General features: G+C 35.9%; 2 protein-coding genes, 1 long non-coding RNA gene and 1 pseudogene across 4 annotated transcripts; all 4 read right to left on the bottom strand.

Annotated features, from left to right (window-relative positions):
- Nucleotides 1–35,015: 35,015 nt before the first annotated feature.
- On the bottom strand, nt 35,016–56,549 carry LOC100926900 (annotated as a pseudogene).
- A 23,292-nt stretch (nt 56,550–79,841) lies between these two features.
- On the bottom strand, nt 79,842–86,309 carry LOC116422476. Its single transcript, XR_004233148.1, has 3 exons — nt 86,180–86,309; nt 81,260–81,455; nt 79,842–80,005 (listed from the first exon to the last, which is right to left on the bottom strand). It is a non-coding gene; the product is annotated as an uncharacterized LOC116422476 (long non-coding RNA).
- A 9,020-nt stretch (nt 86,310–95,329) lies between these two features.
- SNTN (sentan, cilia apical structure protein) lies at nt 95,330–112,633 on the bottom strand. The gene is made up of 4 exons (XM_003762346.2): nt 112,300–112,633; nt 111,604–111,638; nt 102,013–102,152; nt 95,330–95,770 (listed from the first exon to the last, which is right to left on the bottom strand). The coding sequence occupies exons 1-4, from the start codon at nt 112,407–112,409 to the stop codon at nt 95,612–95,614; spliced, it is 444 nt and encodes a 147-aa protein (XP_003762394.1). The 5' UTR covers nt 112,410–112,633; the 3' UTR covers nt 95,330–95,611.
- Nucleotides 112,634–128,230: 15,597 nt separating this feature from the next.
- Nucleotides 128,231–494,143, bottom strand: SYNPR (synaptoporin). Of its 2 annotated transcripts, XM_031953517.1 has the most exons (6): nt 493,639–494,143; nt 493,374–493,439; nt 254,522–254,646; nt 189,723–189,921; nt 139,643–139,834; nt 128,231–129,895 (listed from the first exon to the last, which is right to left on the bottom strand). In XM_031953517.1, exons 1-6 carry the CDS (start codon nt 493,654–493,656, stop codon nt 129,638–129,640), a joined length of 858 nt encoding a protein of 285 aa, XP_031809377.1. In that variant the 5' UTR covers nt 493,657–494,143; the 3' UTR covers nt 128,231–129,637. The 2 variants fall into 2 exon arrangements, with proteins under 2 accessions (XP_031809377.1, XP_023353856.1); XM_023498088.2 differs by lacking the exons at nt 493,374–493,439; nt 493,639–494,143 and adding an exon at nt 313,677–313,952.
- Between the last annotated feature and the right edge of the window lie 2,258 nt (nt 494,144–496,401).

The raw sequence follows: 496,401 nt of genomic DNA, 5'->3' as shown, positions 1-496,401 counted from the left end.
AACACTCTAAGAAGGCGATGCCTTCTGATAACTCCTTATAACAGTACTATGTGGTAATTCATTCAAGCATTCTTCTCCCTATTTGAGGTGAGGAAAGTGAGGATCAGTGACTTTCTTCTTCAAGATCACAAGTAGTAAGTGTTAGAGCCAGAGTTCTAACCCATATCTCACAAGGTCAATAATCTTTTAATAGAAACTACAAATCTAGACTGACCTGGTAAGTCAGATAATGCTATTCCTTTCATCCTCTTGGGCTTAGAGAGCAGGGTGCCCATCACGACCAATTTCCAAGTCTGAATCTCCATGCACAAAATAATATCTAGTATTGAGCTGGTAATCTAATAATAACTGGCATTTACATAGGTTTGCAAAGCATGTTACATTCATAATTTAATTTAATTCTCATAACTACTTTAGGAAATAAATTTTGTGGTGTAATTGATTTCTAGCTATGTTTGACTCTTTGTGACCCCTCGGAGTTTTCTTGGCAAAATTACTGGAGTGATTTCTTTTTCCAGCTTATTTTATGATGAGGAAACTGAGACAGATAGAATTAAGTGACTTGCCTAGGGTCACAGAGTTGGAGTTTGAAGCTGGATTTGAACTCAGGTCTTCTTGACTACATACCTAACACTACATCATCTGGAGAGAAATACTACAAGTATTATTAGCTTCATTTTTCAGACCATGAAACTCAGATTCAAATGACTAGGCAAAGCTTGCTTAACTAATGCATGTAAGAGGTGAGATCAGAACCCAGTTCTCCCTAACTCCCAGCTTCATAGTCTTTCTATTGTGCAACATAACCCTGCCTCTTGATAAATCAGATCCCCAAAAGAACATTTTACACAACCAAATAACTGAGGAAAAAGTTGCTTTTATGGAGAAGAGATGAGAAGGCAAAGATGAATTATCAGGGTAATTGCCTCAGTGCTCCATCCCTCTCTCTGTTTTTTTTCATAAACATAGCCTTAAGGCCTCTTTATAACCCAGTGACATATACCAAAATTGATGGATGCATACTGGGTATTGACCCACTCTCTATTTCCAGCTTTGAAGAGGTCAAATTGTTTATAGTACTGAAGAAGACTTTTAAGATGAAATTGGCCCATGAGGTAGAAGGTAACTTAGAGATAACTCTACTGGAATATGGAAAAGGATGATTACAATTCACCATTGTAAAAGATCAACTTGGGAATGACCAATGCCTCCATCCCGATGGGCCTGAAAATCCAGGGATCTTGGGTAGCTGGTTTATCTTTCTAATGTTAGGCATATACTGGAACAATCTGATGACCTTCATTAGTTTAAACTTAATTTCCATAGATTCATTCTTCAAATTATTTTATTCAAATATTTTTATGTATCAAATATATTTTATTATACTGAAACTAAAATAATCTTGACAGGCTATAACATACAATGAAATTTAATGAGGATAAATATAAAGTTTTACACTTGGGTTTAAAAAATCAACCTCAGCTACATGAGGGTGAAAATGTGCTAAGCATTTTTTTGAAAAAAAGAACTGGGGGTTTTGACAAAACTCAGATTTATTATGAGTTAACAAGGTGATATGTGGTCAAAAATCTTAGACTATGTAAGAGAATTATAACGTCTCTGGTTAAGAAGTCTTGGTGTATTCCATCCTAGGTAGAGCATTGGTAGAATATTTAGGAGAGGTGTCATTTAATTTGGATAATGAAAAATTGGTAAGTAGTCAGAGATTGTCCATGATGGTGAAAGATTTCAAAATCATGCCAGATAGTGAAGACTTGGAAGGGGGGGAGACTGGTTGGACTTTATAGCTGTCTTTGAACAGGTGACATATTTCTTTGGAAGAAAGATCAGTCTCATTTTGCTCAGCTCTGGACAAAAGAAGGAGTAATAGCTGGGTATCATATAAAGGAAGATATAGACTCCATGTAAGAACAAATTTCCTAACAATTGTGACTATTCAAAAATAGAATGAGCTACTTTGTTTGGGAAGGATAAAAACAAACATTAATTAGACACGGTACCAGATACTGCACTAATTGTTTTATAAATATCATCTCATTTGATTTGTTAAGTATGTGGTAGAAAACATGTTAAAAGGTCTCTGACTAGACTTTTCCAGTTTTATGATCTGCTTTTTTGAAAACAAAGAAATTAGTATGGTTTTTGCCTCCTTCTTGCTCAAATACAACTCTCTATCTAGAATGGAGAATGAAATTTCAGGGAAATAAACATTCTCTTGTCTTTCAGTTAAACTCTTCCCTGACCAACAGGTGCATTTGGATTTTTCTGGCAAAGAATCTAGTTATTTGCCTATCATCTGCAAATTCACTTCCATTTGGTAACCATGTTTAGTTTTGCTTTCAACTCAAAGTTCATGGCCCTTTGCCTATAATAAAAGATTTGTTTACAGGAAGTAAAAAAAAAGTACCAGCCTTTTGCAATTAAATGTATAATTATTCCCATAACACATAAGTTCTCTCTTGTCCAAGTCTCTTGGACAAGCTTTAAATAGAAAAAATGGCATTTTTATTATGTCTTTGATATATTGTAAACATTATTATTAATCAGCATGGCTGCTGAGACACTGCCAAAGTCTATTCAGGCTAAAACAAATTCCATTTGTGTTTATTTTATGAAGAGAGGAGCCTAGGTGGCAAGTTTAAAAGGCTCCTGTGGAATCTTTGAGAATCAATATAAACAGACACCACTGCATTGTTTGACAATTCTTATCAGACTAATGGTTATGGACTATTTCCTAATCCATGGCTATCTGACTGAATCCATAGGAAGTCAGGAAGACCTGAAGACTTACTGAAATACTTGTCTCTGTGTCTCTAGTGAATCATGGAAGCTCTTTTCTCACTTTTCCCATTTGTAAAGTAAGGAAAAATTAATTAACATATATAAAGCACTTTGTAAACCTTAAAGTTCTTTGTAAATACTAGATGTAATAAATTTTAATAATTCAGAAAGGAAATCTCTTGACTCTTTCACAAATGAAGCAATAGGAGAAGCAATATCTCCTTTCATTGCAGGGTAGGAAGTCTACAGATGTGGCATATTGTATAGACTGTGTCAAACTGTTTTTTTTTTTTTTCAATTTCTTTTTAAATCTTTATTACAAGAGAGGATTTACTGTGTAGAGGGAGGAGGGATGTGTTTGGAAATGAATGTGCTATAAAAACAAATGACACCAGTAAAAAGAATAAAAACAAATAAGAGAAGAAGGCCCCTAGCATGATGGGCAGATCTTTTATACTAGACTTATGAAAAGCTGTGGACACTTGTATTTAATAATAAAGTTGTATATAATGGTTGTTGATCTTTGTTCTCAATGAGGACCAAAATGACATCATTACATTAGAGTTGAGTTATAGTGTGTCCAACTGGTTGGACCAGACCATTATGAGCTCATAATACACTGCCATAGGTTGGACACAAATAGTCCCTATGAACATTTGGGGTGGCTTCTCTCATTTTATGTATCTTGCATTTCTTCTGAGCTAATTTAATTCTGCTTTGCTCCCAGAGCACGGCACTTTCTCCAATAAGGGCACGTCATGCTGGGCTATCCTATGTCAGTGTCTCCCGTGTCATACAATCAATTCTAAAGTTCTTAAGAGATCCCTTGAGAGTGTCCTTGTATTGCTTTTCCTGACCACCTTGTGAGCATTTGCCATGTATGAGTATAAAATGGATGTGAGTGAATAGGTTGAGATTTGCATTATGATGGGAATACCCAGTGTCCAGGACACAACATATCAGTCATTTAGTCAACAGGCAATTAACATTTCTTAAGTGTTTTCTGTGTAATAGGCATGATGCTAAAGACTCCAGATACAAAAGAAAACAGAGGCAAGAACAGTAATTTTTCAAATATTTCACATTCTACTGAGGGAGAAACACAAAAATAACTAGTTATATATAAGATTTATGGAAATATTAGAACTGATCCATGCTTCCTTTTTTTTGGAAATGACAATAGTAGTATTTATATCTTAAAGATTATATAAATTAGATGGATAATAACTATAATGATAATTTAGTGAAACTATGATTAACATACTTGTTCCAGAGTTATCCTCAATAAATATGTGGATTGATTTAAAAAAGTCAACAACATATCAACCTAATGAGCTGAATTAAGCAAGCTGTTGATGTTGCTAAGTGACTGGGAGGAATCAACTTAAGGTTTCTAAAATACTTCCATATATTTCCACATTTTCTATAGCCATTAAGGTTTGTAGAGAATTTTATGGATTTCATCTAATTTGTCATGCACATTAATCCTCACAACCCTTTGAGGAGAGTAGTAGTAATATTATCGTTCCCATTTTACAGATGAGGGAAGTATTATCTTCATTTTCCTGAGGCTGAGCGAATAAGTGATTTGCTCAAGGCCATATAGATAGCAAATAGGGATTCAAATCCAGGTTCTTATAACCCCTAATCATTTAAAACTTCTTTTAAGTCTGCCATGATGACTTTTATTTTTTATTTTTATTTTCTTTTGCTGAGGCATTTGGGGTTAAATGACTTGCCCAGGGTCACACAGCTAGAAAGTGTTAAGTGTCTGAGACCAGATTTGAACTCAGGTCCTCCTGACTTCAGGGCTGGTGCTCTATCTGCTGCACTACCTAGCTGCCCTCATGATGACTTTTAAATGAAGTGAGGAATCTGTCTTGACCCTGAAATAAATGCTATAGGAGTTTGAGTGGTGAGATGGTAAAGGAGGTCTATCACTGGTATCAATAAAGGTTTTCATGGTCCTCTAAATCAAGGTTCCACGTTTGGCATTTATGGTTATTTTGCCATACCCAGACCCATGTGACTAAACTCATTCAAGATCAAACAAGAAATGCACATATTGAATTCATCCCAATACTTAGTATGTTCTAGGTAATACTGAAAGCTGATTTAGTTAAAGCTTTTGTTGTCATCAGATATTTCTGTCATCAGACATATCTGTAGAGATAGCATAGTGGAATGGGTAATCAAGAAGATCCACCTTCCAATTCTGACTCTTAGCCATGTGATCCTGGGTAAGTCACTTAATCACTTAGATCAATTCTGTAGAGTTGATCTACTAAGTCATAGGGGATGGCTATTTGTCTTGGAAAAGGGAGTACACACACTAGGAATTCTTTGTAGTCACAGATCCCTCCTGAAGTCTGATGTTTCCAACATCACATAAATATCATATGGAAGAAAAGCTTGCTTGAGTCCATAAACTAAAAATAAATAAAATTACAAAACCCCACAAGTTTAACAAAATGGGTAAATAATCATGAAGATAGCTATCAGTAATAACAGACAGAAAACCAAAAAGAAAAAAAAAAGAAAAACAACCAAAAAACCCCAAACTACTTGCTTTTGTTTTGGGTGACTAGGGCTTTACCCCATTATGGAAGATTTAAAATTCTGTTATTTCAGAAATCCCAGTCCCTGGTTTAGCTCCTTTTCCATTAGAAGTCAAATATTCCAGTATCATAGTGCTCATTTCCTCCCCTTGGTGGTCATATTCCAGGTAAGCCTTCCACTATTTGCCCCAAACACAACAATGACTAGTCTTGACCGTTTAGATCCAATAAACAAACACAACAGTATGGAACTGGAGGGGTCAGTACTACTTTAGAGATATGTCCAAGACAGAGTAAAGCTGCTTGCCATTTTGTTTTTTTAAGTGATCCAAGGTGATTCTAGTTTTCATAAGAGTCAGACACATATTGACTTCATTCTCAGAATGAATTTCCTTTTGTCTACAACAGTGTCATTGGGACTGAAAGCTCTCTCCCAGGGTTCTTTTCTCTAAGGTGTGATATTAGAGAGGATGTTCAACAGCTTAGAACATTCAAAAAGTTACTAAAGAGCTCTTAAGTTTCAAATATCTTACTGTGCAGGTATCTCTTGAGAATGAAGAGGGGAAGTGGTTATCTAATTCCAACAAAACAAGCCGGTATTTATTCCAAATATAACTTCTGAATAATTACCTTGATTTTCCCCCGATGATGAGTCCTGGCCAAATAGGAAGCTGATGGGACAAGACATAATGAACAAAGAAAGCTAAAATCAATCGCAGCCAAGTTTTCAAGCTCTTTTCTTGGTATTGTATCAGTAACCCTTTTCTACCTCACTCTGATTCAGGCATCTAGACTGATATATCTACCAGGAAGGAACATTTGGGCCAGAGCAAATGAAACAATGATATTCCTTTTGCTTTCAATTAAACAGAAAGTGTGCCATTGTAATGAGGATTTCCCCTGGTTCCAGTTGACTATATGGAAGCTTTAGGGCTCTGGGGTTCTATTGATTCAGACTTGAAGGATTTTACTTGGAAAAGACAAAGATCTCTATAGTTTAGTGAGCAGTAAAAGTTGATGTTAAAAGTTAAGGAATCCCAAAGAGATCATAAAAGAGGGAAAAGGATCCACAGTGCAAAAATGTAGCAGCTCTTTTTGCAGTGATAAGTAGTTGGAAATTGAGTGGATGCTCATGGGTAATGGTTGAATAACTTATGGTATAATGTTATTGTTCTCTAAGAAATGATGGCAGACTGATGTCAGAAAAACCTGGAAAAACTTACATGAACTGTTGCTAAGTGAAGTGAGCAGAACCATAAGAACATTGTACATAGTAACAACAAGATTAGGTGATAATCAACTGAGATTGACTTGCCTCTTTTCAACATTGAGATGATTGGATTCAAGGCAATTCCAATAGATTTGTGATAAAAAGAGTCATTCAAATCCAGAGAGAGAACTATGGAGAATCAAAGTGGATTACATCATTGTATTTTTACCTTTTTTTTTTTTTGGTCAGGTCAACCAGGAATGATCACTCTGAGACGTTCCTTTAGGGATGGTCCTTCTCATACTTGTTTTATTACCTAAGGATTTAAGCTCCTCAGGAAAAATAACCTTACTAGCTTTGACTTCACCTATGGGAATACAGAGACTCATTATTTTTTTTTTTTTTTTTTTTTTTTTTTTTTTTATTTAATAGCCTTTAATTTACAGGATATATATACATGGGTAACTTTACAGCATTAACAATTGCCAAACCTCTTGTTCCAATTTTTCACCTCTTACCCCCCACCCCCTCCCCTAAATGGCAGGATGACCAGTAGATGTTAAATATATTAAAATATAACTTAGATACACAATAAGTATACATGACCACAACATTATTTTGCTGTACAAAAAGAATCAGACTCTGAATTATTGTACAATTAGCTTGTGAAGGAAATCAAAGATGCAGGTGTGCATAAATATAGGGACTGGGAATTCAATGTAGTGGTTTTTAGTCATCTCCCAGAGTTCTTTTTCTGGGTATAGCTAGTTCAGTTCATTACTGCTCCATTAGAAATGATTTGGTTGATCTCGTTGCTGAGGATGGCCTGATCCATCAGGACTGGTCATCATCTAGTATTGTTGTTGAAGTATATAATGATCTCCTGGTCCTGCTCATTTCACTTAGCATCAGTTCGTGTAAGTCAGAGACTCATTATTTTTCATAAGCATTTTATTTCAAAGAATTCATGGGGAGAAGGGAAGACTAACCAATTATAGAAAGATTTATGAAAGTACAACATCTTGCAGACGGGGCATAGCAGGATCCACCAGATAGTAACAGCAGCCAGACTTGCTACCAGACAATCGAACAAATGTTAAACGAGTACAGAGGAGGTTGAGGTAATTAGAAGGAAGATGGAACCACTGTTGTGTGACTGCTACCAGAATGACATTTGAGCCCTGCCCCCACTGGTGTATGGATCAGGAATGTGTACAGATTATGCCAGTGGGTTCCAGTGATCTAGAGTGATCTAGGATGAATGTTTGAGCTAAATTTTCAGAGGTGAGAGGGAGGAGTGGTTCTTTTAAACATCATGGGGATGGGAAGGAGAAGACGGATGTATATGACTGAAAATATAGTCCTGAATTTCTAAGGAAAGTTGGAATCAGGCTATATTTGTGTAGCAAACTTATTTTACATAGCTGCTAGCCTGAGCTATATATAAACTCAATAAAGTTCTTAGATTAATCCAGGTTTGAAATCCCTTGCTGCTGAGCCTAGAAAGTCAAGATGGAGGGAGAATTAGGGAACAACAATGCTGTTTTTTTTTCTGAATAACTACTTATTTAGAAATCATAGTCACTCTAATCTCGAAGGGGAAGAATTTCTCATTTATAAGACTTCTGTTAACTATGGTTGATAGAATTAACTCCCCAGTCTCTATGACCACTAACACTTGCCCCTTTATTTGCCAGACAGAGTTCATATTTTGTGAAAACAATGGTGGAATCCTTCTTTTTTCACAGAGAAGAATTTCTTTTTAATACCAGATATATGTTAGCCATAATAATGTTGACAAAATTTTCACTGATTTAATTCTTACATGATGAAATTAACTTGTGGTGATCACAAATAGCTCTTATTAAAGTCATGTCTTGGGAGTGGGGGACCCCATTATTAAAGTTCCCTATAGCATGACAATGTCATAAAGAACCAAGGAGCAGATGGTTAGGATTGATCTGGGGAAGATGTAGCAGGGAACATTGTTGAATGCATTTTTTTCAAAATAAAAATGGAGGAATCATGAGTGTGGCGGAAGAGTCATAATATCAAAGATCTAAAGTGTCTGATGGAGCTCCTAGTTCAAACCTCTTAAGTTATAGGTGAGGAAACTTAGGTTCAAGAGGCAATTGCATTGTCCAAAATTACACAAGTAGTGTCAAAAGTAGGATTTGAAGCTATGTCCTCTCCCTTCAGCATCACTACCTTTTCCATTGTACTATGCTACCTCCTTTATCACCTGCTCTTGAGCCCACATCTGTTACTCCATTAATGATAAGCAAGCAGCAAAAAGTAACTGGGTGGGGGGAATCTCAAACTGCCCGACTAATGAATGGACAGGTCTGGGAATCAGTCATATAACTGAGGAGTATGAGTTCTAATAGTTGAAAAGAGACTCAACTGTGTTTTTCAATTATGAAAGAACTCAACTCTTGAATGGGAATAACTACTTGTCTCTTGCAGAAGCCAAGAGAATTTCTCTCTTCTCCCCACTCCCATCTTACAACAGAGATGTTCACCCCATAGGAACTACTGCTCTTATCAAGGAACAGGTCTTGTTCTAGTAGTATTTTTTTTGCTATGGTTATGAGTAAAGAATCATATATGATTATATAATGTTTGTGTAGTGGGCTTCTTCTAGGCTACTTCCCCAACTTGTACCTTTAAAATTGGTACCTCAGGGGGCTAACTACCTTCAAACTCGAGGTACTCTGTGGCTGTGGGCCTGTATTCATAAAATAATAGTGCACAGATCCTTATTGGTGCTTAGCTGCTAGGAAGAATAAGCAAACACAAAAGCATCCCAGAAACATTTTCCCTATTAACCCAAGATATTCCACTCCCACAATTGCACTGGACATATGTGAGCCAGATCATTTAAATTTCCAGCACTGCAGGGCTTTTTACATGGTATCCTTATGCTGCTCTTCCTGGGCTCATTGTTCTTTGCTAAGTGAGTTGCTCAGCTGGGTGCCCTGGTTCTGTTCCTCTCCAGAAATGGCCAGGGTAACTCACAAAACAACTCAGATCTTATGCCTTGACTGACTAGACCTGTTCCTTGATAAAAGCAGTAGTTCCTATGGGGTGAACATCTCTGTTGTAAGATGGGAGTGGGGAGAAGAGAGAAATTCTCTTGGCTTCTGCAAGAGACAAGTAGTTATTCCCATTCAAGAGTTGAGTTCTTTCATAATTGAAAAACACAGTTGAGTCTCTTTTCAACTATTAGAACTCATACTCCTCAGACAGATTCCCCCTTCTACTAAATGGTTTGAAATTAGTCTTGTTTTTTGAAGAGCCAATGGCTATTTGGCCCTTCAAACCATAATGAAAAACTTTCCTACTTTTTTATAGAAGGGTAAAAGAAATAAGGGCTAACATGTCACATTATAATCAATTTGCAATTTCATTCATTCTTTAATCAAAAAATATTTATCAAATATCAACTGTGTACTAGAGAATAGGTGACACAAAGACTTATAAGACAAAGTCTCTGCTCCCATGGATTTACCAGGGGAAGTAGAACATGAGTTTATGATTAATGCCATAATAGAGTCAAAGGAAAGTGCTCAGGGAATATAAAGGAGGGAATCAGCAAGTTTTCATGGAAGGCATGGCATTTGAAAATTGCATCCTAAAAGATGAGTAGGTGTTTGATAAGTAGAGATGGAAAAGACTGCTCAAGGAAAAAAAAGAGAAGGATTTTCTGAAAATGAGAAGAGTCATAAAGATCTGAGCTCAAATCAAATATTGAGCAAATATTAATCTATAGACCTCAGTTTTCTCTTCTCTAAAATGTTATTTTTTTGGTACTTTAAGGTCTTAACACCTCATGGCCTATTACTTGTCTATTCCCTTTTTTACCTTGTTTTGGGGAAAATCAATTGATTACTGGTGGCTTGATCAATTCCTCTCACTAAACTTGGTAATGGACTCCATTATATCACATATGTGTTTTGATTCCATGATTCTACTGAGAAAAGGAAGCAAAGGCAACAATTTCCCCAGTGCTTCCCCGGAAGCCATAAGAATCTAGATAAAGCAGAGAAAGGATTCTGGGAAGATGACAGATTAGGTCAGTAAATTTCAAATTTTCCAGACAAATTTGTATCTGAGGGTTAACGTAGACTGGGGAAAAATCAAAAGGACTTGGGACAGAACAGGGGTCCTCTTGGTACAACTTAAGAAGATCCAGACTGGAAATTTATTGTTATATATTTTGAATCCTGTTTGATGTTCTGCTGGGTATATGACAATGCTCTATTCTCTTCTGTCTTGTTTTATTTTCTTTTTTCTGTTTTTCTTTTTTCTATTCTTTCTATTCTGTTCTATTTAAATAAACAGATTTTTAAAAAAGAATCTAGTTAAATCTATATGCACCCCAGACTTAGAATAATAAAATAAATGAAATAAGTTCTGCCATTCACACACACACACACAAAAAGGCTAAGGGGCAGTTACTTTCTGAGTCATAGAGAGCTAGCTGTTACCTTAGAGCACCCTCTAGTGCTGGGTGGAATGCATAAAACATGTGCCTAATGGTGTTTGGTCCTTATCATAGAATAGGATCAGGCAAGTGGTCTCAAATGCCCTCTTGGGAGTTACACTTCATAATTGGAATAATTTCAAAATATTATATAATTAGATAGGAATTTCAAAAAATGCATAATTATTTTTGAATTGTCAGCATATTTTTGAATGATAAAAACTGCATATCAATTTTCTCTTTCATTAATAATTATCACTTACATGAAGGCAGAATGCCATAATAGACAGAGAGCCAGCTTTAGAGTGAGGAGCACTCAGAGTTCAAGCCCTACTTCTGACGCTTACTGACCATCTCATCATGTAGAAGTCACTTAATTTTCAGTATACCACACAATTCTCTGGGATCACAAATACCAGTTGAGCTGATTTGTTTGAGTGAAGGGAATTAATATACTGGGACTTCCCATTATTGATAAAATTATAGGGTGAGACCAATCTCCCCACTCCTCATCTGAATTTTCTTAGGCTCATAGCTTTAGAGCTGGAAGGTGCTTGAGAGTTCACCTTATCCAAAATCTAACTTCACAGAAGAAAAAAATAGAGCCCAGAGAAGATAAAAAATATGATTAAGATCACTCAGTAACAACAATAGAATTAGGATTTAAATCCCAGAACTTGTCCTAATGTACCATCCTGTCTCTAGTATGGAGATGCCAGCATCCCATCTCTGAGTTTCATATATGAGAAGCAGGTATTCTATCTAACATTTAAATAATCAACAAGCATTATTAAGTACCTACCATGGGCTAGCTACTGAGCTGTTAGTGTTTATTATGAAAGATACATTTTTGTTATTGATATTTTCAAGGAGAATGGAGAAGTGTTTTTCCTCTAACTAGCCTTATTCATACCTTCTCAAACAGTAAATTAGATATTCTAATTTAGGGTTAAGAAGCAATATGGCAAAATAAATGAATATCTAACTTTGGAGCCAGGAAGACCTAGATTCTAGAACTACCTATGGCATGTACTGATTGTGTCTCCCTGAGTAAGTCAATGTTCCTGCCTGAAAGGCTATATAGTATAAAGCAATGGTGGATAGACCAACATTTGACCATGGTCAAACTGACCATTCCAATATCGGCTTCTTCCTTGGGCTTCTGGTTGTCTAGAAGTCCCCATCTGGGAGAATTGATCAGCCCCACAAGGTGGGGGGATGTAGACATTTAATTTCATGAGCATAGGGATTTCATAGCATATAAGATTTCATAGCATAGCTGGATAGTTCTCTAGCAACCAATGGTTGGTCAGTTTGACTCAATATTTCTCTCTGAAAAAAAAGGGAAGTGAGATCTTCTCAAATCCTAATGCCATAGCTATAAAGAGGGATTAACCATAATACTTAGGTCTGTCAGTGAACAATGTAGGAATGGTGGCTCCTCTATATCTATCAATCCCCAGAATCAAAGGTCAAGCTAAAATTAGCTTTCCTCATAAAGCCCAAGCTTTAGTTTCTCCAAAGCAAACCACCTACAAAAGACTCTTTTGAGATACAATTTTAGATCCAGGTCTGCATCTAGTGGTGAGAAAATCACTACCTGAGGTATTTGAAAAGGATTTTTAAAATCTAAATTATTGTGTGTGCTTTTATTTTAGTTGCTTTAAAAAATCCTCCTAGCAGCTTGATTCTTAGGTCATAGAATCTCAAAGTTGGAAAGGCCATCCAGTCCAACTCATGTCTGAATTAGAACTTTCTGGACAACCCACCTGAAAAAAAAGCTGTCAAGATTCTTCTCATAGACCTCCAGGGATTGGGGTACAGTATCTTGGGAATCAATCTATTTTACATTTCAGAAAATTATAATGTTGGGAAGTTTTCCTGTAGCCCAAACTTTCTGCTTTATAATTTAAGATCCCAGATCTAAAGAGTTATCTGCAATTCCATCTCATTCAAACCCCCCATTTTACAAGTGAGGAAGCCACATTTTAGAAAAATTAAATGATGTGCCCAAAGTTGAACACATAGTAAGCAGAGAGAGATAGGATCTGCATTAAGATCCCCTATCTCTAATATAGCCCCTCTCCTGCTTTACTACACTGCTTTCCATTGCTCCATACTCTTTCTTTTGGGGCCAAACAGATCAGTTCTAATTTTCCTCTTCCCCACAGCTCTACAAATACTTGAAGAAGACAAACCAAGCTTCCATTAAACCTCCTTTTCTCTGGAGTAAACATCACCATTTCCTTCAATGAACTCTCCCATGGGATGATTTCAAAATTCTACATTATAGATGTAGATAGTTCTCCCTGGATAGTTCTTTAGTTTATCCTTCCTAAAACATGGTACCCAGAATTGACAAAGTTTTGTCCAACCCTAGGGCAGAGTTCGGCAAAACCAAGGATATGCTGGAACAATCAGCAAATGCTACAAATCAAGACTTGATTTTTTTGTTTTTGTTTTTGTTTTAGCGATAATATTGATTTAAGAAAGTGATGGACAAAATGTTAATGGTTCAGATTAAATTTAAAAGTCTTTTCCCCCTAGAGAGCCAATGAAACTTTTATCAGAACACCCCAAATAGACTTGTTTTGGAAGCTTGCCTCTCTTAGGGAAGTCTGCAGTCACATTTACTTTCTGGGCTGCTGTATCACACTATTTGGCAGGTGGATAACATATGCTAATGCAAAAAATTATAGGGTCACTACTTTGGCTTGTTGTTTATACCAGTCATCCTTAGCAGGGCTAAGAAGAATAATTTAAGCTCTCTCAGTTTTTTTTTTTTTTTTTTTTTAAGACCACTGGAATCTATGGAGCAGCAAGTGAAAGGGTTACATTTTTGTAGGATACAAGGAAGTTGAGATCATCATCATCATCATCATAACTGATACTCATAAAGACTTTAAAAGCATTCAGTGAACATAATCTAATTTGACTCTCACAACATGCTTTTGAGGTAGATACAGGAAGCATTATGATTCCCATTTTACATAATATCACAGAGCTATTAAATAGTAGAACTAGATCTCAGTCCCATGTCATCTGACCCCAGATCAGAGCTCTTTCTGCCATATAGCAGCCTTCAGTAGTAGCCACTGCTACCTTTCTCTGGGTCCCACTGACCCTTTCTCTTACTTAGCTGTGTCATTTAAGGCAAAGAAGATGAAGTCAGTTTTTATTTGCTTCAGAACCACAGTGGAATGAGAATATTAATATGCTTTCCAGAGGGTTGGGTAGTTTTCTGGTCTAAGGCTAATAGGGCTAAAAGAGTTTAACATTCCCAGGGGAACAAGTTCAGAATCATCCCGATGTGTAGCTAGTACTGGCTCCACCACACTTTGTCCTAAACTTGGTTTACCATTTGATTCACTTAGACACCAAGGGATTTTTCAATGACCATATTCACTGTTTCACAAGGGAGAAAGAAGGAGAATATAAAAGAAAGAGGATAGAAATAAACAAATACTTTATTTTTCAATAAAGTGCATTGTGTTACTTATGCTTCATTTGGTTGTGTAAATTCCAGATTTAATTGCTCCACTGAGTCAGAGGCTTTTGTTTGTTCCAAGTACAACCTTCTCCCCCTTGTCCTTCTTTTTCAGTATTCTGTTGAATTCATTTTTATTTTCATTATTCTTGGTTGTGTAATTGCTGATTTAATAATTAAACTTCAAAGTCAATCTGACCTGGAAGTCTTTTGGGCTAGGGCAGTTTAATAAGAGTAGATTCCAGAGCTCTAGAAAACCTCCCAGCCTTTTTACTTATGTACTTAATTGGTTTTAAATCTGGCAGGGAGATCAGAATGAAACAGGATTCAATTCAATTCAATTTAACTCAGCACTTTTTAAAAACACCTACTAAGTGTAAAGCATCTGATTAGTTGGAGATGAAAAGATAAAAATGAAAAAAAAATCCTTGCCTTCAATGAGGTTACCTTCTTTTCAATTTTTTCCCTGTAAAATCACAGAAATATATTTTCAGACTATTAAAATCTGTTTTCTATGGAAACCTTTTCTAATCCTAAAGTTTAGCTGACTAATTTCCCTTATCCACTTTAAGTAATTAACCTAACAAAATGCTATTTCCCTATCCACTTTAAGTAATTAACCTAACAAAATGCTATCTCCTTCCCTCCTCCCACACAGCCAGGAAGTGTTAAGTGTCTGAGATCAGATTTGAACTCTGGTCCTCCCGACTTCAGGGCTTGTGCTCTATCCCCGGCGCCACCTAGCTGCCCCAAGATGCTACAACCAGCAAGTTAGTTTGAAATAAGACATCCAAGTGGCTGGCAGCAGAGGGAAGAGAACCATTCCAACAAAATCCCTGAGAAAAATTGCTTTGAATGGGCTGGTTTGGAAAACACAATGTATTATTTTCAAAGCTACCCCACTTTTCTGTGCTTCTTTCTGTTTTCTTTTGTTCTCTATTATGCACTTTTTCATATTTCCTCTCTCCTTATCCCAGCCTAAAGAAAGCTACTGTTACACACACACACACACACACACACACAATGTAAAGTCATCTCACTTATTTTCAGTCTCTCCTTATTTCTTGGCTGTTTTTTTTTTTTTTTTTTTTTTTAACTGCCTACAAACATTTTAGTATTTCCCTCTTCCTCAAAAATATCCCCACTTGACCTATCCATCTGGGCTAGCTATCATCTCCTGACTTGAGAAGGTCATCTATGATTGAGCTCTCCATTTTCTTTCCTTTTACTCTCTCCTTAACTTTCCCAAATCTGACTTTTGACCTCATTATTCATCTGAAACTACTCTTTCCAAATTTACCAATGATAGCTTAATTGCCAAATCCAAGAGCCTTTTCTCAATCCTGATACTTACTGACCTCTCTGTGGCCTTTGATGCATTTAGTCATCCTCTTCTCCTTGACATCCTCATCCTTTTCCTTTTTTGTGATTCTATTCTATCCTAGATTTCCTCTTGCTGAATCTTGTACATTATACCTACTAACAGCAAAAATTCCCTAGAGCTTTATCCTGAATTTTCTCCCCTTCCACCTCTATATTTTCCTATTTGGTATCACCTTCCTGAGTTCAATTATCTTCTTTATAAGATGATTCTCGGATCTATTTATCTAGCTTAAACCTTTCTCCAGACTTCTAGTCTCCCTTCTCCAACTACTTACTGGCCATGTTGAACTGAACATCTTGTAGATATAGATATATCTATCTGTATCTATCTATCTATCTGCTGGGGCAATTAGGGTTAAGTGACTTGCCCAGGGTCATTCAGCTAGGAAGTATTAAGTGTCTGAGGTCAGATTTGAACTCAGGTCTTCCTGACTTCAGGCTGGTGTGCCTTATGGATATCTTAAGCTCAAATGCCTTAAATAAAGCTCATTTTCCCCTTCAAACTCCCTTTTCTTTCTATTTTCCCTGTTGTCACTGAAGTCACTGTGACCCTGCCAGTCACTCAGGCTTGCTTCACCTTCAACTTCTCCCTTTTTCTCACTACCCAATGTGTTATAATATCTTTCATACAAAGATAGCCTTCTATCCTCTGCAACATTTCATCACCTCACACTTGGACTGTTGAAATAGTTTGCTAGTTGGTCTTGCTGCCACAAGTCTCTCCCCACTCCAGGCTGTCCTACCCTCAGCTCTCAAACTGATCTTTCCCAAATACGGGTCTGATCCTATCATTTTTCTTATCTCCTCCCCTACTCCAGTAGTCTCCTGTTGCTTCCAGCCTCAAACGCAGCATTCTCAGTCTGACATTGAAAGCCCTCCATGACCTACCTCCTTCTGACACTGTATTCTTGCCACATTTGCTTCAGTTCAATAACACTGCTCTCTTTGCCCTTCCTCCAACCAGATACTCTGTCTCTTGACCCCAGGCATTCTGGACACTCGTCTTTCCCCAAGGCTGGAATGCTTTTCATCCTTATCTCTATATTTGGGATTCCCTGGATTCCTTGAAATCCTAAGCTAAAACCCTACTTTCTGCAAGAAGTCTTTCCCAATCGCTCTTAATTCTAGTGCCTTCCTTCTGCTGATTATCTCCCATGAATCCTGCCTGTAGCTTGTTGGTACAGATTGTTTGCATGCCGTCTCCTCATTAAATTGGGAAATTTTCATGTCAGGGACTGTCTTTTGCCTTTCCTTTTGTCCCATTATTTGACATAGTGCCCGGCATATAGGAGGTACTTAATAAATGTTTATTGACTGACTACGTGCCCTCCTTATCTGTTTCCATGCTGTATCTCCCAGTATCATGGAAGCCTGTTGAAGAGAGAGAATCTTCTTTTTTTCTTGTCTTTGTCACCCCAGTATCCAGCATAGTCCTGGATCCATAGCGGCCACTTACTAAAGGCTTGTTGAATGCACAGACACGTTTGTAGTGTCTTAAAAACTAAAGACTAAAAAAAAGTTACTGAAATGTCTTTCTATGAATGGCTCTGTTTAAAAGTCACTGGAAAGTTCACTTTAATTCTCCATTCGTCCTTTTCAGGACCCCATGGGCTCCTTCTGTTCTTAACACCATCAGTCACAGTCACCAGGACAATTTATGGCTCTGCCAATCTCAAATGATGCCCTTGAACCAATGGAAGGAGATTTTAAAAAGTATTTTGGTGGTGGTGATGGGGGGTCATTTTCTATTTCTGGTTCTATAAGCTGCCCATCCACCCCAAAGACATCCTGCAGAGAGTATAGATGGTCATTTCAATGTAACAAACAAGGTTGCAGGATAATGGAGGAGATATGATATGTCACTAAGAATATTGAGCATTCTCCTCGGGTCTTAGTTCCCTACTGAGAGGCAGCATGGAAAAAAAAATCCATGTATTTGGAATCAGAGAGCTTCAGTATAAATTTCAATGCTGCTACTTATTTTCTTATTTTTAAATCAAGGTACTTCACCTATCTAAGTCTAGTTTCCTTATCTGTAAAAGGAGGGGGTTGGACTATTGGTCTCAGAGGTCTATTCCCATTCTGAATCTCTGTTCTCTTTGGTCATCTCTTCTGTTATAGCCCAAAGAAGGATTCATGGCATTTTCTTGTTGTTGTTGGCCCAGTTTTCCAGGCCTTAGGGATGAGGGGGAAAGCTACCTGCCGGGAGTGGAATCCAGTTTTATGAGTTTTTCTATTGTTTTCAGGCTTTGCCTAACAAGGCCCGTGGTAATGTTTTTAATAGAACTGACTGGTCAAAAATTGATCCAGATTTTTTCTTTCTCACTGACTTAACCAACACAGACTCTCAGACAGATGAGAGTCTGACAGGTGATAGACAGCTGTCTCTTTCCATCCCTTTCTCCTTTCAAGGGCAGAGACAACACTGGGCACTTCTGCCCATCCTGTTCCTTGGGACCTCATTCCATCTGTGTCGGTATCTTATTATCAAGTCCTTATTATATTTCATTGAATATGGACTTCTCACACCTCTGACTTCATTAAAGTGAATTAATATTTTTGTAGATTCACTAAAAAGGAAGAGATCCTAATAGTTTATCTCATCTAACACCACCTTTCCTTCCCCCTTTTTGGACTGGCTCTTTGTTTTCACTGTTGTAGAGAGCTCTCCAATGAAAAAACTTCTTCCACCAAGGCTAATAACCAACTTACAGTTAACTGAAATTTATAGTCTTAGAAAGCTGCTTGGGACACTCAGAAATTCAATGACTTAGGGCCACACAGCCAAGAAGAATCAGGGGCCTAAGTCTTCCTGACACAGAAGCCAGCTTTCTAACATCTACACTATTCTGCCTCTTTCTAGCCTTTTACCTCACTTAAGATAGGAAATTTTATTTGTGGTGAACTGATGCTAAGTGAAGTGAGTAGAACCAAGAGAACATTGTACATAGCAACAACAAAATTATGGGATGATCAAGTGGGCTGGATCTGGCTCTTTTCAATAATGAGATAATTCAGACCAATTCCAATAGACTTGTGAGGAAAAGAGCCATCTGCAACCAGAGAGAGGACCAGGGAGACTGAATGTGGATCACAACATACTGTTTTCACCTTTGTTATTGTTATTTGTTTGCTTTTTGTTTTCTTTCTCATTTCTTTTTCCTTTTTGATCTGATTTTTCTTGTTCAGCATGATTACATTAGAACTATATATATATATATATATAGAAGAATTGCACATGTTTAGCATATGTTGGATTATCTGCTGTATAGGGGAGGGAGTGGGGGGGGGAAGGAAAGGAGAAAAGTTTGGAACACAAGGTTTTGCAAGGGTGAATGTTGAAAACTTTCTGCATATCTTTTGAAAATAAAATTATTTAATTAAAAAAAGAAATTATGTATGTGGATTCCATTTTGGAATCTTATTTTCCAGGAAAGGATATTCCACAGTCTTCCTGAACAGTTGAAGTATGTTGTTCACAAGTTCTTTTGTCTCATTAGGATGCCCTTCTGGAAAGATGGAAGAGATTCTTTAGTTTTGAAGTCTGAACTTCTCTCCTCTTGCCCTGAACCTGATTTGAGTCAAATCAGAGTAATCACAGAATTCAGCCCACTGGCCCAATTCCCACATAACAATTAGTCAATGAGCAATGCCTTCCACATGCCACTGTATGAAGAAAGCCCTGATGATCCACAGAAAAGCAAAAACAGCTCTTGCCTTCAAGGAGCTTACATTGGATCAGGAGAAAATAAGTCATATACACAGTATGATGAGATGACTAGAGGGCAGGATTTAGAGGGAGAAAGAGCTTGGGTTCAAATCCTTCTAGTACTCACTAGCTAATGTGAACTAAGTCAACAAGCAATTATTAAGCACCCATTATGTATGGGCACTGAAGTAAGAATCTGGAACTGAGAATTAAAAAAAAAAGTTCCTGCCCTAAGGGAGCTTTATACCACGGGGCCAAAAAGTTGTATACCCACACACATACACAGCATTTTACATTAGAAGGTGACTGGAGTCCCTGACAATGTAAGGAAGAATTTGGCTTAAATTGTATTCTAATGCTTATGAGCTATTGTTCATCAAGCCAATTTAGAAACATTTATTAGGCACCTACTATGTGTGAGGCTGGGTGTTAAGTGCTGAGGGTACAAAGAAAGAAAACCCCCCCAAAAATAATAATCCATGCCCATGAGGAGGTTCCATCCAGGCCACTCAATCTTTCTAAGCTTCAGCCTCTTTCTTCTTCAAAATGGAGATAGTAATGGCTTTGTACACCCCAGGGCTGCTGCAAGGATCAAATGGGATAATGTTGGAGGGAGCACTTTGCAAATCTGAAAGTGTCATATGAATGGCAGTTAATGGTTTTTATTACTATAGTGAATGGCTAATAGATGTTTATTGAATAAATGAACACGGACCACAAATTATTTCACTGTCGATTTGTCCTGTGTCCCCCTGCTTTGCCTCTTTTATCTAGCATCATCCATCATCATCCCTGGAATAATGCACAGCTTTTATGACATTTCCAAGCCATGATAAGTTTCTCTCCAAATAAAGAAATCCAGACTCACACAGAAATTCTAAATCTATGTTCTCGGCCTAGTAAGTCCATGTCAAAAGCTTCATGTGTTTCTATAGAAGAGAGGCAACTTGGAACTGGGGAAGAGGTAAGGAAGAGGGGGATTTTAACCCCAGACTAGTAGAGATCTGGAACCATCAGTCATGCTTCTTCATACCCTTGGATACTATTAGTCTTTTAACTACCAGATTTCTCTTCTCTAAGTTGAAAAAAGCCTTGTATTGTTCATGACCAGTCTGCTAAATTCTCATTTTATAACCCTTTAATTAACTTGGGATTTTTCTCCAAATCCAGGGCAAAGCTCTGCATCTCTCTTAAGTTAGACAACTTGGCCCCCATGACCCTAACAAAGACCTACACGATTTGTCTTCTCTTCTTTAAGAAACATTACTTCCTCTGACTTCAATAAAGCTTATTTTTTTTTTTATTGGAATTGTATCAAGAAATGGCTACACCAAATAATTGCTAAGAAATTTTTTCCTCTTTCAATTCAATCCCACACATTCTGTAATCTCCATTATGAGTTTTTTCCCCTTTACTGCATTAAATTTGGATTCTCTCCGAGCGCCTCCAAATCATAAATCATTTTAAAAGGTGAATTTAATTCTTTGAGGATCTCTATCTTGAGTCATCCCCAAACTTCTGAGTATTTGGTGCTGGGCTTCTGATCCTATATACTCCATAGCTTAATAACTGATACTTAGTTCCACACCCAGGAATATCCAGAATTCTTGCAATGACTCACTATCTCCATGCCCATGAACTCATGTCATCTTTTTAATCTTAAAAATCTCCTTTTATTCTTCCATATGATAATAATAATAATAGTTAACATTTATGAAGTACTTATATTGTGCAAAAGTAACTCATTTGATCTCCACAACAACCCTTGGGTGTAGGTACTCTTATCACTCTCATTTTACAGATGAGAGCAGGCAGTCAGTGGTCATCACTTTCTCCAGAGCTGGAATCACTTAGCAGGAAGCACTGTGGTCCAGGGCACACTCAGTCTTATAAGCCCCTTTAACCTTACGTTTCCCCTAAGCTCCTATAAGTCAAGGCTCACCGTAGGGATGAATGCAACCCTTCATGGATCTGGTTTTGGATTTCCCTGAAAACTGTAAGGGATCTGTGCTCAATACCTTAATCAGGACTGCTGGGGAATTATAACTGGACACCACAATGACTTACACACTCTCAGATTTCATGTACTCATGTCACTTTCTATTCATTCTCTCTCTTCTCCTTTTCTCCTCTCCCTCTCCTCTTCTTTTCTCCCCTCTCTTCCTCTTTTCTCTCCTTTCTTTCTCTCCACTCCCTTCCTCTCTTCTCCTCTCCTCTTCTTATCATCTTTTCTCCTCTCAAGCCTTCCCCAACAAACAAATTAAGAGTTTCTTGAGATTGTCTGTTCCACTGATAACCACCATCAAAAAAATAACATGTATTTTATAATCTGTTATAATCTATAATCCAAATTAAACATTCCCGGGCAAAGCAGAGATAAAGTAAGTCACCTCTTCTGTACCTCCATTTTTTGTTTGTTTAGATAATTAGGATTAAGTGACAGTCATACAGCTAAGTGTTAAGTGTCTGAGGTTGGATTTGAACTCACATACTCCAGAGTCTAGGGTCAGTGTTCTATCCATTAAGTCATCTCACTGGCTCTCTATCCCCATTTTTTTTTTTTTTTTGAAGAACTCAGTAATTATGGGTATAGAAAACTACACAGATAATCATTCCTTTTCTTTTCCTTTCCCCCCCAATATGTCTGGTTTTGCTGAACTGTTCCCCTTTTGGTATTCTTCATTATAAGGAATTCCCCTTCTCCCCAGTCTCAAATGGGGAAGGGAAAGAGCTGCATATGTGCAGATGCTGTAAAAACAAAAGATTATCAATAAAAGCTATTTTACGTAATAAAATAAATGTCAACTTTTTCTCAGCTAGCTCTTCAGAATCCATCCATATTAAGTTTTACAAAATCTAGGACTGTGTCTTAACTTAGCTTTGGACCTACTTTGGTATGATCACTCTAGTGTAGACACAAAGATTACTTAATAATCGCAGGTAGCATTAAATTGAAGAGAGTGGAAAATATCATTTCTGTTGACATACTTTGAGACTCAAACCTACCAATGTCTGATTTATGGATGATGTTTCTCTGAATACCCGTAGATGTCTCAAGTTTGGGGCAGAGCACATTAGAGGCAGAGGGTTGGTTTAATTGGCATCTCGGTGTCAATCACTATAAGACATTAGAAGAGTTTGAGTTGTTTTCTGACAAACCGTGGCATTTCTAAGGCCACAGAGGAGCCTGCCCTGGGTTTTGTGAATCTGGATTGTGTCGCTAGCTGTATGACCTTGGGCAAATTATTTAACCTGCCTCAACCTCTCAGTGTCTTCAAATGTAAAATAAATGAGCTGATGGATTTTAAGTGAATTTAAGTGGATTTAAGATGGATTCTAACTATTAAAAAAATAAAATTGAAGAATTGAAGACAAGTGTTTACAAATAGTGACAGGGAGAAACTTGTTGAAAGGAGCAGAATCAGGAATTCACAAAGAAAATCCTTAAAAAATAGAGCCCCAAATCTGACAGCTTCAGCAGAGAGCAAGGTTAGCTGGGGAATGATGAAACATTCAGCACCTGGCAATAAAAAGGGAAGAGAACAGACCCCTGCACAAACTAGAGTTAGGAGAGTTGTTCTATTTTAATGGGACCAGCACAACAAATGAGAAGGAGGAGAATTGGGGAGAGGTAGAAAGGACAAAATGGAATGAAGGAAGGTTGGGGGAGAAGGATTTTGTTCCAGATTTTGGTCAACCTCTCACATAATGGTCCCACATATCTGATAGTGCTGATTAGAGCTAAAGTATCAGTGTTGACAAGAACTTTATCATGTGCCCCCTGGAATAGACAGTGGCAAAATATAGTAAAAATAAGAAAAAAATAATAATTACGATGATAAGCACTTTAAGATTTATAAAGCAATTTAGAAGTATGTTATCTCATGTGATCCTCACGTAACCTTGTGAGGTTGTTGTTATTATGATCCAAATTTTTCAGATGAGTAAACTGAGACATAATAGGGCTAAGTGACTTGGCTAGAACCATAACAGCTAGTAAGTTTCTGAGGTGGGATTTGAATTCAGGTTTTTCCACCTCTAGATCCTGCTTTCTATCCACTGTGCCAAGTAACTGCTGAGGGAGGCAGAATGCAGATTGCAAAGGTCACACTCACAAATTATTCTTAGGAAGGGAATGTTGTTGAAACTTGGGTAAATCACTGAAGAGAGTTTTCATGGAGGATGGAAAAGTCCAAGGATAGAGGACCCATGAGTGAAGTGATTGAGAAGGGGCTTCCTGGTAGTGAAAGGACACTGGATAGGGAATGGGGAAAGTCACAATCTCATAGTGAATAGAAGGCAGCAAAAGTATGAAGTGATCAAGTGTTTCTGAGAGCTGTGTAACATAGTACTTAGAGAGCTGCAGCCAGTCAGGAAGACCAAGCAAAGTTAAACTCACAAATCCAACCTCAGCCATTTTTTAGCTTTATGCCTCCAGGTAAATCAGTTAATGTCTTTCAGCTTCAGTTTCTTCATCTGGAATATGGGGCTAATAATTGTATTATCTTATAGGGTAATTGTGAATATCAAATCAAATGAGACAATATTTTTATAAATCCCATTTTTAAACCCAAACTTGATTTCAGCAGTATGAGAAACTCATTTGTTAAAAAATATAACAGTTTTCTTTTAGTCCTTTCTAGCTCTCAATTCATTTTCTTATGTGTTGAACCCCAAACTTTCTGACTCTGATGTCAATTTTGTATCTAATTAATCATCATTCAAAACATTTTTTAATCTCCTCTCCATTAGCCCATTCTGTCTTTCAAGACTTAAAGCTCTATATGGTGTGGGGTTGGGGCCAGTTCTGGAAGACAAGAAGAGAACACCAACCAAGGAATCAAGTATTTTGGCTTTTGATTCTGTTTCATAAACTATGTAATCCTGGATAATCCTGAACAATTCAAACAACTTTCTAGGCTTTAGCCTTGTTCTTTATTCCGCTCCCAACTCTGCTTCTGATTCCCTGGACTTTACCACCTGGTACAGATGCCTTTTTTGCTACAGATGCTCAGAGGCATCCCTCTGCCCCTTAAGCCTCCTTTTTCTACTGGTAAGTTTCTCCTGGAGCCTCCATTTTGGGGGAGGGACCCAAGCCAGATATTCTTTATCCCTCTTCCAGTCTTGTTATTCATTCTCTCGACTCTACCACCATGTTGCCACGTGCTATCAACTGGACTAGAATTAGCTTCTAACCTGTTGGTGGCCCAGAGCTGCACAAAACAGAGATAGGAGAGTCAGGACACAAACAGAAGTTTAATTACTTTCAGAGTAAGGAAAATAACATTTGCAAGTGGAAGCCCTGCTCCTAAGAAAACGGGCTTAACATGCTACCAAAGGCAGGGTCCTATATACCACAAATGGGCTGGATTATGACATAATCATTTTTTATTTCTTGAGATACTTTCCCCATGGACCTTGTGGGAAATGGTATGCCCATCCTGTGGGACCCAGAGCCAGAATTCTATGACAATACCTGTGGGTGACAATCGTGAGTATGTGATGGACATCCCTGGGAAATAGGGGGAGCTAAATCTCTTAATGAACATCTGGTGCTAGTCCAAGCAATGCAGTTTTCCAGTGGAAGACATCCTTCCAGGATTACTATTATGCCATGCTCAGGACACCCTGCTCGCTGGTCCTTAGCTCTGAGAAATAAAGAATATTCAAAATATTTTGACAGTGGGTACCTTTATCCCACCACTCCAATTTTTCAGCTACCTTTTGTGTGTTGTTTTCCTCCATTTAAATGTAAACATTTGGAAAGAGGGACTATTTTTGCTAGTATTTCCATCATCAGCGGTTAGCACAGTGGATTGTACTTTATAGGTGCTTGATAAATTCTAGTTGCCTGCCTTTCTCTGCAAAATGAGAGGATTTGACTAGCCCATTGGGAAGCTTCTTCCTCTTCTAATATTCTATGAGTTGATGAGGCTTACCATCTTTTGCTCCCTAGGTAGATACTCTAAAAGTGATTTTCTTCCTTTCTGATAGTCATGTCATTAGCTCTAAACTCCAGACCTCTGCTTGACAGCATCCCCTAAAAACCTTGATCTTCCAGTGTCCTTCCCAGATCATAGTCTCTGTCTACGGTGAAAGGAGGTCTGTAGGGAGAATGTTGGGTCATGGGTCTCATAAGAACACAGATGGAGAAAATAGAAAATTTTTTGAACTCTTCAAGTCTGTGTCAGCCTTTCCTTGAGTTAGCTATCACTTTCCACTTATGAAAAATTCATGCTATTTCTTTATTGAATGCTACTTGTAATTGCCTGGATCTCTTCCTGCATCCTTCTTGGAGATATCAATCTTATACAATTACAAAGATCAATATCTCTGAAAGCTTGGGGACTTAAAATAAAATGTCAGTCTATAGCTCACAATTAAACATACACCCACACAAACAGAACACCACCATCAAATAAGATAGATTAAATTTTCTCTTTGGGGTATATTGGAAATGTTTCAGAGATGAGTTATTGTTGATGTCCTCAGAAAGGAACATATATTCTCACAGGTAAAGTCTCCATCAGGAGGGGATGTTCTCTGTAATAAAGACAAACAATACAAGTCTCTCTGAAGTAGTCACAAACAATCATTGGGCACAGATCTTTCCATTAGCTTTCTCATACGCTTGGTTGAATGGAGGCAGGATTTGTTGTTAGCCAGTTCCCAGATTACTGCTGGGCTGACTTGCCACAGAACTAGGAGGGAAGTGGCTGGAATTAAAGAGGGGAAGAGGACGTGAAAAGGCAGACTGGAGAAACTTGGAATGGCAATTGACAACTGTGTACCTTGAACTCTGGATAAATTAAGTGCCTTAGGATTCACCAAACTTTTGTTAAGTATCTATTACGTACAAGTCATAGTGTTAGTTGCTGGAGTTGCACAGGACAAAAAGAAATCATTCTTAACTTCATAGAGTTTTTGTTCTACTGGGGGAGATATGACACATACACAATACATCTACACAAGACAGGTGGAGGAAAGACAGAACCTTGACAACTGGGTGGATCAAGGAAGGCTTTATAAAGTACTCCTCTGATCCAAAGGAAGATGAGGATCCTAAGAAATGGACATTTTAGGTAGGGATTGAAATTTGTGCAAAAAGAAGAAATAGTAGTGTAACACTAGTCACGTGGTTAGTTGTCAGGCTATGCTCACTACATAAAGTAGGTATGAGAGTCTGGGACATCCCTTTATGTGGATTCTACAATGTCACTCCTCAAACATAGTAGGTGGATAATTACCCTATGCACTAGATTGCTCACTCCAAACTGCTTTCATAGACTGGAACTGGGAGAGATGAGGCAAGTCTAGGATATAGATTTCAAATAGCTGCATTCATAGAAAAAAGCAGGGAAGGCAAGTCTAAACAACATCTTAAGTTAAAAAGATCTGGGAATTTTAGTAATCACTAAATATTGATCATCAATATTGGTCATCATATGAGTTATCATTTCAATAAGAATAATCAATTATTACAATATGGTAACAAAAAGCAATCTAATATAACCTATGATATATTAGTAGAAGTATAGTATACATTAGAAATAATCCTAGTAGCTAACATATTGACTTAGAAAATTATAAATTAACATTATTTGCCTTGTATTTTATTTTAATTTATTTTGTTAATTATATATATATATATATATATATATATATATATATATATATATATATATACTTTAATCTGATTTGGGCCACATTGTAAAATTATGTAGGTCACTGGCCAAAAGTTTTTTTATAACGATGACATACAGGAGTGGAAAGGTTATGACTTTACTATACTCTGACTGGGACAGACCAGGCTAATGGTACTGTATTCAGGTATAGCTGAGTAATACATCTAATCCCAGATATAGTCCCAGATCCCAAATTTGCTTCCACCAACAGTTACAATATGCCTCACTATACAGATGTCTGACTTTTATATCAAAAAATATCAAGGTTACAACAGGGTTTTTTCCCCATAGACTTAAGTCAGTTATAATTAACATAACCCCTTCAGGTGGGAACAGATAATTGGATGGATGAATGACGGGAGAGAAGGAGGAGTAGCAGTTTCTTTTATTAAATCACAGCAAGAATCAATGTGAACCTTAATTTAGCAATGCTTTAAAACTTCCATGAAAGCCCTTCTCCTATGCCTCATTGTAACACAGAGATGATGGAATTATCTTCTTTTTTTATCATCATCTACAAGTTCTTAATAATCTAGATAATGATAATTTTAGGCCAAGTTTTTGACAATTACTCATTTACTGCTTTACATTTCTCATTTACTGCCTTTTTTTTTTTTTTTTTACTGTTTTATAACATGATTGTAATTATAATTTTTCTATTTTCTTTTGTAAGGTTTTATGGATAAATTTATTCTCTAGGCTAATGTTGTCCTTGGTGGTTATGTTTTCTACTTGGAAAAAGTTAAGTATTTACTGAGATTTATTTTTGATTTCCTCATTGTGGACTTATTTATCCAGGTTAAATTTCTATAAGAAATAGTAATAAATAGACAATGTCTTTACCTTTATCCATTTCCATTTTTCATCAATAGCGTGTTTTAAAAGGTAAGATTGGAACTTTCACAATTGCACATTGTTTTTTCTTTTTATATAGTTCCAATTTGACTCTAATCTTTGATATATCTAGTTGATGTTCTTATTATACAGATAACTGAATCAGAAATGATTCACATATCAATAACCAATCATTTTTTGTTTAAGGCAGAGTAAATTTCATTTACATGATGTTTGAGGCTACCATATACACTCTCCTCTTGCTCTCTTCTTGAAGAAAGCCTATATAGTAGGTAGCTGTGAATCTTCTCAGTATCAACATATTCTAATGTTTTCTGCGATAATTTTATTTTTGTATTTGTATTGGTTGCCAAGTATCAATATATATATGTTGCATTTTTTCCTCTCACCTTTCCAAAACACAGAATTTTAGTTATAGAAATGGAAGGAATTTCAGAAAGTCCCATGTTTCAGTTTTCTTATTTGACACACAGTCAAACTGAATCTCAGGGAAGCTAAGTGATTTTCCCAATGGAGCCCAGTTAGCAAACATTAGAATTTGAACCCAGTCATTCTTTCAATGGTACCATGTTGACTCCAAAGATTTAAGATGTATGCATTGGGTACTACTCCTAGTGACCATTTTGTGTAGCTCATCCAATACATGCCTCCATTCCAGGTGCATTCTGTAGAGTCTTAGGAGGACTTATAACCTATCAAAAGCCATTTACAAAAATTTAAAAGCACTGCATTTCATCCTTTCCTCTGCCCATGAGTTACCTTCCTTCAAGCAGGAAAAACTTCTTTCCTTTGTACCTGTCATTACTCATTAACATGCTTTTAAGTGTGGAAAACCTCCATAACTCATTTTCCCTTTTATTTTTACTTCTCTTGTGCAGTCACACCCTTACCTCATCTGTCCTTTTGCCTTGTTCTCTCTGACCCAAGTGTAGAAGTCTAACATTAACTTCTCCTTGTATATACCTGATTTCAAGTTCCTTATGAGCATACAGTTTTTGGCTAATTGATGTATGTGATTGATTCATTCTGCTTCTTTTTGTTTCCCTTGATGAGATAATCAGGGTTAAGTGACTTGTCCAGACTCACACAGCTAGGAAGTGTTAAGTGTCTGAGGATGAATTTTAACTCAGATCCTCCTGACCCCTGTACCGATATTCAATCCATTGTACCATCAAGCTGCCCCTGATACATATATTTTGAACCTTCCCTCCATCATAGTTATAATCTTGTCCCAACATACCCCAAAGTTATTTCATTGGAAGGCTGGCAGAAATTCAGTGATTTTGAAGAAGAAACACAGAGACTAGATGGCAACAGGCCAGGCATTTTATATGCTAGCTTCCAGGGATTATTTAATAAACAGGTTTTATAGAAGACTTTGCTGATCACTATTTCCTTTTCCTTTGTTTTTTCAAAACTGACTTTTCTCTGGAAATTGGAAGTCTTATTTTATAGATTCTTACAGTTAGAAGGGACCATTGTTCAGCTAAATTTAAATCTTACCCAAATCATGAATCATGTTCAAAATCTGTGATATATGCTTATATATGGAAGATCTTCCATGATAGGAAATGCATTATCTCATAAGACAGTCTGATTTAGTTCCAGACAATTTCAAAAGAAAATATTTTTTTTTGACTTGAGCTCAAATCTGCCTCTATCTGAAGCAATCCTAATTTCATTGTCCTCATTTCCTAATTTCTTTAATCCTAATTTTGTCTTTTAGGCCAAGAAGAACAAATCTAAATGCTCATGACCCCTTAGTCAACCTTAGCTCTTCATTCTCCATTACTCTTGAAATAAAAATCAAAATGATAATAATTAGCATTTATGTAATTCTTTGGGTTTTCAAAATGTCTCTATGTTAGCTCATTTGACAGAATAACCTTGTGAAGTACATGCTGTTATTAGTCCCCATTTTATAGATGAAAAAACAGGGCCTGAGAGAGTTAAAAGGAATCACACAAGTGTCTTGGGAAGAATTTGAACTCATCTTCTTGACTTCAGGTCAAACAATCTACATCCAGAGATACTTAGTTTAATTATTTGCCACTTTTTATTGGTTTTCCTCTCCTTTATGATGTCTTTGGGTTTCAGGCCCAATAGAAACACTGCTGGATCAAAGAATATGCACATTTTGACAGCCCTTTGGGCATAATTCCAAATTGCTCTCCAGAATGATTGATTGGTTCATAATTCCACCAACAATGTATCAGTGTCCTATCAGATTCTCCCATCGCTTCCAACACTTGTCTTCTTAGTCAATCTGAGAGATATGTAGTGGTGTCTCAGCGTTTTCTTAATTTGAATTACTCTGAACAATAGTGATTTAGAGCACCTTTTCATATGACTAGAAATAGTTTCAATTTCTTCATCTGAAAAGCATCTGGCTCATATCCTTTGGTCATTTATTATTTGGAGAATGGCTTGAATTCATGTAAATTTGAGTCAATTCTCTATATATTTTAGAAATGAGGCCTTTACCAGAACCCTTGAGTGTGATTTTCCCCCCTAATTTATTGCTTCCCTTCTAATCTTGTCTGCATTGGTTTTGTTTGTACAAAAACTTTTTAACCTAATATAATCAAAATTATCCATTTTGCATTCAACAATGTACTTTAGTACTTTGGCCATAAATTCCTTCCTTTTCCACAGATCTGAGAGATAAACTATTCAAAGTGGTATTTCTTAAAGTAAATATTGAATTATGTACTTCCCCTATTCAAGAAACTCTAAAGGCCTCCTATTCCTTCTATAATCAAATAGATTCCTTCGTTTGACTTTTAAAATTATTTACCACTTCCCTCCATTCTTTATTTTTAAGCTTATTAGCCAATCAGTTGTCACCAAACATTTATTAAATGTTTACTACATGTTAGACACTGTACTAAGTGCTAGGATATAAAGAAATGCAAAGACACAATCCCTGCCCAAAATAAACAGCTATATCTATTATTATTATACATCACTCCCCTCCACATACTCTACATTTCAGTCAGACTGACCTGCTTGATGTTCTCATGTTCATTGCTCAGCTTCTGTCTCTGGGTCTTCACATGGGTTGTCTCCATTGCATGAGATGGACCTCTACTTCTTAGAATCTCTAGGTTCCTTTAAAGCTCAACTCAAGGACCATCAGCTTCAAGAGAACTCTTCTGGTTTTCCTCTTCCATCTTTTGATATTGTTGCTCCTCTACCTCTTAATGCTTTTCCTTCCCTCAAATTCCTTTTATTTTGCATCTTATTTTGTTTTTTTCAAAGTCTCTGGGCAGGTCATGGAGAAGTTGGCAGGCATGATTAATATTGAACACTCCACAAACAATTGCCTTTAAGACTTTGTAAAATCACTTCCATTCTTTCTCATCCTTCTACCTGCAATTGTCTTCCTAATAGGATGTAAGCTTCTTGGAGACAGGGACTATTTAACTTTTTTCTTTCTATCCCCAAATCCCAGAATAGGGCATATGAACCATTACAAGCATTTAATACATACTTGTTGATTTGTAGATTTTGGCATATTTCAGAACAAAGAGAATTTCTGATCAGTCTAAGAAAAAAACCTATATAAATGGTTTTAAGTAGTCAATAGTGCATCTGAGTAAATTTCAGCAAATATGATGTCTTAATATACTTCTTGGAGGCAGAACTTGCTTTACTTTTGTTATTGTATCATGAATAACTAACAATACCTAATATGTAGTAGTACTTGATGAAAACTTGGTAAGATACTTTTAAGTATTTGAAGAGAGTAATCTGGTTTTCTCTAAGGGTTCTTTTCTTAAGGCTAAGTAACCCAGTCCATTTGATTGATCCTAATCTAGACTTACTTTGATTCCCTTCATCATTTTGATCATCTGGACATTCTCTAGCTTGTGAATTTTCCTTCTAAAATATGGCAATCAATCAGATTTTATTTCATTTTTTAAAGTTTAATTTAATTCATTTATTTTTGTTATATTTTTACTTCTGAATTGTCTTCTATCCATCCCTCCCCTCTTCATCCCACAGAAGAGAAGGCCACAATTTGATCACAAATTTATAATATATATAATAATATAATATAATATATTATATAATATAATTATATTATTTATATCATTATATCACATATTATTTATATCATTATATCATTATATTATATATTATATCATTATATAATATAATATATATAATAATATAATATAAGAGCATACTATATGTACTTCTATTTATCAGTTCTTTCTCTGGATGTGCATAGTATTTTCCTTCATAGGTCCTATATGGTTGATTTGGGTATTTATTATATTCAAAATAAATGATTATTAGAATGATATTTCTGTTACTGTATACAATATTCCCTGGGTTCTGCCCATTTTCCTTTCATTATTTCATGGAGTTTTTTCTATGTTTTTAAAATCAACCAGCTCATTATTTCTTGTAGCAAAGTAGAATTTCATCACAATCATATACCACAACTTATTCAGCCAATCCTCAATTAATGGCCATCCCCTCAATTTCCAGTTCTTTGTCACCACAGAGAGAACTGCTACAAGTATTTTGGAACACATAGATTCCTTTCCTTTTTCAGAACAAGACACAATATACCAGATTTTACCTGGCTATGGCAGAGGATAATCATCTCCTTTCCTCTCGACACTATGCTACTCTCAGTGAACTCTAAGGTATTATTAACTTTGTTGACTGCCAGAGCACTAAATTATAAGGAGCTCAAGACTCATAAAAACTCTAGAGTCTTATTTCTATAAATTTCTTTTTTAGTTAGTTCTCTTGGTGCGTATGCATTTGCTTTACTCAACTCCTATGTGGCATTCTCATTTGAATGCCAGCTTATATTCATCCATTGGCTTGAGAGTCAATATGGTATAGCGGATAGAGAACCAACTTGGGAGTGGGGAATACTTGGAATCACTTCTTGTCTCTTGTTCAGTAATTTCAGTTGTGCCCAACTCTTTAGGCCTTAATCTGAGGTTTTTTGGGCAAGAATACTGGAGTAGTTTTCCACTCCCTTCTCCAGCTCATTTTATAGTTGAGAAAATTGAGGCAAATAGGGTTAAGTGACTTGCATATGTCACATAGCTAGTAAATGTCTGGATCTAGAAATCGATAAAATAATAACTCAAGACCTACTTCATAGTTTGCTGATTTTCCTGAAATAAATGTCCACATTGAAAATTTCACAATTAACTCTCTCAGTGGTTCAGCTGATTTCTGAATGCTCCTGGACCTTGTATCTACTTTGTATATATAAGTAGATATAATCTTTCTGATTAGAAAATAAGTTTCTTAAGGGTGGGGACATTTCTTTAAAAAAATTCTCCTTATGTTTTATTATACATTTCGCAATAAACCAGATTGTTTAAAAAACAATAAATCAAAGCAGACAAAAAGAGAAAGAAAAAAGAAAGATACACACAAATCCTCTGTTAAATGGATTTTTATGTTCCTCCATACCACAAAGTAGAAGCAGTTAAAAAAAATCAATACCGCCAATTATACTATACTAGGCCACTGTCCTGTTTCTATACCCTTTAAGTTTTTTTTCCTCTACTCTCTGAAATTGGTGACACTCTAAACCAGAGAAAATTTCTCTTCCCCAAGTGCCTTTATATTTCAACCATGAAACCTGTACTGTACAAGATTATGTAATATTCTCTCTAAAATGTAATGTTCTTTCTTGAGGTTTTCTTGGGGTCTCTGGAGGCAGCCTTTGTTTCAGTTCAGTAATCACCATACAAGTAGCCAAAGGTTAAAGTCCAAATCCTTTATTGTCTCCTTCAAAGTCCTGTCTCCTTTTCTTGGGGCTCAGTTAGTTTTTCTGGAGGCCTTATGGATCTTGGTTTCATTGGAGAAGTGAAGGAGAGCCTGCCACCAATTCTCTGTCTTCCTTAATTCTGATTCTGGATTAGTTTGTTTGAGCTTATATGCTCTCTCATCAAAGATGTGAATCTTGTAGAACTATAGTAAGTACTAAGTACATGTACTGAACTAGAAAACTGCTAAGCACCCTGCTAAATTAGATAACCATTGTCTCTATCAATTCCACTGACTTAGTACCTTGTAAGAATCCTTTGTTTTCAAGTTCAGCGTTCTGGCCCATAACAAGATTACCTACAAAAAATAAATCTAATGAAATGTCCTTCATCTCCCAATATAATATAAGTAATTGAGGTGGTTAAAAAAATTACAGGAATAATAGGAGGGGAAAAAATCTGCTTAAAAATGGAGTGTTTTGAACTTGCCATCCAATTCTTGAGCTGAAGAATGTTTTGTTGTACATGATTGGACAACACTTCTATTTCTTTGTTTTTATGTGGATGGAAGCACAAAAAATAACAGGACACTCTTGTACCAAACTCTCCTTCTAATGCTTTGCTCCAACAGGCACATTTTGGGGGGCACCTTTCCTTACCATTTAAAAGAATTATTTAGAATCTTGAACTTGAACTCTGTCTACTTTGAGTTATTAAATTTACTTGACATAAAGGTTAGCTCTTGCTAAATAACATGCATGCAATTTAACTCAAAGAAAAATTCTAAAAAAAAATTAAACATGATTATGTATTAATCATTTCTCAGAAAGTTATCTATATATAGTTGTATATAATTTTATACCTAAAGTTTTAGTCAAAAATAAAAATAAATCTTCCATGGTTAATGAAATTGAGTGCAGTCGATTCTGATTTTCATATTCATCTTCAGTTCATTCAGAGTAAAGGAAATGAGTTGTTCTTGAAAAGGCATTGCAGCTTTGCAAGAGAGAGAGAGAGACACTGTTTCTTTGCATGCCTGCTTTCCAAGTTCAAACATTTCAGCTAGGTTTTTTCCTAAAGGCTGCCACTTTTACATTTTAAAACTGATCAGTTCTTTTGAAAATTCAGAAAATTTCAAAATTTGGACAGCATTCTTGCAGGTGTGCCTCAGTCAGCTTGACATTTTTTTTTTAAACAAGGTTTGTCCAGAGCTTTGTTTGAGTTTTCATAGTCAATGAGGGATTTTGTATGTCGGTAGAAGAGATTCTTAGTAGAGTCTATGTTGAGTTTATAATATCTGAGGAGCTCTGTGAATTTTAAATCTTTATCTGATGATACTTGACCCTCCACTTTTCTTAGCTTTTCAAATAGATCAGCAATTTTCAGCAAATATTTTTTGATGACAGTTGGCTGTTCTAAAACTAGGCTACCCAAGCAGGCTGAAGTATGGATATAGCTATCTGCAACATTTTTATGACATTTGGTCATTGCCAGTTTTTGCATGTGAATTCATAATCCAATTATAATAGTTGATGAAGAAATTATTCTCTTGGTCAAAAAATCATCTACCTCCTTAATTTCGCAAAGGACTCAATCAGCATTTTCGCCACACTTCTCTTTAAAAAAACCCAAAAACTATTTGTTTAAAATTGAAACACAAAATAGAAAAAGAGACAATATTGCTATGTACACAGCAGAACATGAGAGGATTAAAAATATAAAGCAATAGACTTATTTCAAGAAAGTCTACAAAAATATTTCACATTGTGTTCAGAGCTGTTCATCTTTGCTTCTTTGTATGTTTTCTTTTGTTCTCTGCTGAGCACTTTTTACTTTATTCTTTTTCTTCCTCTTCCTTTCCTCCCCATCCCCTAAGAAAGATACAATTAAGCATGGATACACATACGAATATACACACATATAAATGCACATATAATAGATATTTATATTTATATTATAAATATCTATCTATATCATATATATCTATATTACATATACACATATACATCTAAATAAATCCATATGTACATATACATGCATATGTGTACACATACACATTCATATGCATTTATGTAAGACTTTATTATGCTTTTGTTCTTTGTTTCACTAAAGGGCAATAACATCTACCTTCATAAATCTAAGTCTTTACATAGTTTTTCTAAGTCCATCAACTCTTCAATTCCTACCCTGCAGTTAGATTCCAACCTTATACTATTTAGTAATTTAAATAGTCTAATACAATATTGATTAATGTGACTGATAATATGACTGATATATAATGTAGTTTCCCTATTTTTCTTAATGGTTAAATATATTTCAATTTTGACTTTGTCTGAGATAATAATTACTACCTTACTTTTTTCCTAACCTAATAACTTCTACTCCACATCTTTATTATTATATTTATGTGTATCTCATTTCTTATCCCTCTTGACTCCTCTGCTTTACTTCCACCGATTCTTTGTCCTTCTATTATTTAACCTATTCCTCCACCCCCAGGATTTCTCCCTTATCTTCTCCCCTTTCTTTTCTCTTGCCCTCTTGTTTCTAGTTGAATTTAGAAGATTTTTATAGTCTTCCAGGTCTTTATGTTATTCCCTCTTTATCCAATTCCCGTTAATCTATACACCTTTCTATATACCCCCTTCTATTCCCTTACCCTCTTCTTTTTAATAAATGTATTCTCTTCTAAATGTATATTTTAATAATATACTAAAAGTATATGTTGTTCTCGCTTGAACCCAGATCTGATGTGAGTAGGGTTCCTCTAAAAATGTTTCCTTTATCTTCTCCTGTCTCCCTACCTTCTTTCTTTCTGAGTTTAGAAGACGTTTCTCTCTCTCTCTCTCTCTCTCAATATATATATATATATATATATATATATATATATATATATATAAATACATGTGTGTTTATGTTTATATTTCCCTCTTTAGCCCATTCATTATGAGAGAAATGATCCAGAACTCCCAGCCCTCCTTCCCTAATTCCTTTGTGTCAGTTCTTCCTCTTATACTTCATTTCAATAAGATAATAACTCATTTTACCTTTTCTTATAGCTTTGCTTTTTAGAATCACATCATACATAGCTCTATCCTAATCTTTCTTTTGAACTACTCAGATACTAATGACACTTTAATGACATGTGGTTTACATTTCCACATATAAAAAGTAAGTGGTTTTTCCTTATTGAATCTCTTGTAGTTAGTCTTTGGTGTTCACTATGTATTTCTCTTGAATCTTATGTGTAAAATATTCTATTAAGTTCAAGTATTTTTATAACAAACTCTAGAAAGTCTGGAAATTCATTGATTATTCATTTTTTTGTTGTTCAGGATCAACTTTACTGGTATGATATTTTTGGTCACAACTTCAGTTCTTTTGTTCTTGGATATATAATATCTCAAAACTTGTGATCTTTTAGTATAGCCACTGTGAGATCTTGAGTGATTCTAATTGTGGCTCTGCTGTTTTAGGATTGTTTTTTTTTCCTTGCTCATATTTTCTCCTTGAGCTGGGGGTTTCAGAATTTGGCTATAATATTTCTGTAGGTTTCCTTTACAGTATTTCAGGTTGCGATGGGTGGATTTTTTCTATTTCTATTTCTTTCCTGTTTTGTTCTAATACTTAGGACAACTTTCTCTAATTATTTCTTGTATCATTTTATCAAGATTCTTTTGTGGGTTTTTTTGATCATAGTTTTCAGGTAGCCCAATTATTCTAATGTTTTCTCTTAATCTATTCTCTAGATCAGTTGTTATTCTTATGAGATATTTAATATTTCTTCTATTTTTTCATTCTTTTTGTTTGTTTTATTATTTCTTGGTCTCATAACTTTGCTGGCCTTTCCTACTCCAATTCTAATTTTCAAGGAGTTGTTTTTTTCCTAAAATTTTGGATCTTTTTTTAAAATTGATCAATCTTCTTTTCATAATCTTCTTGTTTTTCTTGAATTGTTTCTGCTTTTTTATTTTTTAGAATTTTTTTCCATTTGGTTTTTAAAGTCTTTTAAAAGTTCTTTGAATTCTTTTTGGACAGGTGGTCATTTGACTTTACTCTTTGGAGAAGGACAGACTTTTTTTTCCCCTTTTGCTTCAATATCCTTTTCTGAAGATGGACCCAGGTCTTCTTTATTCTCACAGAAACTTTCTATGCTTGGGTTCTTTTTCCTTTGTCCATTTTTTAAAAATTATGGCAACTTATTCATTTAATCACCTCTACAAATGGTGCTTTTGAGTCTCAGGTCCTTTTTCAATTCTCCCTTCTGTCCTGGAACTGAAAAAAAGAACTCCACACTCCTTTAAGTGCCCAGTCAGCAGAGTCCTTTCCCCACTGCTTTTATACTTATGGGGTAGGTGCTGGGTTCCCTCTTGCCCAGGGCCACATCACATCCACACAGCTTGGCATCCTTTATCAGCAGAGGTTTTCTCAATCTTCTCTGGCTCAGATACAAGATTTCTCACAGTACGGAAGTTAAAAAATATCCCATGGCTGGAGCTAGATCTATCTCCCAACCTAGCTAGCCCCAGAGTCCACAGCTTGTTGTTTCAGTGATACTAGGCTAGAAATGTTTACATTTCATTTGAGCAAAACTTCCATTCTAGGATCTTTCTTTGGATCTCCTCTGGTTGTCCCAGGAGGCCTACTGTTCTACCCTAAATTTTATTTATTTTTACTTCTTTACATTTTAGTGCAGAGATGCTATTTTGTCTTGTTTGTGAGTGAAATCTAAAGAGCCTGAATTTTCTTTTCTTTTTATGATTAAAGCTGTTTATTTTCAAAACATAAAAGCATATGCCTAGATACTTTTGAACATTCACCTTTGCAAAACCTTGTGTTTCAAAATTTTTTCCTTCCCTTCCTCCCACTCCCTTCCCTAGATGGCAAGTAATCAAATATATTAAACATGTGCAGCTCTTCTATACATATTTCCACAATTATCATAGAGCACAAGAAAAATCAGACCAAAAAGGAAAAAAAAATGAGAAAGAAAACAAAATGCAAGCAAATCTATAAAAAAGACAAAAACACTATGTTGTGATACACACTCAGTCCCCACAGTTCTCTCTCTGGGTGTAGCTGGCCCTCTTCAGCACAAGACCATTGGAAATGGCCTGACTCATCTCGTTGCTGAGAAGTATCATGTCCATCAGAATTGATCATTGTATAGTCTTGTTCCTGTGTATAATGATCTCCTGGTTCTGCTCATTTCACTCAGCATCACTTCATGTAAGTCTCTCCAAGCCTCTCTGTATTCATCCTGCTGGTCATTTCTTACAGAGCAATAATATTCCACAACATTTATATAACATAATTTATTCAGTCATTCTTCAGCTAATGGGCAGCTGCTCAATTTCCTGTTTCTTGCCACTATGAAAAGGGCTGCCACAAACATTTTTGCATCATGTGGTGTCCCTTTCCCTTTTTTGTGATCTCTTTGGGATACAGGCCCAATAGAGACATTTCTGGATATGCACAGTTTCAAATTGCTCTCAGAATGATTGGATCAGTTCACAACTCCACCAACAATGTATCAGTGTCCCAGTTTTCCCATATTCCTTCCAACATTCATCACTATCTTTTCCTGTCCTCTTAGCTAATCTGAGAAGTGTGTAGTGGTACTTCAGAGTTATTTTAATTTACATTTCTCTGATTAATAATGATTTAAAGCATTTTTTAAAGATGACAAGTGGTTTTAATGTCTTCATCTGAAAATTGCCTATTCATGTCCTTTGACCATTTATCAATTAAAGAATGGATTGGATTATTATAAATTTGAGTCAATTCTCTAAAATATATAGAGATTTTTATGAGAACCCTTGAATGTAAAAATCCCCCCTCCCCCAGTTTATTGCTTCCCTTCTAATCTTGTCTATATTGGTTTTATTTGTATAAAAACTTTTTAACATACTATAATCAAAATTATCCATTTTGCATTCAATAATGTACTCCAGTTCTTTGCCCATAGATTCCTTTCTTCTCCACAGATCTGAGGGGTAGATTATAGATTCACTTATAATACCACTCCTTATTTCTAAATCATGAACCCATTTTGACCTTACCTTGGTATAGGATATTATGTGTGGGTCAATGACTTTTTGTTCTTCCAGATGAACTTTGGTTATTATTTTTTCTAGCTTTGTAAAATAATTTCTTGGGAGTCTGATTGGCATAGCACTGGACAAGTAGATTAATTTAGGTAGTATTGTCATTTTTATTATATTAGCTCATCCTGCCTTAACACTTGATATTTTTGCAATTGATTAGATCTGATTTTATCTGAGTGGAAAATGTTTTGCAATCATATAATTCTTGACTGCCTTGGCAGGTAGACTCCCAAGTATTTTATATTATCTAGAATTTTTAAATGGAATTTCTCTTTGTATCACTTGCTGCTGGACTTCATTGGTAACATACAAAAATGCTGATGATTTATGTGGATTTATTTTGTATCCTTAAACTCTGCCATAGTTATGAATTGTTTTTTAGTTATTCTCTAGGATACTCTTAAGTATACCCTCGTATCTGCAAAGAGTGATAATTTGTTACCTCTTTACCTGCTCTAATTCCTTTAATTTCTTTTTCTTCTCTTAGCTAAAGCTAACATTTCTAATACAATATTGACTAGTAATGGTGATAGTGGGCAACCTTGTTTCACCCCTGATGTTATTCGGAATGGTTCTATTTTATCCCCATTAGATCTGATGCTTGCTGATGGTTTTAAATAGATGCTACTGATCATTTTAAGGAAAACTCCACTTATTTCTCTACTCTAATGTTTTTGATAGGAATGGGTGTTAGATTTTGTTAAATGCTTTTTCTGTATCTATTGAGATAATTATGTGATTTTTGTTAGTTTGGTTATTGATATGGTCAATTATGTTAATAGTTTTCCTAATATTGCATTAGCCCTGCATTCCTGGTATAAATCCTACTAGGTCATGGTGTATTTTCCTGGGAATAACTTGCTGTAATCTGTTTTATTTAAGATTTTGGCATCAATATTCATTAGGGAAATTTATCTATAATTTTCTTTCTCTGTTTTGACCTTATCTGGTTTAGATATCAGCACCATATCTGAGTCATAAAAGGAATTTGATAGAATTACCCCTTCCAAATAGTTTATATATTAATAGAATTACTTGGTCTTTAAATATTTGGAAGAATTCACATGTAAATCCATTTGGCCCTGGGGATTTTTTCTTAGGGAGTTGATTAATAACTTGTTCAATTTCTTCTTCTAAAATGGGACTATTTAGGTAATTTATTTCCTCATCTGTTAATCTGGGCAATCTATATTTTTGTAACTATTCATCTATTTCATTTAGTTTATCAGATTACTTGAACCTGGAATTTTCTAACCTACTCCCTCATCCCAGAATCCTTAATACTTTTAAAGAAGCCAGCAAATATCATCTTGGTGTTTCCTCCTAATGTTTAGACCTGCCCATATTCCAGGAAAACATGGAAGTTATGATCTTTGCAGAAGACAAGATTAGAAGAAGGTTGCTGAAGAAAAACTTCAGGGATTATAGTCTTCCAAGAGAGCTAAATATTTCACATCTTGTTCTTGCTTCATTTTTGCAAATTCTCCTTTTGTCATAGTCTTCATCTTCCTCTAGTTTCTACATCCTCTCTTTGGGGCTATCAAAGTCTGGCTTTGAAAAACTTTGGTGGTATGGTGACTCCTGTATATCCTTGATTCAGTTATATCATGTAACCACACAAAATCTTCATATGGTCTTGTAATAGAAAATGCTGGACTCTGAAAAATAGTTGTCTATTGTCTTTGTATGTATGCATTGTGAACTTGACCTTATCTTTTTCACTAAAGGCATCAGAGATGTCAATCTGGATTGAAGAATCAACATTCAGGTCCACAGACAAAGATCTCATCTTGTTGGTTGAGGTAATTTTCGTGCTTCAACAGGTTGGGAATGGAGACAATAGTGAAAAAGATTGTGGAGAGGAAAAACTGTGACTTTCCTGGGAACTGTTTCCAACTTATTTTAGGGCCTTGGCAAGTATTTTATAGCTGCTTATTATTTTTGTTGCCCAAATGGAACAATGTCCCCAAATGCCCAGAGTGGTTATAACCTTGGAAGAGTTAATTTTTTTTTTGGCTTGTTTTCATTTCAGGATCAGCTAAAATACTTCTCTCAATTCATAATCTATATCATAGTGTTAAGTTTTGCTGAAAATCAATTAAATAACCAAGAAAGCTGACTCTTCTTTCTGTTTGCTTTGAACCTGCTTGAATCTCACTGATATGATCCCAGAGGCTCCTTAAAGGGACACCAATTTCCCTTTGAAGAACGTAGTAAAAGAAATTCTAATGTTTATTGCCTTAATTGGATGCAAATAGACTTAATGGAATTTTTATACCAATCATTTTGTATTTGGCTCTCCAAACTTCTCCATGGGACAAAGGCCTGTAGTTGATGTTGTGTGTGTGTGTGTGTGTGTGTGTGTTTGTGTGTAGGAAAGGGAATCCAGATTAAATGAATTGCCAGGGATTGTTAAATAATTGTTAAAAGAATTGCCAAAATAGTGTTAAATGTCTGAGACTGGCTTTGAACTTAGGTCCTCCTGACTTCAGTCCTGATTCTCTATGGATAAACATTCTTCTCTTTTATTCTGTATCTCAAAATCTCTTCAAATCTCATTCATCCTATCTTTCTTTGCTTTAGTCTCTGAGGATTATTGATGGATCTTCTTGCAAAGGCTAAGCCTTCTGTTTGTGTCTCATTATATTCTTCTTCCTTTCTTTCCTGCCTTCTCTCCCTCCATCCCTACCACACTCCCACTCTTTTCATACCTACTGGCTTTTTCCCAGTGTACAAAAAGGCTCAGGTCTAGTATTTTAAATATTAGTATATTTAATATTAACATATAAAATACAATCCTTTAAAATAATAAAAAATGTATTAAAATCCTTAAAAAATAATAAAGCAGGGTCAAATCAATGTTGATGGGGTTGTGGGGAAATAGGTACTAAAATATTGTTGGGGGGAATGCAAACATTTTGGAGAAAGTATAGAATGAATTACAGAAGGGATCATGTTTTTTGAACCAATAGTTTTGTTGTCAGAATCACACCCCAAAACATGACAAAAAGGACCTTTTTCTCCAAGAATATTCATAGTCTCCTTATCTGCAATAGCAAAAAAACAATGGACTATGTGTTCTATAAATATAGAATGGCTTAATAAATTATGGTATATTACTATATTGGAATACTATGATGTTTTAAATATATATCTATTTATATGTAATTTATTTATAATATAAATATGGAGAAAGATCAAGAATGAAATGTGAGATGATTTAGTATAAATTAGTAGAACTGGAACCTTATACATATTGATTACGACTATACAAATAGAGGCAGCATAATGGCACTGCTCTAAATTTTTGGACTTTGCCACTTCCATTTTATGGATGGGCCCAAGCCAGCAATGCTTCATTTTCTTAGCTGTCCAAATTTAACCACTATGCCCAATTAAGGGTATCTCTTTTCTCTTCCTTTGCTCTATGTATTTATTTGACTGTTATTGCTTATGATACAAAAATTAACTTACCCCAATATTGTGACTCTTCCACACTCTCAAACTCCTATCTATTGTCTTTTCTGTAACTCAGTGCCAACTTCTTAGAAAGTATTGTCTACACTGGCTGCCTTCACTTTCTTACCACCCTAGCATCACCTCCTTGATATAATGGTCCTCTTCAAGAATGATGGAAAATAACAGTTACATCTCAACCCCTTTCCATTGGGCTTCTGATCTCATCTCTTTTGTGAAATGGGTTTCTCTAAGGTTATGGATGACCTCAAATGTCATTTATAAAGACTTTATTTTTTGGTTTGTCTTCTTCGTCTCTCTGTATTTTTTGATTGTGTACATCACCACCTCTTTTTTGATTCTTTCTCCTTATTTGGTTTTTGCATTTCTGATCTTTCCTGACTCTCTTGATTACATTAATCGTTGAATTTTAAAGATTTCTTTGGTAGACCTTTATCAAATTTTCACCCTCTCAGTGTAATTGTCTTTCAAGATCATTAGTTCTTCTTGTTGTTCTTTTTAATAATCTCTTTCTGGGAGATTTCATCTGTTTTGATGATGTTTTTGGGTATTTATTTGACTGTTATTGCTTATAATCCAAAAACTATGTTTCGCATAATATTGCTTTGCAAATGACTCCCAAATCTATATATTGGGTCTTAATATCTATCCTGAGTTTTAGTCCCACATAGCCTATTACTTGCTAAAAATCTCCTAAATCACCATATTTGCTTGTTCAAATCAACAGTTGCTGATTTGCATTAAACATAAACATATTGAACAGCATGCTTTATGACAGATAAAATCAATAGAGAGTCAATATGTAATTAAAATTGTAATCTGAAATAATGTTATAAACCAATGGTTAAATAATTAATCTCACAAAACCACAGAGAGGCAATGTGATACAATGGATAGAAAACTGACCTTATAGCTCTCCCACCAGTAGCTCTGCTTGAATTGACTGCATTGAACATCATGGCTCTCTCTTGATAAGATAATTACCTGAAATCCATTCTCCATGCAGATTGACTTTTATATTCAATACCTTCTTAACTTCCTCAGTTGTCTCTTTTGTGACTGGAGAATTAGAGGATAGAACAATAAATTATTTTCAAAGCTTTCCTTTATAGAAGACTCAGAACCTTCCAGATAACCCCATTTTCCATCAATGTATCTCCATCATTTCTACTCCACTGAATGTCACACCCCTATGAAAAGTACCTCTTAGTGCCCTGCCCCCCAATCTTTAAGTTTGCTTTTGTGAATAGTCCTCTCCTGTTAGATTATAAGCTCCTTGAGGGCAGTGATTATCTTTCTATTTTTTAAAAATTGTATTCCAGGGCTTAAAGGAATAGTGTCTGGCACATAGTAGATGCTTAAGGAAAAATGAGGAGGGAATAAGTATTTACATAGTGCCTCATGTGTACTAGATCCTATGCCTTTATAAATGTTATATCATTTCATCCTCCCAACAATCCTGAAAGATAGGTGTTTTAATTATCTCCACTTTTCAGTCGAAGAAACTGACACAAACAGGATTAAATGACTTGCTCAGGGCAAGCATCTGAAGCCAAACTTGAACTCAGATCTTCCTAACTTTGTAAGTACTCTATCCACATCACTACCATTGAATTGAATTGAATTGAACCGAGAACCAGAAAAGTCTAGATTCATGTCTTGCTTCTGATATACTGATATAAGTCAGTACTCTGTACCCCTGGGAAATTCATATAACCTCTCAGTGCTGCAAACCACTCTCTTAAAACATTTCAGAGAAGGTGAAGACTTGAGTTATTAGACAAATTTCCTAATCCAAAGTACTCTTGCAGTAATTAAAAATTTACCAGAGCCTTTTCAGTGTTGAAATCACAGGTCTATTAATAACAATAATAACAATAAAGACTTTAATAATGTCCTTTATTATTATGATGAACTTTAATAATGGGAGGAAGTTACAGAGAGATAGATTGGGACTTCATATAAGGGAAAAATATTCTAACAATTGGAGCTGTCCAAAAGTGGAGTAAGCTGTGTTAGGAAGAAGTTCCTCCCCATCTTTGAGAAAAGAAAAAAAAAATTAGCAAGTACTAGGCAATATGGAACTAAACCTTAGGATAAATATTAAGATCCAAATATATGTTATGACTACTCCACTACTCCCTCTACATCCTGGTCCCAACCTATCTTTCCAGTCTCAATTACTTCCTTATTTTCTTTCCTTACCCCTTCTTTACTTTGTTATCCAGACAAACTTGACTTCTTTATATTCATCTCACATAATACTCCATCTCCAATATCTATTCCTTTCTACTGACCACTTCTAAAACTTGGAGTGAATTCCCTCTTTATATTTGCCTTACAGAACCCTTACTTTTCTTCAAGATTGATTTCACATGGAACAACTAGGTGGTATAGCAGTTAAAACACTGGTCTGAGATTCAGGAGGACCTGAATTCAAATGTGATTTCAGACACTTACTAGCTGTGTCACTCTGGGCAAGTCATTTAACTCCTATTACCTAAACCCCCCCCCAAAATCTCAGGCATTTCATTTTATTTGAAATATTTTCTGAGCTCCCATGTTCTAGTATCTCCTTACCCCTAATTTACTCTGTATTTAACTACTTTATATTAAATTTCTTGATATTTGTACTATATTTATTTTTATACATCTTTATCTTTCCCATCATAAAGTGAGTTCCTTGTGAGCAAAGATTGTTTCATTCTTTGGACTTATATCTCTAGCAACATGGACAGTGCCTGATATAGGTAAGTCCTTACTAAATAATTGTTGACTGACTATCTGATATTGTAGAGGGCTTCTTATTTATCTATGCAGTACCCTTGATGGTATCTGGGATTTCTTCAGACATCTATATTCTGTAATTCTATGATTCTTGCTTTGAAATTGTTTTCAGAATCAGTTTTCAAGCCACAGAAGCAAATCAGTCCCATTGCTTCATCGGCAGATCTCATTCCTGATCCCAAAGGGTGTGACAGAGCTTTGATTCCCTGCAGCATCTGCTAGCTTTGAGTGAGGAAGGTTGGTGGATTTCCCCATAAATCAAAGTACTTGCAAGTTTCAGAAATTGTCTCTCCTATCCTAATTTTGGAATTATTTGGCTCTCAATAAGAAACAAAAGGGAACACCTCAGTGGTTGGTGGTGGTGGTGATGATGATGATTATGTAGAAGAAATAAAGTAAGGGGAGGCTGAACATGTTTCAGGGGAACCCACCTGGAAATAATGTTTTGATTTATCAATACAGAGCCTGCTGGGGCATCATATTTCTAGCTACAGAGGAATGACTTGTAGAAAAGCTTTTTTGAGGAAAGCTGGCACTGAATCTATGGCTCTATGTTCCTCAGAGGCCAAGAAACTTTAGAATCATAATTACAGCATTAGTATGAAAATGCTAATACTGCCTTATTTTTATTCTTCATCTTATAGAGCATTTTTGTTCCCTTGGAAATAGTCTTGGTACTTGAAGCAGTAAAGTAGCCCATAAGAGAGGAAGAAATGAAGCAAAGCCTCTTATCTGACCACAGCCAATCTGGCAGCAGCTAAAGTATGGATGGAAGGTAAAATTACTGCTTGACCACTTGAAATAATCCCTAACATTTTTAATACCATTTTATCATTTTCAAAGTGCTTTTGCTTACACATGGCAGGGACTCCAAATCCTCTTTCTTTGGTTGTGTTCTGTCCTGTCCGCCACTTATCTTTTTGGAGATCTTTTATAGAACACTGAGGTTGTTATTTTTTTTATTAATAACATTTATTTATTTTATTTTTGACAACAATAGCTTTATATGTCAGAATATGTGCAAAGATAGTTTTCAGCATTCACTTTTGAGAAACCTTGTGTTCCACATTTTTCTCTCTTCCTTCCCTTCACCCCACCCCCAGACAGAAAACAATCCACTATATGTTAAACATGTGCAATTCTTCTATATATATTTTCACATTTATCATGTTATATGAGAAAAAACAGATTAAAAAGCAAAAAAAAAAAATGAGAAAGAAAAAATCAGGCAAAGAGCAACAAAAAAGGTGAAAATACTATTTTATGATCCACATTCAGTCCCCACAGTCCTTTTTCTGCATGCAGAGGGCTCTCTTCATCACAAGTTTATTGTAATTGGCCTGAATCCCCTTGTTGAAAAGGGCCAAGTCCATAAGAGCTGATCATTACATAATTTTGTTGTTGTTGGGTACGATATTCTCTAGATTATACTCAATTCACTTAGTATCAATTCATGTAAGTCTTTCCAAGCCTTTCTGAAATCACCCTGCTGATCATTTCTTATAGAACAATAATACTACATAACATTCAAATATTATGACTTATTCAGCCTTTCTCCAACTAATGGACATCCACTCAATTTCTAGTTCCTTGTCAATACAAAAAGAGCTGCTACAAACATTTTTATACATGTGGGTACTTTCTCCTTTTTTATGATCTTTTATGATCTCCTTTTTATGATCCAGTAGAGATACTGCTGGATCAAAGGATATTCACAATTTGATAGCCCTTTGGGGATAGTTCAAATTGCTCTCCAGAATGGTTGGATCAGTTCACAACTCCATCAACAATGTATTCGTATCAAAGTTTTCCCACATCCCCTTCAACTTTTATTATTATCTTTTGCTATAGAGGTGTGTAGTGATACCTCAAAGTTGTCTTAATTTGGATTTCTCTAATCAATAATGATTTAGAGCATTTTTTCATTTGACTAGAAATGGCTTTAATTTCTTCATCTGAAAAGTGTTCATATCCTTTGACCATTTATCAATATAATGGCTTGTATTCTTAAAATTTGAGCCAATTATCTCTATATATTTTAGAAATGAAGCCTTTATCAGAATCCTTGGATATAAAAATTTCCCCCCTTTTCTGCTTACCTTCTAATCTTGGATGCATTGGTTTTCTTTGTACAAAACCTTTTTAGCTTAATATAATTAAAATTATCCATTTTGCATTTCATAATATTCTGTATTCCTTCTTTGGCCATAAATTTCTTCCTTCTCCACAGATCTGAGAGGTAGATTATCTCTTGTTCTCCTAATTTGCTTACAGTATCATCCTTTATGTCTAACTCAAACCCATTTTAAATTTATCTTGGTATAGAGTATTAGGTACTGGTCAATGTTTATTTTCAAATTTTCCCAGTAATTTTTTGTCAAATAGTGAGTTCTTATACCAGAATCTGGAGTCTTTGGGTTTATCAAACACTAGATTACTATAGTCATTGATTATTGTGTTTTGTGAAGCCAACCTATTCCACTGATCAACTATTCTATTTCTGATCCAGTAACAAATGTTTTTGATGACCAGTGCTTCATAACATAGTTTTAAGTCTGGTACACCTTCATTTGCATTTTTTCATTAATTCCCTTGACATTCTTGACCTTTTGTTCTTCCAGATGAATTTTGTTATTATTTTTTTGAGCTCTGTAAAGTAACTTCTTGACAGTTTGATTGGTATGGCATTGAATAAGTAGACTAGTTTAGGTAGAATTGTCATTATTATTATATTAATTTGGCCTATTCATGATTACATGATATTCTTCCAATTGTTAGAGCTAATTTTATTTACATGGAAAGTGTTTTATAATTAGATTCATATAGTTCCTGACATTCTCTTGACAGGTAGACTCCCAAATATTTTATATTATCTATATTTTTTTTAAAATGGAATTTCTCTTTGTATCTCTTGTTGCTGGACTTTGTTGGTAAAACATAGAAATGCCATTATTTATGTGGATTTCTCTTGTATCCTGTAGCTTTGCTAAAGTTGTTACTCTTTTCTAGTACTTTTTCAGTTGATTCTCTAGTATTCTTGAAGTATACCATTATATCATCTGCAAAGAGTGATAGTTTTGTTTCCTCATTACCAATTCTAATTCTTTTAAATTCTTTTTTCTTCTCTTATTGCTAAAATTGAAATTTCTAATACAATATCGAATAGTAATGATGATAGTGGTGCCCCTGATTTTTTTTGATAATGCTTCTAGTTTATCCCTATTACATATTATCTCCATTACATATGAAGCTTTATGGTTTTACATAAATGCTATTCATCATTTTAAGAAAAACTCAGTCTATATCTATGTCCTCTAGTGTCTTTAGTAGGAATGGGTGTTGGATTTTGTCAAATGCTTTTTCTGTGTCTTTTGATATAATCATAGTTTAGTTATTGATATAGTCAATTATGCCAATTGTTTTCATAATATTGAATACTCAGACATTTATAAAATAAATACATAACATAATGTTTTCTTAGAATTTTAACTACTAATAACTACTAAGAAACATGCAGTTGTTAGTGGTCAATGTCCTTGGTCACTTCCTTCAAATGTTATTGAAAGTCCAGACCTCCTGTTTCTCAGGAGGAGTAATCTTTCTTAATTTTTCTTAAGTTTTTAATGAGTTATCTTTTATTTTTATCCTTATCTTGAGAATCAGCCTTGCTTTAATTCTAGCAGGGTTGGTTGTCGGTGGACCTGGTTTATTCCCATCCCTGACTCTTGCCATCTGTGTGACCCCTGGATAAGCTTCCTAACATTTTTGTTCCAGTTTCCTCATCTGTGAAATGGGAAGGAAGTGGTCTAGATGATCAGATTTTCATCTATGATAAACATATGATGATTAGGTAAAGCTTCATGGGAGAGATAACTTTGGAGCTGAGCCTAGAAGGAAGAGAAATAATCATGAAAACAAAAGATGAACAAGGCATGCAATCTAGAAATGGGGCTAGCTTGTCAGAATGTCTAGTGCAGGGAATAATTACTAGCCGAGTTTGACTGGAATAGAGTGAGAAGTCATCATATAAAATAAATGTGAAATAACAGGTATCTTGTGATTTCAAACTCAAAACATCCAAAACAGAACTCCTTAATTTTCTCCCCAGGACATTCCCTCTTCTCAGTTTCCTAATGTCTGCTCAAGGCATCCCCCTTCTCACAATCACCTTGGTCTGTAACTTCAGCATTTCCCATGTTTCTTCACTTGTGTCAACCACCTCATGGCCAACTCGTTGCCAAACCTTGCCATTTCTTCTATAACATCTCGTGTAGCTGGCATTTTTCTTTACTCAGATATCTAAGATCTCAGTTTAGACACTTATCACTCCTTGCCTAGATGATTACATCAGCCTCCCAATTTGTCCTCCCTGTCTCAAGTCTCTCAGCAGTATGCACAGCTGCCAAAGAGACTTTCTCAGATCACAATCTGACTCAATCAAATCCAGCAGCTTCCGTTTGCCCCCAAATCAAGTGTAGACCATTCTCTTTGGTTTTAAACCTCCATACAATCTGGCTACACCTGATCTAAGCTTCACTGGACATTACACTATCCCTAATGTGTGCCAGTTACTATGCTAGGTCGTGGGCATCTTCCACTTAGACAAAATGGGCTTCTCTTTATTTCTCATACACAACATCCATCTCTCATCTCCAGGTCTTTGTATTGCTTAATCACCATGCATATAATAAATTCCCTCCCTACTTCTGCCCCAAAGAACCTTTCTTTTCTTTAAAAAAAAATCAATTAAAGCAGTAGCTTCTACAAGAAGTCTTGCTCGATGTGTTCAACTGTTCACTACTGTCCTCCTTCTCAAACTACCTTGCATTTAACTATTTCCCACTTATTTGTTTTTATTCTTTTTATATTCAGTCTGCATATACCCATCCATGCCTTTGTTGTTTCCTTCATTAGAATACACCTTAGAGTATGTAATTGTTTCATTGATTTATAGCTTTATAACCTAGCACTGTGCTAGGTAAATTGGCACTTAAATTCTTGTTGATTGGTTAGGGAGAGCTCTAAATAGTAGGCTGGTGTATTTTCTTATTGAGGAAGCAGGAAATTATTGATTATTCTTGAGGAACACAGTAATGTGTGTATCTTGGAAGCTTGTACTAACAGCTGCTTGAATTTTAAAGAGGGAATGATTAATATTGATTGTTAAAAAAAATTCTATTTTTTGCAAAAAAAAAAAAAAAAAGGTGGTGGTGGAATTTATACTACCCTAAATAAAGTCTATGAATTAATTAAAGATTTTGTTTTCAATGCTGTGGGTCTTTATAATTGGAGGACCCTCAAACCTGTCTATCCTGAGAATGTGAAGACATTCCCTCTCTATTAGTCATCTCCCCCACGTCCCCACCCAGTCATGGAATGGATGGATAAGAACAGTTTGGTCCGAAGGCTTTGAGACATCTGAAGCAGACTCTGTGGAGTGCTTAGAGTTTGGTCAGCCATCAAAGGTATCAAGTTCACCCAATGTGTTCTGGGCCATCATCAGTCCTCTTGACTCTTGTCTTGCCATTGCATTTCAAGGATTCTGGAAGAGTGAGGTTGACAACTTTGTGTAACTTTGCTTCACTAAAATCCAACGGACTACTCCCTAGTCAAGACATCAGTCCATGATGTCATTAATCTTCTTTGAAAAAAAAAAGACAATAACATTGCATCACATATTTTAGGAGCTGGAAGGGATCTTTCTCCCTTACCAAGCTTCCTTTTTCTAACATCCCTAATGAGTAACTGACTCTCCAGTCACTGACGGAAGATAACAAAGGTGCATCCTTTTGTCCCAAACAAGACATTGGATTTTTTTTCTGGATAGTACTAATTATCAGGGAACTTTTCTTCTTGCCCCAAAGCCTAAATTTGCCTCTTAGCCATTATCCCCAATTCTGCCTAGGTCTACTTCCTTTCCCCCCGTGACAACTCTTCCATACTTGAAAACTGTGAGCTTATTCTTCCTCAGTCTTTTCTTCTCTAGGCTGAGCATCCTTAGTTCCTTCAATAGATCCTTGTATGAGACAAACCAGAGTCCCTTTATCTTACTGGCTGCTCTTCTCTGGACATTCTCCAGAATACTAATGTTCTTTTTAAACGTGTGATTCCAGATTGAGCGGCATCTCAGGACACACCCAAAAAAGCAACCCAAAACTATGTGACACTGAGAACTGAATGTGGTGTAATGAGGCCATAGTACAGGAGGATTATCACTTCCCCAGTCATAGATCAGAGCCGGCAGGGATGTTAAAGATTGTTTAGTCCATTTTACAGATGAAAAAACTGAGGTTCAAATAGCAAAGAAGCTAAATGACTTGTCTAAGATCACCCAGCTAAAAATTCCAAGTCACATCAAGAAGTTTTTATTCATTGTTCACTATGTGCCAAGTTCTGTGTTAAGAAAGACCACAACACTTACTTTTAAGGAGTTCACAATCATTGTGCAAATGGCTATGTCCAACCTAGATAGATACAAGATAACTTGGAGAACTCTAGTCTTAAAATCCCCAGACTTGAGAATTAGCACTCTTTTCATTGAGTTATAATCTCTTAATAAACCTAAGATTGCAATCACTTTTGACTGCTATAATAAACTGGTGGCTCATATTGATCTGGCAGGCCACTATGGCTCCCAACCCCCAGCTCTTTATCAAAGTAACTACCAGCTAACCATTTTGCCCCATTTTGTACCTTGAAGCTGATAACTAAAAGTGCCTCACAAATAGGCTTCTAAAATGTTTATTGAATTGAAGAGTAGGCAATATATTTAACCCCTCAAACAAGAACAAATAAACTTGTTTTCCTTATATATGAGAACAATAGGCTTTGGGAGATTGATGTCGGGTAACTATTGTTCAAAGTCTCTTTGCAGCCCAGCTACTGCAATGATATCATTACGGTTTCATAAACACAGAAATCTCTCATCCTTAATAGGATACATTCACTTAAGAAATCACTTCTTTTTTATTATTTTTAAAGCTTTTTATTTTCAAAACATATTCATGGATACTTTTCCACATTCATCCTTGCATATAACTTTGTGTTCCAATTTTTTCCCTCCTCCCATTCCCTACTCCAAATGGCAAGTAATCTAATATATGTTAAACATGTGCAATTCTTCTATACATATTCCCACAATTATTGTGGTGCACAGGAAAAATCAGATCAAAAAGGAAAAAAAAATGAGAAAGAAAAATGCAAGCAAACAATAACAAAAAAATGAAAATGGTATGTGTGGTCCGCATTCATTTCCCATAATCTTCTCTCTGGGTACAAATACTTCTCTTCATCATAAGATCATTGGAACTGGTCTGAATCATCTCATTGTTGAGAAGAGCCACGTCCATTAGAATCAATCATCATATAATCTTGTTGCCGTGTACCGTGTACAATGATCTCCTGGTTCTGCTCACTTCACTTAGCTCTTGCTTTTAACTATTTCCCATTTATTTGTTTTATAAGTTTATATGTCTCTCCAGGCCTCTCTGAAATCATCCTGCTGATCTTATATATATTTAAGAATATATTGTTCTTCTAGAATAATAATATTCCATAACATTCATATATCATAACTTATTCAGCCATTCTCCAACTGGATGCGCATCCACTCGGTTTCCAGCTTCTTACCACTACAAAAAGAGCTGCCACAAACATTTTTGCACATGTGGGTCCCTTTTCCTCTTCTAAGATCTCTTTGGGATACAGACCCAGTAGAAACACTGCTGGATCAAAGGTTATGCACAGTTTGATAGCTCTTTGGGCATTGTTAGGAGATCACTTCGAAGTGATAATTCCTTAAAATATTTTTAATTAAGTAAAGGAGAAATAAATAGTCTGGAGAAAATAATCCTGGGTTCTTAGACTGACCTGAGAAGTCAGAGGAAGAAATGACTGCATCGAGTATCTTGGTCACAAATATAGGGATATGGAACACCGGAGGAAAGGAAAGGAAGAAGAAAGGGAAAAAAAATGAAGGATAAAAACAGTGCTATATGCTAGGTGCTATGCTAAATGGGAGCTACAAATACAAACAGAAATACTGTTCCTGCTCTCAAGGAGTTTACATTTTAATGGTTGGGAGTGGGTGAAGACAATATATAAAAGCATGTGGAAAAGGTGCAAACAAGAAATCAAGGTACCTGTCTCAGGGGCATTAGACCAGAAATCAGGAACAAGACTGGGGAGGAAGAAGGCAGGGAGTACCAAACATTCTGCCTGCTGCATGGGTTTATTTAGAATGCCTTGATGATAAAAACAGATTGAGCATGATTGGCTCAGCAGTTACACTTTCACTACCTGAAATAGAACATGAAGATCCTGAAGGGGTTAAATCCTCATTTCATGAGAAGAAAACAATTCTGAGCATAATCCAGCCAGGTTTTGATTTTGTTCTTGCCCTGCCTGTCTCCCTTCTTTATATGACTTGCTCATCTTCTCCTCCCCTTAATCAGGACTGGTCCTGGCTGAAACGACCATTTCCATCATGATAAATATAGCTCTTCTATTATAACCTCATTACATCCTCATAATAACTCCAAGATGTTGGTTTTTTAGAAATGAGGTAATCAAGGCTGTAGAGTTATGACTTGTTCATGGTTATAGTGAAGAAAATATTCGAGATAAAATTTCAGTCTGGCTCTCACCTGATTCCAGATCCATAGATGCTACTTCTCAATGATCATAATTTACAAAGTGGACCCTTGATCTTTCGCCCATTCCCTGGTCACCAGTAACCAGGAGTAAAGGTGAACAAGGTCAAAGACTAAGGGATCTCAGATCCAGAACAGGAAGAGATGGTAGCATCTTGGACTTGGAGTCAGAAAGAATAGAATTCAAATTGTAGCTTGGTCACTTACTAACCGTGTGACACAACCCTTCTGTGCCTCAGTTTCCTCATCAATAAAAATAAAGAGGTTGGATGACTTCTATTCTGTATTCTAGCTCTAAAATCATGATCCATCTAGTCCAACTCCCTCATTTTACAGACCAGAAACTGACACCCAGATAGGACAAAGAATTTATACCAGGTCACACAGTAATATTTGAAATCAATTCTGATGACTCCAAAGTTACTGGGGAGCTGAAGTCCAGAAAGTGGAGGCAGGAGGAGGTTTAGGGTACATAATGAGCTTAGATTCAGAAGATTTTCCCTACCCCCACTTTTTGCCTATATTTGTTTATTCCCCATTTCTCCAAGTGCTTTCCCCTTTGAAAATCTGGAGCAAGGCATTTCTAAAACACCAGCAAAAATGATCAAAAGACAACAGGTCGATTTGTCTTCTCTTCCAAAGAGTCTCTGGCTATTTTCCTGCCTTCCCCTTCCCTGTTCCCCAGAAACAGGCAAAATTACACCAGAAGTTCCCCTTTGGCTGCTGCTCTTTAGGTCAATGTCCCGGTCTTCCTATGGTCCCCCAGCCCAGCCCAGCTACAAGCACTCTGACAATGAACTTGGTGATGGGCAAACAAAGCCACACTAGGGCCTCTTCCTGTTGACATGGCAACATAACCACCAGCTGGCTCCCACTTGTCAAGGCTCAGCATTTTCAGCGACTCGAAGACTGCCAGTGGCACCTGATTACCAGTAGAGGCCTTTCTCAGCCACTTCTGGGATTTAAAAAGCACTTCCTCTGCTGCTTGTTAAAAGATAGTATAAGTCACCTCCCTCCTCCTCATCCCCTCCACACCCAAACAAGTGTTCCATTGAAGTCTGGTTAGAGTGCACCCCTGTTCATTTCCCAGGGCCTCCCTCCAGACAACTGCTTAACCCAAGGCTGCAAATAATCCCTGTTCAAAGTCTTTACTGTCTTGAAGTTTCTGCCTGGCTGGCTTTCAAAAGCCTTTTCCCCACCCCTCTGCTCCAGTCCCATCAGCTGAGACACACTCAGAAAGGACTGGCAGGGAGAAACAATAGTGGGCGCAGGGCATTAGGCAGCCACTTCAGACTGTCAGGAAGCCAATTTTGTTGAGGGACAGAAATAGCAGCTTTGAAGTTTCCATCCCTGACTTGGCTGGGGGCAGCCCTCTGGCTCCTGTTAGGTCCCATCGGTTTTGAGGATGCCATTTTGGGCACTGCCCCTGACCAGGGAAGAAGCCAAGAGTCTCCTGTGTTAGCAGCTCTAGCGTGCCCCAGCTGGCATCTTTTCAGGAAGGGCCTGCCTTAGTTCTGGCCAACCTGGCTTCTTGGGTTTCTCCTTAGCATGGGCCCTATTTAGGCACCTGTTCTGCTGACAGCCCAGAGCTGACAGTGACATTTAGCGCCCAGTCATGTTCCACTCCTGGCCAAGGGGCTGTTTTTAAAGTTTACTTTTATTTATTTTGTTGCTGACTTAACAAATATCAAATATAATGATCATCATATGATGGATATTTGCACATGTGAAATAAGGGATCTCTATGGTGACTTTTATCTACACTTTTTGTGTAGATAAACAACAGGAGGAAGCTCAACATCAATGTGAAGCAATGTTGCCAAAAAACAACAAACAAACAAAAAGAAATGTGATGGGGAAAAGACTCATCAATGGCAGGGTTGGAGAGTGTGGTGGTAGTTTTGTCTTTTTTTTAAATGATGGGTTTTGAAGAGAGGTAGGTGGTGCAGTGGCTAGAGCTTACAAGTCACTGGAGTCTTGAAAATCTGAGTTCAAATCTTTAATCAAACTCTTGTGACTCTGGGCAAATCACTTTAACCACCTTGTGCCTCAGTTTCCTAATTTGTAAAGATTAGGATAACAATGGCACCTACTTCATAGAGATGTAAGGATCCAATGAGAACATATATAAAGTGTGAACATTAAAGCAGCATACAAATGTTAGTTATTACAATAATTATTATTAGTATGGTAAGTTAAAGCTAATAAAGTTATTCTTAATATATATATTATATATATATATACATACATACATGTATGAGAGAGAGAGAAAGAGAGAGAGAGAGAGAGAGAGAGAAAGAAAGAAAGAAAGAAAGAAAGAGAGAGAGAGAGTGTTTGTTAATATCTCCCTCTTGGGATTATCTAAATTATCTTGCATGTATCTTGTTTATACTTATTTGTTTGCTCCCCTTTTATACTGTGACCTTGAGAGCAAGATCTGTTTTTGCCTTTCTTTGTATTCTCAGGGTTTAATACAGTGCTTGGCACAAAGTAGCTGTTTAATAAATGTTTGTTGACTTTTGGCTTAAATATAGATAATAAATTCATTCTGTAGCTTTCAGAGATATGGTATTTGTTTGTTTACATTACTTTCTAGTCTTCCTTTTATTTAATTCTCTGCCTTTAAGACAAAAGGATGCCTTAATGATATTCTTATTTATTTTCTTTTTCTACTATCTTATAATAAGTATCTGTTTCACTGTCCTTAGATTTCTTAATTGGAAAGAAAAAAAGAAAAGAAAAACTTGTAACAAATATGCAGAGTGAAGGAAAACAGATTCTTTGATGGATTGTCTGGAAATATGTGTTATTTTGCATCCCGAGCCAATCAGTTCTCTGGAAGGAGGTGAGTAGAATGCTTGAGAATCAGTCCCCTGTAATTGATTGTTACATAGATCAGAGGTATGGAATTATCATAGAAATTATTCTCCTTATTCTGTTTATTTTATTCTACATTATGTCATATGGTCATGACAGATTTCTTTTGTTATTTCTTAAGATACAATAGTTTCTCTCAGGAAAAATTAAAAAATTTAACAAAAAAAAAAACTCATCTCAAAGAAATATAGAATGGTTTGCAAAAAGAACATTTTCCACTACTTTGTTGAATGAATAAAGCATTTATTAAGTGATTATTATTTATAAGGCACTGTGCTAACCACTATAGAATAGAAAAGACAGTCCCTGTTCTCTAGGAGCTCACATTCTAAGTCTACCACAATCTCCATTCACACTTAGGAATACTGCAACATCTGCTGCTGGCAGCTAGATTGAGTAATGGTTAGAACACTGGACTTGGAATCAGTGAGATCTGAAATTGAACCTTGCTTCAGAGACTTACTAGCAATGTGACCTTGCCCAAGTCACTTACGGTCTCAGCCCCAATTTTTTTAATTAAAGCTTTTTATTTTCAAAATATATACATGGATAATTTTCAACATTTACCCTTACAAAATCTTGTGTTATAAATTTGTTCCCTCCCTTCCCCCCCACTCCCTCTCCCAGATGGCAAGTAATCCAATATGTTAAACATGTGCAATTCTTCTATACATATTTCCACAAGTATCATTCAGCCCCAATTTTTTCATTTCTAAAATAGTGGTGAGAGCAATAGCTTCTTTACAGGTTTCTTGTGAGGATCAAATGAAATATTATATAATACATATAAAATAATATATAAAATCATAAACTTTAAAACTCTCTTTATATTGTACTATAATTAATGATAAGGATAATTATTTATTTTTTTAAAAAAAGAAATAAAAAAAGAATTCCTACAGTTTTCAACAGTAGGACTAGCTCTGGTTTCAATCCTGAAGTAGCCTGGATTTGCCTTCCCCTTCTCTTCCCTAAGACCTTCTTTGGTACTCTTCCTTCTGCCTCAACAGGGCTTCTCTCAGAATTAGTTTTTCTTCTCTTTCTCCCTTACACTTACTTCAGAGAAGCTGATATTATTCCTTCCTACACATTATGAATTCTAGGTATTATTTGCTTAGCCAGAATTAAAATCTGCTCTTTATTTGTAAAGGATTTCCCCTTAAGTTAAAGAGCAATTTAGAATGTAGAAAGTTCTCCCTCCTTGTGTTCTTCAGTTAGAAAATTTGGAGATATAATAGGTAGAATTGCTAGACTTTCAGTCTAAAAGATCTGACTTTAAATCCAGAGTTGTGCCTGCCTCAGTTTGTCCACTATAAAATACTGATAGCATCTATTTCCAGGTTTGTTGTGAGGATCAAATGAGAAAGTATAAATAAAATGATTTGTACAGTACTTGGCCCATAATAGGCACTGTAGAAATGCTAGCTATTATTATTAGTAGTAATTACCCTGGGACCAGCAAATAGGTAGGAGAGATATTTTAGACATAAGAGATCCTTTCCAGTATCCTTGAATTTTTTTCCAGAAGGTCAAATCTTTTCAATAGAAAAGCTTCCAGTTCCCTCCTGGAGGACTGAATTGGGTTGATTGGGCATATGTTTAGATTTGTCCTGAGACAGTACAAGATACTAAAATGAGTTCTCTTTGTTTTTTGTTCCTCCCACAGTATTTCTCAACATGTGCAATTACAGGAGCATGGCAAACTTTTAGCTTTGGGAAAAGCTTTGTTGTTCTCTATTATCTTAGTTATTTAAAACAGATTTTCTATCAATCATCTCAGAAGAAACTCACAATAACTTCTGCCTCATTAGCTATATTCAAAGTTGGGGACTTGCTTATGATTGAAAAAAAATATCTATTTTCATTCCCGAATGGAGACTTAGGTATTCCAGTATTTCTCCATAAACTAAGAAATACCTGGATGGTATTTGAATAGGGTGAAGAGGAGACAAGGTTTTGTGTGTGTGTGTGTGTGTGTGTGTGTGTATTAGGAAGTCATCTCATTTACTCCATTTTCAACACTATAACAATGAGAGTACTGGGGCTTGATTTATGTTTATGGTAATTTCCTCACTATCCCAACAGGCATCAAAATCTAATTATAAATTATCATGCAATATAAACATATTCCCAGTTCTCAGGACACCGCAGGGACCTAAATAGATATTTTACCCAGGAGATATTTATATTCATCTCACAACATACCAAATCCTTACAATTTATTATTTAAGAATTCTCTTCCTCAGTGAATAGTTGTTTAATATTTTCTGACTCTGACAACTTGTGCAGTATTATCAACCTGTGCTAATGAGTTCTTTTCTTGAAAAAGAAGACCTAGATGTTCACTCCCTAGTCCTGTTCTTTTTTCTTTTTGTTTAATTTTTCAATTAACAAATATCTGTTTCTTCTTCCTATGTCTACTTCCAATTTAAAAGAAAAAAAATGCCTTGGTAATATATAAGTATAGTCTAGCAAAACAGAGGTTTGCATTGGCTGTATCTGAAAATGTATGTTTCTTTCTACACCTGACATATATCATTTCTTTGGTGGAAGATGGGTAGCCTGCTTCATAAACAATTCATTGGAGTCTTGGCTGATCATTGTTGATCTTAGACCCTAACCCTTTCAAATCTGTTAGTCCTTGCAGTGTTGTTGTCATATAATTTGTTCTCCTGCTTCTGCTCACACCATTCTGCATCACTTGAAACAAGTCTTCCCAGATTCTCCTGACATCACTTCTTCTGCCATTTCTTGAAGCACAATAGTATTCTATTACTTTCATATACATTAATTTACCATAACTTGTTACTTATTTGTAGGTACAAGTTGGAATATTATCGTGCTATAAGAAATGAAAAATTTGATAATCTTGGAAAAACATAGACTTTCATGAAATAATGGAGAATGAAATGTGGAGAACAAAGAGAATGTTGAGTAAGCAATATTATTTTTTGAACTTTTTATACAACCAAAACCAAAAGAAAGCAAAAACTGGGAAGAAATTTTACATTCAAGGGTTCTGATAAAGGCCTCATTTCTAAAACATATAGAGAACTCACTCAAAAGTATAAGAATACAAGCCATTCTCTAATTGATAAATGGTCAAAGGATATGAAGAGATAATTTTCAAAGAAATTAAAGCTATTGCTAGTCATACATAAAAATGCTCTAAATCACTATTGATTAGAGAAATTAAAATTAAGAAAACTCTGAGGTACTATTACACAACTTTCAGATTGGCTAAGATGATAGGAAAAGATAATGATAAATGTTGGAGGGGACATAGAAAAACTGGGACATTAATACATTATTGGTGGAGTTGTGAACTGATCCAACCATTCTGGAGAGCAAGTTGGAACTATTTATTTCCTTTCATGGAAAATAAATACCCAAAGCATCAAACTACATACCCTTTGATCCAGCAGTGTCTCTACAGGTCATAAAGGAGAGGAAGGGACCCATACGTGCAAAAATGTTTGTGGTAGCCCTTTTTGTAGTGGCAAGAAACTGGAAACTGTGTGGATGCCCATCATTTGGAGAATGGCTGAATAACTTATAGTATATGAATGTTATGGAGCATTATTGTTCTATAAAAAATGATCAGCAGGATGATTTCAGAAAGACTTGGAGAGACCTAACATCAAGTGATGATGAGTAAAGTGAGTAGAACCAAGAGATCATTGTACACAGCAACAAGAAGATTATATGATGATCAGTTCTGATGGATGTGGCTCTTTTCAACAATGAGGTGATTCAGGCCAATTCCAGTGGACTTGTGATGAAGCGAGCCATCTGCATCTGGAGAGAGGATTGTGGGGACTGAATGTGAATTAAAGCATAGTATTTTCACCTTTTTTGTTGCTGCTTGCTTGCTTTTTTCCCCTTTCTTTCTCATTTTTCCCATTTCTGATCTGATTTTTCTAGTGCAGTATGATGGATGTGGTTTGTTTAGAAGAAAAAAAATTATTTTTTGAACAACTTTTAGTGACTAAGTCATTTTGATTATTATCTATACCCAGATGAACTGCAAAGGGCCTATGAAAGAATATGTGATCTGTATCTAGAGAAAGAACTGATAAAGAGAAGTATGTATAGAATGAAATTGCATATACATAAATATTTGTGTCTAATGGTAGCCAACTGAGGGAAGGGAGGGAAGAAAAAGAAAAAAAAAAGAAAAGTTAACATGACTATTATATATTTAAAAGGAATAACAAACTGTATATAATAGATTTCTAGTGTCATGTGCAATCATTCCCCCATATAGAAATGCTTGTTTTATTTCTTAAGTTCAGAATAAAATAAATTAAATGAAAAGAAATGCCTCAGCTCCCCCAACTTCTAAACACCTCTAACCTAATTAAAAAAAATTAAAAAGAAAAGTTTGTGAGAGTTAGCAGCATTTGTAGATAGAGTATTACCCTTGAAACCAAGAACACCTGCATTCAAGTCTTGCTTCTCACCTATGCTGCCTGAGTGACCTTAGGAAGTCATCTGCTCTTTTATGCCTCCCTCGGACTCTAACAGTTTAATTTGCAGAGAAGGTATGGCTTAATTACAGAAATTTTCAATTACCCATCATTTATTCCTATATTCTTAATACATATGTAAAGAACCATGATCTGAAGTGAGACAAAATTTCCTACTTAGGGCTCCTGGGATTAAGTAGACCAAGTTTAATCTGAAAGTCAGTAAGAACCTCAAAAGTGAGGGCATCAGACTTTTCCCATACACTCTGATTCATTAGACCCCATACCACAGAATCTTGGGGAAGTATTATTTTAAAGCCCAGGTTAACAGAAAGGTATTCGGTACATAAAGAGGATCAGGTATGGGGCAGCTATTTATTTTCTTTTGTGGAAAATAAATGTCCAAAGCATCAAAAGTTCATAAATATACACTAACAAACACATCATTATACAGTAACCCTGCATATTAATATATATTTTACTCCACTGAGAGAATGACTTAAATCACTTAATCATGACATACTTCATGGTATTTCACTTTCACTTTGCACCTGTAGTATTTAAGCCATTCATTTTAGCTCCACACCTTCTGGCTAACAATATGTGCACAACTATGCATATCCTGGCTGTGATAGCATTCTCCTTCCTGCAGAAAGCATTTCCTGTGGCCAAGTACCTGGGAACTTCTTTCTTTCTTTTTTTTTTTTTTTTTTTTTTTATTAAATAACTTTTTATTGACAGAACCTATGCCAGGGTAATTTTTTACAACATTATCCCTTGCACTCACTTCTGTTCCGATTTTTCCCCTCCCTCCCTCTGCCCTCTCCCCAAAGATGGCAAGCAGTCCTATACATGTTAAATAGATTACAGTAGATCTTGGATACAATATATGTGTGCAGAACCCAACAGTTCTCTTGTTGCTCAGGGAGAATTGGATTTAGAAGGTATAAATAACCTAGGAAGAAGAACAAAAATGCAAGCAGTTTACATTCATTTCCTAGTGTTCTTTCTTTGGGTGTAGCTGCTTCTGTCCATCCTTGATTAATTGAAACTAAGTTAGATCTTGTCTTTGTCGAAGAAATCCACTTCCATCAGAATCCATCCTCATACAGTATCGCTGTTGAGGTATATAATGATTTCCTGGTTCTGCTCATTTCGCTCAGCATCAGTTCATGTAAGTCTTGCCAATCCTCTCTGTATTCGTCCTGCTGGTCATTTCTTTTTCTTTTTTTTTTTTCCTTATATGAGTTTTCTTTTTTTTTCTTTTTTTTATTTAATAGCCTTTTATTTACAGGTTATATGCATGGGCAACTTTACAGCATTAACAATTGCCAAACCTCTTGTTCCAATTTTTCACCTCTTACCCCACCACCCCCCCTCCCCTAGATGGCAGGATGACCAGTAGATGTTAAATACATTAAAATATAAATTAGATACACAATAAGTATACCTGACCAAAACGTTATTTTGCTGTACAAAAAGAATCAGACTTTGAAATATTGTACAATTAGCTTGTGAAGGAAATAAAAAATGTAGGTGGGCATAAATATAGGGATTGGAATTCAATGTAATGGTTTTTAGTCATCTCCCAGAGTTCTTTCTCTGGGCGTAGCTGGTTCAGTTCATTACTGCTCCATTGGAAATGATTTGTTTGATCTCGTTGCTGAGGATGGCCTGGTCCATCAGAACTGGTCATCATATAGTATTGTTGTTGAAGTATATAATGATCTCCTGGTCCTGCTCATTTCACTCAGCATCAGTTTGTGTAAGTCTCTCCAGGCCTTTCTGAAATCATCCTGTTGGTCATTTCTTACAGAACAGTAATATTCCATAATATTCATATACCACAATTTATTCAGCCATTCTCCAACTGATGGACATCCATTCAGTTTCCCTGCTGGTCATTTCTTACAGAACAGTAATATTCCATAACATTCATATACCACAATTTACTCAACCATTCTCCAATTGATGGGCATCCATTCATTTTCCAGCTTCTGGCCACTACAAACAGGGCTGCCACAACCTGGGAACTTCTTAATTCTTAAGCTGACAAGGCGGCCATAGAGAAAAGAAACTTGCACCTCAGTGTTGCTCTTTGGTCACCTGGAGTGGATAAAATAAATTGGAAGAGATAGTTAAGAACTTTAGTTAATGAACTCATGTTTTTTCTTGTAGAGGGACAGAACTTTGGAGAAGTATCCTTGAAATAAGGTATTAACTCAGTGGAATTGATGAGATGATGGTTCTCTGGTTCACATAAATATTTAGTACTTAGTATGGTGATGTAATGGTTCTACAATTGGCACATGCTCAGTGTGCTGTAATGATGTAATTGTACTAAGGTATATAAGGGCTGAAAAGGACTGGAAATGAGACATTCCATCTTTGACCATCTTCCTGGTGGCTCTCCTGCCTCCTGCACTAAGATCAAAGCTGGTCCTGAGATCCTCCAGAGAGCTAGTCCGGACATTACATATTCCAAATAATGTATGTTCTCACTGTCATTGGCAAGTGAATACTGTAGCTGTTGGAGCAAGAGGGAGGGGACAGTAATTCTCTGGTAGTCTGAAGGAGATTTTGAAATATCCCAATAAAAAAAGAGGCAGAAACTCCATTTCCTCTTAAGCCTATTGAATGGATGGCTTTTTCTGGCTCACTGACTAATACTCTGTCTCTCTTTTTTTTGCAAGACTTGGGGATGAGTGACTTACCCAGGATCACACAGTAAGTATTTGAGTCTGGATTTGAACTCCAGCCCTGGTACTCTGTGCACTATGATGCCTCCCAGCTTCCCTTTCTCATTTGTAAAGTAAGGCTAATGTGTAGCTCTGGGTCTTTTCTTTCTTGTATATGCATCATGGTGTGTAGGATCGAAAGGCACTCAGTCAGTCAAAAAGCATTTATTAAATACCTACTATATGCCAGACTCTGGGCTAAGCTTTGGGTATATAAAGAAAAGCAAAAGATAGTCAAAAACCAGTCACTACTTTTAAGGAGCTCACTTTTCAATGTGTCGGGCTGGCCTCAGCCCCACAGCTCACAATGAATCTGCAATAATAGTTTTAAAAATTACATTACAGTATTTAATTATTTTAAAGTTGATGAATTTTTTTTGATCATCATCATGAAAAATGAGAGCAGTGTTAATCCTGAAAATGAACCACGGTGAAGGAAATTTCAGATCCTTTCAGGTTTATCCTTGTCAATAGCTCATAGAGCATCTTTTCAAAGTCATTTGGAGGAGAAGCAGCTGGAGAGTGGTTAGTAGAATAATGCACCTGGAGTCAGGAAAAATGTGTCTTCACATCTCTCCTCAGATGTCCACTGTTTGTGTGACCCTGGGCAAGTCAATTAACATCTCAGTGCCTCAAGCCATTCTTTAAGAATATAAATTTAGAAGCAGGTAGCAATCTGCATTGTAGAAGGAGCTTCTTATTCCACTGAAATTACAGGTTCAGAAAGAAAGAAAAGAAGAGAAAATATCTATCTCACAGTGTTGTTGTGAGGCTTAAGTGAGATAATAAATGTAAAGGATTTTGTGAACTCTAAAGTCACGGATTAATATCAGTTGCTATTTTTAAAAAGCTGTTTTAGAATGTGAGTCTAACCTCAGTTTAGGATTATCTCTTGTTCTTTCCTTTTCAATGCTTCTAAATATGAATACACCCAAATATACTTTTCTATGCAAAACTACTTAATAGAATGATGTATCACAAATGGCACTTTGCACATTTTCAGTTTGAGCCTGAAGGATGGAAGTAAGGATGTGTGTTTTTAACTCAAATCTTTTGGTCCAAGCAGCATTTGCCATATTTAATCTGACTTTGTGGCAGTTTCATGTGGCCTGTTTTGACATTGTTAGGGTCCACGCTCCTTTGGCCCTGCTTCTTTATTTGTCAGTGCTTAACAGAAGTCAGTCTATGTTTCTCTGAATTCTTTGTATGGGTCACTTTTTATGTTGCCTACATGTTGTGCCATATTCACAAAATTGGTCAGCCATTCTGTAAGGCTGGGTCACGTGGTCTTTCCCATCTTTTTTGCTATCAGAAATCATTCTGCTGTGAAATCTTTTTTTGTCCTTTATTGTGGTCAGAATTTCAGAGCTAGAAGTGACCTTGTAGCCAACCCAGAACAGAGAAGGGATCTTTACTATATGGTTCCTGACTACGGGTTTTTTTTTTTTTTAAAGACTTCCAATGAAATAACATTTGTAAATCTCTTAGCATGATAACTGGTGCATAATAAGTGTTTATATAAAAATCTTGCTCTATTCCCCCTTATTTCCCACTGAGGAGAGACTCCACCTTAATTTTTATTGTTTGAGTGTTCTAAAATTGTTACACTAACAAAATATGTGCATAGGATCCAACTCAGACTCAGAAAGAGCTGGGTTTAAAAAAATTCTGTCTTTCATGGTTCTTTTCAACAGCGAGGTGATTCAGGTCTGTTTCAATGGTTTTCTGATGGAGAAAGCTATATGCACACAGAGAGAGGATTATGGGGACTGAGTGTGGATCACAACATAGTATTTTCACTCCTTTTTGTCATTGTTTGCTTGCATTTTGTTTTCTTCATTCTTTTCTGATTTTTCTTGTGCACTATAATAATTATGGAAATATGCATTGAAGCATTGCACATGTTTACTTGCCATCTACGGGAGGGGGTGAGGGGAAGGGAGGAAGAAAAAATTTGGAACACAAAGTTTTGCAAGAGTGAATGTTGAAAATTATTCATGCATATGTTTTGAAAATAAAAAAGCTTTTCAAAAGTTCCATCTTTGACATATTTTGGCAAGTCACTCTGTCCCTTAGTGGTTTAGCCAACTCTTCAGTCAATCAACAAGCATTCATTAAAATCTCACTATGTACAAGGTTCTATGCTGTGTTCTGGGGATAAATATATTAAGTACAAAGAAAGATTATCCCTGCTCTCAAAGAGCCACATTCTGGTTGGGAAAAATCACACTTAAAAGGATCTGAAGACTGGGGAAGAGGAGATGGGATACTTACCTTGAATCAAACTTTGGAGGCTCAGAATCAGGGTCAGGAGAGGGATGAAGGAGAGCTGGTCTGGCCCCTTTCTCAAAATGGAAGCTCCAGGAGAAACTAACCAAGGGGAGAAGAAAGCCAACAGGAGAAAAGGATGCTCCAGGGCAAGAAAGCTATAAGGGATGAGAGAACTTCTAGTGAGAGAAGGTCACAAGCACTTTAGGATCTTCAAGGCAATAAACTGCAGAGCAGTATCAGATGGATTTGAATTTCTTCAATGCTTTTTCCACCAATAAAATCACAGTTCCAGCTCCCTCTCCCAATGGGACTCTAAATGTATCTCTTTGCTACTTTTGCACATTGCTCCTGGTTTTGCCCTTTAAGCAGAAAAAGTCTCATTCCCCTTTTGCATGATGGACCTTCAAATATTTGAATGGAGCTCATATGTTGCCTTTGAAACTTCTCTTACCCAGGTATGATTTCTCTAGCTGTTTCACCCCACCCTTATATAGCATGAATTTGGCTATTCTGATCACTATCCTTTGGATGTTTTTCATCATCATCCTTTTGAAGTTCTGGTTCCCAGAACTCATCATTATTATCTTTGTGGGGTAATTTCAGAATGGGATTGTAATGGCTGGGCTAGTCTCTGGAGGGTCTCAGGATGGGCTTTGGTCTTTACATGGAGAAGTGATGAAGGCAGAAGAGCTACCATGAGGCTGGTCAAAGGTGGAGTCCCTAATCTTCTCTGTGTCTGTGGCTGAGAGGGTCCTTCCCAATCCTCCCAGCCCTTAAATACTTCAGTATGATTATATCACTACAGCAACTGAGCATGTGCAATTATTACATCACCATATCCCATTAAGTATTTGTTTAGAGAATCATTATCTCACATTTAGTAGGTGCTCAACTATAAGCATCCTGCTGTCAGTATCTTAAGTATACCTTTTCAGAGTTCCAGCCCTCTACATGAGATCTTTAGATTAGAATGATTTTCTGAGTTTTCTCAACACAGAACAGAACTGATTGAGTAGGCATTGAAGAAAGCTATAGTCAGATGCAGTGTAGAGTTGATTACCTAATTTAAATCATTTGTATTCATTGCCAGTTTCTAGAGAAAGGTGTCTCAAACAACAGATTTATAATAGCATATAACAGTAGGCACTTAATAACTGTCTTTAAAAATTGTATTTAATTGAAATTACAAGGGAAAGATAATTGATATCCACAGAAATGATCTAAAGGAACTTCTAAATTCATCAAAAAGACCAAGCAACCACAGATTTTAAAGGGATTTTAGGGATTCAAACTTTTCTTTTTAGGGAAGAAAAAGTTGACAGAGATTGAAGTCATTTGCCCTGTGCTATTTACATAGCAAATAAATTGCAGCATTGTGGTGTTATGGCTCATGTGGAGGACTTGGGTTTAGGAAGCCCAGATTTGGAATCTTGTTTCTTCGGGTATTCACCAACCATGTGACCCTAAGTGAGTCATTTAACTTCAGGCAGCCTCAGTATTTTCAACTGCAAAATAGGTGTGATAATACCCATAATACAACTTATAGAATGAAGTGACAGGATGTCTATAAAACACTTTGCAAACTCTCAAGCCCTATTTAAATACCTGCTGTTATTATTATCATCTAAGACCTCAACCTTGATCTACTGATGCCCAGGTCTCTTTCCATTGCACCAAATTACTTTGGTGGAGTTTTATTTTAAGCATATTATTTTTTCATGTAATCAATAAATCAATAAAAACTCAAATGAGACTGACAAAGAGTTAGTAGGATATAGGGGAAACAACATATCCTCTAGGTTCAGAAGACTGTGTTCAAATCATACTTCTGTTGCTTACTATGTAACCTTAGGCAAGACATTTAAATGTGCCTCAATTGCATCATTTGATAAAGGAGGGAATTGGAACAGATGATCTCTGAGGTCTCTCCAAGTTCTAGATCCATGACCTTACATATGTGTCACAGTACTTTTCCTGCTGGTGCTAGAGTCTGTTTGGGAAGGTAATAATAGTGACAGTAACAGTAATGTGCCTTATAGTTTACAAAGTATTATACATAAAATATGTAATATACATATATATGCTACAATGTTGTGCATGTAATAATATAGTATAGATAATATGTATGTGTAACATATATATAACTATCTCTCTCTATATGTCTATACTCATATGGTGATAATAGTAGTGCCCGCTTCTTAGGACTATGAAGAAAGGCTAATGACATAATATATATAAAGCATTTTGCAATTCTTAAAGTGTTATGTGATTTCTAGTTATGATTATGGCTAATAATCTGACAATCTGAACCTTAGGAAAAATTGTTTGTATTCTAAGCAAATGATTTTGAGGCGAATTAGTTAAGGAGTGAAAAAGGTATCTCTTTTCCCTTCTGGCTATTTTTCTCTTGATTGCAGAATTACAAATGCATGAATTATAGCATGTGCTTGCATATTGAGAGGAATAGAAAGCTAATTTTCATATCTAGCATCCAATCTTTCAGGATCTGCTCTCTTGTTTGCCTCTGAAACTTAGGGAGAAAATTCTCTTCCAAGGCTCAGACTGTTCCATGAAAGATGCCCACTGTCCAGGGAGAACAGAATGGGCAGCCATTCGGTGTTTGGCTTTGGACACCCATTTAAAATTTTTTAATTTGTTGAATTCTCAGATTTTAATGCTTTGCAGTTACCCAACCAAGAACTGTGCTATGGGCTTATCTCACTGGGGCTTGCATTATGAAACCAGATAGCAAAATTTAATCATGAAAAATCCCCCACAGTATAATATTTATATAATTGTTGGAGCAGTGTGCACCTCCGAGGAATTCAATTCTTTGAAAACAATGTATTATTTATTTCCTGGCAATATAGTTGCTAAAAGTGGATATATTTGTAGAATTTCACCATTTGAGAGGCAGATCAAATGTTATTTCACTTTAAGAGATGAGCTGATATAATAGATGCAGCGTTCAGAGCACAGGAACACCAGCAAAATCTGACATTTCTTGAATATTAATGACAAGGTCATATTAATGAGAAAAATCTACTGTATCATTCAGCTGCCTCTATGGGTAGAAAAAGGATCTTATTGCCACCATCTTTACCTTAGTTGCTAGTGCATTAAAGAAGTATAACTAAATTAGTTTTCCCCCTTAATCCCTCTTGATTCTATGGTAAGTTAGATAAGTTAGATATTTGGTGAATAGTATTGGAGAAAAAGAATAAAAATACTGATGACTTGGATGAAGGTATACCTAGCACAATCATCAAACTTAAAGATAACACAAAACTTAAGAGGAAAATTGAAAGAAACAACTTCCAAAATGAGCCTGATGGCAAAGGCATCTTTATCAGTGGATAGAGCTCTGGGCTTGGAGCCAGTAAGACCTGAGGTCAAACGTAGCCTCAGAAATTTATTGGCCAGATCACTTAATCTCTGACTCTAGTTTCCCCATCTGTAAAATGGGGATAATAGCCTGTATTTCACAGGGTTGTTAGGAAGAACAAATGAGATAATATTTGTAAAGAGATTAGTATAGTATTTGGCACACAGTTGGTACTTAAAAATACTTGCTTCCTTTCTTAGAATAGCAGGTCAAATTAAATAAGATAAGATTCAATAGTGATAAATGTGAGAATCTACATTTGGGTATGGAAAAATGAATTTTCCAACTAAGATATCTGAGAGTATTAATAGACTACAAGCTCAACATGAAATAATCATGTAATATATGTCAGGCAGAAAAGGTAATACCAGCTTAGGTTGCAGTGAGAAAGATATTATGTCTGAAATGAGGAGGTAATTATTCTACTATATTTTTCTTTGTTTAGATCTGGAATATTGTGGTTAATTCTGGAAGGCCACATTTATAGAGCATAGAGCATCTTAAGAAAGGCAATCAAGATGTCAAAACACCTTGAGACAATGCCATATGATATGAGGACTTGGAGGAGTTTACTCTGGAGAAGAAAAGGCTCAGGGAGTGAAAGCTCTTTTCATATTTTTTTAAGGCTGTCATGTAGGAGAAAAATTAGTTTTGTTTTTTCTTATACTAAAGAGCAGAACCAGAAGAAGAGAATGGGAATGGAGAAGAAGTAAATTTTGGTTTTGACTAAAGAAAGTTTCCTCACAATAATAGCTATATTAAAAGGGGAATGTGCTGCCTCAGGAGGCAAGCATGGTGTTCTTTGAAGCCTTAAAGGTACAAGACTGCATGAAAAGTGATCACGGACAGTCCTTGGAACATGGACAAACCTACTGGCATCCATGCCTAATAAAGGAGTGATTAGTGAACATTAATTAGTAAAGATGGAGGCGGTATTTGCTTTTTTCTCTCTATTCAGTTGCAGCATAAATTGTAGTATATCCTAATCCTACCCATATGATTAGCTTGCCTCTCCAGAGGACTGTTGGCTACTTCTTCCCGAAGTATTTTAGGTACAACCCAAAAAGGTTAGGAATGATTTCTTTAGTATTATCACTCAAGATCCTTTGGTGATGTATTTCTTCCAGTCATCTTTGGTTGATATCAATTGGACTTCAATAATTTTTAACCATAAATACTGACTATATAACAACTGCTGGAGAAAAAATAAAATAACAAATGAAAACATATTCTATTTTGTAAATAATATCTATAATCCATGATAACTTTAATTACATATACCTATAAATATTTTATACATGAAACTTGAATGTTCCGTATATATATATCCTAGAATTGTTAAAGCAAGTGATTTATGTTTGTGCTCTCCAGCTGTCCAGAACAAAGAAGAGGAGATGATTGTTCCCATCTCCTCAATGATCTACAATTTGTTGCATAGTTACATACAGTTTTTTAATTCATTAATTTACTCATATATTTATTTACATATCATCTATTTATTTATTTGCTTGATTGCTTTTTTATTTTCTGTTTAATATTCTCTCCCTTACCCTGGTGGACTTCCTTACACTTTGGGAAGACAAGTAATATGACATTCATTATATATGTGAAGTCATGTAAAATATAGTTCCATATTATATGTGTTGCAAAAAAACAAGAAAAATAAAGTGAAATTGACTGCTTCAATCTGCAGTCAGAATTCATTAGTTCTCTCTCTGGAGATGGATAGTATTTTTCATCTTAAGCGATTTGGAATTGTCTTAGATCACTGTATCGATCAGAATAGATAAGTCTTCCATAATTGATTATTGTTACAATATTGCTATTATTCATTTCTCTTGGTTTTGTTCACTTCACTTTGCATCAATTCATATGAGCCTTCTCAATTTTTTTCTTAAATCATACCCTTCATCATTTCTTACAGCATAATAACATTTCATCATAATCATATAACATAATTTGTTCAGCCATTACTTAATTGATGAATATCCTCTTAATTTGTAGCTCTTTGCTACCTCTAAAAGATGCTATAAATATTTTTGAACTTGTAGTCCCCCTTTTCTTTCTTTGTGATTGTCTTGTTGGGTCAAAAGTTATATAATCTTATAGTTCTTTACCCATAGTTTCAAATTGTTCTCCACAATGGTTGAATCAGTTCACAACTTTACCAACAGTGTATTAGTGTACCTATTTTCCCACATCCCCTACAGCATTTATCATTTTCATTTTCTGTCATGTTAGCCTATTTATTAGGTTTGAGGTGGTGCTTCGGAGTTGTTTTAATTTGCATTTCTCTAATTATTAGTGGTTTAGAAAATTTTTTTCATATAATTATTGATAGCTTTTATTTCTTTTTCTGAAAATTGCCTCTTTATATCTTCTGATGATCTATCAATTGGGGAATGGCTATCATATTTGAGAAATGAGACCTTTATCAGAGAAACTTTTTGTAAATCCTTCTCCCCCAAGTTTCTTGATTTTCTTCTAATTTTGGTTTTGTTTGTACACAAACTTTAATTTCATGTAATCAAAATTATCCCTTATCTTTCCTATGGTTCTTTTTATCTCTTGTTTGATCAGAAATTCTTCCCTCATCTATAAGTTTGACTGATAATTTTTCCATGCTCCTCTAATTTGTTTGTATCACCCTTTATTTTAAATCACGTACCCATTTTGAGCTTATCTTGGTATAGCATATGAGATGTTGGTCTGTACTTAGTTTTTGCCAGAATGTTTTCCAATTTTCTTGATGATTTTTGTCAAATAATGGGTTTTTGTCCTTAAAGTTTGGATCTTTGGGTATGTCAAACATTAGATTACTATGGTCATTTGCTAGTATGTATTGTGTTCCTAATCTATTTCTTAGCTTGCACCATATTATTTTGATGATTATATAATAATTCGAGATCTGATACTGTTAGGCTACCTTCTTTCACATTTCCCCCCATCAATTCACTTAATATTTTTGACTTTTTGTTCTTCCAAATGAATTTTTAAAATTATTTTTTTAGATCTATAAAATAATTTTTTGATAGTTTGAAACAGCACTGAATGAAAAATTAATTTTTTATTATCATTTTTTATTACATTGGCTCAGCCCACCCATTAATAATTAACATTTCTCCAATTATTCGGACCTAAATTTATTTGTGTGAATACTGTTTTATAATTGTGTCCTCATAACCCCTGGGTTTATCTTCTTAGGTAGATGCCCAAGTAGTTTGTATTGTTTGCAGTTGTTGCAAATGGAGTTTCTCTCATTCTTTTTACTGGATTTTATGAGTAATTTATAAAAATAATGATGATTTATGTGAGTTTATTTTGTATCCTGCAATTTTGTTAAAGTTGTTAATTTTTTCAGCTAACTTTTTAAGTTAATCCTTTCAGCTTCTTTAAGTATGCCATCATATTATCTTCAAATAATAATGGTTTTGTTTTCTTATTACCCATTTTTATTGTTATAGTTAGCATTTCTAGCTCAATATTGAATAACAATGGTGAAATGTATACACCTGCTTCATTGCTAATCTTATTGGAAAGGCTTCTAATTTATCCTCATTACAGTTAATGCTTTCTCTTAATTTTGTTAGATATTGCTTATCATTTTAAGAAATTTTCCTATTCTTTCTAGTGTTTTTAATAGGAATTTGTGTTTTATATTATTAAAAGTCTTTTCTTTATCTATTGAAATAATCATTATTTTTATTGTGTTTTTTTTGATATGATTAATTAGGCCTGCAGTTTTCCTAATATTAACCCAGTCATATATTTCTCATATAAATCTTCCTGTTCATAGTGAATAGTCTTTTTGATATATTACTGTAGTTTCCTTGCTTGTATTTTATTTAAATGTTTTGCATAAATATTCATTGGACACAGTCTTAATATAAAGTTAGCATGTGAACATACTCCTGATTGAAGGTCCCTTGGAAATGGACCAAATGTTAGGTGGTGCTATTCTTATGGACACTTTCCCTCAATGAGAATATAGGACAGAGAGGCCACAAAAGAAAGTGGCTTGTCTTGGGAAAGTGGGCAGTGTTCTGAATGTCGTTATGTTTACTTGGTAGCAATGAAACCTACAGATCTAAGTATAAGAAACTAAGGCCTCAAGTTGGCCTGTTTCTTTGGAATTAATAGGGCTGAACTTTGGGATGATTGTGTCAAACCTGCATTATACTTCAATGTCTCTAGCTTTGCAGCTGTAAGTATCTATCAAACTATCCCTAACTTCACCAGGATTTTGGGACAAACTAACTCCTCAACCTTGCCCTTCTTTACATTTCAGTTGCTCAATCTGAAGCAAGGCTACGGCCAAAATAGAAGGCTTGCCCTAAATCACAGCTACATAGAAGTTTAAGCCCTTGAAGACTTCACTGTGCATCGATTAGTTGATTTTGCTTCTTCTAAACACCTGTTTTCAACAGATGACCATTATTCTGTCTGGAGTTACTCCCCATTTGATAGCATATATTACAACATCATGTTCTTTGATCCCTATGTTATTTAACCTCTGCTGCCAAGGAAAAACTACCTCTTCCCTACCTTAATTGTCTGTTTTCCCATCTTTATATTCCCAATGCATCATGTCTCATTCCATATTTGCTTACACTTTCTGTTTTACTCCCTGAAATAGCAACTCCCTAATTTATTTTGCTTCTTTTTAAAATTTCTCCCTTTCCTTCCATCTCTTGACACTCATTGAGACATGACTCTCCTTTGTCACCATTTCTAGTAACTGGCTTTATTTTTCCTCCTGATTCACTTGTCAATGGAAGAGACAATGTTCCTTGCTCCCAAATACCACTTCCAGACTCTTTCTTCAATCCAAATTCTTCACCCAATCTAGATTCTGGTGGCCATCATCTGTTATTATTTCCCTCCCAAATATTCTCCTTCTTTTCCCAATGGGACCAGTACCTGGCTCATAATCTTTCTATGATGAATCTTTTGCTCTTTTAAAGAGACTGTAACATATATGATTATGATCCCTCAAATACCCAATCTTCCCATTTTTTCAACTCTCATGATCACTTCTTCAAAGTACCTCAGCTATACAAAGAAATTATCAAACTCAGTCTTGGCAAGCTCTATCTCAAGTGTTCAAGAACTCTGAATTCTTATATCTGGTAACAATCTTTTTTTCTTTCTTTCTCTCTCTATATGTTTTCCATCTCCCCATACTCTCTGCTGAAGACCTGATATCATGTATCATTGGAAAAAGTGAGGCTGTTCATTTAGAGTTTCCTTTCTCCTGATCTCAAATCCTTCTGATGCTATTCCTCACTATCTTCTTCACTCCATCTTCATGAGATGGCCCTTCTGCTTGTTGAAGGCAATCCCCTTACAATATCCTGATCTTAATCCTTCCTATTTTAATCCTTCCTATTTTTTGGTAGCAGATGATCCTCTCCGCCATCCCCACTCTTTCTAATCACCAGTGTCAATTTACTAGCTCCTTCCATGTTGCCTACAAACATACAAAACAAAACAAAATCCTCGGTGGATCCTTCCACACTTATCAGAGATCCTGTCAGTCTATATTTCTTCTTCCCTACTCAGCTAAACTTGAAAAAGCTTATAGTTTGTACCTTTATTTACTCCTCTGACACTGTCTTCTAAACCCTCTGCAATATGGCTTCTGATTTCATCATTCAACTGAAACTGCTCTCAAGGAAGTTATCAATTTTCTCTTACTTGTCAAATAGAATGATCCTTTCTTGATCTCATTCTTTTTTAGCTTTCTGCAGCATTTGTCATTATTGATCACATTGTCATCTGGGACTCCTCTCTGGGTTTTTGTGATTCACCTAGCTGGAGTTCTTTCTACTTGTTTCACTGTTCTTTCTTAGTATCTTTAATTCAGTCTTCATCTATGTCATGTCCATTAAGATTGGATGTTCCTTAAGCTTCTGTTCTAAGTCTTCTTTTCTCTGTATTCTCTCATTTTTCAATCTCATTAACTTTTATGAATTCATTTAGCATATCTATACAAATGATTCTTGGGTTTATGTATTTGGTCCTAGTCTCTCTCCTAAACTCCAGTCCTAAATCAGCAATTTTTTTGGGGGGACATCTCAAATTGAAATGTCCCATGGGTATCGGAATTCATCATGTCCAAGAAATAATTCAATATTTTCTTCCAAATTCTCCCTTCTCCCAAATTTCTCTCCTAGGCACTCAAATTTGCAACTGTGATATAATCCTTAACTCTTTACTCTCATTATTCCTATATGAAATCAGTTGCCAAATTTTGGAATTCTCCCTCTTCCCAACATGGTATTTCTCATTTCCATTTGTTTCTTTCTCTATCCTCTCACATCCACCACCCCCTCCCTAGAATTGTTTATAGGCCTTCATCATTTCTATCTTTCACCACTGCAATATCCTACATATTTAGGATATTTCTTTAAGTCTCCCTGCTTTAAGTCTTTCTCTACTCTGATCCATCTTTCCTCAACTTCCAGATTTTATCATGGACATTGTTACTTAGTCTGCTCCTCATGTTGGCCTGCTACTGTACCTCAAACTTTTTCTCTTTCTTTCTTTCTTTTTCTTTCTTTCTCTCTCTCTTTCTTTCTTTCTTTCTTTCTTTCTTTCTTTCTTTCTTTCTTTCTTTCTTTCTTTCTTTCTTTCTTTCTTTCTTTCTTTCTGTCTTTCCTATATTGATGGAGTTAGTAAATTAAGATAAATATAGAGATGAATCAGATTACTTTAAAAAATTGTCCAATGGCCAAGTCAAAGAAATGGTTGAGATAATAGGTTTTTAGAGCTGGGAGGGACTTGTAAATGATTGAATAAAATAAATTAAAATAAGTATTGAATATTCAAATGCATGCAAACAAGACTTTTTTGTTCAGTCTTTTTTTTTTTTTTGTGACTGTCAGATTTAGCAAAGATATTGGAGTGCTTTACTATTTCCTTCTTCAATTCATTTTACAGATGGGGAAACTGCAGGGTAAGTGAGTTGACTAAGGTCACACATCTAGTCCGTGTCGAGGCTTTATTTTAACTTAAGAAGATGAATCTTCCTGATTCTAAGCCTGGATTTGTATTCACTGTACCACCTGGCTTATATTCTAATATAATAAATCTAAGTGTCTCATAGCTAATATCCACATTTAGATAGAAGGTGAGTGTAGAAGAGTGTAGTAGATAGAATGATTTAAAATTAACCTTTGAGGTCACCTAACGTTCCTTAGATTTTAAGCATTACAAAATAACAACTTTCATTTATCTGGTGCCCATTTATCAAGGTAAACGATTTTGTGACATATATATTAAAAATAAGATGTGAGAGGAGATACTCCAATGATACCTCCAGCAAAGGTCTAAGGAAGGACCTGCAGACCTATTTTGTAAGACAGAGACAATGACATATAAAGGAGGAAAATCTTCAGATGTAACATAGACATTACTCATTCTAGATAGAGTGAGAGGCCTGAATATCTTAATATCACAAGGAGTCAAATAAGACAATGAACTTATCTTCAGGGAATAGAGTATATTATACTTTTCTCCTTAATATCCCAATGGAGTGTGGGAGGTAAAAATGACTGAATTGAAATTAATCGCCCACTGGCAACGTGGAAAATAGCTTACTGAGAGAGGATGCTTTAAAGAAAGAAGTATTTGTCAAAGAGGTAAATTTTTTCTCCTCTGCTTCCTGAAGGCGACAAACCACCTCAGGAGAGAGTCAAAGGGAGGTACCTCCAGTGTATCCTTAGCTAAGTGTTGTTTTTCTTGCTAAAAACTCTACAGCTTTCCAGCTGAAAGGAGTCTTGTACTATCCAGTCAAACTGGTGGTTGAAAGTGAAAATAATAAAAGCAACAACTACAACAACAAAAAACTATAGTTGCACATCTATAGGAGAGATTAAGCCCAGTGGATAAAGAAATTGAGTCATCCAGAAGAGGTGCTATACCCTAAAAAGTGCGCAGTGGTTGAGCTCTCTATCCAGTTCCCCTTGGCAGGTGACCTGCCTGGCCCTTTCTGGCAGTAACTGTCCAGTGGAAATGTGGCTCAATCCAGCAGCGGCAAATCCTGTAAAGGAGCCAGTCAAGTTATCTACCCATCCTAGGGCAGGTGCAGAATGCCCCATTCAGCCAAGATAGTGTATATTGGGAGGAGCAAGGCTAAAGTTGTAAAGATCTTCTAGAAAAAGAAAGAACAAGAAAGCCCTACAATTGTGTAGTTGTGAATTTCCTTTGCTTTGCACGTTCCCTCCACATATACTTCACTCTTATTGTACTTAAAGTTCATGTCCACTCTTCCCTATTATTTCCCAATATTCTGGACATATTTGTGGGAGTTGATGTTAAGGGAAATATATATATATATATATATATATATCTCTTTTTATATATATATATATATATATATATATATATATATATATATATATTTGCTATGGCAATTGAATAAATAGCTGCTATAGAACTGAGTCTATTGGCTGATTATTAAGGAGAAGTACCTGGTTTAAAGCCCTCACGATTTAGTATTTAGGAGGATAGTCACTCACAGGATTGAAGTCTTGAATTTGTAGCAGGCACAACTTTTTGGAACAAATCTGCTTAGTGGAGGTATGAATTAGGCACATGAGCCCCGAGAGAGAATTACAATGATTATCCCCATGTTATAAGCAAGGATGAACAAGAAACTAACACATTGGGACTCCAATTGACTAATTGAGAATCTGAAGGCTTGTATAAATAGATAAGGATCAGTACAAGTTCATTGATTTTGGGACTCAGTGGATCTATCTCCCACCGTGGGCTTGAATATTATATAACAATAGCAGAGACAAGAGTAGCAGGAGACTAACTCTGCTTTTTTCTGTCTGGATTTCTTAAGTCAATCCTCTGACCTACTTTCTGAGCAGCAATCATGAGAAAAAAATCAGTTAATAAGATATTTCTTGCCAGCCTTTCCAGTTCTCTCTAGAGAAGGGTGCATCTTTACAACAGCCTTGTGAGGTGGTTACTAAAGATATAGTTGGTCTTCGTTAGCAAAACAGAAAATGCTTTCTAATGCATTATGGATGGTTGCCAACTAGAAACCAATCAATGAATAAATAAAAAAAATAAGCACTGGTCAAACCCTAAGGATACAAAAAATCAAAACCAAATCCTTTTCTTCCAAGAGTTTATATTTTATATGATGAGACAACATACACAAAATAGATATATTGCTGCTGTTGTTTGTCCTTTGTTCTCAAAAAGGACCAGGTATATAAAAGATACGTTCAGAGTAGATGGAAGATATCAGCAGGTAGGATATAGGATAAGGGAAATCCAGGAAAGGCCTCCAAGATTTGGCTAGGGAAGGAAAATGAGCGGTATTGTGTTAACCCAAAACAGTGTTCTAGACATGTTTATTGCAGATTCATAAAAACTTAAGACAAATCTGTATTAATAATAATTAATATTTTTAAGTGGGGAAATGCTATAAATGGGGAAGATAAATTTCATTTAAGATAGATGACTATATTACTAGTTTTTCTTTATTGTTTTTCTTTGTTCAAAGAGACCTCTCATGGAATAGAGATAATCTGTAAATGTTTGTACAGTGATGTAAAAACAAAATATCATTAAAACTTAAAAAAGCCCTACTTTCACATACAGCTGTTTTATTGATCTTAACAAAAACTTTATGAAATGTGTCAGGTATTCTTGCCCCCACTGGACAGAGAGGGAGCCAAGTGGCACAAGTCAGGTGACTTGCTGGGTTACAAGTCCCACTGGGCCTTCTTTAGAACTCAAACTTCTCATTCCTAGTTCATTGTTCTGTTCCACCCATGTCAACTAAAAGATGTCTTATCCTTGAATCAGTAGAGCAGGGGAATTGTGCTTCTCAGTTGGAATTAGATTTGAAAAACTTTCTCTTTGACCTTTATGGGTTTGCATATTGAACTTGATTCGTGAAAGAGTCAATAAGAGAAAGAGAATATGGTCTTTTTCTGGAGATGTGTGTTTTTTGTTCACATGCATGAGTTTTACATATATATATATATATATATATATAAATATGTGTGTGTATGCATGCATATATGTACAATGAATCCCCAAGTCGATATGTATATGCCCACCATATGTTGGAGAGCATACATGTATTTTCAAGTATATACACATGTACATATGCATATATGGTTCCATTACACACAAACACCAGTGCATTTAAATATGCACTGTGTACACACATACATATATACGTGTGTGTATATATATATATATATATATATATGTAGCTTGGACATGACACACAATATTCATATAATATATATATATATATATATATACACACACACGTATATATGTAGCTTGGACATGACACACAATATTCATATAGTATATTCATATTCATATAGTATATATGTATATATATATAGTATATATGTATATATGTGTGTATTTGTGTGGGTATATCTATATTAATATATGTGTATATTGTATATATCTCTTAGACATACATGTATATGGATGTACGTATACATATATATCCCATATATATAGTATTTAAAAAAAGTACAGTTATAAACTTTAAGCTAACAGCTGAATATCACCCTTTTGTACCTGGATTTTTATCTTTTGGGGGAACACAATGTGGAGACTTCCCTAATGCATTATGGCTTGTCCTGTGCAGCTCAGAGCCTCAGGGAGGGATCTGGATAATCGTGTGTTTAATGACTTGTCCATGGTTAGTTAATACAATCAGTACGTGTCAGAGACAGCAGTTGAACTCAGCCCTCATGCTGGCCTTCTTCCATTCCTGCAGGAGAAATCGAAACAACAGGTTCCCAGGTTTCACCCTGCTCCTGCATCCCAGATAACTGCTTTGTGACTAGGGAAAACATTTAGCAAAAGTCAGCAGGTGAAGGAAACACAATAACTTGGCCTGATACTCAACAGGCAATGTAATGGAGTCTCAACCTGGCTTGTACCATAAGGGGCGTTCAACAAGAAAAAGCTGTTTTAGACTCGTAATTTCTTCCTTTTAATGATGTTTACATTCCTAAAGTCTTATTCTAATTTCCTCTTTTAGGTCAGCAAGAGCAGCTCAGGGTTCCCGACCTTCTCAGAATGGATTGGCTCTAGGAATCACCCACGGAGTAGGTATTTCCATATTTTGCCTTAGGACTTAAAAAAAAAACAAAAAACAAAAAAAACTTAGATATGTCACAGTGGGCTAAGACAGTGGCCCAGTATTTTGCCTAGTAAGTGGTAAGTGAGAGCTGGGATGCTCAATCTGACATCATTGTCAAAAAGTTAATAGTCTGAATATTCTTAACTTCCCTGTTATGTATCTATGGTTCATAAATTGGTCTAAACACTTTAGAAATAGTACAGCCAGACTATGCTGTGCTAGTTCTTTTGTTTCAATTTTACTTGCTACATTTTTTTTTTTTTTTGTCATTGATACTTTTTGGTTTTTAGGCTATATTTATTTCATCCATCTTTTCCCCTTCTCAGTAAAGTCTCCCTTATGAAAAGATTCAACAAGAGAAAAAAAAGGCTCAGTAAAACCAATCAACACATAAACAATATCTAATGGTATAAATGATGTTCCCAGAAGCATTCTGGGTAAATATTTCTCTCTCTCTCTCTCTTTCTTCTTCTTCTTCTTCTTCTTCTTCTTCTTCTTCCTTCTCCTCTTCTTCTTCCTCTTGTTCTTCTTCTTCTTTTTTCATGCCTCCTCCTCCCTCTCTTTCTCGCTCTCTTGCTTTCTCCCAAATATGTGCACAACCCCCCCCCTTTTTTTTTTTTTTGCTAAGGCAATTGGGGTTAAGTGACTTGTCCAGAGTCATACAGTTAGGAAGTATTAAGTGTCTGAGGTCAGATTTGAATTCAGGTTCTCCTGACTTGAGGGCCAGTGTTCTATCCACTGTGCCATCTAGCTGCCTCTGCATAGTACATATTAAAGTTTAATCTGCCTTATTAGTATTTTTCCATAACTTTCTGAAATTTACACAGTGAACAAAACAATAAATCAAGCCATTATATATGTCATTTGCTGATTCCTAAAGTGCAAATGCTTCTACTGAAAATTTAACAATCAGCTCGTGAGAACCTGTAGAAAGGAATTCTAGCATACCTCCTGAGTGTTTTCTTCTCAGCTTTCCTCCTCATTAGGGAATTTCCTATAATTCTCTGGGGCAAAGCTTGGTTATTATAAAAGCACAGTTAGCTTAGTTTTTTTTTTTTTCTGTTTACATTTGTCAAATATATATTGTTTCCTGCTTCTGCTTACTCTACTCTGCATCACTTCGCATAAATCTCATGTCTTTCCAAATTCATCCAACAAATATCCTTTTACATTCAAGTACCACTATTTAATCATCTTCCAGCAGATGGGAATCTACCATCTTTGGGACTTTCAGTAAAATGTTTATTCTTTCAGGGTTCTTCAGTCACTCTAAACTAAGTTACGGAGAAGGTCCTAACCTGTGCTGGTAGATGGGATTTTTCTCCTCTTGGAGTTTCCTATAGTGAAGAAATCACTAGCTCAGTTTTAGTCCTTATCCATACATGTACAACGATCTATTAATTCACAACCCCCCCCTAATTCATGAGCACCCATTTTGTTTCCAGTTCTTTGCTACAACCCAAAAAAATGGAATTAATATTTGAGTATATATGGAACTTCCTTTTCTTTCTTTTGTCTTCTCTATGTATGTGTAAAAGTAGAAGGAAAGGCTTTGGTCACTTGAGTCAATTTTTTTTGAACCATAAAAAATTTATATTCCACAATAGATGGACTATATCAACTTGCAGTTTCACTAAGAGCATATTAGTGCTTCTATCTTTCCACAGACCCTCCAACATTGACCCTTTTAGTTTTTTGCTATTTTGCTAATTTGTTGTCTATCAGGTCAACCCAAGTTTTGATGTGCATTTCTGTAATTATTAGTGATTTGAAGCAGTAGTTATCGGGTTGTTAATAGTTTGCAGTTCTTACTTTCAGAACTGTGTGTACCATGGCCCTCTGGATATCAGGACCTTACCAGAGATATCTGATACAAAGAGTTTCTCAGTTCTGCAGTTTCCCTTCTTATCTTAGTTGTATTGATTTTGTTCGAGTCAAGTCAGAAAAATAGAAAAGCATTTATTAATGGCCTATCCTGTGCCAGATGCTGGGCTAAGCACTGGATATACAACAACAAAAAAGGTAAAGACAGTTCCTATCTACAAGGAGTTCTTGAATAATGAGGGAAATGACATATGAACAACTATTTGCTAACAAAATAAATGGAGGATAAATTGGAGCTAATTTCAGTGGAAAAGCTCAGGCATGTGAGAAATACTGAAAATTGGGTTTCCATAGAGTGTTGCAAGCTTTCGTAAAGTAGGAGAGTGACCAAGAGGTTTTCAGAATGTGAGAAGGTTAAGATTCTACAGAAAAATTAAGTGATCAATAGAAGCCTGGAATAAATAAGGAATGGGGAACTATGAAGGCACAAGAGGATTTATCAAATCAGAAAGATTCTTATAGTTTTGAAGAAAAATACAAATTTAAGCTCATAATAGATCCAGCTCCAACTAGTTGGGGTCAATGACCTAATTTGACCAAATTACTATTGTGCTTGCTTAATGGGCTAATTCAATATTAAACAACACACCCTGTAGGAGTTTTCTGCCATTTTGGAACATGGGATGTATGAGGAAGGAGGAGGGACATGCTTATATATATTTAGGGGGAAACATATAGTGGGTATATCAGAAAGATTGTAACCTGGAAGAGAACAGACCAATCCAATCTCTGAGGGGAGGGATTGCATAAAACTAACAAGTATAAAGCTTCTCCCCCACTTCTGATCCTCTTGAAGAGGAGAAGACCCCATTTCTGGCCAGAAATTTAAGATCATTCCTTAAGATTTTTCTTTAATAAATTTTCCTTACTATCTGGTTTTGAGTGTCAAGAGTATGTTTCTAACAAGCATGACCAAGGTGGGATTTTAGTGGAGATTTGAAGCAAATCAAAAAGTGGAGACATGGAGAAAGAAGATTCCAGGTATGGAAGATAGCCAATGAAAGAGTAGAGAGGTGAAAGATTGAATGCAGGCCATCAAGGAAGACTATCACTGGATCACAGAATATGTTGAATGTAGTAAGTTGTAAGAAGGCTGGAAAAATAAGAGGAAGTAAACAAGCATTTATTAATTGTCTACTATATGACAGGCACTATCCTTAGTGCTTTATAAATAGCAACTCATTTATGAAGGATTTTAAAAGCTAAATATATAATTTTATATTTGACCGTGGAGGTAAAAGGAAGCCATTGGTGGTTTTGAATGGAAGAAAGCCACCTGGTTAGACCTTCATTTTAGGAAGATCAAATTGGTAGCTGAATGGAAGATGGACTGGAGTGAGAAGAAACTTGAGGTAGGTATAGCCCCCATTCACTAGGTGATTCATTATTGGTGACAGTGTCACTGCACAATATTTTAAATTTCATGTAATCAAAATTAAAAAGAAAAATATATTTCCTGCCCTCAAGGAGCTTACATTCTGAATGGGAAGACAATGAGAACACAAATAGGTAAATGAAAGCAATGGTAGAAGTTAATTGTGAAGGACAAGACATTAGCAGCTGGCAATGAAAAGGGCTTAGAGATTTTACAAGTCAATGGTAATAGATGACTTTATGTTAACCTAACAACAACAAGCTTGAGATATTTTATTCCAGATTAATACAATTTTAGGGTAAGTCAGAAAAATTAGGGCTATACTATCTACTGGAGAGTCCAATACTTCCAGTCAGGTATATCTACAAAAGCCAGAATCAAACTCTGAAAAAAAAAAACTCAAATTCTACTTGAGAATTGGTTTTGCTGATTAATTTTGTTATCAGTAAATCAGAAAATTTTTTTCTGTTGAATGTGAAGGCCAATTGGTGGGGTCGAAAAAGCAGTGAAGTAGGGGGTTAGCAGTTTCTGATCTTTTGTGATTTCTTCTGTCCCTAATTTGAGTCTTGCCTCTCATCCTGCTGATCCTGAACTTGTATTGGTTTTCTGGGTGAAATCATTGGTTCTGTTAGCTTTGGGCTTCTTGCTGACTTTTTGTGCAGTTTTGGGGTCACATTAATTTGTCCTTAGATTTTTTTTGATCATTTTGGGGGGTCTGATGTATTATGTGGATGGATGACCAAGAAGGTACTAATCTATGCTAGTGAAGTGAGCTGTGTGCTGATGTTATCACTGTCTTTTCTCAGTCAGTATTATCTGAACTCATCAGTTTTCCTCAGTTCCCCTCATCAAGCCCGCTTTTCCCTTTCTGCTTCTGTAAATGCTTCATACCCTCCCTGTCACTTAGGTTCAGTGCCTGGGCCATTTCCCATTTCTTTCTCTGCACTCCCCAGTCTTCTCCATCCCCTTCCTTTGCCCTTTCCCCATCCAATCAGTTACCAGGTCCTTATTCTCTCCTTCTACAATGTTTTTCAAATTTGTTCCTAGTTTCCTCTCTAACTACCACCCTGTAGATCTGGCCCCTTTGTACCTTTTGTCTAATTGGAGTTATTTTTCTGCCTGAAGTTTTTTCCACCTCCCATTCATCTTGCCTGAAGACATCTTATATGCTACTGAACATTCACAGTGACAGAATCATTATCTCAATGCACTGTCCCAAACATGCTACTTTGCTGTTCAGAACTCTTCAATGGGTCCCTAGTGACCACGGAATGGAATTCAAACTACTTAGCATGTCATTTGAGGCCCTCAACAATCTGTCCCCAAACCAGGCTTTCAGGAAAATATCCCTACTTTTCACAAATCACCTTCATTAATTCTTCACTTCAGTCAAACTGCAACTTTCTCCCTTCCCTGAACATATCCTTTGCTTTAAAAACAAAACAAAATGGGGCAGCTAGGTGGTTCAATGGATAGAGCATCAGCCCTGAAGTCAGGAGGTCCTGAGTTCAAATATGACCTCAGACACTTAACACTGGGCAAGTCATTTAACCCCAATTGCCTCAGCAAAACGAATAAATAAATAAATAACAAAACCAAAAGAAAATAACAAAAACCAAAAATCCCAACTCAAACCTCTAAAACAATAACTATGCTGACTAATAGCTCAAATGTTTGCCAAATGTTCTGCCTACATCTTCCCATATAAGCCTTGTGAGCTAAGTATTATAAGTACTCTTGTCTCACAGGTGAGGAAATTGAGGCTGAGAAACACAAGCATTTGTTCAAAGTCACATGATTAGTATCAGATACCATCTCTTAGCCTAAGTTCACCCCCGTTTAGCCCTCTACCAACTCACTAGGTCATTCCTCGAGTTAGTATTTCCTTTGCTTTTGGGTGAGGAGACTGGAAGCTCCAATCTTCTTTCCTGTAGGAACCTCTAGATTTCTTGCATGGCCTTGGGTGGGTGTGTCATTTTATTTTTGCAGAACTCATTTTTTTTTTTTTTTTGTTATAAGGAGTTAGATTAGACAACCTCATCTTTCAACCCTATCCATTAAAGCTCAAATGCCACCTCTTCCATGAAGCCTTCCTTGAGGGTCACCTCCCCACTCCCCTTCCAAATAGAATTGAGTTCTCCTTATTTTGAACTTCATTGTTGTTTCTACAAACTTAATTACATTGTGCTTTGTATAGTAATTTTATGTACTTTCTATCTCCTTGGTCTCCATGATAGAGAAGGGGAGAGGTAAATGACTGTGGATTCACTGTGAGCCAATCTGGAATAGAAAGAACTCCTTTAAAGCACTGCCAGTAAAAACCATATCCTTTGTGTGAAGGATGGGGCTATGGGCTTTGGGTGCAAACCAATAGGATTAAATAGGCCAGAGGTGCTCAGTGCCTAAAAGAGAGGCAAGAACAATGAATATAGGTTGCTGGTCTCTGACCTTGCCAAGACCTCTTCCAAAGTCTGGGAACTGTATATGTATATAAGGAGTCAAAAGAAGATAGTCCCCCACAAAGGAGAGTGAGCTTTTTAACTTGGTTTAGTAGATTAGTATTTCCAGGATTTTTGTTGTAGTTATTCAATTATTTTTCAATTGTGTTTGATTTTTTGTGATAATTTGAGGTTTTCCTTCCAAAGATACTGGAGCAGGTTGAAATTTTCTCCTCCATCTCATTTTTAAGGTGAGGAAACTGAGGCAAACAGAATTAAGTGATTTGTTCAGGGTCACACAGCTGCCAGACACAGTGTCTGAAGCCAGATTTGAACTCAGGAAGATGAGGCTTCCTGGTTCCAGGGCCCTGAGCTCCGTGCATTATGACACCCCTTTGGCTACCCCACTTAGAATCTTTTCTTATCTAGTAAAACTGTTCTAAGTTCTGAAGCCTTATTAGGCTATGTGCTTGTGAGGGAAGCTGATGACATCCTTCATAGAAATGCCAGTCACTGAAGTTCCCATCTTCCACTTGGGAAAGGGCAATGAGTCAATTAAATCACCAGAGTAAAAAGAGTCCTGACAACTCAGTAGAAGGCTTCCACCATCAGGATATCGTTTGTACGACCCCCAGTGCGACATCCAGAGCAGCACGCATACATTACATGTGACAGGTGCTCACTAACTGATGACTGACTGGCTGAGTCCCAAAGGACCATGGTTGTGTCGACCAGCTTGCTGGTCCACCTATCTTGCTCAATTCTTCACTTCTCCCTTTAGCTGCACTTTTTACTGGTGAGTCATAAACACAATAGATTTATTCAGCTCCCAAAGTTTATTTTTTTCTTCCACTGACATCACAGTATTCTTACCAGCAACAGCCAGCCTTGGGTCAATTCTATTTCTATTCTCTCAGAGGAATAATTAAATTTAGGCTCCTCTGCTATTCCCTAGAGGAGTAGCTATGGACACAGTGAGAAGGACACTGGGTAAGTGGATGCTAAGGGAAACCTCTGGCAGAACAGAGCTAAGTCACAGTCCAGATGTTCAAGATAGGAGCACAACATTTAAAGAAACTTGGCCCTAAAGGATAGGGATCATCTAGTTAAATAAACTCTTTCATTTTCCAGGTGGGGAAATTGAGGCTCAGAGAGATTATTTGCATTTCCGTAGGTTACACCAAGCAGAGCCGGGAATTGAATTTATGGTTCCTCATCTGAGCACAATCCTAGCACCTTTTCCTTAGAAGCACATAACTTGCAGACCTTGGATTTCAAAGTATCAAAGAATGTTAGAATGAAAAGAAAGTAACCTTGGAAGTTATCCAAACTAAGATTTGCATTTTACAGATGAAGAAACAGGTCTAAAGGTGGACAAGATCTTAGAAGCACATAATGATAAAGTTAGAACTATAATTCATAGATCCATCCATAGAACTGGAAAGATTTTAGAGTCCGTTGAGTTTAATCTAATTTTAGAGAGCAGGTGAATGTAATTTAGGGGCATTAAGTAACTTGTACACACTCAGTGTCAGAGGAGAGATTTTAATCTAGTCCTTCTTGACTTCAAGTCCAATACTCTACCTGTTTCTTAAAAGCTACCTTAATCCCATCCTGTTTTATTCCATGCCATTCCATTCCATTTTACAAGCTAGTAGTAAGCCCACCATATATGCAAAGCATTTCTGGGTAATAAAAAAGCAGATGAAAAGGTACCCAGATCCTTCCTTCAAGAGATCTTACCCAGGTCTTTCTGACAATGGAAAGAACAATGGTTCTGGATTCATCAAATATGGGTTCAAATCATGCTTCTGCTACTTGTTGGCTTTGTGAATCATGAGTAAATCACTTAGACTCTTTATATCTCAGTTTCCTCAAGTGTAAATGAGGGAATTAAATTGGACAGTTTCTAAAGGTCTTTCCATTTCATGGTCCCATAACTCCTAGGGCCATGCTTTAGTTATTCTATCTGTATTAGAATCCTGGTGTCCAGGAATCACAAGACAAGTAAATTTAGGAAATATGTTGGAAAATCCTACTTACATTTCGCTCCACTCCCTGCCCTGCTCATAAAATAGGTGCATCAAAAGTAGAATAAGTGAAAACATTTCTTGGTCAAAATTTTTTTTTAAAGCTGCCTGGGTTTTCTGCTCTAGTAGAGTGTAACTCCTGCTATTTTGTCTGGTCAATAACTACGTATAACTCGATCACCATCCTTCTCCAGCCTCCTTCACCCCCAAACTCAAGGATAAATGGAAACAGAAAATTCAGGGGGCAGTTGGACCAGACAATCCCCGCTCCCCAAAGAGCACCGGCTCCAGGGGTTCCCAGTGGTTTCCTCTGGATTCTCTGCTCCAACAACTAGCATCCTTATTTTTAAAAAGCAGTGTGCAGTGGGGAAAAGCAAATATATGGAGGCAAATTAGGCATGAATGCTTGATGAAAGTCTAACCCCATTACCATACTTCTAAGTGTCAGTTCTCTTTCACAGAGGATATTTTTAAGATTCAAAATATTCTCCTTGGAGACATGCGGGCTCTGAAAAGTGTCAGAGAAATCCAGTCTCCTCTAGATCAAGTGTACCTCGTTTGCCTGCCTTGCCCTGCTTCTCCCCCCTTTAATTTCTCTGTTGATTTTAATTAATTTCTCCATAGGTTTCCAGAAGCCTTTTCTTCAAAGAGAGAACTTTTGGGCAAGGCAGTCCTTTCAGCATTTCTAATCTCTGTCCTCGGCAGTGGCTTTGAAATGATCAAATCACTCCCTGATATCGACCCAGAGCCGATAGAAAAGCTAATAAAACTGCTTCTGACATTAATATTAGTAACAACCTTTAATAAACGACAGTAATAAAGTACTTTTAAGTTTGTTAAGCATTTTAGATATGAACTCACTTGATCCTCAAAAAAATTCTGTGTGATGTTTTATCCCATTTCCTGGATGAGAGAACTGGGGCTCTCAGATGGATTATATCAAACAGCAAGTTAAGGATTTTTACTAGATCTTAAGCCTTTGTATTCCTGATTCCAATGAAGCTCTACATTCATCATTAGACCTTGTTAATTCTCATTTAACTCTATTTTGTAAAGATATTTAAGTGACATTACTAAAGTAATATGGCATAGCACATAAACAGTTAATTTTGGTGCTAGAAAGATGGATTCAAGTCTCCTCCATAAAATGTGGTGGCAAATTATATTTTAATCTTGTACTTGAGCATAATCAGATTAAAATGTGATTGGGAAGTAGTTAACAAAATGCATAAAATACAATAAAACATTGATACTGTTGATATATGGTTTTATACGTCCATATATAGCTTGTAGGGATTTTTGGTATGGTTTACATAGCACCCATTTCTATCAGAGTTGGATACCACTGTTGTAGGCAGCTGTCTAAAGACTGTCGAGCAGCATAAATGGAGGATTTCTTCAATGGGGATTCCCTATCCAGATGAAATCATAGACATTTCCCATTTCAGTAACATTTACACATTGAAAAGAGGTGCTATTCCAGTTTTGTATATGGATAGGAGCAGTGTAGCATAGAAAATAATAGAGGCTCTGGAGTCAGAGGGCTTGGGTTCAAATGGTGACAGTCTTCAAAGATGATGGCTTGTGAAGGTTTCATCTTTGAGCATTGAGGAAAACATCCAGGGTCCTTGGAATTAGCGAATTTCAAAATCTGAAGGGATTTTTGTTCCTGCTAGTTCCAGGATCACAGAACCAAAAAGCATAAAATTAAAAATAGAATAAATAAAAATTAGAAAAAAGAAAAGAACAAGAATGTCCTTCAAGACCATTCAATCCATCTGCCTCATCTCACGGTGGAGAAAATAGATAAATGATTTCCCTAGGACTCCCCAGGTAGGAAGTAGTTGAACCGGGACGGCCTCCCGGTGTAGTGTTGCCTGAGGTCTCAATGCCCAGGTCCACCTAGCACAGCTGGATGATCCCTATGGGCAGCACTAGTCTGGCCCTGAGATCCCAGCCTTCTCTTTGATCATTCTTCATTCTAATCCATGTTGTGTCTCTGGGTTTGGTACATTGCAGGGCAGGACTTAGACTGGGTAAACTTTTTTACTTCCTTACACTATATTTTATCTATAAAGTGAGGGAGCGGGATTGGTTTCCAAGAGCTTGCACAACAATTTGCATCTGTTCCTGTCAAACTCTTTAAGACTCAGTTTCTTTGTCTGTAAATTGAGAGAATGAGACTATATGAAAATTCTTCTCAATTTAGAATCCTAAGAAATAGAAATTAAGTTCCTTGAAAACAAAGACTATCTTTCATATTTGTATCTTTAGGATTTGGCTAAGTAATGTGCAGTAAATAAATGCTTTCTGGTTGATTGATATATTAAAATCTGAAGGAGTGACCAAGGTCTGAGTGATTAATCAGTAAATATTTATTAAGCACCTCTTGTGGACCGGGCACTGTGCTAAGTACTGGGGATACAAGATAGACAAAAGTCGTTCCTGGCTTCGAGGAACTTCCAGTCTAATGGTGGAAACAACATGGGAAGATATGTAAAAAGCAAACTGCATACAGGATGAATAGGAAATAATTAAAATTGATATTAAGAGGCATTAGGAAGGATTTCCCATAGAAGCTGGGATTTTAGTTGGGGCCAGAAAATCTGTTTTTAAACTGGACTGAGAATCCAAAATGCTGAACTCTGGGACTCTGCTCAGGGCCTGTGCTAGACTCCAGTGGCACTGAAGGGTACTTAATCAACAGGCTGTCTGTCTATTTCTCTGTCTCTGCCCTCCTTCCCCTCCCTTTCCCATCACTTCTTTAAAAAAAACCTATTTAAAGCCTGGATCATGATCTCATACTTAGATCCATCTTGAGACCAGAAAAGAAAGAAAATTAGGGGGTTGTAAAATCAGTCCCGGTTCTGTCAAACTCACACAATTACAAGGATGCTCCAGGACCATCTGCAGGAAAGCTGGGCTGTGCACAGTTACAAGAGAGCTTTCTTGGTAAAATTGACATCTGGTCTTTGGCTGAGGGTGTGCCTCGTTTTACATGGGAAAGATGTGGAAGGGTCATTGTGATAAACAAGGAAGCTTCCCTGTGGTCTGGTGGAAAATACTGAGGAGTCATTAGGTTTGCTTTAGGTCTTGGTTTGACTTAGCTGTGTGTGACCTTGGGAAAATGCATTTTAATCAGTTACCTCATTTGTACAACAAGAGGGGCAGCCTGAATGAGCTGTAAGGTCTTTCTAAGCCTGAACTATTAAAGTTATAGAGGATAGATTAATATCAAGGTTTTGATGCTGACTTGTCATTTGTCAAATACTATTTCTGGTGGCAGAGCTGGGTTTGCTTTGAATCAACTATGCTGTTTTATTTTTGGGGGGAGGGGGTTAAAAATCTGAATTTAGACACTAGATAATGGACATTTCCATATATATATGTGTGTGTGTGTGTGTGTGTGTGTGTGTATGTACACACACATATATTGTTTTATATATATATATTATATATATATACACATACAAACATACATATATCTATATCTATCTAAATGAAACTATTGCAAAAACCTCCTAATTGAGTTTTTTACTTACTGTCTTTTGCTTCCCCAATTTTCTTCTATATCACTTGGATCAATTCAAATAGAAATTGGGGCCAGTAATCTATAATAAGAATCCCCGTGGGCAGCATATTCAGTTAGTTTTGAAGTATACGGTTCTCTATTTTTATTGTATTTTATTTATATTGTTAAATATTCCCCAATTACATTTAAATTTGGATCCGGTGGCACTCCAAAGTGTTGGGGGTGTTTGGCAGCTCAGTTCTACATACCTGCCAGATTATTCTTCCTATCCATTTGGCCATGGTGCTCCCCTGCTCAAGATTCCCCAGTAGCTCCTATTCTCCTAGTACCTCTGGGGATAATGTGTAAACTGGGAAGTTAGGCCATTTAAAGCTTTTCATAATCTGGCTTCAGCCTGTCTTTTCACCCAGTATCTTGTTGCTCCCCATCATGCATTCATGAATCAGCCAAACTAGTTGTCTTGGCTTTTTCTTGAGCACTGTAGCCTATCTCTGTGCCTCTGCAAAGTCCCTCTGCAAGTATTCTATCTTCACCTTTTCCACTTAGAATCCCTAAATTTCTCCAATCCTCAGCTCTGGCTGCACATCCTAGGGGAAATTCTTTCTTACTCTCATTCTCTCGTCAGTTTATCTTGTGCTCACCTTTCTGTTTTTGTGTTGTATTTAATCCTCCCCCCCAAGTGCTGGAATGCTCATTTCTTGAAGCTTCTAGTTATTTTTCATTTTATCTCTGCACCCTTTATCTTCACCCTTTTAATACCTAATAATATTTTACAAACAGTAGGCACTTAATCAATGGTTACTTATTGAATGAAATATTTTATAGATCTTTGTATACTTATGGTGTCTATCTCTCCCTTCCCCAGTAGCGTATAAGCTCTTGTCAGTCAAGAATTATTTCATTTTCCATTTCTCCCACTTTATATCCCTACTGTTCAGCACAGTATGAAGAGCATGACAAATGTTTAATAAATGTTTATTGTGGTTATATTTCATTTTTTTGGAAGTACTGCCTTCATCAGACAACAAAAACAAGCAAAAAAGCCAGGTTAATAACTAAATACTCAATTTCACAAGAGTTTTTACACTTAAAGTATCTCCTGGATTGCATAAGTTCTTTCCTCTCTTGGGAGGAGGAGGAATATTGTAAGTATTTGGTTGACTAGATTTGGTCAGGATCATTCACATTCAAAGAACCCCTTTCTCCATCACTAAAAATGTTTTAGGTCTGAATTATTCTGATTAGCTAATGACAAGGGTCCAATAAATTAGATCACCATAGCTCTGCTCATCCCTTCTCATTTGTGCTATACAGACATGATCTCTGGCTCCAAGCTGGAAACTGTAGCACCTCCTGGTGCCATTTAATAAGATATTAATTCAGAAAGAGCTTAATGTACCTTTTAGTTATAATGTGATTTATATTTCCTGAAAATGCTAGGTAGCCTGGGAGCAGCCATCTAGTCTCATCTATTTTCTGGAGTTCATCTCATAAAGTTCTGCATCAGAACTCAAAGTGATGAGGATACTTGTGTCTAGAGCTTTCACTAGCATATGGTGAGAGGGTCAATCTCCTCTATGCTACCAATAGCCAGAACTTTGGTGAAGTCGAAGGGAAAATAGTTTTAGATATGCCTCTGTTGTTTGTCCTGTGATTTAGAAGAGGACCATGATCTCAGAAAGTTGGTGCCATGACTTCCAAGTGAATTGAATTGAAGTGAAAGAAGGCTGGGCAAGGTCACCGGCCTCACTTATTCCTCTGAAGCCATCTTTGGTTCAGTAGTAAGGTATAGATTGGGAGCCTTGGAGAAAGTACCTCTAATCAGGCTAGCAAAGGAAGCTCCTGGATTTAGAACTGAAAGAGACATTGGACATTATATAATCTAGCTTTCTGATTTTACAGATGAGTAGGAGAGGGAGAGGGAGGGGGAGAGAGACACACACACACACAGAGAGACAGAGACAGAGAGACAGAGAGAGACAGATACAGACACAGAGACAGAGAGAGACAGAGACAGAGATACAGAGAGTCAGAGAGAGGGATAGGGACAGAGAGAAACAAAGAGAGACAGAGATATAGACACAGAAAAAGACAGACAGATAGAGTCAGAGAGACAGAGACAAAGACAGAAAAATAGATATAGACACAGAGACACAGAGAACAGAGAGGAACAAAGACAAAGAGACAGAGACAGAGAGACAAAGACAGAGGGACAGAGACAAAGAAAGAGTGACAGAGAGAGACAAAGAGAGACAGAGAGACAGAGGAAGAGAATTTAGAGTTAGAGGTGCTAGAAGTTACCTTCAGACTTCCTTGAAAAGAGAAAGAAGTAACACTGTGGATATGAGAGGGATCTGACATGTAACAGCATCAGCTCCATAACAAAGTTTACTTTTGTTTTTGTTTTTGACAACAGACCTGACAGTTTTGTCAAATTTGCAATTGATCAAAAACAAGATGGTAGCACCTAGAATCACCACTTCTACTGCCTGGGTGTCTTCTAGTCATTCTGTCATGCCATTTCACTTGGTGATTTTTGACATCCAGATTTCTTGGAGCAGATCTGACATCAGAGTAACACTTAAGAGTAAGATCATGAAATCTTCAAAACCCAGTTTATTCTCTGTTTGCTCCTCAAGCTCAGAAAGGATCTCTTTGTACTTGGGTTTGTTTTCTTGTCCCTGTGAAAACAGTAAGTTAAAAAAGAAGTCCTTAGAGCACTATTGACATCCCATATTTGTAGGTGTTCATAGATTTTTCATTTTTAAAAATTCAATCTGCTTGATTATGGGATCAGCACCTAGAAAACACTCATAAAGGTCTGTATTTCTGGGTTCAAGAATAGTTTTTTTCCCTACCCCTACTCCCAACCCAACCAAATAAGATTGCCAAGAACTCTGAAATGTAATTGCCGAGAGAAAATATATGTGCTTTAGAAGACCTTCCGCATTCAATTTGTGCATAAATCAAATTGAAATACACAGTTCACATAAACAGAAAGATTGACGGTACAAATATGAATCACATTATTAATGGAGGGTTTCTTTGGATTAGACTACATTTCATATATAATCTTTTCTGCTACCACTGCAAACATTAAGGTCATTCCACTCAGTGCCCTAGCTATTTGTGGTCCCATTTGTCATCATTGTCTTAATCACCAAATGCTCACCCACATGCTAATTATCAAAAATAATCATGATAATAACTAAAAAATATCTCTTGAAAGCCCCCAGAGGGAATATAGCTTCTGCACATAGGGTAGAATCATGTTTCTTGATTCCAATCAGGGATCAGGTCATTGCCATTCTACTTTTTCCCTTTCTTTGAGTCCGTCTAAATTCTACTCAAGCCGCTCTACTGGCTTATCCTTGTATAATTTCCCATCTTACTGCCTTTGCCCAGACTTTTCAGCATGTCTGATATGTCTCTTGAGAGAAATGATTATTAATAACCAATGATTTATGGAGATTGAGATTCTCCTCTTTTTCTTTTATTGTCATTTCAAGACCTCAGTCTCTGAGGATTTAGTAACCTTCTTCTCTACCTAGACCCCATCCAGGTGGGGCAGCCTTTGTGTTCTATGCAGCTGTGGGTGGGGATAGATTCTTTGTGTAACTTGCCCAAGGCTGGAATAATTTCAGATGTAAATGACATAATCAAAGTTCAGGTTCATTGTAATATTCATTCTTTAATTAATTGCTAACCAATCAGAATTAATTAGCTCTCTTTGGACTACCCAAGGCTATTTGGGAACCCCAATGGGTATATAAGCCATGAACCACCACTGTGGTTATATTTGATCTAAGAGAGAGCTAACCAAATGACCATTCTTTTGTTTAAAGACTGGCATTATTAATAAAATGATTAAATTACCCAGAAATTATATCTCTTTAATCTTTTTAAACACTACACCCTCTTCAGCACCATTACCTCTTGGATTCCCTAGTGCCTTTCAAGACTCAGTTCAGGTGATATATTCTGCTCAAAGGACATATTTCCAAACCTGTCAGTTGTCTATAATTTCTTCTTGCAATTATAGTCTTATTTTGTATATGCTTCCATTTTTATTGATTTAGATTCAATAGACTGTAAGATCCTGGGGGCCTAGGTTCTTCTTTCTTCCTTTCTTTCTTTCTTCCTTCCTTCCTTCCTTCCTTCCTTCCTTCCTTTCTTTCTTTCTTTCTTTCTTTCTTTCTTTCTTTCTTTCTTTCTTTCTTTCTGGTCTAGTGACAAGCACAGTTCCTGTGTACTTAGTTAATGGTTAATAAAGGCTTACTGAATGGATGGACAAAATTGACACTATTCCTTTCTCTTCTAAGATCATGGTTTTCCCCAACAATATAGCCCTCTAAGTATGATATGGTTGCTTTTATATTTTGTTAACGTGACTATGGACTTGATTTAAAAAGTACAGGAAACTTGGACAAAAAAAAGTACAAAACATTACAGAAAAAAATCCAGTCAGTTTCATCAAAAGCCCAAGTCACATTGGCTGCTTGACATGACATTTGGTTGAGTTTTTGATTGAATTGACAGTTGGTTGGGCATTGTTTGGAAATGTTAGGTTTCTCAAGCAATGAGCTGGTGGGGTGCCCTACTCACCTGTCTGTTCAGAGAAGCATATTTTTTACACTTCCCTTGGGACCTGTTTTGTGAAGTCTTATGGAGAATGGGGGAGGGAAAGCATATGGTGTGATGATAATTCCTGCTCTTTATAATTCTTGTGGTTTATATTGGAATGTGAAGAGGATGATAGAATAGATGGCAGGAGAGGATGATTTACCAACTCCAGTCCAATCTCACTTTTACGTGAAGATGAGTTGAATTGTATTCTTAAGGCTATTTATTTACTTCTGGGACTTAGTCTATAGATGATTCCTGTTAATTTAGATTTCCTTCTTCCTTCCTTCTTGCTTGTAGGGGTCACTTATTTTCAATCAAATAGGACATAACAAGATACCTTAGACATTTTCACCAATACAATCAAAGACATCCAGGAAAAGAGGGATCCCATAGTGAAACTTTTTTTCAAAGTCTCCTCATGTGGAAGGCAAGATTGACATAACAGGTGCCACCATTTAATTGGGGACTGTATATATTTGTGTATATGAAATATAAGTAGTTATATGCTTTTTTCTCTTTATCCCACACCAAAGGCTTACTTACAAATCCAAAGAATATTGGGATTGGAAGGGATCTCAGAAGAAATTGATTTTAATATATATATCTAGCTGAACAAGAAAAATTGGATCAAGAGAATGAAAAAAAACTGGGAAAGAAAACAAAATGCAAGCAAACAACAACAGAAAGAGTGAGAATGCTATGTTGTGGTCCACACTCAGTTCCTACGGTCCTCTCTCTGAGTGTAGATGGCTCTTTTCATCACTGAACAATTGGAATTGTTTTTAATCATTTCATTGTTGAAGAGAACCTCGTCCATTAGAATTAATCATCATATAGTCTTGTTGTTACCGTGTATAATGATCTCCTGGTTCTGCTCATTTCACTTAGCATCAGGTCATATAAGTCTCTCCAGGCCTTTCTGAAATCATCCTGTTGGCTGTTTTTTTATAGAACAATAATATTCTATAACATTCTTATACCATAATTTATTCAGCCATTTTCCCTATGGGCATCTACTCAATTTCCAGTTTCTTGCCACTACAGAAAGGGCTGTTATAAACATTTTTGCACACGTGGGTCCCTTTCCCTCCTTTGAGATCTCTTTGAGATATAAGCCTAGGAGAAACACTGCTGGATCAAAGGGGTCAGTTTGATAACTTTTTGAGCATAGCTCCAAATTGCTCTCTAGAATGGCTGGATCAGTTGACAGTTTCATCAACAATGTATCAGTGTCCCAGTTTTCTCACATTCCTTCTAATATTCATCATTACCTTTTCCTGTCATTTTAGCCAATCTGAGAGGTATGTAGTGGTATCTTAGAGTTGTCTTAATTTGCATTTCTCTGATCAACACTGATTTGGAGCAACTTTTCATATGACTACAAGTAGTTTCAATTTCTTCATCTGAAAATTGTCTGTTCTTATCCTTTGACCATTTATCAATTGAGGAATGGCTTGAATTCTTATAAATTTGAGTCAATTCTCTCTATATTTTAGAAAAGAGGCCTTTATCAGGGCCTTTGCATGTAAAAATGTTTTCCCAGTTTATTGCTTCCCTTCTAATCTTGTCTGCATTAGTTTTGTTTGTATAAAACTTTTTAACTTAATATCAATTCTGTGATCAGTAATGATCTCTAGTTCTTCTTTGATCACAAATTCCTTCCTCCTCCACAGATCTAAGAGGTAAATTATCCTATGTTCCTCTAATTTATTTATAATCTTGTTCTTTATGCCTAAATCACGAACCCATTTCAACCTTATCTTGGTATGCGGTGTTAGGTGTGGGTCAATGCCTAGTTTCTGTCATGCTAGTTCCCAATTTTCCCAGCAGTTTTTGTCAAATAGTGAATTTTTATCCCAAAAGCTGGGGCCTTTGGGTTTGTCAAATACTAGATCACTATAGTCATTGATTATTTTGTTCTGTGCACCTGACCTATTTCACTGATCAACTTCTCTATTTCTTAGCCAATACCAAATGGTTGTGGTGACTGCTGCTTTATAATATAGTTTTAGATCTGGTACAGCTAGGCCACCTTCATTTGCTTTTTTCCCATTAATTCTCTTGAAATTCTGGAACTTTTGTTCTTCTAGATGAATTTTGCTGTTATTTTTTCTAGGTCACTAAAGAGTTTTTGGGGAGTCTGATTGATATAGCACTAAATAAATAGATTAGTTTAGGTAGTATTGTCATCTTTATTACATTCGCTTAACCTATCTAAAAGCACTTGATATTTTTCCAATTGTTTAGCTCTGACTTTATTTGTGTGGAAAGTGTTTTGCAGTTTTGCTCACGTAGTTCCTGACTTTCCCTTAGTAATTTATATCTAAATAAGAATCCCCTTTGCATCAAAGTGGCCATCCATGAACGACTGTAATACTAAACTGGTTTGTCTCTCTGCAACTTACCCACATTATTCATAGAATCATAGGTTTCAAGATGGACCTCATAGACTATTTAGTTCAACCCCTTCATTTTCTAGTTGAGGAAAAAATAAATCTAAGAACTATGAAATGACTTGGCCAAGGTAATACAGATAACATCAGAGGCTGTCTTTGAACCCACATCCTGCAGAGCCAGTGTTCCCTGAATCTACTCCTTTTTCTGTTTTCTAGAGCCAAGCAAAATAAATCCATGATCCACATGACAATCTGACAAGTGGGTTAGGATAACAATCATGTCTCTCTTGTTTTTGCTTCTCCAGAATAAACAATCCAAATTCCTTCCAGTGATTTTCACTCACCATCCTGATTGCTTTCCTAATTTAGCGGTTTTTAGTTTCTTGTGTTTTGTAGCTCTTTGGCAAGGCTTCCTTCTCAGAACAATATTTTTTTAAATATTTGAAAGAAATATTAAATTTCAGTGAAAATGAAGATATAGATATTTATACATACTAAATATATATAATATACATAACGTATATATATATATATTTTTTTTCCTCATCTAATTTCATGGATCCTCAGTTTAAGAACTCTTCATATATGTCATTATCCTTTCTAAACTGTGATATTTCAGAACTGAAACAAAACTGCATATGGGGTTTGTCCAAGTTGGACTATCTCTTTCTTTATTCAAACACCATCATCTACATGAAGCCTTTCTTAATTCTACCAACTGTTTCTAGTCGCATCATACTAATCTTGGATTGCATATGTGTTTGTGTGTGTACGCATACATGCAGTCACATGTCTTGATAGAATGTAAATTCTCTGAGAGCAGGGGCTACTTTTTTTGTACCTACTGACTAATTGGTATGCATTTTGTATGTATTTAATTATTAGAATGTGAGCTTCATTATTAGAATGTGAGCTCCTTCATGGCCAGTATAGAATTTTGTTCTGCTTGACTATGCATATTTGTTACAAGGCCTTTCTTTTGAGAGGAGTTGAGAGGGAAAAATATGTTTATTCATTGAAATACTAATAAGATATAATGAAATATGTGAGCTTCAGGAAAGGGTAATGTTTTTTTTTTTTTTTTTTTTTTTTTTTTTGGTACCTACTAATATAGTTGCTTGTTATATGGAAACAACTTTATAAATGCTTATTGACTGATTAATTGGCAAGGAGCTTAATAAATGATCAATTAATTATAGTGAATTATATTTGTTACTTAATATATCCTGAGGTCCCTAAAAGTTCTTTGGCTATCATGTCATATAACTGATGTATTTAGAGGTTGTACTCCTACTGCTCAACCCTTACTCATCATGACTTGCTCTCTATTCATCCTTTTTTTTATCCTGAACTTGGACAGTTGGTTTTTTTTTTTTTTTTAATTCAAGGGTAGGACTTTTAAATTATTCTAATTCAATCTTTTTGTCCATGCTAATAATGTTCATCTTGATTCTCAATAGTTCCTGTTTAAATTTCTTGACCATCTCAATCTGTAATCTTGGATCTTTAAAGATGGTGATTGATACTCATAAGACAACTCATCTATCTACCTTCTATTATATTCTCTTGTTTTTAATAATTTACTGAGGATTTGACAGAATATCACATAAGTGGCTTGCTGTGACTCACTGGAAACAGACACCCACCAGCCCCAGAATTAAGTAAAAAATTTTAAAGGGCAAATATTAAAGGACACATCCTCTAAGGAAAACCACCCAAAGATAGCATTTTCTGTCTACTGGTGGAAAGTTTTCCCGAAAGTAGTTATTCTTTTTACCATCTTATTATACACAGGATTTTTGTGAGGCAAAAAAGCAAATCTTGATTTAAGATAGGGAATGTCCCTCTTGAAAAATGATATTTTTAGCTTGGACACTGCCTGTATTCTTTAATTTCCTTACCTGGATGAAATTCATAAACTGGGTCTTCAGTAAGTTTTTGGCAACAGATTTACTGAGTTTACCATCTGGGTCAGAAGAGTTATTATAAATCAGAGCTGCAGTAGCAAAGGCTTTCTCCAGGTCTGAGGCTTTCACCAGAGCTATAAAAAAGATTATATACAAAGCTGTGTTACATGATGGAAAATGAGATCTAGAAACACAAGAACTATCCTTTCTTTTAGTTTAGTTTTTTTTTTTTGAGCTTGCTTCTTTTATTTTTTCCAAATTACATGTACATTTTAAAAATAATCCTCTAAAAAATTGAGTTTGAAATTCTCTCCATACCTTCTCCCTTTCTTGAGAAGGCAAGAAATTTAAATTAGATTATACATCTATAGTCATGTAAAACATATTTCCATATTAGCCATCTTACAAAAGAAAATACAGATGAAAAAAGTATGCTTTGATCCTCATTCAGGATCCACATCAGTTCTTTCTCTGGAGGTGGATAGCATTTTTCATCATAAGTGAATTCAGAATTGTCTTGGATCATTGTAATGCTGAAAAAAAGCTAAGTGATTCATAGTAGATTAACTAATCATCATACAATATTGTTACTGTGTACAGTGTTCTCCTGGTTCTACTCACTTAATTTGGCATCACTTTATTTAAGTCTTCACAGGTTTTTCTGAAACCATCCTGCTTGTTATTTCTTGTAGAACAACAGCATTTCATCACAATCATGTGCCACAACTTGTTCAATCATTTCTCAATTGATTAGCATCTTCAATTTCTATTTTTTTGCCCCCCAAAAGAACTATTATAAGTAGCCCTTTTTCATTTCCTTAGATCTCTTTGGGATGGAGATCTAGTAGCAATATTTCTTGGTTAAAGGCTACAGTTTTATAGCCTTTGGGCATGATTCCAAATTGTAATCCAGAATGATTGGATCTGTCCACATTCACCAAAAATGCATTAGTATTCCAATTTTTGCACATCTCTTTCAGCATTTATCATTTCTTTTTTGCTGTGTTAGCCAATCTAATAGGGCTAAGGTGGTATTTCAGCAGTTTTACTATACTTTTCTTTAAGCAATAGCAATTTTTTTAAAAAATGATTTTATATAGTGCTTATTTTTTCTGAAAATTGTCTGTTCATATCTTTTGACCATTTCTCTATCTATTTGGGAAATGATTACTTTGTAAAAGATATGTAGTAATTATCTCCCCCCAGTTCCCCTGCTTTTTTCTTTCTTCTAATTTTGGCTCCACTGGTTTTGTTTGTGCAAAAACTTTTAAAATAATATAATCAAAATTATCCATCTTATATGTCATAATATTATCTATTTCTTATTTGTAATAAGTTCCTCCCTTATCCACAGATATGAAAAGTAAATTTTTTCTATGCCCTCTAAGTTTGCTTATGATATCACCTTTGATGTCTAAATTATGTACCCATTTTGAGTATATCTCAATACACATTGTGAGATGTTGGTATATAATGATTTCTGCTGAACTGTTTTTCCAGTTTTCTAAACAATTTTTGTCAAATGCGTTTTTGTCCCCAAAGCTTGGATCTTTGGATTTATCAAATTCTAGATTGGGTATTATGTACTTAATCTATTCCACTGATCCACCAATCAGTACCACTTACAACTTGAGGTTTGGTATGGCTAAACCACCTTCCTTTACATTTCCCCCTACTGATTTCCTTTATATTCTTGACCTTTTGTTCTTCCAGATGGATTTTTTAAATTAATTTTTCTAGCTCAATAAAATAGTTGGTAGTTTGATTGGTATGGCACTGAATAAGTAAATTAATTTAGATAGTATTATAAGTTTTATTAAATTGGCTCTGCCTATCCATGAGCCATTAATATTTCCCCAATTGTTTAGATATGACTTTATTTATATGAAAAGTATTTTGCAATTGTATTTATATAATTCCAGGGATTTGTCATATTATGTATTTCCCAAGTATTTTATATTATCTGTGATTATTAAGAAATGGATTTTCTCTGTCTATCTTTTACTTCTGTTCTTTGTTTGTAATATTTAGAAATGTTGATGATTTACATGGATTTATTTTATATTCTTCACCTTTGCTGAAGCTGTTATTTCAACCATTTAAAATTCTCTAAATATACTATCATGTCATCTGCAAAGAGTGTTACCTTTTGTTTCCTCATAGTCTATTCTAATTCCTTCCATTTCTTTTTCTTCTCTTATTGCTAAAGTTAGGATTTGCAGTACAATATTGAACAATAGTGGTGATAATGGGCATTGATACTTCATAAATCCTCTTACAGGAAGGTATTTAGCTTATCTGTGTTAGAGATGATGCTTGCTGATGGTTTAATGTAGACACTATTTATCATTTTAAAGAAAGCTCTTGTTAATTCTTCTATTCTCCAATTTTAAATTTTTTAAAAATAGGAATCAGTGCTATATTTTGTCAACAGCTTTTGTCTACATCTATCGAGATTATCATATTATTTTTTGTTTTTGATATTGTTTTGTTTTGTTTTGTTATTGATATGGTCAATTATGCTGATAGTTTTTACTTGAACCAGTCTTGCATTCCTTGTATAAACCCCATTTCATTATAAGAAATGAGCTCTTGACATTTTGCTGTAATCCCCTTGCTAATATTTTATCTCCAATTTTTGCATTAATATTCATTAGGGAAATTGATCTGTAGCTTTCCCCCTTTGTTTTTGCTCTTTCTGGTTTAGGTGTTAGGACAATATTTGTGTCAAAAAATAGAATTTGCTGTTTTCCTAAATAGTTTATATAGCATTGAAATTGATCGTTCTTAAATATTTGGTATAATTCACTTGTGAATCCCTATGGTTCTAGTGAGTCTTTCTTAGGGAAATCAGTGATGGCTTGTTCAATTTCTTTTTCTAAAATAGGATTATTTGAGTATTCTACTTCATTTTCTGTTATTCTGGACAATGTGTGTTGTTGCAACTATTCATTGATTTGGTTTAAGTTATTTGAGTTATCAACTTGTAATTGGTCAAAATAGCTCCTAATAATTTCTCTAATTTTCTTCTTTATGGTAGAAAATTAATTTTTTTAAAAAATTAAGAATTTTCATCTTTGAGTTTTGTATTTTGGTTTTTCTCCTTCCTTTTAAAATCAAATTAATCAAGGAATTATTTTTTATTGTTTATTCTTTTATAAAACCAGCTCCTACTTTTATTTATTTAATGATTTTCTTATTTTGCCATCATGGACAACTCATGGTTATCTGTGCTAGCTCAGGGTCATCTTAGGTTGAACTGAAATCAGGTTATGAAAAACAGATACACACTAGAGTTAGAGTCAATCTTATAGTATCAATTTCTAGTCCAAAATCTATGATCCTCTATGTGACCTCATACAAGTCATCTCTCTAAGCCTTTTTCCTCATTCATAAATAAAAGGTTGGACTTGGTGGTCTCTAATGTCCCTTCAACTCTAACTTTCTGATCCTGCTTGTGAACTAGTACAAGCCCCATCATCTTATCTGTTAAGATGGCCTCCATGCTCCTGTCTTGATCTAAATCTTTGATCCTAATTTCCCATTCCTTTAGCAGAGAGCCCAGTGTTAAGTATACTTGGTACTGCTATCTCACCTTGACCTTCAGTGGATGGACATGAGTTTTGAAACCATTGACTAATTACTCCCACAGATGCTGTCTCATCAGCTGGTCTAGACTACTCACCTTTAACCCTATTCTCGGTCTTTTTATTCTCTTTCTGTGCTCTGCCACAAAATTCCTATGACCCTATTGGTAATGTATCATCTGCTTTCCCTTGATTGTTCCCAATACACTTATTTTGGGTATAATGCTCATGTTATAATAAATGATCTTTCTTTTTTTTTCAGATAAAATGCATTGGGCTTGACAGGTATATTTCTGAAAGTATTATACACTGCATTTCTGAATGTATTAATTAAGAAATATACCTGTCAATGCCTTACAAAGAGAACGAATTTGTCTTTTCATGTGTTAAAATTTTAAATTTTAGTATGTATAGAATGTCTGCAGTCCTGAGTCTGCCTGGTTGAGACATGAACCATGCTTTATAAATAGATCAGCCTTTAAGAAGCAGACTGTTTCAGGAAAAAAAAAAATCACTTCTTTGAGGTAAACATGCTCTCTCTAATTGGCCTAGCAAGCCGCTTGTTTTGACCTGTTTTTAGTACTGAGAAGCTTGGTTGCTTTCATACCACTTGCAATGAATAATTAGGCAATGATCTAAGACCGCAGCATGTTAGAACCTGAAAAAGACATTAATGATCATAGAGTTGGTACCCTTCATTTACAAATAAGGAAGATGAGAATTGAAGAGACTCATGAACTTCTAGTTAGAAGGAGCCTTAAAGATTATCTTGCCCAGTCCTCTCCTTTTGCAGAAGCCCTCCAAAGATTAAGTAATTTGTTGGAAGTCATCAGATTGTGGATTTAGAGCTAGAAGGAGCCTAGAGACCTAGTTCCAACCCTGAGTTCTATAAATGAAAAATTTGAGCTGTGAGAAAACTGAGGGACTTGCCCAAGATTATTCCAATTTTCCAATAGATCTGTGATCTCATCAGCTAGGGTTCTTTCTCAGATGGTATAGAATATAACTCACTCATGCCTGACTGTCATAGGTTAATCAGTCAGTCAACAAGTACTTATTAAACACCTATTGTGCTAGATAACAAAAACAAAGAAAGGCAAAAGATAGTTCCTGTCTTTGAGGAGTTTCTAGTTTTTTTTTTTAATGGGGGAGACAACATGCAAACAGTTTCACAGAAACAAGATAAAGTGGAGATATCTACCAGAGGGAAGGCACTGGCATTAAAAAGCATGAGGACACATTTCTCATAGAAGGCAGGTGGCTGCTGTCTGTGTGTTCCCTTAAATTCCACATAGTAGGGCTAATCATCCCATTCAGGAAGTTCTTTCATTTCTTTGGACACTTCAAGGACATCAGTGGAGCACACAGCTGTTCACTGATTGGATAACTTTTAGTCAAGAAATCAATAAGCATCTATTAAGCACCTACTATATGGCAGGGACATTGCTAAGGACTGAGGGTGCAAGATTAAGGAACAAAACAATTACCATTCCCAAGAAACTTGTATTCAATTGGGGAAGACAACATGTACATGTCTAAGCATGTATAAAATTTAGACACAAGAAATATGAGATAATTTGGGGAGGAAGAGCAATAGGAGATGGGAGGGGAATCAACTTGAGTTTGAGTTCATTTTGGAGACAGTAAGAAATAAAGAAATACTGAGAAGAGGGGAAGGTAAAGGAGATAAAGATTTCCATAGCATACTATGTATCAGGCAGGGAGCTAAGTGCTTTACAAATATTATCTCATTTGCTTCCCATGTGAGGTAGATGCTGTTGTTATCTTTATTTTATAGCTGAGTAAACTGAGGCAAACAGAGACTAAGTGACTTAGTATTTTCCTTACTTTACAGCTGAGTAAACTGAGGCAGAGACTAAGTGATTTACTTAGGGTCACACAGCTGATAAATGATGCTCTATATACTCAGGTTTTCCTGATTCCAGGACCAGTGCTCTATCCTCAACACCACTTACTTGCCTTCAAAGGTCAGGAAAGAGTGTATTTTGGGAACGAGACAATTCAGGAGCATGACGATGAGAGATAGAGTATCATATGTGATGATCAGCAAGGTCAGTTCGTTTGAATTAGAGAGATTTGTTTGAGGTTCCAGAGCTAGTAAATAGAAATATAAAAAGTCAAACCCAGAGATTTTGATTCATGATCTGGTGTTTTCTCAATACACCAACTATTCAATCATGTATGGACTTTTTGACTTCTTTATATGAGGGAGAAATAATAACTAGCAAGTTGGAAAGTGTGCTTGGATTCTATCCTTGGGATTGTCAATTGTTTTGAAGGAGCTACTTCTAGAGAGTCTCTAAATAATAACTGAACAAGCTTTGCTGTTGTTCAGTTGTGTTTGATTCTTCATGAATCCATAAGGGATTTTCTTGGCAAAGATGCTGGAGTTGTTTGCTATTTCCTTCTCCAGGGAATTAAGATAGACAGAGATTAAGTGACTTGCCCAGAGTCTGAGGCAGGAGTAGAACTCGTCTTTCTGATTCCAGCCACTGAGTCATCTAGCTGCTTCAACTGAAAAAGCTAGTGGTATATATATATATACACCACTAGCTTTTTCAGTTTCAGTTCTCTCTCTCTATATATATATACACACACACACATGAAAATGTGATTTGTCTAATGCTTTAAAAGTATTTGAGTATTGTTGTATGCTAAGGGTTGGGAGTTTCTGATCTGATTGGCCCTGCTTTCCGAGGTCCTGAAGCAGCACTTCCTGAATTGTTGTTTGCTTTCTGAATTTGAATTATGACTTCAGTAAACTTAACAGATTTCCTTTTAGTTCACGACTCTTGTTGCAAACAGAATTAACAAATATACTGTGAAATAAGTCAAAGAAAAAATTGTATCATTGTTGTTCGAGAGGCTCCTGACATTTTGGAAATGGTTGTTTCTAGAGGGGTTCTCAAAAGAGGCTGCCATTTCTCAAATATACCACTGGACTTGAGAGTCAGCAGTGGTTAGAATGTTGAACTTTGGGTCAAGAAAATCTGCATTCTTTGATAACCTGACACTATCTATGGGATATTGTGTAAATCACAGCCTCTTTGGGACCCATCTGTGAAATAGAAATATAGGAATAATGAGATTTAGAGGACTACTGAGAGGTTCAGATGAAAATTTTTTGAAAACTTTCTGGTTCCATGTACTCATCAACTATGAATATGGAGAGGTTGGACAAGGGGACCCTTTTTTTTCAGCAGCTTGAGGTCAAAGGCTGTTTTTGCCTCTTTTTGTATTCCTAGCACATAGCACAGCATCTGCCACATAGTCAACAGTTAGTGAACCCTTATTGATGATTGATTTTATGATTCTGACATAGGTTATATGTGCCTAAGTAGGCAATGAAACTATTCTCAAGTGATTTCTTTGGATTTATTTTGGTCTTCTATGAGCTTGTCAATTTTAAAATTCTTCTCTGCCCACCACATCCCCTCAACAGATCCTGGTCTTCCACTCTTAAAATGAATAAGAGAAAGGAGAAAAATCCACAGAAGGATGAGGGAAACAGTGAAGACAACAGAACTTTGAGTCAGTCATAAACTCTCAACCAATTCCATGAAATGATATTTGAAAAAATCACTTAACACAATGCCTGCCACATTGTAAGTTCTATCTAACTGCTTATTTCTTTCCCCATTCATTCTATTCCATTCCAGTCTCTAAATACTGGGTTCTGTGTTGGGTGTATGGGATCTATGAAGACAAAAATGAAACTCTCTTCAGGGAGTTCACATTCTCCTGGGGCCGGGGAAGAGGATGGTCATAAAACCTATCCATAGAAATTCCTTTGTTCTAAATTTTCTGATGATTCAAAGATTCTGTTTTTTTCCTAGCCCCTTGGCATTAGGTGCTGAATTCCCAATGTCATATATGGAAGTAAAAGGACCTGTGAAGGACACAGGAAATTGGAAACAGAACAGCAATTGCAAAATGCTGAGATGCTTTTCCCTTCTTAGTTTGCTGGAAATTTGGGCTTAGAGAGATCAGCTTGAAAAGAACTTCCTTTGACTCCAAATTTCCTGCCCCCTTATTACTCAGCTCCTCATGGGCTAAGAGCCTGTGCTTGGTGAGGAGAATTCTGGCATAAATCTCATGTAATAGACTAGCTACTGATTCATGTATTAAAATATCCATTAAGTGTCAGAGGTAGCATGGCATAGTAGGCTGGAATTGGAATAAAGGAAGATCCAGGTCCAATACCTAGCAAGTCACTTGATCCCTCAGTGCCCTGGGAAGCTCTTAAAATCTATAAATTTAAATTTATAAAAAGGAGTTTCCATATTGAAAGTTTCCTTTAATTAATGAAATTATAGACATGAGCCAAAAAAGGTACAATGCTTGGCATACAGTAGGCATCTAATAAATACTTGTTGATTTTCTAATTTATTGCTACCTGTGATGGGTACAAAAATGGGAAAAAATAGTATCCCCAGCTTATATGATGAGATAGTTGCACCTGTAATCATTTTAGGACTGAGAATTAGACCTGTGATTTCACTGATCCAGGGAACTCCTGCATGAGGAGATTCCTTTTACAAATGAAGACTGACACCTCCTTTGCCCTTCTAGTCTTGGAGGGTAACTGAGAGCATGAGAAAATTAGTTACTTGCCCAGAATCATACAACCAATATGTGTCAGGAATGGGATTTGAACCCCAAATCAGAAAGGAAGGAAACAAGCATTAGTTAAGGACCTACTGTGTGCCGGGCATTGTGCTAAGTACTTTATAAATATGATTCCATTTGATTGTTGGGAAGTAGGTTTTCTTATCATCCCAGCTGAGAAAACTAAGGCACACAGAGGTGTCATAAAATGAATAAATATCTGAGGCAGCACTTGAATTTGGGTTTTCTGACTCCAGCTCCTGAGTGTTATTCATTATATCTCCTAATTGCCTCAGATTATAAAGCGTACAAATCTTGACAAGCTATTCAAAGAGAGCCAGAAGTCATTTTTACTCAGGAATTGAGGAAGATTTCAGGGAAGTGTCTTGGATGAAGGGAAGAACTATAACAGACCAAGATAGGACAATGTGAGTGCTGTTCCCAATAAAAGAGGCAGCAGACCCAGAGGTCTGGCAGTGTACCTGCTCATCCTTAAAAATAAATCCCACAACTCAAGCAACATGTAGGACTTTATTATGGATTCTAATCTGAAGATGAGAGTTGGATTTTGGTAAGGGGTAAGTTTGAGGCAAGTAGTAAGGTACAGCATAAAGGACATTAGCTTGAGTGTCATGAGACCTGAGTTCAAATATTACTTTTGGGAAAGTCACCCAATCCCCACCCCCCACCCAGGGTCTCTCATTTTTTTTTTTTTTTTTGCAATAGAAGGAGGTTGGACGACATGCCCACAAACATCCCTTCCAATTATGTTCAAGAGTTTAAAAGAAAATCTTGAATTTAATTAATTAATCTGATCTGATGGAATGTGAAGAAAACACTCAGTAAATTCTTGATCACCCCCAGTGACCCATTAGAAGAAATTATGTAACCATTCCTTGAATAGACATGTTGGGGGCCACAATATCACCTTACAGAAATTTTACCTGTAAAACTGGATTCCAACCAGTTCTTGGGGTTTGACTTGAGGTTTTCCTGATCCATGTGGTAGAGATATTTGAATTGATTGTAAGGAGTCATGAAATTATAGACAATGTTCGAACTGAAAGGGACCTTAAAGGTCTTTGAATTCAACCTGAGGAAACTGAGACCCAGTGACTTGCTGAGACTGCACAGCTAATTACTGGAAGAATTAGGACTAGGTCCCAGGGTTCTGGCCTTCAGTTCCAGGCTGGTCTCTGGATTTGCTCAGGATCTCACATGTAGCATATTTGACAAGATTGGTCCCAGTTACTGGGGGCCCCACAGGGGCCCCCACGTGCAGTACTCTTAAAATTTCTGGCAGCAATCGCTTTTAAGCCAGAGAGGATGTTTTATTAATCACACCTGCTTTTCTCTCTCTGCATCTTACCTTTCAAAGAAGACAGTTGTTTGGATATAGGAATGCTGTCAATGAAAATGAAAGCAACATTAGGATTCAAGGAGGTTTAACTGGAGGATTGCCATGAAAAACAAACAAACAAACAAAAAAAACTGTCAATAAGTTTCTACTTTCTTTCTATAACATGACCATGGACAAATTAATTAAAAAATATATTTTGCAAAAACCATAAAGCAAATCACAAACAGCTCCCATCCTTGAAGTCTCTATTAAAGATAGATCCCCAAAGGATATAAAAGCAAAATTATTCCTTTCTCTCTCACTGTGAAATCAATGGGCATTTTTATATATTTGAATATTCTGAAATAATTTCCCTTTGTCATGGGTCAACTGAGATGGCTTGTTTATCTCACAGTAGATTTTTTTCTGGAAAATCATTCTCAAAATGCTTCAGCCTCCAATATTTCCCAAGAGGTGAGTTACATTAACTTGGGTTAATCAACTCATTCTCAGTTAATGGAGAGAGAAGATTTTTTTAAAAATTCTTTTTGAGGTCAAAGTTGCAAGATGGTCCTTGCGCTCTTTCAGTTCAATTTAAAAGTGGATTACTCTGGTTAAAAGGATCCAAGCTTGCACTTTGCAAGCTTTGAGGCCTTTGACATTATTAACTCTTGGTTTTGGAGCAGCAGGCCAGAATGAAAATGGAAGTCAAGTGGGACCACTGACCTTTTCAGCATTGTTGGAGGCAGGGAGGCTGCTGTAGGGGATGCCGAAGGATGGGCTTCCCCTCCGGAGCGGGACTTTTGATCCTTGGTGCTTATAGTACAGCCACACATTCTCCAATGTCTTGTTGTTCCTGATCATCCCTAGGCAACAGCAACCAAGGGAAGCTGACACGGGTGTGTGTGCTATGGATACCTTGGAAGAATAGAGGACTGGGTAATGAGCAGACGGCTCCTGAGAATGCAACATTCAAGCAATCTAAGTAAACTCACAACCCACCAAACGGTGCAATAGAATGAGGGCAGTGTTGGAGAGACGAGTCTGACAACATAATTGCAGATTATAAATGCATAATCAGAGAGGAAGCATGGGGTAACAAATGGAGAGTTGGCCTTGGGGTTAGGAAGAACTGGGTTGGAGTTCTCTGACAGTATCCAGAAATGTCCTGGAGCTGATCAACCAATGGGATAAAGCCAATTAATTGTCAAATTTTCAGTGTGAACATATTTCAGAAATTGGCAAACTTTACAAATCAAGGCTTGGTTCAATGTTTTGTTGGTTGTCTAAGTTAAGAAAGTGATGGAAAAATGCTAATGATGATTAAATTTAAAAGTGTGTAGGGCATAGATCCTTTCCCCCTTGCCAGTATACCCCTGTATTATGACCTCACTATATTAGATAACCTCTCATTCCCCAAATAATTCATTATGTCCCCAAATTTCAGAGATATTGCTGCCATACATTGGGAAAGAAAGTTTTCTCATATTAATGAAATCAGAGCTCTGGGCTGATCCCACTTGAACACCATGATGTTGTCAGGTAATGAGAGCTTGGGGTTCATGAAAGCTCTACAGTTGCCCAAATGTGATCCATTCCCAATTCTCCTTATTTCATTCTGAGTACAGCTAGTTGTGCAACTGCAATTTATGTTCAAGATATGTTATTGTTCATAAAATATTAAAGGAACTCCTTTTGGCTCTTCCCAGGATGCTCTATCTCCCATCCCTGTGCTTTTGCCCAAGCTATCCTTCATGCCTAGAACACTCTTTCTCCTGGTCTTTCAGGGTCAGGGCAGCAATGTTTATGTTGTGTTTACTGTATGTCAGGAACTGGGCCAGGGGCTATTGGCAATAGTATATCATTTGATCCTCAAAACAATCCTGAGAGCTATTATCATTCCCATTTTACAGTTGAGGAAACTATAGCAGTTTGAGATGAGATAATTTGCTCAGTGTCCCAGACCTAGTTAAGTCTCTGAGGCTAGAATTGAATTTTGGTATTCCTGATGCTAGCCCCAGCGTTTCTTCCCTAGATGTATCTCTGGCTGCCTCCGATGGCAGGAAAAAGTTCAGACAAATAGAGCAATGCCCAAATGATCTGGGCTTGGTGCAGGGATGGTGGGTTGCACTCCTTGAAGATCCTCAAGTAGAGACTGAATGATCACTTGTTAAATTTATTTTATGCAAAGGACTTTTTAAACTTTCCCCACTCATGTCCCCTTTTGTCCAAGAACTTTTATATCACCTAGGTATATAGGTATGTGAAAATAGACATACAAATCAAACATTTACTGATAAGAAAATTCAGTTATGAGATCCTGTATGTGGTTGCAAACCAGAGTTTAAGAAACTGCGACTTTAGGATGGGGATTGGAAAAGACAGCCTCAGAGATCTCTTTCAATTCTGAAATTCTCTCATACTGTGAATTGGATAGAATTGGATTGAAATCTCATCTCTGAAATTTATTAGTTAATGTGAAGACTGGCAAAATTATCTAATCTCTTTGAGCTTCAGTTTCCCCAGCTGTAAAATCAGTATCGTAGTAGTATCCTCTTTGCAGGGTTGCTCTACAGATTAATTAAGACTGAATATGTACATTGTCTCTGGCATTAGAGATTCAAATCTGGTCCATGGCACTTACTACCTGTATGACCTTGACCCAGGTTCCTCAACTATAAAATGAGGCAGTTGGACTAAATAGTCTCTAAGGTTTCTTGTGGCTCTAGAGCTATGATTCCTTCAACCCTATATCAAGGACTTTGCAAACCTTTAAATGTTATATAAATGTGAGTCGATAAACTTCTGGTTGGCAGAATTCATTCCAGGTACAATGTGGGTGTTTTTACCCTGAATGAGTCCCCTATTTTCCGGCCCTTGGAGTGAGAATAGGTGGGCACGTGCTAATAATAGCTCCCATTTCCATAGCAGTGTACATGACAACATGCTTTACATACATTATCACACGCTCTGGGTGGGAGGTGAGGAGGCTCTGTACGGATGCCCAGGATGTCCTCCCGCTCCATTCCAGTGGCCAGTTCCTCCTACACATGGGCAGGGAAAGAGATTCAGTTTGCCTTTTGGGAAGTAGATTTGCAATATTGCATTTGCATATTTTATGCAAGAGTTCTATATCATTTTTTAATGAGCCAGCTGTTTTGAATTTGTTGTCCTGAAGCCATTGGGTATCATGACCAGTGGGAGAGGTTTGAGTGACTAGAATCCAAATCCCAAGGCCAATTTTTGGTTAAAGGTCATGGATCCCCAACCTAACCAAACTGGGACTCTATGGCTCAGGACATACAAAAAGATCATCAACAGATGGATTGGGGAACTGACCTGCCTTCCTGATCTTGGGATAGCTCAGTTCCTCAAAGCTGAGGAATAAGCACATTTCCCTATTTTTATTCACCTTGCATTTTAATTATATCAAAGAACAGGTCAGGAAGGAGCTCTTAATTTTCCATTTGAGAATTATTCAGACGTTTCTGAACTTTTTTTTTTTTTTAGGAGTTTTAGTAATTTTAGACAATCAAAAGTACCCTTTTGGGTCATGGGAAGGACTCATTTTTGAATAAAGTATGGAGTATAATTGCAATGATACAGAACAGTACATATATGTAATTAATGTTCATTATCCTATCATTGAACAATGCGAAATAAGAATCATTGTAATTTTTAATAATCGGAGAGCTGTTAATTAGAGAGCACACTAGAAATAGAGAGAACTGGGTTCAAATCTTACCTCTAACACTTTATAGCTTGATGACCCTATAAAAGTCACATCTTCTCTGAACCTTAATTTCCTTATTTGTAAAATATAGATAATAAGGGTGCCCTCTTACTTCACACATATCTCATAAGGTTATCATGAGAATCAAATAGAGGATGAATCCTTCACAATCATCTTTAATGACAGTTGTTCATCCTTTGTCTTCTCCTTTCACTATGAAGTGATGTTTTGACTTGTGTGTGAATTGGATTTAAGTAAGGCAGAATTACACTAAGTTGTCATTCTCTCTTCTAGGGTCATCAAAGAGCAGGGGCAAGACAAAATTCGAAAGAATAGTGATGGCCCAGAATGTAGCAGATAGCCTTGCTTTCTTTAGTGCCTGAGCAAACTCTAAAGTATTGATTAATACATATTTGCATTTTTATTGATTGATTGGTTAGTGCAAATAATGAAGCTTTTAGTGTATAGGTATGCTTTCAGATTCATACTATTTGAAATTATAAATTGGCAGATTAATTACAACCTAATGGAAAAGGACAGTAGGAATGCAAATAATCCCACCATTTTAGTAGACTCATTGTTCCCACTAATCTGAGCCCTAGATCATCTTAGGAAAAGGACTTATTTAAATATTTAATAAAGGATCCATCAATTCCAGAGAAGTCTTCCTCTCCTTTTAATGCTATAGTGTAAACACCATTATAATTGATCATGCATCTGTTATTCTTCAGTCTTGCAATATATCTGACCCTCATTTCTTTCTTGTCTTATAGGTTAAGTAGGATGATGGGCTGAGAGTCAGAAAGGCATGGATTCAAATTCTGACTCTGATAGTTACTAGTTATATGACTCTGGGCAAGGCACTTACCCTTTCTCCGCCCTTCTCAACCCGCCCTACAGAATTGTGAGGATTAAATGAGAGATATTTGTAAAACACTTTTAGAGTCTTGAAGTACTATAAAAATTTAACTGTGATGATGATGATGATGATTATAGTGGTGGTAGAGGAGGAGGTGATAGTGAGTACCATGGAGGAGGAGGAGGAGAAGGAGGAGAAAGATGAAGAGGAGGAGAAAGAGAAGGAGGCTATGTGGTGATGGTGGTGGTGATATAAGTGGTGGTGGAGGTGATGGTTGTGATGGTCATGGTGATAGAGGAGGAGGAGGAAGAAGAAAAGGAGATTAGCCCCAAATTAGTCTAATTAGACTCACATAGATACTTATAATAAAATCATAATTTCACAACCCTAATATTCAGTTACAAGAGCCTATATGTATTCATGACCTACATGTTAAGAAGCTGGCCTTTCATAGTTAATCAAGGGAAGCCTAGTTAGTCGACAGTAAATGTTTGGTTTATATACCTATTTTATATAGTAAGACCTGGGGTCATGTAAAACTTTCTTGGGTGAAAAGGAGGTGAGTGTAAAAAGTTTAAGAAGCCCTTGCCTAAGAGGTACATAACACACACACACACACACACACACACACACACATACACACACACACACAGAATTAAGAAACATTTATATTTTCTTCCTTTCCCTGCTACACAAAATTTAAATCAATTGAATTTAAGAAACACTTATTGAAGTTCTCCTATGCTTTTCATGCTCAGTTAGGTACCATTATTTTTTTCCTTAAGAAAAGAATAGGAAAGGAAAATGCAAAAAAAAATATCCAAATTCTTCCATTAGAAGTGTGGTCAGAAAGTCAAAAGAATTTATTTAGGATTGTGTCCTACTACTACCATAATTATCACCACCACCACCATTATCACTGTCACTGTTACGCTACTACTACTACTATTATTATCACTGTATTACTGAGTTAATGTTTTGCTGTTTGGTCATGTCCAACACTTCATGGCAAACTCAGTGCTCTACCTACCTTACTATCTAGTCATCCTTATCTTATCACTGTTTTATATTTATATAACTCTAAAGTTATAGTTTGTGAAGTACTTTGTGTATATTATCTCATTTGAGCTTTAAAACCTTGTGAAGCAGGATGTGTTCATTCCCATTTTAACTGAGGAAGCTGAGGCTTGGAGAGGTTAAGTTTTTTTGTCCATAGTCTCCCAGCTAAGTGAGTTTCAGATATAAGATTTAAATCTAGATCTCCTGATCCTAAATTCAATATGCCATTCACACCCTCACATTGCCTCTGCTATAGAGCACACGAGTTTCCCAATATAATCCCTTTAGTGCCGGCTTTATGGATTTATTTTCTAAATGACCTGTTCAATACTTCTAGGGAACACAGTGGTAGTCACCTCTAGGGGCTAATATTTTCTCTGATTAGCTTTGAATTCCAGGAGAGAGTTCCACACCATTACTCTTAGATGTGCTTGGCCTGTGGAGAGAAAGAGATGAGAAGAGGAGTTTACACAGATAACATTAATGCTTACCTGAAGAAATGTTGAAAATGAAAGCCCGCAGTTGATATTAAGGCTTGGAGCTCAATGCTGAATGGCCAGCCTGGCAATCATCCACCAAACCCAGCTCTCAGTTTGAGTTTCTTGAGATGAGATTGTCAGTGAAAGGGCCCGTTGAGGTGGAATATGAGTAAAGGGGATGATTTATCACACTACTGTCTGAGGACTGGAAAGCAGACCGCAGGATCTCTGAGCTCTCAGCTACTGTCACTTGGCAGGGCACATGATCTCAGAAGCCTTATATAAATGTGGTGGTGCCGGTGGACATGATGCTGACATCTTATGTCTTTTTTCCCCACACTTTTGCACAAACTGTGTACCATAGCTAGAATGCACTCCTTTCTCACCTCCAAATCTTACAAGTCCCAGCTTCCTTCAAAATCAGTTCAAGCAACCTAATCTGACTTCCCTAATCTCCTCCTGTCTGCACTGACCCTCTTCCCTGCATTTCCCAGTGTCTTTCCCATTTCCTATTGACATTATCTTGGTATTTTCTATTTATATTAAATATATTCTTTTATCCATGTATACATGTACATTATGGGCAGATGACATTGATGACTGAGGGTCTAGAGGGCATAATGGGCCTCATGGTCATTAGTCAATTGATCAGTTAACAGATGTTTATCAACTTCCCCCATATAGACCAAACACTTTGATATGTGATGAGGATACCACCATTTTACTAGAGAGGTCACAATTTGTCCTTCCCTGCTCTTGCAGTGTGAGTGGCCGTATCCTCTCTGTAAGGGGAATGATCTGTCAATACTACCTAAGAACTCTGATTTTTCATCTTTGCAACAGAACCCTTGGAACTGTCTTCCTTAGTTAGAATGTGAACTATATGAAAGCAAGGTCTGTCTGTTTTTGCTTTTTATCTGCTGTGCTTAGCACAGTAACTGGTAGATAGGAAGCACTTAATATATGCCTTCCTTCCTTCCTTCCTTCCTTCTTTCCTTCTTTCCTTCCTTCCTTCCTTCCTTCCTTCCTTCCCTTCCTTCCTTCCTTCCTTCCTTCCTTCCTTCCTTCCTTCCTTCCTTCCTTCCTTCCTTCCTTCCTTCCTTCCTTTTTTCCTTCCGTGTATTTTCTTTCCTTCCGTCCTTCCATGTTTTTTGCTTCAATGAATGAAGGATCCTAAGAGCAGGCACCTGTTTCAGTTAAAAGAGCACCAGGCCTGGAGCCAGGAAGACCTGAGTTCCACTCCAACATCAGATACTTACTAGCTGTGCAATCCTATGCAAGTCACTTAATTACTATTGGTCTTTATCCACTAGAGAAGAAAATGGCAATGCATACTGTCATCTTTGCCAGAAAATCCCTTGAATAGCGTTATCTATAGAGGGAAAAGAGTCCGAAATAAATAAATATCTACATGAAAAGTGCTTAATAAACATCTCTGATTTGAATCTTCTTTCATATATAATGTGATTTGAAAAGTAAGATCATATTCAGAGGGAAATAAAATGCTTTTAGGCAAAATCAACTACATGAATTACTTGTATTTGTATTCTCAGTGCCTAACATAGTACCTGATACATAATAAATGAATCAATGTTTGCTATATTTTCTCTCTTTCTCTGTCTCTGTCTGTCTCTCCCATTCTCACGTCTCATCTTTCTAGCTTATCCATTATTTATTTATCTATTTATCTATCTACTTATCTTCTCTGTATCCATCACTCGTCTTTCTACTTACCCATTCTCTGTCTCTGTCTTTATCTCTCTCTGTCTCTCCCTTTCTCTCTGTCTCTCTTTGCCTGTCTCTGTCTCTGTTCTCTTTGTCTGTCTGTCTCTGTCTCTCTCTCTGTCTCTGTCTGTCTGTTTCTCCTCTGTCTAGAATGACAATATCTACTTCCTCCTAGAAGGTCTTCTTTACACATTTACCCCCTCAAGTTCATTTTATGAAAATGCAAGAGGCTGCTAGACTTTTTTGTACATCTGAGGTGAAGCCTCTGTGTTGTAGATATAAATAAAAATCTCACGAGGTGCAGAAGGACATGCTTGGTGAGCTCAACTGAATTATCTCTTGCTGGACACCATCCTGAGGGCCATATTATGGATCTGGACCCTCTAACAAGGCTCCTTAGTCCCACACAAGGCACTCAATTAGGAGTTTTCATTGATTTTTTCTAATAGATTTTCAGTTACATTTTCTTTTTAGTAACTTGGACACAACTTCTGAAAATGTTGAAGATATATTCCATTTTTCAAATTAGCAGCTTCCCTGGGTATTCTGTTCTCTTCTAATAACTCTGAATGAGAACAGAAGGAATTGCTCTTAGAGAGTATTTGATCTTTCACCACATGTCAGAATGTGCCTAACCCTCATATTATCATCTATATCTCAGAACTCCCCAGGGTCTCTTTTAGGGAAATTCTTCATGCAGTCAATGATTGCTTCCCCTCAAATTTATTTCATTTTGTTTCAATTAACAAGCATTAAATTTATCTCCTCCCCAACTCCCATATAAAAAGAAAAAAAATCTTTGTAACAAATATGTATAGTCACATAAAACAAATCCCCATATTTTAAAAATAAATTTCCAGAAATTGAGCTACATGGTCATTACTTCAAAACAAAGCTTTAACTAGCCAGGGGAGACAAAGGGATATATCCCAGGACACAAATTTTTGGTGGGGGGATCCTTCCTCCTCTCTGCAACCTTTATTCCTTTGCCTTGACTCATGGTCCTTTGTTGACTTGTACAGCCATGTGATACAAATGTCTGCCAGGGCCATTTCTTCTAATTTCTTGAACCCTTCCTGTTACCTGTGTTTCTTATCACCCCCATAAGGCCAATGGCATGATACCGAGTAGAGAGCAGAAACACAATAACCAGCAAAATACACAGTGGTGACATCACCAAAGGATCTTGACAGTGCTTTAGCTTTGAAAGCAGGAGGTTTTGTACCATGCCATGTGCTCTGTAATCTAAATGTGTGTCCTTCTACACAAAAGCCCTGATACATGATCCCTATACATGTCTGCTCTCACCATTTATGGTGTTTGTATTTCAGGGAGAATGTGACCCAAGTTTATAAGAGGAGAATATTATTTTGGTCCTTTTTTAACCATGATTTTTCATTAAAACTTTCAACTTAGAACTAATCCTGTCTTTTGACTAACTAGGAAAAATGGATACATTGATGGAGATTCATAAACTATGGTCTGAAGGATCTGTGAAATCATAAAGTACCTTAAATATTCTGGAGAATCATATGTGAGGGTATGTGTGTCCCGGTTGCTACAAACTGGAATAATAGGCCTATGATCAGGGACAGAGTGTTTCTGAAAAGGGCTAATATCTAATTTCACCTAGAATTCTATCAATATAGTCAAAAGACCTTTTGACTAGGAAGGTTAAGGAAGCGAGGAAATAGTCTATGTTGGGTTTATACATAATAAGAAGAAATTAACAAGAGGAAATTTTCTTCTGGGTTTCATTGTCATTAACAAGGAGGTACTAGTCTCATGGATGGAAATGGCAGAAACCTTCAGGGAAAGCCATTTAGAATTTATTAGAGACAAGGAAAAGAAAAGTAGACACGGTGTTTGTGGTGTGCCATGAACTCTAGATTTGAGATATTAGATTTTAAAGTTCAGGGTTAGACAAGGTAAAATTTTACAAGACAAAACTAAGATGCTTCCTCTGGCAAGTATGAGCATTGTAACTGACTCTGGCTTCTGATTCATTTGTCAAGCTGTTGTTCTGATGGTTGATGGCCAAGGAGGTGCATTTTGTGGAAATTCTCATCATTGGATTTATGGAGTAGTCATCATTCTGGGTTGCATAGGACTGAGAAGTTATCAGATCTTAATTCTAGTCCTTGGCATGCTATGGACTTGCTGTGTGATCTTTGACATATCTCTGTGACTGTTTCCTGAGCTGTGAGAAAGGAAGGAGTATTTGGGCTCGGTAACTTATGGGATACCTTTGGCCCTAACATTCTATGATTCTAATTGATTTTCAGAAAAAGTATGGATCATTTTGGTCAGGGCAAAAACAAACCTGGGCTTTCATAATAATAATAGCTAGCATTTGTAGAATACTGTAATTTGCTTTACATATATTATCTCACTTGAACCTCTAAAAAGAGCCTCAAAAACAACCCTGTGAAGTAGGTGTTATTATTATCCCTATTTAATAGATGTAGAAACTGAGGCTGAGAGAGGAAAAAATGACTTGCTCAAGGTAATATAGCCAGAATTGCTTGGAGAATGGGAACTTAGGTTATTCTGATTTCAAGTACCATGCTATAATCTGCAATTATTATTATTATATTTAATTATATATAATTATATAATATATTATATATATTATTATTATATAATATATTATATAATTATATATAATTATTATAATTATTATTATCAGCAATAGGCTGAAAATCTCCACCAAATTCCCCTCAAATGCTAAATCATGGTGTAGAGATGATCTGCAGTTTTCAAAGGAAATTCCAGGAAGGCAGAGGCCCTATATATATCTGGGAAGAGTTGGGGGTAGACTCCAGATAGTGCTATATATCTGTTGCCTAAAGACCAGTCTAGTCAAGTTCAAGAAAGGTCATCACTAGATTGACTACAAGGACATGACACTGGTCACTGAAACTCTTAAAAACTTTCCATTAAATTAGAGAGGAGTTACTATCTGTGCTAGTAGATAGCACAGGTTCCCCAAGGATATCACAGATCCTTAAAGTGTTGAAGTAAACCTTTGAAATTTATGTAGCAAAACCCAAAACCTACTTGAAACTCTTCCTAGAATCATGTCCATGCATCAGAGCATAAGAATTATCATTTAGGGAAATATGAGTGGAAAGTTCTTAGGAGAAATATGTAATTATGGAACTCCTTACAATAGCTGCAAAAAGTGATACTGACTCATTTCATTTGTTGAAATTTGCTAGCTAAGGAATATATAAAATCTTGGAATAATATGACATTTTGATCCATCAGTATAAAGTTTACTAACTACAATATTAGAGGATAAGATATGCAAGAAAATTGCAAAAAGAACTGGAAGGAAATATTTAAAATAAAAGAAATAGTTGAATTATATAACAGGAACTTTGTGGTATTATTTTTCAGAAGTATCATGGGAGTAACAGGTAGAAACAGGTTGATTGGGATGAATTTTTTCATCGTATAGATGAAACTTTTGAGGAATAAATATTTTTAAGTTCCAGTGGCCCAAGGATTCCAATTCACAGCATGTATAAGTTAGAGGTAATGAAACCACAGGAGGTCAAGTGATAAAAATATGAATAAAATAATAGGAGCCAAATGTCTTATTCTAACTCAGCCAGTAAGCCTTTTAGATTCATTAGAAGCCACCTCCAGGGTAAATGTGTATCACTAGCTCTGGTATCAAGAATGGAAAATGGTCCAAATAAAGAAAAGGTGCAAACCTAATTTATAGTATTGGTCATAGAAACATAAGACTTTGGGGGAAGAGCCAAAGGTTACGCTGCTTCTGTGTCTTTATCTTTTTATAATTGGTGCATATTATTCACATGGGTGAAAGGGTTTTGTGAATCAGGATACTGATTCAGTTTGAAATGTCAAAAGCACCATGTCCCCATTGACTCTAGATCAGAAGTTTTTAACATGTATGTGTGCATGTATGTGTGAGACTCCTTTAGCAATCAGGTGAAGTCTATAGATTCTTTATGTGAATAATACATAAAACAAAATCTATAGGATTACAAAGGAAAACAATTATATTTAAATACCCACATGTGTGTATTTGTCTATATGTATATACATATCTATATGTGGGCACATAAAATTCATGGATCTCAGGTTAAGAACTCTAGCTCTAAAGAGGGTTCCTTCACCCCAAAATGAATATAAATTAAAAGTCCGTAAAATCTATTAGGATGGGATTATATGATATAGGAAATACATTGTTAGTTGAGATGGAACCTTTGCTTGGATTATCCAAAATCCAAGTGGAAATTAATGATTCACTAACTTTGGTTACATTTTCATATATTAAGAAAAATCTAGCATTTAGGACTGGCAAGGCGATTGACCTGAATTCTGTTCTGATTAGACCATACTTAAGAGTATTGAGGGTTGTTCTGTGCATCTTTATAAATGGAAAGGGGGGAAATACGGCCATCAGAATGATCAAGAGCCTCAAATTCATGTCATATGAAGAGTGGTTGAAAGACCTTGATCAGTTTAAACCCCAGAGACAGCAGTAATGGTAGAAATGAACGGGGCATTTTAACTGTTTGCTTGTATTTGAAGGGCTGGTATGTGGAAGTGGGACAAGAATTGTCCAATTTGACTTTTGAGGAGAGAAATGAAAGAAAGTTACAAGGAAGGAAATTTTGGATTGATAGAAAGACACACTTTCTAATGGTCAAGAGTACCATGAAGCAGAAGGGGCTATTGTAACAGGAGGTAGATATTCCCTAATGAAAAGTTTTCACGAGGGGGAGCCAACATGGCAGAGTAAAGGCCAGGACTCACCTGAGCTCTTCCCTAAACCTATCCAAATAATTTTAAATAATGACTCTAAGCAAATTGTAGAATGTCAGATCCTGCAAAAACAAAACAAAACAAAACAAAACAAAAAAAAACTGCTGATCAGAAGGGGATTACGGGGATCTCTTTGACCCTTGAGTCACTGAGGCAGGACTCTATTACTTTGCCCATACTCAGATCTAGGTTATAGCGATGGCTTACAGTCCCAGTGTGAGGCAGAGCACTAGCACATTGGAACTTATACCCAAAGTGGGTTGATGCACTTCCTCATAATTTCATGGAAGACTAGAGTGCTAGTGATCACTCATAGACCAGAGCACAGGCCAGGAAATAAGTAAACACAATTTTCCTTGAATCATTCAATCCTGGAAGAACTGAAAACTCACAGAACCCTAGAAGGATTTCTGAAAACAGCTGCACAAAACCCTTGAAGCTTAGGACATTGCACCCTCCATCTTGGAATAGAGTTTTTTATTTATTTATTTATTTATTTTTTTGGCAGAGGCAATTGGGGTTAAGTAACTTGTCCAGGGTCACATAGCTAGTATTAAGGATCTTTAGGCCAGATTTGAACTCATGTTGACTCCTCCTCATGAAGTGTATAACAAAATCAAAGCTCCTACGTCCAAAGACTACATTGCTCTCAGGCTATGGAATAGCTCAAAAAGGAGTTTGACAGTCAAATAAGAGAAATAGAGAGAAAATTGGGAAGAGAAGTGAGAAGGATGTAACAGGAAATACAAAAAACTAATAATAAGAAGAATGCCTTAAAAAGCAAAATTGACCAAATGAGAAAGAAGGTACTAACTGAAAAAAATAATTCCTTAAAAATTAGAATTGAGCAAATGGATGCTAATGAATATATGAGAAATCAAGAAACAATAAAACAAAACCAAAGAATGAAAAAATAAAAAACTGTAATATCTCATTGGATAAAGAACTGACCTGGAAACTAGATCCAGGAAAGATAATTTAAAAAATTATTAGCTTCCTGAAAGCTGAGCTCAAAAAAAGATTCTAGACATCATCTTTCAAGAAATTATCAAGGAAAACTATCCTGATATTCTAATACCAGAGGGTTAAATTGAAATTGAAAGAATCTATCAATCATGTCCTGAAAAAGATCTCAAGACAAAAACTCCCAGGAATATTATAGCCAAATTCTAGAACTCCCAGGTAAAAGGGAAAATTTTGCAAGTAACCAGAAACAATTGAATTATAGTGGAACCAAAGTCCAGGATAACACAAGATATAGCAGTTTCTACATTAAAGGATCAGCTTGGAATATGATATACCAGAAAGCATAGAAACTAGTTTTACAACCAAGAATCACCTGTCCAGCAAAACTGAATAAAATCTTTCAGGGATAAAGGTGGACACTCAGTAAAATAGAGAACTTTCAAACATTTGTGATGAAAAGATCAGAGATAAGTTCCCTGATGGTACTTAGAGGTTGAAAAACTCCATAGACAAAGACACAGGGAGAGAAAGGACAAGGGAGGGGGAGGAAGACAGAGGCAGAGAGAGACAAAGAAAGGGGGGAGGAAGGAAGAGAGGGAAGGAAGGAGAGAGAGAGATTGAAAGAGAGAGACAGAGACAGAAAGACACAAAGGCAGAGGGAGACAGAGACAGAGAAACAAAGACAGAGAAAGACTGATACAGAGAAACAGAGACAGAGGCAGATCAATACAGAGACAGATACAGAGAAAGACAGAGACACATATGCATACAGAGAAATACATAGGCATAGGGGGCAAGCTGTGACTTCACAGCTTGCCCTCCCTCCTCGCTCTGTGTATTTAAAATCTTGAAGAGTTGCTCTGGGCCCTGAGACTAGGCATTCTTCATGGAATGACTGAAGCAATGGGCTAAGGATGCCTGTTTCTACTTTGGCTTCTATCATTAACCAGTAGGAGGGATTCTGGCCAAATTGTTTAATTTCTTGAAGCCTACTTTCCTTCATCTATACAGATGTGTATAATCATCAGATTGAATGTAAACACCAATCACTTTTGCTTTGGCTAGGTACCCCGAGGAGCTTTCCATCCCAGATTCATTGATTCATCTATTTATTTAGATTTTTTTTTGACAAGGTGAAAGAGGAGATTCTTTGTCTCAATTGCTATCTAGCTTTAATAACTGAATGGGTCCAGCCTTAGTCAAACTAAGACCTGTTGAAGAACTTAACTTAAAGAAGTCAAGATCTCCCATCTCACCCAGGGCCATTCCCAATCATCCTGATCTACAACTTGTCACTAGGTCCAGATGACTCTGGAGGGGAAAGTGAGGCAGTGACTTTGGATAGCCCTCCTTCACTTCAATCCAATTCACTTACATGTCATGGTATCACCTCCCTGATATCCTGGAACTTTCCAAGAAGGAAGGATAAGCAAGAACTACCAAAGAAGCTTTGCCTTGTCTGCCTCACAGCTTTGCTACCCAGATCAAGTGAGACAGTGTTGGTGGGTAGCCCTGAGATGTATAAGGTGCCATGCGATGTGAATGACTGCTGACGCCAGTGACTGAGCCCCTTCTCCTTCAGTTCCTTGTCATGCTGCTCTCTGAGGTTAATCAAGCTTTGGTGATTTCAGTGTATTAGTGTATTAGAGTAAAGTGCTGGTCTGGAGGGAACAGCTGCTGAGAACACTGAGGATCAAGGGGTTCTCCAAAGATCCTCCACTGATGGACATGCAAACCATTTGTAACTTCAGTCATCTTACTTATATACTATATACTATAGTCTGTCTGTCTGTCTGTCTCTTGTCTGTGTGTCTCTCTATCTCTGTCTCTGTCTTTCTCTGTTTCTCTCTGTTTCTTCTCTTTCTTTTCTCTCTTTCTCTCTATTTGTCTGTCTCTGTTCCTCCTTCTTCTTCTTCCCTTTCCCCCACTTTGTCTCTCTGTCTCTGTGCATCTCTCTGTTTCTTTCTCTCTTTCTTCCCCTTACCTTCCCTCTTTCCCTTTCTTCTTCCCTCTCTCTCTTTCTCTCTCTTTGTCTCTCTTTCCCCTTCTCTTTTCTTCTTTCCTCTGATTTTCCCTCTTTCTCTCTCCCCCCAAATATATTGTAACTTTTATAGGTCTTACAGAGGTGCCCGAGGCTCTGAGAAGTTAATTTACTGATTCAGTTTCATAGTAATATAGTGGAAGTACTTCCTGATTGGGAGGCAGAGAGTCTCAACTTGAGTTCCAATGTTGGGTGACTCTTTTAACCTCTCTGGGACTCAGTTTCCCCTTCAATGAGAAGCTGGGGAATGGATACTCTCTAAATTCCATTTTAGCTTTAAACTTGGGATCTCTGGTAGTAGAGTCAGGATCTTAATCCATGATTTCTTTGAACCCCAGTTCAGGCCATTAGTCTTTATACACTATGTCTACTGAATTAAGTGATGTCAAATGGAATTTTGATAAAGAAAATTTAAGCTGAATTGACACATTTAGAGAGAGATTGGATTTCTTTAGACAGAATTTGCTTTTTACTTTTGAAATTAAAAGCATGACTCCAAATAAGAAAAAAATTTTTTAGCTGCATTATAATTCTTTGTAACAAGCATCCCATAAAATACAAAATTGTCATTTTCCTTTGACATAATCAGTTTTTTTTTTGGCTTTTCATTGGTCAAACTCCAATTTGAGTTTTTTAAAAATAAGTCTAATTTTAACAAAAGCTACTGGTTACTGAATGTGGTACACTTGAAGAAGTGTAAAACAGCAGATCACTCTCATTTGAACCTTGCAAGTGGAAAGAAATTAAAGTTAGTCACTCGGTGGGAGCAAGGCACTGGAGGGAGGGTAGGGAAGCATCCCACTGCCAATGCTTTTAGACCAGAGGCTAATCAAAATGTGTTAGAAGCATTTCTTTGAAACCCCACCATGTAGCACAGTGACTAGCACAAAGTAAATGTTTAATAGATGATTATTCTGAGAATCTGAGAACAGTATATATTTTTACCAGAACATTGTTGTCGTAGATCGGTGGAATCATTTAACTTCACCACATTTGTATGCAATAACTTTATTGGAGTCAAATAGATATTACAATATAGAATCACCCACCAAGTAGCCAGAAACTGGTTACAATTATCATATAAGATGCAACATAGTTAAAATGCTTCCAACATTACAGACCATACAGTGATAGTATATCCTGGTAACACTCTATCTAGCAATGTAGGTACTTGCTTTTGCCAATATTATAAATGTAGGTATTTGCTTTTGTTAATATTGTTTTGTTTTGGGTTTCCAAATGATTTAGAACTCAGAGGTAAGATTGCCATATTCTTCATCATGAAAGGAGACTTTCTTTTTGCACTGGAGAAGAGCTTACTAAAGAAAAGTTGTTTCCAGTATCTCTAATCTATTGCAAACATTGTTTATTGGAAAATCGTAGTGGAATATGGGAATTTTTGACAGCTATCTGGGTTGAACCATTATTCTACCTCATGAGCACTTTCCAACATCACTCAGTCTAGGGAGACCTATTGTTAACCAGGATTACCAACAAACTTCACTTCTACCAACCTACAGACAGAAATATCGCCTAAGAATCAGAGGCTACTTGGTCTTTATGATCCATGACTCACATGATAGAAATTCACAGAAAAAGTCAGTGCACATTACAATGGGCAAAACTATTGAGTTTACAGAGAGGGTATACACACTGGTCAGTTACAGTACATACTCTCAAATGCCACTTGGTTAGGAACATATCCTTATTACAGTGTTTTAAGATTAGATTAGAACCAGAAAGCCAAATTCACAAAAAAGACACAACAGGAAGTCCATTGCCTTAAATACACAATTAGTAGAGCAACTGGAAAGTTTCCATAAATACAGTTCCAACATTCAGTTGGGGAGAAAATGCCAATTCATGCACTAAATTTTATCATCAAAGGGAAAAAAAGATACAGTTATCTAAAATAAATACTTACAAAGATTCACAAACCAGCAGTGTTGTCAAATTAGTAGTAATATAGCATGCATTTTGTGGACCACACCAAGTCATTGCTTAGAAACATATTAAAATTTTGTTTCCCTTTGAAATGGATAAGAAAATGCAATACTATTTTATTTATGTTCCAAATACGACAGACTCAAGACTTTTGGCTACAAAATACTTCTACTACCCTGGTACACATACAAAACTACTGTAAAATTATCTGTACATATAAGAAGACACTGTCCAATTAGCCACCTATGCTAAATAATAGATCATCTCAACTAGTCTCAAAGTACCATTTATCGCAATCTAGGGCATTCCTTGTTTAATGAGAGCTACCGAGCTCTGATTTACATTAAACACTTTCTATATTAATATTTGATTCCAGCTCTTAATAAAAAGAAAATTCTTGTGCCATTGAATTATATCATGATAACGGTCTCCATAAGAAATCAAACTCCACCACATTAAATTTGATTGGCAAAGGAAGTGGGACCACTAGGCTGCTGGCCAAATTCTTCAGCAGGTTGGCCCAGATTTGCCGCCTGGTTATACCCGCCACTTGGCCCGTAGCTGTCTCGGTTGTATCCTCCATGCCCGTAGGTGCTGGACTGCTTCTCCATTGGGTCTGAGAGATGCCTCTGCCCTGAAGAATGCCATCCAGTCTCCTTGAAAACAAACCAAATGTTTCCTGCCCAGAGAACAAAATTCAAGAAGCCAAAGACCTGAGGGAGAAGGAGAATATCAGATTACTGGGATGCCTATTTGAAAGTCCAGTTTCCACTTGGAGAGAGAATATAGTGCAATAGTGTATCCCCTGGATCTGAAGTCAGACAACCCGCATTCAAATCCTGGCTCTCCCGTTTCCTTCCTGTGGAACCTGAAGCAATCTGCTTTTGCACCTCAGGGTCTCACTTTCCTTTTCTGTTAAGATGAGGTGGTTGCACAAGTAAAGTCAGATCTAAGCAACTGGAAAAATATCAAGTGGTCTCGGATAGGCCAAGCGAATATAATAAAGATGACAATATTACCTGAACTAATCTATTTATTTAATGTGATACCAATCAAACTCCCAAGAAACTATTTTAATGACCTAGAACAAATAACAACAAAATTCATCTGGAAGAACAAAAGGTCAAGAATTTCAAGGGAATTAATGAAAAGAAAAGCAAATAAAGGTGGCCTGGCTGTAACCAGATCTAAAACTATATTATAAAGCAGTGGTCATCAAAACCATTTGGTACTGGCTAAGAAATAGACTAGTTGATCAATGGAATAGGTTAAGTTCACAGGACAAAATAATCAATGATTATAGCAATCTTATATTTGACAAATCCAAAGATCTCAGCTTTTGGGATAAGAATTCACTATTTTACAAAAACTGCTGGGAAAATTGGAAACTAGTATGCCAGAAACTAGGCACTGACTCACACCTAACACTGTATACCAAGATAAGGTCGAAATGAGTTCATGATCTAGACATAAAGAATATTATAAACAAATTAGGAGAACATAGGATAGTTTACCTCTCAGATCTGTGGAGGAGGAAGGAATTTGTGACCAAAGAAGAACTAGAGGTCATTATTGATCACAAAATAGATAATTTTGATAATATTAAGTTAAAAAGTTTTTGTCCAAACAAAACTAATGCAGAAAAAATTAGAAGGGAAGCAATAGACTGGGAAAACATTTTTATATTCAAAGGTTCTGATCAGGTCCTCATTTCTAATATATTGAATTGACTCAAATTTATAATAGTTCAAACCATTCTCCAATTGGTAAATGGTCAAAGGATATAAACAGACAATTTTCAGATGAAGAAATTGAAACTATTTGTAATCACATGAAAAGGTGCTCCAAATTGCCATTGATCAGAGAAATGCAAATTAAGACAACTCTGAGATACCACTATACTCCTGTCAGATTGGCTAAGATGACAGAAAATGATTATAACCAATGTTGGAGGGAATGTGGGAAAACTGGGACACTGATATATTGTTGGTGGAACTGTGAACGCGATCCAACCATTCTGGAGAGTAATTTGTATCTATGCTCAAAAAGTTATCAAACTGCATATCCTTTGATCCAGCAGTGTTACTATGGGAATTATATTCCAAAGAGATCTTAAAGGAGGGAAAGGGACCCACATGTGCAAAAATGTTTGTGGCAATCCTCTTTATAGTGGCAAGAAACTGGAAATTGAATGGATGACCATCAATTGGAGAATGGCTGAATAAATTATGGTATATGAATTCTATGGAATACTATTGTTCAGTAAGAAATGACCAGCAGGATGATTTCACAGAGGCCTGGAAAGACCTACATGAACTGATACTAAATGAAATGAGCAGAACCAGGAGATCATTATACACGGCAACAAGAAGATTATATGATGATCAATTTTGATGGATGTGGCTCTCTTCAATGATGAGATGATTCAAACCAGTTCCACTTGCTCAGTGATGAAGAGAGCCAACTACATCTAGAGAGAACCATGGGAACAGAGTATGGAACACAACATAGTATTCTCATTCTCTCTGTTGTTATTTGCTTGCATTTTGTTTTCTTTCTCAGGTTTTCTTTTTCTTTCTTCCTGATCTGATTTTTCTTGTGCAGCAAGGTAACTACATAAATATGTATATACATATTGGATTTAACATGTATTTTAACATATTTAACATGTATTGGACTACCTGCCATCAAGGAGAGAGGTTGGGGGGAGGAGGGAAAAATTTGGAACAGAAGGTTTTGCAAAGGTCAATGCTGAAAAAATTACCCATGCATCTGTTTTGTAAATAAAAAGCTTTAATAAAAAAAATAAAAAGAAAAAAAAGAAAAAAAGATGAGGTGTTTGGATTAGGTTATTTTTTAATGTCCATTTCCAATGGTAAATATAAAAAATGTCCCTTTCCAATGATAAAATTTGCCATATACTCAAAAAATCCAAGAGAAAATTAAGGGAGGAGAAACTATATAAAAATCAGTCTTTGGAAAATATCCCTTTAACACAAAAGGACCTAGCCAAAGAGTAATGTATGCTTTCTCTTCTCAGTCGGCAAATATCACCAAATCTACCTTAAAAAGCACTTTGGCTTATAACAGTATAGTGCTAGAAAGGACCCCAGTTACCATTTGGGATGAGGAATCAGTTGGCTCCCTAAAGTCACTCAGCTTGCTAGAGACAGAGCAGGGATGAGAACCTGGAACTCCTATCCTTAGCTACATGGCCTTTTCACGCTGTCTTTTATCACTGAAATGTAATTTTGACATCATTATTTTAATTTTGCTATCTGCTCATTATCCTCAATATTCTCTCATTGAAATTTATTTTCTTCTTGCTTCATGTTCCCTGAATATGGCTATGCAACCTCCCAGCTCTCTGTCTTTGCATAAGCAGATGACTCTTATGAATAGAATGCGGTTGTCCTTCAAGACCGAGTTTAATGCCTTTAGAAGCCTTTTCTAATTCAGTCATTTAAAAAAAATAATATTTTATTTTTCTAAATACACGTGCAATTCTTCTAAATATATTTCTTTGCCGCACAGAAAAAAAAGCATATCAAAAGGGAAAAAACACAAGAAAAGAAACAAAAAACAAGCAAACAAATAACAACAGCAAAAAGGTGAAAATCCTATGCTTTGATCCACCTTTGGTCTCTATGTATGGTTCTTTCTCTTTCCATCACATGTCTATCCCAATTAAGATATTAATCTTGCACCTCTCAACTGGTTACTCTGGAGATAGTTTGTATATATGTTAACTTCTCTGAGAACATTTTCTAATCTTCCCAGTAGAAAGGCAGCTCCTTGAGATCAGGAATTGCTTCTCTGCTTTCATTATATCTTCAGGGTCTAGTTCTGTGCCTGACACACAATAAGTGCTTGATAATTGCTTGTTGATTAAGTATTTGATATTTTCCATTCATTCTCTGCCAGGGATATTATTATCATTATTACTTTGGACTGGGCCAGTGATTTCACTGGTAAGGAATTTCTGATGAGGAAAGTCCCTCTACCAAGTAGGTAGATTTCTCTTCTCTATAAAATGTTAGAAAGTTGCCTTCAGGCATTGAGGGATGAGAGGTTGAACCCAGGTCTTTGTGATTATGAAACCTGGCTCTATCTTCATTATGTCAGACTGTCTGTTATCCTTATGCCATGAAAAACATCCCCTCCCTCAATAATAGAAATTATCTAATCTTTATCTCGCTTAAAACCAAAGAATTATTAGGCAGTAAACAGGATCCCTCTCTTGATGAGTAAGATTCAGGTCTTCCTAAAGTTCACAAAGAAACTATCATGGATGTATGAGATCTAGATGGAAGCTCCTACTTTTCCCATGCTGATTTAGAAAGCATGTGTTACTTTTCCACTTCAGTCCTAATCATGTGCTCAAAATTCTGCTAGGAGCTAACAAACTGTTTCCAAAGTTGGGCTGAAAACAAACAACTCATTAACTATCTTTTTTTTTCAAGATGTGAAGTTACTTCAAGAGTAAAGCAGAGGGAAATAAGAGCATGTTTCATATAAAAGTCTCCTTCTGAGGCTTAATGGATCCATCTATCATTTCTCTTTCCCAAACAGATCTCTAGGGGGGATGTATAAATAGAACAGAAAGTGATAGAGAGGGACATTTGGCCACTAGGAAAAACTCATGTGGCCACTACCCTTGCCCAAGACCTAACAACCTCTTCTCTAACCCATTGAAATAACCTGCTAATTGGCTGCTTTATCCCCATATTCTCCCTTTTCCAATATATCCATCACTCAGCTACCAAACTGATAGTCTTAAAACTCAGAAGTAAGCTTGTTGTTCTTCCCGTTCAATAGTCTTAGTGAGAACTTATTGTCCCTAGCATAAAATATTAGCTTTTCTGTTTGGCATTTAAAGCTATTCACAAGTTTCACTGAAAGCTATTATATTTTTTGACTCATTTTACTTGAGTCCTCATGTACTCTACCTTCCAGCCAAACTTAGCCTATTTGTTGTACTTGTTAATGCTATCTCCCACCCACAATTCTCTGCAAAGATTTAGTTAATCCTGTCTATTCCTGAAATGCTCTCCTTCTTCACCACCCCCTTCAGGGTTCAGGTCCAATGCCTAGAGGAAGCCTTTCTTGACCAGTTCCTGCACAGTTTTCAGTGTCCTAAGTCCTGAAATAACTACTTTCCATTAGCTTTGTATTTACTTATTAATTTCCCTCCTAAACTCTTTGAGAACAAAGTTTCTGTTTCTTTTTCTTTTCTTTTTTTGTCTCACTCTCAGTGCCCCTGGAATCTAGCACTGTGCTTTATACAACACTTGATAAAATGGTTATTGAATTAAATTGGTCTATTCAATATGACCTATCAAATGAAAAAATACAGCACAGTGATTTATCTTCTGGATGTTGGAAGGCTCATCCATATCATTTGTTTGCCTTCAACCAACCAATAAAAATTTATTATGGATAAATTTTGGGTAAGTTGCTGTTCTAGGTGCTGAGGATGACTCAATAGTATGTTGACATTCAAAAAATTCTGAATATGACGTCAAGGGACCTGAGTTTGAATTCTGGTTCTGATACTTCCATCAGATACATCAAGATCACTCTGAGCCTCAACTTCTTTTGGCTTTTACACTCCCTTTCTCCAGATTTTTCTAGAGGATAGAATACCCTTAAATATCAGTTGTTGTTGTTGTTATTCTTATTATTATAGTCTCTTTGCCCTTCAGAGGACAATCTAGTATGCCTTAAACAATAAATTAAGCAATAAGCAATTTTAAACACTGGCAACATGTCCAGCACTGTGCTAGGTATGGAAATACTAATACAAAAAAAGAACAATTTCTACTACAAAGGATTTTACATCCTGATGAGGAAGAAAACAAATATAAGTAATTAATGAAATTAACTGGCAACAGCTACATTTTTCTATCAATAAAATGGATATTATCTTAGGAAGAATGGGAAAAATGATTCAAGGATACCCATTTGAGTATATTGAGGTTATTGGGCTAAAAGATGCTTGGTTGTTTTTTTTTTTTTTTCCCCACAAAGGGATCTCTAGTTCTCTGGTTCCAATTCATTTACCTCTCTCTCTCTCTCTCTCTCATATATATATATATATATATATATATATATATATATACAGACTCACAAGGATTATTATTGTATGTTATTCTTGATTTTATGAATTGCCCATAAGAGAGTTTTGGCATCTAGGTAGTATAATGAGTAGAATGCTGGGTCTCATCTTCCTGAGTTCAAATCTGGCCCCAGACCCTAGCTATATGATCTTGGACAATGCACTTAACCCAATTTGCCTCAGTTTCCTCATCTGTAAAATGAGCTGAAGAAGAAAATGCTCAACCACTCTAGTACCTTTGCCAAGAAAACTTCAAATGAGGTCAGATCATGATGAATTAAATGCAATTGAAATGACTGAATAACAAGAAAAACAACAATTACATACATTTCCTAAACTCTAAGCTTTTCCCTTTTCTCTCCATAGTGTGTGTGTGTGTGTGTGTGTGTGTGTGTGTGTGTGTGTGTAAACTCAAACTTTACCCAAAATCTGGCCATTTAAGCAAAATTTTCTGATGATGGTACCTTACTTTACTTTACTAATAGTAAAATAGAAGTTCTTTGAGCCTGGGGATTATTTCTTTCTTTCACCCCAGTGGCTAGCACATTGCCTAGCCTTAGTAGGGACTTAATAAATGCTTATTTATTGACATGACTTAAAAGTTTACAAAGGACTTTACATACATTATTTCATTTGATATAACATCTATTTTTATCTCCAGTTTGTAGAGAAGGAAATTGAGGCATAGAGATTAGTTCCCTTGAACAGTTAATAAATGCCTACAGGAGGACATAAAACCTTCCAGATTTTAGTCTATCTCTGGATTCATGGTACTATGCACACTGATACTTTATATATACCAACTAATAAGCTTTTGAAAAAGTTAAGTCAAAAATCTGAGGCATTTGATCTAGAAACTGTGTATTGGATTCTGAGGTTGGGTAGGAAAAGCACTAGACAAGAAATTCTAAGATTTGCTTCTAGTTCAGGTTTTATTGGTGAGTTATATGATAAATTAGTCAATTATTTCCCATTCTCTTGTCTATAACACCCTACCTACTTAACTTACAGCCTGTTTGTAAAGTTATTGATATGAAAACATCTTCTAAAACCAGAAAATTATTAGTCAGTCAACTAATAAAGATTTATTAAGAACTTACTGAAGATATATAGCTTCTAGAGGAGAGAATAGTAGGGAGATCCCCCTGACCTTGGGTGCTTCTGTTCTAACAATGTATCAGTGATTCTAAAGTCTTCTGACTTTGGAATCTGTGATCCTGAGGTCTCCCCTACCCCAAACTTAGGGTGCTATCATTCTGTCAATCTGTCTGTCAATGATTGTAAAACTCCTCTGGCGTAGAAATATAATAATATTTCTTCCCTTAGATTTTAGGGAAGATATATTAGTGATCTGAGGCCCTCTGACCTTAGAATGCTATTGTTCTAACAATCTGTACAATGATTTAAAAGTTTTCTGGCCTTAGAATAGTCGTACAAAATATTACTGACTGTCAGATACTGAACCACAGTTCAGTGGTTACCAAGTTCCTGAGACAATAGTGAATAGACCATCCCTCAAACCTACTTGTAAGCCATAAAATTAGCAAATAAGTAACATAAAACTCTGAGCAACTTTATCCTATAAATCTATCTCTTTTCTCTTGGCTCCTTTGCTAAATTCTTTTGGAACTTAGCCCACTTCAACTGGCGTTACAGTTCCAGAAAACTAAGTTGGATATGGGTTCAAGCCTGCAAATTCTTTTGAGACACTTCATGATGCTGGGCTGTGACTCCCAACCTTTTGGGTTCCCTTCCCAACTTCAGCATTACTATGTGCTGGGCACTGAGCTGTATGATGAAGATACAAAGAAAAGAAAAACACAGTTCCTATTCTCAAGGAACTCACAATCTAATGTAGGAACTCCTTGTCTAATTATTAAATGACTGGATAAACCAGCTCCTTAAGCAACCTTCCCTATAGATCTCATGATTAGTCTACTTAGTCTTCTTGACTCTACAGTATTGAAGGTAGGAATGTTTTATATTTTTCTACCCCCTAAATTTTTATGCCCTATTAAGCTTCATTTGCCTCTCCGTGGTTATGGGTCTCTTCCAATTTCCATGATATCTGTTATGGACTGATTAGAGATTTTAGAAGTATATTTTATAAGGACTCTGTTGAAGACCATTGCTTTTCTTGTTTACTGAAAGGTTTCTATGTGTATATGTGTTTTTAAATTGCCAAATAAATCTTCAAATTCTCTGTGATGACTTCTAAGAGAAAAACATCCAACACTTTATTTTACCTTTCACAGATTTCAAGGCCTAGGCTTGGATGCCACAGGCATCTTTACACACTGTGCATTTGAAAAATCTGTTAAGCAAGGGAATAGCTTTTTAATAGCTTCCTTGAAGTTGTTGTCCACAGGTGTGGTCAGGGATAAATGAAAATGATTGTCAACCCTAATACATAATTTATCTCCATAGCTACAATTTCCCAGAGACAGCATTTGCAGTTAAATCACCCAAAACTGTTTTGGAACTTTATTTTCCTTCTTCAATGAATCCCCAGGTTGAATTCCAGAAGGCGGGAGGAATATAACCTTGAAGCAATGGTAATTATTTTTAGGGGCTGTTCAAGAAGGTTATTCCTTCCATGAACCTTGCGGAACTTTTATTGCTTTGCTATGCTGCTGGCTGTATTTTGGATTCTATAATTAGGAGGGATCTAAGGATAGGTCTCTCCTCTTCCAGCTTCTGGTCCCTCCTGGTCCTGATCTTTGCGGCAAAACTATCTGGTCTCCAATTCTGGAGAGGTTTAGAGCCTACGTACAGGTCTCCTATCTTTCTTTCTTTGCCATCCCTGCCGTTGTAGTCATTAGTTTCCAATGAGGGTTAGAACACATCCCTCTCCCATTCCCTGCCAGGATTGCCCCCCCCCCCCCACAAATGATTAAACAACTCTATTATCTTTGCCAAGGGAAAATGGAGGCCACAGAATTAGACATTACTGAAACAACTGAACAATAATCTAATTCTAGTGCCTTCCTTCTGTTAATTATTTCCAATTTATTCCATCTATAGCTTGTCTGTAGTTTTTTGCATGCTGGCTCCTCCATTAGTGTGTGAACTCCTTGAGAACAGGGTCTGTCTTTGACTCTTCTTTGATTCTTCAAGCTAAATAGTGCTTGTCAAATAGTAGGTACTTAATATATGTTTATTGACTGACTGACTTAAGTACCACCTCTGAAAATAAGCTCTTTCCTCCCCTTTGCCTTTTAATGTTTCACTCTGTCAAATCACTTTGCATTTATCTGTTTTATAGATTACATAGTACATGTTGATTCCTCCCAAATAGACTGTAAGCTCTGTGAGGGAAGGAATGGCAAATCCTTCATGAATTGGATCAGATTGCTGTCATAGGTTATGTCTTCCATGGGTGACTTATTCTTAAAACTAACACAAAATTAATTAAAAAATATAACTTGAAAATTAAAATGCTGACTTTGTGTTCCTGACAAATTCATGATGCTTTCAGTCTGAGAGTCATGGATTGATGATTCTATTTGACAACAGTATCTTAACTGGTCTCCTAGCTTCACTCTCTGGTCTCCCTGGATTGCATGGGATCTAGTATAGTAGGAAGGATGAGAACTGGACTTGTAGTTGATGGCCTTGAATTTTTAAGTACCAGTTTTCAAAGTTGTGCAATTCTGAGCAAGACATTTCTTCTTTCACTACTTCAATTTCCTTATCTGTAAAAGAAATGGATTTTGTTATCTGACCTTTCATTCCCTTCTAGCTCTATGGTCTGATAATTTTATTCAAGGACTACATTTCCAAAAAAATTCTGCAATTATCATAAGCAGAAAAAGGTAAAAAAAAGATTATAAATCTATTTAGATTTATATATGTGTGTGTGTTTTTTTTAAGAAAACATATTCCGTGTATTCTTTTCAGTATCCCAGCAGGTCTGAGAACTTTTCTCTAGGCAATCAATTAGGTAGGTTCTAAATAAATATGGTTTGAGCACTGTTTTGTTCACAGTCAGTTTCTCTGCTTTCAAATATTTCTTTCAAGTCCTGCCAGTCCTGGACTTCAGAATTCACATTTTATATCTGGTTCTAGGTGTGCATTTAGACTTGATTCTCATCCAAGCAGTTGCTAATACCTGCTGGTTCTTATTAAGGACTCCATAATTGAATATATTAAAATCTCCAGATTCTGACAATATGAAACTGGAAAGTCCACAGATTAATCTTCTTCATGGGATGAAATGTCAACTTTCTGACTGACCTAGTTTTAGAAACAGATTTTCTGTAAGATTTTGGAGATGATGGGAGTTCTTGATTGGATCTCAAACAAAGAGCTCAGGGTCATGAATACAATGAATTGTACTTACCACAGAAGTATTTAAACTCGACATAACCGGACTGTGGACAGCCATGCACTTGTTGGACTGTTGTTTACAAGCTGACAGGAGTAACAAAACTTCCTTTGGATCTGTTGCCACTTTGACGTCAGACAGTCCTTTTGCCCAAGCTGATGAACCAACCAGCCATAGAAAGGAGAAGACTACCGTGACAATGAAATCCTAGAAAATCAAAGGAGGAGAAAAATGATGTAATGGGAAAAGGAAATTTATTTCAACAGACATGTTTTAGCACAGTGACTGACCAAACAGTAAACACTTAATACATGTTTGTTAATTAACTGCTGTAAGTTTTGCTGTTATATACTAGGAGCACTAAATGCTTTCTTCATGGAGAAGGTAAATATATCAAGTTCATATTTTCCACACATGGATGTGAGTGCTGAATGGAATGACAAAGCATGATGATTGGGTGGGAGCTTTAATTTTGGTAACTCCTGTCAATTTTCTTGTGTTAGCTCTAATATTGTCACAAATAATTTGGTAGTTGTATTCAGCTGTGTCCAAATTTTGGTGTTCTTTCAAATTTCTGAAAGAAATATTCAAAAGAGCTAAGTACGGTACTTGGTGATAAAGGGAAATCAAACTACATAGGATGATGGGGATTTTTTTCCCATTTTGCTGAACCAGGTGGATCTTTGCTGCAACTAGCCTTGACAAAAGAGTTTCCATTTGTTCTAGGAGAGCCAGAGAAAATGCAGACTTCTTTTTGATACTTTTAGCAAAAAGAGAGCTATGAAAACTATCAGGGGAATGGCTAAGGTTTGAGTTTTGTTTTCAGTGCTGAACTATGCTTATTTAATGATGCCCTATGTTCTTCCAAATTTCTAGATCCATTTCAGATCGACTGCTCCTTCATTTGGTATTACTAAGTCTGGTCAAATCAACAAGTATTTATTAAATGCTTACAAAATGCCAAGTACCGTGCCAATTGCTAGGAAAAAAATTCAAGGAGAAAGAAAAGAAAACAAAATGTCTGTCCAATTTGACACATTTCTTCATTCTCAACCAAAGTCAGATTTTTGAAGGTTTTAATATCTTGAAAAAAATCTTCTGTGTCTGTGACAGGATGATTTTAAGGTGAACAAATACACATTCCCTGATCATAAAATATGATAGAATATTGAGAGGAAACAATATTTCTAAGAGTCATTAACATGAATCAAATATACAGAGATGAAAATCTTGTTCAGGAGGTTCCTTGATCTCATCCCTAGAATAGTTCTAGTATGCTGTTCTCCCTACTATTATTTATATGTGTTGAAATTTGTATTTTCTTGATTTCAAACCTTAACTCAGGTGCCACTTCCTCCAGAATCTCCCCTGGCCTTCCTATTCTGGCTTGGAGAAGAGCAATAAAATCAATACTACAGCTTCTGGACAGGATTTACCAATCAATTACCCAGTGCTTTCATTCAATATCCCTGTGACTTCCTTGTTCAAACACTCCTCCCTATCCATCATTCCCACAGAGGTTGTCTTTCCTTGTTAAAATTAAGCTCCCTGAGGACAAAGATATTCTTATTACTTCAATGTACTTGAGACATTTCTTCCTCCCTCCTTCCTTCCTTCCTTCCTTCCTTCCTTCCTTCCCTTCTTTCTGATTTCAAGGACAGTCTTCCATCTGCTATACTCACTCTCATCTCCTATAATAGAGGAAAGATTAAGCTCTGAATGATTTATCAATTGAAGCTAACTCACAACTACTTTACAGCTTTGGATTTGGATACTTTCATCATAGTTTAGAAAAAAAAAATACTGTTTCTTTTTTGGAGCGGTGATGGTGGTGTAGATTATATATTGACTAATAAGCCTAGGGACTGTTAGTACCAGCTGCTTTCATTTACATATTGCTTGTTTGGAAAATCCCATCATGAAACTGTCCATACTTCTGTAGTCATCTCAACTCTTGAAATTCATTTATCCAACCAAAACATTGGGGACTTCCTACTTATCCTCTTGTGTAAATCAGCACATCTCCTTTGGAAGCCAAGTTCTCTTTGAAGTCGGCTGGAGATCTGAGTAGGGAAAAGCCACATGGTGGTGGGAAGGGATATGGAAATCAGGCTGAGTGTTTTTTTCCCAATACCATCTGTAGCTGGGTTCAAATTTCCAAATACATTAATCATTTTCCTTTTGGAGGTGAGCAGGATTCTAGCAGCCAGTTTTCTGACCCCATCCAGATGCTAAAGATTACATGTTTCTCAATGTTATTAATTTGGGAGATAGTTCACAGAATCTTAAATTTGTTTTATTTTTCCACTGTTCAGAAATATTACTGCTCGCATTGTCAATTAATCTGGCTTTTGTGGAGGGGGGGGGCGGGGAGCAGTGGAAAGAGGAAGATGATACCAAGATTCCTTTATGTATAAAGAACCTGGGTAATGATCCATCTTCTCTTTTCATGCTTGAGTTGATCTGTTGATGCTTTGAGAACAGCTATAGGACTTCATTTCTTTTCTCCTCCAGTTAAATTTGATTCTGATTGAAACACTGCACTTTTCATTTGCTGCTATCTTTCCTGAACACTTTATCCATTGATTTGTAGTTGTGCAACTGCATTACTGAGGACTCATGAATTTTCCTTTATCTTTCTTGCAAATAGCAAAGTATGCTAGATCCCCTTATGTACTTTCTGTATGGCACAATTATTGGTAATGCAGATGATCTTATGATTGTTGTACAAAATGGACACCTTGGTGGCCATTTGATAATTTCATGATGGATGGAATAAGTTTCCAGTAGGATAGTTAACCATGTATCCATGGATCCCTACTCATGCTATTTTGAGGGAATTGAGAGGACAGGGAGTCTTACAGTTCAGTGGCATCAGAATCCCAGTAAGGATCTTCCTCTATTTTTTTTTATTATAGCTTTTTATTGACAAAGCATATGCATGGGTAATTTTCCAACACTGACCCTTGCAAAAATTTCTGTTCCAACTTTTCCCCTCCTTCCCTCCATCCTCTCCTCTAGATGGCAGGTAGTCCCATATGTGTTAAACATGTTAAAGTATATGTTAAATACAATATATGTATAAATATTTATATAGTTATCTTGCTGAACAAGAAAAATCGGATTTAGAAATAAGATAAAAATAACCTGGGAAGAAAAATGAAAATGCAAGCAAACAATAATAGAAAGAGTGTAAATGCTATGTTGTGGTCCATACTAATTTCCCAGTGTTCTTTCACTGGGTGTAGCTGGTCTCTTTGTTACTGAACAATTGGAATTGATTTGGATCCTCTCATTGTTGAAGAGAGCCACTTCCAGCAGAATTGAGGATCTTTCTCTATTTAACAGCCTATAAGCTCTCTAACTTATAGCCTGGTAACAAAGATCCATTCTTTTAGTATGGGTCATAGGCAGGATTTGAGCCCAGGTTTTCCTAACTCCAAAGCCAATGCTCTCCATTACATGTTCCCTCTTGCTAGGAGTTCTATAACTGGAATAATAGCTAGTATTTATGTAGCACCATAAAGTCTGAAGTGCTTGATATGTTTTATCTCATTTGATACTCACAAGAACTCTGTGAAATAGATCCTATTTTTATCTACATTTTGTAAATGAGAAAACTGAAATTAAACAACTTGCCAGGGTCACACAGGATCTGAATCCAATATGGCACCATTGACTGAAGATCACAATATCTGGTTTCTAGTTCTGTTTTTCCCATTTATTTGTGATCTTTTGCAAGACATTTATATTTTTAGAATTCTAATATAAGCCAATAAACATTGCTTAAGCCCTATGACATAAAAACATTGTGCCAGGCACTGGGAAAAGCAAGCCAGAAGTGACAAGGACCCCTTCCTAAGAAGCTTACATAGAATAGAAGTGAGGAAAGGGAAGGGTGCAATACAGCATTTAGAGAAGGAGAGAGGACTTGGTTATTGATTTGGAGTACTTGGACCTGAGTTCAAATGCAAGTTTGCTACTTTTGAACCAAAGTTATTTGGGACAGATTTCTTCTCTGAGTTTCAGTTCCTTCGCATGTAAAATGAAGGGAGTTGAACCACATGATTATTAAAATTCCTTTTAGCTAAATCCATGATTGATGACATAATCACTAAGAACTTGGAAGCATTAAAATGATAAAGAACTCCATGGGGCCCTGGAAAGGTAAATAATGGATGTAAACAGGCTGAATGAAAAACGATGATGTGGATATGGGAAATAATATGGAAGACATCATTAAATACTAATATGTCTGGAATATAAAAAGGTAGTCTGGTAATAGAAAATCAAATATAGTTGATACATTTCTGGAATGACACACCACACATACACATCCTTCCAAGATATTAAAAGAGCCCCAGGTAGGGCACTGGGTCATTCTGCTGTGGAGGACTTCTAAGAGAATAGGGAGAAAAATAGCATAGGATGAAGTCAAAGGACTACTGTTTGCAACTTGCATTCTCAGAGGAAGAATCTACACTAATAAAGTCACTATTTCACCAGTGCACCAAACTTAAAATCGACATTAAATGATTCAAGCTCCTTGTTTGCCTCCACTATCTTTTCCAATATAATCACCATTAGCATTCCAACCTGAAATGATCACTCATAGTCTAGGTGACATGCAGAAAAATCCCACTGGGTTTTGGGATCATCAAGATGGACACACAGAAAAATGAATCAGTGCAATGAAATGGGCTGTCTTTTTTGGAAGAACACTAGTTGGGAGTTGGGATGTGTAGCAATATACATCCAAAACTTTAGCTGCATTTTGGATGAATCTTCAAGCCTGTTACAACATAGTGTTTAGCCCTAATTCACAACTTCTTATAAAATTATTGAATAGGAGATTCTAGGAATTCCATATATTGGCAATGAAGCTTCAGATCCATTCAATCGAGAATTCTTTCTTGTTCACAATGGTTATGGAAAGTTGTGTCTGTGCTTCACATCTTAGAGGAGATAAGAATAATTGGAAGACAATTTAGATGAGATTATCCAGAATCAAAAGGGGCTCAAGTTCATGCCATGGAAGAATGAATTGAAAGAACTGGGAATATTTGGCTTGGGTAAAAGGAGACATGGGAAGGATATAATAGCCATGTTCAAGTATTTGAAATGCGGTCCTATGCAGGAAGAATGGGATTTGTACTTTGTGCCATAAAGGAAAACTAGGAAAGATGGAAAGAGGCAAATTTAGGATCAACAAAATAAAAGGCAAAACTGCTAGGAATAAGAACTGTCTAAAAGTGAAATGGAAGATAGTTGTTTCCTCAATATTAGGAACTTGCAAACAAAAGTTTAGATTGCTATGGATATAATAGACAAGATGAATTTTCAAGTATGAATTGAATTAGATGACTACTTAGTACTTTCCAACTCTGAAACTATGATTTCCCCCCTTACAATGCCAATGATTAATGTCAGGCTAAAAATAAACCTAGTTCCCCTTAATAATCCATTATGAATTCATTCTCAATTGAATTTATCAAAATCCTTGGAGAAAATATTCCCATTTGCATCCTACACTTTAGAATCTTAGAATAACATAGCTGAGAATGACCTTTGAGATCATTTAATCTACTCTTCTAATTTTATAGAGAGGAAACTGAACCCAGAGCTGTTCAGTAATGTATCTGAGGATGACTGTCCAAGTGGGAGAGCTGGGATTAGAGCCAGGCCTTCTGATGACTGTTCATAGTCATAATTCAATTCAATTTATTTTTATTCAATTCATTTAAATCCAATACATTTTATTAAAGACCAACTATGGGCAAAGCACTGTGTTAAGAACACAACTGCCCCCCTCTCTGTTCCCAAATCAAAATTAGAAATTTTATGATTTTATTGGAATTTGTTTAAAAGGGAACTCAGTTTTGCAGATAATTACTTTTCACATAGCAATTTCAGGCTTAATTTCTTTCAAAGTTAATTGAATTTAAGAGATGAAGAAAGTAGATATAATTTTGGAGCTCACTGGCAAATCTGTAAACCACTTGCCCCTTAACATTTATCTAAAACCTTCTGTTTAGAGGAAGATAGTCTTTTGAAAAAATTTCCCCCGCAAGTGAGCAAACTGCATTAACATCAAGAAGGTCAAGAAAAGAGCTGTTATTTTTCAAGCTTTTTTTTTTATGTCTTATGAGAACTGAAGACTCATTACACTGCCATATATCAACCCATCTGTCAGTCCCTGGCAGATGGGTAAAGGGTAGCGCTTCTGACCTGCTAGAGATTAAATTCTTCTGTGCTGTGGTCGCCCCAGCTCCAGCTGAGTTTGCCTTCACTGTAATCCCACTGTCACCTTCCAACCCATAGGAAGAAACAGAAAGGCTAAAAATACTACATATGACTTTCAAACCAAAAGTTGGGCTTTAGGAGAGGGATGACTAGAAGCTGGATGCTGATGATGTATTTATTCATCTGTCTCCACTGCTTCCTGTTTACCTGATTGTAGGCTAGAGCAGGTGAGCTCATTCTGGAACCATGGGATGTACATGCTAATTCTGACTAGGGTTCTAGAGAGAGGAAAGCATCTTTTTAGCAAAGGTTGTCTCTTGTATTTCCCTTTGCTGAAGTGTTGTTGTATAGTAGGAGATGATGATTTCCACTGTGAGTAGAAGGTATGATGTGTGTGTGTGTGTGTGTGTGTGTGTGTGCAGCATCTCTGAAAAGGCATATCAGTTATGGGTGTATGTGTGTGTATGTATGTGAGTATGTAGATATGTGTTTGTGTACATATGTGCTTATTGCTTTGGAAAGGAAGAATCTCACTTCCTAAAGTCCAGAAACATTAGGAGAGAAAACCCTTCCCTGTAATACAGAGATAGAAAGATCTGACTTGGATTTCAGCCTCTTGGACCATCAATTGCCTTAACATCACATACTTAGTGTTGAATTATCTTATATCTTATACCATTTCATTCCTGTATGGGTTAAGTTTCCTATGGGGTCATGACAGAGATCATCAAGAGGGATGTCGTATGTCTGGCAGATAAAACTAGTCTGTCTTCTCAATGAAATGTGCTCAAGGATTTGGGTAAAGAATGTTTTCTTGAATGAACCCATGATTTCATTGACATACAGTAAGCACCTACTGTATTAAGTGTTGGAGAGACAAAGAAAATTGATGTCATCATTATGGGAACTCTCAAGGGGGAACTGTTTTATTCTTTTATTCCTTTATTTATTTATTTATTCATTCATTTATCTATCTATTTATTTATTCATCCATTCATTCACTCATTTATCTATTTATTTATCAATCCATTCATTCATTTGTTTGTTTGCTTGCATGCTTATTTGTTTGTTTGTTTGTTTATTTTTGCTGAGGCAATTGGAGTTAAGTGATTTGCCAGGGTCACACAGCTAGGAAGGGTTAAGTGTCTGACAACAGATTTGAACTCAGGTTGTCCTGATTTCAGGACTGGTGCTCTATCCACTGTGCAATCTACTTCCCTGAGTATTTTATCCCCAAGATCTAATGTAGTGTTTAATGAAGCAGACACTTAATGTACATGTTGGTTAATAGTTGACGACCAATACTGGTTGTAATCGTAAGAGTTGAATGGAATGCTGGGACCTATAGAGTGTCACAAAGCCTGTTTGTGTTTGAGTGGACCGGGTTTTCCTGTTTTTAAGGATAGCTCTCTCGATACTATATCATATATAAGTCATCTCACAGTCCTTCTAGCATAACTACCTGCCACTGATATAATTTCAGCTTGCCTATAATACATAGGATAATTCCTAATACATGGCTTTAGTTCTGGAGATTTGAACATAAAAAGCCTTATTTGGTAAGCACCAAAATAATGGTATTAAATGCATAAAATAAAGCGGAGAATTATAAAGGAAACTAATCTTAATGAAATAGTAAACTCATCTCAACTGAAATTCTCCATGGATAGATAGTGTAGGGGCATCCACAGCTGATCCACAGCTTTTTGGCTTAAGACTCAGTCATTCCAATGCCAGCTTTAGGGAGCCTGAAGCAGAGTACCCTGGCTGGCATTCACTTCTTCCCCTTTCTTCACATTTCAGAGTTCATATTTTTTATTCCAGACATAAAAAGAATTTGTTGATGCCAATTTTTTTTGGAAGCTATGTTCTAAGCACAGAGAGATTTCTACTAAATCTATTACTTTTTTGTGGGGGGGGGGAGTTAAAAAGATTGTCAGCATTTGGTCAGAATGTGAAACATGAAATTGTCTTTGTTAATCTTTCTTTTCTTTTCTTTCTTCTTATTTCCTCTAGGTATCAGAAGCAGGAAGATCTGTGTTCAAATGCTCCCTCAGACATTTACTAACTGTGTGAGTTACACAATTTCCTTGAATCTCAGTACCTATAGAGTTGGATTTTCCAGATATAGATACTGAAATTCAAGGAAATTGACATTAACAAATTAGAACTTTTCCAGAAATTTTCCAAGTCAAGAGGCTATTTGGGTAAATTTACATATCCTAAACCCTTACACTAATTATATGAAGTAGGAGCACAGGAAGAAAGGTATCCAGCTTTCTGAGAGTCATGGAGAACCTCGTATCACCCCAGTGCGTCTTTGAATATTTATTAAATAGAGTACACGACTGGTCAGATGAACAAGTGAATGATCACATTTGGCTCTCATCATCAAATCAGGCCAAACATTGAATAAGCAATGCCTTGAAGTGTTTAAATATTGATTTGGGTAAATAGTGTCCAGTTGCATCAGCTGCATAGATGATAAATTCCTTGAATACAGAGATTGATTTTTTTTTGGTAGCTAAGTTCCTTACCTAGTACCTTGAATATAAATATTTTAAAATGTTTCTTGACTTGAATTGAATACAGACAACAAGAGGGAACCAATACTAGGAAAACTCACTTACCCAGAATATATTCTTATACCCCTGCTCCTTGAGGCCTTTGTGTTTCATTAATAGGTATAGGTTCAGAACCAGTATAAATTTCCACTATTATGCTGGGAAGATGCCTATTGTACTTGACTCCAAGATGGAGAATAAACTTTGAAGGATAAGAATCACTTAGGCCAGATTGAACCTGAATTTAATTCTCTTCACACAAGATCATTAGGGTCTGGAGACCCTAATTAAGCCACAATTTCCAGATTCTCTTTTACCTCAATACCCACCAAAGCCCTTGTGCATTTAACCATTAAATTATTAAATTGCAGGTGCTAGGACTAATGAGACCAAGGAATCATAGGATTATGGGTTTAGAGCTGTAAAGGTCAAAAGTTTAACACCATATCCCTTAATCCTTATGAGGACATGGAAGCACAGGGAAGTTAAATGGTTTTCCCAAAGACACACAGCTAGTATCTAAGGCTGCTTGGGACTGCCTGAATCCAAGTCCTGGGTGCCTTATCCAGTACATGACCTTTCATAGGAATTATTAGAGAGCAACTAGGACTCCTTAGGGACATTTTGAGACTTCTAATGTCTCTATCTCTCTGTTGATCTCAAACTTCATGTGACCTTCAATAAAATCTATGCAAAAAAAAAAAATAATGATGAACATCCTTCTCTGTGTCAAGCCACGGGAGAAGACTTTGAACACAGTCCTAAAACACAATGAAAAAAAATCACAGGAAGCACACATGTTTGGCTGAAAAGTGAAAGAACTGGTCTCTCAATCTGCTTATTTATTTGTATTAAACAAAATAGTTGATTAAGAGATATTTTCAGTAAACTCTTTGATGACTGATTCATTAAATCAATTTTGGCACAGTGTAGATAAGTTGAGATTTATATTGAAGAAATTATTTGATATATAAACAAATCATATATATGTGTAATATATATAATCAGTTAGTTTAAGATTAGTCGAAGAAATCAATCTCTTTTCAATAGATATTGTTGACAGTAGGTATATGGCTTTTTATCAAGCATTCCCTTCACCTCCTATTTGTTTTGTTTCGTATTGCCTTTTATTGATCTCCCACAGAACATGACTGAGTCAGAATTTGTATTGGTACGAATCATGATATTATTATGAATTATTGTAAAGGGCTGAAACTCTGAGTTGATGCATTGAGGTAGGACAACTGAGTACTTAAGGCTTATTACCAATTGGACAAATACTCTATTAGCATATGCTTGGAAAATGGCCCTTCTCACTATTCTGTGCTGATTCAATCTTTGGTGTATACAGAGAGTTGTGGGAAGGATTAGGGAGTGGAGTAAGACAAGCAAGAGTAACTTTGGCGGTAGAGGTGGAAAAGGAAGGTTGCAGAGATCCTGTGTCCATTCCCTTCACTTCTGCCTCTAAAGACCAAGGACTTTTGCTTATCCTGACTCTGGCTGATTCTAAGGTATCCAGGGGGCTAACTCAGTCATCACAATTTATGATATTAAAGTGTCTTTCTGGTCATATTCTTATTTGCTAGGGAATCCGATTTTTTGTTTTGGTGAACAAAAAACATGTTTCTATTGGTCAAATAATCTGGTCACTTTGGCTGAGTCTCCTCTACTTTGCAATGGAAGATACATTTCCAGTGGCAAAGCTTTCTCAAAAAACAAAACAAAACAAACAAACAAACAACAAAAAACAGGCAACCCCTGCTCTGAAGTATCTACTTTGGATGAACTTTGTTCATGAAAGAATGATAAACACAAAACTCTTAAATTTGCTAAGAGCTTTGTTTCCCCATACTAAATAACTCTGATATTCTGTTATACCCATTAGAAGATTCTAAGTTCAACTGGGTCAGGGAGTAGCTATTCAGAAGTGTAATAAAGAAACTTCTTGAATAAGAATTTATAATTCACTTTAATGTCTTCAAAAGGTAACAGTCGCCTTGCCCACCATGACTTTGAGTTCAAAATAACAGCGACTCAACATTTTCCTTTACTTGAAATAAGTAATACCTTTGAAATCAACTGGTAAAATATAAGCTGAATAAAAAAGACTGAATTTATTTGTGCATTGTCTCTGTACTTCAAGTGAAGTAGAAAATTGAGATAGTGATTCTAGAAAGCTACTCCTCTCTCCCACTCCTCGACTCTTTGGCTTACTTCCAGGCTTAGACTGGATAGCATCTTTAATGATAGCCCAGCTACCTCCTTCTTGAATTGCCTTGGATTTATTAATCTGTGTATGAGGCATTTCTTGCAGATAAAGGTCAGTCTGAGCCCTTTCTTATCTCTTCATTCTTTTTAAATGTTACTCTCCCTCCTTGCAGTCTATAGATCAGCCATATTGGCTTATTTGTTTTCCATACAACATGGATGAATCTCTGCTCACCTTCTAACTGTTCCTTCTGAGACCTGAAATGTTCTCTTTCCTCACTTCTGCCTCTCCAAGTCACTTGGTCTTAAAGAATCAACTCTAATTATACTTTCAGTAGGAAGACACTTCCTGGTCTCTTCCCTCCCCACTTCCCCACCTTTTCCACCTCTCTGCCTTGGCACGGTAGAGAACCAGATCTAGAATCAGGAAGACTTGAATTCAAATCTAGCTCCAGACTCTTATTAGTTGTGGGACCCTGGACAAGTCATTTAATCCCTGTTTATCTCAGTTTCCTCATCTGTAAAATGAGGAGAATAACATTACCTATCTCACAGCATTATTGTGAAGATAAAATGAGATAATTATTGTAACGTACTTAGCACAGTGTCTAGAAAGTAGAAAATGCTACATAACTGCTAGTTATTATTATTATTATTACAATTATTCCTTCCAATTCCTCATTGTCTTCATCTCTAAGATTACCTTTAATATACATTTATAGCCAGGTCTTAATTATTTGAAATTATTACTGTATATAAAATATAACATTGGTTCCAGCCCCATGGAAACTTAGAGAGCAAATCTGAATAATGTGGTCATTTTCATAGGATTCATTATTTGGCATTTAGTTGTATTCTTTTAAATTTTATATACGCATTTATAATCTGAACTTCCCTCTTGTACCCCATCCCAATTGAACAAACAAATTAATTAATACCTCATCATAAATAAAGTTTTGCAAAACAAATTTCTACATGGGCCATGCTTGAAAAAATCTCTTTCTGTGTCTCTCTGTGTGTTTCTCTGTCTCTGTCTCTTGTCTTCATCTATATCTATATCTTCATATTTCAAGGCCATCAGATCTCTGGCCTTCTCTTTATGTACTTTGTATCCACCTATTTACAAACATGTTGTCTTTTCCATTAGAATGCAAGATTCTTAGGGCTTGGGCAAATTTATTTTTTTGTATTAGGGAAAGCTAGTGGTGGAGTGGTTATGTACTGGGCCTGGATTCAAGAAGAACTGAGTTCAAATACAGCCTCACAATCTATTCATTGTATGACCATAGGCAAATCATTTACCCTTTCTTGAGCTCAGTTTTCTCACTTGTACGATGGGGATAATAATAGCTGCTGTCTCACAAGATTTTTGTGACTCTCAAATAAAGTAACAGTTATAAAAGCATTTAGCACAATGCCTTGCTCATAGCAGGTACTGTATAAATTACTTCCTTTCCTTCCTTTTTTATATCTCTAACAGTGCCTGGAGCATAGTAGACATTCAATAAATGCTTGCAGATTGATTAATTGATCATTTTTCTCTAGTAGAATGAATGTCCCTTAAAAGCAGGGAGTGTCTGCCTTTTGTGTTTGAGGGGAAATGGTCGAACTAGTTTCATTTTATTAATATGAATGGAAAAGGATGGAGTTAATGAGTTTGGTTAATGCAGAAATCACTTGATAGGTATTTCAGCAATCATTTCATGGCTGCCATACATTGTTTTCACTTCCAAAATGTTTTAAGATTAATGCATGGATATAAACTCTGTATATAACTAAAAGGAGTATTAAATCACAATGCTGAATTTACAATTCACTTGTATTCCTTGTACAACATAAAAGTGGGAATGCTTTGCACCTTGTCAGCAAGAATAATTTAAACAAACAGTGATTTCAGGGGAGGGGAGCGGAGCTCCTCAACCTCTATCTTACACTACTAGTCTAGGTCTTTATGTCACCTCAGTGGGAAAATGCTCCTTTCATACAACACTCCTTGCTCCTTCTCACTTGAATTAACCAGGGGTAGTGGGTCAGTGGTTAGAAATTCTAAGTTAGGTTCTGTGTAGATATGGCTATAATGCCTTATTTAAATATGGTCCTTATAGATAGATAGCCTTGCTCTTCATTTCTATGATTATAGAAAGAGCAGTTATCATTGTCATCTTGACTTTACAGTTGAGAAATCTGAAATTCAGAGAATTTCCCAATTCTGAATTGCCTAGGGTTACACATAAAGTAAGTGATATCTAAGGTGATATACCAATTTAATCACATCTTACTGAACAGAAGTCTTCAATTCAATTTAATCTAATTGAATTCAGCAAACATAATACATTTAGCCCATGTATCTCTTTGGAATATGGTATAGTAGAAAAAGAGCTGATGGTGAGCCCAGGAAGATCTGTCCCTGATACGTATTGGCAGTGTGACAACAGGTAAGTTACTGACTGTGATGATAATTTGAGGGTGACGAGGTTCAGTTAAGGTAATTTTAAGAATGAGGGATACCTGGGAATGTTTTAAGGCATTGGTAAAGGTCACGATATTAGGGGAAGTTTGAAAGTGATAGAGACAGATCTTTACCAAAGTGAATCCTCTCAATTCCCTAAGAAATAGACACAAATTGACCTGTCTGATGAATTTTATCTGAGAGAATTCAACAAGTCTAGTAAATATTTATTAGGCACCTTTTGTATGCATGATATTTCTTTAGGTGTGGCAGTTATCTGAAAATAGATGAAAATAAAACTGTCTCTGTTCTTTAAGGAGCTTATATTCCATTGGTGAAAACAACAGAGACATATATAAATACATACACAGTCCCACAAAAGGCCCTTATCATAGAAAGGAGGAGGAGGAGGGAAAGAAAAAAGGAGGGGGGAGAATGGTAATGAAAAGCAGTAGAGAGAAACAAACAGAGACAGAGACAGAGAGATAGAAAGACAAAGAGACTTAAAGAGACAGGGAAACAAAGAGAGCAAGAGAGAAAGAGACAGAGACAGACAGAAACAGAGACAGAGACACACATATAGAGACAGACACAGAGACAGAGACAAAGAGAGATAGAGATACAGAGCCTTAAGTTTTCTTTTTTTTAATTCTGATTAAACATTATTAGTGTCCTATGGTGGTTGTTTGCATTTCTATTAGTGCTATGACCACTAAGTTGGTAGCTTAACTATAAGAAATAGTCTAGATTAGTTCTAGAATTCTCCAGTTTCATACTGGTATAAGACCTTAAGTTGCACGAAAATGCCGAGTTCTTCATCTACTAATGCAGATATTGAGCCAAAGTCTCTGAAGGGCTGGTCCTTCCCAGTGGTATTAGAGAGAAATAGTTTGAGAATTAGGAGAGATGTGAGTTCAAATTGCACTGGGAAACTAGTTGTAAGACTCCTGGCAATTTATTTGATCTCTCCAACCTTTAGTTTAATCACCTGTCAAATGGGGATAGTAACATATCTAGGACAAACCAAAGCAAGATCTTGAGTGTATTTATGGATCAGATCAGTATCAACTTATGGTACAGACTTACACTTTAGTGTCAATTATTATTATTGGTCAGGAAAAGACTAAGATTTTCTATGAGCTTTGATTCTGTGATAATGGATCTTACAACTTATTTTCACATCATTAACTTTCCCACATACAATGGGCCTGACTAAATCAACCTGCCAACAACTGGTAAATATGCCGTTTTCTGCCTCTCTTATTAACCCAAATAGTTGATGATTTGACCATCTCTCTCTCCTTTTCCCTCCCTCTCTTCCTCCCTCTCCTCCCTCTCCTTCCTCTCCTTCCTCTCTTTTTCTCTCTGTCTCTCTTTCTCGCTAAATCTGACCTTTTCTCTCTCTTTCTCTCTGTCTCTCTCTCTCTGTCTGTCTCTCTCTGTCTGTCTCTCACTGTCTCTCTTTTTTTCTCTCTCTCCACAAACTCCTCTGAATCTGTAATCATAATACACATTCCTTCATCCTTAAAACAAAGATGCACAATTGAATTGACCTGAAGAATTCTGGGTAAGAAAAACCAGTATTGGGTGATTTTAAATTCTGACCTCCAGTAAGCTTTCAAGAGTGTTGTACTTTGACTTATTGCCCATAGAAACAATTTCTCCCTGAACTAAGGGGGAGGGTCTCTTCTCTTTCCAGGAGCCCCCAAACACTGCTGGGAGGCCATTAAGTTTATGCCAGTAAACAAGGACTTTCAAGTACTTGGACAAATATCAGGTGCTATGTAAATGATAAATAGTCATTATAAAACCCCATGAATATTTTAGAGCTCATCATCCATGGAACAGAAAGAAATGAGCCCAGATGGTGAGGAAAAATTGCTCAAAAACAAAGCAAGGCTTCCAGTGGATATCTCTACCCTTTTGAGAGTTGGGACCATAATACATTATGAGAAATAATGATAATAGCTTCTTTCTACTTCATAATTTATCAATTGCTTTATTCTCAACAGTCCAATGTGGGTATTATTATTATACCCATTTTACAGAAGAGAAAACCAGGGATTTGAGAATGACTTGTTAAATAATTATGCAGCTAGTAAATGGCTAGATAGGGTTGAACTTAGGTCTTATCAATGCTCTGTCTACCATACTATATTTTCAACAGGCCATCTAAGTATATATCTGTTAAGAGCACATAGATCAATAACTGATTGGAGTATCTTTCACCACATTTTGTTTATATATTTGGCCCCATTATGAAAATGCATCTGTCATGTGCCCCAAAAGGCCATTAATTCAATGCAAGAGAAGCAAGAATAGGGATACTGTAAAAAGATCTGTGGTTCTGAAGTTGGAAGAATTGGGTTCAAGAAATCAAAATCAAATGAAGGCAAAAAATGATGCAATGGATAGAATTATAGGTCTGACGTCAAGAAGTCTTGAGTTCAGATCCATTCTCAGACATTTACTAGCTGTGTGACCTTATTCAAGTCATTTAATCTCCCAGTTTCCTGAATTGTAAAATGTTAATGCAGACTTGCCAGGGATGTTATGAGGATCAAATAAGACATTGGTCTATCGCAGCATAGGGCTTGACACATAGTAGGCACAACAGAAATTCTGTCTATTATTATTATTATTGTTATTGTTTTTGTTGTTATTTCTAAATCCCATCTATGACACATTCCTTATGGATCTTTGGAAAATATTTTACTTCCCTGTGCCTCAGTTGCTTTGTTTGCAAAATGAAGGTTCGACTAGAAGAAGAAATTCCTTCCAATTTTAGATCTAATCTCCTACAAAAACACACAAACAAAACCAAAAAATCAACAAACTCCATCCAAATTCTCTTATGTCAGCCTGAGGTCTCTGTCCAGCACAGAAAATGAGAAATGATGGGGGCAAAATCCTTGGATAATGTGAGGGTCGTTCTGGGCTGTGTGGAACCTGTTTCCTTTCACATCTGCTTTCCTATCTCTGTGTTTTACTCATAGATTTCCCTCTGCTGCAATGCATTCTCCCCATTTATCATCATTTGTATTTTTCTGATTTCTACTCATCTTTCAAGATTCAATTCAAGTGACAGCTCTTCCATATAACACCCCCAATTCCTTCTCCCAGAAATGATCTCTCTGTTCTCTTACCCTTCATAGTATTTACCTTGTATTTTTCTTAGTGTGCTTTTTCCATTTTTCAATATAATATAGTCACAAAGACCTTTGGCTACTTTGGGTCGGGGGTTAGGTATTTTATTTCTGTGCTGCCAGCACACTTAATAAGTATACATTGAATTGAACGACTTAAAGATAGGAAACATAGCTAAGTTTGGAATATAAAGATGAAAAACAAAATAATACCTGACCTTAATGATCTTCGATTTGACAAGTGGTGGTACAACAGGCATGCAAATAAGGTGACTAAAGTAGAGAGACTTAAAATGGTTATAAATTGGAAATAATTGGGGAGACTAAATGAAGGAACCTGAATGGAATTTAGAAATATTGAAATGATGGACTCATGGGCAGGGATAGTGTGAGCCTAATAAGGAATAGTAAGAATATATGCACTTGTAATCAAGCAAAGTTAATGCAAAGGACTTTATGTTGCAAAGGATAGAAGTGGTCTTTAAGTAAGGATTGTGACTTGTTAGATATGTTATAGAAGGAAGACTTATTTATATATGTACTGAATTCTATTTATCAATGCCTCTTCTAAACGATGGAAGTAGGAAGGAATATAGGACTCTCAATGCAGTGTGGGTAGGGTAGAGTTCAGCAATATGTATATATATCTGTATATATGTATACACACATGTATACTATAATAACTAACATATGTGTATGTGCATATAAATATACATTATATCTATATCTATATCTATGGATCTATCTACCTATGTCTGACTTACTATCTCCCAAGCATTGCTCTAAGAACTTTAGAGATATGATCTCATTTGATACTTAGAACAACCTTGGGAGATATTATGATTATCAGTTTACAAATTAAGAAACTGAGGTGGAATTTAAGTAACTTGTTCAAGATCACACTAGTAAGTGTCTGAGGCTGGATTTGAATTCAAGTCTTCCTGCCTCTGGGCCCAGTGCTCTCTCCATTGAGTCACTCAGCTTATCTTCTTATTTCTGGAAGCTGTATCTCTTAATATTGCCCAAGATGATATTATCTTTTTGGATTGCATTAAGCTTACCATCCACTAAAATCCAAGACTTCCAGAAATTCTCTAACTATATCTACCTTCTAACCATACCTGTCTTCTAAATATAAAACAGATTCTTTCAACCTGCAAGACTTTATATTTATCCCTGTAAAATGTTATCTTTATTCATTTCAATGGTGACCCAAAACCCAAATCATAGTCTAGTTGGATTTTATTTGTTATATGTGTACAGAAGTCAGTCAATAAGCATTAACTGATGCCCACTATGTGCCAGACACTGTGCTAAGTTCTAGGGATCCAAAAAGAAGTGAGAAGCTTATGGTTGAATGCAGGAGACAACATGCAGAGAACCCTAGAAATGCCCATATTTCTATGTAGATAGGAAAAAGCTGGGGAGAATCTCAGGGCCATTCTCTAAAGAAAATTTATATCCCAATGGGGGATGCAGCTTTTTAAAAAATGGCTCCAGAAAGGTCTGTGCTATTTGTAACAATTTTAAGGCAAATGAAAATAAAAGAGGTGGTGGTTTTTTTTTTTCCTTTCTAAGATTAAAAAAAACAAAACAACTAATTTTTTTTCTCTTTAGGAAGAGCCCTACATTCATTACTTATTAAACACTGGGAAACTGTCTTGGGAGACATCTAGAGGTCTGAGTTCACGAAGCAAGAATACACAAAGACAGAATAATATCAAATTTCATAATTATACCTTTTCATTCCTTCAGCACCTGGAGTGGCGTAGGCATTGATTTGTACTGAGTTTAGAGCCATTCAAATTCAAATCTATTTCTTTAATTCTACTTAGTTAAATTTCAGATGAAAAAGGTTACTGTTTCTCCAAATTTCAGAAGCCCGGGAGAAACCGGTGAGAATTTTGTCTGTCTGAACAGCTAGATGGGGGACATTTCCTTCCTGACCTTTCACCCCCAAGGGACTCAGGAAGGAAAAGAAAATGTCTTGAGGCTGAGAAGTATAGCAAAGCCCTAGAGCTAAAGAAAAATGAAAGGGAATTGAGTCTAAGAAATAAGAGATGAATTTTTAAAATGACATTAGGGCATTCGACTGGCAGCTAATCAGGTAAGAGGCAAGAAGAAGCCAGTGAACCATCAGCAGTGGAATTTTTGTGGAAATGCACGCTGGATGTATTTGAAATGGAGAAATCCAGTCTAGAAAATACAAAGCCCAACTGCACAGATTTTGAAGCTAACTGGAAGAGAAAGTTCAATTTGGTCCCATCAACCCTCTGCTAGGTTCTCATAGGTGTTTCAGCTACATTCATAACTTGCAATAGTTTGGTTTAGGCTGAAAATCTCTAGAGGTTTTGGGCCTGGACCCTAGTGAAAGTTCCATGTGGAAGAGCCAAGATCTGAAACTGACCTGGGATCTAATTCCTTACTTTACTCCCATCCAGATGATCTCAAAGTTCTCCCCAATGTACCATGGCCCCTATTCTATTTAATGTCTAGATGCCCTGAGTTGCTAATGTTTTTCTCTTTCCTTTCTTCTCCCTTTTCCTTCTCTCTCTTCTCCTCTACTCCCCTTTCCTCCCTTTTTCTTCCCTCTCCTCTTCTTCCCTCTCTTCCCTTCCCTTTCCCTCTCCTCTCTTTCCCTTCCCTCTCGCCTCGCCTCTCCTCTCCTCTTTTCTCCTTTCCTCCTTTCCCCCTTTCCTTTCCCTCTCCTCTTCTCTCCTCTCTTCTCCCTTTCTCTCTCATCTCTCCTCTCCTTTCTTCTCCTCTTTTCTCTTCTCCTTTCTTCTACTCTCCTCTCCTTTCTTCAACTCTCCCCTCTTTCCCTTTCTCCTCTCCTCTCCTCTCCTCTCCTCTCCTCGTCTCTCCTCTCTTCTCTTCTTCCATTCCTATCCCTCTGAATGTCACATTCTGTTTCTTTGTCTCTGTCTCTCTTTCCCTCTCTCCATCTCTCTCTTTCTCTTTCTTTGTCTCTGTTTGTCTCTTCCCTCAAAAGTAATGTATATACTAAAATTTTACACAGGGCTATAGATTTACATCTGGAGGGGAACTTAGTGATCATCTAGACTCATCCATCCATTGTACAGATTAGAAAACTGAATATCAGGGAAGTTAAGTAATTTGTCCACCTTCAGTTTATGTTCCTGATTGTCTGTATCCAGTTAAACCTGAGCTCCTTGAGGGCAGAGCCTATTTGCTATTGTCTTTGTATATAGACCAACCTCCATGGTTCATGCTGATTGGGATGGCTGTCTGTATCTTGGTTTTCATCAATGTTCAGAACTCAGGGCATACTGTGTTCCAAATACATGGGTAGGGGCAGAAGAAGAAGCTAAACAGGGGCATTGGATGACTAGTCCTTGCATTTCTACCCCTGCTCTTAATAATTTTCAGTGTGGCATTGGAAGCCATCCCATGTTTACCTCTTTGGACCGCAAAAGTTTGATGTGACTCTGGGCTCATGATTGCTGCACAGGTACTAAGTGCTAGTCTAGATAACACTGCTTGTAGTGGAGATCCAAATGGAATCTCACCATGAAACTCAACCAGTCAGTCAACAAACATTAGCCAACTTTTATTGGGTACATCTCTCTGCTAGGCACTAGGGACAAAAAGACAAAAGCAAAGAATTCCTGACTTCAAGGAGTTTATGTTCAATCAAAAAGCATTTCTTCAAGACTCGTCATGTGCCAAGCACTGTGGATACAAACAACAGCTGCTGAAGTCTCACCACAAATTCCCAGGAAAACTCAAAACCTCCCAACACAAGAACCCCCTTGATTTTCCTTCATTTTTATGTTTTTTTTAAATGTCTGAGTCAGTATGTCCGTTAGTCTTCCTATATGGGAAAGGGGAAGGAAGTACTGAGAATCACTGTTTAAAATAGTTAATAAATTTGAATTTTACAAAGTACTCAGAATGTTAGATTCTTGTTAATAATGCTGGAGGAGCTAAATTATATTAACTTTCTCTTAATTGTCCCAAATCAAAGATTTTTAATCTTGGATCTATATATAGATTTTCACATATCCATGAGCTTGTATTGGAAAAAAATACACCTGTATTTTTCACTGACCTCTAATTGAAATTTTAGTATTTTCTTTAATTATAAATGTCTAAAACACACATTATTCAGAGTAGAGGTTCATAGGTTTCACCAGACTTTCAAAGGGATCTATAACCTCAAGAACCCGAATGCTAAATGAAAGCAAAAGAAAGCAAAGTTCTGGCTACATGGAAGGATGGATTACAGGTTCTCCTTGAATAAAAAAAAAGGAAAGGGCAGAATCATTCTTATAAACCCAGAGATAGCAAGAAGGATTATTTGGGATTATATATGCCTATTGTATATGTACATGTACATAATGCATTCACACACACACACAAACATGTGCATGTGTCTAGACATACATATATATACACAGATGCACGCACACATATACACATGTGGATGTATATGTGTGTAAGTATATGCATATGTGTATAGATACATATATGCATATGCACATACATATATACTTTCATTTTTCAGTCATCTGATCCTTTGTGACCACATCTAGGATATTTCCTTGGTAAGGATCCTGGACTGATTTATCATTTCCTTCTCCAGCTCATTTCACAGAGGAGGAAACTCAGACAAATAGGGTTAAATGACTTGTCCAGCTAGTAAGTGTCTAAAGCCAGACTTGAATTTGGGGAGATTAGACTTCCTTCTTCCATGGCCTGCACTCTATCCATTGTGCCAGGTCTCTCTCTCTTCCTCTTTTTCTCCCTCTCCCTTTCTCTCCCTGTCCCTCTCCCTTGTTCCCTTCCTCCCTCTCTTTCTCTTTGTTTCTATCTCTGTCTGTCAGCCTGTCTCTGTTTCTGTTCCTCTCTTCTATCTATATCCCATATTTATTTCATGATATTTGGTAATCATGTATAGATGGTTATGCTAATTTGCAGAAAGACCATTGTAAAAATAATTGTAGCTTCTGCAGCAACATCAACTGTGGAGAATGAAATGGTAGAGATTTGGTAAGGACTTGAAGGATCTGATAAGACTCTTAAAAGTACAATTAACATTCATCCTGGTATTAAGTATAAAGACAGAAAAGGTTGAGTGGGGGGAAATAATGGGAAAACATGGTTCAGGAAGAAGGAATGAAGCAGGTCTAAAGACGGCATTTTTACAGAGGTTTTTTTGACTCCTTTTCAAAAGAAAAGAAATGGTTTCTGGCATTTATGGCAAATATCATAAATACCATAAAAATACTAAAATAGAGTATATTTTAATGGACAGAGACTGATGTATAATTGATGTAGGAGTTATCCTTGAGTCATCTGTCTGTATATAGTTAGATCATTGACTTATTAGAGCTAAGATCAGAATGACTATTTTTTTAAAAGAAGAAAGGATAATGAGAAAAAGATACAACATACAATAGAAATAATTTAAACTCAACCTATTTACATAAGCAATTAAAATTCAAAAAATAGAAAAGCAAAATGGAAATTACATTGCCACTAGCTATAAAAAAGTTTTTATCTTGAAGTTCCATCACTGTAGATTTAATTACCATAGGAAGGACACCAAAAGAATCCAGAAACTGTCTTTTTCAGCAAAATTCTGCCTTTGCCAAATGTCAAAAGCAACACTAGATTAGACTATAAACTTGCTTATAGACCCATAAAACACAGAGAAGCATTGGAAAGTAAAACTATTTTATGGAAAAGTGGGCAAGCTATCCCACTAAACAAAATCATTTCAAGAGCATGGAAAAAAAGAAAATGAAAGAATGACTATAAATAAGAGAGAAATGGAAGAAATTTTTGAGTCTCATCATATTGAATTATTTGCTCAATCAAGGATAATGAAACTGTCAGTAATAGACTCTAACATGATCATTTCAGATGTGTTTATAGAGGAGACAGAAAGTTCACTAGAGAACAATTTTTTAAGCAGCTACATTTGGATGTAGTATTTCTAAAAGAGATCTAATTGTCAAGTGCTGTTGCTCTGACATAATGAAGTATGTGAAGAGGAGAAAGTGCCAAAGGCATGGAAAAATGTTGGATATTATTAATACTAAAAACCAAGTTGAATGAAAGACCATGAAAAAGAGGTAACCAATATGCTTGCTGTCATATGCATAACACATATATGCACATATACACACATGTGTGTTTAGATATACACACATATCATTTTAATATTTATGACAGTCATGAATGCATAAATCAAGATTAATATTGATAATGGTAGTAGTTGGGAATATATAGGGTTTCACAAGGGAGAGTCAACAATTGGTCACATCTTTACTATTTCACAATTAACTAAAAGATATGGATAATATGAGATATTATTGTATTTACTAGCTTTCTGAGTATAAAAAAAGTATTTGATTCAGTGGAATAAAACAACATCTTGAAGATTTTTTTTTTCAAAACAATGGTTCCCATCTAAATATCAGAACTCAAGACTCCAAGGAAGATAGAATAACAGAAATAACTTCTTCAATGATTCACTTCCAATAAACAGCATGTGACTCATTAAATAGGGAAAAGGGTGCTTGCCAAAGTATTTGCCACTGTGAAGAAGGATTAGACCCTTCAGTGTAGGGTCTAGTTTGAAGGATTTCCTGTGGATAGTAATGAATTCCAAATACTTCTATTTGAAGGATGGTAGAGTAATAGGAAGGAATACAGTATAGCTCCTTCATATCTTGTCCACAGAGATCTTGAATACCATACCAACCCCTGATAAGGAAATCTAAGGAAAAAAATACAATGAGGTATTTATCCAACCATGAGAAATACACAGAAATACAGAGAGAGCAGCAAAAACTGGAGATGGGATATGGCCAGGAGGGTCCCTACTTAGAGCACTCTAACACTAAGGGATAGGAAAAGAGCATTAATTATGCACCAGGGCAGGAAGCACTGAAATAAAAAAAGTTCTTAGAGGTTTTGAACTAAACTATGGTATGGGTACAGGTATTATCTGATTGTTCTGGTTTGTACCCAGTTCTGGTTTATATATCCACAGTAGGTTAAGGAGGAAACCTATCTTTATGGGTGGTATATAAGAGTGATCATGACATAGAAACTTGCAGTAGAATAATCAGGGTAATAATTCCAAGATAAAGGAGAGCTAGCAGTTTGGTCATTCTGGATTTTCAGAGCTAACCAGTGGACTAATAGTGGTTGAATCTAAAAGTAGTCCACTGGACCTTCCCACTATGGACAAACTGACTGGCATCTTGCTCAGATCTGAATCTGAGTCAGCAACTAGCAGAACTTAGAACATGAGAGCAGTGAGCAGACTTTGCCTTCAATCGTATCACAATGTGAGCACTGAAAAGTCATGGTTCCCCAGCCCGAGTTGTGAAAACAGCAGAAAGATACTAGAGAACAGAGGCTCAGCTCACTTCTCTGTCAGAAGTTTGTAGAGTCCAGCCCTAAAGTCAAATCCAAAGTCAAGAAATAGGCCGAAAGACTTAGAAAACAAAAAAAGAATTCTATCATAAACAGTTATTGTGACAGGAAAGTTCAAGACCCATACCTATAAGAAAGAAATGACTCCCAAACCATCTACAAACAGAACCTCAATAAAAATATAGCTTGGCTACAAATCCAAACAGATCTCTTGGGAGAGATGAAGCAAGAGTTACAAAAGAACTAAAAATATTTTAAAACTCAAATGAGAATGGTAGGGATACAAATGGAAAACAAAATGATTTATAGAATAAACAGTAGGAAAGAGAATTGACACCTTGGATGAAGAAGTATGAAATTTTAGTTAGGAAAATAATTCTGTGAATATTGGTGTTGACCACATAGAAGATAATGACTGCATGAGGTATTTAGAAAAAAACTAATGCAAAATAAAAAGACTGGAAATTGAAGAAAATGTCAATTATCTTACAACAAAAACAGCTAATCTGGAAAACATTAAAGAGAGAGAATTTGAGAATCCTTGGATAATGTGAAAATCACCACCAAAAATAATTTAAACATGATATTTCTAGAAATTTTGAAAGAAAACTGTCCAGATTTTCTAGACACAAAAATAAACAAACAAAAAAAGCAAAATAAATAAAAATTAAAAGAATAAAGAATAGAACCACCAGGTAGATTATAGCCAAAATGACAAAATTCTAGGTCAAAGAAAAATTGCTAAAAGTAGCCATAAAGAAAGAATTGAAATGATCCACCTGTGGAAAATGTTTTTAGCAGTTCCTTTTGTAGTGGCAAAGAACTGGAAATTAAGTGCATGCCCATCAGTTGGGGAATGGCTGAATAAGTTATGGTATATGAATGTAATGAAATATTCTTCCATAAGAAATGATGAGCAGGTTGATTTCAGAAAAGTCTGCAAAGACTTACATGAACTGATGAGTGAAATGAGCAGAATGAGGAGAACATTGTACACAGTAACAGCAAAATTATGTGATGATCAAATGTGATGGACTTGGCTCTTTTCAACAGTGTGATAATTCAAGACAATTCCAATATATTTGGGATGGAAAATTCCCAGTCACATCCAGAGAGAGAACTATGGAGACAAATGTGGATTGAATCATATTTTCTTTTTCTTTTATTATTATTATTATTATAGCTTTTTATTTACAAAACATATGCATGGGTAATTTTTCAGCATTGACCCTTCTAAAACCTTCTGTTCCAAATTTCCCTCTCCTTCCCCCAATCCTCTCTCCTTGATGGCAGGTAGTCCAATACATGTTAAATATGTTAAAATATATGTTAAATCCAATATGCATATATATATTTATACAGTTATCTTGCTGCACAAGAAAAATCAGATCTAGGAAGAAAAAAAAACCTGAGAAGGAAACAAAAATGCAAGCAAACAATAACAGAAAGAATGAAAATGCTATGTAGTGGTCTACACTCATTTCCATAGTGCTCTCTCTGGGGGTAGATGACTCTTTTCATTACTGAACAATTGGAACTGGTCTGAATCATCTCATTGTTGAAGAGAGCCACATGCATCAGAATTGATCATCATAGAGTCTTGTAGTTGCTCTGTATAATGATCTGGTTCTGCTCATTTCACTTCATGTAAGTCTCTCCAGGCCTCTCTGAAATCATCCTGTTGGTCATTTCTTACAGAACAATAATATTCCATAACTTGAATTATATTTTCACATCTTTTTTTTGTTTCCCATGGTTTTTTCCCCTTTTGGTCTGATTTTTCTTGCACAACATGACAACTATGGAAATATATTTAAAAGAATTGCACATATTTAACCTGTATCAAATTGCTTGCTGTGTTAGGGAAGAGAAAAGTAAGAGAGAGGGGAAAATTTGGAATACAAAGTCTTACAAACATGAATTTTTAAAACTTTACATATATTTGGAAAAATCAAACACTATAAATTTTTTTTTCCAAAAGAAAGAATTCAAGAATTGAGGAGCCACAGTTAGGATCACATAAGATTTAACAACCAATAATAAAAAAGCAACAGAGATCTTAGATATTCCAGAAGGCAAAAGATCTAGGCTTCCAGGCAAGAATAATTTGTTTAGTTCAGTATACTCCTACAGGGGAAAATGGATCTATAATGAAATAGAGAAGTAGGTGACATTTGAAACTCACTTTCATCTGAACTGATAAAAGGAGGAAATATATATATATATATACACATATATACACACACAAGCAAAATTAAGTACAGAAATATATTTCCTCCAGCAATGAAATATGAAAGAAAGGTGTTAAGAGAAGGGAGGATGAGGACCAACAGGAGGGTAGATTAAGGAAGGTAGATAGTCAGAAGCAAAAGAAACTCTTAAATAGGGGGTGGGAAGGAGAAGAAAATTATATGAAAATGAGATGAAAAGGAATCCACAATTAACCATCATATCTAAGAATGTAAATGGAATGAATTCATCTTGATTAGAAACCATAAGTCCACAAACCCTATGTTGTCTACAAGAAAGAGATTGGAAAAAGAAAAATATATTTAGCATCAGAATAAGGGGTTGGAGGAGAATCTATTATGTATCAGCTGAAGTTAAAAAGTCAAAGATAACAATCATGATCTCAGACAGAGCCATAACATAAATATATCCAATAAAAAGGTTAAATATGGAAAATGCATTTTGCTGAAAAATGCCATAAAGAACAAACAAATTAGTAGCAATACTAGATGTATATACACCAAATGAAAAATTAAGTGAATAATGGGGAGCAATATAAAGTAAAACTGTAACAATAAAGGACTCCAATCGACTCCTCTCAGATCATGATAATTCTGAAAAAAATAAAAATAAATGCTATGAAGAAAGTGTTAAAAAATTATGATAGGCATATGGTGAATATTGAATGGGAAAAGAAAGGAGTATTTCTCAGCTGTAAATGGTACCTCACAAAAACTAGACGTATATGAAAGCCTGAAAAGCTCCCAAATGGAATTAAGTATAAATATAGTATACTATAACTACAATAAAATAAATATAAATATTGAATGTATCTTTTCTCAATCATAATGCAATAAGAATTATAACCAATAAAGTTAATTTAAAGCAAAGTTTAAAAGTTAGAGATTACATAACAGTCCATAACATTGGATGAGTCAAAGAACAAATCACAAAAATAATAAAAACTTTCATTATAGATAATGACAACAATAAGATGACATATTTAAATGCTCTACTTAATTGAAAATTAATGCCCAAACATTCTCATCAGTAAAAGAGAGAAAGAACAAAAAAATGAATTGGGTATGTAGCTTTAAAAACTCTAGAAAAATAACAAATCAAAACCTCCAGTAAACATCAAAATCAAAAATTTAAAAAACAAAGAGATTAAAAAATTGAAAACAAAACCACACTGAATTAATAAAACTAAGAGTTAAAAATAACCAATAAAATAAGTAAGCTATGGCTAAATTGGTTAAAAAAGAAAGAAGAAAATAAACTATTTTGCTCATTTACCTACCAATGAAGCTAATAATCCAAATGAAATAGATGAATATTTATAAAATGATTATAAATTACCCAGATTAACAGAATAGGTAATAGAAGATTTAAATAACAGTGTCTTAGAAATAGTTTTAAGCAAGTCATATATAGACTTCCATATACATTTGTTCAAATATGACATTTTATTAAACTCCCAAACATTACAAAACCTTTGAAAGATATCTGTAAGCACTCAAAAATTTTGGTCTATCCATCCATATAGAAAAGACAATTTAGGATGAAAAAATTCTAGATTTCAGCACTCATTTTGATGGACATCTTGTAGATTTCTTCCCTTAGCAATATATCAAGGACAGACAGTATACAGATAGACAAAAGGAATGGATCAGAATTGAACCAGAGAGCAGGCTAGATTGTTCTTAGAAAATTAAAAGTCTTCCCTAATGACCTCAAACTTCTCATGAAAGCAAAGGCTAATAGTTTCTAACATCAGCATTGTACCAGAACTGTTGCATGACAGTAAACCACAGAATACAGTAGCCTCCAAAAAAATTTAAAAATAGTCACAGAGGCAATGGAGAGTGCATGATGGGTGAGTGTAGGCTCAGACAACACTTTCTTTGGATTCTGTGAGATAAGCTTCTGTGAACTTTCTTTTTTTTTTTTTTTAATAAAGCTTTTTATTTTAAAAACTTATACATAAATAATTTTCAACACTCACCCTTGTCACATGAACTTTCTATGGCTTGAATTTCAAGTTTTTGAAATCTTATTATCTATAATTGAAATTACCTTCAGGAAAATTCCAGGACTGTGTGGGAGATGGTGAATCTAGGACTAAAAGGAATCTCCAAATTCTGAAACTCTGCAGAGGCATATTTCTGAGGGCCCACAACAGCTGGGGCTGGGGTAAAGATACCAACTGCTCACTCCTCTCTCAGACCATCTGCTTGACACTTTGAGGGCTCAATTCTACCAGTAGTTTAGACACCCTGGGATGCATTCCATTATTTTGTTTTTTAAAAACATCTGATAAATAACTTATCACTTGGAAGTTCTTTTTTGCTAAAAAGACTGTTAACGGTCTTGAATCTCACTTATCAAGCTTGAGGTAGAATATAGCAAAAATACATGACATACAGAAGACAAAGTGAAATTTCCAGCTAAGCTGTCCTGTGGATTAATGTCTATCTGGGGGATTTTTTTCTTGGTAATTAAAGTCAGAGCTTTTGAATACTTAAACATATTACATTGAATTTTTGATATCCCCTTGGTATCCCAAGTTTCAAAGGAAATAATTTGATACAACTTTCCTCAAAGGAAGGTTTCTTCTCTGCAGCCAAAATTCCCTTCTCCAGTCTTTTCTGGAGACCTCTGATCATGCAGATGCCCAAGTGTAATGGAGTAGATAAACATTTGGTTTGAATTATTTGGTAAAGATATTGGAGCACTTTACTTGGGAGATATTTCATATCCATTTCTCCCTGAAACACTGCTTAAGAACCATGACCTCAAACTGCAAAAAGTCAATGCAATTCTAGGGTCACCTTGCTTCACTTTGGTAAATGTGAGCCATTGTATGGCTATATCATTTTTTCCCAAAATGCAGGGAAATTTGAGATAGGGAAAAAGGAAGATGGGAGACGAGATATGAGTGGTTATTCTGAGGACCCTCAGAGTCATAGGCATTAGCATTAGAAACCAGTCTCACTCTATGATCAGCAATAAGAACTATAGATATCAGCTTCTCCATTTGTAGCAAAGAAAAACCCCTTCCCCTTCCCCTCTAGGAGACCGACAACTTCATTTCAGCCCCTGAAGATAGTAACACTGCAGAAATTTGAATTTGCTGCTATGTGGATTGTGCCTTCTGTGCCTAAATTCCAAAGGCATGGACAATGGACTTCAGTCTTCAGAGGTCAGCATGAACTAAATTTGGAACCCAGGCCTGAACCTTCTTAGACTTGGTAAGAGTGCCCATTATTTGGAGCAGGTCAAAAGATATATTTCGAGCATTTCCTTTGATAGAAGAAGGGCCATACTTTTTTCGCCTAATAGATTTTTCTCAGTAGTTTTTTATTTATCTACCCATCCATCCATTCATTTTTATTTATCTATCCATCCATCAATTCAGTTATTATAAATTGGTTTTAAAATATGCTTTCTAAGCAATCCACAAAATACATGTATGTTCCTCTCAATATATTTTTTTTCTTTCAATACATGCTGTAGCCTGTCAGATGATTGATCATTATTGTTAAGAAGACTGGGTGAGTGTCAAAATTCCTTCTCATCCTGTGTCTGCTTGCTTCTTGTTTCAAATAATGAGAATCCATTTAGAATTTTATGTGAAATTCAGTGCAGCTTGGGGAGGGTTCAAGGAGTTTCAAGCATGACGTTTCAATGATTGTCCTGTTGGAATAGCAGCCAGTGGGGTTGCCCTGAGATGGGTTCTAAAGAAGTCCCTCTGTTCTTGCTAATTATCATCCTCACTCTCATTTCCAGGCCTCTTTCAATTGTCTATGGGGATGGATTCCTGAGTGCTCATAGGTTATTTTTTATAAGGAGTTGCCTTGTGTATATTCCCTTTAATATGATGCTGGGCCAAATAGCACAGAAATGGAGACACCATACTGGGATGTGGGGCTAAAGGGCAGCACTCCACAGTGAAAGAGATGGCCTGACCCACTTTTGTGCTGGTGTTTGGAAATCTAATGAGCTGTGTGTGTATCAGAGCAAGACCGATCCATGAGTCAAGCCCCAGGGTGATGATATCTTTGGCATGTGTGTGTGTGTGTGTGTGTGTGTGTGTGTGTCTACAATTAGAGGTAGGGCATATACAACTGCAGACTGTGGATATATTGTATGTATTGGTGTGACTATAGTGAGATACATATAAAGGATGTATCTTTCTATTCTTTTAGTATCTGCTGGTATTATGTGCCCTAGTGATGTATAAGTGTATATGTTATTCACCTTTAGAATGTGTGTGTATACTGTGTATTGGTATGAGAATAACTCTCCCCATGATATATGTACCTACCTGCTCTTTTAGTGTGGGCTGATGTATCCTGGTAATTTGTGCTTAAGTGTGTGTGTATATGTGTGAATATTTGTGTTTGTTTATGGGATGAACAGAGTATTGTTATGATTTAGGGCATTCTCATTATACAAGGAAGTAGTGAGACAAGAGATGAAGGGTTAATTATGGGTCAGATACTAATCCGCCTTGGATGGAACACACATCTCATGAAGTGGAGCTATATGAAACATTTGCAAAAGTAGGTGGAAAGAAGCTTGTGGAAAGTTTTAAATGCCAGACTGAAGATGAAGAATTTTCTTCTAGAGATTAATAGAGAACCACTGGAGACTTCTGTGCAATAGGAAAATAACACATACTGTTCTTTGGGAAGATAATTTTGGAAGCTTAGAAGATAGGGTTTGGAGAGGGGGGATTTTAGATACAGGAAGGTCAATGAGAAGTATTGCAAGTATGGACAGGAAAGATCCTAATAAGAGGGTGTCCATGAAAGTGGATGTGAGAGATGCCATAAAATAGAACCCATGGAATTTGACAGCTGATTATCTGTGAGGAGTAAGAATTGATTATGAAGGAAAAAGTGAGGAAACTCAAAGGTAATGGAGGGCAGCTGTGCCTTTACAAAAATAGGGGAGTTAGGAGGAGAGATGAAAAGGGAGGAAAGGATCAAGAGAGAAAGGAAGGAGAAGAAAGAAGATCAACCTTTCTTTTTTAGACAGATGCCTATGGTATGTTTCTGGGTACAGATTACCCAAAGGGTGGAAAGTGGCTCTCAAGAGCATTGGGAAGAGGCATTGGGAAAATTCCAGCTTCCAAAGGTTAATGTTAATGTTCCCAATGCTACCTTTCTTCTTGGATTCCTCAACTCTTAATTGAGTCTAGGGTGAATGAGGTATGTGGTTGTTGGTAGACTTTCTACTATTTTCCTGGGTCATTTCAGGCTTTGTCAGAATTTATGTTCCTACTCCCTAAAGAATGCTTGTTCTTGAGGTCTTGTCGCAGTTTGAAGCTCAAAGGTAGAGCTCATTGGGATCAGTGTAACTAAGTTTGGAAGGTCAGAGAGTTAAATATAAAATAAAGCCTAGATTATACATTTTGAATAATAGTTGACAGTGGGCAGTCTTATGGTGAGGAAAGTATGTTATAGTTGGGAAAAAGAGTCAGGAGATCAAGCAAGTCATTTTATTTCTCTGAGCCTCAGTTTCCTCATCTGTGAAATGACAAGGTTGGAAGAGATGGCATTTAGGGTTTTATTGAAGTAATTTTTATTCTAGTCTAATAGCACTCTAAGTTACTACTGTAATTGACACTTTAAATTCCCCATTAGTTATATGACTGTGGGCAACTCATCAAGTACATAGTTACCAGATTGTTATTCCTAAAGCACAGGTCTGACATTATCATGTCACTGCTCTAGAAAATTCACTGGATCTCAATTTGGTTTAGGATAAAAACATAACTTCCTTAGTTTGACACTTGAAGCCCTTGCAATATTTTTTTTTCCAAATTATTTTTCCAAATTAATTTGGAAATCCCTCTCCCAACTCTAATGCATCCTATATTTTGGCCAAACTGTTCCCTATATTTATAGCTATATCTAAATATATATATCATCTATCTATTATATATTATGTCATATTATATATGATACATTGTTAGATACTGTTATATATTACACATGTTATATATATATATATATATATATATATATATATATATATATATCCTATCATATCCCATCTCCTCCCTTCCTCCCTCCTTTGTATGGACTGTTCCCCTTGTTTGAATAGTCTTCTTCATCTCTGCCTCTTAGAACCCCTTGGTCCAGTCAAAGTTCAACTCAAATGTCTCCTCCTTGAAGAGGTTTTCCCTCATTGCCCTTGCTGCTAGACAGCTTCCCAACTCTCTCCTCTCCCAATCATTCTGTAGTAACTTTACCAAATCATTGTGAAGAGGGGACCCCGAAACTCTAAAAATCCTTAAAGGAGAAAATCTCCTTCAATTGTATTTACAGAGTATTTGTGTGACTCAAGGAATAGAGAGATTTGAAACCTGGCTCTGAGATAGAATCTGACACATTTTGGTTCTGAAATTAGGGGCAATCTACACCAATTCTCAAAGATCTCAACTCTCTTAACATTAGAATTTGCAGAGAAGGTGGTGACTTAAATTGGCAGAAGAGGTTTCCTCACCTGGAAATTTCTTATAACAATGAGACTACAGATTCAGTCCCTATCCTTGCAATTTCTATTTCCCTATCTGTAAATTTATATTACGTTTCACCCCAGGACAGTATAAGCAACATGAGATAAGGAACAATTTCTTTTATATTTTTATATCCCACCTAACATATAATACATGCATAAAATTAAATGGGATTGAATAGAATGAGAGAGACTAAGATCCCTTACTTGACTACTTGGAATTTAAAAGGCATTTTTAAATGTCAATTTTTATGCCGTCTCCTAGTAATCCTCCTTGATTTAAAAAAAAAAAAATAGGGAAGAGAGAGAACATGAAGCCCTTTACTTTGTTCTCTGAATTTGGAGATTCCATTATCTGTTGACTGCAACAGATAATCCCTATCACATCCTCAGACAAGTGAGTTTGAATTTTATCAGAAAAAGTGTTTTTGTCATGAGAAAGGGATGCTTTTATTTGGAAAGCAGATCTTTCAACAAGGGCAACTATAAATCTGTCATTAAAATGGGCTGGAGCTGGATAATTAGCCACATAGGTTTAACTTCTAGGTAGTCAGGGATGGGGATTCCTTCTCCTCCGTTCAATTTAATGCAATAATTCACCAAACATTTATTAAGTGCCTACTGTGTCCTATGCCCTAAGCTAGACCCTACAATGACAAAATGTATTATTTCTTCCCTGTAAGCAGTTTATATTTTCCTGGAGTATAAGATAAAATAATTATACTATGAGGAAAATGGAGGGCAGGAAGGGAACTCCCAATGGTGGTATCATTGGATCTTATTTTTAGAGCTGGAAGTTGTCAGTCTCCAAAATCCATTTCAATTGCAAATATATGAACCCACAACCAGGACCAACCTCCTTATTTCACAGATGAAGCCCAGAGGACCCAACTAACTTTTGTTTGAAGATTTCTAATGAGAAAGATTCTAGGTATCTCCCAGATTTGCCTCTTTGCAATTTCATCCATTGTTCCTGATTCTGTTTCTGAAGCCAAGCAGAGCAAGTCTCATCCTTCTTCCATGTGACAGTCTATTAAGTACTTGAAGACAACTAGCACATTGATCCTGATTCTCCCACTGTTCAGGTTTAAAAAGTTCCTTCCACTTTTTTTTCATATGGCATGTACTCAAGACTTATTTAGCCTTTTCTTTTCCAGGGTAAACACCATTAAACTGATTTATTTATTTCATTTACTGCTAAAAATCAGTCCTGAGGAGTTACAGCACAAAGCATACTTGTTTTGATAGTGGGAAGAATGGAGAGATACTGCGTGAGACATTATCAAGAAATTCAGGCTTAGTCGGGCCACTTCTAACCACAATAGGGAGCCCAGATATAAAGGGAACCAGATGAAGGCACTGGGCATTTGGGTGTGGAAAAGCCATAAGACAAGCATTTGCTGAAATGGATATTAGGGAAGGTGTCAAAAATGGTCTTTGTATTCCCAATGTTTACCACATTGCCTGGATAGAGAGTAGGTACTCAATGAATACTTATTGACTGATTGATTGGTAAACTCCATCTGTTTCCCAACATTGTCAAAGGCTGGTCCCTTCTTCGATTTAAAGGAAGTAGAGAGGAGGCTTTGTTTGTCTCTGGCCAATGAGTTGCCCCGCCATTGCAGGTCAAAAGGTTGTCAATTGACTCAAGTCTCTGGTCTCAGAGGATAAATACATTCTGCTCCTTCAAACAATGAACATGCATTTGTTTTCTACATAGTGATAATAGTGCCAGAAGAGGAGTCCTTATTCTGCATTGACAGAGCTCTTTTCCTGCCATTGTTAGGAAATGGTCCTCATACAAACCACAATCAAAAGATCCCACTGATTACAGGGTTGACAGAGGTGTTTGGCTATTGAGACTTTAAGTATATATCTTCTTCACTTGGCAGTACACTGATGCAGTCTAGTTAAGTATAGAGGGCTTATTAGTGAGTTATTAACCCCATTTCCCAAACCGAAAATAATGAAAATCTCATTTTGTGGATAATTACCAAACAAAATACTTTTCTTTTCCCTTCAGACTAAATGACTTTTTCAAGGGTAGGTACAAAAATGAGTCACCTCGAATTGTTTTTATTTCTCAGGCTAAGCTCAAGAAATTGGCTCCTAACTAAAAACTGGACCCCCAATTTGGGAGACAGACCTATTTTACAAGTTTTAAGGAAAGAAGAATAAAAGAAGGAGAAAGATGACATGCTGCCATCGATGATTGCTCCTCTATTTTCTCTAGAAGAGCACATAACTCAGCTACATCCTGACTGAGAGACCTGATGACTTCTGATCACTCTTCCTCATAAGATATGTCATTAAATATGTCCACACTGGCTCAGATATTGTTAGGGTTAAAAGGGACTGGTAAGATCCTCTAAGACCATGAGAATGTAAGCATATACATTTTGAATCGAAAAGGATCCTAGAAGTTATTTAGTCTAGCTTCTCATTTCATAGATAAGAAAAGCGAGTCTCAAAGAGATAAGGTGACTTGCATCAAAAATACCAAGTAACAATGAAACTTGTCATGCCATAGGAACTTGGGCATCTGCCATTAGTCATGCTGGGTTCTCAGGGGAGCTCTTGGGGCTAATGGGGCAGGAGAAAAGTTTAGCCCATGTATTAGACACACCAAATCCAGAGAGCACATTTTCGGCAAAAATGGTAATAATAATCATGGTAATAGCTAACATTTATGAAGTGTTATAAGATATATACATAGTAATGTATGTTATCTCCCTTTATCTTTTAGTATCATAATATTAACAGGTAGAATGTAGTGCTTACAATGTGCCAGGTGCTTTAGAAGTATTATCTTATTAGATCCTCACAATGACCTTAGAAGTTGAGCTCCATTATTATCCCCATTTTACAGATGAGGAAACTGAGGCAAATATGGGTGAAATGATTTGCCAGGAGTCACACATCTGGTAAGTGTCTGAGACTGGATTTGAACTCAGATCTTTCTGACTTAAGTTCAGTGCTCTATTTACTGGAATCTAAAGATCTCACACTTGGAAGGGAATCTTAAAGATCCCTGAATAGGACCCTGAGGTCCCTTAATAGGAATTCCCCCTATCACTATCCCCAAGGAATGGATGTTTAGCCTTTCCTAAAGACCAGAAGGTATGGGAACTCATTACCCGGTGAAATACTATATTTAACTTTGGGAAATGTCTAATGAAGGTCATTTTTCCTTCCATCACACTGTAATCTTTGCATTGCAAGTTTTGCTCATTGAAATTAGTTGCAAAGAACACCCAATGTTCCAACTGATCAATAAACTTTTATTCCTAAGGGAAAGGAAGGGAACAAGTACTTTTTAAATTTCTATTACATTTCAGACATCGTATTAAACATTTTACAAATTTTGTCTCAGTTGAGCCTTCCAACAACCCGGTGAAGGATGTGCTGTTATTATTTCCATTTTACAACTGAGGAACCTGAGAGAGAGGTTAGGTGATGTTCCCAGGGTCATTCAGATAGTAAGTGTCTGAAGCTGGATTTGAAGTCAGATCTTCCTGACCTCAGGACGTGTTTACCATGTAGCCTGGCATAATGTCAGGGGCAAAGGACACATAAAATTAAGAAAGTATAAAAGCTCTTCCATGTGAATTCTACTATTAGAAACTAACATCCCTGAACTTTTTTGGTGTAATAAAACAGAGTATCTGGCATAGTATCACAAGGGCAGCTAGGTGGAGAGAGCATCAATTTTGGAGTCCAAATCTGGCTTCAGATACTTACCAGCTGTGTGATCCTAGGCAAGTCATTCCCTCTGCCTCAGTTTTCCCACATGTAAAATGAACTGGAGAAGGAAGTGGAAAACCATACCATCTTTGCTAAGGAAACCTCAAATGAGGCCACAGAAAGTCATACATGATTGAAATGACTGCAAAAACACATGGTATAAATATAGGGTATATTTATGGTATACCCTATTATTAATTGCATAAATTATTAAGTGCATAAATTATATATCATTGGAGGATAGAGAAACCAGATTAATCTGAAGTGCTTTCCAACAATAACACCATCTCTATGGTTTGTGTCCCTAACTGGGATTTGTTTGTGAACATTTGTTTTCACCTTGTTTGTAGCTTCCCTCAAGGTATTTTCGGTTCCCTTGGCAGCACCAATTAACAAATATGGGTCATAGAGCAAGTTTGTTGCATGTAGCACAGAATGAAAAAAAGAACTCCCTGAGACCAAATACAACCAAGAAAACTTTCTTTTAATTAAGTTTCACTTTTCCCTGGCATCCTATGTCATTATAATGTACTTGGAGTATCACCCTGGGATAGCAAAATGAGAAAAAGATTTCTAAATAATCTACCAACCCTTGCTTCTGGCAAGGACAAAGTTCCTTTAGGGGTTAGATAGTCCACATCACTTACAGTACCATGGAAGGACAAAATCTAAGTTTGCATCCCCATATCATCTGTCTGAGAATTGAAGCTCTTTGGCCCATGACCATCCTGTTGCTTTACTTTCCATCCCCTTCTTTCAAGGTTGAAAAGCTCCAAAGCTGGCACCATCCCCTGAACTCTAACTTCATAATTTTTTTTTTGATGTTGTACACTAGAAAAAATACCGGATTTGAAATCAGAGAAACTTGGTTAAAATCCCAGCTCTTTCACTTGCGACTTATGTCACCAAGGGCAAGTCACTCTGGGATCCAATTTCTCAACTAATAAAATGAAGTTGAATTAACATTCCTTCCAACTCAAAATCTATGATTCACCGACTGGCTTTCCATGCTTCAACTATTACTTCCATGGCTCCCATGGGGGGATTTCCCAATTTTTTAAAAATAGGTTGTCGACTGGACTAATATGTGTGGAAGGTTGTGAACATCTTTCTACCTCTATTATTAGTCAGGTCTATAGCCCATTTTCTGGGATCTAGAGGAGGTTTTCTGGGATCTAGAGGAGGTGATCAGGCAACTACAAGACCTCTTATCTTTCTTCTCACTTAAATATTCTCATTCCCAGCTGAGTTAATTCCATGCAACTAAATTCCATTCACCTCAACCTTATCTCAGGGTTTGACACAAAATACCTCTTATTGAGCATCTCTGAGCAAGGATGCTGGGACCCATGTCCATTCACCTTTCTGATTCCCATGATGTTCTAGTCCTAGATCCCTCCAACCTCAAAAGTTGAGAGGCAGAAAAAACATTAAAGGCTCTTTATTTTTGTAACCCCTTCATTTTTAGATGAGAAGTTAAAGCTTGGAGAAATTAAGTAACATACTAAAGGACACACAATCATTGTGACAGGGGCAAAATTTGAATCCAGATCCTGTAATACATTTTGAGTTCTTTCTCCATTGTACTATGTAAGGGGAGGGGCTAAGATGAAAATGAGCACTATTATTTTTACGTGATGGGGAATAGCCATTTCCTTTATAAAAACACAATTTGAGATATTGTGAGTATTACCAAAATATGGGAAAGATTTTCTGTCTGTCCTCATACAACTTATTCTTTTGTTGCCTTACATCCATACTAAATACTTCTATTTGTAAAATTTAATCTAGAATCATAAGCATACGTTTTTTGACTTGGAAGTAGAATGGGAAGGAAGTATCCTATGAAATTGGATTTTTGGTCAAGACCTTTTTGTGACTCAGACACCTGAAGAAGAATAAAGCATATAATACAACTTATAAATGATCTTCGTTGGGCCTTTCCATTTGGGCTTCACCATAGACATTACTGGATTGAAAAAGGAGTAGCTTCCTCCTCCCTCTCCAGCTTAGTTCAAGAATTCATTACACTGTATCAGACACATTTCACATTTAATTTCCTTTTAAATTAAAAAAATACCCAGGAATGGCATCTTTGGGGTTTTGCCAATTTCTCTCTAGGAATGGGGTTTTCTAACTGAATTATGATTCTCCTGAAATTGGACCAAGTCTGACAAGATGGCTGATGTGCTGACAAAGGCTTTCTTTTCTCCCCTCTGCAGACACTGGCTCCAGCTGCCTTGTCAGATATTTGCATATATACCTGAATCTCTCCCATGAGCAATTCATTGATTTTTTTAAAGGCAACAAACCCCCCAGTTCAATATTTTCATTTCACTTATCAACTAGGGAGAGTAATACTGGATACAGAGGAAGTTACCATTTATTTAAATTATAATTAAAAACTTGTTAGTAGGAAAAAAAATCTCTGAAAAATACCATGAAAATTTGCAGATTAATCAAAACTGTAGGTGAAAAAGATGATCTTAAATGAATTCCTTTAATTACTTCTAACACAGATGTTTATTATGAACTGCACTTGATTGTACAATATTTATAGGGATTAATCAGTCAATCAACACATATTTATTAAGGGCTTACTATGTGTTGGGGAAATCATTGAAATTTGACAGATTAGGAAAGGCTTCCTATAAGATGTGGGATTTTAGTTGGGACTTTAAAGGAAGTAGGGAAGTCAGTAATTGAAGCAGAGTAGTGAGAGTGTTCCAGATGTGGGGGACAGCCAGAGAGAATGCCTGGAGCTGAGAGATAACATGTCTTGTTTTTGGGACAGGCAGGAGGCCATTGTCACTGGATTAAAGAGTATGTGCTGGAGAGTAAGGTGTAAGAGTAAAGTAGGAGGGGGTTCGAGAAATGTCAAACAATGCATTTAGTATTGATTCCTAGAAGTAATAGGGAATAGAAGTAATCGGACATTATTGAATAGGGGTGGGTGTGACATGATTAGGCCTATGTTTTAGGAAAATAATTTTACTTGCTGAATGGAGGACAATTTGGAGTGAGGAGCGAACTAAGGCAGGTAGACCGGCCAGCAGCTATTGAAATAATCCAGGTGTGAGACAGTAGGGGTCTGCACCAGAGTAGTGACAATGTGAGAGGAGTAAAAGTGGTATGTTTGAGAGATGCGGCAAAGATGAAATTGGCAGGCCTTGACAATGGCTTGGATATGGGTGGGGATGGTGGTGAGAGATCTTGAGGAATCTAGGATGACTTCTCGGTTAAGAGTCTGAGGGACTGGAAAGATGGTTTTACCCTCTACAGGAATAGAAAAAGAAAAGCGTTTAAGGAGAAAAATAATGAGTTCTCTTTTGGACATACTGAGTTTAAGATGGGTCACTAGGGCTAGGGTTGAGAAATGAGTGTCAGCAAGACCTTCTCCCTTGACTTCTTTAATGACTCGAGTTGAAAAGTCTTCAGCAGCCAACTAATTCCATTTGACATAAAAGGAATCACTACTACAATCACCAGAGAAATGGAAATTCAGCCAAGGAATCACCATTACAAGAGAAATGGCCATTCAACCCTTAGTTAAAGAACTTTAATAGGAGAAACTCACACTTCCTGATGTGACTTTTTGCATTTTGGGACAGGTTTAATTGTTAGGAAGTTGACAGGCAAATGCTCATAGAATGAGGATCAGATCCTGATGGCCAAGCTTTGTGATTATTAAGATATGGTATAATCGGGATCAATTCTTGAAATAGATATAGGTTGAACTAAATAGTTTCTCTGGTCATTCCCTTCTTAGGAAATCTGATTCTGAATTCTGTAGAGGTGACAAATGATCACATAATTCCTATCTTAGTCCTAAAGACATTTTTCTTTCCTTGCCTTCACCTTTACCTTACTTATTTTTCACCTGATCATTTTCTTAACACTCTAGCCAAATTGGACCATTTGCTTTTTCATATACATTAAAAAACAAACAAAAAATTTAGTGCCTTTGCTTGCAACATTCCCTCTTCCTGGAATGTTCTCTCCCTATGTTTGCCTTTTGAAATCCTACCTCGAGGTAGGATTTCAAATGCTGCATCTTCTAAGAAGGCTTCTCTGATATCAATCACTACTTATCCGGAGTCTGCCAAACACAAGGCATTTTGCTAAGCAATGAGGTTACAAATGTTAAAGTTAGACAGTTCTCTCTTAAATGAACTTAAATTCATATATGTAAGTCAGAAATGATCTTTTCTTTCTCAGGTTTCATTTCTTTCATATGTAATTATCTTGCCATATTTTATATAATTATGTAACATTCAATATTGAGCAAAGCTGGGATTTGAACCCAGGTGGCCTGACTTCAAACCCAGTACTTTGGATCATTTTGACCCCAAATGGAATTTCATCAAACCTCAGAAATAAATAGCATATGTCAACAAGGATCCTCAGTTCCTCTGCAAGTACTCGAGGTAAAAATGGAGACCAAATACAGTGCAGTCTTTATTTAACCTTCTAGAAAATCCAGAAAACATAAAGGCCTCCAAGTAGACCACAGAATATCATTCTAGTTTAATCCTTTCCCTGGTAAGTCTCACTTTCACTTGAGACACATATAGACTCTTCTAAACTCATAGACTCATGAATTCTCCTTGGAAGGGAAATGAAATTATAACTTCTATAGAGGAAATTCTTTACGTTGTGATGAATTTATTCTTCACCCCCATGATCTCCCCTTAAAAACTGAGGCTTCCCTCACAATAAAAATATAGTTGGAATTGCACTAAAGATAACTCTCTCAGATTCTATTGAGTCCCATCTTCATCTCAAGTCTTCATGCAGCTTTCTTGCCTCATCAAATGATACTTATACTCTTCCAGAACAAAACAAATGAAGTCATTAGGAAAACACCTTCCTGTTGCACCTGTACCATCCAAACAGCTCACAGAAGTAGTGGAGCGCAACATTCAAGTTTTTGTTGCTCCATATCATGGCTCAGTCTTTGACTGATTCTACTTCATTGGCCCCTTGTTTGTAGAGCAATCCTTTTCTAAAATGATGCTGATCAAAAATTCTTCCTTGCGTATCTAGAATGCTAGATCCCTGAGCTGTCCAGATATTTCAGATTGTTTAGGAAATCCTCTCTCTGGAAGCTGATCCTGGCACTTTTCATGGACTCAACATAAACAAAAGACTGTACCCTCATCTTTGCAGAAAGTTAAATATGAGACTTCAATCTCTCTGTCAGAGACATAGTTGAAGGCTTTGTCATTGCTTATTGATGACATTAATGGGTTTTTTAGAGGGTGAGGGATGCAATATAATGTACAACTTCCTCTTCCCCTTGTCTTCTCAACTCCAAAGGTTCATTTTCATGTCTTTAATTTTCTAATTTATGTCCAGTCCTTTCAGAATTTCTTCACTAAAGTTCCCTGCCTTGCAATGAAAGCTCCCTTTTATGGGTCCTTATTAGCACTGACCCATGACCACCTGAGCCAATCAAATCATCAGTCATTCTCAATGTGGTATTAATGCATGGGTTTGTACTAGGAAATATCCCCCGATTCTTCAGTGTGAATGAGGATGTCCATATCCTTTGTAGGGAGATGCAACCATGTTCTGAAAGAAAGCTCATCTTCCTGTTACCTTATCAAGACAATGGCTTCGCCTTTAACTCCTTATGACATATTTATTGTATGTGTGTTAGGTATTCCCCCAAATAGTAAGTGACATGAAGACAAGGAGCATGATTATTTTACTTTTACATTTTTCCAGAATCTCACACCATGCTTTTATTTAGTGAGAATTAAATCATTACTGTTGAATTGGATGGCATTGCCAATTTGACTCTTTATCAAGCACCTACTGCATGCAAGGAAGTGGAAATACAAAACAAATGGAAAAATAATTCCAGCCCTCAAGGAGCTTATTAATAGGGGTGGAGGGGAATATAATATGTAAACAGATGCAGATAACTTCATAAAGTGAGAACATAAACTATATAAAGAAAAATATAGAATGCTATGAGATCAAGATATAATCCAGGGATAAGAGAAAGAATTTTTTTTTCATTCAGGTTCCAATTTGCCTATTTCTAATCATACCAAATCAAAGATATAACCAATTATTAGGAAGCATTTATAGACCAATTAAAAATGCAATTCTAGCATTTATACTCCTCCTTTCCTTACACAGTGATGGCCATTTCTGCTTCCATATTAGTGGAAGCAATGTGCTTTTTTTTCTGTTTGCTTTTGTTCTTTGTCCTCAGTCTTTCATTGGATAGATATCCAATAGTCCCATTGACCAAATGTCTCAGTATCCTATGGTTTAGAGCCTATGGGTCTGGTGACAACTTCATCAAAGGCAATTATGACTTCTCTTTGGTCCCCTCATACATAATGCAGCAATTTGACACCAGTTGGGAAAACCACTCAAAGTTTGTGGCTGTGGGAGAGATTAGCTTTATAATCCTCCAACAGGGTTCATGATCAAGTGATATAACCAGACATGACATTCCAATTACACAACCATGGACCACACTGTTAGTCATTTCTGTGTTTTGGGTTTTGTTACTTATGCATCTGATAAAAGATGTCTCTAAATGTATTTGTACATAGTGGTTGCCTGAGTCTTCTCTCCCTATTTCTTTCTAAAATGTGACTCAGAAAGGCAGCAAAGATCTCATCAACAGTCCTAAAACAGACCTGTAGGATCTTTGTCATTTTATGGAAATTTCTGCAAGTGCATTTGTTAGTAAAAGGAAAAGAAAATAATTTTTAAAAAATGACTACAACCAACTTGGGGTCTCCTTTTTTAAAACATCAGGGAATTTCTGAGGATTATCTATGTGTTCACTTCAGTTCAATTTAATTCACTTGCAATGATCTCTCAATTTCCAAATCCAATGACCCTTTCTCAGTCCTTAGCCTTCTTTACCTCTGCTACTTTTGACATTATTGATCACTCCCTCTTCCTGTATACTCACTCTTCTCTGTGTTTTTTCCTCAACCTGCTATTTCCCAGTTCTTTTCCGATCTGTCTCATTTTCCTTAGTTTCCTTTATTAGTTGTATGGAATGGTTGTTTGTATTATATGGAATAATCACTAACCATGGAGGTTTCCTATAATTCTTCTTTTCTTATTATCTTTATCATCTCACTTGGCAATCTCATTAGACTCATGAGTTCAAATATCATCTCTGTGTAGATTATCCCCACATTTTTATATCCAGCCCTAGTCTAACTTCTGAATCATATTTCTGTATCATCAACTGTTTCTTGATATTTCAAACTGTATCTCCCACATATATCAAACTCACTATTTCAAAACCAGAATTCATTATATTTTGCCTTAAACCTTTGCCTCTTCCTAACTTCCATACTATTATCTAGGAACCACCATTCTTCCATTTGGCTCTGTACTCTCACTCATCCCACATATCCAATCCATTGCCAAATCTTGTCACTTTCAAATTTCTTATATGTTTATGCTTTTCTCCACTCATATAGAGTCACCTAGAATTTATGCCCTCTTTACCTTTCACATAATTTCTTGTAATAGACTTCAGCTAATCTCCCTGACACAAATCTTTCCCATCTCCAATCCATTCTCTGCCATCTGTCAAAGTATACATCAGAATCATTCCTCAATGAGTTCCATAGTTCCTTATTGTACTCAGGATCATATTTAAATCTTTGGTTTGGCATTTAAGGCTTTTCATAATTTAGCCTTTTCTTACCTTTCCCAAACTTAGTTACACTTCATACACATTCTGTGATTCAGTTTGTCTGGCTTATTTGTAAGTCCTAGGATGAAACAGGTAGGGCAGCAAAGTGGTATCATGAATAGAACTCTAGGCTTGGAATCAGAAAACCTGAGTTCAAATTTGACCTCAGACCTTGGTCAAGTCACTTAACCCCATTTGCCTCAGTTTCCTTGATCTGTAATAAGATAGTTTCCTTATCTGTAAAAAGAACTGGAGAAGGAAATGCCAAATCCTTCTAGTATCTTTGCCAAGAAAACCTCAAATGGGGTCAGACAAGAATGAAAGGACTAAATAATAACAACAACCAAAACAATAACATACCATCTCCAATTATCTACCTTTGCATAGTCTAACTCCCATGACTAGAATACTCTGGCTCCTCATCTCTACCCTTTGGTTTTTCTTCAAGCTCAGCTCAAGACCTATTCCTTAAGGATATTTTTATCTGTTTCCCTCCTTTTTCCTGCCTCACTCAGTGCTTTTCCTTGGACACTAACCTTCCACCACTGTCTCTTTATCTTGCATTTACTTATTTATAAATTTTCTTTGTCTTATGAATATATATTTTTTGATCTTAGATATTATCTTTGTCTTTTCTTGTATCTCCAATTCTTAGCATAGTGCTTGGCATATAATAGGTGATTAATAAATGCTTGTTGACTTAATTATACGAACATTAAATTCTTATTATACACACTAAAGACATCTTGATTTTTTAATCCAAATGTTCCAGTTGCTGTTTGATTCCATTTTCTTCCTTGAATGCCTCAACGAACCAAAGATGAATTTAAAATTTAGACCAAGCAGATCATCACCTCTGAAGGCAATAGAGACTTGTAAGTCAGGTTTTCTTCCTTCCTTCCTTCCTTCCTTCCTTCCTTCCTTCCTTCCTTCCTTCCTTCCTTCCTTCCTTCCTTCCTTCCTTCCTTCCTTCTTTTCTCTCTCTCACTCCTACTTTCTCCCTTCTCTCCTTTTATTTATTTTGTTTTTATATCAGATATTTCTGGAAATTCTTTCTCTCCCTCTCCCTCTAAAAATTAAACTGTTCCTTATAACCAAGAAAACAAGTTAAGGGAATAAATATACAATGTCCAAATGTGTGAAACATTTTACTCTATTAGTCTTCTCTCTATTAAGAGGAGAGAAGCTTGTTTTATTATTAGTTCTCTGGATCCATTATTAGTTTTGTTTGTTTTTAACTGCTCAGGGTATGACTTATTTTTAGTGGTATATTCACTTTGTTTTATTCAGTTTCCTTCTGTATAATGCTGTATCTACTGTCTTCTTTTGATAAGTTGTTCATATTATTTTTAAATTTTATAGTGTTCTTCTAACCCCTTTACATATTTTCATTTTGCAGTGCTGTTTATTTTTCTTGAGCTTGGAAGGGGAAGAAGCTTACTGTTAATAGCTAGGAGGTGAATTAATATAAAAGGGAATTTGTTTTCTTACTTTTGGCAAACATGATAACTATGGCACTAGGGTGCCATAAATAAATAGAATAAAACCTCATTACCTAAGAATCACTAAAAGATAGAAGTTTGAATAATAGCTTGAATAGTTTGAAGACTAACATTAAAAATACATGCCTTTAATGGATCTATGATCTCACTAATATGCTACCTATATACTAGCCATCATATTTATCTCTCCTGAACGTAATAATTTGATAGATGGGATTTCATTTTATCTTTCGTATAACTTGGCCTCCATGTCACTTATTGGTCATTTCCATATCATGTTGTAGTTTCTGGCTACCCTTTATGTGCTTTCTTCCTCCATTAGAATTTAAGTACCTTGTGTGAACAGACCATCTTGCTTATATTTTTATTATAACATATAGTAAGTGCTTAATAAACATTCTCTCTCTCTCTCTCTCTCTCTCTCTCTCTCTCTCTCTCTCTCTCTCTGTCTTTCTCTCTTTCTCATCTCTTTTTTATGGATCTTCCCATTCATCCATTTATCTATCCATCTATCCGTCCATCCATTTATCCATCCTAATCCACTGATGCCCATTCCTCTAATGTATTTCTTCTAAGTCTGCTTTAGTGGCCTTTCTTGTATTCTCTTGACATTATAAAAATAAGAGTGGGATATATGAGCTAGCAAAAGAAAAAATAAACAAAATGTTGGTTTTTTTGGTTACATGACTTAATGAACATATAGGAATGGTTGAAAATTAGCACAAATAATTCTTTGTAAGTGAATGAGTCTTGCAAAATATCTAAAGATAATTCTCTTTCAGTCTCCAAAAAACTAAAGTTTAGGGTTACCAGAAGGGCAGTAGAAGAGGCATGATAAGCATATGTATAACACATTACAACGTAATTACTCAAGAGAGATGAGGGAAAGCATTATTGTCAAATTCAAATAGAAAGGAGATCACTAACCAATATATAAGAATACCATGGACCAACTAACCTAGAAAATGAGATATTACTATTATCTATGCTTTATCATATTTTTATTTTATTAAATATTTCCCAGTTACATTTTGATCTGATTTGGATTGTCAGATGTTGTCAGTGTTTTTAGCCTGCCTGTGGGCTATGTGTTTGGCACCTGTGAGATAAAGAACCTTCTTTGAGACACATATGATAAGAAAGAAAGTTGGCAGACAAAGAATAAGCAATGGTTATGGATCATAAAGTGGATTGAGATTGGGCCTGCCATTTCACTGGTATAGGGAATTCTTCAGCAAGCAAACTCCCATCAATGTAGTTTGGTACATTTTGGCAACCAATCCCCTTAGATCATTACTCAGAACACTGTGGGGAAGAAAGCATAAGTGATTTGCCTAGGGTCACCTAATATGTATCAGAGGGAGGACTTGAACCCTGATCAAGACCAGATCACTACCCAGTATGCTACATGACTTCAACTAATGAATTGTCCTTGCAATCCATTAGTAGCTATATACAATGAGAATTAAAAGATATGTAAGAAGGTACCTTTATGGAGTACTTATTGGAAGATAAGATGATATGAGAAAGCATAGATGAATTGTGAGACAGAACTTTGTAGAGAGTACCCACAACAATTCTAGCAAGAGTCAACTGAGGAATCTAAGGAAGCACTGATATATACTGCTTTAAGGTCTTATACCTTTTACTATACCAGTGATAAACTGTATATAGCCCAATCTCAGCATCAATCATAATGCCTTCTTATTTGGGAGAGGGTGAAATAAGGAGGCTTTCCTGTAAATTTTAAGTATATCACCTGGTTTTCTACCTAACTGATCCACCACCTCTTCAATTTCCCTTACTTGGAAGACTCTAAGTGAACATAAAATTTATTTCCAGGTTTTAAGTAATCATGATGCAGTATTTCATAGGGTAAATGTTTCATTAAGGTGTTTTCCTTTCTGCTTTTATTGTTAGAATTTTGATGCTGGTTTTCAGGCCTCCTCTATGTAATGAAATCAGATCTACCTGGTGCATTACATGACTCAGGGTTTCATTATCTTCATCTCAATATGAGAGAATATTTACACTAAGATGAAATGACTTGAAGAAAACTTTTATCTATATGGAAGAGGGCTTCATTCCATAAAAATATCATTTGCTTGGTTGGATAATTGCTATCAGACTAATCATATCCAATTCTGTTCTTACCTTTGTTGTTCACTAGTTTTAATTATGTTTGATTCTTCATCACTCCAAAGGGGTTTTCTTGACAAACATAATGGAGTGGTTTGCCATTTCCTTCTCTAGCTCATCTTACAGGTGAGGGAACTGAGATGAACAGGATTAAGTGACTTGATCAAGGTCACCTATGTAGTGAGTATCTGAGGTCAGACTTGAACTCAGAAAGATGAGTCTTTCTCAGTTCAGGCCCAACATTCTATTCACTGTGTCACTTAGCTGCCATTTTGATCTCACCTAGATGCGAATAAATTTCATTTACCTGATAGAAACATAAGAGGGTTTGTATGTATCTATATATGACAGCTTATATTTGAACATCTGCCAACTAATGTACTTATCAACAAATTTTGGGGTTGACCTGGTTTGGGAGAATCATTGAAGCATTAGAATTATTATTTGTGATTTAAGATCAACCAAACAAAATAAAGTTTCCATCCTTAGACAATCACATTTTGCTGTCTTATTCTGTTTTTCAATATATAATAAGACCAATAATAAAACCAACCATAGTTAGCATTTATATAGCATTTTAAGGTTTCCCAGACTTTTACAAATATCATCTGATTTGATTGTCATAACCACCCTGGGATGCAGGTGCTATTATTATCTTCCCTTACAGATGAGGAAAATTAGGCAGTAAGATGCTAAGTGTTTGCCCATTGTCACACTGCTGGTCATTGTCTGAGGCCATATTTGAATTCAATTCATTTTCCCCTCCTAATTCTACTCCTTGGAGCTTTTATATAACTTTGGACTACTATTTTATTGCTACCATATTTTTAATTGACACTATTTCATGAAATCAAATCAATAAGCATTTGCTATCTATGATGTGTTAGGTTCTGTGAAATCCTAAGAATACAAAGAAACCAGAGAGTCTCTGTCCTCAAAGAGCATCCAGTCTAATGGGGGTGAGATGACATATAAATGACTATGTGCAAATAAGATACAAACATGATAAACTGGAGATAATCTTGTAGGGAAGGCATTGAGGGAGATTGGGAAAGACTTCTTGCATAAGATGGGATTTTAATTGGAACTTGAAGGAAGTCTAGGGAGCCAGGAGATGGAGATAAGGAGAAAGAACAATTCAGGCACAGGTGACAACCAGTAAAAATATATGGAGTCAAAAGTATGTTGTATCATATAAGGACTATAGATAGTATATTGGACAGAATGCCAGGATTGGAGTTAGGAAGACTTGGGTTTAATCTGGCCTCAGAAATTTACTAGCTTTATGACCTTGATCAAATAACTTAATCCTGTTTGCCTCAATTTCCTCATCTGTAAAATGAGTTAGAAAAGAAATGGCAAACCACCACAGTATCTCTGTCAAGAACACCTCCTCAAAGGGGTCATGAAGAGTTGAATACAACTGAAAAGTGACTAACCAACAAGAACAATAATACTATGGGAAATAAGTATTCTTCATTCATTTTGTTTTTCTGGTATACATAATTGGATCGACTCTTATAAGAGTTTATGGGTCTCATTTTAGAGGGTCTGCAATGTCATCTGAAGATAAGAACATTTGGAAGATCTTTCAGTTCATAGAAACTTTTTCTTTCATCCAAACTCTGTTCTGGATAAACATCCTCCAGTGACAATTCCAAAATTGTTATTAAAGTTAATCAGAGAGATATTTAAATCAGGCAGGAAGTAGAAATGGTTGTGTGAAGAGAATTATGGTTAATTCATAGCAACCGATGGGCTTTACTGTTAGCTACATAATATCAAAAGAACTAGGAGAAAGCTTGTAGTACATTGTATGGCCTCTTTGTGGAGGATTTTATTTGTGATTAGGTAAAGAGCAACATAAGATGAAAGGATAGCAAGATGTTTGATAGCAAGATGCACTGTGGAAGATAATATTCAACCAGATGGTATCAGAGATCCATTGAAGTAATGAAGTAGTCATTTTTCTTTTCATGTCAGAATGTTTATGCTATTCTTCTTTCTTCCCTTCCCCATTCTAGTAGCAGAACTTCCAACACTACTTGCCCTCAAATAAGATCATATAATTTTCTACAAATCATCTTCAATCTATATAGTTCTGTGATGAGCCTGTTCTACACTAAAGAACTTATACATTTCCAATATAACAAGTTACTCTCCAGTTAAACTGTTTGTCAAAAATGTTAAATAATCTCAAAATATTATGCTTAAGGAAAGGAAAGAATTGATTTAAAAGTACTTACAATGAGTGGGCCTCTGTTATTTTCACGATACTTGTTCTGGAAGAAAATGTAAACGACGGTGGCGGCCAGTGAATAGAGGAAGGCAAACACTGCAATGGTGACAAAGAATTCTGCTGATGATGAGAAGTCGCCCACCAAGGCGAGCTTCTCACGCCGTTTTCCTTCACAGGTAGGCACCTCAAAAGTCACCTGATGCAATCTACAAGAAGATATTTAAAAAGGAAAAGTCAATAGCACTGTCAGTATAGAAATAAATGACGTCCACCAATTCTAACTTCAAAACAAGATGGAACCCATGCAGTCTTGGATCCCAGGTATGACTGGCCTGTTCCTTTATGAAATAATATATCGAAAAGGGATAACTGTCCATTGTTGTAAGCATTTCTTCAACAAACTTTATAGTCAGTCACAGTTCAGAGTGCCATACACCAGAAATTCCTGAAGATGATCGACTTGAATTCTTTTTTAGTTGTTCATTACTAAAGGGAAACCTCAGGACTTAACAAGTTTGGAATATACGGCACTTTATAAATGCTTTTTTCTATCACTGAATTATCTTTCCTGCTTATTTAATATTTCATATTAATGTATACATTTAATTTAAGCACTGTGATCATTGACTTTAATTCAATAAATATTTAAAAGATGCTTACTATGTTCCAAGCATTGTGTTAGGTACTAAGGATGCAAAAATAAAATTAGTCTGTGCACTCAAAGAGTCATATTCTATTGGGGAATATCCTATGTACACCTATATGTAAAAAATAAAACATATAAAACGATTGCAAGCAGTGGTAGGAGGTAGGTGGAAATTACTAATCACCAGGCCTTGGGCTGTTTCATGATTTGTTTTTGTCTGCCCAGTACTTAGCACACAGTATGCACTTATATAATAGTCAAATTGAATTGAATCTGAGTGGGACTCCTGTAGGAGGTAACATGTGAACTGGGTCTTGAAGTAAGCAAGGAATTCCAAAAGGGAGAGGTAAGGAAGAAGTTTGTTCCAGCAATGGACAAAAAGGAAAGGCAGACTCCACACAGGAGGATGGAATGTTGTGCATAAGCAAGCTGCCTTTTGTCCAAAAGGGAGATGGGTGAGGGAGATGTCCCCATGATGAAGTATAATTTAACACATCACTTAGTTTCTCCCTGTGGAGAAATGAAGTTAGTTCCTGAGAGGAAGACACTTGAAACTGGGCATCTATGAGACTTGTACCAGTCAACAGAGCTCAATTTGGTAAGCTGTTATGAGGTACTCATGGTACACAAAGGATTTGGGCATCTTCTACTTCCCAGCTTTCTCCACCCCCACCCCTCCAGAGCTTATGTGCCAGTCAGCTTTGGATTCATTTGAAAAGACACATTGTCCATGGTTCCAGCTCCCCAATTAGGCAAGTCCCTAGTGTGCTAGCATCCTGACAGCTGTGCCTGTCCAAATTCAAATAAAATTCAATGTGTAGGCTCAGGCAATCATTTTAATATTTGGCAATGTATACATAGTTATCTAGGATAGATCAGAACCCTGATCCACTTCGATTTCCAAAGTGATTTTGTTTTTGCCATGACTTATGCAGATAATCGTCTCAATTGTCTATTTGACTTAGCCTGTGGGACCATAGCCTTAGTCATAGGTAGAGAAGTGCCTTTCTTTTGACACATTGAGTGGGGGGCAATTTCAAGCCCATTCATGAAAATCAGAAGAGAGTCACAATTTTATCCCCGTGGCCCTCAATGGACATAATTTAGAAACCAGATTAACATATTTCTCAATAGTACAGCTGGTTTGCAGGAACTGTTAAAACAGAAATAGATTTCCCATAGTAGGCCATGCCAATTGCCTTGACACAGATGGCTTCCATATCCTTCCCGGCCCACTAGTTTCAATGCAGTTGCCTTTGTTTATTTATGATGTGTACCATCCCACCTGTCATCAATAGGGTAGCAAAATTCCCATAGGCAGCCATGTAGAGGTTCTAAGCTGGAAGGGTGAGATTCTAGGTAAAGAAGCTGAGGCTCCAAGCAATGAAGTGACTTCTTCATGTCCTCAAGTTAGTGACAGATGTAGAAGTAAGTCTACCTGACCATTTAACTTCCAGTTTGATGGCACACACACACACACACACACACACACACACACACACACTCACAATGTCTATGCTAAAACCATAGAACTGAGGGTAAGGTTGAGGAATCAGAGGATTAGGGATGGAGGGGTTTTTGGAGATCACTAGGTTGAAAATCCGCATTTTACAGATGAGAAAATTGAGACTCACCCAAAAATGGAAGTTCCTTGTTTAAAAGTTATACAGATAAATAATTGTAGGGCATTTGATTTGAACCAAAGGCTGTTGACTCCACATCTAATATTCTTTCCATTGTCCCTCCTGAAAAAACATTTCATAGTTGGCAGACTAATTTATAATGTGCTATGATACATCGCAGCATGAAAAGTGCTGCCCAAATGTCAGATATTCCTATCATACAACAAGCCAAAATTGTTTTTGAAATATTTGTATATTGTTGAGAGAGAAAAAATACTCTAATTATTTTTTTTGTGCAATCAGTATAGATTCAAGCTTTCCTTCTAGGGTGTTAAGTGCTGGGGTTGATTTGCAAGAAATATGATTGCACTAATCAGTATGAGACCCCCAGATTAGCTGTTGTGTTCATTAATATTAAGTTAAGGAGCACAACATTTAGCCTAAGTCACACCCAGGCAGGATGTGCTGTTTGAAGAAGAGCAGGAGATGAGATCTCAAAAAATAAATGCAATTTCAGCTAGTCCCAACTTCCCAGGATAAAGAAGCATGAGATACTAGCTGAGACTGGGCTTGAGAAAACTTTGGCTGAATGGCTATGTGTGAGTAGCACACTTCTCAAAAGATAATTCTATGACTACAAGAGGTGGTAACTTATCTTACTTAAATTCTATGGAGGCTGGTAGAAAGGTGGGACCCATAGTAGCCATGATATAGGACATTTAGATAATGGCTGCAGGCAATTAGTTTCATTCTGAGTCTCTGAAAGATCATCAGACAAGCTTCATTGTGGGTACTTACCATAGGGAGGAAGCATCTTCCCTTCTTCTCCCTCTCTTTTTACACACACACACACACACACACACACACACACACTCACACATATACACATATACACACACATTGAATATTGACGTTCTGGAGTAAAGATCCATTGACTCTAATCTAATAAATGGTTTGGTTAATTTATTTTTAAAGGAAAAGATGGATTCCAAACAGACACTAGTAACTGATATTGTGGAGGTTGAAATCCCAAAACTGATATTTATCAAAAGCATAGAACAGAATCATTGTATTTTATCCAAACAAGGACCTCAGAGGCTGTCTACTCTAAACTCTCTCTTTATGTAATTGAGAAAACTGAAGTGCAGAGAGGGGAAACTCAATTCAATTCAACAACTTAAAATACTTATCAAGTACTCCCATAAACTCTAGGATACTAAAAAAAAACTGAGGTTGTTTACCCTTGAGAAGAGAAGACTTTTTTGCGTGTCATGGATATCATTAACAATCTTCTGAAATCTATGGACTCCTCAGCATCATTTTCTTAAATGCACAAAATAAAATATATGGGATTGCAAAGGAAAGCAATAATAGTGAAATACAATTAGCAAAATGAAAACAAACAAATAAAAACAAATTCAAAGACTGCTAGGATAAGAACTTCCAGTTTAGAGAGGGATATAAGTATTCTCGTTACATATATGAAAGAATGGATTACAAAAGAGAGATTGGACTTAATTCTATGCCCTCAGAGGGTAGAAGCAAGGGCGGTGTGTGAAAGATACAAAGAAGTAAATTAGGTTTCAGGTAAGAGAAAAAAACTAGAGCTATTTCCAAGAGAAATGGTCTACCTCCAGAAGGAATGGTTTTCCCTTTCCTTGAGGTTTTCAAGCAATGATGGGATGCCCATTTTTCAGACACAACCTAGAAGGGATTCTTGCTCAAGTGTGGGATGGACCAGTTATGCTATGAGATCCCTTCCTGCTCTGACATTATGAAAAAAGTTAAAAGAGGCCCTGTCTTCTGGGAGCTTACATTCTGTTGATGCTTCTGATTCCAATTCTAACCCTAATTTCATGCTGAATTATGGCAGAATCAAGACCAGAATCAAAACTTCTTGACCCGCCATACATTAATCTCACTACTATTCAATCTACCTTTCTCTCTGTCTGTCTTTTCAAACAAATGAAACCCCTCTCCTTTTAAGCAACAAGTGATCGATTTGGAGCCAATTTTGTAGTCAGCTAGTACTTGGCAGTTTTAGACTTTGGAAGCAAAGATTGCTCATTTAAAACAAACAAGGAAAGAAAACACAGTCTTTAGAGAGATCCTGCCAGCCAGCATGCAAATGGAAACTTGGAAATAAATTAGACAAGTTTCTAATAATCCTCATCTGAAAGAAAGGTGAGAAACAGCTGCTAAGGCTGCAAAAGTGAGTCCATCTGATATGCTGATTTGAAATGGCCGGTTGGGAGCTTAATTAGATTGAAACAAGTGGAGTGGAATGGAATCTTGCTGATTTTCCATCAGTTAGTAAGCAGAAAGCAGTTAGCAATGAGCTCAAAAAGCAAAGCAAATGTTAACTAGTTGAATGATTTTGGAGAAATCATTGAACCTCTCTGAGCCTCAGGTCTCCTCTATAAAAGGAGAGGGTTGACTTTGATGTTGTCCAAAGTCCAGCTCTAAGCCTATAATTAAATGTTCACTTAAGATATGATCAAGTAACCCAGCATCATTTTAAAATGCTACTTATTTGTAGTACAATATGAGCTTCTTACAGATGGAGTAGATCTTCTTTATTATCTTTATATCCCTAGCAGTCTAGCATCATGTTCTGTTCATAGTAGGTATCTAATAAATGCTTATTGAATTGATTTTATTGGATATCCCTGGTTTTTCAATTTAGTAGTCTTCCAAATCTTTCTATTGTTTTGCTCTTATTTATTTATTTTTTTTTTTGCCAAATGAATACTTGTTGACTGATTGCTATTGTGAATAACCTAAGGGGATCATGACATTTTGAAATGAACTTAGATTTTGTGAGTTTAATCCTTACAAAAGTACTTGGAAATTCATAAACAGATGCTAAGGTTGTTGCGTTTTTTATTCATATTTGCCCTCAATTCAATTCAAGTGCAACCAGGTATTGTGAAAGGATCATTATCATTGTCTCTTCCTAAGATCACCCTAAGATGGGGTGCTCACACATTTCATTTACAGTTGTGCATTAAACACCAAATGTTGCTAAGATGAGAAACAAAAGAATCATTTTGGGGAGTCTGGAAGACCTGATTTCCAAATCTTGTCTTAGAAACTTAATGGCTGTGTTATCCTGGGCAAATTCTTTAATTTTTCAGTGTCTCAGGCAACTTGTAAAAATGTAAATTGCACACAAGATACTACTCTTTGCTGCTAGAAGGAACTTCCTCATTGGGTGTTCCCTACACCAATGAAGATCTAAGTCAGGTCTAAAACAAAGTTTTAAAAAATTGGCAAAGCACTGGAGATACAAAGAAAAACTGTCCTCAAGGTACTTTGGATGTGTTCCAAAGTGGAGGGAAAAATAAATCTGAAGAGATCATTTGCAAAAAGTTCGATCAAGAAATGGATATAAAACTAGCCACCACAAAAGTGAAAATAGAGCTAGATTTCTATGGCCTAGCATAATGTATACTATTTGAAAGGTTTGTAATGAAGATTAGTTAATTAATTTATTCAAATAGACTTACAGTATTCCTCCAGAGAAAGAAGAATTCCCCCAATAGATGCAATAAAGACAAGAAGAAGGCCATAACACAATCATGGAGAAATTGAAAAAGAAATCTGGGTTGGGTCATAGGATTCTTATGGTTTAGTTTGGGGAGTTTATTAAAAAGGTGATACTGGCATGTTGCAAAGGGCAGCCCCACATGCCAAGGCACACATAGAAGCAATTATCAGAATATTGGAAGCAGGGTTTTCATTGACTCCTGGATAGGAAGTTACTGATGTGTTAAGATAGACGAGGAGAGAACCATTGGCTTTAAATTGTGTTAAGAGTGTTCACCCTTTACTGGCTTTCTAATTTTAGAGTCTTTCTTTATCAACATTGGAATTATTCATCTTCTTATTTCCCTCCCTGCTTTCTTATTAGACTATAAAGTTAAATCAATGCATTTTATTATTTTATTTCAAGCTTTCTGATTATTTCTTGAGTTCAAGTCTATAATATTCATTCCCCTCACCTGGACAAAAACAGTCTTCTCCTCCCACTGCCTCCCCCTATTCCCCGATCCTGTTCTTCATCAAAAGTGATATTCATTCATGAGGTACTGGGGGAATGGAGCAGAACCAAGAGAGGGAATCAGAACCATGGAGGGCATGAAACTGAATCAGATTGGGCTGACAGTGAGGGAGATGCTGTGTCAATAGGAACAATCAAAGCAGATTGTCAGTCTAGACTGGGTCAAAGATGCATGAGTAAATAGTAAACAGGACCACATGCTGGCATAGGAAGCCAAGCTTCTATCATTAAAAAATATTTTGCAAACTTTTCTTGATCCTTAATTCCTTTAAATCAATCAACCAGTGTTTTTGAAGTGGCTACTATGTGACAGGAACTGGCCTAGGTGCTAGGGTTTCAAATACAAAAAAATGTAACAGTCTCTCAAGGAGTTTACTTTTTATTTGAAGAGACAAGTACAGAGCACGTGCAAAATCAGTTATTTGCTTGGAAGGACACTAGCAGTTGGAAGATCCAGAAAGATTTCATAGAGAAGATAACTGCACATATTTGAGCTGAGTCTTGAAGGCAAGGAGGAACTCTGTGGGAAGAAAGTAAGGAAGAAAACCTTTCAAATTTGGGGGAGAAGCACAGCAAAGTCAGCAAGATGGGAGTGTCCTGAGTGAGGAATTATAATGTTAAAAAGAAAATAAATGTAGGACAAGAATATCACAGAAAGCCAAAAGATTTTACTTGTTTACACAAGGGTATATAGAGTCAGATCACTTTGAACACTGCTCTAGTTCTATATGGCCTTGTTTTATATTTTTATAAATTTAAAATAAGGAGGACCGTTGGCTTACTTACAAGCCAGCTTGTTTCTTGTTTTGTTTTGTTTTCTATAGGAAATATATAGAGGAATTGGAAGTCTGGGGAGAAGAGGAATTGTAAATAAGATAATGATGGGATATGCCTAGGTATGTAAGTGAAAAAGGATAACTCTTCTGTGCTCAGGAAAAATAGCAGAAATGAAATCATGTAAAAGGGACATTGTGACACCCCTTTTATGAACAAGAGAAACTCATGGACATGGGACCTACCCCGTGACTATAACTCATATTCTGACTTACTCAGATCTCTGAGACCTTAGAGGCCATCTATTTCAATCTCATTTTATAGATGGGGAAACCGAGGCCCAAGAAGAAGCCCCAAGTCACATTGGTAGTAAATAACAGGGCCAGAATGTGAAATCACAATCCCTGATAATAAGCTCAGTTCTCTTTACATAGGATTTGAGGCTTTTAGAAGTTATAAAATATTAGACAAGTGTCATAAAATAGATGTGAACACAATCCTTGTCTTCTTGGTTTTAAAAATCAATATTCTGCCACTTTAGTATATTGCTTTAGTCTAGTAAATTTCTCTTCTTCTTCCCTCCCTTCCTCCCTTTCTTCCTTCCCTCTTTTATTTCTTCCTTCCCTCACCATTCCCTTCCTATCTCCCTTTCTTCCCCTCCCTTCCTTTCTCCCTCCTTCCATCCCTTCCTTCCTCTCCTTCTCTCCCTTCCTTTCTCCCTTCCTCCCTCTCTTCCTTTTTCCTTCCCCTCCCTCTCACTCCCTTCCCTCTCTTCCTTCCTCCCTCTTTAACTTCCTTCCTTCTTTTCTTCTTCCTTCCTTCCTTCCTTCCTTCCTTCCTTCCTTCCTTTCTTACTTCCTTCCTTCCTTCCTTCCTTCCTTCTTTCCTTCCTTTCTTTCTTCCCCCTTTTCTTTTTTCTTTCCTTTTTCCTTTTCTTTTTTTCTTTCCTTTCTTCAGCTTTTCTCTGGTTTTAGGTCAGTTCTCTATTTACTATGCTTCCAGGTCACAAGCATTTATTAAGTTCATACTAAATGCCAGACAAATATAAAGCCATGCATTCCCTAAAATAATATTTTAATTTCATTTTTCTGTCCAAAATGATTTGGTGTCCACCTTATCTGAAACAAAGGGAAAGTTTTTGGATATTTTAGGGAAAATTTCCTTTGCACTTTGTAGCCCTTCTTCACTCCAAGCCAACAATTGAGAAAAAAAATGATTTTTTTTTTACCTTCCCAGGATCTAGGTTGGTTTACTGCTTGTAGTAAATGAAGTTGGTAATTGCTCAATTGTCCAATTCTTTTTGCTGAGGTAGAATAAACCATTAGAGCTCCCCACCTGTCCAATTTTTCTAAACTGATCAATCTGTTTATTCAAGAAAAAGACTATTCAATTCAAGGAGAGAAAATTAAATGTGAATCAACCAACAGAACTGAACTAATTAGTTATTGTGGAAAGCATTCATTCTTATTTCTTATACTCCCCCTCTTTTCCTCCTCTGAAGCACTCTCCTTTCCCCTTTCACTTCTCATTTTATCTGTTGAAATTCTAGCCATCCTCCAAGGCCATTTCCTCCAGGAAGAAATCCTCCTTGCTACTCCATCAGATGAAAGGGATTTCTCTCATAATGCTCCTTATTCCAGCTTCTCTTCAATACTTATATTTTATTATAGTTATTTGAAGGGTTCCAATAACTATAGGAAGAGTTAAATAGCATAATGGACAGAGTATTGGGCCCAGAGTCAGCAAGACTGTATTCAAATCTGGCATTAGACATTTACTAGCTGAGTGAATGCCTCATTTTTCTTATGTTTAAAATAAGGCTCCTATCTCTTAGGGTTGTTGCAAATATCAAATGAGATACTAAAGAACTTAGCTAGTTGTTACCACTACTACTACTACTACTACTACTACCACCACCACTACTACTACCACCACCACCATCACCACCATCACCACCACAATGACCATCACCACAACTACCACCACCACCACCACTACTACTACTATACTACTACTACTATTACTACTACTACTACAACTACATTGTGTTCTTGATGTCTTTCTTATTAGACTTAAATAAGCTTCATGTGATCAGGCAGTAGTCTCTAGTTCCTCTAATGGCTAACATTCTGATAATCTAAGGGATCTCTGATCTCATTGACATTGATACTTCTTGCAATAATGCAGATCACTCATCTACTATTTAGCCTGCTTAATTCTTTGCCACGATGGTGGTGGCAGTGGTGATTTTGTCCAATATGCTGGAGCCTTCCTTGTCTACCTGGTACTTTATCTGCAACTTACAATTTCAGAGAAAACCCTAGAACACTGAGATGTTAAATGACTTGCCCATTTTGTGTCCTAAATGGGATTTGAATTTACATCTTCCTGGTTCCATTACTGATTTTTCCCCATGATGTCACAGTGCCTCCATGGTCTACTGACTCATTAAAAAAGTAAAAATTCATCACAAAACTCAATCCAATCTCATTTTTAAACAACCCACACAAGAGATGTGAGACCAGTTATGAGTGTATTGTAATAGTTTCTGGGAGGGAGTGATGAGACTCTGACAAGGATAATGGGTATATAAGTGGGAAGAAGGGAATGGATGGAAGAGGTGAGGAAGATAGAATGTATATGACTTGCCAACTGATTGCATGTGGGGAATGCTTACAAGTCTTTCCCTAAGTTTAAGGAGGTGGTGGAATGTTTAAACTTATCAACAAGATTACAAAACCTTGAATACTGAGAGAGGGTTTTTTGATTCCATTAGCCAGAGTGGGACGTTTCACTCATATTCTGTCAAAAGCCAAAGTGTTAAATTATGATTTGGCTTTTTCTGCCATGACTTCTTGCCCATCTATTCATCACACAATAATCAGTCTTGTATGCAGACTACAGGCAACATAAGCATTGGACAGCACTCTTGTCCAGTAGGAAATTCAATACATCCACCACATTTGGCTGAAACAAACTAAAATCACTTGCATGTATGGAATAAATTGCAGTCTTCTTGAACTTTCCAAGAAGCTTATTTGCCTGTCAAAAACTCATGGAATTATATACCCCAAATCCTTCTTGAGTTAGTCATATCACTATAAACACAGAATTCTTTTTTTTAAAGTGACTGAAACATAGAAAACATGATTCATTTGAATTAAATAGGAGCAGCTTGCTCAACAGATTTATGCTCTGGGAATAGACAAAAATGTGCCCTTTGTTACCCATAAATAGAATGCCACCTTTGTTTTCAGTGGTTTCCCAACATTCATGGGATTCATTAAATTATTTCTATGTCATGCTCACATAATGGCATTCAAGGATCACCTTGAAGAATATGACTTACTGGCAGCTGCCAGCATTTTAATCGGATTCAATTCAATTCAAACCAACCCAAGAAGTCTTTAGTAAGCATCTACTATGTGCCTGGCCTGGTGCTAGGACTGATGGTTCAAAGACCAACCAAAAATATACATCTTGCCATATTTTGTGTATTGGGCCCCTCTGGAAGTGTGATGAAGCATATAGATGATTTTTCAGAATCATGTTTTTAAAGTCATGAAATAAAGCATAAAGGATTACAAAGGAAATTGAGTTAGGGAAAATCATAATATACTGAACTCAACTCAAATTTATGGATTCCTTGATGGAATTCATGTGCTCCAGGTTAAGGAGCCCTGTTCTACATACATTATTGGTGGTACAGTGAATCGAGTACTGGACCTAGAGTCAGGAAGTTATGAATCCAAATATGATCTCACATATTTACTAAGTATATGACCCGTAGGAAGTCATTTTAGTCTATTTATCTCAGTTTTCTTAATGTTGAAATAGGGCCTCCTCCCCATGTTTATTGTAAGAATCAAATGAGATTATATTGGTAAATGGCCTAACATGGTGCTAGACATACAGGAGGTATTATATAATTGCTAGTTATTACATTTACTACTATCATATGAATGTTAGCTATTGTTCAACTTTTCTTTTTCTTTTCTTTTTTTGGAGCTGAAAGAGATTCAGAGATCTCATCCTTTGTTTCCAAGAAGACCAATTATATCACGAGGTGATGTCTTGACTTAAATGTGAATTGGATTTTTGTAAGACAGAGTTGTACAAAGTCGATCAGTCTCAGTCTCTCTTCCAGAGTCACCAAAATCCAGTGACCAAACAAAAGTCAAGATGACTGGCAATGACTCATGAGGCAGTGGATGACGCTGGCATTTTCAGTATCTGATCAAACTCTAAGAACACCACAACACCTGCTCCATCTGCCAATTTTGTTGTTGAAAGTTGTCACTTGCTGGGGATAGACAATCCCTCAACTCACCAGTGGATTTGAAGCCTGTTGGTTAGTAATCCTTAACCTAGAGACTGTTTACTGAAGGGTGGCCACTGCACATGATGCAGGTTCTTGATGCCATAGGTGAGAGTTGGCTGAGTGAAAATAGTTCTAGGAGCTTTGCAAAACTTAGTTACAGAAATTAAGTTTCTTAAAAATTTCAACATAGATTAAGAAAGGCCTGATGGGGATTGGGAGACCTGGAGCAGTGCTTTTTATAGCAGCCCTAAGAGGGAGTGGTGAGGAGGAAGAACATTTTAGGAATGGGTGGTGAGGAAAGGTACCAATGCAAAGCTGGCATTTGTGGGAGATAATTGGCATGTCGATAGGATGGTAATGGGAAATATTTGCAGGGGATCTAGGACCATAAAGGTGGGAGGAGTAGATTGTGGAGATGTTTAAATGGTGAGCTAGCTGAGGACTTTAGGTCATGTTCATGTCCCTGCTCTGCTACTCACCTAATGTGACCTCAAGCAAAACACTCACTTTCCTTATATAAAAAATGAAAATTGTTAGACTAGAGGATCTCTAAGGTTTTTTCCAGCTTTAAATCTAATCATCTTCTGACCTAGACTCATGGTCCAATTATTTGATACCTAACTCTAGGCAAATTATATGTAATCCTAGAAGCAATGATGAGCCAGTGAAGATGTTGAAGTGAGAGAATGACATCCTTAGATCTTTAGTTAGTATCAGTTTGACAGCTATGGAAAGTCATTGCAAAGGGAAGAAATTTGGAAGCAGAGAGATCATGTAGGAAGTCAGATGCAATAGGACAAGTTAAGGGGTACTTTAATTCAGGCCCCCATCATTTAAGATCATCTTTCTGTTTCTGTGCACTGGGGTTCACAATTCTGCACAGGTTGGAAAACTGATATTTTAGCCAGACTAGTCTGAGTTTAACTAGAAGAAATCTTGACTCTTAAGGAAACTAGAAATAGTTTTTCTTAATAAAGAAAAAAATGTAATCACCAAAAATGTATCAAACAATTATTTTCATGTAAGACTTAAGGCATCGTTCTAATGATTGGATAACAGTACAATGCACAGTACATGAATCTTGTAGATTGTATATTTTTAATATGGAATCCCTAGACTTGGATGATAAACTTGGATGAGGAAAAATCATCTTAAAAAAACCCTCTAGCTGAAAATTAGTATTTCTTTATATTATAAATGTAGGCAATAAAACATGATTGTGAAAAGGGATCATAGGCTGACCCAGAATGCCAAAAAGGTCCCTGACATAAAAAAGACTAAGTGGGGTCTTATAGGGCCATATTGCAAGTAAGTTTCAAAGGATGAATTTGAAGTTAATTCATCTTGACTCCAAGCCTTAAGCTCTATGTCACTCTGCTGTTGTCATTATATACATATACATTTGTGTATAAATATCCACATTGGTGTGATAAACTATGTGTGCATGTTGTCATATACACTCTGGAGTCATATTCAAGGACCAAAGAGAACTGAAGTCTGTTTCTCTATTTAGTTAATAAGAAGTACGGGTTCAACTGTATAAACTATAAAGATAACTTAGAAATTAAAAGACATTGACAGTTTTATTTTTAAACTGAATAGAATTAATATATTTGAAAATCATAGCTTTTTTGATCTCTGCTAAACTATGCTTCATTGGACACACAATCATCCTTGAGTTTTAAGTTGTATTCATATCCCTGTTTTGCTACTCGCTTATGAGACTTCAAGCAAAACATGCATTTTCCTCACATGTAAAATGAAATTGTTGAACTAGATGATCTCTATGGTTTTTTCCAGCTGGTACCTGATACCTTACTCTAGGAAACTTGTAATTATACATTTGGGGATGGAAGGGACTTTACAGATAATCTCATTCAGCCAACTCATTATAGAGACTAAAATGGAGAAACTCAAAGGGAATGGGGATATATCTAAACTGGATTTCCTAAAAAAAATCAATCAAACTCATATCATGTTCTTTTTATAGAAAGCCCTGGATGAAATATTCTTGGAATGCAGTAGTATAAACCAGTGGTGTCAAACTCTAAAAGAATATGGGCTACCAAACCATAAAAAATGATCCTTGCAAGCTATACATTAACTTAGAAAGCCACAAACATCATCTATGTTTTGTAGTATTTTTATTTATTTTATTCAATATTTCATAATTACATTTTAATCTTGTTTATGTTGTACTCAGGAGTGTTGTGGGCCACAGGCTGCCTGTGGGCCTGGTGTCTGACACCTTTGGTAAAATTCATCACTGAGTCATTTTTCCATTTAGCTGATACCCTTTCTAGAGAGAGTAACATTTGACCTCAATATTCTTTAGTATCTCTACCATTTATCTTATTAAGAGACACTGACACTAGAAGAACAAAAAATAGAGGAAAGTGTTAGAAGCCCAATAAAAAAAAAGGTTATTCAAACTTCCCTTGAGGAGTAGATTGTGATGAAAGGACAAATACCACAAGAATGATAGCGGGTCTGAGAAAGATCTTTGAGGATCTTTGAGATTTAAATAACTAAGTAACAGAAAAATCGAACAACCTATAAATGAAATGACAAGACAAGAATACCATAAAGCCAGTAAAGGAAACAGTGGAAACTTGATGTGAGACTTAAAGCATGTCCTGTTTAATCATATCCAATTCTTCATGACTCCATTTGGAGTTTTCTTAGCAGAGACACTAAAGTAATTTGCCATTTTCTTCTCCAGCTCATTTCTACTGATGAGGAACTAAGGGTTAACTTTGCCTGGGGTCATACAACTAGTAAATGTCTGAGACCAGATTTGCACCCATGAAGATGAGTGTTCCTGAATTGAGGCCTCTATCCACTGGGCTACCTTGCTGCTGAAAGCATGTCCTAGTTAAGTTAAGAACAAACAAACAGCAACTCAGTATGATTTTGCCACAGTAAGACTTATTTCACCAGCTATGGATCCCAGAAACTACTCATTTCTTTCTGATCCATTCCCTGGGTTGAAAAATATATAGCAACCTTAAAATTTGTAGCTATTCCTAAAGCTTGGCAGTAGAAAACCACACATACTCACATGTATGTATACAGAGTCACTAACAAGTATATATACTGAAAGTGGAGTAAAAACTGTGACTAGGAAAAGAAAACTTCATCTCACACAGCTAAAAATTTTAAAAAGATATTTTTTTCTTCTTCTGGTTCAAACCTCTGATTTTGTCAGTTTGGAAAATTCCCAGTGTGGAAATTCCATCTTTTAATACATATTGTCACTTGATCTATCATATAGTCTTAGAGAGTTTCCTGTAGTAAAGAAGGGCTAAGCTATTTGCCTATTATAATTTCCCTCATATCAGGTCTTCCAGATTTCATAATCAGCTCTCTACTATACTCTGCTGCTTCATGCATATAATACACACACACACACACATATACACACATACATACATATGTATATATGAACACAAAAATATACAACATACACACATAGTTTATCACACCAATGTGGATATTTATACACAAATGTATATGTATATAATGAGAACAGCAGAGTGACATAGAGCTTAAGGCTTGGAGTCAAGATGAATTAACTTCAAATTCATCCTTTGAAACTTACTTGCAATATGGCCCTAGTTAAGGCATTTAATCTCCATGTGCCTTGGGGTTTTTCTAGAATTAATTTACTAAGTCACAAATGGGTTTCATTCCATGATGGTGGAAAGCATTTCCATACCAGGAGTTCCCTATGGTGATGAAGATATAGTTGCACAATAACAACGATAACTGGCATTTATAGAATTCTTGTCCTCCTCTATGTCAAGTTGATTCTCAAAACAAAACAAAACAAAAATCTTGACATTCACGTAACACTTTAAAGTATGTAGAGTGCTTTATCTAAGTACACTGTCTCAAATGAACCTCACAACAACTTCATAAGGTAGATGCTACTGGTGTTATTATTCCCATTTTGTCCATGAAAAGGCTGAAGCTCAGAGAGATAGCAGCTCGTCTAGGATCAGATACCTTGCGAATGTTGGAAGTGAGATGCAACACATGGTCCAGATTCCAAGGCCAGTAGGCCCTCTCTTATGTCAGACTGTCTCTCCAACTTATTTTGAATTGGCATCAGCTGCGGAAATATTTGAACCTTTAAAGCTTAACAGATCAATTTTATCTTCTATTTTCTATTTGCCCTCCTTCTGAGTGGCTCTCAAGATTTTTATTTAGTTACAAGTGCCCTTTTGGCAGGGCAGCTGTATTTTTAACAGGACACTAGACCTGGTTTATCATTTAAATACATTCTTTCTTGAATGTATTTTTATATTTTTTTCTATGTTTATCTTCTTCACTACTTAAGAAAATTTGCAAGAGTAGTTTTCCACATGGCCAAATACTGCAAGCCAGCTGTTCTTTCCCTCAATCTAGTCTATGGTCCATGAAATTGAGCCAAAGTAGACCTTGAGATTGATGCTAGGGAGTATGTATGGAGAAGAAGAGTTTCAAAATTCAGAAAAGCTTTGATGAGGAAAGAATATAATTATTGCTCTCAACAAAGTGGAGGCTTTCCAAGCACAACAGGGAAGCGGCATTTCAAAGATAAAAGAATGTTGACTCCTACAATTTATAGTTCTATTTACCTGATTATAACAGAATTTGTCTTAGTAACACGTAGCATTTTTACAATGCTTTAGTGTTTCAGGGACATCTGGGTGGCCCAAGAGGTAGAATGCCAAGGCTGGATTCAGAAGACTCATCTTTTTGAGCTCAAATCTCAGACACTTGTGAGCTATGGGACCCTGAATAAGTCACTTAACCCTGTTTGGCTTTATTTCTTATTTGTAAAATGGTCTGGAGAAGGAAATGGCAAACCACTCCAGTATCTTTGCTAAGAAAATCCCCAAAAGAGTCACAGTCATCCATGAATGACAAACACAGCAAGTCTATGAAAGAAGCTTTATTACCATTACCCCTATTTGACAGATGAGGAAATTAAGAATGAGAAGTTAAAGAGTTTTGCTTCAGGACCATCCAGCTAGTTAGGTGTCTGAATTAGGATTTGAACTCAGATTTTCCTTGCTGTCAAGTCTTGTATTCTATCCACTGTGCCACCTGCCCTGGGTAGGGAGAAGAGGGGACTTAATGTTTGTGATTCTATAAAGTTTGGGGTAGACAATAGGAACCGATTCTAAATCCATTGGTCAGTACAATTTTGTGTTAATGTGTATAGAAACAACCTGGAAAAAGATTAGCTGAACCCTTGTGACTAATTGCTTCTACTTAAGTTTTCCCTAGTGAAATGTTCAGACAGGATGCCAAGTCACTATCTCAATTTATTTTTCGCAGAATTATAAAGTCAAAGAAATTAAAAAAAACTATAAGAATCCACATTAGTCATCTAGTCCAATCCTTATCTGAACAAGAATATCATCTAACAGGGGTCCTCAAACTACAGCCCGCGGGCCAGATGCGGCAGCTGAGGACGATTATCCCCCTCACCCAGGGCTATGAAGTTTCTTTATTTAAAGGCCCACAAAACAAAGTTTTTGTTTTTACTATAGTCCGGCCCTCCAACAGTCTGAGGGACAGTGAACTGGCCCCCTATTTAAAAAGTTTGAGGACCCCTGATCTAAAATATTCCTAGTAAGTGATCATTTAGTATTGACTAGAAGATCCTTAATCAGTTGAAACTTACTCATTTCCATAGCACCTCAATCCCTGTAGCTTGAGCTAGCTCTAATTGTGGGGAGCATTTTTCTCAATATTGAGTTGAAATGTTCATTTCTCCAACTTCTATCTATAGGAGATATCCTCCTAGTTCTGTCTTCTAGGGTCAAGAAGAAGTCTAATCCTGTTCCCATATGACAACTAATTGAAAAGACATCATCTCCTGCCATGCCGTAGCCCAATGAATCCTCTTCCTCTTCCCTAGGCTGTTTCCTGTTTTTAAACTAATTGTATGAAAGGCCATTGAAACAACTCAATCTTCTCTTCAGTCTCTAAAAGTTCTTGAATAAGATGGGCACATGGGAGAGGGCCAACACCCGAATCTTCCTGATTTTTCTGAGATAACTAATAAAGATTTGGCAATCATACCTGTCAATTCTTTTATTACCCTAAAATGTGTTCCAATATGATGACTTGAACTCACCAAGAACAGACACTCTCTCATGATATTTTCTTTGACTCTAGGACATATCAATATTCCTTTCTTCTTTGGAATTTATTAGCCTTTTTATCTGCTAGTCTGCTGACTTTATCATTTTTCACAATTTGGGCACCATCTAGTAGAACAACTAACAAACAAGCAAACTGAGTGTTTGTCACTATACAGAAAGTCTTAATGATTCACATTGAGAATATTTGCTGCCAGGTGGAGAAATCCAATAGATTTCATTAGGACTCTAGCATTCTTATGTAAAAGTAAGGAGGATCAACACTGCCAAAAGTAGCTGTTGTTAAAAAAAATAATAATTTTCCATCAAAGGTCACTGACTTTTTATCAAGAGAGAAAAGAAATTATATGTAACTGGGGAAAATAAAATGTTAAATAAACATGAAATCAATGACAAAGAAAAGAGAACAGAAAAGAAATATTTTACTAAAACACCAATGATTTAGATGTTCCCTTTACTCAAACAGGGAGGGGTAAAGAATAATTTTGATTCAACATAAAGAAAAACTATTTGGAGCAAGACATATATTCTCAACTATATGGAAATAAAACATTTCCATACAACAAAACAGTATAAAATTAAAAAAAATTAAAATAAAAAGTAAAATAGATTGGGAAAATATGTATGGCATATACGGTATAGATACTGACATTTACATGATATCATCATAGTTCCTAGTCTGTAATGGTTAAGTGATTAAAGGATGTGAACCACTTCCAAAGAGGAAACAGGAATTAATCAGACTACGCCTAAACGATAATGAAAAGATGAAAATTAGAACAACTTTAGGTACCACCTTGGACTTCTAAAGTATCTGAAAAATTAAAAACTACTAATTTCAATTCTAGTGAGGATGTAGAAGAATAATTATGTTCATCCATTGCTAGTGGAACTTCAATCTTGGAGAATCTTTTTGAAAGTATTCTGGCAGTATCCAGTAAAAATTATTATCATCTCATCATCATAATTATAATAATAACATTCTTTAGTCTGGTATTTCCATTGTTAGTAATATATCTGAAAGTACTACTTTTCAAAGTAGATGTCTACACAAAACTTTCAGAGCAATGATGTATATAATTTAAAAAAATAAAAGCACTGGGAACACCTTAGATATTAAACAACAGAGGAATATTTCAATTAATTAACATTAAAATAATGCCTACTTTTGTTGGGCTTTGTGCTAAATGCTTTACAATACCTCATTAGAGTCTCACAACAACCTTGGGAGGTAGATGCTATTAGGGTACCCCACTTTACAGGTCAAGAAACTGAGGCAAACAGATGTCAAGTGACTTTCACAAGGTCACACAAGATAGCAAGTGTTTGAGGCTGGCACTTTAATGTTAAGAAAGTAGAGAGGATTAGTAGACCATGAAGTACAAAAAAAGTTTATTATTATAATTGTTATATTTTGAATTTCAACAATAAAAAGGGAAACTTTTTTCCCTTAAAAAAAGTAGAGGCAGCATGGAATAATGGATAGAAAATTGGGAACAGAGTCAATATGTCCTCAGTTCATTTTCTGTCTTTAACATATATTCACTGTGTAATCTTAATCTCTTAATGTCCTAGGAAGCTCTTTTGAAGGATGTGAAGTCCCTTTCTAATCTAGATTTACAACATCTGAACTACAGAATGAGTGCTGATTGGCACGGGTGAAGGCATTTCTTCAGCAGGAAAAGGAAAAACCAGTCCCCATCCTCCGTCTTCAGTAATAATGCAAACATTCATTCAGTCTGCAAGCAAACTTCTGAGCTGGACATTTAAGACTCTTCATGGTCTGATTCCAGCTAAGACAATGTTTACACACTGTACAATGCAATAAATAGCAAAAGAAACAAACAAACTTGGGCTGATCTTGGCATCCAAGGGCCTGACTTCAAACCTGGCTAAGACAATTAGCCTGGACAACTTTGGCTCACCATCCCTTTTTGGACTTCAACATCCTCATCTATGGAAGGAGGGAGCTGGACTAGACAACTACTAATGTTACTTCTACCTTAAAATCAATGATCCTGTGATTATTGATCCTGTGTGATCCTGTGATCAATGATACTCTTCTTCACTGAACATCAGATGGAACTTTATGGAACCTGGGCTGGGTTTAAATTCTGTTTTTGATGTTGACTAGTTGTGTAAACATAGGCACATCACTTCATTGTGGATCAATTTCTTCATCTGTAAAGTGGGGGACAATAAAACCTACTGGATGTGTGATTTCATCAAAGTAGGGAGCTCTTTGTGAAACCCCCCACTAACAAGGAAGAACTTCCAGTCTTAGAGAGCCATCTGGGGGCATTGAGTCAATAGATGACTTACCTAGGGTCACACTTTTGGTATCTGTCAGAAGTTAGGGTTTGAATTCAGATCTTTCTTACTCTGCATTCAGGTCTCCACCCTCTATACTATGCTGCTATGCTCCACCACTATGTTCAAATGCTATAACTCTGCACGTCTCCAAAAGTTTGGCTATTATAGGAAATTGGTGAATGGCTGCGGCCCACTTGGGGAACTTGAACTTGTGAAAGCGACAGACAAGTTTAATTTATTTACAAAAATACCCTCACACATTCTGCTGTGCATTCATTACATATTAGCAAGAAATCAATGCCTGATGAATGAGAAGGCCAATACATGATTCCAAAATATGCGTCCACAAGCTACAGAATTCTAATTTTTTGAGTGATGCGAAAAGAGCAAGCAATGAAGCCAAAACAACAGATGTCCTAGTGTTTAAGGTGGTAACATGTTTAGGGAAAGATCCTTTCACACAAATGGCTTAAACAATCCCCCTGGTTAGTATCCCCCCCAAAAAAATTGGATAGATGAAATTTATATTTTATTCACATTTCTTCCCTGACTCTCCAAGGCTTCCATGGATTCTCTATATAGATGTTAAATTGATATTCATAAAGCACCATCACCACCATGCTCAAAGATTTTCAGTGACTTCTCATTACCCCTGAATTTAATATAAAACTCTGACTTTGATGTTTAATTCTCAATAAAATGGCTTTTATTAACCTTTTCTTTTTTCAAGCTACTCTCCTCCATGCATTCTATGCTTTAGTCGAACCAGTCTGTTAGTTATCTCCATACAGACCATTCTGCTTCTTGCCTCACTGCCTTTTTATAGCCCATCATCTGTGTCCTGAATGCTCTCTTTCCTTACCTCAGGCTCTTAGCATTTCACTTTCCTTTAAGGCACATCTTCATTGTCAACTTTTCCTGATTCTCTGAGTTGTTAGTTTTCACTCATACCAAAATGACTTGTGGATATAAATAATTATATGCACAGGGAGAGAGAGAGACACCCACACCCACACACAGATAAAGACATAGACATAGACACAGACACATTTGGGGAGTGAGGAGAAGAAAAATGGTGGGAGAGAGAGAAAGAGAGAGGGAAAAGGGAGGGAGTGAGAGACAGAGAGAGAGAGAGAGAGAGAGAGAGAGAGAGAGAAGAATATTTATGCACTGTGTATGTATGTGCACATATATATGTACATGTAGGTCCGGACAAAAATATATAGGATCATAGATTTAAGGCTAAAAGATACTTGATTCTTAACCTTCTCATTTTATAGGTGAGGAAATTGAAGCCTAGAGATGTCTATAATTATATATCTAGTGTCTAAATTCAATTCAAATCAGGTTTTTTTTAATATGGATAGCTCTATCTATATCTATCAATATATGTGTGTATATATACATATGTATGTATTTTGGATCAGACTTGTGATTTCGCCAATGTTGGGAGCCCCCAGGAAGAAGCTTCCTCTACTAAAGGTTGGTATATGCTCTGCAAGTTAAAATCTTGGAGAGTTGCTTGAGGCACTGGAAGGTTAAAAGTGACTTGGCTAGGGTTACACAACTAATATGTGTCAGAGACAGGACTTGAACCAGGTCTTCCTGATTCTTAGGCAGCTCTATGTCCACTAAGCCATGCTCTGTATTTACCTCCCTCCTCTATCTCTAAATTTCTCAATTTGTCTGTGATTTATGTATGTATATTCATGCAATATATTTCTTTATCTTAATGTATTTCATCAGCATATACATAAGCTTTCTATTTAAATTTGTTCATATTTTATATTTATTTATTTATACATTTTGTCTCCTCCCTCTGCTGAATGGAACTGAACTGAAATGTAGATTCAATGTAATCTAAAGCTGGGCATGGTCTGACTTACCAACTGGTAGTCTCTTTTATCAATACAATCAATAACAATACAATAAAAATATCAATACCTTCCTAAATAAGTTATATTTATGTCTCAAGTAAAACACAACAATTTGATACAAGTCCATTTCAATAAGCCTTAACTGGTTAAAAATTTGCCATCAGACTATGCTACAGCTAGTTTTTTCCTTTGCTTTTTACATTTATATTTTATTTATATGTATTTATTTTATCTTGGATAGATACCAAACCATTTTACTTTTGGTATTTGTAAAGAAAGATACCCTGAATGTTCTTTAAACCATTTCTGACTACTTTTACTATTTGAAGCTTTAAGGTTGAATCTCAGGCTCAATGTAACTGTAGCTCAAGTCCCTCCACTTTTACTTTGTTTTTAGCAGAGAAAGAACACCACTGGTTATTAGTCTGTGTGACTCTCATTCACATAGGGATGGACCTCACCTTAGGTCAAAGCTTTGTTCTCTTCAAGTTGTTCAGTTTTTTCAGTTGTGTCCAACTCTTAATGACTCCATTTGGGATTTTCTTGGCATAGATACTGGAGAGGCTTGCCATATCCTTTTCCAGCTAATTTTACAGGTGAGGAAATTGAGGTAAAGAAACTTAAGTAACTTTCTTAGGGTTACACAGTTAGTAAATGTCTGAAGCCAGATTTGAACCCATGAAGATGAGTTTTCCTGACTTCATGACTGGCATTCTGCATACAGTACCATATAACTGCCTATATTTTTGAAAAGTTGCATGTAAATTATGTTCTTATGAGTGAAACCATTTAAAGGGATGCTAAGCAGTTCTTTTTTTTTTAATAAAATGAATAATGATTTTGTTGCATGAGTCTAGATCTTTAATGTTCTATCAGCATAGTAGGTGCTTAATAAATATTTATTTAATTTGATTTTTTTTGGGTGTCATAGGCTCAGAGATTTAGAACCAGAATTGACTTTAGAATTAGTTGAATTCTTTCATTTTACTGAAGGGAGAACTGGGGGATGGAAAATAACTTAGCAAATATTTGTTAAATATCTCTTCTATGAAAGCCTTGGATTTTGAACTGCGAAGAAGAGAAGAAGGAAAAAGGGGCAACTACATTGCACAATGGACAGTATACCAGCTTTGAAGTCAGAAGAATCTGAAGTTGATTTAACATTTGCTAGCTGTTTGATCCTGAGCAAGTCATTTAACCCAATTGCCTCAGAGAAAAAACAAAAAAAGGAAAGGGAAAAGGAAAAGAAGAAGAATACATGGACCCTGCCCTCAGAGAGCTTAAAGTCTAGAAGAAAAGATAAGACATGTACAACTACTGTGTATACCCTTGGTGCTGGGGATATAAGACAAAAATGGAATACTTCCTGCCCTCAAATTTACATTTAGGTCATAGAATGAGAAAAGTGCAAATTGCTAAGGGAATCTAGAAGAGGAGAAATACCTAGGCAGTGAAGTGATACAATGCATAGAATGTTGTTCCTGGAGTCAGAAGGAGTTGAATTCAAATTTATCAAACATCAATTTGAACAGTTATATGAAGTTTCACTAGCTGGTAAAGCCAATTAACCTCTGTCTGGCTCAGTTTCCTCCACCATAAAATATAGCTAATAATATCTACCTCCAAGTTTATTGTAAGGATAAAATGAAGTTTATAAAATGCTTTACAAATATTAAAGTTTAGGTAAATACTGGTCATTCTTATTTACTTTGTTGAGGGACCTACAATAGATTTCATGGATAAGGTAGCATTTGATCAGAGCCTTAAAAATGAGGTATTAATTGAATCCTAACACTAAAGTTAACATTCTACTGTACTGCCCTGATGTCAGACTGATTATTCACTAACCTCCACCATACAACAGGATTAACTAGGGTTAGGGAAGATTAACTATCGATCTCTATTTGTGGTCTCCAGGCAAAACCATAACAGGACATTGAGGCATTTTAGGTAATGTCTAAAAATTGTGCCACCTCTGAGTTACTGGCCTTCTTGAGCCTTCATCATAATACCTATGAGTAATTATATCATAAAATAAGCATGTGTCCTGGAAATTGGCATTTTTCTATTGTATCAAATTTTAAAAACATCCTTGCTTCTTTTCTTTCTTTCTTCTTCATCGCATATAATTTTTTATATCATTATTCCAGCTAGGTTCTATCTTTTTAATCCTTTCATAATAAACCAGCACTTATATAGGGGATTAAGAGTTATCAAGTACTTTATATATGTTATTTGATTTTAAGCACAGAGCAATTCTATGAAATACGTTCAAAAGGTATCTTTATCAGTATTTTACAGGTAAGGAAAGTAAGGTTGAAAGTACTTAAAGGATATATCTATGATCCCCACATGGTAAAGTACAAGCACTTATTCACTATATCTGTCAAGTTCATCTTTAATTTCTATATTTGGAGTTTAGTTCCAGGACTTAAAGACTAGTTTTACAACTTGCTACCATTTTCAGGCAAATTATCTCACCTTCATTAGCCTTGGCATCTTTATCTGTAGAATGAAAATGATTAGTCAAGATCATTATCATGATTAAAGATCAAACTCAGGTATTTGGCTCTGTGGATAAAGCACTAACTTTGGAATTAGGGAGATCTGACTTCAAATTCAGCTTTAGATATATTAACTGTGTGACACTGGGGAACTCATTTACCTTCTGTTTGCCTTAATACTCTAGAGAAGGAAATGGCAACCTGTCCAGTATCTTTGCCAAGAAAATCCTATGGATACTATGGTTCATGTTCTCATGAAGAGTTGAACATGACTGGATGACTAAAAAACAAGTGGAAAGAATCCTGAACTTTGCATTAGAAAAGTTGCTCTTCCACTTCCTATCTGTGTGACCTTATTGAAAGTCATTGTGTCTTATTTATTATACTTAAAAGAAGTTGGATTAAAGAACATATAATGTCAGCTCCAGTCCCATATCTGTGATCTTATGTTTATATGACTTTTATAGCTCCTTTACATTTATGAGCCTCTTAGCTCCCCTGTCTCCTCTCTATATCTCTAGAAAATGGTAACAATATTTTTAATGTCAATGTAACGTAGGGACATAAACAAAGGGCTAAATAGGGAACCAATGTATTTGCTAGCAATCTTTAGTCTGGTATTTAAAAAAAAGAAAAGGAAAAGAAAACTTGCCTTCTTTTATAACTACATGAAAGTCAGTCTCCTGAACAGTTAAACAAGTCCAGCACCATGGACAGCAATGATCTGACCTCATCCTTAACTTTTGTTAAAATGGATCTTCATTCTGATTCCTTTCATCTCTGCTTAATCCTTTCTCCCCCCTCATCTCTCCCGATCCATTATTTTTTTCCACAGAGTGTGGCCAACTTTCTCTATCATTTTAGACCTAGAAAGAGTTTGCAGTAATAAGCTGAGAAGTACAATCAAACCAGCAGTGTGAGCTGGAAAAACTTATTGCCTGTGGCAATCCTTGTCAGAAATTAGAAGGAAATGTTCTTTTCATGTTGGCAGCCTTTCAGATGCAAGAAGAGCAGTGTTATTTGAGACACAAAAAGTTGTGAGTAGAAGTAACAATGCATTAATTTATCTTGGCAGTGAACACCTAATAGAAAAAAGGGGAAAGACTTAAAAATGCTCCCATTTTTCAACAGGAAGATGATTCATCTCTAAGAAATAGTCAAATTCTCATCTCTTTGAGGCCATAAGTTTCATATTTTTGTCCATTTTGACTATCCTGTGACTTTACAAGGAATGTGAATACAGGATATATGTACCCCTTATAGCGATTAGATACAAAATTTTTCTGTAACTTTTTTGTTCCTTGATCAACACAGTGACCCATAGTAACCATCGATAATTTCAAAAGATGGATAATAAAGCATCTCTCCTACTTGGGGAAAGATGAATAAGAGATATAAACTGAGATATAAATGCATACATTGATAATGTGATGATTTGTTTTACTTGACTGTTTTTATTTATTATAAGAGAAGGAATCTGGAGTCTGGGTAATGTATAATAACAGAAATGCAAAAAAGAGAAAAATGGCATGAATAAATCATTTAAATGCACAAAGTTCAGAAAGGGAAATAAGCAGCAATTTTACTGCTATCAAGTTAAATTTAACGTATACATAAGACAATATTTTTAGATAAAGTTGTTTCATTTACAAGCCTCTATTGTATTCTATTTTGTGTGTTTAAGTGTTCATGTTTGTTAACGATGATTGTTGAATTTCCAATAAAAAAAACCCTCAACCTTTATGATGGCCATGATGAAAATATTGAAAAAATGACTACAAATGGTGACTTTTTCTACAGTACATTGACCTTCATGTAATACATTTCTGAAAATAAAAAAAGACAAGGAATGAAAATAAAAAGGACAAGGAAATCTTATTCTTATTGCCTTGTACCTCAATGATTTCTTTAAGCATACGGAGTAGGAGAGATCTTAGGCTCTTGTCAAAATGGTAGCAACCCTTGATGGCAAACTACCCTCTTCTGCCTCCCAACTCCTGACTCCTGACTCTAACGCTAACCCTATCTCATTTAGACTTGGAGGAATTCTGAGGATTGAGGAGAAAGGAAAAACAGATTTTTCTTTTTTAATCCAAACTGTGGACTTAAAATATATCCTAAAAATCTTAGTCTTCAGCATTGGAAAAGAACTTGTAGATCACTTAGTCTACTTAATCCACTTAGATCACTTACTTTTATTTTGGCAGCCTAGGCCCTTTGGACCATCTGGTGAAGCCTTTGAACTTCTCAGAATAATATTTTTTAAATATTAAAAAATATTTTGGAACACAAAGAAAAACAATTATGTAGAAATACAGTGACAAAAATATTTTTAAAAGTTTGTAAGCTCCAATAAATACCTGATTCAGTCCAATGCTATCATTTTATAATGAATAAAACTAAAGACCCATGGGAATGAAATAAATTGCCAAAATTACATAACTAGCCAGTGGTAATGTTGGAACTGAGATGTTTCAGCCTTTGTTTTATGGTCGGGATCTTGAAATTTCTGATATTAATGTTTCCCTTACAAAAATGACAACAATTAGATTGGACATTTATTTGTGGAGGATTTTACCTGTTTGCTGGGCATTTTCTTACATTAGCTGCATAATGACTCTGCAAGGTATCTCCTATGCCAACTATTATCCTTCTTTTGTAAGTAAGGACATTTGATCTGATAAAAGTCAAATTTCTTGCTCTCAGACATCTAGGAAGCTTAATGTGAATTGAATAACCCAGTTCTTAATTCCAAGTACAGTGTCATATCCACTAGCCTACGACTCTAAAGTAGAGGAGCTGACAGGATGCTGCTTTGGCTCCAAGTGATTGAAAGGCTGCTGCTGAAGTCAGAAGATCAGAGTTCAACTGGGTCATGTTAAGCAAGTCAATTAACCTCAGCCTCTGTATCTTCAGCTATAAAATGAAGGAGTTGACAAAGTCCCTTCCAGTTTCAAGTCTGTGATCTTTCCTTGTTTGTGCCTTATCATCAATGCTCATCCTCTCTAGGTACAGATTTATTGATTCTCAAATAGCACAACCACAAACACAAAGAATGCTTCGGGGAGACAATCTCCACATCTCTACTGTTATTCTTTAAAAAGGGCCTCTGGGAGAGCATATTAAAAATCACATATTGGACATATCCAAGACTCCAACTTTTGGGTCCAAGTTACCCGGTAATAGCTACAATTTTACCAGGCTCTTGCCTCAATTCATTCTATAGTAGTGATAAAATAAAATGGAAATGGTCTACATACCTAATAAATGGATAATGTCTTAATAAATCATTGTATATTAATGAAGTATTCAAGAGGTATCATAAGTCTAGATCTTCCTGTTCTCAAGTCCATGTCTCTTTCTAATATGTCATGTCAGTATAGACCAAAAACTTCCTATATGAATGGAATCACAGAATGGCTTCTAGTTTCATATCAATGTAACAATATTATCATACTAGAGCAGCTAGATGGTGCAGTGCATAGAACATTGGACCTGGAGTCAGGAAGATCTAAAACCCATCTGTGTGACCTTGGGTAAGTCAACTAATTCTGTTTACCTCAGTTTCCTCATCTGCAAAATGAGTTGGAGAAGGAAATGGCAAATCAGTATCTTGTAACAAGAAACCCCAAAATGGGAACATAAAGAGTTGGACACAATTGAAATAAATGAGCAAACATTATCATGCCAATAAAAGCTAATAAATATGAAACACACAAAGTGCTATTTAGGCAAACCAATAGAAGGTGATATGACACAAAATCAGTAGGGAATCAGATGATATAGTAGATAGAGTATCAGAAAGATCTGCGTTCAAATTCAGCCTCAGATATTTACTAGCTCTGGACAAGTCACAATCCTGTTTGCCTCAATTTTCTCATCTGTAAAATGAGTAGGAGAAGGAAAATGACAAACCACTTCAGTAATCTTCACCAGTAAAATCCCAAATAGGATCATGAAAAGTCAGACATAATTGAAAATCAACAACAACACAGTGGAACTCACAATGAATTCTCATGGGCTATAATGATTTTTTTTAAGAAGAAAAGAAAACAGGATCAACAGCAAAGCTTCCTACAGATCTAGTAGATGATAGGAAATAAGAATCTTTGTTTGTTTGCTATTCATTGACCTGTTTGATTCTGTCTTGGGAAAGAATATATTTTTGGCTAAGATTTTATCCTTTGTTTTGCACATTCTTTTGAATATTTTTGTTGATTGTTAAGTTTATAATCATTTTAAAAGAAATGCAATTAGTGGCTACTATGTGGGAACCATCATGATAGACTCAAAGAAGTTGTGAATTTCAAATGAAATGTTGTTCCTTTTTTGTATCTTAGGGTCTAATAGTATTTATGTACATGACAAACAAATTCCAAAAATAGCCCACAATTATATCATGCTCAAACCAGTTTTCTCCTAAAAATCCTTTGAGGTAGAAAGTGACAATATTATTATTCCTATTTTACATACAAGAAAATTGAAACTCAAAGAAGCTTAAGTGATTTGCCCAGGTTCATACAGCTAGTGAATATGAGAGTAGATCTTGAATGCAAGTCTTTTAGCTCCAATACTAATGCTGCTTTATATGATGAGATATAGAAAACAAATTTTATATAGAGATTTTCTGGGGTGTGTGTGTGTGTGTGTGTGTGTGTGTGTAGAGAGAGAGAAGGAATGGGAAAGATTGATAACAATTAGAAATATTAGAAAAGGTTTAACAGAGGGGGTAGCTGGAATTTAAAATGTGTAAAATCTCAAGGCATGAAGGAGGTAAAGGAAGCCATTCTGGGCACGGTCTAATCAAAGGCATAGAGGCAGGAAGGTATAGGATGCATGTAGGAAATAGGAAGAGTAATCCAATTTACCTACAGTTTAATGTCATGGAAATTGGAAGAAGACACGTGAATTTGGGGTGGGGTTGAATACTCAGTAAAAGCATATTAATTTTGTTAAGAAGCCATAACAAGAATTTTGACAGATGAATGACATGGGCAGTTATGTATTCAGAAAATTGTTTTGCCAGCCTTTTAAAGGATGGATTGAGAAGAAGAGAGAGTGGAAAGAGGAAGATCTTTTAGAAGACTATGAGAATATTCTAGAGATGTGCTATGGAGGTCTTATTATAGGTGGGTGTATCAGAAACCAAGAAGAAGAGTTGTGTATGAGTCATAATCATGGAGAGAATTACTAGGACTTGGTAATGGATTGGAATTAAGGGATACAGAAGGAAAAAATTGAACAAGAATATAACTATTTCAAACATGGGTGCCAGGGTGAATCAGAAAGACTATGAAGTACAGGAAGAAAGTTTAAATAAACATATTTTTGACATGCTGTGTTTAGAGTGCTGGTAGAGCTTACAAGTGGAGATGTCCTGGAGGCCACTGGAGATGTGGATTTTCTTCCTCACCCACATTCTGCAATCTGCCAAATAACGTGGCTGATCTCCACACATTGCACACCAACAGCTTTCCTTCTGTCTACTTTCCTTAAATATTATAACTGTATCTTATATGGAGTCCTGATGCAAACTGCCTGCTGTGTCTCACCTGTGACTGGTCCCTGCAACGCAGCATGGCGGCAGCATCTCTGGGCAGTCTGGCTTGTCTCCTTACACTTCCACCTGTGCATTATTGCTTCAGCCTCCTCATTCTGCTGTGTTTCCTTCTCCCACCACTTTGTGCCCAGGGAGTCACATGAAGCAAGCTTCTCAGAAAAGAAATGTGGCTCATTGTATGTGGTATTTTCATTATATCAATTTTTTTTAAAAAATGAAGTAATCACAAAATCCATGATAATGTTTTAGAGGTATATTTAAAACTACTCAAAAAGTTTTTAAGGATTGATTTAATTGGTCAAAAATCTTTTATTTCATGGAATGATTTTGTTGTTATTCAGTCATTTCAACTCTTTGTGACCACATTTGGTATTATCTTGGTGATTTGCCATTATCTTCTACAGATCCTTTTGCAGATAAGGAAATTGAGGCAAACAGGGTTAAGTGACTTGCCAAGGACCACACAGCTAGTACATGTTTATGCTGATTTGAACTCAGAAAGATGAATCTTCCTGATTCCATATGCTTCATCTACTGGAACACTTAACTGCCCTGTCAAGATAGATTTAGAATTCCTGAGTTCATCTTCCTCCTCTGATGCTTATTTAGCAACATGACCATGAGCAAGATACTTAAACTTTCTAGCTTTAGGTTTCTCAACTAGAGGACTGGGAAAATAATAACCATGGAACCTTCTTTTCAGATTTGTTGAGACACTCAAGCAAGATAAGTACTTGTCAAACTTTAAAGCCCTACACAGATGCCAGTTATTATTATTCCATGGAATGTTTTTGCTATTTCCCTTGTTAAAAATGTATAAAAGAGAGATAATTAATTTAATCCTATTAAAGACCACTTGTGGGAAAAGTGCAACATGTACTCAATTGACTACACTGATTCCTTCAGTAGATTCCTGAATGGTATTATCATGTCCAAGGCTTAAGTTAACTGCTCATGGCTATTAATTATTTTCTTCTGTGGTGAATATAAAATGCAGCTCAGACTTTCTGACTCTAAATTCAAAAATCTTTGTTCTATCTTGATCATGGGGGGCTGCCATGGTAGGGATAAGAGCAACAAAGTGATTGAAAAAAGACATGAAGTAAGAGAATGTCATCCAGGGAAGAACCTGGAGCAAGACGGCCAACACGGAGGGGCTTCTTTATACTTACCTGTTACCAATCATATAAACTAACCCTGTTTTTTTTTTCATCCTAGATTTGAGCACGCCTACTAGTTTAGAAACTCCTTGAGGGTAAGAATCACATCTTATTAATCTCTGTCTTTCTCTAGCATTGTGTACAAGGCCTTGATTGTGGAAGATGCTTTGCTAAATTAAATTGAGCTCACTGACTTCAGATCACTAGAGAAGTAGGCAGATAAACTTGGAAAAGGATGAATAGAATGAGAAAGGTCCAGCTGCTTATTCCACAGTTTCTCTTCCATGTCCTATCTTCCTGGTCTAAATTTGTTACTGAAGAACAGAGGGAAGATTTACTCTGTAGATTTAATTCCATAGACTATGAACTAGTTGGAGGCAAGGACTATTTCCTTTTTGTCTCTGTGCTAGAACCTAACATAATGCCTGACATTTAGTATATGACATTTAGTTGGGAAGTAAAGCAGGAACAGTGCATAGTGGGAAAAGTAGAACTTCATTGTTTAATTCATCATTCCTTAATCCATTCCTTTTCACCTTAGCCAGAATCTTCAGGCCTGAACTATCCCTCTAGACAGAAACCTTGGATAAATTAAATAGAACTTTAACTCTAGGGTGCTTTGGGAAGATTGAGTGTTATATTTAAAAAGTCTTTTTCAAAAGTAAGCAACATATCAATACAAGAAATAAGTGGAAGTCTTAAGACATGGGTGTTACACAGGAGTACTGCACAGAGTATCAATTTCACAACAGGGAGCTGCCTGGGGAAAGAGCACAGTGCTAATGGGAGGAAGGAGGCATTGTGTTCCTAGCAAAATGGGAAGGAACCTTAAAGCATTCATCATCCCCCTGTAACTTAAGTATGGTGCCACAGTTATTTAAAACCTGACTAGAATGTATATTAACTTGACATTTTTGGTGGAGTCATGCTCTGGAGAATGACAAAGGCAGGATGATTGGGATTTCTAGAGCTCCGAGAGTCATTAGAAAGAATAGATTCAATGGGTCAAAAATCAGTAAAAATACTTAGGGATCTGGAGAGAAATTCTATTATCTTCCTGTCTTTTTCTGTCCAGAATTGGCAAACAATAAGGGTCAATTATGTAAGGCAGAGTCTGATTGCCATCTGGGTTAAGTGCTGGCAATGAAATACTTTGGTTCCAGATACTTTATGGAAAATTTTTTTTGAGGTTGATTGCTTTCAGAGACCCTTCTGAAGTTTCTGCTCAGGGTGAGAAAAGCAAAATCAATCAACAGTGATACTTAGCAGCATTAGGAGATGATACATATTGAATTTGATTTTCAAGGGAAAGTTTAAGATTAAGAAATGTGAGGACTCATAGAAGTTTTCAGCTAAAATCTGGGAAAAATGTTCTATCATATATGCCCCTAGGTATGAGCAAAATGCCTCCTTTCATTGATTTCTTCAATGAGGGTAATCTATATATTTACTGAGATTTCAACAGCCATGACTTCTCACTCTGCGGGGTTTTGATACATATTTTCCCATAACTCCTTGTTAGTGGATACAGCCAAAATATTAGAAACCTTGCCCTTTTTATTAGCTCAGAAGTACTAATGTACCACTCATTACCATGAGGTTGAAATCTGTTACTTAGTCAAATGTTGTATATCCATTCTCCCTCTCCTTTGCTACTCAATGATTTTGACTTGAAACATTTGAGAAAGTTATGAGGATATGGTTTCATGAAAAATCACAGGCTTCAAGTACCTAAAAGTCATTTTATCATTGAGGGAAGTGGGTCAGAGTAGGAAAAAAAAAGTTAATAAAGAATGATGGGGACTGAAGAATCAGCCATATCAATTAGCAGTTGGCAGAACTGTGCTCTGAGACAATAGGAGAAACAGACAGAGTGAGTCTAATGTTAGGCTCTCAGCTTGCTGCCAATGTTTTAAAATGTAGGAGGATAGTCCTTTTTCCCACTGAAATGAGTTCTCCAATAGAGATTTTTTGTTCAATTTATGGCTAATAGATGAGAGCATAATGGAGGCACTGTAGGAGTTCCATGACATCTCACTAACTTCTTTTTAATTATTTTTTATCGGACCACAGGGCTAGAGCTGAAAGGTGAACTTTAATAATAATAGAATTCAAGGTCTGAGTTTCAAGGGTTGTTAAGGGCCATCTAGTGCAATCCCCTCATTCTACAGATGAGAAAACTGAACCTTGGGAATGGTTCTGGAACTCAAGTCTTTGGACTTCAAACAATGAGATTATTTAGTAGTATATTTATAGCCAATAGTCCCTAAAGTATAGGAAAGGATATTATTAGAGAATAGCAGACTGGATGGAGATTTTTTTTTAATTTTAAAGATCTTCAAATCACTTTATATGCATTTATTTGATCCTCTCAACAGCCCCATGAGGTTAGCAATAATGGGGTTTATCATCCCACTTTTAAAAATTATACATGTGAAGTCATGCAAACCACATATTCATAGTGGCTATGTTGCAAAAAAAAAATCCAACAATAAAAAGTAAGAAACAAAGAAAGTGAAAAAAGTCTCTTTGAGTCTGCACTCAGAGTTCATTACTTCTCTTTGGAGTTGGACAGCATTTTTCATCATGAGACTTCTGGAATTGTTTCGGTCAGTGTAGCTAAGTCTAACAATTGATCATTCTTACATTATTGCTATTATTATGGATAGTGATCTTCTGGCTCTTCTCACTGTGCTGTGTGTGACTTCACATGTCTTTCCAAGTTTTTCAGAAACCTTCCTGCTCATTATTTCTTATTGCATAATAGTATTCCATCAAAAAAAATCTATCTAACAGGGACTTGATACCTAAGATAAATAAGAAGATACCAAGGGAGCCCCTTGACAAATTTAAATCACCTGTTCCAGATGAACTATAACCTTAGATCCTAAAGGAACCAATAGGTGTAATGTTTGATCAAGGAAACAGGAAAGATTACATATGATTCCAAGAGAGTAAAATTTGCCTCTATTGTCAAAAGAGGGAAGAGAATGGAGACCACAAACTATGGCCAATGAATTTGGTTTCGATTTCTGAAGAAATCCTAGAACACAGAATTAATGAGATGATCAGCAATCATAAGGAAAGAAAGACAGGGAAGAGTCAAATCTTGGGGGTCACATGGCTTCATGAAATCTAGATATATCCTAACAGACAAAGCTTGCATTTCCTTAAAAAATCAGCCATTGAGGACAGTTATATGAGTATAGTTTATCTAGATGTCAACAAAACTAATTCTAAATTTTGATTCATAATTTCATGACTTGTGGATGGAGAAGAATTGGATTCAGAAGTGGTTGGATAGTCAGATTCCAGATGTAGTTGTTACAGATTTAACGAGAGGAAACCACCAGTGTAATACGTCAGTGATCTGTGTCTGGAATTGGACTATCTCACATTTTTATCAATGACATGTAGAAAGATACAGGGGACAATGAAATTTCGAGAAGAGTCTTCTTGTATCATTAAAGGGAAACTATCTTAGCTATACAATATAGCTGTTGTTCCTGCAACAATGCTTATTGGTATGTTTACCCTTAAAATTCATCTGTAGAGCCAAGGAGTTTCTAATTCAAAATATGAATCAGTATGTTTTCCTGTATAAAGATAAAAGAGTAGAACAGACAAGGGAACCTTATCCAGTGATTTCATTGACCAGATGGTAACTCACCAAGCTTGTGCTCAATCCTTGGTACAAGTGGCTAATTTTAGATGTATTTAAGCTTCTTTTGGCACCCTGAGCTAATTTCATAGTCTGATATTTAAAAAAATAACAATAGCTTATGGATTTCTCATTTGAGAATTGAATTTAAACCCAGAGAGAGTTCTTCAGGATAAATCTTTGCCTGAGAGATCTAATTTATTGGTATGTTATAGAGGAGATTCTCATTCCTAAGCTCATAGATCTAAGGGATTTCCAAAGACATTTTGTCCAATTTCCCATTGGAATAACTGAGGAAAGAATCTCAGAGGGCATATAATCCAATTCCATTATTTTATAATGGAAGCAATTCAGGTCCAAAGAAAGTAACTGATTTGTCCAACGTTACACAATTTGGTATCAGAAGTGGGGTTTAAGTCCAAATCTGCTGACTCTAGAATGATTTCTTCTTTCTCTCTTCCCAGTGCCTCGTCATTGTGCCACACTATCTCCGCATACAAGTCGGACTAAATGGCCACTGACATTCTTTCCAATTTTGAACTTTTATGATTCTATTAATTCATCCATTGCTCAGGTTGTTCCCTCCAGGTTCATTTGTCTTGTTTTATCCCTTTCCACATCTCGATCTTCTTTGAAAGGCCAATGGAGAAAAACTGGGTATGAAAGTCTTAGCTCAAATCACTCCAAAGTTTTCATTGGAACCAGGTGGTCTAGAGAATCTCAAAAGCAACTTTTTGCTTTATGTCTATATAAAAGTGATCTTCAAATGTTTTTTGTTCATGAAATTCAAACTTATTGCTGCTAGGTAATATGATGAATAGAGCACTCAATCTGCAGTCAAGAAAACCTGAATTAAAATTCTGCCTCAAACACTCCTTAACTTTGTGACCATGGGAAACTTTATTTCAATTTCCTCATCTTTAAAATGGGGACAGTATCTAAGGTTTCTGTGAGAGCAAAATGAGACACTATTTGAAAGTATTTTGTAAACCTCAAAGCACTATATAAATGCTAATCACTATTATTATCATAATTATTATTTGCTGTGTTATTTATTATAAGGAATTGCAGTACATTTGAGTGCTTTTGTTGGCAATATTATTGGAGAGGAGACTTCCACATGCAAGTAAAAGTTCCATATTAAAGAGTGAGAGACTTGACCACATACAAAATACATTGCAAATGTCAATTTCATATGATTCAAGGACCATTAGCTAAGAAAACAATGGTTTACAACTACTATTATACTTGGAATGAGCTGAGGATTCAGAAATCTCCATTGCTAGGAGAAATAATAGGTCTTATAAGCCAATCTTTTACTATTTAAAAGCTTTCTAGATATCAAGTGCCTGTAGAGAAGCAGAACAGATGCCACAAAGAATGGAATGAGCAATCATACTTATGGTGTTTAAGTATGAATATGAAGCCAGGAGGAATTTTCTCCTGAATATTATTTATTTCCAATCAAACTCAGGGAAGCTGATAATTTCCCCAAGTGTACTCCCCAAGATAATTTCCCCCACTCATATATGACTGCTATACAAACATTTGGCTTTGTACAAAAATAAAGACATACATAAATAAGAAGAATTGACATGGCAAGACATGTTGATAACATAACTTGGGCTGGTTCAATCTTCCTTAGGCAGTCTGGTAGCCCCTAGAGTGTGGGAGCTCACCATATTGACTCAGGACTTTGTTCAGACACCCCTCTTTGCATCTTAGAATTTCTGAACTCAAGAAATCCATCAGCCTTACCCTGTTGAGGGTATTATTATAGCTATATGCATCATGCCTGACAGAAATTTCTATTTAGCTGTCAAATGATCTTTGTGGTCTCTTGCATTTCTAAGGTACTGTGACTCTGTAATTAGGAGACCCATCTTCAGCTTTTTACCTCCACTAAAATTTCTGTGCTTTGAAATCTTTTTTATTTTAATCCACTACTACATTTATTAAGTATTAATTAAATATCACCCATGCTCAAGGCATCAGGTAAGAAGAGGATCATTCAAAGTCAAAAATGAACACACTGTAGTAGATTGCATTCATGTGTGTGTGTGTGTGTAGGGTGATATAGTATTACACAGATAGGTGTAGATGAACAAGATAGAGATAATAATTTTTCCCCAGTGATAAGGAGAGAACTGACACCTTAAGTATTAGGAAATGCTTTGCATAGAATGAAGCTCCTGAGCAGCTCCTTGAAAGATGATAGGGATTCCAAGAGACAGATGGGACGGTGAACATTCAAGTATAGGGAAAAGCTTGCACAAAGATATAAAGACTTGAGATGGGCTGTTGCAGAAGAGGAGGAGAATGTAGACCAGTTTGATTGGAAGATGGGATACCTAAGAGGGTCATGTGAAAAAAATGTGAAAAGTGGGCTGGAGCCAAATTACAGCTGCACAGAGATTTAGCCTACAGCTAGGCAACAAGCATTTATTAAGATTTTCGTGGGGGGGGGGGAGAAAAGGCATTGTATTCAGCAGTTAAGACATAATCAGTAAATTAGGAAAAATGTTTCCACAGAACGTTGGAGCCAGAAATTTGATCATAAGTATTTTGGGGTATGTGCTAGAAAGAAAAGGTAATAAGTAGAGATTCTTTCTTGGAACTGAGGAGTGAAAAGGAGATATAGAGAGCAGCTTAAGGAGATGGCCAGGGCAAGCAAAAGTTTCTAAGGATAAGGGAGAGCTGAGTATGTTTCTAAGCACCAGAAAAAGCACCAGTAAATATCAAGAGTGAAAATAAGAGAGAAAAAAAAATTGAGAGGGCAAGATCCAAGAAAAAAAGTGGAAGATGGGATTAAGGGTATACGCAGACAATGTGCCTTTTACACAGAAAAGTGTTATTTTTTCTCAGAGAGGGGTTGAAAATGAAAGAGTTTTGAGGTATGGTAGAGGGAAGATGAGGGAACTTGATAGATTATCTTAATTTTTTTTAGTAAAATAGGAGGTAAAGCCATCATATATAGTGGAATGAGGGGGTCATAGAGAACTTAAGAGACAATCTGGGAAAAGTTCCTATGGGGAACTTTTCATGTAGAAGAGGATAGATGTGAGTAATGCTGCAGAGGCAGCATTCACATGACTTGACAACTGAGTCAAAATGTGGAACAACAGTAAGACAGGAATTCTTGACTAATCCAGAAATATGAAGGTGGATAACTGGTCTGTAAGGTAAGGAGAAGAGGAGACTGTCCAGGAAGATAGTTGGTGAGTTTAGTTTGAGTTATGTTATATTTGAGATGCCACTGAGAATCTGGTTTTAGACATAGATTGGGTACTTGGAGAGGTAAGACTGGAATTGAAGAGAAGGCTTGGGGTTAGATTTGGGAGCCATTTACTTCCTGTAATGTACATGCCAATGAATGGGCACATAGAAACACAAATACATAAAATACATTCTTAAGTAAAAGTCAGATTTCAGGAAGCCCTCATGCTTCATATAACCACTGAATTTTACGTCCCCATGAATTGTTATCCTTTTCCCAGGAGCTTTCTCTTGCTCAGTGACCCAAATGGGTGATCATTCTTTTCTTCAAGAATCAGAGAGCAACTACTTATTTTCCAAGAGGAAGATTTTCATTAAATCCTTGACGTAATAAAAATTTCCTCTTTCTTGTCTACTTAAAAATTTAATATATATTCATGAAGTTTCTTCATGACATTATATCTCGGCTATTCTTTAATGTGCTTCTCAGAGTGTCTGTTTACTGAAAAGGCAGATGTTCCTTTCACCATCAACATTTTGCTTCCACCATCAGGATACTTTTACCATGTGAAAACTAATCTGTTGTCCTTGAAGTGACTGACATAGGGAGAAGTCAGTGAGTTTGAGACTAGAGTTTGTTCCCAATCCATTGAAAGTTAATTTTCTGTCCATAAAATAGAGGGAAATAAACTGGATGTCATTCTCTTCCTGACCCTGGATCACATATATAAAGGCATAGGAAGCTTCTGTAAGAGGGCATGCAGCCTTAATCTTGAAGCTAGGAGACCTAAGTTGGACCTCAGCTCTATTTCTTCCTAACTGAGTTATATTCATCAGAGTGGGACAATTAAACAATGGTGAATCTAGAGCACATTTCTGCAACCAGCCAAGTTAGAACCACAGAATCAGGCTTACTACTAATGTATATTTCCATTCTGCCATTTTGTCTTACTCTGCTCACCCTCAGGTGTGACTCTTGGGATGAATTGAGACAGTTGGTTTTAATATCCTTGTGGCCTTCCATCTCTGACAATAATGATCACTGGTTCCCTTAATTAGTGAATTTCTATCTTTAGTAAAAATTGTCTCTATTGATATCTGAAAACAAAAAGGATTGTTTCAAGGGGGTGACCAAAATCTCAGTTAATGATAACAATACCAAGGTGTTCAACATGATCAACAGACATGTTAGCAGAAATTAAAGGGCAAAAGTGAATCATATTATGGTCCAGTCATTAGTGGACAGAGTAATTATCTGTATACAGTTGATTCCTTGATTCCTACAACCATTTCCAGACTCTTCCTCAACACCACCACTCTGTAACCTTTCTTCCTCAAAGTTCATTCATTTATTTCCATCCATCTACACTATCCTGTACATAGCCATGTTATAAAATTCTATTTTCACTTTCCTTCCTTTTTCTAGAGTCCAATAATTAACTAGCTCATAGTTTTTTTTTTCTTCTACTGCTATCTCTGAACCCATACTCAGAGGTTTGAGAGGTATCTGTGGGTATCATCTTCCAGTTCATCAACGTTACTTATTCCAAACTATAATCAGGCCCTCATAAAATCTTGCATGGTCTATAATAATGGGACCATAATTGGTCTCTCTTTTCCTATTCTCTTAATTCTTTAATACATTTCATACACACATGCTAAGATTATCTTTCTAAATCCAAGATATAATCAGGCCTCTCTTTTGCTCAAATATCTTCAATGGTTTTCTATTATATTTAGGAAAAATATACTCCTTAGCCTGGAATTTGAGTCTCTCTATTAGTATCATCGTTATCATTGATATATAGTGTTTTAATGTTTACAAAATGCTTTACCTACAATATCTCATTGCTTATCTTTCTAATTATTTCACATTACTCCCCTTTACATCCTGGAAGTGCAAGCTACATGAACTTTCTAGTTGTTTCCTTAATTTGATAGTCTTCTGCCTCTGTGACTTTATACAAATTGTCCCCTCTGCTTAGATTGTACTTACTAATCTCTGTTTTTTAGAGTCCTTACATTCCTTTAAAATTCAGTTTGACATAGAACCCCCTCCATGACATCTTCTCTGATGTCTCATCATTCTTATTATGTCTTCTCTCCTTCATAAAATTCTTGAGAACATATTTTCCCTGATTCTTCATTTGCTTTCTTCACTTCCCACTTTTTTGTATATGAACCGAGTCTTGAAGAACATAAGGATTCTGAAGGACAGAAAAGAGTCAGACTACTTTGTGCTATATACATTTGGTTTCATGTGGCTTCTTTCCAGCAGAATGAAAACTATTTCCTTTCTCCTTCCTTCTCTCCTTTCCTCCCTCCCTTCCTTTCTCTCAGTGCTCTAGACATATAAGTTATTGAACAAGAGCAATCTTCTTTAATAAAGAAAAAGTCCCTGTAGTAATCAGAATTCTAGGGGGAAATTATTTCTAATTGACTATAATTTCTGGAACCCCCATTGAGTCCTATGACAATATCACTTTGCAGTACACAAGTGACCCCATGTTATTGAAAGGTATGCCAGTCATCAGTCATCTCCTTTTTTTGAAGAATTACTATGAGCCAGCTAAATGCTGGAGACATATAGTAAGGCAAAAAGACCAAAAAAACCAATATTTCCCCTCAAGAAGTTGATAGTTTATGGAGAAAGAAAACAGGCAAATAACTATGTGCGAACTAGATACACACGGTAAATTAAATATAAACATCAGAGGAAAAAGGATTAGCATTATTGAGTACAGAAAAGGCTTCTTGTAGAAAAGATTTTTATCTGGGATTTGAAGCTAGGAAGATAGGGTATGGAGAGGAAGAAGAGTAATTCAGAAATGAGGCACAGTAATGAAAATACCCGAGATTAGGAGATAGATTGCCACATTTGAGGAAATGCAAGAAAGCCAGTGTCACTACCTCAAAGATCATGTGGTGGAGGAAGAAGATTGGGAAGGTAGACTGTGAGATGCAGTTAGTTGGTTAGTCAATCACCCCAGTCCTTTGGTACATATATTGCAGATAGTCATTGCAGTTGGACAATGAACCAGAATCAAAATTGAATGGGAACTAGAAGTAAGCACCCTTTGTGAAAGTGTTTTTTCTTTCAAAACCCAAAGCTTCTCAACGAAACAATGGCCCGTTTTCTATCATCAATATTTTCTTGCTGATGCTATCTTGTCTGAGTTATAGAATCCCAAATCCCAAATTTGGAGTCATCCAAAAGGCTCCTAGTAGTAAGTATCAACAAGCTGTAATATGCAGAAGAAGTGGGTTAAGCATATAATCAGAGATATCAGTAAAAGGGGATGGACTGTTCTAGCAGCAACCTTAGTAATTTCATTGTCTCTGTTCACAATATATCACTCAGGTGTCTTACTGTCTCTCCTATATCCCAACCTTGGGATGAGATCCAATGTCTTCTCATCTTCTCAAAAGATTTTGTTTTAAAATTTTGATTTGAGAGTCTTTTTTGTGTTTGACTCAGGGATCAAGTCTCTGTATACATAATGGGACTAGGATACTTTTCTGTGAGGTTCCATGGATTACCTTTCCAGACTAGACCCAGGTCAGATACTAAAGAATGAGTCAGTGCTTTTATAACCCAAGCCATCATCCATGATGCTCTTCCTCCAATTTTCAATGATGCTTTTTATGTCGAAGTTTTGTTACTTGTGGCTAAATTTGCCTAACTGTACCTTGTTTTTCTAACTAGAGCAAAAACTGAAAATGAAAGCTCTTGGAAGCAAATGTAAGGTTGCACCCCACTGCGTGTGGTTCAGCAGGAGAATCCTTTAGGGCACTTAATTGTGACATTTTAACAACACAATTCTCTCTTCATTTCAAATGTACCCAGACTTAAAGCTTTTGTGTACTGTCATTTTTTTTTTGGGGGGGGATACACAAACATTAGTTCATACTTCATTTTTTTTTCAAATTGAGCTATACTTTCTGCAATACATGGAGATTTTATAGTTATAGAAAGAAAGAACTTAGACAAGAAGAGAGGTGACATGCAGACTTAGATGCCATGATATCAACCTTACAAAGGGGAGTGAATGAACTCTTTGTCTGGTCTTGAGGATGGGCTTTTTCTCATCAGCAGCCACATCTAAATAGCTTTTAGAAAGGAAAATGATGTTATCTCGGGCCTGGGTAACTATGTCACAAACCGGGGCCAGCAGAAAATAGACGAGTGCACCCAGGAAAAAATTAGATGAAAGGAAACCTGTCTTGCTCTTGCATTTGAATCCTTGGAGTGAGTTCATTTGATTTTCTTGCTAAGTATTCCTGTTGCTGGAGAATAGGCCTGTGAAGGATTTTGAAAGCCAGGAGCCTGCCCACATTCTTTCATCTGCCTTAGACTCCCAGTCATCTAAGCTAATGGGGGCATGGGTCAGATCATCTAAGACAGTGAGAGTACTTTAAATCAGTTATATTTACTCTCAAGATGGAAAGACTTCCAATGTAGCAGTGTCGGCCTGGTCATAAACTGTCTGTCTCTTGTCTGAGACTGTATATAGCTATCTGAAGACTGATCAACAGTTAGATTGCTAGGTGATATCTTCATATCCTCCTCCTCTATATACATATCTACTTAGATGTGTGTGTGTGTGTGTGTGTGTGTGTGTACATATATACACACTTATACAAGTATATATGCACATTTTGTCATTGTATTAGCTATATACAACTCTTTGTGACCCCGTTTTTGGTTTTCCTCTTAAAAGTGGAGTGGTTTCCCATTTCCTTCTCCAGCTCATTTTGTATATGTGGAAACTGAGGCAAATGGAGCTAAGTGATTTGCCCAGGGTCACACAGTTAGTAAGTATCTGAGGTGGGATTTGAACTCAGGTTTTTCTGACTCCAGGAAAACTATCCACTGTACCCTTGTTGCTCCATACACATACACACATACTTATTTATATTTCTATATGTATAAAATCATAACAATGTCAAAGAGTATCCACTAAGTCATAGATGAGTGTTTTATGTATTAGTGAAAGCAGCGCCCACATGAATGAAATTATGGTTTCTTTGAAAAAGGACAGAGCCCCAGAATCCCAGAATAAGAAAGCACTCCAGAGAAAATCTAGTAACCAACTTGTACCTAAACAAGAGTCCCTCCTGTAATATATTTGTTGTAGAGTTATATAGCCTCGAGATGAAGGTATATGATCAGTGAGAACTCATCATCTTCCATGGAAGTCAGTTTCACTTTTGGATAACTCTCATTGTTAGGAGGTTTTTTTTTTCCTTCTCTTTTTTTCTAGTCTCACACCTAAATTGTCCTTGCTGTAACTTTTGATCATTACTCCCAGTTCTTTCCTCAGGGGCCCACCACAAGTCTAAGCCAATGCCCAAAAGATGGCTCTTAAAATATTTGAAGATAATGATTGCAGCCTTTAATGTTAACATCCTTTGTCCCTTCAATTGATCTTACAAGGCCTAGACACAAGATTTTTCACTATCTTGCTGGACTTTCTTTGGTTTTATTTAGTTTGAAAGGAACATATTTAGCTTAATAATTCATTGTATGATTTGTTTTGTACCCAAATTGCTGCAAGAATATTGGGGTGGGGCAGGGGGTTCAGACTTCTGATTTTCTTCTATGGGCAGCTGATAGCAGTCAGTAGAGTGCTGGGCTTAGAGTCAGGAACACAAATTCAAATCCAGCTTCAGACACTTACTAATGTGACCCTGAGTAAGTCACTTCATCTGTTTGGCTCAGTTTCCTCAATTCTCAAATAGGAATAATGATAGGACCTACTTTACAGGTTTGTTGTGAGAAATAAGATAGTATTAGCAGAAATGCTTAGTAGAATGTGTGGCATTTAGTAGGTACCTAATAAATACCTATTTCCTTCCCATTTCTTTTTCCTTAAAACTCTTTCCACTGAATTTCCACTGATGTATAATTTATTATCTCATATAATTGCAGGTAAGTACCTTGCCCCAAATCACCAGCTAGCACATTTAGGGGGCAGTCCAATTTTCTGATTTCAAAGCACAGCCAACACTTTCTATCCACAACACTCAATTACTATTTTGCTTGAGTTGTTATTAAAATTCAGTTGCATTTCGCAGGGATACCATAGCCTGCAGTGGGATGAATAGCCGGGAGAATTCTGAGTGGTCAAAAGCAAAGGCAGGGCAGGATTTACTTCAGAAAAGTCACGACACTGCTTATCTATCAGAGTCAATAATACATTTTTAAAAGTCCTCAATCAAATGTCATGGTTTTCCTCTCATCCTTTGTGTCTTCTCAGTACAAAGAAAAATCTTCTCCAAACATAATCCAGAACATCACATCCCCTTCCGCCTCATCTATACAATCTAAATGATATAGAGATGCAATAAATTAAATCAACATCTTTCAAAGTTGACCATTCAAGGGCTAGCCATCACTTTCATCTGGAATTAGAATCTGGCTTTCTGGTGCCGACGATTACTGAATGTATTTGCTGTAGCAGATGTTTAGAGGCATCTGCAGTGAAAGATAGAAAGCCAGCCTTAGGATCAGGAAGACTCATCTCTATCACAAATTAACTCTGTAACCCTGAGCAAGTCAGCTAATGTTATCATGCCTCAAGAAACTTCTCAGATTTTTCAGTTGCAAAGTACAAGCAGGTATACATTAATAATGGGAGTATTCTTCTTGGTAGTTTCTATATCAATGAACTCACAGATACAGTTGGGGGGAAAATAGCACAAATTCATTAGAATCCTTTTTATCTCTAGAGCATGAAAAAGAGGGGACTGACCCCAAAACACAGAGAATTTTCCTTCATATAAGGAGGGACTTAGAGAAATGTTGAATGCTTTGAAATGGAACTAGGATTTGAAAAAAGAGCTAGAGAATATTATTAACTTAATGCTTACTGATTCATTATATTCATGGATAGTTTGGAAAGAATAAAAAAATACAGATGTTTAGTGGTAATAGATTTGGAATTGGAAGACGTGAGTTCAAATGATCTCAAACCACTTAGTGAATTCTGCCTCCATTTCCCAATCTGTAAAATGTGAGAGATAATAATAATCTTTATTATCTTAAAGATCCTTTCCTGCTCTAAATTTATTTGATACCTCCTTTAGGTGATTAGGTGATTTAGGAATAATACTGCTAATCCATATCTTCTGCAATAAGTCAGAACTCATTTTATAGAATGGACTGTCTAAGATAGCTCCACATAATACATTGTATAACACTGGTCCCTGGTATTTTCCTATACATCAAGTAAACTGATCCAACTAACAGCATATCAATCTCTAACAAATAGTATTTTTTTTAACTTTTCTAGATGGAGGAAGTTTACTCTTTGTACCCAGGGAAGTCCTTTAAGGGAATTCACCATGGATTCTATTAAGTTGACCAAAAAAATATTCTTTCTTTGGGGTGGAAGCCAGCTGGGCCCTCTCTGGAAAAGTATTATCAGAGATTCAATGCAGGGAATACTTATAAATGAGCATTTAAAAAATCTGACCATTAACATTAGGATTCAGGTGAATGACTCCCCATTGCCAGGTACCTGGGGAGAGTGAAGCCTTGCTCTTTGCAGAACCTCTGATATGTATATTTTCTCAGTGCATTTGAGTGGGATCATGGGTCATGCTCCAAGAAGCTCTCTAAGGAATCATCACTTTGTAACTCTGTGATTTATTTTTTAATGTTTCTACTCTGTCAAAGAGAGATTTCTGTTGTAATTCTGAGTGGCAGATACCATTTTGAAAGCTTTAGGAATTATATAAATCCTTGTGTTCTGGATCTTTTCCTCCACTGTAATATCCAGTGTCTTATTTATGGAGATTACTAATAATATAGATAAGTTCTGGATGCCATAGGTTGTATTTTCTCTTCTTCCTTATTATTCTCATCCTTTTCAGTCATCCCCCCTCTCCCTTACCATTTCCCTCTTGTTTTTGTAAGTTTGTCTTTAGCCCCCAAGCCTCGGCAAGATTATCTGTTACCTCATCTTCCTTTTCATTTATTACTTGTCTTCATCTTTTTTCTTTCTCTCAGATCTTTCATCTTCCTCCCTGGATGCTGAGAGCCCCCTCATGGCTTCTAGATTAAATCTCCCACTCTTGTCATTGTTCTCATCACTTTTCTTAATTAGATAATATCTGGGATGTGCTTTGAAGATGTAAAAGACTATGCAAGTGCTGAATATAGTTATTATCATCTGAAATTTTTATGTAATTTGGATTCCTTTTGCCTTTCTTGACTTTTCGAGAACCTATGGCAGGATACAAAAAGAGAGGGGGAAGAGATTTAATATCCCTCTCTATGGGAATATATAAATATAGTTGCCCCTTTGCACATAATGCAGTTCCTGGCACATCGTAAACTTTTAATAAATGCTTGTTTCTTTCCCTTTGGCCCTGGCCTGTCTATCAGTGGAAATGAATGCATATTCATGTGCAGCTCCTTTGAGGAGCAGGAGTGGGAAATTTTTGAGAAATCGGGACAAAGGGCAGCAAGACTTGTGAGACAGCTTAGTTAGTAAAGGATTCATATCAAATTATCAGGAAGCCTCTTTTTCCATCTTTGATTTTCTTTGGCAAATGAGATAGAATCTGTGTCTGTTAATATCTGGTAAGCATGTAGCTATATGGGAAAACTCCAGTTGGAATGTAGGGATTTTGCCTAAGAACTCCATCCTTTTCTCCAGGTTTTCTATGACTAGGCACAAAAATTCTGTACCATATGGATGAGAGACCGAGCTGCACTGTTAGTTTATAGGATTAGTTTTTAGAACAGGCAAGGAAGTTCATAATTTCCCCCTTTACTTTTAAACATACTGAAACTCAAGTTTTCAACATTCTTGAATTTGTATCATTTTCTGCTTTAGAACTCCTCAGTAATCACTTGATTTGATTCAAATGTTCTCATACTTTGCTTGTTGTTGTTCGGTTGTGTTCAGCTCGCAATGACCCCATGTGGGGTTTTCTCATAAAAATATTGGAGTGGTTTGCCATTTCCTTTTGCAGCTCATTTTATAGATGAGAAAACCGTGGCAAGAAAAGTTAAGTAACTTGCCCAGAGTCAGACACTTAGTAAGTATCTCACGCTGAATCTGAACTCAAGAAGGTGAGTCTTCCTGCCTCCACTGAATCACTTACTTCACTGCCCCATATCTTCCTTAGTATCATTTTTATAACCTTATTGAGTGATTGCAAACACGGCAATTTTACTTTTTTGATGAAGACTACTTTCTGATATTTATTTTTATAGATCTTTTCTATTTCTATCATCATCCTTTACATTTTATCTTTGAATGTCCTCAAAATGACATAATTTACTTGAGTTTTTCCCAAGTCTAGTTTTGATCACAAGATCCAGAGCATCACATCCAGTTTCTATTCACTGAGCTCTATGACTACCTAACATAACATCGTTGGGGACCATGAACTAAGAAAGATTTTGTTCATTCATTTAAAATTCAACAAATTGGTATTAAAAGCTCACTATGAGCTGAACACTCTAATTAGTCCTGTGGAAAATATAAAAATATATTTATATTATGTGTATATATTTATGTTACATATATATAAAGATAAACAAGTTCTTTCTCTCATGTTGCTTATAGTCTTATTTTGTAACACTATTACAAAGATTGCCTCCCAGTGCTTAATAGATGTTTGTTGATTGACTGACTGGTTTTATTCATGTAGAATTTGAACCACAGACAGGTTGAAATGACTTGTTTGGGGTTACACAAGTGGTAGAAACCTCCAATTCATCTTTGGGCTTGAGTTTTCTCATGTGTGAAATGAGGGTAATTAGATCAGATGAATGGACAGTTCCCATTCATCCCTAAATTATGACCCTATTATTATTTGTGGTGGTCTGGGTGGGGGGTGATTATACTTGTTCTTTGTACATTACATTAGCGACATTGTGGGCAATTGGCCACTGCCTAAGCTGGAACAAATGCAGGAGCTGCTTGAGAGATGAAGATTTCTGTGGAACATTTGAGAAGGAAATGAAAGTACAGTTTGCAGCAATGCGCCTGATGAAAATTAATGCTTTCTGTTTGTACTGTCTAGGCATGGGGAAATGCCAATAGGAAAATAAGCAGTTATCTTTCATCAGCTGCCTCAGGCCTTTCCCATTACCCATTGAAGCTTCAGCAATTCTGTTGCCCAAATTTATGCAGCTCCCCTGAATCAGGAAGAAGCTGAGGTGGACTATCCGGTTCCAGTGTATGCTGGGGGAAAAAAACTAAGGGGATTTCTTAATAAGCAGAAGTAATGACCTGGAAGCTCCAAGTAGTTGTACCTCCATGGAGAAAGACAGAAAAAAGTAAAAGCAACCTAGGGGAATGCAAACAAAACAACCTGGGAGAAAAACAAATGTCATTAAATGGGCTCAACTAAGTGTTCAGATGGTGATCACTTCCCACTGATGACAATAAGGGCTAACATTCATTACCATAGCTAGACATTGAGGATACAGAAATGAATCAGTCAACACTGATGACAATAAGAGTTAACATTCATTGCCATAGCTAGATATTGAGGATACAGAAATGAAATAGTCACTGAGCCCAAAGAACTTATATTCTAATGAGTGGGATAGGAAGGAATGTTTTTCAGTTATTTTTCAGTTATATCTAATTTGTGACACCATTTGGGTTTTTCTTGGCAAAGATATTTGAGTGGCTTGCCATTTCCTTCTTCAGCTCATTTTGCAGGTGAGGAAACTGAGGTAACCAAAGCTAAGTGACTTACCCAGGGTCACACAGCTGGTAAGTGTCTGAGGCCAGATTTGAACTTAGGAAAATGAAGTTTTTTGATTCCACTCAATCGAAGTCAATCAAGATTATTGGGGGGAGATTGTTAACAGCTAGTAAAAGAAGGAAAGACCCCCTGTAAAAGGTGAGATTGGGGTCTTCAAAGGCAGAGGTGATGAGAAAGAACATTCAAGAATGGGGGATGACCTATGGAGGGGCAAGGAAGCAGGAGAGAGTAAAATATTGGAGAGCAGCAAGTTTGCTATTTTGACCCCTACACAGATGCCAAAATGATTTTCTGTAAATGCATATTTGACCATGTCATTCCCTTTCCTCCTCGGTCAACTTTGGTAGCTCCCCCCCCTTTTCCTACAGAATAAAATATAAACAAGTTTGTTTAGCAAGTACAACTATTTTGTATTTAACTTTTAACATTTTTTCTGAATGTAATAATAATAGTAAGAGCATTTAGGTTTAGAATATGCTTTATAAATATTTCATTTGAGTCTCACAAGTCTGTAAAGTGGATACTACTATTACTTATATTTTATGGATGAGCAAACTGAGGCAGAGATGTAGTGATTTTTCCAGGGGCACACATCTTGGAAGTGTCTGAGGCAAGATTTCAGCTCAAATCTTTCTGATTCCATGGCCAGCACTAAGAATATGTGGCCTCTTCCATAAGTATATATAAACTTCTTGAATGGAAGGATTGTTTCATTTTTTTATCCTTATATATTCAGTTCCTGGCATAGTTCCTGACACTTAATAAGTATTTAATAAATCTTTGTTAACTGATTGATTGAAAATTACAAGTAACCAGACTGAAATAATTGATTGGAGACAAGTGCCAAATGGAGAAGTTTGTATTTTTTTTCTAGGGAGATGCTGAGGATTTTAGAGCTCAAGAGCAAGATGATCTGATCTGTAATTTAGGAATATTCCATTGTCAGCCTAATGAAGGATGACTTGGAAGAGGAGAGTCTAGATGTAGGGCTACCAGTCAGGAAGTTATTGCAACGGTTCAAGGAAGAACTAAAAAAGAACTGATTTAGGGTATGGCCTGTGTGGGACAAGAGGAGAAGATGCATACTGGGAATGTTCTGGAGATAGACCCTAACTATGTTACCAACCAGCAGGACTGTCTATGTAAGAATAAAGTTCGAATTACTGTCCTTTTCCTATTCCTTTCTATAAGGAAACAAGAATGGATTTCAGGGTCTGAAGTCCTAGATCTGAGGCCCAGATCTGCTACCTGAGAAAGTAATGTGTATGGTAAGAATGCTTTGCATGATGTTAGGAAGCCTGGATACTGTCACTTACTGTGACTGTGAATGAACTTCCTAACCTCTTTGAGTCTCAATTTCCTTATCTGTAAAATGGAGATAATAATAACCAAAAATCATAAGATTAAAAGGAATTAAAATAGAAGTAAAGTGCTTTATAAACCTTAATATATGCAGTATTATCAATCCAGAGATAGCTTGGTTTATGGATGAATAGGCTAACCTTTTATCTGAGAAGTCTTGGGTACAAATCCTATCTCTGACAAATTTTCCTCTGTAATGAACTTTACTCAAGGTCTCAGTTCCCCAGATAGCTTTCTAGAAGATAAATGACCAGTAGGTTTCCCAGCTGCATTGGCGCAGGAAATTTCCTTATTGAGAATTCTTTATACTGATAAAATCACAAGTTCATATGCAATTATTATTGTTGTTGAGAAGCTCATTGAGCTTTTTATCTTTTCACCAAAACCAGTTGAAATCCTCTCAAGAGTCACGATTTCTTTCTTTTTTTTTTTTCCCAGAACTACAGTCTCAGAATTGGGAAGGCTCTCAGAGAAAACCTAAACAATCTGCAGCTGACCAAAATTGTCTTCTGAGAGCAGCCCTTGTCCTCAAAGAACTTAACAAAGTCAGATGTATTTCGGTAAATAAATACAAGCTATACATACACACACACACACACACACACATATATAATGTACATATGCATGTATTAAATAATTCAATGTAATTTCAAGATGTTCAGATAACATATAGTGAGAAACACCTGGACAAGAGGTGGATCACAGAACAGACGGAAGTAGATTGTCCCTTGAAAGGAACCCATCTTTCTAATATGTAAAGATGAGGAGCAAGCACATTGCAGACATGGGGGGAGTCTCTGTAAAGGCACAGGGTTTAGAAATTGAATGGTTTGTACAGGAAATAGCAGTAGGCTTGTCTGACTGGAATGGAGGGGTTATACGGCATAGTGATATGGAAAGGAAGGGAGAACCAGACTTTAGATTGTTGTTTAATTTTTTATATTAATATTAGAGTAAGGACTTACCACCTTAATTTGTCAAAAGTTGAAAGTCATTCAAGTTTTCTGAAGAGGTTTAAAAAAAAACAGGCAGTGTTATTTGTGTTTTAGGACAACTGATTTGTGTTCTAAATTTCCATCAGATAAGAGTGAGTTAGAAATAGGGAACTGTTCCCTCTCTCTCCCCCTCTTCTTCCTTCCTCCCTACCTTCCCTCTTTCTTCCTTCTCTTCCTCCCTTTTTTGCTCCCTCCCTACCTCCTTTTTTCCTTATTCCTTCCCTTTCTCCTTTCTCCTTTCTCCCTCCTTCTCTCCCTTCTTCCTTCCCTTCTTCACTTTTTCCTCCCCTCTCTCCTTCTCTCCTCCTATTTATCTTTCTTCTTCCTTCTCTCCTTTCTCTCCCTAACTCTTCCTCCCCCCCTGCATCTCTTTCCTCTCTCTTCCCCCTTCCTCCCTTACTTGTCCCACTCTCTCTACATGTCTTTACATACAGTCTAGTTGTTGATTTATGTGTCTATTCATATGTATAGAATTTATTTCAGTTTTAGGATGAACTTATATTCCTCTCAAACTTATATGTGAAATGTATATTTGTACACATATCTTTTTTTCTCCTAAGGCAATTGGGGTTAAGTGACTTGCCCAGAGTCACACAGCTAGGAAGTGGTAAGTCTCTGAAGCTAGATTTGAACTCAGATCCTTCTGACTTCAGGGCTTGTGCTTTATCCACTGTTCCACCTAGCTTCCCCATACACATACCTTGATGTTAGATAATCAGAATTCCTTTTGTGCATCATGGTAAGTGGAGTCAGGACATCTTGATTTCAGATCCTGCCTCAGAGACTTACTACCTAAGTGACTCCAGTCAAATCATTGAATCCCTCTGTGCCTAATCGGTAAAATGAGGGGGTTAAATTTGCAGGCATGCATATACAATGAACTTTATTCTGGATATATATATAGCAGTAATAATGGCTAACATTCATATGCCATTAAAATCTGCATAATGGTTTATATACATTATCTAATTTGAATTCCACTGCAGTCTTGTGAGGGAAGTATTGCTATTATTCCTGTTTTATAGATGGGGAAACAGGTAAAGATTGGTTCAGTGATTTGTCAGGGTCACAAAACAAGTCATCACATATGGAAGGATTTAAACTCAGGTCTTCCTTATTCTAAGTCTAATAATCTATTCACAATGCCACTTAGCTGATTCATGTTAGGTTTGAGGCACCCTGGGACATTCAAGTGGAGCTGTCCAAGCAGATCACTTAGCTAAGAAAATTTTCAAGCATGAGTTGCTAACCCCAATGCTCATTGATTGCTGAGGGATGCCCATCTAGATAGGAAATCAAAAGTCCTCATGTCAGTAAAGACTTCTGCCCATGGATATAATACTCTTAGAGAAAGGCTGAATGGACTTTTTTATTTTTGCTTGTTTATTTACTTGATTCTGCCTTCTATTTCCCTTCCAGAAAGCATTATGGAAAGTGCGTGAGAACCCACCGATGATTTGGCTACAGGCACTGTGTTGAAAATTGAAGTGATTTTTAAAATTATAGAACACAGTCATCTGGGCACTAGTGATGAACTAGAGCTAGAAAGCAATTCACATCCCATTTTCATTTAGTCTTGCCCAACATAAGGTCCTTACATTTATTTCCTCCGCAGCACGCTTTGTTCCAAACAGAATATTTATGCACTGGGGCCTTGTTGTGGTTGTTTTTTAATCTATCTGCAGAAGGGGGCTATAACCCTCCATCATTCCTCAGAGCACATGCTTCGTGCTGAGGAGCTCCTCGATTTCCTGGCTGAAGACTTTATTAAGGAGAGAGCTAACGCTAAATGTAAAAATAAAATATTTTTATGCTGATGTAAGCTTTTGTTTTCATTGCCTGGTGGGAAGAAGGGGTGTGGAAAACTCACAAAGATTGCTTCTTAAATAGCATATTGAATCTTTGCAGTGAATTGAAACATGGCTATAGGAACCAGCTACTTCCCAATTTTTGTAAGCAATTTATTGATGTCAGAGGTCATTGAGAATGCATTTCTGGTTATTAGCTTATGGCAACTACCAGAGACAAAATTAACAATTCTAGAATATTACAAAATGCCCAGGGAGGGATTCAAAGTCTCATAACCGGGACACAAAGAGACATGGCACACTGGCTTTTGCAGGAGTAGACCTTAGCCTCTATGGGTGTATTCCTTGTGAAATCAGGATACCACTGCTGGGTAAGCCAACAAGATATCAGGCTAGGGAGGAGCAGGTCTGGAATGGGGAGCCATGGAGGGTGGTGTGTAGGAAGGAAACAGCTTTCGGTAACTTCATATTTTACAAATTAGTCATATTTACAAGGGACTGAGCTCAGTTGTTTTGAGGTAGAAGTTGCTTAATTTTGCTCCAATGGATGAAGGAAACTCAAGTCATTTTTTTTACTCTAATTCTAGTTTTTCTTTGAGGGAGAACTGGGACTGACCAATGAGTCCATTTTTTTTTTTTGGCTATGTATTTCCCTTGATCACCCAGTTTAGTTTCTTTTAAATAGAAAGCATTTAATAACTACTGATTAAATGAATAAAAAAAGCAAATGCTTTGAATCATCTCTTCTTTACCAAGAACCCCGGAGTGATAGTCTTTACTTTCAAAAGGCTTAGATGCAAATGGAGGGGATAGCACATATAAAAGAGTGTTGGATAGAAAAGCATGTCCTGGCTTGGGAATCACTGGATGGGTTGATGGGGCAATAGATTTTCTAGACATTTCACATCAGTGGCAGTACTGAGTGGATTACTATTCCTAGTACAAGAAAAAGAAAGCAGGGGATGATACCCATGTGGCTACTGAGCAGATGGCAAGACGTCTCCAGGGGCCTGACATGGATGGATATGAAATATGATCTGGTGGAAGTTGTGCCCTTTAAAAGACTTTATTTTTACTCACTCACTAATTAAGCTCAGCCTGAGGGGAAAGTTGCAAAACTGAGTAGGCTACCACACAGGGGGAGAGAGAATGCTTTCTGATCCAAGTGAGAGTGCTATTGCGGGTAAAGAATGGGAGACACACCAGCAACTCAGTAGATGATTCAATTCAACTAACTCAGATTGAAAAAAAAAAAGAAATATTCAGAAAATGGAAGTGGGTGGGCAATGGAAGTTCAACATAGATAGGCAATCTTCTAAAATAATGCTAGAAGTTCTAAGTCTCAGAAGGATGACTCCAGCAATGCAAACTGAGAGCAACAACATCAACAGAATTTTGACAGTTACTTGGGAGGAAAGGAGGCTAAGAGAGAGGAAATGACCCCTGATTGGGGCAGAGGAAATGGTAATAACTAACTAAAGAGTTCCCTTCTGTTTCTTTGCTAAGGAGAATAACCTTTGCACTGGAAATGACAGAACAAAAATGGTTTACAGGAAATTGTTTTACCTGAGATAATTAAAAAGCTAGGAAGGGAGCACCTCATTACCTTAGACCAATTCTAGTGGCTGAGATTCACATCTCTAATATGAAAGAAAAAATAACTGGGAGATGTCATTGTGAAACCATTGTCAGAGATAATTGAAAGACTGGGAAAATGGAATAAGTACCAGCATATTGGAGAGAGCAGTTTTTTTTTTTAAAAAAAAATGATAAAAGGTAAACTCCAGTGAGCATAAGTTTGATTCTTGGGGAAATTTTGGAATTGGTCATTAAACAGATTGAATATCTGGAAAGGAAATTCTTCATTATAGAGAGACAGTATGACTTAACCATGAGCCAGCTGTGCTACACTCACCTTATGTTCTTTTTTGACAGGAAGGCTAAATTGGTAAATGAGGAAAATGTTTACCTATTGTTTGTCTAGAGTTTAACAAAGCATTGGATAACATCTGTCATCTTGTGGATAAGACAGAAAGGTGCAAAATAGATTATAAACTAGATGGAATCCAAACTGGTCCAATGGTTAAACTCAAAGATGAGTTTTTATTAACTTAAAAGTCAGCATGATGAGAAATTTCCAACAGAATTCTCCAGGAATCTGCTTTTGACTGTGCTATTTAACAATTTTACTAGGTATAAAAAGGGGAGACAGAGTTAAACAGTAATCTGTCTAAAATAGACCTAGGACTTTAGTAGATCTCAAACTCATTATGAAACATCAGGGTTATAAGATAGTTACAAAAAGCTAATATGATTTTGGGCTGCCTTAAGTTAAGCATATCTTCTTGTTAGAATCCTTACAAGCTTTTAGCTCATCAGAGTTGATAGAAGCAATAATTATATAATTTAGCATGGTTCAGTATGATTAATCTGATCTTACAAGGAGATGTTATGGGCCAGAACTTGAAACAAGGTACTAAGTGGAACTGATAGAAACAATACTTATGTTTACACCTTTAGAGAGCTCCTATAAGCAAGAAGCTCTCAGGGCCAAAGGGCACTCTGGGACAGACACAGAGCACTCTGGGAGGAAGCCCACAAGCCCTCTCTCGGAGGCAAGGCAGATTCATTCCAACTTTTGCCTTGGTGCTGGCTGGAGGCTGAAGAAAGCAGAGGCAGAAGCAAAGGAAAAAGCTGCAAGAGCTCTTAGAACCAAGGAGAGAGAGAGGCCTCTAAGAAAGCTAACTGGGCTTGGAAAGAGATAAGAAATAAATGTTTGGATTTTATCAGCTGGCTGTATTTGAAGTGATTATTACTCTGAACCAAAACTAAGGTTGCCTCCAGAAAACCTCCCCAAGAAACCTGCTCCCAGAGAGAACCATTATAATTTAAAGAAGAGAACACCACATCTTCTAGGGAAAAGGATTTGATAGTTCCTCTAGAAATATGAAAGCTCTAATTAGGGCACCTCTGGAGTGTTATGGTTACTTTTGAATAACATAACTTAAGAAGTTCATTGATAAGACAGAAACCATTCAGAGGGGAATCACGTGAAGATGGAAAGTCTGTATCACATGAGCATTACTTTGGGGAAATAGGGATTTTTTTTTTTTTTATCCTGGAAAAGATATACTGGAGACCTAATAGCTGTTTTCAAATATTTAAAGGGATACCATATGAAAGAGGGATTAGACTTGTTTGACAATAGATAGAAGAATAATGAGTAATGGGTTGGAATTACAAAGAGGAAAATTTAGACTCAGTTAGGAAATGCTTTCTAATAATTAGAGTAACTCCAAAATGAAATGAGCAGCTACCTAGAGAGATGGTGAGCTCCTCTTCCTTAGAGAAAGTAGGCTTCCACTCTTTTTCTAGCTAAAATCTGGATAATCACTTGTCTGGTACATTTTAATAGAGATTATTTTGGGGTTATGAATTGGGCTAAATGGCCTCTAAGGCCCTCAAATTCTGTGATTCCCAAAACTGAACATTTATTACCACATGCAAGCACTATTTATTTTTGACATTTGTGAAGATTTCTAAGATATCAGTGCTGTGAAGTTAATTTGGTGCCATATTCCTGATATTACTATCACATTGTTTTGTTATTCACTAATCCACTAATTTCAATCATTTATAATGGGTCTCCTAGTCATTAGTGGAAATTATCTCAATTCTACTCTAATTAGACACCATGTGGCTCAGTGGGATAAGCAAAGGTTCAGGATTCCAAAGCCTTTGCTTCAAGTCCCAATCTGACTGGGAGTTTGTTGCATGGCCTAGCATGAGTTATTTGGCTTCGTTGTGTTTTTATTTTCCTTCATTCACTGTGTGTGTGTGTGTGTGAATGTGTGTGTGTATGCATATGTGTATAAAGAGACAGAAAGAGATTGTAATCACTCTGTAAGCTTTGTCATAAGGAATACTCATAAGCATTTTATGAATTTACATTTAAGAAATAGATTGAGCTAACTTGTAGACGAAAAGATTGCACACACATAATATCATTACAAATTATTGGGGTGAAGTGGGGAAGAGATTCATGGAAAAGTTCGCCCTACTAAAATATTCACTGACTCTAAGTCATTCATATATGTAAAAATGGAAGGAACTTCAAATTTTCTCTATCTAAACCCCTTCCTTTTACAAATAAGGAAACAGGCATAGGTACATTGAGTAATTTGCTTGAAATGAGTGTAAAAGGTAGAATTTGAATGAAGTTCTTTTGATTTTAGTCAGAGCTTTTTTCTCCATATCATTTTTCCTGAGTCATTGCTATCAGAGAGAAACAGAGACAGAGACAAATAGAGAGAGAGAGAGAGAGAGAGAGAGAGAGAGAGAGAGAGAGAGAGAGAGATGCATATTTTTTTCCTTAACATCTTCACAAAGGATCTCTAGCCCAGACTCTTTTTTGATTTAAGGTTAGGGATTTCCCTTTCTTGGATATTAGACTTAGAAGCAAAAGAGAACTTAGATATCTTAGCCCTGCTACCTCATTTTTATGGATGAAGACTTGGAGTCCCAGAGTCATCAAGTGATTTGTTGAAAGTCACACAGGTAGTCCACCTCACTGCTCATGTCTGAACATCTTAGGGATCATCATAGTTTTCCTGTGTTCTCCAAGTCTCGTGCATCCCCTCAGAATTTCAAATTCAATGATGACCTTATTATATAAATATTTTTTCTAAATATTGGAGGAGGGAAAGCCATCTATTGGACTTCCTATCATCACAGCAAAGTTCTCACTTTCACAAATATGCCCATTTTTACATAATGAATAAAAGAATAAAGCATCAAGTTCAAGTCCTACTTCTGACAAATGGAAGATGAAGGACAGGTCACCTAACCCTTCAGAATCCCAGGTAACTAAAACTCTACAAGTTTGCAACATGACACGAAGTGTCTCACTTATAGCAGACAGTATCAATAGATCTGGTAAGAAAAAAATACTATTTGTTGTGATAAATTGAATAAAATCATTCAGGAACATTACACAATTCATAAATTTTTGTCATCACAAATTTTCACAATCAATAGATACCCTTAGTATAATGAATCACTAGATGGCATAGGGAATACAGGGCTGGAGCTAGAGTCAAGAAAACCTGGATTTGAATACTACTATAGAGACTTCCTAGCTGAGTAAGTGAAATAACTCCTCTCAAACTCATTTTCCTCATTAAATCAGAGAATATTTGTAAAAAATTCTTAGCACAGTATCTGGCACATAGTTTGTGTTATATAAATGATTACTCCTTTCTCTTTCCCTCTCCCTCATCTCTAAAATAGGAATGACGATAGAAGCTAGCTAACAAAATTGGCAATTCAGTGGGGATTTATATATCCATATCTATATCTATCTACATAATATGCTTGTAAATATTAAAATGGTGTAAAAATGTTAGCTATTATTCTATGTACTATCATGTAAGGATATCCATGAAACATTTCTAAATATTAAATAGGAATCTTTATATTTTAAAAGATGGAATCACTGATCTATATCATTTGGCACTGTAAAGATCTATCAATCTTTTCACCTTCTAAATTATTCTAATTTTCACAGTTTAGGCCACTTGATTATCACTTGTTCTATTAAAGATTCACTTTGATTTTGCCCTCGCTCCCCAGGGAAAGTACAAATATCTGTGATACCACCTATGGTACTTGAACCTCAAATCAGCCAGAAAGATCTGACTTGATGCTCGCGATTGCTTTATGATATTAAACCCTCATTTCAGGATCTGGGTTTTTTACTTTGTCACTATTATCTGAAGCCTTGTCTTGGTCTCTTTACCATTATCTTGGTTTCTCCAGAACTGAGGTACTATTATCCATTCCTCTCTGCAGTCTAGCTCTGTTTTCTTCAATCTAAATCTCTGTTATGGGTACTTCTATTTCTTTCAGAATACTCAATGTCACTTTCTTGCCAGTATGAACAGATTCATGTCTATTGCCCATTGCCAGACTCTCCTAGAATTCTCTGCTTGCCTATGGATCTCCTGTTTCCAGCTGTGGATTATTTCAGTCTTGTCAGTTTATCTTATTTCTGAGTTTCACTATTGTTTCCTACAATCCTCCTTTTGTCATCATGAATTTTCACAATCAATCCGTAGTAAGGGTATAATGAGTCAGTTAGATGACATAGGAAATAGAGGGCTGGAATGAAAGTCAAGAAACCTGGATTTGAATACGACTTCAGAGACTTCCTAGCTGGGCAAGTGAAATAACTCCTGTCAAACTCCTTTTTTTCATCAAATAAGAAAATATTTGTAAAAAATATTTTGCACAGTGCCTGGCACATAGTAGGTATCATATAAATGATTAAGATCTCTTCTATGTCAGCATCCCTGAATTCTCTTATCTTGATACTGACTAAGCTTCAGTTCTCATATTCATGGGATTTAGAACTGGAAAGACCCTTAGAGATAAATTAATCCAAGCTTCTCATTCTGACAGAATAAAATTCAAAACAAAACAAAAACCAAAATTCCTAAGGCTCAGAGAAAACAACTTATTTAAGGTAATATTGTTCTAAATTCAGAGTGAAGATTTGAACCCAGGCTCTCTCTTTTCCAAGAGCAAGTTCTGTTTTGACTGCATTATGCTGAATGTTTAATGGGAATTTATCAGAAACAAGAGCTTTGTTTTGTTATTATGCAGTATATGATTATTTTTCATTAGTACAAAACCTAGTTAGAGGAAAAATTTATATGAATGAAGCAATCAAGCTGGCATAGCAGAATTAGGAGCAATGATTATGTCAAGGAAGCATTTGTTGCTAGGGGGTGCCGCTGTGGAAGGTAGTGTTGACCGGGCTGTTCTTATTCACTCTTGCTTTCTCCTCTTGTAGAGACTTATCAGTCACCTCTTTTTATAAAAATTAGTTTTCCTTCAGTTTAGGGGTTATGTAATGTCCCTCACATCCTCTCAGTTCATTTCTTGGCTTTTTCATGGCACCTACAGCAAATAAAAAGTTATTAACACATTCACAATTATCTCAGCCCCAAGTTAGGAAAATGTCTAAAATTCATAAAGAGGTTTTGCTTTGCAGTCTAATTAAGGATTCAGGGAAAAAAACTTGGATTGTTAGCTATTTCTAAAACTAGAATGGATTACTCCAAGAGTTCGCACTTCACTCAAGGAATTTTAATAGATATTAGATGATTATTTGTTGAAGAAGCTATTAAAGGGATTCCAATTTAGGTGTAGGATATAATTGATAATCACTGGGATAACTTCTAACTCTGATACACTATAACTCATCACAAAATTTTAGTGAGGAACAGGCACTTTGAAAACATGGACTACACCATCCTCAAAACAATGATGGCATTATCTCTACCATCATGAGCTGTGGTGGTCATCCGTGATTATAGACCCTCTCAAGTGCAAAATTTCTGAAGATGTGATAATAGGGATCATAGATTTGATACTCAAAACTATTACAGGAATAATGTTATCAAATACTTTTCTTTTACAGAGAAAGAAGCAAGAAACAAACAGGAAATTATTTGCTCTATATCTTGAAAATCAGTTCTTAAGGGATTTTAAAAGTAACAGTAACATTTATATTGGGTCTTATGCTTACAGAAACTTTTAATACATATCTTACTTGATTCATAAAGAAAGCTACTGGAAGATCATCTGCAAGGCACTCCTCAAACCTATATTTTATGACATTTTGAGTGATCACATAAGCTAGAGATCTTAGAAATGAAATACTATTTCTGATAGTCTTGGCAGCCATGAAGAGCAGAAAATATTGTACCTTTCTTATTTTTTATTCACTTATGCCCATTCTGAAAGTCAGAAAATCATAAACCAAGTTCATGAAATTGGCAATGATCACAGGGGCTGTCTATTGAGCCAGGGCTAAATAAAGCCACTTTCAGTGCTCATATCTCTTCATCAATTCTCCCAAAACACACTAAAAGGAGTAATTGGGAAAGAAATGTTGACAGTGACATGTGCTGTTGTTCTCTTCAAACTCTTTGTGGTGAAACAATCTCTGAGGTCCTTCCTGAGGGCCCTAGGAGGAATTTATTTTCTCTCCCTCTTTATTCTTTCCTTTCCAGAAGATCTCATTGTTTTACTTAAAAAATCAGATTATATAGGTTGGAAAATAATAATTTCTCCGCAAAGGAAAAAAAAGTGAGTTTCAAAGCACACTAATGAATATGGGACAATTAAACATAGGCTTGCCACAGTTGAGGGTATTACATGGTGGGTGGTGGTCAGAGAGAAATAACATTATTGGTAAAACCTATTATAATATCCAAAGGTATCTTTCTCTTCCCTGTGAGTCACAAACCTTATTATTATTGACTTAGAGCAGTAATTACTAATTTAATTTTGGAAGAAATTGAAGATTGCAAACATCCTCCAGTTGGCAACGAATAATGTAAGTTATTGTCCTGCAGTAAACTCAGACTTGGTGAGATTTGTGGGAGACCAGTGGGACTCTAAACTTCTTCATTCTTATACCAACTATTTATTCCCAACTTGTGATAGAGCATTCTAAGTTTATATTGGTCCGAACAGTCACATTTTATGTTGACCCCAACATTATTGCGTCATTTTGGTCTACTTTGAGCACAAAGGACAAACAACAGCAAAGATCAGTGATTTTCAAATATTCAGAAGTGGTTTGTGACATCATCTCCTCTGCCCTCCCACCTGCAAGGCTGAATCAACATGATTATTAGTTAGGATTCTCTGAGTGGGGTTGATTCAATGCAGTGAATGAGTCTTGGTCTCAGTGGGAGAGTGATTAAAATACCCCTGGAGATGATACAAATTGATCTAAAAGAGATAGGATAAACCCTGACAACCAAATGGAGAACTTAGAGAGATCTTGATACCCTTGAAATTCTTAGCCATCTAGAAAAAATTATATAAACAGCATCTATCATGATGTCAGTCTTTAATATTTTGTTAGTCTTTCTGACTCCTTGCTCTCTATTGACTACATCATGTATAGATTTTATTTCAGATTTAGAAAAACATATCCCCCAAATTTACGATTTGTGGATTATGTATCTATACACACAAATTTTCACTTGATGCTAGCTATTGATCAGTATTCTCTTTGTACCTCATGGCAGGTGGAAATGATATTTCACTGGACCTAGAGTCAGGACAAGTTGGTTTCAGATCCTGCCTTAGACCCTTAGTTATTTGCGTGATACTGGACAAGTCACTGAACATTTCTGTGCCTGTGTTTCTTAACCTGTAAAATGGGAATTCAATGGTCTCTAGGCTTTTTTTTAGCTTTAAATATCTGATCCTATTGGCTGACATACTCTCTTTTGGATAATTTTAAGCTAATAAAATTCACAGCTTTCTGTGAAGAAATTCCAGACTCAATTGTGTATGTGTATACACACACATACACATACACAGTTTGTAATGTATATGTTTATATATATCTATACACACATAATGTATATAATATATAATATAATGCATATATATACAATGATATATATATGTATATATAATATTCATTAAGGGCTTATTATGGCCCAAGAAGTAGGGATATAAATACCACTTCTTGAGCCATAATAAGCCCTTAATGAATGCTTCCTGTTAATTTATTAATTCATTTAAACTCCTCTGTGCCTGCCTTTGGAGATGTGATCTGTTTTGGATCGGTGAGAATTCCACCCCAGGCATCATTCAGGCCAATGAATCCTGATTGAATAATTCCAATGGGCTACTATGAAGCAGAGTTCTTACAATTCTTCTACTGGCTGTGAATATCCACGGGGTACTTTCAAACATGGCTTTGCTAACACAGTTCACCCAATCTTTTTATATTATGCTTATTAATGCTACACTAGTCAGTTGATGAGTAAACTTCTGGTAGTAACATGGAATTGGATTTTTCTAATGCTTGAATGGAATACTTGAGAATTGTAATAATCATAACAATTAGATAAGCACTGAAAATATTGAAAACTTTTAATTTTATCTTCCAAACAAAGTTACAGATTGAAAAGCTAGCAATTTTATAGTTCAAAATTTATCAATTATAGTTGATAAAAATGAAATATTATAGAATCAAAATTCCTTTTATTACAAGAATAGCTTTCCTTCACAACTTTACTCTTAGTATTTTAGCCATAGAAGTCAAGTTACTTACTATACATCAGTGATGCCCAACTCAAATAAAACTAGATTGCCATAAATAGCATAATGACTTAGAAAGGCACAAATTGATATCTATATTATACTGTATTTTTATTTATTTTGGTAAACTTTTCCCAATTATATCTTAATCTTGTTCAATGATACTCGCCAGTTTGGGGGCTGTGACTTGATACCTTTGGTGTACACTATTGGTATTGCTGATAAAAGAATGAAAATGCATCTTTTTACTCCCTTGAGGCTGCTTAAAATGACATCATTCTATATTCTGACATACTTGTCTGATAACGTATTACATAGCTTCCTTGCATATGTCATTTAAAGACTAATTGTTTTTGTTCAGATGACTTGACAGTGGATTTTATTGTCTTCTTTGGTACACAATAAACTAGGTTGTCAGAAGCTGATGAATAAACATTCTTATTTTTTTTTTTTAAGATCAAAACCAATGTCAGTGGTATTAACTTTTAATGTCTTAGGAGAAAATAACTTTTAAATGATTTAAATTACCAGCATTTCACTGTCCAAATTCATCTGTAATGAACATTTTTGAAATGACTGTTTTGAATTGGATGACATAACCAGTGGTAACTCAGCTTTGAGACTCATGCCAAGAATAAAATCACAAGACTTTGAAAAGTTAAAAAAAAAAGCACATTCAGCTATAATTATAATAAAAGGAATGGGAACAGTTTAGAGTAACTTAGATGTTTTTCAGAATGATACTCATGGAACAAATTCATCAGCATTTTAAAATCTTGGGAATTTGATGTTCCAAATTGTTCCAAAATGGACAAGCGAGTACTTAGCTATGTCTAAAAAATGGTCAGTACTTGAGACACCAATTATTATGGCCAGGAAATGAAGTAGCAAAAATTTCTGCTGGGAAGATATAAATTTCTAAAAGGATAAATAACAGTTTCTAACAGGATTACTATCAAGGTTATAGATTGTGATTAATGCTTTATTTATGTTTTCTAATAAGAATAAGAAGTGTTAGAGCAATGGTAAAGAGCACAGACTGATTTAAAATCTTTCCTTTCACTTGATTATTTGTGTGTACTGGATAGCAAAATGTAAACTATTGGGGTTTCACTTTTTTTGTCTTAAAATGAGGAGATTGGGCTAGAAGGCTTCTGAGTCTCTTTCAACTCTATATTTGTGATTCTATGATGACTTGTTTTTTGAGGAGAAAATTAGGAAAATCAAAATCAGGAAGAATCTTTTGAAAAGAGTCTTTTGGTCATCTGAAGAGTCTTTTGAAAAGAACTAAAATTGAGAATTACATGTGCCTTGGTACTGAAAGCACCAACTAAATAGTTCTAGTACATCTGTGAAGTATTGTGACTTCCCATGCCTTTCTTTGCTTTCCAATCCTGTGGGTACCAGAGTAATAGCAATATTCTTCATTATATATACTCATCAACAGACTGTTGATCTTAAATTAGCAATTTCTTATATGGCTGCTTCTGATATGATCTCTGATGGGCCCTAAATATTGCCTCTTTATGGTATAATAGAAAAAAAAAACCAGAAGATTGGGACTCAGAGAACCTGAATTTGAATTCTGGATCTGCAATTATATATCTTTATGACACTAGCTAATTCTTATCTGCAAAATAATGGAGGGCAGACTATATGACTTTAGAGGCTACTTCTAACTTCATATCTAGATCTTAGGAAAAGTAGAGTCCCTCAAACATGAGGGGTGGGGGTTGAGATGAAGCACTAAATTCACTCTTTGTGCTTTGATATTCCCTAGGTTTAGATTATTATGCAAAGAAATCCCCAGGCATTCATTGAACTTCTAAATTTATCTGCATTTAACATAAGGAAAGAGGAGAGCAAACTTTTAAAAGAATAAGAGCTGGAATTACCTGAAAGGATAGGCAAAGTCTATATCGATGCTGAGGTCACTCTCGGTTTTGTTGGCACAATCCACGCTCAGCCTCAATGCGCCAGAATAACCACCACATGTTGCAAATGCAAAGATTGCAAAAAGCTGAGAGAGAGAAAAGAAGAGAGAGATTTAAATGAACATTAAAAATGAGTGGAAATTATTTCAGTTTACTCAAAAATATTAGACCAACTAATAATTAGATAAACATAATAGTGCTTTTTCACTCAAATGACCTAAAGATCCACATTGTGACATATACTAATGGAGGAGAATATTTTTGGTATTCAAAAATTGACCTTGTATTAGGCAATAAAAATCTCACAATCAAATGTAGAAAGTCAAAAATATTAAATGCATCCTTTTCAGATCATGATGAGATTAAAAATTACATATAATGAAGGGTCATGAAAAGATTGACTAAAAACTAGTTGGAATCTAAGAAATCTAATCTGAAAAAAAAATGAGTGAGTCAAACAACAAATCATAGAAACAAAAATTTCATCAAAAAGTTAAAAAATAATGTCATCATACCAAAACTTGTGGGATGCAGTCAAAGAATTTCTTAGGGGATATTTTAAATCTCTAAATGTTTACATGGACAAAATAGAGAAAGAGAAGATCAATGAATTGGGTGTATAATTTAAAAGCTAGAAAATGAACAAATTAAAAATCCTCAATGAAATATCAAATTAAAAATTCTGGAAATCAAAGAAGAAATTAATAAATTTGAAACTAAGAAAATTATTGTACTAATAGGTAAAATTGAAATCTAGCTTTATAGGAAAAACACAATAAAACAGATAATCCTTTGGTTATTTTAATTAAAAAAAAAAGAAAAATAAATTGCCAGTATTAAAAATCAAAAGACCACCCAAAGGGCAATTAATGCAATATTTAGGAGCTAATTTGCCCAACTGTATGCCAATAAATTTGACCATCTAAGTACAATGGGATGAATATTTATAAAAATATGATTTTCTCAGATTAAAAGAAAAGGAAATAAAATATTTAAATGACTCCTTTTTATAAAAAGAAATTGAGTAAGCCATCAATGAATTTCATAAAAAAAAAATTCAGGCCTAAATGAATTTACAAATGAATTTTACCAAACCTTTAAGGAAAAAATAATTCCAATTCTATATGATATATTTGGGAAAATTTGTGAAGAAGGATCCCTACTCCTTTTTATGACACAGATATAATACTGATATCTAAGTCAGCAAGAACAGCATCAGGGAAAGAAAATTATAAGTCAATTTTCTTAATGAACATTGATCCAAAATTTTTAATAAAATATTGACAGGAATTATAGCAATTTATCAAAAGTACAATACACTATGACCAGGTAGAATTTGTACCAGGAATACAGGGTCAGCTTAACATTAGGAAAGTTATCAGCATAAATGACCATATCAATAACAAAACTAACAGAAATCATATAATTATTTTATTAGATGTAGAAATTTTTTTTTTTTAAGAAAAACAGTACCTATTCCCATTAAAAAGGCTAGAGAGCATAGGAATAAGTGGAGTTTTCCTTAAAATGATAAGCAGGATCTATCTAAAACCATCAGCAAGCATTACACATAATGGGGATAAGATAGAAACTTTCTCAGTAAGATCAGGGTGAAACAATTATTCCTGTTATCACCATTATTATTCAACATTGTAATAAAAATATTAGCATTAGCTGTAAAAGAAGAAAAAGAAATTGAAGAAATTAGAATAGGGAATCAGAAAAGAAAACTATCATGCTCTGCACATATGATGATATACTTAGAGAATCCTAGAGAATCGATTTAAAAACTACTTGATACAATGAACAAATTTGGCAAAGTTGTAGGACATAAAATAAATCCACGTAAATAATTATCAGCCTTTCTATATATTACCATCAGAGCCCAACAGCAAGAGATAGAAAGAGAAATTCTATTTATGAAATACTTGGGAGTCCGCTTGCCAAGACAAACTAAGGCATTATATGAACACAATTATGAAACACTTCTCACACAAATAAAATCAGATCTAAACAATTAGAAAAATATTAATTGCTCCTATCAGGGATAATATAATAAAATGACAATTCTACCTAAATTAATCTACTTATTTGGAGTCATGTTAATTAAACTATCCCAAATTATCTTATAAAACCAGAAAAAAATAAACAAAAAATCATCTGAAATAACAAAAGGTCAAGAATATCAAGAGAATTAATGAAAAAAAAAAGAGCAAAGGAAGGTTGTTTAACTGTATCAGATCCAAAAATATAACATAAACCAGCAATCATCAAAACTATTTCATACAAAGAAATGGAATGCTAGGGCAATGGAATGGGTTAGGTACATAAGACACAGTAATAAAAGAACATTGTAATCTACTTTTAATAAACCAAATTCCAGTTTCTGGGATTAGAACTCAATATTTGACAAAAAAGCTGGGAAAACTAGGAAATAGTATGGAAGAAACTAGCCATACACCAATGTCTTGTATCCTTTACCAAGATAAAGTTGAAATGGATACATGATTACATGATTTAGACAGAAATATATCACAAAGAAATCAGGAGAGTAAAGAATAGCTTAATTATAAGATCTATGAAAAAGTTAAGAGTTTATGATTATATAAGAGATAGAATAATTGTGAAATGCAAAATAGATAATTTTGATTGCTTTAAATTAAAAAGGTTTTGCACAGACAAAATCGATGTATCCAAGATTAGAAGGAAAACTGGGAAACAAGTTTTACAGCCGGTGTTTCTGGGAACAACTTCATTTCTCAAATATATGGAGAATTGAGTCAAATTTATAAGAATACAAGTCATTCCTCAATTGTTCAGTGGTCAAAGGATATGATCAAGATGTTTTTGGATGAAGCAATTAAAGCCATCTATAGTCATATGAAAAATGCTCTAAATCACTATTAACTAGATAAATGCACATTAAAATAACTTTGAAGTTCCACCTTACACTATCAGATTGGCTAAGATTACAGAAAAGAAAAATGATAAATGTTGGAGAAGATGTGAGAAAATTAGAATGCTAATACATTGTTGGTGGAGCTGTAAACTGATCCAACCATTCCTGGAGCAATTTGGAACCAGGCTCTAAGGGCTATAAAACCATACATATCTTTTGATCTGGCAATACACTAAAGAGGTCATAAAAGAGGAGGGAAAGACCCACATGTACAAAAATATTTATAGCTGTTCCTTTTGTCGTGGCAACAAATTGGAAATTGAGGAGATCTCCATCAACTGGGAAATGGCTAACCAAGTTGTGGTATATGAATACAATGGAATACTTTTGTGCTATAAGAAAAGTGCAGGGATATTTCAAAAAAAAATGTGGAAAGACTTACATGAACTGATTCTGAGTGAAGTGAGCAGAACCAGAATATTGTACACAGTAATGGTAACAATGTGCAAAGATCAATTATGATAGACTTATCTCTTCTCAGTAATGTAATTATCCAGTTTAATTCCAAGGGGTTCATGATGGAAAATGCTGATCACATCCAGGGATTTAGATGAAGTCTGAATACAAATTAAAGCATATTACTTTCATTTTTTAATTTTTTGTTTGTTTGTTTTCTTTCTCATAATTTTCCCCTTTTGTTCTGGGTCTTCTTTTACAAGATGACTAATGTGGAAATATGTTTTGGGGGCAGCTAGATGACACAGCAGATAGAGTACCAGTCTTGGAGTCAGGAGAATTTGAATTCAAATCTGATCTTAGACAATTAACTATCTATGTGGTCCTGAGCAAGTCACTTAACCTTAATTGCCTTGCAAAAAGAAAGAAAGAAATATGTTTTATTCGATTGCTATCTTGGGGAGGGGCCAGGAGAGGGAGAAAAATTTGGAGCTCAAAATTTTAAAGAAATAAATGTCAAAAACTATCTTTACATGTAGTTGAAAAAATGCTATTAAGTAAAGAAAGAAAAAAAAAAAGACTGAACATTTGAGGTTTTGTTTTCAAACACATTCTTTACCTGCTAATCACAGACCCGAGAGGTCTGTGGAAAGATATCAAAAGATTTATGAACTCAAAGAGGCCAAAAAAAAAAATACATCTTTATTTTCACTAACTTCTATGCAAGACACAATATTTCTTCCAATTATGAATTTGAAAAAAAAATACACCAAGAAAGGGTCTATTAGCTTCACTTCGCTGCCAATAGAATTCATGATGCAACAAATGAATCCCTGTATTAAAGAGCTCACAGGTTCATAGATCCAGAAGGGGATTCAAAGGTAATCTAGTTCAATGTCCTCATTTTCCAGATGAGAAAATTGAGACCACAAGTCTTTCTGTATGTATCAAGTATCAAATGTCAAAGGCAGGAACTGAACCCAGATTCTTTGACTCCACAACTAGTATTTATTCATTGTGCCACACTGCCCTAAAGGGATTCTTGTTTGCATACAGGTTGGACAAGATGGTCTCTGAGGTCTCTTCCTATTTAATTTTCTGTGATTCTGTGAAAATTCCAATGTATCATAAGGTGCTGAAATTGAAGTGCCTTTTAAACCATTAAATAAATAAGAAATTTGGTTTAGCATATCTTTCATATCAAGTCTTGTGTCTCATTCATTAAGACATTGCCCATTTAGGTTTGGCATAATTGGGTAGCTAGATGGCACAGTGGATAGAGTGCTGGGCTTTGAATCAGGAAAACTTGATTTCAAATCTTGTCTCACATATTTATGAGTTATGGGAAGTCATATCTCCCTTGAGATTAGTTTTTCTCACCTATAAATGGGGTAATAATGGCATGTATATAAAAGCATTGTTAAGATTAATGGATAAAACAGAAAATATTTTTGCAAACATTATAAAATAGAGATATATGCAATAATGCTTAATAATTATTATTTTGATATCATTGCCCTTAGTCAGTTTTGCTCAAAGTGGAAGAGACACAACCAACATAATGGTGATCCAGGCAGAGCAAGGTTTAGTGTCAGTGCATCTGAGTTCTGGCCACTCTCTGGGTGATCTTGAGCCAATTAACCTTTATATGGTTTCAATTTCCTTATCTGAAAGAAGAGGAATAAGGATGTTTCCAGCACTAAATCTTTGATCCTAAAAAGAATCTAATAAAAAGAAAAGGCATGGAAGGTTAATATGTCAAAGCTGAAAGGGGAAGTGAGATAATCTCATCATTCAGTAAATCCTTCATTCAATGGTGAGGAAATTGACCAAAAGAGTCATGTCAGACAACTCCCATAGCTACTTAATAGTGGAATCAGGATTAGACCTCAGATCCCTTCCTAACTCTGCCAAAAATTATTTCTCCTATAGTAAACTTTTGTTCAAGAAAATAATAAAAAAATATATTTTTAGGGAAAGGAAACAGGTCTTTTTTAATTCACAGCTTCAAATTAGTCATGGTTAGTGACCCAGCAGTTCCTGACAGGAACTCAGTCTCCATCCTAGAGTTTCAGTAATCCTTTAATTCGGGATAGTAGTATTTTAAGAGGAGGGGGAGATGTGCTAAAGCAGCTGCCGATGTTTATGGAGTTGGCTTATTATGAATAGGGTATGACTACTATAAAATAGCATGGATCTGTCTAAGACTTTCACACTGGAATTATAGGTTGAGGCCTTGTTTTTTTGTATGATTTGCTGAACCATTGATATGTTATGAAATGTGATAGAGCAGTCAGGAGGCCTGGTAGAGAGATTAGAAGAACAGCCTTGGATTCAATGTGACCTGGGTTCAGGTGATTGCTCTGATACATACAAGCTATGTGATCCTGGGCTAAGCACTCAGGCAAATCTCGAAAACAGTAAAATATGGATCTCTTAATGATCTACCTCAATAGAAATTTCCATATCTGGTGTTCCCTAGACTGATGAAATAATAGAAATGGATGTCCAAAAAAATGGAAAGAAAGGGAAATTATATCATTGTAATCCATCAATATGTGATCTGTTCAATTATCCTCTAAATACCATGTGCAAAATAAAGCAGTCCTTCATCTGAATAGTTATAATACTTTGTTTTAATGTTTAGAAAGTCCCTTACAGTTACAAGACATTTTGCATATATCAAGAATCATGTGACTTTGATAGTATAAGTAATTTTATAGAAATGCTTTGATGATAATGCTTTGATGATGATGCTTTTGATAAGCTAAGAGATTGCTTTTGGTTTCTATGGAGAATACCACAGTAGTCATGGGATTTGAAACTAGATCACAAAGTAAAGTGAGCCCTGGACTTGGCATCAGTTCTGCCATTTGCCAGACACATGATCCAGGGCAAATTAGATTCTCTGTGTTTCAGTGTTTTCATCTATAAAACAGTGGTAATGTTACTCATCTTTATCTTCTACTGTTATTCATTAATGTGGCAAGTCAACAAGCTTTTATCAAACACTATGTGCCAGGCACGGTGCTCACTCCTTAAGGAAACAAAGAAAAGCAAAAATAATTTTGTCTTCAAGGAGTTCATAATTTAATGGGGGGTACATGTGAATCATTATGTTGAGGTCCTTTGCAAACAATCTATAGCCAATTCAATTCATTGAGCAATTACTCATTGCCTTCAATGTATAAACTACTGGGCAGGTTGGTGCCCCAACAGGAACTTCTATTTCCTGAGGGAGAAGAACTTGTACACAGATAAGTACAATGAAAAGAAAGTCAACAGAATTTAGAGGGGGACGTTAGAGAGCTAAAAACTAGGGAGGTTTAGAAAATCTATGACATAAAAAGAATCTTTAACATATTTAACATGTATGGGACTACTTGCCATCTAGGGGAGGGGGTGGAGGGAAGGAGGAAAAAAGTTGGAACAGAAGTTTTTGCAAGGGTCAATGTTGAAAAATTACCCAAACATATGTTTTGTCAATAAAAAGCTATGATAAAAAAGAAATAAAAAGTACCAAAAGACAGTGATTGGGATAATCAATTGAGATGGACTTGGTTCTTTTCAGCTAGGAGATGATTCAAGGCAATTCTATTAGACTTGTACTGGAAAGTGTCATCCACATCTGGAGAGAAAACTATAGAGACTGAATGGGGGACGGGGGAGAAAAAGAGAGACAGACAGACACAGGCAAAGAGACAGAGACACAGTGAGAGATAGACAGAAAGACAGGCACAAAAGCAGACAGACAGACACACATACAAAAACACACACAGAGGGAGAAAAAGGGAGAGAGGAAAAAGAGGAAAAAGAAGAGAGAAGTTGAAAAAAGACACAGAGCAAAGGTTGCAATTGTGGAATATAGAAGACTAATTTTTAGCATGATAAAATGAGGAAAGTTCACTGGGCTGGGGAAGAAACCTGAATTTTAGTACTGACTCTAAGCATCCATTTTTCCATCTATAAAATTAGAGGCCCTACAGGGAGTCAAATGATATCTAAATCCTCTTCCTACTCTACTATTAACCCTTGCACCCTGCGAGCCTTTAAGCCCACTCACATTAATTTTCCACTCTCTTAATTTATAGTCATCAAGCCTGGGTTCATTTTTATGCTGTAGGGACACTCATCAATGCTGAAGACAAATTTGGACTTGCTTTTTCCAACAACACTGTGACGTTCTTATAATTAAAAGCAATCTTGACTTGGCTCTGAGTTAGTCATTATAAAATGCTTTGAAGAGAAAGGGGCTTCTAGGAGTCAGGCAAAGAAACACTTCTTTCAATTCTGTGCACTTCAATTTAATTCACAGAATCACAGAGACTTCAGTGGTTTTTTAGTTCAATCCACCCATGAAAGGGATATCCACGATAGTATAAATGACAAGTAGACATACAGCTTCTCTTCTGAATTAAATTCAGTTCAACTTAACAAACATTCTTTTGCATATATTACTTGGCATGTAGTGAGCATTTAATCATACTAATATTGCTTATCTTAATACTTGATATCATTTCTATATTTAAAAGATTTTCACTTAAAATTGTGCAGTGCTCTTTGCATATGCTATCTCATTTGATCCTTATAACAACCTAATAAGGTAAGTAGGTGGTATTGTTGTACTCATTTTACATATGGGAAAACAAAAGCTTATAAAAGCCAAGAAACTTTCCCAGTGTCACACATCTAGTGTGAGACAGGATTTAAATGAAAGTCTTCTTGATACCTTTTATCCATTGGACTGCTTAGTTGACTTAATATATGTTTCATCCAAAATGCTCGGTTCCTTAGAGAAATGCAGATTAAGAAAACACTAATGTATCATTTCATACCTCTCAGATTGAGTAAGATAACTGGAAAAGATAATGATGAATTTTGCAAAGGATATGGGAAAATTTGAACACTAATGCATTGTTGGTGGAGTTGTGAAATGTTCCAATCATTCTGGAAAGCCACTTGGAATTATACCCAAAGGTCCATAAAACTGCACACTTTTTGATCTAGCAGTGTCTCCATTAGTTTATATACCAAAGAGATCATAAAAGAGAGAAAAGGACCCACATGTGCAAAAAAAATTTTTTTGCAATATGTTTTGTAGTATCAACAAATTGAAAATTGAATGGAGGTCCGTAAGTTGGAGAATAGCTGAATAAGTTATGATACATGAATATAATGGAATATTATTGTTCTATAAGAAATGATGAGCAGAAAAGCCTGGAAAGACTGACATGAACTGATGCTGAGTGCAGTGAATAGAACCAAGAGAATATTGTACACAATAACAACAAGATTATGTGATGATCTATTGAGATGGACTTGGCTCTTTTCACCTAGGAGGGGATTCAAGGCAATTCTAATGGACTTGTAATACAAAGTGTCATCCACATCTGGGAAGAGAACTATAGAGATTGAATGAGAATCAAAGGATAGTATTTTCATTTGTTGTTTGTTTGCTTATGTTTTTTTCTTTCTCATGTTTTTTTTTTCTCTTTTGATCTGATTTTTCTTGTGTGACTTGAAAAATGTAGAAATTATATTTATATTTGGGGGATTATATTTATATTTAGGGGAATTGCAATGTATAACCTATATCAGATTGCTTGCTGTCTTGGAGAAGGGTAAGGGAGGGAGAGAGGAAGAAAAATTTGGAACACAAATATTGCAAAAGTGGATGCTGAAAACTATATTTTTATATATTTGAAAAAATAAAATACTATTAAAAATAAATATTTCATTCACTCATCTCTCCATTCATACATTCATTCACCCATCCATCCAACAGAATTTGTTTAACTGTTCTAATAAAACATAGGGTTTCCTTTTTCCTAAGGTCTTTCTCCTCTGCTGTTTTACTCTTTTTTCACCGGGGGTGCCCTTTGGTCCAATTGGGAAGCAGGCAAAATTTAACATCCTCTTATCTCCCATTTCAGGAAATCTCCCCCTTTCTTGCGTTTCCAGTTTCCCCATTCATTCTAGGAGTCAATCTAAGTTTTCCTGAGAATCTTGACCATTTGTCAAGTAGTAGTCATTTATTTACTGATTTGTATTGAACTCAGTTTAAAGTATTTCTCTTCCTAGAAATAATTTCATCTTAATGGGGGGTTTTAAAGACTGAAAAGCTTTAAAAGTCCAAAGAGATGCATTTTTAGTTGTGGAATTTTAGATACACTGGCTAGAAGGAAGATCAAATAGGGGTCAGGGACTTTCCTGGTGTTTTGGGGCCTTTTTTATATCCCCAGGCTTGCCTGACACATAGTAAATATGATGGAAAACCTGTTTTTCTTTGAATGATGCTACATGTACAATTATTCTACATACTTTTAGAGCCAGAATAAATCTTGGCTAGCTAGTTCTACTCATTTATTTTTACAGGTGAAGGAAATTGAATTGACAAAAGCTGCAGATTTAATTGGTTCACTTTAGTTTTAAACAACTAAAACCCCACCACTTACTATTCGAGCCAAGGTCATTCAGCATGATATAGTAGACAAAATTTTTGATTTAGATTTAGGATAGATCTGAGTTCATATCTTCGCTCACACTTATTAGCTGTGTGATCCTGGACAAGTTATTCAATATAACTAAGTCTGCGTTTCCTAAACTGTCAAGTAGAGATTTGACCTATTTAGTGAGAAAGTTTTTCCAAGAGGGAATAATTTTATTTTGGGGGAGAATATAAAACCTGTTAGGATGTATCATTCAGAAAATCAGTTATCCTCATCTCAAAATTCAGACTCATAGATTTACTTCTGGTACAAACCTTAGAGGCAGAGAATCATGAACCATAGATACAAACCTGGAAGAAATCCCAGAGGTTGTTAAGTTCAACTCATTTATTTTATAAATGAGGAAATTAAAGTCTAGGAAATTTAAGTGATTTGCCCTTGGTTGCAAAGATAGCGACAGTTCTGGGGTTATACTGAACTGTTCCATATCTACTTTATATGAGTTTGGGGACTTTTAAACAATTTCCATATTAGACAAATATGAGTAAAATCAGATGCTTCTGAATTTATTTCAGAGTGAATCACTGATTATTTTTGGATGCATTAAAAGCCTAGGCTCTAGTACTCTGGTTCCAGATGTGGCTGTTGATTAACAGCACACAACGGCTGTCTGAGCACTGGAATTGGATCCTGCTTTTGACAAGCTAACAGTACTCATCCATTCTTTGCAGTGGTATCTCTAGCACCTAGCACAATGCCTAACATATTTTTTTTTTATTAAAGCTTTTTAGTTACAAACATATGTATGGGCATTTTTTTTTTAACATTGACCCTTGCAAAGCCTTCTGCTTCAAATTATCCTCTTCTTCACCTCCGCCCCCTCCCCTAGATGGCAAGTAGTCCAATACATGTTAAATATGTTAAAAATATATGTTAAATCCAATATATGTATACAGATATTTATACAGTCATATTGCTGCACAAGAAAAATCTGATCAAGAAGGAAAAAAAAACCTGGGAAAGAAAACAAAATGCAAGCAAACAACAACAGAAAGAGTAAGAATGCTATGTTGTGGTCCAGATTCAATTCCCATGGTCCTCTCTCTGGGTATGGATGGTTCTCTTCATCACTGAATAATTAGAGTTGGTTTGAATCATTTCATTGTTGAGGAGAGCCACGTCCATCAGAAGTGATCATTGTATAGTCTTATTGTTGCCATGTATAATGATCTCCTGGTTCTGCTCATTTCACTCAGCATAAGTTCATATAAGTATCTCCAGGCCTCTCTGAAATCATCCTGCTGGTTGTTTCTTACAGAACAATAATATTCCATAACATTCATATGCCATAATTTATTCAGCCATTCGTCAATTGATGGGCATCCATTTAGTTTTGTTTCTTGCCACCACAAAAAGGGCTGCCACAAACACTTTTGCACATGTGAGTCCCTTTCCCTCCTTTAAGATCTCTTTGGGGTACAAGCTTAGTAGAAATACTGCTGGGTCAAAGGGTATGCATAATTTGATAACTTTTTGAGCATAGTTTCAAATTGCTCTCCAAAATGGTTGCATCTATTCACAGTTCCACCAACAATGTATCAGTGTCCCAGTTTTCCCATATCCCCTTTAACATTCGTCATAGCTTTTCCTGTCATCTTAGCCAATGTGAGAGGTCACCTAACACAATTTTTTTAGCTGTTCAATATTTTTTTATTTTTTTATATGCAAAACAAATTACTTCCTTCCCCCATTCCTTTGCCAAAAAAAAAAAAAGAGAGAGAGAAAGTTTCTTAAACTGCATTTCAGTATTATAAGGTCTTCATGAAAAAAATACCTTAGTTTAAAACTGAAAGGAGCAACCCACAGCTTTGTCTCATTTGAGGATTAGTTATTAGTTAAACATTTGTTGGTCAAATGACTAAACCAGTCTTACTGGGTCATAGGGAGAAAGCATTCTGTAAACTTTAAAACACTCTACAAAAGTGAAGAGTTATTGTTAGAAGATTATTCTTGGCTAAGGTAGAAGTTATTTTGCCCTTCTGCAGGAGCAAGCCGGCACCAGGGGTGCCACTTCCATGGGTGTGGCAAGAAAAGCTTAGTCTATACATGCCCATGGAGTAACATAACCCTGCTGATTTGGAAATCGGGGGTGGCTAAGTGTATCCTGCAGCACAATGACAATTCTAATTTGCTATAAAGTATATCAGGGTACTCAGTTGAAGAGAATAGAACTAAATCAATGACTTGTAATGACTTGGCTTCTAGGAGGCTACTTGTCTTTTCTTCTCCATATTAAATTAAGGATGCAGAAAAATGGAGATCTGTCAGCCATACATACCCATAGGCTATGTAATTACCAACATTTGTGCCCTCATTGAATGTGATCATCCTGAGAGGGTCAGAGATGGTGCAATGGTAAGCAAATTGAAAGAGGAATAAGACTGGAGATCAAATCCTAGTTTTGCTCTTAATTTGTCTTGCAATCACATATAAATTATTTCCTTCCTCTGGGTCTCAGTTTCCTTGACTATGAGAGGATTGGACTAGAACAATATTTTACAAAGTTCTTTCCAGCCTCAGAGTATATAATTCTATTTAAATAATTACGTGGTGGTTTTTACTTTTTTCTGGCCTCAAGAATTAATTCATAGATTTAGAAACAGAAAGGACGTCTGAAACCACAGCTATATAGTCTAATGCTCTTGTTTTACAGAGAAGGAAAACAAGTCATATGGGGAAAGCCCGAGGATCATATGTGTAAATTAGTAAGGTCTCTCAAGAACAATAGCTTTTTGTTTTTTCCAAATATTTACATAAAGATTGTGTTTCAAATTTTTTTTTCCCTCACTCCTTTACCAACCCCCTTCCCTATACTGCAAGTAATCCAATATAGGTTAAATATGTGCAGTTCTTCTAAACATATTTCCATATTTGTTATGCTGTACAAGAAAAATCAGATCAAAGGGGGAAAAACACAAGAAAGAAAAAAGAACAAGCAAATAAACAGCAGCAACAACAAAAAAGGTGAAAATACTATGCTTTGATCCACATTCAGGGTCCATTGTTCTCTCTCTGGATATGGATGGCTCTTTCAATCACAAGTCTATTGGAATTGCCTTGAATGACCTCATTGTTGAAAAGAGCCAAGTTCATAATAGTTATCGATCATCATATAATCTTGTTACTGATGTGTACAATGGGTACAATGTTATCTTGGTTCTTCTCACTTCATTCAGCATCAGTGAAACTTTTCAGTATTTTTTGAGATCAGCTTGCTCATCATTTCTTAGAGAACAATAATATTCCATTACATTCATATACCTTAATTTATTTATCCATTTCCCGACTGATGGGCATCCACTCAGTTTCCAATTCTTGGCCACCACAAAAAGTGCTTGCATGAATTATTCTAGAGTGAATAATTGTATATTTGAAGAGCGTATAAATTGTGCTAAGCAAGGGCATCAAAACAGGGCTGGTGATAGACCAAATAAACTCATTGCTTGAAGAGACCTTCATGCTCATTTAATCTAATCCCCTTATTTTACAAATGAGAAACCAAAATATAAAGGATGACATCTTTAGTCATATCAGCTCCCTTTATGTTCCAGCATTAGGGTTGGAAGAGACTTCAGGGCCAATTTAGTCTAAGTGCCTCATTTTCACAAATGGAAATGAAGTCCTGGAAAGATTAGGTGATTTGATGAAGATCACATAGATAGGAAGGAAGTAAAACAGATTTAAATCCAGGTCCTCTGACCAAATGTCTTTGAGCCTCCCACCATATGAATTTGAATCCTGTCTCTGACACCATCTTATTGAGTATGGTCAAGTCACCTAACCTTTCTGAGCCTTGGTTTCTCATCTGGAAAGTGAGGGTAGTCATATGTATACTATTGATCTCAGAAGGTTTTTGCAAGGAAAGGGCTTTGTATACCCCAAACTCTTATAAGAAGTTGGTTTCTTTTTCTCATTAATAAACATCTCAAAGATCAAAGTTTTAAAGAATGAATACACATACTCATCTCATGGTAAGAAAGGAGAAGGGAGTATCATTAATTTATCAAATGAATTGAATAAGTGTCTTCACTTCAGATTTCCAATCAATCAATTAATTAATCAACATTTACTAAGTTCTTACAATGTGCTAGGCACTAGGCTACAAATTAGAGATAAAGAGAGAAAAAGAAAACATATCCTGCTCTCAAAGAGTTGACATTCCATTGAGGATCAAAACATACACTTCTAAGTGTGTGCATAATAATATAAAAGAAACACAAAGTAGTTTGGGGATAGAGAATGTTAACATTTAGAGAAATCAGAGAAAGCTTCATGTAAAAGCTGACACCTGAGGCGGGTCTTAAAAAAGTAAGAAATTTCAATAGGAGGGGTTACTGAAGAAGAAATAGATTCCAGGCATGAAAGCAAGCTTTGGTAAAACCAGAGAGAGGGAAATGTGATATCTAATGTCATGAACAATAAAACCAATTTGGCTCATTTCTAGAGTAAAGGAAGAACCTAAGTGATATAGTGAATAGGGTTCCAGGTCTGGAGTTAGGACTTATCTTTCTAAGTTCAAATATGGCCTTAGACACTAGCTGTGTGACTCTGGACAAAACACTTCTCCCTGTTTGACTCAGTTTCTTCATCTGTCAGATGAACTGCAGAAGGAAATAGGAAGCCACTTTGCCAAGAAAATCCAAATGGGAGCACGAAGAGTTGGCAATAAATGACTGAAAAATACTCAACAACAAAGTGTGTGGGAATGTAGGAGTAATGCATAATGAGACTGAAAGATTGGTCATGGCCTCATCGGGGAGAGGTTGCTTTCCTTCACCTAGACTTTGGAGATAATAATTAGTATTGAGGCTAATTAATACAGTTCTTCATTTTTTCATCAAAGGAAATAATTTCTCTAAATCACAGATGACACTCCATGATTTTGACCCTTATGCAATATTCAGTTGCTCTCAGCTCTAGAATAAAATGCAAGCCTTTCAGTCTGGCATTTAAAGCCCTCAACAAGTCAGATTCCACGTACTTATCAGACTGATTCCATATTAATCCCCTTCGTGATCTCCATTTTGCACCCAAATTAGTCTCAAAGCTATTCCCTGAACTAGACATCTCCATTCTTGCCCAAAGGAAAGGGCCCTGTTGTCCTCTCTCCTCACCTGTGGCTCTTAGAATCCTGAACTTTCTTCAGTGCTCTGTTAGCACCTTCTTCTCCTTTTCCCTCCCTAGTCCTTTTTTTTTTTTTTTTTTTTTTTTTTTTTTTTTACTTTCTCTCCCCTTTTCCTGCTTATTACTCTTTTATCATTTTTCATGGCATTTTGTTTTTACCTAAATAAATGTTGAATTCCATGGTAAACCATGGTAAGCTCCCCCAGAGCAGGCCTTCTTCCTCTTTTGTTTCTGCCTCTGTATTCCAACTACTTGATGTAGTGCCTTGCTTTTAAAACTTTTTATCAAATTGAATTCAAAATATATATTTTTCCACAGTGAGAGGTTATGGATTTAGAGTAAGAGGAGCTGTGAATCCCAGTTCTGCAGCTTATCACCTGGGTGACTTTGAGGAAACCACTTAACATTTCAAGGTCCTCAATTTCCTTATTGATAAAATAAAGGGGTTGATCTGAATCACCTCTAGGTCATTTGTGAAGCTGTGATGCTGTAACTGCTAATGCATGGAGATGAATCCTGTTCCTAATGTTCTTAATGATAAAAACAAGCTACTATATAATTCTCTAACTGTTACAAAGACACAATGAGCCATCTGACATTTTGTATATACAGCTTGATTGAAAACATTGTTAGGCAAAGGGGAAACAAGCTCTCCATCAATTCTATCATTTGGCCTTCTCCAAATTGGAGCCCCCTGTAGGGGAAAGAACTCTTTGGAATTCATTAATAATACCCAAAGATCTCTCCTGAGAATATATCACTTGTGGGTCTACATTTGGAGAATAAAGGGAGAAAGATAAAAGGTGGAATGTATCTCCTGGATTCATTTGCAAGACAAAATTGGAAATCTTTGTGTTGGAGAGAGGTTGGGAATCAAAAGATACAAATTTCCATTGGCTCAGAGCTCCACCTATCTAGAGTAGAATGAAGGTGAAGAAGTCACCCTAAAGTTCTAGTATAGGAGAACTGAAATAAATTGTATTGGACGTCTTTGAAGGGGCAAAGGGAATAAAAGTTGGAACCTCAGGATAAAGGCAAATATCATTTCTTACAGTCACCATGAGATGGAAGGAGGGAAAATTAGCAAAGGCCAATCTACCTTCACTATTCTCCCTTTACAGTCCCAGAATATGAGGATTCGAAAGGGGCTAAGAGATAATGGATCTCCTTGGCCTCCCTTAATAGAGGAATAAGCTGCAAGTTTTTGTTGGAGACAGAACCAGAACTGGTTTGCCTGATGTTCACATCAAAGCCTTCTCTTCTGAATCAGAGTAATTATTTGGTTCTGGTTAGGGTGGAGGAACTTGTCAGGAAGAGGTGTTAACTATAATCTTGTCAAATCTTTTTATATTTTGGCATTTTATAGCTTTTACTAGTATCTGACTTTGGGGCCCCATTTTCTTGCCAAAGATACTGGAATGATTTGGGATTTGCTTTGTTTATGATTTATTATTAGTAATTGTTTGATTTGTATTACCTATTTTATATACCCATGTATCCGAGCTTGTGTAAATATTTCTTGGGTGAAAAGGGGTTATGCATATAAAAAAGTTAAGAAATCCTGCTATAGGGGACAGCCAGAGTTATCTGAGTGAGGATTTGGGCAGTATGACCCTGGGAACTCAGTGCTCACAGCAGCTCTCTAAAACCTTTAGCTGGTGAGAAGGAACATATATAGAGTGGTATTTATTTGTCATATGGGTTCCTCAATAGAGACTTCATACATCATTTAACTCAGAGCTACACTATGGGCATTCAAATCAACCAACACTTATAAAGCATCACAGATAAAGAGACAAAAAATAAAAATATCACCTGACCTCAAAGAACTTGCATCTATTTGGGGAAAAAAAGGGGAGAATGAATAAAGAATTTATAAATGAAGATTCCCTTTTTATAAGTGTTTCTTAAAACAGCCTCTTCCCTACCCATATCAGCTATACTACTTTGAGTCTGTGAAGCAACATGAGTACCAGGGGAAGAAAGCTAAATTCAGGCTTAATTTTATTTTTTTTTTTGAAAATCCTGATGCAGTGAGGTTATGCCAATTAAAGTTGATGAGTCCCTCCACATAAGAGTTATCCACCCACAGTCAGGTAGGTTGGATTATTGCATTTGGCAGGCACAGTCATTAGATCTGTTAAATATCCATGAGTGTAATAACCTCTTCCTTCCCAATGAATCTCTAAATCTCTCTCTCTCTCTCTCTCTCTCTCTCTCTCTCTCTCTCTCTGTTTCTCTCTCTCTCTGTTTCTCTCTCTCTCTCTCTCCTCTTAGCCCTCCTTTTCTTGTGCTTTGTCTCTGGATTATGAGCCATCTGTCCTCTTGCCCCCAGATGGCATTTCTGGAAACACAGCTGCTTACAGAAGACAATTGGCCCATCAGCAGCCCCGGTATGGAGTGAGTCACGTTGTCAGTACATTTCACTAGGCAGAGAGCAAAAACCCAACCTGGGCTCAGCGGTGGGGTGATGAGCATCCTTTATGTTTAGCCCTCCCTGATATCGTATATCCAGAATCTACACTATCTCTTGTCTTTGTTTTTCTGCTCTACTGATACTTGAATTCTTCTCTGAAATTGTTCAAAGACCTTGGGGACTGTAAAAGACATTTCCTCAATGGATCCAGGGAGGCTTAGAGAAAACTTCCTCTCTAAAGCCTGCAAGAAAAATTGCCTAAGATAAAGCTTTACAGTGCACCTGGAAGGCATTTTAATTGTTCCAATTTGAGCAAGTTGGACACTTTTGTCCAAAGCCCTGTATGTGAAACTACATTTCTATTCCAATAGCATCTATATTGATGTCACAACCCATTCATTCTAGAACTCACTCTACCTGTCACAATCGGGAACTGCACTGTTCTAGCTATTGCTTCTCTGTGGGAAGGCTACAGAGACAAAATCATGGTTTTCATCAGTTTGGACTCTGTATCAACACCTGAAGATTTATTATTGTCCCACCACTGCTCTATTAAAAATCTAAAAAGGCAATCAAAATTATTTGGTTGATATCTATTGCATGAATGAGTGTACATGGTGAATAACAAAGCAGAGATTGAAGTCACAATGGCTGTCAAATGCTTAACTTCAAAATCCTTCCCCTAAATTGTTTAGATGGGTAACTTCAAGATGAAATGTAAGTACATTTTCCTCTGACAAGGTAATGGAAGTGGAGTTATTGACACTTTTACATCTCTGCTAATAATATGTAACAAAGCCGATCACATTGAAGTCTGCTTGCAGAACTATTCAAAAAACAGAATCACATTGTTTCTCTTGACTGCACATTTGTTATGAAGATTTTGATTATTTTTAATGAGTGAGGTGGTAGCAGCAGAAGGCTACTGATAGTGTTGCCAAAAAAAGAAAGAAAAGAAAGGAGAGAGAGCCACTGATGCATTTTTAAACATTCACAGCAAAGAATAGGACGGCTTTAAAAGTTACATAGTGAATCTGTTATACATTTTAAATGAAAAAATGAGCTAGACATAATAGAGATTTCAAATATGTATGATCCTCTTTTATTGTTCTACTTAGTATATGAAACACCCATTTTACTAGATGTTTGTTAAGTTCAGAATAAAAAAAAAAAAGAAAAGAAAGCAGAATCATAGAATGGAGTCAGAAAAGATCCTAGCAATCACCTAATCCTACCCATACAAAGAAAGAAAGTCTATCAGTGGTCTTTTAGGCTCTACTTGAAGACCTCCAAAAGGATGCTAGAGATGGAATCCATCACCTTTCAGGGCAAGCCATTTTCCTTTTGGATAGCTCTGATTTTTCAGAAATCTTTTTTTTTTTAAATCACGCTTAGATTTGTCCCAGTGACTTCTACCACACTCAGATCTCAGTTCTGTCTTCTAGGTTCAAATGGAACAATCCCTCTTTGACATGAAAACTCTTTAAAAGTATGATATAGTCCTTCAAGAAGAATGGCTAAATCTTGATTTTGCACATTGACACAAAGAAACTAAAATCGGTGCAAGGATCATTCAACCAGAGACTTCTAACCAAATTGGAGCCATCAGGGCTTTGTCTCAGGATGCCAGAATTTAGAAATCAGAGATAATAATAATAAATTTTCATAGAAACAACTCAACTTAGCATCTAGTTGACAAGAATAATTAGTTAAAATAAAAAGCTTTCTAAGAGTCATTGCCTCCCCAATAGCCCAGGTTGGCTCCTTTGTCCAGTACTGCTCTCCTCCTTCCCCCATTGTGAACCTCTCCAGTAGAAGCCTATCATCTTTTTTCCAGAGAAGGAAGTCTTGAGCTGGATGTCTCTGTCCCCAGTGGAATTTTTCTTAAAGGGATTTGAGATCTTTTCTTAATGTTTCTTTTGAATAGCAGGCTTTTCCATTATGATTGTGCATTTATCTATCCATTTGCACTCATTTCAACAGTACTGATGCTTCATGGTATTTTTGTCTCTTAGCCATACTGATACAAAGGATCTGCCCCAGGTCCTTAAGCCAGCATTAACACAAAAGAACTTTTCATAAATTCTTCTCAGCAGATAACTCAAAAGTCAGGATCCTACTTCCTAGGTGCACACATTATAAATTGGGCAGTAGCAAAAAGTACTGAGATGTGCCCCAGCAAAAGCCAATGCCGAGATGATAAATAATCCTATATGCAATTAGGAATACAGCAGAGGTTGAAAAAATATCCAGGTGGTTTTGGTGTGGCAGAAAGTATACAGTCAGGCTATAAGTAGTGATAAAAGACCAAATGAGAGGATATTTCTAAAGTGTTTAGCACAGTAGGTGCTTAATAAATGTTTTCTTCCTTCACCCTCCCTTCCCTGTCCCCCAAAATAAGAAGAAAGAAAAAAGGGGACATTAGTAAAATGTTTAAAAATTCATAGATGAAAACAAAAAAATTCAAAAGATATGTCACTACACATCATTACACACTTTAAAAGCTATATAAGTCAGAAAGTAATGGTTTCATAAGCAATCCTTTTTAAAATCTTGAGCTATTCCATCTCCTTTCTATCAGGCTTGCCCATTCCCCTGGGAGCTGCTCTTATGGTTGTTGAGTGCTTGATCAGGGCCTAGAATTTTTTGAAGAGTTTTAACTGCTTGCTTCACTTCCACCTCAATTCATTCTCTGTGAAATGCACTACCATCTCACAAGCAATCTGGCTCTAATTTACAACTCTCTCTTCTCTTCCTTTTTTCCTTCCCTTCTTCCCTTTTCCCTTTTTGTTTTAACTTCCCTTTTAAGATTGTAAGTGTGATAATAGGACAGTCTTTTTGTTTCTTTGTTTTTGCATTTGCATTTCCAATATTTAGCAAAATGTCTCTAAGGCTAGACACTATTGACATTCTCTCTCTCTCTCTCTCTCTCTCTCTCTCTCTCTCTCTCTCTCTCTTTCTTTCTCCTTTCTCTCTCTCTCTCTTCTCTCTCTCTCTCTCTTTCTCTCTCCTCTCTCTCTCTTTCTCTCTTCTCTCTCTCTTTCTCTCTTTTCTCTTTCTCTCTTTTTCTCTCTCAAAAATTTAAAAATATAAGTACTTATATATGCACATACTCATGAAAATATATTTATTTCATTTTTTCATCTGTTAAAAAATTGTCCAATGAGACACAGTATAGTTAAATAGACAACATGGGACCTTCATGGTTCTAACCCTTAGCTAATGGTACAATGCTAGGGACAGGAGATAGACCTGTTGAAGTGGGTTGAAAAAGAAATGTTTATATTTGTATTCTAAAATATCAGCTTTAAAAATGAATTTGATGAATTAAATAAAAATAAATAAAATATGCTGAATGTTGAAATTTTGAGAATTGGTGCAAAGAATTAATGAACTTACTTCAAGGAAGTCATTTCCAACCCTTCACTTTTTAAATAGGGAAACAGATCCATCTAGAGAGGTAAAGTGAGCATGGGGCTGTAAAAAAGGACTCTAGAATCTAAATTCAAAAGCTTATCCAGTTAGATCTAATATCCACTGTTCATGGGTAGGCCGAGTGAATATGATGAAAATGACATTATTACCAAAATTAATCTATGTATTCAGTGTCATTTCAAATTCCCAAGAAAGTATTTTACAGATCTAGAAAAAAATAATAACAAAGTTCATTTCAAAGAATAAATGGTCAAGAATTTCAAGGAAATTAATGGAAAAAAATACAAATGAAGATGGTCTAGCTGTGCCTGACCTAAAACTATACTATAAAGAAATAGTCAGAAAAACCATTTGGTATTGGCTAAGAAACAGAGTAAGTGATCAGTGGAATAAGTTAGATTCACAGGACAAAATAGTCAATAATAGACGATGACTATAGTAATCTAGTGCTTGACAAACCCAAAGACCCCAGCTTTTGGGATTAAAAACGCATTATTTGACAAAAACTGCTGGGAAAACTGGAAACTAGCATGGCAAAAATGAAACATTTACCCACATTTAACACCACATACCAACATAAGGCAGAAGGGAGTTCATGATTTAGACATAAAGTGTGATATTATAAGCAAATTTGAAGAACATAGGACAGTTTGCCTCTGAGATATGTGGAGAAAAAAGAAATTTGTCACAAAAGAAGGAGTGGAGTATATTATTGATCAAAAAGAGATAATTTTGATCATATTAAGCAGAAAAGTTTTTGTTAGAATAAAAACTAATGCAGACAAGATTAGAAGGGAAGCAATAAACTGGAAAACATTTTTACATTCAAGGGCCCTGATAAAGGCCTCATTTTTAAAATATTTAGAGAATTGACTCAAATGTATAAGCATTCAAGTCATTCTCCAATTGATGAATGGTCAAAGGATACGAACAGACGATTTTCAGATGAAGAAATTGAAACTATTTTTAGTCTTATGAAAAGTCCTCTAAATCACTATTGATCAGAGAAATGCAAATTAAGACAACTCTGAGATACTACTATACCCCTCTCAGATTGGTTAAGATGACAGGAAAAGATAATGATGAATGTTGGAGGGAAAGTGGGAAAACTGGGACACTAAAAACATCATTGGTGGAATTGTAAATGGATCCAGCCTTTTTGGAGAACAATGCCCAAAGGGTTATTAAACTGTGCATACCCTTTGATCCAGCAATGTTTTCACTGGGTTTATATCAACAAAAGATCTTAAAATGGGGAAAGGGACCCACATGTGCAAAAATGTTTGTGGCAGCCCTTTTGGTAGTGGCAAGAAACTGGAACCTGTGTGAATGCCTATCAGTTGGAAAATGACTGAATTAATTATGGTACATGAATGTTATAATATTATTGTTCTATAAGAAACAATCAGCAGGATGATTTCAAGAGGCCTGGAGAGACTTACGTGAAGTGATGCTAAGTGAAATGAGCAGAACCAAAAGATCATTATACACAGCAACAACAAGATTATACGATGATCAATTCTGATGGACATGGCTTTTTTTAACAAGGAGATGATACTGGCCAGTTTCAACAATCTTGTGATGATGAAAACCATCTACACCCAGGGAGAGGACTGTGGGAATTGAGTGTAGATCACAGCATAGCATTTTCACTCTTTTTGTTATGGTTTGCTTGAATTTTATTTTCTTTATCATTTTTTTCTTTTTGATCTGATTTTTCTTGTGCAGCAGGATAATTGTGTAAATATAAATGCCTATATTGGATTTAACATATTTTTACCATGTTTAACATATATTGGATTACTTGCCTTCTAGGGGGGAAGAGGAGGAAAACTGGAAAACAAGATTTTGCAAGGGATAATGTTGAAAAATTATCCATGCACATGTTTTGAAAATTTTTAAATTCAATTAAAAAAAGCTTGTTAACTGGCCCTCACTTCATGGATGTGCTGTATGTTTTAAAGTGTGTAAAAAGTGAACCAATGACTAATCCATGGGAAATATTATAATAAGGAGCAAGAGAAGAAAAATGGGTCAGCAAAGGAAGTAGAAGGGATGTGTCCATACAAAGCCCATTGCAGTATAAAAGGTGGTATATTTCAACCCACCTCAATCAGTCTCCTGGCCTTAGCCTTGTACCATTAGATGAATTAGAATTATAAAAGTCTCATGGTTTTATTTAACTATATTACTCCTTATTGGGACAAAATTTTCAAATAAAAAAAACAAAGAATCTATTTGCAAATCGTTTACTTTTCTCCAACTTCAGTAGTATTAATTCAAGTTTGACTGTTTAGCATTCTTTTAAGCTTTTTTTTAGATATTTAATTCCACAAAGTTGAATAAGCTTTGATATAGGGGAACTATTATTGTGGGGAATTCTTTCCACCAGCAGAGACCACAGCTTTTAGAAGTTAATACCTTTCTCTCAAGATCACCCATCCAGTAAGGGATTTAAACACAGATTTTCTGAATGCCAATTCCAGTCCAGTCTCTATTATTATTTTTATTATATTAGTATTATAATATAGTGCCCTATTCATTTTGTATAGGAAAACTAAAATAAATATAATTTCGTCAGAGCAATTGTAGGTTTTTTATTTATAAAAATGTATTTTAAAGCCAGAGGGAACATGCTCAACCTTTGAACTATTTCAATGCAATTAATATTTTATCAAGAATATTCTTAGACCTACTTTCCCCTACTGATTCTATAAAATATTCTTCCAAAGTTCCTTTATGACCAAGGGGAAAATATTTCAAAATGTGCAGTGTAAAGGAAAGGCTGACTTTAGAATTGATTGTCCTTCTTTTCATTCATATTTACATCTTCAGCACTTAGTTCAGTGCCTGGCACATGCAGGTGCTTAGGAAATGCTTATTAACTGAATGCCAGTTTACCAAATAGGATAAGTTCATATTCTATTTCTTTAGAAATTAGGATAATTTTTAAAAAGGAGGATGTGTCTTGGTAGAACAAAGAGAATTGTCAGTCAATCAATAAGTATTAGTTAAGTACTGAAATGCCAAAGAAGAACGAAAGCAAAATATTTTCTCAAGAAATGGGGAAATGATACAGGCTAGCCAAGTGGCAAGGGTTAGGGGATAGAGATAGACAGGATTCTTCATCATCCCCATCAGAGTATTTAGAAAAAAACCGAGAAATCCTCTTTCACATTGAACATCTTAAATGAACAAGAATCCTAGAGAATGAACAGTCATGGCTAGGTTACCACTTGCATCATTGAAGAGAACATCAGAATTGATGAGATTATAGATCCATTCAATTAGTTGTGTATGACCCAACCACTGTCCCAGGTACTAGAGATGTGATAAAAGAATTAACCAACACTCACTCTCAACGTACTAACATTCCATTAGGGGATATAATAAGTATATACAGTATCTATCTATCTATCTATATCTATCTATCTATCTATCTATCTATCTATCTATCTAGAATAAACATAAAAGCAACACAAGGTACTTAATATACAGTAGCTAAGGAGGCAAAGGCACCAGCACTTGTAGCAGGAGGATTAGGAAAGGCTTTAGATAGAAGATAGCATTTGAGCTGCATCTTGAAGAAAGTAAGGGATTCTTTGGGGAAAGAGTAAGGAGGGAACGCATTGGGAATGGTCAGCATAAGTAAGTGAAAGGAAGTGTAAGCAAGGAGACATTGGGAATGGTCAGTGTTAAACGTAGCCAAGAGAGATCAAATTCCACATGTGAATAACTAAGTGTGAAGAAGAGAGAAGACTAATTTTGCTATCCTACTATACATTGTGGGAAGGGGAGCAGTGAGTAATATGTCTATAAAGACAAATTGGGACTAGCCTTTGAAAAGTTTTAAAAGCCAAATAAAGAGGTTTGTAATTTATAATAGAAACAATATGAAGTACCTGGAATTTATGGAGGAAAGAGTATCATGGACAAATCTGTACTTCAGTTTAGAAATGATGTGCAGCAATTATGTGTGGGATAAATCAGGATAAAGAGAGAGTTGAGTTAGGAAGCACAACCAGAGGGTTATTGAAATATTGTAGGTGAGGGGCAGGTAGGTGGCACAGTAGATAGAACACCAGCCCTGAAGTCAGGAGGAGCTGAGTTCAAATCTGAATTTAGACACTTAACACTTCCTAGCTGTGTGAGCCTAGGCAAGTCACTTAACCCCAATTGCCTCAGCAAAAACAAACAAACAAACAAAAACAAAACAAACAAAAAGAAACATAGGTTAGAAATAATGATAAATCAAACTAAGCAAGAGGCTCTGTTAGTAGACAGGGACTGACTGTCAGAGATTTTAAGGAAATAGAAATGACGAGATTCAGTAACTGAGAGGGAAGAGAAAGTGATAAGTGGAGTATAACACTGTAGTTATGAATTTGGGAGACTGGAAGAACAACAGAGGAAATTTTTATAGAGGGTGGATTTTGGAAGAAAAGAAATAGATTTTTTTAGACATGTTGAATGTGGTGTCTACAGACATCTGTTTTGAAATGCTTACTAAGCTATCACTGAGACAAGAGTATGGGGGTAGAATGGTATATACATTGTTAGGTGGGGTCATTTCGTTCTATTGGTTTTGTTTTATTTTATGAGGTTTAATGAGAAAAGAGAAGTATCAGGGAACAAACATTGTGAAAAAATTAAAAAGTATCAGTAATTTTTTTAAAACACACACACACAGAGGAAAGGATGGAGGAGGAAAATGAATCTTAATCTTCCTGCATCTGTCATAATGGGAAAAAAAGACATAAAACAAAGATTAAATTAAATATTTCCCTTAGAACTGACTACGTAGTAGACAACTGAGTAGAGAGTTCTATGGATGCAATTTGTTGTCTATCATTCTATTTTAAAACTTGGCACCTTTCCTGAGTAAATTTAAGATGTAACGTGCCTGGAATAACTTATTCAGCTGAAACTATGACTTACAGAATTTAAGATGATAAGGTTATTGCTTGGGATTCCTAATTATATACTTCTGATTGGCTGTTAAATTAAAGCTAAATAATGTTATCATATTAATTCATTTCTTTGTGTATTTATAAAAAAGTGGTCTCTTATTGCTAATAAGATGTGTTTCTCATTAGAGGGACAGGGTCCATCTTCTAAATATCAGTATTTATACTATTTGAATTTTTAAAGTTAAACCAGAACTTTAATCTTAATAAATTGAGTGATTTCAATACGTTCAGGATTTTAACGTCAATGTTTAGTACTTTTGGGGTACACAATAAAAATGACATTTGTTCAGCTTTTGCATCGTGTAGGAAACTGTCAATTTGGAGACCTCTTTTGCAAATCCATATGAACAATTTATCTTGAAGTTCTAATAATCCATTGGGGTATTGAATGACTTGTGATAGAAACACAGCACATGTCTGAGGCAGGACTTGAAATGTGGTCTCCCTGACTCTGAGGCTGGCTATTTGTCATTTGCTACACTGTTTCTGAAGCTTTTGTTTTACTTCAGTGTTGTAGAAAAATTAGTTGTCAAAATGTTTTGAGTCCCTCCTAGGAGATTAGGAAGAATTGGATTCAAAGTCCATTTTCAACACTCACTTAACATCTCTGGACCTCAGTTTCCACAATAGGGAAATGAAGATAATAGAGTTTCCTAGTTTCCTCCTCCTGATTGTTATGAAGAACACATGAGAAAAGAATTATACTTAAAATAGTGTCTGATGTATACCTACATTGTATTTAATTTATACTTTAACATATTTAACATGTATTGGTCAACCTGCCATCTGGGGGAAGGGGTAGAGAGAAGAAGGGGAAAAGTTAGAACAAAAGGTTTTGAAATTGTCAATGCTGAAAAATTACCCATGCATATATCTTGTAAATAAAAAGCTATAATAATTTTTAAAAATAGTGTCTGGTACTTAGTAGGAAACTAATAAATACTTATTTTCTTCCTTCCTCTCAGCCTGTTTCCTCATCTACAAAATGAAGGGATTGGATTCAGTGGTCTATAAGGTACTTTCCAGTTATAAATCTGTGATTCCTATGAACACTTATTAAGTATCAATGAAGTTCTGAGTTACTGTACTAGGTGATAGGGATATTTCTATATTGTTGTTCTATGATCTCATGGATGTGGTCATCCCCTCTGTTGGTGAAAGTCAACACTCCATAATGCCATCTTATCCTGTGATCCTCTTACCCATGTAGTCACATAAATCTTCCACAGGGCAATCTATTCAATGTGACAAGGATCTTCCTTGCTGTTTCTTTCCAATATGACAGCATCCAGGTTGTCCACTTGTTATTATTCTTCACTTGAGTTATATGGCTATCTATATTTCTTGCTTGTCATACATCTCTTTGTTTAATACTTTTATATGACTTCTTACTTAACGAGTCATCATTTGTAATACATTTCAGCTAATCTATGCCCCAGCATATCTCTCCATTGCCTTTTGAGTGAGGGGTGATTATAATTCTTCAGAATTCTAGATATTCCATGATTTACAAAAGAAAATTGTATTACTTTTTTTTTCATTCCAGGGAGAATTTTGTTGTCATCGATAAAACTGTTCCATTTCTAAATAAAAATCCTGCCTTCTTTTTTTTTTCCTTTGGGTCAAGATGGCTGTCCATCTACAGTTCCTGAACAAGATACAATGAACTGATAGACCGGCTCAATGCTTTGTCTCTGAATTTCATAATCTGAACAAGATGCAAAATTATCCACTCACTTGGGTTTTTTTCATGTGGATTGCTAGGCCAAATTCTCTTCAGTAATTGTTAATTTCTTTCAAGATATTCTGCAATATTTTCGGGCATGATGTAATTGGCAGATTATCATCTACAATTGGATCATCTGGTGGATCTCACTAACTAGAGATGGCAAAAATGAACTTCAATCTGTGCTTTGGAGAGGAATACATATACCAATGAGATTAGAGAATGACTAAGCAATCCCTCTTCCATTTGCAATTTGAAATATATATCATCCTTGACAATGGCAATCCCTTTAATAAGCCCAGAGAGGCAAGTTGACGTAATAGAATGTACACTGACTGTGAAGTCAGAGAAACTAGCTTTAAATCCTTCCTTTGAAACGTTTTCCCTAGTCAACTTTGGGCAAATCATTTTACTTCCCTGGGCCACAATTTTTCCATCTGTAAAATAATTTTTGAGTTTAAATATTCTTGTTTTTTTGCCTCAATTGATATAATGAAATATAAATTCTTCAAATAAAATTATTTCTATTATTGCATTAAAAAAGAATCCTGTATTAACATATGCACTGGGAAGAAATATAGGAGTGACACAGTCTTTCCAACTTATGTTGGGTAAGAGTAGGAGGTGTGACATGTAAATAGACAGGTATAACACAAGGTAAGGATTAAATGTGGGAATGGAGAGTCATACAAAATGCTTTTTAAATATCTGAGTAGAGAGAAGATATGTTAAGTGTGTGGAAGGGTAGTTGAGATATGTGAGAGGAGAGTGGAAAATTTATTTATTGAAGCAATTTAAAGTAAGTAATTTAAATGATTAAAAAATAAGCATGGTCAGGCCCAATTTGCTTATATTAAAATCAATTTTTTTCCAGAACAGTTTTCCAGAACAATCTCAGGCATCAATTAGAGATCTCTTTTTTCCCTCTGAAGTTAGCTTAGGATGAAGACGTAGTATCACTGATAACTATAATCAGATTTCTATTGAAATAGATTTAGATGGCACTTAAAGTTTTCCAAATTCCTGAGAGGAGGGTCACGGACTCTTGAATCAAGGAAGACCATGGTCTTTGTATCCAAGAAGATCATATTATGTGAGCAGTTCATCAGCTCACTGACTAGAATGGCCTTGGAAAGGAGAAAAATGAAATTATCCTGCCTGAGTAAGTGGGAGATGGCAGCCACATTTAGATTCATAGTCTTATTGTGAAAGCACAAGAGGCTAACTAAATTTAGAACTAGAAGAGGCTTTAGAGACTTAGCTAGACAAACTGCCTCATTATAATGGGACTTGAGGACCTGAGAATCGCTTGCCCAAATTCTTATAGACAGGAAATAATAAACCCAGAATTTGGATTCAGGTACTCTCAATGCAAATAGAATGCTTTTTCTGCTGTACTGACCTTCCACCTCATTCCCTGATGTGTGACGGGTAGAACTTATTAATGTCAGAATTATTAATTTGACAAATAACTGTCCAAATAGATCCTAAAGACCTTTCCACATGACACTTGGCTTCAGACAAAAGTTTTGTCTAAATTGAATCAATCTCAAAAAATAATCATCATAATAAAATTAAATCTATAGTAAAATATGAAATGAGGATAATAATTCACAATTATATATCAATTGATAAAATATTTTAAGTAAATCATTTCAATTTATGCATAGGGTAACCAGTGTATTATTCTCCCTATTTCACAGATGTGGAAATTAGGACAAAGAGAGATTAAATGACCTGGTCTAAAGTCTCACAGCTAGGTAATATCTGAGGTTGAACTTGAATCCAAGTTCTTTTGATGAGAAGTGTTTTTATAATCTTTCTGCTGCTTGAGAATGACAACCCAGACCTCAAAATTTTAATGCATTGATATCCAATGGCCTCTTGGCTTTTTCTTTGTTCCATTAGAAAGGAAAATCCTGGAGGAAAGAGTTTTTTTTTTAGCCATGCTTTGTGTCCCCAATATTTTGCACACTGCCTAGCACATAATAAATGATAATTGACTGGTTGATTATGCACCTAGAATAATTTGCTTATTTTGCTCCTTGATTTGGATCTTATGAAGCCATTCTAATAGGCCACCTGTCTGGAAGAATAACATTTAACCATCACAGTACAGTGCGAAGAGGGATGAATTTAGATGTAGATGGCCATCAAGTCAAAACCCATCTCTCTTCTTCTACTCTTGTGACTTTTGTAAAGTCATTTAAATTCTCTGATAAAATTGGGGAGTGGTTTACTAGATGACTTCTAAGGATCTCAGGAGCCTTCACATTAAAACAAAAAAAACCCCCTCAAAATAAAAGAATTTGGATATAATATTATAGGAACCATTAAATAGGTATGAACTTCTAAGGGATCCAAGATCTATTTGTTTTGCTATAAATGCTATTCCAACTTCTCTAAAGGAAATTGTTTTTCTTAATCATTTTATACTGATTATCATAAGTACATATTTGCTTTGCCATATAATAATAAAGGAGTCTTTTGTCATTATATTTTAATGGGATGAAAAACAATCATAATCTAGAGGAGAATACATCCTAAATTGAGACTAAATATAATATTTCTCAAGAGAAAAAGACAAAAAACCCTCAATTTACTTTCAATGATATTTTTCTATTGATTAAGTTCCAGTAGTTAATAAAATAAATCAAATAAGTAAATCTTTCATAGATTGATTTTATGGTATGAGTACTAAGTTGGCTAAATCGTTCATATGAACCAACACTTATATTGATAGAGACATGAATATAGTTCAAGCAATCCCAGAAATACAGGAAGTTTGTTGTTATTATCCTTTATGTTTAACGAGGACCCAAATATATTGTGTGTCCAGTATGATGTCCAGCTGTGGATGATCATATCAATAGCAATCAGAGCATTACAGTAAGGTAAAAGGGAATGGGAAGAGAGGCTAAAAGCAAGAAAAGGGGAAACCCAGCCTTTCTGAGATGCTTGCTGGAGCTGTGGAAATTCTAGGAGAATTGTTAAAATCCATTTCACACTTCAAAGACATAACTCAGGTCTAACACTTCTTATGAAACCTGTCTTCTTTGATGTCCCTAGTCAGAAATGATGTCAATCAGTCTGTGAATACAAAGGTACTTCTTGGAACTCCCATTGTACCTCTGATATGCATTTAAATCATTTTATTTTGTTTCATAGTTATGAAACGTGGTCTCTTCTACTGAACTACAGGTTCCTTGAGGGTAAGGGATGAGTCAATCTATTTCCCCCCATTTCTCTCAGAGAGAGAACATTGCTTAGTACATAGTACCCACTGAATAAATATTGGATTGAATAACTAAACAAACAAAGGATTTGGTACTTCACCTCCTGGATCTGTGAAGTTAAGGAATTAACCTAGAGCAGCAATCTCAACCTAAAGATTGACCTTTTGAATCATAGATGTAGAAATGGGAAGGGTCTTCACAGTCATTTAAACCATATATTTTATTTTACAGATGACATAAAGCTTTGAGAAGATTGCACTTAAATACTGTTCAATTTCCAAGGCTCTATTCCTTTCTTTGCTTATTTTTCATCGGGGAAGAAATAATTTCCCATTGCCCTTGTCTAGGAAACAGAGAGGAACAGATGAGAGACAAATTTTTGAGCATTAAGAATATTTTCTTTTTTTATTTTTCTAGGAAAAGTAGGGAGAATATATTATAAAGAAGTGTCCTTAAGAATACAAAATATAAAATTCCATTTTAATGCTTCTCTCTTGGGCTGACCACAATAGAGGTAATTTGAAGTGTCCTTTCATTTCACATTATCAAGAAGTGAAGAAAGACTGACTAAGCCTTCATTATAATGAAGGATCTAAGGAAAGTGGTACACAGAAATTTGGAGATAAAGTACAGTTAGAAATATAGAATGAGACATTGCTTCCTCAATATTTGGATTAGAAGTTCCATTATGTTCTCCTCTAACCTTGCCATCCTCCAGACTTCCTTATTTATGTGCAGGTTATGAGCATCCCATGTTCTCATCCTCAAAGTCATTGGTAGTGAGGTAATGAAATGGGAAAAGCAGATATTAGGGGCCATCTCCTTTTTCTTGACTTTGTTTCTCCCCTCAGTCTGGCTCTCCCAGCCCATATCTGAGGTGGCTGGGCAGAAAAAAGAGCCTGTTCACAGTATTTGGATGTCTACATCTAAGTCGTAATCTTTATATTGAAAGAGTTCAGACATTGGCAAATTGTGGTTATGGCCAAATCTGGCTTACCTTTAGTGAGCTAAGAATGTTTTCTTTTTTACATTTTTAAATAGATTTTTTTCTTTTACTTAAAAAGATAAAGACCATTCTTAGCTAGGCCCACACAAAAACAGGTGAGATTTGGTTTATAATAGTAATTTGCCAATCCCTGTTTGGAATAGAAAGGAACAACCATTTATTATGCACTTATTATATAGCAGTCGTATTAAGTGCTGCACAAATATGATCTCATTTAATTCCTGAAATGTAAGGTCCATAGATTTTGCCTTCTGCTCGGTCACTGAACCTTAAGACCCTCCAGATCCTACCATCTGCTGTGATTCTAGACCCTGTCTGATACTTTACCAGCTGATGACTATAAGGACCTTGGGGGCTTGGCAATATGCCCCATCGTCACAACCATAAAACTTCCAGACTTTCCCCTTCACTTTGTAACTGAACTGCCTCATTTGTGTTCTCTCCTCCAATCAAAGTGTGAGCTTCTAAGGAATAGGGGTGTTCTTGTTCTTCTTATTTGATCTCCAGAAAATCACTTACTGGTTGGAATATATGGGCTTTTCATTCAGTCATTCTCTCATTCTTTCTTCTTCACTCTCCTTCACATCTCCAAATGGTTATCATGCCCTGTGAATTACACCTCTACAACATTTTATGCATTCTGTTCTGTCACTCATACAGCCACCAGCCTATTTTAGGTCCTCTTCACCCTTCACTTGGACTATGGATACTGCTGTTGTTCAATTGTTTCAATTGTGTTCAGTTGCGGTTACTCTTTGTGACTTCATTGAGATTTTCTTGGCAAAGATACTGGAGTACTTTGCTATTTTCTTCTCCAGCTTATTTTACAAATAAGGAAACTAAGGCAAACAGGATCAAATGTTTTCCCTGGGGTCATAGCTAATAGAGCTTGAGGACCACTTTGAACTCAAGAAAGTGAATCTTCCTGATTTCAGACCTTGCAAGATGATGGAAGTAGCCTCCTAGTAGTTTTTCATGCTTCCAATCTCTTGTCTCTCCATTCTGTCTTCCAGATGACCAACAAAATAACATCCTTTCACTCCAGTTTACCTGTCTAGAGTTATTTCCCATTGCTTGCCTTTAGGAACTCTATGTTCCAGCCAGACTGGTCTATATGGTGTCCCTTGAACTTGACACTCAATTCTGCAAATCTATACTTTTGCATAATCTGTCGACCATGACTAGAATCTCTTCTCTGCTTCCCCTTGCCTCTGGAAATCAATCCTTAGATTCCTTCATGGTTCAGCTTTCTCTGGAAAGCCATCCTTAAACTGCTTGTTGTTAGTCATGTCCTATTCCTCAAAATATTTTATATTCATTTATTTGTTTACATTTTATAGTCCCCCCAAATGATATAATATCCTTGAGAGAAAGGAATATTTGTTGATTTTAATTTCTCAGCATCAATAAAAGTACCTTTTATATAGTGGACATTTGATAAACATGGGTTTAAATTAATTTAATTGTAATTCATCCAATGTATGTTTTAATATTAGATTCTTTTTTAGAACTGAAAGTGATAACTGTGATATTTCATTTATTATACTAATTAATTAAATGTCTACAATAACAGGATATCTCTGACTCCTTTCAATAATCCTGTGAAGTAGGTAACAGTAAAGTAGAAGCTCCCATTAAAAAATGCTTTATAATTAATGAAGGACTTGGCTTCCAACCTCCCTGTCATTTGGTTATCTTCATTTTACAGAGCAAGAAACTGACAATCAAGAGAAAGCATAGGACTTGTTCAAATACATGTAAATAAATAGTGAAAATAGAAATAATATAGTAAATAAATTAATAGTAATTAAATAATGGAGCAGTGTCTAATGCCAAGACTTTTCCCACGATAGCCCATTGCTTCTTGGCTCAGCGAGGGTAAGTGACATGTTTTCATTTGATATATAAGAAAACCAAGGTCTGTACCTTGAAGGTGAGAGGAATTGCTCATGGATATCCAATGTATCAGTGAAAATGCTATCACTAGAACTGACCTAACATTTTATCATCACTGCCTCTTTGGCCATCACCATGAATATTGGGTAAACACAGAAAACTCATCCCTTTCATCTAACTCTCACTTCAGGCTTACATAAAAAAAGCAGAAGAAAATGAAGTGAAACCATCTCATGATGCGAAGCTTTAGGAAGTTTTTATTTATGTGATTCTTCCTTCCTCATCATTTACTTTGGCAAAAGTTAGAGAATGATCTAAATCCTTGCATAAACAAATTGATTCATGTTGAGTATATTAGAAAGGAAAGTGATCTTATATAAATTTCATCATTGAAAAAAGATGTAAGTGTGTCTCTTCACTAAGCTGAAAGTTGCCCCACTCAAAGGATGAAGCTCTTGGATTTTGCTTTTATCAGTTGATGTGTTTGTGTTCTTCAGCAAAAACTGGGAGCACAATGCCTGGGGGAGACAGAAAGTGCTGGATAATGAGAAGTTAGCTTCATAGGAAACTGAACTCTCTAATGATTATTGCTATTATGATGTTCTCATTTCTTAGTGCTCCAAATTCAATGAAAAAAAATGGAGACAATGAAAAGTAAATCAGATTGCCAAGTGTGATAAGGATTGTCTACAATCTCTGACATTTATACCCCGCATTTCTATACTAGGTGTATGCAACAGAGGTAGGGGGCAGAAGCAAGGCTTGGGCAGGCTTACTTTGGCTGCAGGAAAAGAGACACATGTTCTCTATCCCCACCCCAACATACAATCAGTAAACTCTAGTCCTACTAGGGGATTTATACTGACTATTAATGGAATCAGCCTCATTTTAGATATGGAAATAATTTTCTTGGAAAAAGAGATAGTGTTAATAGAAATCTACTCTGAAATTGAATTGATATTTTAATGTGGCAGATGAAGGAATTAGGATGACCTGGGCTCAAATATCATCCTCAGTTTCCTCACCTGTAAAATGAAGATGATGCATTCATTGTTTTCTAAAGTCATTTCTAGATTTAAATCTATAACAACAACAGTAATAACAAGCATCTATATAATGGCTTAAGGCTTTCAATATGTTTTATATAGCTCCCATTTTATCCTTCCAACAATCTTGAGAGGTAGGCATTATTATTCCCATTTCACAGATGGAGAAACTGAAGCAGAAAAAGGTCCAGAATAGCACAAATAGTAAATGTATGAATCTAGATGTGAACACAGGTTTTCCTAAGTTCAGATTCAGTTCTCTAATTACTGCACCATTTGGCACAGAGTGATTAGGAAAGCATTAGGGCAGTATAGTTATAATATTGGATCTGTAATTAAAAACCTATAGTATAGAATTGTAAAATTCAAAAGAGATCATGCATGTAAAGTGCTTTGTAAAGTTTAATGTGCTATTAAAATGTCAGTAAAAATTATTGTAACATGATGCAATGAATAGAGAGCAAGTCATAATCGGGACATGCTCAGAGTTTAAGTCTTGCCTGTAACACATACTGGTTGCATGACCTGAGCCCTAAGGCTTTCAGCATTTCAGTCTGTGGAGACTACTCTCTAAGCCTAAGTAGCAGAGTTGTTGCAAATTTTTACTGATAGAAGAGATTTCCTTACTGGGAGTTCCTATACTCAAGAAATCACAGGTCCTAGCCAAAAATAGATCGTGGTGGTATTGGGCTAGTGCATGTTTTTAGAACCAGGAACATTCTAGGATTCCAATTCTCTCATGGATCTGTGATGCAATCACTTTGGATTCTCCCTTCAACCCCTCCATGCCTGTGCATCTCATATGGCTTCTCTCCATGTTCTCTCATCAATACAGCCAATGGGCCCATTGAAAGTGCTTGATACCTTCCCCATGTTCTCATGATATTTTGTGGATGCTGATTATGTAGGTTGGAAGCTCGACTGCTTAGTTCTCATTTTGGGGATGTTCTTGGTCCTACTTTTTCATAGTTTCTTGTATTTACATCTAGAAGGGACCAGAGAAACACTAGATAGTCAAACCCTTTCGTTTTACAGATGAGGTTTAGGGAAATTAAATAACTTTAAATAAATAAACTAAAAAATACCACTTAAAATATATATGTATTATATGTTTAGCTATATATATATATATATATATATATATATATATATATATATATATATATATATATATATTTAGATAATATAAATAGTAAAATTTATAAAAATAAAGTTAAAAGCAAATATATTTCACTGGTGGCATTCTCTAGTCTGTACTTTTCCTCCTTGTCATGTATGGATCAAAATGCACTGAGATCAGCCATGATTGTCTCTAACACCTCAACTTCAGTTCTTTAGAGTGCAACTTAAGGGATGTGCTAGTATATGTTTAACAACTGGCTGTCTTGAGAAAGTGTATGCCTGACACACTTTTAAGTTTAATCTGCATCATTAATATTTCCCATTATTTTCTTGACTACATGATTACTAAAATGATAAACTAAGACCTGATTTGTAGCATTTTCTCATTTCTAGAGTGTAGAAACTCTACACTGAAAATTTCATATTTAACTCTTATGAACTTGTTTGTGCTGGTATGAGCACCCTTCTCTTAGTATTCTATGATTTGTCACCCTGCAGCACAGATGTAGATTATCTCTACTGGAATTTTTCCTACAAGAAATTAAAACGGATGAAATTTAAAAATATTTCTTAATCCACTCAAAATATCAAATCCATTATATTAATATACTTGGTTAAAAAACTATATTTTCAAAAGTTTTTGAGAAGAATGGCTTTTTTTTCACATAGTTTTATAAATCTCTTTAATGTCTGGTTTAATAGAAGACAATTGGATTCTCATACTTGCTTTTGTATTCATCTTTTCTGAGAGGTTATTTTGCCTGGACTATATTATGAAAACTGGCTTGACAAAAATGGGTACTTGGGGAAAAGGAGCATTTTAATAGGCAAATAATATCTTTGTATTATTCTGAAACTTGTCTTTAACTTGTGAATGCTCTAAAAGAGTCTCAGTGACCTACAAGGGTCACCGGAATACAATTTGTGAAGCACTGTTCTACTTGTTTAGATCCCCCAACTTTCTTGTGAACCTTCACTAAGATGGGGGTGTATGTGGCTTTGTCTTATACATCAACAACTGGGGAATATATGTTGTTCTCCACAACAATCTAGAGACTTGCTTCAAAGTTAGGAGTGGGGGATAATAGTCTTTGGAAGAGAGAGATGAATGAGAATTGAACAAGTAAAAACTGGAAAGGAAAAGGAAAGAGAAAGAGATACACTTCCTTATTTAAGAGCATAAGTGAGTGTCTTGAGTGGCTTTCATGGGTCACTTTATCCTTTTCCTCCTTTGCCCCCCATACATTTTACCCAGGAACCAGGATTTCTAGTCATATATCTGAATCTCTATCCTGAATTGTATTTTGTCCCCATTTCCACACATGCCAACTCTTTTATACCCTATTTTTACTATTCTCCCAGATAAGTTCTTTTGTGTATTTTTCAGAGTACTGACCTATAACTGGATGCCATGAGAATATTCCTACTTGAAAATGATAACTAGGTAGAAAAAAGAGAGATGCATAGTCAGTGATTTATTCTTACTCTGTTTGAGAACTGGAAAGACTAAACACAAATCCATGATGATGTTAATAGTGCATATTTATTAATAAGTCCTGACTGGTCCAGCCAAGTCCACAGTGTCCGAAAGAGTTCCCAGTCATTGCCAGAATAGAGCAGGGGCTATAATTTGGCAGCCAGACAGGCAATAATTTCTGCCCCACCATGTCTCTATCTCTACTCTTCTACCAATAATATATTTGGCTCAGATGCTAGGATTCCTGAATCTATGGTTTGATATAAGCTAAAAACCAATTCAGACTCTAGTTCCCCCAGCAAGCTCAAAGTGCAAATCTGAGGTAGTCCTTCAAAATATCTTTTCCCTAAAACTCACTATTGCAGTTTTAGGGCAAATAAAACCATCTGGTGGGAGAAACAAAACCAGGAAGTGATTCTTCTTGAGCCCTTTCCCACACATACTATTCATCTCACTTCATTTTGCTTATTCTGACACTATTTAAATGAGAGACCAACCAGAGAGCAACACCACCTCCTGGAAATTTGTCCTTTGTTATTATCAGCCTATTTTGTAATCTTATGCCTGTTCTTTGATTTTCCTATTTATTCAAAAGTGAATATTATTTCCCCTCTTTTCTTTTAGCACCTTCTCTCTATGCTGTCAGGGTCATAGTGGGATTCCTGCAGCAGGTCAGCTTGTTAGACTTGAGCAAGAGCAGCACCATTTTAGATAGACATTCATTCTTAGTAAATGTGTTCAGCTTCAATGAAAATAAATAACATGGAGACCTCTAATTATATCACATTTCCTGAGATTTGAAGTTGTTTTCTCTCTTTGTTCCTAAGATGATAAAAGTGAAGTGAGCCAAAGGAAATATAGCCAGGGTTAAAAAAATATAGAATTGAACATGGGATTATTGAACTGTTGTTACCCAAGAATGACTAAATGGAGTTGGACAACTCTGATCATATTCAGAAATTTAAGTCAATCAGAAAATATGAAATCCTTTCTTTCTCTTAAAAAATATTTTTTAAAGGATGATTCAGTGAATAGAAGAAAAGAGGCATATATCAGGAAGGAAAAGAGTTTCAGAAACAAAAGACTTCAATAAGATACAATTTTTAAAAGCCAAAAAGAAAGATAAGATGAAGTCTTTTTATTGGCTCAATTCTATTGACCATAACGTTGAACACATCTATTAGCTTTATGTTTTAGCTGTTGGTTGAAAAGTAGAAAAATGCTCCTATTCAACTCTAATGAGACTTTTGTGTAAGAAGCTCTAAATCACTGAGACTGAAATCTGGACTCTGCCACTTATTACCTGTGTGACTTTCGGCAAGCCAGTAAATTTCTCTGAACTTTGATTTCTGTGTCCATGAAATAAGGTTGTAGTGGGGGCTTGAACTACATGTTCAATATTAATTATATAGCATTGTTAGCTTTGAAAAATCACTTTTCAAACTTTTTTTTTCATTTTAGCCTTTCAATAACCCTATGAGGTCAATTCTATAGTTATAAATTCCATTTTACAGACGAGAGTCTTGAGGCTCAGAAAAGTAAAAGAACTTGCTGGTGTTCTCAGAGCCAGTGTCAGAAGTGGAACCTGAAGCTCACTCCAGGCCTGCTTTTCTAAGGTCCATTTCATCACTAAGTCAATGATTTTTCTTGTGAATATGACAAATATCATAGACTGTGACATTAACTAGATGATTATTAATACTTTGGCTTGTACTACTACCTTGAATCAAAGAGAATAAAGAAGAAAAAACATTTCCATTGTCTCATTGTATTAAAAATTCTTATTACAGGAAAGGCCATTGCCCATCAGTGGTGCTCTATTATTTATGACCTAATTATTGCTTACGGACAAGCTGAAATTATACTTCGGCTAAGATGCCTCTTGTTGCATGGAAGAACACTAAACTAATTTATGGCCCATCAAAATGTTGAGGTTGTATCCATTAGAAAACATTAAAGCCTTCCCGACTGTGTTAGGATGTTCTTGTTTAGGATGGTCAGATATCCTGGGGTGTCTCATCCCTCCATTTCTCCTACTCTCTCAGGTTCCTCTTTCCAAAAAGGAAAGAAAAGACATATACTAGAGATGATGGAAACTAAGAAGGAGCTGAGCAATTAAAAGTGAAGTCTTGGCAATATAAACCAACAATATTCTTATATTCCAAAGGGTATAATATAAATGTTATTTATTTATATGGTTATTATGATGATGAACAAATATGATTTGTTAATATGATGAATAAATTAATAAAACCATTCTAGAGTACTCTTGTCACTGGAATCCAATAGCTTTCTCATCATGCCCCATAGATTCACATCATAATGGAATAGAGTTTGTTTTTTTTCCTTTCTTATTTTCATTTCTCATCTCATTTTACATCCTGGTTTTCCAGATAGCTAGAGCAAGCTCAATAAGGACAGGAATATTAAATCTTCATCAGTTCTATTGGGCTATTGGACTGGTGGAGCTGAGGACAATGGACTTCCACTTTCTGACCAGTCAGAATTATGTGTGGCCAAAATGGTACCTTCTTACTCAATTGAAATGTTCATAAAGATGCAGTTGTTAAAAGAACTACATTAAAAGAACTCCAAAGACTGAATTTTAAATTGCAGTTGCTAAGATATAGCCACATTCAAATCTAGAAAGACAAAATTAACTGTATACTTAATATCAAAACCTCATAACTTTTAAAATTTATGTACATGGATACATACATACACAGGTACATTTATATGTGTGTGTGTGTGTGTGTGTGTGTGTGTACATGGTATGTGTTCATATTATTCAATGAATGCTAAATTTACAATAAAGAAAACTGGAGTTTGAATACTCCACAGGATATTTACTAGCTTTGTATGATACCGGGAAATCACCTAGATTTTCTTAGCATGAGTGTTTCATCAATAAAACAGGAACAACAATAGTTAGAATTGTGAGGATTAGATGAGATAATATATGTAAAGCCTTTTCAAAACTTTAAAGATATAAATGTATATATATATACACACATATGCATATATAGATGTACATTTATATACACACATATATGCATATAGATAGAAATATCTTATATATGTGATTATGTTTAAATATATGTATATTTAACTTTAATATTATTAATCAAATATATTTTATGTGGAGAGGGATAGGAATTGTTCTGCTTGTCTCTTCTGGGCACAACTCAGAGCAATGGGAAAAAGTAGCTTGATGGGGTCCTGCCTGATCATTCCCCTTGCCAACTGCTAGTGTCTTTCCTCTAGAAATTACTATGTATTTGTTTTGTCTATATTCTGCGTATACATATACAGCAGTTTCTAAAAGTCATAGGGAACTTTAAAACTTAGCAGCTTAAAACTACCCTAAAATTCTTGATGCACTCTGTTGTCTGATCTATTCGAATTAAAACACCTTGAGGGCAGATATATTTTTTCCCACTTTGTATCCCAAAAGTATAGAACAGTGGGCAACATATCACAATAAATACTTGTTGATTTAGTGATATAAGTGAAAAATTATTGGCCTGTCATGGGTATTTGTATGATATCCTTCACTGAGGGTCTTCAGGTAGCTTTGGATGAGAGCTTTTCTAGAATGTTATATAAGATTCTTTTTTTAATCAGACATGGATTAGATGGGATGACTTCTAAGAACCCTCAAAGGCTGGAGATTTGTCAATTGGTCACTGGAAATACCACAATATCTGTAACTTGGTTATGATTTTGTCTGCAAATATCTTCCCAAATCATTTTCGTTGTCACATGAAATTAACATGAATTTATGCTTTACATATAAAAATTCTAACTGCTTAACTGATTTAGTCAATGAGTGTTCATCGTCACACATGTGGAAAACACAATTAAGAACATATTTTCTTTGGGAAGATGGCCAGACGTATCACATTAAATTACAATTATATTTAAGATTTACCTTAGGGTTTCCTAATGCATTTTAAATGTAATTCCAATGACAGATATTTAATTTATTGGCAACTTCTCTGCAATACTGAAAAGATATCCATCATAAATAGCTTTGTGACAATGGAAAGAACAGTCAATTTGGTATCATAGGACCTGGGTCCAGACTCAAGTTCTATTGCTTATTATTTATGTAACTCTGAGCAAATCTCTTCATCTCTCTGGTTATATCTCATTATGGTTATAATTAAGGTGGAATTATTAGGGCTTTACTTTAGGCTGGAAAATGCTGAAGCACATGTGAGATATATATCTTCTTTCCAATACTTTCCCTAACTGATCTAGAAAGTAGGTGGAGATGACTTTATCTCAGGCTAGCTTCTGGATTTTAGCAACCGCTTTTTCTTCTCTCTATTCCTAGTTACAATTAACAAATCAATGAACCCCTCATACTTTCTCAGAATATTTTCTTCCTAGTTTCCAGGCTTCTTTCCTATCAAGGACTATCCTCCATGAGACACATATTCCATGAGGCTGGAATCATTCACTTCTCTCAGCAGATAAAGAATATTCTCTGTCCTCATGGCAGTGAAAGGTTTGGGCTATTTCAGGTTCTTCAAGCCCTATGTTCCTATTATATAAGTATAGAATGGAGGCTCTTGATGGGAGACTGTTTCACTTTTGAATTTGTATTACTAGCCACTAGCATAGTGTCTAACCCACAGAAAACACTTAATAATTACTTTTTTTTAATTCTCTGTAAGACATTTGATAATTTTTTAAAAATTAATTGCCTGATTGAACACATATCAAAATGATGGAAGTACAATAGAAAAAAGTAAACTTGAATTATATTTTTCTGACTATATGACTGTTGCTGAGTTATTTAAACTTTATGACCCTCAGTTTCTCATCTGTAAAATGGGAAAATAATATTTGTTTTATGTATATATGACAGCGAAGTGGTGCAGTAGTAGCTGGATGGCTGGATCTGGAGTCAAGAAGACCAGAGTTCAAATTTGATTTCTGAAACTAGCTGTGTGACCTTGGACAAGTCTTTTAAACCATATTTGCTTTAGTTTTCTCATCTATAAAATGAGAATAATAAGAGCACTACTCCCAGGGTTGGTGGAAGGATGGACTAGGATAATAATTGTAAGGTACTTAGCATAGTGCCCAACATGTAGTACGTGCTATATATCCAGAAACATATCCAGTAAAAATATTAGCTATCATCATCAAAACCTACATGATAGACTTATAGCAAGGACCAAATAAGACAAAAGATGTAAAGTAGTTTAATCAAAAATATCTGCCATGAATGAAAAGTAAGAAACAGAGTTTCTGGGTGATTAATAATAAATTTATTAATAGACTAGCAAATAATTAATAAATTGATGATCAATGGATTCTCTTGGTGATCAAAGACAAAACCATGGAGATAACTAAATTCTTAAAGACCTTGGGGAAAGGAGGTGTCCCTGGCAGGAGAAAATCAATCTTTATTGCTGAACAATTAGTAAGGGGGTAGACAAATTAATGAGGAGGTGGGTTAAATCTTCATTCTTCTTGTTGAGAATATTACTTTATTGTGATATTCAGCTGCCTCCAGAAATCTGGACCAAGAATTTTCTCCCAAGACCACTCTTATTAGTTTTCTCCTTCATAAGCTATGTCACCCAAAATTCTAATGGAGGGTTCCATGGATCAAGGCTCACTTCCTTGGGACAAAAACTTGCTTAGCTGAATTGCATTTATACTTTAAATGGGAGTAAGGTTTTCTGTTGAGTGGGATCATGCCCAAGTTGGGAGCATATATGCTGAAGATTTGGGTATTCACACTTATCAGCAATATGCCTCAGAAACTGACTGAATGACTTATAAGGGGTATTTCCTGAATGAAGAAATAGGAAACAACTCTAAATTTCAATTTAAAAATTGGTAATTAACATAATAAAAAGTAATAATTTCTCTCATAATCATACAAATATGTACTATTATCATGAATATTTCTATTTCAACTTTTCAAAAAATTCATGATCTAAAATTTTGAGTGAACATACTTGCTCCACTAATAACAAATACAAGGGAATGGAATAATGGAAATATTGTAAGATCTACAATTAGAAGACCTGAGTTTGAACCCTAATTTTGACATTTAATTTTTGGCCTTACACAAGGCTCTTAGCCTCTCTGTGTCTTAGTTTTCTCATCTGTAAAATGAGCTAGATGATGTCTGAGTAACTTCCAACTCTATTCTGATGACCTCTCTATCACTGAATGATTGTACTTTGAAAGTTGCAGTGGCTGAAAAAGCCATAGCTTTTGACCAATTTTTTGATGCACCTTTCTCATACATACTTAGATTGGTCCTTAGATAATCTTCATCCATTGCAAATGCTGATCTCATATGAGAAGGCTTTTCAGCTTGATAACCCTTCCTGAATTTTTGCTCTGCTATCATGAGCTTTCCCTTCATATTAGAATGGAGTCTCGGTATAGGTCATTAGTGGGTACTAATGCAAATTAAAAGAAACATAGCTCAAATAGTTATTTTTGCCCAGCATGCTGCTTCAGCACAGCTGAGCAATATGGAATAGATGAAAGTAAAATTAATTCTATTTTTGCATTGTACACTTAGGCAACATACTTTACAGTACCAGTAAACAATCTCCATTCGGCAAATAGAGTTCTTGACCAGAAACAAGTGAGTGAGATATGGTTTGAAATGTAAGAAAAAAAGAGAAAAATAGGGTTTCCATATTTTCCCATTAATTTTGACAAATAGAATGCTTCTCATCCTTACTTTGACTCCATTATAGGGAAGAAAGGCAGAAAAGAATTTATTAAGTGCCTGCTGCATACTAAGCACCATTCAAGTAAATCCTCACAACACTGAGCAATTGTTATCCCCATTTTACAGCTGAGAAAACTGAGTCAGATGGAGGTCAAATGATTTACCTAGAGTCATACAGTATCAGAGACTGGATATAAACTCCTGTCTTCCTAACTTCAGACCCAGCTTTGTATGCACTACATCACCCACCTGCTCCTAGGAAGGGAACAAATTCAACCATTGCCATTTAATTGATAAAACAAAACAAACAAACAAAAAAGATCTACAGGTAACATGGAGTAAGCATGGCTTTGTCCTAGGGTTCTGACAGAGATATGTGCTTCCTCTGTAGGAGGTCCTCCTTGGGATGACTGCTATGAATGCTATCACTTTGCCTTGCCTTATGACTAGGATTGGCTCCACAGAGTGAATCAATTTTAATATTATTTTGGATTTAGTGGCATTGGGGGTGGAGGCAATTTGGCCATTACCTCCATTTGTGAGTTATACCCTCTCTCTTGGTGTAACTGCTCTGTAGTTGTGCTGTCCTGTGTGCCAATGACTATTAAAGTAGGAGCCATGGCAAACTTCAAGGAAGTCATGATATATTCCCAATAGGGAACCAATTTGAGGATGAGAGGATGAGTTAAATACTTCTGTTAATATAATCCTGAAATGTGAGGCTTGTCTCCAATACAGTAACATCTACCATTAGCTCATTTTCTATCAGAACTCTTCCACTGATATCCTTCCCCCTTCCCTGAATGCTGGGAAAGTTTTCAATCTTATCCTTTCTGCTTTGGCCACTGGCTTCCCATGGCACTGGTAACATAATCAATATGGAAGTACCCATTGCAACTGGGTGATTGCTCATGCTTATCCCTACACTCCAGATTATCTCTTGATTATAGCAGGATCCTATTGAAGGCAGATGCTGCTCAAAGGCAAGGAATAGTGAGTAAGACTTCTTGTACTTCTCCTCCCCCTATTTTGTTTGGGCTAGACCAAGTGAATCTCACAGTGGCACATTATATAATTTGTAAATAAATATATAGATATTAGGAAGAGTGTACATAAAATTTTATTATTGATAATCAAAAAAAAAATTGGAAACCACTGCTCTATGACATTGCTATACCTTTCACTTCTTTTCCATTGCTTTTACACCAAGTAAAAAATAATCAAAATTAAAGCTCTGTGAGTTAGCATCAAAACCTGTGTGTGTCCAGTAAGTCCTTATACTGTTTTCTAGTTGTATTAATTTAGCATGCTGTGGTACAAAATCCGGAAGTCAGAAAAACAGCATTCTCTTCCATGTCAAGTTCTATTTGCAAGTTACTATCTGTCTATCTCTATCTCTGTTTCTTCCTGTCTTCCTGTCTCTCCTTCCCTCCTTGTCACTCCTAGATAAGTGATAATAATATTATGTTAACCTTATAGAATTATTCTGAAGACTAAATTTGAAAACATAGATAAAATAAACAGATATTTTAATACTCTAGCCAAGTGTAAGATCTTATTAACTTCAAAAGCAAAGGATTCTTAAAGTTATTTTTAAATACTCATTTTGTCATCAGCTCCCTCAGTTTGATTTTTCATAGCATGGTGGGTTATGATATGGTGAGGTTATATTTTTATTTCTGCAAAAGATGATGGTTCACCTAAAATTATTACTATCAATGAACATAGCAACAATAAAGCTGAGTATCTTTTCTGACTCAGTTCTTGCTCTTCTCTTTCTCCTTTTTTTTTCCATTGGAAAACTCAAGTCATTCTTGCAATCTTTCTGGATTGCCATTAAACAGAAATCTTTAGTTCTAACTACACACTTTAGCTTTAGTCTAGCATGCTCAACCCTTAACTAGGCATTTTATAGGATTATCACCATCATTACTTCTTTTGAGCTTGTAATTCCCACAATGCCTAATTAACAAATGGCATGAAGTAGACATCCCATGAATGCCTATCAAAATGAATTGATATGTTGCTAAAAGCAAGGGCATGCTCTTTACTAATTTTGATGGATCTTGATCTTTCATGGTAGCAAGTGTAAATTGTGGGGAACATGATCAGTGAATTCTATTTTGATGGGAAATTCACAGAGTAGCAGTGGGAAAGAAGTTTTGTGAAGCAGTTTTAGATGAAAACCATTAAAATCACTATGGGGTTGGGGGGTTGAACTTGAAGAATCCAAGAGAAAAAAATCTTCCAAATATTTCAAAAGTTGAAAAGTTCTTAAATTAGTCTTTGGGATCAATTTATAATACAATTAGCATTCAGGGCTAGAAGTGGCTAATCAGGAAAGAGTTCCAGTTAGGATGGGGAAAATGTGGACTAAAGAAGTTTATGTGAAAAGTATCTTTGATATGAGAATGAAAATGATCTTATTCCTTTTCTCTGTCAGCTAGGCTAATGAGATGACTTATTTGTAGAAGTGATGGAATTAACCAACAAGAAAAAAAAAGTATTCAAGGATTTAGTCTCTGTGGTGAATAGGTTGACCAGTAGGCCAACATTATGGGAGTGGAAAAAGTGAGTAGATTAATAAGTATCAGAGAAATTGTTTTCATACTATACTTCTGGGAAAGAAGAGCTTGGTCATATCCTGATACTGCAAAGCAATTTAATCCAAAACATAAAGCAAATCAGGAGCAAAAAGAGTCGAGGCTGGAGTATCACAGTGCTGGACTTGAAAACAGGGAGAACTGGTTTTGAATCTCACTTCAGATACTTGCTAACTTTGGGACCTCAGGCAAGTTATTTAACTTTCCTCTGATATTAAAAAAAAGATTGGACTTAATGACCTTGATATCTTCCAAGATTCCTTTTACTTCTACAACCATAGTCTTATAAGCCTAGGTTTCTCAAGAAGGTTGGTGGGTGATAATAGAAATCATGCTTAACCTAGAGGGAGCTCTCTCAAAAGAGAGATGCCTTAAAATCCTGCTTTGATATCTGATGATTTGGCTACCATAGATAAATATGTGATTGGCCAACTCTGAACTTCTATTTTCCACATATTCAATGGAGAGCATAGGCGTACAATATGAAATTTTTGTGTAGAACAAATGAAATAATATTGCTATAGTTCTGTGTAACATATAAAGATCTATTTAAATTTCTGGTAGTACTTAATTATTATTATCATTATCATCAACTAAAATAGATGTGATTTACACGTCTTCTCCATTACTACATATGGTATAACCTAAGTCTGTGGGAAGTACAAGGTTTGTGCAAAAATAAACAAGCAGAAAAAATATTTTATGTGACATTTCTTTTAGAGGCTCTAGTGGAGAACCACTTTACTCATATAACCTACTTTGCAATATAGTAGATAGCATGTACTGTGCCAGATTCTATTTATTTGAGTAAACATCCCTTTTATGATGCGCTGTCTCAGAGATTTATAACATAGATATAAAAGTTCTCTCTAGGATAAGATTAGTTCATCAAGATATTTTGGAGCTCCCTCACCATTTTCACACCTGCAGACATTTTTCTGGTTGAATGAGGAAACTATCTCCATTTGCTTTAAACAATCATGTTCAATAAGAAATGAAAAAAATGATAGGTGCAACACAGGTGAGGGAAAATTCAGGCAATGTAGAAAAGGTACTTTCTTCTCCCACCTCAATCAAGACCACTATCATCCACTATTTCTATTCAATAAAAATCCATTCCAGTCTTTCTTTTTATTTCTTGAATGATCTTTGATTTCTGCAGGTATCAGAATATCCCAACAGTACTGACAGAATATGTAGAGATGCCTAATGGAACTGATCTCTGTGTCAGTCCATTTGTGATGGGAACTGCGAAAAACACAGTTTGAAGGTCTTTTCTGCTTTGGACAAAGTGCCAGTGACCATTAAGGATGATTGTTATGGCTTACTATTTAGTATTAGACTTTTGAGTTCATACAAAACACCTTGTGAACGTAAGAGTTGACTAGCAATAAAGAACTTGTATCTTTACTTCCAGGAAGAACAATGTTTCTTTTGGTATGTGACAAGTACAAGGGAAAAAACACATTATTTCTTACTGATGACAAGTTTCTACTTCTGACATTTCAGGATAGGAGAGATGACTAGAAGTACAGCCAGTGAGAGAACTTTCTGTTAACTAAAAGGATTAGTAAGTTATCCTGAATATCCTTAATTTCATTTAATAATGGATAAGCAGCTAATGTCCATTAATTTATGATATGAGTGCTATAATTCTAGACTTGAGGTTAATAGGTCCTTGTTTAGATCCTTCCTAAGACACATAAGAGATATATAATCAAAACTCTTAAGCATCTATAAAATGAGGATGATTCTTGTACTATCTCCCATGGTTCATAGTTGCGTGAGAGATAATTGCTTGGCACTTCCTAAATACACACACATACACACATACAGATATAGATCAATAGATATGCACATGTATTAACTCAAGATACTTCTATAGATTAATATGATTTTTAAAATTGATTAATATTTTCCTAGTTATATTTTTAGCCAGGACCATTTCTTGTGTATATTCTATGCAGTTTATAGAAAAATAATTCATTGTATTTTTTTCTAACTACCAACTGAGAGATCTACCACTTTCACATTCCATTCTAGTATTGTGTGTTTTTTTAAGTTCACATTCATGATACCATTATCCTTAAAACTTTTGTAGGCTCTTAAACTGACTCTTCTCAATATTATGTGTTTGTGCAATGAAGAACCCTTTCTTTAGTCTTCCATCTTAAGAATGCAATGGAAAAATACTCATGATGGGAATGAATAGGCAACCACACACTACCAAAAAGTAACACAAGAAACATGTATGGGCAATCAAAAAGATGAAGTCTTCACATAGCAAGAATGAACTATAACCAATGGCCAACTAATGTACTTGCTTGATGTTCTAACAACATTAAAAGATCTAAAGGATCTAAAGGATGCACTCCCATTGTTTTGGATAGAACCTGCTCAAAGATTTGGGAGAATATGGATAATCATCCCCAAGGATGAAAGAGCTTAGATAGGTTGTGGTTCATCAGCTCATCGATGAAATTATAGATCTATCAAAGCACCAAAGTATCCTCAGATAGAAAACCTATCCCCTTAATAATTTTAGGTGCCCATTCACTGAACTTTTCTCAATAAACTTTGATTTCGCAAAGATCAGATTTGCATGCAACATTTGAATTGAGACTATAGAATTCTCTACTGTGACAAATATCCAAGATTAATTCCCACTTTTCACAACCTTGTTTAACCCTAATGATGTCTGTATGTTTTTGTTTGCTTTATTGATCCTGATAAGTACATCAGAGCTCATGATACTAAGTAGTATTAAAAAAAATCTTAATTGACATCTCAAAGTCTATCATTTTATAAGTATCATTTAAAATACTTTCCTTCATGTTTGAAGCCCATCTTCTTCTCTTGGGCTCACTTATCCAAAGCAATATTGATAGTATTTGAGACACGATTTGGATTCAGGTCTTCTTCACTCCAAGCCTAATGTTTCATCCACTGTGTTACTTAGCTGCCCGAGTAGAAATGCTATTGTGTCTTCCTTCCACATATAAATGCCAAATGAGATACCTACATCACTGATCCCTAGAGAATACTATTTGCACTTACTCACCCATCCAGAGAAGTGTCCATTTATATATACTTTTTGCTTTGTTTTTAAAACAGTTCTCATGAATTAAAAAGCAATTCTAATGGGCAGCATAATTTTTTTTAAACCACTTATTAAATATTTTTAAAAGTCAAAATTAAAAAAAAAACTTTTGTCAATTATAGTCCTTTGCTCTGCATTTATTTATCATCTCACAGAACTACAGTAAATTAAGTTGGCATGATTTCCTGTTGAAGAGATCACTTTGTTTTTGGCTAATATGATATACTGATCTTTATATTTAGTGATACTATTTTTTGTCAGACATTTCATCATCTTGTCAGGTAGAGAAAGGTGACTCACTCTTCTTAGTTACTGGAATTTCATCCAGTTAACTTAATTGGAGTGGGATAGAAAGAACACTGGGCTTGGGACCAGGAATTTATGTTAGAATATCAGCTCTTTTATTTACCCATGTGAGTATGAGCAAGTCCTTTAACTCTCTAGGTCTCAATGACCACAAATGTAAAATGAAAATTGAACAAATGTTTGATACTTCCAGCTTGAAATCTATGGGTTTAATTTTGAAATTTTCAAGACTATTTATATCAATATGAATATTTTCCCATTCTTCTCTTTCATCTCCTTAACCTTCTGCTTACTCCATCCCTCAGCATAAGGCCCATCATAAAAAAGAGATTCAAAAAAAATTTGTGGCTTATAAGTTCTTGTCTTTCCAATCAAGAGTTTTGGAGAAATAACCTGTATTGTAAATAAAGGGAATAAGACTAGGAAGACAGGTAGTCTACCATTCAGCTTGGCCTATATATTGAAGCCAAAATCAACCAGAGAATTAAAGACAAATCTGATTTGTCCTAGTTATTCTTATTTTTCTCATTATTTGTAGCACCTTATCCCTGTGTAAGGAATCTCAGTCCCAACTCCTTTATTTTTCTTTCTCCTAATTCTATGAATTAGAATACAAAGCAACAAAGAGTTCAAGATCATTTCCACTAGAGAAACAGTACTCAGTTTTTTTCCATGTGACCATTCCATTTCAAAAGACCATAATGAAATTAATAAGCAAATGATCTCCATCTTGCCCCCTTTTCTGAAAATTTAACATGCATTTATTAAATGCCTACTATGTTCAAGGTACTATTTTCAGCATGAGAGATAGACAACAATGACTAATTTGCAGCCATCATCTATTATACACAATCAATTATCTTGCCAGAACAATAAAAATTTGCTACCAGGAAAGCAAGGATAGTACCAGGAAACTAAAGGCCCCAGATATAGAATAGAAGAGAAGGAAAACAGAGGCCATTGTAGTAAGAATCTAAAATGAATGAATGAATAAGCTTTTTTTGTCAAGAACTGGATGCAAATGAACAACAAAAATTTTTTTCTTGGTCTTTTTCAGGGAAAGCCTTTGGGAGGGAGTCAGATTTGTAACGAGGTTACTATTCCAAATTACTACTTCAACTTTAGCAGTGGAAACATTGCTATGACAGCTAATTCCTGCTTCTGATGAACTGAATTTGTCTTAATAACTTTTAAAATATTTTATATCATGTATCAGAAAGGTGATTTGGGGGCTCACTTTGTGCTTATACAATAGGGACTGATTCACATGCTGGCCCCCATCCTTACTTGGGAGTCAAAATATTTGGAAAAGTACATTGGTTTTCTACTTTTCAGGAATAGACCTAAATAAGTGAATGGATTGCTCAGCAACTGCAATGACTCCTGATAACTTATATGCTTATAAAAATAATTCACAACATCATATGCCAAACCCTACAGCAGGTTCCAGATAGCTCACTTGGGAAGAAGTCCATGTTAGTAAAGAAAAGGCGTTCAGAGTTATCAGAGAGACAAAGAGAGAAACAGAGACAGATACAATACAAAGACTGAATTATTGCTAGAAATATCATGCCAAAACAAAATCCCTTTAAGAGGATGCAGAAATTCTGTTAGATTAATTGATATACGAAGGAAGATTGTCATAGGATTTCCAGCTAGAAAGGATTTTAGACATTGTGAAATCCCCTAACAATAATAACACGGTAGGCAGAGTGGATCCAGGACCTCTTTTGATCCTCACATCAACCTAGTCTCGGTGAGTACTATAGATTTTACACTATCTTTTTCACTAAAGAAACTTGGGCTCAGTGATGAAGCAATATTTAAGCTACCACAGCTAATAACTGCTTTTTGAGTTCAACTCATCCTGATTCCAAATTTAGCACTTTATTTACTCAGTCATCCTATATCCATTTTATAGATCTATCAATAAGCATTTAATAAATTATCTGGAAGTTGCCAGGCACTAGGAAAATTAAAAAAGAAACGTTTACTGCCTTCAAGGAACTTCTATCCAATTGAGGGAAGTGGCATGAGAATAATTACATGAAAAAGATGTAAAATATTAATAGAAGGTATTTTTTGAAGGAGAATACTAATGGTTAGAGAGGGGCAGAAAAGGCTCCATAATGAAGTTCCAGCAAAACTTTGAACAAAACAAGTGATTTTTAAGATGCACAAGGGATTGGACAGTGCATTACAGGCATAAGGGACATGCATTTCCAAAATATGGCAATGGCAACGGAGAGTTGAGGAATAACAAATATGTTTGGCTAAATCGTAGCATACAGAAAAAGGACTAATGTGCAGTCAGGTTAGAAAGGTAGATTGAGGCCAGGTGGTGAAGAGCTTTAAAAACTAAACCAAGGATTTTAAGTAGCAGTCATCCCCTACTAGTCTCCAAAACCATCAATGGCATCTTTTAATGGCACCTACATTTTAACCTAAATAGGATATAGACAGAGAATTCTGTTGCAATTATTCCTAGAAACAAAACAATGGTCCATTCCATAATGGAATAAATTTATCTGTTTTAGGACTGGCTTCATCTCAAACCATAGTGACATCTATATTAGCGTTATCAATGGCATTGTCAACCTTATGGCTTTGGGGGTTAGGATTTTCTAAAACCACAATGGTACAAACACAATAACTCATCTGTTTTCTACAGTTTACCTGGTGCATTAGTGATAGAGCAGCTTAGATTTTCAGTTCCTCTTATTCTGGAAACATTTATAGATTGATTCTATCAGGAGCGCTAAAGCTTTTTGGTATTCTTGGCCCCTGGGCGGTCTGGTGGAGCCTATATATGTCTTCTCAGATCACATTTTTAAATCCACAAAATGAAATATGTAGGAGTACAAAGGAAACAGATGATATTGAGATAGATTCAACAAAATATAAAAAACAACAGCAACACAAAGGCATGTTCAGAGCTACCAGGTTAAAACTCTAAAGTAAATGATCCAAAGTCCATCAGCTTTATGGCACTTTTTGTTCTGGCTTTCAGTCTTAATATAAAAATGTGTGTTTGTGTGTGTGTGTGTGTGTGTGTGTGTGTGTGTGTGTGTGTGTGGAGAGAGAGAGAGAGAGAGACAGAGAGAAAGAGAGAGAGAGACCGAGAGAGACAAAAAGAGACAGAGAGAGAGAAACAGAGAGAGATACAGAGACAGAGAGACAGAAGGACAGAAAGAAAATCAAAGACACATAGAGAGATACAGAGACAGAGAAACAGATTGAGACAGAGTCAGAGACAGAGAGAAATACACAAAAATAGAGACAGAGAGACAAGACAGAGAGAGACAAAGAAACAGAGACAGAAAGAGACAAGAGAGACAGAGAGGAGAGGGAGAGAGAAGAGAGGAGTCACAATTTGTGGAGAAGAAACAGGGAACAGGGAAATAAAGTGAAAAAGTACACAGCAGAGAACAAAAGAAAAACAAGAAAACAAAGAGAGGCTGAGCAGCTCTGAAAACAATATGTAGTATTTATTATAAAGGTTTTCTTGAAATGGAAATTTATTGTTTTACATTGAATCCTCTCTCATGGTCTGCTGTGTGTCTTTTCTCATTTTGAATTAAGTGCAAAATTAAAAAAATGAAAGAAAGAAAGAGAAAAAGAGAGACAGATTGTTTTATTTTTAAATGATCTATAATTTTGTTAGAGAAATTATTTTATTTTTAAATTATCTATAATTTTGTTAAAGGGATAATTTTATTTTTAAATGAACAAAAAGGATTTTGTTAGCATAGGTATTCCTTATATTGATCAATATCACAACATTCTCCATGTTCTTCTTGATTTCCATAATTCACCACCTAGTAATCACCTTTTTGGAGGAAGTCTGTGCCTAATTGTCATTAGGCAATAGTCAAAGACTTTCTAATTTGGAAGACCTGCTAGAGCTTACATAGATGTAGCTTTGGAGATCAAGGGAGCACTTCCTTTAAAATCACAAAGAGGCACAAAAGTAGGACCTGAGTGAAGAGTGTACTTACATGTTCACATCTACACACATGTAAGAATGCACACACAGGGGCACAGATACACAGACACAAACATCTAGATACACATACAGAGAAAGAGACATAGATACACACACAGATATACACCGAGGAACAGACATACACACAGGCACACAGACACTCAGACACACACACAGATACACAGACACTTAGATACAAAGAGAGATACACATACACAGAGAGAGGCACAAGCACACAGATACACACAGAGAGACATACACACAAAGATTCACAGACACACAGACAAACACATGCACATGTAGCTGTCCTCTTTCTGTTCTCTTTTAGAATCCCTAGCTTCCATCAAGATTTAACTTAGATTTTATATCTTACATTGAGCCTTTTCTGATCTTGCCAGTTATCAGTGCTCAATATTCCCTCATCCCTCCACATTAATAATAGCTAGCATTTATAAATTACTTTCCTTTTATTTCCCATTTCCTTGTCCCTATGTACATTGATGAGATGGCATGTTCTACTAGAAAGAGTCAGAAAACTTGAGTTCAAATTCTGACTGCCCCTTATTCCCTATGTGAACTTGGGAGAGTTGTTTCTCTTTTCTAGGTCTCGCTTTCCTCATCTGTAATAAGGGAGAATTGGACTAGATGACCTTGAAGTCCAATTCTGAATTTATGAAATTGCGGTACCATGTCTTATTCCCTCCTCAAACCGTCACTCTAGTTTCAAAAGAAAGTAATAGAACGACTTATTTAGAAAGTGATTTATGAACCTTAAACTGCTATGTAAATGCTAGCGATGATGATGATGATGATGATATAAGCTACTGGAAGGTAGTCATTGTTTCCTTTTGTCCTTGATATCATGGTATCTCTAATGTAATCTAATGTATTAGATATTTGATAAATACTTCAGAAATGAATGTATGCACATATATTCATAAGAAATCGTATCTAAATATCCAGGTTTTAGCTTCAGTTTTACTTTGAATTTTTACTTTCAAATCACAAGCAGCTTTCTATCATGCCCCAAATCAGGTTTACAGTTCAAATTCACAATACAGTAGGAACATGGTTGGGAAAAAAAAAGAGTAAGAAGATGTGTTATTTCTTTTGCTGTTTATTTTCAATTCTATTATGTCTCAAAGGAAGACAGATTTTATCAAGATCCTGAAAAATAATCAACTTTAGGGGAGAGCCTATACAATCATTTCCAGGTGATGACCTCCATATAATGAGATACTTGAGTTGGACACAACTTATTTAATTAAAAGTAAATACTGATTTGATGGTAGCAGGCGTATGTTCACTTTAGAATATCATATAACTGCTTTGGTAACATACCCTGGTTGGTATTTCTTTATTAGCATCAATTCTGCTGCAATTCCCTTGATACTGTTTTGCCATTTAGCAAGACCCTACACACACACAAACACACACATACACACACACACACACACATACACACACACCCTTCCATAAATGAAAGTAGAGAGGGGCAGTAAGAATGAAAGTTATGATTTACCAAGATTGTTTCTTGAAAAAGTACCTGTCAGGTTGAAACCACACTTTATTATTCACTCTGATCTCCTTTTAATTAAATCAGTGTCTACACAGAAGGCATTGTAAAGCAATAAGATGCAGGAGATTACTCCAAGAAGTTAATATGAAGTTAACACATTAGTATATAACTTTGAATGCATGGAATTCACATTTTTGGACACCTTGAGTTATTTCTGTTGAATCTGACATAGGTACAATGAGATACAGTGTGTCTTCCGGCAACAATTTCATCATCGCTATTTCTTTGCTCTTTTGTCAGGACTGAAAAAAGCAGGCTTGCCCCAAGGATAGCAAACTAACAGAAAGATTTTAAAAAAAATAAAAAAAACATCAGTTCCTTCCCTCTATACTCAAATTGAATTGGTTTTAAGAGAGATTTCAAATGTATTGATTCGATGTCAACTGCATTCTCCCCCCATGAGAATCATCTGAATTTCACTGGGGCTAAATGGATTTGAAATGGTGAGTTCAGTGTTCAGGTACAAAAGGAATATGCTTTGAGGTTCTTAATTTACTCTTTGTCACAGTGTTCAGAGTGTTTATTGATAGCTGAATTCATTTTCAAATTATTCCTGTTGTGTAGACAAGCTTCCAATCTCAAGCCTGAAGTGGCTCCTCAGCCCTGTCAAACGATCCAAAGATGAGAAGGAAATTTTGTTGGGCATGGAGAAGAACTAAAAAGTTTTCCATAAATAAATCAAAGCAAATATAATAGCATTGGGTGAGATCAGCGTAGGGAAGATGGGATAATGTCAAGATATTAATTTTGTTAACTGAAGTTTGTGTCTTTAAATCCTAAAAAAGATTTAAAGATAAGAGAAGGAATCATAATTTAAAAAAAACTCCTTTCACTTGTTTTTTGTTTTGCATGTTATAGTTGCATCTACAAATTTATAGCTGCAAACACTGGAAATAACATACACACTCTATGACCCAAAATCTATGCTGTTTTTATGGTCACAGAGGAACCTTGACAAGAAGAGGGAGTTTCTATGGCTGTTAGAAAGGGAAAGAAAGAAGGAAAGGAAAAGACAATACGGTACATTATTTGCCAGCCCCCAACAACTGTTAAAAAGCTGGTAGTTTCTCTTCAGCTGTGCTTCCAAAAGTGCCATATCAACAGCCTCATGGCCACAAACTCACATGAGAATCTTGTCTGAGGAAGTGAAATTCCAAGAGAGAAGTGTCATTGAAAAATGGTGATTCAGCTTTACTGAATATTATAAGCATCATTCTAAAGTTGTGGGGTTTTTTTATGTGTGTGTGTGTGTATGTGTGTGTGTTTATGTGTGCAATAAATAGCTCATTTAGCTTTTCCTTCAACAGAATTCTACCAATAGCCCTCTCAATTTGGTTCTGTTCTCATCTTGGGCTGAAATCAGCTTTTTTTAGTGTGATATTTTAGTCCATTCAGGACTAAAACTCAAGAACTCTACAATTAGCTCCCAATCACAAGCCCCTAACAGAACCTTTTTTTCCCCCTCAGATATTCAGGGTTTTGGTCAATGATCCCTTATGTTGATAATCCTCTCAATTTAAAAGAGGGAAACAAAAATATATCAGTCAAACCTAGTGCCCAAATCCCCAAGGAAATGGACAACCTGTGGAACAAGACAGATAGGACGAAATAGGCATTACCCTTTTGGCACCTCTGCAAAGATTTATGTCCCTGAAATTGCCTAAAAAAGGAAGATAAGCTCTGTTTACAGCTAACGACTCTCTCTCTAACCTATTACAACAGCTGGGAAATGAGGACGATTGTGGAAAATGTGAACAGTCATGGGGAGAAAACCATGATCAATGTCTTCAAGCTTGCATAGCAGTAATTTCTAAAAGTCCAGACCTAAAAGTTGTGCAGGAACAGAAAGTCTTTTGCAGAACACTGAGCCTCCAGCCAGAGTATCCTTCCTAAGGATAATGGGTGACTCTCACGTCTTTTGGATGCAACCAAGGGAGTTTTATTTTTTCCCAAGTGGAAATGGATTAACTTGACACCCTTCTACTTGGGACAAATGGTAGCTTTCTTTCAGGATATTAAAGGGATAAGAGGGAAGAAATCTCAGCTGGGAGAAAAAAATGAATAATAACATTTCTAGAAACCCATTACTATTTTTGAATTTAAGTTTTTAAAGGACTTTGGAATTGAAATACGATTGATTATATCCTGAAGGAAGTCTTTCCTATGAGCTAGAGATGTGACGATTCTAACTCTGAGATCAAATTCCTTGGAGATACATGGCCATCCATGCATTTAACATCCCCTTATGACTCTAGTTTACCTTTTAACACAAGAGTTCTTAATATGGATTCCCCAGACAACCCCCTCTCAAAGGGATTATATATAGAATTTGAGGGTTGGTATCTGTGGGGAAAATTACATCTTTATGATTGGTTTCCTTTGTAATTCTATAAATTCTATTTTCCATATTAAAAAAAATATTCTGAGAAGAGATCCATATTCTTCATCAAACTACCAAAGGAGTCAATCACACCAAAAATAAACAAAAAAGAACAATGACTTCTCATTGTTAATTTGAACAACTGAAAGACAAGGGGGTTTAATTAATATATATTTAAATTAAAAGTTTAAAAATATATCACTCTCCTACCTCCAAAACAAAAAAGAATGATGATCAGATTATCATCTGGGGTTGGCAGTCGTATTAATAGACTTTTTCCAGACTGGTGGAGCACTGTTGAACAAAGCTGACTTCCCTCTTCCCTTCATGAAAGACATTTAAGTGCTCATCATATAAACCAATGATAATTTTGCAGTAACTGTATTTTATTTTATGCATACTTTTCTCTTGTCTGGCTTGAGCCACACTGGCATTAGGGCAGGATGCCAAGGGATTAGACAAAGCCTGGCACACCACATACGATGCAAAAAGAAAAGACTGAGCAGAAAAAGGATCCAGTCAATCTAGATTATGCCCTGCCACAGAAGGGGGAGATGGCCTAATTGTGATTTACTTTAATGGTCAGAATTAGTTTTCATTAAAACAATTTTCAATCCTCTTCAATGCACAGACACCCAGACCCAGCTTTGTAGGAAACTTGTCACTACCTAAGGATTGGTACCGGATGAGATTCAGAAACAGCCTCCAATGTCCCCCCCAATGGCATTTGCAACTTCTTAGTGGACTAAAGACAAAAATGGAAAAATCTCTGGAGAGCCACTTATAAAAGAAACTTTAATTAAGTGGTAAGCAGGGTGTAGCACAATTACTGTATCGGTGGCAATGAAAACAACATTTCATTTTTATGGTGCAAAGGATAAGTTTGTTCAAATACTTTCCCCCCTGTGAGACCACATCACACATACACATACACACACACACACACACACACACAAACACACACTCACCTCTAAATGGAACTTATCCAGAGACCACCAAGAAGTCAAGTACAAAGATTACCCAAAAATGTTACTTGGGATAAAAAGAACACAGTTTCAGGCACTACACACAATCAGATAAAGCTTGTTGGAAAAAGCAGTCATAGCTATTCAGATAGATAAAAAACTTACCGGAGCAAATATCACCATACACATTTACAAAACAATTGATAATCCAACTTCCCTCTCCAGAAAGCAAGCAGAGGCTGTCTCATGCTAAAAAGGAAGGCTCCCAGAGCTTCTCAGTCTCCAGTCTCACCAGCGTCTTGTCCCTCTTGCTTATTTTTATGAAGCAGATAAGGAGAGCCAGAAAAATCAATGCTGAGGGAAAGTGAGATGTTATACCAATCAGGAGGCAGCTTCAGTCTTATTTGCAGGGGGATGGCAAAATGGTCATATTATTAGACAGTGACTGCACACACACACACACACACACACACACACAGAAGCAAAGTACAGGAATCTGAGACTTTCTCCCTGGTGAGATGTGGAATTCTTTGTTGTGCTGTAGTTCTCACCACTGTGGGCTCTCTGGTTTGGCTCATTACTGAGTACTATAAATGCAGAGCTGCTTTTTATGAACATACTCCCTCATTAGGCTACCCCATCCTAAAACATAGGCATGTCTAGGGGAAAATGGGCAGGGAAAAAACATTTTTTTGGAGGGGGAGGAAGAGGGAAGAAGCTACACAAACCTTGTGAGTACATTTGAATACATTATGTTTTAGGAGCACTTAAACATTTATGTCTGGAAAAATAACCTAAAACTCCTCTTTTTTCCCCAGAAAATAAATGTCAACTTGTTACTGAAAAATTCTGAAAAATCATTCTTTTAAATGATGTTAAATATGAAGAAATAAGGTAAGTCCCTTGAGAATAGACATCACTTCATTTTTTTTTTTTTTTGTCTTTGTAACCCCAGCACTTGGTTCCGTGTGTATAGTGGGTGCTTAACAAATGCTCATGGAATTTCTGCTCTTTTTAATTATCCCATTTAAGATCCACAAGACAGGGACTATTTCTAATTGTATTTTTGTCCTTGTAGCTTCAGTACCTAGCAATACAAATACCAAGAAATTTAATAAATATTTGTTGGATTTTCTCTGGTAGGATGTAAGATTCTTGAGGGCAAGAATTATTTCTCTGTTGTCTTTGTAATCTTAATGCCTAATGCTAGATAGGCATTCATCAATTGATTAATTTCTCCAGAGGGCAGGGTCTTTTTTACCCCTGGTACATAGCAGGGTACCTGGCACATAATAGCTAATTGATAAATGCTTTTGGAATTAAATGGAATTGAATTGAACATCTGAAAAATGAAGAAGGGAAGAACTGGAGCCAATTCAGCACAAGGCCCACCACCCAGGTGAACTCTCATAATATTCTGCTCCACACAAATTTAAAAAATGCCTCAAATCAAAATTTGGAGCAGGAGAATCAACAAAAATTCAGAGTGTTATATTTTTCTAACCAAAGAAAACTAAAGAGGTAGGCAGGAGAAGACTGTAACACTGGGCTGGAAGTCTGCTAGAGGTGGGGAACATGTCCATTAGCATAAGGGTGCATTCATATATACACACACATCAACAGCATTAATCACAACAGCAGCAGCAACAGCTATTGGGTACTTATGGTGCTGATTGGCAAATCTATTGCCCATATCCAACTTGGGATTGGTCATAAAGGAATAAGGGTCCTGGACATGGTAGTAAAGCAAAGAGGAGCCTTAGTGTTCACCTGCAGAGATCCAGAAGCTCTTCCTTGGTAAAGACCAGAGTCCAAGTAATACATTGTTGGTGGAATTCTGTATGGTTCCAAACATTTTGGAGAGCAATTTGGAACTGTGTTCAAACAGTTATCAAACTGGGGCAACTAGGTGGCACAGTGGACAGAGCACCTGCCCTGAAGTCAGGAGGACCCAAGTTCTAATCTAATCTGGCCTCAGATACTTAATACTTTCTAGCTGTGTGACGCTGGACAAGTCAATTGCAAAAAAAAAAAATTATCAAACTGTGCATACCCTTTGACCCAGCAATGTTTCTACTGGGCTTATATATTAAAGAGATCTTAAAGGAGGGAAAGGGACCCACATGTGGCAGCCCTTTTTGTAGTGGCAAGAAACTGGAAACAGAGTGGATGCCCATCAGTTGGAGAATGGCTGAATAAATTATGGCATATGAATGCTATGGAATATTATTGTTCTATAAGAAACGATCAACAGGATGATTTAAGAGAGGCCTGGAAGGACTTATATGAACTGAGTCTAAGTGAAGTGAGTAGAACCAGGAGATCATTATACACAGCGACAAGAAGATTAGATAATGTTCAATTCGATGGACAGGTCTCTCTTCATCAATGAGATGATTCAAACCAGTTCCAATTGTTCAGTGATGAAGAGCCATCTAGATCCAGAGAGAGGACTGTGGGAACTGAGTGTGGTTCACTGTAGAGGGGAACTCTGAGTGAGGTATAAGACCCTTCAGCTCAGAGGGAACCTGCTGACAATGTCTGGTTCAACTCCCCCTCTCTCCTAAGGGCTCTCAGCCTTCCTGAGAAGTCAGGGGGCAATGACAACCTGTCTTGTAAATAGAGCAGAGCAATACCAAGTGGCAAAATAGCAAGTTGTTTATGTGGTCCCACTTGTGCAGTGTTGCTTTGGTTATATAAGGTTATTAGGGTATATAAGGATGAGAGAATTTGGAATAAACACTCATGTTTGACCATCCATGTGAGTCTCGCCTCATTACTCCTCCACTAAGACCAAGGACTTCAGCTGTACTGAGGTCCTCCGGAGAGTTAGTCCCGATGGTATATTTTGACACCTCAGCTTGGGGACTCTAGAAAGCACACAACACTTCACAACATAGCATTTTCACTCTTTTTGTTGTTGTTTGCTTGCATTTTACTTTGCTTCTCTTCTTTTTTGTGTGTGTATGTGACATGATAATTGCATAAATATGTATACATATATTGAATTTAACATATATTTCTATCATATTTAACATTAAAAAAAAGCCAGTGTCCAGATGAGGAACACAGTGACCATGTCTCCCAGGATTATTTCAGCTTGGAAATCACCAAAAACCTGTGGGCCTTGCAGAACTATTTCTGAAAAGAACAGCACAAAAAAGCCTGAAGCTTGAGGCCATGCTTCTCTATGCCCAGGTGAATAAAACTCAACTTTAACATAAGGTTCAGAATCAAGTAATAGGATAGAAAAGGGAACAATCGTCAACAACAAAATTTAACTATAAAAACTCTTTTGGTATTAAAAAAAAAAAAAGCAAGTACTAAAGTCAGAAGACAATAAAAGAGAAAGAACTACCAAAAAAAAAAAAAAATCCCCAAAGCAAAATGCTAATTGGACCCAACCATAACAAGAATTTCTTTTCTTTTTTTTTTTTTCATAATTATAACTTTTTATTGACAGAACCCATGCCTGGGTAATTTTTTACATTATTTCTTGCATTCACTTCTGTTCCAACTTTTCCCCTCCTTCCCTCCACCCCAGATGGCAAGCAGTCCTATACATGTTAAATATGTCACAGTATATCCTAGATACAATATATGTGTGCAGAACCAAACAGTTCTCTTGTTGAACAGGAAGAATTGGATTCAGAAGGTAAAAATAACCTGGGAAGAAAAATAAAAATGCAAACAGTTTACATTCATTTCCTAGTGTTCTTTCTTTGGGTGTAACTGCTTCTCTGCATCATTGATCAATTGAAACTGAGTTAGATCTCTTTTTTGAAGAAATCCACTTCCATCAGAATACATCCTCATAGAGTATTGTTGTTGAAGTGTATAATGATCTCCTAGTTCTGCTCATTTCACTTAGCATTAGTTCATGCAAGTCTCTCTAAGCCTCTCTGTATTCATCCTGCTGGTCATTTCTTACAGAAGAAGAATATTCCATAACATTCATACACCACAATTTACCCAACCATTCTCCAATTGATGGGCATCCATTCATTTTCCAGTTTCTAGCCATTACAAACAGGATTGCCACAAACATTCTGATCCAGCTGATCCAGCAGTGCTATTACTGGGCTTCTACCCCAAAGAGATACTAAAGAAGGGAAAGGGACCTGTATGTGCCAAAATGTTTGTGGCAGTCCTGGTTCAATAACTTTTTGAGCATAGTTCGAAATTGCTCTCCAGAATGGCTGGATGTATTCACAATTCCACCAACAATGTATTAGTATCCCTGTTTTCCCACATCTCCTCCAACATTCTGCATTATCTTTCCCTGTCATTCTAGCCAATCTGACAGGTGTGTAGTGGTATCTCAGAGCATAACAAGAATTTCTGCAAAAATTAAAGAAACAGACGAGAATTGTAGAGAAAAACATGGAAATGAAATGAGAGTGAGGCAAGAAAAGACAATTATGAAAAGACAATTAATTAATAACAGTAAAAGAAGTATAAAAATACTGAAGAAAATAATAGCTTAAAAACCAGAATTTGTGGTTTGATTGGTATGGCAGTGAATACATATATTAATTTGGTAGAATTGTAATTTTTATTATTTTGGGTCACCTTACCCATGAACAATTAATATTTTCCCAATTGTTTAGAACTGACTTTATTTGTGTGAAAAGTGTTTTATAATTTAAAGTGCTCATATAGTTCCTGGATTTGTTTTGGCAGGTATGCTCCCAAGTATTTTATATTGTTTACAATTATTTTAAATGGAATTTCTCTATCTCTTGATGGCAGACTTTGTTGTTAATATATAGTAATGGTGATGATTTATATGGGTTTATTTTGTATACTGAAGCTGTTAAAGTTATTGATAATTTCAAAAATTCAAATAGAATATTCTAAGCATAATATCATCTGAAAGAATGAAAATTTTGTTTCCTCATTGCCTAGGTTAACTCTAATTTACTCTATTCTTTTATTGTTTTACTTAACATTACTAGTATAATATTAATGGGATGATAATTCTTTCTGATGATTGTAGATAAATATTATTTATCATTTTGAGGCAAATTCCATTTACTTATATTATCTAGTGGGTTTTTTAAAAATAGGAATGGGTACTATTTTGTCAAAGGCATTATATACTGAGATAATCATATCATTTCTATCAATTTTGTTATTGATATGTTCAATTATGCTAATAGTTTCCCTAGTATTGAACCAGCCCTACATTCCTGGTATAATACTTTCTTGATCATAGTGATATGTTGCTGTAATCTCTTTGCTAGTATTTTACTTAAAACTTTTGCATCAATATTCATTAGAGGAATTGATCTATGATTTTATTTCTATTTTGGCTCTTCCTGGTTTGTATATTAGCACCACATTTCTATCATAAAAAGAATTTGTTAGGAGGACTATATTTTTACCTATTTTTCTAAATAATTTATATGATATTGGGATTAATTGTGTGTGGTTTTGTGTTTTTTTTTTTTTAATTTTGGTAGAATTTGCTCATGAATCCATTTGGTCCTGGGGATTTTTTCTTATTTTTCTCCATTGATGGGTTGGTCAATGTCTTCTTCAATCATTCAGGATAATTAATATTTTTGTAGATATTCATTCAATTAGATTGTTAAATTAATTGGCATATAATTGGTCAAAGTAACTTTTAATAATCGTCTTAAGTTCCTCTTCTTTGGTGGTGAGTTTATCTCTTTTATGTTTGATTCTAGTAATTTAGTTTTCTTCTTTCCTTTATTAAAATCAAATTAACCAATGGCTCATCTACATCATTAGGTTTTTCATAAAACCAGGTCATAGTTTTATTTATCAGTTCCATGGTTTCCTTACTTTCAATTTTGACTTGAATTTTCTTTGTCAGGAGTTCCAATATTGTGTTTAATTGAGAATTTTTAATTTATTCTTTTTCAAGTTTTTTTTTTTAAATTTGCATACCCAATTCATTAATCTGCTTTTTCTCATGTACTGCTTTAGTTATATCCCATAAATTTAGGTATTTTGTCTCATTGTTGTCATTTTCTTTAATGAAATTATTCTATGATGAAAATTCTTTCATGGGATGATCATTTCTATGATTTGTTCTTTGATGCATTTTAAAGCCTTATACCATATCATTTTCCAATTAATTTTTAATCTCTCTTTCCATTGTCCATTACTGAAAGCAATTTTTATTGCATTATGATCTAAAAAAGATGTATTTACCATTTTTGCTTTTCTGCATTTGATTGTGAGGTTTTTATGTCCTAACACATAGTCATTTTTGTGTATATGTCATATATTATTGAGTAAAAGGTATATTCCTTTCTATTTCTATTTAATTTTCTTCAGAGATTTATCAGTCTAACTTTTCCCAAATTTTATGCACCTCCTTATTTTCTTTCTTATTTATTTTTTAGTTAAATTTATCTAGTTCTGAAAGGGGAAAGTTGAGGTCCCTCACTGGTATAGCTTTAGTACTTATTTCCTCATTCAACGCATTCAACTTCTTCAAAAAATTAGATGCTATATCACTTGGTGTATGTATGTTTAATACTGATATGACATCATTGTCTATGTCACCTTTCAGCAAGATATAGTTTGCATCTTATCTCTTTTAATTTGATCTATGTAATTAGATCTATTTTTCTTTTGCTTTGTCTGAGATCATGATTGCTACTTCTGCTTTCTTAGGTTCAGCTGAAGCATAATAGATTCTGCTCCAGGCCCATATTTCTACCCTATGCATATCTTTCTGCTTCAAAAATGTTTCCTATAAACAACATATTGGAAGATTCTCTCTCTTTTTTAAAATTCATTCTGCTATCTGCTTTTGTTTTACAGGTGAGTTCATCTCATTCATATTTATAGTTTTGATAACTGTATTTCTCTCCATGCTGGGTTTGTTTGTTTGTTTGTTGTTTGTTTTGCTTTTTTTATCCCTTCCATTTTCTTACCACTTCCTTTTCCTTGCAAATGCTTTACTTCTGATCACCTTTCCTAATATATCTTCCCTTTTATCAATTCTCCTCCCCCTTTCTATTATCTCTGTCCCTTTTTACTTCCTATAAGTAAGATAGATTTCTATATCCAATTGAGTGTGAATGTTTTTCCCTCTTGAGCCAGTTTTGAAGAAACTGAGCTTTAAACTTTACTCACCACCTTGGACTCTCATCTTTTTTTCCATTACAATAACTTTTTCACGAAATCAAAATGTGGCAAGGACCTATATGTGCAAAACTACTTATAGGAGCTTTTTTTGTGGTAGCAAAGAATTGGAACTCAAGAAGATGCTCATCTCTTCAGGAATCACTGAATGGGTTGATGGCATTTATTGTATCATAAGGAATGATGAAGGGGGTGATTTCAGAAGAAACATGACAAAATTCACGTTCAAGTGTAAAGTGAAGTGAGAAGAATTGGAAAACCATTGTGCTCAATAACTCTAGTAATGCAGTGATGATGCACTATGAACAATTTGACTACTCTGATCAATACAATGATCCAAGATAATTCTAAAGGGCTCATGATTAAAAAAAGTGCTTCTGGAGAGAGAATTGATGAATTCAGGATAAAATGAGTCTTCATTTTTTGAAATATATCTAATATGGTAATATGTTTTTGCCTGATTTCACATGCCTAATTGATATCATATTCCTTGTTTCTCAGTGGGTGGGGGAAGTTGTGGGAGGGAGAGATAATTTGGAATTCAAAAAGAAAATTATGCTAGCAATAAATAACACATTTAAAAATGAAAACAAAACAAAATTAATAAAAGAACTAATAGATATGTTAAATGAATAATTCAATTAGCTTATCAAACATTAATCTGCCCATTATATATTGGTCACAATGGAATGTGCTAAACATATAAAGACAAAAAGAAAATAGTCCTTCCCCTTAAGGACCTCAATTGCATTTTTTTTGTGGGTTTATGACATCTACTTAGTTAAATAATGCAAAGGGGATTCTCAGTTTTTATTTCATTTGATTTTCCCCACAGGTATGTATACATCTTATATTTAGACTTCTTCAGACTTCTTCTTCTTCTTCTTCTTCTTCTCCTCTTCTTCTTCTTCTCCTCTTCTTTTTTTTCTTCTTCTTTTCTTCTTCTTCCTCCTCCTCCTCCTCCTCCTCCTCCTCCTCCTCCTCCTCCTCCTCCTCCTCCTCCTCCTCCTCCTCCTCCTCCTCTTCTTCTTCTTCTTCTTCTTCTTCTTCTTCTTCTTCTTCTTCTTCTTCTTCTTCTTCTTCTTCTTCTTCTTCTTCTTCTTCCTCTTCTTCCTCTTCTTCCTCTTCTTCTTCTTCTTCTGCAATTGGAGGTTAAGTGACTTGCCTGGGGTGACACAGCTAGGAAGTGTTAAGTGTCTGAAGCCAGATTTGAACTCAGGTCCTATATTTGCACAGGAAAATGAACTTTTCCTCTCTCATATGTTTCTCTCTGTTCCTGTCTCTTTTTCTGTCTCTCTGTCTCTGTTTCTGTCTGTCTCTTCCCCCTCCTTTTCCTTTACTCTCTTTCTGGATCATAAGAGAGTGCTAAGAGAATTTTAGAGATCATCTTGTCTAGTCACTTCATTTCATAAATGAGCACACTAAAGTCCAATGAAGTTATGAAACCTGCTCATGTTTATACAGATAGTATGCATTTGAAGAGAGATTCAAATTCATATGTTCCCAGAAAAAATGGAAAGTACTTTCCTCTGACATAAAAATTGGAGACTTTGACCTCAGATGTAGTGACCTAAGCAAGGAGAATGTGTACCCCTTTTGGGTGGGATTTTTTTGTGGTTCCCATGATTATATGTTACCAATAGCTAATACCTTTACTAAAATTTAATTAAAACTACTGACATAGTCAATGAAAAGAACCCATTGAGAGTTCATGCATCACAGTAAAAAACTGGGTTCTTCAGAGATCTCCCAAATCCTTAAGGAAATAGTAAGAGCATACTTTCCAGGGACTCAGTGTTCCATTACCAGTATGAATTGGTCCCAGAGAGGATATTGTAGTTGAAATCTCAGTTTCTACAAGAGCTTACCCTTGACATGAAAGGCCATTGAGATGGATTTTAGATATACAAAACATGACTGTGATACAAGAAACTGAGCTGTTAGAATTCCTCTTATCCATTTGAGGATCTGTGTTTTTCCTTAAGGCTTCTTCTAGCTCTAAATATGATCTCTTTGTGATTTTATTTTTCATTATAATAGATCATAAGTCATAGACTCTTTTTAGAGTCTCTTTTCAGTTTTAAAATTATAAAGACCTTTGGAGATGGACCTCTCATTTTAGAGATGAAGGTGGAACTAGAGGGGGAAGTGATTTGTCCAGGATAAAGCAGGGCATCATGGGAATTCATGACAATCACATCAAATCATAGATTTGGAGGTAGAAAATATCTAAGACCATCAATTTTAAGTTTTTAATTTTACAAAGGAGAAAAATGAGGTCAAAGCCCAAGTTCACATAGATGTTAAGTGACAGAGGCAGAATTTCAACACCTCTTTCTGATTCCTAGCTCAGTGTCCTGCCCACTAATCCATGCTCTCTTCAAGTATGGATAATAGTATCCATCTCCTTTGCCTTTAGCATAGATATCTGTGGAAGGTCATGGGGAAGCTGTTGCTACTGTTTCTGGTGCTTCTGAGTAGACTGTAATTGTATCTCAGATTAAAATATAATTATGGATCACATAAGGTTGGCTATGAACTCTCTCTCCCTCTCTCTCTCTAAATATATATATATATATATATATCCTTTAAATATAAATAAAAATGCATATATATATATATATATATATATATCATATATATATATATATATATATATATATATATATATATATAGAGAGAGAGAGAGAGAGAGAGAGCATTGCATTTTTATTTACATTTAAAAGCTATTTATACGTGGACCAATTTGTTTCATTTGCTGCTCCTCCACATATAAGGTTGTGTAGTTAATCTCTAAAGTCAGTAAATACCTAAAAATCACTAGGGAATTCTTCTGCAGGTCCTTTCTTCTTGTGGCTACCCATGCCCAATTCCTTCACCTGATCTTTGGACCATAAAACTGAAAGAAATCTCAGAGGGCATCAAATCTATTCCCCTTATTATGAAGAAATTGGGGTTCATAAAAGCTATGTGACTTACGAAGGATTACAGAGCTAGTAAATAATGGAGGCCTTCCTAACTCTAAGTCCAGCATCATATCCACTTTACAACATTGCTGATACAACACCTTTCTCCTTTTATTCACTATTCTGCTCTTCTGTTCTGGTCAAATTTAATCCTAGCATCATCTTTCCTAAAATGGGGTGTCCAGATCTGAGCACAATAGTCCAGATATGATTGATTAGTTGTATATTCAGAAGGTCATGGAGCTCTCTATTTCTCAATATCCTGGAGACACAGTTTAAATATGTATGTTAACAACTCTCTGGGCTTTATTTACTTCAGGTCAATTCAAAGGACACCTATTAAGTATCTGCTTTAGGAAAGACTTTGCATCAGACTCTAGAGATGAAAAGCAAGGAAGAAAAGTGGTTCTGGACCTCAAAGAATTTCCATTTGCTAGAAGGATGAAACAACCACACATATCTTTACACACACACACACACACACACACACACACACACACACATTAAAGGAAATACAAAATGTAAATATAACTAGGGGCTCAAAGTTGCATCATTCTTTATTTGTAGAAATTGGTGTGTTTTTTTTCCCACTCGTATGAAGTGGATTTGTCAAGAGCTAGAGAAAAGTGAAATCTTTAACTTTTGATTTCCATTTTCAAGAGAAAAGACTCATAGTTCCAGATTGCCTTCAGGGAGAAGTCTATAAAGGGAGAGAAAGATTTTGAAAGGAAAAGATGTGGAGAAAATCTGGCACCTACATCACATCCTTATGCCTAATTTTGGGGAATTCCCCCTTGTTTGAAATCTGGCTCTGCCCTGGTTGAACTGAACTATCTTGCTCGCAGTGACATAACTCACTTTGTATGTATTCTTTTCATATGTATAACTTTTCTGATCTCTCTTTGTAGTTAGCTTGGACAAATGGGTTTATTTGCTATTCATCAGGTGTGGTCTTTGTGTAAATGGCATTTAGTAGGAAGATAGTCAAAACCCATAAAGCACTTGGTACATACATAGCTTGGGGCCATTCGTTCCTGATTAATGGATAGCAAACAAGCTAAAAATCATTTCTCCTAGACTAACAATATTTAGAGGAACACGTAGATATAATTCTAGCCTGACAACTTTTGTCTCTGAGGAGAGCACAGTAGCCAGCCCTATGACCCTGATCATCTGCTTCCCTTCTAGATGGAATCAAAGACTCTCTTAGAGAAAGGCTGGAAGAAGAGACTCTAGAGATATCCATTCACATCTCTCTTTAAGTCATGTCCATTTAAGACTGATCCATTTGGATATATATTACTTTCCTATGCACACATATCCCATGTATAAAATGTTGTTTCAAGAGGGAGAAAGAACAAATCTCTGGGGGGAAGAAGGAAAAGCTTCAATGAAGAGAGTCATCTGAGCTCTGCTTCAATGGACACTAAGAATTCTATGGGGTAGAGGTGAAGATGGAGTGTGTTCCAATCTGTGAAAAGACAAAAAGGCAAGAATAGGAAAGTCATATATGGGGAAGACCTCACCATCTTGGTCTAGAATGCAGTATGCATGAAAGAAAAGCACATGAAAGGACACTGAAAGGGTAGGTGGGAGCCAGATTGTGGATGACCTTAAAACTTCACTGAGGAATTTGTATTTCATCTTTTTATTCCACCATGTTCACCATCTTTTCTGACTGTCTATAGCTTTATAGTGTTTCCTTGGTGCATACTATTCTATTTCTTTACCCTTTCGACACGCTGTCTGGAAACCTACAAGTTGACAGGACTTTCTTCACCCCTGCCCAGGCATTTGCTTTGGCACCCTTCACCTAACCAGCTTGCTCTCCATCCACACAGAACTTCCAATGTCCTGAACTTTTCCACTTGAGACCAAACCCCCATGGGCAGTCATAATCTACCTAGACTCATTCCTTGGTGATTAACACGTGTCACATCATTTTATCCACCCCGTTCGTGACTCCAAACTCCCTGATGTCATTCTTTATCCCCCACTCATCATTTCTTATTCTAATTTGCTTTAACACAATAATCCACCAACTTCCCAGTTTATCTAGCTACCTGAGCCTTTCACTGTGATTTCTAGAATACCTAATGCAGAGGCAACAAAACAGATTTCATCTTAAATCTTTTTCTTTCTCTTTTCATATTTTTGCACTTACTGAGATATAGCCCCTTCTTGATGACATTTTTTTAGCCACCGTTTTCCAGCACTGGCTGATCTTTTCACTCACACCCTCAGTCATTATGGGAGAGTCAGTTTACCCTTAGTTTCCCTTTGCCATTCCCATGCTTTTTCTCTTTTGAGGTTTATTCAATCCATATTTATTATCTAAGCAAGATTCTGATAGTCATTGTCTATAGTCTTTCAGAATATTCTCCTTCCTTCTTTAAGGAGTTTAGCACCTAGTCAATTGTCTTCAAAACACATATTGATACTTCTTCAAATTCTAACCTCTCAGTTCCTCTACTTGGAGCAGCTATGTGGTGCGGTAGATAAAGTCTTGGGTTTGGAGTCAGGAAGACCTCAGACATTTACTATCTGTGTGATCTTTGGCAAGTCATTTTACTTATCTTTTTACCTCGGTTTCCTAAGTGTAAAATTGGATCAAAGAAGCATCAGCCAGTCAGGGTTGTTGTGAGGATAAAATGCTCCTCATCACAAAATCAAATCATTTTACAGAATGCTTAGCACAGGGTCTGGCTCATAGTAGATGCTTTATAGATGCTACTTCTTTATCCCGATATAGCCACTCATATTTGATTTAGTAAATGTCCAAGGCCAAATTTGAACTCAGATGATCCTTACTTCAGGCCCAGCACTCTATGCACTCTGGTACCATATAGTGCCTCAAGTTTATGTTACATAATCTCAACTGGGCACTTACAGCAACAAGGCTGTCCTTTACATATCCCTAATTGGCTCACTACTCCATATTCACCACAGTGGTTTTTCCAAGCATTCTGAAAACATCCCATAATTCTCCCTTCTCCCTTCCTCTCACAGGAGAACCTTGCTTTAATATTTAATTTTAAAAATGAGGCCATTTAAAGAGAGCCCTGTCTTTTCTCCGGTTTCTCATCTAGTATTACTCAGATACCTTCTGCCAGTATCTTTCTTTCCCCCTGTTTCTTTTGAAGAGCTTCCCCTCTTATTAGCCAAAGCAAACACGTTCATATAGATTGTCCCATTGTATCCCATCTTCTCTAGATTGTCCCTTACACCTTCCCTCCTCTTTCCTTACTCTCAATCACTTTTTTCTTATTGAATGCTTCTCTGTTCTCTACAAATGGGCTCATGCTGACTCCTTAAAAAACCCTTACTTGATTTGTCCCACTAGTTATCTTATATCTCTTCTCCTTTTCTAAGTAAACTCCTAGAGACTATGGGTGTCCCCATTTACATTTCTTTCATTTTTTTCTTAAGTATTGGCAGTCTATATTCAAACCTTTTTATTGAATCTCTCCAAATTATCAACAATCTGTTAATAAACCAAATCCAAAAGACTTTTCTCAACTTTCATTCCTTTTGCAGCCTTTAACACTGTGTATCAACCTTTTCTTTCTGATACTCCCTTTTTTCTAGTGTTTTGTGCCAGTGCTTTCTCTTGGACTTCTTTTCTGTCTGATTACTCCTCTGTCTCCTTTGCTGGATCTCCATTAATGTCATACCCACTAACTATGGTCATCCTTCTTTATGCTAAGCTCTCTTTTTTCTCTATATTATTTCACTTGATCATCTTTCACAACTTCAACTATCATTTTCAAGCTGATAACTTTCAGATCTATCTATCCAGTCTGAAATTCCCATATAACATCCAATTCCTACATCCTCAATTGTCTGTTAGATAACCAAAATGCAGAAATCTTAAGCTGAAACTGAACTCATTAGCTTTCCCCCTCCAAAGCCTTCCTAATATACCTATTATTTTCAAGGGTACCATCATCCTCCCAGTTACCTAGAAACCTACCAAGATGTCTTGTAAACCTTTTACAGGCTAGATTTCTTTCTTAAGGATCAAGTCTTAAAGCCAAATCATTCTGTTTCTTATTGATGAGCCAGGCCAAGCCCCACTTGATCATTGTTTGGGCCCTGATCAAGTCATAGAGAATGTAAATACCCATTGTTATTGTGTTGGCCAGAAACCATGAAGGTCTTTCCCTCCAAGATTGATATTTTTTTTTGACTAGTTAAAAGAGACTGTTCTTTGCCTCCGTTCTTACCTAGCCTTAATCAGAAAGGGTATTAAGTCAAACTGAGAACTGTCAAAGATCTTAGCTTAAAAAGCTCAAGGTTTTCCACTGCATCTAAGGCTATCTGTGGTCCTGATTTTGCCCCTGGATCCAGATGACTTGAAGAGAAAGTGAGGCTGATGACTTTGTACACCCTTGCTTACTACAATTCACTTGCATGTGATGGCATTATCTCCTTGATGTCCTGGTCCTCTTCAAAAACTAAGGACAAAATAACAACAAGCATCTCAATTTAAATGTTATATTTGACTCTTTATTTCCCCTCCCAAATCCAATCAGTTGTCTTAGTTCAGTCTTTTCTACCTCAATAACACTGTTTGGTTGCATTCCCTTCTGTACTCTAATCCTGTAATTCTTGGGGCAGGTCCTCATCTGCTTATGCCTGAGTATTATAATTGCCTGCTGACTGGTCTCTCTGTCTTAAGTCTCCCTTCAGTCCAATTCATCATTTGCTCACTTGCCAAAATGGTCTTCCTAAACTGCAGATCTTACCTTGCCTTCCATCTACTCAGTAACTCCAAAGGTTCCCGATGACTTCCAGGATCAAATGTAAGACCTTCTGTTCAGTCTTTCAAAGTCCTTCATAAGATAGCTTCTTCCTATCTTTCTTGTCCTTACATGTTACCCTCCTCCATATAGAGCGTCTAGAGAGACCAGCTTCCATATTGTCCCTCACACAAAACAAGACATTTCTTGACTCGGAGCATCTTTACTAGGTGTTCCCTATAACTGCAATGCTCTCCCTACTTATCTCTACCTCCTGATTTCACTCATTCCTTTTAAGTCTCAGCTAAAATAACTTATCTTCTGCACAAGCCTCTTCCAGTCCTGCTCAATTTTAGTGCCTCTTGACCCAATTTATCCTCATGCTCATCATCTCACTGTCTCATGCTTTATGTCCATAATTTGTTCACTGTCTCTCCCCTTAGAATTGAGGTCCTTGAGAGCAAAGTTGCCTTTTTTTTTTCCTTAACTCCCAGTGCTTAGCACAGTTCCTGACACATAATATGAACTAAGTAAATGCTGGATGACTGATTGATTTATTCTAGAGGCAATAGGAATTCATTAAAAAAATATGGGTAGGGCAAAGAACGAAAAGATAAGATTTCTGTTTTATGAACATCTCTTTGGAAGCTGCTTAGAAAATGGCGTAACAAAGCAGTCCTTTAGTTGGCTGGTATTTGCTTGTCTACATTAGCCTCTATTTTTTATTAGGTCAACATTCTCACCAGCTAACCACCTAAAATCTTCTTAGCTTCATATTGATCAGGCATTTCGATCACAACTCTCTCAGGCATACAACTGGAACTGACAGACCCTAAAGCAAGATGCTATTATTTTATGAAACTTGTTTGGAGTATAATATTAGCCTCTTTGCTGTTGTCTTAAAAATAACATTTGTCCATTATGACAATATTAAAAATAGATGTACACTATTTCCAAAGTGAGTCTGGTACATGGAAGGTTAAGTAGATTAAAACCATCTGTGATTCTCCCCCAAGTTCACAGAAGATGAAATTAGCAATTCTAATTTTCAATATGGTTAGATCTCCAGCCCCATTCCTTCAGTTGGACATGACCTTCACACAACTTCAAACAGAGGCTCAGCTCAACCTTTTCCACTGCAAGCCAGGGAGCTTGTGGGTCCCAGGGCTAACTCACCTCCGGATAAATGCAAAGGATGTTTCTTTCTTTAAGAGTGCCATTTGGAAACATCTGGCATCTCAAAAGGGGTCCTTTCAGACTTGTCCATTATAGAGTCAGGCTGGTGGGAAGCCAGGCTTTGTAAAGATTTAACATCCTTGCAGGAGAACAAACAGCGTGGGGAAAATTCCAGAGCCACGTGGACAGTTCCATTGTCAGGGAGTAATCGAAAAAGAAGAAATCTATTTAGCTGGACAAGCAAGCAACTCATGGGACTGGGGGCGCCTCATCCATCTCTCTTAAGGAACAATTTCAACTCTAGCTCACATCCCACTGCACATTCAATCCACTTAGGGAGCAATTTCCTGATCTTGAACAACGCCTTCCCCATTCTAAGTGAACACAGCTCCTAGCATGGGGTCAAATGCAATCAGGAAGCCATTCTTGTCAGACCAGACAGGCCATCAACTTGAGAGAGTTGGGAGTATGCCATCCAGAGCTCCCCCCTTCCCTTCTAACTCTTAGAGGAACAGAAAAATGTCATTTCTTTTCTGCTTTCTGACTTTCAAAAAATGAACATGAGTAAAGTAAGATTGGTATCTTGTTATCTACATGAATATTTATCAGATCATTAGATTACTGCAGCAAAGAGACTCAAGGCATATAGAGAGAACTCTCCTCTTATTTAAATGTTGCAAAGCAGAACACCAAGGAAATTGGGTAAGGAAATGAAGGGAAAATCAAGGGAAAACAGAGAAGAAGGAAGCAGAAAATGGAATGGAGAGATCAGACACCCAGAAAACTGAAATGCAAAACCCAATATGTGCAGGCGAAATATTAGGAAGATTTGAAGATTATTTTCTAAGAAATTGACTTTAGAATCAGGATAGGACTGGCTCTGTTTACCACTAGAGGGCATCACTAAACACTTTTTGGTTTTACTACCAATGGTGGATGTTGACACTTCTATACCTATTTACTATCTTCTTCCATGTTCTGTGATGCAAAGATCTGAATCCCTAGGTGATTTATCCTTCCTTCGATGTCCTTCTCTCCATGCTCTTATACTAGTACATTTAGTTTTAGGTCTAGACCCTCCCCTTGATTAACTAAAATGAGTAATATAAGGGTCTATTGATTTATTCATTAAAGATCTTCCTGATTATTTCAGAGACAACTGTCCCTCCTTCTCCATTGCTTATTAAGGACTTGGTTGTTCCATGTCTAGTTCCATAAGAAGAATAATTACGCATTAATTTAAGTAAGATCTAATGTGTGTTGTTGTGAACTATCGATATGTGAACATACTGGTCCATTTTTAACCTCTGCTGTAAAAATGAATCATAATTTCAAGAATTTTTGTGGAAATTGAACTATGAGATCATTCACTTGTCTTCCCCAATAACTTTGATTAAGTAAGAATATTTAAATTCAATAGAACACATGATTATTGTTGATACAAAAAACCCCATAAACCTAATTAATGAATTTGAATTTATTAATTCTTCTTCTCTGCCTTGGCTATTAGTCCATGTTCATTATAATACAAGAAAACATCACCTCCAAGATGGAGAAAGTGTAAAATGTCTTCCTTAGCAAATTACATTCTTTTTTCCTCTCAACCCACAGCCCTGACAGAAATTTACCACAAAATTGGTCATTAAGAAAAATGGCCAAAGCAAGTAGATTGAGAGAACCTTTACTCTTTCTGAATACAAAAAGTTGCCCAAAATGAATTTTTTTTAGCTTTGTAGACCTTATTATGATACTTTTAAAAGAAAAGATGACATTGTATGAAGCTTCAGTTTAGAATTTTTAGATGATGAAGGAAATGAGAAAATTAGCTTTGCCTATTTTTTTGTGTGCTGAGGCAATTGGGGTTAAGTGACTTGCCCAGGGTCACAGAGCTAGGAAGTGTTAAATGTTTGAAACCAGATTTGAACTCAGGTCCTCCTGACTTCAGATGTCATGCTCAATCTACTGTACCGTCTAGCTGCCCCAGTTTTGCCTCTTTAAAAAAATGTGGATCCATTTCAATTTTCTAAAACCAACATTATGTAGATATATTTTTCCCTTATTGGGGGAATACTACTACCTATTGTGAACAAGAATTTTTATGATTTTTATGCTAAGTGGGGGTAGTTTTCTTTTCTTTGCCTATTACCTGGAAAAATGTCAGAAATATATACGAATAGATGGAAACCAAGTTATGGTTGGAATTCAAAACCAGGAGGTAGAAAATAAGGGGCTTCAGTTTTGCTGTGGAAAGTGGATAATTATTACCTTAAACATTATTTCAGACAGTTATAGGCCTTGGAATAACTCCAGTAGTACACGACTACTGCATGACACTGATTTTCAGTAGGAAAAACCACTAGATTTAGTCTGAATTCAAATCCTTCCATTAAGAATACTCATTTATGGCTTTGGATAAGATTGCTCCTCATTTTTATCAGTGAGGAAATTGAGGTCTGAAGAGAAGTGATCTCTAAGATACCACTAATTCTACAACTATGATCACATGAATAATATTATAATAACTACCACTTATATAGCACCTATTCTGTGCTAATTGTTTCCTATGATCCCCACAAAAATCCTGTGAGGTGGGTGCTATTATTATCCCTATTTTATTCATGAGGAAATAGAGGCAGGGTTAAGTAACTAGTCTAGGTTCACAAAGCTAGTAAATGTCTAAGGCCAAATTTAAACTCAAGTCTTCTTGACTTTAAGTGTACAGAGGTTATGCATTATAACACTTAGCTGCCCATTTCATTTATTCATTCAATAGGCCCTCATTAAGTATTTATTTCAGACATTTCTTCTACTTCTCGATCTAAGATCCTATAAACCAAATAAAATTCCAACTCTTCCATTTATACCCTATGTGAACTCAGATAATAGTTTACAGCTCTCTTTCCTCATCTATAAAATGAAAGGGTTGACTATAATAGTCTCTGAGGTCCTTCAGCGCCAAATCTGTGCTTTTAACAATTCCACAATCTCTCTCTCTCTCTCTCTCTCTCTCTCTCTCTCTCTCTCTCTCTCTCTCTCTCTCTCTCTCTCTCTCTCTCTCTGTCTCTCTCTCTCTCTCTCTTTCTCTCTTTTAGGGTGGTATGAAGAGTTGTGCCACAGGGGGTTTCCATCAGTACACTGATGACTTGGGCAGTCAGAGGTTCCTGTCACCTGCACTGAGAGAGTGAGTGGTAAAAAAAAAAAAATGTAAAAAGAGATGGCTGTTGTCATGATTAACAATTAAGACTTCACATCAAGAACAATATCCAAAGGTCAGTCTTATTTTAGTACTATAATAAAAAAAAAGAAAGAAGAAAGACAATGATTTTTTTCCCCCCAAACCTAGTTAGCAGAAGAAGCAAAGGATTGAATCTTTATCCCTTAGTTCTGCTTTTTTCCACCTTCTTTATCCTGAATAAGGACTGTGATGATGGAGGTTTGGAGCTTCATAGAAAATAATTGTTATTTTAGTCCATTTGCCTAGAGGAAGCACCATTTTTCTTCTTAAGATAAGAGAAGTGGGTTTCTCCTTGGAACTCTTGATTAGATTAATTGTTCAAACATACCTTGGGATTGTAAAAATGTTCTATCCCCATACAGGATAAAGGCTTCTTATGCTCAATTGATTATCTCTTTAAATAGCACACTTTCCCAACAGTTTCTTTAAGATGTCAGATCCTCCTTAAACTATTTATGAGTTTTAAATGACACAAATCACTGGCAGATAGAACCAGCAGAACAGGACACTCTAATATTTCCTGAACGCTGCTTACCTCAAACAAAAGATTTACTTTTTCTGGGAAATTGTAAAGACACTGAATCACAGCAGAAAAGCATCCTAGAATTTCAATATTCAGACCAACTCTTACCTCCACATTAATCTCTCCTATGACATACCAAACTTGTCATCCAGCTTTTGGTGACTTCTTTGACAATAGGAACCATTTTTGGCCTCTCTTTGTGTTTCAATTGTATGTAATAATGTTCAGTGGAGAGAGCATTGGAACTATTAGAGTTAGGAAAATCTGAGTCAAGATCCAGCCCCCAAACACTTATTAGTTGTGCTAGCCTGGGCAAATCACTTAACTCCTATCTGCCTTAGTTTCCTCATGTGTAAAATGAAGGTAATTATAATAGCATCCAGGTCTGTTGTGAGAGAAAAAATGAGATAATACTATATGAATGCTCATTCTTAATATTCCCAACTATTTAACATAGTACCTGGTATATAGCAGAAACTTAATATATGCTTGTTAATCTGAAGACCAACAGTTTGTTGAAAACCTACAACCTCCTGAAGCAGACTGAATCTTCTCTCTTGGTATTGTTGTTGCCCAGTCCTGTAGGACTCTTTATGACCCCATTTGGGGTTTTTTTGAGAAAGCTACTGTAGTGGTTTGCCATTCCCTTCTGTAGCTCATTTTTAAAGATGAGGAAATTGAGACTTACCCAAGGATCATTTAGCTAGTGTTTGAGACCAAATCTGAACTTATGTATTACTGAGTCTAGGTGTGAGGTTCTGTTAATGGGTCACCTAGCTGCTCTTTTGTTTTCTTGGTATCCTCTCAGTCAGAATATAGTGCCTTGCATTCTTGCTAAAATAAGTGCTAGTAAATATTTATTCAATCCACTTGGAAAGAATGAGATAGGCAGGATGTACAAATGAGGAGCTCTGGTGAAAAGGAGACCCCGAACAGGAATCCCCAAGATAGGAGAGCATGGAATTGGTGGTGAGGATGGAGAGAGGGAGTGACAGAGACCTTGGGGAAATAGCCTTGGTGGAAGAGATTCCTGAAGAAAAGGAGCAAGGAGAAGTCAAGCCAAAGACTAGGATGTGGTTGCTGGGGAGAGGATCTTAGCAGGCTGATTCCAACTTAACTAAGTATCCTGGCTAACTACTTGATTAATTTATTTCTGCCTACTAAATGCAGTGAGCACTTTCTAAATTTTAGTGTCCTGGAGCAAAGTCCTGATCACACCACTGTAGTTACAGCACTAGCCAGCAACAATTAGTAAGGCATTCAAAATGTAGGGGAATAAAAGATCTTTTTTTTTGGGGGGGGGGGACAGCAAGAGCTCTGGATTATATTCCTGTTCCCAAAGAGTTACTATCTCTGCTTTGGTTTCATTACCTGTAAAATGGATATAATGGTACCTTTAGGAGCAGCTAGATGGCACAGTGGATAGAGCAATGACCCTAAAGTCAGGAGGACCTGACTTTAAATCTGGTCTCAGTTGTTTAACTCTTATTGGCTGTGTGATCATAGGCAAGTCACTTAACCCCAAAGGCCCCACTAAAATAATAATAATAGTACTCTAGGACAAAGCAAGCCTTTGTAAAAGAGGCTTTGCATTAGGCTAAAAGGATAAAGGTGTAGACGTCTCAAATCCAGAGATTTCTTGATTGTCATTAGCTCTAATATGATACTTTAGCCTTTGAGGAAAGGGAATATCTCATTACACAGGTGTGTTAAAGAGCATTGGACTAGTTCTTCCATGCTTTAAAAATCCACTGCTCCATTCGGCTTTATTGATTTCCAGTATTCCTTTTCTCCATCTCTCATATTCCATTAAATGCTATTTCATGACTTGGCTGAGATGAAGACTCAGATAGATTTCATTAGTGAATTGACATTGGTGAGTTGACAAATAGATTCTGCTGGTGAGCTGACATTAGTGAAGATAGATGGAGAACCAAGAATGCCAAAAATTACCTCTGATCCAGACAGGTTTGTCTTTACAACTTTGACTGTAGAGTCTTTTTCACTGATTGCAGCTCAAATTGATCTTTACCTTCCTCTCACCTTTCCTGTCCTCCTTCTCCATGACCCTCCACCTCCAAATCTGTGCAATGTTTGATCTAGTAACTAGGAAAGACATAGCATATTTGATTTTAAGATAGAAGGGATTTATCACCAATAAAGTCCAGCAGCAAGAGATACAAAGAGAAATTCCATTTAAAATAACTGTTGATAATATAAAATATTTGGGACCTTTTAAGACAAAGTCAGGAACTATATGAACACAACTACAAAACACTTTTGACCCAAATGAAGTCAGATCTAAACAATTGGAAAAATACCAAGTACTTTTGGATAGGCCAAGCGAATATAATAAAAATGCCAATACTTCCTAAATTCATCAGCTTATTCAGTGCCATACCAATCAAACTCTCAAGAAATTATTTTACAGCTAGAAAAAATAATAACAAAATGCATCTGGAAGAATAAAAGGTCAAGAATTTCAAGGGAATTAATGAAAAGAAAAGCAAATGGAGGTGACCTAGCTGTACCTGATCTAAAACTATATTATAAAGTAACAGTCATCAAAACCTTTTGGTACTGGCTAAGAAATAGAGCAGTCAATAGGTTAGGTTAACAGGGCAAAATAGTTAATGACTATAGTAATCTAGTGTTTGACAAACCCAAAGACCAAAATAGATAATTTTCATCATATTAAGTTAAAAAGTTTTTTGTAAGAACAAAACTAATGCAGGTAAAATTAGAAGGGAAGCAATAAACAGGGAAAACATTTTTATATTCAAGGTTCTGATAAAGGCCTCATTTCTAACTTATATAGAGAATTGACTCAAATTTATAAGAATTCAAGCCATTATCTAATTGATAAATGTTCAAAGGATATGAACAGATAATTTTCAGATGAAGAAATTGAAACCATTTCTAGTCATATGAAAAGGTGCTCTAAATCGTTACTTATCAGAGAAATGCAAATTAAGACAACTCTGAGACACCACTATACAACACTCAGATTGGCTAAGAAGACAGGAAAAGATAATGTTGAATATTGGAGAGGATGTGGGAAAACTGGGATACTGATACATTGTTGGTGGAATTGTGAATGGATCGAACTATTCTGGAGAGCAATTTGAAACTATGCCAAAGAGTTATCAAACTGTGCAGACCCTTTGATCCAGCAGTGTTTCTACTGGGCTTATATCACAAAGAGATATTAAAGGAGGGAAAGGGACATTTTTCCACATGTGCAAAAATGTTTGTGGCAGCCCTTTTTGTAGTGTCAAGAAACCAGAAACTGAATGGATGCCCATAACTTGGAGAATAGCTCAATAAATTATGGTATATGAATGTAATGGAATATTATTGTTTTATAAGAAATGATCAGCAGGATGACTTCAGAGAGGCCTGGAAAGACTTGCATGAACTGATGCTAAGTGCAATGAGCAGAACCAGGAGATCATTATATATGGCAACAATAAGATTATATGATGATCATTTCATTCAGACCAGTTCCAATGTGATGAAGAGAGCCATCTACACCCAGAGAGAGGACTGTGGGAACTGAGTATGGTTTATGACATAGCATATTCACTTTTTTTGTTGTTGTTTGCTTGCATTTTGTTTTCTTTCTCACTTTTTTCTGGTTTGATGTAATTTTTCTTGCACAGCAAGATAATTACATATATATGTATGCACATATTGGATTTAATATATATTTCTACCATGTTTAACATATATTGGAGTATTTGCCATCTAGGGGAGGAGGTGAGGGAAGAAGGAGAAAATTGGAATACAAGGTTTTGAAAGTATTAATGTCGAAGAATTATCCATTCATATGTTTTGAAAAATAAAATGCTTTAATAAAAGAAAAGAGAAAAAAGAAAAATCAGTGATATATAATTGGAAACATTTTGATTAGTCTTAACTCACACAAAGCTCTTTTGAAATAATATAGTTTACAAATATTGGTAAAAATAAAATATGGTTTGTGAGTTTAAAAAAAAATAGAAGGGATTTAAAAGGTCATTGAATCCAATCCCTTTATTTCACAAATGAAAAGCCTGAAGACTAAGGATAGAAAGTGACTGACCCACTGTGATAGGATTTGAATCCAGGTCTTCTGGCTTCAAATCTAACATGTTTCCAACTTCAACTTACTGTTCATTTGGGCAACCAACTATCGACAGGGGGGAAAGAATAACTCCAGTGGGGATAATGGCTCTTTACTGTTTATCTGTAAGTCACTTATTTTATCAACCAATAATTAAGAAACAAGCATATACTAAAAAGAAAACAAAAAAGCAACAAAAAAACCTCACAGCATAGAAGGAAAAAAATTATGGCCAAAGAAGAATTAAAATACAATATGAAATGCAAAATGAATAATTTTAATTATAATAAATTAAAAAGGATATGTACAAACAAAACCAATGCAGCAAAAATTAGAAGGGAAGTAGAAAACTCTGAAAAATGTTTTACATCCAAGAATTCTGACAAAGGCTACATTTCTAAAATACATAGAGAATTAACTCATATGTATGCAAATAAAGATGTTCTCCAACTGATAAATGGTCAACAGCTATGAACAGATAATATTCACATGATGAATTGAAACCTTTTGTAGTCATATAAAAATGTTCTAAATAACTATTGATTAGAGAAATGAAGATTAAACCAACTCTGAGGTTCTACTACATACCTCCCAAATTGGCAAAGACGACAGGAAAAGATAATGATAAATGTTGGAAGGGATGTGGGAAAACTGGGACACTAATGCGTTGTTGGTGGGTTTGTGAACTGATCCAACCATTCTGGAAAATAATATGGAACTGTGCACAAAGGGCTATTAAACTATGCATACCCTTTGATACAGCAGTATTTTTACTGGGCTTGTATCTCAAAGAGATCATTAAAAAGGGAAAAGGACCCACATGTGCAAAAATGTTTGTGGCAACCCTTTTCATAGTGGCAGGGAACTAGAAACTGAGTGGATTCCATCAGTTGGAGAATGGCTGAATAAGTTATGGTATATGAATGTGATGGAATATTATTGTTCTATGAGAAATGATCAATAGGATCATTTCAGAAAGGCCTGGAGAGACATATATGAACTGTTGCTAAGTGAAGTAAGTAGAACCAAGAGAACATTGCACACAACAACAACAAGATTATACAATGATCAATTCTGATGGATGTAGTTCTTTTCAACAATGAGGTGATTCAGGCCAATTCCAATAGACTTGTGATGGGGAGAACCATTTCCATCCAGAGAGAGGACTGTGAGGACTAAGTATGTATCACAATCTAGAATTTTCAACTTTTTTGTTGTTTGCTTGCTTTTTCTTTTTTCCCCCTCATTTTTCCCTTTTTATCCGATTTTTCTTGGGCAGCACGATGAATGTGGAGATATGTATAGAAGAACTGCACATGTTAAACCTACACTGGATTTCTTGCTGTCTAGGGAGGGAGAAAAAATTGGAACATAAGTTTTTGCAAGTGTAAATGTTGAAAACCAGCTTTGCATGTATTTTGAAAATAAAAGGCTATTATTAAAAAAAGAAAAAAAATAGGGCTTAAGAACTTAAAAAAACAAATAAACCTCAAAGCAATTCTCTAAAGTATTTTTACTTCATTTGGAGGGGAGTCCCACAGGCACTATTCAGAGTTATTTTCTCTTATTTTACACATAATTGTAACAAAATTCTCGTCCCAAATCCATGGCTGAAACAACTTGTTATATGTAGGCAAGCCAATATAAGCAAAAAGGAAAAACTGACCAGGACTATACAATAGTAAACGCAAAACTTCCTGAGCTACTTCATGTAGGAGCAAATAGTCTTTCTTTCCTCAACAGAACTTGCAGGTCTGAGGGTCTGAGGGCCTGTCTTTATGACAACACAGTAACAGTAATAATATTCATAATGATGCCCTTGATATCCTCCAGTAGGGGCTAAATTATATTCAGCTTGGTGGCACACTGAATTAAGCTCTGGAACTGATTTTAAATCTGACTTCAGACACTTACTAGTTGTGTGACAATTCTGTTTATCCACCTGTAAACTTCAGTTTCCTCATCTGTAAAAGGAGCTCGAGAAGGAAATGGCAAACCACTCCAGTATCTTGGCTAAGAAAATCCCAAGAAGATTTGAATGTGACTGAAAAAAAACCCATCAACAACTAAAAACCAGGGGTATTTTGGATTTCTTTTAGATTTTGCCCCATCACCCTACTCAATTATTTCATGCCATATACTTGGAAAGATCTTAGCACAGTGCCTGGGACATAGTAGGCTCTTAATAACTACTAGATTTCTTCTTCTCTTTCCCTATGAAACAAAACAGAATAATAATTTTGTTGCATCCATGCCATTTATATTGTGTGTAAAATCTTAAGTAAAAGATTGGATGGCACCTAAGGGAAGATCTGAGGGAGGCTGAATAGAAAAATGTAAAAAAAAAACAAAAACAAAAACAAAAAACACTGGTCTTGCAATCAGGAGATAATCTGAATTTGAAATTTGCCTTTACAATTTATTAGTTAAGTGGCAGCTATGGCATATGGGGTAGAGGTAGAGGGATGGAAGAAGGGATGGAAGAGAGAGAGAATGGAGGGGCAGAGAGAGAAGGAAGGAGGAACAGAGAGAGAAAGAGAGAGAGAGAGAGAGAGGGAGAGAGAAGGAGAAAGAGAGAGAGAGAGAAACAAAGAGAGAGACAGAGAGAAAGAGAGACAAAGAGAGAGAGAGACAGAGAAAGAGAGACAGACAGACAGATAGACAGACAGACAGAGACACTTCTCCAGAATATAATGGCTGTGTGTGTGTGATTCTGGGCAAATCAACTTATCTCTTCAGGCTTTAGGCAAATCTCTGAGACTAAGTAAATTGCAAAGAAGATGCCTGCTGGAATGAGTAGAGAGGATTTCCTCTTGTAGAAGTTCCCTATATCATTGAGATCAAGGATACAGTCCATGAATATATCATTTAATCATTTGAAATCTCAGTTTCCTCACCTGTAAAATGGGGCTTATAAAAGGTGTTGTAATATATAACCCCACAGGCTGCTGTCAGCAATAAAATAATATAGTGTTGCAAAGCATTTTGTAAAATTCATCTTTATTGCTGATGGTAATTGGTGACAATAAATTAACCAGCACTTATTAAGTACCTACTACCTACTAGTAAAAAGCACTTCTAATACCATTACTATTGTTAGCTAGCCTTTCTATAATTTAAGGTTTACAATACAATTACCATGTGCCACCTCATTTAACTCTCATAATTACCCAACAAGATGTGTGTATTAGTATTATCTCCATTGTACAGATGAAGAAACTGAGGCTGGGAGAACTAAAGTGACTCGCTCAGGGTCCCATACCTACAAATATCCGAGACAAAGTTAGAATAGAATTACCCTCTCCAAGTCTATCCACTGAGCTCTCTGGCTCCATCCTCAAGGCCCCTTAGCTGCCAATGTGCTTGATGATGGAGATACAAAGATGGATTTCTAGGCTTAGCTTTTCTTCACTTGGTAAACTGGTTTCCAAGGTGAGCCAAGTAAATCAGCCATGATTTTGGTTATTTGCATTATTATTCTTATTTGTTAATCTATTTGTTTTCTTGCATTATCCTCCATTTCCTGAAGCTGGATCCATATAACTCCTCTTTGGAAGACAGGGATATTAACAGGGAACACTATCCCAGGGCCATCAAAGGTTAGAAATGTGCTGAAATCCTGAGTCTAAATCACTCACTTTTCTCCCCAAAGGTAACCTCAGCCTCATCCCAGCCAATGCATATTTTATGCTATGAAAGTGATCTATGGGAAAGCTTAGTGACCCGTGCCTTCTGAACTGTAACTGGAATAAATCTGATATTCACAAGAGCTGAAATCTACAAAGCAATGATGCGGCAGCATATATATCAACAAATAGCTTTATGCTCCTATTCAGAGATCAACAGAGGATTTTTTTGTGTCTCCTTAGGGTTTGGGGAATACTTTCTCCTTGTTGAAGAGTGTGCTCTTTTATCTTGCTCAACCTTTCAGATAAATAGCATGAGACATTTTCTTCCCCTCCAACTGCAAAGGTTGTGAGAATACTGTTCCTTTCACACCATTTCCCCAGGAAATATAGCATTCGAGATAGATATACCCAGTGACCATGGTTTTTATAGAACTGGATGACTTGCTATGGTTTCTGGGAAATGTTCTAAAATTATTATAAATTAAATGTGAAGTTAAATTCAAACTTGAAGCATCTGTGATTTTTTTTTAATCTATTGAGAACCACGGCCAATTTGCCTCCTTTCTACCCTTTATCCCCATTCCAAGTTGGCCAGCTTTAAATTATCAATAAGAAAAAGTAGTTCCACATAGATGAGTTCTTGAGAAAAGGTGGCAGTGGCCCTAGGCTCAGTCTAGAGGGCAATGTTTCCATAGGGACTTCATGCCATCTCCTGCTTATTTGACCTCTGGTTATGGGTTGCCTTCAGACTAGTTCAGACTAGTGTTTTCTTCTCTAGATAAAGAAGATTGGTGATGAGAAACAATGTCAGATACTATCAAATGGGCTTCCAGGAGAAAAAGGAAAAGGATCTGCTGAGAACATTGCATTCATAGTTTCATTCTCTGAGTGCCATTGTGTTTAGTCATTTTTTTTTTAGTCATATCTGACTTTTCATGATCCCATCTGGGGTTTTCTTAGCAAAGATACTGGAGTGGTTTGCCATTTCCTTCTCCATCTCCTTTAGATGAGGAAACTGATGCAAATAAGAGTTAAGTGACTTGTCCAGGTACACAGTAAGCATTCGAGACTGGAATTGAACTCAGAAAGATGAGTCTTTCTGACTCCAGGTCTGGCACTCTGTGTAATATGGTACCTTTTTTCAATCTGTGCTCATCTGCACCACTCATCAGTTTCTTTGAAGTGTAAAGTTATCTATTTGGCATTTAAAGTCCTTTGCAATCTTTCCACATTAATTTTCCATTACCTCCCTTCATGCAATCTATGGTCTGACTAAACTGCATTACTTGTGGTTTCCAATATAGGATATACCATCTCCTGCCTCCACACCTTTGTACAATCTGTCTCTCATGCTTAGAATAGTTTGTTTCTTTATCCTGAAATTCTTAGCTCATTATCAGCATTATCAGAGAGAAAGAAAGAAAAAGAGAGAGACAGAAAGAAACGAGAGACAGAGATAGAGTAAGAGAGACAGATACAGAGACACAAACACATAAAGAGACAGAGAGGCAGAGAGAGGAGAGAGAGAAGAGAGGAAAGAGAAAGAGAGAGAAGAGAGAAAGAGAGAGAGAGAGAGAAGCACACACACATACACACAAAGAGAAACACAGAGAGACATACTCATACAAGTGTTTAAATCTAGCTCTTCTAAGAGGAAGATTTTGCCTTTCTTTTACCCCAAATCCTTAATCTAGTAAAAAGTCCAAATTGAATGCCAATGCTTCCATGATCAATCAGGCTAGAATTTGCTATGTGCCCTTGGGCACTTCTCTAAGGCAGAAGCTGCTGATCTGCCCTGGGAGTTCTGAACATTCCTCTCAAGGAGTTCTCCTCCCTCACCCTTCCCACCCTCATCCCTCTCCTATATGTCCCACACTGTATTTATTAGTCATTGGGATTTCAAAAGCAAAAGTCCACTGGCTCTTGACTTGAGGGTACCCTCATGCTCCTGGGGGACACAGCATGTGCCTGCATAGGCACAATAAAACAGACATAAGATAGTAAAAGTTAGCCTTGGGGGAAAATGGTGTGCAGAGCTGAGGGGATTAGGCAAAGCCTCAGGGAGAAAGAAGGACTTGAGCTAAATCTTGAAGGAAACCAGGGATACAAGAGACAGAAGGGAAGAGCGAAGGCATTCCAGCCATAGGAGAAAGCCATTGCAAAGAAAGAGAGAGAGAGACAATGTTGTGTGTGAGTAGCAGGGAAAAGGCCAATATAGCTAGATTGGAGAGAGCACATAGGAAAGTGATGTCTTAGAAGGTGGAAAGGTAGTATGGGGCAGATTGTATAGAATGCCAGCTGCAAAGAGAGGAGATTATAAATTAAATAGAAGTCACTGGAGTTTATTGAGGGTTGGGGAATGACTCAGTTAGACCCTGGCTTGGGAAAAATCACTTTAGAGGTTCTGTGTAAGATGAATTGAAATGGGAGGAAGACCAAGGCAGGGAAACCAATTCAAAGTCTATTCCAACAGCCCAGGTGAGAAGGAAAGAGATTCTGAGTTAGGGTGAGAGTTGTGTGAATGGAGAGAAGGGAGCATATGAAAGAACTAGTATAGAAACAAAAATAATATTTGGTAACTATTGGCTCTGTGGGATAAGTGGGGTAGGGAATCAAGGATGGCCTTGAACCTGTGAAACAGAGAGCTTGGAAGGATAGTAGTCCCCTGGGAGGAACAAAGAGGGTAGTTTTGAGGGAATGATAATGAGTTTTGTTTTGGACGTATTAAGTTTTAGATGCCTATGAGCCAACCAATTTGAAATATCTAATTGGTAATTGATGAGGGAATCTAGCTTAGGAAAGATACTGGGACTGTTTCTATAAATCTACTAGTTATCTATTAGCAATAATGAGTTCTTTATCTGAAAGAAAGAAATGAAACAGGAGGATAAAGAAAAAAGCTTTGGGGATACACCTACAGTTAGTGAGCATGACATGTATTATTATTATCTAACAAAGAAGTTTTAGCCAAAGTGGTAGGAGGGGAGCTAAGTTAGGTGAAAACATCCAGGAAGAAAAGTTAATCAGCTGTGTCAAATGAGTACAGTGAAAGAATCTTAAACCTGGAGTGAGGAAGACTCATCATCCTGAGTTCAAATTTGACCTTATGCTCTCTAAATGCAGCAATTTTGTGTGTGTGTGTGTGTGTGTGTGTGTGTGTATTTCTAGCATTTAGTAAAGTACCTGTCTTAGATGCTTAATCAATTCTATTGATTAATTGATTTAGTGCTAGAAAGAACAGTGCTTGGGTAACATAATCTTCGGGATTTATTTTGACTAAAATATCTCTCATGTCTTATTTTTTGTCTTTTGGTTATCCCATCTCTACAGGCTTCCATTCATGTCTCCTTTCAGAATTACCATTTGTTAATCCCCATAGAGCTAATTCTGTCATTTGAAAAAGAAAACAAAATGCAAGCAAACAACAACAAAAAGTGAAAAAAAGCTATGCTGTGATCCATGTTCAGTCCCTATAGTCCTTTCTCTGGGTGCAGATGGCTTTCTCCATCACAAAACCTTTGGAACTGGCCTGAATTACCTCACTGTTGAAAAGAGTCATGTCCATCAGAATTGATCACTGTATAATCTTGTTGTTATTGTATACACCATTCTCTTAGTTCTACTCACTTCACTCAGCATCAGTTCATAGAAGTCTCTCAAGGCCTTTCTAAAATCATCTTGCTGATTGTTTCTTAAAAACAATAATATTCCATAATATTCATATACAATAACTTATTCAGCCATTCTCTAGGTGATGAGCATCCACTCAGTTTCCAATTCCTTGCCACTACACAAAGGACTGTTACAAACATTTTTTGCACATGTGGGTCCTTTTCCCATTTTTATGCTCTCTTTGGGATACAGGCCCAGTACAGACACTGCTAGATATGTACAATTTGATACCATTTTGTGCATAGTTCCATAATGCTCTCCAGAATGTTTGGATCAGTTCCCAACTGATATATGATGACTATGGTGGCTCCCAACCACCATCAACATATTAGTGTTCTAGTTTTCCCACATCCAAGAGGTTCCCTTCTTATTCTCTTTGCTATTCTGTGCTATTGAAAAAATTTACTTAGGATTCATTTATTTATTTATTTTAATCTAATGATAAAGAATGCGCTATATGGGGACTCAAGTGATATTTATGTAACTATGATTCCCCATATATTCTACCATGAACAATGATCCTTATTGTATACATAATACAACTTATGTTTAAAATGAGGCAACATATGCTAAATCTACCTTTCAAAGTTAGCTGTCTTAAAACTCAAGTATAGATGGGGATGCCATTGTAAATGATATCTTAAAACAGCCATAGAAAGATTAATTGAATAAATCAGGGAATCCAAAGTGTGCTTTGGATTCAATCATTTAGGCAACCGATGTCCCTGCTTTCTAAAATCTGTTACACATCATAGTAAGTGCTCCCCCTCAGATAGTCAGTATTGAGGGTAACTCCATAGGTGAACTTTAAAGTGTTTTAAAATCATAAAATCCCATATCAATGCTAAACAATTTTATTGTCAATTTTTTTAGCTTAAGCCATTTCACAGAAGGATGCATTAAAAAAAAAGACCCATACAACTCTGTTCTACATCATTTCTTTCAAATGTCATTGATTTTTAATTCCTGAAGGATGTTGCCTGAATCAAAAGACTATTATTGCAGTTATTACTTATTGATTAGAAGGCTGCCTCCCATGGAATCAGTTTTGTCCCTGAAAACAGAGAACAGCAAGGAATGTTATCTGTTCTGTTGAGCTTAGGAGCTTGGCTAAAGGGTTGCAAAGCTTTCTACTCCCTGGGAGTTACAAAGAACTTACAGAGAATGGTAGTGGTGGTGGCCACATAAGGGACATTTTAAATCATTTAACTCAGGCTTTTCCCTCTCCATTCCATCAGAAATCAACCACGCTCACAATCCATCAATATCATGATAATGGAATAGCTGTTTATATTTTATTTATTTGCTGAAATAGAGTATACAGTATCAGAAAGGGAATACAAAAGATTAAGGTAATTCTTACAAGCTAACATTGACAAAGCATTTCTCTCAGAGCAAACTGCTGGATAAATTATGTAAGTACCATGATTCCCATGGTATAGATGGAAAAATGCAATACCCATAGATTTCTCCACAATCACAGACTGTGATTTTCTACAATCTCTGATTCAAACCTGGATCATGGAATCATATGCAAAGAGCCGGAAGAGATCTTGGAAGCCATCTAGTGCAATCTCTTCTTTTTATGGATGAGGGAAATGAGGTTCAGATTGGTTTAGTGATTTGGCCAAGGTCATATGTATAGTGACAGAGGTGTTATTTGAACTTAGATTCTTGTATTCTAAAGCCAATATTTTTTGACTATATCATGGTATTTGACTAGGTCTCCTCCCTTGAGGGCCATCCTCCCCCCCCCTCCCAGTATACCTTTGGTGTTTACTAGGCAACTAACTACTGTTCATTTTACTCTATGAAAAGAAAACGGGGATAGGTAAAGTAGTTAAATGACTAGAGTTCTCATCTCTGGTTTATCATTAACTATGTGACTTTGAACACATCACAGACTCTCTGGCTTTCAATTTCCTCATTTATTTATTCAATAAATAAGCATTTATTAAATATGCTAGGCACTGGATATGTACTCAAGATATAGAGGCAGAATCAAAATAATTTCTGTGCTCAGGAATTCCCAAATTTTGCAACAAAGGTTGGTGGGAATAACACAAACATACAAAGTACATTAAAATAATTTCCAAACGGGAGGCACTAGCACCTGGCTGAAAGGGAGCCTTCAAGGCAGAGATGGAACTAGAATTGAACTCTAACAGAAAATTAGGAGTAGAGGAGTTGGCATGGAAGAGAGAGTTTAATCAAGGGCAGAGGGGCAAAATGTGGGATGTCTTTTGTTGCCTTTTGTCTTTTATTTTGAAGCAGACAGATGATATTATGAGGTGATGACTTGTGTCTGAAATGGACTTAAGTGAGGCAGAACTGCATAAAGTCATCAGCGTTACTCTCTCTTTCAGAGCTACCAATGACAGGACAAGAGTCAAGATGAAGGGAGATCACCTCAGATACAGAAGATGACTTTTGTGTCTCCTTGTCTGACCAAGCCCTAAGCATTCCACAGTGTCTCCATCAACTGCCTTCATGTCTCATCTGCCCATTTGGCAGAGAGAAGTCTTCACATGCTTGGAGAATGTTTTTTTACAGGGAACAGGAAGGGAATCAATCTGACTGTATGACATATAAGGAAGAGGAACAAGATGATATAAGCCTGCAAAGGTAGGCTGAAGTCAGACTGTGAAGAACATAAAAAGCCAAAGAGAAGAAATTGTATTTTACCTTAAAGGAAAGAGGGTGTCATGGGAATATATTGAGTTACATGGTGAAATCAATGCTTTAAGAATAGTAACCTGACAGCTAAAAAATCCAATGGATGGACAAAATGACTTCCAAGCAGAGTCCCACCCACTTCTTTGAATTTTTTGTCTTGTGGGATTAATTTACTATTTTAAACTCCTATCAGAATGGTATATTTGTAATTATCTTAAGGATAAACTGTTTTCTCCTGTTGTATGTTCACTGACTTGTGTTTGTGCCTGTGTCTATTTTCATTGGCTTGTGAGAAACACTTTAGCAAGTAGTGATAACCTTGTTAGTGCCCAGAGGGCAGATGTAAACTGCCAGCAGCATAAATGGCACTGTTGGTGGAGGTCTCAGTAGAGACACTGAGGACTGAGTGGTCAGAGGAGAATGCACTGTGCTTTTGATCTCTGCAGAAAATCCTTTGGGTCAGATGTTGAAATACATACCTGAGGTTCATGCAGAACATTCTATTTGTTCTGCACAGCAATATAAACTTTCAGGGCACAGTCTCGTCAATCTGATATACTGTCATCGGATCAGTTATATAACATATATATATTATATGTGTATATATAAATACATGTATGTATATATGTGTATTTATTCACATATGTGTACAAGTTGTAGATGAATTTGTATTTTAGGGTAGAGATAGAGAGCAGAAGGAAATAAGTTTAATATTATTTTTATTTGCTTTAGAATGTTTTTAAATTTTATATATTATAATTAAGGATTATCAAACAGAAACCTAGAACTACATTATCTAAGGCACTGATGGGATGCTCCCCAACTCCTCCTGACCCCCGCTCCCAGCAAATTCAATTCGACAATTGTGAAGGGCTGAAATTGTTGAGTTCATGCACTGAGGTTCTGACAACTGAACACTCAAGTCTAATTACTTATTGGACAATACTCTATTAGCATATTCTTGGAAAATGGCTAGCCCCACTATTCTGTGCCAGATTGATCTGTTGGTGTAGACAGAGAATTGTAAGTGGGATTAGAGGGTGAAGTAAGAGAAGCAAGAGTTACTTTTTGGCTGTGGAGAAAGAGGGTGTGGAGATTCCTGTGTCCATTCCCCTGACTGCTACCCCAAAAGACCAAGAATAAAGATCAAGGGCTTTTGCTTATCCTGACTCCAGCTGCTTCTAAGGTATCCAGGGTGCTAACTCAGTGTTCACAGACAATAAATATTGATTAAGTTACAACTGCCTATACCGTTTGATCCAGCAATATTACTACTAGATCTATTTCCCAAGATGTTTAGGGAAAAAGAAAAAGAATCTCTATGTTCTAAAATATTTATAGCAGTTGTCTTTGTGGTGGCAGAGTTGAGATTGTGGAAATGCCCATCAATTGAGAAATGGCTGAATAAATTGTGGTATATGAACATGATGGGATTCTATCTCTAATAAGAAATGATGAGCTCAGTGATCTTAGAAACACATGGAAAGACTAATATGAAATAAGCAGAATCAAGAGAACATTGTATACAGTAATGTTTTAAGAACAACTTTGAGTGACTAAGTATTTTGACTATACCCAAATTAATTACAAAGGACATAGGAAGGAAGATACTATATGTATATCCAGAGAAAGAACTAATAAATAGAAGGATATAGAATGTTATTTATATATGTATATGTATTTATAAATGCATTATATATATATATATATAAACATACATATTTGTATTTAATGGTAGCCATATCTAGAGCAAGAGAAGGGAAGAAAAAGGAAAAAAAATGAAAAAAGGTTACATGATAATTGTATTATATATTTAAAAGGAACAGCAAGTAACATGTTGCAGATTTGTAATTCCATGTACATTTTTTCCCTTTTCTACTATGTTATAGAAGTACTTCTTTATTATTAAGTTCAGAATAAAATAAATAAATAAAATAATTAGGTGACCTAATTTCAAAAAAAAGTATCAGGTGTGTGTGCCTATTACTATTTGATGGATTTGAGGATAGAGAATGTTTTGGGGGGACTTGGAATAAGACATATAAGGTATAAAGAAAGCTTTTGGAAGGTAAGAAATGTTTCATTTTACTTTTGTATCCCCATGTCTAGCATGGTTCTGGGGAGATAGTAAGAATTTAATCAAAGCTTATTGATTTTTATATTGGTACATAAATAAGAATGTAATTATATATGGTAAGTAGATGATAAGTGATATATGATCAATTTTTCAGACTAAAAAAAAAGAAGTGTCCTTAGAGATCATTTCATTTTCTTCATTTTACAAGTGAGGAAACTGAGTCTCAGGAAGTTTGTGCTTTGCCCATGAAATTACATGGAAGGCCTCCAATTTTAATCCAGGTCTTCCTACTTTTAATAGAAAAACCCTTCCATTGCACTATGTTCTTCTAACTTAAGAGGGGGAACAAGATGTTTCTGGCAAAGTGCTATATTCATGGGACAACTGGGGCTTTGTACCAGAGCACCAAAATCCAGAGGGGGCACTAACAACTTTTGTAATTCTTTGCCAACAGAGAATCAATGAATCTCAGAATCTGAACACCTAGTTATTGAGGATAATGAGTTAAAATAGAGCGATATCAGATAGTGATTTCCTCACTCATAGTCATAGTAGTTGTGACTTACTGTGTCCTCTCTGCTCACCCTTGTAGGGGGTTATTACTTCATCAGCATTGGCTTCATAATTATACAAATCTCACTTTCTACCATAATCCTTCCCCCTTTGATAGAAATGAATATGAATTTGGGACTGGAGGTCCAAGCACAGAAATGAGCTAGTCATAGCCATATATAGCAAAATGTAGCTAGCAGTAGTAAGAAAGAACAGTTAAGCAAGGATTGCCATGAAATAGAAACTGAATTTTTCTTAATTCCCTTCAAAATATTTGGTGGTGTAGAGTTTTAGCAGCTCTGCAATCAGTGGAGATGGGTTTCCAAAGTCACAATGTTCAGTCTGAATATTCACAATATTTCTGGGGTTCAGCTTGGAAGCGACAACATTAGGATTTTCAGTTGGAATTATTGACATCCCCCCACCATTGTTCTCATGTTCCAGAATGCACCTTGTTCACACTTAGTACAAAGTCTTCTTTAAATTTCTTCAAATTCAATGGCACAAACCAGAGTTCTGATATTCATCATCTGAATAATAAAAACTCTGAAGAATACAAATTTATTTGGTGGGCTTCTATTGTATTTTTCCCATAGATATTTAAGTTTTTTTTTTTTTTAAGAGGAAAACACACACACACACAAAGCTAATTACTGTCAACTGTATTTAAAGTTTCTAGATATCAAGCTTGCAGAAGGCTGTTATTAAGCCACTGTATAATTGCCTTCTGTATTTGCTTCCCACATAAGAATCATTATTTTACGCACAGTATTGGCTTCATAACAGAGTCTGTCAATCAAAAGACCCAAGTTGCTGCCTACAAAAAGCTGTGGGGATCTCTTCTGGGGAAGTGTCTATGTGTCTGTGTTCCTAGAATCTCTCATTTTCACCTCCAGCACTTACTAGGGAAAATGAGTGAAGAAATATTCTTTATACATAGGAATATCTGGGCTCTTTTACTTTTCTTTTAGAGATTATGTCTAAAATTCAGGTATTGGACTTCACAATCTCTAAAGTCACTGGCAGCTTTAACATTCTAAGATTGCATTACTTACGTTCAGCTTCCCAGTCTCCTTTTGGCTTAAAGGGATTTTCATAAAGGCATTTTTTTTGCAGATAGGTCATGAGAAAAAGACTATTGGTAAGATGGCTTTCTTTTCAATGCTACCTCCATAGACCTGCAACTGATAAAGTTAGGAAGGATGATCATGGAACAGGAAGGAGTAAATATAGCTGGGTAGCACAATGGGAACACCAGACCTGGAGTCAGGAAGACCAGAATTCAAAGCCAGCCACAGGCTTTTTTTCACTAGCTATGTGATCTTTAGCAAGTCATTGCCAAATGTTGTCTCATTTCCTCATCTATAAAATGGGAATAATAAGAATTTCTATCTATCTCTGAGGGATATTGTAAAGAGAAAATCATATATTTATAAAAAAAATACTTTGCAAACCATTGTTATTGCTGTTGTTGTTTGTTCAGTGGATAAAAGTGCCAGAACTGGATTCAGGACGATTCAACTTCAAAAAAAAATGGACCTCAGTTTTTACTTACTGACTGTGTGAATCTAAGCAAGTCACTTAACCATGTTTACCTTGATTTCCTCATCTGTAAAATGAGCTGGATAAGGAATGGCAAATCATACCAGTATCTTTTCCAAGAAAACTCAAATCTTGCAGCATAACACAACTGGAATAACAGAACCCCCAGAACCTTCTGGGGATACTGTGAAGAAAAAATAAGATATCTGCAAGCCCTAGAGTGCTATATAAATACTATCCATTGATAACAATAATCTATTAGTTAAAATTCTGGTCTGTTATTAAAATGGAAGTAACCTGGACTAATGAATTGATTGCTGGGCATGGTATCAGGATGACCATCAGAATGATCAGTTATGAAAGCATTTAGCTCTCATGTGCATTAGGAGACTCTCTAATATATCCATTAAGTCATATGTGATGTGGCATCTGTGATAATGGAAGAAATGCTCATGCTGGGAATTTTGTAGCCTCATGATAACATCATCATTGTTTATTTGGTATATAATGGGTCTCTCCTGGAGATTTGTTTCTGAGACCATTTTTCCCCCTAAAGGCTCTCCTCACTATTTTTGGTCCTCATACACATGATCAATGTGTGTCTATAGATCAGAAATTTCATTATTGAGACCATTCTGTCCAAGAGTTCAGATTTTGGCCCATCCATGCAGGTGCTCTGGACAATTTATCAATGTTCTTTCACAAATATTCCATGGGAGGTCTTCCCAGTATGCAATCCGACATCCTTTGACCTTTCCTGGACATTTCTGAAAGTTGGGGGCTTTCCACTGATTATCCCTTACTTGCATCATGAGCCTAATCTACCTTTTTTTGCCCTTCACATTTCTTCTTGAAGATGTGTTATGTATCAAGTACTGGATGATTTTTCATTGACAATATGTATGCAACTATTCACATTCACCATAACTCTCTCCACTGTCTTGTGGTTGTCATGAAAATGTAATTCTTTAGGGACTGTGGTTTTCATCATCTGTAGCTATAACAATATTGTGCAATTCTCCCAAATGCAATTCAGTCCTTTTTTTTCATATTCAATTTTGATCCTAGTTAATCGTGAATCCACAGTGTCTACCTCAGAAATAAATTCTAATGAATTATCTCTGTGAATAACACACTGAACTGAGTATCAACCTAAGCAATAGATATTTTCTGTCCACTTGCTTTTACCAATTGAAATCTTTTCTGTTGTTGTTGGTGGTGGGTTTTATTTTTGTTTTTATTTTACTCAGGAGGCTCCATAATGCTCCAGAGGTCACTACAACTGGGGCGATGCCATCTGCATATAGGAACCTCTGAAATATGTTACCATCTACAGGGAATAATCTATAGAGGTATCCGTCATCAGTTCAGACTCTGGAATAAATCTCTCCTGTGTCAGTGACAACAACTTTGGGGGGTACAGAGTTTTCCATGTTTCATCCAATATTAGTAATCAGATGATCTTTGAAATAACTCTGTTGTTGAACCCCTTAATGAAAAAAAAATTTGATCATCAAATTTTCATTCCTCATTCAGCATTATTCATGAACTACTTTGGCAATTACATAAGTTGATGAGGCTTCTTCGGGTAGTCTTCTTGTCAATTATTTGAAATCATTCAAAGAGCCATTGTTCCTGGCAATCATCCTGAGCAGTGGTGAGTTGTGAGTGAAGGGATGTAAGGGAGAAACCAACAGAACCAATCCATCATCTCTTACAACAACGTGAGGCACTGAAGATGATGGATAGTAATAGGCAATGGCTAAAGAGAGATTAAAAACATACCGTAGGGAATATGTAAAATGCAAATTATTATTTAATGAGGAAGTCACACAACAAGAGTGATTCAATGACTTTATGATGATTATCAGTTGAATGAGAAGGATTTCTCTAAAGCAGGTGCCAAATCCGTTAGTGTGTCTCAACTTGGTACATGCTATGAAATGAATTTTTGTGTCCTGCTCAAAAAGACATCATTTTCTGAGGGTAAGCCATCTCTGATGAGCCTTCATTCTCAGACGGAAGGCACAGAGGCCATTATTGTGGACTCTGAAGTCTACTGTGAAACTTTTCAATGTTGGTAGTAGATTTTCATTCATTTAACAAATATTTATTAAGCAACACATGGTGTGCAGATAATAGTACTCTGGGGATCTTCTTGAGACTGAGAAACAATTTAATCCCTATTCTTATGGAACACATAATCCATTATGGTGAAAAGACTTTTTTTTTCCTTGAAAAAAATCTAGATCTGTTATTTTTATCAGTCTTCTGGAGGAACTTCTGGAGAGGAAGCTTTCTTCACCAATTCAGACTGGTGCCTGCTCTGCAACTTAAGAGTATTGTAAAAGTTCTTGAGATCATTGAGAGGTTGTGTTTTGGCCAGTTTTACAGCCAATATATACCAAAATCCAGACTCTAATTCAGGTTTTCCTGATTTTGAAGCCACCTCATCTACCCTATTGCATCTCAAGATAAAAAAATATATAGTATGCATTAGAAAAAGTGTTAGAAAAGTGTAAAAAGAGAGGGGTGGAGGGACGTGATGGATACTACAGAGGTGAACTTGTTTTTGCAATGATACTTGTGCACAGAAATGTTTCTGGACAGATGCCAAACATAGGAAATGTAATTCATAATCACATCATTCAAATTCATTTTTAAATTAATAAAAAGTTACTTTCTTCTTATATCTTTGTCTTCACTAGTTTTGCTTTTTAACTTTGAAACCATAACCAGCTATTTGGTGCAGTGATTAGAGCATGGGTCCAATGGAAGACCTGGCTTCCAATTCAGACATAATACTTCCAAAATGTGTGAGCCTGGGCAAGTCACTTGTTTCTTTAACTATAAAACAAGAACAATAATAGCACCTATCTTGGATGACTATTGTGAGAATCAAATGAGGTAATATTTGTAAAGCATTTAGCATAATTCTAGCACATAGTAGGTACTCAACAAATACCTGTTCCAACCCCCTCATTTACATAGAGTCAACATGTCCAGAACTACACTTGAGACAAAAGTTATCGTTTAAATAGGCACTTTTCATATGTAGGTTTAACTTCCACAAAATTATGGGCATGTAGTAGTATTGAATTAACCATAACTAATTAAATTTTTCAAGATTACAACTTTCCATCCATAACTACTCTTAAGGACTTATGATGAAAAATCCTACCATACCCAGAAAAGGAATTGATTATGTCTGATACAGATCAAATATTTCTCTATTTTTAATTTAATTTTTCTTGAAGGCTTTTATTTTTATTTGTTTTCTTTCACAACTTGACTTACATGGAAATAGTTTGTATAACTTTACATGTGATTTCTTAATTGTGGGTAGGGATAAGAGAGATAACCTAGAACTCAAAAATCTTAAAAATATATGTAAAAAAATTGTTTTTGAATATAACTTGGGAAAATATTAAATAAATAGATAAATTTTTGAAAAAGAGAGAGAGAAGGAGGGTAGGAAAATTATTTATAAAAAAAGACAACCTAGGAGATTTTGATTATCATTTTAATGGTAATTGAGAGAAAGGGAATTATCTTCCTTACTAATATACTATTCCTAAACTTAGCTTCTGGGGGGAAAATATCTCCTGATAAGATAGTTTTGTTTATAATACTAACAATATAATAAATATTCCATATGTTCTCAGAAAATATGATTTCTTTGGTGGGAGAATGATCCTGATATCAGCTCCTCAGCATCTGGTCTTAACAAATTATTAAGACTGGGGAAAAATGCAATCATCTAGTAAGTGACTATCTGCTGGGAGCCTCTTTGGATTTGGATTCAGAAGACAGATAACCTGAGCCTAACTTTGTTTCTTTACTTGCTTTGCAGGATCTATTAGCACTTAGATTCCACCAGTATGATCTTTGAGAACTTTTAATATCTGGTACATGATGATGAGGGTATCTGTAGATGCATCTTCTTAAAGCTTAAAGGGAATCTGAAAAGTAGACCACTATCTAGTACTCACCATAAAACCTTAAGTCAGAGACTGGGAGTTTGTGGGAAAAAGAAGGAGATGAATTCTCTTTGGAACAAAGTATCCTGGTTCACCATCATTTCCCATGATTTCCCTCAATATATACTGTACATTTGGATGCTGCTTAGCTGTTCTCATCATTTGTTAAGAAACCTATTTTGCTATAATTTTATTTCACTGTAATTTCCTTAGTAACAGGCTGCTCTTTTTTTCTTCTTCTTTTAAAAACTATTAAAATGTCATTCACATCACATTCTGGATGGGTATCTAGCTATTTCTAAAAGCTATTCAAAAAACATAATCACCATAATTACTGTTGACACCTAATTAACATTCAACTTCCTTTCTATAGCAACTACAGCTGGACAAACCATCTATTCCAGGATAAAAGTAATACTTGGTTGTTTTAAGAGAAAAAACAAAACAACACTCCACACCTGTGTCCATTTTTTGTTTGCTTGTTTGTTTGTTTTTTTTGCAATAGCTGAGCCTTGGTTGAGAAGTTTGCTAGCTACTGAGCAGCCAAGTGCCAGTGTTACAAATGGCCATGCAGCTATTCGTGAGAAATTAAAGACATTTTAATAAAAAATTTAATTTAATTAAAAATTTAATTAAAGACATTGGGCTATATACACAACTGTAAATAACCTCAAATAATATTGCTTCATCTGTAATGACTCCTGTAGAGCTTACCTTTCTTGGTGCTTACTGGCTACTTCTTTTTTAGCCAAATATGAAAAATAAGAATTTAAATGTGTTTGAAATATATCTCACAGAAGCTTGTGTGGAAGCCAACAAGTGATGATGTTATCCCAACATGGAGCGGTAGCAAAGGCATGTCTTCAAACATGTCTAATTTATAGAAACTGCCACTGAGATTTCAAAAGATTGAGATACAGCCTAGAAAGTTGAATGACAAAACTGGAGAAAATAGAAGAGGAACATTGGAGAGAAAAGGCAATATGGATCTCACCATAATGTCATGGTTTTCCTGTTGTGCTGGGAAGTAACACTTGAAAAATGACAGACTTAAATATTCCTCAGTTTCTCCTGCTGGGAGGAAACAATAATGTTCCACATTTCCTTCAACACCACTTCAGCCTCTGTTGCTATGCTCATATAATCAGTGTACCCAGTTCTGCTCCTGTATTGCTAATCTAATTTCCAAACATCTTTGGGCCATCCTCTCTATATTCTTGATTCTCCCTCCCCACATCTTTCTCCTGGACTTTCCAGTGGTCTTTAAGGTTGAGCTCAAATGTTGCCTCCTACAAATTTCTGTTCTTCCGGTTATTATTGTTCCTTTTCATTACTTTATATTATTTTTTAGAGAGGAATCGTGGCTAAGATGGATGGAGAGCTGGCCTTTGGAACCAGGAAGAATTGGAATTTTAGTTGCAGCTTGAAGAAATACATAGAGTAGAGAAAAAAGGGGAGAGGAACCCAGAACAATGGGAAGAATATTGGATGCTTGGCACATAGTAAATACTTAATAAATATTTATTGATTGATATGGACTCAAAATCCTAGATCAAATCATGGTCTTGCAATTTATGCATAAATCCTCTCTGACAAAAAACCATCTATGTGACCCTGTGTAAAACAGTTATCTTCTCAATAATTTCAGTAATTATTTAAGTGTCAAACTGCAATGGTAGAGGTGTTACCCAATGTTTTGTTTTTTTTTAAATTTATGTACTTGTGTATAATTCCCCATTACCAACTCTCTTAACTATCATTCCCTTATATGTAATATAAATTTCTTAAAGACAGAGATGGTCATTTTTAGCTTTCTGTTCTCAGCATCTAGAACAGTTCCTGGCACATAGTAGGTACTTAGTAAATGCTTGCCAGATTCAGTTGAAACCTGCCATGAGAGAATTGATAGATGCTATTCCTTCTCTGCCATGCTAAGCAAATAATGGAGAAATGTAGAGGACTGAAACTCTTGAGTTGATGCACTGAGGTCAGGACAGCCGAGTACTTGAGGCTAACTATCGATTGGACAATACTCTATGGGCATGTGCTTGGAAAATGGCCCTTCCCACTATCCTGTGCTGGCTCAATGATTGGTGTATACAGAGGATTGTAGGAAGAACTAGGGGGTGGAGTAAAACTAGCCAGGGTCATTTTGACGGTAGATGAGGAAGAAGAAGGTCATGGAAATTCTGCTTCCATCCAATTCACTCCTACATCTAAAGACCAAGAATAAAGAGTAAGGACTTTTGCTTATCCTGACTCTGGCTGATTCTAAGGTACCCAGGGTGCTAGCACAGTCATCACAGAGAAATGGTAACCACAATGATTTGTTGCTGGGAAACCTGTGGGAGTAATATCATCTTCCATAAATGGTATAGAAAGCCACTGCTGTCAATTTATTTAATCATCATCATCATTATTATTACTATTAATTTTCATTTTCTTTTAAGTAGTATAACGGGCTTCATTAGGATATTGTCTGTTTTATTCTTGCTCAGTCAGGAAAACTTTAATGAGAATGAGGGTATATGAGTTGTGGAATGAAAAGTATGATTATCCCTTGCATCTCCATTCTTAGAGATTAAAATCTAAAATTCATCCTATCTGAAATTGAATTCATTAACAGAAGTTAATGACACAAGCCCTTACCTTTTCTAAATGTTCATATTTAAGTCCAAGATACCATTGCCATTCCAGTTTCCCAGATTCTTTTTTTTGAATAATAACAGCTTTTTATTTTTCAAAAAAATATGCAGTTTTCAACATTCATCTTTGTAAAAGCTTGTGTTCCAAATTTTTCTTCCTCCCTACCTTACTTTCCCTCTCCCCAAGATGTGCCATGCTGTGCAAGAAAAATCAGATCAAAAGGGAACAAAATGAGAAAGGAAAAAAAAACTACAAGCAAACAAACAATAAAGAAGGTAAAAATACTGTATGATTCACACTCAGTCCCCACAGTCCTCTTTCTGGTTGTGGATGGTTCTTTCCATTACAAGTCTATTGGAATTGCCTTAAATCACTTCATTGTTGAAAAGGGCCAAGTCCATCACAGTTGATCATCACATGAATCTTGTTGCTTTGTACAATGTTCTTTTGGTTCTGCTCACTTTACTTTGCATTCATTTCATGGAAGTCACTCCAGGCCTCTCTGAAATCATCCTATTGATCATTTCTTATAGAACAATAATATTCCATAACTTATTCAGCAGTTCCTCAATTGATGAGGATCCACTCAATTTCCAATTCCTTGCCACTGCCCAAAAGCCTTCCAGATTCCTTATCATCCCCTCTTCCAGCTCCTTTACCTCACACTACTGACCTCTCTATTTTCTTTGTAGGCACTATTATCAGTCTAGTCACTTTGATTCATGAGCTCATCATCACCTTCCACTCCTCACTTCCCCACAGATTCAACTAGCTATCAAACTCTTCCATTTCTACCTTTCCAACATCTGATTCTTTCTCACCTTGATTGTTCTAACAGCCTCCTCCTTATTGGTCTCCTTGACTAGAGTCTCTGTCTACTCCAATCTAGTTTATATTCTGCTGCCAAAGTAATTTCCCTAAAACATAGATCTGACCATATGACTCCCTTCAATCAGTATTAATGGTGCCAAATGCTTTAGAATAAAATTTAAACTTCTCTGTTTAGAATTTAAGGATCTTTATAATCTGACTTCCAAATAGAGTTCTAGCCCTTTCAGATATCATTCCCCTTTCCACACTGAGCAATTCAATCCTATAGACCTCTCTCTGATTCTCACTCCAAATTTCATTAACTGCTGTTTTGCACTGGCCATTCCATGTACCTCTAAAACACCATCCTTATCTATGTCTCACAAAGTTTCCTTCTTCCTTTAAAATGCTGTGTAAAGCTTTTCCTGAATTGCTCAACTGCTGGAGCCTTTCTCCTACACGATTCTGTACTATTTACCTTTTAGTTATACTATATACACATGAAAACACAAATATAATGAATAAAAATATATAGATATCTACATACAGATATATGTGTATAATAATATATTTATAAAGATAGATATAGATATGTAACATGTGTCCATATACTTTTTCTCCCCTTTACAAGATAAGCCCCTTGGAAACAGATTGTTTCATTCTTAAGTTTAATTTCTGGCACACATTCAAAAATGTGTTCTGGTGTACTGGATATCTGATGACCTTGGGAATGGCCAATGGGAGCTAGATAAGGATACACAGGTATTATATAGCTATATACTCCTGTGAATTGCTGATCTTTTTAATAAAGAATTGATTTCTTGAGCAGGAATGTCTTAAATGAAATTTCAAAATCATCAACCAAACAATTTTATGGAGTAGTTAGATTTGTTTTCTGAATATGTGTGTATGTGTGCATATTAAAAATAAATGTTGGGCAGCAGCTAGGTGGTGTAGTAGATAGAGCACCAGCCCTGGAGTCAGGAGGACCCGAGTTCAAATTTGATCTCAGACACTTAATACTTTCTAGCTAGGTAACCTTGCACAAGTCACCCAATTGCCTCAGGAAAAAAAAAAAGGAGGACCTGAGTACAAATCTGACCTCAGACACTTAATACTTTCTAGCTGTATGACCCTGGGCAAGTCACTTAATCCCAATTGCCTCAACAAAAAAAAAATGTTGAACATTTTTCACTTTATTAAAATTATTTTACAGAATCCCTCACCATTTACTTCAAGCAAGTTTTCTATCTTGAAGTAATATTTTGTGCAATCTGTAACTTCAATCAATTATCCTCTGAATTCCCCAGAGAAGGTACAGATGGTCACTGACTTAAACTCAAAAGAAAATAAAAAATAAGGTCATTTTGCAATAACATCATTAAAACATAAAAATCTAAACTCTGCCAAAATGATGCAAAAGTCCCTCAAGAACAGTTGTATTTGATAGCATGTTGCTCTACTAATGTTGTATTTCCATGAAACCAACTAATGTTGTCATGTAGATAGGTATGAACTTGTAACAAGTAAGACTAGTTAATAGAAGCTGGTCTCAAGAGGGAATTGAAGAATATCCCATTGTGGTAGGATTGTGCCGGACAACTTCAACAATCTACATTTGTGAGGTGGTGTTCTGTTCTGCCTTGTTTTGTTTGTTTGTGTGTGCCATATGTTGGCTTCAGCCACACAATGCACTGTTATTTTGGGGTTGGGGGGCAAAGGCTGCTTTGCCTGTAACATTCTTTTAACAGGAGGAGCAATAAGGACTCCAAAATAAGGTACTAGTCTAGCCCAGACCTAGTCTTTGACGTCATAGAATCCCAAGAGTGGAGAGCTGGAAAGGATTGAGAAATAATTTAATCGCCACCTCTCCCCATCCATCACCACTTTATAAATGAAAGAATTAGGTTCCCCAAAGTAAAGTGATTCATCTAAGTTCACACAGAGAAAAATAATAAATGATAGCATTTATATTGAACTGTATAACTACTGTTTCTTCCTCCCAATACAAGCCTAGGAGGAAGATGCTATTATTATTTCCAGTTTCCAGACCCGAGACTGAGAGAGGTGGAGTTTCTTGCTCATCAGCACAGAGTTAGGAAATATCTGAGGTAGGATTTAAATTCAGGTCTTCTTGACTCTGAGTCTAGTGCTCTATCCACTGACCCAGTGCTTATCCTGGACCAGGCAGCACAAGAAAAGGGGTAAAGAGGGGCAGCTAGGAGGCACAGTGGATAGAGCACCAGCCCTGAAGTCAGGAAGAACTGAATTCAAATCTAGCCTCAGACATTTAACACTTCCTGGAAAGCTGTGTGACCCTGGGCAAGTGACTTAATCCCACTTGCCTCAGAAAAAAAAAAGAGAGTGAGAGAGAGAGAGAGAAGAAAGAAAAGAAAGAAAGAAAAGAAAGAAAAGAAAGAAAAAGAAAGAAAGAAAGAAAGAAAGAAAGAAAGAAAGAAAGAAAAAGAAAGGAAAAAAAGAAAGAAAGAAACTAAAAGAAAAGGAGTAAAGAACTGGCTTTGGCTCTCAAGGAACATTTTTTTTTTCCTGAGGCAAATGGGATTAAGTCACTTGCCCAGAGTCACACAGCTAGGAAATGTTAAGTGTCTGAGGCCAGATTTGAAGTCAGGTCTGACTTCAAGGCTAGTGCTCTAACCACTGCATCACCTAGCTACCTCCAGGAACTCACATTCTAATGGAAGAGAAAGATACTAGGGGAAAAAAAATCCTAGCTAGAGAGTAAATCAAAGGCAATTTCAGAGGGAAGGCACCCCCCTTGAGCAGAGACCATGAGAGACCTGAACAAGATAGAATTTGAGTCGAGAATTGAAGGACAGAAGGGAAGATGTGTTGGAAACTAGAGACAGAGTAAAGTAGGACATGAGAAAGAATACTGGATGTGGGGGCAGAAGACACGACTGTGTGATTTACTAGCTGGCTGACTTTGAATAGGCAATCTCATGTTTCCCAGTCTTTGTTCCATCATCTGTTAAGTGAAGCATGTTAGACTACATGACCTACAAAGTTACCTTCAGCTTCCTATTTATGATCATGTATTCCATATATCCTTAACTATACCTTCCTACTATACTTTGTAGTTTCTATTTCCACATATCCAGAGACTCATAATCAATATATTTTTTAAACTGGGAACATTTATCAAAGGAGACATTTTTCATGGCAAGTAAGATTAAAGGGGGGAGAGAATAGATATGAAAGATTAATTTCTCTATAGTTTCCCCTTTGTAATATTTCCATCTCTTTCTATACTTAAGCCCCAAGGAACCTGTGCTTTCACTCACAGGTAATTTCCTCCCTAAAACTCACACATCCCTGGCCTTCCCCAGTAATGCTCTTGACCTGACAAGATGAAGACAAATGAGGTCCCCTCAGAGATTGAAGATGTTTATGAAAAAAGATGGACTCTCCAAACTAACATTGTTGCCGAAAACACTGTTGATTTACTATATCTCCAAAGGACCGATGGGAAATTTCTCTCCTTCGCTCCCTTTCTAGGGCAACAATATTGACTTACCTATAGACCTGATCTAATGTCCATCCACAAGTTTTCTTTGTCAGAGATCGATCTTCAAAGTTTTCTGCTTGGACTAATAACATTGTCTGGATGATGGATCTTTGGGCATTCATATTTGCGACTGAAGTTGACCAAAATTATGCATTTACTGAAAAGCAATTGTTCTCATATGTATGATATTTCAAGCAGTGTAAAGAGCTGTATATACATAATGTCATCTGGCCTGTATCATAACCTGAGAGGGAGGTGGATTATTGTTCACATTTTATAGATGAGGCTGCTAAAGCTCAGAGAAAATAATAGACATTCTTAGGTCCTTTTCAGGATCCTAGCTAGGATTAGAACTGAGATATTCCTATGGGCAGCTTGGTGTTGCAGTGAATAAAACTCTGAGCGTAGAGTCAGGAAGACCTGAGTTCAATTTCAACAACAGACATTTACTGTGATCCTGAGTAAGTCAATTAACCTATTTGCCTCAGTTTCCTCAACTGTAAAATGGGAACCATAATAATAAAGATTAAATGAGTTAATATTTATTAGGCATTTAGCACAGGCAGTTAACAAAAACTTGTTACTTGATAGCTATTATCTTTAGTAAGAATAAATTCCATCATGATTACAAAATTCTCTAGTTTAATTGACTTTCTCAACAACTCTCAGGAGAAATTGAAAAATTTCCTACAGTGAACTCTGAGTTCAAATTTGGTCTCAGACACTTATTTAATTGTGAGACTTTAAGTCATTTCATACATCTCATCTGAAAAATGGGGATAATAATAATGCCTACATCACAGAGGTTTTGTGTAACTCAAATGATAGAACGTGTATAGTCTAACTTCAAAGCTTTATGTAAATGATTTGCTGTTCCTGAGTCATTTCAGTCATGTCTCACTCTTCCTGACTCCATTTGGGATTTGCTTGGCAAAGATCCTGGTGTGATTTGCTGTTTCTTCCATCAGCTGATCTATTTTGTCAGACACTTAGATCTTAAGTGACTTGAACAGGGTCACACAGCTAGGAATTGTTTGAGGCTGGATTTGAACTTAGGTCTTTTTTGTAAGCCCAGTGAACACTATCCATTGAGCCACCAGATGCCTCCATATAAATGATACTTATTCACATTATCCCTACTCGTTTTATCATCCCTAATACTACTTCTAGGAAAAACACCATCTCTAAAATATGAGGCCTTTTCAGGTCACCCAAGTTGTTAGTTTTTTCTCTTGTATGATTAGGTAATATCTACTCTTGTCTTTTTCTTGTATATATTTGTCTCCATAGAGACAGGATGTCTCAAAAGTCTTAGTGCAGTTTTTGGCTTTACTTAAATTTTTTCAAACATTTAAACTTTAATAACTTAAATCTGTGCTAAGACTTTAGGACAATCTATATTATTTCCTTCATAATTTTAGCTCCTTGAAGGAAGCAACTATTTTTGCTTTTCCCTTGTATCCCTAATTCCTAAAAGAGTGCTTGACACATAGTCAGTACTTAATAAATATTTATGCTACATGCCTCTAACGTCCCTTCCAACTACAGATTGAAGAATCTATAAGTTAGGGTTTGCTCTTGGGTAGTTAGCCAACTTGGCCATGCTTACCTGTCCAGCAAGCTTGAGAGATAGGACTCAATGGTGGGACTCATAGGTAGCCTACAGGCAGCCATGCCTGATTTTCTTTGATTTTAGGAGCCAAGCTGGTTAAACCATGGATGGGAATAGTGAAATCTATGGATATGGAGTCAGGAGGGCTTGTTGATAGAGTGCTGGATTCAGCAGCCAGTTTATTTCTATCTTTGACACCAGCTCTGTGATTGAACAACTTATTCTCTGTGTCTTAGACAACTCTTGAGGACTGATCAAGTGTCATTTACCTTTTACTATCTATACATATCATCTATCTATATTCAAACACACATATGTATGTATACACACACATATGTTCACAATCACAACCACAGACAACCATACCTCTCAGGAATCATTGGATTCTCTGAGAAATGTCTCTGACAATCCAATGATTCCTGAGGATACCTTCTTCCCCTATACTCACAATAAATACACAATGTCCCAAAAGTCTTGGCCAAGTTTCTGTTAGTAGAAACTTAAAACTGTCCTAAAATGTTTAGGACACTGTACACATATCTGTGTGCCATATGAAAGAACACATATATGTATAGATAATGTATATGACTTTTTGCATATAATTATGTACTATGTTGTCATATAATATAATAAAATATAAATATTTGTTTAGATAACTTTAAAGTTTCTAGAGGGCAAAAAATAAAAAAATAAAATAAAATGCAATAAAAAATACCCCCCCCCAAAAAAAACCCCAAAAACAAAAACAAAAAAGTTTCTAGAGGGCAAAGCTGATTTTAGCTTTGTTTTCATATTTCTAATAATTAATACAATGCCTGGAACACTGCAGGTGTTAAATAAATGCATGCTAATTGATCAGTTCAAAAATTCAATTCAACAAATTTATATTAAGTATCTACTAGATGCTATGTTGTACAAGATTCTAAATATGTAAAGACAAAAAAAAAAAAAAAAAAAAAAAAAAAAAAGGAAACAGCCCCTACTCTCAAGGAATCTATATCAACTTGAAGGGAGGTAGGGGAAATAATGTGTGTGAAGATGTCAAAACAGTTCTGATCTATGTTAAATGTTGGCCACCAATAACCAAGGGAATAACAAAAGGCAAGTGAGCATTCCAGTTATAGAGGACACTGGGAGAAGTGAGAGATTGGCTAATCTATAGGCTGATCACAAGGAATCCTATGGAAACAGGCTTGGAAAGGGAGATAGAAAATAGATGATGAAGGTCATTGATGAAAAATTCTCTATCACATCATAGTTCCCTATCGCAACAAAATCATAGTTTCTATACATTAATGTCATCTTACTTCGCAAACAGTAAGTGCTCAATAAAAATTTCTTTTTGTTGATTCATTCACTCTCGAGTTTTTCCTCTGGATTTACTATGTCCTACTCATATAAGATTTGTATTTGAAAAATTGATCTGAGATTATAAATATTCACAATCATTGAAATGGTGATGATTTTCCTTGTGATTCCATTTGATTTTAAATAATGTTTAATTTAAGTTTTTCAACTCAGGATAGAGTCTTATTTCCTGCAGCTTCCACTTCCAGGGAAATGATTCTGTATCGAACTGGGCAGAGTATTTCAACTTGATTTTTTTATATAGCAATTTAAAAGTCCTCAGAGCCAGAGGAAATCAGGGGAACATTTCATTTTCCGAGGAGGCGGCAGGCTGGTTTTTCTACAGTTGAAAGGTTGGGGGTGGTTTATTTGAATAATGAGGAGAAAGCTGGTTGGGTTGGTATTTCAAGAACTATTAGACATAATGTAAAAACCACGAGTTGATATTACATTTTTAAAAAACACAAAATCTGAAAGCAAGCTATTCTAGAGGTTCACTATAACATTGTCTTCAAATATTATGCCACAGAACCACATTAGAGATGGAAAAAGAATTTATTAAGCGCTTCCTATGTTCCAGGAACAATGCTAAGCATGGGGTATCCAAATACAAGCTAATAAAATAATTCCTACTCTTATCCTAGATAGGGGATGGGCTGGGCGTGGGGATGGGGCAGGACGGCAACCAAACAAGGTGAAGGTGATAGAGAAGAGATGGTGGAGAACAGTCCTAAATGACGGGGTGAGCTTGTTAAGGTTCAAAAGGAGACCCCAGAAGAATGGGGTCACAGACCAGTGTCACATAATGTCTCAAAAGAATTTCCAAATTTGAACTTATCTCCAAGTCAAGGGGCAAAGTTTATTGTAATTGTAACACCAATTGAAGCAGGCTAAGTTCCAAATGAATTTACCAAAGAACTAGAAGCAAGAAGACAGATTTATAGAAAAAGACAGAGAGATCTGGTTCTTCAGGTCACTGATATGCGAATTTTATGGCCCAGAGGCCAAAAGAACTGAGGAATGGTCAGTTTTCTACCTCACCTTTTGTCTCAGAAACCCTATTATCTCAGATCAACAGATTTTTAACTGGCAGTCTGCAAAGTTTCTAGGACTATAATACTATAGCCAGAAGACTTTAGAATCCTTGACAGATTGTTAGAACAATAGCACTCTAAGGTCAGGGGACTTCAGGATTACTGCTGTATTTCAATACTCTAGAAGCTGCACCCTATCAAACTGAGCTGAGAGTAAAGTAGGGATAACTGGGGATCCTCATGAAATAATAGTACCAGACAGAGACTCTCCAGTCAAGTGGATAAACCCTAAGTGAAAAAAAAAAATAAGACAGTCTTCTGATACACCTCAGGCATCTAGGTCAAGTGGATAGAGTCAGGAAGATCCGAATTTGAATTCTAACTCAGGTAATAATTGTATAACCCTGGCTTGTCATTTTGTCTCACTATTTCAGTTTTCTCATCTGTATCATGGGGATAATAACAGTATCTACTTCATAGGTTTAGTATGTAGATCAAAAGAGATCACACAAATTATTTTGTAAATCTGAAAGCACTTATGTAAATTTTAGCTGTTATTATTAATATTGTTACTTGTCAGCCTCATTGTTATTATTACTATTGCTCAGAGTTCAAGCCAGATTTTTACACCAAATTCTGTGTTAGAGGAATAGTATTACAGTCAAGTTTTGGTCTATCAATAAAGATGGAGGGAAAGTGAGAGGAAACAGTCAAAATTGGAATTTTAAAAAATAGTATAGATCAAAAAAAAATAGCCTGCTCTTATCTAAAAGCCAAACCATTCTACTGATACCACTTAAAAGAAATTTGTGTGTGAGTGTATGTAATGTATTTTGATATATGTGTGTGTGTGTGTGTGTGTGTGTGTATGTGTGTGTGTGTACTGGTTATGTAACACTGATTATGGATAATACTCAAGTTTATCTAGAGATTGCACTGTCAGAGTTGGAAAGGACTTCAAGACACATCTCTTTCAATCTAAGCTTGAACCAGAAATCAGTTGTATAGCACTCCTATTAAGGGGACATCCAGTCTTCTCTTGATTAGTGCCAAGAAAAAGTACAATCCTCAGACCTAGGCAGTAATTAGCTACATTACTTAGTCCACATGGTGGAGGGAAAAAAAATCTCAAAAGTGAGACACCTTTGAGAATGTGTATTCTTCTCACCTATTGTAAGAAATGAAAAGTTAATTCTCTTATTGGGTAGGAAAAAATGGTTGTATCATTAAGCAGCAAATTGAGCAGTTTAGTCATAACTCATTTTAAGGGGTAACAGCTGCATCTTCTAGAGAAAGAGGCTTTAAAAAAACAACAGAGGACAAGAATTCTTACAAACATAAGATACCATTTTCTTAGGGTGTTTTCCTGATCTTAATATAAAGATCTTTTGTCACTTCTGGTTGGGAAAATTCAGATAAGTTCTTTACTTTAAATACTCACATCTACTTTTTAGAGATCCTCATATGATATGAATTTTTTGTTATTTTTCACAACCAAAATTGTGTGTGTGTATATGATACACACACATAGATATAAATATATAAACATATAAAATATTAATGTGATATATGTATAAATTTTTTTGTGTGTATATATAATTTTGGTTGTGAAAAATAACAAAAAGTTCAGGAAGGTTATGAATATACATACATACATACATACATACATATGTTAAGAAACTTTTTACCAAGCGAATTTTGCCTCCTCATCTCAGTTGCCCCATCTCCCATCATCCTTCACTTTCTTTCTCTTCCCTTTTTCAGCTCCCTTTTGTTTGTCCTCTTTAGAAGGTAAACTCCTTAAGGACAAGCATAGTCTTTCTTTTTCATTGCATTCGTATATCCCATTTTAACACAATGACTGACATACATAAGCACTTCATAAATGTTTGTTGACTGACTTAGTAGGCCTTCCATTATGTAGTCTGAGAGTATATGATTTTTGTCCCTTAAACCTGAGCATGCCATAAATTCTGATACCTTGACTACTAACACAATCTCCTCCCCTGAGTGTGCTTTAGTATGGAACACTGGGAGAATCAAAGACTGCATCTGCTTTCCTCCACTTCCTAAATAGGTTTATCATTTTACAGATTTTAATTGTTGATAATGCTTTCTAAAGTCAGAGCAGAGTTTGTAGTGGGAAGGATGTTAGGCCAGGCCCTAGTAACATGAGTCGCAACTATCCAACATCAGCTGATAAAGACAAAACTAGCTTTTAGATGAAGGATTCTCAGGCAGGAAAAAAAAATATTGCTGTGTGCAGGCACTCAGTGCCAGTCACATTGGAGATGAGCAACAAATATCTGGCGCTTAAAGAAATAGAATGAAAGCTGACAAAAATGACATGCAACAAGACAAAGAGAGCCGAATTATTAGCTGGAGCCAGACAGATGTAAAGTCCAGTTCTGTACAAAGGAAATCAGAAAGGACCGGCCTGCCTTTTGATGGCAGACATGGAACAGAAAGGGAGTTTGTAGAGGGCTTTATTTTTTATAGTGCAAAAGCAAATAACAAGGTTAATAGGATTTGGGTTGAAGAAATGGTGGCTGTTTAGCCTGGAAGAGAAGACTTTCAGCAGGGGTGTAATGCTTGAGAAACTGAGACAAGACAGAGATTGGTTTTGAATCTTTTAATGTGGAGAGTTTGGACTAGCTGACTGAAGGGAACTCGTGTTCAAAATCATTGAGCCCTGAGGAACTGAGGCAGGGAACTTATACGGGGTTTTTAGCTAATTAGGGTTTGCAACCAGGATCCAGAAGTTGAGAAGACAATTAGTGGAACATTTTTACAGCTGTTGTCTTTACTTCAGAGAGAGAGCGCCGGGAGAGAGGAGTTAACCTCGTATTTACAGCCTTTCTGTTTCTGTCAGACAAGGATGTAGGACCATTCGTGGAGAGATAACTTAGGTTTTTAGGCAGGAGGAGAGATAACAATTCTATTCCAGAGTAGTTTTGGACAAGGATGGAATCAGAATGGTAGGTACTTGGATATTGTTTTTGTTTTTGATCTTTCATTGTGTCACATTCAATTTCCTTCTCTTCCTTTTTTCCCCCCTCAATTTTTTGATATATATATACATATATATATATATAATTTTCATGTATATAATATAAAGTATATATATACATATATATATATATATACACAGATATGTGTGTGTGTATATATATATATATATATATATATATATATATATATGAAGTGTAAAACTCAATTTCCAGTCCTAATGGGGGAATTATGACCATGATAATTTTATTCAGGGAATAACAGCTGGTGGGGAGTCAATGACTCTCTTCAAAGAAGTTTATCTAGGTGGTTGCTTGTTGAAGTTACATTACCAGGAAAATGGGCATAGAAAGGACCACTAGGTATGGGTGGCAAAGAGGCTGGGTAAGAGGCTGTCAAATTGATCTGCCTAAAGCCCAGGTCTGACCATGTGACCCTCTCTCCCTTCCCATTTAATAAACTCCATGGTTCCTTATCATTTCTAAAATCAAATATAAAGCCTTCAGCTCAGTTCTAAAGTCTTTCACCTCAGGTTCTTTTCTCTCTCTCCAGTCATCTCATCACATACATTATATACTATTTCTCCCATCCATCTTTCCCAACTCCAGACATTTTCATCTATTATCCCCAATTCCTGGAATTCACCCCCTCCCGGTCTGTATTTCCTCCTCCCAGCTTTCTTCAAATCTCAGCTAAAATCCATTTTTGCAAGAATCCATTCTTTTTCTGCTAATGCTAGGGCTTTCTCAGAAATAGTTACCAGTTTATCCTTTGTATATGTGTTTGTCTATTTGTTGTCTGTCCCATTAGACTGTGAGCTCCTTTTGGACAGGGACTGCTTTTGTTGTTCTTTTTATCTCTGGCACAGTACCTGGTACATAGAAAATGCTTAGAAAAAGCTTGTGAACTTGACTTGACTTGATGGGTAAGGAAGACAGAAGAACCCAGCAATGGGCTGCACCTGGAAGTAGTCTGTTCTCCTCCCCTGGAGGTCCTCAGGCTACAGGTACATGAGTGCTTGTATTCTATGGTAAGGAGAGGATTTTGGGCCGAATATGAATTAGATGAAATGTCCCCTGAGATACTTTCTAATTGAGATTCTGGATAAATAAGAACAACATATCCAAGATGAATAAAAATTTCAGTCATTAATCAAATGTCTACTATATGCCTGGCACTAGGCTAAGTAAACCCAGGATTATAAAGGCCTTCAGGGAATTTACATTCTATCCCAGGAGACAATAGAGAACTAGGTAGATGAATAAATAGATGGGTAGATTTCTTTGGTTCAGGAAACTTGCTCTCTCCATGAAGGTTAAAATGTTCTCTTCAAATTACAGTTTCAAATAATTGCCTAGAGCAATGAGAAGTTCAATGATTGGCCTAGGTCACACAGCCAGGAAGTATTAGATAGAGATCTTTGCTTTGAATCTACTATGTCATGCTGCTATGAATTATTAAAATTTTTTTTTTAAATAAATACAAGGTAATTTTAAAGGGGAAGTGACTTATAATTAGAGGGATCATCCCTGCTATGTTATGGAACTTGGGAAAATCTTCAGAAACCAGCTTAGGCCAATGTGTCCAACAGGACAGATTTAAGAGGCACAATGGTGAAGAGGAAGAGCATTCTGGGGACTGGCACATTTGCAAAGACAGGGAGATGAAGGATGAAGTGTCAGGGAGGAGGAAGGGTAAATACTGAATAATAAATCTTTAAATCAGACCCAAGATGAGTAAGGATCATTAAAACTGGAAAAGAAAAAAAATAAAAGAATTCAATTCAATCCAACAAACCTAACCCCCCCCCCCAAAAAAAAAAAACAACCTAGGCATAGATATTACAAAAACAAACAAACAAACAAATAACAACAACAACAACAACAACAAAAAATCAACTCCTACCCTCAAGGAGCTTATTTGGTTCTAAAGAATTAGAATAGAGAGATTATTTTGAGGATAGAGAGAACATTACCCATCATCACTTCTGTCCAAGTCAAGTCATATCTTCCATTTGGATGGGTTTCATTGAGTTTAGACTTCTGGGAAGGGCGATTAAAGGGATAAACTATAAACTATTCACTCTGGACTTAAAGGTAAACATACTTCTCCCTGAGTGGTTCCTAAGTGAGATAGGGGGGTAGGGTGGGGTGGAAATGCCTGAAGAAAGGGAGGTAATGATTGGCCAAGGCCATTCCTGGAGAAGTTTCTGAGTGTTTCTTTCTGGAATTTTAAAATTAGGATCTGGAAAGCACCAATTATGGGCACCCTCTGCATAGAGATAGCTTTCAACATGCCTGAGTTCAAGGTCATTTAGTGCTGGGTAGATAATACAATTGAGACTTAATGGATTGTATATTCTTCATGCACTAAAATCACTTTTTTTTTTTTTTTTTTTTTTTGTAATTGGATAGGCACTTAGGGAGGTCAGTGATCCCTTTTAGACCATTAGGACTGGTATATTTGGTCAGTGATGTGTTTTCTCCAGACCAATGTATTATCCTTAGGAGAGCTTTCAAACTACAGAATTGACTTATAGACCTTTGAACTCAAAAGACTAAGGATGTTCCACCATATGCTAGAAGAATGGGGGCAGAGAGACACCTTAATGTACTCTTTTCTCTCTTTCTCCAATGAGTGGTATATTTAGTTCATGGGTTCAGGGATTTGAAGGATCCCAAAGACAGAAAGCTTATTCAGGAATGTAGAGATTCTTAGGAAGGCTCATGTCTATGCTTATCTAGAACACAGATGATTCAATTGAGCTTTGTTTGGGGGTGCCAAATTTAGAGGGACACTTACAAGAGTTAAGGTACTTGGTTACTGAGTAACCAAGTAATGATTGATCAATGGGTTTTTCATTATCTCTCAAGTTGTAAGTAGAGATATTCTGTTTAAGTCAGCTAGGCTATTATAAATACACAAAATAAAAAAAAATAGAGGAGGATTCTACAGCTAGAAAAGAAACTGAAATATAGAAGTATGTATAAAATAATTTTACATATGTACATATACATGTATACATACACACATGTATCTATATATTTGTGTCTAATGGTAGCTTAACTTTAGGTAAAATAATTTTTTTAGAAATGTTAAGCCTAGGTACATAATTAAGGGCAGAGAGAAAAAATGATTACATACTTGATTGGCTTGATTTTTTTAATTTGTAAAAACATTTGCCTGGCACCTTAGAGGAAGCCTTACTCTATTCCAAGTATTGACTTATTGTGTAGAAAGCAATAAAGTATTTGAGACATAATTTCTGTCCTGGACTAAGACTCCTGTTGAACATTTTGGCCTAAACTAGGTCTCTGAAGATATTCCTAACTTGCATAACAAAATTCAGGAGGCAACTCTTCCACAACTAATGGCTTTCAATTTCATCCAACAATTCGATTCATCAGGTGCTTTGAGGCAAAAAGGATGGAGTGGATAGATGGAGGATTTATAAGATCATCTTCTTTAGGAGGAAGGAAAAGCAAAGACCATAGGGACAGCTCATAAGGAAAACTGAAAAATGCAGCCTAAGAGTCAGAACGCAAGGAAATCATGAACCTCAGGAAACAAGACTCAGAAATTACCAAGCTACTAAACCCAATTTGCAGGCCAAGAGTTCTGTGATCTGAAGGTGATTCTTATACATGTGCACTATAGCATCTTTTCTTTCTTATCCTTGCTCTTTTCTTACTCTTCTGTATATGGTTTGGCTTTGGGGTGCAGATAATTTCTTCTGTTTTTAAGTATTTCCTCCTGCTTCTAATGATGTTAAATGTGAAACTAGAAAACATAAATGAATGGGAGAGTGGGGATAATTATGTAGCCAGGTGCTTATTTAATGGCTCACATTATAATTAGAGCTAACATTTATATAGAGTATTACAGCTCCCCAAGAACATTTTTCACAACACTCTGTGAGGTAGCATTAATAGTGTAAACACCGTCCTGACTTTATAGAAGAGCACAGTAACATGGAGAATTTAATTGTGTACAAGTGCCTATAGCACTTGTTGGAGCTTTGGTCTACTGAATGAAAATCACAGAATTTTAGCAAGGGAGGGATCCTCAATGACCTTCTCATTCAACTCATACCTGAAAAAAGAATATCTGACAATTGGACACTTCCTGTGTTGGCCTATTTCACTTTGGGACAGCTCCAATTTAGAAGCTTTTCTTGACACCAAGCTTGTTTTTTTTTTTGTTTGTTTGTTTTTTTTTGTTTGTTTGTTTGTTTGTTTTGTTTTGTTTTGTTTTGTTTTTTCCCCATCTCTTTTCCCATACTCTTAATTTTGCTCTTGGAGGTTTATGAAAAAAAAAAAAGACTAAGGACATTTCCATGTATTGTTGTTCAATTGTGTCCAACTCTTTGTGACCCCATTTGGGGTTTTCTCAGCAAAGCTACTGCACTAGTTTGATGTTTCCTTTCTAACTCATTTTACAGATGAGGAAACTGAAGCAAATAGGGTTAGGTGACTTGCCTAGGGACACATAGCTAGATCTGAGGACAGATTTGAACTTAGAAAGATGAATCTTTCCTGGCACTCTATCCTCTGAATCATCTCGCTGCCCTTCCATGTGACAGACCTACTGATATCTGAACTATTATGTTCTTCCCTCCTCTTGAGGTTTCTCTTGTCCAGGCTAAACAACTCCTGTTCCTTAGGCTGATTTTCATATGACATTGACTCAAAGCTTTTCATCACTTTTCATCCCTAGGGCTTCCTTCTTCTGGATGCTTCCCCAGTTACTGATGTCCTTCCTAAATTTATGGCCTACTCTAGGGCTTTTGCCATTATAACTCATTGCCTTATCCAATATTAACTAATCTTTCAAGTCCCTTCAAATTTAATACACAAATCTATGGTCAACAATTAAATGTCCTCAGCAATTAACACGATGCTTGGTACATAATAAGTGCTTAATAAGTAACTTGACTGACCCTTTAAGCTCTACTAAAGTTGAATGAAATCACCTTCTAAACTTTCAACAATTTTATTCTATTTCCATAAAGTAGTTATATATATATATATATATACATACATATATATATATGTGTGTGTGTGTGTGTGTGTGTGTGTATATATACTTTGTATGGGTTACTCCAGGTGTTGATGAATCTTAATCTCAGGGAAGTTGTTTTCTGTTTCACCTGAGAAAGCCTTGCCTTATGTTAGTATGATTAGGACTCCATCACATCCTTCAGAGAATCATCCATAACAGACTTAAGCTCCATTTTCTCATGTGTAACTGAAGGACTGCCATTTTCCTCCTTATGTATACACTGGAGATAATTGTTTCCTAAACACATTAGCTTATGCTTGCCTACTTTAAGGCTCATATGACTTTTTTTTTTTTCTATTCATCCAGATAACTTATTACAGAGAGCAGGGTTAGATCTGTGATTTTATTATTATAGAGTTTTAAGATGAGGAAACTCTCTTTATCAACACTGACTGCCATTTTCTTTGCACTGAGAACTTACATATTATATCCACGTTCACAAGCCAGCATGTGTCAGAGGAAGGTATGGGAGCTAGGTCTTACAGACTTTGAGGCTGTGACTATACCTGCAACATTGCACTGCTTCTCCTAGCTTAACATATGATTTCCTATTACCATGCATGCTGGGCAGGTAAACATTTGACTTTCTCAAATAGCTTAGTGACATCTGGAGACTTGGAAAATTCAATGAGCCCTTTTCCTTGTAGATCATCTAGAAAATGTTAATGTAAAATATTTTCAACATTGATCTTTTGCAGATCTCATTCTAAAATTTCTCTATTGAGGAAGGTACTCATTTATCCCAATACTTTGTTTCTTATTTCCAGTCATCTTTGATGTTAAATGATTTTTTTAAACCAAACTCATGGGATTCTAAAAATTAACTTCTGGTGATGAGTATTGACTAAATCCTTCATTATTGTATAGATCTGATCCTGGTATCTGATATACAGTTCTCACAGACTAGAACCTTTTCTAGATCTAACTAAAATATCAAGGCTTCAGTACAGACTTGGTTATAAATTGCATGTTATGTCACTTGCCCAGGGTCACACATCTAATGTCTGTGGTCAAATCTGAACCCAGAATTTTCTGACTTTCAGTCTCAGCCTTCTTTCCATCCTCTGTGATGCTTCCTCAGATATTTTGAATTATTAAAAGATTGGGGTAAAATCTTGTCAAAGGTTTTTGCAAGTGTAAAGGAAGAAAAGTTTCTTAGTTTGGATTTCAAGATCTTTTTTGGAGTACTCTTATCTATTGATAGATTTATTCATTCTATCCTTCAGAATAGCAGCCATTTGTAATGATGCATTTTCCATTTGGTGAACTATTTGATAATTTCATACCCTTTTTTTTTGATAACTACTATCATATCCATGTGTATTATTTTTGTCTAGTTTAGCAATCAGATCTAGAATATTTTGATCATGGTATTCATTATTTAACTCCTTTCTCCTCCTGTTTACTGCAGGCAGGGTAAGAAAGATTTCTATATCCCTATTGAGTATGTATGTATTTCCAATTTGAGTCAGTTCTGTTGAGAGTAAGGTTCATTCACTCAGCATCTCATTGCTCTCTTCCCCTCCAGTTTAAAAGCTTTTTCTTGCCTCTTTTTTATGGAACAGGTCATCAACGTGTCCTTTTTGAGTATTCTTTGCAACTATATCATCATATCATCACCACTATAGTGGTGATGGGAACAATTTAGGAAAGTGTATTAGGGCTACAGTAATTCACCGTATCGGGAGGTAGATGGCACAAGAATAGAGTTCTGGGTCTGGAGTCAGAAAGACCCACTCCAGTATCTTTGTCAAGAAAACTCCAAATGACATCACAAAGAATTGGATATGCTTGAACAATGACTGAACCAAATAATTCCACCACATGTATCTTCTGGAGAAAGCCCAAACTAGTTATATATATATACATATGTGTGTGTGTGTGTGTGTGTGTGTGTGTGTGTATATATATATATATATATATATATATATATACTTTGTATGGGTTACTCCAGGTGTTGATGAATCTTAATCTCAGGGAAGTTGTTTTCTGTTCCATGGAATGGAATTCCATGCATGGAAATGATCCACTTAAGAGTAGCTTTAATTATTTTTCTTCAGATCAAGCCTTAATTTGCCTCTGTCATTTTTATTCATTGGTTCTGGTTCTGTTTTCAGAGGCCAAACATATTAAATTTTATCTTTCTTCCATATGACAGAATTTTATATACTTGAAGACAACTACTACATCCTCCATGAATCTTCTTTTTTCTAGGTTAAACATTCCCAATTTTTTCAACTAATTTTCATTGTATGAGCCACGTCAACCATTCTGGTCATTCTTTCTAGACCTCCAGTTTTTTTTTTTAATATCCTTCTTAAATATGGTATCTAAAACTGAATACAAGATTCCACATGTGGGCTGACCAGAGCATGGGGCAGGTACAAACAGCCCCTCCCTTAAAGGTTTGAATTTTAAACTTCGTCAAACTTAGCTCTGGGTTGATCTAAGAGGCCAACTGATTAAGACCCCAAGTATCAAAGCCCAGCAAATAATCTCTGCTCCAGAAACATAGACATTAAAAAAAAATCTAATTACCCCACAATGAGAGTCAAAGCTCATTCTCAGATATCTCCTCCTGAAGGATAATTAGAATTGAAAAGTGGGTCTTGGGAAAGGTATCCTGTTTAGCCCCCTGAAATTGTAATGATTTCTGGACTGAGTATGACTACTCTTACTTTATCATGTTGGGGTCTATGGTGCTCAATGGAAGCTAAGCAAAAATTCTCTTAAGGCCAATATAGAGTCAGTCTTCCAGAATCAGAGCTTCAGAGTACAGTGATTCAGAGAAAATCTGCATGAGACAAAGACAGAAAGATGCACACAAACACACACTCAGAGGCAGAGAGACAAACGGAGAAAGAGATACAGACAAAGATGAAGACAGAGAGATAGAAAGAGAGACAGAGAACCGGAGAGGAACAGAGAGAGAGAGACAGGGATAGACAGAGATAGAGTCAGAGAGAAAGACAAAAAGACATACTGATAGAGAAAGAGAGTGTAGGGGGGATCCAGCTCTGGTTTTTACTCTCATGGAAGATAATTACAACTGAGGAATAAAATTAAATGTCAAAGTGCCAGGGTATATTGTAATTAAGCAAACACAAACTGGTTCTTGTGAACATTAAGGATGTTATACAAGTCACTCCAGAAAGCTCATTAATAATTAAGGCAAAAACTTTATGATGATTCTGGGATCCTGACAGGGTCTAGTGTAAGCCTCATCCAGTGTAAGCCTGTTCTGGGACCAGGTGCCAGGAATCAGATCAAGGGAGATGCTTTCCATCTCTAGAGAACAACCTGGCCCTGATGGGGTGAGGTGAGCATGAGGACAGTCAGTGGGCTTCTTTCATCACTTATACAGATATGTCATCAACTCCATCTTCATCTCCCTCCAATCCCATCTTCTTTAAGGGAATTTCCTGATTAATTGACCACAGGTGCAAACCACTAACATCCTCTCAATCTTTAATGAGCCAGCTTACTCTCAAACTTTGAATCAAAATTAACAGGGGGAGGGGGAAGAGTTGGGAATGTAGAGCTATTGATAAATCTTAGTACTTATCACTGTGGTGTTTCTTCTCTTTAAGGTGAATTCAATCATCCATTCAATAAGGACCTATTAAGTGCCTCCCATGGGTCAATCATGGGACCCAATCATCGAATGAAAGCCAGAATGAGCCGGATTTAAGGCATGATCCTTAAGAACAAAATCTAGCTGGATCTTTTGGGATCCAACCCAAATTACATGCATATATACACTATTTATATTTATTATACACATATACATTTAGGATTGTAAGAATTAGAAAACCTTTTATACTTGTCATTCTGATACTCACAAAACACTAAGAATTAAGTCTATAAATATCACCCCCATTTTCCAGATGAGGAAACTGAGGCTGAGAGAGGTTCAACAACTTATTCATGCTCACCTATGGCTAGTAAGTGTCAGAGATGGGATTTGAACCCAGGTTTTGCCTGTCTAGCATTCCTTCCACTTTTAATCTTCAATCAATAAATTAACTAGGATTTATTGAGGACTAGTGTGCATTTCTGACATGAGGTATAGAGACAAAAATAAGACACCTCTGCCCTCAAAGACCTTGAGTACAATGAATCAATTTACTAAACTCCTACTATGTTTGCTTTGCATGGGAGACAGAGACAAAATTGTCCTCACAGAGCTTCTATGCAATTAATCATAATTTACTGAGCACCTACTATATATCTGCCAAGCGCTCTGCTATATGTTGAGGATAGAAAGACAAAAACAGTTCCTACCTTCAAGGTGGATACTTTTAGTATGGGGAGACAACACACACACACACACACACACACACACACACAATTTCTCAAGGGGAACAGGGTAGAAACTAGCAGCTGAGTGTTCAGAAAAGGCTTCATGTAGGAGGTAGCTTTGAGCAATGTTCTCTTCTCTCCTACTTCTCTTAAATGTGATGTAGTTAATTCAACTCAGAATTTGTATAAAAGCAAGAAATATGTAGGGTTGCTCTCCTTCCCCCTTCCCCCACACACTCAGCACACAGCTCTGCAAAGCATAAAACCATATAATTAGCATTTTTTTTTGTCAAGGAATGTGCATTTCAATTATCAGAAAGATCTTATTTTTTCATAAAGTAGAAAAAAGGGGGGCCCTTTAAATGTTCCTCATTTGCTTTGCTTCATGCCATTTTATTATCTTCTGATAAAAATATATTTTCACCTTTGATTTGTAGGACAATAAAACAAAGACTTCAGCACAAAGTAAGTGATTTCATTAAAGATGATATATTTCATATAGCTTTACCAAGAACCATCATTGCCTGGAGATATTTTAATGTAGATTTCCAGTCTGTCAGTTTTAGTTAAAACCAATAATTAGATGGGTAAAAAGAAATGGCTTGTCTTACCTGAAAGCTACATCTAACAGTAGCAGGCTGGGTTTTTTAAGATTAGAATTATAAGCATCATTTAGTTTAAAGTGTTGGGTAAGCTCAGAGATAGCTGTGGATGGACCAAGAAATGGGGATACCAACATCTCATGGTTTGTTGAATCTTTTGAGTGAAAAACATATTTCTAGGTGAAAAATAGTTAATAACAGCAGAGGTTTTTGATCATATTGTTCAAAGTTGAACATCAGAGATTATAGACATTATACTAGCTCTGATGGGGATATCAAAGAAAGCCTTAAATTGCTAGTCTTGTTTTCTATAAACATTTAAGATAGTTTAATGGCAACAAAACTAAGCTAACTGTATTTTTTTTAAAAATCACTATATGTCAGGGTCATAAGGGACTGTAGGGGCCATGAAATCCAACTCACCTGAAAAAAAAAAGTATTCTAAAACAACCAGAAATAGGAGGTACAGTGGTATAGTAGCAAGAGTATTGAATTTTGAGTCAGAAGCAGACCATGATTTGAATCTGACCCTGATCATTTACCCTTTGATTAACTTTAGGTAAATTACTGAACCATTTTGGCCTCAGTTTCCTGATTTGTAAATAAAGGGCCTGACTTCCATGGCCTCTGAGGTCTTCCTCTTCAAAATCTATGATCTTATGATCACTCCATCTTTTGCCTGAAGACCTGAAATGCGGCAGAGCCCACCACTTCCCAAAGAATTTCTTCATACTATAGAATAATTCTAGTTGTTTGGAAGTCATTTAGAACTTTAAACCATTGCTTCCAGTTCTGTCTTTTGGAGCAAAGTAAAAAAAAAAAGCCTAACCTCCACTCCACATCCCTGTCCTTCAAATACTTGAAGACATCTGTCCCTTTTTCTTCCCTCCCAGTCTCTTTTCTCTCTATCTTCGCTTTTTCAGACTAAATATGAACCAATGCCCATATGTCATTAATTGGAGGTCTTTCACCATTCTGGTCATAGTAAGAGATGCTCTAAATGAGAATATTCCCAATAGAAGAGTCTAATAGATGTTAGCTACCAGCCCAGTATTGGAGGTAGGGTGGGGAAGGGGAGGCATTTACACAGCACCTACTAGATGCTAGGCATTGTGATAAGTATTTTTATAAATTTTATCTTATTTGATCCTCACAACAACTCTGAGGTAGATACTGTTCTCATCCCCATTTTACAGTTGAAAAAACTGTAACTTCACCCACTTCACACAGTTGTAAGTTTCTGAGGACAGGTTTGAACCAAATCTTCCTAACTCCAGTCCCAGTGCTCTATCCACTACATCACCAATTGTTTCTGAAAAAAAAAGTATTTATTAAGTGCCATATGATAGTCTCTAAACTTCGATATGAAAATGAATACATATAAAAACATCACTCTAGTTCATTTATGAGTAGAGTAGTATTTAATAATTCAATGCAAGGATTTTTTCAGTGAAATGGAATGGTCTTTCTATTTAAGTCAACTGGAAAGAAAGGCAGTCAAGACAAAGATACAGAGCAAATCTTCTTAAATTGTGAGTCATGATTCCAGTGGGATGATGTAAATGAATGTGGGGGTCATGAAAAATTTGCAATAGTAAAAGGTATCAACTATTCCACCAAGATTTAATCCTTTATATAAAAAGAAAGAGGCAAATCATTCTTATTAATAAGCAAATTTGATTTTATCTTTAATACACGGTAAAATTATATTATATATTTTACCGTGTATTAAAGACCGTGTAATTTTACCATGTATTTATTTTCAAACAATATATTGTTTTTGTACAAAAACAATATATTGTTTGAAAATAAATTTCTTTGTGATTTATTATCAGTAAATGTTTGATTTGTTTACCTGTTTTATATGCCTATATACCCAGGGTTGCATAAAAATTTCCTGGGGAAAAAAGGAGTTGTAAATGGAAAAAGTTTTTAAGAAGTCCCGATATAGAGGACAATCTGCAAGATCAGGGACTTGTCAACTAAAATCTGTCCCAGAAATCATAGTACAGGAATGGTATCAAGGAAAATCCTAATCCAATAAGAGATATTTACAGGATGTTTTTCAGATATCTTTAAGACTTCAAATGTCATTGCATCTATAAATGAAGGCCTCTTCTGTTCAGTTCCCTAACCTGACAGCTGCTTGCTGCTTGCTGCTTCAAAGTGACTCACCTTACTGGATGGAGGTTAATTACTTATGTGTCCTGGTTTGTGAGTGGAAAGTGCAGAAGACCTCTTTTTTCTCTCATTGTGGGTAAAAATGACAACTGAATAATCTTTGCATTGTAGGAACAGTGAAGATGGTTTATTTTGTAATTAAAAGAGTGCAAAGGTTCCCTTCGTGTAATTTTGGTTTAGGGCATGAGATTTTTACTTGTGCCAATTGAATCTTTTATCTCTATCTTTAGTGTGTGAAAGACCAGAATGTTAATTCTGTCCAGTCCATAACTTATTGGAAATCTCTGCATTGATGTATTTTAGCAGAGCTGGGGGGAGAGAGGGGAGATCTGGACCTGCTGCCAGGAGATGTAAGTTCAGAGCTTTCATTTACTCCTTGGATGACCTTCATAAGTGACTTTAATTCTCTTTAAGAAGCTAAGTCACCACCTTTCTAAAGCTAGAGGATTGAATTAGATGACATCTAGGATTTTTGTAGTTCTACGTATACTCTTAAATATGTTCTTATGATACTAGGATCTGGGTTCAAATCCCACATCAGATACTTGTGGATGAGAGAGAGTGTTTCCCCTTTCCTCCCTCCCCCCAACTTGTTCAGTAGTTCACTTGTGTCTGACATTTCATCCACAGGGTTTTCTTTGAAACAATCCTGGAGTGGTTTGCCATTTTTTATTAGAGATAATAGGAAGCCAATGAATATTCTTGAGCAGGAGAGTATGTATAAAATGTGTTTTAGGAAGCTGATTTTGTTGCTGTGTGGAAGATAATTATAGAGGAGCGATTCTGGAAGGTAGAAGTCCAATTAGGAGTCTGTGGCTATAACCCAAATGATGAAATGATGAAGGTTTGAACCAAAGTGATGGCCATGTAAATACAGAAGAGAGGCAGACACCAGAGACTTGTTCAGTTACAGTTGACAATACATAGCAACTTACTACTTATGGGAGATGAGGAAGAGCAAAAAGTCAAGCAATACTCTGAGACTGTAACTCAGGTGACTGACAAAATGTGACATTTTTAAATGGGGAAAGGAAATTTGGGAGGATGTTATTATTGTGTCATTATCAATTCTTGGTAAGATGCTAAGTTTCCCTTTATGGATTTCGATGGCATGTCATTTAGTATAGATGTTTAATATTGACATTAATTCAATAGTTCCTTAAACATAATGTATTTTTTTTATTGTAAGGAGTTTATTTTTATTACACATTGCTTAATGAAGCATGTTGGGAGAGAAAAATCAAAACAAAAGGGAAAATCATTTATTAATAAATAAAAAAAAGAAAAAAAGAAGCGAATATAGTATGTGTTGATTTACTTTCAGTCCCCTTAAGTCTTCTGGACACAGAGAGTAATTTCTGTACAAAGTCTATAGGGATTGCTTTGGATCACTGAACTCCTGAAAAGAACTAAGCCTTACATAGTTGAGTAAAGCATATTCTTGCTGTTATTGTGTACAATACATTCTTGGTTCTACTTGCTTTGCTCAGCATCAGTCCGTGTAAGTCTTTCCAGGCCCTTCTATAATCAGCTCGTTCATCATTTTTAATACAATAATATTCCATTAACTTCATATGCCACAGCTTGTTCAGCCATTTCCCAAATGAGGGGTATCTACTCCTTTTTTAATTCTTTGCTACCACAAAAAGAGCTGCTACAAATATTTTTGCACATACAGGTCCCTTTCCCTTCTTTAAGATCTCTTTGTGATATAAGCTCAATAGTAACACTGTTAGGTCAAAGGGTTTGTACAGTTTTATAGCCTTTTGGGCATAATTCCAGATTGCTCTCCAGAATGGTTGGATCAGTTCACAACTCCACCAACAATGCCTCAATATCCCAGCTTTCTCACATCCCTTCCAACATTTATCCTTATCTTTTCCTATCATCTCAGCCAATCTGAGATACCTCTCTGTGAGGTGGTACCTCACAGTTGTTTTAATTTGCATTTCTCTAATCAACAGTGATAGAACATTTTTTTTTCATGTAATTATAAATGGCTTTAATTTCACCATCTGAAATATCATATCCTTTGACCATTTATCAAATGGGGAATGACTTGCATTCTTATAAATTTGACACAGAGTTTTTTTTTATATATTTTAGAAATGAGACCTTTGTTAGAAAAACTAGCTAGAAAGGTTCCCCCCCCCCCCCCAGCTTTGTACTTTCCTTTTAATCTTGTTTTTGCTGGTTTTGTTTGTGTAAAACCTTTTTAATTTAATGCAATTAAAATTGTCCATTTTTGCCTTTTATAATGTTGTGTAGTTTTCCTTTGGTCATAAATTCCTCCCTTCTCGAAAGATCTATTAGGTAAATTATACCTTGTTCTCCTGATTTGTTTATGGTATTATCCTTTATGCCCAAATTATGCATCCATTTGACCTTGTTTTGGTATGGAGTATGAGAGATAGGTGCATTCTGAATTTCTGACATATTATTTTCCAGTTTTCCTAACAATTTTTGTCAAATAGTGAGTTCTTGTTCCAGAAGCTGGAGTTTGGGGGTTTATCAAATACTAGATGACTATAGGCCTTGATTAATGTGTTGTGTGCATCTTATCTATTCCACTGATTCATCACTCTATTTCTTAGCCAGTACCAAATGGTTTTGATGACTGCTGCTTTAAATATAGTTTTAGGTTAGGAACTGCTAAGCCACCATCCTTGTGTTTTTTTTTTTTTTTCTATTAATTCCCTTGACATTCTTGACCTTTCGTTCTTCCAGATGAATTTTGTTATTATTTTTTCTAGTTCTAGAAAATAATGTTTTGACAGTTTGATTGGTATGGCACTGAACAAATAGACCAAGTTAGGTAGAATTGCCATTTTTATTCTATTAGCTCAGCTTTAGGGGCTCTATTAATCTGCTTCTATTAATATTGTAGACTCATTTTTGCTGCATCTGATGACATGCTAACAACTCTTGCTTTTTAAAAATTTGCCTAATGCATAGTGAATTTTGTTTTAATTGATCTGGACCCTAAAGTTTGCACCAAAAATATTTAAATTCCAAGGAACTATATTTGTGTCTTATTAGGATCTAGAATAGGAGTAGAAGAAGGGAAGAGTTACAAGATTTTATTTTTATAAAGTAAAGGAAACCAAATTAAGTTAACTGGAATAGCAGCATACTAGGAACAAAAGAAGTAGTTCTCCATTACTTTTGGAGGGCTTGCAGCTGTCAAAAATGAAACACCTTATAAATACAAAGGCTTGCGTCCCTCATAGAACAACCATCACAACTATTTTTAGGTAGAAAATGTGATGGAATAAAGTTGAGGAAATTCAGAAAAAGAGGTTAAGTGACTTGATTTGAACTTAAGAATTCCAGCATCTGATCCACTACAAAGCTGGCTGACACAGCAGAGGAAAGGAAGTTTTCAGTTTCTCAATTTCCTTCTGCCACTACTTAGCTTTTCAGATGTGTTTGTAATAAACAAGAGATTGTGGTCATATCTTCTTTTGTATTCCACCATTCCCTTTTATTTTATTGGATAATTTAATCCATTTACATTGAAGGCTATAAAGATTATGTTTAAATTTCCTCCCTATAGTGTCTATAGTATTGATTTTTTAAAAATTCCCTTCCCTTTTAAAATCAGTCCTTCTTCCTCCCATTCCCAATTATTACTTTGATTCAAGCCCTATTCCTGCAACCTCTGTTCCTTTTTTTCCAATTTATCAATCCTTTTGTTACTTGGAAGAGTTTTATTTAAATTATCAAATTATATTTCTTTCCATTAACTATTTCTTCCTTCCTTTTATTTCTTTTTACATCTCTAATGAATGCTTAATTTGAAATCTGCTCTTCCTTACCCCTGCTATTTTTTTTCTTAGTCTCTCAACCTTCCTTCAATTATATGTGGATTTGGGTGATTTAGCCTATGGTCCTTTAGTTTTTTTTCCCCTACTTTTATCTTTTCTATTTCTCTAATCTATGCTTTCTTCTCTATCTTTTTTTATTATCTCATCAAATCAATTAGCATTTATTACGTGCTTATTACATGCCAAGCACTATGCTAGTGTCTGAGACCAGATTTGAACTCGGAAAGATAGTACTGTTTCTAAGAAATTACTGATGGATCCTGTTTACTAGTTGTGTGACCCTGACCGAGTCACTTCATGCTGTTTGCTTTAGTTTCATCATCTGTAAAATGAGCTGGAGAAGGAAGGGGCAAACCACTCCATTATCTTTGCCTACAAAATCCCAAATGGGGTCATGAAAAGTCATGGACAAGACTTAACAAAATGTTTGTTAAAAGAACTCTGTAATTCCTTAAAAGATTGCATAATGCCTTCTCTGTTTTTAACTTGAATCTTCTTCCTTCTGAAATCCTTGATGTTTTAGCCTTTTGTATTTTTTCGTTTCCTTCATGACTCACTTTCTGACTCATCCTTCTTTGATGTTGGTTACAGCCCTGGTGGTCCTGGAGTTGTCTCAGTCACCTTTCATGTTGAGCAATTTACTTATAGCTAAACTAAGTCTTAGACCAGGGTAAATCTTTGGGATATAAGTAAGAACTGGCCTCCAGCTACATTTCAGATATCTTTCCTTAAAACCTGGTACAGTAACTCATGCTGGTTCCCCACTTAAAAGTCCAAAGCAGAAACTCTGATGGAACATTTCCTTCCATGCATTAGTAACCTGTCTTTTCCCTTCAAATACTATGTTGTGGGGGTGGGGGGATGGTGGTGTTAGAGAGTGGAAAGAGAGGATATGTACCCTCCATCTTACTTGTCCTGTATATCTTTTGATTCGTATCCATGCTGATGTAATAGTATCAATAGAATTTCCCTAGTAACAATCTGGTTCAGTGGACAGGGTTCTAGACCTAAAGTCAGGAAAACATGCATTCAACTGTGACTTAAGACACAGATGTGTGATTCTGAGCAAGTGATTTATCTATTTGCCTCAATTTACTCAATGTAAAGTAGACACGATAATAATATCATCTACTTCCCAGGATTGTAGTGAGGATCAAAGTAGATTTCTTTAAGATGCTTTGTGGAGGGTCTGGAACATAGTAAGCACTTAATAAATGCTTGTTTCCTTCCATCATCTTCACACTTCAGCTAAGGAGCACAGCTACAACCCCTAGACAAATAGGCTCCTGAATTTTGTGTGTGTGCAGTTTGATCAGATTTTTGTATGACAATTTCTTTTACAATCTGGAGAGTTGTTCAAGTGTGTAACTATTAAAATTATAACAGATATGCACTTCTTATTTTTAAATCCATAAATGTTTTTTGTCCCCTGAGAAACAGCCCAGTTGGAAGGGAAAAACAAAGTATTATTTTTTTTTCTCCGATGAAAGAATCTGGATTCTACTTGAACTCCACATGTAATCAGAGATTACATACAGGTTAATGAGTACAAGAAGTAAAGCTAATTTAAATTCTGCCTCTCTTACAAAAAAACAAAAAGCATTCTGCATAATTCTGCTTTGAAATCTTTTGTTGACATAATTACCAAACGCAAATATTTGTGAGTTGCATATACAATTTTCAATATTATTTTAAATGAGCACAGAGTTCTCCATGCAACAAAAGAGACAGTGAATAACTATGGAAAGCTTCCCACAGACCATTTTATCACCATATTCATGCAAGAAACAATCAGAATATGAGATGCATTCCTATTAATAGACTCATCAAACTAGCAGAGTACCCAAGGGCTAAGAGTTTGCACTGCTTTGCAATTGAATAGGAAACTGGGTAAAAAGAAAGCTGCTGCTAGTGTCAAAAGACACAAGGTACCTTTCTGAATAATCACTGACTCTTTCACCTGGTGGGAAAGAATTTCAAAGCAGTGAGAAGAACATCAAACATATGTGCTTCACTTATTCAGCATCTGCCTTCTTGTGGAAGGATGTGAATGGATAAAACTATGGTACCTATTCTAGAAAATAAATATACTCATAGATTTGGATATACTTCCCTTCCCTCCCAATGTCCCTTCTCTCCACCAGCACCCCCAGCAATTTCTCAGGATCACACAGCTGGTAAGTATCAAGTGTCTGAAGTCTAATTTGAACTCTCATCCTTTTGACTCCAGGGCTGGTGCTTTATCCACTGTGCTACCTAACTACCCTCTGGGTATCATTCCTGGTCATTTTCCATCTCTCTGAGTTTTGAATTATAATTCAAATTTGTGTTGTCTATACATTTTTCCCAATATCTAGTTCTTTGTTGATTTTTAGAATCTCTGAATTATCTGAGTCAGTCATCAAGGGCAAAACAATCCCAGAACATCATGAATGACAGGTGGTCCTTTCACTTTTGTTAGAAGATCTCCTTAAGAGAAAACTCTCTCATTTCACTTTGAGGCAGTTCTAGCATTAAGGAAACCTTTCCCCCTGATATCAAGCCTAAACTTGTCTTTCCATCTATAACCTATTGCTTCTTTATGCTTTCCAGGTCTAAATAGAATAAATATAATCCCTCTTGCACAAACAGACTTTGAAGATAGACATTATGTGCTCTCTACATCTCCTCCTCAGATTAAACATTCCTGTTCTCTTGAATTGATCATGATATGACATGATTTCAAGACCTTTCAACATCTTGATTGTCCTCCCTTGGAAATTCTCTAGTGTATCTATACCAAGAGAGAGAAGGAATTAGACTAAATTATTTCTCAGGTTTTTTTTCCAATTCTGAAGGTCCATGATTATATGATATTTGGGGATTTTCAAGCATATTCTAAAAATCACACTATAATTTATGAGGGCTTAGAAAGTTCACATCCCTCTCCACAATTCATCCTTTGCTAGGAGCTAGCTGAAACACAGCACCAGTAATAATGTAATCATTATCTATCAATCTTTTTTTTTTTTTTTTGAAGAAAGACAATATCTATTATATGGTATACTTACTGGGAAATTTGACATTGAAATGAAGAACTCATTCAAAGTAAGAGTAAAAAGAGAGAATATCATGTTAATTGAGCAAGAGATATTGTGTCAATTCCCCAAAGAGATATTGACAGAATAAGTAATAAAGCAGTGTAGGATCATTGCTGCCAAACCTGGAAGCAAGATTTCCCATGGAGGAGCCTCAATGCTGGCTGGAAATTCAGATAATTTATATTAGGGTCCATAGGGTAAATATCAATCATTCAATCAAGCATTTACTATGCTCCAGTCATTAGTCAAAAGCCTGCTTAGGCTTTTTTTTTTTTTTTTTTTTAAGAACAAATTGAAGCAGTTCTTGCCTTCAGGGATCTTAAACTCTAACGGGAAAAATAATCCATTCAGATATAAAGGAGGGTTATTTATATGTAAAGTAAATACTAAAATATCTGTAGGACATGTAATATCAAGTTTACAGAAAGCAGACTCAGGTGGACATAGAGAGTTGAAAGGATGAGGAAAGGTATTAGGTTTGTTGTTGTCCAGTTGCATCTGACTATTTGTGACTCCATTTGGGGTTTTCTTGGAAAAGATATTGGATTGGTTTGTCATTTCCTTCTCAGCTCATTTTACAGATGAAGAAACTGAGGCAAACAGAATTAAGTGAATTGTCTAGGATGAAAGAGAGTAAGTTCCTGAGGTCAGATTTGAACTTAAGAAGATGAATCCTCCTACCTCGATGCATGGTAGGCTATCCATGGGATGACTTAGCTGCTAAAGGTCTTAGGTAAGAATACTTTATTCAAAGAGGTGAATTTCAAAGGGATCCAAGTATTCTAATAGGTGGAGGTAAAGAGGAAGAAGAGGTATGCTCTTCCAGCCTCAGTTTCCTTATATGTTAAAAGGGATAGCATTACTTACTTCACAGAATTGCTATTGCAGTAAAACATGCAAAATGCCTTGGAAACCAGAGAGTATCATATAAGTGTTGGTTGTAATTTTTATTGCTTAACCTCTTAATGCTCAAGCAACTCTCTGAGACTGGAACTTGTAGAAAATTTGTAGATTCACATTGATAAAGGGAACTTCATTTCTTTAAATTCTCTATAGAAATCAAATCACAGGTCTCAATATTAAAAGAACAAAAAAGAAATTAAGCAAGATTAAAAAAAGAAAAAAATCAGCAAACAAAAAATAATATTCGTAGAATACTATCTTCTATAGTAAAAGTTTGGCATTTCTAAAGAAAGCATGTAAGTTTGTATAATTTTTTTCAGTTTCATGTCAAGAATAACAAATGATTTCAAAAAGTAAAATCATAGCATTATCTTCTATGACACTTCATGACAGGGAGTGTTTTGACCTTTCTTTGTACTCCCAAGATATAGTATAATAAGTGGCACATAATGAGTGCTTGATTGATAATAATATATGGGGAAAAATCACTCATGCATTATATAAAAATAAAAATAAGAATTCTGACAATCCAGATCCTAAAATCACTTATGGGAAAAGTCCCACAAGTCAGTTTGTGGAGGACATTATGCATTCGTAAATTTCTAAGTAGTAACAGGGACCTTAGATATCCTTTTCATTGTAAAGATGAGGAAATTGAGACACAAAGAAAGAAATTAGGTGACTTGACCAAAGTCACAGTGCTATTCATAGGTTGCCAAACTTCCATATGCGTTTTTTTAACACTCCAGCATATAGCACACATGTGCATAGGTGTTCACTTAAACCCAGATGACAACTTAATCAGAATTTCCAAAGCCAGAAGATTAAAGAACAGTGGAGTTGTTTAGCAAGAGATTTTCAAAGGATGAATCCCATGGGGTGTGAGCTGATGAAATATTGCTCTGCCCCACCACTGGGGAAAATGAAATTGGAGAGAGATGCCAACTTCAAAAAGAAAAGGGCAGAGCTCTGAGAGGGCAGGCAGACACCAACCTGAAAGTTCAGGCCTTAGCCGCTAAGTGACGGAGAATGTAATTTTTCAGTTAACAAATGCCAATTTCACGCTGAGTTCTCTCCTCTATGGGAGTCTGGAATGATGTTGGGGGCTGGAGGAGGAAGGACACAATTCCTCTTTACAAAATCTTGGTAAAGAAGTGGGTAAGCATGAAATGGGCCACAGTTTCTGGCGGTATGTTGAGATGCTGTACTATAGACTCCCAAGCTAGATTGAGATGACTCTTATTTGGGAAATCCAATCAAAAGGACTAGTGGCTGATTCACTATGGGGTGTTTTGAAATATTGGAGTCCTCAAGAAATGTGGGTTCCTGATATAATGTGCAACTGGGAAAATGGAGCTCTTCAACTGGACTGCCGGTTTAGGTTTTGCTAGAGAAGAATCCAATACACTGAGCTTCAGTCTTGTACCTCATCCAAGGCAGGCAGCATGTGGTAATGGAAAGGCAGCTGGACTGGGAGTCAGAGGACCTGGATTTGAGTCCCAACATTGCTACTTAATAATTATGGGACTTTGTATCTGATTGATAATGGTTAATCGACTAGACTTTGGCCTTTTCACTGGACTTCAATGATTCTGGAAGAAAGAGTAAGATTAAGCACTTTGCACAAGGCTGCTGTGTATGAAATCCATTTCATACACAAGTCTAGAGCACTCTAGGATGTCATTGGTCCTCTTCAAAAACAAAGGAGGAACAACAAGAAGAAGATGACCTTGGGCAAGTGACAACTTCTGGAGACCTCAATTTCTTCTTCTATAAAATGAGGCATTGCACTAGGAGATCTCCAAGCATCTTTTTGGTTCTAAATGTATGATTTTAGGATAGGATTCAAATACTACTAAAAGGAGATTATTTTAAGGCAGTCTCACCTGTGTGTAGGAGGCTTGACTTTGTATTAGTATATGGTAACTATTACAAGAATGTAATTTTGACATAAATTTAACCTTTCCTATTCTATAAAAATACAATTCAATAACTTTGCTTCCAATTTCCTTCTTTTTTGATTCTTTCTTTCTGTAGCTGTCAAAGTGAAAGTCCTAAACATGATCTGACCATACTACCACCTCGTAATAAATTGTCTATGGCTCCCTATTCTTTCTAGTCTAACAATGATAATAACTTACATATATAAGGTATTTTAATATTTGAAATATTTTTTATATATCATCTCATTTGATCCTCGTAATAATTCTGCTAAGTAAGTACTTTTATTTCAGATGAAGAAACTGAAATTTAGAGGTTAAGTGACTCACCCAGGATCACAGAGCTAGAAATTGTTTCTGAGCCAGTATTCAAATTCAAATCTTCCTGACTTCCAGGAATGGGACACCATCAGATATAAAATCTTCACTTTTGGCATTTACCAACCTGACTTCCACTTATATTTCCAGAATTATTTGATATTTTCCTCCAATACATTTTCTATTCCAGCTTATTAGCTACTGCCAATCTATGCTATTGTCTTATCATAGTGCTTAGTAAACAGTAAACACTTGTAATGTTTATTGATTATTGGTCGATCATCTTCCATCTCTATGCCTTTGTACAAGTGGATGCCAATGATATGAAATGCAGTTGCTGCTCACCCTCCATTTAGAATTCTTAGTTCCCTTTGAGATGTGGCTCAGGGGTAATTGACACTGAATTCTTAGTTCTTTCTTTTTCTTGAAATTATTTGGAGTCATTTTATATCTTTTTTTTCTATTTTATTTTTCTGTTTACATATTATTGCCTTCCAATTGAATGAAGGACAGGACTTATTTAATTTTTCCTTTGTATCTAATTTCCCTCATACTATACCAAGGGATTAACAAATATTTCTTGTTAAATTCAAATATTCTTAGGAAAATCAATTTCCTTTTCTGTCTCAGTTTTCTTATGTGGCAAAGGAAACTGGACTGGATGATGTTCAGGATCTCTTTCAGATCTAAAATTTTATAATTCAATGAACAGTTTCACCTTTCCCTGAGAATAGCTGAGTGGCAAGGCTATAAGAACTCAAGAAAAATGATGAGAGTTGCTAGTCTTGGCCAGAAAAGGCTTGATCAGTCACTTAAGAAAGTGTCTTGGACATCTCATCACAAAACATCAGCTAAGTATTGAAGGCCTTCCTCAGACAGTAAAGAGGAATGTTGTAGGGATATTAAAGATGCATTAATAGGAAGAACGGTAATTAAAATGAAAAAAAGGTGATCTTGTTTCTGAAAATTATGGGTATTCTGTTATTTAAAAAAAAGTTCCAGTTATTGATGATCTAATCCAATCCAATGTAACAAGCATTTATTAAACATGTTATAGGCTGGCAGAGAGGCACCTTGGAATAATAGATTACAAAACTAGTCTTGGAGTTAGATAAATAAGAGTTTAAATCTTGCCTCTGACACATATTGGGCATGTCTCTTAACCTCTCAGTTTCCCTAGTGGCTCTCCGTGACTTTAAATATCAAGGTAAATATCAATCTGTACTGGTAGGTGAATTTCCCAATAAAATCATATGTCTGATCTAAAATATACATCTATATCAATTTCCATCTATCTATCTATACATTTATCTATATCTATTTGTATATCTATATTTATATCTATCTGTATCTATATTCATCTAACTGTAATATCTACATCTATCTGTATATATATCTATATCTTTCTTTATATAGCTATATTAATATCTGCATATATTTTTAGCTATCTAATTGTATATCTATATCTATCTGTATATATCTATATCTATGTATCTATATCTATATATACATATCTATTTCTCTACATATCTGTAAATTTATTTATATCTATCTAAATTTGTATATATATATCTATATCTATCTATGCATATACCTACATCTATTGATATCTGTAAATATCTATATCTATCTGTATATATACACCTATATCTATCTATATCTGTATCTATCTATCTACATCTCTATCTGTATCTTTCTTGTGACTTGATCAGATATGTATCTTTCTATATCTATATATAACTATATTTCTATCTATTTATCTGTATATACCTATATCTATCTATGTCTGTACCTATCTGAATATCTCTATATAGATATCTTTATATTTGTCTATATCTATCTGTATATCCATCTTTATTTGTGTGTATATACATATATATATCTGTATATATGTCTATAGCTATCTATCTGTCTGACTGTGTATGTATATATATTGTATATATAAATAAATAGGTGAGGTGCACTGGGTATGTTATTTGACTCTGGAGTCAGCAAGATCTGTATTCAACTCCAGATGCATATTAACAGTGTAACTGTAAGGAAATCACTGAACCAATCAAGCATTTCAGACAGTTAAGACTTAAATTACAGATAACTTGTTGATTTGTTTCCAAATTAGGAGTTCTGTACACTGATAAAAGCACAGGTTCAACCACCATCTTTCCCCTCCCCACCCTACCCCACTCCAAAGTACAAGATATTGTTCTAGGCACTAAGGATACAAAGATGAAATAAGAAACTATTTCAATGAATTCATTATTTGGGGTCAGTGAAGTACAGGCGCTAGATTAGAATAATGTGTGATGTCTACTTTCCTTAAAAGTTAGAAACAGATAACTGACTACTTATCAGATAACCAGAAAAAAGAGAGAAGTGGGACTTGGTATGGGCAGTAATCATAGAAAACTCTAGGGGAAAAAAAAAAAACAAAGAAAAAGAACCAGGAAATTTCATTTTCACAAAAGCCAAGAAAAGAGAGTCACTCAATATTAGGAGATGGTCCATAATGATATCAGAAAGTCTTTGGCAGCAATATTGGATTTGATAGCAGAGGAGATGAGAGATTCATTGATTTGGACTCTATGTTAAGAAAAGCTACAAAATCAATCGATTTGGCCACTTTTGTTAATCACAGTGTTAGTACTGCAGGGAAATATACACTGGTCTATGAACTTGGGTTCTAATAAGTCTTGGCTTAGCCAGGAACTACTCATATGACTAAGAACAAATCAACTGCCTTCTCTGGATTGTACATTTTAATCTACTAAATGAATAAATTAGATTAGATTATTTCTAGCTTCTCTTCCGGTTCTAAATGTCAAGAATTTCTGAGAGATACATAGATTGTCCATAGTTTCAACTGATTCTCTAAAAGTGACTTGAATCCGCATTACTTCATCACTTAAGATCATTTGTTGTGACCGGGGGCATCCTTGCTTGAAATGTTGATGGAACAAAGTCATTTGACTAAGCTTGCCTTAACTGAACTCATGGCTCTTGCCTCATTCTTCCTTTGTTGCAAACAGCACAGGGTGTTTCTTATTCATGCACCCACACAACTCTGAGGTGAAGATGCAATTACTCAGGTAGTGAGATCAATGCAAGCAGACTTATTGGATGATTCAAGTCTTAGAGAATTATGCTGATCCTTGATTCATCTGATGACTCAGTGATCCATCACTACACTACTCCTTAAGAAAACTAGCCTTGGCATTTGTGAAATTGTAGTTTAGTGTTCTAAGAAGCTTAGTTCAGCTAGCAGAGATGACAAAGATAATCCAGTGAGGCTGTAAGTGGTGATACAAACAAGCTTCTTTGAGTGAGGTTTTTTGATTTGTGCTTCATTGGAACCAAGTGATTTAATTGGGTTAAATCTGTTCCAGAGTCTAAGTCCCATTTCTGAGATTAAGCTCAATCTTGTTCATTACTCCCATGGTTGATATTTCAATCACCCCCTCTAGCACTGAGCTAGGCTTAATTTCCCTTCTGCACTTCTATAGCTTATCAAAAAATAGGAAGTAGAAGTGACCTTAGAAGTCATCTGGTATAAGTTCATCATTTTACAAATCAAGAAACTGAGACCCAGAGAAGTAACTGGTCTAAGCTCAATATGGTAGTAGATGACCAAGTCTAGATTTGAACTTAGGTTTTGGACCCCAAATTAATAATTCATTCCACTGTGCCACTTCTGCCTCTTCTTAGACATTTACCTGGCCCCCAGACTCCTGGAAAAAGAACATACTCTTCTAAGTCCTCAGGTTCTTCTCATGAGTTGGTTATACTCCATGCTTGTCCTATCCCTTTAATGAAAACTTTCCCCAGATTGCTGTTCTAGACTTTTTTCTTTCTACATCCTCACAGTTGATGACTTAATTTACTCCAATGGTTCTAATCATAACCTTTTACAATTGACTCTCAAATTTATATCACTACAGGTTCTCTCCATATCTTCAGTTTCATTTCTAACAAATTGCCCAATAACTTCATCTGGATGATCTGCCAGCATGACACATTTAACATATCCAAAATAGTACTCATCATCTTCCCCCATGAGACCTGCCTATCACATTAACTTATTTTTATTACTGGTACTACAATTTACCCAGTATCTTAGACTTAGGTGCTCCTCATTCAATCATTTTCACTTGTGGCCAACTCTCCATGACTCCATTTTGGGGTTTTCTTGGCAAAGATACTGGAATGATTTTTTATTTCCTACTCTAGTTTATTTTATAGATGAAGAAACTGAGGCAAATTGGGTTCAGTGACTTGCTAAAGGTTCTATAGCTAGGAATATCTGAGTTCAGATTTGAATCCATAAAGATGAGTCTCTGAATTCCAAGCCCAGCACTCTATTAACTGAGTTATTTGTCTGCCCCAGCTTATAGACTCAACTTTATCTGACTCTTCAATTTCTCTTACCCCACACATTTATTCAGCTATTAAAACTTTTATTTTGTCTCAGACAACATGTGCTCATAAATTTAGAGGTATAAAACACCTTAGAAGCCTCCTAGTTCAATCTCATCATTTTACAGAAGATGACACCGAAGATCCAAAGGGTCAAAAGAAATATCCAGAATCACACAGGTAGTAAGCAGTCTAGGTAGAATTTAACCCAGAGCATCTGATTCCAGATGCACTATTCTTTCTGCTATTCAGTCTCCACCCTTCTTTTCTCCTTCTCTGCCATATCTTGTGGCAGTGTGGATTGGCTGAATTAGGAAGAATTGGTTTTGAATCCTTCCTCTGATTCTGAAGAGTTATGTAAACTTGGACAAATCATTGACCTTTGCCTTAGCCATTTGCTAGGCTCACAGGTCATGTAATTCCATATTAAAGCTAGAACAGATATTAGAGGTGAAGGGCTCTAGCTCCCTTAATTCACAGAAGAGAGATCCAGAAAAGCTATAGGATCATACCAGGTGGATAGCTGGAGTCACAGGAACATTGACTTAGAGCTTGCAGAAAACTTTGAAGCCATCTAGTCCTGACTCCTCATTTTACAAAGGAGGAATGAAGGTCCAGGAAAGTTCCATGATTTACCTAATGTCACAAAGCTAGCAAGTAGCAGATCTGGGTTTGAAATTTGGCTTCAAATTCAAAACTTTTTCTACTTTATCAAACATTCTCTTGACTTTTCAAGTCAAATGGGCTGGCCTCCCTTTCCACTCCATTGAAATAAATCTAGGCTTAGTTCTCATCTATAACTCCTTTTCCTTTTTCTCCTCCTGGTTCTCTTCATCCTTCTCCTCCTCCTTTTCCTTTTCCTTCTCTCTTTCCTTTCCTCCTCCCTCTCCCTTCCTTTCTCTGTCTCTGTCTTCCTACCGCCATCTATTTCCCTTCTCCCCTTCTTTCTCCTCTTCCTCCTCCTCCTTCTTCTTCATCCTTCATTATTGTTCTCTTCCTTCTTTTCCTCCTCCTTTTCCCCTTCTCTTCTTTCCTATCTTTCTCCTCTTTCTATTAATTTTCTTCCTTCTCCTCCTCCTTTTGGTCTCATTTCTTTTCATGGTAACCATTGTAATAGCCTAGAACTGCTCTTTCTCCTTGAATAATCTTTCATCTTGATATTGCAATTGTTATTTTAATATTTTCAGTGTCTACCTATGATCTACTGGATAAAGTATAAATACCTGGATCTGGCATTCCATTCTCTTCACATTCAGGCCCTACTTGTCCAGTTTTACTTTATAATTTCATATACTTGGCAAATTCTATGTTTCAGCCAACCTAGACTATTCTTCATCTTTTGTTCTCTTCCTCCCCTCCAATTTTTTGTGCCTTTGTTCATTCTATTACCACAAGGAAACTCTTAACATCAGGACTTACATTAGAAGAGACGATATGTACATAGTAAACATATGCAAAATAATTATTCTACAATTGGGAGGAAAGACCCTGAGAAGGTCTTTTTTCTAAAATTGTTCTGTCTTCTCCATTAGATTATGAGAATCTTAAGATCAGGATCCAGGTCATATTTCTCTTAATTCTTCCAACACATGAATAGACAGCTTTGTCTATTTACTAACAATTTTTGTTGAATTCAATTAAATCAAGTGAAAATCTATTTGGAGGGCAAAATCATGTGCAAATTGTCTCTGTCTCTCTATGATTTCCCTCTGCAAGGGATGGCCCTGTGCTAAACTATCTAAAAATAACATAACTCTCAGTGACTTCTTACTGAAAATATAGAGAAAAAACCCCCAAAATATAAAGTATCCCCCAAACAAAGCCCGACACAAATGCTCAGCTGTTTTAGAAAATGATAGTCATTCTCTAGTGGCCATTTGCACTTGATTTGAAAAGCAGACCTGACCTCTGCTGGAGTTTTTAGAAATTGCAACTTGAATTTGTCAAGTCTTTGAAAGCTGTCTGTGTCTGCTTTTGAAAAGAAGGAAGAAACATGAGTTTTCTTGCTCTTTAGACCTGGGTGTAGCCTGCAATCACCACTCATAATGATCCAGTGGGGATATCTGCTACATTTCTTTTGATCTAGGAGTAGCTAGTTCCTTTTGTTGTTGTTTTTTTATTCTGAACTTAAGAAATAAAACAAAATTTCCGAAACATAGTAGAATAGGGGGAAAAAGATGATTGTACATGAAATTGCAAATCTATTATGTACAACTTGATTTTTTAAAAAACATATAATACAATTATATTCTATTTTTTCATTATTCCTTTCCTCCTTCTAGCTCCCAATCATAGAGATGGCTATCATTAGACACAAATTTATATCTACGTCTATATCCATATCTATATCTAATCTATCTATATCCCTATCTATCTAGATACACACACATATATATCATTATCTATATAAAATATTCTATAGATACTTCTATTTATCAGTCAGTGTCTTCTTCACATTTCCTTTGTAGTTAATTTGGATATTTATAACAGTCAAAATGATTTAGTCATTATCAGTATGATAATTAAATGAATAAATGCATGAATAAAAAGCATTTCCATTCTTTTTAAATTTTACTTTTTCAGTTTTTAAAAATTTCAATTAATAACATATGTGTGTGTTTGTGCACACTTATGAGACTGAGACACTTATATGGTTGAGACTTAGAGTAGTAGCATGAAGTAGTGGGCAGATTGGTTCAATTCTCTCAACAGTAGAGTGCCTTCTTGGGATCCTCAAAGGCCAAGCCTTTTCATCTTTGTTTATTGCTGTCAATCATCCAAGGACAACCAAAGCAATGAGGACTGGGTCAGTGCAAGGGTGTGTGTCTGCCAAAAACAGTATTGCTTAAAAATGTCCAGAATGTAGAGGGGTCACGTGGTTCAAGGTACATGGTTCAAGTTAAGTCAACAAGTCAACAAGCATAAAAATTAAACCTACTATGTGCTAGGGAAACACGGAAAAGCAAAATCCAATCAAATGGGAGAAACAACAAAACCAACTACATATAGGCAAGATATATAGATGGTAATTTGGAGATAATTTCAGGAAGGGAGGGCATCATACTAGGTTTTGGATTAGAGTATCTTGGGAGAATTTACGTATCTTCAGCCTAAACTGGACAAATGACACAAATTTCAATGCCCCAAGAAAGCAGCAAAGAGACTCAAGAAGACAAGTTCAGCACACACATTCCCTTCAGCATTTTGTAGAGTCTTGCCTTAACATAAATTTTAAAGTCAGAAATAGGCAGAATATATGTACAAATATTCTACCCCCAAAAAAGATTCCCACCATAAATAATTATTATAGTGACAAGGGCTCTTACAACACAAGTCCCGAAGAAAAGAATGACTCCAAAAACAGTTACAAGCAAAGACAGAGAAAAAACACAGCTTGATCACAAATTCAATGTCTAGTTCCTGACTTTAGGAGGCAAACTTCACCTCCAAGACTAATCTATGTAAAGTCCTTTAAGGTGTAGCCCATTTATTATTGACATAACCAATAACATTTCTCCTTTATGATTCAACCAGAGAGATATTCATATTTTGTAAAGAGCTAAAAAAGGTCTTAACAGCTCATTTATGTATCTATGAGTATTTCCCATGACTTCATCAACTGAACTGATAGAGAGAAATCCTTCACTCACATTCATCACTAGAGATGACCATTTAGATTCTCCATTTCCTCACAGAGTCATCAAGAAATAGTATGTATGTATGTCTGTGCATATGCACATATATATGTGTATATAGTTATGTATGAGTGACTATATTTTTGTATATATATATATATATATATATATATATATATATACATAATATCGCTCGTTAAGATTCCAAAACAATCTTTTAAAGAGATAGTCTCTTTGGGAAATGCTACTGAAAAGCTACATTTGTATTATAAAAGTAAATTATAAAAGTAAATCAAAAAACCCATGTAAGTGTGAATGTGGGTATGTATGTATCTTTGTTGCTTTTATTTCTGTGATGAAGGGCACTACATTTTTTCCACTGGGATATAGATTTCTAAGTTGTGGAAAATCATGCTCCCTTATCTTAGAAAAGACTCAGACATTCTAGGTCATGTGAGCAACATTAGACATTTTCTCTAATCCCTTTGACCTCTCAAACCATTAAAATCAGAAATTTTGGATGAAAGATAACATGGTATCAAGTGGATCTATAGTATAGGACACCCAATATCCAAAAGAAGATTTATAAAGAACCCTAGAACCCATGAACTCACTCAGGACCCCTTCCATTTCCCATGCTATTGGCAGCACTAACAGACCCAAAAATGTGACACAGGCTTACATCAACCAAGTGTACCTCCATGTCTTATTTTTACCTTCTTCTTTCCAGTGCCATGGAGATCCCCAATTCCAGGCTGTGGAAATTTTTCCTTGTCACAAAAGACAGTCAGATGTCTGCATTTCTACAGGAGCAAAAGTCTATTGAAGGCCACAACGTCTTAGCAGCAGCATTGCAAGGGTCTGAAGACAAGGTGCTGAGCAAAATAACTAAGGAACAAAGAAAGTGGAACAAAACACCAAGATAGGACACTCTGTGTGTGTATATTGTGTAATATCCAATTAAACTTCAGAAAAAGAGCACCCAGCTGTGATTAATTTTGATCACAGCTATGTTACTTAAGACAGAATTCAAGGCTGGTGAATTATCAATTGCCCAGTGATGAAGGGTGCTAAAATTATTTGAGATCCAGTCCCCAAGGAAACCACAATCAGAAGGGAGGGTCAGAAGGTAAATGATAAGGGGAAAATAAGGAGGAAAAAAGCCAAAATTATTTTAAAAATTCAGGAAGAAGAAAATTCAAAGGCCTTGGATACAAGCAGATATATCAATGGGTAAAACCAAAACAATAGAAATATATGGCTTCCATAGCTAATAAATTAATTAAAGTATTTATGAATAAATATGCAAAAATAGGAAAATAATCAAACTTTGATAAGACAGAAGACCTTGTGGAATTTCAGAGAAGATAGAACTACAAAATGCTATTCCCAAGTGGTTCAAAATAGAAATGAGAATTATGAGAGAATAGATAGAAATTATAGATAGAGAATTATGATAGCAGGATGGATAGAAAAAACATTGGCAAAATAGAAATCTGCAATGGCAACCCTCAACAAGGCACAAGAGGGAAAACAATATATTAGAAATGCAAAGACACAGAAGTGAAGGACAATCAACAAGAAAAGAATTTGCAAAACCCCCAATAACATTAAAAAGATTCATAAGCAGTATTCAAAGTGGAAAAAAAAATCACTTTTGAGTTAAAGGATCTGGGTTCCAATTCCACTGTTCCTGTTTTATATCTTGGGTGAATAAAAGAACTTCTCTTTTCTTTAATTTCCCTATCTATAAATGAGGGAGTAGAACTTGTCTCTGAGATAACTCATAGCCGGATATCTCTGTTTTTAGGATCTTTCATCTTGGGAAAGGTTAAGCATAATTAATACTTACTAGAACTCAATAATTTCTCATCAACTCCTTCTACCCTCTGATTTCCCCTTTGCACCATCTTTGGAATATACCATTTGTTCTCTTTTGAGAGTGTCATCAATCTGGTACAGGCCCTCAGCACTTCACAAATGTACTGTTACAATAGCAGATTTTAAGGCCTGTCTGCCTCATCTCCCCCACACTGCCAATCATTCTTTATTCAACTACTAAAATGATTTTTAAAAAATGTTTTCCAATATACTCAATATATTGCAGTGGCCTTATTACCTGTATGGTTAAATACAAAAAAAAAAACCCAAAAAATAAAAACAAAACAAAACAAAGCAGTAAATGATGCAGTAAAAGATGAACAGTTATATACAATAATAGTTTTAGAGAACAGGTGATAAAATATCCCTCTCCTCAGTAGAAATGTAGTGAATTATGGGTATACACCTGTCAACTATTTAGACATGATTATGTTTAATTATTTTTGTTTGTTACAAAAGAGGATTTAATAGGGGTGGATATAAAAAGTGATTTAATTATAAAAATAAAAACAATTTTTTAAAAAAATAATGTAGTCTTGCCATTTGTTCTCTTGAGACTTCCAAATTGCCTATAAGCCTTTGGCCTTTTTAATATCAATTAAAGAAGCTAGGCATTTATTATATATTTGATTTATAGTTGCGAACAAAAATAATAAGGGTATATCTTATTCCTTTCCATAATCCTATGCATTCACATGTAAATGACAGATGTAAAAATGCTTTTTTATTGAATTAAATTCTACAAATCCTTGTAAAGTACTCAATGTACACAGAGCCTATTTTTAATACTCAATAAGACCCAACATTTAGATAAAAAATATTCCCTTCTATTCTGAGGTCATATCTTTAAATACTTAAAAAAAATATTCTCACAGATTAATAATTGTTAACATCTGCTCTTTTCTTTCTTTTTTACAGAATTTTATTTATATCTCTGCACCACAGTTAGAAAACCTCCTTAAGAAAAAAAATAAAGAAAATTACAGAATTAATTTGTCAACAAGCATTTATTAAACACTTTCTATCTTCCAGGTATTGTGCTGTACTAAGTGCTGGGAATATAAAAAATGTCCAAAATCCTGTTCTTTTTTCAAAGAGCTCTTCTAATATCATAGACAACATGTCAACAACTACATATATATACATTTTATATACAGATTATAGCTGATTCTGTCCTACTAGTCCCTGACTCTCTTGAGGAAAGAAATCTGTGTTTCATTGCCTCTTTCGATGATCTTTATTTGCTCCTTTGAATTATTCAAAGTTCAACTTCCTTTGTATCTTTTCATTAACATTATATATAAAACATTAAGAAATAGTATATATTTTTCTCTTGATTCTTCTTATTTAACTCAGGATCTATTGACACAGAATTTCTTGTCTTTTCTGAATACTTCACAATCACCCAATTTTACTCCATAGTTAATTATCTATAACATTCAGATACTGTAATTTTTTTCACTTATTCCCCAATATCTACCCTGATTTATTTTCTTTGATACCATAAAAACACTGCTATGACTAATTTAGGGTATATTAGATCTTTAATTCTATCTTTGGATTCCATGGAGACTGTATTTATTCTATTTTTAAAAAATCTATTCATAATGACTTTAAAAATTATTTTTGTCAAGATAATATAGCTGGCAGAGAAATATATATATTAGAATTCATTTTCAGAAGTTGTCACAATTTAGTCAAATCTTTTTTTTCCAACAATTCATCTGCTTCTATTAATTTCCTTTCTATTTACGTTTTAGCTCTGATAAAGGAATATTAAAAGTTCCCACTACTGCTGTAATATCATCAGTGTCTTTTTGCAATTCACTTACCATTTTTGTTAAAAGAACTTAAACTTTTTCCAACATATTTTTGAGTATCCTCTCATACTCACTTTTGCACTGCCATCGGTTATTGATTGATTTAGTGCAGAAGATTTTTTTTTTACTGTCTGCAGTTACATTATTTTATTTTTTAAATAATGTTTTATTTTTCCTAAATTACGTGTAAAATTGTTTTAATTTTTTTAAATTGAGTTTTAAATTCGATCCCTTCCTCTATTTTCCCTTCTCTGAAATGATAATCAATTTTTTGTAGATTATACATGTGTAATTATATAAAACATTTCCATATCAGTCATTTTATATAAGAAGTGGCAGGAAGAAAGAAAACATAATAGAAAGAAGAAAAATATAAATAGTATGCTCCAGTCTATATTCAGAAAATATCAGTTATTTCCCTGAGAGTAGATAGAATTTTTCATCTTGAGTCCTTTGAATAGTGATATTGCCAAGAATTTCTAAGTCATTCATATTTCTTCATTGTATGGTATTGCTATATACAACATTCTCCTGGTTCTGCTCACTTCACTTTGCATCGGTTCATTTAAATCTTTCCAGGTTTTGCTGAAAATATCCTGTTTCTTTTATTTTATGGCACAAAAATATTCAATCACAATCTTAGAGTTCTTTCTACACCATAATGAGACACTGGGGGACAAAATGGCTAACTTATGCGAAATGCATTTCAAATCTCAATTAAGGACATTGCCCTGAAAGTTTAATAGGAGATTAAAGAGAAAAATGGAGAAAAGAAAAAAAGAAAATGGATTTGATAGATCTAAGGAGCCCAGTTAGGATTCACTTTTTGTGCAGAAAGCTGATATAAAAACTATTAAAATAGTCAGTTGTTCCATGTTAACATGGATCAATTAGTCTCATTCCTAACTCTTCTCTCATCTTTTTTCTGTCTTCATATCTTTATATTTCTATCTTTATATTTATCCACCCACCCACCCCCTCTCTCTTTCTCTCTTTCATTTTTGTTTTGTTTCTATATCTATTCTGTGAATCAAATGCTTACCATAGTGTTGGACATACAATAGGCAGTTAATGAATCATTGTTGAACGAATACTTTAAAATACTTACTTCATCAATAATTTTAGTTTTTTTTAAAAGATTTTCCAAGGACTAAAAGGGATTTACTTTAAAAGGGAATAATAGGCATTAGTGAATTTTTCAGAGAGCTTGTGTTCAAACATAAACTCTCCCAAGTATTGCTCCTTTGCATTTAGACCAATTAATTTAGTTTTCTGGCCCTCAGATGATTTATCATATCAAGTTAGTAAGCATTATTAAGGACTTATTTCACCTATGAATCAGTCAAAGCACATAATGATGGGGATGCAAAAAAAAAAAAAGTAAGAACAGTCCAAGATTTCAAGAATTTTGTAATTCATTGAGAGAGACAATGTGCAAACAGATATGTGCAAATAGATTAGATTTAGAACAAATTGCCTTAAAAAACAAAGTTACTAGCTTGAAAGGTTTTAGCTGAGACCTGAAGGCATCTAGGGAAATCAGGAGGTGAACATTATAAAGAAGAGATTTCCAGGCAATGCAAGTGCCTGGAATCAGGAGATGAAGTATTTTATTTGATGAACAAGAAGTAATCCAGTGTTCACTGGATTATAGAGCATGGTGAGATATGAGAAGAATGGGAAAGTAGGAAGAGATCAATTATAAAGGCTTTAAAAGCCAAATGAAGGATTTTTAAAAATTGATTCAGGAAATAATAGGGAGCCACTGGAGTTTATTGAGTGGGGGAGATGGAGGTAACATAGTCATACTTGCACTTTAGGAAAATCCATTTGATAGTTAAGTAGAAGATAGACTGGGGAGAAGAGAGACTTGAGATAGAGATCAAACAGAAGCCTATTGCAACAGGGTTTGCATGAAAGTGAAGGCAATGTCAGAGGAGAAACAAGGCACAAATGAGAAAGAGCACTTTAGGTGGAGCATAGACATCTTTCTCAAGTATTTTACCATGAAAGAGGAGGAGAGATACAGGATCATTAAGTAAGAAGGATGAAATCATCAAGTGAGATTTTTTGAGAATGGGGAGATTATGAAAGTTTGCAGATAGGAGAGAATTAGTAAAATGTTGTAAAAATAATGGAATTGGATGAAATGACCTTAAGATCTCTTCCTGTTCTAAATTTATAGTCATATGATGCTATGATTTGAAGCTTACTTATTTTTAATTCATACCTAAATGCAAAAGAATGAGTCATACTTGGATAGTTCTGTGACTTTATTCTTGGCTTCACTTAGGGGTTTATTTTTTAAAAGAGTTCTTGGCTGTAGGAGAGAAAGGATAGTACAATGGTGAAAAAAATCAAATTTGGAGTAAGAGGAGCTAGGTTGGAGCCATAGCTTTGCAACTTACTGTGTGATTTTGAGCAAATGATTTCACTTCCCTGTTTTCGGGTTCCTCCTCTGTAAAAGGAGATGGGTAGGAGAGACTTGATGGCTGTGAAAGTTCCTTCTAGCTCCAAATATATACTATTCTGATGTTAGGAAAAGTGAACCTGCCTTATTGATTCCAAAAGGCCCTGTTAATAACATTTATCAAAATAAGTCCACAGAACAAATTTTGACTTGAGATGATCATTGCCATCATACATTCTTCCTATTCAAGTACTCTTTGTGGTTGGAATTGATTTCAAAGGAATCTACAATAAACAAAATAGGAGAGGAACAGATAGCTTTCCTAATGATGGACATCTGTGAAACCTAGCTAAAATTAAGTCTTGGGAGTTTGAATGCATTTACATCACCAACAACTATGCAATTATGACCACACTGATTTCCGGAGTCAGCCTATAGAGTGTGAATTGCAAGGTCCAGGTTTCCTGCTCTGGAATTCTTCCAAGATCCTGAGTCATCCTCACCAACATCTGTAGCACATTAGATTGTACTTTTGTTGTTTCTCAACCCCTTGAATAATAGCCTGAGTCTTTGACTAAACAAATCATGCAAATCCTTACAGGAGACACTCCTGAATCAGGCAGCCAATTATAGGCCTTCTCAATCCAAATCTAATCCTCTTTAAGAAGGAAACTAAAAATGAAGATGTGTTTGCATTTGGATATTGATAGAGTTATTCAAACCTTAGAGCCTCAGGTGAATTTTCCTGCATATCAGATAAAAGGGAAAATGTGCTCAAGATTGCATGAAGCTGAGCAGATGACTTATAATGTACCACTGAATGGTGATGGGTAGAATCTGTAATAGATGCTGATGAAAGGTTGAGATTTTTGAATGTTATTTTATTATAGAGCTTGCAAATATGTGGAGAAAAAGTCATAGAAGCATGAAATCATATAACCAGAAAGGCAGTGGTGGTTGCAGTGGCTGATCTGGAGTCAGAGGATGTGGATTCAAATTCTGGCTCTGCTCTGTAGCTTAGGTGAATTTAGGTAAGACATAGAACCTTTTGATAATTTACCTTCTTCATTTATAAAAATGGGGTGAACTAGGTAACCTCATAGATACCTTTTCTCTTCAAATCTAAGATGCTATCAATACCAGTATATCTTTCATTATTATTATTATTATAGCTTTTTATTGATAGAACATATGTAATTTTTACAACATTGTCCCTTGCACTCACTTCTGTTCCAACTTTTCCCTTCCCTCTTTTCACCTCCTTCCTTACATGGCAGGCAGTCTCATACATGTTAAATATGTTAAAGTATTTCTTAGATACAATATATGTGTGCAGATCCATACATTTCTCTTGTTGCACAAGAAAAATTGGATTCAGAAGGTAAAAATAACCTGAGAAGAAAAACAAAAATGCAAGTAGTCCACATTCATTTCCCGGTGTTCCTTCTCTGGATGTAGCTGCTTCTGTCTATCATTGATCAATTGGAACTGAATTGGATCTTCTCTTTGTCAAAAATGTCCACGTCCATCAGAATACATCCTCCTACAGTATTGTTGTTGAAGTGTATAATGATCTCCTGGTTCTGCTCATTTCACTCAGCATCAGTTCATGTAAGTCTCTCCAGGCCTCTCTGTATTCATCCTGCTGGTCATTTCTTACAGAACAATAATATTCCATACCATTCATATACCATAACTTATTCAGCTAGTCTCCAATTGATGGGTATCCATTCAATTTCTAGTTTTTAGCCACTATAAAAAGGGCCACCACAAACATTTTGGCACATACAGGTCCCTTTCTCTTCTTTAATATCACTTTGGGGTATAAGCCCAGTAATAACACTGCTGGATCAAAGGGTATGCACAGATTGACAATTTTTTGAATATAGTTCCAAATTGCTGTCCAGAATGGCTGGATCTGTTCACAATTCCACCAACAATGCATCAGTGTCCCAGTTTTCCGGCATCCCCTCCAATATTCATCACTATCTTTTCCTGTCATTTTAGCCAATCTGACAGGTGTGTAGTGGTATCCCAGAGTTATCTTAATTTGCATTTCTCTGATCAATAATGATTTGGAACACCCTTCATATGGGTAGAAATAGTTTCAATTTCATCATCTGAAAATCGTCTGTTCATATCCTTTGACCATTTATCAATTGGAGAATGGCTTGATTTCTTATAGAGTCAATTCTCTCTATATTTTGGAAATGAGGTCTTTATCAGAACCTTTCACTGTAAAAATGTTTTCCCAGTTTATTGCTTCCCTTCTAATCTTATTTACATTAGTTTTATTTGTATAAAAAAATTTTAATTTTATGTAATAAAAATTTCTATTTTGTGATCAGTAATGGTCTCTAGTTCTTCTTTGGTCACAAATTTCTTCCTCCTCCACAGGTCTGGGAGATAAACTATCCTATGTTCCTCTAATTTATTTATAATCTCGTTCTTTATGCCTAAATTGTGAACCCATTTTGATCTTATCTTGTTATATGTGTGTAAGTGTGGGTCCATGCCTAATTTCTGCCATACTAATTTCCAGTTTTCCCAGAAGTTTTTGTCAAATAATGAATTCCTATACCAAAAGTTAGGATCTTTGGGTTTGTCAAACACTAGATTGTTATAGTTATTGAATATTTTGTCCTGTGAACCTAACCTCTTCCACTGATCAGCTAGTATATTTCTTAGCCAATACCAACTGGTTTTGGTGACCACTGATTTATGATAAAGTTTTAGATCAGGTACAGCTAGGCTGCCATCATTTGATTTTTTTTTTCATTCGTTCCCTTGAAATTCTTGACCTTTTGTTCTTCTATATGAATTTTGTTGTTATTTTTTCTAGGTCATTAAAATAGTTTTTTGGGAGTCTGATTGGTATAGCACTAAATAAATAGATTAGTTTAGGGAGTATTGTCATCTTTATTATATTTTCTCGGCCTATTCAAGAGCACTTAATATTTTTCCAGTTGTTTAAATCTGAGTTTATTTGTGTGGAAAGTGTTTTGTAGTTTTGCTCATATAGTTCTTGACTTTCCTTTGGCAGATAGATTCCCAAATATTTTATACTATTGGCAGGTATTTTGAATGGAATTTTTCTTTGTATCTCTTGCTGTTGGATTTTGTTGGTGATGTATAAATATGTGAGGATTTATGTGGATTTATTTTGTAACCTGCAACTTTGCTAAAGTTGGAGATTATTTCCAATAGCTTTTTAGTAGAATCTTGGGATTCTCTAAGTATAGCATCATATCATGTGCAAAGAGTGATACTTTGATGTCCTCATCACCTATTCTAATTCCTTTAATCTCTTTCTCAACTTTTATTGCCAAAGCTAGCATTTCTAAAACAATATTGAGTAGTAATGGCGATAGTGGGCAGCCTTGTTTCACTCCTGATCTTATTGGGAATGTGTACCAGTATATCCTTGCTAGGCAATAAATCAGGAGATATGTGAAATATAACTGAATTGGGCTTAAAAGAGTATATGTTGTTGCTGTCATTGTTAAGTTGTATAGTCAGGTATGACTCTTTATGATCCCATTTGGATTTTCTTAGCAACAATACTAGAGAAAGTTGCCATTTCTTTCTCCAGCTCATTTCACAGTTGAGGGACACTGAGGCAAACAGAGTTGAGTTACTTTCCCTGAGTCATACAGCTACTACCTAAGGTAGGATTTATTCAGATCTTCCTGATTTCCAGGACCAGAACTCTATATACTGTTCTACTATTCCAATGAGTAAATAGGACAAATTATAATCAATGATATGAACTATATAACATGAGGTCAGATTGGTAGTTTTCACAGAAAGACCTTGGTATAGGAATTCTTGCCAAAATCATTGTTCTGTGATGATCTGGGGATGACATTTTTTAGAACAATTCTTTTTGCCTTAAGGTATGCCCATGACATGTAAAATAATTCTTTCATCTCCCTTGTACTGAGTGTCTCAAAAGTATTAAAGCTGTTTCAATCTATTAAAACTGTTCTAAGACTTTTGGGAACCCTCTCCTGTGTATAACTCAAAATATGGCATATGGGATAGAATCAGACTTAGAGTTAGGAAGACTTGGCTTTAAGCCTTCTCACCATTTATATTGGCTATGAAACCCTAGTTGGTCATTTAACTTCTCAGTGCCCCAGGTGGTAAAACTTTAACTTGCTGATGAGCTGTTTGGTGAGAGAATTTTCACACTGGGAGTTCAAGTAAGATGAGATCATGGGTCTAAAGCACTGCAAAAGAAAAGACAAAAAGTACTTTCCTAAGTATTTGGCATATAAAGACATAACAAAATCTCATGCCTCAAAGAGTCGATATTCTATTGGGAAGAAATTTATACAAAAAGTGTAAATGTAAGAAAATTTGAAGAGGGAGAAAACATTGATACTTAGGAGATCAGGAAAGGCTTTCTGTAAGAGATCGTAACTGCATTGATCTTTAAAGGAAAACAGAGATGATGAGGAGAGGTATATTTCAGGCATAGGTTGCAATGTATAAAAAGACATAGAGCCATGAGATAGAATGTCTCCTATGAAAAGTACATTCCTATGAGAAAAGGAACGTCGACCTATCTGCTTGGAATATAGAGTGTGTGAAAGGGACCAAGTGAAATTAGTGTGGAAAGGTTAGCTGATTATGAAAGACTTAACTGCTCAGCTGAGCAATTTGTACTTTATTGTAGAGTCAATAGGGGATCACTGAAGATTATTGAGTAGGGAAATGTCTTGGTCAGGCCTGTACTTTAGGAAGATGACTTTGATAATTGTGCAGAAGTTGGATTAGAGAAGGGAGAGAAAAGAAGCAGAGTGATTAATTAGGAAGATATTGCAATAGTCTGGGCAAGAAGTGATGGGGCACAAGAAGGGAAGAAATATCATGAGACACTCAACAGTTAAAAAAAAATGTAGACTACACATGAGTTAAGAGAAGTGATCATGAATTTTATTTTTGACATTTTAAGCCCGAGGTGGAACTGGGCAATCTAAATGAAGTCATCAAGCAGATGACTGGTAATATCCAAAATCCCCTTTTAAATTTAAAAGGGGGATTGAGGGTAGATGTAGATATTAGACATGCATCTCCACAGAGAAAATTGAACCCATGGCAACTGATGTGATAATCAAGAAAGGAGCTGAAAAGAGAGATAAGATTTGGGGGAATATCTGCCTTTAGGGCACATGGCCTAGATAATGATTCAGCAAAGGAAAGTGAGGAAGATACAATCTTAAGAAAACCCAAGAAAAAAGGTTATCCAGGATTGAGGATGGTAAACAGTATCAAAAATCCCAGAGGAGTCAAGAAGTATGAGGATTGACTGAGAAAAGGGCATCAGATTTAATAAGAGTAATAATGTGCTTTCCTCTAAGCTCCAGCTAAAATCACATTTTCTACCAAAAGTTTTACTAAGTAGTCCAGTGGATAGAGTGCTGGCTCTGAAGTCAGGAGGACCTAAAGTTCAAATCTGGCCTCAAACATTTAACACTAACTACCTGTGTGATCCTGTGCAAGTCATGTAACCCCAATTGCCTTACCAAAAATAAATAAATAAGTAAACAAATAAACAAACAAACAAATAAATAAAAGATGGAAGGCTTTCCAATCCATATTAATTTCCTTGCCTCTATTGATAACCTCCAGGTTCTGTGTAGTTGTTTGCTTGTTGTCTCCTCATTAGACTATGAGTTTCCTGAGAACAAGAAGTATCTTTCATTTTCTTTGTATCTCTATGTAACACATAGTAGATACTTTTTTTTTTTACTGATTTATTTTATTTTATTTTTTATTAAAGCTTTTTATTTACAAAACATATGCATGGGTAATTTTTCAACAGCGACCCTTGCAAACCTTGTGCTCCAAATTTTGCCCTCCTTTCCCCCATCTCCTACATGGCAGGTAATCCAGTACATATTAAATATGTCAAAATATCACATAGTAGGTACTTAAGAAATGGTTATTGACTGACTGCTGGATACTCTATCCCTAATAACTTTACCAAATTAGAGCACCACTCTTGCACTATTGAATCAATCAGTCATTTAAAGGCATTAAGCTAATATTTGCTTTGTGGTACGACATGGGTCTTCTACATTATAAGTCAATTTAGAATCTGGGCATTTGAATGGCCAGGAACTTTTAAGAGAGTAATATAGTCACCACCTTAGAGGGAACTGTTTGCAAAAGGATAAGGAGAGTCAAAGTCTCCTCCACATTCTCTTGATCTCAGGGGATTTTATGAATTGTGAAGGGTTGAAAACTTGACTTCTCTCTTATCACTTTCCTTTTATCACTGCCAACTTTCCCTGCTTCTAGATAATTTCTTCTTCCTTAGCTTGCATGACACTGCATTCTCTTAATTTTCTTTCTACCTATCTTACAATTTTTCAATTCTTTCGTTGGATTATCACCTCTAAGAGATATCCCTTAAATATGCATATATTCCAAGGTGCTATCCTGGGCTCTAACCTGGGCTCTCATTGCCCTCTTTTTGCACACCCCTTTCTTAATGGTATTAGCACTCTTGTAGTTTTTAATGCACATTTCTAAGTAAATAGCCTAAAATTTCTATTTCCATTCATCCTCTCATATCTATTACATTTTCTCTCTTCACCTTGTCTCAGCCTCTATTATTAATGCAATACCCTTCTAATTGGTCTTCCTCTCCCATCTCAACTCATCTTCCACCAGTTGCCAAATTAATCTTTCCAAGCTACCAATATAGTCATGTCATTTGATCTCTTAAAGGCTTTCTATGGATCTTCATTGTATAAAAGATAAAATCTAAAGTAATCAATCTAATTCCAATCTCACTTGCCAGTTTAATTTTATCAGATGATAATCAGAGTTGGAGAAAGGAACACTAAATTTGAGATGATTTGTAAGCATTATGGAATAAAATGATGAATAAATGTAAGTAGCATTCCTAACAACCAATGGAAAAGAGGTGACAAGATAGTAGGGTAAAGAGTCTTTTCTAATTCCTATGCCTTCCAGATAAAGGGAATACTCAAATAATACACAGTAGTTGTATAAATGGTAAGAATAAATATGACCAAATGCAGGGAGATTATTTTTAGATACATTTCCTTCTGAGTAAAATACAAAACAAAATGCCTCCAGCATTTGCATTTGAATCTGTCAAGTAAATACAGAATTCTTCTTGACAGGTCAGGCTGGGGAGGTAAAGAAAATAGTCAATGGAATGCTTGTTTGGAACTTATTATTCACTTTGTAATAAGCACTAAAATCAGATTTTGTCTTTGGAAGAGAAAATAGACAAAGTGGGAGATTAGGAAGTATTCTTTATTGGAAGTAAAAACAAAACAAAACAATGAATGGAGATTCAGGTTTCCCACTAACCACCTATGAGACAATTTCTTTATCTATAAATGATCATACTGTAATAGCTACCCTACCTGGTCCAAAGATCATGAATTATTGATGTGAAAGTACTCTGAAAACTTAGATATCATATTAAAAAATAAAACGTAATCATAATTGAAGTTAGCCTAATGGTGCAGTAAGTAGGTTGGTAGATTTGGAATCAGAAAGGACTGAATTCAAATCTCACTTAAACACTTAATAGCTGTGTGACTCTGATCAAATCAATTAATGTCTCAGCTTCAGTTTCCTTACATTTAAATTGTGGGCATTGAATTTGATGATCATTAAGATCTCTTACACATCCAAAATCTGAGTCTATCCATAATCTAATCCAACTGATTTATTTTAGAGCTGGGGAAATTAAGGCCCAGAGCTAGTATCTAAAATATAATTTAAACCAGATCCTCTGATTTCAAACTATGGGACCTTTATCATAGCTGTATTTTGAAATCTTAATTATTTCTGCTTTTGGTACAAGTAGATTGTACATGTCTGTAAAGTAATCTTAGCATCTCATCGTTGACTTGGAGACAGCAAGAAGATTCCAGTGGAACCATCAGGTTCCCCTTTAGTATCCTATCAATAGCTGTGGTTCTAGGGTTACCCTATATGCAGAAGGTGGTATAAAATATATAAGAAGTCTCTATCCCAGAGATCTTTGATCTCCTAAGTTCTGGACCCTCACAGGTCTGCCTGGACCTATAGTAATTGCCCATTCCTTCTACCCCTTAATGATTTCCTGGGACTTGATGCCTCATCTTCCAAAACCTATGGGATCTCATTCCCTTTCTTAGTGTGAACTCATCTGCTCATGTGACTAAAGCTTTAGCATCTGCCAAATCCCTCATGTTTCGATGTACTCCTGGGTTTTATAATTTTTTTGTCAGCTAGCTCTGTTCCAGTGATGTCCAGTGACATAAAACTAACATTGTGATGGTAGCTTTACAAAACTACCCCATTGAAATGAATGTAAATTGTTTGCATTTCTGTTTTTCTTCCTGGGTTATTTATACCTTCTGAATCCAATTCTTTCTGTGCAACAAGAGAACTGTCCGGTTCTGCACAAATATATTGTATCTCGGATATACTGTGACATATTTAACATGTATAGAACTGCCTGCCATCTGGGGAAGGGGGTGCAGGGAGAGAGGGGAAAACTTGGAACAGAAGTGAGTGAAAGGGATAATGTTGTAAAAAATTACCCAGGCATGAGTTCTGTCAATAAAAAGTTATAATTATGAAAAAACAACAAAATTACCCCATCCCAAATATCACAATTTTTGCTTTTCAACATCATGTCAAGGTCATTCCTATTTGGGGCACTCCCAGGTACATAGATGTCAAATAATTTCTCCTTTTATCTGTAGGGATCTCCAATGCAGAAAATGTATTAGCTATTTTTCATTCCAGTGCTAAACATTTGCAATTATTCATGCCTGTCCTACTCATTAAAACAGCTGTGAACCAAAAATACTTCATGGTGTGCATTGGAAATAGTACAGATTATTTTGGGAAATACACACACACACACACACACACACACACACATACACATTTTCTGGAAAATATTATGAGCTCTGCCACCAGGTGTCACTAAGTTCTTTATTAAAATAAGATTATTCCTTTGTAATAATGTCTAGTTAGGAAGTGTATTGTTTTCACCTTTAGTTTTATCAAGTATAAATTAATTAACTGGGTTTCAATTGAATACATATTTTTTTTTATTTAATAGCCTTTTATTTACAGGTTATATGTATGGGTAACTTTACAGCATTAACAATTGCCAAACCTCTTGTTCCAATTTTTCACCTCTTACCCCCCACCCCCTCCCCCAGATGGCAGGATGACCAGTAGATGTTAAATATATTAAAATATAAATTAGATACACAATAAGTATACATGACCAAACTGTTATTTTGCTGTACAAAAAGAATCAGACTCTGAAATATTGTACAATTAGCTTGTGAAAGAAATCAAAAATGCAGGTGGGCAAAAATATAGGGATTGGGAATTCAATGTAATGGTTTTTAGTCATCTCCCAGAGTTCTTTCTCTGGGCGTAGCTGGTTCAGTTCATTACTACTCCATTGGAAATGATTTGGTTGATCTCGTTGCTGAGGATGGCCAGGTCCATCAGAACTGGTCATCATATAGTATTGTTGTTGAAGTATATAATGATTTCCTGGTCCTGCTCATTAATTGAATACATATTTAAAAAAAAAAACAGAATGGCAAAGCAGGACTTCCAGTTGCAGATTCAAGTTGATGCCTTCTGTGAAGAGAAATCACTTATATATTTCACACAGCTTATATATGTCAGAGTCAGGGCTTGAACTTAGGTCTCTAATTATAAAGCTTACTTATATCCACTGGGCCCGATTCCTCCAGGATGATGAATTCTAGATGAGTAGTCCATTTGTATCAATAGAGGGATGTCCCACACTCTAAATTCCTAATACTGTTGGTATGATAGAAGCTGACAGCAGCCCCCCCCCACACACACACACACTTCTAGCCCCTAGGATGGAGAGTCAAAGTAAAACAAGACAGCTAGATAACCTATAGGGTGTCTTCCAATTTTAGATTTAAGATCCAAGTATCTTACAAAATTAAAAAGCATTTTCCCTGAGGTTCTGCCATTAAGTAACCACATGAGCTATCATCGTTGTGACTGATAAATGGCATAAAATTGTAACCTGATTCCATACACATTTAATAAATATCTGCTAAGTACAAAGCACTCAAACTTTTTAAAAAAATATAGTCTGCACTTTTTAGAAATTTAGGAAGTATTGGGGTGATTATATGCATTAGGATATGATTAAGTATATAGAATATCTTAAAGATGGTTAACAAGGTAAGGAGGCAATGTATAACGAGCAACAAATTGGGAACCAGAGGACTTGGGTTAAAATCCATCCTCTGATGTTTATTCTAAATAGTTACCTCTGGCTCACCTCTTGGAGGACTCAGTTTCCTCATTATTAAGGGAAAGAATTGAGCTTTAAAGAATAGGCCCCTTCTGACTTAGTTCTCTGATCCTATAACTGGGGAGAGAGAGATCACCATTGGTTGAGGATGATCAGAGAATGCTTTGTGGACAAGGTGGCTCATGAGTGGTACAGATCATAAGAGGTAGCTGAGTGCAATCAGAGGTATTATGTCATTGTGTACAAATGCAAGAATGCAGAAGACAGGAACACTGGTTTGAAATCTTGCCTCTAACACATCTATCTGAATGACCTTCCCTGGAGCAGGATTTATTCACAATGTCACAGATGGATTAATACTTGCACTGAGGGAGGGAGTTCCTCACAATGACAAAATAACATTTTCTTCAGTATTTTTATATAGAAATCCAAAGAATGGAGTGATTCCTATAGTCATGGGAAGTATAATATGGTTTTATAGAGGAAATAGGGTATACAGGAAGGGTATAAAGAAAACGGGGCTTTGAAGGACCTTTTTGAATTGGTCTGGGCTAAATAGTTGAAAGTGATGGTGCTAGGTGAAAAAGGGTTTTGTATCAGAAGGAAAGTACTCTCCAAGCACGGGGGGATGAGTGTGAAAAGGTGAAAAAGTGGGAATATCTCCTGTGGATTCAGACAATGAGTAAAGTGCTCTGGCCCCAGCAGGATGCTCATTTTCAAGAATTCAATATTATCTAGCAGAGGGAGACCAAGATTTGGACTCAGAAAATCTCAGTTCCAATTCTGGTTCTTCTGATTACCCATGTGATCTTAGACAAACCCTCTTATTTTTGGGTCTCGGGTTCTTTATGTGAAAAATATTTGCATAGAATAACCATCAAAGTCTCTTCCAGCCCTGAATCCTCTTATGTTATTGAACAATGGGAAGTTGGGTTCTATTGTTGTCAGAGCCCACCTAGAATATATTTCAAAGGATCTACTACCCTGCAATTAGTCCATCAGTTCACAAACTCCTACTATATGCTGGGCAATATATCAAGACCTGCTAGAATTTTCGAAAAGGGAAATAACATATGCAAACTAGTGTTTCTGATTTACCTGGCAACTATGTTCAAGACAGAAGTGAACTCTTTGAGGTAGGGATTATTTTCTGCTGAGGGTCTTTGATGAAGCAAGTAGTTACCACATGTTTGTTGGATTGGATTAGACTGGATAGAATTGGAGGGGTTAGAAGGGGAAGAGGAAAGAATCTTGGAAAAAACACACTGAATTGTGATTTTGTTATGGAAGTCACCCAAAACTTATAAATACATTTTGTCATCTAAAAACCCATTCATTTTGGGCACTCCAGAACAGTAAGTACTGCCAATAATGCCTATTCCCAATGAGGAAATGTCATTATCGGTACCTGTCTGCTGTTTTTGTTGTTTAGTCATGTCTAACTCTCTGTGACCCCATTTGGAGTTCTATTGGTAAAGATACAAAAGTGATTTGCCATTTCCTTTTCCAGCTCATTTTATAGATGAGATATATTTTATTTCTTTGGTAAAGACCAGCAAGCATATTCTTTTGGTCTATACAGCCTGACCTGGTGAAAAATATTTTTATTTCTTAGGGTATATTCAGTACACAAACTCAGCCCTTCATTCTGTGAGGAAAAACTTAAGAAGTATCTCTTAGGGACCTGACAATGTGTTAAGGATTGGGGATCAGGTACAAAAAATGAACTCTAGTATAGTCAGTGCTTCTCACTGAAATAGTCACAAGAGCATGTCAGCCAAAAGTTGATTGTACGTGGTTGATACTTTGCTGGGCAAGTGATAACACATGTAACGGGGTTCACAAGTCCCCAGGGAAGATTTTCATCATGTGTTCAACTGGCATCTAAGAGATGATGTGACAATTCACCCAGTGGGATAACTAGGATAGGATGAGTGAGATATCTGCTTTAGGGGGAATACTAAAGAATCTAGCTCTCTCTCTCTCTCTCTCTCTCTCTCTCTCTCTCTCTGTGCTTGCAGAAATTGGAGAAACTTAAAACTAGAATTTCATTGTAAGGTAGAGTAGTATAGTGTGGTGAGTATAGAATTAGAATGAGGAAGAATTGGGGTCGTCTTACCTTTGAGGCTTACTGTGTAACCATGAACAAATCATTTAACATCCTCATTGATAAAACGTAGAAAATACTGTTTGTAGAAATTACCTCATAGACTTTGTTGAGAAGTTCAAATGACACAGGTAAAGTATTTTTCAATATTTATATTATTATGTAAATGTCATAGAGAGCATAACTTTAAAGTTGGGCAGGTTCTCAGACATTTAAGTCAGCCCCCTTACTTTACAGATGAAGAAACTGAGGTAAAGAAAATTTGAGAGACTTGCCCAAGTTAACATATCTAGTGTCAGAAAGATTTAAACTTAGGTCATAGGATTCCATAAGTAGGGCTTCATAATTTTTTTTAAAAATTTATTTATTTAATATATTTTTTAATTTAAAAAACAATAAGAAAAAAGTAAAAAACAGAAAAAGAATAAAAACAAAATGAAACAAAACAAAAGAGAACATTGTCATGTGCTCAGCAGAACATCAGGGAGGATTCAAAATATATAACAACAATTACCAGATCATTAAATATGTATATTAGTAGAAGAAATTATATTCATGACTGACCATCTTTTCTTCACTTCCTTGTAAATTGTTCTTTTGTTCTCTGCTGCTCACCTTTTTTACTTTATACCTTTTCCCCCATTTCATCCTCTACCGCACTTCCAACACCCACTTTCAAGCAGGCTATAGTTAAAGAAAGCATATATTTATGTACCCTTATGTATGTATGTGTGTGTGTGTGTATATATATATACACACACACATTTCCATACATACACACTTATCTTTCCTATCCCTGCTGATGTTTTGCTTTAATTCTGCTACTAACTTGTCTTGCTATTACTTAACATCCCCTCACCCATGAATCCCTCCCTTATCTTCTTCCCACACCCTTTGCTTTCCCATCTGCCCATCCTTCCCCCTTATTTCTTTGTAGATTTATGGAATGCCTTCTTATTATTTTAACAGAAATCACCTGTTCAGCACAAAGTCACTGGTCTGGTTTTTGATGTCATAACTTTTTGCATGGGATGGAATGGGAATGGATATTTTCAGAGGCAATAGGTTATTGGACTTGGTGTCCAGAACATTTGTCTTAAATTTCTAGCTCAGGCACTTGCTGTGATTTGGTGCAAGCCCCAGCCCCCTCTACATCTCAGTTTCTTCTCTAATCTGAGAGGGTTGACTCAAGGACCTCTATGCTCTCTCCTAGATAAAAAATCAAGGATCTTTGGAAAATAGTGAGCTCCTCTTTGCTTCAGATCTTCAAAGAGAGCTCAGATACATTTCTTGTGAAGGTCATTATAGAAGGAATTCTTGGTCAGCTATAGGTTGAATTCAATGATCCCAAAGTTTTCTCCCAACTCTGAAATTCATACCCATTTTCCAGATTCCCTGATGTCCTTTGAAAACCTTTGAAAAATCCCTCAGCTAGCAAAATACATAGTTCCTCACTTTAAGTGGAAATCTGCCTTTTAACAAAGAAGAAGTATAAGAATAAGATTTATGGAACCTTGCCACTCTCTTCAATCAGACTCATGTAATCTTGCTTAAATACAATGCTCAAAAATATACCAATCTATTTGATGATGATAGGTTGGGAACAGGGATTTTTGAACACTGGAGATGCTGTTGCCAAGCTCAGCTGGCTATCTGACTATTCCTCAAGTACATTATTTCTCTTTAGATGCCTATGATATTCAGGCGACCACAGCTTTCCTCCTAGATCCCAGAGCCCTGCATTATTTTCCGAACTGCTAGTTACTATTCTTAGTTACCAGCAATTTGGCTTTTATGTGCATTCCCTTGTCCATTCTTGAACCACATGATGGTGAGTCAAAGCTGGAGGAAAGCAGCAAAGTGAAGGGAACTGGGGTCCCACCATTGAATTTAATGAGTAGTCTTGGGTATTATTGCAAAGCATTTTAAGCTTTTATTCTTTTAAATATGGATTCATTTGAACAGACTGACTCACTCTCAAACATGCTAAACAGGTTATTTCCATGTCTTGGAACTGACAGCTCAAATCGTGAAACTGACCAGAACATAGTGGACAAATTAGGAGCCTGGAAGCCTGAGAGTTGGGGCTGGTGTGCCAGGGAAGACACCAAGACACCCAGACTGGATTTGTTCCTTTTAGAATTTTGCCCAGGACTTTTGTAAGAAATATTGTATTAATATATGAAATGTTGGATTGTAAGATTTTGTCACTGAAGGGTATAAAGAATATGATCTGGACTAATGCATACTTTGTATCCTAGGATATCACAAAGGAAATACAATGAAACAAACCTCACTTTCTGTAGGAGGTCTTTTCTGGAATTCCCCTTCCTCCCACCCCATACACACACACACACACACACACACACACACACACACACACACAAATATCCTCTCTCTCTCTCTCTCTCTCTCTCTCTCTCTCTCTCTCTCGCTTTCTTTCTCCCCCTTCTCTCTGTCTTTCTTTTTCTGTCTGTCTGTTTCTCTCGCACACACATATACATCTGGCTTTAAAACCTGTGCCTACTTGCTGGAATTATATTTTATTTACATTATTTACACACAAAATACCCCAAGTACATTTTGGAGTGCACATTGTTTCCTGCATTAGAGGGAAAGATGGTTTTGTTTTTGTTTTTAGGGGAGAGATTAATATTTTTTCTTTGTATCCTCAGTATTGACTAAGCACATTATAAGAGCTAAGTAAATGTTTGCTGACTTATTTGACTGAAGTACCTATTTACCTGCACTCCAACAAGGCACTGAAAGGGTTGCTTCTATTATCTCTGTGGATGAGGTGGAGAGATGATGGTCTAATATTGAATGAGAACTGGTAAATAACCAGTCACAAAATTGTGATTAATGGCAGCTGAGAGGGAGGTCTCGTGGGGAATGTGATATGGTTTTGTCCTTGGACCTGTTCTGTTCCACACACACACACACACACACACTTGACCTGGATGAAATCATAGATAGCAATCACTTAAGTTTTTCAGAGCACTCAGAGCTAAGAGAGAGAACTATCGTGGTGTATAGCATAAATATGAAGCTTTACACGAGTTAAAAAAACAGTATTTGTACAAATGTAAAGAAGGTTGATCATGATACTCTAATGATGAGATCACAGGACACAGACCTTGATACAGACATCTGGAGGGCAATCCCCATGGAAGTGGGCAAGGGTCAGAGAGTCTCATCAAACTCAGTGTGACAACTCTCAGGGACTCCACTGATTAATTGCCCCCTTCAATGAATATATGTTGGGGAAATGTGGCTGGTTAAAAATGTATGTGCCCCAGGCTAATTGTATACTATTTCAGAGTCCAATTCTTTTTGTTCGGGAAAATAACTGCTTGGACATGTATACTTATTTTGTATTTATACTTTAACATATTTAACATGTATGGGTCAACCTGCCATTTGGGGGAGGAGGGGGAAGGAGGGGAAAAATCAGAACAAAAGGTTTGGCAATTGTCAATGCTGTAAAATTACCCATGCATATAACTTGTAAATAAAAAGCTATGATAAAAAAATGTATGTACCCTTGACAGAATGAACAAATCCATCCAAAAGAGGGCAGCCAAGATGGGTAAGGGATTTAAATTTACAGCATGAGAATATCAAGTAAGGGATTTGGGGATGCTTAGCTTGGAAACCAGAAAACTAGCTGTGTAAATGACCAAGTATGTAGAAAGGGGAAGTGTATTTGCTTTTTTTGTCATTAGGGGACAGAACAAAGAGAGATGGACAAAAGTTTAGAGAAGTCTTCACTCTGTGGAAGGAAAAGAGGGATAGTTTCTAAACTTTTGGCTTCATTGGTAAAAGGAACTTTGGGTGAGGAGACACTCTGAGTATAGATCAACACCTTCTCTTCCACTTGTCATCTTAGATTCATTTCACTAAGAAGTGAATTCCCAAACCAGTCACACAGCCAGCTTGTCCAGGTGAGATTCGAACTTGGCTTTCCTGAATTCAGAGCCAGCTCTCTATTCATGCTACTGCATTGTCTCTGTTTGAGAAAATATTTTCTAACAATTAGATCTATTCAAAAGTGAAGAAGACTTTCATTCAGGAGGTCAATGAGTTCCTGTCAAGGTAGAGCTTCCACCACAGGCTGGTCTATCACTTTTCAGGACTATTCTCAGAGGAGAATTCTACTCTGTTTTAGAGGAGGTTTGAATTATGGGATTTTTCATGTGTTCTATAAATAAGTCCTAACCAGTTTTTGAAAGCCATAATTGTCAGTATGCCCCAAGGATCTGATTTTAGACTTTCTTTTCTCTATCAGATTCCATCCCTATACATTGATTTATTGTTTCTAAGCAGCTCATTTGAGAGGCTGTATCACATAAAAGATATTTGACTTGGAATCAGAGAAGTTTGACTTCAGATGCTTCCTTAGACGCTTTGTAAGAAAGAAATAGCAAACTGTTTCAGTATCTTTGCCAAGAAAACTCTGAATAGGTCACAAAGAGTTGGATACACTTGAAAAGTAACTCCTGGCAAGCCAGTGAGTCTCCTTCCTCATCTGTAAATGATGGAATTAAGTCTGATGGTTCCCAACATCTCTTCCAGCTCAAACTCTAGAATCTTGTGATTTCTGAATATCCTCCTGTATCCCCCAGATCTATGTACTGTGCTGTCCTGTTTCAGAGAATTTGTTTAAATTGGCCTAGGAGTAATTTTGGAAATAAGAATAAAGGGAAATGATATCTTCCTCTCTTGTATTACAAACACACAGCACATGATCATAGCCATCTTGGAAGAGCCCAATGAAATTCTAAGGAGAAGTCTAGGAGCTCATATGTCTTTGTGTGACCAAAGTAAAGTTTGCTTGGAAAGTCACAAGGAAAGAAATCTGATACATGTGAATGAAAGGTATAACATACCTTCCCTCTGAACTATTGGTGAGGTTTTCTCTTTAGCTCCAAAGAGAGCAGTCAGTCACTGTTCACCATCTGTCCCGGCTCATTTTGGTCTGCTGCAGCTGCAGCTCAGTGTCTCTAATCAAAGCTCTCAGCCCTCTTCATCCTAAATACAAAGAGTGCAGCTGCCTGTCCAGCCAGGACCACTGAGGGCTTCTTTTCCTTTCCCCTGCAGATCTATATTTCTCAGAGTGCTTCATCAGTCTGCCATCCTCAGGTCAAAGCACAAGGCACATGTTTGGGAATGAGTTCTCATCCATTCCATCAAACCCAAGGTATTTGGGCCATGTTTGGAATTGATAGTACCACTATCTATGTGTATGTGCAAATTGGAGGACACACACACACACACACACACACACACACACACACTCATGCACAGAGAAAGAGACATGGAGAGACAAAGACAAAGCGAAAAACAGAGAAACGAAAGGAGAAGAAGGAAACAGAGATAGAGAGACACAGCCTGAGAAAAGATAAGAAGGGAGAGAAAGGAAGAGAGGGAAAAAGGGAAAGAGAGGTGGATTTTTTGGACATGCTGAATTCAGAAATTTTGTTTTTACTATGAATATTTTCCTAAGAGTTTTTTTTCTTTTAATATGAAGAAAATATATTTTTGTCAATTGAAAAAATTAAATTAAAAAGATAGAAAGATGAAGCAGAAAGAATATAGCAAAGGGGAACAGAAAGAAAGGGCTAGATCATGTATCATTTTAACACTGCAAACCCCAGGTGGGAATGTAGTAATACTCTTGTCTCTTTCTTTATTGCTTCTGGCCCAGACCTGAAGGATTATACCTTCACAAGGAAGCATTATTCATGCTCGACATGCTCTCAGTTGGCCTAGAATTAAATGTCAAAAGCTCTTCACTGAGCAAAGTCACGCATGCTCTGGAGCAATTCCCAGCTTATGTTAACTCTATCATTGCTTTTGAGTTGGTGTTTTAATGAGTCTTTTCTGGACTTTTGAAATAGGCCGTTATCATGGTATTGTCTCGTATCAATATGTTCCCCTTGCCCAGGGGAGGAAATTCTTGTTGCATGACACACGGCGGACTCTACTCATGGCACTCTTTATGGCTTCAGAGCATTCTGCCAACAGGTCAAAAATCTATTTTAACGAATTCTGAGGGATTGTGTCTAGGTATCCCACTGATTTTGTCACCTCAATTATTCTATCTTAAATTTTAGAGAATTATTTTATAAAACAGCCTAGAACCATGCCATGGTCCTGCCCAAAAAACTTCAATGGTTCCCAAAGGCATCTAGGACAAATGCAAATTTCCCATCCTAGCATTTAAGGTCCTTCATAGCCTAATTCTAAATTTCTCTTGCCAGAATTTTTTTTCCATGCTATTCTCTTTCACACCTCTATGTTTTACGCACTGGTCTTCTTCTTACTCCTCAAAATTGGCAACCATTTTCTGATCCTTTTCCTTGGTCTAGGCTTGTCTGAATGTCTTTGTAATGTCAGTGATACATGAGAGTTTTGTTGTTTAGAATCTCACCCATATCTCTCAGAATCTTTAGATTCCTTCAGCTGAAGTATAACATTCTATAGGAAGTCAATCCTTTTGTGGTGAATGACTCTTCCATTTTGAATTTTCTTGAATTTGCTTATTTTTGGCTTATTTAAATTTAAGTCATCATCCTTGCCTGGTAGAATTTCTGCTCCTGAAGATCTGGGATTCTTTATTGTTTATTTTGTCTTTTTATTTCTAGTCCTCTGCATAGGACTTAGCACAAAAGAAAACATTAATAAATGTTTGTTGAGATGAATGCATGTGTTCTAACTCTCAGCTAGAAGGTAAAATCTCAAAAGATAAAGGCCATTCCTTGTATATGATTCTACTCTTAGTATAGAGTTTAAAAGTGGAGATATACCTCCATGCTTATTAATCACAGAAAGCCAAGATGCCTAATTGAATCAGTTAATCAGTTCTAAGAAAATTAGATATGATTTTTTTTTGACTGAGGCAATTGGGGTTAAGTGACTTGCCCATGTCACACAGCCAGGAAGTGTTAAATGTCTGACACTAGATTTGAACTCAGGTTCTCCTAACTTCAGGGCTGATGCTCTATTCACTGCACCACCTAGCTGCCCCCCAATTTCTTAATCAGTATAAAGGAATCATACTGACTAGGGAGAGGAATTGGTCTTTTAGTCAATGGAAGAAAGAAAATAGGAAGTAATTTGTTATTGGTTGAGGAGAATCAGTGACACCCTTTGGATTGAGGGTCATAATAGGAAGCCAATTCTTTAGTTCAGGGGCAGCTAGCTGGCACGTGGGCATAGTGTTGGGTTTGGAGTCAGAAAAAACTTATCTTCCTGAGTTCAAATCTTTCTCCAGACACTAGTTATGTAACCCTTTTTCAAATCAAGTAATCCTGTTTGCCTCAGTTTTCTCATCTATAAAATGAGCTGGAGAAAAAATAGTAAACCACTAAAAATATCTTTGCCAAGAAAACCCCAAATTTGGGTCATAAAAGTTCAGAAATAACTAAAAAATAACAACAAACCACGAGTAGTTCAAGAATTATAGCAGATAGTCTAGTAGTGATTGAATGTAGCAATGAAGATCTGAAAGGCAGAAGAGAGTTCTCTCTCCTCAAAGCCCTAATTGACTAAATGATGACTTTGTGAACTTTGGATGATTGTGTTCTGAATCCCCATCGGTACCCTTAGCAATGGCCAATGGCAACATCTGAATCAGGAAGCAAGGATACTAAGGACAAACTATAAAAAAGAAAGAAATTTCAGGATTTTATAAGGGCATCAATCCTCAAAAATTCAATAGATAATTAAAACTAAGAGAAATGTCATGAGAACTCCACAGAGAAAAGAACTTCCAGTAACCAGGAAATTTGCATTTCATTTACCATTTAGCTATTTGTATTACTGAAGTTTGAGTCCACTCTCCCAAAAAAAGAATATTGTCCTGATTCAGCAACTAATCCTCATTATACCTGATTAGTAAAACAATATTCATTATATTTGGTTAGCAAGTACTCTTTCTAAACTTTAAATGTCTGGTTGATAATCAATGAGAAACAAACTCATAAATAATAATACTTTAATATCCAAACCAATAGGATTTTCTCCCACCCCAAATCCTGAATTTGAGTAGAAGCTACTTTGTGAGAAAAACAAAAAAACAAAACCCATTAATGTTAAATAGGAATTAGTAAAACAGACATGGAAGAAGTACAAAATTAACATGGTACCTCACATATGGTGGGCACTCAATTAATGATTGTTGATTATTGTACAATTATTTTGCACAGGATCCATCATATGTAAAAATGTTCTTTTAATGAAACTTTTTCTGAATTCAAACAGCATGGGATGGAATAGATCCAGTGAAAAAAGTCCTTAATCATATATCAGACCAACAAGTAACCTATGAAGGAATACCATCCTTCCTCAATGAATGTTGAAACAAAGCTAATTGACTCGGTAAAAACAAGGGAAGACCATGACAGGCATGTGGTCAATGTCCAGGACAAACAAACATAAGCACAGTCTCTTTAGGACTGGAACTGCTAATTCCCTGCCAACCAACCTTACAATTCTTCCTTAGATAGTGTTTGTATAGAGAGCATCATTGTTTCCATTGTGATCTTTCTAATGTTACTGTGTCGGAGAGTATCATCCACAAAAGCAATCAGAGACTCTCAGAGTAAGAAAACGCAAAAAGGGGTTTATTATGATTTCGGAAGAAAGGGCATCTTCCAACTGCAAAGAAGTGCAAACATAAACTACAAAACACAAGATTAAATAGGTTCCTGAAAGTAGAAGCCTCCAGACCAGCCTTTTCTCCCTCTTTGTTTCTGGAAAGAAAGTCAGGATTACCTGACTTTGTTCCAGACTTACTTTCTAAGGGTAAACATCCAACCCAGAAATAAAAGAATGCAAGTCAATAATAATAAATTCCTCCAATAAGAGAATTCAAAGCCATGATCACTATTAAAAGAAGAACTTAAATGCTAATTAAGAGGTGGTGGGAAATTGGAAGGGACAATACCTGCAACTTTTAGCTATAGCTCTATTTGTTATTATAAAGTCTCACATCATGATTAAGGATATTTTCCCATGAGACTATCTTTACTCAGTTAAGGCCATACATCATACATGGGTGAGGAGAGTTTCGTAAATCATTTTCTACTGGAATTCTGATCAACAAAGGGTTTTATTAGTATTTTATTTTATTATTTTTTATTATAGCTTTTCATTTACAAGATATATGCATGGGCAATTTTTCAGCATCGACAATTGCAAAACCTTTTGTTCCAATTTTCCCCCTCCTTTCCCCTCCCCTCTCCCCCAGATAGCAGGTAGACCAATACATGTTAAATATGTTAATTTTACTAGTATTTTAGAGGATATTACACACACACACACACACACACACACACACACAAAAAACAGAGCAAGGTGTCATTTGATGGAGAAAATCAAAAACCCTCTTCGGAAGCTAGGAAGAACTAGTCTTCTTTTTCCCCTACAGGAGAAAGAGCCATGGGGTTTCCTCCCTAGATAACTCTGGACAGCAGATCCCGTTATACACAACATAGTAGCAGAGGCAAAACATACTTGGCAAGTATCTGGAGAAAAGAACAGATTGTTAAACAAGGACATCCATAGTAAGGATTACTCCTCTTTCCTGATAGAGTTTGTTAAGAAACTCACCATAGTTCTTGTAATACTCAGGTCTTATCACACTCTTTTTTATGCCTCATCTCTTTCCCCTTAGCATTATCTGAATTTTGAATTATATTTTAGAGACTGTTTTGGAAAATCTAAAAAAGTGCCCCAATAATGTAAAACCTTGGTCGTAACTATCTCTGATGGAGCCTAATGTCAACAGGGTTAATCTCAATAACTTAAGAGTAGGTTGTGTTTGTTGAAATAATGAAAATATAAAGTGTATGATTCAGGAGCTGTCATGGCAACAAACATTTGCGGAAAATGTAGAGCATTGACGTAGGTGCAGAAAAGCAATCAGTGATCAAAGAAAGGCTGGTTAGCATTGTGCTATCTTTTCTTGCAGTGATATTGTGTTTAGGATACTAATTATTCTCAACCCCTGCTGTTAATTTCAGTCCTCTTTAGGGGTCTGAAAGGATGAAAAAAAAATGGAAGGGAAAATCTGGTGGAGTCAGGTTTCCAACATGAATGGGAGGATCACATCTTATCATTTATGATCTCCCCTACAGCAATAATTTTCAGATAACTGAGATAGCACATTGAATATGTATGTATGTTATGAGTTGGAAATGATTAGGAAAAGTATTCCAGGTATGGAGGATGGCCAATTAAATCCATTTAAATCCAACTCATTTCTATGTCATGGCATTGCCTCCCTGATGTCATGGTTCTCTTTGAGAATGAGGGACAAACAATAGCTTTTGTGATTGGAGCTGGGCCATAAATTAGAATTGGTCAGTTGGAAGACTCTCTCCCTTCCTCCCTGTCTCCCTTCTTTCCTCCCTGTCTCCCTTCTTTCCTCCCTGTCTCCCTTTTCTTCCTTCCTTCCTTCCTTCCTTCCTTCCTTCCTTCCTTCCTTCCTTCCTTCCTTCCTTCCTTCCTTCCTTCCTCCCTCTGTTCATGTAGGGTATCATACCCTTACATACAGATGCTTTTAAAAGCTTTTTTCTTTTCCATCTCTGAAATCTCTCAAGATATCTTGGGGGGTTACTGGCTAGATTTCTTTTGCAAGGACTATGGCCTTAAATCAGAACCAATCTGAATCTCACTGGCCACCAATAGGTCCTAAAACAAGCCCCATTTGGTCATTGTTTGGGTCCTGATTGACTCAGATTAAATATATATCATTTCTTCTTTGATCACAAATCCTGAAGGTCTTCCCTGCCCAGATTTATTTATTTAGAGTTTTCTTTTTTGTTTTGTTTTGTATTAGGTGAAAGAGGAGATTGTTTGCTTCAATTGCTAATTGTTACCTGGTTTTAATCACTGAATGGGTGTAGCCTCATTGGTGCCAAACTGACATTTGCTGCCCATTTCATCCAGAGTCATCTCCAGTCATTTTGACTTATATCTTGCCACTGGACCCCATCTGGGGGCTCTGAGGGGGAAAGTGAGGCAATTGACTTAGCCCAGTCCTCCCTCACTTAAATCCAATTCACTTGCATGCCATGGCATCAACTCCCTGATGTCATGGCCCCCTTTGACAACGAGGGACAAACAACAATGGATGAGCAATGCAAATGCACAAAGTTAAGAGGAGTGTCATGTAAAAGAAACAGCAAGATCAGAGAGTATTTAGTGATGATAAGGTGTAAGAAGACTAGAAACATAATAAGTTATAAAGGGCTTTAAAAGCCAAAAAGGATTTTTGTCTTAGGGGCACTATGGAGCATAACATGGTCATATCTTTGCTTCAAGAAGAGCAGTTTGACAGCTAAATAGAAGATGGCCTGGAGTAAGGAAAGACTTGGCAGGGAGCCCAGTCAGAAGTTCAGATGTGAGGCAAGGAGGGCCTGCACCAGGTTGGTGACAGTATCACAGAAAAGGATGATGTATATAGAAGAGATATGATAAAGGGAAAATCAACAAGATTCAGCAACAGATTGAATCTGAGGACTAGAAAGAGACAGGAGTCAAGGATGACTTCTTCTGAATCTTGGTGACTGAGAGGATGATGGTTTTCTGGTGATAATAGAGAAATTCAGAGAATGGGGGAAAGGGAAGGTAGCTATTGAGTTCAATTTTGTATATGTTGAGTTTAAGATAGCTGTGAGACATTACAAGTTATGAGTTTTCAAACAGAAAAAAATCTTGCATCCAGTTTACCCATCCAATTATAGTTTATTTATATAAATTCAACTTAAGTAAACAAACATCTATTAACATTTCACCAAGTGCAAGGCAATGGGTGCTAAGGATACAATGATAAAAAAATTTGCTATGCTCAAGGAGATTGCATTCTTTTAAAGGGATATAATATGAATACAGATGAATAAACTGCAAGATCATTTTAGGAGGGAGAAAAAAGTAAGAAGTGGGAAAGGGGAAGTAGGGAATCGGAAAGGTTTCCTACAGGAGGTGGCACCTGAGTTAAGTTTTGAAGGAAGTTGGTTATTTCATGAGAAGGAGGGCAAGTAGATGTTTGTTCAAGACATGGATTAGGGGCAGAAAGTCTGCTAAACTGTTGAAGTCAGAAACAGAGTAGTCTGTGTTTTAGTCTGCTTGAAACATGGACACTCTACAGTCAAAGGATGCAAATAAATAGATACCTTGTCTCCCTTGGTGTCCCAACTCTCCAATTTGTTGCCAAGAGACAGAGTAGCAAACATGGAGTGTAGGAAAAAAAAATCTTACCTTGAAGAGCAGATAAGTAGGAGGTGAATGAATGACCTGCAGGAGCTGGCAAGGTTTCATATTTAGATGAGGGAGCTTGTAGCTTCTGCAAAGGCCTCAATATGGATGACCTTCTGAATCATAGGCAAGTCAGCTGATAAGGCATAAAAAGGCCATCTCTTACATGAAGCTCTGATTCTGAGTGCTAAGATTTCTTCCAAAATTATTTTATATTTATATTTAGGGGCATGGATCTCAAACATCAGTTACATAGATGGTAAGTGTTTATGTGGAAAATAGCAGCATTTTAAGATTTTCTTAGCACTTTACAAGGATTATCTCATTTGATCTTCTTAATGATCCAGTGAGGTAGTTCTATTATTATGTCTATTTAACAGATGAGAAAATTGAGGCTGAGGTAGCTAGTAACTGTCTGGATAGTTGGCTTTTTTTTGACTCCAACTCTGGCTCTCTAGCCACTGAATCACCTGGCTGTCCAAATGCTATTATGCCCTATTTCATCTGTAAGTTATCCTTTTATACCTGAAGATGCAAAAAGGCAACACCAAGTGAAGAGAGAGGAGACACAATGATAGAAGAACCCAAAGCAACATACCTTTCCTGATCTTTTTACTGCTAGTGCCTTTTCTTCTGTGATGGGAAGACCTTGTATCTAAACTGTTTCGTATCTTTTTGGATTCATTCTCAATATATTTATTTTCTAAATTAGAGATTCTTAATATGTCATTTGTGAACTTGGATGATAAAATATTTTGATAACTATTTCTATTTAAATTATTTCCTTTATAATGTTGTATATTTTATTTTATGCTTTTGAAATATTATTCTGAGGAGTCCATAGGTTTCGTAGATTGTAAGAGTTTAGGATAGACATAAAAATATTAAGAATCTGTTTTACATATTTATATGTGTCTTTTGTCTCTTCATTCTTTTTCTTCATATACTGAGGGGCCATCACAGTGCCTAGAACATAGCAGGTGTTTTGTGAGTGCGTATCAATTGATCAATGAGTCAAATGGAAGAAAAATGGGGAGAGTATTCCCTAGAAGACAAATGCTTAAGACCAAAGTAAGTATGACATAAATTACTTAATTCTATCTAGCCCTTCCCCTGTGCTCTTTATATTACCTGTTACATAATCAAAAAACATCCTTTAATTTTAAATATATTCTTCTCCCCCTCCTTTAATAAATTAGCTCTTCAGAAAAAAGAGAACATTATACACAGCAACAATATTATGTGATGATCAACTGTGACAGACTTAGTTCTTTTCAACAATGAGATGATTCAAAACAGTTCCAATAGACTTGTGATGGGAAGTACCATCTGCATTTAGAGAGGATGTGGATCAAAGCAAAATATTTTCATCTTTTATTGTTGTTGTTTGTTTGTTAACCCTTTTCTCATTTTTTTGAGCTTTTGATCTGATTTTTCTTGTTCCGAATGACAAATATGGAAATTTATTTAAAAGAATTGCTCATGTTAAACCTATATCTGATTGCATGCTATTTGTGGTTGGGGGGAGTGAGGGGAAAAATTTGGAACACAAAGTTTTACAAAGAAGAATATTGAAAACTATCTTTGCATGTATTTGGAAAAATAAAATACTATTAAAAATGAATTTGGCAATCAATAACAACAATGATGACATCTTTAGCCCTTACTGAAATCTGCCCAGTTTTCCCTGTTTTTACTTGCCATTTCCAATACTGGCTGAACCTTTACTATTCTCCCTATTCACTAATCACTAGTTGAGGTGGGGAAGTTATAATACTTCCTGCTTTGCCACCTCCAAATTCTTTCCATTTCTCCTTTATTCAGTCATCTCTCTTCTTCTACCTTTCTTATTTGGCTTTTAAAATCTTTTATGAGCGCTTCCAAGAAAGCTCTTTGGGTTTGAGACCAATTCATGTCACCTTTGGGGTTTTACATGTGGGCATCTTGCCCTTTTCTGAGTTGATATTTTGGTCTTCCCTGTGACCATAGTTACTTTCTATGATTAATGTTCTTTTCTGTTTCTTGCTCATCCTCTCTCTCTCTTTCCCTCCCTCTAAGGTTGAGCTCTACTTCTAGGATACAGGGGACTCTGTCCCAAGCTTCTTGTGTAGCTTTGGACCTTAGCTTTGAGTGCAGAGATGCCCTGTATATGATGTCTTGCTTACATCAAGATGTAGCTCGATCTTGTCCCACCTGGTTTCCCTGGCTGATGATTTGCCTTCTGTACTAGGACTGAAGGCTGTCCCATTGTTCTGCTCTAGTACTGAACAAGGATTGAAAGTTCCTCTAGTCCCTTTAGTCCCTTCCCATGAACTATTCTTACCCCCACCTCAGCTACCAACAAAAATTGTCACCTCCTTGATCTTGCCATCACATAAAAATATACCACCCCCATGTTCAAAAATTCTGAAAACTTTTTACCCAATTATTATCTATAGATCTTTCACCTCTCCTTTTGCTTCTCCTTATATAATCCTACTCTTCATCCTCACTATAGTCTCCGATCCTTTTACTTTTCAATTCCCTTTGAGGCCATTTCCCTCCATTTCCCTCCACATTCTTTCCTCTTCTCCCTATTTTGACTATTCAGTGAGTCAAATCAACTCTACATTGTTCTCCTCTTAATCCCTATCTCTTTTTATTTTATGTATTATGCCCAGCTAGGCTTTCGCTTTTGGTCATTCCCACTATTTGAAGCCTTTATACCTACACATGAGTTAGATGAACAAAGGTGGAGAAAATTATACAACAGTTTTGATTGGGTCCATTACAAGTTTATGTTCACACAACCTCAACTAGACTCTCACTGTCATTAGGCAATTCTACTTAATTCCTTTAGTAACTCACTATCCAACTTTCCATGATGGTCCTTTCAAATCTCTCAAACCTTCCATGGCTCTCCACCTCCTATTTTCTCTGTGGAAAACTTTACCGCATATTTTACAGAAAAAAATGAAGCCATTTGTTGTGAACTCTCTTGACACATTTTTCATCTTTATTCCCATTTCAAATGATGAAGTGACTTAATCCTTAATAAGCAGGTCCTTACCTTCTACTTATTTATTTAAGTGATCTCCTTTCATCCCATCTTCTCCGACAAATTACCTCCTCTGTCATCTACATTTTTTCATTTATGCTCAATCTCTCCTTCTGGCTATTTTCCACTATCTATAAACATGCTCATTCCTTCCCTATCCAAGAAAAACCTTACTTGATCCTTCCATTCCTGCTAGCTATCATCCTATTTCTCTTCTGGCTTTTGTGGTTAGATGTCTCAAAAGGGTAATCAACACAAGGTGCCTCTACTTTCTTTCCTTTCAATTTCTTCTTTCCTTTCAACCTGACTTGGGTCTCTTTGTTCTCCAGTTCCACATCTTCAATCATTTTTCAAACATCTCAAACTTCATATCCAATAGACATCTTAATTGCAATATGTCTAAAACAGAACTCATTATCTCTCCCTCCTCAAACTCTCTTTCCACACCTCCTTTCCCTATTACTATACAGGGTAACATAACCTCCCCATTCCCTCAGACTCACAGTTTTTGAATTACCCTGAATTCCTCATTATTCCTCATATCCCATTCATTTCCAAGATCTATTGATTTCCCTTTGCAACATCTCTTGAATACACTGCCTTCTCTCTTGTAATACTGCCCCCACTCTGATACAGAGCCACATCATCTTATGTCTACTCTATTTCATTAGGCTGCTTTTGGATCTGCCTGCTTCTCTCCACTCTAATCTATTTTCCACTAATATGATACTCTTAAAACACAGATCTGAGTATGTCACTCTCCTATTCCTTCATTACTCAACTCCAATGGCTCTCCATAGCCTCCAGGAGCAAACACAAACTTCTCTTTTTGGTATCCATAACCCTTCATAGCCCTGTATTCTCACATCTTACTTTCCAACACATACTCTTTAATGCAGTATAATAGATCTCCTGGCTGTTCCACAAACAAGACTCTATCTATCTGCTTTCATCATTATCTCTGAAATATTCTCCCTTCAATCCAACTAACTGATCTCCCTGGCTTCTTAAGCCCCAATGACACTCTTCCCTTCTACAAGAAGGTTTCCTAATCCCTCTTCATTGCAGTGCTTTCCCTCTTTTAATTCTTTCCTATGTATCCTGCACATATATGGTGGTGTATACTTTTGGTTTGCATGTGCTGTATCCCATTAGATTTTGATTTCCTCGAAGAAAGGAACTTCAGGGCTTAGCATATAATAAATGCTTAATAAATGTTAGAGAATTGAACTGAGATTGAAATGTTATATTTTAAATTCTGTTGCTCAGATGTCTCAGTATGGAGGCTGTTGTGTATAATTGAGAATGTCTTGAGCTTCCCAGCTCTGACACTTTAGCTGCATTATCTTAATACCTTTCCATGCCTAACTAAGCCCTACTATTCCATAGGCCTTAGGGTCCAGATGTGGTAGAAAGAAGGCTAGATTTTGAGTTAGAAGATTAAGGTTCAAATGTCAACTCTGCTGCTTTCTATCTTTGTGCCCTGGAAAATCCTCTGCTTCCTTACCTGAAGAATAGGGGGAGTTTCTAGTCTATTGAATCTCAGATATTTCTTCCAATTGTAAATCTTTTCCACTCAGGGGTTTATAAACTTTGTATTTAAATGTATGTAATAAAATTCATAGGATAATAAAGGAAATATATTCTATTCCAATACTGTTATTGAAATATTTTGATAATGAGTCCACAAACCCCAGATTTTAAATCATGGATAGATTATGATTTGAGTCAGGAAGGTTCCCTCCTCTGATAAAATCACAGATCTTTTGAGGACTTGCCTAAGATACAAATGTTCCATATTAAATAAGAAATCTCACAGCCCTTCCTTTTTCTCTAATTGTGAAATGTCAGCCTGTGGATGACAAGTAAGATTATAATAAAAATATAAAAATATTTTCAGAAGTCATAGTAGTTTTTGAATAATTCATATCCTTGAGTTTCCTCCAAGCTCTTTTTGAAATTTTAAAGTTTAAATGGAAAACTGTGCCAACTTATTGCTTTCCATTTAAAAAAACAACCATGGGACCTTATTAAAAGTCAAATCAATTTCTGCCAATAGATAGGACAAATAATAACATTCTAACTTCTATTCAATTTTTCTGCTAAATGTCTCTCAGAGCAAGATCAAAAGATGCCAGATGCAAACATAATATCATATCCCTGGGGATTTTATATAACCACTTAACATATTTCATGATGCCCATTGTAGGTTCTTAAAAATGTTTTTTGATTGATTATTCAAGAAGCAAAAGAAGAAACTTTCTTTAGGAAATGACTATTTTGTACATTAAGAATATGTTTGAACTGGAAAGCAATTGTCATCATTGTCTATTCCAATGCTCACATTTTACAGATGAGGAAACTGAGGCCCAGAGAGAGGAAGTGACTTAATACATTCCCAATAATTTATTGGCAAAGCTAGAACTAGAACCCAAGCATCTTAACCTCAACTTACCCCAGTCTAGTACTTTTCAAAAATAGCCTATGCTCTGATAGGCCAAATTTAGTCTCTTGTTGCTAATTCTAGGACACCACAGCACTTCTTTGATGTTTTTAGCCAGGCCATTACATCTATACCTCACTTGTTTCCACCTCCCATATATATGTATATTAAAAAAGCTTTTATACTTGTACATGTCAATAGATCTGTGATCTCACCAATGCACATGTATGTGTGTGTGTATGTACACACACACACACACACACACATACGTATTCTCTTCTCTCAAAACATAATAAGCTACTCAAGGGCAGGGCTGAACTTGTTTGATTTTATTTGAATATCTGGGACTTAGCACAGTGATTGGTTCATGATAAGTGCTAAATATATGTTCTATGTCTCTCTCTCTTTTCATTATGTCAGAATGCCTTTCCCTAAACATCCATGTTCATTGTAGTTCATTTTTTAAAATTAAAACACTTTTATTGATGTCAATATTATAGATTGGGAGGTGGAAGAGACCTCTAGGGGCATCCAGGCCAACATTCTTATTTCATAGACAAGGAACAAAGACTCATAACCATGAAGTGACTTTCTGAGGTCTCAGAGAGTATGAGGCTGAGCCAATATTGGAACCAAGTCTGTCTAATTCTAGAGGAAGTGTTGTTTACCCACCATAGCACATGGCCTCCAAGAACATCCTTTTAAACTGGAGGTGAGAGGATAAGGCTGTCATCACCTCATCAGCTGGAATATGTCAAGTTTTGATTGTGGAGAACTCTTTATTTCTGTGAATGTGGGTTATCTATCACACACTCGAATCTTAAGAACTAATGAGCCATATTTTAATGGAAGTCTTCTATTTAATTTTCTTTTTGGTTTCTATTTTAAAACAGAAAAAGAACACAAAAATTCCTGGGGGTCAGGGTAGAGATGATAGCCAATTGCACCTTGCCTTCCTGTCCTATTTCTTTGATGTGAAAATGATGATGATTTGATTCTCTATTTGAAGTAAATGCAGACTGTTGGGGGAAAAAAGAACAGAGAAGAGAGGGTTTTTTTAAAATAGAAACATGGGAACCTTGAAGCAATCCTTCTGAGCATCAGAAGTGCTTTTTAAAAAAGGCTTTTATGCTTGTACATGTCGATGGATCTGTAATCTCACCAATGTGCATACTCTCCATGATTCAGAGAACAAACTAACCATTTCTCCTCTAATGTGACTTGATGGCATGACCTCTTCTCGCTGATTTTTAGAGGATTTACCTAAACTTTAGGGGACTTGCCTGTGGTTCTTTTTACCTTTCATGGATACCATTGAAATATAGGATTCATTTGAATGATCAGAAAATAAATCTTCAACTGAAATGGGCTCAATCTAGAAAGAACTGGCTCAAGAGGCTAGAGGTATGGACTCTTATCCTAGCTTTGTTCCTAGTGTATCAAATGATTTAGGAACAAATTGTTGAATTTCTCTCAGTCTGAACACTGATTACAGTAATAATAATAACTTGCCTTATCACACTTACTTCCTCAGAATTGATGTAACATTTTAAAGTTTGCAAAGAGTTTACACATCATGCCATTTGATCCTCCCAAGAACTCTCAGAAGTGTTTGCTATTATTATTTCTATTTTATAGATAAGGAAATAATAGCAATCTGAAATGACTTGTTTGGGCTAATTTAGCTGGTAAATATACATTTCTTTGTTTCTCCAGTGGTTATCATTATGTCTGGAAAACAATGAATGGTTAATACATGCTAGATGACCGATTTCCTTCTCTCCAGTTTCTTCATCTGTCAAATGAAGGAATAAGATTAGATTAGGGTTTTTTTTTTAAAATTAAACCAAACCATACTTTAGTCTAATAAAAACATCAAAATCATCTGCTGTGGATAATTAAAACTTAAGATCTACCTGAGGAAAAACTTCCTAATAATTATTGCTATCCAAAAATAGAATAGGCTGATTCAAGAAGTAGATTTTCCATTTATTAGAGTTATTGCTGCAAAAGTTAAATGATCATTTATCAGGTCAGATGTACTGCAAAAGAGATTTACAATCAGGGATGAGTAGGAGTCCACACATTTTAAAGTCTTCTCCAATTATGAATTTCTATGATACTAGAATCTGTTGGTTTGCAAAACTAATAGTTCTTTCATTTCTCCAAGTCATACTCTTGAGTTGAGTGTAACATTTTTGTATGCTGAGGTATCTATTACTTGAAAAGATGGTTATAACTTGAGATAGACTTGGGATGGAAAATGCCATCTTTATCTAGAAAGAGAACTGGGCAGACTGAATGAGGATCAAAGCATAATGTTTTCAGATTTTTCTGTTGTTGTTTGCTTGTCTTTTTTTTTTCTTTCTTGTGGTTTTTCCCTTTTGATTTGATTTTTCTTGCTCAGCATGATGAATGTGGAAATATGTTTAGAAGAACCGCATATTTTTAACCTATATCAGATTGTTTGCTGTCTTGAGGAGGGGTAAGAGAGGAAGGGAGAAAAGTTTGGAATACAAAGTTTTGCAAAGGTGAATGCTGAAAACTATCTTTGTATGTATTTGGAAAAATAAAATACTATTTTTTTAAAAAGAGAAAGGATGGCAATCAATATACTAGTGTACCAAACTAGATTTTACACCTTGAATCCAGTCAACACAATTTATTAAGTACCCATTCTCTGTGCCAAGTTCTGCTAGAAAATTATAATGTTCAGCCCTCAGATTATGAAGTAATTTGCTCATAACAGTAACATCAAGAATATTTTGTGATTAAGATTAACTAGGCTTCCCATCTTTGGACCTACATATATAGCCTATCAACCACGGTATAGTCTGCCATAATCCATGTAAGTCTAAACTTTATTTTTTATTGAAAAAAACCATTTAGGATTGGAGCATAGATTTAGAGCTGGAAGAAGTCCAACCTTTCATTTCAGAGAAATTGAGAGTCAGAGACTTAGCCTCAGCTACAAAGAGATTTGTGTAAAAGAGAAAGGATTTGAATTCAAATCATTTGGCTGCAAATTCAGCATTCCTTTCATTTCATCATGCTATTCAGATTTTGCTTTCCGGTAGTCTTGCCAAGAAGTTATCTTAAGGGTTGTGGAGGAGGGGTCAAACTTTGTTTGGTTTGATCCCAAGAAGAGTAAGAAAAAGAAAAGGACAGAAATGACCAAGAGATGAATTGATGTCAGTCAAGTCAACAAATTTTTATCAAGCACTTACTATGTGCCAGGTATTGTGTTATGAACTAGGAAAACTTCTTAATAATTAGAATTTTTCTAATGTCAAATAGTCTATTCTGATGGGTTTGCTTTCTGTGGAGGTGTTCAAGTAGAGGATATATTCCTTTAATTTATTGATGGAATAAATAGTTGCTCCCAAATCTCAAAAATCACTAATTCTAGTTTATTAGCCATTAGGTCAAACTTATAAAAAGTATGTAATTCATTTTTATGTCAATTTTCTTCTCAAGTGCTTCCACAGAATTGATTAGGTGGTCACAAGTCTATGATCAGACATTTCAGAAAGTCTCACTGGGAGTTGGAAACAGACAACTAAAATATATTTGAGTTTTAGAGCAAAAGGAAATGAAACTACACCCTAATAAAGAAAACATGAAGAATATATAAAAGTGGTAAACATTGCTGTGGATCAATCTTCAATAAACAATACTTTTCCTAGGGTTTTCTTAGGTTTGACAGTGGTTTTCCTAGGGTTGATAAAAAACACAATCCCTTCCATGGATATCAATATTGCTCCGATGATGCTTGTGCTGTAGATTAGAAATTTTCCATGAACATTTTGTTTCTACTATTCAAGGCCTATGAGGCTTCCAGAACTTTAGTAAAGTGTATATCATTTGAGTATTTGATTTCACTACTTATGGCTACATAATATAATGGTTTACTCTGCCAAACTAGAAAACAAAAACAGGGGGGAGTCTGATAATAGGACTATAGTCCTTACTAAAATCCCATCTTTTTCAAAAAGCCTTTCCCAAGCCCTCTTAATTTTAGTACATCCCTTTTGTTCTTTATTTTCTCCTTATCCTCTACATATTTATTTGCATGTTGTCTCCCCCATAATCAGCAGCAAGCCATTCTGAAATATAATGGTTTCTGTGCAGTATTAAGACTAAAGAGAAAGAGACAAATGCATACTGAGAGAGACAAAGGAGAGGAGAAAGATGGAGGGATTCTGACAGAGGCAGAAGAGATAGAGGGAGAGAGACAAAGATCTCCAGAGGGGCACATCCACACACACACATCCACACACATATACACACACAGATCAAAAGAGACAAAGACAAAGAGAGAGACAGAGACAGAGACAGAGGCAGAGATAGAGATATATATTAAACATTTCTGCATTTACTATGTGCCAGGTATTTTACTGAGTGCTGGATATACAAGAGGTTTGACACAAAAGTGGAGAAGGTAGCACATGGAATTGGAATGACGAGGTAAAGCAAGACTCACCTTTCAGAGACAAGGTGATTTCAGGGGCAGAGGTCAAGGTTTTGGAGGGGAGTAAGTGGAAATGAGGGAATGCATTCTCTGTTTCTCTCTTTCTCTGCCTCTCTCTGTCTCTGCTCCTCTCTATGTTTCTTTGTCTGGAGATAAAATAATTGTTAGGGAACTCCCAAAATGTCATTATCTAAAAGTTCAGCTTTTTATTTTTTTCTAACAGATTGTGATAAAAATATTTTCCAGGATGAAAAATGGATAAAATATAGATAGAAGATTTCTTCAATTTTGTGCCCGTGAGTCAAAGAAGCCTAGCCTGTTAGAAGCCTGTCTGCTTATGTATCCTGGACAATGCCATGATTTTCTATTGGCATTTTGTTTACTTTTTAGTTGTTTAGAAAATGTGGCCCACAGGGCTCTGTCAGAAAAATAGATCTTGAGAAAGGGGATTGGAGACAGAAAGCAGCTTTCTGTAATTAACAGAAGTAAAACTATTTGATTCAAGATATGTCTTCCTCTTGAAAGAAGGTAGCACCCTTATCACCATCCTCGGATCTAGCTTAGATCTTAGAATGCAGAAGGTATGATCTTGTCTCAAACCCACAGGCAGGAACTGAAGGAACACGACAGAGCTTGAAGCAAAACAGGTACAAATGGTGTGACAAGATCTGAAGGTGTAGGAAGGATAGAAGGACTCACAGTGTGACAGCTTGAAACACCATTTCCATGTCTAATTTCTGAAGGACAAAAAAGGAAGTAGCAGCAACAATATTCTTCCCATGCTTCCCTTGGGTTCTCTCTTTTTTCTCTTATGGTCACAGAAGAGGCCTGGCTGAGACCAGGTGGGCATCATTTAGTCATCAAGTTCCATCTTATTATCCTATTTCTAGAAATGCTTAAGTGTCCATATTTCTAGGGTGATTGTTATTCCAGAGAAGAACTGTTGATGTATTTTTATGCGTTGAGCCTGAAGATATACATCATCTCTTTGTCTCTGTCTGTGTCTTTATGTCTGTGTCTGCGTGTTTTGGCCTCTGTCTCTGTCTCGATCTCTGTTTCTTTCTCTCTCTCTCTTTCTCTGTCTCTGTTTCTTTCTATGCCTCTTTGTCTCTTTCCTTTCCATTATCTCTTTCTCTCTGACTCTCTCCTTGTGTGTGTGTCTTTCTTTTCCCTTGTCTCTCTCTCTCTCTTTCTTTTCCATTGTATCTCTCTGTCTCTGTTTCTCTTTGTTTCTCTCTGTGTCTCTGTCTGTCTGCCTCTGCCTTTCTCTTTTTGTCCACATTCCCCTTTTGTTGTTGTTTTGAGTTGTATTCAACTCTTTGTGACCATCATTTGGGGTTTCTTGGTAGAGATATAGTTTGCTATTTCCTTCTCCAGCTCATTTTAGAGATGAAGAAACTAAGGCAAACAGGATGAAGTGACCTGGATAGTGTCTGAGGCCACATTTGAACCCAGGTATTCCCCATTCAGCCTCAGCACTTTATCTACTTTACCACCTAACTTCTTGTTTTTTCTATAAATTTGAGACACTGAATATAATGTCAAACTTGGATGATGCTTTGGTCAGTTTTGCAGATGTCCCCCATTTCTCTTCTATTCTTTATTATAAGGTTTAAACAGCAGTGGTCCTAGAATCATAGGACAAACTCAACTTCCACTAATCTGACAAGACACATTTGATTTTTTTTTAGGCCTTCATTTGCTCATCTGCAAAATGAGGGGGTTGGACTAGATGGTGTCTAAGCCCCCTTTCACTTCAATCTATCAACCAATGAAGATGATAACGCAAAAGCCAAAGAAAAGAATATTTTTAAAAAAAATTCACAGAATTGCTAACTGGAAAGATTGGATGTATTAATTTTGCACCCAAGTTCTCCAAGCAGACTCATTTATAATACCTGGTATAGAAGTTTAATAGCTATGTCAGCCCATCTAAGTTTGTCCATCCTCTCTTAAGTCTTAACATTATGTTCTCTATAGGACCATAGATCTAAAACTGGAAAAAACCTTTCCAAATCATCTAAGCCAACTCCTTCATTTTACAGATAAGGAAACTGAGGCCTAGAAATGAGTAATTACTTGCCCAATAATTTCATATAGCTAATGAATGACACACACACAGAGTTTGGACTCCAAGGTCAGCATCTCTCCCATGATGCCATATTGTCTCCAACATCATTGAAACTACTTCTTCCTGACTTCTAAAAACAGAAGAAAAAAAACTGAAGAAAATTAGCTAAACAATGGCAGGGATGAGGTTGAGCCTATCCCAAATCAGTCAAAAGCAAGCACTGAGGCGCTGATGAAGGCGCTGGTCACATGGCTGCCAGATGGGACTTGATGGTTTCCACTTCAGAAAATGTTTACTCAGGAGAACAGGCTCCATAGTTTTGGCAGCTGCACAGTGTTTGCCACAGAATAGACCTCTGAAATGCATTCTGTTGTCATGCGAATGCCATTAAGACAGAAGAGAATGAGAAAGGAGGATGGAAGCCTTTCTAAACTTTTTAAATCTGAATTTCAAATCTGCACACACACACACACACACACACACTCCATAAAGATTAAGCATTCACACTAACCTTGCCTTATAGAGAACTTTATTATATCTAATGGGAAAAAAGTAATTTTATTGTGGGGTTTTGGATTCTGGCTCGCAGATTTCCCTCTCTTTCTCCCCTACTGATTAATAATTTCAGGAGGATGTTGTAATGGAAAGAGTGTCATATTTAGGACCACAAGATTTGAGTGAATTTCATCTCTGTTACTTAGCAAGCCATTTCTTTATCATCATCATCATCATCATCATCATCATCATAGCAGCTACTCTATGTTAAGCACTATATAAATATTATCTCACTTACAACAATCCTGGGAGTTAAGTGCTCTTATTATCCCCATTTTACAGATGAGGAAACTGAAACCAACAGAGGTTAATTGCCTTGCCTAAGGTTACACAGCTACTATGTGTTTAAAGCCGAATTTGAACTTGGATCTTCCTAACTCCAGGACCAGTGCTCTATCCATTGTATCATCTACCATATCTTTCTAAGCCTCTGTTCCTTTATCTGCAAAATATTGGATTAGGAGCCCTTTGAGGTCCTTTCCAATTTCAGATCTAAGATTCAGTGATCTTATGATTTACTTGAATTCTGTCCCCTGGAAATATTGTCTCTGATATATAAGCTTTGCCTTATCTTCCTTGAAACCAGGCCTCCATGTCACTTTCCAGTAAGAAAGCTCCATGTAAGCTTAATGGCTTTTTCTTGTACATCCCCCATACTTTGCAGCTCCTCTGAAAAATTATAAGTTCCTTGATGTCAGTCTATCTTGCTTGTTTCAGTTGTTATCAAAAATATTTGGCACAGTGCATGGTACATAGGAAGTACTTAATCATTTTTTTCATTCATTAAATTACTCTATCTCAACCATTTAGCACATGGTAGCTATGTAATAATAATAGCAATTACTAACATTTATGTAACCCATGCTACGTGCCAGACACTGTTTTAAATGTTTTACAAATATTATCCTATTTGATCTTCACAACAATGCTAAGTAGAAGATATTATTATCCCCATTTTACAGATGATGGAACTGGGCAAAGAGAGGTGAAGTAGAAGTAAATGTCTGCAGTCAGATTTGAAATCTGGTGCTCTAGACTCCAGGCCTGGAGCTCTTCACCACCTACCTATGTGAATTTACCATGCTATTTTAATTTAAAGAATAGAGGAAAAGTACCTATAGATAATAAAAATTACAATGTTCTAGGACAATTTGATAGGTTTGCACTTGTGTGACCTTGACCAATTCACTTCAAGTTGCTCTTGAATTACTTGCATTTATATCTGTTACATATAAAGCAAATAATGAATTTTTAATTCATTCATTCAAGTCTCCCCTTGACCTCAAAAAAATATATTCTAATTGAAGAAGTACATACACATAGGACTGTAGTAGTGAGGGAGAAGTGAATGTGTTGGTAGGGAAGTTACATGTTGATGTTTAGAGTCATCTAAGCATCTAATTGAAATGGCTGTCCTAGGATGTGCCATCTTCCATGAAGAATGATAGAAAATAGAGCAATGAGTCTGGGTCCAGACAAGATGAAGTGAATGTTTATCAATCAAATGCTCAGGGTTCAAACAGAGGGAGAACTTCAGTTCTGCATTAGAGGTATAGGTTGCAGTGAAGGATCACAATAGCTTAGAGATGATTGGGAAATATTTCTGTCTGTTTGTCTGTCTGTCTATCTATCTAATCTAGCTCCTCTCCTTTCTTTTCTCTCCCTCCTCCTGCCCTTCCTTTTCCCCCTCCCTTTTCCCTTAATCTCTTCCTTTTTTCTCTCTCCCTCATTTGCTCCTTCTGTTATTCCTTCCCTCCCTCCCTCTGTACTTCTCTTTTTCCATCTCTCTATCCTTTGCCCCCTCCCCTTTTCCCTCCCTTCCTTTCTTCCTTCCTCCCTCCCTCTCTCTCTTCCTTCTTTCCTCCCTCCCTCCCTCCTTATCTTCCTTCCTTCCTTCCTTCCTTCCTCCCTCCCTTCCTCCCTCTACTAAAAGAGTAGAAGAGTGCTAGAATTAAAAAAATGAATTTTAAATAATTATTATTCTGAGATAACCCCCAATAATATCATAGTCTTCAAGAGAAATCAGTTTAATGGCAAGAAGGAGATAGGAAGCCTACAAGACTGCCACTCTGAAAACACACAAAGAAAATATTTTATTGAGAAAGAAAAAGAGGGAGGATATATCTGATAACACTGCCCCATGAACTCAAAGATCAGAGTTTGATAAACTGGCTAACACAAGGTAAACACTTAATAAGTGCTTATTGATTATTTGATTGACCAAGGCAGATCTTTAAAAGAAGAATATCTATAAATATAAAGATAGGGATTAAACCTGGGATTTCATTAATTTATAATGAGGAAACTCTCTCTATCAGTGCAGGTTAGCATCTTCTTTGCTCATCTATATAGCTGAAGGAAATATTTACATTAATAAAATCCATTGATTATACCTGTACATGTACATATACATATGAGCATATAACATATATATATATAATATACACACATGAATGTGTCTACATATGTATATATTTCAATGGTAACTCATATTTGTTTGAAACAATATATGTATATCTATGTACATATATATACACAAATTACTGCTCTCAACTGTCTCATTATGTAATGCAAATATTCTTATCCCAATTTATAGATGCTCAGAGAGTGGTTTGCCCATAGTAACATTGTTAATAAGTCCATTTTTTAAGAACCTCTGCTTTCAACAAGGCTTACTTTTATTTTTTAAACACTATTCAGCATCAAAATAAAATGTCTCCGAGTTATTGAGGATCCACTGAATCAAGTCATCTTCCTCCAAGTCTCAAGATCAAAGCCACAGGTTTCCTAGGTGATAAGCCTTTCATTTGTCTCAGAGCCATCTGAAATCAAGCAAAGAAAGCTGACTCTCTCTCAGAGGAAGGAGGCTGAATTCTTTGATGAGTTTCTTTGCATTTTGATGTAATGATTAAGCCTTTTGATTTTTGCCATTTTGATCTCTATAATTATAATGAGCTCTTTAAGTGAATTTCAATATCAGTTCTAACAGCAAATTTTATATTGTCTAATCCAGGGTGATGAACCCTCCAGATGCCACAAACAGGTATATCCAGAAAATTACCCAGTCATTTATCTAAAACTGCAGTTCTTAACTGGAGGCCAACAACTCTTTAACCTTAGCCAATATGATTTCATGTACTTAATAGAAATGCAAACATGAAAGGAAGTTGTACCAATCAATAACTTATGGAGTGACAGAAATAAAAAATAGATGAACCCATTATTTTCAAGAGAAATATCTTTTTCATTTTACCCTTTAGCTTCAGCATCATTAGGGCCATACCATTTACTGATACGGATAAGTAAACTGTCTTACCCCCAAAAGACTCAACATGAATCAACAATAGGCAAAAATCTAAAATGAGGCAAGCATTTGTTTCCATATGTTCCTCCCATCATAGAACAAATCTGGGAAATCTGTCAGGACCTAGGAGGTCATATCCAATAAACACATTTTATATGCTGTGGAAATCAAAATACAGGAAAGAGGGAGATGTATCTTAACCAAGGGCACCCAGACTTTGACAGATCTGAGATGAAAATCCAAGTCTCTTGATAAGTGGGCTACTGTTCTTTCTAGTATGAAAGAGCACCTCAAATTCTCCTCAAATCTATGGTTTTTAGTGTGGTATTTAAATTAGTGGAGTGGATATTCAAACATAGAAGATTTTTATTCCTGATTACGTTTGTCTTTCCAATTTCTCTAGTGTTGTACATGTGATTTTTTTAAAAAAAGGAATTGTGATGCTTTTGCTCCCATAAGAGAATGTGTTATATATTTCTTTATGAGTCATTTGCATCATTCTCACTTGTGATATTTTTAAAGCCTGAAAGTCAGTATTGATTTAAAGGATCTGACTCTCAGGAATAGAGAAGTAAGAAGGTAAGAGAGTCTCATTTAAAGGACTTGTTGGGATTGTAGAAAATGAGTACTGAAAGGAACTATGGGGGTTCTCTCCCTCCCCATTCTTCCTTTAAACAGATGCAGAAACTAAGGTTCACTTGGCTGAATGTGACAACAGCTTGCTAATGGCAAAATTGAGATTTGAAATGGTTCATCCCATTTTTGTAGCATTTTATTAATATTTCCTGGCAAACAATATAAAACACAATACCATATTAAAGAAATCAACTTCCTCCCCCATTTGTATATTACCACCAAAACTACCTGCACCATCAGCACTATCCATGCCAACTCATTTAAGATTTTCCAAAATATGAAATTCTATATTTAGAACTAGAAGGACCATAGAGCATCCTGACTCTTACCCTCTCCCTCCCCCCAATTTTAGGTTGCAGATCTGAGAAAATGAACAAAAGCTACACAGACATTAAGTAACAGAAAGAGGATTTGGAGACAAGTCTCTGACTCAATTTCCAGGGCTGACAAGAATATTTTGCTTTGTTCTCTTCACTTACATTTTATTTATAATTTATTTATAGAACCACAGGCTCATAGAATTTGTTATTGGGTTTTTTTCTTTTTCTTCTCTCTCTTTTTAAATTATTTTATTATTCTTTATTTTAAACCTGGAGGTGTAGTAAAAGACCCTGAATTTAAAAGTTTGATTCGTTTATTTCCATGGCTGACCCTTTCCCTCTCAACCCAGTAGTGTCTCACCCTTCTACTACAGGGTTCCCTCACTAAAATCTGCTCCCTAAAAGACATGGGGATCTGTCATTTCCATATTAGTATAAATTTAGAAGGAGGACATGGAACTCTCCTGTGGTTATTTACAACTAAATCCATATTTCTGACAAATGTTAGACTTCACAGCAATTAAAAGGGAGCAGGGAATGGATCCAATAAAAAACCACACACACACACACACACACACACACACACACACACACAGAAATATTATGATGGAGTAGATAGGGCAGTGATTTTAGAATTCAGACCCCTGGTTCCACTCCTACTTCATTTTGGAGGCCTGGATTCTGGCCCCAGTTCAGAAGTCAATCTGGAGGTTTGGAGTTGTGGTTTCTCATCTCAGTTCTAAACAGAGATGGTTTCTTGTGATAAGTTTTAACTTTGTGTGGCCACCATCTTGTAGCTTTTGTGAGCATGAGTCTCAGCCTTAATTTCCTCATGTGGAAAATGGAAGTTATAATTAAAAGATCTAAATGCCAAAAACGATTTTAGTTTTTGTATCACCAAGATCTCACACAAAGCAGGTGCTCAACAAATACTTTTTATGTGTTGAATTAAATGAATAATGGTTCAAAAATTTTAAATAATCTCCTGGAAGTCTGAACTAATAGATGACTTGGTGTAGCTTAGTGAATCTATAAAATGAGGAGTCTGGCTTTCAGGGCTTCTCAATATCTTTCTAGTTTGGGGCTTCTGTAGAGATAGATCGGATTTGAAAGGAACTTAAAGGCCATCTGGTACAATTCACTCATGTTACAGATAAAGAAACAGGTCGGGAAAAGCCAAGTAACATCCCAAATCACACCTAGGCTTCTGGATCTGGAGAAAGAAGAGGCCTCAAAAGCCATTTGATGCAAATTCTTCATTTTATTGAAAGGGAAACTGTAGCCCACAGAGGGAAAGTGGCTTGGCCAATGTCAACTGGATAGTAAGCATCAAAGGGCCCTTGAATTCAAAAGAGAGTGGTCTTTCTACCATGGCTTCCCCCCCATCTTTTTTTCCCCTTCATGAGGGTAACAGATCCAGTGTCTCCTAATATTCTGTTCTTATATTTGCTCTCATCTCTAGTTAGAGAAGCCAAGTCCTGTCATAAGGTAGCCAAGAAAAGAACCAAATCTCCAGCCCCTTTCCCCACTTTTCCCTGCCCTGGCTGATATAGAATCTTCATTCTTTTGGCTACCAAGAGTATTTTGCCTGATCCAGTCCAGGATTACAGAAAGAACATTTCAGTATCTTTTAGCAGCTTCTCCAGTGAGTGTCCTGGGGCCTTGGGCTCCTTGGGGGTACAGGAAGATGATAATTATTATAATTTCCTAATCACTGACACAATTTAAATGCACAGTCTTTGGGCAGGGGAAGAAGCCTGGTAGCCTGCAGAAACAAGCTACTCTGCATTTCCCTGGAATTTGGATAAGAGCTCACATTTCTAGAGTGCTTTGGTATTTGTGAAGCACTTGACAAATTTTGTCTCATTGGAAATTCACAAGGCGGGCAAAGGATGGAGATTGCTTTACCTGTCAACCTCACTTTACAAAGGAGGAAACCAAGGCTAAGGAAGTGATATGTCCAGGATTACAGGTAGTAGCAATCTTTGGAGAAAGGTACTTTAATTAGAACTCCCATTTTACAAATGAAGAAACTGAGGCTCAAAAACTTGCTCAGATTCGTAAGAATAGGATCAACCTAATTTGAAAGATGCTGCAATCATTAACTTTATTTTACAGAAGAGAAAATTAAGAAGTTAAGAGGCATTCACAGAGTGTTTGAGGTGGGAATTGAATCGGAGTCTTTCTGACCTTGAATCCAGTATTCCATCCAGTTTATTGCCAAAAAAAAAAAAGAATTTCTGTGGATTCTCAGATCATTAAGACACGTTATCTACAAAAAATAATGTTTGAATAGGGGCATATTGCACCGAAGAAACAAAATTCCTCTAAAAGTTCTCTGACTTTGTGAAACAGCCAAGAGTACCAATCCAAACTGGGTTACCTGTAGAAACAGCATCTTGTACATAAAGTGTTTTAAAACTTGTACAAACCATGAGATGAATACAAAGGTCATTTCTGAATAAGATGATAGACCTCAAAGGGCCCTGAGAGATCATTTCTGACATTGGCTGTTTGTAGGTTTTTAGAAGCTGAGCTGGAAGGGATTGAAAAATAGTTTTGTCCAAACCTCTCTTCTTCATTTGGGAAAAGTGAGACCTGGAAACATGGAGGATTTCCCAAGGCCAATCAGTTACAAAACTGGAAAAAAAAAGATGAAAACAACTGAGGGGTAAAGAGGCTGCAATGTCACAGAAAGAGTGTTACTTTCACATTTCTGATTATGTAGAGCTGTCAAAGGAAGTGTAATTTAATCCCCAGAGAGAAGTGTGAAACTTCTTAATGTAAATAGAAAACAATAAAAAAAGATTTTTTTCTCCAATGGCAGCAATTTGAACACATTTATAAGTGCTTACCATGGGCACTATAAGGGACCTTATGGACATAAAGATTTAAAAAAAATTCTTGGTACCTGCCCTGAGGGATTTTAAATTGAATAAAAATATATCCTACTTCCTAGGATTATTGTAAGGATCACACAAAATAAAAATTATTGAAAATATAAATATCTTATATGAATGGTGGCTATTATTTATTTTTTTAAAGAGAAAGCAAAGCTTCATTAGGATGCAACATCAAACATATAGCTAGTCAAAATAGAGGCTAACTCTAAACTTAACAAAAAGGATTGAAAAGCAATTTCAGGGCTATAATATGCAGTTTCTGCATGTAGAGCAAGTCCTAAATTCATTTGGGGTCAGTAGCGATTCTGGAGGCACAGAAAAGATGGGAGAAAAAAAATCAGGCAGATCAGGGCAGGGACAGATTAAGAAAGAACAGGAAAGCAATTTCCTATTTTAATGAATTATTTCTGCACCAATCACCCCTCTAGTGCTTGCCAATGGAGAACAGATGGAATGAGATCAAATCTGGATGTGAATTGATAGAATTTGTTAGCCCTAATATTTGAACTATAGAACCACAGCTTTTTTTTTTTAACACTCCTTCTAAGGTTTATATATTCTAGAATTGTAAATAGGGAATGTTCTCCCAGTGTTACAATTTTTTAAAAATGGAAATTAGGTTGAAAAGAAAAGACTCCCATATTTAGAGAAGGGGAAAATATCCAGAAGAGTGCACATGGTATATACTGGGATCTTAGCCCTATGGTCTAACTAGGTCAAAATCAAAGTTATTCTTTCAGGAGTTTCTTACCCAAGACTATTCTGGAAAGTGATTCTAAAAGGTCAAATCAGCTCTCATGACCCCAGTATTTAAGGGAGTAAATAGGACAAGGTAAGAAAAAGAACAATTAAAGAATTTATATGGAAGAAATGAGAATCTAAGATCCGGAAGGATTCTCAAAAATCACAGTATCCAACCTACAGCTTTACCAATCAGACCCTCAAATTGTCTATGTGAGGGGAAAAATAGTAAGCTAATCATTATTCAACATTTTAGACTAACACTATAGAAATCACTAGGTGGCCTATTAGAAAATCTTTTCTCCTGATACAAGTACACAATAAAAGAAATGGTCTCATCCTACTGTTGTAACAACTACTTGCTTTCCTTTAATAAATGACTCTGTGTCATATGATTATAATGGCATATTACTACCTTATAATGAGAAATAATGAGGATGCAGATTTCAGAAAAATGTGGAAAAACTTAGAAGAATTGATGCAAAATTAAATAAACAGAACCAGGAGAACATTACACACAGTAACAGCAATATTATACAATGATCAATCGTGAATGAATTAGCTGGTTTTAGTAATACAATGAACTAAAACTGTAGAGAAAGAACTGATAGAGTATGAATACAGATCAAAGCACATGATTTTTCACTTTCTGTATTTTTTTAAATATATTTTTTGTTCTTTGGGTCTATGTCTTCTTTCACAACATGATTAACATGGTAATATGTTTTGTATGACTGAAGATGTTTAATCTATATTAAATTCCCTGAGGCAGTAAGGTGAGAGAAAATTTGGAACTCAAAATTTTTAAAGATGAATCTTAAAAATTGTCTTTATATGTAACTGGGGAAAAATAAGATATTAATTAAAAACAATAACAAAATTGTTAAAGAGAATTCCCTGATACCTTCCTCCTTTTCTCAAAGACCATATTTGATAAGGAACATATCACCTCTTCAGGCAGTCCATTCTACTTCAGGACAGCTCTAATTGTTAGGAAGTTCCTCCCTCTTCCCCGAATTAGATTTTTTAGAAAGTATCTCCCTATGGCTCCTGATTCTGCCCTCTGAAGCTAGATAAGCCAAGACAAATTCTTCCTCCACATGGCACCCACTGTAATACTCAAAGACAATTACCATGACCTCTCTGTAATTTTTTCTTTTCCAGGCTAATCATCCCACTTCTTTCCATCAATCCTCAGACGATATGACCTTGAAATCCTTCACTATTTTTCAAGTAGATGGAATCTCAAAAAAAAAAAAAAATGAAACAATGCCTCCCATTCAGGATTTTATATTCTAGTAGGTGAAATTATTACTAAAATCTCAACCCTCAATTTACCAACTAAATCTTTAAAAATACACAGCTTCATTTTTCATCAACTTGACCTGAATTTAAAGCTGAAAAGGATCTTAGACATTGTGTAGTCCAATAACAACAAAAAATGAAGCAGGCAGAGTATATATAGGAGGACCTCCTTTGATTCTCACAATAAGCTTCTTTTTTACTGAAAAGGAAACTCAGTGCCCACCTGCATTTTTGACTTCCTTCACAAGCTAATTGTACAATATTTCAGAGTCTGATTCTTTTTGTAAGCAAAATAACGGTTTTGTCATGTATACTTATTGTGTATCTAATTTATATTTTAATATATTTAACATCTACTGGTCATCCTGCCATCTGGGGGAGGGAGTGGGGGGTAAGAGGTGAAAAATTGGAACAAGAGGTTTGGCAATTGTTAATGCTGTAAAGTTACCCATACATATAACCTGTAAATAAAAGGCTATTAAATTTAAAAAAGAAAGAAAGAAAGAAATCTGGAAGTCTTAGATGCCTAGCAAAAAAAAAAGGAAACACAGGCTCAGAGTGATGATACAATTTTTGTAAGGTCACACATCCAATAAGGGCTAGAATATGAAATCCTGAATGGGAGGCATTGTTTCATTTTTGTCTTTCTATCCTTAGTGCTTGGGATACAGTAAATGCTTAATAAATGGTTGAAGGTTGATTGATTGATATCCTCATGGACAAGATGGAGAGGAGGGATGGATAGTACATTAAGACCTAATCCAATTGACTCTACCAAGGAGTAGGGACACGGAAGGGCATTGGCAAGCTGGCAAACGTCAAAAGAAGGAGGACCCCAAATGTGTCTCTCTTTCTGTTTCTTGGATCCATCATCTCTCTATCAGGAGTTGGGTAACAAAATTCATCATCATCTGGAAATATGACTGGACATGGCATGGTTGAGATTCCTTTGTTCTTTCAAACTCAAACTCAACCACTTTAAAGCATTGAGAGGCATATGATTTTCCCCTACAACCAAAGATACCAATTATTTGTTAATGAATTCATGCCAAGATCCTCTTAATGAATAATAAATACAATTTTAATAAATTTGCCACCTGAAGGAAAGCTTCTGTCACCAAAGGTTTTTCTGAGAGTTACTATCTCCCACATAAAAACTAATGCTATTTCCCTCTCCAAAATGAAAATCCCTCATTATAAAGATTTTTCTAAATTGTTATGACAACTATAATCATTTAGAGTGTTTTTCTGTTTCAATTTCTAATCCCAGATGTCTTGGATTATTTTTTTTTTATCAGTTTGGATCTTTCTTACAGTTAAAATAGGTTTATAAATGGATCAAGCCATTCAAACAATCCAAAAACACCATAAACTACTGAATGGATTCTGCTCATTGTATCCTTGCTCTATCCTGTACCTTTGTGAGATATGGCATCATGGAAAGAAGACTGATCTCAGAAGTCCTCTTCCAAATTCAGTCACTTTGGCTGTGGGGACTTGGAGAAGCACTTAACCTCTTATTAATTTTCTCAAATTATAAGGTGTAGAGAAATTGCTGACCTGAATTAGTGAAATGATTTTCTTCACTGAACATGTCCTCCATCAATGAAATGATGAGTATAGTTTGGTTTATTTGCTTATTTGTTCAGGTATACATCTTAGATCAGTCCTTCACAATCCTGGCTTCCAATTCTTTCATTTGTTAAGTGAGAGGCCTGGTACTCGTGACTACTAAAGTCATTTTTGTCACTAAATCTGTGATCCAATGTGTGGTCTCTGAGGCCCAAGCAACTTCACAACTATGTCTATGCAGAAAAAGTCACGGTAGCAATTATGTAGTGAACCTAAGCTATAAGGATGGCCAAAGAGGAAAAAGATATTCCCTGTCTTTAAGGAGCTCACATGTAAAGGGAGGGGGAGAGAAGATAAAAGCACAGAAATATATACAGTCTAGGTGTACACAGGATAAATAGGAAATCATCCTTATCATAAATGAGGAATTATTTCCTTGAAAGCTTGTTAACTCTTTCCCCAAAAGAACCTAAGCTCTCTGAAGGAAGGCATACTTTGGGATTTATTCTTTGCATTAGCAGGAAGGCACTAAAAATGAGACAATTTGGGATAGGGATATTATTTAGTACTTGCAGAAATCAGAATGGGGATGTGGGTAGAGAACATTCCAAGCACTGGGGACAACCAGAGAAAATCCCCAGAAATGAGCGATGGAGTATTTTGTTTAAAGAACAACAAGGAGGGAAATATTACTGGATAGAAGAATACACAATAAAGAGTAAAGTTGAGAAGCCTGAAAAAGTAAGGCTTTAAAGGCTAGGCATAAGATTTTGTCCAACCATACTTTTTATCCATGATTGATTTTCTTTTTTTCTTTTTTTTTTGTAAATGGAACAAAGAAAGGGAAGAGAGATGTTCCAATATAATTGAGTTATACTTATATATGTATGTCTATGTATATATGATTATGAGATTGTGTTAAAGGTGGAGCTAATTAGTTGTAATTGTGTTTTGAGTGATGGGGAAACGATAAGGGAAAGAAAAACTTTTTCATTTTTCTCCTAAAGATACTATGGTTCTACATGATTTTACTGTGATAAAAGCACTTATGTAGTATCTAGCACTAATAAATTAATAAATCCTTTCTTACTGAAGGAAAAGAAAGGAAGTAATGGGAAAGACATGTTTGCTGTACTACTTGGTATAGTCCCAGGACAGCTCAGTTACTTTCTGGGCCCAGAAAGCCTTCTTTGGGGTAGAAAAAGAGAGGAAGTGCCAGCTGTTTGTAAAAGGATACTGGCTAATCTAGTGATCGTGACTCAGGGAATTTATGTGCTATATAAACACAGAACAAAGTCTTATCTAGAAAAAAAATGATCTAGGGAATTCCTCTCATCCCTCCCCAGAGTGGTGCTGTGTTCCCCCATACACACACACACACACACACACACACAAAGAATTGTACATTTCCAGACACAATTCTTGAAACTGACATGAGTGCCGATTGCATCACACATTTTCTTTTTCATCTAATTACCACTCTCTTATTCCTTTCAAATATGTATTTCTATGCTAATAGTACTGCTCATATGGCCTCTGTCAAAACATTGCCAGACTATGTTGCTAAGCACAGAATAAATTAATGTCTCACTGTGATTTGTTGATAACTGAACCTGGAGGAAACTGCATCTAATCTCCCTTTATCAAGCAACAAATCAAGTGACCCTTGATTTCAGTTTTGCTTACCAAATCAAGTGTGCATGATCTCTTTAAATCATTCCTATTTCTATTTTGGAATATTTTATTAACACGTCATTGACAAGTTCTATCATACTGTCTTATAGATCAGTGATATCTCACCTCACACCATTGGAATCGACAATGAAGGTATTCTCTCTGGCGCTACAGATTGGAACCCACCTATACCTCTGTGCTAATCTTCTCTATGTCTTTCCAAAAATAATTACAAAGTGGCTCTCCAAAGTACTAGGGACTCTCTTTACTTTTTCTTGATAGCTTAAGGTTATTAATAATGCATAAAGATCCTTGATATGTAACTGGCCCATGCCCTTTTTTGCTCCTACCTTTCTTTGATTATATTCTGTACACTAATTCCTTATTTGTAAAACACTGTAGCCTGCTCACATTTGCCATATGTTTCTTTGTTAGTTTTTGGTTGATTGCAATTTTATTCTTTGGAGATTGCGGTATTCTATAACTCATAGACAAATAATAATTTTTAAAAATAATTTTATCAGTATGGCAGTGCTAATTGTAAGGATATTAATTTCATCTTCCTAGCAATGTCAAGGACTTTAAAAAACTGGTAGATTAATTAAAAGATTAAAGTCTAGAAATTATTTGGTATTTAACTACAAAACTTTATAAGATACTCACCACAGAGAGATGCACATTGATATTCATTCAATGAATATAATCACATTTATGCTCAAAAATTGTGTAAAAAAAACCTATTGACTAGGAAGTAGACAATCCCAGAATTTTTCAGAATTGTAAGGGACTTGTGAATCTATGTGGTCCAACTCCTTCTTGAAAATATATCATTACCATAGTAGATTCAATATGCTTTTTTAAAGTTTCAAGATCTCAAGGGAGTCCGTTTTGCAGGCAGCCCATTATATTTTGATATAGCTCATGCTTTATCCTTTTCCCATTTGAATTGTATGAGACTAAGTTTCCAGAGAAAAACTATTTGAGGAAGCCAAACTAAATCATCTCTGAAGTTCTTCCTTAGTCTTATGCTACAAGTTTCAATTATTTGCTCCTGAAACTTGAGACAAGAAACTAACCACTGGTTTAATCCTCATCTTCAAATCTTTAAGAGCTAATGTTTTAAAATCTAAAGCATGCACAAATTAAATTCATATCTAGTCACTTAAACTCTGAACTAACACTTTCTAGCTGTTAGTAACCACTCCTCACTTCCATTTTTAGAATTGTTTAGTCATTCTTCTTATCCATCAATGCACAGTAGATGTTTTCATAATGAAAACTAGAAGGATTGACCATTTCTCCATGATTTAGTTTTCCTAAAATAAGTCTTTTATTTATCCTCATTCTATTATAGAGTTTTAAAGTTAGAAGAGATTTCAGAGGCTATCTAGTCCAACCCATACCCCTAAAAGAAATTCCTCATAAAATATACTCAACAAACTATAATATCTACTCTAAAAGTATGAAAATTTCCCTTTGTAAAATAGATGGATGAGAACAAGTTTTGTAATAGGTGTAGTGGAGTTCTTAATGTGTGGTCAGACATGAAAGATGCTAAGATTTTGCACTGCATCCTGAGCCATCATCAGTCATTTTGGCTTCTGTCTTAACACTGGACTTTGGTGAATCAGGAAGAGAAAGTTAGGTTAATGATTTTGTGCAACTCTTTTATTTAAATCCAATTGATGCATCAAAGAGGGAAAAGGACCCCACAAAAATGTTTGTAGCAGCCCTTTTTGTAATGGCAAGGAATTGGAAATTGAGTGAATGCTCATCAGTTGGGCAATGGCTGAATAAGCTATGGTATATGAAGGTATTTTGTTCTCTAAGAAAAGATGAGCAGGCTGATATCAGAAAAGCCTGGAAAGATTTACATGAACTGATGCTAAATGAAGTGAGCAGAACCAAGAGAACATTGTACACAGTAACAACCAAATTATGTGATGATCAATTATGATGGACTTGATTGTTGATTGAGGTGATTCAAGGCAATTCCAAAACACTTAAGATGGGAAGTACCATTTGTATCCAGAAAGAGAACTATGGAGACCGAATAAGGATCAAAGTATGATATTTTCACTTTTTTTTTGTTGTTATTTAATTGCTTTTATCCCCCTCTCTCTTGTGTTTTTTCCTCTTTGGATCTGATTTTTCTTATGTAGCATAGTAAATGTGGGGATGTGTTTGGAAGAGTTGCTTATATTTAGCATGTAATGGATTTCTTGCTATCTTAGGGGGGTGGAGGAAGGGAGAAAAATTTAGAACACATTTTTCAGAGGTGAATATTGGAAACTATCTTTGCATGTATAGTAAAAGTGGATTGCTATTGAAAACAAAATCCAATTCATATGCATTTCAACACCTCACTCTCATTATACCATTGGTCCTCTTTGAAAATAAAAGATGAACAATTGAACAAGTTATTACCCAGCCTGTGCTTGAAGATCTCTCCCAAAAAATGTCACTCTAATTTGCAAGCACAGCCTGTTCAACTTTTTTGGGGTGGGGTGTTTAAATTTGCCCTTAAAAAAATCCAACTATAGTTCCTGTTTTTACCTTCTAAGAGCAGACAGAATAACTTAATCCATCTTCCAGATGTTAATCCTTCAAACACTTGAAGACAACTATCATATGTACTCTAAACCCTTTCCCTTCCAGGCTAAGCATTCCTAGTTGCTTTACCTAAATCTCATATGGTATTGATGTAAGTTCCTCCACTATTTTGGTGACTCTTTTCAGGATCTACTCCAACTTATTAATATCCTGCCTAAAACTAAGTATCCTAAACTTAACATAGCACTCAAAATGTATTCTTACCTGAGTATAGTAGTGTGGGATTGGCAAGTAATAAAGAGGTCAGCTATATGTATTTATAGTTTCATTAATTATTTTTACTACTTTAGTTCTCTTCAAAAATATTTGCTTCCTACATACCCTTTGATCCAGCAGTGTCTCTACTGAGTCAGTATTCCAAAGGAATAAAAAATAAAGAATTGAGAATACTAATTTTATAATTTTATACCTCTGATGCTTTTTATGAAACAACAAAACTACCCTCTGGGTGCTAAAATTATATGTAGTTAATCTTGTCTTAGAAGATTTTTTAAAAGTAAAACATGAAAAAGTACTAAGCATTTGTATTTTTAATTGTAAACATGGATCCAAAAATGACAGTCTTAAAGAATTTTAAACCTAGTACCATTTCAGAGTATTATGACACTGGAAGTTATGTTTTTCTAACTGCAGGGTTAACAGCTCCTACGAAACTGTGAGAAGCTTAATCCCACTTGTATGACATTATGTACAGGCAGACCCTAACTTACAGATGGTTGCGTTCCAAAAGTTCATTTTTAAGCTGTTGTTTTGTAACTCAAAATGCATTTCCCTATAAAGTCAGTATCACATATGGTGCTTAGAACTATAGGTCAGCTCAAGAAATTTTCAAAATATACCTTAAGTGAAAGGCTGTTTCAACAATACTGGATATTGTCCAATGATGGGGAACTAACTCATTGCTGGAGGAGAAAATAGGAGAATCTAAGAAGGATGTGGACACTCAAATTTTCCATTTATAATGGACAAAAAGAAAAATATGGCCTTGAAGCCCAGCAGGTACTCCATGTCTTGGAGACACCTAAATTCAAAGCTTCAGAGAAAGGACTGATAAGTCTCAGAGCCTAAGACTCTATAAAAGTGGACTCAAGAGGGCTGGCATGCCATATTCTTCAAAAGAATATAAACTGCTTGAAATCATAGATTATCTCACATCTGTCTTTGTATCTCCAATGCCTACTACACTGTCTGGCATACATTAAGAATTTAATGAGTGCTGGACAAAATTAATTCTAAAATCCTTTTGAAGTCTAAAGTTGGGATTTATGATTCTGCAAAATATACTCAATTCAATAAGCATTTATTAAGTACCTATACAAAAGTAGGCCCTTGGGATGGAGTACACATAAAAATCACAATATCCTGCCATACTCAGGAAACTTACATGTTAGGGAAGTAAAGGATAGGGAGTCCATCAAATAAATATATAAGTAAACGAAAAATTTACAGTTAGTCAATGAACATTTATTAAGTGACAACAGCATGCTAGCCAATATAGTAAGCACTGGAAGTTGCAAAATTAGGCAAAAGCTAATTCCTGTCTCAGGGAACTCAAAGTTAAACAAGGGAACGACATGCAAACATTGATGTCCAAAGAAGTTCTATACTTGCTACATAAATGAAATCCAAAATAACTGTTGGACAACACTAACTGGGAAGTCAGAAAAAATCCCATGGAGAAAGTCTCAATTTCTATAACTCAGACTATGAAGGTGGTTTGAGTCCTATGAGGGATTGATGAGGATGGTAAGACTTTCCATTATGGATTGTGCAAAAGCACTGGAGTAGAAAATAGAATTTCATGCATGAGGGTATGCAGTATGGCCTCTCTGGCAAGTGTAAGGAGAGTGTGTGTTTCAGTCAAGTGCATTGAAATTTACTTGTACCCAGAAATTTATCTACAATTTGCATGCCTTCTTCACACAGCTCTGCTTTAAAAAAAACTGCAAAACACATACACACAATTTTTTATGAGTTTGACTTAAAAAACAATCTGCATGAATGATAGCCTAAATCATCTTTCCCATTCAGAAAAAGTTTTATAATTACACAATCATTGTAAAACATTTTAATTGCTTTTTAAAAAAGCAAAATGTGGATACTGATAAGACTAGTTTGGAATATAGGATGCAAAGGAAGCCAAGAAAGGCATGACATATAATGTTGGGGATGGAGTGTTTGGAGAGGTAAAGAAAAAGCTAGAATTGAAAACGGCACTGGAATTGGATTCAATTATAGGTTCAAATCTTGATTCTTCCACTTTTGGTTCCATCTTCATTAACTGGCTTAAACTTTTGTGGTCTCAGTTTTCTTGGTCTGTCAAATGAGATTTAAAGTTCATTCTAGCTCCAGACTTGATATGCTATACAATTCTGTCATCACCTTTACCAGTGCAAATTGGATCATGAACTCATACATATTCAGTCTTAGGCTGTCTCTGAACAACAGACATACAGCTGGCTATGAACTTGTGTCAAGGTCAAAGTTGAAGAGTCATTACCAATCACAAGGCATTTATTTGGAGAATTGTAGTCATGGAAACCATTGGCCTTTGGGTATAAATACCCATCAAAGCAGTCAGAAGGTACAGAGCAGGTAATTGTTGTGAACCTAGGCTAAGACAGTCAAATTATCACCTAGCAACAAGATGTGAATGAGGAGATATAGAATACAAATCCAAAAATAAGAGCAACAATAATAACACCAGCAATGACAGCTAGCATTATTATTGTGCTTTAAGTTTTGCAAATCATTTTACAAGTATTTCATTTTATTCTCAAAACAAACCTGAGATGTAGGCACTATTATTTTCCCCATTTTATGAATGAGAAAATTAAGGCAATAAAGGGGTTTCACAGATAGTAACTGTCAATTGTTGTAATACCAACATTTGAATTTGAGTGTACCTGACTCCAGAAACAACTTCTATACAATGCTCCAGCAGGAGAAATCAGTGCAGTGTGGTCTGTCAACTAACCTAAAAATAATTGTAGGATATAGGAAGTATGGACACAGAAAACTCCTATCAAACACTATGGAGAGTTGTTAAGGCTCACTTGGGCTTCAGTCTAGGCCTAAGAAACAGTGTGATATGTATCGAATGGGTATAGAAGGAAGAATCTAAAAAGATCCAGCCAATCTCTGCCCTGCCACTTCCTGGCTATATGACCATGGGCAAATTTCATCTTGGAGCTTCAGTTTTCTATCTATGAAAGGAAAATAACAATACTTATTTATCTCATATCCTTTAAGTTAAAAGAATTCATAAACTACAACAAGGTCCATAAATATGAATTATTCTGGCTCTCATTTTGAAACCCATTTTTCAAACCTTGTTACACAAATGGAACTCTAGCTTACACCATCATAGCATTACTTTCCAAGACTGAATCACAAGGTGGGTTCTGTAGGTCTGCAATTTATCACTCTTATGGGGTGAAATAGAGGTACTCCAGGATAGTGGATAAATATGTGCCTTTGGAATCAGGGGATTGAGTTCAAAACCTGATTCTACCACTATGTAACATTAGACAAGTCATTTAACTTTTATGGACCTTGGTTTATTTATTTGAAAAATGAGGGGCTTGGACTGGATGAATCTTCCAGTCCTAAATCTGTGGTTGATGTTTGGATTAAAACCTGGAAGATAATCTTATACAGTCCGACATCTAGAATCAATATGATGTGGAAAGAAGATTATCAAATTTGCACTCTGTGGGTCTCTGGAAAAATCCAACACGGCTACTCACCATTTATTTTAGATAATACAATACTTTAAAGTTTGCAAACAATCCTGATGAAGTAGGTATTGCAAGTATTTTATTTCCATCTTACGTCTAAGGAAATTGAGGCAAGGAGATAGTAACTAACTTCCCAATGGTCATATAACTTGAAGGTACCAGAGCTGAGATCCCACCTAGGTCTCTCCCAATGTAAATTTTAACAGTCATTCCCATAGACCATGCTATGTATCTGTAGGCAAGTCACTTCCCCATCTGGGTTTGCTTCAAGGTCTCTCTTTATTCAAAATTCTATGAAACCCTGGGGTCACATAGTCCTGCCCTCTGGTAAAGTCATTCATGGCAAACAAAAAAAAAGGAAAATTATTGTGAATATTTTCTAAACATCTGATATATTTGTTTACATTTTTTAAATGTGGGGGAGTTCCTGTGAATGAAATGTGACATTTAAAAAAAAAGCTTCTAGGGATCTGAAATACCATAAAAAGAGCCACTGGAAATATGATATTTACTCTTAAAGTTCACATCCTACTGCTAATAAATACAGCTCTGCTCTCCAGTATGCTAGAATCTAGATCCATTATGATATATGACTGATCTTTTTTCCTCCCTTTATATTTCATGCTGTACCAGGGAGGCAGATGTCTTTTTAAGTGAATTTCAAATATGCATTCATATTATGTAATGAACATGCCCTGCCCAGAACTGACTCAGAGTTGCAAGTCTGCCAAATGAGTCTCTGAAATAAGTACTAGATGATGAATGTGACACAAATTTCTCTCTCCTTCCTATCCCACAAAGGATAAAGACACCGGAGATTGAGACTATATAATAGGACTGTTTTACTTAGTTTCTCTAGGAAGCAATTGAGTAGCATATTTCAAAATGTAAATCATACATAGATTGAATTATTTCCAGAACAGTAAAGAATCTACATGTCTATAAATTTGCCCATTTTTTCCCCTAAACTTGTCTTTTCCATAAACAAACCCTAACACAAAACACTAATCCTTTCTCTTTCTTGAAGTACAGGTTTTTGCCATTGTTTTGAAATCACTACTAAAATTAGCCACATATACATTTTCCTGTATGAAAAAAAGAGAGAATGAAATAGAAGTGAATTTTAGGCAGCATCTGGTTAGATGTAAGAAAAAAATTAGAAACTGCCTGAGAGTATAAATAATTAAACTTTAGAATGATATAAAAAGAAACTATATACTGCAATATTTTCACCTGTTTTTTAAAGGTTTAAACAGAACACCAGGTAGAAGAACAATAATAGACTACATATAACCAAGTACTGATAGGAAAGAAAGCATTGAGTAAAGGACAGAAGAAGAGATAAATAGTGATGGTTGGTGACATCCTGATGAGAAATATTGAAGTAACTATTTACCATCTAGACAAAAATAATGGAAGCATCTCTTAATTTCCTAGGGCTTCAGTACAAAATGTGGCAGAAAACTTCCTATGATTTGATAGATCACTAGTCATTTTGGTGATTTATATAGGTACATATGAGTGTTAAAAGGAAGCTAAGAAGTACTGATAAAGATTACAAAATATTCAGTAAAAAAATTGAAGCCACTGAAGTTATAAGTATTTTTATCATTGACTGCAAATGGGAATTCAGAAGAGAAGAACAGACACCTTCTCAACAGCAGTCAGATAGATAATATCATGACCTTTGAGAATGGGATTTGGATTTGTCAGTCACAGATTCCACATTCATAAAAGAATTTTAGGTTGCTGTCCACAGGTGAAATGCAGATAATGAGGTTTATCATAATATTAATTTGCCTGGATCCCTGTAAATTGGATCCAGATATACTCAAAACAATGGGGTTGAAGTAGGTAAAGAAAACCATACACACACACACACACACACACACACACACACACACACACCAAACTAGATATCAATAATGCATAATTAGTCAAAGAAAAAAGTGATATAGAAGCTCAATACTCACAAAATGCACGTTAAGAAAATATTTAACAATAAAACTCATGACTTTGGATTTCTGTATATAAATGTAGAAAGCAAAGGTAATAAAGTGAAACAAATTTAATTTGACTTTCCACATATCACTGTGATTTTGTCGCATTATTGAAATATCACTCTGGAAGGATGTACCTCATTAAAAGAACAAAGAAGCCAGGTGTATGTAACTATACATCTTGGAGTTCAAACCTTGCATTGCATGTGACACATGCAAAAACAGTATAGTTTTTGCTATTATTATATATAAGTGAGAATAGCAGATTGCTGAGCTGAAGTGAGACTAAAGCAATCAACCTTCACGTTAAGTATAGCATCCTTATGGGCAACCCGAAGGTCACTAGACTTTCTAAGGAGGAGGAGAATGATCTGAGTTGGAAATAGAGGTACTAGATCAAGAGTGGAGTCATGCCAATGAGTGGCAGCTATATTTCTAGCATTGGTGAAATTAAGAGATTAAGAAATTAAGACAAATTAAGATGGCAAAAACAAAAAGGAGATAAGGAAAGGTAACAGTGGAGGGTAGAATAGAATTGTATATTAAGAAGACATTCAAGGGAGGAAATTTGGGAAACAGAAGGAATACATATTATGGAAAGCATCTGAATGAGGATCAATGGAGGTCAACAGAAGAGATACTGAATTCAAAAAAGGAATTAGCTAAGGAGTTTGAGGAATTGATCACGTTTGTTATGGATTATGACATGTTAGTAATAGGAAGAATACATTATCAGAATAAATTCCAGAACCTTCTCTTTCCCCAAATAAGAACAGAAAGTAAGTTGTTTTTTTTTTTTTAACTTATATTAATAATGTAATTCTTCAATCGAGGTGACTTGATTCTCAACAAAAGGAGGAATGATATTTTGGGGTTGAATTGATGGAAACTTTATGGAGAAGTGATCACTCATGTCTGAGTTTTTTTTTATTGTTAGAGGGAATAAAAGTTAGGCATAATAAAATACGTTGCCAAGATTTGAGAACAGATTTTAAAAACTTCGCAAAAGAATCTCATGGACTAAAATTATTCTGGGAAAATAATTCCAGAAGCTTTCAAGAATGAAATTCTGAATACATAAAGTAAAATAGTTCTCAGTAGGAGCAAAGGATAGATGTGGGGGAGAGTTATCTAAGAAGACTGATGCAGAAATGGAAAAAAAACTCATCAATCAATTTAGTTATTACAAAGATATGCACAGAAACTGCAGGCAAGAATGAATATCAAAATGTGACACAATCCCATTCGGATAATGTTAGGAATGTTAAATCTCATTATAAGCTGAGACTGTCAGGAAAAATTAAAGATAATAAAAAAAGTTTTTCATTTAGCTATATATGAGGGAGAAGCGGGTCAGAGAAGGCATAGATAGAACTAACAATCTAGATAAATGGGATGAAGTTAATTGTATAACAAAAAGGAATCAGCAATTCTAAATTTTGACTCTATTTAGGGTATTTATCTCAAAAAAATTATCTTTCAGTTGGAAAGAACAGAACAAAAATGGTTAATACAAAGCTGATAGCCCAGATATGTAGGAGGATGGTAAGAAAGCAACTACTTGCCCTGGATGAGTGCAACTCATCAGGACGAAATGAAACTACATCCTTCGGCACTGAAGGAATCTGACATGTGACTGATGAGATGACATCAGTGATCTACCAAAGAATGTGGAAAATGGGAGAAGTATCATAGAATTACAGAAATAAAGATCCAGATTTTCAAATAGAGTCTGGAAACTATAAAACAATTGACTTGCCTTCAAATTTTTACAAAATTCTAGAGCATATCATTTTCCAGATGATAGGATGACATGCAGAAAATGAAAAGGTCATCCCAAAGAACCATATGACTTCATCAAGAATTGCTTATGCCAAACATATTGCCTTTCTTGGCAGAAATACCTCAGGAAATAATGTAGTTACAGTTTACCTAGTTTTTCATAGTGCATTGAACAAAATCTGTTTTCCTATTCTTGAGGAAACTAAGATATGGAGAATAGACTATTGTCATTAAGTAGATCTGGAACTGTGTGTGTGTGTGTGTGTACATGCAAATGCATGATACAAATGAATGATACAATTACATGGATGGAATGATTATCAATATTAAAGTAATAAAAATTAGAATTGGTTAAAATGGGATGAGAAATTTAAGATTAAAGAATAATTCAACAAACATCTATTAAGCATCTGGTATGTGTCAGACATTGTGCTGAATGTTGGCAATGCAAATAAGAAAAAGGCGATCCTTACTGCTCAGGAGCTTACAAATGAAATATTGAAGCCAACAGACAAGAGGAAACAGAAAAGTGAGATAGAGTACAACACTATCATCTACAGCGCAAGGGCATAATGTTCTATGGAGTCAAAACCAAGCAGAGTTGCTGATGGAAAAATGAAGTTACCAGAAAAGTTTTGAAAATTCAGAGCCCTCTTTAAAAGGCATTTTGGGATGTGTTTATTGCTCTGCCCTCCAGTTCTCCAATCAGATAAAGGAGATAATTGAAGGAGATGAAAAGGTGTTGAGTATCAAAAACTTAATTAATCTGCATGGTGATGAGATCTTGACTGAATGGAAGACTGAGATGAATTTAATAAGATTAAATTCGATGGAAATTCATGTGACAATTTATCCTTTGGCTCAAAAATATCAACTTCCTGAGTAAAGGACGAGGGCTAAACCTTAGCTTATATGATGACTATTTGGGTATTTTAATGCATGAAAATTCAATGTGAGACAACAGCATTTTCTTTCTTCAAAATGAAATCTAATTCAATTTTAGGTCATATTAAGAAGAGCTATAAGGGACAGATTAGGGAAGTGACTGCTCTGCTCAGCTCTCAACTGGAGGATTGATTCAATTCTGATGACCATATTTTAGGAAGGACACTGATAAGGAAGAATTGGGGAAGGGAGTAAATCAAGTGAAGAACCTTGAGAAAATGTCTCTTGAGAAACTACTGAAAAAAACAATGATGATTCAGGAGTGACATGGTAATTTTCTTCAAGGATCATCACCTGAAAGAGAGATTAGACAATCTGTTTGGCCGTAGATGGACCAACTTCAGAGCAATAGGTAGATATTATAAAGGGACAAAATTTCCTTATATTAGAAATATTTGGGCTTCTTCTTTTTTTTCCCCTGAGGCAATTGGGCTTAAGTGATTTGTCCAGGGTAACACAGCTAGGAAGTGTTAAGTGTCTGAAGTCAAATTTGGACTCAGGTTCTCCTGACTTCAGAGCTGGCACTCTACCCGCTACACTACATAGCTGCGCTGATATTTAGGCTTCTTTAGGAAGTAGTAAAATTCTCTACTGGAGGTCTTCAGGAAAAGGCCTAATAATATCTTTTTGGGAAATTATTATAAAGAGGATTCTTTTTTCATGTAAAGTTTGGATTCAGTGGCCCCTGAGATCCATTTTCACCTCTGATCCTGTATTTTGAGGACTCTTTGAATATTACAGTTTATGTTCTTTGTCACCTCAAATTGAATTTTAATTGAAATATGTTTTTAAAAACTTGATTTATTTTATTCTTAACAAGAAATAAAGCAAGCATTTTCATAACATTGTAGGATAGAAAAAAAAGATGATTGTACATGAAATTGCAAATCTATTGTGTACAACTTGCTGTTCCTTTAAAATATATAACAAAGTTGTCATGTAACTTCCCCCCATTTTTCCCGCATATATAAAAATATGTATGTAGCATATATATAAATATGTATGTAGATATATGCACACACATATGTAAAACCATTCCATACATATTTCTAGTTATCAGTTCCTGAAATATCTTCCACAGTAACCTTTGGGCATTGTATCTAATAGACTCTTTTCTAGTGTCATACTTTCAATTTTGCCTTCCCACATTTTTAGTTCTTATACATCACTGATTCAGAGAAGATTTGGAGTGAGAAATGTGTCTGAGTATTCAGTCAAAACAATTGACTAGTTAAATTCTTTGTATGTATGACTAGCCAGTCTAACGGGAACAGCTGATTTTGCCAGTATATTCTCTGTAAGTCTATAGGAGGATAAATTTCTTTTTGTTTGCCAATCCAAATGCTTAAGTTTGGAAATCTACTAAAGAAATTCAAACATAATTGCTAAGTGAATGCAATTAAAATCTAAAGTAGGGAGGCAGAGATGGTTAATTTCCCCTTCCTTTATCTATATAACAAAAGCTATATAACAAATAATTTACCAGTTTAAAAAAATAATAGCCCCAAACTTCTCTGCAAACCAAAGAAACTTATTTTAACACCATATTTTTAAAAAAATCTATTTTGACACCAATATTCTTCTTGTTATGCTAAATGACTACAAAGCAAAACACATCACAGCTTCTAAGGAGTTAAAGAGGTATGTCACATGTAGGGCAATGGGGAAAGATATTATGGGCAAGAATAAGTTTCAACATATTTCTAAAACAATAATCATTGAGAGAAGTGGCAGAAAACACCTTGTCAATGGTAATTATGATTAGAAAAACAACTGGGCCAATATTGTATTGTGGGCAAGAAATAATGATTGGACAGCTTTTATGCTTCTTCAGTACCATGCAATATCAATAGAATTAGGGGATCTAGATTAAGGCAGCTAAGAGGCCCAGTAACTAGAGCATAGAATATGGAGTCAGGAAGGAATTGAGTTAAAATATAGCCTCAGATACATTCTGGTGGGTAAGGGACTTAATCGCTGTCTACCTTTCTTTCCTTACCCATCATCAGAGGTAGTAATGACACTTACCTCCCAGAGTTGTAAAGATAAAATAAGTTGATATTTTAAAAATGTTTTGCAAATCCTAAAGCACTATATAAAGGCTTGTTATTATTACTGTTGTTGTTATTAGCTATTATTATGGAAAAGTGCCAAGAACTTTGGATAGCTCTCATGTGAAAGACTCTCATGGGAGAGATGAGAAAGAATTGCATTGTAAAAAAAAAAAAAACCCAACAAAGATGCCTATGAACTTGTGGCAGGGATAATATCAATCTATTAAAGTATCACAATACAGCAATGATAAAAAATAACTTTTTTTCGTATCATGTTATAGTTACAAAGTGTTTTTTACATGTCATCTTATTTGAGTCTAGCTACAACTCTAGGATATAAGTAGTGCAATCATTATTTCTATTTTGCAGATGAAGAAAGTAAGACTTACAGGGGGAAAATGATTTGTTTCATGTTGATAGGGCCAGGAAAAAAGATACAAATTTATCCACATTATCTCAACTTCACCTCCTTTGGCTTATAGAATTGAAGAAATGTTTAAAAAAATGTTAAAATGTTATATGCTGATATAAGTTATGTTCTCTGCACAAAGGCTAATGAATGGAAAAGAGTAAAAAAAAAAGATGCTTGGCTAAGACAGCCTATTTTAATTTGATTTAACCTTTCAACAACTATTCTGGATAATGTTCTCTGGATGTCATTAATTCTTTTCTCATCTAGACACAAGCTAAGAGGAATAGACTGATTGAAATGTATCTGTTTCAAGATAGTCTCAGAATACTAATTGATTAATAAGTATTCTTGTTCAATATAATTTTAAAACGGTAATGCTGGATCAGAGTATTCAGTGAATGAATTGGCTAACCAAATGATTCAGTGGTTAAGTTTCTTTGCTCATAATCTATGCAGCTCCATCTTGGGTACTGCCAACAGCAGATGTCTTTGCCTCCTACTTCATAGAAAAAATAGAAGCCACAATGAGCTTCCTCTTTCCCCCCATGCCATATTTCAAAATGCTTTTATGTCTTTACTAATTTTTTCTCTTTTTTGCTACTATTTGAGGAACAAAAAAGTGGTCCTTCCTCTTGCTGAGGTCAACCAGTCTGTGGTCTTCATCCCCCAAATTCACATCTTTCTCCAGAAACTTTCCTTTTCTTCTTTACTATATTTCTCTTCTTTGATCTCTCCTTATCTAGGGGTCCTTTTCTGCTGCATTGTAAAATGTACCATTCTTCTCTATTCATGAAAAATCTTGAATGTCATAATCTCAAACCATGATGCTGTTTCCCTTCTCACTTTACTGCCAAACTCCTAGGAAGAATGCTCCACATTCATCTGCCTCTGCTTGATCACAAGACACTGATTTCTCATCATCTTGCAATAGCATTTGATTATTAAGACTCTATCCAGTCACCATCTCTCACCTTCCCATTCCAATGACCTTTCCTCAATCTTTATCCTTTTTGATTTATTTGCAACTTGAATCTTCTTGACCACCACCTTCTAGGCATTTTCTCCCTCCTCCTTTTGCTTCCATGATGTATCTTTCTCCCCATCTACCCTCCTCTCTTTCTTTTCAATTCTCTTTTTCGGCTACTTCCCAGTCTACTTTGGTTAACCACCTTCTCATTGTGTTAACATATCTGTTTCTGAATACTCTATTCTGAATCATCTTTCCTTTGTCTCCACAGTCTTTGCCTTGATAACTTAATTGGCTCTCATTTATTCATGTATTATCTTTATGCAAACATATATTCCCAGATATAGATATCCAGCCTTCATGTCTATTCAAAATTGCAGTTATGCATCAAACTGTCTTGCTGTACATTTCTTTCTCCAAATGCCATGGAAATATCAAAATTCCATCTATTATTAAACTGATTATCTTCCTACTTCCTCATTCTAAACTTCCTTCTATCTGCTAAGAACTCCATCATTTCCCTATTATCTATATTTTTTACCTTAGAGTAACCATTAACTCATGTTGGTCCTTAAAAACACATCTGCTCAAATAATCCAAGAAAGGAGAATGCCCCAATGCTGCTAACAAAAGAAGCTAGCTGAGATGTGTTTCTCCATGTGAATCCATCAAGAACACTCACCCAGGAGTCATGTTTTAGTCTTTATAATGCTATCCTCTCTCTGAGTCCTAGCTCCTCCGTATGATGATATATCTTTTATAGCTGAATAAGTTAATTTTTCTGTTCTATGTATAATGCCAGAATAAAAATAAGATTCTGAGCACACCATTGCTTTTAAAAAGTTAATTATTTACATATTAGAATAATTTACATATTGCAGAATACTCCCCCCCTCTCACAATTATCCCATGAAGTGAGCAATTTTAGTGAGGAATTAATCAAGAGGATTTCTGATCAACTGAATATTACCTATCCTACTTGATGAAATTATAGAATCAGAAAGGGACACTCCACCAAGGATCTGGACTCACATGCTAGATCTACTCTGGAGAACATTAATTAATCAATATTTATTAAGCACCTGATATATGATAAACACTGGGAATACAAAGTGAGGCAAAAGATGATCCCTGACTTCATGTAGCTTACTATCTAATCGGGAAAACAAGGCGAAAACATATATATGTGTATAATATACATGTATGTATATACATATAAATGTATATGTATCTGTGTATATATACAAACACATGCATGTGCATAACTATCCATATTTACATATACATATAGGTATATACATATATGTACACATATAGATATATTAAGATACACACACACATATATATGTATATGTATACATACATATACATATATATGTGTGTATATATATATATATATATACACAGAGATGAGAGGTAGAGTGTTCATGGAATAACTAGGAGACCAGTGTCACTGAATCAAAGAGTATGTGTCAGGGAGTAATATATATGAATACTGGAAAGGCAGGAGGGGGTTAGGTTATCAAAGGCTTTGGATATCAAACAGAATATTTTGTATTTGTTCCTGGAGGCAAGAGCCATTGGAGCTTATAAAGTAGGATAATGACATGATAAGACTGGGATTGAGGAAAATCACTTTAGTGGCTAAAACGAGGCTGGATTGGATGAGTGGAATAAAATTTGAGGTAGTCATACCAAGCAGCAAGCTATTAAAGTAATCTAGGCATAAGCTGATGAGGACCTGCAATATGGTAGTAACAGTATCATAGTCAAGAAGGGAATATAGTCAAAAAATGTTGCAAATCTGAAATAGGCAGGCCTTGGCAATAGGTTGGATATGAGGAATGAGAGAGAGAATCCAAAACAACTCTTAGGTTGTAAGCCTGAAAGAATTGGGGAAATAATTTTGTCCTCTAGAGTAACAGGGAAGATAGGAAGGGTATGGCTTAGGGGCAAAATAATGAACTCCAGTCTAAACATATGGAGTTGAAGATGTCTACTAGACCAGTGACTTTTAAACTTTTTTATTTGCTACCCCCTCTTGCTCTAGATATGTTTACCTGATCCCAAGTACATAGGTCTATAAAATAGATATACAAATCAAACATTTACCGATAATAAATCATAATTTCATGACTCCCACATTCAGTTATGTGACCCCATGTGAGATCACAAGCCACAGTTTGAGAAGCTTTGTACTAGACATCCAATTTGAGATGATTGAGGAGCAGTTGGAAGTGGGAAACTGAAGGTCAGCAGATAGTTTGGGCAAGAAATATAGACAAGAATTATCAGAATAAAGATGATAATTAAATCCATGGGAAATGATGAAATAACCAAGTGAAGAAAAAGAGACAGAAGAGAATTGGGCCTATGACAAATTCTGAGGGACACCTATAATTAGACAGCAAGTTCTGAAAATTGATTTAGTAAAGGAAATACCACTTAGTGATTGTTGCTGTTGTTTAGGTACATCTAACTCTTCATGACCCCATTTGGGATCTTCTGGGCAAAAAATACTAGAGTAGGTTGTTATTTCCTCCTCTATCTGAAGAAACAGGCAAATAGGGTCAACTGATTTTAGTGTCTGAGACTGAGTTTGAATTCAGGAAGATAAGTCTTTCTGGATCCAGGCCCGGTTCTCTATCTACTGTGCTACCAAATTACCCAATTAGTAGTTTGACATAGCAAATACTCATTGGTCCCCATGACCAGGAGGTTATATGATAGCTCATCAACCATTGAAAGTTGAGAAGATGGAGTCTTGTGAAATGATCCTATTTTACTGGCAAAAACCCAAATAATCAAACAAGCAAAAAACCTTGAGGCTCACAGAATGCAGAAGCCTTGCTCAACCTGGAATCTTTACTTATGTTTTTCCCAGCTCCCATTTTAGCCTTCTCTCCACTCCACTACTCTGTCTCCAAAACTTTGGTATTTCATTTTTCAACCACATGATAATGAGACATTGGATGCAATTATAATTAATGTGTTCTTATTAATTAAATACTACAATGGAATTAACATAATGATATATAAAAACTAAAGTGGAACATATGTAGGCATGGGGAAATTAATTTTCATCTCTTGGGTTTCCTTGCCAGGCAAGGCCACTTTATTCTTCCTTAGTAGACAGTTTTCTGCCAATGAACTGGATGTTTTAAGCACAGGCCCCATTACTGTGCTGAATTACTAATGATGTCCCTTCTGAGAGTTAACGATAGCAATCAATGAAATGTTCAGTTAGCTGTTATTTAATTAATACTGACACAAAAGCAAAAAAGGATCAGAGGTATGGGATTCTCTGAGAAGGTCAACAGGACTTTCTTTCCAAATCTTATTCATAATTACAAAATATAATTATAGAAACATAATATATATTCAGTATTCAGTTTTTCCTAATTTTTGAAGATCACAAATAGACATAGGTTAGCACACATTTATTTATATTCTCTGGTACACATTTAATATTCAAAAATCCAGTGATGCATTTGTGTGTATGTGAGTTATTAAAACAATATCCTACAGTTATTAACCTTACAATCACTGAATTTCCAAGAGGGAAATCACCACAGAGGTTACCTTATTGCAGCTAAACCTATTTAGCAATTCACTCAATATCCCCAACAAATATTTTGGAGAGTGTTTGAATCTGGGTTCTATTTGAATACCTTCAGAGAAGGGAACTCCTCTACCATTCCAGATAGCTGATCCCACTTTTGGAGAGCTTTCATTATTAGGCAGCATTTCTTGATATGATGTTGAAATCTGTCACCCTCCAGGGATAAGCAAAGCCAATCTAAATGGTATTCTAAATGACAGATCTGTATATGAAGATTACTAACATCCTTCCAAAGTCTTCTCTTCTCCAGGCTAAATATGCCTTGTTCTTCCAACAGATCCTCATATGGCACAATCTGGAGACTGGCATTGTGTTGATCACCGGTCCTGAATTCTTTAGAATTTATTAATATCTTTCCTAAAATGAAGCATGTATAACCACACATAATATTGTGTATCAAGCACATAATACTAAGAAAACTTGAGTATTGTGGAATTCCCTATGGATCACAGGAAATTTTACTTGGCTCTTGAGTATATAGGTGATATAGTAGATATAATGCCAGGCCCACAATCAGGAGAACTTGAGTTAAACTAACTTTAGATACTTACTAGCTCTGTGACCCTGAAAAAGTCATTTACCACTGTTTGCCTCAGTTTCTTCATCCATCAAATGAGCTGGAGAAGAAAATGGCAAACCATTCCAGTATCTTTACCTAGAAAACCCTAAATGGAGTCATGAGAATGAAACTGTTGAACAACAAATAACAACATAAGTCAAAAGCTTGGCTTTCCCCAAAGCATGCTTACTTTTGTATGATAAAAGCAGCCCAGAATTGTCAAAGGGGAATCAGGCAGTGGAAGTCAGCCATTCACAAAGCCAGAGGAAAGGTATATACGTAAACTTTAAACTGCTCCGATCCATCGGTTCCTTAAATGCTAGATCCCCCCACCCCACTTTAATTCTTTACCATTTAGTTGATTAGGATACTTTTCCTTTATCCTTTTATGCACCATTTCATTCCTCAGTTTAGAAAAACAACACATTCATTTATAGGTAGATTTGTGAAATTTACTCTACTTTTAGACAAGCTGCTTCACTTTTAATCACTCCATCTAAATTTTGCTTTCACCCTTGTCTTCTTGTATATTTTTGAAAAGAAATCTCTGGTATTTTGTTTTTGTTGTTGCTTTTTTTTAATCCCACAGTTTTTTTTTTCTATTTCTAGTTTTTCTTCTCCCTGGAGTAATTCATTGCATTAATTGCACATTGTATTTGTTTATCTTTCTTGTATTTCTGTCTTGTGTGCTTCCAGAACAAATATTACAATCTAATGATAGCTGTTTCCACCCTTGTGCTTTGTACCAGTGTTCAAAATCCCTCTCTTTTGTTGAATATTCCCTCATCCTCATTTATGATTGCATTCAGGTTTTTGAATACAATCGAGTACCTGAAATGCCCTACCTTCTTTCCTCTGACTCCTGCCTTCCATTAAGTCCCAAATAAAACCCAACCTACTGTAGGAAGCCTTCTCCAACTCCTTTTAATTCTAGTGCTTCCCACTTTTATTTCTTATCTATTCTATATGAGTGTGTGCTTGTGTGCATACACACATATATTTATACACACATATGCTTATACATTTATGTGTGGATTTATTTATTTGCATGTTGTCCCTCCCTTTGGGTAGAAAGCTCTTTGAAAACAGGAACTATCTTTTACCTTTGTTTGTATTCCTATCATTTAGTATCATGCCTGGAACATTGTAGAATAATCATAAATGTTTGTTGAATTGAATTGAACTGAATTGACTTTCAAAGCCAAGGTGGTTTGGTACAAATAATATTTTTTCTGGAATTAAAGGAGCTGAATTCAAATTCCAATTTTCTTATTTTTTACCTCTGTGACTTTGAGCATGCCTTTTAATTTCTTTGAATTTCAGTTTCTCATTTGCAAAACAAAAATATTAAACTTGAGAATACCTCTAGGGGTCTTTTCCATCATTCTATGATCCTTTGAAACCATCTATTGACTTAACAATCTTGGAAAAAATAGGCAACAGATTCATTAGAAAGCTAGAAGCTGATCCTTGTGGGAAAGTAAAATCTATTGATTCATACTCAGATTGCACATGATTTTGTCACTAATTGAGAGGCTAGAAAGTTATAATTAAAATCATATTAATGTAACTTAGCAATTACTGCAGATCCTCATTGGCAGATTGCAAGTGGCTGGTATAAATAAGTTTTGGTATAAAATCACCTCCCTTGTTTATGCTTAGGGGTAAAAATAGTCTGACTTACACAATGGGAATTTTAAAAATCCAAACAAGTCATAAGACAAAAATGACCATAAAATAGGGGAATTTATTAATAATGTATAATTAAACTTTTTTTTTCAAAATCATGTTTCAAGATATACAGTTTTAAATGGAAGAAAAAGGTCTTTATATTAGTTAATTGAGAACATAACAAATAAAGTCAAAGATGGGGGGGGGAGAGTTCATTTGGTTCTCCCAGATGCCATTAAGCTCTTATATTTACAAAACTAAGTGCAAATAGTTCTTCACTGAATAGCAGATAAACCACAAGATGTACTTCATAATTTCAGTTTGGCAAGCTCTGTCTGGAACACGGCTCTGTGACATACACAGTGGGAGGTTCCAAAAGCAGAGTGGGTAATGTGGAATTGTGAGAAAGGAAGATCTGGGTTGTAATCTTGTGTCTGATTCTTCAATAGCAATTATTAAATACTTACTATATACCAGGAACTATGTAAGATACTTGAGATTTAAAGACAAATTTGGAAGAATCTTTGCACTTAATTTCTTCATCCTCAAAAGTTACTCAGTCAACAAGTATTTATGAAGGGCTAACTATGTACCTGCTACTGTGCTAAGTGCTAGAACTACTAATGGAGCGTTCCCCTCTCAGCTGCTATCCCAAGTCAAATCCCTAAAAGGTAACTAACTTCTGTTCTCTTTATGATTCTAGGGGTGACTTTGAGATGTAGCTTCTGATATTATAAAACTTAAGTTCTTGCTATTATCCTCCTCTTTATCAATCTGAATCAATTGAACTTCACTAAGTTTTAGAAAAATCAAATGTTGACAAGGATTCACACACACACACACACACACACACACACACACACACACACACATATACCTCAGTGGTTTACTCTTCCTTTGTATACCCAAGAGCCTTGGAAACTCTGAGCTCATAGACAAAATTTAAAGATATTATAGTATATAGGTAGAAAACACATGTGACCAAGGGTTATTACCCAATTGCTGGACTTACAAATCCTATCTGCCTTCCATTTAATCCTATTGAGGCTTTTCTTTAGAATAACTCTCTTTTGGACCAGAATCCACCTACAGTATTTCTTTCTACCATTAAATGTTACATTCCCAAATCTATCATTTTCCTTATATGAATGTCTTTCCACATTTATCTTCAACTACTTCCTTTTGTTGAATCCTGATTACATATGATGTTGGCCTCTGGGGGACTCTGTTTCTGACTCACAATGTTGGTGAGATCTCTGATAGTTCTTCTGACCTTTTCAAGTGCACAAGATCATATAGACATTTCTATGTAGGAATGCTTTAACACCCAAGATCAGGGGAAAAACAAACATTAAAAAAGAGGGAACATGTGATTATAGATAATGGCTGCCACTGTCCCATTAGGAAATTCACAACAGTTTTTTCTTTTCCTGTCTCTGTAAGAAACAAATAAAATACTAAAAGATAAATGAATCTAGGAATATGCTGGTAAATGTTTAACTACTGACTCTCTAGGGAGTAAAGTAAAGTATACATGACATACTTTTAAGTTTAAAAATTTTCTTTCAGTCTGGACAATCAACAAAATAATAAACTGGGCCCCAATTTGTTGTGTTTGACAGTTTCTGAGATATAAATGATCACACTGAATGTGAACAATCAAGATTTCCCATGAGGCAGTATAAACTGGCTCCAACATATCTAAGTAGATTTCCTCTCTTATATGCACCTTCTGTTCCAGATCTCATATTTCTGAGTTATTAGTCCATCTACTTCTTCAACCGACCTGAATATTCTTCATTACAATATCACCCCACAGTACCAGTCCTTCAGTCAGGCATTTATAAACATAGGCTCACCAAGTCTCTGCAAGTCTTTGGCTTAAGCAGGAAGAGAATATCTGAGAATTGTTTAGTGTTATTGTTTTGAGCAAACAACATCCTTTATCAAGAAATATACACAGGATAACATATTCTATCATATATGGAAAAGGATTCATCTTTTGTATAAGAAAGACCTATAATTCTCAGGAGAAAATCCCGTCAGCTTGCTTCTGTAATAGACATACTATAGTGACATAGAACCTGGGGTCCGAGAGGAAAAAGCTGCTACTGACATGCTTGAAACCCCTTCCAACCCACAATGATTTTGAATACTGTGCAGAAGTGACAGGAAAAACAAGACTCAACTGATCACAGGTTAGGGGTTGTGAGGAAGTGTCCACATCAAGACAACAGTACTTGTAGGGGGATAAGCAAATCACACCAGGAAGGGCAAATCTGGGCATACTCTCTATAGTCAACCTTCTTATTATACACATATACAGAAGTTAAAAAAAGAAAAATCCATACTCTAATGAGATTACAGTGTAATGGGTCAGACATAATGTGTATAAATAAATACATATAACATACAGAGTAAATAAAAGGTAGTGTTAGGGGAAATAATAGCATCTAACTCAGAAATTGGTTGGGAGACTCATCTGAGATGATATATGTTAAGAAATGATTTTCAAACTTTAAAGTGCTATCATAGGATTATAGATATGGTCCAATGCATTTTAAACTGTGGGTATGAGCCTATGTAGGTCATGGAACTGACCTGTATGAACTGTAGGGGTTATAAAATTATGATTTATTATATGTAAATGTTTGATTTGTATACCTTTTTCAGCTACCTGTATATCTTGGGATCATGTAAAAATTTCTTAAGTGAAAAGGGGTAGTGAGTGGAAAAGTTTAAGAAGCTTTATCTAGTTCATTCTCTTTCCTTTGCAGATGAGGAAACTGAGGTTCCTAAAGGTTAAATCATCAAAAGTCCTACAGATAGTAAGTGGAAGAGTTGGGACTCAAATTTTGTGCCCAGTCTCTCATTTTACATTTTATAACAGCTAGTTATTATAATATTTGTAAAAAACTCAGTTTTACTGTAATGAACCTTTTGATATCTGACCCTTTGAGATCATACTAGTTTCTTTGGGTCATCTTTGAATCTATTTCTTGGTCCAGAATGAAACAAAGAACAAGTATAAGAACACAAATAAATTCCACAAGGAACCCCAGATGGAGATGTGAGGAGCCATATTTTACAGCAGAATGAAGGAAATGGGAACAAGGGACCAAAGTTGCAAAGCAGAGAAATCAAAAGCAGGGAACCTAAGAAAGAATTAAATGGGGCAAAGTATAAAATTGGAGCAATGGGGGAAGATACATTGAGAAGGGTCTTTCCCATCATCTAAGCGAAATTCAAATGTTATATTATGTGTAAAGCATTTTATAACCCATAAAACACTTTTAATGAGAGTATACATATTCTATGAAATTGAATCTGCTGGCCCCAATCCAAAATACTAGTTCTTCCTCAAATACTCCCAATACTAAATAGGAAGATGGCCGTTATTTTCATCAAAGTCTCTAGGAAGCACAGTGAATAGAACATTGGAGTCAGGAAGACTCATCTTTCTGAGATCAAATCTGCCCTTGCATATTTCCTAGTTGTGTGATCCTAGACAAATCAGTTAAACCAGTTTGCTTCAGTTTTCTCATCTGTACTATGAGTTAGAGAAGGAAATGTGAAATTACTGCAATATTTTTGCTAAGAAGAAGAAGAAGAACAACAAAACAAATGGAGTCGCAAAGAGTCTGATACAAGCAAAAAATGACTAAACAACAAATATCACCAGTTATCATTATAATCATTCAAAGTAGCAAAGTAACTTGGTGGATAGAACCTTAGACTTGGAATAAAAAAGACCTGGACTTGAATCCCACTACCGTCACTTATTATCTGTATGATCATTACTAAGTCACTTATGCTCTTTAGTCTTAGTAGCTTCATCTATAAAATGGCATCATAATAATACCTAATTTACAGGATTGTTATGTGATGCCGAAGAAACTGAGCAAGACAGAGATTAGAGACCAATTCAATAATTTATTAGATGGAGAGAAATACTGAAACCAATGCATCCATGTTGATCCCAGGGCTAGACAAGACTATCATCTCAGAGTCTAGCCCCGAGTATCAGGGCAGTGAGCCTTTTATGGAATAACAAGAACAATGACATAATGGAGGGACCTAGGTGGGGATAACCTAATAGAAGGAGGTTACTGATATTCTAATGACATTAAGGAATGTCTATAAAACCTTTATCTCAACTATTAAGAGGGGACGGTCATAATCTAAGGCAGAATTATGAAATAGGACAATTGGAGGAACTGGTCACCCCATTAAAAGGCAACTTTGGCATAAGAGTTATTACACTAAAATCAATATATCTATATCCATATCATCTATATCTATGCTGCTAATGGGTATTAGCCATCTAGATCATTTTTGGTTCTTAGAAACCTGAATATGTTAGGTTCTATAATTCTGCATTACAACAATCAATCAATATTTATTAAACACCTATTATGCTTTGTGATAAGATCAATCACACACACACACACACACACACACACACACACACACACACGAAAAAAATCAGTCAAAAGCCAAGGATAGTTCCTGCTCTCAAGGAGCTTTCAATTTAATGAGAGAGAACACATTCAAAGAAATTTATATTAAGCAAGGCATCTATAGGAATAATAGGAAATAACCAACAGAGAAAAGACATTGAAACTGAAAGAGGTTGAGGCTTCCTGTGAAAGGTGGAATTTTAGTTGAAATGCAAATGAAAAGTTGGAGATTTCTTTAAATAAAGGAACATAGAAGGCTGGGTAAGGCTAGGGAGAAGTAATTAAACCCCTCAAATGGCCAGAAAAGTTACTATATTTTTTTAAAAAGAAAGACAAAAAGATAGGATGTGTTTAGAAAGTAAAAAGACTCACAATTGTACAGTAGTAAGAGAACTTGGACACCATCTAGTTTAATTTATATCTGTATAACAATCTTCTTTACAAAAGATGTACTTGGAGAAATCTAGGAAGATTTGCGTGAAATAACGAAAAGTCAAGTGAACAGAACTTGGAGAACAGTGAATATAGTACTTTAAAGAAAAAAAATAATTGGGAAGACTTCAGATGTCTGATTATTACAATGGTCAATCTCAAATCCAAAACACAGATGATGATTTATATTTTATTGCAGGTACCAAGTAAGAAATACATTTCAAGAGGTAGATAATAAATGGATTTTTGTTTGGTTTGACAATATTTACATCATCCAGATGAGATGTTTTGTTTTGTGTCTTTTTTTCCCTTGAGAAAGTGTTAATGGAAAGAATTATGTTAAACTCATCCTTAATTTTCACTCCCCCCAAAAAGAGGACAAAATAGTATCAATGAAACAGTTTTTAAATACATAGCATAAAACAGAAGGAAGTTCAGGGGGGAACATGAACAAACAGTATAAAATCGGTATGTTGTGTTAAACTTAACATATACTTGCAAAAATTAAAGAATCTCTTTTTAACATATCTCCAACAAGTCTCCTTCTACTGATGAAGAAGTGATTATCTTTTCAGCTAGCCCATTCTGGGAAAACTTTAATTGTTCAGAAAATCACTCCCCCCCCTTTAAATCTGTCTAATTTCCACATCTGGTGCCAAAGACAATCCAGCCAATTCCTTTTCAATATAAGTTCAATTTAAGTACTTGAAAATGAGCGTGTGATTTGCAAGTTTCTCTTTTCCAAGTTAAACATCAATTCCTCCAGCTGTATGGCAATGCTTATGTGACCTATAGCTAAAACTCCTCAAGATCCTTCCCCCAGCCAATCTGGGTTGTCAGTGGTAGATAGATAGATATTCAGATCTCAAAACTTCAGAGATCTGTAATTTCATCAACAGCCCCATGACTGCTACAGATTAAACACCTCTATAACTTAGAATATGGTTTTCAAATGTTGTGTATCACCCTATGACCAAACTGTTAGTGAACTTAAATAATAATAAAATCGTAATAATAACATAATCATATTATAATTATATGTAATAATAAAATACAAAATTAAAAATGTAATAATATAAATAATAAACAAAACTTAAGTGTCAGTATTGTCTTCATACAACAGGTAATTAATCTTCAGATGAACATTTGAAGTCATTCCAGCTCAAGAGGAACTGTTGGAGCTTATGTCTCAGTAATATTCAAGGCTCCAGGATAATGTCAGCAGGATTAGAATAAAATTTTCATGGAAAAATATTTCAAAATACATAGATTCTCTAATATATAGTGCCAAACTGAACAAAATATTCCAGATGTAATTTAATATACTATACAGAGAAATCATCACTACCCCATTCTGGTCACCATATCTCTAACTGTTGATTGAAATAATTTGCTCACAGAGGAGTATTGATGGCAACTAGACTAATCCTGTCCAACAGGAAGGACCAGACTCTGTTGCACTCTCACGATTATACAGCCCCGTCCGCATCAAAGAGTCCTCTTCTCTCTGTGGAAATAAGTTCTCAGTGTTTCTCAGAAAGCTGGCTCCATCTCCTAGATTTTCTCTTTTATAATGGTAACAATATATTTCTTAAGTTTAGGAATGTATCTCAATAGGATTTGTCCAGCTAGCCTTAGCCTCTCCACAATAGGAAATCTCTTTGTTCTATTCCTGTTATTTTGATGAAGTCACACTAGATTAATATGAGGATTGACTTAAATGTATATGATTCTTTTCTCAGCCACATGTGCAAAAAGTACAAAATCAAACATGTTAAAACAAATGCCATGTGGACTCTACCCCTGTTTCTTCTCCCAAATTCAGGTTGCATTTAAGCAGGTCATATACATATATAGCTTACACCCAAGAGCTCCTCAGACATAGTTTAGATATTTAAACATATACCTTTTCATCTGTCACCCCTCCCCAGGGCATGGCAAGTGTATTGAATTGCTTTTCTCTTCTATTTTCTGACTATCTCAACAAATTTCATCTACTCTCAAGCTTCTACATCTTATAACAGTATAACTTGGATGTATGTTTTCATTATGGAAAATTAATGATAACCCACTTGTTCAACATACATTTATCAATTGCCAGCTGTGACTGTAGCACTTTGCTATCATGTTATAAAACATTTACATTTTTTATTTTTTTGCTGAGGCATTTGAGGTTAAATGACTTGCCTAGGGTCACACAGCTAAGAAGTGTTAAGTGTCTGAGGTCATATTTGAACTCAGGTCCTCCTAACTTCAAGGCTGGTGTGCTATCCATGTACCATCTAGCTGCCCCCATGCTATAGAATTTAGAAGAGGTATGATTTCTACCCTCTTTGAGTTTAGAGTATAAGAAAGAGGAAAAAAATCCGAATAAAACAATTTAAACATATTGCTGGAAATGACCAAGAAGTGAGTGGCATTTCTTTTGTTTTTATATGATGTTCTTGTTGTTTAATCTTTTTTTTTTTAGTTGTATCTGACTTAGTGACCACTGGGGATTTTCTTGGCATAATTACGTGGTTTGCCATTTCTTTCTCTAACTCATTTTGTAGATTAAAAAATATGGCAAACAAGGTTAAATGCATTGCCCAAAGTTACACTAGGGTGTAAAACCAGCTTTGAACTCAGGTCTTCCTGACTCCCGACTTTATACTAGATGGCAATTAAGACATTTTATATTTCAAGTTATCAGGACTATCTCCATATTTAAAGTGGTCATGGCTAAGTGACTAAATAGATGTTAAAATGCATCATTTTGTGAGGATGTAGTAGAAAGAGCAAAACTGATTTCAAGACCAACAGAGATTGTAGATATTCCAGGATCCCTACTGAAATTTTACATTTGTTGTAAAATGAAAAGCCATGGGGAAAATGGTTTTATTATAATAAGACTAGCTTTAAAATTTACCCCAAAATGATACTTTAAAAGTCACAACCTGTTTCTTTTTATTTGGATCGGTTTCTTTTACACAGTTTAGGAAGTGTTTTAGAGATTATGTTCATTGATCCCAGGTGTCCTTCTAGTAGCCTAATACAAATGTAATGAGCTATTTAAAGGTACTTTCAGTTCATATTCTTGGTGCTCATAATACTTTGCATGGTACTTAAGTGAGAAATAAAACTTTTGGGAAAGAACTATCACTTCCGAAGATTATTTTAGACAACCGTGACCAACATAATGGATTTCATCTGCCCCAATAAATTTCATTCTACTTGTGAAAACTACCATTTAGGCAATGGAAAATGCTCTATATTTAGAGTTTGCCATCATTCACAGAGTCCTTGAGATTAGGTGTGGTCATTTGGAAAGTCTGAGACTCATCTTTTTTATTAGTCTTATTCTTTTATGAATTAGTTTTGATTAATTTGGCACAGAAATCAAGACATTCAATTTTTTCTTAACATTTAATAAAATCTAAAGCCACAAACAATCCCAAAGCACATTCAAATTCAATTAAATATTTATAGAAATAGCATCCCCCATTATGGAGAACTAACAATGGCTGAGATGAAGCGCTTGACTTTTCTAAATTTTTTTTTCCTGAGGTTGTTGGGGTTAAGTGACTTGCCTATGGTCACACAGCTAGGAAGTGTTAAGTGTCTGAGGCCAAATTTGAACTGAGGTCCTCCTGACTCCCGCACTCTACCCACTGTGCTGTCTAGCTGCCCTAACTTTCCCACATTTTAAAAGATAAGTTTTTATTTGCTTATTTGCAAGCATGCGTGTGTGTGTGTGTGTGTATGTGTGTGTGTGTGTGTGTGTGTGTGTGTGCATGTGTGTGTTCCGGCAGGACAAATCCTGTCATTTCAAAATGGGTAGAAGCAGCTTTGTGGAGAAAATACACTCTACTATTGAGATCAGTAAATGTTCAATATCTTCTAATCTTAGCACATTCCCTGGGCTGAGTGGGTGGGACTGAGAGGAAAGGTACCTTGCCCCGAGTCACACAGAAAGGATATTTTAATAGAATGACTTAAAACCTGGTTTTTAGGACTATATGATTGGCTTTTTATCCACTATAGGGCATTACCTCTTATTCAAGTATCAAAATAAGGACAAATAAAAATATGGCAGTGCATATCTCACTTTTATCAGAAAAGTCAAATTGTATATTTTTTAAGCATATAAAAATATTGAAATAAAAGGAATCATTCAATACCAACAATTTTAAAACACATGATAGGTGTCACAATGCCATTCCTTTTGGGTAGGGGAAAGTCTACCCAAATATACAAACAAAATTCAGATTCTCAGCTAAAATATGTCTTTGGCAAGTCTCACCACAAAATTACTTCTAAGCAATAATTTAAATCACAGATCAGACAATATCTACCATAATAATGAAAAGATAATTGTCCTGACCTGTCATTTCTGTACCACACTTAGACTAATTTAATATTATGTAAATGAATGAGGTAATAACAATTAATTTACATAATAATTGTTTCCCAAAGTTTTTCCATTTGCAACAATACTAGTTCCATTATTTTATAGATGAGGGAGCTGAGTCTCAGAGACATTATCATAATCTTACATCTGTTAAATTTTAGAACCAGGATTTGAACACAGAACTTTTGTTTTAAATTCCATGTGTTTTAAAATTTTTATATATTACACAACAGTATGAAGCTCCTCTAAGAGACACCAAACTAAAAAATAGTACAAGAAGATCAGGATAATGAAACTAATTCAGGATAAAGCATGAGTTTCCCTTTAGCATCTTATTATTGCAACTATATAAGAAATGCCTAGTGTTAAAAATTAATAAACTATTTATTTTCACGATGAAAACCATCTATAAATTGTATTTCATTCCACTAATGGAAATTTGGGAGAGAACCATAAAGCAATACAAAATAAGTGAATTGACCAATAAGTAAAAGATGGTAACTCCAAGCCTAGTACACTCTGAGAAAGAGATTGTTTTGGATCATAGGTCCATTTGAAATGAAGAAGGCAAAAAATACAGTATCTTAGTACATTTTAAGAAGGAGGCAATAGCCATCTCCCCTGCAGAAATCTGAATCAGTGCTAGAGAAGGTAGTCACTCGATGAATAGTCTGAAGACCTGAGTTCTGTTCTGAGGTCTGCCATCAATCAGTCCTGTGATCTTCACCAAGTATTTTATATTCTTGGGTATTCAATTTCCTCATTTGAAAAATTAATAGGAAAAAAAGTATATTACAGCAGAGTTATCAAACATGAAGCCAAAGCCAAATCAAAATATATTGGGAAATATTTAACAAAATTGGTTGATTGGTTGTTTGTTGTCCTTCTTTCTCAGAGGACCAAAATTATACCATTATGTCAGAGTCAAGTTTACATTGTGATCAGCTGTGGCTGATCAGACCAATACAAGCTCAGATGGTCTATCACAGGTAGGGCACAAATAGTCCATATAAACTTTTGTGGTGAATTCTATTTATTCGTGCATCTCATCTGTCTTTTGAACTACTGTAATTCCACTTTGCTCATAAACCACAGCACCTTTTTTGATGATGGCACACTATGCTGGACGATCCTTTTGACAGGGTTTTCCATATCATGCCATCAATTCCAAAGTTCTGTCGCAATAGATCACAAATAATGTAAATATGTGGTGGTATAAGTAAATATGTATCCAGAAGTGATCCTGACTCTTTAGTGTTCAGTGGCCCTCTTTTCTATTTGAGTTTGACAGAATGAACTAGAGGATCTCTAAGTCTCAGCGTAACTCGATAATTCTGCGATTTTCTTAATGGGATGCATTTATACTGAAAATGCACTCTTTCCCCCAAGAAATAAGTGCTGAGCACAGGGTATTAATTTCCCATTTCTAAAGATTAAAATCTTCTATTCAGCTGCAAAGAAGGTAAAGCCTGACTATCCTAGACTTCCCCATTCATATTCTTATCATGCCACTAGCTTACATTGCTGCTGATAGAAGTATCAACATCATTCATTCTAACTCTCTCCTAATGGCTTTCCTGGTATTTGCCATATTTCCTGAAGCATAACAGAGAATCAGTTTGATTACTAGGTGAAGAATGGTTATTTAAATAAATGGTATTTAATTTAATATCTATGACACAAAAATTGACAATTAAAGAAATTATCCAGAAAATTCAGAAAAATATCCCCCCCCCCACACACATATAAGCCTGTAAATGTATAGAAACTTGAAGCAACATGGTATCTTTTCTTTATTTGTTGCATATGAACAGCCATGTTAATTTCTCACACCATCCTATATGAATAAATTTATGTACTGGATATAATGGGATTATGAGTTTTTTGATAATGAATTGCATAAAATGGTGTATTAACTTTATATGAAGGGCAGTGATAAAACCAAGCTTCATAAGAAGACTATAATAATATTTCTATATTTTCCATCATGTGATAGTGACTATAGTAAATGCTTTATAATTATTATTTCACTTATTTCTTATAAAAACTCTGGAAGGCAGGTGCTATTATTCTTATTTTATAGATGAGAAAACAGGCAAATAGCCATCATGTGTCCAAACAGGGTCAACAGTAAATATCTATTGCATAAAATAATTGAAATGGAGAGGAGAGGTAATTATTCAGATTATTAAACTATTTTTCTTCTTACAAAAACCCCCCAACATTTGTTATTATAAGAAATGCATTTAGCCTCATTTCTTTTTTTTTTTTTTCAAAATCTTGGCTCAATTGCCACTTTCTACCTTTTTTTTTAATAACTTTTTATTGACAGGACCCATAGCAGGGTAATTTTTTACAACATTATCCCTTGCACTCACTTCTGTTCCGATTTTTTCCCTCCCTCCCTTCACCCCCTCCCCCAGATGGCAAGCAGTTTTATATATGTTAAATAGGTTACAGTATATCTTAGATACAATATATGTGTGCAGAACCGGATTCAGAAGGTATAAATAACCCAAAAAGAAAAACAAAAATACAAGCAGTTTACATTCAATTGCCAGTGTTCTTTCTTTGGATATAGCTGCTTCTGTCTATCCTTGATCAATTGGAACTGAGTTAGACCTTCTCTTTGTCAAAGAAATCTACTTCCATCAGAATACATCCTCATACAGTATCATTTTTGAGGTACATAATGATCTCCTGGCTCTGCTCATTTCACTTAACATCAGTTCATGAAAGTCTTGCCAATGCTCTCTGTATTCATCCTGCTGGTCATTTCTTACAGAAAAATAATATTCCATAACATTCATATACCACAATTTATTCAGCCATTCTCCAACTGATGGGCATCCATTCATTTTCCAGCTTCTAGCCACTACAAAGAGGACTGCCACAAACATTTTGGCACATACAGGTCCCTTTCCTTTCTTTAGTATCTCTTTGGGATATAAGCCCAGTAGAAACACTGCTGGATCAAAGGGTATGCACAGTTTGATAACTTTTTGAGCATAGTTCCAAATTGCTCTCCAGAATGAGCCCCATTTCTAAAATATTTAAAGAACTATGTCAGATTTAAAGAATACAAGTCATTCCCCAATTGATAAATGGTCAAAAGGTATGAATAGACAATTTTCAGATGATGAAATTAAAGCCATCTATAACCATATGAAAAAATACTCTAAATCACTATTGATTAGAAAAGTACAAATTAAAACAGCTCTGAGGAACTACCTAATTTTTTTCAGATTAGTTAAAATGATAGGAAAGGATAATGATAAATGTTGGAGGGCATGTGGGAAAACTGAGGTGTTAATGCATTGTTGGTAGAATTCTAAAATGATCTAACCAATCTAGAGAGCAATTTGGAACTATGCCCAAAGGACTATAAAACTCTTTGATTCAAAAGTGCAACTACTATGTCTGTATCCCAAGGAAATCATAAAGAAGGAAAAAGTACCCACATGTGCAAAGAATTGGAAAATGAATAGATATTCATTAATTGGGGAATGACTGAATAAGTTATGATATATGAAAGTAATGGGAGATTATTATTCTATAAAACGATGAACAAGTTGATTTTAGAAAGGCTTGGATAGTTTTACATGAACTGATGTTGAATGAAACAAGCAGAACCAGGAATACATTGTACACAGTAACAGTAAGATTATGTGATGATCAACTATGAAAGACTGTTCTTCTCAATAGTTCAGTGATCCAAGGCAACCCTAATAAACTTTGGATGGAAAATGCCATCTGCATCCAGAGAGAGAACTATGGAGACTAAATGTAAATCAGCACATTCTATGTTCACTTTTTTATTTTTGTTTTTTTTTCTCTTGTATCTTTTCCTTTTTGTTTTGATTTTTCTCTCCCAACATGACTTGTAAAGAAATGTATGTAAAAATGAATGTAAATGTATAATAAGAAAATTGTATTTTACACCCTAAAATTCCATCAATAAATCAACACAAATATATAAGTACCTGTGTGTTCCAGGCATACACAAAATAGACACAAGGGGGATTCACTATTAGCATTTAGGAAGTACATCTGAGTTTTGAAAGAAACTAGGAATTCCAAGAATTGAAGGTAGAGAAGGCAGAGGGGAGAGAATAATTAGATTATGTAGTTTTTCTTGAACCTTTAAATTTTATTTCCTTTGATTTTGAGTGAAGAAGTGGCAGCAAAGCAAACCAAAACCAATCCCATGTAGAATGCCCAGTAATCCTCACATGAAGTTGATATTACTTTGAGGCAATAGGAATCAGTGACAATTTTGAAACATGTTTATTTTACTAAAGGACATTTTAAGATAATGGAGATTTAAGATAGGATGGAATCTTGCAGTTTACCTGACCCAATGTCTTTCAAAGAAAATGAAGAAACTGATATTGCAACAGATATTAGCATTGACTATTCCACTATCCCTGTTTTTTCCATCTATCACTCATGGTCTAGCATGACTTTTCCAATCTTAACTTTTATAGCCAAAGAACCCATACTCTTCAATTCTTTATATTCACTTTATTGGAACATTCTTTGTGAAGCTAAAATACCAGTTTACTCCAACCATTTATATTTTATTTTATTGCTTGAACATTTTTAGAGAAATCATACATCTTGGCTATCTGGGCCTACTACATTTTAATATTAGCTAATCTTATCAGAACCCTAATTGCTGCAATTGAATCCTTTTATTCTTTACTGATTGACCTATATAGCATCTTTGCCAAATACCATTTTATCTTTTCAAGCCACCTCTCCTCCTCTTAGCAAAAGTCTTTACTTCATATTTTACTGAGAAAATTGAGAGCATGCATCATAATAAGCTTCCTCTTATCTTTCATTCAATACCTTGTGTCTCAATATCATCTCCATTTTCTCATTTACTTGCTCTCATCATTTCCTTTCTCATCTTATCTCAAAAGGAGACTGATTTCCTTTGATGATTCCCCTCATGCCAACTATAATTTTTTTATCCCCTATCTTCTCTGCTGACTACAGAAATGCTCAAATCTCCTTCATCTTTAGAAAACCATTTACCCAAAGCTGCTACCTCCCAAATATATACCCTATATCTCTCCTTCCTCTCATAACCAAATTCTCAGAAAAGCCATCTACACCAGTTGTTTACACTTCCTTAACTCCCACTTATTATTCAATCCCTTGTAATTCCTCTTTTGATCTACACAAGTTGGCTGAATTTTCTCTCCCACAGAACCAGTGATCTCTTAACTACTAAAAAATCTATTTTTGTCAGTACTCATCCTTTTTGACTTCTCTACAACCTTTGACACAAATGATACTACACTCTTAAATTTTCTTTACATTTTCTTGAATTTTCATTCCATTCCATTATATGTGATGAGTATTCATTATGTGTTCACTTCTGGCTTCTTCCTACCTACTAGATCCACAGTTACTTTGAATGTAGGATCATCTATAATCTTCCTTCTCTATGTATGGATAGATCTGAAGGTTCTCTCTAGACTATGTCTTCTTCTCCTCTTATGTCTTGTATTATCCTCTTAAGTGATTTTACCAACCTCCATGGGTTTAATGATTCTCTTTCTTCAGATAATTCATATATATATATATATGTATATATGTATACACATACATATACACACATATATATGTGTATGTATGCATGTATATATGTATATCTAATACCCATCTCCCTCTCGAGTGTCTAGTCCCTTTTAATAGCTTTTCTACTGTATAGTTCTATTTGGATATTACATCATATTTATCTCAAACTCAATATTTCCAAAATAAGATGTATTTTATTTGCCTCCTCCCAAACTCTACAACTTTGTCAAAGGTATCAACATTTTTTTTCCCAGACACCAACATATACAAGCTCTGAATCACACTCAGTTTTCTCCTCTCTCTCAACCTACTCATTCAATCAATTGCCAGTTCTTATTGATTCTACTAAGACAACATATTTTGCTTCTACTTCCTTTTCTATATTTACAGTTACCACATTAGTTCAGACTCCCTCTCAGCACCTCTCACCTAGGCTATTGATTTGGCTTCCAATTATTCTTCCTGATTCCATTTACCCCCTTCAAATCTGTCTTTTATATATCTAACAATGCTATAAATAAAGCACAAATCTGACTGTATCACTCCTCTGCTCAAGATGCTTCAGTGGCTCCTGATTACTGCTAAGGTAAAATGCAAATTCCCTTATTTAACTCATTGCTCACCTTTCCCGATTAGTTTCATATTATTACCTTCAATGTTCCAGTTACAATTACCTAAATATGGTTGACTATACATTACATTTTATCTCACAACTCAGACTTTTTATCAAGTGGTCATAACTTTAATACTATCTTCATTTCCATACTATGGAATCCCTAGCTCTGTTCAAGAATAGCTCAGATGTCACCCCCTACAACTGGTCTTTATTCAGTTGTATAATGTTTGTCCTTCTGACACTAGAAGCTGCCTTGCAGTTAGTCTGTATCTATATTATAATTATTTCTCTGAGTATATGTTATATTCAACCAGGAGAATATTAGCCCTTTGCAAGGATTATATTAGTTTTTAATTTATATCCCTAGCACCTACCATACCAGGTACAAACCGAATGCTTTTTGAGTTACCAAATTAGTGGCTAAAGTAGGACAAGACTACTTCTTCTGACTGCCTTTTTTTTTTTTTTTCTGTGTCAACTTCTTATTTGAATGGGCTACTATTTAAGTCTTCTTGTTTCCAAAAGGAGATTAAAGAGATTATCTAATCAGATCATGCAAAAGTTGTGAGACTGGATAGGTAATGTAACACTCTTTTTGTCCAACAAATCCCCAGTTAGAGAAGTGAAAAACAAATAGTAAGTTTCTTGAACTGTGGCCACTTCCTACTTGTTTAACTTGGCTTATATAAAAAGAGCCCAGAATACCAATCCCAGAGACAGCAGATCAAACCTTCTGAAAGCTGTCCTGACACATGGCAAATCAACAAACCCATGTATTCTATTCAGATCTCAAAACAGGGCCAAGAGGGAATGTCCCGGTACAATACTGTCACACATAGAGTTATACACAGGAGTTTGGAGGGAAGATGTGGGATCACAAAGCTCACACATACTTACATAATTTCCCAGCCACTCAGTGTTTGTGGAATGTGATTAATGCTAGATGACGTGCTCTGAACTTTTTGTTCAGATAGGTTGTTTTGCCTCCAAACCTTCTGGCAATGAATGCCTTGTGACCTGCAGATTTCACTCTCGATAACCATCATCTGAAACAACCCTGACATTGTCTAGATAACCATTTATTTCCTTTAATGTTCTGTTCACAGACAAGTTTGTTCAGAAGCATCAGGTCATTCTTTATTTATTTACTTCTTTTCAATAAGGGAAAAGACACAAAGGAGAAAAAAAAATAACTCCACAGAGTTCAACACTTTCCATCTCACAAAGAGAAGGCATAAAAAGGAAGGTGAATTATTCTTCTGAGCCAAATAAGACAATCAATGAGAAATAGTGAAGGAATAAACCGGGGAGGGAGGGAGGGAGGTTCTTCACTGCTTAAAGCTCTTAGCTTTCCCTTTTCTCATTTTGACCAAGGTTTCACCTGTCCAGGACTAGAAAAAGCTGCCTGGGCCCAGAGAAGAGGGAGCTGTCCTGGGTGCTGAATGCTTTTAGGAAGCCAGTCACGGACTTCCAGTATAGCATCCAGCTCACAGAACCCAACAAACCGGCGCTTTCTCCCTCACCCTCGTCCCTCCGAGCCGGCGTGGCTCTTGGGACGTGCTGCTCCAGATGTACCAGATGTAGGCGAGACAACCCAGCTTCAGGTCATCTTTCTCCCAGCCTCCCAAGGGGCTTTCCCCGCCCTGGCAGAGACTTGACCCTCAACCACTAACAAGCCGGCTGCCAGCTCCCCTCTTTACCAGTCACATAGAAAGGCAGCTGACCCAGAAGAGCCCCTCCCCTCCTCCGCCATCTACACGTCCAACCTCAAGAACCCCACCCCTGCGTTTCAAGGTAGGGACTGAGATAGTGGAACCTCTAGCTTAGGTCTTCTCCCCAATAAAACAGTCCCTGCCCCCTATATCCCTGACCGTAGGGCTTCTCACTTGGTGCTCACGAACCCACTCACGAACCCAGACCCACCCAGCACATAAGACTCACCCATTCCAGAGCTCGTAGGAAAGCGAGGGGTTCCTTCAGTACCCGAAAGGTCCCCGAAGAGGCCAGCTGCAGACGGATCGGGGGGCGGCAGAGGGAAGAAAAAAGAGATCAAGAGAGAGAAGGCTTGAGTAGCTCCAACACTTAGCCCTTCCTTTGCCTTTGCCCTCGCCCTCGCCTCAGCCCTCACCCTCTCCCTCTCCTTAGCTAGATCCGGCAGGCGCTGGCCAGAGCCCGGGGTGGTGATGGTGGACGAGGTTTTGCCTACCTGATTCACGGGGTCCATGGCTGCTCTGCTCTTTGCCCTTCTCCAAACGCCCGCCCCTACTTTAAAAAGAGGCAGGGGGTAAAGTTCAGTCTCCCCACTGCACACACCCGCTGATTCCGGGGCTATGAAAAGAGGGGCAGTGGGGATCCCAACTCTCCTGGCGAAGACACTCGCGGGCAGGAGGGCTGGCGGGCAGGCGGGCAGGCGGGCTGGCAGGCCGCCTTGCTGGGCGCTGGGGCTGAGACGCGCGCTCCGCTGAGCCGAGCTTGCCGATTACCCTCACTCCCCTATGCTCGCAGGGAGCAGCGGCGCGCGCCCGCCAGAGACCGGAGGGGACGGGGAGGTTGGGGGTAGGGGCTCCCGAAACAGCCACCAAAACACCGGGGCCGGCCCCGAGCTTGCTGTCATTGGCTGGCCGGGCGCCTATTAGGGGCGGGCAGGCAGGGAGAGAGGAAGAGCCCACCGGGATTGGTGAGGATCGGGCCGCGCGGGCGCGTGGAGAAGCACAGGGGCGCTGGGCAAACTTTGGGCTCTGAGTCTGGGAGGGGGGCAGATATGCTGAGTTGGGTGGAAGGCCGGGAGGGAGGGGTCAGGTAAATGGCGCTTCTGCACAGCGTGGAGAGACAGGGATGAGGAGAGAGGGAAGGTGAGGGAGGGGAAAAGAGAGGAGTGGAGAGAGGGAAAGGAAAAGAGAGAAAGCCACAGAGCCATAGAGGGCAAAGGACACTCCCAGTCGAAGCCGCAAGTGTTCTTTATTCCTAGATCCTCCCCAAAAAGAAAATTTACTGTTTATTTGGCCTGGGGGGGGAAGTGTGAGGAAATATTAAGACCCTCGGACGTATAGCGAGATGTCTTGGAAGAAATGCTGGATTTGGAGTCAGCGTTCTTGGATTCGAAGGCAGATTCGTTTAGATTTTACCTGTGTCAGAGGGCGAGTCACTTCACCATTCCCGGCCCCAGGCTCTTCTGTGAAATGATGAGTTAGATCCCACCAGCCCCTCTCGATTCTAAATCTGTTATCCTATGAGACTACGACACCCCTCTGAACAGACCTTCTGGTCTGCCCTCAGAATGTCTTCAGCTTGCTTTCCTGGGCTTGGAATCTTTAATGGATTTAGAGTCAAGAGGGACCTGGAATCAAATCCTGACTCATACACTCACTAGGAGTGCAAGCCTGGACAAATCATTCTTACCTCCTGTTACCACCTCTTCTACAAAATGGACTAACGGTAGTGCCTATCTCAAAGGATTGTCGAGTGACTTTAATGAGATAATATCTGTAAAATGCAGTCAGTTCACAGTCATGAAGTGGATGTAGAATAAACTTGAAAGCCAGGAAAACCTGAAAGTCCTTTCTCTGATCCATCCTGGTTGACTGACCCTGGCCGAGTCAATGTCTGTTAGCACCTAAGGTGCATTGGCAGGAGAAACGTTTCACTTAGGAATCTGATTTCACTGGCAGAGGAAATTCCCATGTAAAATGCTTAACAATCCTTAAAGCACAATGTAAATGTCAGCTATTAAGTAATGCTGGGCACAAATTTCCTCCTCAACCTGCTAGCCACTCTGCTGTGTATCCGCCTTTCTTCTCTCCCCCTTGGAGCAGGTTCCACATAAGAAGTGGTCTCCAAGCAACACAAATAGACAGGCCATCTGTTTACTGCTAAGCTTAGCCAAAAAGGTTGTGTGTGTGTGTGTGTGTGTGTGTGTGTGTGTGTGTGTAGGTGTTTTTTAAGATGAGATGCAGCACAAGCACAAAAACAATTTGCAGACTGGTAGGTGACAGGGAAATTTGGGTATGGATGGGTGATCCCATGCCTTCTGTCATTGCATGAGATCCACAAATAGTATTTGTTCCAAGGAAGCTGGAAACTCAAGACTGACAATTCAAAGACCATTCATTTAGGTAGCATAAGTGACACAATCCTTCTTCCATACATATGCAGAATCAATTTCTAAATGAAAATAATATAATTTTAAATAAAAAAGTGTTTATTCTCCCCTATATATAAAGCAAATGAGCCTCAGTTTCCTCATTTGGAAAAAAAGGGGGTTAGAGTAGATGATCTTTGATTTCTCTTACATATACAAATAAGCAATTTGCAATTTGCTATATCACTGCATGAATTTCATCACTTCAATGGGTCCAAGTTTTCATACATGAAGGGTATTTCTTTTAGAGTACAGCTTCATTCCATATAAGTACACTTTCTCACCTTCTGTGATTCTTGTTTAAGCCCTCCCATTATTGCACAATAGTGGATCTACCCTCTATGGTGTAGGATCTTTAATATTCATCTCTTTTCTGTTATTCTCAGTATGTGACCAGCCTATCCTACTTCTTGCACTCAAGTCACCATTGACAATATACTAGGTCCTACTTATCTCTCCATTGTCTTTTGGTTCCCCTGCAGACTCAGTCTCCTATTGAACATGAGGATTTATGGTTTTCAATCATGGAGTATTCCCAGAATATCATTTTCAAAAAAGAGAGGGGTTTATATTAGGTATAATTAAGCATAATTGAGAAGGTATCAGGAACAAGATAGATTTAAGAATATCTGCAAATTGTTTTATCTTCAGAATATGAACAATTTCAGACATAAGTAACAGTCATGTGTGGGAGATGGATAGAGAAATTATGTAAAGATTTGTAAATATAAATGTGTACACACACATATATGTCTGAAAAATGTCCTTATTAGTCATTTAAAATTTTCTCTACTGATTCTTTCTGCTTTGATGCTTCCACGTAATATGGAA

Source organism: Sarcophilus harrisii, chromosome 1 (assembly GCF_902635505.1).
Source record: "Sarcophilus harrisii chromosome 1, mSarHar1.11, whole genome shotgun sequence".
NCBI classification, from domain to species: Eukaryota; Metazoa; Chordata; class Mammalia; order Dasyuromorphia; family Dasyuridae; genus Sarcophilus; species Sarcophilus harrisii.
Note: the sequence above shows the minus strand (reverse complement) of the source record. Positions and strands in the feature narration are given on the sequence as shown.

Excerpts from the sequence above, each read along its gene's own strand:
- SNTN (XM_003762346.2), bottom strand. The coding sequence starts at position 112,409 with ATGTGTGGCTGTACTATAAGCACCAAGGATCAAAAGTCCCGCTCCGGA. Across the intron at positions 111,639-112,299 it reads CCTCCAACAATGCTGAAAAG|CATTCCTATATCCAAACAAC; the intron begins GTCAGTGGTCCC and ends TTTCATTGACAG. Across the intron at positions 102,153-111,603 it reads ACAACTGTCTTCTTTGAAAG|CTCTGGTGAAAGCCTCAGAC; the intron begins GTAAGATGCAGA and ends TCTTTTTTATAG.
- SYNPR (XM_031953517.1), bottom strand. Across the intron at positions 139,835-189,722 it reads ATAACAGAGGCCCACTCATT|GATTTCATTGTCACGGTAGT; the intron begins GTAAGTACTTTT and ends TTGATTTTCTAG. Across the intron at positions 129,896-139,642 it reads CGAGTTTAAATACTTCTGTG|GTCTTTGGCTTCTTGAATTT; the intron begins GTAAGTACAATT and ends CTTCTCCCTCAG.